Here is a 576,716-nt window from a genome sequence, read left to right as displayed (position 1 = left end):
TCCAGATCAAGGAAACACAAAGTTTCTGGCCAACTGCTGATCTTTTATGCTCTGTATATACCATTTATTTTCCCCATAGAGACATTGTCTGGATCTCTTTCCAACATAGGCAGAATACCTTCAGGCTTGCAGGGTTGCACACTAATTCCCCATTCACCGCTTACACCTTGCTTGGCATTGGATAGAATAATATAGACATTTATGTGGCTAACTCTAATATCTCCAAACTACAGCTACCTGAAACAGTCACATCAGCCCTCAGACACAAGTGCAGAGAGCACTTGGTCTAAATGCAGACCTCAGCCAAAGAGTAGAGATTGCTTCTGGGATTTGGGGGGAGAGGTGTGCAGCTGCACAACAGTGACATCAGCTTCCACTTTTTCACCAAAGCCTACTTTTTGCAGATTTTTGAAGCATGTGAAGGAGAAAATATGTAGAACATCCACTGATCACACTGTTTTGGTCAGCCATCATTTGCCCTTTTTAAAGGTGGGCTGGCCATTCCCAGTAACCTTCTTTTCCTTATGCGCCTGCAAATAAATTCCCAGAGAAAGGTCATTATGATCTTTCTAGGGACTAAGAGGAGGCTGACCAACTTACCATGTTCTCCTCCTTTTCTCTCTTAAAGATGAGTGAAAATTTAGCCTGTTTCCAGGCTGTCAGTGACCTTCCTCAGTCATCCTATAATTCTTCCATAGATGATAGTTGCGTTGCTATCACAGCAGCACTTAAAGCACCCACTGCTGACTCCTTTTGTCCCTATGGGTTTGATTATATCCAGAATCTCTAAATGTTCCCTAACCTGTTGCTTCCCAACTTCAGGTTGCCCTTCTTCCCACAGCATGCTGATGCCTGAGAGAATTGAGAGCAAGCTTTGTTTCTACAGATGGAGGCAAGAAAAATGTTGAGTGCTTCAACCTTTTCTGTATCATCCATCACCAGTTTGTCTATGAGAAAAAACTGTTAAAAAGAGTAATTTGTGGTTTAACCTCCATCATCTTTCTTTTCCCTCTATTCTATACCTCACTTCCTCCCAGTGACTTGATTCAGAGGCCAAAAATCCAAAAAACAAACAAAACAAAAAAACAAACAAACAAAAAAAAAAAAGAAGAGAAAATCTGGCAGTCATGAAGCTTGACTTGGAATGATGGGTTCTAGACTTCACACCCAGTGGGGAATATGTTTCATTTTTCTTGACAACCAAAGATCTCTTACGTACTGTTTTTTCTCTCATATAGCCATACTGTACGGAGGTGTTCAGTTCAAGGAGAATGCCTCTGGGGGTAGTCAAGTTGTCCTAACCCCTCCATCAGCATCTAAACTCTTTTTTTCACCTACATGTGGATCACCATTGATGTGATTAACTGAAATATCTGCAAACTGCAGCTGTCTGAAATATACTCCACTGAGGAGAATTTGGGGCACACACGGATAGAAATCTCAGCCAGAGCCAGTGAAGGCCTCCTAAGTCCTTAGGGGAAAAGGACACGCAGTTGTGAAATTATGAATCAGATTTTCCTAATTTTGGTCACTTTCATGTCCACTTTCTGGTCCTTTTGTCAATCTGGGGGACTTCCATAACATGTTTGACTGGGGGCTAAAACCATGTTTCTGAATCCATGTTGGTCAATCAGAGCCTAGCTGTCTTTCAGCATCTTCTCTATACGAGAGATTGCAGAGCTTCTGGAGAACAAAACTTGTCATCTACCTTCATTCTCTAACTAACTGTGACTCAGTAACAAGACTCTTCAAATTTAAAAAGGTGCTGAATAATGAGGAAATATTTGTCGTGCTGCTGCAGGAAGGATTAGTAGATTTCTATGAATTCATTGGAGGTTGTCATGTAGTGGCACATACACTTTGGGATTTAGGTGAAAACTATGAGGAAAACATTTTCCCAGGAGACCCATGCAGCTGGGCATTATGTGACTCTACCTCCCCTCTACCTTGCCCTTCCAAGGAGCAGAGTGAACCTGTTGCTCAATCTAAACAAGTCTCTTATGTCCTCACCCAATAACACTCAACAATAGGTGATATAAATACTTAGGAATCATTTTTATGGGTGATGTTTCATCAGAACTTAAAGTGAAAAAAATATCATCTGGCACTTGAGATCTCATTCAGCTTTTTCTGTTGTCTAAGCTACTTCAGAAATGACATAAGCTGTAAGAAAAAGTATATTCTTAACGCTGGTGATGTGAAATTAAATTTTCTGAATATTTAGATATTATTACTAACTGGCATTTGGTTGGATCATTGTCATGTTGAGCCAGAGATGTGCAGAAATGTGCCCACAATGCCTCTAATTGCAACAGCTGTTATTGCCCCATTCTGTTTAACATCTGCTTCAAAGCAATAATCCCATTGACGCCTCTGATGTATCTGCCAGCTGTTTCTAATAAACCAGGAAAGTTACAACCCTTTTAAGTGACAGTCATTCAAGATGCTCCATAATTGCATAACTGCATAGAAGAATGAGGTTCTTTCTGAACACGATCAACTGAATATTTTTATTTTTTCTGTAGAAGGCTTTTATTTCTGGATGACTGCTCAAGTGAGGGAAAAAACCAACCAAACAAAAAAACCTTTTGCACACCAAAGTTTATCATACTATCCGAAAGAAATCAAGAGGGAGACTTAAAGAAATCTCTCTACTATAAAACCAACTGGAAATTTCAAAGACTCATAAAGTTTGTAGCTCAACTGGGCATTCATCTGGCAGTTTATATTAAACTCCTGAAGGCATATTTTCTTTTCTTCAGCAGTAAAAGATGGGTTAAATATATTATAAAGGATAAAAACCCAGAGTAACAAAAGGGAGGCATTCTCACTGCTGGTTTTTAGAAAAAATTCTTCCTAGAAATTTTCACATTGAATAATATTCAGTGAAATATTCTCTCATAACCAATAATCTGAGCGTCAATCATCTATTATAGCCCATGTTTTGTTACAAAAATTGAACTACTCCAATTGCTATAGAGAAAAAGTGTTACATTATTTTTCAGGCAACGACCAACTCATGCTATTACATATGCTTTTTCTGGCTCCAGTGAAATATCTTCGGTTTTATTCCCTCATCAGTGCATTAGGGAAGAGTATAATTTCTGAATCTAATTTTGAAATGTTATTTTTTTGTTTGCTCTCATAGGTAAATGTGCTAGATGGCAGAGTGTAGCCCAATCAGCCCAAGTTTCAGGGTATTTGTCCTATAAGTTGGTCAGATTGTATCCCAAAACCTTAAGAAGGTATTTAAACTGCTCTGTGAGTGCCAGTTAATGGTAGACCTTGGGATCCTGGCTCCATAAAAGTCAAGGATATCTTAAAGAACACCACAAACTGGAGGTCATTTGCATGTCTTTTCTTCAGACAAGCCAAGGCTTAACAGAGGTAGGTTCATACATGTGCATGCCAAAAGGCAGTTGGGGCTGCACTTGGGAGTTTGAAAATACTTAATACTCCTTTGCCTTCAGTTTAGATGTAATCTAACCGCCCCGCCCATGGCAGCTATATTGTGACATAACTGCAGCTAGTTTGCCCTTCTCCACTATCAGATTATAAGAGTCATTCTGGGTACTTGGATATCTGTTCCGTTGAACTGGTAATGCAACATGTCTGGAGCACAGAGGGAAGACCCCTCTACCATATACTGTTTTGCTGCTTTGAGTAGTAGCATTTACAAAAATGTTGGAATTGTCTTCCTATGGGTCCAGAATATCTGGAAAATCAGTTTACAAGTGAAAAAAAGCTAGTCCCTTTGCAAATCAATCTGTGGTCTCTAGACTACAAGCAGTATGCTAAAGACAGTAAAGAAAAAGAAGACTATTGTCAGCAGGTACATATTTTTTAGACAAAAAAATCTGGATCTCACTTGATCTAAACATCTGCAAAGCAAAAATCTTTCAAAGTCATTACTGTGTCATTATCTTAAAATCAGTTATATGCAATCAAAGGAGAGCTGCTTTTTGGAAGAGGTCTCTAACTTGGCACAAATACTTGTTCAAAATGTGCTTGTAAAACTTTTGCATAAGAGCCTCCTTATCTTCTGTCTGATATTGAACTCTGTTTCAACCTTTTTATATTTGGTCTTATTCTTGTTTCCCAACAAACCAAAAGTACCACAATGCAGAAAACATAACATGATGTTGGCTGTATCCTTTGTCTATGTGAGGAAGGAATGGTTGTTTTGTCTTTGATATGAGTACATGAAGTACATGAAAATGAGGCCAATGTAAAGTATCCAGGCAAGAGAACATTTTTCTTACAAATGGAGGGCTGCAACCCAACCCCACTTTATCTTAGCAATACTGCTGAGAACTGAGAGTGGAAGCAACACTTCCACAGCTCTACAACAGTCTTTGGGGTGGATAAAAAATAAAGGACTCAAAAATAGCTATTTACACACTGTCGGAGAGGAGGCTCTGGAACATTTGTAATGTAGCCAACTGAAAATGGTTTAAGTCTTAACAATGCTTAGGACATAATGTAATGCTTAAAAAAAAAAAAAGTATCTGAATGCTATCCATTCAGCTGTCATTTATATCTAGACAGAAAATGAGCATTTTACAGATCTGAGGCAAAAAGCTATATCCAGTATTTCTGGAATACTGAGGAATATCCAATCAGAGGCAAATTATGCTTAATGTTGGTGATACAGAATTAAAAGAAAGACTGCTGAGGGATTTTGATTTAGGCTTGCAGGAAAGCAAGAGACATTTGTTTCCCAAGAAGAGATAATCTCCATGCCATAGACTACAAGTTTGTAGAAGATCTGAGCAAAAGAAGTGTGATGTCAACTTAGCCAGAAAGACTGTCTGTACCTGTTCTGTGACTGTACATCACCTCCTAAGGTCTGCCAGATCTGAGGGTAGTGCCAAAGATGCAGAACGTTAAAACATTGTTATTCCATGTGCAGGGTGACCAAGCCTATCCAACTGTCCTGGTTTCAGCTGAGAGGGTTAATTTTCTTCATAGTAGTTAGTATGGGGATATGTTCTGGATTTGTGCTGGAAACAGTGCTGATATAATATAGAGATGTTTTTATTCTATGGGCCTATTGTTGAGCAGCGCTTACACAGAGCCAAGGCCTTTTCTTCTTCTCACGCTGCCCTGCCAGCAGGATGGCTGGGGGGTGCACAAGGAGTTGGGGGGGGACACAGACAGGACAGGTGACCCAAACTGACCAAAGGGATATTCCATACTATACGACGTCATGCTCAGTTTATAAGGAGCTTGGAGGAAGAAGAAGGGGGGGGTAACAGTGTTTGGAGTGATGGCGTTTGTCTTCCCAAGTAACCGTTACACGTTACAGAGCCCTGCTTTCCTGGAGATGGCTGAACAGCTGCCTGCCCATGGGAAGTGCTGAATGAATTCCTTGCTTTGTTTTGCTTTTTCCTGCGGCTTTTGCTTTACCTATTAAACTGTCTTTATCTCAACCCACGGGTTTTCTCACTTTAACTTTTCCAATTCTCTCCCCCATCCCGATGCGGAGGAGTGAGCGAGCGGCTGCGTGGTGCTCAGCTGCCAGCTGGGGTAAAACCACGACACCAACAAAACTGAAAGTCACAAATTCCTTGTTGAACTATCACATGAGAGATTTGGGCAGTATTGAAGGATAATAAAAATTGTCTACCACAGTCCTCAGAGTCTTCACAGTCTGTATTCCATCAAAAAGTTCAAACTTTAAGCTGGCATTGAAGCAAATATTTTACCATACCAATTTTGAAACAAAGAAAAAAGAGGCACAGTACATGCTAAAGCACATCATTGTACTAAAAAAGCTTTAACAGCACAATACTTGGAAGCACCTATAGAGACATAAAAATCCCAACTAAAGCACTATACATCAGCTATCACACTTGGCTACTGCAACATAACTTCCGGAACTGGAGCTAACCTTGAACTTGCTTGAGGTTGTCTACTACTTAGGTGAATAGTCTGGTCAAATCTGAAGAGATAAGTGACAGACTTAGCCTCATCTGTATTTAGCAGATATATTTAGATGACTAAGAAATATTTAAAAGTGACTAGCTGATGAAAACATGTTGACTGTTTTAGATGAGAAGGAAATCCCAGCAAATCAGAGGAAGGGAGAACAGATTGGGAGTGTGTCTAATTCACTGTGGGAAACCCCCAAAATATCCCACTTTGGAATTATGCCAGCTAGTAAAATACTTCAACAAAAGAATACTACAAATTTGGAAAAGTTTGTTCAGATAGCAGCTTGTAATATGATGAAAACAGCCTCAACTTGGAAAGGGAAACTGATGACAAGAGCTCATGAAAATTGTCAGGTTCAAGCATAGTAAAATTCCATTTGTAGTTACAAGTAGTAAACCACATAGAATCCATATTCCTATCAAGAATCCAGCAAATCACAAAATGGAGCCAAGTGACAAAAGCTGAAGCCACAGCCAAGACCAAAAGACTCTTACCAGTCCATAAAAGGACTATAAGAGGATCCTGCGAGTGCGTGGTGTGGCAAAGGGGTGAGAGAAGTGTGCTATTGTCTGCTTCTGCAGGAAAATTACATACCTGACCAAATTCTGCCTAAGGAAAAGATATTTCTGCGTGGCCTGAAGGAACACAAGGGGCAATGTGAACATATAACTTGAAAGAGGGCAAGGGAACATGACTATGAACAGCAACAAATAAATACACTCCAGCACTGAGATCCCACTTGTTCATAGGTCAGTCATCTCTCAGCGGCAGTGCCAGACCCTCTAAGCGTTCATCTAACACAAGCCAGTGGCCGTATCTGATTAGTACTGTAAGATCTGAAAGAAGATGGCATCTGGGAGAGAGATCTGGTCCCAGCTTTCGCTACCAGGTCACGCTGCAAGCTTCTGATATACAGAAGCTGTAGAATGAGAAAAAAAATAAAATACTTTCTACCCATAAGATGAGACCTAATGGAAGAACTAGATATTTAAGTAAGTTAGAACTGTACATCTAGCTAGAATTTTCTTATTACATAATGATCTACTGCAGTAGATAAACATAATGCAATGACATGGGGCTCTTGCAGTTTCTGCAGTTCCAGGCAGGTATTCTACCTCATTCCAGAAGCTGACAACACCACACCTGCTTCTCAGCAGAAAACACCCCTACGTACTCATGACTCAAGTGGCAAGAGACACTTTCCTGATACTCTTTTAGTTTGTTAGAAGTTTCAAAGACACAATGTCAACGTGTTTTTGAGATATACTTACTGATGGATGATATTAGAACATAGAGTAGTGAGGAAGGAAGGAAGAAAAACATTGAATGGTGAACACCGTTTTGGTATTTTCCTCTAATGTAATGTTTTTTTTCTGTCTCAGCAAGCTGTTATTTTTGGTACTTCTTGAGTTTCTTATCCCAAAATAAAGAACCAATTTCCAAACAGTATATTTATCTAAGTTTAAATTCAGCTCATTGTGTACATATCCAACTTGACTACATAAAAAAAGAGAAAGCTGCACCAATTTCTTCAGCAAGCAGGCTTCCAGGATGAATTGCCCTGTCCATGTCTCTAGCACACTTTGTGCATTTCTTTTCTGTTACTTGGAGAACTCTGAGGTCCCCAGCTCATCCCTCTACCCGGTTTGTAGTTTGAAACCAAGTGAGGTACAAAGTAGCAGACTTTTCCCATGATTTAAAGACTTTTTTTTTTCTTGCCATGCCCACTATTAACATTATCCAATACGAATCTCCTTTTCAAGAGTAGTGTTACCATAGGTTGCCATTATGGGAAAATCAGCTATGGCATTGAACATTACAAGTATGAATATTATAAGTTTAAGGAGTTAGATGCTCTTTAAACAAAAATGTAATACCATTTCATAAGGATGAAAAACGATAAATACATTACATATGTATTGCATGTTTGTATCCAAAGCAATGTTCTTATCTGACAGCATCTCTAAGTCCTGAAATACACTTCCTCCCAGAGTCCCTAGCACTATATGGGTCTGACTATAAAATTAGTATGAGTGTATGCACTGTCATCAGCCTTTCCTTAACGAGAAACAGTAAGAGAAACCTTAAGGTTCAGAAGAGCGATGTCTGTTCATAGAATCATGGAATCATTGAATCTCTCAAGTTGGAAGGGACTCAGAATTTAAATGTGTTCTCTTGAACTATTTAGAAAGATGATGAAGAGGAAAGAATAATATTGATTTATTGGCTGTAAGTGATAGTCTAATTAACAAACCTGAAAGATATTAAGACTAGAAGCCTCTGTTGGGTGCAGATTCCAATTCCAAATCACCGTGTGCCTCATTCTCAGTGCAAGCAGGTTGAAAGCAAAATACAGATCACCTCTGTCAAATTTGCCTTAGCACCCACTTTATCATATTGGCAAACTTCTTCCTTACTATTGACTTTCCATTGTAACACATTACTAAAACAAAATGATGTTTTTGCTTGTGAAATAAAAAGTGAAATGATTGATATAAAGGAACTTTCATGTTATGGTAGTGAACACAGACAAAATAATAAGAATTTAGGAAATGGAAAAGTACCAGCGATGAGAGACTTTGTGTGTTTCTGCAAAGGCATAAAAAAAATCCTTCTTTTTTTTTTCCCACAAACCTAGTCAAATGTTCCCATCATAATACAAATAGACTAACATAGGACCTACAAGGCATTCAAGTTTTCATCAGTGTGCTTCTTGAACAATACAATTGAAATTCAGCATAGAATGGTTATTCCCGGTCCCTAAGCAAGGACAGGCACATTCACACTTAGGATTATGTTTTCATACAGGAGCTTGTCCATTGTGGGTTCAGTTTACACCCCCACTTGAGCTGCAAGTATGAATCCAGGCTAACAATTCTAAATACTTGATTGCAAGAAAGAAGCTGGTAGTTAGAGATTTGAATAATCAGCTGTTCACCTAAATCATACTTCAAATGCAGAAAGGATTATAAGACCCAGCCTCTTCAAACATTTTTCCTTGCATCTGTTTTTTCATAAAAGCATATGCCAACTAAGAGTCATTCTTCTTCATATGTCATGTTAAGTCTGAACTCCCACTAACATGAGATCACTTGATCTCCCAGGATTTGTATGCATGTACACCAGCTGAGAATTTTGCCCAGTCACTAGTTATGCAAATTTTCACATTATATGGTAAGGATAGAGCTCTTTGTTCATCATTGCATATCACCACTGTACCATTCCATATGTACATTAAAGTCTGTTTCATTACTGTAGAGTGCAGCTGATATGGCCAAAATACTGGCTAAAATAGAGAAAGAGTATAGGGTAACATTTTGGTGCAATCAGTGCTACAGCAAATCCTTGTTTGAACAGTTTTCAGTACAGAAAGAAGATGAATGGTGGATGCACCTGCAACAAATGCATTTTAAATGCTTTTACTCTACTTTTAAGATTTGCTCAGCCTGCAAATTTCCCGTAGAAGCACAGTCAGTGTTTGGTGCCCGAATGATTGCCTGGCTGGAGACAAGTCTTGCTCATCAGCATTCTGCACCATTGCCACAAACTGAAGGACTTGAAGGAGAAAAAGAGAGGGGGGGAGAGGGAACAAAAACCCTCAAAAAGTAGATACACAAATAGGAGAAGTGATTAAAGAAGATCACTGAGGTGGAAAATAAGGACACTGGCAAGTCGTTTAGAAACAAAATTTCACATACTCTAAAAGTGGTGAATTCTAGTAGAGCATTTGTCCTCCTCGTGCTTTGTATGTTTCCCTTAGAACTGATCTTCGCAGCAGTGAATAACTTGGTGGGGCAGAAAAAAGAGTGAAGGATGTGGCAGAATTTAATGGAGGGCGTATATATAAACTCGCTAGTGGTGCAAAAGAGGATAACAATGTGTCCACACAGCTGAGGGAAGGAACAGGATGAACCTGTATGCTGCAAAAAAAGAATCTGGCTTTATACCTCTTGTTCTATTTAAAATCATGAGGTCCCTAAAAATGTGTTGTTCCCATTTACTTTCTTCAAAATTTACTATTTCTCAATCACAGTTTTGAGGTTTGGCCTTTCACCTGTTGGCAGCATTGTTAGCAGACAGAAGCCTAAGTGTGGAAAAGAGAGTTAAAAATTCATTCTCTACATTTATGTCATTGTCATGACTTAGGGTTTATGTACTAACATTCATGAAAAAAAATACAAAGATTAATCATTAGGCATCCAACTCATTTGAGTTACTCTTGGACACTTCTACATGTTTACATTGACTAAATAGGGAACATTGACTAAAAGGGTCCTAAATTTTAGATATACTGACTTCCAGTCATCAAATACCGACAGCAGTTGAAAGTACTCATAATGGAGAGCTGAAAAACGAAAGTGTTTCATTTCTTTTCACATGGAAACTTTAAACCAGGCTAGTTGGTCAATTGTACTTGAACAGGGCATCAACAGAAATACTGGAAATAGGTCACAGCTGTTTTTCCTGTCCTCCAGATGCCTTGTCCAGTGTGACAGAGAAGTCAATAATATGATTTGGGGATGAGAAGAAAGTAGTTCTGGTTGCTGTAAAATATATTACCCCTCCGATACTGAATGCCAGTTCTGTGCTCTAAGTCTGAAGATGCATCTACATCAGCAGTGTAGATCAGATCAGGAATTAAATTTTGAAGCAGATCTCCCATGCGTCCTCACTTACCATATTTTGGTTTATATTGCAGAGCACAGAAATTGTATTCTTTTCAGACGAAAATAAGCCAAAGATACTCTCCAGGAGCCCACCTAATGTCACCCAGTGGGCACTCAATCCACATGGCCAGAATAATCAGGAGAACATTTCCTCCCACCCCATTTCACCCCAGTGTTGTGTAAGCAAGGGCATCCAGTCCAATTTTTTTCACTCTCTAGATCTGCTCCTACTGTACTGCTTTTCTCATAAATGTAGATACAGCCTGAAAATCCCCATTTCAAGCTAGGTTGAACAATTTCTTGCAAGGATGCTGGCTCCCTAATCCTGGAGCCTCATGTGTCCAGGGGAGACAGAACACATTACTGAGCTCAGCGTTGCCTGGAATCAGTCCCATGGACAGACAAAGTCACAAGCTAAAGCAAACGACTCAGTGCCTCCAAAATATGGACCAAAACCAGGCTGAAAACTTTATCAGAAAAAATTACAAAATGGAAAAACAAATCAACTTTTGTTTACACTGGTGGAAACTTTAGCTGTCTAAATTCCAGATTTTTCAAGAGCTTTTTCCAAAATCTCTCCAGAAAGCTGCACTGATTGTAGGTTCCAGAGGCGTCCCCAGTGTTCCAGAGATACCACATTTATGTTTTGCAGTAACGTAAGTTGCCACCCATGGCAATAGGCCAAATACCATATAATTCCATTCTCTTCAGCAGTTGTTTTCTCAGAACAGATGCTCTGAGCCCACATTAGATTCCCTTGAGTGAAACCATCTGCATACCCTTTTCTAGGGTTTCTTCTTTTTTCTTGAGCTTAAATATGTCTTCTTAAGAAAATGCTTTTCACATCAATACAAGGAGGTATCTCAATACAGCATGTGTCAGCAAAAATTATGATCCCTCCTCTAGCATGGAGGAAATGTGAGTAAGTTTTAATACCTCTTTGTTGTAATATGCCCATAACCAGCTTCATTGGAATAATCCTTTTTTTTTTTTTTTTTTTTTTTCCCCCCACTTTCTACTTTAAGCTTCTCAGACACATTTCATTTACTTTAATAGCATGAAAATGGAATGCTACCTACCTGGCCAAATGACCTTCCACTAGTTGCTTCATAGTCTACAATACACAAAATTCAAGCATAACAGAGCAACAAACAGCTTTACAGGTAGTCATTCAGGATCACATCTCGGTGCCAGATTCAGACACTATTAGCTTTGTCACAGCTTCATTTCAATCAGAGAGAATATGAGCAATTATTTATATGTCTTCTCATAAAGCTGAGGCGGAAAAAACAGATTAAAAACAGTTTGATTAGTTCTAGTAAGTTTTGTTGTTGCTTGTTTCAATATTTAATTCATTATAGAGAGGAGGATGTGTGTATCTGACCCCACATAACAACCCTGATGAATGTGAGCTTTGGAATTTGACACAACTTGATTTGGTGCCCTTCACTTGTATTACAATTCATTTCTATTTGTCTCTAAAATATAAATACACAGACAAAGTATTTCTAATTTCACTGGGGGGTTGGGGGGCATTACTTGTTTTTTTTTCCTTTTTTTCTCTTCTTTGGTATAAGCAAACTGATACAGCTAGTGGTATACACTAGTACAATATTTAGCTCTTTGATGTTTTATGTTTCTGGCTTTAATTTTCGCATCATCTACCATGGTGCTGGACAGATAATTCTGCTTTATTATTTCAGAAGATAGAAAGTACATTAGGATCAAACTAAGTCCCACACAGTGAAGTTTTAACTATTCTGTCAGCTTCAAGCATGAAAGCACAGTGAAACTGTTTATATGTTTAAAATTAAAAATATTTATGAGCATATGAAGGATCTAGATCCTGGCTGATATAACAGCTGTATGTGAAGATCCTTTGACCATCTATGGTAATCCTTTCCAAAGTGAAACATGGCTACAATTAGTATAGAAATGAAGTCCTTTCCAAGGAATAGTTTCAAAGGCATTTATCAACATAAAATAAGGATAGTTAAAAGATATTTATCTAACAAAGTACTCAGACATCTTCAATTTTCTCTGCAAAATATTTACTCAAAAAACATAGCAAAGCCTCAGTTTCATATATCATGGAAAAATGGAAAATATCATACTATCCTCAAAGTGCAACTTTCTGTTATGAGAGTGGTGCTTTCTAAATTATCTTCAGTGTCACTTCTTGCAGTACATACAAGATTTTGGGAAAAGACAACCCAGATTTTAAACTGACTCAATGTCTTGTAGCTCATGAGACGTGATTGGCACCCATCTAAAGACAGCTTGACTAGAGGTTGCACTTGAAAAATAACCATTAACTTCAAGAATAAAAATAATTTATTACATAAAGAAATATCTTTTCAAGTATCTTCCTATTTAAAAGGGCCTGTATAATGAATATAGATTTCCTAGATTAAAAAAATTACATTTGAAAAATTGCAATTTATTCAGCAAACACATCTCAAACTCTGCAATGGCCACCCAGTAATTTCTTAAGTCAGAGCCTTGTAAGTGACTACATTTCTAAGTATTTCCTTTTTAGTTCAGTCTCACATGGATGTAAATATATATATATATATATGTCACAGACATGAGAGTTGTTTAAAATTTTTTAATCTCATAAATGATAAGCCGCAATCTGGCAAGTGATTGATCGCTAGGCGAAGACGCTATGGTCTGAGCCCTCAAAATACTTTAAGTGCTTGAGCGCTTTGTTCCCTTGCCTTCTTTCTGGCTTCAGGTTAGTATAATTCCACTGACCTTGGGGAGGAGACTTTGACATTGGTCCAAGAAGTTTCATGTTTTAATGGGCTATGATGTCATGTGCAACAAAAAGCTTATGTTCAAAGAAAAGGCCATCAACAATAAAACACTGAAATCTTATGTAACTGAATATAGATTTCACTTGTACTCAGCAATGCATATTAATATGGCAGTGAATCACTGCAGCCTGCTACTGTAAGCAATACCATTTTAACGGGAGGCACTTAGAATAAATCTTGACTGTATATGAAAAATATTTCCATTTTGCTTTGCTTTAAATTGCTAATCAACTGCTTTCTCTTGATTGCTGTTTCCCAGTTATTTCAAGAAGTAACTACATGTTCAAATATACAAGCATCGTTCAAATAAAAATAAACAGAATCAATGTACTTTTAAAGCTGTTTATGATTGTATATGAATGACACATTAGCTACACTTCACAGTAGATGCATGGTAGGGGGCTTTCTTTATAACTGAAACGTACTTTTCACAGAATAGATTATCTGCTGGGAACTGAGCAGGCTGCATATATCCTAACCTATATGCAGGTTGCTTCCAATTGAAGGCATTTCATCTAATTAAAGGCAGAGTTGTGACCTGGCTGACATAACATTTTCTGGGTATTAAAAATGTAACTCTTCTTGTCCTTCACATGCTGTCAGTGCTCCTCTAGCTGAGGCTAGAGGAGGTAAAAACTTGCACAAGTGTATATCTCAGCAGAGATGCTTCCTCTACCCATTATCATTCTACTTGTTTTATCATTATGTCTATTGTTCATAGGCATAATGATATCCTGCCTTACAATAGGATTTTGACTGCCCAAAGAAAAGCATTTTTATACTTTGCCCCTAGCATTTCGATAGGTTGGAAAATGAGACATTACTCACAATGGTTGCTGAGATAACTCAATTCTCTGTTCTCCTGGTGACTCCCAAACAAAAGCCAATAATATCACGCTGAGAAGCAACAAGGCATGGTACTCTGAGGTGTTTCCAATGCATGCTAAAACATCTTATTAACCCTAAGCTTAAGAACTTCATGGCATATTTTTGAGTTTTGTCAGCTGGTAGGTTACTAAGTTATTGTATAAAAAGAGCTCCCTTTATATGGGTAAAGCACCTCTTTAACTTGTAGGTGGGGAAAATAGAGCAGAGGAAGATGTTTCAATAGACTGGCCAACAGGGGAAGGACATATATTTAGGCAGGACATCTGTGTGGTATCAGGGATAGCCCTGTTAAAAATTATTTTCTTTAAAAATGGTTGGGGTACACAGGGAAGAGATTTTGATTCAGACTCCCAGAAGCTCCCCCGAGGTAGTCTCGCAGCAGCACCAGAGTAAAAAATCCTTTACTCTGAGTGAACAAGCTCACAGCTAAGACCTTGAGGAGGTTGCACACGTAGAGCCCAGATCCTTCACTCCCAGAAACTCCCTGACAAAACTATTCAAGGAGCTTGGGTAGAAGAGTACCTGGACTGCATTATGTGGTGCCTGGTTTGCAAGTATTCCTTCCAAACAGCCACAGGAGGCCCTAATTGGGTCAATGATGTGCCCTTTTAAACAACTGTGCTGAATGCACTATGCGTGAAAACTACCCATCATTCTGCATTTCCACATAATGGAATAAACTATACTGCTCTGAGTTCTTAAAAAGTAGTAGAAAGCAAAGGACATTTTCCTTATTTGTAAGGAACTTCTCCTCAACTTGTTAGCATTTAAGTACTAAAGTACATAGGGAAGATAAAAACTTGCAGAAGCTGTGGAAAGTGTTGTTAAAGTTCTTAAGAACTTTAAACTTACATTTTCATCATGCAAATATATTTTGCAAATGAAGACTAAATTACTAGCAAGATGACCCTTCAATTCAAACCCTGAAGATGAGTGGACACAATTAGAGAAAATGCCATCTAATAATTTGGGATCATACAGCAGCTGCAATTTTATAATCTTTGCAGGAATTTTAGGTGAAGATGCTCACAAAAATGATATGAAGTTGAAATTGCTTCCTAATGTCTTTTTATCTAACCCATCTTAAAACTCAATAAAGATTCCATTCTCACATACTGAGTAGACATCTACAATAGAAAGCCTGTATCGTTTATTGTTTGTACACAGCAGTGGATGTTTTACACAGAGGCAGCTGTAGATTAACTAAGTTAATTCCCCCAATGGCATTTAGATGATTCAGTTGCTTATAAACCCACAATTTTTTATTCCTACGAAAATATCCAAAAATAGTGTATTTTAAAATTAATTAATACAATGAATTAATGTGTATTGAGGATCATAACTGAAGAATATACTACTTATAATGCTTAGCCTGCTTTCATTTCTTACTGTTTATCCCGGGCATGATTCAAAGTAACAGCGTTAATGAAAGTTATCTGGGAGAGGAGAGGAGAGGGAGAGGAACATCCAGAGATATTTCATGTTTTACTGTGGATTTTTAGGGAGCTGCTGCAGCTTTTAGAAGTCCTGAAACTTCTCTAAAGTCTGCTCAAGGCTAAACCATCTTCTGGCCTCTCCCTGGAACAGGAAAAAAAATACACATAATTTTGATGATGAGATGGGAGGGAAGGGGAGGACACACACATCAGCCACACAGGGGCAGCACCAAAGTTGTCCCGGATTCTTCCAGTTTTGAGGTCTTGGACTGCCAGTAAAATTGCTGAAAGGATTGATGCCCTTTGAACAGAAGAGCGAACTGAATAGCAGCTAGACTTCTCATTCATTGTTCTTCATATAAATAAAAAATCATGAAAGAAGCAAACATAGACAATGATGCAAATTCTTCAATGCTGTACTTGCAAACCAAAATATACTAACCTTTTCCATTTTCCATAAAGATATTAATCTGCTCATTTTAGGAAGCAATGTATACTGGATACATTGAAATAGGCATTCTCTTTCTTATCCAAATTACTCAGCCATCCAATAAATCAGCTAATTATGTGCCAAACTTTATCCCAGATACTGCTATTCCAAACTGACTTTACTTTTTGAGAAATGTACAGGGCTTGGCTGTGATGCCTTGACCTCTAATCTACAGAACAGTTCCTTGCCTAAGATATTTTACATAGATTTTAAACACTGATAACTATAGAGTTTAATTGTTCTTATAATTTCAGACATTTTCATTTTTCACAGATTTCTTTTAAAATTCACAAAGCAACTGCCATTATCCTATGCAAATGTCTGACTCGGTCAGCCCCATGGGAACCTTTTCAGCTGTGGAGTCAGAAAAGACCTGAAACCCAGGTGTGGTCTATCCTATTCCATTGGTGATGACCAGTTTTTCCTTCAAGGAAGGACTGTGATTAATTTAATTATTGTGCCTCTTTTTCAGTTTTACTTCCTACAGTAAGTTTGCAATTGTGCTTGAGCACTAGCTGTAGTATTCAACATACCGGAGGGAAGAAGAGTGTCATTCAGAAGAGAAGCATTATGCGTATGAACTTTCTACTACATTTTGCAAACATGTACTTAGAACTTTCATCTGGTAACTAATCGTGTTTTCACAGGTGAAAGAAACTGATATCACTCAAAAGTAAGGTGTTGGTTCAGAAGATTTAGCTCCTGGTTTCACTTTTTGCTTTTACAGTATGCACACCTAGGCATTTATTTGAAAAGCACAAAAACTTTCCACCTCAAAATGGCTCTTGAGCTATTAAACAGATCTGTATTTATCACAACGGTAATAGCCAGTGCTACTGACACCACTGAGAAAAAAAATCAACTTATTTGGAAAGGATCTGCTAGCAGAGTTGCCCACACTGTGGGGTCCCAATGTTCCTACCTAGTGGAGAAAACTCTTCTGTCAATTTTTTCTTTCCATCATGTTTATTTGGATCTTTTTCTTCTGATACAGCAGACGTCTGAAAACTGTGAGTATTTTTTATTCTCATTCATTTTTCATATTTTTTATGTAAACCTATACATATCTACTAAAAGTGTAAAAGATTTTATGTTGATATATTTATGTTTCTTTTAGTAGAGTATTCAAAACATGGTCGATAAAGTTAGGATACGATTTTCCGGTGCTTTAAAACAGCGCAATTCCACTATAATCATTGACTGTAGCTAAAAGATAATGACTGTATACAGATAGATAGATATTAAAGAAATTCTACAAACAGGATGCTGTGTTCATATAGAAGAATGATGAGTCCATCTTAGTCTGAAACTTCATTTTACACGTGGATCATTTTAAAGTAACAGGGAAGAGAGTAACAGAATAAAAATACCTAGCTATTATTAAGAAATAAGTAGAAAGAGGTCAAGAAAGAGATGTTATGCAGAACAATAGAAAAGGTTCTTGCAATAGTAAACTTGAAAAGAAATAGGAAATCTAATTTCATTTAAACTCAAATATAGATATCAAATCCTGTAGTAAGAGAAACCACATTGTTAGAGAATTGACTACAGGCTTCCCCTTCACCGCTGCAATGATTTGTATCCAACCTAGATTATCAGAAGGTATTGTTATCGGAAGGATTTTTGCAGATCTGAGAGAAATTCATGGACTTCTCAGGAGAATACATAGTCGTTTATGATTCTCAGAGATGCAAGGGGCTGAACTGGTGTTGAAAATGTACTATGTCCATTACCACAAATGTCACAAGGCACATTGGAAAAACAGACGATGAAAGCTTGTACTGCACAGTTTTCTTTTGCAGATATTGCTGAAATAAAGGCTCAATGTTTCAGTTCTTTTTAACAGTTTGTGAATGTCTGCAACATGGGAGGTTCCAGTGCACAGTCATGTTATGACATTTTAGCTGACCTGTAATCTTTTGTTCATTAATCCAGTGGCTTTGTATACACATACAGGTAATGCAGCTTAACTTTGTCACTGGACAGTAATTTAAGGCGCATCAGTTTTTAGGAATCCACATAGCCACATTGTCATTTAGGAATCTGGGAGCAGTTCATGCACAGTTACTGCGCCTCAGCATGGAGAGGTTATATTGTTAAATTATACTAATTGTGGTTATGTGTCTGAACTCCCAGCTTTGATTTTCAGTTGTCCCTTTTTTCATTTTCAAATGATGTAGATTTGCCAAATGCATGCCACTCTTGCACTCACAGCAGCAATCACAGAGATATCAAAGATAGTTTTCAATTAACTGGTCCAGGTACTGGTGAACACTTCACTGCAGGAGCTTGCAGCTTGGAACAGAGATGAGTTCCCCTTCTTTTGAAAGCAAAAATAGTACCTAATAATATTTTTCTTTGTATTTGTCTCCATTTTTCCTATTCTTACACCTTGTATAATAAAGGCTGATATTGAAGTCAGTAAAATATATCAAGTGCATGATAACAATTCTATCTAATGTGAAAATAAAATTAGTTAGTAGTTTTATTCTCATTTTAAGGACTTAAGTCTGGGGCCAAGAGATTAATGACACTTTCATCCACTACAGCATTTTGTTAAAATCTGGTAAGGTAGAGGGAAACAGAACCTCATGAGGCTTGTTGCATATAAACTTCATATTCCCCCTCACTCTCAACACAATCTCTGACAGTCAAATATACACTCCCATAGTAAGCCAGTTTGGTATTAAGAGCTCTCTTAGTTCTGATGCTTCAAGTAACATTTTCTTGATGATAGGAAGGGAAGCCATGAAGGAAATGCTTACATTCTTTTCCTTTCTGAAAAATTCTACCTCAAATTTGCTATGCTAAAATGTCATGCATCATGTCTGATTATATAAAACAACAACATTGACATGCACCTGAACTGAAAATGTGAAAAGATATTTTCTGGGAAATTTTTCTTTTTAAAAATTACACTGTATTTAAATTTATTGAGCTGGTAAAGCTGCGAAATTCCAGCTTACCCCTCAGGTCAGGAGCTATGTTCACACAGTGGCAAACAAATCTCTGTTGAATTGGCTCTCCTATTTTTCTGAGAAAAGCAATATAAGCAGAAGATCAAATGCTTGTTGCTTGCTTCTTTAATATGTCAGCACCTTCTGTCTAGAGGGAATGTTGTGCCAGACAGCATGCTGCATATGGTGTAGCAGACAAATTATATTACATCTTGTGGAGTATATACTGACATAGAAGTGTCTTGAAATAACTAAATTGTACCTTTTGTCTAAATCTCAGCCACCACATCAAAAATCAAGTGAAAGAGATGGCATTTGTGTGTTTGTTTTGCTCAAGTGTGACAAAAAAGCTCCTGTCTTATGTGTTATAAAGCAACTGCTTTCTATTAATTAACTTTACCTAGATATTTATGTCAATATATTCACAAGCTCAGAATGGCTATAAATAAGATGGTATGACTTCCAACGTGATTGGCTTTTTGCCATTGGCCATTGCATTTTTATGGGTTTTCTGAAAGGACTGATTATGTCAGAGCACAGATAACCAGAATACAATAACATAGTCTTTTTGGTATTTTCCAGATGAACACTAAAAATTTATTCTGAACAATATTATAATGCAAATTTGGGGAAAAAGCCATTAAGAAATTTCTTTCCAAGAATATGGACATTAATATCAAATCAAAGATTAAGGAAAATTCATTCAACATACAAAGGACTGTCAGCAGGAGATAACGGAAAAAGGGAATTTTGCATATTTGATTTTATACAGAAGCTGCTACAGCTTAAGCAGGTCAGTAAAAATCTGAGTTTCTTCCTACTGTAAGAGCTAAGTCCACTTTGCTTGCATAATTCCATATGATATTTGGTCCCCAGAGCTATGGAAAATCTTGATATTGAGTTTACCAGAGATATTGTCTTAGGCTGGAATTAACCTTTTTGTTTATATAATAAAAAGAAGCTCCTGGAATTCACAGTTTAGCCAGTAGAAGGTTCATATTCTTTTACCTCTATTCATATTTTCAGTGTCGGCGTGGAGCATTTGGGGAGGTGTTAAGGTGACTGGTTCTTCATCAAATTTTTCTTCTAGTTGTATTTTATGGTATCTTTATCTATTGATAAGAATATTATAGGGGAAAATTTGGTCAGCAAAACTTATTAATTTGGCAGTGTTTCTGATCATTACCACGTTTTAAACACAATGTACCAGAAAAAACCAAAGATTTATATAATACATTGGGAATAAAGGATTAAATTCATCATCTTAATTGCACAATTCTTAATCTTTCTGAATAGACAATGAAACTCACAGTTGCATGACTAAGTGCAAGATTTGACAACTTTTTCAATTTAGCACACTAAATTACAATTTCATTGAAGCACTCATTCTAGGTTAATTAAAATGCAAGTTGCCAGTAAATGAATTATGTAAATAAGATATTGTACAAGTCATGCAGTAATTACCAATTCTACATTTATAACCTTATTGATTTTCAATAACTTGCACTAAACCTTAAACGTGTAATGTGTAATTAAAGAAAAGATTAAGCATGAAGTGATATGTGAGAAGTTTTGAAGATAAACTGATATGAAATCATTACTTTTCATTTTTCCAATAAACCCTTTGGAAGATGCAAATTTTGATATAGTATATTTTGATCTTTGCTTGACCAATCCCAGCTTTCAGAATAGTTAAGCAGTTTGCTGTAGACAACATAGAATCCCTCATTTCTTACAGAGTTTTAGAAGATGTCATAATGTCAGTTCTCCTTATTAATCACATTATTTTTATAATTGCACAAGGAATAAGTCTTATTAAATTGGTGGGCTCTGGAAGGAATAAGAGATTAAATTCCTCTTATTTCCCTCTTGTTTTCCTCTTTCAAAGTTGTGTCCTAGGGACTTTCTTGTGAGACACTCCAGCCTAAATATAAAAAAGAATCTCTCACTCCCATCTGTTGCAAGTTCGAAAGATGCTTTCTCGTAAACTTCACCAGAGTTTCCCCTTGACGCAAATAATCAAGTCTAGAAAAGGAGCATCTCTACTTTAGCCCAAACTATACTCTGGAAGTCTCACTCCCAGTGCCAGGTGCAGGAACTCACACAGAACTGTCTTACCTTCTCACCAGCCAGAGACTTCGTTATATTCTAGTTGCAAAGTCTGAGCAAGATTTAATGGACAAATATTGATCTCGAATTAATGATTAGATTCTGAATGCTATTTAATGATAAAATTAGCTCTGTAGTATCAGCTTGCTTCTGAATGTTCAAGTGTCAATAACAGCGTCACGGAGACTAATTGCTGTTTTCCCCAAGAATTCCCCAAATTTTTGTCAATAATGTGATTTTCCAAAATGTAGAATGATGTGGAAGTGGCATTACTGAAACCCTTATAACTGAACTAGGTGCAACAGCACCAGCTATACATCTGCATACAAAAGTAGGAAAGAACCATCCCTTTGGTTAATTAGAATTTAATTACTGTATCACTCCATTAAAGACTTTTTAAATGGTTTAATTTTCTTTTTATTGTAACTTCAGGGCATCTGAAAGGTATTACCACTTAGTGGCTTGCATTCCTCAGCCCTCCGAAAGAAACTACTGCAGAACATACTTAGTGGTACAAAAGGCCAAAAGGCTGCTGGACTTCACGCACTTTACATTACACATGAAGAGGTAATTGCCAGCTAACAGCATGACTTCGGCTGCTGCAGGCTAATAGCTAAGGTTCAGCAAACTGGCTGTGCCTGGAAAGTACAACCTAGCCCCAGAAATATTTTGGATAGAAGCAGAGAACAGCATTGGATGCTCCTGTCCACCCAGTCAGGGGCCCTGGCGACAGCAGGAATTGGAGCTTGCCTCTGCTCTTGTTTTAGCATGGGCGAAGCTGCCAGAGGAGTCATTGTTTATACTCCCTGGAGAAATAAGACAGCACTACGCTTTGCTGCTATGTAGTGCTGTAATAAGCAAGACAGGAAGAGAATTACTCTACTTTGTCTTCATGTGTAGATATAGATATAAGATTCAAAGGTAATATACAGGTGGGATTCAAATATCGATTATTTCATTTCTTGTTGATAATAGCTTTTAGTCTGAAATGTGCATTTGTAGACCTGCTTTAAAATAAACATCTATTACATCCATTTTTAGAAGTCCTTTGATGCAAGTAGCACCAGCTACGTTCAGTCACATTTAATGTGTTCTTGGAGCATCCGCAGAGGACACCAAAATACTCCTAAATTCATGCCTAGTTTGCAACACAAAAACTGAACGATCTAGGTAGTTTGTCTGTGCCAGTAAACCCAAAAGGCAAGACCCTGGCTGAAGGCAATTGTCACTGCTTCTCCTCACAGTGATAAAGATCCCTTTGGCTAGAAAAGAACCCAACAAAACTTTGGTTGTCCAGATAATGTAAAATCTTGTCTCCCCACATCCAGGTGGCCAGGTTAAGAGAAAGGTCTGTAGCCTGTTAGAGAAAATCATCCTTCACTCACCTCTCTCCAGACCTTGGTGTTCTCTTTTAAAATGGTCTGTAGATGCGTCAGTCTCGTGTGATGTGATGTTCTTTACCGTGTTATGTCAGACAGCAAGCATCAAGGTCATGTGTAGGTTTCAGGCATACATGGACGGTCTTGTCAGGGCCAAGATATGAAAATTGTTCTGGTTTAGAATAAAACGAGTATAAACTGCTTAGAGGGAAGTAACAAAGAAATTGTGAGACAAAATGGAACAAGAAATTTGAATTGCAGCTCTAAAGGAACTAAGTCTGTGAAGACTCCTTACATTACTGTGTTAAGTGCAAGCTTGAGAAGATGCTGGGCATATGTACTGCTCTGGCAGAACTTGGTGGCAAAACTGTCTGATTTCAGTGCACAAAGTGAATATTTAGAACAACCTAAACAATAACTTTGATGAAGATTCAGACTTAATGAAAATATATAAGTGAGTAAGTGCTCCACATCCAGAAGATATGCAAACCTGGACTGCTTTTTTGCATTGAGTGAGAAATAGTAATTTCAGGCAAAATCTAGGGCCAGTGTTTCAGAAAAGAAAACATTTAAGCAACATTCTAGAAAGCAAAACTAAAGCCTGACTTTCTAACTAAAGCACTACCTAAAAGTAAAGCATTAACTAAAGATTGTAACATGCACTTCTTCCATAACTAGCTTTTTACCTATTAGTCAAGTGACTATTGCAAAACAATTTTAACGTGTAAGTTTAGAAATGAATGTAATTTTATTCTTTCTTTCCTTGTCTTAAAAAAATATACAGAACCCCCACAGAGTATTAAACGTCCCGTAAGGGAACCAGATTTCATTAACATTAAAAGGTACTCAGTGCAGCAAGTGATCTGGGATGATCTAGTATACGGACATTTAGACTGAACATCAGGAAAAGCTTTCTAACAATGAAATGTAATAGACTGTGGAATGGTCTCCCCAGGGAAATAGCAATGCCTGATGCCTAAAACTAGACTAGATAAAGCAGCAGAAAACATACTGTTGTGTATAACTGCAATATAGTGTAGCCAAGAAGTGACTCACTTGTTATTTCTTTTCTCTCCTAAAATCTATAAATCTGTGGTATTGTTGTGGTCACAGGTAGCTTTACAGCTCTGTTGATAATATCCATTAGGTAGTGGAACACCCATGTCTATGCAGAAAATGGATAGGGAAGTTTTGTCACATTTAAAATGAGAATGGAAGGCTTACAACAGAACGGAGTGCAGATTTTCATCCAAATACTTTTCAGGAGATAAAGAAGTTCTGAATAAACCACAGCCCATCATCATGTGCTAAAAGCCTCATTTGAAAAGGAAGAAGGTCTCCAATGCACTCCAAGGCTCAGAATAACACTAGGCAGAAATAAGAGCCATGTACAAATGTTAGAGGTATCAGAAGAGGTTATCATCACTGACTGTTTTGGTCTGAGTGTGGCAAAGTTCTCTACAGCTTCTCATGTATTTCTGTGCCTGGACATTCCTGCTAATCTTCTTCCACTGAGAATAGAATATTTCTATCTTCTTCTACTGTTCTATAGAACTGAAACAATAATATCAGCAAAACTATATATAATACAAAAGATGTAAAGAAATTCCTTGCTTTGAAAACTCAGTGAGAACAAAGTGGTAAAAGACCATGAAAAGAAATAAACTTACAGAATGGCTGGAAGTGTCAATTTGCTTTTAACTGAACATTAATAGGTGTTTCTTTGCAGGAACAAGAAAATTGCACTGGGACTAAAATAGTACCACTTGGCTTAAGCCTGTTGTTAGTGGTTAGAAGGGTAGCTACAAAGAAACACTGGTGACAAAGGCACATTTGTTCCATTGAGTGTTGTGGCTGTCTGTATGACAATGTGCTTTTCATATTAGTCCAAATAAACAGAAACCTATTTTCTAAGCAAATGGAAATTGGAAGTGAGAAAAAGAGAAACAGTATCTGATCCTGATGCCTATGAGCTCTAGGAAAAATTAATTTATCCTTTGTTGTAAATTCTTTTATCGTGAGAATCTTTATCAACTGCAACACTATGTTTGCAGCAATGTCCTGAGGCAATAGCAGAAGAAATTCACTCAGTGCCACAGCAAATGCTCAGCTTCAGGTTGTACAGGGGCGATCAATTCAAAGCACAAACAATAACATTTAAACAAATAATAAAAAATGAACCAAAACAAAGTAGCTATTTAATTAAAAGGCAGCCTTCTGAGAGAAGAAGGGCCTAGAGAGGGAGGGAGAGCCCCACAGCAAATCTTGAGCAGGAAGACTAGTGTGAGGGAAAACAGGAAAAATTGCTTTCAGAGGAAAAGGTTTGGGGTTTTTGTTGTTGTTGTTGTTTGTTTGGGGTTTACAGAATATGTTGAATCAGATTTGAAAAACTAAGGATCAAATAAAATTAAATTGACAGTAAAGACTGATTTGGTAGGTAGCTGCAAAGGATCATTCAACTCTGATTCCTTTTCTTGAAATAGTGATGCAGAACTGGTTACCGGTGCAATCAACTCTTCTTTCTCCCGAATGCAGATGTCCTTTTAAGAAAAGTATAATAATTTTTACAAATAGGGTTTGGGGTTTTTTTGCCATTGCCTTGAATGGACACAAAATAAAGCCCTAAATCTGCTTTCTCAGCAGGGAGACCAAGAGAAAGGCTACGTAATGAAGTGAATTCATATCTCTGGGGGTGATTCCAGCAGATCAGCTATGCTCTATGGAAAGATATGTACATGCTTCTGATCTTTACCATGCTCAGTCACGAGGACATTGTTGCAGCTTACTCAGTGCTTATACTGCTCATTGTTTGGGTAGCAATCTTTAGGCACCAAAGCTACTTGATCCAATGTTTTTCAGAAGCAGTAAATCCATTCCTACTATCTGCAAGCAAATAATGAAGGATTATAAGCTATGGACTACTCAGGAAAGGCCACTCAGTCAGTTTTTTAAAAAAAAAAAAACCAACAACAAAACCAAACCAAACAAACAAAAAACCCAACCCCATAAATAAACAGTAATAAGGAGATCCAAGAAATTGTCGTCTAGGAAAATAATCTGGAAGAATATTCTCTTTGAACACTCTTAAAATGTCTTTTGGAAAAAAAACCAAAAAACTTTAGTGCATCCTGTCTTTCTTCATCTTATGAGGGTCTTAAGAAGCAAACAGTTGTCCAGTTACTAAGCTATTTCATACTGTAAAGCTAAGTTCATTTTGACTTGATTAGCAAGTAATGGAGTATTCAAAAGACTGACACATGCTGGGGAAAACTCCAGTACTAATGATGGTTACTGGAGGTCATATACTCTGAAAAGTGCAAGAAAGAAGAAAAAGAATGCAAAGCTTATAGGGAAAGGTAAAAAGTTTTAAGAAAGCATATGATCTGTTGGGAAAAAAATAGAACAGAACCCCACAACCAGATTCTTGGGCACTTCTTTGAGTCTGAAGCAACAGGCATTGCACATGGTCACTCTTTATTGCCTTTGCCAAGAAAATGGAGTATGTTCCCATGGTTTAACTTTCCTGATATAACTGCACATCTGTGTTTCAGCAGGACTTTGCTGGCAAAAATGACATTGCTTGTTTTCCTCAAGAGGCCAAGTTCAGTGAAATACACATTAGCACTATTGATTCCTGTGCCTCTTTCCAGCCACTTTGCGGATAAAAATTGTGTCTCTTACCAAAACATAACAAACAAAAACTTTATTGAAATTGCAAGGTATACATTCTCAGGTTGAGAAATCCCATATAAAAGGCCACATACAAGTGACATCCTTGTGTTGCCTGCAAGCAGTGAGGGATAGAAACAGTAGTCTTCAGTCCATTATATCTCAGCCAAAAAGGGATGGAGTTTCAGAGGACGAAAAAATGGAACCTCCTTCAGTTTTTGCTTCTACTGAATTTCAAAGATTTCCTGTAAGTGACTGAGATGTTTGAATGTATTTCATTTTTGTCAGTTTCATGAATCTTTAATGATGGAACTATTAGACAACATAAACGTGACTTCACTACAGCTGTTCTGGCTCATCCCTCAAATACACGCTTCAAGTTCAAAGGGAACTCTTGGCTGCTTAGTCCTTTTGAAAATGACTGCATTTATTCAAAAGGCTCACTTCTGGCCTCTGTCTTTCTAAAGAAAGCACTCTTCCACATCCTCAAGGCCAATCCTGAAATCCTTTTCCATTTTCATCCTGGCAGGAAATTTTCTTCTCAAAGGAAATAAAGGTAGAGTAAGGATTTCAGGAATGGCCACCATTGTCTATATTTGTTTCACTGAATATCTTTAGTTTTAGGGGTATTATTTTTGTTCTTTCCCTGGCTCATCTCTCTTCAATTCAAACATACATTGCTCACTAGTTTAATGTTCCGGTCTTCTAAAGAACTCCATTTTTAGGACAGTTTAAGATACACATTATTACAGTGTTTGATAGCCTGGGGCATAGAGCATTTTACAGAAGAGAAAAAATTATGTGTTTTTTGCTGACAGAACAAAAGTAGAGGACTTGAATTTACAGCAGCTTGTGCCCACAAGCAAAGTGTATGGTTGCCTTCGGTCCATTCTTCGGAGCTACGAAGAATCAATTATTTTTTCCTGTGCTGCTACTCGGCTTATATCTCTCCACAGCACTCTTAACTAATTCTTGAGCTATACTTCAGCAGTTCTACTTCCTGTGAAATAGATGAAGAATAGCTGTAATTACGTGGTACTGAGTAATCTGAGACTAAGTTTCTTCCCTGGCCCACAGTATATGAATCTTAATTTGGATTGTAGATTTGTAATAGTTTCCTGGTTCATAAGCAAGTTATCTGATTTCAGGTTTTTGGAAGGTAATGATCTTGTTTAGAAGCACCAGTCTGAAGGGGTGAACTATCTTGTTTTTTAGCAACAAGAAGCCTTACCCATATTCATGGGCAATGGTCTTGCTACTACTTTTCATATTTATATCTAGTAGCAATAGAATAAAGCACTCCTTTTTTATTTGGTCTATGTTGTGTTTATCTGTATGCCTTTGGCAAAATATTATCAGTCCCATTTTCCTCACAGGGAAACAGGTATAGACAGTTAATGAGCTGCCAAGCACGATACACTGCGGTGGGGGAGGGAAATTCCTCTAGAAGATTTTTTTTTGTAGTGTTAATAAGATTTCTGGTAAATTCTAATTACAGACTAAGAGACTAAGTTTAAGCACTATTTATATTTTTTTTAAAAAGGCAGGAAGAAAAGACACATGAATCCCATTCTGTTGTCTCTTATGATATCTGAATTAGTACTGCAAATTTTCCTCACTGAGAAAAAGAAAAGAATCTTAGTGAAACATATCACTGTATTCAAACCACATTTTGGGAAAAAAAAATTAAAAATAAAAAAATTACTCAAATCTCACAAATCTAGTACAGTGACAATAACCAAAAGGTTTTAAAAACCAGACTTTATTGCACTAGCTATTTTTGTTCTTGCCTGAGAACACAGCACATCTGTCACTAGACAACAGGAAAAAAAAAAATACAGTGCTGAGATACAGTCCAACAAGTGAACACACCATTTTGTTACATTTCACTCTACTCTGACTGCTCTCCAGATTTATGTCCCAATTACCAAGGCTACAAATGAGAACATAGAAGCATTTTATGACCAATTCAGGGAGTGATTGACAAAAGCATAGGAATGGTACAGGCATAGTTACACGTGACCTCACTATAAACTTTAGTACTTGATGTATTATTAAAAGCTGTTCCACCAATATATCTTGATTTTATATAAGGTCAGGGACTTTTTGTGCTTTCTAATTACAATGGATTGAGCTTGATGAGTAATCCATTTAACTTTAAGACTTCTAATTCAAAACACAATCTGAACCTAATAACCTCCATTTAGTCCAGGAGTTCTGTCCTAACTTTCCTGTCCTTAGTATTTTCAGCTGTTTATATTCATCTTAGAGTCATTTGTATGCACTAAGGGACGCAGAATCAATTCATCGATCTAGCCCTCTGAATTTGGGACTTACATCATAGCTAAGCTCTTGTGGTGCACAATATCGAGCACAATTATGAGCTCAGGATGAAACGGAATATGAGTGATTTGAACACAGAGAAATGTGCTCCTACAGCAAATGTGTCCCTTCAGACTAGTACATGTGACATGTAATAACCTGTTCAGCTATCTCAGAATCTTCATCTTGCTGTACTTTTCTGTTTCATTTTGCATTGTGCTGATCTGGTGACACTGCCCAGCGGCGTATCTGAATAAGGACTGAATAGAACTTAAAGGGACATTTTTTGAATAACATATCAGAGAGCAAAAATGTTCATTGATGAGTAGAAGAGTCAGGCATGCACTGACATGTTGTCTGGCTGCTTTTTCAATGTCTCACCTTCTCCAGATCCTAATTACAAGAACCATTCACTTCTTTTATTCTAAGATTACCTTTATCTGAATTTAAGTGTGTGTGTGTGTGTGTATATGTATATACACACACACAAAAGATAAAAAGAGGAATAACTTAGTAATATTCATAAATGGATGACCCTGCAGCCAAGGTTTATCCATTTTTATTAAATGTATTCTGTCAACTAGCATGTCTGAAGACTTCTAATTATGATGCTGAATTAACAGTCAAGTGGCATTGTTTGTTCTTTGAAATTATGGGGTCCACTTTTATTTAAATGATTAATGATGCATATTAATCAAGAACTGAGTTTCTGTAGTGAACTACCAGCTTGGGAAATAAAACCAGAAATCAAATTAGCTCTTTTGAGATGTGACTGATTTTTTTTTTTTTTTTTTTTTCCCAAATCATGCACTTTACTGTTTCAGATAAATGAAAAACAACTTAATGTCTTTGGCTTTAGTTTGCAGTGTGAAAACCTAAGGCTTCAAAATAAATTCAGGCTCGAAATCTTATGGCAACTGGTTCCACAAGTTATATAAAAAAAAATATTCCAAATACATACATGAAGCAGATCAGAACATAACTAAATGCATACCTGTCTGTTTGCCTTTGCAGGAAAGGGTGAGGCAATGAGCTTGTGCCATCTGCAAGAACAGCAGCATGCCCCTCTGCTGGAAAGAAACCGTCCCCACCCAGGTGGGTGAAAGATTCACTTCCTTGAAAGGCAATGTGAATCCCAAGTTTTTGCCTTCTTCCTTGTGCAGTCCTTTGCTCAGTGTGATATTCCCCACTGCAGCAGAGGACAGGAGCATACTCAGGTTGTCTGTAGGTATCAGAAGACACTGATGATGTCCAAATTTCCAGTTTTTGCGTTAGCATTTAAATCCTCCCTGCACACACACTTGTTTTGTCTCCATAGTTAGTTGCCTTCTTCCTGTTTGTAGCTGGCATTGACTGTCTGTAAATTAGAGTTACCCAGAGCAGTAGACTGTCAGAAACAGCAAAATAACTTTCTTTGACTATGCCAAAACCTTGGGTAGTCTCACTGGCTACTGCTCCAATCCTAGCACTGATGGAGTAACCGAGTAGACTCATTACCAGAGGGGGCCAGGGACTTGCTACATCAAGGGTAGCTGCTGTGCAACCCTCCTGTTCCTCTCTGGTAGCAGCAGCCTGAGCAGTAAACTTGTTTTTCTGGTGTTTTCCATGAGTTCTCTTTTCACTTTTACTCTTTAACAGTCTATGTTCAAGACTGTGTTTGTATAACAAATTTCAATGTTGTCTGTACCTAGCTGGATCTGAAACCTGGATGATATTGATTTAGCTGATTTCATAAGGTCTCAGATCGTGGAATCAGTGGGCTGAACAAGGAAATTTGCTTTCGCGCACTCAGTGATGTGTTCAGGAAACCCAAAGTCCAGCTGGAGCTGAGTCTGGCGAGGGACATGAAGAACACCTAGAAGGGCTTCTACATCAACAACAGAAGGAAGACAAGGGAAAAAGTGGACCTGCTGCTGAATGGGGTAGGGGCCCTGGTCACAGAAGACATGGAAAAGGCTGAGGTACTGAGGTACTTACTGTCTTCTTGCCTCAATCTTTACCACTAAGACTGGCCTTCAGGAATCCCAGGCCCCTGCCACCAAGGGGAAAGTCTGGAGCAAGGAAGACTTATCCTTGGTGGAGGAGGCCTTGGAGTAGACAATCTCCTGAGGTCCCTGCCAACCTCAACTGTTCTGTGGTTCTCTGATTCTGTAAAAGGAGAGAAAATGTCAATCTTCAGTGTTTGGAGAAGAGCTTAAAAACATAAAATGATGAACCTAGAAATGTTTCATAGATCAAAGCTTGTCAGTACTGATTGCATTGTTTCACTAGATCTCATGCCCACCATTTCTCACACCATTCTAGCCTAGTTCTTTCAAATTTCCTGACAGTTATCACAAGATATGAAGACATTTGCCTTACTAGGTCTTGAAAGATTCTAGGGATAATACAGTCAGCCTTGACCTATATCAAGAATCAGTTGCTAGTAGTCTCTTCCTGCCCATGTAGGATAATAACTTAGAAAACACCACAACATAACCCTTTTCTAAAAAGGAGTATCACAGTAGAGATGAACAATTTCATATTCTCTATTTCACAATGTACTGAAGTTTTCAAAAGATTAAAAGGTCCATTCTCAAACATTGCAGCTATTTCCCTTCATAATTAAAGATTGCAGACTTCTGACCCATAGCTTCCTGGCTTACAGGAGGCACCTGAATGACCCCATATGCAGCCACAAATAAAGGATCCAGAAATGAAATTATAGGAATAAGTCCCCCTGTGAAATGAAACTTTTCCACTAGATTCAAAAGACAAGCTGCCTTGAGGCAGGTTCAGTCTGGTGACGGAGCTATCTTTCAGGATTTACCTGTGCTGATTCAGTATATGGCACTCGTCTCTCTTGTAGAATAAGAAATAAATTCTCTATCAAGATTTTGGGACCTTGACTCTTCCAGAAATGGAAGCCTTTCTTTAAATGAGAAGTACATTTTAGATGTTTAGTGTATTTAAAGAATTTATACCATTTACATCCTGATGTCCTAGTCAAATTCCAACTTAGCTAATTAATTTCTGCCTCTAACAATCTCCAGTCCTACTGGTAAATTTATTTTCCACTTTCCAATCTCGATTATGATGTAATAACATTACTATATAATCTTACCGCAGTTGTTTGGTTTTAACACAGGAGGATTCCACTTCAGAGATGGAAATTAAAAGCCATTCTGTGCAGTGATTGTATCAGCTTTGAATTGCTTTGGTGGCAAAATATATTCCAATTGGATTATAGTCTCAATTGGATTTCTACAAGGGATTACACAAGTCTCCATATGCAAATGGCAGATGTACCTTTTCAGACAGTTTGTCTATCCTTAAACATTTAAAGTTCCCCTTTTCCGTTTACATGAACATGCACAGACACACACACAAATGTTACTTCTGCCCTTTAAGGCTGCCTGAAACACCACATTCTATCTTCCCTGCTGGGTTTTTTTCAGTTTACATTTACAAAAAGTTGAGTATGTCTGATGACTCACCATGAAAAATACACACAGAAGTCTTTTTTCCCCTCCATAGTTTGTGAAGAGAAATAAAGATTTATTTTCTTAGGAATGGTCAAGATGTATGTTTATTTCTTATTCAGTGAAGATAGTTTTTCATGTTCATAAAGAAAACATGAAAATGCATAAGAGATGAAGGCAACAGCATTCTCTTCAACCTTTTTTTAAAAAAATAATTTCTTCATTTTTACTGCATTTTCTACTCAGAACCAATTTCCTTGGAGGAGGTTTTCTGTGTCATTTTTGTTAACCATTTTGATTTATTAAATAATTTCGCTAAAAACCTGTAAGTTTGATTATTATTTCACCTGCAATACTTAGTTTGTAAAATTGTCATTTAAAGCTTTATTTTTAGCTAGAAGTAGATGTAAATGTTGCCCAAAGAATGCCCACTCAAAACAGTGGCCTAGGTTACAGAGGGAGTGATGCTTTCCATATCACACGACAAATCGTTACAAATGAAGAATGTCAGCATGCCTCAGATTATCTTTGTATTAGTAAAATTCCTGGGTCAGCTTTACTTCCTGCGCTGAGCATCTGTCTGGGAATATAAACGTTGATATTGCCAAGCAGGTGACCACCTGGGGTGTAGCTGTGTTCTCAGATGGCATAGCAGGGCACTTTCCAGCTAAATCCAAGGAGATCCTTCAGTGGTGCATTTAGACAAATACAGGAGAAATTATCTTCACAATTCCCCTATAGCAACATGATTTGTTTGGCAAAAAGCATTTCCTCCTCCTCTCATTTTTAGCAAAGTGAATCTCCCCCAAAATATAATTCAATTCCTATGAAATTAAAATTTTCCACAGGGATATTGCTAATAAATTTATTTCTGGAATTTTTCTAAAGCAATTTAGACTTCAATTATATTTTAATATTTAAAATTTTTATTTGTCAAATTTCATTTTGAGTTAGTTTTAATTTGATGTTTATCTGCTTAAGCTGCTATGTTGCATCAAGCTCTCTTTCCCTTCAACAGCCAGCTTTTCTTGGACTACATCTTCCATGCCACAATGTGGTTTCCCCTCTGGTTTCGGAGTTTGTTTATGGTGGTTAGAGGATATGTCTGAATCTGTAGCACTAAATTCCATTTCCTAGGAAACACGATGACAGCTCAGGATGATCTTTAGCTATTTGAAATTAAACTTTCCAACACTTCCAAATATATCTTTTCCTGATTTTTTTTATCTGAGAAAACGTTCAATAATGTGGAAAATAAATGTTTTAGCAGTCATTATTTCTTTTGGCAAAAGTTGTAAATTGCAACTGATTTGACTTTTGGATGTGTCTACCCATAAACCACAGACACAATGGGGAATTCTCCTACGCTACACTATGGAATGTATATTCCCCCTTGTTCCCCAGGCTAATCATTGTTTCCTTGTTGTTTTAACATGCTTACTTAACATATCAGTCTCATTTTCTAATATATTTGACTAACAGAAATGCTGATTTTTTTTGACAACATAGGTTTAGTTTCATAATAAAATAGGGGAGTTAGGTTTACCATGTACATAAGTCTGAATTCTTCACTAACAGATATAGGTCAGTGATCTACCTTCTTGAATGTATTTGACCTGAAAATGAAATTCAGAGTATTTCAAGACATTGGAAAGTTGATATTGACAGACATGCATGTACTGATTACAAAGACACATGCACCAGTCTCCTGAAAAACAGATCAGTTCTGTGTATTGAACATGGAAAAAAAGAGGGGCTTTATACGTGCTATAATAATAGTTAATCTGCTAAAGTATGTGCTAAGTGATAAAAATAATTTTAATGGGAAAATAGTATTCCTTTTCTGAAGAAGCAAAAGAAGTCTTGTCCTTAGCAATTGTTCTGAGAGACTTTAGAGCCAGTTTGCCTTTGAATTTTCCTGTGATTAATTCACATGTGGCATAGGGACCTGTGATTCCCCATCAAATTTTCTTACTACAGAGGAAAGACCTACCGCATCTGAATGGTATGCATTAATGTGGACCTACCACACTGATGAATGCTGAATAGGATTATTCTACCTATTCTATCAAGTGAGATTTTGGATTAGAAACTTCATGACCTAATGTATGTTCATGTTTTCTCTTCTTGCAGATAATTTTAGTGCTAAATATTTGGGGTGCAGGGGATAGTTACACCACAAAATATAGTTGCCAAAGTTAAAAGCAATGCTTTTTTGTATACCCTTTATAATTACTGGAGAAAAAGACAATTTAAGTACTCTGTATTACATTTTGCACAATACTGACTGTATATATATATGTCTGCCTTAGTATATACACCGCATATATATATATGATATATATACACACACAAAGTGTATTATTGTACATACAGGCTGTGTATACATATATACATGTGTCTATCTATATGTATATACAGACACATTTGGACTTGGAAAATGCCTAGTGTATGTAGGGTGTAAGGACATTAAACTGTCACCTGATGTTAAAAGTCCTCAGTAGTTTCATTGTCTTCACTGAGACAACCTTTACTTAAGACGGACATTTTTAAGGGAACATCTAGGAACAAGTCTTTGGTTTATACCTAGCACTGCTTTGAGTCCAGACAGAAAGCTTTAGAAGCTCCAGTTTTCCTCATACCTTGTACCACAAGAGGTCAATGTGAAATACAGAATATTCTTAAACACTGGGCTATGGGCAAATCACAAAGTGAATCAAACTCAAGACACAAATCAGTCCATCTGCTGACAGGATAGCCAGTATCTGGGTCATTCCTTACTGGTATTTGTCTATCCAGTTCTCAAAGAACTTCAGCAATGAAACTCCTCCAGTCCATCAGCAATCTATTCCAGTCCCTCACTACCCTCATTGCAGCGATTTTTCCTACTGTCTGGCTTTGTCTTTTATGTTGCAGTTTAAATCTTGTTTTATTCACAAGGGTTGTTGAAAACAGATGTTACTTTCTCCTTTGTAGTAGCCCTTTATACACTTGAAAAAATATCATCATTTCTATTCTCCATTCTTAGCATCTTTCAAATAAATTACCCAATTACTTTCTCAAGGGATCATATTTTTTGATATCAGAACATTCTTATTCATCTCTGGTTGGCTTGTCCTAACTGGTGAACATTTTTTTGGAAATGTAATGCCCTAAATTGCATGCCCCTCTAGCTGAAGCCTTCCCAAAGCAAAATTAAAAGGTAAGATTTGTCCAGGATTCTTGTAGATAAATTTCTTTTTTATAAGAGCAATACCTTTTTGATTCAGCTTGTGCTCTCCTCTAAATCTAGATCATTTTCAGAAATGATCCCTACCTTCTTGTTCCCATGTCCTTTATTGTGCAATTGATTTTCATTGCACACTTCCTTATTGATTTTCAGCCTATATTTTCAGCCTATTTCTTGAATTTATCAAGAATTGTCCTTTTCCAGTCTAATCTTGTCCTCCAATACACTTATAGTCCTGGTCTGATGTTGTCTTGAAATTTAATAAGACTATTTTCTGTTACATCATGCACTTCATTAGTGAAAGTATTGGATAGAAGTGGATGCAGTTTGATTCTACAGAGCCCCATCTGATAACTTCCTTTTATTTTCATAGGGAATTGATAGATAACTACTCCTTGCATATGTTTGTCTAACTTGTGTTGCACAAATTTCAAAGGTTTTTTTAAAGTCATTTTCCTAGCTTGTTGAGATGATATCAAAGCCTTACCGATGGCAGCAAACCCCAAGAAATCTCCTGCTCTTTTCCCGTCACCAAGATCTATTAATCTGACAAATAATAAAATATACTTTTTGAGATTATTATTCATGACAAATCCATCCTGGTTGTTATTTATCTCTTTGTTATTTTCCAGGCTTGCAGATAGTTCAGTTATTTGCCTCAGAGTTTTGTTGGGAAATGAATTAAAATGTGACTAATCTGTAATTCCCATGCTCGTCTGTTTTCCTCTCTAAAGGAAAATGTTTCCTTTTTTTTAGTTGGAGGGGGTTTTGGTTGGTTGGTTGGGGTTTTTTTTAAGTTCTTCATTCTTCCTCCAGCAGTTCTCATACCCTAGAGGTTCTGCAATGGGGAGCAGGGCAGGCTGGGGGGCAGCCAGGGGCAGCCCCAAATCCTTTTCCCTGGGGGGAAGGAGTTGCACTCAGAGATCTGACAAACCCTAACTATCCTGATAATCTCTAACTTTTGTCTTTCTGTTCTTCTTGAAGACCTTGCTCATTTTCCTCTCCTATCAGCTTCACTAATCCTCAGTCATAAACTAACCTTTTTAGGGAAGATTGTCTAAAAAAAGACTGTGACATTTTGTTCTCCTCAGTATTACCTGCAATTAGCTTCCTTGTTTCACAGAGGGAGTAGGCCATTGCTTTCTTCAGACTTTGTAATTCTCACTATTAATACACTTCTAAATCAGTCCTTGTTATTCTTGATGTAGCTTGCTTAATGCATCTATTTTTTAATTTGGCCTTTCTGATTTTGTCTCTACCAGCTTGAAATATTCCTTTGCAATTCTCTCAACAATGTGACCTAATTTCTACTGTTTGCTCCCATTTTGTGGGGAGGTCAGTGAAGAATTTACAACTGAAACAAGCTGAACACCTATTATGTTTCTGTCTTCCCCTGCACTGTGATATGTTTTGCTTATGTGATTAGTATGCTTTTTTAGGTACCACCTTACCTTATTTTTTTTTCTTCATTTAGAATAAAGTCTCTTTTCAGATCAAGATCTCTGCATAGCAATTACTTAATAAATAATTATAAAGATGATTGCTTACCCAAAAGGACTGATACCTACGCATAGCTTTCATGGCATTTTTAACTCATTAATTTTGACAGTTATAATTGCTAAGGGTAGAAATTTTGAGAATGTGCAAGAATTAAAACTTGGAGATGAGTTCCAGAGAGACATGCAGGCTGTCTTACGGATTGTCACATACGCCATCATGCACCTAACTGTGAGCAGTTACTTTCACCATCAGCCTTAATGAAATTAAGTAGCCTTCTTGCACAAATGCTACCTATCAGCACAGGATAGATACTAGCTTAGACTGAAAATATATGTGAGCCCACAATATCTTTAAGGTGAAGTTTTTACCCCTTCACTCATACCAAATAGGATGTGTACTTCCTAAATGACCCTTAAGGAGGGCCACTTGTAAAGGATAACTTTCTTGAACAAGTGGAGGACTGTTTACTCCCTAATTAATAATTTACTTTCTCTTATTTTTAGGGTTATGTGGACCAGAGATAAGGGAAGCTTTTTTATTTTTCTTCTTTGACAAATTTCATTTTAAGAGTCCACTCCAAAAACAGCACACAGTTTGGATCAAAAGGGGAACATATGAAGGCTATTCACAAAGCAACTGCATTTTCCCTTCTTTAATCAGATGTGATTTTTATTGCTGGAGAGGCCACATATTTTTATTTTTATTTTCTTCCTTTCCCTTTTTAAAAATAATCCTGAAAATCTGTTTATCATAAATGTAAGCACTTGCTGCAGTCTGAAGTACGATGATCACATGATAATCTCCAGAAATTAATAAAATAAAAATGTCTATTTTAGTTTGTGGACTTAAAAAAAAGAAGAAACCAAAGAATGAAAAACATGACACGGCCCACAAGACCAACATGAAAGGGTGACTAAAGACAGATCTAAAAGTTAAATTTCATTTCACTTAAATGTTAGCTCCTCTTAACTATGGAACGGACAATGAAATGTGCTTTATATCACCACTGGAAAATTTATGCTCAAATAGGGTATAGTCACCAATTATTCTCTAGGATGTACATGTCCATAATGAGGGCCAAATTGCTTAGGCTTACCAAAGAAAAGCTAAACACATATTTAGAATTCTTTGATTAGAAACATATTTAGTTCTAAATAGGATCAGATACTAGCACATTTGAAAGATATCTTTACAGACTGTTTATGTTTAATGAAATCCTAGATCACTTTTGGACCTGAATCATATTTGTGCGTCTACAAAACTAATTTATTTAATTGTCATATCTTACAGGAGTTGCAATGAAACACAGAAATACAGCTGAGAGCATACATTAAGATTGTAACATGTTAATTGTGCTCACCTCCAGTACAAAGATAGACTTGCAACACATTGGTAAATGAAAGCCAGAGGACACTATATTTTGTTGATCTGAACAGAAATCTAAGCCACATTTTGGCTCATCAAGTACACAGGGTACCTCCCATATCCCAGCTTGATTCCCTACTACAGCATCCATATGTTCTGCCATACTTGGAGCCACCTCCACTCCATGCCTTCCTCTGCTTGATATGTGTAGCTCTCCCTTTTCAGATGCAAAACATATTGAAATACAGAAGTCTCTGTAAACACAGAGCTGATCATGTAAAATAAACTGCACTTTAGGGACTGAATTAAGATTGTCTTGGACTAAGATTTTTTATATTTTGGGCTGCCTCTAGCTCCACTTTTTATTTACCTGGTCATCTTCATTATGACGTTTATTTCCACTGTGGAGGGAAAATGTGGTTACTCATGCTGGTTGTGTATGACTCATGAGTGTGATCTCCTTTCTGGGGGATGTGTCCTTTCAGTTCCTCCGTTCTGAAATGCAGAATGAGAAATCCTTAGAGTTCACAGTCCTTATCTGTGTAGGAGAAAAGATCCATCTGTCTCTACCAAAATAATATCCCTAGGATCATCAATATGATCAGTATGTCACTACTGTATTGAATTGCCACACCATAGAGTCTGAATGATAGGGAGAATCCAGTCATCAATTACAGCTGTGTGTTGGGTTTGTGTGGCAAGGTTTTGGTAGCGGGTGGGGGCATGGGTTATAGGGGTGGCTCCTGTGAGGAGCTTCTAGAAGCTTCCACAGTGTCTGATAGAGCCAATGCCAGCCAGCCCCAAGATGGGCCCGCCCCTGGCCAAGGCCAAGCCAATCAGCGCCTCTGTGATAACATATTTAAGAAGGTGGGAAGTTTTTTTACATCCGGAGGGGGAAGTGCGGAGATGTAACATCAAGGTCAGTGCAGGGGGAGGGGGGAGGAGGAGGTGCTCCAGACACCGGAGCAGAGATCCCCCTGCAGCCCGTGGTGAAAACCATGGTGAAGCAGGCTGTTCCCCTGCAGCCCATGGAGGACCGATGAGGGGGTGTAGAGATTCCACCTGCAGCCCGTGGAGGACCCTACGCTGGAGCAGGTGGAGGTACCCGAGGGAGGCTGTGGCCTGTGGGAAGCCCGGGCTGAAGCAAGTCCCTGGCCGGACCGGTAGACCCGTGAAGAGGGGAGCCCACGCCAGGGCAGGTTTTGGTGGCAGGACTTGTGACCCCGTGGGAGACCCACGCTGGAACAGTTTTCTCCTAAAGGTCTGCACCCCATGGAAGAGACCACGCCGGAGCAGTTCGGGAAGGACTGTAGCCCGTGGGAGAGACTCCATTTTTGAGCAGGGGAAGGATGAGAGGAGTCCTCCCCCCGAGGACAACGAAGCGGCAGAAACAACGTGCGCTGCACTGACCGCAACCCCCATCCCCCTCCCCCCATTCCCTTCCCCCCCCCCGCCACTGAGGGGGGGGGGAGGAGGTTGAAGCCGGGAGTGAAGTTGAGCCCGGGAAGGGGGGAGGGGTGGGGGAGGTGTTTTAAGGCTTGATGTTACTTGGTTTTTTGTTTTTTTTTTTTTGCTCTATTCTGTTTAGTAATAAATTAGATGAATCCCTTTTTCTAAGTTCAGTTTGTTTTGCTCGTGATGATAATTAGCTCTCCCTGTCCTTATCTCGACCCGAGCCTTTTGTTAACTTCTCCTCCCCATCATGCTGGGGAAGGAGTGAGTGAGCGGCCGCGTGGCGCTCAGCTGCCGGCTGGGCCTAAACCACGACAAGCTGTCATACAGATCTTCATCTATGGCTTCTATTAAAATTTAGTTGCTTTAAGACTAAATGTCCTTTTCAAAAGGTCAAGCCTTTCCTCTACTGAAATTAGTACCCGTACTTCTACATAACACATGACTGGAAGCATAAATATTAACTGCAACACACTGCCATGTGACGTGTCTTCACAGAACTATGGCAATGACACAGTCAACCAGCACCCATTTCTTTCTGTATGGAAATCGATGCTACAGGGGAATTTAGGCAATGTGTCCCCATATTATCCCATAAATTTTTAGGCATCAGCCATTTCATTTTGCAGTATATCTTAATCAGGTTTTCCAGATAAACTGCACAAGAATTATGTATAGCAATTTTACTGTGCAGAAATATCTAAGATTTATAGTTCATGAGCTTACTTTTATCTTGTTCCTCACAACTCACAGTTACTTATATAAAAGCACACAATACTCCAATAATTTTCTGTGCACTTTAATTTTGCAAGTCCTTAAAGTAAAATTTGAGAATAATGTTATTCTTTATGTGTTTATGTTTTTTCTGTAAGATACAGAAATGCTTGGATTGATTCTGAAAACAGAAAATAACCATTATGAGGAATTTCAGAAAATATATCCTTTCTAATGGAAAATTAATTCAGCTTTAAATGATTATTTTTATTAAATAGTTACTTTGGGACCATTTAAATAATAATGTCCTTCATTAAACTAGAAAAAGCTTAACACAGTTTCTTACTGAATACCTAAAAGTAAGCAGGCAAAAAATAAATTTATGGAATAGTTTTCCTGTTCATTCGTTTATTTCTTGTTCACACACGTAGTCATAAGTTAACACTTGCTGAGGATACATTTGTGAGCATGTACTTGCACATGTAAAGTTTACAGGTGTGACTGAGGGCAAAATCATCATAGGAAATAGAGATCTGAAAAATTAGTTATGAATGATCCGTGATATAAATTGGCATAGCTGCACTGAAATCAAAGAAGTAAGTCAGAGGAGCAGGTTCACCTAATACAAAATAGTAGATGGTTATAGTACTCACTAAAAGGTCCTCTCATTTCTTGAGGAAAACTATTTATTACACAGCTTTATTAACACATAAAGATAAGTTCTTCTAGGTTTCTCTTCTTGTAGATCAAATACAGTTAATGACTATGGAATAAAAGTTCTGGATCATATTTTTATCTGTAGTAATGTTCAGGATGTTCCTGAAACAACTTATAATAAAAATGTAAGAAGTACCTCTACTGTGAGGTACCTCTCTCTAATGTGAGAATTCCTCTACTGATGAAATTCCAAGGAAAGGTAAAAATTTGATTTATGAGGTCTACCATTTCTAATCTTGGAGCTACATAAAACCTGTTAAGTTTCAGTGATACAGCAGAGTAGCCCCTGTAATCAGTCTCACAGGGGGAGGAAGAGGAGGTAACAATCACATTAGTACAATGCTTGCTCATTTCAGTCCTTTCAATTGATTATGAAGATCACACATATGATCCTTCACTATTTCAGAGTCACATATCTCTTATGAAGACCCTAAGTGTTCACATAAGAACATGTTTCATGTCTTAAAAAACACTTCAGCTACCTGGTAAGCACAGTACAACTATGCTCAGTGGTTCTAACAAAGTATATAGGAAAAGATTTCCAGGAACAAGAAACGCTATGATTGTTTGTACTTTACTGGAGTAAGAGATTAGTACTCCCAGCCTTTCCTTAATAATGACAGATTCACCCCACCTGTAGCTGCAGACCTGGTTGTTATAAAATGTGGAGCTAGAGCAGCAAATTTCTAAGTTTTCACTACGAGAAAGCTAACTACCACATGTCCTTTCTTCTTCAAGCAACTATTTGCCTCCTTCTTTAAAAACACCTACAAGGTATTTAAGAGTCTTTATACACTGTGACAGTAAAATATGAAACAAATGTTAAGTCTAAAAGTACTTAATAATGAATTTGGAATTAAATCAGTTTTTGTATGTCCGCAATCAAATGATTTGCTAAAGGACAGCTCGTTGAATTGATGTTTAATGCTCATCTAAGGACAAACTAAGTTTTGCAATATAATTAAATGAGCAGAAATGCATAATCACAATCTTATTAATATGTTAACCTTGTAAAAAATATATTAGTATTGCAGGCATCTAACAAGATAGCTAAGGGAAGTTAATTAGATTTCAAGTGAGTTGCTAACCATGCTAATTCATATTTTATAAGATTATTAATTAAAAGCCAACATGCTATAGCTTCACTGTGCTATCTTACTATATTTTATACCAGCTCTTACTTACAAGTAAATTAAACAAAGTAAGTATAAAGGATTAGAAAAGTGCAACTAACCATTTCTTGCTAATATAGTAAAAATTATGCTGCAAACGGTTTATCTTTTATATACTTATTACATCTCACAAAGGGGTCTTTTTAGCCATCACTTAGTGCAACATATGAATTTTCTATGCAAACTTAAATATAGAGTTGACAACACAAATATGTTTATTAAGGCACTTTTTATGTTCTCATTTCATTCAAAGGAGAAAATTAAATTATCAATGGCAACCAAATCAAATAAAAACATAACGCACTGACAGGTATTTTTCCATTAGGCCAACGACACAAGACATCACATGTTAAGCCCAGCAGCAGTAAATGTTGTGCAGGAATTTCTATTCATCATTATAGCACCAAAAAGCTGCATTTATACTAAATGCTATTATTTTACCACATTCTTGGGTGGTAAAGATGCAAGAAAGTGAGGAAGTCTTCAATGAAATAAAGAGCATCAATTCCTTTTAGAAAAACTACAGTAGTACAGCTGCATCCTTCAGAATGCCTAATTTGCTCCATGAAACTAAAAATCTTTGGATTTAGGTCAAGTAAGATCCTAATTCTGGAGAATAGCATGAACCTGCAGATAAGCATAGGGCTGAGTCTCTTCTTTATCAAACTGATCAATGACTCTGAGTATTTTCTCTATTACTCTGAACTGCAAACCAACTGGCCTACCCAGCTGCTCATTCATTTTCCAGCTCACCATCCAGAGTGTGTAAATCTGGAGGTCAGTGCCTCTCTGACTGCCCTGGCTTCTGGCAGGACCATCCTGCTTCCTTAGAAGATGCTATTGATTTCTTGATCTGAGACTTCCCTGACAGAGGTTTCTTCTTGACGAGACTTCATGGATGGCACTGCAAACTTACAAGGTGAGACAGTGCAGCCTGTTTTCCAAATGTTGACATAGTTTTGTCTTGTGTTGCAAACCGTAGCCCACACAGCTCCTTGCTGGTTTGTGGATTCTGATTTAACATGCCTTGCTATAGCAATCTTGATTTCTTGTAGCATTTTTGTTCCCTACTATGACCTCAATGTCAGGATGTTGTTTACCTTCTATAAACTTCAGACTGAAATAGTAAGTTATCAAACTGCTCCATTTTTCCCTTTAGGCTACTATTTCACTCCTATTCAGCAATCAGTCTGAGCCACAGAAGCTGATTTGCTTCATTTGCTGTTCGAGATCTGGTCCCACTTTTGCACATTTTAGCACTATAAGTAGTTTCTATCATGTCATACCTCTTCACAGTTTAGTTTCCTACAAGTAGGCAGAAGGACAGAAACAAAATGTACCACCTTCACCATGCCCAGCCCCTCTGAGGAGCTCAGAGCACTTTATGTACCTTGAAACATTCCCCTTCTAACTCTGCAAATCAATGGACTGGTCCCATCAAAATCAACCACAGCCATCAGTTCCTCTTCCTTTCTTTATTTCACTTTTTTTTTTTTTTTGAGCTTGCACAGTAGCTTTTTTTCGTTAAGACCCAAAGGCAGCTACTGACTTCCCTCCCTTTTCTGTTAAATTTCTAATACATTTCATTTTTTCACAGCTTCTGCTGTTGACAGCTGTAAAGCTTTGCAGCCCCTTGTTCCAGATGAAAAGCTGCCATTAAATGTAGCTTCTTACTTGGTGATGCTGTCCTTATCACTTGGTAAAGAGGTCAACATCAAGTTCAAGCCTCTCCTAAAGCTCATGAAGTATTCTAGATACCTGACAGCGTTACTGGTTGTCACACAGACAGCAATGCAGAGAACATCCAGCGCACAGGAAAGTGAGGGCTCCCCTTCGTTGATGCAGAAGAATCTTGTTTCTGTTTTCCCCACTGCTGCAGGATTGTATGTAAGGCTTTGACTCATTCAGCTAATTGTTTATCTTGCTCTATAAAAAATATCTATATTCAAAGGCTTAAACTTTTTTTTATATTTACTGATTATAAACTAATACAGTTATAATGTATTATAATCACAAAATAAAGCCCGAGTGTCTTGGAGTCCTTTTATCTAAGCTATATATTTTTATGTGCAGTACAGGCAACTGTGAGCACAACATGGGTAATTATGCATTCAGTTTGAAATGTCTTGGTATTTATTCTGTCACCCCTGTTTCAGTGGTAAATCCAAAATGAGGTTGCTAGTAGTATGTGCAATTATTTTATTTATTTGTATTTCTGTACACAGAAAAGCTGTCCCAAAAGTTTCTTCACAAATATGATAGTGAATTATGCCTTGGCAATTACATTTATTTCTTACAGACACACCATCCAGAAACATTAAAAGCTCAGCAAGCCACTACACAGAACAAAAAATTTCAAAAGAGGACATTTTACCAACAACTAGAAAAATATCTTCTGTTTTTCCCCTTAAAGACCCTCAGAAGATTTGTGGCTCTCAGAATGTCATCAGGTCTGTAGGCAGAGAAAATTGAAGAGTCCAGAAATTTCTACTGAGACTAACTTGCTCAAAGAACCTTGGTTTTATACATGACAGGAGTCCAGTTCAAACACTTCCATTAAACGCTGCAGTACCAGTAAGAAAAGCCACCTTTTATACAGGTTGCTGTTCAAGGGATTCTTGCCTTTCTTGGCAGGCAAAAACGAGCACTCTGATGCCACTCTGCATCAATACCTTCTCTGTTCTCCACAGTGCTCTGCTCAAGAGGCACAGGACAATAAACTGCTTCCTCCCGAACTCCTACACCTTCTTTGTGCCCCATATGGTTTTTGAAGTCTGCAGATAGAGTGTATCACGGTAAGTGGCAAAGTTCACAGCTGAAAGAAACAACTGCTACCTCTTGGGCATGCCTGGATGGGAAAAAATATTCTGCTTTTCTACTGTCATCTAATAGTAAGTGATTGTTTCTAGTCAAAGCAAGGTTGTGAGCTTTTGCTGTTAATCATATGGATTTTCTCAAGTAAAAACCTCTAAGAAATCAGTGATCTTCATCTCCCTTTGTTTCCTCCAGCCCAGTATCACTTTGCTGGGTGTGTGTCCACACTAAACTTCAGCCATCTCATTGCCACCCAGCTCCAACTATAGGCAGAAAACAGGATGAGTTACTTATTCGCTTGTTTTCTCACCTATGCAACCCTGAAAACACAGATGATATTTGCCCTTGTATAATGCTCCTGGGTTTAAAAATTACTTTTCCTCTTACAGTAATATATAGAAACACAACGTATCAAATAGATGTCCAGCAAGGACAAATAACTGTTGAGAAGACCAGTCAATATCACTCACCTTTGACCTATTTTTGCCAGCAGAAAATAACCATCCTGAGGTCACCAAGTTGTACTCATAAAATTTGAAGTTTCTTCTAAAATTGAAAGGTTTTGTTTATTCCTTTAGAACTTGCTTTCAAATCATGAAGATTGTTGGTTTCTGTTGAATGAATTACTGAACGCAAATATTTAACTTCATGCATCAGTGCAGTAATTTTCCTTCCAAGCCAAATAAGCAAGCACATAGAAGGATATTGGTGTAATATTGCTATGTGTGATAAAATACAGTGTTCTGAAAATCAAAGTGCAAGGGGGTTTATAAATATTAAATATTTCAAATTTAAAAGGTCTTGCCACTCTTGTAATACTGTAGTGTTCTAAATTTTATTTGAACAGTTCCAAATGCTGATGTCCCAATGTTCATGCATTCTGAGAGCTACATTTGGTTTTGCTTAGCCTGGAACTTGATATCAGATCATTGCTTTGGGCTCAAGGGTGGTGCCGTGATAGCTTACAGACAGCATTTCTGTAGATGAAATTGGGGAGAAATAGGAGTGAAAGGGGAATATTAGCATGGAGCCCAGCATAACCCTTTGGCATCTTGAACCATCAAACGAGTGTAGAAAAAGGCTGGCTTTCAGCAGTTCTTTCTCTCTCTCTTTCTCTCTTTTTTTTTTTTTTTTTTTTTTTTTTTTTTTTTAAAACTACCAGCTTGGGGAAAAATATCACCTGGAATTTTACATTTTATGCTTGAAACATTGAAAAAAAATAAACAGCAACAACAAAACTCAGAATAGTTTGACCTAATTTATTACTTCTAAATATTGGTTTCATTGAAATTTCTTTATTAGTATTCAAGCCAGGTTCTCTTATAATTTTTACCCTGATGCTTCTACTTTCATAAATCATATATCAAGTTGATAAAAAGAAAGTCAGCACAGCCCTAGGAAAATTCAACAGGTTGTCAGCAATTTCTTATTCAATAATTTATGAGAACAAGATGTCTCCATTACATAAATAATTCCTTTGCATTTCATTCAACTATGCTTTAATTTTGGATGTTTATTATTGAGAGAAAGCATGGCTTTTGAAGGGCAAAGTGGATGTTCAGGATTGAAATAATTGTTGAACTCCAGAGATTAGTGATCAGTTATTAATAACAATCCATAACACAGAATGTCCACATGCAGAAAAATGTCTTGCTTGAAGAATAAAAAATGTTCAGTGTGAACCTAAAAGTTTAGACCGAACAGAATAGGTCAGAAATTTTTCAAATACATACCCCCCTGCCTAGAAAAGTAGGATTCATTGAAACCAAAACTTGCTGTTTCCATTATTCGCTGCAATCATTGGCAGTGTGGCTACTGTGACTTTAACATATGACTAAAAATAGCCAATTAATAAAAAAAGTCTTTTCTTCATGAGTTACATATGCAATCAGAGGACACTTGAACCTCTGAAACTTTTGTCCCTTTTCAAAGCTCTCTTTATTTCAGTTTCTCTTGGAAGGGGCACTTCATACTTTGGCAATTGTGGGGTCCATCCCACTAAAACTTTGTAAACCTTGCTGAAATCTTTTTTTTTTTTTTTTTTTTTTTTTTTTTTTTGGTGATTCTGCGTTGATGACAACATGCAGGCATCTACAATTGTATGACATATCCAACTGCAAATCTCATATAAGCTTGTTACAACATGTAACAATTTGTTACAACATGTAACACATTTTATTAGATAATTTATTTTGACTAACAACTTAAATGCTGTTAAGAGTTCAGGTGGTCTTGTGCACCCTTCACAGCAGCCTGTGGTGGGAATGTCACTGGTCAGCCCAGAGCTTTCAGAGATGGGCATACAGTGATACAGGCTGAGGGATGGGTTGCGGAAAGTTAAAAAATCCGTTACAAGATAATGGCCACTTTGCCTCTAATCCAACATATAACCACTAAATTCCCTCATCTTCTATTGTCTTAATAATGATTAATCTGTAACATTCTTGTATCTACTATACCGAGCCTTTAACCTTCTGTTGAGTTAGCATGCAAACACAGGAAAAACACAAACAAACTGCAATTTTTTTCCCTTGAGATTCTTACCAGCTGAGAAACAAGTTTCATCACTCTTTCTTGATTTTGTTTTTCAATAGGAGCTCCTTCAAGTTTGATGACTTTGTGCTGGTGGGGTCTACCTGCTACCATTTCCCAGGTACTGACTCCCATTTTATATTACTTTTGTTTAGGCTTGTGTTTTAAAGCAGAAGGCTTCATATGTTCCCTTCAATTCTGTGTTCTGTTTCTCAGTTGATCCTGCAGCAACAGCTTTGACATTTTGGTGTCTTCCATTCTATGCATATGATTGTCCCACCATGGCTTTGCTACAGAGAGCATGGATTCGGTTTTCCAGAATATCTGTATTATCCAAGTTATCTTGCCATCTGATATTCAATAGGGAATACAAAAACTACAGGTGAAATTTGTCTAGAATCCCTATATATTTTTGATAGCAAGCCTATTGTATGCACCCTGACAGCAAGAGGTTTTTTAAAGTGTTTAACCTGGTCTTGCTCTTCTGATTTGCTTCTAAACTCTTACTGATGCATGACCAAAAGATGTGCAAGCTCTGCTAACACCATCTGTCAGCTACTTGATGAATAAGCATCTTTCAAAAGTTTACTGTCAAGACACAGAATGAGTAGATAGCTTGCAATAGTATACTGCCAATTTTACTTCTTGATTCTTCTTGCAGTTTCCTATATGGATCCTTTTTTGCTTTTTTGTCATCGTGGTTCTGTGGATATCTATTCCACAAGAGAACTGCCTTAGTCAATGACATGTTTCCCCCTACATGCTCTTTAAAATGTATTCCTCAGCACATAGCAGATCATACCTCATGGATGTCTGTTGCATCTGCTAAGTGTCCATCAGGTTACCAGACAGCTACAAATGTATCTACATGCCAGAAATGAGATCCTGTGTTAGGTTCCCATTAATAGGGCATAGCTGCCGAGCTGTCACACAATTCTGCTTCATATCACAGATGACAAAAATCTGTGTGTGATGATGAAAGACAGACATCGGAAAGGTACATTTTGTGTTCTTTTAACAGTAAAATTTTGTCTAGTAAATGTAGTCAATGAAGCTGAAAGATTATTCATCATATCTTTACATTGATGTCTATAGCAGGTTAGCTAGACATCATCCTACCCTCCAATGACTATATGCATAGAATCATAGAATCACAGAATGGTTTGGGTTGGAAGAGACCTCAAAGATTACCTAGTTCCAACTCTCCTGCTGAGGGCAGGGACACCCTCCACTAGACCACGTTGCCCAAAGCCTCATCCAACCTGGTCTTGAACACTTCCAGGGATGGGGCATCCACAACTTCTCTGGGCAACCTGTGCCAGTGCCTCACCACTCTCACAGTAAAGAATTTCTTTCTAATATCTAATCTAAATCGACCCTCCTTCAGCTTAAACCCATTACCCCTTGTCCTGCCACTACACTCCCTGATAAACAGTCCCTGAACATCTTTCCTGTAGACCCCTTTCAGATACTGGTAAGCCACAATTAGATCTCCCCGGAGCTGCCTTTTCTCCAGACTGAACAATCCCAACTCTCTCAGCCTGTCCTCATAGGAGAGGTGCTCCATCCTTCCAGTCAGCTTTGTGGCCCTCCTCTGGACTTGCTTCAACAGTTCCATGTCTCTCCTGTACTGGGGCCCCCAGAGCTGGATGCAGTACTCCAGGTGGGGTCTCACAAGAGCGGAGTAGAGGGGCAGGATCACCTCCCTCGACCTGCTGGTCACACCTCTTTTGATGCAGCCCAGGACACGGTTGGCTTTCTGGGCTGCAAGCGCACACTGCTGGCTCATCAATCAATACCCCCAAGTCCTTCTCCCTGGGGCTGCTTTCAATCCATTCCTTGCCTAGCCTATAGTCATGCTTGGGATTGCGCCGACCCACATGCAGGACCTTGCACTTGGCCTTGTTGAACTTCATGCGGTTTGCACGGGCCCACCTCTCCAGCCCGTCAAGGTCCCTCTGGATGGCATCCCTTCCCTCCAGCGAGTCAACCACACCACACAGCTTGGTGTCGTCGGCAAACTTGCTGATGGTGCACTCGATCCCACTGTCCATGTTGCTGACAAAGATATTGAACAGTGCCGGTCCCAGTACCGAACCCTGAGGAATGCCACTCGTCACTGGTCTCCACTTGGACATTGAGCCATTGACCACAACTCTTTGAGTGTGACCATCCAGCCAATTCCTTACCCACTGAGTGATCCATCCATCGAATCCATGTCTCTCCAATTTAGAGACAAGGATGTCATGTGGGACAGTGTCAAATGCCTTGCACAAGTCCAGCTAGATGACATCGGTTGCCCTTCCCTTATCCACAGACGCTGTAACCCCATCATAGAAGGCCACCAGATTTGTCAGGCATGATTTGCCCTTAGTGAAGCCATGTTGGCTGTCACTAATCACCTCCTTATTTTCCATGTGCCTAAGCATAGTTTCCAGGAGGGTCTGCTCCACGATCTTGCCAGGCACGGAGGTGAGACTGACTGGCCTGTAGTTCCCTGGGTCTTCCTTTTTACCCTTCTCAAAAATGGGGGTTATGTTCCCCCTCTTCCAGTCAACAGGAACTTCGCCGGACTGCCAGGACTTCTCAAACATGATGGAGAGTGGCCTGGCCACTTCATCTGCCAGTTCCCTCAAGACCCGTGGATGCATCTCATCAGGTCCCATGGACTTGTGCACCTTCAGGTTCCTTTTAGATATTCTCGAACCTGATCTTCTCCTACAGTGGGTGGTTCTGCTTTCTCCCAGTCCCTGCCTTTGCCTTCTGTGACCTGGGCAGTGTGGCTCAAGGATTTGCCAGTGAAGACTGAGGCAAAGAAGTCACCGAGCACCTCAGCCTTCTCCATATCTTGGGTAACCAGGTCACCCGTTTCATTCTGGAGGGGACCCACATTTTCCCTTGTCCTCCTTTTCTCACTGACATACCTATAGAAGCTTTTCTTCTTGTCCTTGACATCCCTGGCCAGAATAATTTCTATCAGGGCTTTGGCTTTCCTAACCTGATCCCTGGCTGCTCAGACTGATTATGCACCATAGAGATCTACGTTTGGTCACCTGAATGTCATTTATGATTGGATTAGATTAGGGAATGTCTTGGAATTGCAGATTAGAAGGTAGTAGCCAGACTCCAGTTCTACTGACAACATTCAATGGTTTCATCCGTGTACTGAGAACAATATTAGAAATCCAGTGCTGTTTACTCTGCAGCTGCTAACTACAAATAGTCCTTCAGCTCTACTTTATTTGTGCCTCAGATCACACAACTACTTAGATAGTTTACAGCTGATGGAGTTGTGCAGCCAGTGATGAAATCTTATGTTTGCTTAGCCTGCCAGATAGCATGCATGCTGATGTGAGAGGTAACTGCCAAATCTGAATTGTTGCCTTTACTGATGTAGATAGTAATGAACTATAATTACCATTCAGTTTTCCATATGTCGCTAAAGAATTTGTATAATTAACTCCGTATTTAAATATGATTCATGTCTCCAAATTTAAATGTCTCTGTTGGATCCAGGAGCTTTAGCATTCTTCATGATTTCAATTGCTTTGCTAATTTCTTCAAGGTAGGGGGCTATGTTAATTTTACAATACTTTGGATGATCTATTTCTTGGTAATTTATTTATTCATAGTTTTTTGTTTATCATCTGGGGGGTACTGACGAGATATCTAAAACCAAACTGAATTTGAAAAAAAGGTTAACGTTAAAAAAAAAACCAAAACATTAAATTGCCTCCAGTTTTCATATTTCTAGATTTTAAAATTCTTACATTTTGATACCAATGAATTTGTGTAGCTGTTCCAAAATACATATTCTTTTAAAATGTAAAAATGAAGATTTGCAACAAAATAATACAATTTATGATGTTTATTTGTAACAAAACCTTTAAATTGTCCTTGCTTGAGAATTCAGTTTTTGACTTTGTGAAAAATGTTTAAATCTCAGAAATTCTCACAGGATGGACAAACTGCTTCCCATAATTTGACTACCAACGTCTCCAGTCACCAGAGTAATTGTCTTTTCCAACCAAAATGAGGGTGCAGGGACTATGAGGTGTTCAGAAAGACAGAACAAACTCCCTAAAAACTGCTTAGCAAACCCCAATAAAACATAGTTCATGTTCTTTTAACCATGTGGTTACCACATGTGCTGATATTCCCACATCATAATATTTCCATTTTTTCCTGAGTCAGTTATTCTGAGTTGACAGAGGCACAGCTGTTGAGATTTGCCTTGATTTCTTTCCTCTCCCACTCATACACATATATCGTATCAACGATTCAAATATAAGATTAATGCAAGTCCTCCAAAAGTATACATACAACATGTGTTGCTTAACAGTGGCATTTTTTTCTTTCTCTCTGTGATCATGTGTCCCAGCAGGAAGCATAGTTTAACCATGTTTTCTATGTACATTTAATATATTGACAGAACAAAAAATTACCAAAAGAACATCATTGTCACAATTTAAAAGAACATATTTCTTTAGCAATACTAAAGCACTCTTTGGACTTCATAATTACATGCAAAATTGCAGAAAATAGATTGCATGAATGCAGAAAGCTGTATAAATATTACAACAGAGCACTTTGTGGGCTGGAAATATGCTTATAGGACCAATGAAGATGGCAAGACAGGTTGAAGCAAATCCACTTCCAAGATCCATGCATGATGCCTTAGTGACAAGCTGAGACACATTGAATCCTTGAAAACCAAGTGTAAATTTTAGATTAATGGTGTCACTGGGTCCTATTCTAATTTTTAAAAGAAATTATAAACAGTCCTATGACTTATGACTACTAATAAACAACTCAATATTTATCAATAGAGGTACAAATCAAAGATAAACACATGAACAATTCTAGTGGTTGCCTGAGTGATTCTTTACAGCTTTCATTAAATAAGAGTAACAACATTACCATAGCAAAGATAGGTGATCCTAAAACAAATCCTTGCATTCCAAATACCTTAGGAACTAAGATAAATAATCAAGGATGAACATTCTTCACAAATCCAGTCTGAATTAAACAGAAAAATGTGCAGAGTTTATAATTTTTTCAAGCATTCCCATAGGTACAGTGACTCAAGTCGTATTGAAAAGGCAGTTCTGACAAACATGGAAATACTGTCAATGGTACACTGACAAGCACTGTAACTGAATGGGGATCAGATCGAATTACTGTAGTGTGGAGTAAATTAAATTGTGGAGCTTGAAGGAGACCTACCCATGTGTATATAAAGTACATTTAACAGAAGGATCTCTTACTGAGCTGATATCTAGATACTGAGCAAGGTCTTGCTATAAACAAGATGGCAGCAGATGACTGGGTTTTATTTAAATTAAAAATCACAAAGAGTGAAATTCAAATGGCTGAAGTTAGGGCCAGCAATGTACCTCTGTGAAAGCAGAAGCTGCTGGTAGAAAGTGTTTACAGAGAATCCTTTTCCCTTTTGCATAGCATTCTGTAAACACCCGGTGCCACTTATAAGGCTTAATACTGTTAAGTCCCACACAGTATTCCAAATATTTATAACTAATGTGTTAATACTGCCTAAAGGTGTTCAGTTAGATTCTGAGGGAAGCATCGTTGTCAGGTATATCTGCCCTGAAATACAGGCACCTTTGCCTTCAAAAAACAGTGAAGGTGTTATCCTAGTTGTAATGGGTGACCATCTGTCTCTGCATGTTGAAGCTCTTGCCCATCTCAGTCCTTCCTTGGCAAACGACACACATAACATCTTTTATATTCCTGTCGTCTGAGACCTGAAAATGGCTCCGTAACTTGTGTCTGCCAGGAGAGTCAACCTAAAACGAGCAAGAGCCACATCTTGTAACATCCCTGCTGTGCTTGTAAACCATATTTGCTATCATAAATAGTCATCACATCATTTTCTGGAGGTGATAGTAGCACTTGAGACATCAAATCGCATTGATTTTTCTCTTATTTTGCTTTTTTTTTTTCTCTGTCAGAAATTCCTGATGATTCTGATATCAGTGTTCAGGAGTGTAGGAGTTCTTGTTTTCACTTTTAAGCTGAAACTAAATGTCAAGGGTACATGCCAGTACCAGTAGAGCCATTTTCTATTTTAACTGTGTAGCGTATTAGACCCTGATTCAAAAGCCTTTGAATGACCAGTAGTCATTTTATGACCTTTGAAATGACCAGTAGTCATTTTATGTCATTTTATGAAGTTGCAATATTTTAAATTTGTACTTCACTGCAAACTGCTTCAATCCAATGAATAATTTTCGATATTATGTAAAGTCTGTCACCTTAGGAAAAGTTAAGCACATAAGCATGCATTACGATATGTTATTTTTCAAATAAGGTCATATAATAAAAATAAGAATCATTGTCCATGACAATTTTTCACAGGCAAAATAAATTAATCTATTCCAAATTTATTACCAAAATGCGCTTTTTCTCTTGACTCGACCTGCAGTTTGGCATGTGAAATAAAAGTTTCCCTAATGTTCCTCTGAGGACACTCTAAAAATCTGTGGCCCTTCTCTTACATTCCTTTTACTTCCAGGTAAGTCTCATATGCTCTTTTCCACATATTTTTCCATTAAACCCTGAGGTGTTCCTACACAAAATCTCGCCTAGTTCTGAGAACAACCCCTTGGAGTGATAAAAAAGTTTCAGAATGCACTGTCCCTGACATCTCTGTCTACTCACTTTAGGTGTTCTCTATTGTGCCTGATATTCGACTTCATCTCTAGAAATCATTATCCAGATTTCATCTGAAATCAAATAATATTTTTACTGGGCTGATATTGATATTCTATCTTTCAACTTTGCTTCCCCGTCCAGGCACTGGCGTGCATATCTGAAGTCTCCATATCTCTTCCAAAACTCTATTTTCAAATGCTGCATTTTTATTTGGGGAGGAGGGGGAAGAAACAGGAAAAAAGTTAATATTCAAATACATTATATGTATGAACAATTTTTTTTTTTTTTAGGGTGAATTAGTTTCTTTTCCCCATTGTTTTCCTTACAATGTTAGGACCCCATTTTGGGAACTGTGCTAGCTTGTGTATGGTCTACAACTTAGAGACACATGAGTTGCTTCAGGTTCAGAGATCAGTCATCACTCACTGCAACACTGCCTGCTTTTTCTGTGGGTAATTCCTCTGAGGTAGCAATGCTGGTGCCAATGTCTTTGTCTTGACTCAGCTGCTCACTTGTTCTAGTGAAGTGATGTAATTTTGCATTGTTTCCTAAATGTCAGAAGTTGTCTTGGTTTGTGCATGCAGCTCTTTGGATAGGATTTTCTGGATTCCATCTTTGAACTTCTCAGTCCTATTGTGGTATTCTGAAGTTGTCACTATGTGCAGTTATCAGAGCACTATCCACCTTCTTTAAAGACAGTCTGTGCTGACACACATATTAACAAATGTTAATTACTTCATCAAAGTTGGGCTTTTACTCTTCTGAAAGTGTTTATCTAAGTTTTGTTTTCAGATCCTGCTTAGATCTCTTATCAGAGACTTGGTTCCTTAAACTAAAAAATGCTCTTTCTTTGTTCTAGTAACTCTTCCATATATTCACACCTTCCAGCAGTCTGTGTTTAAAACATACCACTCATCTTTCACTTTCATGTGGTCTTTGGTACTCTTCCAGGGTCTGCAATAGCTGCATTGTGCCTTTTGCCTGAGCTTAACTGAAAACAACAAAAACCCTCTATTACTTCAGAAACTGCTATTATGAGAAATACATTTCTTATTAATTTTCTTTTTGCTAGAAAATTTTCTTCATCATTACAACTAATCCTGTCTTTACTTCTGTTTGTGTTTTTGGAGAATTTAAGTCACAGTGAGGCTCTTAACTCTTAGAGTTGAACTAAAAATATTATTTACTTGATCTTTGTTTAACATAGCCATCACTCAGAGTCAAGCCATCTATTGCAATTCTACTTCACTCCAGCTTTGCATGGTGTGAGCTCTGTTTAAGGTGAACAATCTGGCTCACACTAGAGCCTCAAGGAAGTAGCAGCCCCCTCCTGCCTGGAAACTTCAGCTGCATTGCTTGAGATGAGAGAAGGCAGAGAAGGTATCACCTCTCTACTTGTCACCCATCTATTCTTCATCCATGTGCGTCTCTCTGTTCTCACCATTTCATGATTAAACTTCAGTCCTGGTAGCATCTTATTTCAGTCAAAGCCTGCTTTACCACTCCCATCAGCAGATGCTGAGTAGAGCCAAGGGTACCAACCTTGGAAGGCAATGGCTTGTGAGGATCGTACATGCACCCGATCTGCACTCAGGGCAGGTTACATTAACAGGCATGAGGGGAAGAGCGTAAGCAAGGGACAGCACTTGTTAGACTAGCATACACTTTGAAAAAACATGATTTAGCAATACTTTCCTTTACTTGATTATTTCTACTCAGACTTGGCTAAAGCGAAAGGAAAAACTAGATAGTTTCTCAGATACTGCATGTGGCAGCTTTTGGCAAATGCCAATTTTGCACAGCGCAACACTGTGTATATAGCTTGAAGACTGGTGGAGCAGAATGGACTGGTAAATCATTATTTACTGCTAAATAAGCCTTACTTCTGTGATGCTAATGAAAATTAAGTGACAAAATTCTGGAAATTACTAGATTCAGTCTTGTGGTGGGGATGCAGGAACACCACATGTCTAGATAAAATTCTTAGTATTCCTACTTTAGACTTCCCAGGTGACTTTTATAATTTTTCCATTAGTCTCATTTTTAGAAACATGTAACCCAATATAAGCTTCAGAGCAACTAAATGGCAAATAACTGGTCTGATTTTCATGACCACTGAGTACATCAGGGTCCTATTATTGAAAATCATCTCACTTATTTAGCAATAAAATAAAGATGTAAAGAACATCTATCTTTAGGTGCACAGCACTACATATCCAGGCTCCAGCTCATTACCTATACGTTACCTTATTACCCGTTTTTTTTTATGACATCAGTGTCATTTCTGTAAAAGACAATAGCTGTGAATTTCAGTACCTTAAAATCACCTAATCAGAATAGCTAAATGATATGTTTCTCTCTCCTTCTGAAATAAAACTAAAATTACAGAATGCCCAGTTAAAGAATCGTTTAAATGCCTGCATTCACTGCATTACATTCAAATTAAAGCCATATATATTTGACAAGGGATTGCAGGCAAGGCATTTCCTAGAAATGTCCTTAATAATTGCAAATTCTTAGCTATAAAACATATTGAATGCCAAGATACGCTGTGAGGGCTTGTTTGTTTCTATAGCCATGAGGTAGCAGTGGCATATTTTATGTATGTTTTTTCCTACTGGGTTTCTGCACCTTGTAGCATATGTGCTGATCAGTATCAAGTGAAAGAGGCAGCTTAGAAGCATTATCTGTCTTGTGGGTCTGTATTGTGAAGGAACACCAAGAAAGAGAGAGAGGAACTCCAATATAACAGATAAATCTGAACACATTTATTCCATGGCTTCCACTCTTTTGTCATAGAGCAAGACTGAAAATCTGGTTCTGCATATGTTTCCCATTGAATTCAAGACCTGGAAATGCATAAACCATGGAGTAATTTTTTTTAAGTCACTATTGCTTATCAAAAATTAATGCTAACAACTGTGTGTACTTTCCACATTTTACTTGATGTATAAACAGAGCAGTGGGGTTAATTGTGAAAACTGTTTACTTTTGAGGGGGGAATAAAACCCACTCAGATGCTGCCTTTTTTCAAGCTGTGAAGTTTTTCCTTCCATAGCACATATGCCTTGCTACAATCTGGCAAACATACCCACAAAAAAACCCCACAACAACAAACCAAGATAATAATATCTTCTTTCTTTTTTTTTTTACAGCTTGCGGTAGAAACTAAGAATTCATGTAAATTACATATAGTTTCCCCTCTCTATAAAAGTATCAAAATGACACATTAAATATTGGACTCCATGACTGTGCTGGCATATGAACTTAAAGCTAGTCACAAGCAAGGAAAGGAAGCATGCTCGGTTTGAACTGTATTCTGAACAAACTTTACAGTCCAATAAAACAGAAATTCAGTTTAATAGTGTATCACTTATGTTAGATGTAGTGTGCAGGGCCAATAGCCTAAAACATACATTTCTCAACTGAAAGTATTGTTATTAAATATAATACCTGCCAAGAACTGTCCCAGTTGCATGCACAGTGTTTCTCGCCACTGTTTTCTCTGCAATAATGGCCTCTCATTTTGATTTATGCACATTTACCTAGCTCCCCAAGGGTGTCCAGACTTTTGGACATGAAATAGGCTTGTATTTTGGCAAACTCTGAGTGTTTAAGTGAGCCAATTTTTTTTTTATATTTCTTGGCCAAGTGGTAAATAGACCAAATATTAAAATACATATTTTATAGTACATTTCTTACATAAATTTTGAGCCAATCTTGCAAATATTTCTCCAGCACTGTTTAGTTTCTGTCTATTCTGGACCTAAATGCCACTGCAGAGCATAAAGGAGACTTGGATCACCCTCATGAGAATGATATGGTTTGCTGGGACTTTTCTAGCTTACAGTGCTGAGTATAAGGAAAGGACAAAGCTCTTCTCAGAAGGCATCTGTGGAAAATACAAAGAAAAAGCAGCATTAGACCGAGGCAAAGCTCCATCCTGCCCTAGTGAGGTGTTTTGCCAGCATGACCAAGAGGCAGCCCAGCAACAATCTGACCAGCTGGTCTACCTCCAGCCTCCCACCACTCATTACAAATGAATCATTAATTTTCCTGGGATAGTAGAGGTGCATGATACTCCACACATCCATATGTGTGTGGAATCTTAATAAGTATGTTCCTAAATCCTTTGCAAAAGCAACTCTTACAACCACAGTTATTGGATTCAGTAGAAATGGTCATGTAAGGGTTTTTTATTTATCAAGTTTTTCCCAAAATACAGACAGAAATGAGCATACTTATTAGTAGGACTGATATAATAATGTTAAGGACAGAAAATTACAAATGCAGAAATGTTTGGAACAAAGTATTGGATATGATCCTAAGAGGTGCTCAGTAGTTGCTGTGATTGCAAAATGCTGCTTCTCCTCCTACTCTCCTTCTGCATCTAGGGGCTCCCTACCCAGGAGACAGAGGAATGACAATGATCTATGTGAGTGGTATTTCAACAATTCTTACTCCGTAATGTAATTTTGGGTCCCCAGGTCACTAGCTACATCAGCACATAGAGAAGTTCAGTCTGTCGTCTTGCTTTTCCTGCCTCCCACATCCTTTGCTGAAAGTTATGTCTTGCCCTATCTGACGTTCCTAGTAAAACCCTTCACCCCACACAGAGCTCAGCATCTGAGCCCCTCGAGCAGTTGCAGAATTTTCTGAGGACTCATAACTTCTTTTTGCAGTGGCCTCAAAATGTTTATGAGCTAACAGCTGCTTGCTCTTCTTGTCAGCCACATTTCTCAGTCAGTGGCTACGCATCTTCAGATTTAGATTCACCACGTTACCCAGCAGGGAGAAGTCACACGCCTGACTTCTTCAGCAATATTTAATGAAACTGAAACTGAAGCTTCTTCAATTGTTGCTTTTACAGCAGTTACATTTTCTGGCTTAGTGGTCCAGTGGATCAGGTAATGAATGGGGAGTCACAATGAAAACCTACATGTCTCAATCCTATTATTTTAAATTACCTTATATTTATTGTGGAGCGGTGGACACATGGTGTGGAATTCATCAGCTGTAATTAAGTCATCTAGAATTAGGTATCTAACTCTGAATAAGACTCCATAGGTTTCTTTTACAAGCAATGGAGACACATAAGCACCTATAGGGCAATTCATTTCATAGTAAAACGTATCCACAATAGGTCCTATAAACTGTTCTGTCCATTAGCCAAGGGAACTCACAGTGGTTAGGCCAGACTTAGATATCCGATTTTTAGAAATCTAAGTTTCCTCGTGATGACTCTGATATATGGTAATTCAGGGAATGATAGGAATCTGTAAAAATGTTGAGCTTTGTGATTCTAGTTCTTCGCTGTACTGCTTTGAAAAAAATTAACTAAAAATGTTATTAAGATTCCCCATTATCACTGTTACTATTTCCCTTGCTTTAACAAAAACAAACAAACAAAATTCCTCATGGTGTTGGTTGATATGAAATGATTTATATTTGCAAAACCCAGCATTTTTAATCTGCCAAATTACTCACATAGAGAAGTCAAAAGCTGGTGGCAGCATAAACAAAATGAAGGAAACTCAGGAAGAGCTGTTTCATTGAAAGGGCTCCGAACATATGGAATAAATATTCAAAGGGAAGGCTAGGTTGAGAAGTGTAAATGAGTTCAAGAGAGCCTCAGATTTCCTTCTTGAGTGCGAAAGGGGTCAAGTCATAGAGAGAAAAGACAGGAAAGTGGGATTAAGGTAAACCAAAAAACCAGGCATGCTGGGCCAGATAACTTTTTCCTGTTTGTAAATTTCATGTTTTCAACAGGAAAAAAAAAAAAGTGAGTACACAGATGGTCTGTGTTATTCCCACATCCTTTGAAATTCAGTTTCCAAAAATGTCACCTTGTTCCGTATCCTCTCATGTAGCATAAAGTGCATGCACTGTTTTCCAACATGTTCACATGCATTCTTGCTGTCAAGAATGGTCTACTTCATTAGCCATCACCATGGAAAAATGTGTGTAAGAAGGGGGATATAAACATCAATAGCATCAAATTCTGCTGCTGAGATCTGCATGAGAGAAGGCTGCTGGTGGCTTATTCACAGTACGTTCACATTAGCAAGTAATTTGGCCCAAAAAGAATGAATCGGTTGGTGCTGAGGACACTCAGAATTTTTGGTCAGTGCAGTTCTAGGGTTTTATTTTGGTCTAGAAAAAAAAATAATCCCTCCACCTGCTTCAAAGCTGTCTAAGTGTCTTTTAGTTTGGATGCTAAGTAACCTGTTACAGGCTGGAAAACATTTAGTACAGAGTGGAACATGCAGTTTGCAGTGACTTAGAAGGACTCTACCTAGTACATATCAAAACAGGTTTGCGAAGGGAATTAACATGGAGGATCTGTATGCTGCTTCTCCAGATCAAAAATTACATGGAGATGTCGTCTTCGTTACCCAAGTTCACGCTTGACTTGCCCTCTAATTTGCTCCATCTTATCAGATACCGCTTCACTATGCAAACTGCCTTTTGGATACCTTCTGATTTTCACATCATTAAACGAAAGGAACAGAAAACATTTCGAGAGCTTGAGTTATCCCACAGAACAGTCCCACTTCTGAGTTGGGCTGTGCTCCTGATCTTCTCAGATTGATTACTGGCAAGGGGACCAGTTTCAGAGCTCGGAGAAGGCTGTGTCAAATTCATCCAGAATTTCTTCTGTGGGATCCACCCCATCTCCCCTCCCCTGTCCATTCTCATGGGTTAGATGAGAAGGAAATATGTTCCTTTCTGACAGCACACACCAGAGGATGTATGCAGTGTTTGTGATGACTAGGAAAGGACCCAAAATAACTAGAGCTTAAATAAAAACTTACATAATAGGATTTTCCCTGTGATAAGATTGCTTGAAACTGCTTCTCTTTGTCACAGTCCCAACCTTTCCTTTAGCTTTTACTTCTAAATCATGGACCTTTGTTTTTGACCGCCCCACAAGACATACACAGACACACCACTATGCAGTTTGTAAAATGCCTTGTAGGATTCATGCACCTGGATAAACCTAGTCGTGTGCTCTGGCTCCATTTAGACCCATCGCCTCCCAGTAACAATGCAACATACCCTCTCTTGCAGCCTGCAGCAGTCCCTTTTCCAGTGGCACCTCCATTCCCTAAAAGGGGAAGGCTTGGCAACAGGAAAGAGATTTACTGCTGTGTTTACAGCGGCAAAGAATTTTAGTGAGGTGCAGATCCCAATTCCAGCCAGTTATGGGGCAAGGGATCAAAGCTACTGTAATGCCCTGTGGAGAAAGAGGACATGGCTCTACCTTCATTGCTCTCCGACCTAATGTGGGTGGCACATGGTCAGAGATAAAAGAGCCTGAAGAAGTCCATCACCCAATTTCCTCCATAACCTTCCTTCTCTGCCCTTTTGTGAATAGGGGACACCATAACATATGGTTGTTGTGTTGGAACATGTTCATGTTCAAAGGCAGCAAATGAGCTGAACACCAGGGAAGCTCAGAGGCTTTTGAAGAGTCTCATTTCCTTAACAGAGTGACTTTGGAGTCCAGGGGGTTGTTCCTTAGCAAAGCTTGTATAACATGAAAGGAGAGTAGGGCCCTGATCATATTACTCTTTTCCACAAAAAGTCCTAAAAAAATAAAGTAATCGAGAGTAAAGGCAGTTCCACCAGTCTATAAACACTACCCTAGTAAAGTTTATAAAAGGCCAAATATTGCTTTAAAAAAATAACACAAAAAAACACAACCTCCCCCAACCAATGAACTCCATAAAATAAGATTTCACCTATTTCACCAGCCTTACTTCATACAATCTCCAGACATTTATGAATATAATTTGTGGTTTTTAATGGTCCTGAGGTGCACATCAGAACTCATCTATGACTAAGCATGTGCACGTGTTTCTGGCAGCAATTCTTGAAGATTTTTAGATAGAACTTTTTAAAGTTCAGAGCAATTCATACACCTTATGTCGTTACTATACACATACTATGTTTGCACATTTCTTTTGGAAAGGAAAATTGCTAACAAAAGCTCTGTACAATAAAGAAAATCAAATGTAACTGATGAAAAAGTTGTCTAATTGAACATAAGGAGGTACTACATACTCTCCTCTTCCCTCACAAAATATAAAATGGATTTCATGAGAGGAACATTAGTTTGCTCTAAGGTTACTAAATAGTTAAATTTGTTCTTTCTTTTCTTAATACATTGTCTCTGCCAGAGTGACTGCTCGGTGTTTGCTGGTATACCACATGGTGCTCCACCAGATGCTGGTCTGTCAGACAGAGAGGCACACAGTGGCATCATGAATATTTTCATACACAAAGTTATATTTTTCTTGCACCCAGACACCAGTACTGCCAAGAAGCTGTTCTTGTAGCTGTTTCTGTGTCTGTCTTTTCCCTACATTTGAGTGCAGCTGGGAACGCAAGGGGTTAAGTGACACTGCTCATACCATGTCTGTCTCAGTGGCAGGGCAGGAGGTTATGCAGCAGGGATCTCGTAGGAAGGTGAATGCTTCTCCTAATGAGGTGAAGCCGATGGCTCTAATGCAGTGGAACAGCTGCAGCGGGCTCTTTCCCAGCTCAGAGTCACACTGAGATCAGATTCAGCGTATAGCAGCTCTGTTTTCTTCACACACTATAATTATGATTGATTTGCAAAAGATGTAAAACTCTTTACCTTTTTATAACAAGAGCTTTAAGTTTGTGAGGCATTGAGGAAGGGGATTTTGGTGCTGCTCCAGCGAGGACTAGCTCCCTTCCGCCCCCTCAATCTTCTCCTTGGCTGACAAGGTTAGTTTCCCCTTTTGCTGCAGTCTCCTTAAAGTGCAGGAGATCTGGGTGCCAGGAGGGACGAGGAATCCTAGCTTCAAGTTTTTACTCTAGTGCAAACACATCAGCCTGCCTTGTTCCAAATGCGGATGATATCTAAAACACAGACACGAGAGACTCGTGACTTTTGTGCCTCGTTATTAACAATTCCACCATTTCCATTAATGGCCCTATACCATAGATAGACTTCATGGCAGATATATCCATGTGATTTGCTGCCTATGAAATTCTCAAATTGCTTCCCTCAAAGCTAGAAATTCAACACAAAGCGCCTGATTCCCCAAATTCACCAGCTGCTCCTGTCCTGGTTGTGCACCCCACTGCCCAGACATGTCTATCGTCTCCCTCTCCTGGGTTGCCAGAGGTCAGGAGGCGTCCACGAGGCACGTATTGCACCAGCATGTGCTGGGCGCTTCTGAACTGGTCTAGATAGCCGAGCAAAAGAGAGTTTAGCAGTATTCCCACACAGATGTTGGGTTTCTGGAGGAAAGCGAGGTGGCTTTCAGTCAGCCTGCAGACTCAATGGAAGTACTCAGGATGCTGTACCTGTCCAGGGAGACCCGCTCATAGAAAATAGTTAATCCCTACTACTATTAAATAGTCTTTAGTTCAGGTGGTTACTACATCTGTTGTGGGTCTAAGAATTTTTAATATAGGAAGCTCTTTTTCCTAAAAAAAAAACAAAAAGAAAAAGAAAAAGAATCAGTCTTGGCAAGTAGCACACAGAAGTTTGGATGTCCTAAAGTAAAAACTTCTATTATGAACAAAATTCTTTCCCTGAATTTCAAATTACTATTCTGTCTTTAACTATGTGATCACAAAAAGTGTCCAGGGTACTGAGCAAGCAGAGCAGAAAGCTTCAAAAAAAGAAATGATCATTTTATTTCTGGGGTATAAGAATCAGATTAGACTAGGACACAGGAACCTTCCCTGCCAAAACATTGCTTTGTTTGGACAGCTTAACTCTGGCAGCCTCTAACGTTTGCCGGTTTGACACTGCAAATTGAACACTCTTTTAATATAATTTCTATATGTATTAGTGCATAAAACGTATTGTCTGCATAACTATATGTGCTTTGTGATTTAGCAAAGAGGCCAATTTTTCCCTTAAAGTTATAAAACAAAATAATGACATTGCTGCTACGTTAAAACCACAGGCAGCATACATCCGACTTATTATGACACAGTTTTGTCAATTGCTAGGCTCAGTAGTGTTTCTAAATGTAATGGCAGAGTTCAAAAAATATTGTTAGGAATTTTTGAGGGAGGTAATAAATAAATTATAACTAATAATAATATTTTCAGCAAATTGCTGACACTTAAAGGAATAAAAGCTGTAGAGCCAAATTGAACCATATGCTTTTTGAAAAAGCAATTTCACAAGTGGAAACTCTATTAGTATCTCTGTATGTTATTAGGACAGCAGGATTTCTTCTGCGACTAGACTTATTTGCTGTATTAGATTAGATTCAGTTGGACATTATGTATGGATGTATGCACAGCTGTCCAATACACACTGTCAAGTCCATAGAAGCAAGAACAGTAGTTTAATCTATTTTTATTTATATATAGTGTTTCTTAGTATATGTTTTTCTTCTACAGTATTTCTGTTGCTAAAAACTGATTCTAGAAGAGAGGCCAAAACTGCATTGGCATCATCTGCTTTGCAACTTCACAAAGAATCAGAAATGTGCACTAACAGCAGAGGGATTAAAACTCCATATGCAAACGGAGACCTAATTCTGTGAGATTGTCACCATCTTTTAACTTTCCTTACATCTTGGCAACTGAGGTGTAAATTGTCACATAGATAAAACTTTGTTCAATTTGAAATGACACGTAAAGGTGACGTTAGCTGTCAAGAGTTCTCCTGAGAGAAAAAAAGCAGCTGAAGCTATTGTACCCCAGCTGCCACAACGTGGGACTAGAGGAGGGCTGAGAAAATGTGTATGATATACTGCTGCTTAATGCATCTGAAGATTGTAATTGGGGATATCCCTGGCAACAAGATCTTCTGATATTTCCTCTATTGCTTTGTGCCAACTGACAAGGACAAAACAGACAAGATAGGAACCAGGACCGAGTCCTTCATCTGAAAATACCAATTTTGGTTTTTTCCTACCTTCTACTTTATCTCCCCCTTATATGAGTATGTTGATATCAAATGACAACAAAGCCATTTTATCAGCATTTTGCTAGTATTTTAGATTGGAAGCCAAAAGAGATGCATGCGTCTCATCAGTTGCACATGCACCTCTCAAAATTCTCATTGGAAGAACAGGCCAAGGCAGACTCCGAGTAAATGTGTTAAAACCTGAGCAATATATAGCTTCCTCTTGAGTATGTGCTTAAAACAAATCTTTCAATGATGCTTACTTTTCCATGTCTATTTAAAAAAAACACAAAAAACAACAACAAAAAAAACCAAACAAAAAAACCGCCCCACCACACCAAAAAACAAAACACAAAAAACAAAACAAAATGAAACAACTCCCCAAAAAACACATAGAAGGGGAAAAGTCAGCATTTTGTTGTATAGCTGAACAAAGCTACCTCATCCTTTCAAAAGAGCAAAAATAGTTCCTGTAGCTTCTGGGATGAATAGAAAGAACGTAAAGCTATTTATGATTGTTTTGCTGAAATCCTGCTCTCACAGAGCTCCTTAAGGACAGACACAGTGGTGCCAGTCTATGCTGTTTCACAAAGCTTTTGTAAGTTAGTTGGACGGAATTTATACTTTCAGAGGCTGACAGATGACTAACCAAGTCTAAACCTGGATTACCAGTAGCTAAGTAAACATGGCCATATTTTGCCTATATAACCCAGGTTTCATTGAGAATATCCTGGCTGCACACAGAAAGGTCTCTCCCCTTGGATGTTGCGTGATTCAGTCGAACGCGATGCCTCACTGATCGCGGGAAACTGTGAAGAAAACCTGCCAAGGGCCAAAGTACAGCCAGCCTCGAGCAGGGCAGGGTCAGCTCTGGGCAGCACTGAGGAACAGGATGGGGTCAGGACAACTCCCTGTTGCTCCGGTCACATCTGAAACACTAAACTCTACTGGTGAAGCTATTGCTACAGTGAGGCCAGCAGCCTTGGCGACTGTCAGATTTTCACTGTATTAAGATAATCATAGAATCATAGAATGGTTTGGGTTGGAAGGGACCTTAAAGATCATCTAGTTCTAACTCCCCTGCCATGGGCAGGGACACCCTCCACTAGACCACGTTGCCCAAAGCCTCATCCAACCTGGCCTTGAACACTTCCAGGGATGGGGCATCCACAACCTCTCTGGGCAACCTGTGCCAGTGCCTCACCACTCTCACAGTGAAGAATTTCTTTCTAACATCTAATCTAAATCGACCCTCCTTCAGCTTAAACCCATTACCCCTTGTCCTGTCACTACACTCCCTGATAAACAGTCCCTCACCACCTTTCCTGTAGGCCCCTTCAGGTGCTGGTAAGCCACAATTAAAGCTATACATTATACAGCTGTTCTCCAGAGTAGCCTTACATTAAAAGAAAAAACCCTCCAAGAAATCGCAAAAGAAACGTAAAATGCCTTGGAGTGGGGGAAGACAAGACTTCATTATTGTTAGGATTCTGGGTTGGTTTAATACATCATCATAGCTATCTTTACTCTTGTTCTTTTCCATGCTTAAATTTAGTAACATTGTAAGAGAACATCATAATTCTGCTGATGCAGAGGTCCTTGCTATCCCTTCCTTTTGTTCTGGCTAAGCTACTGCAGAGATTCGTTTCTCACTAATACCTCTGCATGCACAATTAACAGCTGATGCAGAATTCCCGTGCCTGATCTCTGCTGGCATTGAATAGCTACAGCTCATAACTCCAGACCTGGCTCCGTTACGCTGCTGGTTGTTAATCTGAGTTCATATTAGTTTCAAGGTGTTCTTGCTACATTAGGAAGACCTTTCATCTAATTCTGACAATTCTTGGACCCTCCTTTTCCATAAATCTCTCCTTTTCCCCAATTGCAGAGTCCTGGCTTCCACTTCCGAGATAAATGATAACTGACAACTGGTAACTTGCACTCTAGGCAAAATTTTCTGCAAATGCTAACACCTGGGTGTTCACAAATCCTTAGTCTCTTCGGTGAAGATCCCTGCAGGACATTTTACTATGAAAAGCAAATGCAGGACAGCTGCCTGTATCTTTGATACTGATTTGCTGTTGCTAATTTAACACACTGTCAAGAAAACATTGCCAAAAGAAGTCAAGGCTGCTTCAATTCTTCAAGTGAATGGTCTATTTTCTGTCTTTGTCATTGCAGATTACAGCCTTTGAGAGTACTTAGTGATGTGTGGGTGTAACAGATAGGACAGGCAATGTGATTTAGTTGCTGTTAAAAGGGCCTCATTTCTACTTCCTTTACAAACTACCTACTTCCACCTCCCATTGCAAACAGAGGTATGAATATTACCGGAAAGCACGAGTTAATGACATTTCATGAGAATTCATGATTTCTCATAGACTTCCTGCCAGTTTCCCAGATGAAATTGTACAGCTACAGATGCAAACATACTGGAGGAAAGAAAAAGGGAAAGTAGAGGGGAGCAGAGAGAGAGCAAACAGCTAATTTGAAACCTTTTGGACACTCTACCCATCGTTAACATTCCCACAGGGTACTTTTTCCCCAAGGGCAGGAAAAGGCCAACACATTAAAACTTTTTAGTCTTCTAATCTAATCTAAGGGACTCATACCAACAGACAAATCTCTCCTAATTGTCTCTAATAAGTAAAATAACATGAGAACCAAACTCCGTCGGAGACATTTAAGGAATTTTCATTTCTTCATTTCTGCCTGCTGCCTTATGATGGTAATTTCTTTTTATCTGCTCTTCTTTTGTACTGATTACTTCCTTTACAAATTAGAACTGTACTTTTGCTGGCTCCATGTCAGTTGCTTTATAGTTAGGACTCTGAAAAAGTTTCAAAAACAATTCCTCCTAGGCTTTGTTTGGGGTTTTTGTTTGTGGGTTTGCACAGTGGAGGCAGCAGAAAGAGGCTCTCAGAAGTGCAGGGGGTCCTACAAAGCCCTTCTGCTCTCCTTAGGAGGCCTGGTAACCACAGATCCTGGGCTTGGCACAGGCTGACAAGGAAAGCTCTGTCTTTGCAAAGCATTCAGAAATACTTAGGTAGTAAATGCTTTATGTGTATGTGTGTGTGTGTGCGCGCACATATGTAAAATGAACACATTATATGCTCCATGCCCATTGAACCCATATGTTTCAACTCCATGATCTCCTTCAGCTTCCTAGGCAAGCTGGTTGGCACCCACATTTCTGTCTGCATTATTGGCATTATTTTACTTTCCTCCCCACACAGTTATAACATTCTTGGATCTAATATGTACAGAATGGTGAACTCCGGGGCATATTTGCTACAACATCACTGTTGTTATTTTCAAACAGAAATTCAGATAGAAGTTAAATCCTTTAGGCATTTAATGAGTTTCCAGCATTATCTGGAGCTGCAGTAACTCTCTAGGGTTAAAGAATTGAAATAATTATTGACCTCAGTCCATTTCTTTTTTTTTTTTTTTTTTAAATTCAGATATAATTGTTTCTTCAGCTGTCTGCACACAGCTATTCCTGTGGAGATTTAGATTTCCTGACCTTGGTCCAGACATTATCTCTTACTATGAATAAATTTACTCAGAAAGCTGCTCACTAAGGGAGTACCATCACCCCAATTTGTCTTGACTGGCATATGCCTATTGAAAACTTCCAGAAATTTAGGCTGAAATTAATGTTAAGTTACAGATATTGAAGGAATTACATCAGAGCCAGTGGAACCCAAGCAATAGAGTACAAATGCAGTATATGTATTTTGAAGGAAGATACCCTTTTTATTTTTAGACATTTCAGTGGAGAATATGTCAGGGCAGTACATTAAAAACATGCAGAAATATCCAAACATGTATTGTTTGAACCAAGCCTCCTTTTGTAACATGTCAGTATACTGCTTTGGTGGGAAATGTGTCAAGAAGAGTATAGCAAATGCATTAAGTTTATGAGCTGGTAAGGACAAGCATTTCAGTTACATCTTGTGGCTTTGAGGGTCAGTTTAGACCACATTCAAAAATACCTATTTTTGTTTGTAAATATCTTGAGTTGATGATGTACAGGAAGTGAGAAGAGGAAAGAGTCTGGCACTTGAAAAATTTTACAAGTCATTACTGGAAGCAGCATGAAGGCCTCTCCCATTTAGTTATTGCTCAATTCTCTCTGACTTCAGAAAAAGGACTGAGAATAAGAACCTTTGCTTATATCTTCATCTATTTTAAACCAATCTATTTTAATCATACGGTCTGGGTTCAACCTTTTTATTGCTTAATCTACAATTCATGGTTTTCATAATAATTGTCATCCATATCAGTCTAGTTGCTTTTTGAATCATCTCCATTTTCTTATTATATTTGTTTCCACTAGATCAATACGACTCCAGCAAAAGTCATTGCAATATATAAATAAAGGAAAACAGCCTAGCTACTTTACTTGATCTCGATCGTATCTAAGTGATCTTAGATCCAAAATTTCTGTGGATTCACAGAAGAGTCTTTATGCTCCTTTTCTTCCTAGCCCAAACATATAATTTCCCTTTAAGCCTCTGCAGTGTATGATGGAGTTAAGTTAAATTGATTATTCACTATTATTTCAAACAATTTTCTGAGCTACTTACTGGTTTTTAAAATATAGTCCTTCATGTTTCAGATGTAACCAGCATTTTTTGCCCTACATATCGACCTTCCTTATTCTAGCTATACAACTTCATGCCCAGTTCTCCAACTCATTATGAGATTCTGAGGTTTTTGTCAGCTTCACATGACTCCATCTTTTAAAGTTCTACTATTTCTTAAATATGAAAAGAGTATATTCCAGTGTTTTGAAAAGTGTAGGAATGTAATAACCATGCTGTTACAAGGTTGTAGGCATGACATGGTACAACATCTTTGTACCAGATAATGAACAATTCTTATTTCTTAAACTATAGAATATGGGCAATAATATGCAAAACAGTAATTTCTGAAACAATAGAATAATACTCCACAACCATATATATGTACCTATACATATATCCATGCATATACACCCTCCAAAATAGAAACAATACCTAAACAGGATGCCATCACGCAAGAGGATTCACAAACTTTGTAGCTTTTAGTCATTAGCCTGTTCTTCATTCTTTAATACAAGCAATAGGGAAGATGCTTCAACCACCAAACTAACAGTGAATCACTAGGTCTAGTAGGAGATGTCGGTAGGCATGCCATGTCCTTATTTGAAAGTGAGATGGCATATCATCAAAAAAATAAAGATGTAGAATTAGGGTCCAAGTGCGAGGGATAGGCTTGTGACCTCTCTGAAGGAAATTTGGGTGCTTCTCTGGCCAAAACTAAGAACCATTCATTTATCCCCCCTCAGCCTTATGCTTTTAGGTGGTTTATTCTTCCTGTCACCAAATACAGTTCCTTGGTGGAACTACATTCTTACATGGAGATAATCATCACCTATTTGTCCCACTGGGTGGGACTATTTGCAAATCACGAAATACAGGGCACCTTCTGTTAACCACAGTGTGGATTTTCACAAGATATTAACAATAAAGTAATGGAAACAAAATATTTTGTTCATGTCTATGGCCAATCTTAAGCAATAACAAACAAATACTTTTACCTTCTTTATCAAAATGAAATACAGGAACAAATTCACTTAGGGTTGTGCAGAGTTTCTATGAACACGAAACATAAGGTTGTTTTATTTCTAGGTGTTTGAATCCCTTTTTTAAAAAGAGCCTTTCAAACCCTTTAAAATAAAAAGGTTTGTAGTCTGTCTACTTCATTTTAGAAATAAAGTTGTCTTTCAAGAAGAAAATGAAATGTTTCAAATGTTTCTATTTTTCCAACAGAAATTGTTTCCTAAAGTAAACATAGATTCACATATAGTTTTTGTTGGATCAGCGATAGTTTTCAGCAGCTGAAAACCAGCTACCAGCTAAGCTGGTCCCTTTATATAGGGCATTCATCAGAAAAGGAAAACAGGCTTTGTGAGAATTTTAAAAAATATTATTATTGTTACTTTTTTTTTTTTTTTTCTTAACCATTGGATGTGACCACTGCATGTATTGGCATATCTTTAAACTAATAATATCATTTCAGTCAGGGACCATCATCAATCACAGAGGGACTCTGAAGTCACCTGTACTCTTGGCAACAGAAAAGCAGAAATGGTAATTCAGGGATGTTTCTAGAAGTTGTTATGACTCTGATCTGGTGGTGGCTGAAAGAACTTTATGAATCAAGACTAATAAAACTGAAACACCACAAAGACATTGTAGCCAGCTCTTTACCTAATATGCTCAGATTGTTTCAAAAGAATTATTTGCTTTCTCTTTTTTTCTTTTCACCTTTGGTGATTTATAAACACTTTGCAAGGGAAACTTTTGTTAAGTGAATTAACATTTCTTTTACTTCTGAAAATTTATACAATAAATGGCCAAAATGGAGCATGGTGATCATCTAGTCTGACACCCCTGGGTAAAATAACACTTTCCTTACATTAATATCCTGACATGGCTTAAAATTTTAGTGATAGCAATTACATCCCAGTGTGCAGGTTTGAGGATTCATTATCTTTACTGCTAGAAATGTGCATTTTATTTTTGCTGCACCTCTCTGGTTTCAGCTACCAGCCATTAAATTTGTCACATCTTTGCCAGCCAGGTGGAAGAAATCTTTGTTATCGGATTCCCACTTCCTAGACTTCAAGGCACTTAAAGATTTGGAGGAAGTCACCCCTTAGTCTTTCCTTTGATATGTTAAGTCGATGAAGCACCTGAAGAGATTGTCTCTAAGATGTGTTTTTCCTCCTTCAGTTTTGTTTTTTTCTTTATCTTTCTCTAATTTGCCATCCCTTTTTTTTTCACTGTAGACATCAGATGGGGAGACTGTACACCATGGGATGGTGATATAATTTCCTCTTTATGCCATATTCCCTAGTGCATCAGCTCACTGATTACAATTCATCATTGGATTTTTCTGATTAGCTGGTGAATGGCTGTCACTCTCCCACCCCCCCGCCAATCTTTTGCATCATTTCTGCTTTGATGTGTATAATTGTCTCCTGTAGTTATAGCTTATGTTTCTCATTTCTATGTGTGACTTCGCGTTTCACTGTCATGTAACACTTGGGTTCAGATAACCAAACAGACCATTATTTATTATTATTTACCACTTCCACAATATCTGTGTAATTTATACATTCATACTTATGTTCCATTTTCTTCAAGACTGCTGATTTTTAAATTAAATCAACAAGACCCAGAACTGGCATCTAAGATGCCTCAAAAGAAACACACTCATTTCATTGGGATTCCTCACCTACAACTAATTATATTTTAAAAACTGACAAGCTGTCAGTCCATCTACTATGTTGATTATATGTCTTTCTACTTCTTAAATGAAAACGTTCTCTGGCATTATTCCCATGGGCTACTACATTGTATCAGTGCTATTACTTTTATCAGTCAAACCTATAACTTTAGTTAAGCTGTTCAAGGGTTTAGCAATTATTCCTCAAACCTTGCCAGCAAAACTGAGGAAAATCAGATTTATATTTATATTTCTTCAGATAAAAATTAAGATGAGTGGGAAAACGCCCAATAATGTACAATAAACTGTCCTTTCAGGCCAGAAAGTACATTAACTCTTGGTTTTTTTGAACATGGTTTTGGCAGATGATTATTTTTGTTCTTGCCATTGGTTAAAGACTACAAATCCTCTCCATCCTCTTTCATCTAATGGGCCCATTCATCTCTTGTTTAACTAATTGGAAGCGTTCTTTTTCAGACAGAAATAGTCCCTTTTCATATACCGTAAAACTTGTTTTATGATGAGCCCACTTTACGACCATTTTTTGTTATATACAGTGTAATCCACAGACATTAAAAATTTAAGATGAGGTTTAATTCTTCCTCTTAAAAAATATAATTGCATATCTATTCAACCTCATTACTATCAGACTCATGATTTGGTTTTAGATGTACCAGAAAATAACCACTTTATTCGTGTGTGGCAAAAATGATAAAAGATCTGTTGATAAAAGACTTTGAGTTTAACCTAACACTTGCAGCTGATATAAGAAGGTTTGCAGTCCAATGCAATACCTGCTAGACACAGGAGACCATGACATACAAATGCAAAGGCATTCTTTTTTCATTTCAATCTGAAAATATGTAACAAAACCAAATTTCTATAACACCTAATTTCTATAATTTTCTCCAACTGAAAATTCTGACTGGGTGAAAATCCTTGTGCTTTATTTACTATTTGCAGTTCACAGGCAACACGGAATATAAGCATGCTTCTTGACTTCATGTATTCCCTGCATTTGAGGTGCAAATGTATGTGGGTGTATTTATGTCTGAATATTTACGTATGTGTTTGAGTGTTGTAGCCTCACGATCCAAATAACACTATTACCATCGCTAGTGACAAGCCACAGGCTTTGTATTAATGTTGCAAAGCCTTAGAAGTAGGACTTGTCAGGCTTGATTTGTCTTGGCCTGCCCAGATCTTTGTTTTAGCTTGTTTAGCTAACAGCAATTTTCTAACCACTAGGCAACAACTACCTATTTTTTTAGCTTTAGTTTAGCTCTTTATGATTGTGTGCTGTGATGTCTGTTGCTATAATCATTCTGATATATTTTTGTAACTGTGGTGGGTTGACCCTGGCTGAGGGCCAGGTGCCCACCAGAGCCGCTCTATCACTCCCCTCTTTCATTAGACAGGGGAGAAAAGGTACAATGAAAAAAAACTTACGGGTCGAGATAAGGACAGGGAGAGATCATTCTCTAATTATCATCATGAGCAAAACAGACCGAACTTAGAGAGGGAATTCATCTTATTTATTACTAAGCAAAACAGAGTAAAGGAATGAGAAATAAAACCAAATCTTAAAACACCTCCCCCCACCCCTCCCATCTTCCCGGGCTCAACTTCACTCCCGGCTTCAACCTCCGCCCCCCCCCAGCGGCACAGGGGGACGGGGAGTGGGGGTTACGGTCAGTTCATCATGCGGTGTTTCTGCCGCTTCTTCATCCTCAGGGGGAGGACTCCTCTCATCATTCCCCTGCTCCAGCATGGAGTCCCTCTCACGGGAGACAGTCCTTCACGGCCTTCTCCAACGTGAGTCTCCTCCACGGGGTGCAGACCTTCAGGAGCAAACTGCTCCAGCGTGGGTCCCCCACGGGGTCACAAGTCCTGTCAGCAAACCTGCCCTGGCGTGGGCTCCTCTCTCCACGGATCCACAGGTCCTGCCAGGAGCTTGCTCCAGCGCGGGCTTCCCACGGGGTCACAGCCTCCTTCAGGTGTCTCCACCTGCTCCGGCGTGGGGTCCTCCACGGGCTGCAGGTGGAATCTCTACACCCCCTCATCCTCCCTCCATGGGCTGCAGGGGGACAGCCTGCTTCACCATGGTCTTCACCACGGGCTGCAGGGGGATCTTGCTCCGGCGCCTGGAGCACCTCCTCCCCCTCCTTCTTCACTGACCTTGGTGTCTGCAGATGTTCTTACATCTTCTCACTCCTCTCTCTGGCTGCAAAAGCTCTCTCTAACTGTTTTTGTCTTTCTTAAATATGTTATCACAGAGGCGCTGATTGGCTTGGCCTTGGCCAGCGGCGGGTCCGTCTAGGAGCCGGCTGGCATTGGCTCTGTCAGACACAGGGGTAGCTTCTAGCAGCTTCTCACAGAAGCCACCCCTGTAGCCCCCCCGCTACCAAAACCTTGCCACGCAAAACCAACACAGTAACTAATCGGTGGTAATAACCAGCAGTTATTCAGTGCACTAAGGAGTATCTGTGACCCTAGAATAATGATGCATTATAGAAGAGCATAGGCATAGGATGATAGCAGAGTCCTTGCAAGTGTAGGAACAGGACAAATCCAGAGACCTCAGCATTGTAAATAATTAATCAGTTCTCAATTATTAATTATCAAAAGACTGAAAGCTCGGAAAATGTGTTAAACTGGTTTTAAGCATAACAAAGAGAATAAAGAACAAGTGTCTAACTTGTATAAAACACACTACAGATAGTAAATTCACCTGTAACACCATTTGAGGACCAATGGCAAGAGCACAGTGTAGTATGTGTTAGTGTATAAAAAAATAGCAGACCTGAAGTGGGGAGGAAGCAATTCTCACTCTTTGTATCATACTCTTCCCAGAGAACTCAGCACATTGACAACTCCCCAGAAATCCTCCCCGCTTCCTCCTCCTTCTCAAGGAAGACCACACTGGCTCCATTACCCTTGGGGCCCAGGGGAACAGTGGTGGGGTCAATATGACACCAGAAAAAGGGATAGGGATTACGTGCTCACAGGTGGCATGCATGTGTGTACCTAACGATTTTAACTGTCTTATTAACAATTCCTATTTTATAAAAATTAGATAGTTTGGACTGTAAATGTTACTACTGTTGTGACTGGATTAAGTAGAATTTGCAATTAGTCAGAAATCAAGGACAAAATCAAGTGTGTTCTTAAGAGATTAACTTTTACCATTCACAGTATTCAAGATAAAGAAGTATGTTTTATTGGAAGATATTCAGTGAATTTTCAGCTTTAACCTTATTTGTAAATCATATTTAAGGGTTGAACTTTACACAGCAATGCCTTAAATGACTGATTTGTTGTCTATCCTTGAGAAAAACACAACTCATATTTTCTACGCATTTCCCTACTATCCCCACATCCCATTATTTTGGAATTTACAGCATGATATCTCCCAGTGCTCCTTCATGTAAACTCTGTGACCAACACTATGGCCTGTTTTGCTGCATCTCAGGGTTGTCACAGTCACTTCCATACCTAATGTTTTGAAAACCTTTATATCATGAACTGCTAACTCTGTTCCTCTCCAAGCACTAGGACTGTTTAAAGGAGAACAGTGCTGGAATTAGTTTAGCAGCCATACCCTTTACTGACAAACTAGATTGTTTAATCTGTGTGGTAGAGCCAAGGCCTCTGATGTTTCCAGTAATGTATTTGCTTGTGAGTCTTTGCATGACCTTGGGCCAATCATTTAATCAGGGGTACTCTAGTTCTGTCATTTCTACTCTTACTTACATTAGGAAGGCAAACTGAAACTAGCATGAGTGACAAGTAAGCCCAAAAGAATCACCTAAATAATTATTGACTTCGCTTCTTAGTACAGATCTCCATAAACATTGTCTTCCCCGTGATTAATTTCTCTGTTCGTCAGCGATCCTGTCACATTTGCAACACCAGAGAGGCCACTCACTTAGATCTGTAAGAATTATTGTGAGGACTCATTCATCACTTAGATTTGCAAGCTATGCAGCTAGCTTTTCTTCAACTCCTTTTCCCCCTCGTTCCACTTCTGACTTTACGGGGCTTGTGCTGAACCTGCAAATTCTCTCCAAGCTGAAGGAGTCCTAATGCAGGTGCTTCGCTGCTTGTGCATCCTGCTGTATCACCACGGCTGCCCTGGAGAGACAGTGATTGCGTGCTGCTCTTTCAGTCCTGATGGTAGGCTGGCCTAGGAGAGGCACAAAGAAGCAGTTTTTATAAGGCTGTCAGCTGAGGTTGTAGCTGACTTCAAAAGAAGAAAATCAGAGAAGCGCTCTAGTTGTGTCCGCAAAGTCATGTGGTTGGTATCTCAGACTGAACCAGGAAAAAAGAACATGAGGCTGGACACAGGGTCACCTGGGAGTCCAGGCAGCATGCCTACTGCCAAAACAGACAGTAAAGTAACGTTGCCACGCATTAATCTGGCACCATCTATTCAAAACTCCATCAAATACCTAAGTGTGAATTGACCACAAAAAACATACCTCCTAGAAGCCCACAAATCAGAATTAACAATTGTGAAAACTCATCATAAGAGAAAGAAGATGATTACATAAACCAGAAATAAAACCTTTTTGTAAAAAAAACAAAAAAAAACCCCAAAAAACCCGAGCCCTGTTTATTCGATATTTCTTCCTCATGCATTCAAAGCTGCAATGATTTCTTCAAAGAAGTCTGCCTGTGGCTGTTGGTTACAGAATAGAGGCACTACCCTATGATCAACACCACTGATTTCTGTTACAAAGTATTTGATATATACATATGTTTTAATACCATTGGTACAAAAATTATCACAAGAACATGAGCAATAAATGCATTAGGAGAATTATGGATTACGAAGTTGTGGATAGTCTAAGAGCAGAAAGAAAAGGCTGTACATGCTGAGGAAATAATTTCTTGGGAGTTACACACTGAACTCAATTCATTTTTAAGAGCTTTGAAGTGCTATACTAATGTTAAGCAGTATTAATTCAACTGCTACCCCTTGTTTGACTTGTTTAATTATTTCACAGCCATAAGCACAAACCATTTAATAATTAAAAATAATTTCTTAATCTGACTTTCCTGCTCTAAGAAGTATCCTGTAATCCCACCAACTCCTCATTGCATTCTCAAAAAAACCAACCAAACAAAAAACCAAACAAACTTTAAAATTTTATTATCCTACTCCTATTTTTTCGGTCTGGTGGCCAATACAATGCACAACAGTCTCAATGTTTAAAGTGTGAGAAATCTTTGTTGTAGCACTTAGATCAATGTGCAGCAAATGGAGGAGGGGCATTTTTGAGGGGAAAACTGTTCTTTAAATTGCCTAAAAAAATGAAGATGGCATGTGCTGGTTTAGGTACGAAGAAAAAGACTAATAATATCTAGACTAATAAAAACAAGTACATGATAAAAACCAAGAAAACAAACAAACAAACAAAACCCAACCAAAAACCAAAACCTTGAGCAAGTATGTTTCCTAATCCCCAGACTGTATAGGCATCATGGGACATAACTGACTGTCTGCACTATAAAGTATTCACAGCAGAAAAACAAACTGTATTAAAAGCTAATAATTAATTTGGATTTGGCCTTGAAAAATACAGAGAACCTTCCATAACCATAATTGTTTGCCTGGCCCCATAGCCCCTCTGCAGGGGACCTCTCTTAAGGTCCAAGCCACATGTTTTTAAGATATCCCACGCACAGTGTTAGAGGAAACAGAAGAAATTCAATCATCTGCCATATATTAATTAAATTTGTTAATTAGAGTTGGAACATCTTATGAGTCCTGAAATATCCAGAGAAAGATTCTGACAGTTGCTGCTCAGGCAATAAATGCTGCTAACAAGGTCATGCAACAGTGAAAGTTATTGCCTAATTCAATCTAAAATGTGTCTAAGGGTGGTCATCATGAAAGGCCTAATGGTCTCAGTGAGCTAGGAGGGCCATTGGGTAAGATATAGATGTATTGATTAACAATCATCTTATGCTGTTTTTCTTACTTAAAAATCAAATCTTCATTTTATGGTTGTAAGAGTAATGAAATATTATAATATTTTGATTCTTAGCTGCCACTATACGTAACTGAAATTTTCTCATAGGAAGAAAACTTGTTTTCCTTTAGAAGCACCAACATTGGCAAAGATTTTTTTTATTTTTAGAATTCTTACATAGTCCTATTTATTTATTTATTTGCATCTCAGAAATGAGACTGAGGAAAAATTAGGAAAAAAAAAAAAAAGAAAGGAGGGAAAAAGTTAACAGAAAAATATATTTCTAAATCACTGTCACAAGCTTCCAGCAGTTGCTGGGATATGACATCATGAGATAAAACTCTGCGTCTTACAGGGGGAAAACAATTGTAAATGTTCACCTTTATACACATTTAAACATTGTAAATGTTCAGCCTTTATACTTTTGGTTAAAAGCATAAATGAGTATCCTCCAAGGCTAGCCTAGGAAGCTGATATTCTTAGTCATCTCCAGACACTTAATACTACTTTAAAAATAGTCTTACAGACTGAGCCATACCAACCAAGTTTGCATGACTGAAAGGCTTCAAAAATCAAGCCTTCTGTGGTGGGTTGACCCTGGCTGAGGGCCAGGTGCCCACCAGAGCCACTCTATCACTCCCCTCTTTCATTAGACAGGGGAGAAAAGGTACAATGAAAAAAAAACTTACGGGTCGAGATAAGGACAGGGAGAGATCATTCTCTAATTATCATCACGAGCAAAACAGACAGAACTTAGAGAGGGAATTCATCTTATTTATTACTAAGCAAAACAGAGTACAGGAATGAGAAATAAAATCAAATCTTAAAAACACCTCCCCCCACCCCTCCCATCTTCCCGGGCTCAACTTCACTCCCGGCTTCAACCTCCGCCCCCCCCTCAGCGGCACAGGGGGACGGGGAATGGGGGTTACGGTCAGTTCATCACGCGGTGTTTGTGCCGCTTCTTCATCCTCAGGGGGAGGACTCCTTTCATGATTCCCCCGCTCCAGCGTGGGGTCCCTCTCACGGGAGACAGTCCTTCATGGCCTTCTCCAACGTGAGTCTCCTCCACGGGGTGCAGACCTTCAGGAGCAAACTGCTCCAGCGTGGGTCCCCCACGGGGTCACAAGTCCTGCCAGCAAACCTGCTCTGGCGTGGGCTCCTCTCTCCACGGATCCACAGGTCCTGCCAGGAGCTTGCTCCAGCGCGGGCTTCCCACGGGGTCACAGCCTCCTTCAGGTGTCTCCACCTGCTCCGGCGTGGGGTCCTCCACGGGCTGCAGGTGGAATCGCTACACTCCCTCATCCTCCCTCCATGGGCTGCAGGGGGACAGCCTGCTTCACCATGGTCTTCACCACGGGCTGCAGGGGAATCTTGCTCCGGCGCCTGGAGCACCTCCTCCCCCTCCTTCTGCACTGACCTTGGTGTCTGCAGATGTTCTTACATCTTCTCTTACATCTTACATCTACACCTCCTCTCTCTCTGGCTGCAAAAGCGCTCTCTAACTGTTTTTCTCTTTCTTAAATATGTTATCACAGAGGCGCTGATTGGCTTGGCCTTGGCCAGCGGCGGGTCCGTCTTGGAGCCGGCTGGCATTGGCTCTATCAGACACAGGGGAAGCTTCTAGCAGCTTCTCACAGAAGCCACCCCTGTAGCCCCCCCGCTACCAAAACCTTGCCACGCAAAACCAACACACCTTCCTATAATGGCATCATACTTTCCTTAATCAAAATAAAAGGAAAAATATCTTATTCAGACCACTGAACCAGAAATAAAACAAACAAAGCACAATGACTATTTAAAAAACAATTGTAGATTGGCGTACAGTGATGTAAGATGAAAGATGCTGTACTGAAAGCACACTCTTTTCCACACCAGTGATGTTATTCTTGTTAGATGTCGTGCATTAAAAAGTGCATTCAAATTCCAGATCTGTATTTGTTTTGGAGTACACACATTAAAAGGGTAGCAGTTCATTTAGTGGCCTACCTAGAGCAATGCTTGTGTCAGTGGGTAGCTAAAGGAACTCTTGGCCTGATTTATGTCTGTAACGACTCAAAATCAGTCCAGAAACCTAATTGTTATTGGTATATCTTCACTGAAAGTAAATAAGATACATGCAAGTATAATAGGTTAGTGAAAGGCATCCTGTGACTAAAATCTCTGCAGAAGATTAAAAGGTTTGGTTATGGAAACCTGAATGCACCTAAAGTTCCTTACAAGTGATATCTGACTATACTTGAGGAGAGAGGAAAAATCAGAACTCCAAAGGAGACATTTGACCCCTGATGAAAACGTGAAGAGCTGTCTTTGTATTCTAGTGTCCACTTTCTGCGACAGTGCTCCTTCAGAGATTAGTGGCATGTGAGAAACACTACTGAGCTATGAAATTAGGATAGAGGGAATCACGATGTTTGGAGGAGACTGTTCACATCAAGATCAAATTCAAAGACATGAACAGGGTTTCTGTACCAGGCAGTTGGCATTCAGCTCAGGGCTAGAGTTCAGCCAAGAATGCCAAAGTTTGGGCCCACACAAGCTATTTGTGTGAGATTTCTGATCCGGCTTAAAACTCATGTTCAGGAATTGATGTCCTCCCTTCCAGTTTTGAATCTGAATCAGAAAGCAAAGCAATTTCTAAATTAATCTTTTTTTAGAAATGAGTGACTCAACAGACTTATATCAGTGCACTTAGTCAGACTATTTTATATCCTCTGAGGATATGGCTCAGTGAGGAATCAGCTCTTTAACATGTAAAGATGAAGCCTGAAATCACAAACAGGATGTTCATGAAAAGCCACACATTATGAATTACTTCAGAGTATTTCATACGTTTATATACTTTTCCACTGGCCACAGTCCCAAATGGAAAACTGATGTAGAGATGATTCTTATGAAATAAAAAATATGAAGTCTTCATTGGCAGTAGACTAGTGAAAAGACAAGAATTCATACTTGGAGCAGCCTGGAAAAGTATGTCTCTATTCCACACACATTTTGTTTATGTTACAAGACAGTTACAGTTATGGGAACCTTTACTGATTTGTCTTGAAAGCAGATTTTTCTAAATTCCTGCAGGACACAGCTCAGTATGATAAATCTGGTTCAATGTTGTTGATCTCTACAGGTATTGCGGCTGCTATTTTCACACGAGATGTTTAAGAGGTGCTTTAGAAATGTGAAATTATCAAAATGCTCATTTCCTGGTTAGTTTTGCGCCACTGCACAGCTGTGCTCAATTAGGCCAACATTAATTTATACAAGCAAAAAGCCTAGAATAGGTCATATCAAAAACCAGACATCAACATATCCCCCCCTGCAATTAAGTGTATTTTCTTGGAGAAGTTTTGAAGAGGTTTTTTTTTATTTTCCATTACCTCTTATGTCATTATTTTCTAAACTCAAAGAACCATGAAGAAAGTGGACAGCAATATTTCTTGTCTTGTAGTAGCATCCAAATGACACAGTCAAAGTCCAGGTCTATTATGCTGGACAGGAAGTCTAAGCTGCATGATCCACACCGTAAGTTTTTCACAATCTGCACAGATTCATGATAGATGATAAGAGGGACAGAAACACTACCAGGTAATATTTCCACTAGTCAACGAATTCTGAAAGATTTTTGGAGATCAGCCTTAAGCTGTATTCACTCTGTTCTCAGCAATCAAATTTCGCTTCAACACCCATTCATTTCCTCTGACTTTCATGTATTAGATCTATCTATTCTGGAATAAAATAAAAGAGCAGGAAAAAAATATTGGACAAAATTAAAGAAGAAAAAACAGTTGGACAAAAAGTTCCTGGTTGGCACAGAAAAAAAAAAAAAAAATTCTCAAAACATTTTCAGAGTTTAGGACTGCTTAAACATTTTACTCAGATATTAACAGGCTAGACTGACAAGAGTTGGTCTGATTTTCCATGTGAGAGAGAAATATGAGTATATCATTCACTATTATCTCATTTATTTTGAGGGATTACAAGCAAACTTCTAGGAACAATCTTCCAGTTAAATATGATTCACTACTAAGCCATGTAATTTGGCTTGGGATTTTTATAAAAAGCATTAGCGATATATATGTCTATAAAGTGAGAAGACTTTTTTTTTTTTTTTTTTTTTTTAACAGCTTGTGAATTCTAACCAGGACTTGGTCATTGAGACTTTCTTTCCATTTGCAATTTTTCTTTCTTGCAGCATGTGTCCCAGTGACATGTTGATGTATCTGCCTCTCACTGCAAGACTCAGTACAGTTCTGATCTCTTCTGCCTCAGATACTGGGTATACTAGAATTTTTTAGGTAGTGGATTATAGCAGAGAAGGTCATTTAATTGCTTCTTCATCTTCATTTCTATGTATTTCCTGTATGGTGTGCTCACAGTTAGAATTACTTTGCAGCTGCTCAATGGCAGCAAAACAAAAAGATATTACCTCGCCTTGGAGTAAAAAGCAAAGCAGAGTGGGATTGGTCTACTTCTTCACATGGTAGTCCTTTCATTACTGGTCTGGTACTTTTGTCATGCTGTTTTTAAGAAGTGAACAGGAGAACAACTGTCTCATGAGATGTACATATACAAACCCTTGGTTGCCTGAAATCGTGTAGTAATCATCCAGTCTCTGTAATACCAAATATCTGTCAGACTTTATAAAACTTTGCAGTCATTCTGCCCAGATTCCAGTCCCAGTGTTTGCTGATGATTCATCCCCAAAGTCAGCAGAGAGAGGAGGAAGAGCAGTTCCTGTGGAGATGGCTTCCCTCCCTGTCTAATAGCTGGACATGAGCACATGTTTGGTAGAATGTTGTCTTCTCCCAAAAAACCTGTCACAGACACATATCAGTTTCAATGGAATGGATCCACACGTAGGAGGAGGGAGATCCAGGCACAGATCTCCCCATTTTGCCTAATTTGGTGATGACATTTAGTAGTTTTACATGATACAGAAGGAGCATCGAGCAGAATGAAAAGTAAATGTCATTCTGGTCAGCTATGGTCTAGACTGGAGGATAAAAATCTTTTCACAGAAGTAACCTTTATCACAAGATAGTTGGGCCCTTGACAAGACAGGGGGAAAGTTTATATGTTGATCTGTTTCCACATAACACTTATCCACAAAACACTGTAGGTCCTTGTAGTGATCTTATTTTGAGTCAGAAATAGACATACCAGACAGTTTTACAATCCCATTAGGTTTGAGGAAGAGATAGAGCAAAGCGAACCATTAAAAGTGGCAGAAGATGGAAAACAGAATATCACAGAGTGCATCTCTTCAAGTTCTCTGAGACCATTAAATCCCTGCACTAGCTGATCTATCTTAGGCAAACATCTCCTATAGTTTAAATAACTCAAAAAAAACCCCCCACACCTAATTCAGGAAAATAAGATCGTCATCTGTTAACAAATGTTCACCTATTCATAAATTTCACCTCATTGCTAGTCCTTCCCATCGCACATGAATTTTTTCACCTGTTACTTCAGAAAATCTAGTGTGGATCTTCATAATTTACATCTCTTTAACTAAAGTAAATCCAGCTGGAGAGAGAGAGAGAGGATCCAACTGACAAAGTGGTGAAAGAGCATCTCTACTAACAAGTTTGCTCACATAGAAACAAGGTACTCAAACAATGTTCAGTGTGGGATGGTAACCAAAGCCTGATGAGAAGTGATACATGAGTTGAAGAGAGGAAACGCCTGGAGGACAGCACAATGGTGGAGGCCCTCACACTTCTCCTGTGAAAGCAGCATCAATGGGGACTCCCTCCAGTACCTGTAGCCAAATGTATACAGCATGGGAAAAGAATAGAAGAATGAGAAGGCCACGCACAGCTGCAGATCTATGAGCTCATTTGGACTACACAGATGTGGTGGGGTAGCTTGTGCAGCAGAAGTGCTGTAATGAGTGAATAGGAGCTCTTCAGAAAGGACAGGCAAGGAGGAAAATATGCAATTTGGGCAAAGAAGTTGGTTGAAAATAGGGAGGTTTACCTGGAAACTCATGAGACGCCAGCCACGAGCTTAGCCTGAGCAAGGATCCAAGGACAGACCAACTCAGGTGGCATCTTAGTAAGCTCCTACTATGGATACCTTGATTTTAGTAAGTCTTTTAACATTGTCAAGCCAAACTGGAAAAATATGGTTTGGGTAAGTGGACTGTAAGTTAGCTGGAACTGTGGCTGGACTGCTAGGCTACAAGGGCTGTGATCAGCCATACAATTGCACAGCAGGTGGCTGATTACTCATGGCATCCCTCAAGGATCAATACTGGGGTCAATAGTATTCAATGGCTTTATTAGTGACCTGCACAACAGGACAGAGTGCACTCTCAGCAAGTTTGTAATCAATACCAAATGAGGCAGAGAGGTGGGTATCCTGGAGCATAGGGCCGTTGAGGGACTCAACATGCTGGAGATATGGGCTGACAGGAAGCTTATGAAGTTCAACAAACATTCAACAAAAACAAATGCCAAGTCTTGAACCTGGAGTGGAAAATCTTCCTGAAGCAATATGGGCTTGGGGCTGACTGGCTGGAAGGCAGCTATGCAGAAAAAGACCTTGGGGGTCCTGATGGACACCAAGTTGAACATGAGCCAGCAATGTCCCCTCACAGCAACAAAAGCCAATGATGTCCTGGGCTGAATTAGCAAATGTGTTACCAGGAGGACCTAGGAAGTGACTCTTCCCTTCTATATGTCACTTGTGAGATTACATCTGGGGTACTGTGTCTAGTTTTCAACTCTTCACAACAATAAAGACATTGACATACTGGAGCAAGGCCACTGCAGGCTACCAATATGGTTTGAGGACTGGAGTATATGTCATATAAGGAGAGGGTGACAGCACACAGTGTGTTCAGCCTCAAGATCAGAAGGTTAAGGAGGAATCTTCTAATGGAAGAATTAGAAAAAGCAATCAGACTACCTGTACCTTCACAGTGATGGGAGACAACACCACAGCTGCAAAAAGGAAAATTCTGATTAGATATAAGGAATTTCTTTTTCACCACGAGGATGATAAAATATTGCCACAGTTACCCAGACAGGATGTGAAATCTCCTTCTCTGGGAATACTCAGAACAAAACTGGACAAGGACCTGAATAACCTGGTCCAAGCTGCCACTTCTTTGAGTGGTGGCTGGACCAGATAATACCCAGCAGTCCCTTCCTACCAAAATTATTTTTTTATTCTATGGGCACTTGCAGGGCTCAGTGAGAAATGAAATAGTTAAGTACTTGTCATAGCTGAAGAGCAAGTTGTTGCTTTGGTGTCTGTCTTGTCTGTTCCTCTGGATCAGGATGTGTTACTGCTGATGTATTCATCTCACTCAGCAAGAAAGTTGCAATTTGCTTAATCTTATTCCAAGTGCCTGATTACAAGCCTTAATCACTCAGCAGGCCTGACCATAATTAGTATCTGAGGATCTTCCTTTTGGGAGTTGTGAGTAATGGTAGGTTCAGGGATCCAAAAAGCATCTTTGAAACAAAATATTGTTTAATTTTAACAGTAGGAAGAGAGTGGAAGAAAAGATAGTTTTACAAAACTATAACTGTGTATAGGTGAGATTCAGTTAATGAGATGTGAATGTCCACATTGTTTACATCTGAGATAATCTATTCAGGATCTTTTTTTAATTACAGGAAGTCTAAGAAACAGTTTCAAATCAAAGCAGAAGTCTAGAATTGGTCATATGTATTGTACTCCAATACTGCCTGTAACTCTCCATTATTACGGGCAGAAATGCAGCCAAGGGCGACTATCTTAGCTATAGATACTGACACTGTAAATGTCTACATCACATGAAATAAATCCCAAGTTACAGTTCAGGCTTATCTCTGGAGTCTGGATTCCAGTCTACATCCCCAAACTTGCCCTTTAGCCTTTTTCATTGAAGGCTTCTCCTTTTATTTTAATCCAAGTTTTCTGTGCTCTGCTCTGTTTCCTGATCCTGAACCAAGTGAGTCAGTCTGCTAGAATCATGAGTTCACTTATAGACTGATGGAGCTGCAATATTCTGAAATGTTTCTAAGAAATGGAGATCAGGACTATAATATACACTCTCTGCAGAGCCAATTTCCTGACAAACGTGGTCTGTAGATTCATGAAGTAAACACCACAACAATCCTGTTAAGCCACAGCATTCATAAAATATTTATACACAGTTTCAAATTTGTCGCAATAGTGTAAATATTTAAAACAGTATCACTAGTATCCTGGAACCATTGTGCTAGTTCACTTGCAGACTTATCATTTCAGACTCTGCAAACACTGCCAGACATTTTCAGCAGCTTTAGACAGGTTGCTGCACAACCATTATGCCTGGTAAGAGTGCATTTTCTTCTATTAAATAGAAGATAAAACCAAGACTTTGGAAAACAAGTGAGAGGTCTGCAAGAATCAGTCCTTGGCTAATTGGTGCAAAGGGTGCTGTTTATTCAGCTCATTTTCCACAAAACATGTTGCAATACAATTTGTAACAAATTTTATATATCCTCCCCACATAAAGTGAAGGAAGGGAGGATGCCAAAAAAAGTTTAGGTGTTCTTGAGAAGGAGCAAATGGAGATGTCTGTTTACAACTTTGAAACATGATCATTTCCTAGGACAGTGGACAATGTACAAACTAGAGATCATGTGGTGGAGGTGGGAAGAAACTCAGACCCGAATTGAGAAACACAGTTACATTCCAATCTTATTTCACTCTTAATTCTGATTTTATGAGACCTTGCTTTGATATTCTGTTCATTTCCAAAAGCTTTCCAACATGCATGCTTTTGGGGGGTTTCTTAAATACAAAGAACAAGATCTTAGATGCAGACGACTGCAATTCTGTTGTCTTTAATAAGTCTTCAGAGACACATATATCCAGAGGAAAAAGAAATTACATGGAAGTCCCTCAAAAATTACTAATTTCTGTCAGTGTATGCTGTAAACATCCTACCTAAAGTAAGCCCTGACCTTTTTGAGAACTTATTCCAGTTTTCTCTGCGTTTTTTTTTTTTCTCAGAGAATGTTCTATTTCTATGAGGAGGTCTGTATGACACAATGATACACACACATCCTTTGGGGGAAAGCCTTAAGTCACAACTGTAGAGAACAGCGGTGTTCTCTGTGATTTCTACTCAGAGATCTTTAGAAAAGCAAAACATGAAAACACACTAAGTCCTCTTCTCCGTGTGCTTCTACCATATCTCTGCAAACATATCAGTCGCTATCATGTTCTTGCCTCCTTTCCATTTTTCCCCCTTGGAAGATCTAATGAACGTTCATTTCCAGAAGTTTGGCAACCTACCAAGAAACCTGTTTATTAGCTTTGAAGCCTTTGATCAGACCCAGCACTTTATATCTCCTCTTTTTAACACACGTACTTGTACTGATGACAGCTCCAAGACAGAGCCAAGACCCATAAATTGCTGAAGGATTTTGTTTAAATACAACCATTTATTTTTCTTGGTCTGTTACTTGTCATTTATATTCAGCAAGGGTCAGAAAATAGAGGGTAAGACCCAGCAAAAAAAAAAATCCTCATGCATATAAGTCTATCAGTATAGAGCCTCTTCTTTTCCAGAAGACAAAGAATTTGTACAATGAAAAATTAATTTGGAAAGCTTTCACTCATGATACTAGCATTTTATATTGTGGGGGGAAAAAAAAAAAAAACAAAAACGTGTAACATGGCATAGCAATTTCAGTGGGGACCTTACAATAAATGGAGTCTGAAGAGAAATGTGTAACCTTTATTACTCTTGCTCTCTGGTCTTCATTTCCAAGTGATACCTCTGTTGTATAGTTGGAAAGTTGATTAATGCACTTACAAAAAGTGTCTTGTACACTTCAGAGAAATGGGGTTTCATTGGAAAAAAAAAACCTCTTTAAAGGCAAATCATGTAGTTCATGATAAAATTCTGAGAAAGGAAGAAAAAAAAAAAAAAAGCAGCTGATGGCTGAAGTCTGCTCTTCCACTGGGTATTATTAGTACTGTTCCAATGTCAAGTGCAGAACTGCACTCAACAACTCTCACTTCAAATGCAGAGAAATCTATAGAGGCTTGAGCTTTACACTAGCTTTTTAAACCAATGGAAATAAAGGAAGAAAGAAAACTTTGCTGTGCTATTGCAAGACTCCTTTATTTCACTCAGACTGCATTTTCAATGGAGTACACCAGCACTCAACTTACTTTTTGCACCAGTTAGAGAGAAGAAGGGCCCTTACAGGAAGAATAGAAACCTCTTGTTTGTGACACTTTTTAAGTCTTCCACTTACAACTAACAGCAAGCTCATGCAGTAAAAAAGGAGTCATAAATGGTATTTTAGTTGCTGTATTCTTTTTCTCATCAAATTCATTGCAATGACTTTGAGTAGTACAGTTAATGCAGCATTCAAGGACAAACATTCAGGGACAAACACAGAGCTCTTACAAATGTGTGGAAACATATATAGAAATTAGCCTAAAAGTATGACAGAGCCAAACTCCACCACAGTAAATTTGAGCCATTTTTTTTTCTCACTTCGATTGCTTTTGCATCAGACTCTTAAATCAGTTTTGAACTGCAATCTTTCTTCTCTTTGTCTCCCCTTCCCATAAAACAACATAACAAAGGTTAAAAAAACAGTTTTAAGCATGAAGTACCCATGCATTCCATATTTAATTTTCTTATAATTTAGATGAAGACAGAATAATTCAAAGCCTGCGTGATTACAAATCAGATGTCTGCACCTTTATGAGTCAAACCCCCCCACCAAACCCAAGTATTTCAACGTGCTAACAAATCTTCCTTCAGGAAAAAAAAAATAAAAAAAAAAAAAAGTGAAAATAACCCATAAAATAGGTTGGTTAGGTTCTCACAAGGATTTGCACAAGGAACTGGTAAAATGGAGCTCAGTGTTGATGAGGATCTCAAGCTGCAGTAGAGGAACAGCAGCAACCAGCAATAGTGCATCAGCTGGTTCTTGCAGGAAAAAATCCTTGTGGACTCGTGTAGCATGCTGCAGAATTGACAAGGTTGCTTGTTTATTTTTCCAGTCCAACACAGATCATTGCTGGAGGCATGGCATAATACCAGACCAGCGGGTTTATTGTAGTGATTTGGGATGACAAAATTTTTGCTCTTGCTAAAGAGGCAGATTTTTGAGCAGACAGTCTACCTTGTATAGCACCTCATAAAAAATCATGGGCCTTTTTTTCTGTCACGGCAAATGGCAGGTGAATCTTCTCCTTTGTATCTTTTCTCTTGCTCATATTCCCTGTAACTTTGATATAAGATTATTGTTTTGTTGTGGTACTACTTTTACAGAGGCTTTAGTTTACAATGCAGATGGCAATTGATTAAGAGTTAAGATTTTTTTATATATGTATCTCTGTATATGTATATATATACACACCATAAGTGACACCACAAATTAATTAAAAAAATTAGGGATATGTTATATATTTTAAAATGCAAAGCAGATTTTTGTACCTTGAAGTGAAAGGTGGGGAATCTAAATCATAAAATCATCCTGAAACAGAGATGAATTCTAATTAGACCTCAGAGTAGAGTGACAAAAGTACTGGTAAATGGCTCCCCTTCTTGTAGTGTCTTGCTCTTACTTGGAAAAAAAAAAAACAAAACAAACCTGCTTGGTTTGCACCAGAGCTTTATTATAGAATGTAAGAAAGGCACTATATAGTGTAAGAAAGGAAATAAAACAGCCATATGCAAAGCAACTAAATAATTCTCACCACTAACAGATGACTTAAAAATCTTGTCTTTTCAAGCAGGATGGTTTCAACTGAGACTCAGAATTTTTCTTCTTACAGATTGCCTGTGAATATGGCTGGCTGTGAAGCGTCTATTCACCTTCAAGAACTGAAGCAAGAATCCTTCTACGCAAACACCTCACTCTCTCATACTGTGGACAGCAAGCTAATCTGAATAACTGCTGTGTTATTTTTCAAAACTCCTCATTATACTTTTTAAGTAAAAAGTGATAGTGTGTTTGATACAGATAATTCTTCAATTGTGATGTTTCAGCTGCCCTTGAGCGGCATCCCAATATGAGTGCTATTGCTTAGCATACAGCCACAAGTTACCAGCCTGCAAGCAAAATGCACAGGATGATGACAGCAACAAGTGGTGGCTATGTGAAGCACTTGGCTACTTCTTTCAAAGGGCAGTTATTGCAGTCCTGGTAATTTTGGGAAGAAAAAAAAAAAAAATAGAAACACCTGCCATAGTATCCCATTCAATCCCCAGGTAAACTAATCAAGCACTTACACCTTCTGTATTTGCTCCTTCTAATGAACTCCCAGGCTTCTAAGCAAAATCTGAAATATTTTCAGCAGACAAATGTGCAATGCTGTCCTTGTTCTTACTACAAAATTAAAACGAAGATATTAAGTGACTCAGAACAATGTGTTCTACTGCTCATTTTAGTGATTTTTTTAATGTTACGTGGGATATAGGGTGATGACCACCTTGCCACAGTTTTGGCAAAACAGAAGATGCCTGTCTCATTACACTCCTGCTCTCTGAGTTGGGTCTGGAAACATGTTCAGCCTGAAGGCAAAGTTAATACTCCTGTCTTTAGGAATTCTTCCCTCTTATCTTGTTGACAACAAATAAAATGAGGACCAGCAAAAGACACAGTGGGTTCAGAGATTTCCCATGGGCCAAATCAGTCAGGCATTCAATAAATTTCCTGCAAAGTTTATGTCTGTGCAAGGAGATGCACAAGCCATCAATTCTACTTTGCCTGCATGTGGATCAAGGTTGCAGGACACATGATCTAAGAACACCAGCACCTCCTCTTGGACACAGAAATTTAAAAAAAAAAAAAAAAAAAAAAAAATTAAAAGCTGGGAGGACTGTAAATCCATGAGCCATTCACACACAAGTGTGTGTTTTTGAGCTCCTCTGTCAAAAAAACTTGCCAAGTTTCTCTTGTGGAGGATGTGTATGTAACACTTGCTGTTCTTTAGAAGGAGTGTTACTTAAAAAGACCTGTCTGAAAATAGAGTGAGACTGCAAAAGACTGCTAAGAAGAAAACAAGGAAAAGAAGGAAAGATTATTACTTTAGGGCAGCATCATATCAGTAGTGGGAGAAAAGTTTAGCCAGCACAAAAAGCTCACCACCTGCATCTCCTTCAATGTCTCTTCGTTCCACTGCTATGAGTGATTGGTAGTCTGGCAGAGAGGTTTTAGTTTAGCATTTCAACAAATTCTGAGTATTCGATGAATTTTCTTGCCAGAGAATGGAGCCGTGTCTAGTCCTTGAACAAGCAAGTCAATATTATGGTTATTATTTCCTCTGTTTTACTATCTGGGTGTATGTTTTCCTAGAAATCTCACATCAAATCAAATCTCTCTGATAACAAATCAGGGTTTTTGGCAAAAGAAGTGAGAAAGGCTTATTACATGCAGCTACGTTACACCTGTAATAAAGCAGAACCTCAGATTTTTGCAGCTTTTCTGCACAGTGGTCTGATTGCAACTTGCTAGGATCCATCCTCACTTGGGACCTGCATTTAAGCTCAGGCTTTCCCTCAGTTCTTGACCTGAGCTATATTGCTATATGCCAGGCCATGTACTCCACTGGCCATGGAAGAGGCTTCCTGGCTTGGCCTTGGACCCGCCTGTGACTGGCAAAGCCCCTGCCGTGCTAGGCCCAAAGTCTCCCATGGCTCCCGGCCCCCAGGGAGCTGCCCACCCCTGCTGCGTCCTGCGTCTCTGCTTAAGGGGCAATTCCAGTACTACCGTGCCCAGCAAGATTCAAAAAGCTAGGCAACTTCTCACTCCCCTGTTCCAGCACTCGAATACCTCTGCGCATCTGTACTGCCTCAGTTAGATCCAAAATGGCAGAAACATGCAACTGTGTTATGTTGTTTGCTGCTTCTCTGATTCCACTTGACAGGTCCATGAAAGGCTCTTCCTTGCCCTGTGCATAGTTTAGCTGTCAGTCTGAAATGGAAAGGGAATGCTTTCATCCAGAAAACATTTAACATTTTAGAAGTGGTGGCCGGGACAAAACAAAGTCCTGTCAAAGTAAAAAATCAAAAGAAAAGGCACCTTTCCCCAGCCCAGGAAAAACACCAGCAAAAGGTTAGGACACTCACCTGCAGTACAAGGTGCTGAAGTTCACATCCCAAATCATTCACAGCAAGGGCCTTCACCTCAGCTTAATGTTACCCGAGCAAATAATGCTATACCATTCACTTTTCAGGGCTGGGTGACATGTAGTTTCTCACTGAAGGTCTACCTCCTTTTCACAAATGTCCAAACTAGATATATTTTGGAAGAAAAGTTTTAAGTTTGAAGAATAAAAATTTCTCTTTGACAAAGAAAGACATTTAATCTGAACATTCCTGACAGTCTCTCATGCCAGGCAAAACATCAAAAGAATTTATTTTAAACAGCCTGTAATCAGTTCTTTTTATGAGGTAGCTTTATAAACAGCTTTTTAAGTTTTCAGTGGATTATTATTTTTGACGGTTGATTTTAGTACTAATCCATTTCAGAGAGTGTTTAGTTTAGAAAAGAGAAAACTCAGTGAACAGACTTCAAATGTTTTAAAAGCTTCTGCAAGGAGCTGGTAATAATCTGTTCTTCATGGATAAAAAAGAAGTAATGGACTTACTTAAATTGCAGCAAGGAAAGTCCAGGTTAGTCATTATCAAAGACTTTCTGAATGGTAAGGGATAGTGAAACCCTGAAACACACTGCCTGGGAGAAGTGTGATAACTCCATTATTGTAGGTCACTGGGAATGGGCTCGGTAAACACCTATCAAGAAAAGAGGAGGTATAGCTGATGCTGCTTTGGGGTAGCAGAATGAAATAGATGTTGCTGCTTCTTCTATGAAACTATTAACATCCAGCCAAAATCCAGAAAATATATGAAAAAGAAAAGGATATTTCTCAAAAGGTTTTTCTTAGATTACTGTTAGAATCACCTTCTACATGTAAAAGGTTTTGAATATTGAAATATTTGGTGCTGCACTCTGCCCTTTCTAGAAATAAAATAAGGCTTCCTAGGCAGCACTCTTCCACCCTGTTGCTACACAAAACATGATTAAATCACACATATGTACCTTGGCAACTCAATTCCACAATTATTCAATTATTTTCTTTAGTTTTATAGCGTCATTCTCTTTTTCACATATTCTTATTAAGTTTGGACTTCAGTGACACAGCTTGTCTCTACATTTGTGTTCCCTGTGTACCATGAACCTCCATTTCAGCTCTTGAGGTTAGTAAGGTTTAGGCATGTATTTAAAGTCAAACAAAAAATTTTCTTGAATTTGGGCCTTGCTTAACATAGTATCATAAAGGCTTTTAAACAAAAATTGAAATACAAAATCAGAATGCCTTGTAATGGATTGTAAGATGGCAGAAGCATGGAAAAAACAATGTCTGAATGAATCTTTATTGTAATTCAGTTAAGAAGAGCCAAGGTTTCAAGAATATAAAATAAAATTACCAACAAACATCAAGACCCCACAGATTTCAGGCCATGCAGTTAAAGACGGGGATCATCAGCCCTGTCTGAAGGTATCTGCAGTCTAAATATAATTTAGACTCTTTACATACCTTAACTGTAATACATAGCAGGTCACCATACAGTTCTGTGTCTTCCAGGAATTTTTTTACTGGGCAAAAAGGATAAATGGGAGCTCTTACTCAGCCCTGTTGGGCTTAGTATAGCACTGTATTTAGCAGGGTTAAAAATACTCAGCAAAGCGTTCAGCTAGGGTGGGTAGTAACTGCTGGAACCCTTGAAAATGTCAGCACCCAGACGGTCTCTATTCCTCTAGGTTTCATTTCGGTCTGAGCCCTTCACAGGGTAGCCTTCTATACCCTGAGATTATTTGGACATTGAGCATGCTGAAATAACCAGTGTGGAGTGGTCTGTCCACTCTCCTGTTTGTCCAGATATTTTTGGAATCATCATTTTGTGAATTCATTGTATGGACAGACTTAATTTGATTTCTCCTTGAGGAAATTACTGGAAGTTCTCACAATAAAATAGAAAAAAATGCCTTTATGTCCTTTTAAATTAGGTAGGGACCTACACACAGAAGCAACACTTCCCATCATCTCTTGTAATCAGAATACAATAAAATCAAATGAACAAAAGATGGCTAAAACATTAATCCTGTTGCTAATCCCACTTTTGTAGCTGCTCCTTGCCAGAGTTTGCATTTCAAAGGCTGAAGTCTTTCTAGCCTGAATGCCAGTTGTATCTTCCTTCTTGCCTTTAATGTTCCAACTATTAATTACAAAATTCATCTTCTTTTCAGTTTTATTTAATCACAGAATTGAAGCTAACTTTTGAATAGAACTAAGCCTGTCAAATTCAGCCATCACCACAGTACAAGCACACTCAAATTGTATGGAAACCTAGCAAAAAATACCTTTGGCCATCACACAAACAGGCTTGAAAAGTAGATGAATCAATTGTTTCATGTTCTGCTTTGTAAGTAAGGGGTAGAGCTGCAATTTTTTTATACCTGCTTTCATATTTGTGTGTATGACATTCCAGTCAATGGCAAAATAATCTCATCCCATTCAATTGCAGATAGTGATTTTATATGTTGATTCTCAACAGTTATTGTTGCTACAATAATGCATTTCAGTTTTTGTTACAAGACCCCTTTATATCATATGTTCATATTTTACCAAAACTCGGGATTTTAAACTGATTCTGTAAAGATGCTGTTCCTCTGTAGGATTACTATATATTTTTGCCCTTCAACATTTTTTAGTATGGAGGATTACCCCTAGCATAACACTTACAACACTTTCAAAGCTGTAAGGTAACTCCTCTTCCTCCCCTTGCACCTAAGAAATACTCTGTAGCCTGAATCAAGCCTTCCCCGGAAGGGGAAGGGTTCATGTTGTCTCATCCATCTGCAGCAACGTGAAAAGTTCTTTTCGCAATGCATGGGAATTAAAATGGATCGGCTCTCACTTTTCTTGATTGCATTGTCTCTGCAACAGTGACTGAAGTAAACAGCAGTTGACTTATTGCTGTCTCTTATCAATTGAAAGTACACAGGAAAAGACTTGTTCATTTGAAAGTGCCATTTAAACAGCCATTTCTCAAAGTAGACCCACATTTAAGGAGGCAGTGTTTTCAGCTGATGAAGTTCAACTTGTCCAAGACATTTTTGATTACCTTCTTAGGCATAAAGATATAGTTGGTGTTGAAGTGACACCATTATTGGTTTTTGCTAGCTTCAAAGAGACTAAATTAGAAAACTCGGCAAAGAGAACCATTTTGCTTTTTGAGGGTTTGCCCACACACGCTTTATTTCTTATGGCATAACCTTAGGCCTTAGTTCAGGAAACTAGTTGTGGACAAGTGGAGTGTCAGAACCATGCTTGATTATCATTGAAATAAACAGAACTCAAGGCACAGTTAAAATGAGACATTTAATAGCTGCTGCTTCATATAGGGCCAGTCGCATGGGCAAGCAGGGCTGTTTGGTAAGGAGTACAAAGCACAGTGATTCAGATGATCTGGCTAATTTGGAAGACTCTGAAACAGCGATCCCTATCTCCTCTTTCCCTTGCTCATCCAAGGACTCTATTCACACCTGATTAGAAAAGCTATAGTGTTTTTAAGCAAAGAAGTCAGTATTGCCTGATTTTATGTACTCATAGCAAATCTTCTCCCCCAGAATTTCCCTTTTATGCCAAAGAAACTTATAGAAACAATTGCATTTAGTAATGAAACAGTATTGGAAAACATTTTGCCAGTTTCCTTCAAGCCACCAAAGTAAAATAAAAGTAGTTGCTCATATTTTTGCTTTGTAACACACCCAGATTTACCATGTGTCTATTGCCCTTCAGGAGGAAGAAAACCATCTCTTTCAGAGTTCTTCACTTAAATCACAAAGAATAGTAAGCAGAATAGTGAAAGCCTGTCAGACACGGTGCTTAACTGAACATCTTGAACAAAGTAGCTTAATTCTGTCATGATTAATCTCAGGAACTTTAAGAATGTCTTCCACATCCAGGTTGGTGTCCTCTGTCTACTACAATAGGGAGAGTTTCTTTGTGTCTTCTCATTTTTGTAGAAACTGAGGGTTTCCTACGAAAAGTTATGGTTTTGAGACTTTTATACATCCTGAATAAAAGGGTTTTTCAGTGGAAAAATTTGCAACTTTACTCATGATAGCATTTCCTCCAATTAATCATAATTTCTTTTTTCTTAACTTCTGCAATACAATTTATGAAATAATATCTTTGCCAACAACAGCAGATAATCCCAGTCTATGAACCTATAAAGTGTAGGGAATAAAAATCAACAATATTTATTTACAGAAATAATAAGTCTTAACCCATATAGAATGAAATAATATTTTCCCATTTATTGGAATAAACTGGAGCTACATGCACAGCAGTGCCAATTATTCAGTTGTTACAGTTTTGAAATGGCATATGAAATCACTCCATTTTCATTTTTGTAAATGTCTCCTTAAAAGAGTTTCAGAATGTGGTATGACTGATTTATCTACTGAATAATGGGTGTAGCAAAGTTCTTTCCAGTTATAAGCAATATCTGATAGATTGGAAAATATTTAACCAGTGTACATACTGAAAAATGCATTTATGATTATGCAATCACGATCTTTTGATACAGTATAGGTGCTCTTGTATTCCTGCATAACAACCACAATTCTATTATGTTTATCTATCTGCTCAAAATCTGTAATGGCCAATTCTGTTAAGTAGGAGTTCACTGTGGAAACATAAGCTAGAAAAGCACTAGGTAAATCTTTCAAAAGAGAACTGAGTTAAAAATAACTCTGTCCATTAATATCTTGCATTCTTTTTCTGAAACTCCTCAGAAAAATTCTGGTGCTATATTAAAAAAAACCCAACATCAAAAATTTCAAATTAATCAACTTAGTTTTGTTGGAGATAAAGGGTGTAAAAGTAGTTACAGGTGAAATGGTTATTTCCAGTAATTGAATCTGAAGACTTAAGTGTATTCCTCCAAAAGCACACTGTAATATTTAGTTAGCAGTTCAAAATGGAGTGCCCCTGATTTGCATGAGAAACCTCTGGAAAAAATGCCATAGGGTTTTATATTACAAAACAAGGCTTTTAAAAAGGCAAAGTTTGGCTTGGGAATTTAAGTAGTCCATATTAAGGAAAGAGATGCAAAAGAGACATTTTCAGCATGGAAATTTATGTTGGATATATTCAGTGAGTGCAGACATTCTGTCTGTTCCTGCACATAGGACATAAATAATTATTTATCATTGCTTTAGGTATCAAAGAGAAACACTGAACACACAAACCAGTCCCTCAGGAGTTTTCAGCATTCACAAGCTTCTTATTTATATACAGATAAAAGGCACTTGTAGCTGTATTTCATTAGAATAAAAAATGACCTTCAGTGACCAATAAGGCTAATCAAAGAAAAGTTTTTTCCCAAAGGGTGTAGTACTACCCACATTTCCCTTCAGAGGCAGTCAGGATGGATTTAGGTAATAAGAACGTGTGCAGCCTTCCTCAGACTTTTCTCTGTTAATTACAGTGCATTGTGTACACTGCATCTGTGCTTGTATAGAATAGGATGCAAATGAAAAGAAATTACAAGACTATTTTTAAAAGGTAAACAAAACTGTTTGATAGTGCAGCACTCACTAAATTGAATATAGCATTAAACCCACCTGATAACACAAAGTCCCAGAAAATAATGATGATGGGAGCTAAATAGGCAACCTCCTAGATTAAAGTAAGACCGTGTTTTCTGAAAGCAGAATACATGTTTTGCTGACCTTTCTGCATTAAACATAGGAAGTTGTTCTCAAATCTGCCTTGCTTGGACCTAATCACGTAGACAGCTTTTGCCATGGACTGCATCCCACAATAAAGAAGGACAGTCAATGGTACCTTATGCCCATAGTAGTTCATGGAGCTCAATAATAAATTTTCTATCTATCTACCTGATTAGAACATAGGGCATTGTAATTTTCTCACATTTGGATCTGTGAGGTGTAGAATGCTAATATTTATTATTACATTTTATTATTACATTTATTATTATTACTACTACTACAAGACCTGTGCTTGGTCATCCAATTTGTGTGGACAATAAAATACTACATTTTTATTTACCCTAACTTGGATCATGGAACTTCTGTTTCTCAAAAATGTCTCAAAGAAAACATTTCTGTAGTGCTTGGGGTTTGTGTTTACTATGATGGATGTTAAAAGCTGCTTGATATCAGGGTAGTCCTGGTGAGATCATTGTTCAGAAGATGCAATCAGAGATACATGATTAGTACACCTATCCAAAGTATTTACACAACTCCTGTTCTCAAAGTACTGAACACCACATGGTCTTGTTTAGCTTCATAACGTCTCTGAAAAGTAGAAACATACTCTTCATCTCTATTTTCATAAAATTCAGATGGACGTAAGCTAAATGCAGGTGATCCATGAAGTCTCTATCAAAGCAGAGAACGGAACACAAGTCTCCATAAACTTACCTCTTTCCCGGACTCTTCTTTTTCTCACTTCTGTAACTGTGAAGTTTATCTAATTAATATCATTCTAGCCTACATATATCTCCATCTGCTGTAAGAGCTGGCAGAAAGAGAAGAAACCTAGGAGATTCTGGAAATCTGAAGATGAAGGGAAATAAGAAACTTAAGAAACAGAGCTGCGAGGAACAAGAGAGAAGGCAGAAGTAACTCAGTTCATAGAGTGCGGGTTTTTTTATATTTTTTTAACCCATTTCATACTATGCATCATCATCAAAAGGGGTAAACACAAGAGCATTCCAAACTGATGTCAAACAGCATAGGGATAGTTTATAAAACAGGAAAAATGGCAGCAAAGAGCCTCTTTTCCACTGAAACAAATAGAAAATGTGCATTGTGTCAGACTATTCACTTTCCTAGTTTAGATTGCTCAATATCTTTTTCTGTCTCTTTCTTTTGTCTCATTTCACAAAAGAAATCAAACAAAGAAGTTGGCTTAGCTTTTCTTATTGCTCCATTTTCTGTTCTTCTGTTAAGAATCACTGCTCTTCTACTCCCAAAGCCCCCCTGATGGAAAGTTCAAGAAAAGGTCCAGAAGCAGACTAAACAGTTTGAGTTGCTTTGATGATTGATGGCACAGGAGCCAGAAAGCTCCAAAACAACTTGCTGCTAACAAAAGTACAGAACAGCTTTACTGGCTTCATTAATAGAGATTGCCCTTGTTTTGAGCCCCCCCAAAGCCTGTGAACAGAAATCCAGCCTCTCAGGGCAGGATGATAGAAAGAAGACAGTCCTGGGAACTCTCTGAGACTGTTCCCTCCTATACACAGTTTTAAAGCACTGTGAGTCTTTATAAGTTTAGCTCTCACACAGCCAAGGCTATGGATCTTACAGGTATGATAACGGTACTAAAGACATCTGCCTCCAAGAATGATCCTCTGCCCCAGACCACAGGGGCAGCGACAGGACTTGAGGTCCCCTCCAGATGGAACTGTCCACAGTGACCTTCCAGACCATTACCCACATCTTTTCTGAGCTTTATGTAGCACTTAACAGCCCTTATACATAATTATTAGCATTTTATAGGGGTTTTAGTTCAAAGTGCCTGCAATAATCCTATTTATCATTATACCTATTTAGTTTTAAATTAGTTTGTCAGTTATTGCAGGGAATTTATATAAATTAATATAATTGAAAAACCTTGGCTATCTATTGTCAGACATCATGGCTTCAATGGTTTTATGGTAATTTCAATTTACTGTGCATTGTGCCTCTTTCAGCTGCTGCCACTGCATGCCTCCAGCCTGAACATGAGAAGAGAAATACTCTCCTGGGAGGTCCTATTAAAGGGGCCTCATCTGTCCAGCTCTTCCAAAAAATCTCTTCTGTGCTGCTGCTGCTGCATAAGAAGCTCAGGTGGACCATAACATTGCAGTCAGAACCCCATATCTCACCGATCCCAAATGTATGGCTCTAGTGGGTAAGAGCTGTCTTGCTGTGGTAAAAGAAGAGGAAGGCAAAATTCAGGTTGGGCAGCGCCTAACCTCCTTGGATGGAGCACGGAGAAGACTGGAACATTACACATTAGCATTTCCAGGACTATTACCCTCTTCATCCTCCCCCATGCAGTCAGCACAGATATAGAGTGTTCACCAGTGTGGCTTCTTGATGTCCTGTATGCAATAAATTCATCCCTCACCACTTCTTTTAACTAGAGAAGAACTGGTGAACTAGAAAGTCTGTCACTTCATTATTGCTTACCATAGAATGCCACTAACTGATGAGGGCAGACATAGTTTTCTAAAACAAAGTCCAATACAACTATTTATTTATTTTAGTTCAGTTTTGTTTGTTCTGTGAGGAGAACTGGGCACAATTCTGCACTGAGCTCTGGCAGCGCACTTTAATCTTTAGCTAAAGACCTTCCAGGTCTTTAACAGTGTCCTGCTATGCTTTTCCTGGGTGTTTTACTCCTGGCTTCATGGACTGCATCATTCACTTCGTGAGACAATAAAATAAAATAAAAAACCACATAGGGCCTATAACAGAGCTGTATATGCAAGCAGAGACTACTCTTCCTTTCTCACCAATCTGTAGTAATTATCAATTTCAAACACATAATCTGATATCCGCATACCACTGAAAGTAACAGAAACCAAAAGGGTATTTTGACTTTCTGCCCCTTTGGAATTTAATTTCTTCGGTAAAATGTATATTTTTACTTAAGTGATTATTTGAATTTAAAACAATTTCATTTCTTTATTTACATTATTAAAGGTTTCTGACAGTAAGAGTGCATTTTAAAGTTTTAGACCTGGTGACATCCTTATTGTGTTTCTAATTAAGCCTCAATTATAAGGCATGACCCCCTGGACATGTTTAAGTCCCTTTCCCAGATGCATAACTTTGGATTTACAGTCACCTTTAGTAATAGGTAATTAGTTTAAGATCAATATTTTAGTCAAAGGAAAAACACTGAAAATAATTGAATTCAATAATTCCCATGCAACCACTGTAGCTATTTTGGGCTGAATTGGCCACTTTGGAATGCCCACTCTGGCTGTATTGCACTAGTCAAGAGATGTCCTTTGACATTCATTTGTTCCAAATATTTCTTTGTGCCTGTTCTGGGCTTTTCTAATAGACACATTCTCCCTCCCTACTTACGATAAGGGACAAAAATTGGGCTGTAGTTCCCAAGGCATTTAACAGTACAAATATAGCCTACAATCAGACTATGGAATCAGGGTACAGGCACTGTTACAAAGCCTTTCCTGTACCATAACACTCATAACATTTGCCAGTGCAGCTGATACCTGGAAGAGTATCTCAGGGGAATGCATTGCAGCTTAAATAGGCCAATGTAAAGGTAGATGATGTGCTCTGGAGAGAGCCAGGTTACTGTATGTAGGTGCTCAACCGAACACCTAGAGGGAAGCTAGGCCTATAACTTAGTCATCTCTGACGCTATTCATTCCCTTCTCCTTCCCTTTTTGCCCCCTGCAGTCATTATACCTCAGACTGTCAGCAGTGGAAAACTGGATTTTTAATTTTTTTTTTCTAAAATCCATAGTTATTAGGCTGTTGCATCATGAGATGCAGGGTTTTGCCCATGCAGATGACATTAAGTCATCACTATAGCCACCTCCGACCTTAGGACTTCAAAGTACCAGCTGGACCGATGGCCTCTTTGCACTGTGCACACCATGCATTGCACAAACATTTAGTGCACAGGAGATTTAGATTCCAAGTAAACACAATGGCCAGAAGGTAGGAAAAGACAAAGAAGCATGATCAGAGCCTTACTAGAGCTAGAAACAGTTTGGAGTGTCCAGCCACTAAGCCATTAAACCCTACTGTTACTCTCATTTTAGCCCACTATTAAAAAAAAAATAATAATGCTTTAGATCTATTTTTTTTCTGAGCTGCTAATTTTCACTGGTACCCTCCAACTCCTTGAAAAGAATCTTCACAACAGCATGCCTGAAGGGAAGATGTATTTTTACAAGATAGTCTTTGCAAAGAAGTGACAGAAGGAATGAACCACCAAAATCAGATCCTGTCAGCAGTGGGAGGAGCGGGCAAAAGGAATGTCTGCAGAGTAATGATGTGGGCAGCCTCACTCCATTACTCTCAGTGCAATTGATTCTGATGTATCCATTATATCACCCTCAATAAAAAACATTGAGGTGGTTTCCTTTTCATCCTCTCCCATAATGACTAGGAATATAAACTTCATTTCAACATGGATGCACTTCCTGAACCAAATATGTGATGTTCAGCTTGTCAGCAACTGCGACGTGATCTTGCACACCAAATTATAGTAGCAATTCCAAAGGCTCTCTTTTCCATTCTTTCTTGTTGAACATGCAAAACCCAAGATAATTTGTAAGAAGCAGTATGTTAATTTGTGGGACTTAGCAGAAAAAGACAGAAAATTTTGTTAGTGATTATAAATTTATACCACTGTGGTTATCAGAAACCTTTGTATTCTACTAGAATTTTAAATGTGTTCTTTAGCTTTCACTAAGAATCAAACTGGCCTGGAGTGAAGTTTCATGTTGTCTTGGCCATTGGCTGAAAATTAGGATAGCTATTACAGTAGTTATGCAGCTGGAAGTATTTAAAGAAAACAGCAGGAAACACAAAAGATTATCCAGAAGAGGCAATTCCAGATTAACCCTTCTGATGCATTAAAACTCACTATGCTGCCCTTGTTCTGACTTGGAAGAAGGTCAGACTTAAAAAAAAAAAAAATATTATTTTTTTAAAACACATTTTTAGAATGTGTTTTGTGCCACTGCCATGTCACAGAGAACTAGATAGTGAAGGTGAACAGTAACAATAGCCACATGAAAATCTCTGTACCCTTTCTTTTACCCTCTATTTTGAAAAATTATATGCTGCCTTAAGCCATGTTCCTCACATGAATATTTGCTGAGAACATGGTACAACCTACTGCAGACATAAAGTATTGAAAAAGTAATAACACAGAAATTACTTCAACACAGGGTCTATGCACCATGGAAGTCCCACTTGAGCACTGAAAATAGGGTTTTAATTGTAACATTAGTGTTTCTGCTTTGCAGAGAGAGAAATTTCACCCAAAGAGAGCTGCAGGTCTGCACAATTAACATTAAAATGAGCCAAGCAAAAGGAAACATTTATACTGGGCTATGCTTCACTTGTTCTGTGTTTTGCAGTACACTTGTGACACACTGCTTGAGAAACACTGGTAACTGGCTCCTGGACCAACTCTCTGTTATGTTGAAACCACTCATTTTTGCAAGACCTGGCAAATATGTTTAATTTGAGTGAACTTGCCACCAGACTTTACATTGTCCTCTGCTTTATCACATATAACTCTTTTTTTTTTCCTAATATTTTTAGTTGTAATGTAGAATAATTACATAAGCCCCATTTAGCACTGAGTTCCTAAGTGGTGCCAGGTGTAAAACTTTCTTATGATCTCCCTTCTATATTACATTGTCTTTATATTTCTACTAAACCAAAAAGGGGGCTTCATGAGTGAGCTCTGTCCTGCTACACAGAGATTTATTCCAGTCATTTCAAGGTTAGTGAGACTGAATAGATGCCAAGCTTTCTGCCTCACCCTTGAGTGTATCACAAGAAAAACAGTTTAAATGACATTTTGCAATTTTTTTTTAACATCTGGACTACAAGGCCCAAGGTCTTTTTTTTTTTTTTCAAATTGTCTATTAACATTTCACAATGCAGCAATATATATATTTATTTTTATAGTCTCAAGTTCCCTGCTGGAACAATTTCCTCTGACACAATTTCAACACTTCCTCATTGAATTTTTACTGCTGTAGTGAACAGTGCCAAAGGCTTTACCCAATGTAACCTCATCTTTCCACTCATAGTTTCACAGCACTGAGATTAGGAGTAGGTTTTTCAAAGTATTTAAATGACTTAGAAGTTTACATACATTTTCCAAAAAAGAGGTGGGCATATCATAAATTCCATGAAAGCAAGCAGTATGTTTAACTTGCTCTCACAATTGTGAGGTTATTCCATCAGCCAGCTCAAACATTAATGTCTAGGTAGCTACAGCAACATGGAGTGCAGATTTTGCAAGGAAGCCTAGAAAAGTTTTGGGCCGGCATTAAATTGTTATTAGTACAAGAGACTAGGACTGTCCCTTAACTGCTGCTAAAAATTATAGGCAGTCTGCTACAGCATCACACCTCAGTACTGGGGTCCCTTCTTCCACTGATAATAACCTGCACTGTGCTTTTATTGGAAAACCAGTGTGACAATCAGTCTAAACCTTACCAGAGCACATGGATAATTTTGTTTTTCATTTTACAACATTGGTCTCCTTTCTCTACAAAGTTCTTCAGACTCTCTCAGCCTCTCTTCCTTGCAACTTCCTTTTTCTGAGATCTCTATCTCCTTGTCCTCTTTCCTAACACGGGTTTCTTTCAGATATTAGCAGTCTCACTTCTAACTCTGTCCCTCACAGCATACTCCCCTTATCTCCTCGGATTTGCCCTCTTTTTTCATCTTAATGATGATCCTTTTCTCATCTCTCCCTAATACACAGCTTGCCAACACAAAAATACTAACTATTTTTGTCAAGAGTAATTCCAGTAATGAACAGGGCAGTGGAAAGGGTGGTTCATTTGTAGAATATGCAGGCCAGCAGGAAACTCTGTGATATTTTATTTTGTTTTCTTCTAAAGGAGGAGAAAAAACGAAAGCTGTAATTGAAAAACAGCAAGTGTCTTAGACACACAACAGCATTACTAGGCTGGAAGAGGCTTGAGGCTAAAATGTTTTGCCTTGTTGTCTGTCCCTCGTAGGCAAGGACATGTATACAATCAGTCAACATGACACAACAGATCTGATGAAGTCACGGTAACTGAGATTGCCAGAGCCATACATCTCCAGGTCTCCTCTGCATCCTTCCTATCATCCCCTACATCTACTCTTACAGGGGTGTGCCCAACTGCTTCTTTCTATCCTTAGAGGAATGGGAATGACATGTCAAACATATGCCTTAATCCAAAATCCCATGACATCTCAACCAAAACCTGGCAAAAAATAATAAAGTAACATATGTTGATTATAGTAGAGCTTCAAAGCCCTAGCCAAGTTCATGCACATTGTGCCAGAGTCCCCAGAAACAGGAGAGGATCACCTGTGCCCTCTGGTATTTTCAGAAGAGACTGGGGAAGGGAGAAAGAAGTGCAGGCCAGTGAAGTGCCAAAAGCCAAGCTGTACGCTCGCAGCACAGTCAGAGGTACATCCCAGCTCTCCAGTACCCTGGCTCAGGACTTGGCACAGACCAAGCTCATATGAAGGAAACCCTGATAATTAATAGGTCTGTATCTCAGCACAGAGGCCAGCATCACTTCCTAGATAGGAAATAATGTCACAGAAAGAGAGGATCCATCCTCCTTCTCAAGCAGACACAGCCTAGCACCTGCTTTGGTAATACACTATAATATTCATGAACACTACGCTTATATACTTTGTCAGACAGGTAATTTGATATTCCTCGTACTCCTCGCATTACCTCACCTCTCTCCAGCAGGCTGATCTCCAGCATTATTACACCAATCAACTGAACACTGATATTTTGGAAGAGGCACTGATTATGCAGAGTACCTTCCATTTCACCAGCGGTTCACTTCATCACTCCAGACTGCCTTCTTCTTGTCACCAGCCTCTGTGCTTTAAAACTATTTTCTCTGCCTGAGGCAATCTAAACTATCAACGGGTTTTTTTTTTAACTGCCAAAAAAAAAAAAAAAAAAAATCACTTCTGTTCCTAACAGTCCTTAGTATCTGCCCTCTCTTCAGCTCAAATGCCTTCCTGCTTCAGGCACATTTCTCCTGTCACAGTCTCTCTCCAGCCTCCGGGATCTTTCATTTATTCGATTCCAACCACGTACAGCCAGGGACATTGTTCCTTGTAGGAACAGTCACCCTCTTTGAGATAGGCACACAAAGCCACAACAGCAGTCTGCTCTGAAGAAACTTGGAGTCAAATGAGGATGTGACAATAGAGATAAATGGAGACAGAGAATAAAATCCCCAGCCACAAGGTAGACTAATGCTGGGCAGGCAGTACCTCCAGCCAGAAGCAGAGTATCTGAGGATCTGCTATTTTTTTTTTTTTTTTTTTTTTTTACAGTTTGGCACTGCTTTACATTGCTCATCATGCCAACAAAGTATTTGATTTGAATTTTATCAGGCACTGCAGGCTGACACAATTAAATCTAATTAGCAAATCCCTCTGCTCCTGAGCATCCAATCCAGAAAGATTTTACCTTCTAGTCTTAAACTAACTACAGGAAATCAAGTTATGTCAGCCATTACAGCTTTGATAATACCCTAGAAATATTAAGAAAATTGGATTTTCACCATTTCAACCACACTTTCAAGAAGCACGTGCCCAGCACTTCATGCAGATTTTGTGAGACCCACATTAGCCATCACCCGCGATGTCAACCAAACGGCTATGTCAAAAACTTCCAGACCCAAATTCTGTCCAAAAAATGCAAATTCTCTTCTCCCTAGGCACTCTGTGCTTCCTAGACGACTGATTGCAAGTGCTAAGGACACGTAGGGCTTCACAGGGCAAATGTCAAACCTACGAGTTCCTTGGGAAGTAATACGGCCGCCAATGCACCCAGCAGAGGCGGGTCTCACTGTGAGGGGCCGGGAAATGGCTCTGCAGATCCTGGTGCTCATGTTTTGTTCCCCATGGTGAGCATAAATACTGCTGCCTGAAAATGACAAAAGCACAAGTCACAATGGTCGTGGAGTCAACAGCTGGAAGTAAAGGAAGTTACAAGAGAGAGATTTATATTAAATATTTATACAAATATCTTTGTGTGACATTATAAATGTTGGTATGTATTTAAAACCAACCAGTGATTCAAATCCATCTCTCTTTTGTAGACAACAGCAGCAAACACAAGGTAGCAAATCAGGTATCCACCATTTGTTCTTATTGTGTCTTCACAAAAATAATCTTGTTGTAGCTACGTAATTTTCATCAGCCACAGCCAGATTTGAGGTAAGTAACTCAACTTTGCTGCTTAGGTCTGGTAAAAGGAGAAGACATAATTATAGCAGATCAATGGCATAATATATTCAATACCGTTACTAGTACAAGCACATCTACTTAATAATTGGTTGACTTAGCAGTTTTTTTAATTAAATATTAAAATTAATTTTATGGCTCTGGAACATGAGAACAAAAAGCATCATACAAATCAGATCAAGACCACATCTTTTTCAGTGGTACTGGGCAAAGGAAACTGTTATGAATTCAATACAAATCAGAATTTAAAAAGTAGAAACACATTTCCCCTTAATCATCAAAGTGACTAAAGTCCTGACTTGGCTGCATTAAAGAACAGAATTAAAGATATTGAAAGTCACAAACAAAGTCTTTTAAAATTGTATTTATATAGCACTGACCATGAACTCAGGCCTATACAGAACACAAAAAAGTCAGTCCCTGCACTAAATATATTTTAGCAGATAAAGTCCATACCTCTGTAAACCAGTTGCACATGCCATGAGTTTATTTTCAGAACTGAATCCTAACTAGGATACCGAGTGTTAACACAAAACTTTAATTTGACCAGGAAAGTCATCGTAGTCTTTTATCAACATATGTGTTTGATGTGTAGAAAGGTCAAAATGATTTTCAAGAAAAGGTCAGAGGAAAAGTAAAAGAATATTTTATGAAAACTACACCCACAATAAACTCATACTTTTTCCTAATATTTTTACATAAATGAAAGATCAGCATAATCCTTTTTCTCACTTTTGTTATAGCTTTTGTCCTGTGACTGCAACACCAGGTTGTAATACCTGTAATAACATGCATATTATTGTTTTATATGCTGGAGTTTTAACCTTGAAATATTATGATACATCACTGTCTAGCAACAACTTATTGTTCTCTTCTTGTACGATGCTAAAGTTGTAAAGCAAGAAAAATTTAAAGCCAACAAACCTGAACTGACATTTACTCTTGCTTTTTTCCAGAGAAGCAAATTTCAACATATATTTTGTTAGTGGACACTTAAAAAAGATTCTAGGAGGGTGCAGAGTTTACACAGTGAATATAAAATTACAATTCCTAGAATTGTTTTGTTGTTGTTAATTTACCTTTCACAGCACACTCAGAACTAGCCAGTGGACACTCAAGGCTATGTGAGCTGCAGACTGAAAACCACTGTTGAATATAAAGCACTAGGAATTAAAGTAATTTCATGTCATCACTCTAGCCAGATTAAGAAGAAAAAAAGTTACGTATATACGTCTTCAAATCCACAAGTATCAAGGGAAATAAAGTCTTTTTTTTCAATTAATAAAATGTTCATTCCTACTCACAAATTACATTCCATCAAGTACAGCTGCCCCTTTGCCTCAGGAACTAAATCCAGTTCAGCAATACCTGTATCAGGAAAGACCTCCTAATTCCACGGTAACATTTCTGGTCAAAAAAAAAAAAAAGAGATACTGGGACTTCCCCCAACTTGTGTTATGTCAAGGGATTAAGCCTGACCTCTGCACTTGCCTTGAACCTATACCCCCATTATTCAAGGCCAGGACTGTGATATCCCTGAGGTTTTCCAACTGGAAGGACCTTTCCATGGGACAAAATTTCTCACATCTGGGTGCACATCTGTACCCTAAATATGCACTAGAATGGGATCTGGTCAGATGTGGACACTCACGTACCAGCTCTTTGGGAGACTAGTAAGAGGGGACATGTTGCAGGGAATTCCCACCTTGTCCAACTCTAACCTTGTCTTTTGGATTCTTTGAAGAGCCCTGGTTCCTCTAATAGGCATTGTTTGAAATGTTGCAAAGGCCTTAGGCATGGGGAAACCACTAACTCATCATGCATTTTACAATGCATTTTACCTGTGAAATTTTTTATTCCTTTTTTGTTGTTGTTGTTATTTCTACCTGGCACAGCAATTTTAGTAGATCTTTTCCCCTTCTCCATCACCTAGCAAAATAAGCCTTGCTACTATGACACAAGAAAAGAGAAAATGAGGCCAGGAACTGAAACTCATTACCATAAATTATTATATACTTCCTTCCCTTGAGGTCTCAATTAAAAGCAGTGAAAGGGAAAAATAAAAAGACTGAAAAAATATCAGAGGAAATATTCAAAGCTGAACTTTATCTTTGGTCTTGCTATCCTATTTCCAGGTTTGTCACAAATTTCAATAAAACCTGCCAGCTAATATTGCTGAAGAATGTTTATAAACATCTGTATTTATCTAATTCCCTCTCTATTCTTAGCTCCTCCAACACAGCTAGAACAGTACGTTCCTTTGTTCATAATTACTTTCTTCTTGTTTTACAAAATATACTTAAAACATATCTGGGGAAAAAAAGTACAATGGAGCAGATAAAATATTTACAAATCCAAATAATGCCCATTATACACAGTGGCTTCAACCTCACAGGGTTACTTTGTTCACTAGCCAACCACACTGAAATTAGGAGGGCAAATTGACAGAAATAATAAAGATTTCTTGCCTGGAGTTTACTGGGAAATAACGGAGTCCTGGCTGCACCCTAGAGCAAGTTCTACAAAGATGAGCTCTTCTCGTGAGACAATGAGTTGGCAAATTCTCATGAGATTTTCTTTACAATTTTTTTTTCCTCATCAACTTTACTCTTAATTTTTCTCTTGCTCTACTTTATTTTTTTTTATTTCTTTTTTTCTTCTGGTTGGTGTCAACAACTTCTCTTTCCTACTCAGTCCTTCAGACCTATATCATGGACATCACCTTCAAATCATATTTTTTCCTAGGTCCTCACATTCAGAAAGATATCTTTCTGCCAAACATCTCCAAAATACTGGGCCTTTTTGTCTCTCTTTCCATATTTCAGCTCTTGTCTCATAGCTGAAATATCTGCTTCTCTTCAACATTAGTCTGCCCATACTTGTTCAAAACGATACCTGAAACATCAGTTTCCTGCTCTTTTAGGCCTTGAAACTGGCCCTCTGCCATTCTGGTTGATTACTCTGAGCATAGGGGATATTTTTAATTGGAAGAATGTCGCTATCTATACCAATTCTGTAGGATCCACAAGATCATATGCATGTCCTGCATATGTTTTGACTGTTGGCAAGAGATAATTTTTGATGTACACAAACTGTGATTGGATTCTCCCTTTGCATTTCTCCACATGCCTCTCTTCCATTCCACCAAACCTTGTGCCTATCATATCCCACTCACCATGAAATATCAACCTCTCTTCCCACTCCTCCATAGACCCACCTTTTGCGCTTACCAAATTTCCACAGTAACAGCTTCGTGTTACTCCCTTAGCTGCAGGAGGAATTATCTGTACGTACTTCTGAAAACTTCTCCTTTCAGTGTTTAAAAACACCCCCCTCAAAACATTTAAACAAATACTGATGACTGTTAAATCTAGCAATTAGTAGCCTGAGCTACTGCCTATCATAACAAGCAAATACTGATTCTTTTGTTCCTTTTTCTATCTATATATTACAGTTATCTTTTGCTGATCTTTAGACTGTAAGTTCACTGTGAACAAAACAGTGACTTTGTTTTATTTGATGTTTATGAAGAATTTAGTACAGAAGATTTCTGTTTCTGTGGCTTGGGGACAAACTTGCCAAAATCTGTTAGCTTTTTAAAATCTCTGTTTATTTATACCAGGCTTTAAAGACGATCTCTGTAGGCAGAATTTCATCTAAAGAGAGGTATTTTGGGAATCATTGGTGACGATTAGAACTCAGGAACGACAGTAAAATCTATCTTTAAATGGTGTGAAACCTTTTCTACAATATCTGGTGTGGGAGAGAAGGCCACCATGAAGCATATGGCCAGTGGTCAGACAGAAGCCAGGTCCAAACCTAATCAGATTTGGGGTGGTAATGGCTTTTTTGGTCCTTGCAAATTCTGAGTTCTGATCCTGTGAACGATCTCTTTTCATGTCTAAAATTGTCTGAAAGTAAAAAAGAGGAGGTCATTTTAGACTCAAGCTTATGTTATTTCTCATCCATTCATGGGGAATTTTGCCTGTCTGACTTCTGTGGGAAAACAGGTTTGTTTACTTGTTTTTACTTTTAATTTAGATTTATCAAGGTCTCCTTCCCATCTGGAGAGGAATGAATTTTTTTTCACAGTACCTACTACTCACTGCTAATAGATATCTGTAACAATCATGGTTTGCTTTTAGTAACAAGTTGACCATTCACAACACAGAGTATTACAATATTTCCACGAAAATGCTAGAAATCCCATTATATGCCATATAATTCCTGATAGGTTAAGGTATACAAACACATAAATCACATATCTCTGCAATCTCTGTCCCTCAAATCTACTGTGAATAGATCTTAATCTGAAAGAAAGCCAGTGATCTCTGCAGATCACCATATCTTTTGTAGTTTACTATGTTAATTCTGCTCCAAAATAATCTATCTTATTGCTCAACAATACTGTTTTTAAAAGAACAATAACAGTAACAATAATATTTCCCAATTTTCAGGTTTCATGAATTCCTTGTCTTGCCCCACATTGCATAGCCTTTACTGAAACTATTGACAGGAACAAAGATCTTCAAAAGAAAGTACAAACTTGGCAAACTTTTATCAAAAAAGATTTTTCAAACTGTGTGAAAGAGCAGCTTTACAAGTAAGGAGAATTCATTTGTTGTGCCTCTAGTCAATCATCTAATTGAATACAAATATGATCAATCCACCTTATCAGCAAATTTGAAGTTGTTTTTTTTTTTTTTTTTTTTTTTACTATCCCTGTCTAATAACAACATCAGGGTGCATTGCAGATCTTTTCTCTGTGTTTCACTTTTCCAGACATCGAAAAAGTCTGCTGGTTTTACTTTTGAGAACATCTGTTTCATCATCCAGCCATTATGCTAACACTGCTTTTAATCTGGTGGGGTTTCTTTGGTTTATTTTTTGCTCTGTGGGTAGGTCTAAACATTTTCCGACATCACTGTTAGTGCTTCCCTCACTTCCATTTTCAACATCATCACTGAATGCAATTAACAAAACAGACCAACAGACAGTGTAATTTTTTCCAAACAATTATTTATGACTTTCAGGTTTATCTAAGTTTCCCTCCTAATTCACCTCCAGTTTCCAAGTTCCAGCGATCACTTACGGTTTGCTTTATCACGTGATTCCTTCTTGAGAAAACTTTTAAAGGCAGTTTGTACTGAAATAATCTACTGGCTTTTCCCATTCATCCAGCTTTGCTTTGCAATGATTTGTGAGATGAGACATTAACAAAGATTGCTTCAAGGATACTACCTCTTTCATCCTCCTGCTGGTGAGCATCTGTGAGAATAAAGCCCACATGACAATACCACAAGCTGTCACATGTCCCTTGTAACCTGTCTCTGCTGCAGAGTGCAGTGCAGCTTTCTCTGTCTCTTCCATAAACTGTGCCAGAGAATGTAAGGTTTTTGTCCATCCTTTTGTATATATACACAAGATAATTTCTCCTGCACTTTATCCTCAGCACATGCTCTCTTCAGCATCGCTGTTTTCTGCCTTTTCAGCACAGACCTAATTTGGGACAGTCAGCTGCTTGCTTGCTTTCTTTCCAGACTGCCACACCATATCTTTCCTTTCCTCCCACTCTTATAGCAACATGTAGAAAAAGGAAGCTCTTGATATCAAAAGCTTATTTGTGCTGCATTTAACTTAGCACTCTGCAGGCTGCTGAAACTCCTTCTTGCAACACTATTGCTCCAGTTAGCTACAGCTAGGGAGGAAGTAACTGATCCTTGCAGTGCCCCTGCTGAGACTTCTGAACTGAAGTTCCACATGAGATAGGTAAAAACTAACAGGTCTGTCTCCTAACAGAGTTTTCAGTGATACTTCTCTCATCAGCTCAGCTTAACATGCAAAGATAAGAGCAGAAATTCAGACTCATTTCCTATTATATAAATTCAAATATATAATTCAGATTCATTCCATGAACAAGACTCTTGCTATTCAGTGCATGTATACAATTCACACCTCAGAGTCAATATCCATTAAAAAAATAATTCCATAAGAATCCATTAGAAAATTCATGGATTAGACTATCAGTTATGTTTTGCTCTATAGCACTCCCAAGGTCGTTCCCATGACATGCTCAAATGGATGGATGATTTTCCATTATCCCTCATTCAGCTGATATGTTTCACTACAACTCTCCATTATTCAATCCTCAAGGATTCTCAAACATTTGATCAGATGCACAATTTTTCACTAGCTTTTCTTGAATTCTTCTCTTGAATGTAACCAATATGACAAGTGTTTGACATTTTTTACTAATGGCATTCAGTGAAATGCAAAAGAGCAGGATAACTTCCACCACATTATAAACTTAAGGAATCTATTTATCTGACAGGAGATACCAAATACCTTAAAAAATAAATAAAAAAAAGCTTTGAAAAAGAATTTTACAATGATTCAGGTACGTATCTGGAGATAGAAGTAAAACCAGGCAACGTATGACACAATATCATACAGTTTCGGGTTCTTAAAACCTTTCTTTTCCAGTAAAAGATGTTCGGAGCTGTAGGATGTAGTTAGAGAAGTTTTGTTTTCTTATTCAGGTTGCTGATTTGTAATTGCTGAAATTTCTTTTGCATAGGATTCCTCTAAATTCTACAAACTTCTTGTCTTTTTAATACAATCTTACAGTTTCAGAGAAAGGCACAGTTTGATTTCATTTGCAGTTTAGATGGAGGAGAAATGAGGAAAATAGGCACTATATTATTGTGGTGGGTTGACCCTGGCTGGGGGCCAGGTGCCCACCAGAGCCACTCTATCACTCCCCTTATTCACCAGACAGGGGAGAAAAAGTACAATGAAAAGCTTGTGGGTCGAGATAAGGACAGGGAGAGATCACTCACGATTTGTCGTCACGAGCAAAATAGACTGAACTGAGAGAGGAAATTCATCTAATTTATTACTAAGCAAAACAGAGTAGAGGAATGAGAAATAAAATCAACTCTCAAAACACCTCCCCCCACCCCTCCCATCTTCCCAGGCTGAAGTTCACTCCTGGCTTCAACCTCCGGCCCCCCTCAGCAGCACAGGGGGACAGGGAATGGGGGTTACGGTCAGTTCATCACACGTTGTTTCTGCCGCTTCTTCATCCTCAGGGGGAGCTCTCCTTTCATCATTCCCCTGCTCCAGCATGGAGTCCCTCTCACGGGAGACAGTCCTTCATGACCTTCTCCAACGTGAGTCTCTCCCACGGGGTGCAGACCTTCAGGAGCAAACTGCTCCAGCGTAGGTTCCCCACGGGGTCACAAGTCCTGTCAGCAAACCTGCTCTGGCGTGGGCTCCTCTCTCCATGGGTCCACAGGTCCTGCCAGGAGCTTGCTCCAGCATGGGCTTCCCATAGGGCCACAGCCTCCTTCAGGTGCCTCCACCTGCTCTGGTGTGGGGTCCTCCAGGGGCTGCAGGTGGAATCTCTACACCCCCTCATCCTTCCTCCATGGGCTGCAGGGGCACAGCCTGCTTCACCATGGTCTTCACCATGGGCTGCAGGGGGATCTCTGCTCCAGCACCTGGAGCACCTCCTCCCCCTCCTTCTGCACTGACCTTGGTGTCTGCAGAGTTTCTTACATCTTCTCACTACTCTCTCTGGCTGCAAAAGCTCTCTCTAACTGTTTTTTTTCCTTCTTAAATATGTTATCACAGAGGCGCTGATTGGCTTGGCCTTGGCCAGCGGCGGGTCCGTCTTGGAGCCGGCTGGCATTGGCTCTGTCAGACACAGGGGAAGCTTCTAGCAGCTTCTCACAGAAGCCACCCCTGTAGCCCCCTCCCCGCTACCACGACCTTGCCATGCAAACCTAACACAATCATTCATCATTATGCTTGCTCTAAAGAGCCAGAAAATTCCCACCTGGATGCCTGAGACTTGGGAAGTGCAGTTCTACCCAAGTGGGGAAGCAGGAAACTTGGCAAGTCCCTGCACTCAGTTCTCCTCAGCTTCTGAGTCTGGGCTGGGCTCAATGCTCAGCTCCCACCTCTTCTATAATTGCCCTAATAGAAAAAACCCATACCAAATGACTCAAAAAAGGGGGGGGGGGGAAGGCAAAAAAAAAAGGTTAACTTCAGAACATCTGGTATTATGCAATTAAAAAACCACTATGGAGGATTATTTTGAATATTTCTATGCTTAATTTCTCCTTATGAAACAGCAGGAAACATAAAAGCAACAAAACATTAAGGGAACATCTATAGGGTTAGGTCTGTTATATCTTGAGCCAAGCTTCTAATTTTTTTTTAATTTTTAAATGAACAAAAAGGTGCCTGATTTTTAGCTTCCCAAGTTAACCAGTAAGTAAATAAATAGATGACAATCTGTACTTCAGACTAGAAATATAGAAAGGCCAGCAGCTCCTACAGACATGCTAAAGAATGCTCAAAGAGCACAGTCTGCGGATATGCAGCCTTGTTAGGACTTTTTACACAGCTCTTGAAACCGTTTGCTTGTAGGCTAGGTGTATGAATACAGGAATTGATAGGTGAAGCCCAGAACAAAGCCAGTGGGCAGGGCTCAGCATAAGAAATTATTACAAACAAGTAGAGTGCATATCTAGAAACACGCCAAAGGCAAGTATTGTGATGTGACTAGTTTGGTTCCTGCGGTATGCTTACCGCTACTCCCTGTGCTCAGATTTTTTTTTTTTAATTAAGGCACCATGACATGCCCTGGATTAAAACACTAGTGTGTCTTTAATGAGTTTTAGCCATGCTAGGGACTTTAATGCATATATAATGTGTGAAATGCATTCCTGTTACACAAAACTTATTCAACCCACGCTAGGAACTACATAGATCATGTAAGATAAGTAAATCCCTTTCTCCTCCCATTGTTGTTTTATTTCCGTAACTTTCTCGGGTAGATTAGCTGTTAAGCTTTCTAGTTTTGGGGAGAATCCTGAGGAAAGGATTACTGTGATATATGCCTTATTGAAGAAGTAATTTGCAGAAAAGATAGGCATTTATACACTCCCTGGCCAGCTCGTGGGTTATTCAGAGTCAGTCAGAGCACCTGACAGAGGTCTGCTTCAGTCTCTGGGTTTTATCTGCCTTAAAGCACTGAATAAAACACAGGCTGGTCCCAACTGATGCAAACCAGAGCCTCTTAAACACACACTTCTGTAACACTCAGTCTAATTGCCCCAGTGTACAGCATAGCAACACTCAGACATGATAAGCAACAGTACTCAGGACCACATTTAGGCCCTCATAGCATCCCTCTCAAATAAGTGATTGTCACATTCTTTGTTCAGTAATCAGGATTCGTTTCAAACCCCATAAAAACAGTCTTTCTTGCTCTCACACTGAAGACTTTCAACCTAAGCCGTAGCTTAAAGAGTTTTTTTCCCTTTTTCAGCTGAGTACTTCCATGTGACTGATTTAAGCAGAATTCTCCTGTCCTCCCTCTTTAATGAAAGCACATAAGCTGTTATACCTCATCAGTCATACAGAATTCTCTTCTCTTTTATTCATTTTTATCCCTGCTGTGGGAATGACACCTGCTCTTCTTCCAACAGCTGTTTCTTTTTCCAAACCTGCTCACCAGGATACAACACACCAGGGTGCAGTATACATGCTGTAGGGATGGTTTGAATTACATGTCAAAAGTCTCACGAGAGAATCATTTGTAGAGGAAAACCCTTGTCAAGACAGCCTCAAAACTAAACCTGCACATTCACTTGCTGACTGTCAAGAGGACCACAAATCTCTACAACTCTAAGAAGTCTGTTAGTACAAAGATAGATCCAATTCTGTTGATCAATGGCAGTACCTCATTCATTTCTGGCTTTATACCACTTACCAAACTGAACAGGGAAAAAAAAGCAAAAGTTGCTCTATGTAATTATGGGAGAGACCAGCACATGTATCTAAATCTATCCCAGTCATGTCATGCCTGTCCCACTACAAGCTAGCCAAATCCTTGAATAAAAACCTTCATTTCAGATACCCTATCAGGTTTACTGACACTGAGTGACTTCATCTAATCGTATTGGATTTCATTGTTGACACTGCTTAAATTTATATGGTGCTTTCTCATGAAAAGTCCAAAAAACAGATTAATAATGTACAGAAGTGCCTCAACTTAATAGGAATCATTGGTGCTTCACACCTTACTGCACCGAGCCCAACAAGACCCGAAGGTGGCCCTGCAGGGCTGGACCACTGAGCCACCCTCCTTGTTTGTACCTGCCTTGAGCCCCCTGAGCCTGCAGCACCACAAAGGGGACCGGCAGAGCTCATCGTGTCCACATAGCAAATGGTGCTCATACGTAACTGGGTGGGTCTGGCCAGACACTTGGCAGGCCATTTAAGAGCTCTGAAGTCAGCTGTTCCTGTTCTAACCTATCCATTATCTGCTGTATAAGTGTCCAGCCATATAATCTGTCCTGCATGTGCAATCAGACCTGCTAAGACTGCATTTACTCCTTAAGCACCGATTGTGCTCAAGAGCAGCAGAGGAGGCATATTTTTCACTCTATCAAAAGAAAAAAAAAAACCCAACAAATTACACATCTCAAGTTTGCAAAGAGCTGTGGGGCAGACATCTTCTCTCATATGAGTAAAAATAGGGTGCGTGGGCAGGAACCTCCCATCTGCTTTTGCTGCAGTGGGGAGGTGAGCAGGACACCAGCCATCCCCCACACCCAGGGCTTCAGCTGCCTGGGCTTGGGGCCAGCATCCAAACAGCACAGCTGGAGGCCTTAAAGGAAGCTGTAATGAGGAAAGCTGCAGGCAATCCCAGCAAAGGATGCTCCCCTAAAACTTTCTTGGGGGCCACTTGTAAGTGAAGGCTCTCACCCTCAGTCCCTGCCTGAGCTATGGTGCAGCAGCATCTCAGCTGGGCTGCAACGCAGCAGTCTAGACATGGACCAGCTTCCCAGCCCAGCCTTAGCCTTGTCACTGCAATGTGGGCTCTCAGCTGAGGCTAGTGGCCACCCCCAGGCCTGCTGGATCTGGCCCCTGCCCTGCAGTCTGCATGATTGCACCTGGCTCCCCACTCCCCTCCCCTGGCAGGGCAGTCAGTCGTGCTGTTCCTGGACAGCTGTCCTCAGCAGAGAGATGCAAAAGAGTGCAGGAGAAAAGAGAAGGGAAAATGCAGGAGCTTTGTATATTGTAACATATTTAAAACAAAGTCATTAACAGCATCTAATATGCTGAATGCTTTGCTGCTAGCCAAAAATGAGACAACCTCTATTAGTCTGCTAATAAACGCTATGTACTGTTATTTATGGGGCCAGTGTGAACACATTTTATAGACATATATTTTTGGTGATAAAATCACCCATCAATATGCGTGCATAATTCTTGTGAACGTCATTGTAACCCCATATGTTCTTGGGTCTTAAAGGCGCCATGTGAATAAGCACTGGAAGCGCTCGGCTGGTCATAACCAATTACAACCGAGAAGGTCATAATTCAGCACACAGACTTAGGTCTATTAAAAAACTATTAGATCATCTACATCAGCTATTCAGCTGTGCTGAAACTGGATTTGGGCAAAATTAATACATGTGCAGTCCAACATGTGTGCTGTGATCCCTAAACAGTCAGCATTCAGCTGTCCTTTCCCTGCAGAGACATCTCGACCTGCTCTAGAGGCTCTGCAGAGCCAGAGGTCCGTTTCTGGCTGTGTGCAGCTTCTCCTCTCTCCAAGCAGCTTGCAGTTGCTCACCCTCACAAGCTTAATCAGGATCCAGAACCTGGTTGTTGTTCTGCTTAGTACCCCAGGGTCGTGGTCCAGGAAACGTTTTCAGATGACACTAATGCATGCTGTCATAATCAAACATAATTCCAGTAAAGATAGACATAGCAATCATCTGGTAAAACACACCTGGGTTGTGATTTCTTACCACTTAGCTCTTTTTGTAAGAGTTTACCTTTCCAGCACTAGATAGAAGAGGGAAGAATGATCTGCAAGCTAATAAGGTACAAACCTGTCACTTAAATAGTTAAGTCAACAGGCCAGAGGCCTTCATTCTTCCCTTGGCACAAGATTAAGCGGGACAGAAAAAGGCATCACCAGTATCATGGGCAGAGCAGCAAGCTTGGAGGGATGACCCGGGGTTTTACTCATGCTGCAAGCATTGTGTCGTGGTTTAGGCCCAGCCGGAAGCTGAGCGCCACGCGGCCGCTCACTCACTCCTTCCCCAGCGGGACGGGGAGGAGAACGGGAAAGAAACCAATGGCAAAAGCCTCGAGGATTGGGATAAGGGCAGTTTACTGGGACAGCAAGGGAGAGGGAAGAAACAATCAACAACAGTGCTGATAACAAATATTAACAATGAGTGATAACAGAGAACAATTTACCGAACCAACGACCGACCGACCAGACACTCAGCCTGTCCCGGAACCGCGCCGAAACCGCGCCGCCCCTCCCCTACCCGACTAGCCCCCTTTTATGGTGAGCATGATGTCACATGGTATGGAATAGCCCCCCCGGCCAGCTTGGGTCACCTGTCCTGGCTCCTTGGGAAATTAACTCTATCCTTGCCAGAACCAGGACACATTGCAATCACAAGTTGAAGTCCAAACACTGGACTTGTGCTATTCTGTATCGGAAGCACCTCATTAAACGCTGTTTTGAACTCTGCCATTTTTTCTGCTGCAGGTCCTTTTGGAAGGATTTTGTTCAGTTCTCAATCATATTGACAGGGTCAAAGTGCCTTCCATTCTCTATACATTTCAGTATGTACTGGGTGACTTCCTCTGCTTTTCATATTTTAATTGCTTTGTCAAAAGGAGTAATCCAAGGTCTTTTAGAAAACTCCCAGGGTGGCTTGACCGAAGTCCCAAACATGACCTCTTCTCCTCTCAGAGAATTGCAAGACTGACTTTTATCCGTACATCACTGAAACACTTGTATGCTTCACCTTTTTTTTGGTGTCTCTGAATGATTGCATGGACATTGCTTGTGTTCTATTTCACCTAAGGACAAAAAAGAAAGGTCAGTGTCTCAATCTGTATATCTCAACCTTTTACAAGCATTGAAATTCAAACCAATATACATTTTTAAAAGAATATATTTCTGCAAGGATGAATGAGAGCCAGCTAGTGCACTGATACATTTCCTTCATTTTCAGGGATTTTAATTCAAATTATTCATTCTGCCACTGCTATATCTACACCTTGTCTAGATTAATGAAGCTGAATGTAGAAAACTTTGAGAGAGGTTATTAACTTTGTACTGTGCATGGATCAAGTGCATGGTCCCACACTGGACCTTGCCTTCTGTGCTAATGATAGTGATTTATCTCTAGTCATTCATTGTTTAAAAATAGTTTGCCACCCAAATACATGTCAATGAATTTGACTGGGAGACTTGACTCTAAGACAGCATGGTCAACTAGCATTGCTTCAAGGAAATACAGGGTAACTTTATGACAGGATAATATTTCTTGAGAGATTAGTTCTAGTCATTTGTACTACAGAGCAGCAGTTGATGCTCTGTAGGATAGTTTCAATACATGACTTTAATTGTGCAAGTGTTTCTTGCTGGATATAGATAGCAGGTTATTAGGAAAGATTATTAAAAATTTGGTTGGATCTACCCTCCTAGAGCCTACCAAAGTGCTTTTCAAGTTTCAGTCTACACTTTTCTTCCAAGTCAGAGTAGCAGACTATAGCTATTGCCCAGCATTTCTTTAAAGTAGTTTGGCTTTATTCTTTGCTTCCTGTGCCATCCAACAAATTAATTTTTCTGCCTCCTTCTCATGTGCTTAAATGGGGGGGGGGGGGGGGGGGAGGGGCAGGGAGGAAATCCTGATGTCTATGTACAATATGATCCTCCCATTCCCAGACTAGACTGAAAAATTCTGCTTCACATACTTTTTCATTAACCAAGCTTGGACAGTCATTATATGCTCCTTACCTTGAAAGCAAATGCAAAATGGCAGATGAAGGTTCATTTGTGATACCTTTTTACATGTTCCGAAAGTAGAAGGTGCCCAGAAAGCTTTATTATTCAAAGGACTAAAGCTGCAGAGACAGTTCGCATGACTAGGCAGGTTAGTGACTACACAACAGCATGACAGGAAAGCGCTTCTGTCTCTAACAAACAAATACCCCACACATATAAAGATTTACAGTGTAGAAACTGCCTCAGTGCATTTGTCTAATGCAGAATCACAGAGCAGACCATTGTCCCTTATCCTACCTAAATAAATAACCTTAGCACTTGTGTTGTGGTTTAGCAAACATTTTCCCAGGTCTCTGTTCCTGCGTATTCAGAGAAATTATATCAGGTATATGCAATAACCCTGTGCCTAGCGCAGTGGGATGAGGACTTTACCTCCTTGGCTTTAAAGGGCCTTTGGTCTTGCTCTTCCACCTCCCAGACAGATGTGAAACCACATGCAGCATGGGTGGTGTTTCAGGAGCCTGGAGTACTTCATGTGAGACTGTTGACTCAAAGGTGGCTCTGCAAAGCTGTCAGGGAATTTTCCAGTTCAGTGTAACTGCACCTTTTAAAGTTTAGCCCTAAGTGTCTAAGGTAAATATTTATTTTCCCAAATGTTAATGTTTTCTACGACAAGAAGTTACCCATACACCATGAATGAGACACAGACTGCTTTTCTGCCATTTCTTCTTCTTCATCCTTAAGCATCTCTGATTGTGTCATCTCCCAGCACCACACCAGCAATTCAGGCCTTCCCCTATACTAGAAATTTTCAGATTTTAGAATCCCTTTTGATCCTATGCTCCAATTTGGGATGAGTAAGCATTCTTCCATGAGTAAACATGGTCTGCTGCTAGTAGCTAACCTGCTAGTCTTGCTGTTTCCCACAGGCTCCTGCCAGTCTCCGATACCACCTTATCATCACCATTGTGTTATTCCCTGTGGCTTTCCCACCTGTGATTTAATTTCACATAGACTGGACAGAATAATACCAAACAGAAAGCAGAGGGACCCTTGATGTTCATTAGGAAAACATGAATATTTAATTTATTCTCCTCAGCATGCCCTTATCACTTTTCTGAAAGTACAGTAGAAACTCATGTGAAAGCTCACACCAGTTCTGCTACAAGTACTGTCCAATCCAGCCACTTAATATAAGATCTTAATGATTATCATTCTCTTTCTCCTTGCATACTGAAGAGTTTCATGCCTCTGATCACAATTTCCATTTTCATTTAGTTGCCCCTGTATGTTTTGGTAAGTTTTTTTTCCCTTCTCTTTAATTGACTGGCTTGCAGTTTGGAGAGCTAGAGAACAGTTCATCTCCACAAAGGCAGACAACACCCCCCCCCAAACCCAACCCCCATGACCCCTTTAGGCATTCCTGTGAAAGCAGCTGCCATGAAAGCAATTTCTTGTTGATCTGAGTCCAAGTAACAAACACACTGTGTTCCATATATGCATATTCTGAGCTATACTTTAAATGTCACATAATTTTAAATTTGTATATAACTGGAATGTTTCTCCCTGCAGCTTATACTTTTGCATTATGCATTTATGTAAAATGCATTTAGCCAGGCAAAATCCTTTGAAATTCTCATCTTTATTCCACAGGGGAAAATTATGGACTGGCTTCTACTTATACAAATCCAGAAATAGTTGTCTGAGTTACTATATAATTTAATTCCTTAATTTGAATCTAAACTTAATGCTGCTTTCTTCCTTTGTCTGAAGTTTGATTGACTGGTATAAAATCATCCTGGTACTATTGTCTTTGATTAATACTTTTAGAGAATGTATTTCCATTTTGTCTTTTCATAATTGTTTTCTGAATATGCTATCTGTGATAATTTTAATCCCGGTTACTTTTTACAAGATGCTACAGAATGATTTTTTTTGTTCACAGTCTCATTCACTTTGACTTCCTTTCTAATTCCTAAAACACCCAACAGTTGTATTTGTTGCAACAATTTCTCATTTATGACGACGCATTTTCCTCTGCAGGAAATACTTTCCTGAATTTAACACTTATTCCATCTTTGTAAAATATGCAGTGTGTACTTTCACATTACTAGTCCATTTGCATACTTCATTAACTAGCACACCAAACTTAATAAGTGTGACTGTAATGTACCTTCCAGACTTCTAGAATACTTGAGAAGTAATCCCATCATATATTTAAATTTTCAGTCTTTGCAAACATGGTAAAACGAAGTACAGGTTTCATGGTTGTATACACCAGTAAACTATTTATTGTTCTATCTGATATTCACTTCATAAAGTGATTTTCTAATTTTTCTGTGCAGCCAATTTTCAACAGGTTTACACCTTTTGGTGGACGTATGTTAGAAAAAGTGCCCATGAAGTTTTTTCCCCACTGTTTCCCTTGAAGCTTTGAGGACTTTTGCAAAATCAGCCCAGGTATTCAAGTCAAGCCTGTAGGAAATAAGGACTATAGACAGGATCAATGAAAACCATACTTTCATCATATGGCTTGGAAAGGTAGAACTGGAGTTCAGAAAACCAAGAAAGAATTGGATTAGTCTGGTTTTGAACATACTATTCCTACCTTTTTCTTTCCACCTATCCATTCTTATCTACTTACTCCACTGCTTCTCCATGCATCCCCTGCTATCCACACACACTGTCTCACTTGTACCAGTACAAGAGATTTGCAATATTATAGCAAATTTTCCACAATCTTTTATACATATATATGAACTATTTATATATGCATTTACATATTTATATATAAAAGTAAATTTTGGAACTTGTCAAAGCATTTTTTCCTACATTCTTGTAACATTTCAATGTTACTCTGCCTTTCAGTTACTGGTTTGGCTTACAAAACTACATTTACAGTGGTTCCATGGCTCCCAACATTGATGTTCTGGCCCACGGTTTGGGTCCCTTGCCTGGACAGAGGGTCACAGGATGCACTTGCTTGTGCAATTTTTATTGTGCTGCTTGCAGTGTGATCACCAGGAGTTCATATCTGCATATTACCAGAAAGACAAGGGGAAAAAACCCCACATCATTAACTGATAGCAGCACTTTGAATTACCATGGTGTATTTCTATCAACAATTATTACACTGAAAATTCAATAGCTGCTGATAAGAGGTGGATAACTTATCATTTTCATCAACAGTTTATAACAGCTTGTTGATCTAATTTTGCCACAGGCAATTATTGGCTTTCGTTATAGACCTGGTCAATCACCCCCAACCCCACTGCCAAATACACTTTTGGAGAAATGCTATCCAAACAAAGAAGCTAAAAAGGCTTTCAGCAGGTGCACTCACATTTCCCATGGTTTCACAGATTTCAAAGCTGAAGGGACAGTCAGACCATCTCATCTGATCTTCCTATCACAGACATTAAGATACGCTATCCAGCTAATACGAAGTTTTGGAAGGTTATCAGTATCAAGTAACACTCATTTACTTTCATTTCAGCCTCTCATATCAACTGATATGAGAAGTTAATAGGCCTTTTATGGCATAAACAAAGAAAATGTGGGATGGTCTGGTCTGAGTTACAGTACACATGTATCTTGTTCTGCATAAGCAGTAATGAGCAAATGTTACAGTGAAGGCTGTATCACTACTATCACTGAGAGCAAACCCAACAAGTGAAAAAAAGAATTCCATCTAACAAATCATCATGGCAGCAATGCCCCACAATATTATCTCTTCAAATCCCTGGCCTTTTTTCCACCTTCCATTCCGTCAGCTGTAGGCATGTCCTGCTCAGCTCCCAGGCGTGCCCTCCCAGCCTGCCATGCCCACTGACAGTCAATTGAAGGGGCACGTAGGTGGCAGGAGCATTTGCTTTATTCTCCAGCTGCCTTGCAGATATTTTGGTGGACTTACGGAGAATAGAAACTCACAAACATGGGAAAGGTTGGGGGATGTGGTACAACTCAATAAAACAAACCATCCAGAATACATCCGGCTCGGAACAGGACAGAAAGAATAACAAAGAATATTCAACATTACTTTAAAAAATTAATGGGCCTTTGCCCAAAGGTCAGTCCCCTGAACAAACGCTCTCTAGGACTACAGAAGGTCCATAATTTTTCCTTCCATGGTAAGTACCCACAACAATTCCTAATGACAGCTATTATGGCTTCAAAAGGTACAGTCCCCTGAGGATCTCCTCTTGCTTTCAAAAAAATTAAACTATTTGATTTTCACTCACGGCATTGTGCAGCTCATCAGTGTAATTTACTCAGGAGGTGGGGTGGGTGACCTGTTTTATCAGAGTCTCCAGCCTAAATCAATTTCAACCCCACTGATCTGCTTTACCCCAAACTTCTCTTTCCATAGAACAGCACAACAAAACCAGCTCTGAATGAGTTTTTGTATCACACTGTGCAGGCAATTTGAAGTAAGAAACTACATTTAAATATCCCAGTTTTAAAAACTCCTTCAGATGCTAAGGTCTGTGGTTGTGTAGTCTTGTGGACTTAGTGGAACACAAGGTTTTTTACAAAGTCATAAAATACAGCACTTTTATATATAAAAGTACACAAAACCCTCAACAAATTACATCCCCCTATATCTTCCATCTGTATAAGCTACAAAACAATGCTCATTTCCATTTACTAAATGAATATAGCTATGCGAATTCTTTTTGAAATGGTACATGGTTTGTTTTTATGTTATCAACGTGAGAAGTAGGTGTAATTTAATTGAAATTAAAACAGCAGTGACTTGCTATCTAGCAAAACGAATTGTGCAGCCCATTCCTTACATGCTGCTTATTAGTTTCCTTGGTAACTTGTAATCATTTGCCTCCCCTAAAACAGATGACACGTCAACAAATATGTACTGTAGTAGTGGTTTGATACATCAAAAAGAAAAGTGCTGTAATGACAGCATAATAAATCTTAACATGAAAACTTAATGGCCACATTAGTGACATACTAACTATAGTCTCAGATTCATGCTGCTCACCATTGTGTACTTTTATTTCATAGCATGATTGTGACATGCAGTAGCATGTGAAGCACCTCCCAGCACCCACTCTGAAATTAATTCCAGACTAAACATTTAAAAGCAGTCATTTTATATACTAATAAAATCTCACAATTAAATGATGGCAGCTCTTCCTAGAGTGATGCTACTTATCTTATTATGATTCATTTTAGTTGTATATGTTATGTCAACAAAGACAAAATCTTTATATGCTGACACAGATGTATTCCCAAAGTCTGGCAGCAAGTTCATTAATGTCTCTATAAATTTCTGATACGGTTTATTTTCAAAGAAGTAATATTAAAAAAAACCCAAAAGAAACAAAAATCCACCCAGGTTTCTAAACCAGGAATAAAAAGGACAAAGGGAGTGTCATCTCAGTTTGGGAGGAGATCCTGGTCAGTGATTTCCAGAGTTTGAAAATGGATTTCCACCAGCTGTCTGCATGGTGTAAAGTATCTAATGTTTAGGGAGTGGGGGAAGGTAAAAAAAAAGTAAAATAAAAAAAGGTTAAAAAAAAAAAAGGAACTGGCAGTGAGGATGGACTGGTGACAAATTGCTAGAAAAGAGCTTTGTGGAAGAGCTTTGGGGTCCCAGTGGCCATCAAATCAAACATGAGTCAGCAGTGCACCATTGCAACAACAAGGGACAGCCATTGACAAGAGAATAGTCAGAAGATCAAGGCAATTAATTTTTCTCCTTTATTTGCACTTGTGTGACCATACCTAGAATACTACATCCAGTTTGGGTCCCCACTAAAGAGAAATATAGACATAGCACAAGGTTTTCAGTGTAGGGCCATCTGGTTAGGGGTATAGAGCACACACGACATATGAGGGAGTGGGTTAGTTTGGCCTGGAGAAAAGGCTAATGAGAGGAACTAAGTACTGTCTACTTAGAAGCAAGGTAGAGCAGGACTATTCCCAGAGGTGCATAGTAAAAGGTCAAGAGGCAATATACTCTGGCAGTAAGAAATTTTAAACAGACATAAGGAAAAAAAAAATAAAAAATTCTCAGAATGGTTAAGCTCTGAACCAGGCTGTCTAGAGATGCTGTGGACTTTCCAACTTTGGAAAATACCTTTAGCCACTAAACTCTAAACCCCTACACATGCTGCAGTTGCCAATATTCAATCATCAAATCATAGAATAATTTAAATTGGACTACTGGAGTTCATCAAGCCCAAACTCAAAGCAGGGCTACCTTCAAATTGAAATTAGGTTGTTCAGGGTTTTGTCCAGTTGAGTTTTAAAATTCTCCAAAGCCAGAACCAGGACAAGCATCTTTAGAGTTTAGTGGCTATTTAAGAGAATTTAAGATTGCAGTGGTTATGTTTATGGGCAAAAGGTATAATTGCGTTCTGCCTAAAGTCCCATTTTGGAGCTATGTTTCAGTTCCTGAATTCTTATGGGATAATAGCAGTTGTGTTGCCTTGTAAGTCTGCTGTGACAACCAACTGCAGTAGACTGAGGTACCTGTAACTATGATGATGAGGACCATAGCAGACTCTAATCTCTCTAAGTAGTTATCACATGTTTATCTCAAAAGTACAATTTACTAATCACACACCACCATTTGAGAGTGGAAGAAAAATAACTGGTCAAATACCTGATCAAATATCCAAATACCTTTCTCTTCCTCAGGATTTCAGTAAGGCAGCACTGATCTGTTTTTAGCAATGGAACAACTCTAATCTGTGGAAAGAAGTGGAACTAGGCAAGCTTCCTGCAACACAGCTAAGCCAGGGAACATGGAATGAACAGTGAAAAATAAATAATGAGGAAAGGAAACTAAGGAAATATATTAGTTCCAGGGAGACCACCACCACCATCTGATGTGGTTAGGACAGGTCAGTATTGGGCAGAAGCACATTCTTTTAAACAAACGGGGAAATAGCAAGGCGAACTTTCTCCAGCTACTAAACACGTACTTCCTTGAATTCTTTTCATCTGTATTAAATAATTTGCTGTCTTGTTTATCTTTGTTTTAAATCTGCATGTTGCTAGCACTTAAGTGATTTGTGAGCCAAGTGGGATAAAAGCAGCAGTTCTCTGATCTTTCTTCTGCCCCTGCGCACACGTGCAGTGACAGAGATGAATTACACATCCACGCATGCCAGCCCCTCTAGGCTCGTTTTTGAACACCCTTGGGAAGAAGATCTGTGATCTCTCACGCTGTGGTCACCCCCTCTGCTCTCTAATAATACACGAGGAGCACAATGTGTATCATTGTTGAGGCCTCTAGAGATTCTAGCAGCTAGGTCATAACAGCGGGATCCAAAAAAAAAAAAAAAAAAAAACAACAAACAAAAAACAGCTAAATATTTAAGATGAGATTTGAGCAGAATTTTGGCAACCCTTAATTGACTATTTTGATCCACAAAATTCTTTCTCTCTAGCTCAGGAAATTCTTGAATCATACAAGGGCCTGCATTTCCCTCCTGTAAGGCATCATGGCCCGTAACACAGGTATTGACAATGTTGATGCCTAATCCTAATGTTAATCTATGCCTAACACTTTTCCAGATTTCAGAATGGTAATTTAAAGGAATATAGGCTCAATGTGGTATAAAATACCTAATTCAAAGCAGGTAGAAACTGTATACATACGTTCTCCCACAGCACCTCCTAACACTTCACATACATGCTAGGGGCTCGGTCAGCTGCTGACCTGCCCGTCTAGCAGACAAGAAGGGTGTTTTGCACAGGGAATCGACCTCCACTCCAAACCACATATCTATAACACGAGTGTTGCAACTTCTAAATTTTAAAGCCTAGCGTCTATCTTAGGAATCAGCAAGTGTATCCCAAATGACATCATCTTGCTGGAGCAGAAATACTGCATTTTTAGCTACTTTTCTCTAGGTAGGCTCTTAATTAAACATTGTCTGTCCTACAAAGAAATTTTTCCCTCCTACTGGCTTGCATATTTTCCCAGACCAAGCACAATACCCGCAAAGAAATTTATTCTCAGCAGTGCTGTCAATAGCACAGATTCTTTAGATCTCTGATTTTGGGAGAGGGTAGAGGAAGCTAGGGACCCAAGACTAGGAAATCTGGCTTAGGAAGTTGGTGGGGAGTTGTAGAGGCTGTCAGAAGACTGGGATAAATTCTCCCATGGAAAGGAAGATATGCAATTATGAATGTAAACATTTTCTTTTCATGTAATTTCTATGGGAAATAGTATTTGGGCAATACTACCATTTATATTGGGCTGATCCTGCTAGTCAGTATTTATTTAAGCCCAGTAACTGGTGGTTACTCATCAGTTTTATGACAGTTCAGTCACTATATCAAGTCTTAGACCAGATCTTATTCTCCTTTAAACAAACACAGCACTTCTTCAAAATCCACATTTAGTAGCAGATGCCTCTTGAATAATTGCCCAACACCAGGAACGGTCAGCATATAAAGCAATCTCCCAGCTGCCTTCACTAAACTGAAAAAAAAACACCCAAAGACAAACAGAAAAACTCCCCAAAACACCAACAAACACAGAACTTTTTGCAAGAGGTCCATTTCTTTCATTTCTGCTCTCTCTCCACCACTGATTTCCCCACCAAACCCTATTGTCTGTGTTAACCCATAACATCCTCTGCCAGGGGAGGTTTAGACTGGGTATTAGGAAGAATTTCTTTACCCCAAGGGTGCTCAAACACTGGAACAGGCTTCCTAGAGAGGTGGTCGATGCCCCAAACCTGTCAGTGTTTAAGAGGCATTTGGACAATGCCCTTAACACGTTTTAACTTTTGGTCAGCCCTGAATTATCATTGTAGGTCCCTTCAAACTGAAGTATTCTATACCACAAAGTGTAACAGAGACTGGAACAACGTGAAGCTAAGAGCATACAGTTCTTTGACAGCTACAAGAGGATGTTTATGCTGCCAGAATAGTTTCTTGCTCAGCAGTCCTGGAACACACAAGTTTGTGTTTTGGCCATGTGCAAATATTTAGGCAGTTAGTGTTCAGGTGGATGTTGTGGTTTAACCCGGCGGGCAGCTAAAACAACCACAGAGCCCTTCACTCTCCCCCCCTCCCCGCACCCCTCCCTCCCCCCTGTGAGATCCACCTGCTGGTTGTTTTGATGTTCCTCAGTGGCCTGACTGTTGGGTACGTGGGCATCTATGTGATGTACTTTTACAACCAGCTTCTCTAGCCAGGCAGCAATATCTTGCCACAGAGGGGCAGCCTAGATGGGTTTGCCTCTGCACTGCCAGTTGCTCTGCTTCCATTGCTGTAACCACCCCACAGGGCATTTGCCACCATCCATGAGTCAGTATAGAGGTAAAGCATCAGCCACTTCTCTCTTTCAGCAATGCCTAAAGCCGGTTGGATGGCTTTCACTTCTGCAAACTGGCTCAATTCACCTTCTCCTTCAGCAGTTTCTATGACTCATCATGTAGGATTCCATACAGCAGCCTTCCACATCTGATGCATTCTTACAATGCAACAGGACCCATCAGTGAAGAGAGCATATGGCTTCTCATTTTCTGGCAGTTTGTTATATAGTGGGGTGTCTTCAGCATGCGTTACCTTCTCTGCTGGCAACATTCCAAAATCTTTGCCTTCTGGCCAGTCCATGATCACTTCTAAGATTCCTGGGTGATTGGGGTTTCCTATTCGAGCCCATTGTGGAAGATCCTTTGACCTTACTTTATTTTATGGCAAAACCATCTTTCAGAAGGATTTGGATTATTTTCTTTCCTTTCTCAATATCTTCTTCTGCTGTATTGCCCCCTACATCATGATGTCATCAGTGTATTGAAGGTGCTCCAGAGCTCTACCTTGTTCCAGTGCAGTCTGGATCAGCCCATAGCAACCCCTGGGGCAGTCTGTTAGTCTCCACTCTCCAGTGGATTTCCAAACTGGCCATATGGGACTGTTAAAGCATGAGCAGGTTCTGCTGATCACTCCTTAGCTCTCCAGTTGATGACTCAGCTCACGGGTGGAAATCAGGGAGTGGTTGGTGTGATATTGCCACTGGTGCACTGTTGTGGTAGTGATTGGCACATGTTCTTTGACCTTCAACAACCTCACAACAGAAGGGTCCTCTGAGAGACTGGGTAAAGTAGACAGCTGTTTATTTCCTCTGTCTCCAAGGCAGCTATTCCCAAAGCTCATCAGTACACTTTTGGGTCCTTGAAATACCTTCTTCGGAAGTAGCATATGCCCAGGATGCACAGAGCCTCTGGGCCAGTCACAATGGGGTGCTTTTCCCAGTCGTTCCCAGTTAGACTCGCTTCAGCCTCCAGTACAGTCAGCTGTTGGGATCCCCCTGTCACTCCAGAAATACAGGTGGGTTCTGTCCCTTCGTGGCTCAATGGCATCAGGGTACATTGTGCACCGGTGTCCACTACAGCCTTATACTCCTGGGAGTCTGACGTGCCAGGCAATCGGATCCACGCAGTCCAACATACCCGGCTGTCCCTTTCCTCCACCTGGCTGGAGTCAGGGCCCCTCTAGTCCTGGTTATAGTATTCATTACTCCCTCCTTGTAAAAATGGACAAGTGGCTCTGGATGGGGAAGCTTCCACTCACCACACTTCAACCAAGCAAAAACCTGAGACAATCTGTAGATTCTGATTCTACAAAATAGTAGTAAGCTATTTATAGTTTCCTGTCAGAATGACACACAACTGGCAACAGTTACATTGTTTAGGAAATAAGGATTTTTTTGCATGACTGAAGTATTTAATTTATTGTAGCTTGATGTTAAAGAAGACAACAAGTGGAAATAGCAGTTCTCATGGAAAATTTTCACAGCTGTGGTCTTTCTGGTAAGACAGCAGATATTTACTGTGCAATATAACCATTTTTAACAGGGGTCATCTCCCTGATTGTGGTTTGACAATAACACTTGTGTTCTGAATGACATGCCAGATCTCAGTCATCAAAAATTACTGTAGGCCTAGAAAACCAATGAAGCTGTGTTGATTTAGACCAGCTAAGAAGCTAGCTCTGAACTTTCAAATCAAACAGTCTCACCCTTTATAAAAGGAACCTCCCTTATATAAAATGAAAACTTCATATTTCCATCCAACAAACAGCCCTGTGCAGTGAAAGGAAACACCTGACTTCTGATAAAGTGCTAAACAATTGCAGTTTCTCAACTCAAGAATTTTTAAAGGGGCTAACAAATAGGGTGAACTCTGTTTCCTAGGGTGGATTGAGTGGTGTTGGAAATAAGCAAGGCATAACACTGTTCTCAGGAAACTTTTATATGCTCAATGTTATTTATACTTAAGATTTATTCCTGCTGTCCTCAATGAGCTTCTTCATTTGACGCAGAATTCAGCTTCTTTGATTTAGCATGATGATCCCATGCTGCAAATACTGATGTTTCACTGAAGTGCTGGTTAGGAGAAGGGCTCAACTGCCTTTTCTCTGTCCTTTGTGATTATATGTAAAGGTCTGTGCCTCCATTCCCCTTCCCACCCTTTGACTCTGCAGTTTCTAGAGTCAACAATTACCTCTTCTACTTTTTACAAAGTATGTGGTAATATTGCCAGGTCCCCATGTGCACCCATAGGCCCTGCAGCCTCCTCCTTCCCCTCCCAGTGCTACAGCTGCCTGGGCTGAAGGCCAACTCTGACACAGCATGGCCATATAACCTGGGATCAGATTGCTGGAGAACAGCTAAGGGGAGAGAAGGAGCTGAGAGACATCTTGTCTGAGGCCTCTGCCCCTTACCTTGGGAGCTGCATTTAAACTCAGGCTCGTTCCCATGGAGGATGCCTGAGCTAGGCTGTAGGTCTACCTGTGCCTGGCATTGCACCTTGCCTGTCCTGACTCTGCCTTGCTGACCCTGGCCTGGTACCTGCCTCATTGCTACAGACTGGCCTGGATAGTCCCGGACTCTCAGCTTGCCTGGTCATTGTCACCAGACCTGCTCTGGTCACCTTGCTGTGGGACCAGTCCCTTGTTGGTGGGGCCCCTGCTCAGCCACCTTGCTGCTGCCCTTGGCCCCTCAGAGCAGCCCACTCCTGCTGCTCTCTGAAAAGCATTCTGGTTCCCTGGAGAGCTTCCAACATGTTAATTTTTGGTTTAAAAAACCCACAGAACCAAAACCCACCAAAAAATCATAATTTAAAACAGTTACATTAAAGTGTTTAATGTAATAAAAACTTCACTGCAAAAAAAAATTCTTCACTTCTAAGATTGAAACTGAAATTACTAACAAGGATTTTTTTTTTTTTTTTTAAAACAGTCATCTTACATGTGGGAGACATGGTTTCATAAGTGTGCTCTGCCACATGCCGAACTTCACCTTGGCTGTCCCACATCTTGAACTAAAGAGACACTGGCTTAGATCAGATTAATTTTTGACATCTAATATTTGCTTAACTTTTCAATCAGTTTCAGACAATTTTCTACCTATCATTTATCATCCAAAACCTTTGCAGTCTGTGGAGAAAATAAGCACTTCCAGGGCACAAAGTCTTCTCATCCTACAGTGGACTTTTAATAGAGGGCAGCAGTATCAAGTCCCTAAATCTGCATTTAGTGAAGGGTAACTGTTGAGGTGTAGACATCTACACTACTGTGGACAGTAATGAAGGAATCAATCGACTGAAATGATAAGTGGGGGTTGGGGGAACTGTTTTAGTGCCTAAGAGCCTTACCTAGGTCCTAACACAAACTCAGGTCTTCAAACAGAATCAGAACAGATGAATTTGAATCTCATATCACAGACTGCCAGTCTCTTTCTTTTCTCATAAAAAAATTGCAAAAGCTTCTCAGTCTATGCTGGGTTGTAATGAAAACAACTTTTAAGACCTCTATTTTGTCATAAAATGAAATTCTTATTTTATGATCACAATCAGACTCTTTAGGCACCAATACAGCAAAAATAAATAAAAAAATGGCCAAGCTATACTAAAATGACAAAATTACCAACCACACTCTGCATAGCTCTGAAATACAGATTTCCATTAACAGATGGCATAATCTAGGAAGACTTTGAATTTAACTGCTCTCATACTCAGGATGCTCAAATTAAAGATAAAACAATGGACCAAACTGCAAATCTACAAATGTTGCAATATTTGTTTGATGAGAAACTCAGTCTAAACTGTATTTAACATTAATTAAGTAGCCAGAAATTAAAATTGGTTTGGCTTCAGTTGTAAGGAAAACAGAAGGCTTCCTTTTTTAGCCAAAACATTTTGTATTATGTTTTTGTGCTGTAGTCACACAGAGCTTTTAATTCTGTAAAATGTTTTGGAACACATTTCAAGTGGAAGACTATTCCAAATCAACTAATAACACTGAGCACATCACTGAGCTTTGACTCATAGGTTTTGGGTATTGGGGTTTTATTTTTATGGGGGAGGTTGGTTGGTTGGTATGCTGGGTTTGGGTTTTTTTTCCCCCTTTTGGTTGATAGCAAAATATGGCATTGAATGGAGAGTAGGACTGTAGCTACAGTATGCCAAAGCATGAAGTTTACATCCAGTCCCCCTTGAACAGGGTAAATCTGTGACTTCTGGAAGGAGAAAATTTTAAAAAGTAAAAAGGCAGGCAGATGTCAAGTAGCAATTTATTTATCTAATTATTACCTAAGACCTTGTCCTGGTTTCAGCTGGGATAGAGTTTCACTGGTATAATGCTGCATTTTGGATTTAGGATCAGCATAACGTTGATAACACACTAATATTTTAGTTGTTGCCAAGCAGTTGAGGGCATCTCAGCTTCTCATAACAGCCTGCCAACGAGAAGGCAGGGGGTGCCCAAGAAGCTGGGAGGGGACACAGCCAGGACAGCTGGCCCAAACTGGCCAACAGGATATTCCATACCCTATGACATCATGCTCAGTATATAACTGGGGGAGTTGGCCAGGAGGCAGTGTGGCTCAGGAGCTGACTGAACATTGGCTCTGGATGGTGAGCAATTGTGTTGCACTGCACTTGTTTTGTATATTCTTTTATCATTATTATTCTTCTCCCTTTTTTTGTCCTATTAAACTGCATTTATCTCAACTCACTAGTTTTACCTTTATCTTTTTGACTCTCTTCCTCCATCCCGCTGCAGGGGTGGAGTGAGCAAATGGCCATGTGGTTGTTTTAGCTGCTTGCAGGGTTAAACCACAACAGGCCTGAACTGAATGCTAAGTGCTAAGACTCAGATGTCACATAACCAGTTCAGTAACTCCAAAGAGGCTGACATTTTATTACTGAACTTTAAGAACTCCACAGTTTAACTGAATGGCTCCTTAACCAGCTGGCAGAGTTATGCAATGTATAGGCACTGATACGCTGAGAAACACAGTTCACAGGATTCAGCAACCTCAGTGAGAAGCCTGAAATGAGAGAGCTGCTAAGATGACTTGCACTTTGACTTCAGCCTCTTATTTTGTTGCAAGGACTCTGTCGCAGGTCTCCGTCTCCCTTTGGGACGCTCAGATGTAAAGTCGCAAGTCAGTCCTTGCCCGAGATAAGAGACAAGACATACTTCAGAGGCTTAGCTGTATTAAAGTGCGGTTGCTGAACTCTGCGTGTTTTCATTAGTTCAGTGAACTAAAGACATCTTTTTTGCTTTCAGTACTGTTAAATATTTTTGATCATCTGTCTGAATTTTTAAAGCATGAACTATGCTTAGCAACTGATTGTGATAGATATATTTTGACATGAGATTGTCTAGGAAAACTATACTGAATCCTATTTCGGCAAGAATGTGACAGACTGTTGCAGCTGACACACGGTGTCCAAAAAGCCACCACCAAACATCTCTACCTACACTCAGATTTGGAACACTTAGTTTTCTGACTATTGTTATGTGAATAGATAGGTGAAATAGACCCTGGGCAAGATTTATAAGTCCTTTTCCTAAGAAACACCAACCCCTGTATTCCTTATATTTCTCTCTCTGACTCATCAAATCATGAAGTAAAGTCGCTAACATGTTTTGGAGTGACACGTTAAGTATGGACATGGAGAGAAAACAGCAAAGACCTGCTGACGGGCTCGTTGTGTCCAGTCAGCTGCTGCCACAGCAAACCCAGCACAGAACCCCATTTGTAACCAGGACAGAGCCCACCTGAGCAGCACCTCAGTTTTTGCTTGCTTAGAACCCTTTAACACCTTTTCTGTGTTTTAACACTTACAAACATCTTCTAATTTCCAGCCAGTTTTCACAGGTGAGTTTATAGACTTCTATTCACGTGCTTATGCTTGAACACTTTCTCAGCTTGAATAGTTTTCTTCTCTTCCTGACTGCTACCGCTATTTCCATCGCAGGATGCATAGGGAGGGAGCAGTTCGATCCCTCTCTCCCTCAGCATTCCGCTCCTTATTCTAAGCATATAAATGTTGTTATATTATTTTCTCATCTACTAGGCTCTCTGCTTTCCCTCAATTGTTTTCTAGAAAGACTTAATTGTTGTTGATCATGACTCACTAAAGTTATCAAAATATAAAGTTTTTATTTTGTGGTGGAATAACATAGAATATACCTCAATGAACACTTTTACTTTTTTTCAAAATAAAACCAGCTGTATCAAACTTGTAACTCATTGTCACCAATGGTAATACCTGTGAGTTGTGCTCTTCTTCAGCTATTTCTAACTGCTGAGTTCTTAGAACTACTTGTTATTAGATTCTAAATACATGATTGTCCCTTTCTTTCCTATTGAGTTTCAGCTCCTTTCTATTATACCAGTTCTCAAGGTCATTTTATTCTTTCTGGAAAATATCATGTTCCTCTCTATATCAATGATGGCTCCTAATGTGCATTATCAAAGGATTTTAAGAGTGCATGCTTTTTTCTGTGTGCAAAATCACCAGTGAAACCAGTTACAACCTAAAATTGCTCACTCCTGAGGAACAGCCTTCTACCTTCTCTCCTCAATCTAATAATACTCCTTACGCTATAATCCATGCAGCCTTCAGTTAGTTTCTTTCAAAATTGTTCTCTGAATCCCCATAGTTTTAATTTAATAATTTTTATGGGTCACAATCTGAAATACTTAATGTAGTCTGGAGCAATTAATCTACCATTATCTAATAAAGAAATTGCCAAAATATTGAAAACTTTGTTTGACCTAACTTACCTTTGAGAAGACACAGTTGTCTTCTAGCCCATTGACTACTCCACATGGCTGATAACTCTGACCTTTAAAAAGCATTCAGGCAGGTATCAGGGTTTTTAAATAGCAAGGTATAACTGCCCCAGTCACCTCCCTCCACCCTTTTTTAATTAGAGACATTATATTGACTATTTATCAGTCAAAGCTACTATTATAAACTACTAGACCATGAAATTTTCCTCTTGGGCTTATAAAAATGTCATCTAAATTTACAGTGTTTCTGATATGTGAATGGATCTGGGCCAGTTTTTGTGAAGCCTTCGGTATTCCTAGTACCCACTAATTTACTAACATGCATTGTATCACTAAATAAAGGGCTTATGCTGGTTATCTACAAGATCTAGGAAGATTATTTTGTTATCCTGATGAATAACTTGGTCTCAGGTTTGAGGTCTTTTACTACAATGTTGGAGATTGTGCACAGCTGGAAATATCTTGTTCAACGATACCAACAAACTTCTCCAGCTCCCAGTTGTTGCAGTGCACTCATAGGGTGAAACTTGTTCTCACATTTGGGTTTAGAAGGAACTTCCCTACATTAAATTGCCTGAACCATTAACCTCTCTTGGTTTAATGTAATGCAGCTGCTGGACTCACCTGGATGTCCTCTTGGCAGTTCTTTGACACCACATATGTAACATGTGCTTTTCATCTCCATTGCTTTCAGTGGGCCCTGGTAGGTTTTGAGGCTTTTTTGCTGAAGTTTAAGGTTTTTAGTGAGTTGGTGGCATAGAGTAGATGATTTGCAAACTGCTCTGGATTAACCGTCTGTTGCATGGAATAGTGATCTATCACATCCTGTCTCATAGAGCAGAACTGAGGAGCTTCTAAAGTATTTACTGCAGCTGTGAAGTTCCTGACAGTTAGCTGGAATGTAGATATCAATAAAACATGAAAAGCCAGTTTCTTTTTTTGCCTCTGCTTTTCATAGCTTTGTAAAGGACACAAAAATAGCTCTAGCTTTTCTTCCAAGGATTCACTTGCCATACAAAATACCCCAGAGGAGAACAGAGAATCTTACACAGATAGGGAGAAGCCTTAACTGTAGCACAGCCAACAAGACTGGTTTCAGTGCTCACCATTTAAAGCAGCCAATAGTGTAATGAGAGGCTCAGTGCAAAACTGCAGCCACGTGCTTGGTTAGATTATATCACTAAAGGGAATAAAGGGGTACTGTATTACATACCCATATTACACACGCATATGCCCATATACCATATTATACACCCCATAAGTAGCTGTTGTGTTTTTTTTTCCTTTTTAATGTTCCTTGCAGTGTCTCATCCTGCTAGGAAGTCACCAAACGTGATTCAGGAGAGGGATGGGAGGGACATAAGACCTGCGTATATACAGAGAGGCAATACATGTGCAGACATTTGTCTGATCAACTACACGGAGGTTAGTGTGTGAATCATTGGATAAAGAGTTACAGCTGTTTCCATCTCCTTTCTAAAACTATAAAAACAGTAGAAGACAGAAATAGCCCTTTTTGATTGACACCTATGTTTCAGTAAGGTGGGAAGATTTAGGCAACTGCAGGAAGTAAAAAGAACGTGACCCAACTTGAGGCTAATTACTTTTTTTTTATGTTTTGTTCTCAGATGGTCCTTCTGGGTACCAAAACTTACCTTTGTGGTTTTATTCTGATGGACAAAACAAATTCAGGCAGCAGTTTGACAGGCAATAATATCATGGGCAAGACTACACTGAAACTATGTCTGAAAGAAAGATTACACTTTGTGGGGGGCATCACCCCCCAAACTGAAGCAACTGTAAAAAATCCTCAAACTAGGATTTTTTTCAAATTGACATCCTCTGTGTTATGAATATGACAGAATGACCACATTAGGAACCTGTGGGGGTGCTGCCTTTCCCCCGGCAGTTTTGAGGGACTTACAACAGGCTGTTATAAAGGCATGGCTTTGCCCATATGCTATCATATCCCACTCTGTTATGCCCCAAAAGAATGTCTGCACTTGGCAGACTGTGTTTTGAGCAGACAATTTTCACCTGATACATGTGTCAATGAGAACTGTTCCCATGGCAAATGCCAGCCATCAGCCGCAAGCAGAGAAAGGGCTGAAGTTGTTAACAAATGCTGCAGGCATTTGTAGTGAGAAAATGGTTTATGGTTTTTATCCTTTTTTCTATTGTCTTTGCACTCAGAAATACATAGCTATTGTTACTCAACATAAGAAATAACATTTACATTTAATTAAACCTTTGAAGAATCCCAGAAGATGAACATTTCAGGAAACTGTGAAAGACTAAAGGCTGTGTCATAAAACTCTGACTGGATTAGGTAAAGAGCACTCTAGTATACATGTTCTCTATTCATAATATATTACTATGGTAATGGCACTGCTGCTTTAAATTTTTTATTCAATTTATTGACTCTGATCAAATGATCCAACACGGGGCTTGATGAATACCAACTTCTTAAGTGCATATTTAAACTTATGGATTCTGTTCGTTCATACAAGAAAGGAAAGTATGAATAAAGAAATAGAAGAAAAATCAAATAGTAATGAAAACAAATAAAAAGTATGGACATCCTTTCTGGAGATCCACGTATTGACAAGATGCAGTGGTATCTTGGCTGGTACAAACAGACATGAATGCATGGATTTCCAAGGAAAATTCTTGTGTCCTGTAATTGAGTGTCCAATACCTATGCAATGAATATTATCAACTATACTTGTTTCTAATTACGCATGTCAAATATTCAATTTCTGTTGTGAACAACACAAATGCCACTGTGCTGACAGTGTGAATAGCGTGAAGACCATTGCTACAAAGTCACTGAAGTACCCAAGCCAAAGAAAGTCTCCTGGGGTCTTTCTCATCAAAATTATTTTTAAAGTGAAGATCTTATGACCTTCAGGGTCCCTATATTTTATCCAGGAACTCTTGAATGTCCCAGCTTGTTAATGGCTCACAAGTTCCATATAAGAACATTGCACAAGGAAAAGGGATCGGATTAGTTTATCAGTTTCGTTACATTGAATCTTTTGACTCTTCTTACTTCACCATCCAAGCATCCAGTGTGAAGCTGATCACTGGAACTAGGCAGCCACTAATCATGTTTCAGGCTCAGCCAAGTTTCTTTATCAATATATCAATACTGAATCAGAGCTGAACGATACCTAATTGCAGTACACAGCATGACTGCAAGAGGCCTCAGGCAGTCGGGGCAAAAAAATTGCCTGTACTGAACTCACAGACCTTTGCAACTGGTTTCAGGAGTCCCAAGGTTAAGAGCATTATGGTTTTCATAGTATTCTTTATTTCGGTCTGGAGCACAGACTCTTTCAGCCCCTGACATTTCAGATCAGGCTATGTAATAACCATCCTCCAGATAGTTACATTTACTCCTAAATGGTCCTGAATTTCAATAAACCCGTAGGTGTGAGAGCGCATAAAGCTCTTGTCCTTGGCGAAACCCTTAACTGTGTGTTTGAGATTTCAACTCGTTTAAGATAGGAGGCAGAAGCAGGGGCTCCTAAGCAGCACGATTTCAGCTTTCAGGGAATATTGGGCCAATACTCTATTGTATCTTTGGCGATTAGAATAGAAGTGACTAAGGGTAGGTCTATTCAGTTATGGTATTCCTGGTATAACTGGAAGATAATGAGTGTGAGACATTAAATTTACCCATTGCATCTTTGCATTGATTCAGCATCTAAAAAGTCTTTTCATCTTTTAAAATACGGAGCCAATTGTAATATTCCAGTACTAAAATGACAGATGTAATTCTTCTAGTTATATTAACTTTATTTAGCTATTCTTAATTTTATATAACTTTATCTTAAAATAAAAATGTATATTTTTCAAATACAATATTCCTTGACATGGCCAGTTCATTTTTTTTTCCATTTCAAATCATCATATTCATACCATTTGCTTACTGACCTCTCACATCAGCTTTTACACCAGCTTTCAAGAAGGTAACTGATTTCATGGTTCAGAGCAATGATGATCCTTCAGAACAAAGGTTTGAAGCCAGAGATAGTTGGAAAAATGCAGATAGCGTATAAATATAAATATATATCCCTCCCACAAAAATACCATCTCTTCGGGTCAGAACAGAATAGTCATTCTTTAACACTTTGTATAGAATTTAAGAAAACATCCCTGAACCTATTTGTTTTTTCGAGTTCATACCCAGCCATTTCCCTGCAGGCTGATTTCACACTGTTATTCCAGTGAGTGACAGTGTCTTCGATGAAATGATCTGTTTCCTTGTGCTTTAGGCTTCCTCTTGGCCCTGGAGTGTTACTGTAATATGAAATATAATGACACATTTTTCTTTTATAGTGCTCTCCATATTGGATGTATTGACAAGTAGGTGTAAAGCGTCTTCTGTTTGCTAGCTCCTTTGTCAGCTGCTGTGGACATACCCTTGACTGAAAGCTCCCCTTGCCCAATCAGATTGCTGTGCCAGTATTTTCCTTGACATATACATATATATATATATATAAAATAAAACTATTGTGCTGACATCCTGGGTACGTTGACTTGTTACTGGCCAAGAGAGGGGTGGAACAGCAAGGCACAGAAAATCCACTATACATTCTAACATTTAGGCTTTATCCTTTATTAGGTAGTGAGTAAGAGACATAAAAAGAATTGAGTTTGTTGTTTACAGCTGAAATTTAAAAGAGACTTGTGTGAACAAAAACTTGTTCCATAGAGCACTGTGACAAAAGAGGTCCAAGAAAACTGAAGGTGTCATCACAAATTAGCTGATGTAAGTAGTTGGAATGACACTCTTTTTACTTCTAGCAAAATTTGTATTAACTCTGCCCTTAGTACTGTGCCTCCATACATGCCACAGGCCACATTTTGGCAAGGATCAGCCTGTTGATTTCGATGGCATCACAACCACATGGCAGGATGTACAGCAGGTGTCCATGCACCAGAAGGCCGTGCATAAGAGCCTACAGAATATTTGTGGGTCTCCCCTTTTCCCATCTGCGTGTTTTCTCATGGGGAAAAGATCGCCTGCCCAGACCTTCTCCCTTCCCAAAACACTAGTCCTCCTCAGCTCGTTTAGCAAGCTCTTACTTACACAGGCTATTACAAAAGACTGTGGAGATAAGCGGTTGTTCATGGAGCACAGCTTGAAAACTGGTGTCCTATTCAAGGAGGAATCTGAACACAGCTGGCAATGGCACTACAACTTCTGCAAAGAGATGGAAGGTCGAAAGCAGGCTTAAAAGACCAAGGCCAAGGTTTTGCAAAGAGGAGTTGAACCTTACAACACTATATTTATGTACCCAAATAAAAGGAAACAATTTCTAAATTGAGTGCTAGGTGCAGGTTTTGAAGGCTGGCCTGTTTACTGCCTCTTTACTGGGAGCTGTGAAGTAGGGAGCCCTTTTAAATGTCAGCCCCTAGTTATTTAGGTGCCTAACCTTGGCTTCAGGAACTTACTCATACTCTTCTTGTTTTGGAGATTGGGCCAAAGCAATCCAGCTAGTAACCAGCCCTGAAATCGTCATTGCATCTTTTTCATGGCTACATAGGAGTGAATTAAATATAAACAAAAGCCCATTTCACTTCAAGGCACAAACGTTTGCAAATAAACTGGATGAAATACAAATACATAATATAGAACTTATTTTAATACTTCTAGATAAATAAATGCATCTCTTTGGAATTCTTTGGACACAGACATCCATGGAACCTCTTCTTTCTCTCTTTTTATATATTTTTTTTATAAAATCTAAATGCAGAGAGGTTTAAAAAATGGCAAATACCAATGTATATGGAAGGCTCACTGATGAACTGCAAGTCAAAAGTGCTGTATATTCCCATCCTCTATATCTCCCAACTGTCCATACTAACCACAGGCAGTATTATATAGCAACCTCATGGTCAATATTTTGCATTACTACCTTTTAATAAAATCTTTCAAATCATTTCCCCATCTAAACTTAAATTATGTTTTTAAATTTTATTCCTCCTAAATGTACGGTAGGCATTTCACTTAGCTACACATCAGAGTGGTCGCATGTGACTCAGCAGCGCACTCCATAATATTAATAGATACTTTTCAGCTCCCTATGGGAAAAAGCAGGCAGCAAGAATCAGATTCAAGAAGTCTATTTTTTTCTCTGCTGTTTGTTACTTACCACTTAATGACCCACATGTGAAACTCAATGGTTATATAATTATTTTATATAGTAGATTTTCTGTTTATAAGTTATTTTTCTTACTCTAACATATATACAATATATCTATATATACCCCTGATAAATCTTACTTTAAAGGGACACGGTCAACCCCTTTAAGCCTCACAGTAAATATATAAGGCTTTAAGCTGTCCATACATAAAGGTCAGCTACAGAATTCAAGGGTCCCTTCAGATCCTAAAGGTTGTATTTGTTCCAAACCCACAATGTGCAGTTATCTCGTAATATGTATCTCATGTGTTGCTGTTTACATTTTATAGGTATATCAAGGCATTTTATATCACATCAGGAGGAAGTAAAACAAGAGAATAAATCTGTTTCTAAGACTAAGCCTATTGCAAAAAATGTTACCTGTACCTACAGACTCTCCCACTGGTGTGATATAAAAAGAATATGTGCCATTCTTGGAATGAAATTCTGGCTACATTGCAGTCTGGAGGAACTTTATGCCGACTTAAATGAGGCCAGGATTTCTCTCCTGCTTTTCATTTGCTAGTCATGACTATGCATAACCCATTTGTGTCTTCTCTCTGCTCAACACTGAAGTGTCAGGCCTGTTTCATGACAAGAGCATATTTTTGGCTGTCCACTGGCATGCCTTAAACATTGATCTATCCTGTATGTGTTACACCTTTTGAATATACACAGACTGTACACATATGTTCTCAGTTAAATAAAAGTTTGACCTACTCTGTGTACAGCATCTGGATTTTTTTTTCCCCCCACTAAATCTTCTTTATCATTTACTCTGCCCTAACCATAGATTATCTTCACGCCCATTCCTCTGCGGGTGAGGAAAACAATTTTGCTCACCAGGAACAGCTCCACATTATTGTCATCATTTTTGACTACTTACCAAAGTGACATAATTTGTTCATTTTTATCTTTTGCAACTCAGTTAGAAACCTAGTGGCATAGATAGAGACACAATACTACTGTTTTACAAGACATCTATTGTATCTACTTTTGTTCAGATAAATACCCAGTAACTGCTGATTTGGCAGGAGGATTGGTAAGGGTACTACTATTCACAGTGTTTCTTTTTTTTTTTTTTCCTTCTTCTTTAATCTACAGAATAAAGTATTTTATGTACATTGGAACCAGTTAATGCCCTTTAGACAAATTTGTAAGTTGTTTCATAAAGCAGGAAAGACATTGCAGGGAAATATGTGCCAAAAAGCACAGTCAAAAGGCTTCATAAGTTTTATATGTCACTACAAGTCAATGCTGGAGATCAGTTCTAAAACGATCAATACTCAAGAGGAATGTTCTCATCTGGAGAAAATACTGCCCATTCCCCCTTTTAGAATTTGTTCAGTTCTCTATCAAAAGTCCTGGCTCTTCATATATACTTTAAACTATAAATAAACACTGCATAGTTCAATGTTCTTGATTTTCTTTTTTTTGTTTGTTTGTTTGTTTGTTTTGATTTGAAAAATTATTGCAGTACAATTAATTCCTGTTTGGAGTTCAGTAAGGAGCAAACAGCACGGGAGTATGGGTGGTCCGTATAGGCCCTGGAGCTGGTCGTAGGAGTGCTGGAGGAAGTGCTGAAGTCTGGAAAAGGGTGGCTGCCGGGGCTGTGCGAAGACTGAAGGGGGAATTCACAGCCACAGCAGCAGCAGCTGCTGCAGCTGCAAGCGGATTTGGTAGGATTCGTGGAGCCATCGGCTTTGAAGGTTCCTTTGAAAATACTAATTTTACCTGTGGGGAAGAGAGAAAACAAACAAACAGAGAGACATAATTTGTTCATATTAGCTACACGACAGGGAGCTTGACTTAAGATTATAAGTGCAAAATCAAGTAAGAGAGGCCTTGTAGTGGCTACTGACTCTGAGCCACAGGGTCATGACAGACGACACGATCCTGTGGGAAGTTGAGCAGGATTTGGTCAGGAACGCAGGGTATCAATGTCCTCTTGGTGTTGGGCTCACACTTAATCACTGAGATTTATAATTTAGTATGAGATTAGAAATCAAAGCAAACCTAAAAATGGGCTGAGCAATCTGCACTAAAGTAAAGATGCATGTACCCTGCAAGAATTAAATAAGGAAGAATTAACTATCAATTAAAAGACCTCTATCTGGATAGCTTTATGAAGCCTAAGGAAAACATATCCTACTCCCTGGTCTGACTAAGAAGGTACTTTTGTTTTTATCATTAGGAGGCAAGTTCTACTTAAAATTAAGATCTCTGGCTAGCTCCCCTTTATTAGCTCCTGCCTCTAATAACAAACAATTTGGAAAACTCCTCATTCAGAGTTTCCAAAAAGACAAAAAATAAGCTCAAGCTTTTCCCAGACTGATTGAAAATACACACAGAGGTCCATTATTATTTAAGAAAATTTACATTTGGTATGCATACAAATGAACATCATAGTTGTCTGTATAGATTTCTGCAGATTTCAGTGTGATTTCAAGTTTCTAAGGAGAAGCCAGGAGCCTGAATAAATTTGTTGTTCTGGTTTTATAACTCTAAGATAAAAATAGAAGCCTCATCCACTGACAAAGAAAGGTTCCCCTTGGCTCTGATGGACTTTCAGTGGGTCTGTGTTCTGGCATGCCCTGAGGCACTTTGGAAAGAACATAAACCTGAATATGTTGTATTGAATATACGGAATATGAATAATGTATCATGCTGTGGTGCATCTTGGTGTAAGCATGGACACTTCTCACTCACAGGGAAACACAATTTTTCATCCTTGACTTGAGAGGGGCTTTCAAATAATTAACTTGCACTATATCAGTTTGATACTTTCCACTCAACGGTACCTTGGTGAGTGAATAGTCAGAAAGTAAGGACAGGAGTAGCCTTGCATGAACCACCAGCGAGTTTCACAATATTCCAAAAAATCCTTGGTTCTTTACCAGCCAGATGGATACTGGATTTTGACATTTCCTAATACCCATTGGCAACTCTGCTGGCCTCAAGGTCCTTTAAAGCTCTGGCAGAGATACTCAGAGGGAACCAGATTCTGTAATTCTCTTAATGGAGGACATAATGGGTGCTAGATACAAAATTCCTCATGGTGCCTATGAAAAGCAATGATCTGATCTTTCCCTTGATCAGTGTTACACCCACTGATCCAAACTGTCTTCTTCCCTTGCTAAGCATGTGACTTTTTCCTCATTGCTTACATTTTTTAGTAAATACCTTTTTTCAGCCTTGTTTTGAACAGACAAGAAAAGAAAAAGTCTCAAAAAAAAAAAAAAAAGAATATCTGGGTGCAAAGTATAAAAAACCCACAGCCCAAAACAACAGGGCTCTGATTGTGATCTAGAATTCCCAGTGAAGGACGTTTTTATAAGAGCTATTTATTGCAGAAAGTTTGGACTATCAAACACCTGATAACCTCTTTCTGGTGTAGTATTTTATACATGCTGGACGTTTGTGGCTTGAAGAAATATCAAGTAAGTCCTAACATTACAAGTTTTCTTAAACTCTGAAATAGTACTGTGGGAATTCATAAAGCTTCTTTCTCTGAAGCATGCAAAACTAGACTAGACAAAGCAGTACAAATGATACTGAAAACATGGCATTGGAAACTGTTTGGTCTAGAAAAGATATGAAAATGTAGTATGTCCTTTTTCTAACTTCTGTAAAAAAAAAAAAAAAAAGGTAATGTTCATACATTTTTTTGTCATTAAGAACAAAGATCTTATGTGAGTTTATATTAACTGTGATTCTGTGATCTTGCTATTCGTGGAGGAATCAGGAAGTTCTAATGAAGTTAGACAGCTTTGCAGTTAATTTATCAACAGATTTCAAGATAGCTGCAAAACCAGTAATATTTAGCATATACAGTATGTTGCAGCTTCATTTCAAACCTTGTTGCTATGCCATTCTGTATTTCAAGTGACAGCAATTTTGGTATTTTTTTCTAATCAAAACCAAGATGACTAAATGGAGAACTACTCTTAACCTTTATCGTTGTAGACTCCATTCTACTCTTTCTTAAATCCCCTTTGCCTCTTTGTTCACCTCTGGCCTGACTTGTATATCATGAGCAATTGGGAGTGAGGGAGCAGGAAAAGGACACTTTGCCTTTATTTGTCTATGCAGCAACTAAATGGCCTTGATCCGTGGCTCGAGTTCTCAGAAATCACCATTAAATAAATTGGCAAATAGAGAACTGTGCCCAACAGCAACAGTAATGTATTTCCTAAATACAGTAATGAATTTCCTAAAGGAATAATAATCCTGTCAGAGAGGGTGTAGTCATTCCATATCCTACGTACGTAATTACATATTTTCTATTCCTTTCAGTATAGCTTATATGTATTGGAGACCTTGGTCTTCCTGGTGGATTACTGAAAAATCCTATGGGGCTATTTCCCCACGAGTGATATACCACAATGGTGCACTGCATTATGCTACAGTGTCTAGGAAAGCTCCTACCCAACTGAATCATGCATGAAAATACCACTCATGAGGGCTGCTCCAACAAGAACACATTTTCTGTTGTCAAGAAAAGAGCTTTAACTCAACTTAAAAAGAACTGGGTTTTCACAGAAAAAAAGCTCCATATTCTGCCTGCATTAGAGAAGATGGTCAAGGAATAAGGGGCTAACCTCTGTGAGGCCAGTGGATCAACGTCCTCTCCCTGCCAAAACTATATATAGACCCTTACAAAATGCCATGGCACATAAAACAATCGTGCAGTTTATCTGATGGAGATAAACGTCAGATGTTTCACTATCCCACCCACAATATAAGCTGTTTCTTAACTAATGGCAGGATCCTAGCAGGGTTTTTTATTAAAAAGTAAATCTTTTTCTCAGCTTTTGAAGATAGTAAGAACTGTGTTTCAGATAGTTTATCCTGGCAGTTGTAAATGCGACCAGAACCATCCTGAAACTGAGCTGAATGAAATGAGAGATGGATTTTTAAAATTGTTTCAATTGTTATCTGACTAATTTTCTAAATAAGGATAGAATAAAGGTTTTATGGTTTATAGAGTTTTATTTAGTCATTTCATCACTATTGTCCTTGGTGAAAACTGGAAAAATCCTGTCTGACATCTGGATGTTACTTTCGTCTGTTGCTCTCTAATGGCCTTGGAAACAAGCTGCTTTTCTGAGGTTATTCAGAGTAGCTACAAAAAACAAGGACCCACGGGTTGTAGTCCGCACCCACCCAAGTATATACAAAGTCAGTTGTGGGCTTCTATGGGCTTATTCAGACACTTGTATACTCTCATTGCTTACACTATTCCTCTCATTTTAAACATTTTTCCAGTTACATTTTCCAAAAACCCTACTCTGCAGGGTTGAAAGTAAAATTAAAAGGTGATTGGCTTACCCCTAGAGGATGTGTTCCCTTTTGGAGTTTGTTGTAAGGGCTGTATTTAGGTTTAGGTGGCTTCCCAGCAGCTCTGTCTTTGTGCCTTCTACTGCTTATGTGCTGTTAAAATACATTTGGGGAACAAAAGAAAAAAAAAAAGAAAAGAAAAGTGATATTTCTTTAACAGATCGTTTCAGGTTCTGCTTTACACAAAGGTGCTCCAATACTGAAGGCTACTGCTCTCCACAACAGCATTACTTTGACTAATTCAATACCGAATGGGAATAGGGTCTGTTCCAATTTGAACGATCCTTTGTGCATCACATATTGGGACTGTGATTTTCCACAGTGCTCAGTTCAGCTCTGCTTCCACTGTAGTCAATGGGTTTCTCACCTTTGTTAACTTCAACAGGACCTGAATCAGGTCAAAGATAGAAGCCTTTGAAAAATTCCTCCCTATCTCTATAAAGCATCCATCAAACTAAATCCACTGCTGATAGAAAGTTTTGGAAGAATATTAGATAGTAGAGCATCCCCTGTTCAGGGGGGAAAAAAAAAAAAAAAAAGGTCACAAAATTGTTTAAATCCCTAAGCCTAGACATCCTTTTAAGATTTCAGCTGAAAGATGGTTACATATCAAACTAAGTGACAGTGAAAAAAACCCCACAAAATCCATTATCTTCTTCATAAAATCTATGAGATTTTACAAGAATCCTTCTACAGAGACTTTATTGCAGTATTGGATGTAAGGGACCTTTTTCAGAACTATATTTTTACTTGATTTTCATTGTCAAGAGAGTTTTGCAAAACAAGACAAAAGAACTGGATTTTTTTTTTCCCTGAAAGCAGAAGACAAGTATTGCTATTGTCCATTACAGAATTTATCTTCATTCTTGTAAAGTTCCTTAACAAGTATTTAATTCCAAAAGGCACATGGAATTAAACTGTGTGGTTCAGAACAAAGGCTTTGTTCATCTGAAGAATGACTGAACATAACTTAGTGTAATTGCAATTTAGAGGTCATGCTTCTCAGTATAAAGTAACACTGATAAAAAAAAATTACAAATCCTCTCCATCCCGCACTTCTAAGCAGGTTATTCAGTGTTTTATGAAAATACTGGCTGCAAACACCTCCACATCCTTGTCAAGGCAAATACCATGCAGTACACTGAATGGCAATTTTATTAGCTCATGACAATTATAGTAGTCTAAAGACAGTTGTAACATGTTGCATCTTACAGTTTCTTTAAGTCTTTAAGACACATATATAATCGAGAGCTTTGGAGAAAATATATTCTGTGCAAGGGAAAATCATATCCAAAACAAAACACACGGTGTGAAAGACAAGTACAAAGGGCAAAATCTGTAAGCTCCATTGGATGTGAACTGTTAGACTGACACATGCCGATGGTGTTGGTACTTTATCACCATGAAAACAAAGAACAGCCAAGGATTCACACTCTGCAAGCTAGCTGAGTACCTGTTTCAGTTGTGTCTCAGAGTTTACGTGCACATCACATATTTCACAGTGAAATGTTTTGTTCTGAAGGCCTGTGTTTCCTTTATTCACAGGTCCTTTTCCTTTTACGCCTGCCCGGGGAAAGGCTTTTATGGTTCCACTTCCATTCCGAGCTTCCAGCATAGTTTTGTGCTTAGTCCCTGGAGACATTAGAAATGGGAAACAGAAACAACTTTGGCAATTTGGTTGCATTCATTGTTTTGTTTTCTTTTGAGAAGAAAATCATATGAACCTCAGCTTGGTGCCACGTGCTATCCTTGGAATATGCCTGTGTTTGTCTGTATCAGATTCATACCAACGTAACAGTATTTCACATCTGATATTTAATTATTAAATTGCATATCTGCAGGTAATGCACTAGAACAAAGCAGCCACACCAGTAAGTAGTGGCACAATCAGGTATCCTGATGTGAAGTTAAATGGGTGTGACTTTTCTCATTAACTCCTGCTGCTAATAAGACCGGAATTGTAGTTGCAAAGGAAGAGCAATTTAGCTATTAAAGATGTAGTTGGCTTTGATTTGTAGTCCTCCTGAATGGATTGATAAACAGTATGTATTAGGTAGCTTACACTTCAATCTGTAATTAACTAATTAGTCTCCCAATCAAAAAGGGGCAGAGGTTCCTGGCAGCAACCTATGGATCCTTAATGGCCTGGACAGAAACCAAAATGCGTCAGAAACATACATGTGAGAAAAATGCACTTGCATTTTTTATTGAAATAAAGATTGGATAGAAAACAATAGCGTCCTGTTTCTTTACCTTTATTCAGACCAAACAATTTCTTACACAGTTGACTTCCACACAGGTAGTCTGTGATGACAACGGACTACTACTGTGCACAGAACTGGTGTTCCACTGATAATCGTTTTATGCATCCACATATACGCTTTTACAAGTACGCATGTGTGTGAGGCACACACACCAGTTTATCAGCACGGACAGCAAAAACTTGGAGAGTTGTGCTTAAATATTCAGAATAATGTTTTGGCTCTCATCTTGATCAGAAAGTATTTAGGGTCTAACCCTCATATGAAGTTAGATAGGTTAAATGGGTACAGCTATATGAAGTAGAATTTTAACCAATTGAAGATCTGTCATACAGCAAACACAGTATTCACTGATTAGGCTTTGTTTCTCATGAATACCAACAAGTTATCATTTCCTTTTTAATTTAAGTGGATTTAAGACATGCCAAAGTTATTTCTTTTTTTATTACATCATAAAACCATTGATCATCTTAATACCATCACTGTCTCTATGTTTCAAACCTAAGGTTCTCTGCCTGTCTCCTAACTCTGTTTACCCTGCTGGCAGGTAACCTCTGACATCCAAAATTAGGAGGTTTTCTGTAGGACTGTTATGGGTGGTCATTGCCACCACATGAAATCCCAAGATCTTTTAACCCTGCTCACCACAAAGCCAATCAATAAGATGCTTAAAATAGTGACTGTGAATGATGGCACTCTACTACTGGAACTTATCGATGCTACTAGCTCTAATAACAAGAAAAGGCTTAAAAATTAAGAAAGATGGAGGTAAGCAACTACGCATTCAACTCACATGCAGCAGTTGCTATCAGTTGATGAAAACAAAGGAAAAATATACATAATTTTAACAAGTTATTAACGAACAATATGGAGCTAAGAATTCTAACTCTCATCATTGAACTTTGACTGACTGACGCTCCCTCTTTCAGCCTTAATTTGTTAGATTTCAAACAAAACTAATGGCATTCATACTCAGTTTGCTAGCTGGCACAAACAAAAGTATGCAAACTCTGAACACCAAAGGTAATGAAGCATGAGCTGTCATTTAGCTCTATAAGGTTTGGAAGCTGCAAAAGCTAAAATGTAAGAAAATGGGTAACTTGCACGCAATAAAATTCCTTTCCTCCCCCGTTTATGAAAGCCTCTTTGCTTGTCATTTTTATTCTTTAATAGTTAATGAATTCCATGTAATTGCCAGTTTTCTGCCACCTCTTTGTCCCCTGCTGCAAGAGATCTAATCTATTCAGGGGAAGATAATTGCAGAGCTCTTGAGACAGAAGGAAAAAAAAAGGAAGAAAGCAAGCACTGCTCCATCTCACCACTGTTGTGCGCCTCCAGCTGCGAGGCAGAGTTGACAGCGACTTTGCATAGTGAACAGTACAGCAGTCTTTTTGCTTTTTCTTCCTCAGTCTCAGCGGAAGGGCATGTGGTGCTGCTAGTGGCCGTCGTGGGGATTTTCTCCACTTTAGAGGTGATCTCAGTTGTCATAACACTGCTCTTCCGGATTTCCACGGTTGTCGTCGTTGATATTGCTGGTGTCCCTGCGGTAACGTCTGTGGGCAAAGAGAGGAGATGGAAAGAAACAAAAACAAAAAAAAAAAAGGTTGTGACCTTTGGCATTTGCTTCTTTGCATCCTAATGCTGTAACTGCACAGAGAGCCAGATCGTGCTGGTGATGGTTTGACTAATGGTAATGAACTAAATCTGACCTTATTCTTTGTATTTTGTGTGGTTACAAAACACAGTACTCCCATGTATCGAAATGCCACGCATTCTGTCTCCTGCATTCTGCTAACACCCAGTAAATACAGAATTCATAAACTGAAAAGACAGGTCATTAAAACTGTACTGTACAACAAGAGTTGTACAGTACAGTTTTACAGGACCACTAAAAGAGGTTCTGTAAATTACCAGTGCAATAGGCAGTTAAAATTTATACACAGCACTTCAGATGCATTAACTGCCATAGTACCGTATAGTATTTATGCTGATTGAGTACTCAAGCTAAAGTTTTAACATTTTGTACTAATACAATTAAAATTAAAATAATTGTCTGTTCTTGAGATCTGATTAAAAAAAACCCAACATTACATTGATTCTTCACTTGATATTAGCCAAAACTAATATTAAATGAATGAAGGTAATTATTAACACACAGTATACATTTATCCATAGATTATTATTATCAATTATTACATAATAACAATGCATACTAATAACAGTAATTAAATCTAGAGCATTCTATATCTGAGACCTACACAAACAATAATATTTCCTTTCAGCGTATCAGTGGTATGTTTGGAAGAATCATAAGCACGTTATATTCCTAAATCTATTCAGAAACCTAGTGCTTGCAGCTAAGAACTCGCGCTTTTTCTGTAGTTTTCAAATCCAAGAGAGAGAAAATACACAACGATATTGTGGTTTGAATAATATATACATGACATTTGGATACGGCAGTATCATTTGGTAGTTAAGTACTCAGCAGCGTAGTGGACAGTAAGATCCAGCACTGAGCCAGGGGAGAAGATGGCAAGTAAGGGAGAAGGGCAGAAGGGACAGGAGCTGTTCTGCCTTTGGAGTGTTCTATTTTCTCATATTAAGCTTCCCCCCTAAGAAATCTTAGTTACTTTACTGGAATTGGGTACTTTCCAACACAGACAGCTCTTTTTTGTTTCATAGATCCCTTGGTGTTAGTAGTGCTCTACCTGTACTTTATTCTTTGCCATCTATTAGAATAGGCAAAATAAAAATTCTTTTGCTTATAGATCTCAGTATGCGCTGTGATGCAGGAGGGACACGACGAACTGACGCCACAGAGGTGTGTTTCAGACTGATACCGTATTAATGAAGAACATGCCTAATGACTTAGCAGACAACAGCAAACTGGAGCAAGCGCAAACACACTGAGAACTATGATTCAAAACAGTTTTAACGCATTGGAGAAACAGTCTAGAAAACTAGATGCTTTTCAGTAAAGACAATTGCAGAATTCCACACTCAGTAGGATTAATATGATCTATTAAAAAACAGGATGAAGAACAGCCCCAGAACTGCTTTTTGGGGAGTGTCTTTGTTTGATTTTGGGTTGGTTGGTTTGTTTGTTTGCTTGTTTGTTTTCCAGAAAAAGCTTTCAGTAGCAGATAACAAGATGAACACGGATCTCTTGCATGATCATGTTATGAAACAGGTCCCCACCACATTGAAAGTGCAAAGTGAAAGATTTGTGAAGTGGTTTTTTTCTCCTCTAATCAGCACTGGAGGTCCTGTGTCCAGCACGGGGACTGCAACGTCAAAAATTAACAATTACTTGCTTTGTTGTTAATCCAGCAGCAATACAAATGCAAACCAACAAGAGAGGTTTTGTGAGGGAGCCAAAATAAATTAGAGGTTTAGAAAACATGGACTGTGAATACAGAAGATGAAGGGTAAACACTGACAACATTTTTCATCTCTGTAGAAGGTAGCTAAAAATAAGAGAATAAACTCTTCCCCCTGATCCCTCCTAATAGGACAAGGACTATTGGATTACATCAAGAGAGCCTTAGATTAGACATCAGGAAATTCTTTCTAATATTAAAGCTTGTAAAGCCTGAGAATAGCCTACCTACAGAGATACGGAAATATTGCCTACTGGAGGACTTGGAACTGGCTGAACAAATCTCTGCAGGAGCAACCCAGGTATGATCCCCTTTCAGTCAGTGGGAATAGGACCCTTCAAGCTCTGTCAATTTTTATACATTGTGTATTTTGTAATGTTTCTACATATTTCCCCAGAGGGTTTTTAAAAAATGTTATTCATAAAACCAAGAAAGCAGAGTTTGTCATGTGAATATTGTACATATTGCCAGGCATTAAATCATATAGAAAAAAATAAGGTGCCACTCCAGGTCTAATCAAAGTTGTTTTTCTTTCCTGAGAGTGAATCTGGGGGTGGTTATATCCTGAAGGTACTGGGGATGTGAAATACTGGTACAGAAGGAGTGGTGTTACCTTGCTTGAAATTCTGTTCTTATTTATTATTTTTTACAGACCAACAATACTGTTTCAAAAGAAAAATACTATTTTGAAATATTAAACCTTTTTTGGGGAAACTGATGAGTAAACGAAGCCTTTGTAGATCTGTCCACAAAATTATACATTTAACTAGTCACTCCTTTCCCATCCCAGAGAATCTGTGTCAATGTTGGCTTTCCTTCAGTTGAAAATTGCTGCAGTGAAATTATTTTCTTCAAAAGCCCACTCCCAGAAATACATAACACTGCTTTTAAAACTTCAGTTTCTCCATCCTGGGGCTACTGTACAGTAGTATGTCTAGCCAATGTACTTTTCTGGTGAAAAGGTAGGCAGAGGGCAGATGGCACCAGGGAGAGGGAAGGAGAAGAGAAAGAAAACGTTAACATTCTCTAAGGATTGATGGCAAGGGTGGTGCTCATTCTAATCTTGGAGGAAATTAGATATGTACATCAATCACCGTTACCAACTTTGCAGTGGAAGGGTCAGGATTTTGCCTTAAGCAAAATATAGATCATCATTTCTTTATTTTCCATAGGAAACACTGAGGCAATGAATAATAAAAAAAGCTTAAATAACTTCAGATTTTATCCTGCCTCAAATATCTGACCTCCTATACCTATGTTATTCTAATATTTCACTAAGTAATTATTTTAAAGTGAAAAGGAAATACAATCGATTATGCGATTATGCTAGTCCTTTTCAGGGTATTTTGATATGCATGTGTGAAAGCAGCATTGTATATAAAAATTAAACTAAAATTGGTAAATGTCATCAGCATATTCTTCAACTAACAAAAATACCAAAGTTCAGAGCATATATTCTGCTCACATACCCTTCAAAAGGTGCCCTATATTCGTACATTACATATTCCACTAATGCAAATTCATTCGTGACATCCAAACATATACAAGAAAACCATCCAAGTTCACCATCTAAAAGCCATAACACATTTAAAGATGCAAAGCTGCCCCTCTTCATATAACCTTTAGAATTATCTGCAGGAATTAAGGGGAAAACATTCTAAAAGCTGTCAAGTAAGCTTATAAAGAGGGAATTCAAATCCTCTTCTCACCAGAACTTCTAACCTAACCAGCATGTGCCTCTGCATATATTACAGTGTTGCTGTCTGTACACAGTTCAGTGCCCTAAATACAGCGTACAGCATTAAAGGTACAAGAGATTAAAAAAAACCACCAACCCTCCCCCAAAAAACCCCACCACCAGAAAGGAGTAGGAGGGCATTTGAATTGATGCCTTCAGGATTGAATCAGTGTTTCTTAACATTATATTATGACAGTGCTTTAAGAACTATTTCAATAATAAACGATCTAAAATCGAGCTGGAAATTCAGTCACAGTCAAATGGAAGATTTGTTTCTGGTGACGCAGGCTTGCAGCACTGTGCTATTTTCATACCAGTGGCCTGCAGCAAATATTCATTATTGCAACTGTCACTGGTTGGCTTTGGCATAGAAGCTGATTGCTAATATTGTGTGGAACTGGACTCCAGCAGCAAAAAAAGAGAACAGTTCAGGATTCACAATAATCCATTTGTGTTCCTGATCTTAATATAGCAACAGAATAAAACGTAAAAATACAAAAAAATTACATTAAAAACTAATCTTGCTCACTGGCAAAATCAAAGATTTATTCTAACAAGAAGATAAAGCCAGATGAAAAACATTCCATGGGAATGGACTCCTTCGGGTACTACAGATACCATAGTTCAAGTGGAAAACTGCAAGTGTGTGATTAAGGTCCTCCTACGTAAGCAGGATTAATTTTATATCCCAGCTACAAGACTCATGAATTTTCTTTAGACTGAAGAAACAGAAAATTACAACTCATGTTTTTCTTCTGAGTCTGTGAAAGTCTCACTCATCAGTTTCTGCTACTAAGCATACGAATTTCTTATCCTGAAACTATAAATAGAGCCACAGAGAGAAAAGTGCTCTGACTTCAAACAAATTCAACTATTTATGAGCATGTTTTTCCTTCCGCTATCTCAAGTGGCATGCATTTAAAAATATCTGATTTAGCACATACCCATGCATTCTGCTCTCATTTAAATCACACTTTGCCTTTGACATAAAAGGATTGAGCATTTGGCCCATAATGCTGTCCAGGAAAAACAAAAAAACCCAAACCAACCCCTTGCAGAAACTAGAAAGCACAGTTTTTCTTATGACAAACAGAACTGGATATGAAATATTTCACTATACTATAAGACTTCTTAGTAGTGCAAAAATGTTGTCAGCTGACTCGCTTATAGCAAACCTTCATCATGGCATGTGATTTTCCTGCCTACTAAGAACTCGGCCCTCGGTTTCCTTGGGCTGCTTTGAAAATCGCATGTTCTGCATCCTCTGTGGTAATTACATTCGAAGATAAGATGTAATTTCTTTTGAATCTATAAATATAACAGTGGAGTATATTAAAAACAAAGTACCAACTCAAAAATAACTGTACAGCTGACTTTTTTCATGCTTGGCTGACTTTCTGAACTCGTGTGCTAAAACATAAGCATGTGTGCTAACACATTGGCTGGCACCGGCACTTAAGCAAAACACTTTGAGGAACTCTGACTCAAATGTATCGCCTCCTCCTCCTCTACATGTGCAGAATACAAACTGGCATATTTTGTGGTTGGTTGATATTTGGCTCATTATAATAGACTATACAGAAAATTCTTTTGGTATCATATTATGAAAATTCCATTCACTAGACTTAGTTTTATATTCAAAACCTGGATTCAATCTATTTTTTATAGACATATCCTTCCCAGAATGGATATCTTTTACTTGGAGAGACAGAAGTATATTTTTAGAACTGAGAAGGACCCATGTCCTTTTTTTATAAGAAAAAACTAATTACAACCGCATGGTTTAGAGAGTTAAGTACTGTACATCATAGGTTTTTTTGGTATAAAAGATCAAAATATCTGAATGACAGTTGTATACTTCATTATTTTATGATAAGACCTCCTTCAGTGAAGCAACATGAAATATTGAAAATTATGATATTTACCTGATCTTTTACAGCATGGATACTAATTAATATATCATAATGGAAGAGTCAAGAGCACTGAAGTAATAAACAAAGCTGTGTACAACCAAACAGGAATAGAATTTGAATTTTTTTTTATGAGCTGCCTCTTCTGATCTTGTTTTTCAAACATGAGCTGTTCACCTGTTTTCTCTCCCTTCCCCTGTCACTGACCTGGTTTATCAGTCACTTTCTTGCTAAAGTTCCTCGTTACTTTGCTTTGTCTAGGTGTCCATCATGATTCCTTTTTTATATCCAGAAAGTGAAAGGCTAAGCGTTTCCAAGGTACTGCCCAAGCTTTTCCTCAAATGTACAGAACAAGCACTACTGAGAAACAGAAGGACCGAAAACTTTCCCAGGACCGGCATGAAAACCAAATACCAGGAATTTTCTGGATTTGTAACTGGAGAAGCAATGACCTCAGTATTTTGACCAGTCCCTGTTTTTTAACACTTAAATAAATCACATTACACACAGTGTTCATCACTCAGAAACAAAGGATGAAGAAACAAGTGGCTCTACAACAAGCGGCCTCATTTTACTGCTGCCTCTGCTCCGTGCTTCTCAGTGACATGCCTTGGTGGTGACCTGATGGGAGCGAGACAGAAAAAAGGACCTTTGGTGACAAAGTGTCCACAGAAAGAGCAAGAGTGAAGAAAAAGTAGCAAGCTGCCCGTATCTGCTCTGTGGATTTTTTTTCCTCCAGCTAAACTCAATTCTGCCAAGTCCTAAAAAGACCTTCTTCATTAATTAGTAGTACACAATTTTCTAACGAAATTATACCTCATTTTTACTAGCAGTTCTCTTGGTTTAAAGCACAGTTCATTAATCCTGAACAGGATTAACCGCAGAGGGATGACTACATTCCTGTTGAGGTTAATTGAACGGAGCTGGCAGCAACAGCAACAGCTGGGGGTAAAAGGCCTGTGGAAAGGGAAGGAGGAAGGTAGGGAAATGTCACGCTGTGTCTGAGTTTTGGGTTCTCGGGCAAATGTAGCTGACAAAAACGTGACGGGAAGGAAAGGAGACCATGAGGAGAAAGCATTTATTTTTCAATGTATTTTAAGCAACTCTTGGTGACGACTGAGTTTGGGTGCGGAGCTGTCCTTTCTATCGTATGGATTTCTCCTCAGCCAGGCAGAAGAAAAACTGCTACGAGCAAAAGGGTTCCCGCACAAGGAGCTGTAGAAGAACATGTCGCTGGCTGAAGCTACTCTTGCCATTTAATTATTGAGATTCATGTGGTGAAAAATTCAATTTGAAACCAGGACAAAGTGTTTGTTTAAAGGGTGGAGCTCACAGTCAAGTGCAAAGAGGATTTTTGCAGATTGTGGTCTCGGCAGCCCTGCTGAAATAACAGATTTGCTATTTTGACTCTAACTTGAAGGTTATGCATAAGGAAGGGTGTTAGATTTCATTTCAATAGTTACGTTTTTCTTTTGGAGGCTGCAATGTAAAACGTTGCTTTTAAGATAAGGAATAAAAGATGCATATGGTGGTTTGATCACATATATAGGACAGCTGTATTATCCTATACATAGGTCTCTCATGCTTAGCAACATCAAAGACTATGCTGGCAAACTGCCACCAGTTTTACATCTGCACATGCTTCGGTATGCATTTCCCAACTTTTAAGTAAAAGCAAACACAGTCCAAAATATATTTATAGTTAATCTTAATGCATGAGCAGAAATTGAGCATCAGTTGAGTTTACCACCAGTAAAAAAACAAGGAATCGAAAACAATTCCTTCAAAGGTAAAAGCCCAATAAAGAAAAAGGTTCTGTAAGATATACTACAGTAACATGAATTTGTTTTGAATGTACCTTTCTGCAGCATGGAGGCCAACATGTCCACAGCAGTCCCCATCCACATTATTAAGCTCCCTTATCCTCCAAAACAGGTCAGCTGCACATGAACTGCCTGTTGCTCCTTGGCTCGTGTTAAGTCCAGACTCTGCCCAGGGATACCTGGGAGATTTAGCTTCGGCCAGAAGTCACCCAGAGACAGCTATAGCACTGGAAATGAATGGATGGTTGCGTTCCTGTGTCCAGGAACATCTTTGGCACTGTGTGAATCACTAGTGTAGACAGTAGTCCAAAATACTATTTAAAAATAAGCCCTGCCTCACCACCACGGTCTAGGTGATATGAATTATACCTAGGCAGTACTGGAGGCAGTACTTCCCCACAGAGAATTCAGGGAGCAACTTTTGTCTGTGTCACTAACAGCAATGGCTTCAAGGTATTGCCTCCCCACCAAACACCCGTTAAGGCTTTAACTCAAGCCACGTACCTGGAAGAACCAGTATGTAATTATGATTGAGTCTCTGCGTGCCAATCCTGCTGCCCCAACGTGCCTACCCTGCGGACATGGGGAAGGAAGCAGCATCCATCTCTTTCACTTTGCACTCTCAGCTGTAGTAAGGGACGTGAGCTTTGAAAGGAGCTCTCCTGAACTCTCTTTAACAGACATAGAGCAGACACAGTCCAAGCTATACACTAGATAGCCTGAGAGATTGAGAAGTGTTTTTCACAAAACAAGCAGGCTGGCAAAGCCTAGTTAAAACTTGATATCAAAAACAATTTACTGTGGAATCTCTCCCCCAGTAATCTGCCACCAAAAACAAAGCATAGAGAAGTATTAATCACTGGCAGAAGGAGAGAAAATACATTGCTTTCATTAATCAAATGGAACAAGGAAAGAATGAGTGAACTGCACTGCAGATTGTATAGGATTGTGGTGCATTTTAAGCAGGGAGTTGTTTTTTGTTTTTTTTTCATTTTAAGCAAGTTGATTGTCTTCTTTAAAACCTCCATCTAAACTTTAAGTTTCAAAACAGACTTAGTCCTAGAACCTGGAAGTAAATTAAAATAACTGGAATCCAACTCAGAATTTCTGAGAACTCTGACTTCTGACTGCCCTCGTAAGTGTAATACCTCATGGCATTCTCCTGTCTTGAATCCAGGAATAATTAAAGCTATTCCCTTTACAGCAGCTTACTTCCTTTACTGGAGAGCATTGAGCTAGTAAATCTGGTTTTGGCAATAAACTAATGTTGTGTCTAATATAGGAATTGCCAGAAGCTGTACAAGCATCTGTTGTAACTGTATAACTTTTTTTCAGTGGAGTGAAGGCAGGGAGAGCAGTGAGAAGACGTACATTCTTTCAGACATCTGTCTTGGAGTGCACTGTAAGTAGAGCCTGTAGCAGATGTGTTCTGTGGACTGATCAGCAATGGCTTTCATACAACCACCTGCTCTTCCACAAGTAGTTGAGATACTAACCACCCGAATTTTGGAGGAACAAATTTCACAAGGAATTGATGGGAGAACACAACAGGAGATGGTAGTGTTACTATCCTTAGTCTTTAGAGTAAATAAGTGTTTTGACTTTTCTGCTATCTCATTTAGATTTTCTGTAGTCCTCTTCAGTCCAGTGCTTTTACAAGGTATTTTTCCTTTGGCTGATCACATACTGTTGGTAACATGCTTCATAAATTGACAGGCACATCCCAAGAGCAACATCTGAGTGAGTGCCAGGGACAGGAAATCTCTTGCAGTTTCCAGAGAGTCTGTGAAAAGATCGTTTAGTACTCACAGCTGCAGTTACTATGACCATCTATTTAACTTGCTGTTACATCTCCAGCAGGTTCCATCATCTAAAATAAATGTTCCTACTATTGCCTGCATCCCCTCTACTCCTTCCCCTCTCCAGCCCACCATAGGTAGCTTCTAGGCTAGGACTGAAACAAAGGGCTTATGAAACACCGTGTCATCACTATGGTTAAAGACCTTGAATGACGTTTTCAGAGAGCTGCACAGACAATCCAGACCAGCAATTTCTAAATAACTTGCTGTCATCAGAGTTCTTGGCATGATTTAGAGGTTTTGTTTTGCTTTTTTCTTACTTTTTTTTTTTCAAAATAAAACAGTTATTTTGTGCAACACTATCAGCCTCTGTTGGCTATCATGTGTCAGCCTTTCCTCTACCTTCAGGCAGCCTGCTACCAACTGAACTATTAGTTTAATTGCATTAGTTGGCAGAAGAAACATGTTAAGTAAAACAGAGTGAGGTTGGATGGATGGCTCTGGGATTAGGCAAAGAGCAAGAGAAACCTGTCTACTTCAGTAATTTAGTGAGTTCCCTCTCATCAAATTTCCTCTTTATCAGAAAAGTCTGAATCAACCCTTTTCCTCTCATCCTGCCCAATACCTGGCACCATCCACACATACCCAACAAAGACATTATCAGTGTTTTGCTGTTTGGGATATTTATCTAGTCAGTACCATAATTTTAGCAGGCAAGCTTTCCACAGAAGCAAAATAGTAGAAGAGATGCTTTCCTAGCCCAAAGGTGTTCTTCTGATGAATCACATAAAGACTTCTACACACAAGGGAAACAGTGAAAATCACAAATACATTTCATAATGGTACCAAACATAGATATCATTCCTAGTTTCAAAGCTTATAGAACCAAGCACATTATTTGATTTAACCAATTACACATAAACCAATGATGGGTTTGTATTTTAGGACCCCAAGCTAGCAGAATAGACCTTAATAAGGAAATTACTCCTCTTAGTTTGCAGTGACAGAAGAAGAGAGCAGCTCCATATTAATGAAAATTAGCATCAAAACGGCAGCGCAAGACTAGCTTTAGCAAACATTTGCAGGATGTCAGATGAGGTGTTTAATTCTTGCTATGCTTTGGCCTTCTCTTATACATTCTCTTGTAAGGCTGATATTAAAGGTCTGTGTTATTTGGAAGACTAAAAGTGGCATACATTAATACTTTCAGTGACATAGTTAATTTGTTGGACGGTTTTGTCCAATACTTGCAAAGACAAAAGTTCCTTCATGTTGAATGAAGGTAGCTACGTTGCAAGCAGTGTGATTCTTAGGCAATTAGTCATAGGTGAAGTGAGAGCTGCAATCTGTTCAGAAGAAATGTCATGGAGGGACATTTGAAGAAAACAGCTCTATGCAACAGGAGCAGGGCTGCTAATAATTGCAAACTGTTTGTGCTAGTTGTGTAATGGTCGGTCTTTTCACATTTTGTTTTCCAGTAGGGGGGAATATTAATGAACATAATTACTGTTTTTTATTAATTTCTTTGGTAGACCCAAATTGTCATTCTCTACATGTGCCACATTTTCCTTTGTATGTGGTTCTTTCCCTAACAACAAAACACAGTAGCAACAAAAGTGGTTTCAGCTTCCCTTCTAAATGTGGCCGCAAATACTACACCACTTACAAGATCATACCCTAGCTCCCTCTGTTAAATTTTTTTCCTTTCTTGTACATGACAGTTATTCAGACATCACTAGATCTGACATCATTCTGACCCAACATTAGCCCTTAGAAAAGAGAAAGAAAACAAAAGTTCTCTTTAGGAAGATAATATGTATACTGCCAGTTCCTTAGTTTTCATTCTGTCATATCTCTCTCCCATGTACACTATAACAGAGAAAAACATATGAATAAGAGTGCATGAAAGCACCAATACAAGCCCAGATATTTGAAGGTTGCCCTCATTTGCAGCTATTTTATGAATAACTGAATGTGGTTTTCATATTCACATTTACACAGTGTCTAGGTGAATAGGTGCAATTTGCCTGACTTTTAGCAGCCTTTCAGCCAAATAATTATTTGTTAATGAACATGCAAGTTTGAAGTATCACACATCTGCAACAGTCAGATCACCACTCCACAGCCACACTTTCACTCAGCTTAGTATCACTGATTTTTCTTTAAAATCCACTTTTCCTTCATAAAAAGTAACATTTTAGCACTTCTATAATGCCATCAGATCTTATTTCAACAATTCCAGTTCAAAGACCTACTGAGGAGCAGAATACACAGAGAATGGGGAACAATAGTAGCAACTGGAGCATACAATTAAAAACAATAATCCAGAATAATTCTGTGTAAAGTCTGGGGCATTGCTGGAGGCTGGTTTGTTTATGATGAAGAGTGTATTCTATCTCCTCTTGCTTACTCCTCCTTATTAGCTAGCAAATAACATTATGATTAAGTTTTTTGAATTTTTCAGGGGAAACCTGCTGCACTTGAAAAAAATAGTTATTTAGATGAAAAAGATGGAATTAAGAGCTTAATTCTTTGTATTAGCTTTCAAAAATCTTGGAAAGTGGTTGTAGTATGACTACATTAGTAGAATAACAGCAGCTGCAACAACATACTTCTGAACACCCTTCAGCTTCTGTATCATCCAGTACAAGAGCATTTATGCATCTCTTTAGCACTGATATACCACATTAGATGTGTTCTCAGGATCCTAAGGTTGCTACCATAGTATGCAAACAAAATTACAAATGGGTTTACTTAAGTTCACTTTGCATCACACAGCATTTTAGGAAACGCAGCAGAGATTGTAAAAGATGACAGCACTGCTCTTCTGAAACAAAACTTCAAATATGCCAGTCCCTGAAATGGCAATACACACTATCAAATGCAGGTTTCGGCCTTTTAGATAATTTCAGTGTTTTCCTTTATGAAAACGAGAAATTATTAATTCACTGTGTAAAGAATTTGGCCAACACCTATACAAATACAACGCTTACACAAATCCTAACATAACACTTACGCATTGTCCATTTGGCAGGCAGGTAGAGAGCTTGCTTAGCTCTCCTTCAGAAATCCTGCATCAGTTGTGACCTTGTAAGCCAACTGATTGTAGTGCTACTTTAGCTATAGTCTTAAGAGATATATCTATACATATTTTTTAAATTTTATTTTTTGAGTGAGAGCAAAAGACTGTAAATTGATCAAAAAAGAGAATACTGGTTCCTCTCTCTCAAAGCCTCCGAACTGTAGATCAAGTGAATATACAGATCATCAGATGTCTGGATCCATGACCGTGAGAAAAATTTATGTGCTTGTACAACTGTAAGATTTTTTGGTGAAAAGAAATTTTTTGGAAAACAACAAGGTGGGAAAAATGCCTGAAGCAACAAATCCAGGCTTCCACTTTCCAATGAAACCATTAGCAATAACCTTGCTGCCTCCCTCCTCTTCAAAGGGCTACACATTACCTCCCCTCCCTCACAAATTAAAAAAATGTGAAATTAGCATGAAAATAACTATACTAGTGCAACCAAAATATATCATATTTACAATACACAACATTAACACAAATGTTTTACTAGCAATTCGGGAAACTGAAAGGCTTTGAAGCATTTGGCTTCAAGATAAGCCTTCCACCAGTTTTCCCAGAAAGCTACTGTGCTGTGCTTCCCAAGTCTATTTACTATATAACACACAAATAGCTGATCTCTTGCATGTCCAGGTAATAGTGAAAGCAAGATTTGTAATGGCTGTGGATTGCTTACACATACACAGAACAGAAGATACTTCTATCTTTCATTTCCTTGGCAGAAAATCGCATTGGATAAACACTTGACTATCTACTTCTCCTAAAATGAATTGTTGTGACAAATAATAGCTGAAGATCGGGGTAGACATGACTGAACTTGTTCAATCTGGAAAGCGTGCTTTGTACCACCAGTAAAATTCTGCAGGAACAGAGAGTCCCTAAGTCAAGCATAAACATCAGAACTCAGACATGACAAGCGGTGCTCCAAAACTGTGTTTTTATAAGCTTGTTCTTAAAACTTTCAGATATTTTTTTATAAGAGATTAAGGTGAAGTTCCAGCAGTGTAATAATCTAAACACAATTCACATCAAAATCAAACCCTTCACTCCCTCTATCTTTAGTCTACACTTGTTAGTAAAGTACAGTAGAGATGATATTCCAACACTTTAAATGCTACAGCATGCAGCAGAAGATGCAGCTTTGACATGATAAAGAACTTTACAAAAACATATGAAGAAAAATAAACTCCCCAAATTTTACATAGTAAGGCTAAACATTCATTGAGGTAGAGTGAAACCACCATTAGCCATGAGAGCAAAGCATTGGGTGCTTTGTCAATATAAGCAGACCTCAAAGATATAACTGCTTCTTAAGCCCTTCACCTTTTAGGGCTATATTTTAAATAATGTTTTAGTTGCTAACCATCTATGGCACTTACAAAGGCAGCTTGAAACCTAGTAAAGGCAGAAAAGTCAAAATGGACCTCTTGAAAGCAAGCAACTAGCACAGTTTCCTATTTACTTTTCCTTCTTTCTAACTGGATTTTTTTTTTTTAAGGGAAATAAATACTAGTGGTTTTTTTTCCCGATAACATTTGTTATATATTTTTGTGTGCCCTTTTATGTCTTGTCTGTCTTCTTTTCTACTTATGGGAAAAGCCAATAAAAAGTCTCATAAAATAAGCAAACAAACAACCACTTAAAATCCACTTAGTGTCCATTTCAATACGTAATCATCATCATCATTGTCTTCATCAGGCTGTAACCTCTTATACTTCATTGACAACAGGACTTAACTATGCCATAAAAGATGATCTGGATTAAAATGCCTTCTAGTCTTTGCTCTTTTGGGATCTAAAGACATAGCCACAATAACTGACATTCCAGCCCCATATTAGGTAAGATTGTGACTGCACATGGAATTTCTTGTAACATCTTGTCTTGGGCAGAATCTCAGAGAACGTACCCAGCTTTGGACAAACTGTGTATACCGATTTCAATCTTCCACTTGCTTCTATTGCATAGTTTGCATCACAGTTTACATTTCTAGATTCACTGCAAGCACAGAAGCAAGACTTGCAAATGGATCTTTTCCCTCTGAAGAAACAGCCATAGCTTTAAATCATTCAGTGCATGAACTTGAGAGCTAGCAAGCAGGGTTTTCTAACGCGTTAATCACAACTTAGTCAACTGATCAATCTATCTCTCTGCAGACTTAAGTTTTTCGCTAATTCTATAAAAATAATTAAGATTGCACTGAAAAGCATCCATGCTTGGTAACATCTTTCTTTTTTGGGACTTCAGGCTGTAACAGCTGTTTCAAATGTCAGCAGATAGGGCAGAATTAAAAAGGATAGACAATGTGGACAGGGGAATTGCAGATCTAACCTATCTGTGCCTAATGCCAAGAAATCTGCAGATGGATAGCTGATTATCAATTCTTTTATCTAAATTTTTTAATACTTTTAATCAGTCCAAATGTGCAGCTGCCACAGTGCCAAATGAGATGAGTCCAATAAAGATCTCTTCTTTGCCCTACGGGGATACTGAAAAAATGCCACATAACAATTGACATCCCAGGAAAAGCAAGTTTTAGCAAAATATTACGATAATCATTGCTTTTAAAAAATATCTTTGAAATCAGTCCTGATAGGTTTTATAGACCACACCGATCTAGCATATTTCCCTAAAGATATAGTTTACAAATAAAAAAACAGGCTTCTCATTCCATTGCACATAGGTGAAAGTCTCTTGTGAGCTGATTACATCCTACCTCTGACTGCCAAGTTATCCTCCAAATGCATTTCATGACCTAAAACATTCCTTAATTCTTATCAACAGTAATCACTAAAACTAGAGAAGTACTTTGTATGATCTCACTTTTGCTGATTTAGTATGATAGGTTACTGTAGTAATTCTCCTAAGTTTGCCACTGGTAATACTGGTCTGAGACATGACATAATCAAGACCTTCCCAAAGCAATCACTAGGAGTGATTGCACTCCCCAATCACTATGGGCTGAATTTGCAGTATCAGAGTCCTGGTTACTCTGCTTGTTTGTTCAAATGCAGGTTGAGACCACAAATCAGATTTTTTCTATATGTAGGACCAAAAATGGAACAAGATAAACTGTTCTTGCAACAGCAAAGTCTATGAAAAAGTCTAAAAAATGGGATTTTGCAATAGATCCCTTCCATAAAAATAGGGTGTTTTTATCTTTCCACATATTCTTGTATGTCAGACTATAATTAGTGGAACTAACCAGTTGAATTTAAGGGAGGATGACAATACCTTTAGGCCTAAATTGTGACCTACCTTTGCTTAAATATAATTTCTCATACCTGTTAGCAAAGTCCATGTGGTTCTTTATATGTGTTTTTTCCAAAACAAATGCTTCAATGATGTTTTTTCTAAAAAAAGAAAATAAATAATGCCAGCATCCATACAATAACAAACCAATCTGCATGCACGATGGAGGGGAACAAATGGTAAATATTTTTTTGCTGTTTCAAGCTTCCAAGAGGTAATGTTTGCATCAGCAACAGTAAATCAAATGAGTTTGGAAATTATGAAAAATATCTCAGCAATGTTCTTATAAACTGGAAACATATATTTAGCTCAAAAGTTTATCTACTCAGCCTTTAAAAAATTTCCATTAATCTTGTCTATATATACTGCTTTTTTCCCTTTGAACTTTAAGGCCTTTAATACTTTTTCCTTTCAGATTCCCTTCTTTTCTCCCAGCCTAACAGTCCAGTAATTCACAGGCTGCTGCTTTATGACCAAAGTCTTGCACTGCACTGGCTTGTATCACCGGTATCAGCAGCTGCTGTTAAATCACCTGTCAAATTTGCAAAATTCTCACTCAATTTACCCTGAATGTCAGAATTCCACTTTTTTGTCCATGTTTCTGCTCATGTTGTTTTACACAAGGGTTCTGTGGGGAGGGACCAATGGATGACTAGCTTGAGCTTTGTGCACACATGATCCTTTAATACCAACTGCCTCTCCACTAGGAAATGGAGAACAGAGCAAAATTCAAATGAAGGTTGATATTTTATATACTGGGTTCCATGAACCATTGATTCATGTTTGAAGTAGACAGCTTTACATCTGGAATATCTAACTGGAAAGCCAACAGTCCAATCTATTGTGCAGATATCTTACAAATTCATTAATTACTGTGCAATATACTTATCCATTTTGGAAACAATTTTATCACTTTGCATACATGGAAGATAAATTGGCTTGCATGTGCAATATGCCAATTCCTGTGAAAACTCATTCATCGGCGTAGATCAGATGACGACAATAAAATCTTGCAAATTGTGCTTACAGAATTTCAGCCCAAAATGATGGTCTTTAATCCAACATTTTCTACTCCAGACCAAAATGTCTGGAGAGTCAAAGAGATCTTATGAAAACTATTCTCATCAGTTATGGTAGTTAAATGAGGTCTAACAATTTTGGAACAGACCTCTACAATAATAAATAGAGGTATAGGGATATAAGGGATGCTTTGGAACAGAGTTTTCTTCATCTAGATGATAAGGAGAATTGCATAATCACTCCTATATCACATAACCAAGAATGTTCCTCTTGGATACCATGGCACTAATGTGGGACTGAAAACCCTTCAGCATTTCCTCAGTTCTTTCTCCTCCTCCCTGCAAACATGACTGGATTGAAATCCAGATCTGCCAGACCAAATCAATTCAAAGAAATTCAAGGTGAAAAGCCCCAGGTTTGGTCTACAATTACTACTATGAGTTCCGAACACAAATCTTACAGAGAAGTTCACAGAAAAATTGATTACCTATGATTTCACTTTAGTAAATCCCTATCACCAAGAGCTATATAGGTCCTTAGCACTGAGTAATTTGTTTTAAGAATGCCCACTCCAGCTGCACAGTCTAGGATGCTGCATTATTTTATGCAGTTGAACACATACACACGCGCATGCACACCCCCCCCCCCCCCATGATGTTTTAATATTACAAAAGAATCTTTACTGCTTCCCCAGTGCAGTTTGTTGTGCAAGGAAGGCAGTTTTCAGCCACTGACAGTGATTTTCACCTTTTACACTTTTAGCATTTTGAACATGTACTATGTTGATGCTAAAACCTCTGTAATAAAACGTGATGGTAAGTAGTATACAGCAGCTCCATTTGTGAATCCGTCTGTCAAGGACACACTTCACTGCTTACTCTGTGAAATATTAAATTGTTTACCTACATGAAGAAAATACCATTTGTTGTTGTTTTAAATAACTACATTTTTGTCTGGTTTTATATTAATGGATCAGCTTGCCTGTTTTCCTCTTCAAATCACTGTTTTACTTTGAGCACTGCTATCCACATACATGACAGCAAGAGTTAACCCTCCTATATTTGAATACCTCTGACCTTATTAACCAAGTTTAGGACAAAGTTTCAAACTGCCATAATAGCAGTAGTAGTAATACCTACAATTTTATTTCCTGATTTTTTAGACTGAAGTCTTGACCATGATATTGTAAACCACTCTTTTGACAGAAATCGCGCACAGGTATGATGCAGTTTGAAACAGCCTCTTTCTGTACCAGGTGTTGAACAAAGTGGTTTGATTTTTTTTTTTCCCCAGTGCTCCAGAGGTGGTGAGCCACTTCAACAGAGGGATGACAAGGATGACAAGGACAGAGGGATGTCCTTGCTCATTTTAAGGGACATACGCACTAAACTCTGAGCTTCTTGACAGAAATGTGTCAAGCCTACTTTCTGTAGGGTTTCCTTTTTTTTGTTTTCGATGTTGAGAGTTGGTCGGCAATAGGAGGGTTTCTCACAGATCAAGAACAAAATCTGGGTTCTGCTGCTATACCTACACCGAAATAGTATGAAGTCTGCATAAACACTTCTAAGGCTCAGAAAAGACAGCTTTTTCACTCATAGACTTACCTAGCATGTATACATGATACAATCAGAATGATTAAAATACCAATACTTCACATACCTATATGTCTGCAGCATCATGGAAAAAGAAAATAAACCATTGTTCTAATGGGTTTAGACCTTAATTTGCACAACCTAGTTTATACTACCAAGCTTGTGCACAAGTCTTTGTAGGACTTATGCTGTCACCTGAGAATATTAAGAAAGTATGGAAGTAGGTGTGCTGTGGGAGTATAGAGGAAAGAATCTGGAAGGCTATTTAAGAGAAACAGGCTTTATGGAGAGATTTTAGGTAGCGAAGGATATGGGGGTTATCTAGCACATGTGAAGAGACAGCTGTTCCAAGAATAGAAGTTAAATAAAAAAGCAGACACCAAAAAGGCATGGAACGAGACAAAGGAATCTCCTAGAAAGCAGTCTGCACAGAAGCCCAGGGCTGCGAGTGTTCAACAGGCCAGGAAACAAAGACTAATTTTCTATTTTTGATGGAAAGCTTTTGATCACAGACTTTAAGAATACATACATTTGTATGACAGAAGATGTTTGCGTCACATGTTTATCTTCACTGTTCAGGGAAGGAATATCGCACAGTGGCAGAGCCAAAAACACCGCTCACTATTGTGTCCACTGACAAATGTAAAATACAAGAACTCCATTTTGAAAAAAACATTAATATTGACATTAACTTAAAAAATAAAAACTGTCCCCCAATCCTTTCTCTATGTTCTTGAGTTTCAAACACAGAAGGTATCATAAGTCACGTTTTCACTTCCTTTTTGAGCAATACTCAGACACGGTACTGACCATATTCTTGGACAATTCTATATCGATGTGTGTTTCATGTAGTGCCAGAATGATTTGTCTGACCAAGAAGATATCAATATCATTAACGATCTTCACCTATGAATATACAGACATCTTTCTATAAAAATTTTTCATGGATAATATACAGAAGTTGGTAAATATTTTATATTGAATATCAGGTATAGCATGATAATTTGCTTTCACAGTCTAAAGATCAGGCACATGTTTCTTTGCAAATTCACACAGAAATATGCCTACCATTTTGGAAGAGGTTTTTTTTTAAAAAAAAAAAAAATTATACTCTCAGATGATAATTTAAATGACTTATAAAAAAAAAAATAGGTGTTTCAAACAATAACTGAGCAAAACATTTTCTGTGAGATAACAAATGCTGTAAAGTGAATTTGGAATTAGTCTATCACAGTTTTAGAAACTTCGCTCCTGCATCCATACCAAAAAAAAGAAAAAAAAAAAAAAAGCCAGAAGTGGTTTAATGGTCTATAAATATATTTCTCAGGTGTCTGAAGGTAGAATAAAAAACAGTCATTAATGGATCATTAAAGAAACAGAAGTTCTTTGATGGTAGTAACCGCCTGAAACAATTTTCCTCGAGATTACACTTCCTTCTCACTGAGTACATCAATTATTCTATCTAGACAGCAAATTTGGCTTAATTACCGGTTCTCATCTCAAGCACTGATTTTCCTCTCTTTAGTATAGGGGAAAACTTACTCCTTTGTTATCCAAGAAGCAACCAGTGGACTTGTTGACACAGATTTAATGCACTGAAACAGAAAATTTTACTCCTTGATTAGCTAAAAAGAAAATTTAAAACATATTGGGATGGCATCCAAAATATTTAAATAGTATTTTAATTGCAGAAAACTGCAAAGATGAAATTATTCACATAATTACAATTCATAGATATTTTAAGAATTGAAAACTGCTGACTAATTTTGTTAATTTAATCACACAAATATAATTTAGCAATCCAGAGAAATGGGCTATCCTTTTATTTAAGATATTCAATTTTGAAATTAGGTGAAAATCAAATCTACTTAAGTACGAGGAGTACAGGGAATTTACCTAAGCAAGGATTGTCAAAATAAAGCAATAATATTGCAGTAAATGAAAAGGACATATGTTTAAGACTCAAAGTATCTTTCTGACAAGGCAATTCATCAGGTCTTTTAATTTAGCAAAGAAGCTATGTTTATCTTGAGAAAGGAAAGATTAAGAGTTATTCTAGGAAGATTACAAACCCTGAAAATAATATTCCAATCACAATTGACAAATATAGAACTGTATATTGCATATGATCTTTCATAACTTAAATTTTTTCTTGCCTCATAGGAGGATTTTTGTCACACTCATGGGGTAGATGTCACTAAACCTTTTAAGAGGAAATAGAAAGCAAGAAAAATGCACAAGAAGTTTTTAAACAAATCTCTAATAAAAATAATTTGGTTTTGGAGTTTGTTCTTTTTTTTTTTCCACCTGTTTTCTCTCCTTTAATCTGTCAAAAGATTACTGTCTCACATGATGAAAATGAATAACAGTTCCTTTTTTACCTGGATGGCTTAAAAATTTCATGGGGTTTTGTTTGTTTGTTTGTTTGTTTGTTTTGGGGGTGGGTGGGTGTTGTTTTTGGTCTTTTTTGGGGTTGTTTTTTTGTTTTGTTTTGTTTTTTTCCAGAAGGATGGCCAAAGAATACAGCACTAATTATATCCCAAAACTCCAGCCCCTTTGAGGCAGATATTCCAGTAACTTTTGGTAAGAGTGTTGTCCAACTGAAACACCTATCACCTCCTAGCATGCATGGAGCTCCATATGACCTCTCCACTTCCAGCTTAATGGATAACAGATGTCAAGCTCTTCTCCACAAGTGCAACTCTTACGATAGTGACTGTGCTTCTCCTCCAGATCCAGTGAAGGGATTTCATGGATCATTCGAGAACACTATAAATAAACAACTTGCACATGCTGACTCGCTTCTTACTGAATATATTCAAAAGCCCTATAAACAGTAGCCTTTTCGATCCAATACATTTACATAAATCATACTTTGAGGTTCATTATGGTCTTGCAAACATCTGGACTAGAAACATAAACTAATCAGCGTTCAAGGAGATTTAGAGCACGCTAATAATAAAGAACATGCCTAATACATGCTTGGAGCACATGTTTTTACTGAAGGCAATAGGAGTTGACAAGGATAGCATCTCTTCTTTGATACCAGAAGGATTTACCAGTTACTTTCATCTCCTGACACAATGATTTTAACTTCAGAAGCAACAACATTTCATCACAGTTTCAACCCATCTGCATTACTGATTGCCTGAAGTGACCAAGCTAACTCTAACATTAAAAACCCGCTCGCATCTAATCTCAACATTGCGTGTGATGTTACTTGGCCTACATTACCCACACATGGGTATTTCAATCACTCACAGAGAGGTAAAGACATTAATTAAGTCTGTGCATTTTTGAGAGAGAGTGATCGGATATTACACTGAACCACAAGAACTGCCAGTGGGTCTGAAATCATATTGGCTCAATTTAAAATAAAAAATGCATTTAACTCCTGCACGTGTGTTAAAATATGGCTCACTGGGCACAGGCTTTTGATGATGGATGTAGGCATTAAAATGTTAAACTGGCACACATAATGTGGCCATGTTCTTAGCCTGGAAGCGTTTGATTGAACATTGCACTTTCCAGAAATCATGAATTACTGACTGGGAGAGAACTGTCCAGAACTTGCTTTCCTTCATATGACTGCATTTTTTTTTTTCAGGGATTGCAATTGGACAATCGTAGCCAAGGAGGCTGAAACTCAGAAGCTAAGATAGTTTATATATACTTCTAATATGCTAATACAAGTGATGTAAACCAATATAAACTGATATAAAGATGTCCATGAATCAAGAGAATTTCTTTTTAAAAATACATTTCTGAAACATCTGGCAGTTTCCTACAGAGATCTGTGAACTATTTGTTTTTACCACCTGTCCATACTATACTTGTTCCTATAATAATACATAATAGTATTGCAGACCTCTTTCTGCTAATTTTAAAACAAAACATCACCTCTTCAGTGGAAAGAGACTGTAATATCTGTCCTGGACTAAAATAAGACTGTCTCAATCAGCATATCAAATCCAAACTATGTTTTAAACCTTCCGAGGTAACTTGTGTTGCCTGGAAGACTTACACAGTTCTGATATTGGTTATCTCATATTCCCAGTGGGATGCATATCACGGCTGAAGCTTCGGCCTGGAATTTAGGCTCCAAAGCTTTTTTTCATGAAGTCCTTAAATATTTTGGGTCTGAGGTGAGAAATAGGCCCTAAAATAAATAACTAAAAAGAAAGTTAAAGAGTGTATATTTTTAATGAAAATAAAATTATTTAAATATTTATTTTATTTTGCTGCAAAGTATTACACTGAGCATATTTGAAGTATATATTTAAATTAAAATTAAAGCAACTTTGAAATACAATAAAAATTATTCTCTGTATATGTGCATATAGATAATTAAATCCTATATCAGCAGTTTCAGAGTCTGAAATAATAAAAGGAGCACAATGAACAGAATGCTTTACTTAATTTTTGTAACTAGATGATTTTATGGAAGACTTAGCATTAATTCCCATGAACTTTTCACTGTGGAGTCAGCTATCATTTTGTCAAAATTACATATATTGTATTCTTTCTTTCCGACAATCAAAAAACCTGTTCTAAGTTCAGATAACCTTCAGACATCTCTGGGGGAGACATGTTTTTATTCATTCTAATTCACTGGTCGTACACTCCACATTTATGCTAGCAAACAGCCCTATTCCTACAATATTAAAACAACTGAGATATATGCTGTTCCTTCACTTTACACATTGCTGAAGATTTACTGAAGGCTGTATGTGAAATTTGCTCTCCACCCAAACTGTGCAAATGAAAGGTAATGTTAATATTGATAGAGAGCAAAGGGTCAAGGGGGCAAAGTGGTCAGCACATAAACCTTTTCTTGACAAACTCTTCCAAAATTCCCTTTTGTATGGTGCTTGACTGGCTGAACTGTTTGGCAGTCAGCTTGCTATGACAAATCAGTCCTTCGGCAGTTTAAACAATTTGGTAATGAAGGTAGATTCCTTTATTGAAGTGTTGTCCATAAGCAACATACAAATGCTTACAGCAGGTAGCAGGTCTCACGTGCAGCAATAATTTCACAGTGCCTTTTTGTTAAATGGCAGAAGAGCCCCCCTAACAATATTAAGGATTCAGACAGCAGAGCTCTCTGGAAGGAAGGGACCGCTGCATGGCAGAGCAGCCAACGCCGCCCAAAACCAGCCCTCTGCTAATGTCACCCAGTCAACCTTCGCTATTTCACTGAAGTGTACAAGCAAGAATTTCATCATAAATGTTTTCAGCCAAGAGACACAGCACTCCTCAACATGTCCATCTTGACAGGGCAGAGGCTTAATGAACATCTCTTAAATACTCATTAAATTTTCCTTTTCTTTTTGGTTTTGATGCCCACAGCTTCAGCCCTTCATAATTCTTCAAAGCTATCCCTTATTTTCTAAGCATGATGTTGGTACCGTAAGAATGGTGTTTTAAGTATTTTGGACTGCTAAATCATTGGATTTTTGGAGACACTAAAACAACTACTTCACCACTGTTAACTTCTTATTGATATGCTTATTGGTGCACTATGGTTAAAAATTACTGTATAGCTGAAACATATTTACCTACCCCCTGAATCTTAGTATAATTTAATTGCTTTTAAAGCATTGAACAACTATAGTCAGGTCACTTTTTGCTGGATAATTGTGTCTTCCCTTGTCTCTTCTTATTTCACAGATTTTTCATTTCTGATTAAAACTTGAATAAAATTATGTGCTTAGCAAAAGTGTACACAGAGCAATAACAGACGCATCACAGATAGGTAATGATTTTTTTAAATGTAGGCATTTATTTGTAATGTCCAGAAAACACTCAGAAAATGCCTGTATAAAATAAGAGGCAATGGCAAGTTACATTTGCCCAATAGATGTTAAAAGATGTAAATTCAAGTATGTATACGTGCAACAGCATGAAGTAGATTGGAAAAGTCAGACAATAGAGAAGAGAAATAAAAATAGACTTTTAAATATTTTTGAGTAGCAGTATATGACTGAGTTTCGAAATACTTTTCCTGGAATTCAGGAACTACGAACTGAGAACTGCTCTGCTCTACATGCTCTCAATTAGATCAATATTGAAATAAAAAATTCCCACAACTCATATGAATGTCATATTAAGAAATAAATATACTTACTCTGAAATAAACAGGACGTGGGTTATGAGAAAACTTTTAAGCTAATTGCAATAAAATTTGCAGAGGAAAGATAGTACTGTAATTTAAGCATTATACTAGTTTTCCAGACAAGATAAAGACCATTATATTACTGGGGCCCATGTAATAAGTTTCAAAACCAGGCATTTATCATGCACTTTTGATCATCTTTTCCCTTTCTCTGTCTGCTTATCTGTCTCACCCAGATCTGTGTATTCAAACCTCTACAGATCTTCAAAGAGCAACAGTTAGTCAAAAAAATCCCCAAAGAACCACAGCAAGAGATATCTACTTCCATTCTCTCAAATGTGGAATAATGAAATTTCTCCACAAAAATCCCCATGACAAAATGCAGGACAGTCAAGCAACAATTTAAAACAAGATTTAAGATCTTTGCATCACTGCTGTGGTATAAACAGGAATTTTATACTACTCAAAAGGAACCAGTGGTCCACCTAAGTCAATATTCTGTCTCCAACAGTAGTTGACACTATCAGCTTGAAAGGAAAACGAAGTAAAAAGTCCCAAATGAATCAAAATAAACAAACAAACCAAAAACCAACCCCCAAACCACCACCATTCAGTAGGGAGTATTGCTAGGGAAGATCATGACATTGTGCCTAGAAGCTGGCTTATGTCCAAAGCTGTAGAAAACGACACACAGCTTTTCCTTTGAAACTAACTAAATTCTTAGACAAATAGTTTTTAAAACATCAAACCTGTACGTTTTAAAGCTCTTTCAAACAAGTATTAAGTCTAGCTGCACCATTACTTTTTCCCCTCTGGTCCCCTGAAGTACAAAGACGACAAGAAAAAGATTTGTCTGCATAAATATTTTAAAATGTTGTTCAAATGAACAAAAAGAAAAAAAAAAAAAAAACCAACACAGACATGAAAAACTGAAACAAAACCAAACCAACAACCCAAACTCAAGACTGTAGCTTTAAACTAGTCAGAGCAGGACAAAAATTGTTTTACAGACTTTAACACAGGGTTTCCATTTAGGACCGCAGACAGAAAATAGAGCAAGTAATCCTATCTGACATCACTAGCAAGACAAGGAAAGGCCATTAAACAGGGCAGCCTCCAGAAGAAGTGTGGGTTTTAAACCTGTCCAATACCAATGAGAAATGAGGAGTTGGCAGAATACTATAATTTCAAGATGCAGAGGGAGGGATGGAGAACTTGCAAGGAGCAAGGAAGGATGAGTGTTGTAAATAAAGAGAAACGAGAATGACCCTGTCTGGAATGGGAAAATCTCTTTTTATGTCAAAAAACTAACCAAATACTAACTAATGATCAAAGAATTCTTCCCTACGTTTACTGCTTATTCCCTTACATCTTATTTCAGCTATTGCTGTTATGTTCCATTGCATCCTAATGTAAGGCTGTTTTCCATGAACTCAGTAAAAACTGTTGGATTGTAAAGCCTGAACAATAACAGAGTGTCACTGGATGTCCATCGCTTCTAATCCCAGAACGGATGAGCTCGCGGCTCTGTGTGTGTGCCCTCATTTTACACTGAGGATGGTTCTGGTGAAATGGTGAAAACATTGACTATAGAATTACACACCAATGGGGGCATGATCACTGAAATTACAATTCAGATGCAGTTTGGGCATCAAAGCAAGCAAGCAACAAAAATCATAACTTTTCATGACAGACTTAAATTTGATTGCTAAAACTGTTTAGGAGGAGGAAGTTCTGGTATTATGCATGCCAAGTGGGGTTGCCTGCTATTGTGGTGAATCCGTTCTGCTCTTACAGCTTTTTGGAATTCTTGAATTTGGCATTTCCATCTCAAAATACTCATTCTGAGAATCTGGTCTGTGACTAGCCAGTGTTTAACCCACTGAATAATGATGAACACCTCACCCAGTCTTCAGGTTTTTACAGAAAACATTAAAAAAAAGATATTTATATGCATACACACATATACAAAAATTTGCACAATTTCTGAGGTTTTTTTACATTTTCAGACCATTTTTCTCACCAAAACAAAAAGGAAAATAATTTATGCAGTTTTATATTTGAAATATTCTGCATGAAATAACTTGGAAACTAAGCCAAGCCATATTTACTACTATCTATAATATTCTGATGGTACAAGCTGACCAGGCATTACATTTTAACATTCATCATCTGGTCTTTAACCTTTTTACCACAACCTTATCAGAAGATTTAATGTCCATTAGTCCTCACTATCTACAGCATCTTGGAAACCTGAAAAATAACTTTGCCTAAGCAGCTTTCTTAGTTTTGTCTCAGTTTTGCCAGGCTTTCTGCATATGCAAACCCTCTGAACATGACTCATTCTAGTTTGGCTTTCTGTGAACCTTTTAAATCTCTCTGTCTTTTTAAGGTTTCAGATTATACATGTGCTCAAAATTGCATACAGCTGTCCAAACACAATCTTAAAAGCCCCTTGGAGCATTAAAATAATTTTCCCTGCAATGCACTCCATCCTCCTCTTTAACACTAACAGTGTTCTGTTTGCTTTTTTATCTTCACTTATGTGCAATTCTGAGTTTGATTCCTTGATTGTCTACTGACACATGTATATATTACTCCTCATCTGTGTTTGACAGGATGTGCCTGTTGGTGTATATCCTGGCTATTCTAAATCTACTGCTCCACTGTTTCACAAAGATCTGCTTGAAGGCACACGTTAAATTGGCCTACTAAAGTTTCATAATCCAATGAGTCTTCAAAATTAAATTTCATTCTTCTATATTAAAGGCCTGACATAAATTCTTTTTAAATAAAAGGAGGTCTTTCTTTAATGTTATATGGTTGTCCATAACTACCTGGTTTGTTTCATTTGCGCGTTCTGTGATGGCGCAAATCAAACAGTTATTATCACGGTGCACAACTAATCTAACAACTACTTTCCTAGAGCAGGTAACTGATTCATCCCCTCATGCTGCTACAAATTATTTTAGGCTATGTAAGTGACCTCAGATTTAAACAAGCATAGATGCAATGAACTCAATTGATCAATACAATGAAGGCACAAATAAAAAGTGGGGGGTGGGGGGGGTGTCCCCCCAAAGTATAACTAATTATGTAATTTTGCACTGAAAAAGGCAGAGCAGGGACATAGAAATGACTGGAGATTAATTTTGAAAGCTGCTATGGGGTTTACTTTTGGTGACAGTGATATTTGAAAATAAATAGGCCTATTTTGTTTGAGGAACGAAAATTCTGGTACTTGAAATGCTACTGTGCAAGACACTAGCAATGCTCATTAGAATAAATGCATTCTGTGATATAAAGCCTCATTTTAATTATCTATTTAGTTTAAACACAAGAGTTGAAAAAATTACGAATGACAAACATTGCCTCATGTCACGCCGAAAAACGTACGTAAATCACAGAACCATAGAACTTATTTATCAAAAATGAATAATCTATTAATTAAACCATTTCTCTTGCATGAATACAATTACTTCCTTCTACGTAACTATAAATGTGGATAATTTAATTCTTATTTTGATTTTCTCTGAAACATAAATATGAAACCAGAAGTCGTCAAAACCAGTATCGCATATAACATACATAGAATAATAGACAGTTTATGAATAGATATAAATGCAATTTTCTATCTGGATACAGGTTTCTAGAGGCTTATGGAAGACTGTAGTGGATTTTAATTTGTGTCTCAAAAATAATTTTTCATATTTTCTATACTTAGCTTTTTAAAATTTCATTTGTAATTATACAGAGTTAATATTGTGTTGCAGTCCAAAGAAATCTGTCTCTGACTGACAGATTGAGGACAAGAATAGGGCATGGCAGAAGTAAGAGCTGCAGCAGAGAATGCAAAAGGGGGATAGGATGTAACATAGATGCATGAGAGCACAGTGAACAAAAGCTCTGATAGAAATGTTTCCTGTAGCCTTTCTGACACCTCTGCCCAAAACCACCTTTAAAAGTAGCAGAGAGAAGCAGTGTTCATTGCCCTTTTTAAGTGTGGTAGCTGAAACCAGCTATCATCATTAATATGATGATCCTCCAGAAAGGATTTTCAATAGTCCAGTGACAGCTAATGAAGTTACCATGATGCATATGGGACCATAATCACATGCCAAGATAAAAGGGAGAAGAGAAAGTGGAAGAGCAGGAAGATCCAAGCACCTTCTGAGTTCTCTCTGTACCCCAGACCCACTGATGGTCAGACAAAGGATGGGAATATGGTCCTGAATGAACGTGTCTCTTTTGTTGCTAGATTACTTCCTTCAGCTGCTGATTAATCGTAGGAATCCACACTACCCCTTTTTAATCATTTGCTCTCTTTCAAAACTAATTACTAGGACCTGTTGACTTGCCCTTTGGGCTCTACACCATGTGTGGTATGTAGTCACATTAAGATGACTTAATTCCTTTTATTCAAATTACTTGATGAAGAATTGCAGACGACATCAGATTTTACTCTCTAGGACCTTCGGTCTCCAGTGCCTTGCCAGTTTAAGAGATGTCATGCTGTCAATGACTTCTAAATCTGCAGCTTTCGCTAAAAAACAAAAACAAACAAAAAAACCCCAACCCCCTAAAAACCCCCAAACAAACCAAAAAACAAAACCAAGGACTGGTGTCTCTGGTGTCCCAGTGAAATAAATATTCATTTTTAAACCAGCTACCTTCAGAGATAACAGTGAATACAGTATTGACAAATAGAGTAAAATATGGTCCAGAATTCTGATCTCTAGAGCCAAATGTTTACTTCAACAAAAGAGGCAAAGCCTAGAATGTAGTTTTACTAGGTGCACCTGTGTTGAACTCTTTCTTTTTTTGTGTGCAGATTCAGCTTCAGAATGCAGTGATTTATTTGTCTGTGGTTCTTAGGAGAAATGCAGAAGGTCCTCTTTATGAATATGTAATTAAAGAGAAAAATAACATGGAGGGTTGTTTTTTTTTAAAGGAATGTCATTCTCACCTTATGCAGACAGTATACAAGTGAGATGCTTAAAATATGTGAAACAGCAAACTGCAATTGGAAGGTAAATATATTTTATTATGCCCCAAATAATAAACTTTTGACAAAAGACTATGCTATATCTTATTCCTAGTACAGCTGCTTTGGGTTTGTTTGGTTTGTTTGTTGTTTTCTTTTCCTCTCCAGGTGGTGGGTCGTTAGAACTTCCCTGGATAACCTCTATACAAAAAAAAAGTATATTTTCATACTCTGCATTGATCTTTAATGCATAATCTTCTAAATGACTAGAGACCTCCCAAGAACTGCTGTTAGTTTTTGTTGGTGGTTTGTTTGTTTGTTTGTTTTTTGTTTTTTTTTTTACTATACAAGTTTAAACATCAAGAGTTTTAATTAACATTAGAAGAATTTTCCTCCTGTGGCCTAAAATCTACACGGCTAAATTTCCTCTCAGACTCCTTAGTCCTGGTAGAATTAGTGAAATAACTTATCCTTGGCAATATTTACATGGTCTGCCAGGAAACTTTCAGCATGAAAATCAGAGAGACAGAAGAATAATCAATTAGTACTTGCTAGGAATGCTCCTTCCCCCTTGGCTAGGAGATCAAAGCTGAATCGTTATTTGACCATATTCTAAATGCTATATTTATGAAATGCAAATGCACAGAGAGAATGCATTCAATTTGTCAAGTCATTTTTGTCCATTTTAGGAAAAAAATCATTATGAATGTCATAACTACCCATTACTGATGACATTTTGAATTGTACTGTTATTTCAATGAGCACTAATAGTTTAGAATGTTAAAGCCAATACACACAGTAATATAAAATAAATTCCAAATGGAATGGAAAAGATATCATGTTAATGCATCTGGAGGAGAAAAACAAACCAAAAAAAGCTACAGGTCAATGATAGATATTTTTCTTTCATTTAGAGGACTCTGGAACAAGTATATTGAAGTAAGAAGTGTATTTCTTCAAATGTCAACATTTCTATTTCTGTATGTCTTTAGACAGGTGAGATCTGAAATGGATAAATTCATATTTCTATCTTTGTTTCATTTTCTTCATTCCTTTACACTGACTGTGTATATAAATTATACATCTGAATGAATATTAATGGAAGTCTCCGTGGATTTGATCACACAAACACAGGACTATTTCTGAATTTAAGTGAAGAGAAGATATTCAGAAGGTGGGTTTTTTAGCTGAGGAAATCACAGCCAAAACTCTCCTCTGCAAAAGGAACAAAATAGACGTAAGTGTGCCAGAAAGCAGTGTTAATTCCACATATATGTTAACAAACAATAGTTTGTTGTTGTTCTTAGCCTGTACAACTTAAGCCTGTTGAATATCTTAAATAAAACTTTGATCATTTCTGGTAATGACCTATAGAAAACTCAATATTTGATGGGAGATGGCATGCAGGACTGTGTGAGATACTGCAGTCTCACTCTGTTCTTAGGCTAAAACGTAAATATGACATCTCAGTTACTACCCCTGGAAAACAGTTTTATGTCAATACAGTGAAAATTAAACACTGCATCAAAATTTTCATTTTCAAGGAACTTTCATAATTTTCAATTTATTCTTTGATTTCTCTTGATATTTTCTAAAATACTTTTACTTGCTGTATTGAATTACAGAATAATACTTAAACGGAGCACCCTGGTTTCTGGAATTTCTTTGGTGAAATGTGGAACAGTTTATGGTCTTGAAAACTTATACATGGGAAAATAAACGTGCTCATTAAGAATACACTGATAATACTCAGATAGAACAGTAAACTGATTTAGTCAATGAGATATCATTGTTACTACCCTGTAAGTAGCAATTAGGACAGTGCTGATGAATACATTTGTAACAGCAAAAGTCCCAAACCTTGGACCTGAGTGGACTAACTTATTTTACAAAGACAGGAAGACAGAAGCCAACACGTTTAGAGGTTTCTCATTTCATTGCAGTTTGTAAGGAAGCAACACACATCTGAATGAAATTCACTCCCATTCCCCTGAGAGTATTTTGTTAAGAATAGTTTCACTTTCACTGAAGTAAATTCATCATTTCCTGATGAAAAAAAAAAAAAAAGAAAAAAAAAAAGACTTCAACTCCCTTTGCAGATGGATCATTTTCATGTTTTTTTTTCTTGAAATATGCAATCAAAAGCAGTCAAGGAACATAAGAACATATAATTAATTGTTAAAATAAGTTAAAGATACTCATAACTAAGAAAATTAAAATCAGTATCAACAATAACCAGGAAATAAGTGTATATAAAAATGACCAACTGAGGGAATCTCTTTAATATAGAAGTGTTTAAACAATCATAGTTCCCATGGAACCACTCCAAGAGAAAAGAGGAAAAAAGCGGGGGGGGGGGGGGGGGGGGGGGAGAAAAGGAGGGGAGGTTCAGGAGTCATTTTTTTTATATATATCACAGTACAAAATTACTTTCTATTGTTGAACAACGTATTAAACTAACATTTTTTTTTTTACATTTTTCTGTAATCAACAAAATTGTGCAATGAAGAGTGACAGCAGCCATTATATTACCATAGCATATGAGTAAGTCCAAATAATAAGCAGATAACTTTTCATGAAGATAATTAAGTTTATATGAGTTCTCAAGAAACTGCCACCTCCACTTGCATATGTCCATACTCAAAGACATGCACAAGATACAGAGACTTAAAACAAAACTGTACATTCTGCCTACATGTTTCTCTCTCATTTTTTGTGACATTTTTTCCTATAAAAACATGTATAGTGAAAATCATAAACAACTTGTTGGCCCTGAGCACTTTCCTCAAAGTTCTTCTAAATGCGATAACAATTATGGCTTTCCACTTTTAACATTTTAAGCCACGAAATGGTAAACAGGAACAGTATGAATAAGATTAAAAGTCTAAAAGTTCCTGCAGCTATTCAAAGATTATTCTTCTACAGGGTCTGGAAGAAAAACTGTTGCTTTTGGCTTAGCTGAGAGCTCCCCATGCTTCTTATGTCAAACTAAAGATAATAGATGAAAATGTTGCCTATGTATACGAGTAGCTTGGGAGGGAAACAGATGCTTTAAATTGGCCTCTGTGAAGCACTGAGAGCGCAGATGGGGAATACACTGTTAAAACATGGCCATTATATTACTTTTACTATCTCTAGTCTGAAGGAAACAGAGGCCAGTTAAGGATTACCTGGTTTGGAGATTCCTTTAGGGCAAACATTAGCACACCCAGTGTTAATAAAAGATGTTCAGAAAGCATCTCACAGTAATGTGCAGTATGTAGCAAGCTGGATATAGCCTATAGCAGCTGTGAAGCGTGAGAGACATTGCAGAGCCAGAACCTGGTGTCTTGACTGGCACTTCTAAGCAGCATGTTCTCGCCACAAAAGCTAGTAACAGGTAGAGGGTGTAGACATCTGAAATGGATCATGTACTTCAGGAATAAAAGAGGTAGGAATCATAAAGACAGAAGCTCAAATTTGGTTCTCATTCATACCTCAGCCTAAAGTTACATGGTTTCTAAAGCCAGAGTAATAGTGGCTGATTTGAACTAACAGACAGAAGAGTGTTTCGATGTCATTAATTTTCCTTGAAGTTAAAACCAAACCAAACCCCCCAACTGGATATGTAGGGAAGATACACCTAGTTCACCTCCAGATATTTACACCTGAGCAATCCCCGGCAGGCTCTGGATAGAAGATTGATGTGTTCTCTTTTGGAGAACTGCATTGGAGTGAGATCAAATGCTCTCTAGAAGGGCTGATTGCATTCCATTGACTATAAAAAGGTATCTTTCAATAAAGGAAACTCAAATTCCCTAATGCTAGGTGAGAGGAATTCAAGCCCAAGTATGAGACTCACTTGATTTATTTGTACTTTTTTTTTTCCTCCTTCCTTTCTTTTGGAAAAGTAGATAATTGAATTGCTACATAGATTAAAGGGAGCATTAAACATTTAAGTTTCAAGTTCAATGGACCTTAGTTGACCATTGTTTGCCCTTCACTCGTCCTTCCACCTCTAGCCATAAAATCCAATTCATATAGTTACTGTTTAGGAAGTTTATAAATATAAGTACATCTCTCCAACTGTAAAATCTGTTCAGACACAAACAGCATTATCAACTTTTTTGATTTAAAGAACCGGTAAACTCACTTTCAGTGAAAATTCACAGAGTACTTGATGACATGCTGGGCAAAGAGCAGTTTAACAGAAATTGTTTGCTTCACAGAATACATATGGTCCATGCAATATACTGTAGTCCAAAATCATTGAAAAGATATGACAATGCTTTCCTACATTGCTAGTGAAACTCATGGATTTGCTGTTAATAACAGTCAGGTTTGCTCTTGATTGTTAAAATCCTGACATATCTATTCTCCCTCTTTTACGCTCTATTCTATATAAATCTTTGAAAATTATTCAAAAGCAGCATTTCCAACTACCATAACTACATACCTAGAAGGCTGAATTATCTATTCTCTTTCTACTAACTTCCCTTTAAAATTGAAAAAATCCAAAAGTCTGAGTAAAACAGAGCAAAAAACATCAAATCCTGACTTCATTGAAATCAGTAGGAATTTCCACAGGAATGAGGGTTTTTTTCTGAATGTTTTCAGCTTACTTAATACAGATATTATAAAATTAACATTGTTCAGAATTGTCTTCAGACATAGCTGTTTGCATACAGAGAATAACTTTCTGCATGTAAAATGTAAACCATGCTTACAGCTTCTTCACCTTGCTTATAGCTATTTCCTTTAAAAAAAAAAAATTAAAAAAAATGCTCTTTGTGTCCCTGATTATGTTGAAGATCTATCTGTTGATGAAGGACTAAAAGATGCAAACAGCTTGTTGTAAAAATATTCTATTTTTCAGCTTTGTTCAGCTTTCAAATACATATTTTACATTTGAAAGATAATGGTACCTGGACCAAGGCAATCTTCAAAAGTGACTGAACTAAAAATCTTTATTGAGATTATAATATGTAGATAAATTGAAACAGTTGAACAGTTGTAAGTGGTTATTAACTTATTTCCAAGCAGGCTATTTGACTGTTACACACTGATCATTATGTAAGCTAAATATCAGATGCAATATAAAAGCATATATCAATGTTAATTATAAGAGGTCTGATGAATCCTTAATTGCTTAATTCTGTGAAACAAGAGAAAGAGAAAGGGTGATTCTGGCTATGCCAACATGGGGAACTTAAATGCTAACAACTGAGATGTCTCTGAAATGTACCTAAAAGATGAGGAAAAGCTTTAAGAATGATTAAGTTCAGACATAGATGCTTAAATTCCACACTTCAAATGTCTAAGACCTGTCACTAGACAGAAATTCATTACCTTATCAAATTCCATGGTACCTTTGCTCCATACTTTCTCATTTGGAAAAAAGTTTAAAGATTTGTTTCTATTCAGTGCTCCTCAGACATAGCATTATACAGAATCAAAATAATGCTACCATTTCAAAATAATTAAGAGCATTTATGTTAAATGGAGATTTGCCATTTTTTCTTTTTATTACAGAAGATGAAGCCATCAAAGCACAATAATGATGATGACAACAAAAAAAACAACATGTAGCAATTGTTTTCAAAACTCCAAGAGTGTGAATGTGATCACCTATTAAAAATAAATAAGAAAAATACTTTTGTTTTTCAACTTAAGCCACTACAAATAACGAATGAGATTTTAGCTTCATTATACCTTACTTGAAACATGCAGTGATCATGTACTTATTAAGATTCTAAACCAGTTTTTTGGCATTAGGGAAATAAATTCCAAATAATAACCACACATAAAAATCACAATTTCCCTGAAAAAAAAAAATAAATCCTGTAAGTGTATGGCTTGGATGTTAGTAGCTAATTAATGCTAACAATAACAAAACAAAAAAAACCCCACCCCAAACAACCAAAATCAATATATTGGTAAAACTACAAAGCCTAACTTCATGAATATAATCCTTAATGTGCAAAACTCCTACTTGCACTTCATAATCCAAAACAGCATACATCAAAATTGAGATCAAGCAAAAATCCTAACACAAATCCAGATGCGTATTTTTACAATGAAAGGCAAAAGCAAAGAACCTTGAATTAAAAAAGAAAAGAAAAAAAAAAAAACCACAAACACCCCCCCCCCCCCCCCCAAACAAACCAAACAACAAACAAAAAAGCCCCACTAGCATTTTCAAAAACTGAATCAAAATGGACAGCCAAAATTTAAATTCGGGCATCTTACTTCTGATGCAGAGGGATAATTCTTGTACTTATTCCTTAACTTGCTCAAATCATCATAGATGGCTGAACAGAAGCTAGGTGTTCTGATGTGTGAACAAGAATTTGAGAACTGTGCAGAAACTATAGCACAGTCGATAAGTTGAGTGCACAGACTGTAAACTCATTTTCATGAATATGACTTTTAATTTAGAGCTAGACACATGAGCAAAGTACTTGAAAACTCGTATCAATGCTCGGCAGCTTGCAGATGACTACCAAGTGGCCTAATTTTTTATTAACATTATAGGAAGAAATTGATTTACAGTGGAAGACTACTTTGCTGTAGCAGTTAATACTACATTTACATGCCTCTATAATTTACTTCACTTACAGCTGTCTCTTATATTAATATTCATTATAAAAGTCCTCTTCTAATATTGCTTGATTTGACAGGAATGCATTAGCTATGACAAATGCTTTATAATGTGCTCAGACAATATTAATACAAGCAGAACCTCTGATAATTGCTGTTACTTAAATACAAAGATTTTCTTTTTTATTTGAATTTACCCTTTCCTCTCTTCTTCCAACCCTTCAATTATATAAGTTTTGATAACTAGACATCAGTCAGAATCATTCCTAAGCTCAGCATGGCTTGCTTAGACCACATGAAAAACTGAGCCAATTCAGTCCTTTCAGAAATTTTAAGATTCAAAAGTTGTTATGATGTTTTGTTTTGGGGAGGGATGTTTTAAGTAGTAGTAAATCACTTTCCTTAGCTATGATCTCTATTTTACATTATAGTATACAAATTCTTCCTCCTTAGGAGATGACTTGTTCATGAAAGTTCCTTATCCATATGTAATTTGAGATCACAGTCAGAATTTTTACAAGCATGAAGTAGAATAAACCTGGTTGCAAGTTTTAGTACAGCTCTACACAGTCATAACAAGACTCGCCTGGAGAAATAGGGTCTGAAGTTTCAAAAGATACATAAGTAAGCTACTACCACAAATTATGTTCAAATTTTGCAACATAAATAGAAAATAAAATTAGTCTGTATGGTCATAATGCAAAGAGACCTATGCGCAAGGAACCATTATAAAAAAATATTTACAGAACCCTGATGTACACAGCGTAGAATCAACAACTTGGCATTTATAAGCAATTATATCACCATTGTAGCTCATAACTATGTTAATTAATTCACTAGAAACAAAACACTGAAAAACAAGTTGCTGTAAAATAGGTACTACCAGTGTTTTTCCTATAATACCTATGAGTCTATCTTGTCCTCAAGAGATGCCAAAAATTTAACGCCAAGCACACTATAATCAACTGTCTCAATTTCTTGTGTTTTCTAAGAAATTAATATGATACATTTTAATAGTCTGAGATGTCAAAGTTCTCCAGGTAAACGTTTTTCATGCTCCTGCTTAAAAAACAGGCTTAGTCTAGACTGTACTTTCTAGAAAGTGAGGCCCCAAGTCATCTTGGCAACAAATATTAGGGAAAGCATTGCTCATTCCTGATATTAATGGCAAACAGGTAGTTAATTCAATCAATAAATCTATTTAACTACCTATAGTCCAATGGTTGAAATGCAGAAGCTATAACTATTGTAGGAGTAATATATTCGCAGTGCACAGCAAAGCATGTTCATAGCCTCATGCAAACTTACGCGTATAGACCAAAGAGAGGGAAACGAGTATGGTTTCTTAGCACCAAAGGCTGAGGTACTCCACAACATTTTTGCCTCAGACTTGACCAGCAAGTGCTCTAGCCACGCCGCCCAAATCGCAGAAGGCAAAGGCAGGGATTGGGAGGGCCCATGCAAACCTCATGAAGTGCAACAAGGCCAAGTACACGGTCCCGCACGTGGGTTGGGGCAATCCCAAGCACAAATACAGGCTGGGTGGAGAATGGATTGAGAGCAGCCCTGAGGAGAAGGACTTGGTGGTGTTGGTGGATGAAAAGCTGGATGTGGCCCAGCAATGTGCCCTTGCAGCCCAGAAAGCCAACCACATCCTGGGCTGCATCAAAAGAAGTGTGACCAGCAGGTCGAGGGAGGTGATTCTACCCCACTACTACACTCTTGTGAGACCCCACCTGGAGTACTGCGTCCAGCTCTGGGGTCCTCAGTACAAGAAAGACACGGAGCTGTTGGAGCGAGTCCAGAGGAGGACCATGAATATGATCAGAGGGCTTGAGCACCTCTCCTGTGAAGACAGGCTGAGAGAGTTGGGGTTGTTCAGCCTGAAGACGAGAAGGCTGTGGGAGGACCTTACTGCAGCCTTCCAGTACATAAAGGGGCCTACAAGAAATCTGGAGAGGGACTGTTTACAAGGGCATGGAGTCACAGGATGAGAGGTAATGGCTTTAAGCTAAAAGAGGGTAGATTTAGATTAGATATTAGGAAGAAATTCTTCACTGTGAGGCTGGTGAGGCACTGGAACAGGTTGCCCAGAGAAGTTGTGGATGTCCCCTCCCTGGAAGTGTTCAAGGCCAGGTTGGATGGGGCTTTGGGCAACCTGGTCTAGTGGAGGGTGTCCCTGCCCATGGCAGGGGGGTTGGAACTAGATGATCTTTAAGGTCCAACCCAAACCATTTCATGATTCTGTGATCATTTTAAAGTACATAATTTACTTTGCTGCAATGTGCTACATCAGTTATCTTTTCCTTGTATCGAAGTTGCTACAGTTGGGATCTGTGAGGGCTGGAAAGCTCTACTCCCCAAGGAGGCAACAGTCCCTTCTTCTATGGAGACAGAAACACCCATGGCTTGGCAGAGGGTATGGCACAAAACAAGTGCCTCAGATGCATTTTGGACTAGAATTTGTTGAGGAATATGCAAAACAGAGAACTATAAATACCAGACACAGAAGCAGTTACAGTACTTTAGGCTAAACCCTGAAGTTCTTTGTATTTTTTGTTTGGTGACTGCTGAAGCTTTGGGCAACATAGCCACCAAATAGGTAATGCTGCATGGACCTTTAACACATAGCTGGACCTTCAGGAATTCCTCCCTCAATTCAACTGGGTTTTATTCCCATTTTTCTATATGTAAAACTGTCCCAGCTTTCTGGGATTTTTTCTTCCTTTGATAATCCCAGTGTCAATCAATATAATAGTAACATGATTCATTTGCATTGAAATTGGATAACCCTTTCTTTGAGCCTGGAACTTCTCTATTTATTCAACTCATAACCCTGTATCAACCAGTGATATATGGTAAATACACATTTATAAAATGGGCACTGGGGAAAATCTCTTTAAATGTCTCCCTGGTTCTTTGCAAAATTCTACCAATGATAATCCAAACCTTTAGATGCACTTAAACACATATTAACCATTCAGAAGCTCTAGATGAAATACATTTCAGTAGTAAGTCTTCAAGGATTCTTCTTCAGGGTACACACTCTGTACCTTTACAAAACTTCACAAATAGTCTATAAATAATGCTACTATGATGAGTTTCAGCACTTCTTTTGAAGCTGTAAACTATGTGTTTCACATCCATAAGTATGTCTGATCTGGAAAACAGGCAAGTTTTTGCCATAATTAAAGTGGGAACACAATAAAAGAAGCTGTACACGACTGTACTGCTAATAAAGTCCTGTGCATCTCCATCTGAATAGTTCATTTCCTTAGAGATCCAAAAGAGGAATCTTGTATAGATTACACTGTTGCTTCACTAGCCTGTAGCCAAAGTAGGTTAAAAGAAATATTCCAAATAATAAATGTTATTTAAATATTTCTTATGTGAAAATTTCCTTCTGAGTAAAAAAGACAATAGGTTGCCAAAGCACAGCTCTTTTACAAAAGCACATTCACTCATATATGAAAGAACAGTTTGGGGTATGAGTTTCATTATTCTGACATCTGTCAACCATTCAGTTCCAGAGAGATGCATCTTCTTTCCACATCTACTCTGTACACCTTCAAACCAAACTCAATTTCTGGAAGCATGGCCTCTTGGGTGATGATCACACTTGAAGTTAAATTAAATTAAGAAATGTCTTAAATTGACTATGAAATGATCAAATATTTATGTCTCCTAAGGCTTCTTCTAGTCAATTCATGAACTTTATTGCCAATACTTCAGATATTATACTTCGGTACTTCAGATATTCAGGTCAGATGGCCAAAAAAGTCCATTAAAATAAAATAAATAATAATGAATTATTTAAACCAGGACTTGAAGCAATTAGCAATATATTAGATTAACTACGAATATTGAAAATAAATATATATCAGTTCACATAATCAGAGATGTATTTTAAAAAAGAAAACTAAAGAAAAACCAATAAAAAGCCACATCAAAGGTACCACAGAACCTCCTTACTTTGGTAAAATGTCAAATCTTGCATCTCGATTCAGAGACAGCTCAAGTATGTAGTAATGACCTTGAAAAAGATAAGTGTGTTCTTCAAACTGGTACTAAAAGACTCGGTAGGTAGAAGGGTGGGCTCAGCCACTGGAAAGCACTGCCTGCCAACCGTAAAGCAAGCGTGCACACAATAGCTGTTGCTCAGAGCATGATGACACACTACCAAAGGAAGATAAATGCACTCCCAAATATGTAAGGCTGGAAATGTCAGCAATATATCTCATGACTTCCATAATGACAGCCATCTTGATTAGATACAGTGTCCACAGTATCTGAGGAAGAGAAAAACACTAAGTTTAAAGTACCACAGCTCTGTGCGAGAGCAGAACAGAGAGAAACTGTTTTTTCCAACATTCTGGTTTGGGTTTTTTGTTAATTTGAGTTTGGTTTTTTTAGGGGTTTGTTTGTTTGTGGGTTGTTGTGGGGTTTGTTTTTTTTTTCCATAAACAGCAGCTAGTAACATAATGAATAAAAATAATATAGGCAGAGGTCCAAGATAATACAAAATATAATGGCCTGTTCTCGATGAGCCAGCCACAACACTTGGATTAATTTTTTTTCCACTGCATTATTCTTTTTCCCCCCCTGTATTCTCATTTCAAGGGATTACTTTGAAGTGTCCTGGAATGTGAAGTTCTGCATTTTGTAAAATCTCTTTAAAGTACTAGAAAGATATTACCTGAAGGAAACAATGACATAGATTTCCAGTCACAGACAGTTCTTCTAGACTATTATTGATTAATAAAAATGTGGCACAAAGTGCTACAGTGTTGACAACCACACTGTTAATGCTAATTAGTAGCAGTGGGCTAATTCAAAATTCCATTCGTTTTCTTCTTTTGTTTAAAGTTAGCTAGGAATTATTAAAAGTTTAAAACAAAATGACAGTAGGAGATAGTCATGAAGCAGGCTTCACAGTTGTTACAGACGATCACCAGAGACCTTGACTTGGAGCTAGACAAACCATTCAACAATTAAAAGGCAGATCAGTAACCATTCAGCATTTGTGGACAGCTTCAAGAATCCCCTGGCATAGGAAAAACAGAACTATAAATGAGAATCTCAAATTTTTGTGCAGTGAAACACATGTGAAAAATTCTCAACGTCAACAAAGTGGCAACTAAAAGTTTAAGTTTGCAGTAGCAGGCTGGATAATTTTTCTTTAAATTTACCCAAACACACTAGTTAAGTACCATTATGTAGTGCTAATATTCAGACAGACTATTATTTGACTTTTAAACAATTCAGTGAGCCTTAAATGGGTGCCCTGACTTTGACTCAAGAAAGCATTCAGGTATCTGCTAAAAACGTGAAAAGGAGATGCAGCCCCTGTGCAAGTGGAGATTGGTCCCCCAAATCTGGCAGGGCACTGATTTTGTCAGTATGAACTTTACATCTACTCCATTGGTTTCCACGTTGTTGTTCCATTCATCATGGGCATAATTCACCTTGTCTGCTTAGTAGCATGGTTACCACGCCCATTGTTGATACCTGGAGCAGGAGCTGCAGGATCCATGACACAACATGTACCTCAGGCTGGCAAACTACAGTGAGAAAACAGCAGGTGAAATGAAAGCCCTTTTAGTTCTCTTCTTCATCTTGGTAAATCAGTATCTGATCATCCAAGTATCCAGGTAACGTGAATGAATCTACATTTAAACAAAACCTGACTTGTGTTACCTGAAAAAATATTCTTGTACATGGATTAGCGCATGTGGATTTTCATGAGGGAAGTGTCAGTCATAAGCTTATTGCCACAAAGGCAATTGTTATTGGGTTAAAAGTTCCCAAATCTTAGCAGTTTGAAATAAAAGAGCTGATTCACATTATGAGATATTGCCATCCATGCTACTGATTTTGCAGAGAAGCCTTCCCCAAGTCGCATGCTCCTAGGGATTGTGAGCATTGTCACTCCTGTGCACACACACACTAGATCCTCACTAATGATCTATTAAATTGTGCTGCTGAAGCTCACTTACGCTAGTCATACTCTGTGAGGGAGATAACACACTAACCCTTCTCCAAACCATTGCCCTTGCCCTGTGTCTGGTGGTCTAACAAGGAACCGGCAACTAGGAAGCACATGCAGGAAAAGCGTGACAAGGTTGTTTGGCAAGATCTGATGCGTATTTCAAGCTCCCTATATATTGCCATCAAGGCTGCTGGTATTTCCTTATACTTGAAAGCAGGAAAAAAAATAGGCATCTTTCCCTACTAGGAAATGTTGGTTTATTAAGGGCAACTATTGCAAGCAAATTTGACTAGATGGCTGAAGTGGGTAATCTGTTAATGCAACTTTCAGATGGATCTGCCAAGACAGTGCTAGAAACTTGCAGCTATTAAACCAGCAGAGCAGAAAATGAACCAGAAATAGTAAAAAGCAAAATGTAGCAAAGGAAGGGATTAAAATTGCATGGCAGCTGTCTCAGGACTCCTCTGATAAGGTGAACGAACTAAAGAGTTCATTCGAGTACTCTAATGTAAGAAAACAGCTATTTGCAAGCAGAAGCGAGATAATCTGCAAAATGTGATAAAAAAGTCTGATTTTTTAAAATTTGCATTCTCTGTAATACTTAGCTGGAAACATGGGTCACTAAAAGTAATGCTACCATCTATGTTTTGATCAGTGCAGATCTACTGGATTAAATAAGTAGATTCTTCTGAATCTCCTAAAATGCTTATTATAGGGCCTCAAACTAATCAGAGGTGGAACAAGGAAGTGGAAACAGTACTAAATTCTCATTGAAAGACATAGGAAGAATGCTTGAAAGTATACAACTTGGGAATTAAAGCATGAATTTTAATTCTCATTTAATTCAAACTCTAGTAATGACAGAAAAAGAAAATACTAAAGCATGTACAATAATAGAAAGAAATTAGTCTTCCAGAAAAATAAAGCATCTTTAATTATCTGGAGTCAATTTTGTGACCTAATTAAGGACACTGAGACAGGGTACAGGTAGGTTTGCACCATAAAGCTTTTGTCTATCCAGACAAATCTATACCAGCAATTATAATTTTCTAGGGTTTTATTTAATCAAGCACTATTCACTTGTCTAGTCCTGTACAAAACACAGAAAGATAAAATATTATGAACTAGGTAGGACATAATTCAAGAATCAGTTCTTGAGCTTTGAAAATGCATGTTGTTTGACTGAAGTCAAATGAATTGGTCTCATGTTTAAATTTAAGTACTATTAAATTTGCACATAAAGGACTTCATTACAGAACACCTGTAGATCTGCAGTCTCCAGGCAAAAAAGACTTTTTCTCGGAGGAGTAAGGAAGACAAATTATATATTTGAGGCCAGAAAAATTACGTATGTCCACAGTTTTCTCTGACATACAACAGAACATTGCTCAGGGGACTTCCATTATTAATTCCTGAGTCAAACCTAAAAGCTTTGGTCAAATGATTATGAGAATCCCACATGAGATTTTGTATATGTTATAATCCTTCTCAGTGTTAAAAAGGTTTTGTCTTGATTGTGGAATGACGCTAACTATTTTCCACTTGCAGACTTTGGATACTGCCGCACGTCCCAGCTACTAGGAGTTGTGTTATTATTAGATTTTTTCATGCGAATTTTTATAGACTGTAATCAAAATACCGCTTACATTCTCTTTCATAAGTAAATACTGAAGTTGAATGCATCTATCTCATTAGGTCTTTCACTATTAAAATATTCTGAAATAATTGTATTAGATCTTCCCAAAGTTTCCGCTCATTCCACAAATTTGATCATCTTATTTGGAAAAAATAGAAAATACAGTTCATTTACAGCAATAAAAGAAACAAAAATCTTTACATTCTTCTATTATCCTCAAAAAAAGGCTTTTTTATAAGGCTTTCTGGAAACATCACTACACCAGTGGTTCATGTGTGCTGATATTTAACCATGCACTCCCAAGTTGTCTTCATCTTTACATGAAGTCCTCCAACTTTTCAATAAATTCTTTATTGTTTTTTTTTCCTGACAACCATACATTTTTTGGTATTAAAAGCATTTGATTCACAAAATCTCCAGCTTGTCTTTATTACTTGCACAGAACTCCAGTTTTTGTGCCATTTTCAATTTGTAAAGACTTAATAATTCCGTGCAGATAACTGATGATGTAAGACTAGACTGGAGTTAAGACTCTATTCCAAAAGGATTTCACTGGAATGTTTCTATACCAGCTTATATCTCCTGATTGCATTCCAAGGCCTATAATTAGCAGGCTTAAATCCACTTAATATGTTCCATATTCATTCTGTATCATTCCAGTATCTTAGATAATTTTAACCTCTGCACATTCTAGAGCCATGCAAATACAAAGCATCACTATCCTTATCCTCAAATATATAATCCCATAAAACCAATTTTAGGTAGGAAAGTCTAACTTTCTACCAATTCATATTCATTGTCTTTATATAATTGATCTCATTTACTTCAGTACTCAAGTCTCCTATCAGCTGTTACTTTATTTTTCCCAAGATTGGTGTCAGGCTGATAGACCTATAAATACTTGATTCATCCTGTTTACCTTTTGTGAATACTGACACAATATTAACTTTCTTCTAGTCCTCTGGATTTTCTACGGTGTCTACAATGTACAGAAAAACATAACAGCTTATCCAGAAAGCTCTTTATCTGCTTCTTTTAAAATTTTCATATGCAACTTTTCCTGATCTGTTGTCTAATTTAGTACTTGTGGTTAAATATACTTTATGTTACCTTTAGCATGGAAAACATTTAAACATCAACATTATCATCAAGTTTACATAAGTAAGCTGCTTTTTTCCCTTCTCAAATCAAATCTATCAGACACAGTTCCCTAGTTCCTGTTACTCTTAAAAGTACCTTTTCATTTCCCTCAATGAGTTTATACATATTCTTGTATCTATTTGTTTCCTATAATAATATTCTGTAGTTCTTAATTCCTGATTTACATAAATTGTTCTAGCTCCTTTGATGCTAATTCCACTATGGACATGCCATAAACCAAGAGTTTTTATACTGGGAGACTATTTGATGTATCATTGTGTAGTACAGAATGCACAAAGGTGAAATGAGAAATACACAGTAATTCTTCAAGATGTTTGAAACACTATATGGATTTTGAGAATAAGAGACTCTTAACATACCTGTTCTGAAGTTTTAGGTGTGGTCTGCCTGAATTACCTACAAGCAAGCCATTTACTACATGGAAAACTACATTAGTCTAAGAAGCTCAGAGTTCAGGTGCCTGAAGACCAACTGCATGTTTACTTTCCTCCTCAAAGAGATATTGCAGTCACAGCTATGCTTTGTCTCAAGATAACTTGATGTTTGCTGGTGCTGAAGATACCTTACTAAGCTTAAGCTTAGCTTAGCTTAAGCTTAATTATATGATTTACAATTGCAGTGCCAGCAAACCTTAAAACAATTAGATGTCAGATTATTTTTTTTTTTTATTTTGCCATATATTCAATAATTCAAAACACAATAAATTTCTTATATATTTTGTTCATTTTTAGGGGTTAGGAAGGGGGACAAGGGCAGGAACTGAGAAAGTCCTGTCTGATATTTTAGTATGTTTTATCTTTGTTTGACTGAGACCAAATATAAAATGAATATTTGCAAAATCTAACTCCATTAATACAGTAAGTGGAAGGTATATTTTAGCAAAGCAATGACATAGTACAGAAGAATTTCACCTATGAGACTTCTGCAGCTAAGGAAAGAAATCACTGATCTGCTAATACTTTAAATACATTATTGAAAGATGTGGAATACCAAATGGAAGACAGAATAAGTATAATTGTTGCAAAATAAAATTATTCTTAACATTCTTACAGTAGTTTTGAATAGTACTCAGTTTTGGCCTATTTCTGCCTACTATATGTACATAGGATAGTCTGTCTCTAGAAATAATGATTTATGCTGTGCTGAGTTCTAGTAACATGAATGGCCAATGAGATGGACTGGGTAAAGCAGACTGCCTTGTTTATTAATACAACTGTTCCAGCTCCGGTTGTCTTTAGATCTCTTAGATCTCACTCTGGTGCTATAAGGGCATCATACAGCAATGGCTCCAAACATCTAGCACAGTACATTTACTCATATTCTTAATTGCATTCTCCTCCTTTCTTGGTTTAGGTGTGGCAAGAATGTGATACAAACAACAAAAGAAAATAACCTAAGCAAGCTCTAAAGCCTGTTTGAAAATGATGTTGCCTTTGCCTTAGAAATGTTGCACACAAAACCAAACCAGTTCTCAAACAGATAACAAACAGCAACTTCCTGTTTCTACATTGTATGGCCAATACGATGTCAGTTTGAAAAAACATGGATCACTTAAATGAAGACCTGTCTACTCTTCTGTTGCCCAAAAAACAGACCCTTCTCATTTGAAAAATTCCAGACTCACAAAAACTGACCACCTATCTCAGAGCATTGGATGAATGAGTTTCTGCTCCATTCCAAATTAGTCCAGAAACTGACAAAATGAATAATTATGCAACAGTAACAGGCTTCTGAATCTGATGTTTTACAGTAAAAACTTGAAAGAGGATCTAGGACTGCAAAACCATAATTGTTTTGAAATCCCAATGGCTAGAACTGCGGAGCCTTCAGACCCATCCTACTAGCTAGTGTCAATGCCGTTCCCAACATAACAACAAAACACACCATGAAGAATGAGTCATTAAGCAGATACATGCTATGGTGCTTGATCCAGTTTTTAAAGCAATACTGATGAATAACTGATAAACAGGTATCTGATAAACAGAAGATTACTCGCAAGATTTCTAGTAGTTACAACTATGAGCATGCAGCAACCAAGCTGACATTTCCCTGAGATACTATGAAAGACTCTAATATTTCACTAGAAAATGCTTTTCAGACCTACGAACTATACCATTGTTAGTCCTGGGCTTTCATACTGATTCAATAGGCTGATACAGATGTTGTGACTGACAGCAGTTTCTATCTGCAGGATTATTCAAGCAGAAAATTGTTGTCAAGGCAATCCCAATCAAAAGCAGCTGGGTCCACAGAAAACACATGGTGTTCATATGACGAAGCTCTCAGCGTACGTAGAGGCAAGCAAAGAAGGATTTTATTGCACATTCATGATCAATTGAGGCACACATAAATTACTGTAATTTTTATATTGCCATTTAGCTACACTGAAGGGAAGAAAAAGCCCTAGTTCTACATAGAGATCAAAAGAGAAGCTATTGTCTTCCAAATTACCATCAAGCTCTAATGCAAAATTGGTACAACAGTCTGTGGAACGCTGATAACATTTTGTGCTGCAGTTAGCTACAGATTGTCTGAAGTACGGCAAAGTCAAAGCATAGGTGATTTAAAGCGAAAGATGTTGTAGCACAGTTAAATTTTACTGGTTCAGGCTGAATTTTCCAAGCATGTGATAAAGACAACTGATAGCTGTGAATCAGTAATCTCTAATTTCCAAACAAATGACAACAGAATCAGAAAACAAGAATATCTCTTTCAGACTATAGTTTCTTTTAAAAAAGTTTTCATTCCAATAAAATTAAAAAAGTTGAACTTTCAGAACTGGGTGATTGGGAAGTGAGCCACAAAGTCCTATACCTGGCTCTGAAATCCATCTGTGTTGTCGTAATCACCAAGCAATTACTCTTCATCTATTATTTCACACTTGCAACCTTGGAATGCTTCACCCAAAATATCTCAGACAAGTTAATATGAAGTAAAAATCCTTAGAAATTCAAGCTTCAAGGTCATTGTTCTGTTCTGATGTGTACTAAAACATTGACTTGCAAAGGAAATCAATTTCCATCCAGGATCTCACAAGCCTAAACCCAGAATTAGTCTGTTAATTCTGCTGTGCCCTAAGCAATGCTGAAATGATCTGAAGAAATCACTTGCCAAAATAAAAGCACACTTTATGATATAATAAAGCATAAAGAAACAAAACAACAGCTAAGTTATACAAACAGACTGCACTGAATTGTCCTTTTAGATTAAACATCCTTAATATAATAATTACATATACAAGGGTATCCACAGCCTAAGCTGTACCAGCAAATTGCACATTGGGATCATACAGTAAATTGTTTCTGTATCCATCAGCAAATTTTGAATAGTATTAAATACTATTTTGAATTTTAAATACAGATGACATTTGAATCATTATTAGAAATAGAATTTATTTTATTTACAAAAGATTACAAGAAAATCTGCTGTCTATAAAAATGCTAATACATGGCACTTTTAATTAAATATGTGTTAACGTCATAAATACAGCAGTATGTCTTCCTTATCTTTCCTTAAGAAAGGAAAAGTTAGGGTAGTTTGTCATTAAGAACAAAGGATTAAAAAAATAACTGGAAGTATAAATAGTAAAATAGGGTAGCTACACCAAACAACATTAGAAATAATCCACTATGGAAGACTTCATAAACCTTAAAGCCTAGCTGTTACCAAAATGGATTTTTAGAATAAAAAAAGAAACTAAGCTCAAAAGCTGAATGTAAGGGAGATAAAATGACAGTGAAAATAAAAGGAAAGCAGAGATAAGAGGAAACTGATTTTCATTTTCAAATGAGAGTTCCTTTCCATCACAGGTGATGAACCAGGAACTGCACAAATATATCTATGTATAGCGATAACATACACATGGATAGATTCGCTATCTACGTGACAAAACAAAGAAATTAAGGTGTGCTAATCCAACATATCATAGGAAACAACAGTCAATTACCTTTCTTGAACAGAGAAGGGCAAATATCGCAAACAAACATGCACAGACGTATTCAGAAGCTTTGAATCTTAAGTAAAGCAGCACACACTGACTAATGGCGGAGTCCCTTGACTCCTTATTAGACACCTGAAAGAGACGCAATGTTCTAACAGGACATGTTCACTAGGACACCTATGGTTGAATGTAATGAGAGAAAGATGTTAATATTTTAATAGTAAATCATACATACTCCAGCAGTCTACCTTTATTAGGTGATAGTTTTCTTCCAATGCCTAAAAAATTACATGAGAAAAAGGTTCATGTTTTTTAAAAAAAACAAACAAACAAAAAAATCAAGAAACTTTCTTCTCGTCAGTGGGACACCTAAAAGCTGTTCAAAAGCTTATTAAAATTTCCACTTGACAGACAGAAATAGTGGAATCTCTTATGTGACCATTCAGAATTAACTAACACAACTCAGATGTTGAACACTGAGCAACAAATTCCTACAAAGCAATTAATGATTCATTTAAAAAGAATCAAAACTTGTGAAAAAAATGGGACACATTGAAGGAAAGGGCAATTTGGTCACTGAGGTTCAAATTTGCCTCAGCTAACTTCAGGTATCAGCATAGCAGTTTATATTCAACGTCATCACGACAGGTGTTTTTTATACTCTTTCACAGGTCTTCACCATTCATCTGATTTATTACAGATGTTTACTTTAGACTGAGATGAATTGTGCCCTAGACTTCATTGACATGATTTCCTCTCACACTAAGGAGAAGACAGTGCAATTAGAGTCAATATGCATGTCTATAGTTGGTCAAAGAAATTCCACCTAGGCTCTCAATGAATATTATGTTTTATAACTTCTGCCCTTCTCTCTCTCATATATTAAATAAAAACAAAAGTACAGATGTACAGTGTAATCAGTTCAGTAGATTTCATTCTGTTAAAACACACCTTGCATTTGAAACTGAATTCTCCATCTCAGTAATGGCATAAGACATCCTGCATACTGTGCCACACGTTATCGCCACTCCCCACATGTCTACAGACCAACTTCAGCTCCAGTGTAAGCTGATGTTAAGGCAACAGATCTGCATTAGCTTTTGCTCCCACTATCTGTAGACTGTTCAGTCATCTCACAGAAGCACAGTTAAAGGTTGCAAGGGTGACAAAATGCACTATGGAATTATTACAAAAGGCACAATACATGAAGACAACACAGTATATATCAGGGCATGAAGTACACTTAGAATAAAAAAGCTCTGAAAATAAAAACTCTGAATATGTCACTTATTTCAACAGAAAGACATAAAGAAACAATTTAAAATGCAAGAGAAAGAGCTTTGCGCTTCAATTGGGTCCCATCAATGATCTTTTTTTTTAATTTTAATTGCATTTAAAAATACATTTTATAACAGTAATGCTAATTACATAAATTCAATGTGATTTGCCTGATGGGAAACTAGTGCAAACCTATTAAAACCATGCATTAGTAGAATTTAGAGATTTGGATATGTCTTACTCATTTCCATTTCAGTTCTTTTCTTTGAGCTTACTCTTATTTTTTCCTTACAGTTTCTTAGTTCTCATTTTTACAAAAAGACACAAAAGATAATAGAAAAATTGCCGGATGAACTGTCAGGCTCAAAAGGTTGTGGTTAGCAGCACAAAGTTGAAGGTCAGTCAGTAGTGGAGTCTTCCAGAAATTGATATTGGTGTCAATATTGTTTAAAGTTCTCATTAAGGACCCAGGCAATGGGACAGAGTGCACCTCAGCAAGTTTGCTGATGATAAAAACCTGGGAGGAGTGCCTGGTACACCAGATGGGTGTGTTGCCTTTCAGAGGGACCTGGACAAGCTGGAGAAATGGGACAACAGGAGTCCCTTGAAGCTCAACAAAGAGAAACGCAAAGTCCCACAAATGGGCAGCAAATAACCCCATGCACCAGTCTGGGCTGGGGGTTGACCGTCTGGAAGCGGCTTTGTGGAGAAGGACCTGGGGTCCTGGTAGATACCACTTTAAATATAAGCCAGCAGTGTGCCCCTGGCAGGAAAGAAGGCAAATGGTATCCTGGGCTGCATTGGCAAAAGGGAGGTGGATCCTTCCCATCTACTCAGCACTGGTGAGACAACTGCAGTGCTGGGTCCAGTTCTGGGTCCAGTTCTGGGCTCCCAAGTACATGAGAGACACAGACATATTGGAGTGCACCAAAGGCCCACAAAGGTGATTAAGGTGCTGGAGGATCTGTTGTTCGAGTTGAGGCTGAGAGAGCTGGAACGGTCCAGACTGGAGCAGAGAAGGCTCAACGGGATCCTATAAATGTGTCTAAATACCTGACAGGGCAGGGAAGAAAAAGGACAGGGCCAGAACCTCTTTTCAGTGGTGCCCAGCAACAGGATACAGCACAACAGGCACACACTGAAGTACAGGAGATTGGACTTAAATACAAGAAAAAGAAGAATTACAATACAAGAAGAATTTTCATATGTGACAGTGAAAGAAAAATAAAAGAATTTATGCTTTCTCACATGCGGTTACCCACACGTACCTTCAGCATCTGGAAAAAAACCCTCTTCTTCCTTCTAATCCATCCTTCAGTGTTCTTATTTCTTGTGTTACCTTTATCACTTGAACATGTTTGTGCTACTGCTCTTTTAAAACACCTGCCAATTACATTAACAGGGTCTATCTCCCTAAGTCATCTCTCATCTTATGTGTAGACTGGAAGCTCTTTAGGACAGGCGCCAGTATTTAGTTTTCTGACAGCACGGGGGTCTCTTAGCTGTTAAGACTGTACTAATGATAGATGATCTTGTCTGTGCCTTGGCCCAGATACACACTTTTTCTGTTCATCACATTTTTCTCTGGTTTTAAGAGCTGTTCATTGCATTTGAGTACATAAGATTTAAGACACAGTGCATAAAATTCAAAAGCAACATTAAAGACTTTGCCATAGTGATGGCTCCCGGTGACATGTTTTCCCCCCCTGGAAAGGACTATTCGTTCTTCTCAGCTGATAACAAATGTTCTAACTCATGCTGAATTCTCTGCGGAGTAAATAAACAAAAATAGCCCAAATCTTCAAGACCTAATTCACAGAATCATAGAACGGTTTGGGTTGGAAGGGACCTCAAAGATCACGTAGTTCCAACGCCCCTGCCATGGGCAGGGACACCCTCCACTAGACCAGGCTGCCCAAAGCCCCATCCAACCTGGTCTTGAACACCTCCAGGGATGGGGCATCCACAACCTCTTTGGGCAACCTGTTCCAGTGCCTCACCATCCTCACAGTAAAGAATTTCTCTCTAACATCTAATCTAAATTGACCCTCCTTCAGCTTAAACCCATTACCCCTTGTCCTGTTACTACGCTCCCTGATAAACAGTCCCTCACCATCTTTCCTGTAGGCCCCTTTTAGGTAGTGGAAGGCCACAATTAAGTCATGTGATTGATCATGTGATTGATCAAATTTGTGATAATGTGGTCACGGAGGGTCCTTTTTTAACTTCAAATACCTTTGGAAAATATTTAAACATGCAACAACTATAGGTATATCATTTTACATGGATATAATCTTGGACACTCACACTAGATTCAAAAAATCCAAGTGTGGGATAATGACTTTACTGGACAGGACATATAGTTAAGATGACAGAACACAGTCTCTCTAAATATATTCTGAAACATCTTCCTGTAATATCTGTCCTTACAGCCAAAGTGAAGGTGTGAAGCATCTTTATGAAGATGCTCCTTGGGAAAGGAGGGTGAAGTTGTAAAGCTATCAAGGACATTTAACAACTTTATGTCAGGGAATATATATGCATGTATGTTAATATATGGTGAAAATACAAATTTTTTTTGTCACTCCTTGAATTGGAGGATCGAGAAATACTGAAATCTAGCTTATATAATACCATAAAGTGGACTGGTCTTTGGAATGGTCACACTTTCTGTTTTTCTGTCCTGAGTGACTACAAGTATCACATAACAAATGGTAAATAGAGATGAAAGATGTTAAATTATAGAACTAGTAACAATGTTCCCACATGTTCAGAATGGCATTGTCCATTATAAGACTGTCAACATAACTCTTCATATTTCATTTCCCCAAAAGAGATTTCTCAAGTTCAAGCCTTCTCATAATTCTAAAAGTTTGTTTAAAGGGATGAAAAAACCAAAGCGACTTTCACAGAATGACCAAAATGACCCCATATTTTATGTTTTCTCCTTAACACCTATTTTAACCACCAGGAATCATTTATGAAAGGTTTTAAGGAGTTTGCTTACATTGTGTGTTGCACAGTCTCCATTATGTATTGCAATAACACATGCTGGCACCACGTCTAACAAAATAGTTCCGGAATAAGCAACATAACAAATTGCTGCTTTAGCTCTTGAATCAGTTTGTATACTGTGTGGTCTTTTTCATAATCGTCATTGCATAGCACTGCAGATTTCCTGGTGACATTTTGTTTGCTGGGGCTGCTAAGGGTACGCAGAACCAGTGAACTGAGGTTCTGACCAATGTGCTGTGACTGACATGTAATTCACCATTTAACCACTGCTGTACATGATATATTGGAGGTGATACGAACATGACCCTATCCTCAGTGTATTTGGGATCAAGTATTAATCTTCAGCAGAGAGCTTTAAAATACTGTAGAAAAAGCTTTTTTTCCTAATGATCACAAGTGCAAGGACTTAGTAACAGAACTTACTTCTAATTACAAAAGATTAATTAATAAATTATATTCATTAGTACAACTATTCTCTCAGAACTGCATACTATTATCAGAATATTTTACAGCAATCATTTACGAATGTGCAAACTCACACAGTGCAGTATATTCCGATGTTATTCTGGCTTTCAGAAATCATTTTGCCCTTAAAAGTTATACCAAGAAAATATAACACACAGAAAAACTGGAAAGGAAAGAAAATCCAATTTATGACATTTTTAATTTGTCATGTTTAACAGAAAATTTTATCCTTTTGGCTAGCCAAAATTTTATTATTTTTTTTTTTTTTTTTTTTTTTTTTCTCCCACTACGCATACATGCTTGATTCTACAAAGGATAATTTACACCAAGGATGCTATTCTACACATCAATGCTGACCTGTAATGACTGTATTTGCATTCGGATAGAACTGGTCGCCTTTCTTTTCTGAATGCCACCGGTTGAATAGGGCTTTTGCAGCAGTTGAATATGGCTCTCAGTATTTTGTGACATTGTCAGATTTTGGGCTGCTTGTCAATTAACATCAATACGTGTCTTTAGAATGCCATTAAGGTCATTACTTCTAACATAGAATATATATATGTATACAGGTACATACATATATGTATACACACATTCTATGAAATCAATCCAGGAAGTCACAAACAGTGTGTAAAGCTGAGGAAACTCCTGCATAGTTTTTGTGTGCAACTGGATTTCTGATGTTTTCTTATGCTGATATAAAAACTGATTTGTACTACCGACCTTGGATACAAGGCAGTTCATATATCTTGTCAGGGATCTAATTCAAAGCCTGATGGAAAGACTCAGACTGGTTTTAGGGCACCTTGGAAAATCCTTCAAACTTACATAGCATAAGATAAAAGCTTTTGCCTAATACATTTTAAAGCTTAAAAGATCTCCTTTTTTTTTCAGTTATTTTCTCCAATCACTAGATCATATTTTGTAAACAATAAACCACTCTTTCCATATAACATCTCCCTTTCAGTTCTGAACATGGCACTAGATAACAGCAGGAGAAACTTTTAAAGGTATCAGTAGGTTCAGAAACACATATTTTTTTTTGTAAATAATTTTTGACATTGTTCCTATTCTCCCATGCTTCATTTCTTTCATCACAGAAACAAAAGTACTTGGAATATTTTCTTTCTGTCTTTTTTTCTTTTGGTAACAAACATGGAAACAATGTAATGTTTTTTAAAGCAATCCCATTATAATTAGGATATAAATACCCATAAAAACATATGCTGTCTACAATAAAGGGCTATAACAAAGATATATGTATATATATATAAAGATAGACATAGAGGTATCTGTCTACAACAAATATAGCAAAGATGTATCTTAAGGAAAGTACTACACATGCCTGCAAGGTACTTTGTTTTGTTATACTATAATTGGTTAGTGCACATCCATTTACAATGCTAAACTTACTGCTTCAGAAGTGGTTCCAAATGTGCAGTTTTCGGCATCAGTAGAAAGGTCTCTGTTGTTTCACAGCTTTGGCTTTTTTGCCATGGCTGGTTTTGGCTTGTTTGTGGAAGGGGGGTTGATTATGATTAAATATGCAAACTGTATCCCTTCATAGACAAGAGCAGTCTTACTTTGTGAGGTACTAGACTACCCTTCAGTGAACTTACAACCTTCCTTCAAAATTTCCGGTACAACAGCCACATATTTAAAATACGAGCTTAATCAAACCCTGTTGACTTTACCAAATACATAGACTTTATTTGCAAAGGTGTACCTTTTACCCATACAATAATTTAAAGGATATTATTTCAGTCCGAAGACTCATTTAAGCAGAATAATTGGCATCAATAGCACTTACCTGATTGTGTGGAATAGAGGTTATACAGCTATTTTCCAGCTCAAAATCATGCAATAGCCATTTTAAAAAATTAATGCAATGTTTGAAATTTATGAAAATTAGGTTTTTACTAACAATGCTTTTGTAAGAGGCTTCTAGACACAAGTAGTGCAATTTGCTACATTGTTTGTGGTTAAAAGAAATGTGCCATATGTAATTATTTTTAGAGAGATACTGCATACATACTAGAAGGTTTAGATCAGTTGATATGTAATAGTTAAGCCACTATAAAAATTAATCAAGTCATGAGTATTGCATTCTGTCCTAAAAGAATGGCAAGCCTCTTTTCACTAAATCGGTTACATGACTATCATACTCTCACCAGCCTACTGAAAGGACTAAAAGAAATCAATATCACACAGAAAGATGGATCGAGCATGAATCAATGTGGCAAGCACATAACCAAACAGACATGGAATTAAACAAGAAAAAAAACAAAACGAACAAAACCAACAAAGATTGTTGCTTAACCTGTTTTGTCAGAGCTGGTATTGATGGTATTGGTAGTGATGGAAGTGAAGGTAGTCTTTGCGCTGTCCTTGGTAGTAACAGATTTCTGCTTATTTTTCATGGCTTCCAGTGCTTTGAGCTTCTTGGCATGTTTAGTGCCTTTGTAGTGGGCCGCAGCCTGGCTCTACAAAGGAGAACAAAATGAACCATGCAATCAGGCTCATTTCTAAACTGGCATTCTCTGTATTAGTACAAATACAGACTACCTTTCAATAATGGGTACCATTCACATTATCCAAGTAGTGACCAAACAGAAAATTATATTTAGAATGATGCTTGGAAAACAATGGAAAAAATACTCAAGCAACCCCAATTCAATAAATACAGTGTATTACTGTATAACAGTATATTACTTTCAGACGAAAATAAGGTTGTTTTAGTCTACCGTGCTACCATTAGAGACTTTGTTTGCTTTTGCATTAAAAATAATAATAATTCTTAGGCCACAGGAAGGAAGGTACTCTCCTCCCAGTAGCTTTGCATTTTTCCAGTTTCTACTTCAAACTATAGATTTTGTCAAAGCTTCCTGCAAAGAACAGTTTACTTTTAATAGTGGTATCTGGAACCTCTCAGCAAAGACTGTCAGTAAAAAACAAACCAAAAAACCCCCAAACCAAAACCAATGCCCAAACAAAAGAAAGCAAAACATAAAACACTCTCTTCAAAGCCCATCACCAAAGATTTAACTGAATGTGAGGCAGACGTGCAATTAGCTGGCTTTCTTAAAAAAAAAAAAAAAAAAAAAAAAAAAAAAGGATTACTTTTGTCCACTTGCTACAAAAGGTAGTGTTTGAAATTCAAAGCCAGGAGCATCCTTCCAAAGAAGAAAGCTCACACAAGTCCTGTCACAGTCCCAAATATATATATATATATGTGTGTGTGTATATATATATATATTTTGGCTACTTGACATCGTTAAGCTAAAATAGATTTGTATGTGCATTGCTATTAAGATTTATGTATTACACTGAAAGTATCTTTATTATTCTAAGAATTAATACCAACTTTTCTTCATTTATTTTATGTTGCAAATATATTTTTAAAATAGTATTTGAAGTATAAGATTAAAACTTATACAAAAAAACCACTGGAATTATTATGAATATTCAGAGTGTATTTCTTATCTAATTATTTAAACTCTTATAAGAAAGATAGTCTTCCTGTTAAGCTAACAACCTGGAAGATTCCTTATATTTTTATTGCTGAACTTCAAACTTTATTGGAAGCAACTCCTTTTTTACTTGAAAGAGAAATTATTAAGACTCTAGAAAAACAGCCAAAATTTAGCTACTACAGAATTGAACAAATGAAAAGCAACTATATTGGGTCAGCCCATGGACCCACAAAGGTCAGTGTTTTGTTTCAGGCATGAAACAATAGCAGATACTTAGAACATTAAAGAAAGGTAAACGTTTTCTATTGTGGAATCAGAAGAAGAAAAAAACCACGTATGTAATTTAGTGGCTACAAACTCAAAGGATCAAAGGGATAATATGACACAGTCACTTGACTCACTAAGCCACTCATGCAGGTAGAAGAACCCTGCATTATCTGTCATATTCATCTGACCTTTATTCAATGTTATTTAATATGCTGAATTTTGGGGACAGACGAAGTTGTAGTGAATATCACAATAAGATTGTATATTAATTTATCTCGAGATTTACGACTTTCAGCTTTCATGAAAAGCCATGATTCCTTCCAGATGCCTGAGATTTGAGAAGCTCAAGATGAGTAGGAAAGAAGTGTCTAAACCAATAAACACATATATGTGTATGTGTATACATACATAGATATACACACACATGCATACACTCTTGTTATATATTGAGATGCATCATTCAGTTTGGTTGAAAAGCCAGTTTCTCTACACCTAAAATAATGTAAATATTGTATTAGGTACCCTTATTGAAAGAACACTGGACAGTGAAGTTATTAATTAGAAACATCTTGAACAGAAACAGCACAATCATGCACCTTTTACAATTCCCAACACATAACATTGAGACATACCATAAGCCAAATACAAACAGTCAAGAGATGTTAATTATTGTTAAATTGAAAAACCAGTGTCAAGTTACGATGATGCATTAAAAATGACATTATACAGCAAATCCTCATGTCACTATCATGTCAACTATTTTTACAGTTTCTAGTCAAATTTAATTATCAGTCAGCTCCAGATTCTGGCTGCACTTGTTTTCCCTAACTAATACTGTCATTCTTCAAATATCAGAAAGGTAGTCAGAACATGGTCCTTAATACTGAATTATGAATGTCAATATTAGTTTCATACACAGCTCAACTTTCTTCACAGAACTGTTGGCGGAGCACCCCAGGTTTACATCTCCTGTATGCATAGTTTTCTTCCCTCTGAATTCTCACAGCTACAGCTCCACAAGCCTCTAAAGCAGAGTGTTGGATGCATATGAAATTTACAATGAGGCCCTAAGTAGCACTTGGTGACCTTTTCAGTGTTGTGAAATATATGAATGAAATTGCTCCAAAGTAGAAACACATTGCTCAAATTTACAAGTACAATGGCTGTTACGCAGAGTTGTCCATTACTCACTTCCCACAAAGTGCTGCTAGTTTACCCAGCCTCTACTTAAAGAAGATCTTTATGCCTTTTTTATTTCAAAGTTTAAATCTCCATCCTCTGTGGGGACATGAAGCCATCTGAGCTTATTTCAATATAACTGTAGCTGGCACGTTAATGGTACTTCTATGTGAGAGCAGACAGATTGCTCCTAAGCATTTAACCAGCTCCAAATTAGCTTATACTGAACTTTTACAACTGAATGGAACCCTAAAAAAAAAAAAGTCTGTCATTATCTTTCCTTGCAAGAGTAAGATGATGGAGGGAATGGAAAAATATCCACAAATATCTTTTTCAGCACAGCAACATAAAATATGGTACCTCGCTGAATCATTTCTTGCAGCCATAAGAGAACTAAAATAATCCTCACTGCTTAAATGGCATTTACTTGTAGCTTATAAAACTCTTTACTTAAATGGTATTTACTTGTAGGTTAGATACGAAAATAAGACAGATCATAAAATGCAATTATTCCCAAATTTCATGCAGAATTAAGAAATATTGAAAGAGAACAGAAGAGTGAAAGACAAATTAGTCCTACTTTTTGGTGCCAGCCATGATGTTTGACTGAGTGAAGAGACTGTACCCCTTCAGAAACGTGAGAAGAGGTCTACTTCTGGAATACTTCAGAGTTCAACAGTTGCAAAAACCAAGAAGATAATATACATGTCTATATATTACCTTACCAATTTGTGCTAGAAGTTGTGCTAGACAAATTATGAACAGAGGTTACAGGTGAAACCCTACATCTACAGAAGCCAAAGGGAATCAAGAGAGGATTTCCCTTTCCATGTTTTGTAAAGGGGTACTGACTTTTATAATTGCTCATCTTGATGGAAGCCAGTCCCCTTTGAGAAACAACTGTTTGATCTAAAATCAGATGTTCTCTCAAATGAAAGCGATTCAGGACCATCCTAAAGGAAAAATTCCCTATTACTAGAGAACACTTTGTAACCAGTCAGTCAGCTATCTGAAGAGCCCTCTAATATTAAATTCTGTTTCTTTTTATGATTACAAAAGAACAGATTAGAAGAATACCTTAAGAAAGGGCTTACTTTCTTCTTTCATCATAGTTTCCAAGTTTGCTTCTCACATAAGAGTTTCCATGTTTGATACACAGAACTAACCCTAGCACTGTGAAGATAAATCACTGTCAGCTAACATGTTACCCAGTCAGTGATGAAGCATGAGAAATACGTCAAATATTGCTCATGAAACATCACAGTGAACTTTAAGAAACTATATCCATTCTTGAAAAAGATGTCTAACAAGACAGTAAAAAGTAGATTATTACTTCATATCTGAAGCTAAAAAATCAAGGATCCTTAAATTACATGTAGACAAACTTTGGTCTATGAGAATTACTTCAAGGAAACAGCAACATGTTTAAATAGGAAATCACTTTTCAAGGTTACTTGTAATTAAGTCCTGCCTATTTGAGCAGTACAAGTCAGAACATAAAAATGTGTTTGTCAATATAAACATTTATTGTGTGTATATGTATGTGATAAACACACATATACATACCATAAAAGAATAAAAAAATTCTACATGCAGGTGTGAGCACTTAGAAATAACAGCCATAGTGTCAAAACTCAGCTGTATTTTCTCTGCTTAAGTGCAATATTGTACCACAGTTACCATAAGGACATCATATTACCAAGTAAATTGCAATGTGTAAAATGAGAAAGATGAAATATCTTAAACAATCCAGACAGTATTCTCTTACAATTACAGTCATCATATCTACATGGAAGTCTTCAAAATAAGTTTGCCTGACTAATGTACTTCAGTGAATCATATGTCTTCTCACATTCTTTAGGCATTGGTCCAACAAAAACATTGTGCTTAATTTTGTGCATTGAGACAAAAAAGGGTGTCCTCCTATTCTCAGAGAGTTTTCAACTTAGCAGCACTGCATCTTCTATCCTTTTCATATCCTTCCTGGTCCATCTCATATTACTAATCTTGTTTTCCTGCCTCAGTCATTCTTTCTAGGCAATACCTTCATATAAAAGCAAGCTCAAAGAAAAAAAACCTTTTTAAAAAAGTGTAGTGTATCTGTTTCACTAATTCTTCCTCATAAAAATTAAATCCAACTATCCTGCATTATGTCTTTCTCATTTGACAATACATTTTGAAAAATGTCCATTGTGGAGAGTGCTCTGCTCCATGCTGTCATCTGGCCAATTAGTAGCAAGGCTGCAGTCTGTCTACACCCTTAGAAAGACCCAAACAAGGGCTGGGAGTGCTAAAAAGTCCTTTTTGTCTATCAGCTTTCAGTAGATCATGTCATGTCTTTGTGTTTACCAGCTACTGGACGCAACCATCACCTCTGCTGTTATTCCCAGTACAATAGTAGCAATTTTGGTTAATACATCAGCAACCGATGTCAGGATCCTCCAGAGTAAAAAGCTCTGAAAACAAAAAATGATTTTCCCCATTCAAACTAATATTGCCAGTGAGCTGGGCACACACAGAAAGCAACAACAAACAACTGTATAAGCCAAGAGGGCTTCTGTCCTTTGGTGAAGTGAGGAAATTGTTTATGAGATGCCTATGCTACACATTGTCTTAATCTCTGAGTACAGAATATTTTCCTAAAGTTGGGCCATTAATAAGTACTTCAAATATAATTTTACAGATGTTCTAAGCACACAAGAAAGTGATAAAAATCAAAAGACTTTTTTATTTTTGGAACAAACATCCTATTTTTCCTAATGACTCCATAGTTGCCAGTCCAGGGTGACTGACCACCCTGGCCAGTCAGTGATGACAGCACTGAGCTCCAGGAAGGTTGCAGTATGCAGCCGAAACATCTGTATATTACCAGGTATGTGCTATTTACATAACCCGAAGTGATCTCCGTGGAACTTCTCCAGTAAGTAAAGTGGAGAAATTTACAGAATGTTTAACAAGTCTTGAGATGCCCAACAGCTGGTTCTGCCTAGGACATTGGGCACCAACAAGGATTGTGGTGGTTTAGCCCCAGCCAGCAGCTGAGCACCACGCAGCCGCTCACTGACCCCTCCCCCCAGCACGATGGGGAGGAGAATGGGAAGGCAAAGGCAAAACTCGTGATTTCGGATAAGGACAATTTAATGGGACAGCAAAGGGAGAGGGAAACAACAACAGCAGTACTTAGAATAAACACAATGGGTGATGACACAATTTAATTTACTGACCCGATGATTGGATCGACTGGATTCCCAGCCCACACTCAGTCCGTCACATGCCGCCCCTCCGAGACTAGCCCCCTTTTATGGTGAGCATGACGTCATATGGTATGGAATATCCCTTTGGCTAGTTTGGGTCACCTGTCCTGGCTGTGTCCCATCCCAGCTCCTTGTGAAAATTAACTCTATCCTAGCCAAAACCAGGACATGAGGCTATTTTAAAATTTCAAAAATAATTTCTTACAAGGCCTACTGATTTGTTTGCCCAGTGAGTACACACTGGAAATTCAGGACTACTCACAAGTCCTATGTTTACTTTCTAGAAAACAGAGTAACTCCATGGACTTCAGCAGAGCTTCACAGACTCACAGTACAAGAGACAAACAAGCTAAGTACCTGTGCAAGCCTTTGCAGAATAGGAGATTAAGTGAAGACATATAATGTAATTTTTAAAGGTGATGTCAACACAATGACATGTTTCATATTGAACAAGAAGAGTATCCTGATTTCTGCCTGATACATATAAACTCAATCTGCAGTCAATTATAGTGCAGATAAATGCTGCCTGTCGTCATTTTTTCCTTCTGCTAAGCTTACCTTTATCTTCTGAATTGTGTCATTTCAATTTTTTGTGCACTCTATCACCAACACCACTCTGTAATACAGGGTCAGAGATCTAATGACATTATGGGCTGAGATGGTACAAAGCACCAAGGACGTGTGTAATATGACTTTTTTCAGATATGATCTGAAAGAAGGTTTTTTGCCCCCTAGACTATGACTGGTCAATTTGCCCCTTACTGCCAAATATACAAGTACCAAAAAGGACCTTTCCGTAGAAAAGAAAACATTTCTCCATTATTATGGCAGAATAAAATAAATGTCCCAGCATGTTAATTCCCAGGTATTTATTTTTTTCTTTCCATGGAAAGAAAAACTTTCTATTCCCTCTTCTCCTTCATAAAGCATTTATTCAATACACTCATGAACGTACCCTGAGACTCAAGGATCAGAACGAATGGGTGCTTTCTGAGCTCTCTAGCTCTTCTGCATTAACAAAGCTGCTCCATCCCACTCCCTGCACTTGGGCTCCTTCCAGAGCCATTTATATAATGGTGAGAGACTGCGCCTGGCAACAGTCTGCCTCACATTGTGAGCGATTGGCATCAACCCCATTCTTATGGTAAAATCATCCATCCTGTAGTAAAATCAAATATTTTCATTACGGAAAGGAAAAGCTATTTTATCTTGGTCAGATGCAGAAGGTCAAAATTTCCTACTTAATATCACTTGTCCCGTAACACAGTATCTTTAAGACCATGCATCTGCTTTTACTGCAGGCTGCCACTGAGTGCAGCTTTACCTGAAACTATTGAAGCAAGATACAAAAAACTTCCTAGATATAACACACTTCTCACTGCATTCCAAGTGGACATACACAGCATCAAAATAGACATACTGAAGAGAAGGTAGCTCAAGTAATCAATCTCTTGCCATACCTGGCATTTTTCTTTTAAGGACACCAGTACTTCGTGCGTTGAAATTCAATAAAGAGATTATTTGGTTTGCTATCTATTTTATCCTTTTTATTATTAAGGTAGGTCAGTTTTAAACTCATTTTGACAATGTTATCAAATTCAGGTCTCTGGAAGTTTTTACATACTGACTTCTGTAGTAATAATAGTTGCATTTTGGGGAGGTCTTTTGATGGGGAGATGAAACATGCTCTTTTGAAAACTGGTATAATCAATCAAATTGACATTTAATCTCATATTTACTGTATTAATTGGCAGCATCATTTATTTTCCCCATGGTAAATCTTATTGTAGTCAGAGTTTCAAGAGAATGTTAAACCCATTTGATTTTTTTCATTCAGATTAACCAAGTGATTCATCTCAAATTAATTTTAGAATGAGATATAAGTTTAATCTGTACACACTGCTAATGTGCTACTCATATGATAAAATAAACCATGTATTCATTCAGCTTAGTAAATATAACATATGCTTCCAGTTTTGAATTTGGAACTGACATACTTGGAACCGAGAACTTGACATGTGATTATAACTTTATAGAAATGTACCCCAGCTTCCCTCCACTAGCAGTAGACACACCCACACATCTTTTATTCATTGTGTTAATTAACACCTTTTGAATAACACATCAATAATGGTAATCCTAAAAGTGGAAGCTGACATAAAGTCTATCTATGAAATGACAAAGAAAACAAGCTCACCATGATACAATATGGTTGTGATTTACTTAATAATGAGTTTAATAATGTAAATGTAATTCAATGTTCAGGTTATACACATAAAATGTTTACTTAAAAACAACAGATGCTGTTGAATTTAAAATAACTGCTTTAGAGACAGTAATTTGCTGAGTAGTAGTGAAAAATTCAGAGTCTTTTCTGATGTAATCTGAAAAATAACAGTGGGGGATATGTAGTCAACACCTTTTTGAATCTCAGTTTGTCACAGTTCACAACAGCTAATGGGAGTCAAGAGTCTACATGTACACTTACCTGCCCAGAGCCTCCGTTCATTTAGAAACCTTACACTGACTGAGCATAAAACACTTGATTCCCTCTGCATCCAGCTTGCAAACTGATAACTAAAGAAAGTTGAGTGGGTGTGTTTAGCGTAGCTGGTCTGTCTTCACCTGGTTTCTGTTGCCAAGGAAACCATTTTTTTTCTGTTTACATTCATGATAGCAATCTCATTGAATACAAGTTTCAGATTTTTTTGACTGAATCAAAGCACCAGGGAAGAATAGTGGAAGGCAAGACACAAAGATACTACAAGTAATTTTACAGAAAACAGGAAAAGCTTAAGAAGTGCATATTTATATTGCTATTAATTCAGTACCATTTGAACTTTATATTTGGAATTACAAACAAGTTAATACAACTTATATGTACAAAACCACAAAAGAGAGTACATGGAGATATTTTCACTGTGTTCTTAAGCACAGTCTTAATATTTTTATTGGAATTACTGATTTTAATTCTATAGTTATAAGCAGTTTTCCAAATTTCAGGTTTGTCCTCAGAAAAATGTCAATTCAACTTTCTGATTCTTATACTCAAATATACAGTTGTATAAATTTTTCATTTTGGATTTTCAATTTATATTTTAATAGTTATTTCAACATTAATCTTTCCTGCGTCCTTTAGATCAGCTCCTACTCATTAGAAGAAATTCAGAACCCACAAATAAGACACGTAAATGCTCAAATTTTCTGATTCCAGCTCTGTTTTGTGTGGACTTGGCAGTAGTTAGGTGCTTCATAGGTTAAATCTCCAGCTTTCGTGTACAAGGCTGTAAGTATATGTAAAATATTATGGGAAGGTTTCCACTGTGAAAAGTTTTCACAGCTGCACAAAGATTGAAAATTTAAGGCTGAGACTAAGACAGAAGAGATTACAGACTCTTTGATTCTCCTTATATTCCAAGAGGAATCCAAGCCTTCTAGGTGCAGAAACATCCATGGAGAGGCAATGTGTTTCCTCAGAACAGAACAACCCTACCAGCCCACTAGTTCCTGGCTCATTTACTCAAATTTTGTATCTCTAAGAGAGTCCTATGCCAGTAGTTTGCTTAAAAAGTCCTACTGTACATTTATCCACAGGACTTCTCTCTTCGGGAGAACATATACGTTACATGAAAAAGAGAGAGCAAGAAACAAAGTAAAATGAATAAATGCTATTTCCTACTTTAAAAAAAAAATTAATGTTTTATATAAGGACATCACATTTATAGAAAATAAATCGCCTAGGTGGTGATAAAAACTAGTGGCATATCATGGAAGCACATTTGCATTAAAAACTAGTTTTATCTAAATGATTTGCCAGGAAGAAAGAGAAAAGCAATCAATATATCCAGAAAGAACAAAGATTTGTGAGGCATAGGAAAACTTGACGATCAGTCAGTATACATACAGTTATATTTACTCCTTTACATAATTTTGTTCTTTTTGCCTTGCTTTCAATCATTCTTGGGTGACTCTGTGAATATGTTCACAGCCTCAGTGAGGTCCATGAGGTGCTGTGTATACCTACAAGGTTTGCCAGCACACAAGTTCTACCAACTGTTGCAGGGTCAGAGCTTTAGCACTTGGAATAACCTCCTTTAGATATACATAGTGCACACAGACCTACTTGCTATGCAAGTTAGTTATAAAAGCAATCGTGTGTTCTTAAAGTAATACATATATGTGGAGAGATTAAGTTGTTCCAAAATTTGTGCAGACTGAAAAATGAGGTTTATTTACTAACACAACTAGGTTGTTGTACTATCATCAATACAGAATAGTCAAAAATATCTTCTAGTACAAAGCCAACAGGTCAGCATCTTTCATTCCTTTAACCTATCTGTTAGGTTCTATGTAAGAAGTTACATGGTTACACGGTTACATGGTTAGGGATGCAAAGCAGTACATAAAACTTAATGAGAATTTTCTGACATTACTCACTGTTTACATTGCAGTTATATTTTGTCTCCTTCCTACAAATCTTCAATCCCTCAACCTCACATTACACTGAAATCTGAATTATTTTTTTTCCATTGACCAAAACCAAATACTTACTGAAGCTACAAGAAACCGGTTGCAATTCTACAAATCATACTGGATAAGAGTAGCCCCTCTGAAATCAACAGGACAATTTATATGCTGAGGTGCTATAGGATCAGTGCCTAAGTGATGCTCTATATTTCAGGTTCAGTCACATTTGCTTTCATGTTTCTCATCTCCTTTAGTCAAGCACAGATTATCAGGTTCAAAACTGGAACAGCTATATGAAATTGTATGATGTGTAATATAAAAAAGGTCAAACTAGACAGGTATAAGAGCCCTTTCTGATTTTAAAACCTAAGCCATTATTTCATGTTTTAGATTTGTTTGGGCAGAGATTATTAAAAGAGTGAAATTTCCAAATGGTACTGAAATTTAATGCTGAGACTCCAAACTCTTTGGAGCAAGCAAATCCCTTCACACCTATTCACAATATTTATTAACATATTTATACTTATTTATTGTTCTTTATTGGTTTTATGCTCTTCCTTTTTTTATTGCTCAGTGCTCATTCTTACCAATCTATGGTAACTGTAACTCAAATGAAAGGAAAAAAAACCCCAAACTTTTCACATCTCAGAATTAAGAATTACAGAGATCTCATACATGTAAATTAGTATGATTAACATATAACAGTTATCCATCCATGTCCACCAAATGTTGGAATGCTCCTGAAGTGATTAACTAACACTGTAGTTTACTAAGAGAAGGTTAAATTAACCTTGCAGGCATGACCTTAATACCTGAAGAAATGCTGACTTAATTCACAGAACACTTGTGTGAAATGAAAGACTTTTTCTTTTTGTTTACTTTTTATAAAATTTTAGCCCTGGACACTTACTTGATGACATCACTAACCAAGAAGAGATTATACTATCAGAACTAATGAGTTATTAAAATACCTCAATGAATAATGAAGAATATTCAAGATTCCTATTCATTCTATCCTTTAAAAATATTTCATTTAACAGTTGCCATTTCCACAAGCAGATGTATAAAAAGTATACTTTTCTTAAACAACAGACTGAAGCCCCTTCAAGGTTTTGTATTGAGATGCGAGTTCAGAACAAAGTATTGCTCTCCAGGCTTCTGAAGAAAAAGAAAATGTCAGGGGAGAAACATGGCAAGTTTGCACATAGCATTCATGGTAAAAAGGATCCCCTGAAAAGGTCTGCATATGGGACATGCAAATACAGCACAATGAGTCCAAGCAGGGCTAAGGAAAAGCTAACACATCTACTCTGGTTGCCACGAAATTCTTTTGGAAATGTGGTTTCTGAATCCTCTTTGAATAAAATAAGAATCTTTAACTTCACCTCCAACGATGAACTGAAATTGTGAAATGCTCTTAGTTCACACCCATGGCATCTCACTGCTGTGATAATTCCCAGTATGCCGCAGTATGCTTTGCAGCACCCCAGACTTACAGGATGGAGGACATGCTACTGAACGCTTCTACCCAAACGAAGACAGAACTCTCACTAAGGAAATCTCCTAGTAGGTTTCTAAGCTAGTGGTGTACATTTGGGGTGTATGGACAGTTTGACACTGATTTGGGCTTCAGGATGCTTTCTGGAGTTCAACCATCACTAAGTACAGGTGAAGCAGCAATATGGGATAGATATGCTTTTTATGTTCATATCCTTACGACTTTTAAAACTGAATCCTAAAAAAATTTATTTAATATATTATGCTTAACGCTACTATTAAATTGCATAAACCAGTAAGTGTTTTTTTCCTTAGGTATGTATTAACAATTTACTTTTTGCAGACAAGTGCACAAATATGATTAGCTTTTGCAAATTGCTCCTTATTCTGTTACTGGTAAGTAATTTTTATATTATTGCAGTGTAAACAGATGCTATTTTCCACTACATATTCAGCAGTAATGAGCTAATTCAATGTGTTAAAAACAACAAAAGATCTTCAAGAATGAGCTATTTGCTTCAATAGTCCAAGCTCCATTGAAATCTATGTTGAAATCACCCATGATAGAAGTTAGAAAATTACTCTAGAAGCCCTGTTGCAAAAGAAGTTTCTTTAGTTCATTTATTCTAATCCTGAATGTGTTCTGCTACCTTCATAACATGCATATTATTGATCAACTTCTTGCATATTGATTTAGAAGTTATTTTTTGAACACAGCTATTATACTTCATTACTTTTCTCATAAAGAAATGGCATTTTGGCAAGAGCTTTACAACTGTTTCAGTGTTCATTCCTATGAATTCATTATACACCAAAATCTAGAAACAATGAACCATGCTGCTTTCATTGCCCTTTCAAAATTGCAAGGACCTCCTTGCTTAGAGAGAAAAAAAAAAGAGATAGCAATCATGCTTGGGTTAGATTGTGTGGGTGCAATCCTGGCGCCACTTAAGTCAACAGAAATGTTGACATTTATTTCACCCTGGACTGGCGATTGAAAGTAAGTGTGATGCTCCACCTGGACCCAGTGGAAAGAATTTAAAGATGAATGGACAGCCTTTGACTGAGCCAATGAATCAAAATGTACAGCATCACAGGAACACATCAGTTGGGATAAAAAAGCCATGCTTTCACCACAAAAATATGTTATATGCAACTTGGAATATGCTACTTGTCTACCCTCACTTATAGCATTTGTTTGGGTAACTCTACATCATCTTGGTTAGTGCTACATACTCACACTCAGCTGCTACTGGTATGTCATACATACATACACTCTGTAAAATACTGACAAAATGAAAATTGAGAACACCCAGAACAATTTCACTCAAATGGAAATGATTTGGTTTGTTTCTCTGCTCTTTCTTTACTAGTTTCTATGTAACACTGCTGGAGACAATCACACTATTTGAGTGATCTGCACAGAAATATTTTCCTATTTCTTTTATATTACAGCAAACCTATTTGTGAAAGGAGTATATGTGTGTGTGTGTGTGTGTGTGTGTGTGTGTGTATATACACACACACTTATATATATGGCTACACACACACCACAGGCAACCTGCCATCTCACCAGAAATACTATATTAGATAAAAAGGTTTCCAGTGTTGAGTACACTTGAGAGATATATATCCAGCAGACATCCAGCTATAAAGCTAACAAAGACTCTCACATTTTTGTCAGAGAGATATAATCCGTTGTCCTGCTTTTTTCACTGGCTTGCAAATAATCTGTGCGGCAGTTTATGGACAGATATAAAGCCACAGACTATACCAGAAACACTACATAATGATATCTAAGGAATAAAACATCAGAAGAAGGTAGACAACCCTTAGAACTCTCAGTCTCAACTGAATCTGTGTGACTATCTTTCCATTTTAGAGTAATTTCCTATTTTTGATCCTGGAGCCAAATTACATCCGAGTCCATCTCATAATAAAAATATAACCAAAATGTAACAAAAATAAATAGAATAACTCAATTTATCTCCCAAATACAGTGCTTTACACTATAAACCATTTCAATAATGACAGTTCTTCCAACATGAATGAACCTTAGACAGACCAAAAAAGCAAGGATGCTAACTTAAAAGAACATTAAGGGTACAAGTTAAAACAATGGATAAGGAAGGGTAATACAGACAGCAAACATTGTGATTGTAAAAGCAAGTACTTGCAGGTGTAGGTTGCTATGATCTACCAAGATTATGATAAATATTGCCAGTGAGTCATGTAAGTCTCCTGAGAAGAACCGTTAAGTCTCCCAGGGCATTTTCCTGGCTTTCAGAGTTCATGGTGGCCCTAATGGCTGGAACCATGACGCTTCTGTGCCCGTACGTGCCATTGTCCTCAGAGCCTCGTGAGACCCCCATTCCCAGCTCTGGCCGAAGTGCCCCTGTGTGCCACCTACTCTGCCAGCCAACTCGTAAACCGGATAAATGACCATGACTTAATGATGCACACATATACCAAGTAATTATAATTTTGAATTGTACAGCACTGAGACTGTACCTCAAAGAAGGGGTGAGAGTAGGATCTCAGGTACTATCCAGAGCCCTAGTGATGACTGTGAACTTCGAGAAGTCACACTCTCCAAATGAGATCCCAAAGGCCATCAGGTTGATGCATCAGGTGTGGTATGTGACATCTGACAGTTTGCAGGACTGCTGCAAAGCCATTTACAGAGGAACAGGACAACTAGGCCAAGCCCAGGACAACTGGCTTTAGCACCCAGAGTCCTACCAAGTCAGGACATCATTTAACTTCTAATACTTTCTCTTTATAGAGGGTTGAAGATTTAATTTTTAATTTAGTGCTTCTTCAGTTTCACCTTACAGATACAGTTTCAGCCTCATCGTTTTTGCCCTTCAGTCTCCTAAAAAATACATTTTATTGCATTCCAAATACAAACCAGATATTTACTTCCAGCTGAGAGTTTTAAGATGTATTAGCACCTTCAGGCTTACACACGGTAAAACTTACAGGTTTCTTCAGGCAGACAACTGACCAGAATATAATTGGGACCTCTCAGGCTGAGCCAAAGGGTTTACTAGTCCTAATATGGTAGGAGGACAAGCAGTTGTCTGATAACGATGGGTTAAATCTATAGCCAAACCGTCTCTTGAGTCGAGTGCTAACATGCCTTTCAGTCAGTCAGATATAAGCCTATGACTTCTGCAGGTTCTTCTTTACCTGATCAGACAGATGACATCGTAGGCCCTGGTGTTCTTCTGACTGCACAGCTTATTACCACTGGAGCCAGCAACAGAATTTATTGTCTACGTGACGCTTTGCTCCACATGGCTGTACAGTCCCCTCCTTCTCCCCATTTAAATCAGTCACATCTCTAAAAATGGGAGGACTCCACTACTGTTCATTAAACAAACAGAAATTAAGGATGACCTTGTCACACAAAATTGGCAGCTTTATAAAGTAGTCCTGAATATGTGATTATTTACAGTGCAAGAGTTTCAGAAAATGACTCAAGAGTTGATGTCAATGATAAGATTGTCATCCTGTTGATTTATCTTTTGTGGTACTGATAAAAGAGAATTATGAGAATTATGCTTCTCCCCAGTCAAAGGGCCTCAAGGGCCAACCCATCACTTATCAGTTTGAAAATGCAGCTTTGCACACACCAGAACAGCTTGCAGTGAAATACTAAAGGCCCCCACCTCATCCTAAACGAAATTCATGTTTCTATAAACAGCATACTGAAATATGATGAGCCTTAGTTAGCCCCCCCAACCAAGCAAAACCCTGGCTTCTGAGCTACAGTTCAAGCCCATCATATTGTTATGAATATAAGTAAGTGCTCAATTAAAAATGCATAGTTAATATCGGTGGGACCTCTTTATAGAAAAAAAAGTCATGCCTGCAAAACACACATATTCTTATGACTGCAACAAAAAACAATTTCAAGACTTGAATTAAAATTCATAGTCCAATTACTGTAAGTGGCTACACCTCCTCACTGTGAATCGATCTTTTACTACTCTGATACCTATTCCATGTCAGGAGGAGCCATAATAAATCACCAAGCTGATTTCATGAGGACATTAGTGGGGGTGGAGGGCAGCACATTGAGGGGAAAAGTAGACAAAATATTTTGGGCCTTCATCTTCCCATTCAGGGAATACGGAAATCTGCATCTTTTGGAGATAAGAAGATTTTCTGAGGGAGATAACATGTAATCTCTGTTAATTTTAAAAATCCAGATTTAGAGCAGCTACCCATTTATTCTAGAAGTGCTTCTGTCATTATTCCTTACCCCAAATATCAGAAAAGAACTAATTTATAGACTTCAGGCATCTTAACTTTTATAGAGGCTTAAGTAGTGTGGGGGGGGAAATCATTAAGGCTGACTTCAGACAGGATCTGAATCCTAAGTAACCCCAGCTGGAGAATGTCTGGATGACAAACCTCCTCCCTGTTGAAAAACAAGACTTGCACTGGCCAGACTAATGTATTTCAGGATTCTGTCTTCAAGATTTTCTACTCTCTGGACTTGGACGCCCTCTCTTTGGGATGACTTCTCCTTTGCTTTCTACCAATATCTTTATGATCATTCAGCATGAATAGTGCCTGGATCGCTCTAATTTTTCTCCTACTGTTTACACTGCCACCTGAAATTTTCCATTTCTCAAATCACCTCTTTTCTTTCACTATATCCCAAATGTTAATAATGAACTATGACAGACTCAGAGTCTCCTTTCTTTCCATATATTGTTTATTTGTCTCTTCTCTTACATAGCTCCTTCTCCCTCTCACACCTTAGAACAACACACTTACTCCAACCATATATTCCATAAACTACAAATTCTGAAAATTATTCTTATTTACCCTCAGACATTTTTTACAGGCTTGATTTCAACTGTTCTAACATGTTATCTAATAAGTTGGATCATATTCCTACTGGTTGTCAAACCCTCTCTCTTTCAAGAAAACTTAAAAATGGGTTTCAGAAAGTATTTTTCCAGTAATTCATTTGCCGATCCCCTGCTGCTCTCCCTATCTTATATTCTTGTTTCATTTCTGATTTATGAGAAAATAAGCTCTCTAGAGAAAAGATCTCATCTTACACATCTGTAAAGCACTGCATACTGCACAGATATTTAGCTGTAGGCTCCTTGTATGAATGAGCCATAGTATTCTCAAGGTTCTAAGTAAACTACTGATTAAACAGTACTTCTACTATTTTTAAGATCATTATTGCAGAATAATTCAGACCATACCAATAACATTCCTGAGAAATGATTTCCAGTGTGATCTTGTGACTAATGGTTGTTTACTTATATCAATGGACACTCAGCAAGAAACATGACAAAAATGCTGAGCCCATTTTCTCTTAGGACCTTGCCTTTGGTTCTGGCTGAAGTAGTGTGGATTGATGTCTGCAACTAAGCAGTCATCGCAGCCACAACTGAATATTCATGCTCAAAATGGTTACCAGTGATAGAAAAATCAGTTAATAAGAGTCATCAGACCAAACTCCTACTGTTTCTTAGTGCTAACTTTTTGAAAAGATCCATTTACCCTTGATTAATTTTACTCATTTCCTATGAGATTTGGAGAGAAAATAAACCAATTCAGAATTTGCTTTCATAGTTTAGACAAGATCCTTTTCAACAAGGAATTTTGCTTTTGATCATTAGGCTGCCAGTGCCGGCAATTCAAAGGCCATGCAGCACCTGTAAAATTCACACAAAATTCAGCTTCCCACCACCAGAAACTATACTTCTTTTCACCTCTAAACAGCAGACATGGTCACACGCACCAGCTTGCAGGCTTTTCTCTGCACCTCATGCCCTGTTGGCTTGCCTTGCAAGTAAGGCCTGTCTGACCAATTGAGAGACATGGGGCTCTGACTCTAGAAGAATAGCCAAAACGGTGCTGCACCATTTTAGTGCATTTTATTAAAATTCTTCCATCCTGTAACTACATTATGTACATTGTCTTAGCTCTTCTATGAGGGAAATTTCATTCTTACAGCCTTTTCAAGCACTAAAGAGATACATATTAGTCATGTAAAATAATTTTATAAAAAAATTTCTTGTCACTGGGAATTACATAGAATAAAATACTGTTAAATGCAGTAAAAATCTTCATTCCTCCAGTGTCCAAGGTGTTAATTATTTCCACATACTCCATGTTTTCTGACATCTTCAGATATTGTTCCTCACTTATTGCTGCTTCTCAGAATGTGTTTACCATAGAAATTGACTTTATCGTAACTGTTTATCACCACATAAGATTCTGGTAAGAAAATCATGTTAGAGAATAAATTGACAAACAATGACAGGTACCTTGTGGTAGGCTATTTGACTAGAATCATATTAGTGAAGAGCCATCAAATGTCTCTATTCAATAACAAAAGAAAAGTTTCTATTATGCCATAATAAATGGTGAGAGTCTTTGGAAAGGTAATGCAGGTTGACATAACCTGTAAAATAAAAATCATGCAGTATACTCACATTAATTACTAAACCATAAAAATAAACAGGTTGTCACTTTGGAAGAACAACTTCTATACAAGTGATGAAATTCAGTATTTGGCAAACAAGGTATTCAAGCAGACAAAACATAAGGAGTGAGCCTGTTTGAGTGATTATTTGATTTGCAATTTAGTGCTTTTATCATCAATTTAAGAAGAAACAAAACAAAGCATGTGAGCAAATATCCCATAGTTTTTAAATTACTGTATATATCATTGGCCTATTAAATTATGGCATTTGGACATGTTTTGTATTGCTGTGTAGACTGAGGTGAGAGATAATAATGCTGAAGTGTCTGCATCTAATGAAAACATAACACCTTCTATTTGGTGGCATGGCTCACTGCAAAAAAGCAATATATCACTGTCCTGAAAATGGCCAGCAGGAATAGGAAAATGAGCTACTGCTAATTAAACCTTTTATGTAAAAACATGATTGCCAATCAAATCTTTATTACCCCATACTCTCACATTCAACTTTCTTCTCCATTTACACTTCATCTTGCAGCCCTTGAAGTATCAGGTTTTCAGTCGTCTTATATGTTGCAGCTTTTAGATACTGTGAAAGGATAAACTTGTGAAAATGATAACTTAAAAAGATACTCAAAATAAAAAAGTGACTGAGAGGAAAAAGAACAGTACAATTAAACTGCATATGGTCATTCTGATAGCTAAGTAAAAGTAATATTTAAGTTATGAACAAAAAATGAAGTATTTGCTCAAGCTGAAGTTTCAGCATTCTTGTGACAACTAAAACACATCTTTCTTACAAGGAAGGAAAAATGCTGGGCTTTAGATACATAGAATGGCCCTCTTTTCAGAAATGTGTTATTCAGTAATGATCACAATAGAAGCCATATTTCCTTTAAAGAAAGAAAAGATGCCTTCATATTTTAATGATTTCATTGATATGAAGTTTGCTACACAGCCACTTCATATAAATGGAATGCTAAAGATAAATATTACCCTAGTCAAGTATCTGATTAAAAGCCAACAAAATCACATTTGCAAAAATTCTGGTCTAGCATATACTAGGTTCCTCCTAGTGAAGTACCACATAACCACTTAATTTTTTAATTTATATAGTGATAATTATCGCAATATTTGTACAATGAAGTGAAAAAGATACAAAATAAGATGTTTGAAATAGAAAAACATTCTTCTTCTAATCATGTAGGGAAAGATCAACTAAACTTATTATTTTTGTCGAAGAAATAATAAAATCAAAGCAAGCACTTACAATTGCAACAAAACTCCAAATGTAAATTAAAATACTTCAGACAAAAGGATTGAAGGCAAGTGATTCTCCCATCGAGGGATGATTTTCACTTGTCTCCAGGTGTAACATTATGTGCACTGATGGGCTGATCAACAGAACAGAACTTCTCCCCAGCTGTAATCAGGAGTGATTGATGGTTGGGACAAAAAAGTTGATTATCATGACAAGTCCACTGATGCAGAGAAAATAGGCTACGCTGGGGAAAGGATAAAACCTGTTCAGAGACTACCTTCTAAAATCTCCTTTATAAAGAATAAAAAGAAACATTTATGCCTATCCAAAAAGAGCTAACATAAATGAATTCAGTACATTTACTATGCATCTGTATCTACAGCTATTCCACTACGATACAAAGAGACCTATATAAACTCCAAACAGAATAAACCCTTGTATTTTTAAAAATCACAGTTTGAGATCAACCCTTCAAACAATTATATGTATGAACGTACCTGTATGGTCTACCAGTAGAGCATTGCCTCAGTTTGAATACATGTTTTGAATTCATAATCAAGTTTTAAAGGCCATGGAGGAGTTAGGTTAAAGTGCCATATTGGATTCTTTCCTGAAGTCAGTCTCCTTTGGCCATTTTAAAGCTTTAAAGACTTCATTTTCAATTGAGATTAAAAAAAATGTACGAGTGGGGGCAATACACCCTCAAAGGTATAGTTCAAATACGTGCTTTTTTATTCCAACATAAAGCTTTTAAAAGCAGATATTGGGTTGCACTTCCACTCCTTCAGATGATCAGACTCCCAGCTGTTAGCTGTGATGTGAGTAAGTACATGGAATAGCAATATCTCCAGAGACTGTAAAAGACATGTAAAGAGTGATAAAAGAACCAAGGAGCTGAAAAAGTCAGGCCTGGAGGTTCTGAAGTGGAATTTCTTTACATCGGAGGCAGTTATGTTTAACAGTAATTCTCACAAAAGGAAATATTATATTTTCTACAAGAGGTGGCTGCACAGATACAGTGAAGAAGAATATATCACCCCAGGAAGTGCAATTTTACTGACCATAAAGAGAAAAAGAGGAAAAAAAAAAAACACCAGTGTCCAGAGTTAGTGTAAGATTATTTGAAAAGATTTTATGGCTGTTGGAATAGAGTATAATCAACCAAAGTGAAGCAAAAGAGCAACTTGACTTTTAATGTATTCTTAGAAGAAATTAAGATTACTTTTTCTGAGAAAAAAAAAACAATTTACATCATTTAACTCATTTTAGTGGAGATCTTTCTACACCACACAAAACTGCACATTTTCTTCACTACATCCTCTTTCTATGGTCCAGAGTTTGACATAAAGCCCTGCCTGTTTGTCTTCTCCCAGTTGTTCTTTATGTCCTCACCAGTGCCTAAGAAAGTGAGCCAGAAGGAGTCTGTAAGCTTAGGAAGTGTGGGTTGGATGAGTGGACAGCGAGGTGGATTGAGAACTGGCTGAATGGCAGAGCTCAGAGGGTTGTGATAACCGGTGCAGAGTCTAGTTGGAGGCCTGTAGCTAGTGGTGTGCCCCAGGGGTCAGTACTGGGTCCGGTCTTATTCAATATATTCACCAATGACCTGGATGAGGGGACAGGGTGTACCCTCAGCAAGTTTGCTGATGATACAAAAGTATGAGGAGCGGCCGATACACGAGAAGGCTGCGCTGCCATTCAGCGAGGCCTGGACAGGCTGGAGAGTGGGGCAGAGAGGAACCTAATGAAATTCGACAAGGGCAAGTGTAGGGTCCTGCACCTGGGGAGGAATAACCCCAAGCACCAGTACAGGCTAGGGGCTGACCTGCTGGGAAGCAGCTCTGCGGAGAAGGACCTGGGAGTCCTGGTTGACAAGTTATCCATGAGCCAGCAGTGTGCCCTCGTGGCCAAGAAGGCCAATGGTGTCCTGGGGTGCATTAAGAAGAGTGTGCCCAGCAGGTCGAAGGAGGTTATCCTCCCCCTCTACTCTGCTGAGGTTCTACTTTCTGTTCAAGACAGGCAAGGAACTACTAGAGACAATCCAGCGGAGTGCTACAAAGATGACTAGGGGACTGGAGCATCTCTCGTATGAGGAAAGGCTGAGAGGGCTGCGTCTGTTTAGCCTGAAGAAGAGAAGACTGAGAGGAGATCTCACCAATACTTATAAATATCTAAAGGATGGGGCCAGACTCTTCTCAGTGGCGCCCAGGGACAGGACAAGGGGTAACAAGCACAAACTGGAACACAGGAAGTTCCATCTCAATGTGAAGAAAAACTTCACTGTGAGGGTGACAGAGCACTGGAACAGGCTGCCCAGAGAGGTTGTGGAGTCTCTTTCTCTGGAGATACTCAAAACCCGCTTGGACGCAATCCTGTGCAACCTGCTCTAGGTGAATCTGCTTTAGCATGGCGGTTGGACTAGATGATCTCCAAAGGTTCCTTCCAAACCCTACCATTCTGTGATTCTGTGAGTCACTGACTGGAGGCTGAAAGCAGGCAATATTTTGCCATTTTTATAGTGAAATTTATCTGCACATATTATTAATAATCCAGAATCTCAGATCCTCTTACTGTATAAATTCTTATTTTTTTAAATAAATCTATAAGGAAGAGGTTACAACAGGCCAAACAAAGCTAGATGAAGACTGCACAGTAAAGACTTTACAATTCATCTGTCCTTTTAGGTGATGACTCGCTTACAGAAAGTGGTTTCTGTAAAGAGTCCCCATCACAGTTTTTCATAAATTTCTGTTGCTTATTAACGTTGACTGATTTACTTCCCACGTTGACTGAGGAAGCTGACAGAAAAAAATGCCTCAAATACAAATAAGTGTATGGCAAGAAGTGGTAAAGCAGAGGTTTCTCTCCTTGCAGTTGAAATGGGTAGTCTTTTCCATGAATGGAACATGAGAGAATTGGAAGAGAGACTTCTTCCCCCCCCCCCCCCCCCCCCCCCTTTTTTTTACTGTCTATGCCTTTTATACTGTCTATAACAATTCCTTCATGTGTAAAATAGTATTTTTCAATATACAGTTCAAAAACACTAAGTGTTGCCTTCATTCCCACAATTCCAGCCAAAAACTTCAAAGAAACTCCAGTTAGCCACTACCTGCCCAACTTTAGCATTTGAATTTCATTCTCATGTTCCCCCACTCTCCATCAGGTACAAAATCTTTCTGACACTATTGTAACCCAAATAATGTAGCTACAGGACCCAATTCATTAAAACCACCGGAAATACATATGTAATTTGCCTGGAAGTCGTCTTAGTGAGTGACAGATAATCCACATTAAGCACTCTCCTGACACTGAAAGCAGATATTGGAAAATCTAGGGCCCATCAGACCATTTAGGTCTACTTCCCACCCCCCAATATAATGTTTTCTTATATTCTAATTTAACAATTTCTGAAAAAAAGGAAAATTTCTGACAGTAACAAGCATGGATATCTTCAAACACAGGAGGGAGGTTGCTTTTATTTCAGACTTTCTCTCTTAGTAACTTCTTTCACCTCTGCCTTTCTCTCCTCCTTCTGCTCTTTACAGTTTTGAGATCATCTACAACCAAGCAGAAATTAAAAGTTGGCCCCAAAGGGCAAATACTGCAACCACTCACTCTGTTGCCAGAAGCAGAAAGTTCTTAAACCAATTCCACAGTCAAAATACTGGTCATTAATCTTGTGCAAATTGTTAACAGGACTATCAGTGAGAGCCATTGCCTATTCACAGATCATTTCTAGCAAACTCAAGTCATTTTCAAGAGATGTCAAACCTACTGCACAATTGACTTGTTTTATCAAAAAAAGTGAGTGCTTTGAAAATGAAATACACTGGTAGGATGAGCAGAGGTAGGAAGCAAGAGTTGACAAAGGTAAGAAAAGTCTAAGTTTTACATAAACTTTAAGTCCTAACACAGCAATAGTTGCTGCTAAGCTGAATGTTTTAATCTCTCCAGGATCACGTTCCTATACTGACTTTAAGAAACTACAAGTTATGTGAAAATTCTTGACTATTGTTCCACAGACTATTCTGGATTTCATAATTTATAAATTAAGTTACTTATTTCCTACATGAAAAAAGGTTACTCAAAACCACCTCAGAATGAAACAACATCTAACATAAGATAGAATTTAAATGAAACATTAAAATTATTTTCTTTCATAATACAACATACAGTCCAGAAAAAAAAAGTTTGAATACTGTAGTATGGGAAAGACTGGACCTGCACAGGACCTGACTACAATTCATACTGCAGCCTTTAAAACTGTGGGCTAGGAAAGAGGAGGTAATGTTTCTGAAAGATGCAGACTAGACCTATAAAAACAGATTCTACTGAATATCCAACTGGGGGAAAAAAAAAAACAAAACAAAACAAAAAAACCCCACCAGGTTGTTTTCAAATTTGTCATGTATGCAATGTAAGTGAAAAGTATTCTGTGCTATTTGATTAGAGTTTTGGAATGCCAAAAAATCACATATCTTGCATTATTTTTTTAGCAATTCTTTGTTTCCATAATGTGTTGATACAAATGCCAGATACCCCATGGAAATCTCTGCACTAATCACTTTCTGTGATTACTTGCTATTTTTTCCAGTGAATACTATAAACCAGTATCTCTGGAAAAGTATTGACCTATGAGTGTATTTCCATTCTGACTCATATTCTGATCTCAAGTGAATGGCATGAAATGCTGAAATCAGCATTTTTTTCTCCTTACACTGAATTCCACAATACAGGAAAGATGGTGCACTATTAGAAAGAACTAGTGCATATATATATACACACACACACATATATATATGGAGTTATATACCTATATACAATTATATATTAAAAATATTTTTATATATAAAAATAAGTTAATTGTGGATTTTTATTCTTGGTGAGATAAAAAGGGCTGCAATTAACACTATACCCTCATAGAGTAACACTGACTTTAAGGAGATGCTGAGCGTCTGCAAATGTTTGCATAAGAGAATCTCCGTAAAGAAACAGGCTGATGACTTCACAGAACGCAGATGCATTGGTTTGGAAAGACCAGAAGTAAAATTGCCCTGAGATAATAGATAAATGTGCTTGATGGCTGGCAATACCTGCAACAAGTGACTTTGATTAAGAAAGCAGTGCATTACAATTCAAGCAGAAATTGTTGGGTTTATACCAAAGCAGGGTTCTAAATCTAAAGGTTAATTGGAAATCTAAATCTAACTTGTAATCGGAGGCACACATGCAAAGAATAAGAACGTGTGTTTATAGTCACACATAGAACAATGACTGAGGTTCTTAATGGACCAACTTTTCAAAGTTCCTCTCTGCAAACAGAGGACGCAGGCCAGGTGTGACCATCACTTGGCATGGACCTCTTCCAAATCACAGAAACAGGTTTGTAAAGTATTCAAGCAGGAGGACATATAATCTCTCTAAGCTCTGAGACTGCAGGCAGCGTTTCTTGTCCAACCTCAGAAACAGGTGTCTAATTTGTTAAGATCTTCTGCTGACAGGGAGCCCACAACTCTCCCTATGTGTTTCCTTCCAGAACTTCACTACCATTATAGCTGGAATTGTCTCACCAAATATTCCAACACCACCAAACAAACAAACAAACAAACAAAGATCTTGAATCAACTTAAGCTGAAGAATTAATCAAATTTATTCTTCTATCAAAAACAAGGAATACAAAGATCAGTTAGTCACTGTTCTCTTATTAACCCCCTTTCATATACTGAAAACCTACTATATTTTCCTTGTCTTTTCTCCTGTACATCTATCCAGTTCTTTCTGTTTTCCCTAGCTTAGTGAATTTTTTTCAGATCTTGTCATACTAGTGGATGTCTTCTAAATTCTGCACCTAATTATGCTTTTGTTAAAGTGTGATGACCACTGCTGTAAATAATTCTTCACCTGAGGCATTGTCAGTTTCAAATACTGTTGAATATTTACCTGTCTATTGATAAATGTAACTCTTGGCGGAAAAAAAAAAGTCATAGAATTAGTTGGGTGTTTTTCTTTTTGTTTTTTTTTTTTTTTTTTCCCATTAGCAATCATTACTGTATATTTGGCTTTGGATTCACTATAATTCCATTTTGCCCATTAAGCCAGACATTTCTCATGTTACTACTTGTGCATGTATTTTTTCCAGTCTAAGCACAATAGTTTCTGCTTTTATTTACTGCACTTGTCAGAATTCCAGACTATTTTCTCCAATTGGTGAAGATAATTTTGGACTGCAATCCTGAACTTGCCAAATTCCGTCAAGTGCCTGCCATCCTCCATCTAGGTGTCATCCACAAACCTAGTATATGTACTCTCTATTCTTTCAGGCACATTGCTAGCGAAAATCTAGAGTAGCGGCAGGCATGGAACAAACTCCTGCAGATCCTGACTTGCAGTGATCTTTTGTTTTGACAGGAAACTATCAGCAACTACTCTCAGTACAGTTTTTCAATCTGTTGTGCAATCAACTTTTAACAATTTCACCTGAACCATATTCCCCTACTTATTTCACAAGGCTGTCACATGGGACTGTATCAACCCTTATTAAAGCCAAAATATATTACATCTATTTATTCCCTATTATCCATTAAACCAATTACACTGTCAAAGGAGAAAATTAGATTGGTTTGACATATTTGTTCTTGACAAATTCATGTTGGCTGTTTCTTATCACCTTATTATCCCCTAGGTGCTTACAAATTGATACTTTAATCATTTGTTCTAGATATCAAGCATAACCTAAATAGGATGTAGGTCCTCAGGTCCTGCTTCTTTCCACATGAAAGTCAGAACCATAGTAAAATCCTGTGAAGCTATATTGTATCCTTATCCTCCAAAAAATCCTTCAGTATTCTTTCATCAGAACAGCACTTTTTGAATCCTGACAATTTCATACAGTTGAACTATGTATTGATGCAGTGGTACCTTTGCTTCATAAAGATGGAGAAAAACAAGGTAAAACCCCAACAAATAAGGACTCTACAATGAGCATTCAGCTCATGATTTTCAGGACAATATTACTACTGTTGCTATTTAAGTCAAACAATAATTTCTGGCTAACATATTTGGAAATATTTTTATAATGCATCATAATGGAATTCAAGTCCTGCGAGTACATAAAAATACTGCCCAACCTTTCTCTAAAGGAGAGCTGGATTATCACTCAGCCATCTGCATTAAATGAGAGGGAAGAGAAAGAGAATCACCCTGCAAGTATTGACCTTGTTAACAGACACTGTCACTACCTTGATCAAATGATGAAATTAGAAATGTGGGTAAAGGCAGATCAAATAGTCATGACAGGTGATCAAAATACAAGGAAAATTTAGTAAGCTGTTTTTTCCATGCCATAGGGTGGTTTGGGTGAGGATTTTTGGTGTTTTTTTCTTTTTTTTTTTTTCTTTTCAGTGATTGCTCATGTTAGCAGAGAATTTACTCCAGTAACTACCTGTAGGCACATGAGTTGTCCTACTGAAGTCAGCTGGACTTCATTTTATAGGGTGCTTTTAGCAGATGTTTAATGTTTACTACAAAGCATGCATTTAACAGTTCTTCTGAACTGGTGCAATAGCTCTCGGCAGTTGCCAAAATCTAAATGGCAACTCGCACACTTGCAGCTAAGCACATACTTAAATGCTTTGCCCTGTATTGGATACACAATGTGAATGTAAATGTTATATATAGACCTCTCTCAATGCAAAAAACAAACAAACAAAAAAAAATTGACTGCTTGAAATGGACTCTACAGAACCTACCTCTGCTGTTCTAATGTTTTTTCTCAGCATGGAGAGGCTTTGGTTACGTGTTCATTCCTCCCTTCCCTTGTATGAGAAGATTTATTTTAAAAAGAAATACTGAACACACAGCTGTCATGAAGATTTATGGATAACTCCTTTAGAAAGAAGCTAAATGATTTTAGACTATTGTACTGCCTTTTCTCATTTTTCTTTGAAATGTAATTTTGATACCATGTAACCAGAAAAAACCCCTCTTCTGCTCTGAAAGAAATCTGTATCAAAGGGGAGAAAATTCTGTATTCTTTGCAAAAATGAAAAATCTTGCAGACCAGTTTTATTGTAAACATTTTCATAATACTGTCGTGCAGTAGGTAAATGGAATTTCTATTCATTACTCTCTGATAAATCCTATCTCCAGCATCTAAAAATAAAGACATATTTGTAGAACAGCCACAAAGCCCTAGGTTTCTGAACAGAAAAGCTATTTATTGTTGTTATGGCTTTAAATCACATTCAACAAAATATGATGAAAATGAAAGGTAGGAATATTCAGTAAATGAAAACTTTTTCACAATAATAAGAGAAAAAATACGTGTGCGCTTGCTATTCATATAGTAGAGTTATCAAAAAATGATAGCTAATAGTTCTTTTTCTTCAAAGCACTCTTTCCTTCAAGTCTCCACATTAAATCTTTCGTTTGGCCCATTTTTGCTTCAAAAACTGGTGGACATTCAGAATTACCCAAGCAACCGAGGAACTGAGCTCTTGCCTATTCCCTTCACATTTCAGAGAAGCATTTCTAAACTGCAGTGGAACTCTGACTACTTATTATTTCTTGAAAAGCCTCAGCAGAGTACTTTGTGATTTTCAGCAGTAATAGCTATATGCACTGGAATGAGAAGAGACCATCATAAAGACATCCACAAATCTCTTCTGTGTGGTAGGGAAAAGGGAGAGAGATATTGTCCCAGGTTCATCAGTGGGAAGCATTTGGATCATAATCTTTCCATCAATCAGCAACACTGGGGTTTCTTTAAAAATTAGGTGAATATTAAAAGTGGAAAGTGAAAGATACACAGCAAGAAGGTCTCCCCATTCCATAAAGTCAATGATATTGATCGATTTTGAGAGAGGGGAGAATTAGAACAAACTTCTACTGGACAGTGTTGGCAAATTGGAGTTGAAGCCTCTCGAAGCACACTTGAAGGTGTAAAGAGACAACTAAATATTTGCTTAACAGCTTTTCTTCCAAGAGTTTTCTGTGAACAGTCTAAAAGAATAGATTTCTACTGAAACCAGTTTTTTGGATGCTGCAAATGACTCTGAAAATGGCCACTGCTTCTTCCCCCTCTCTTCCTTGGAATCCTTTCTAAGAGCAGCAGAACAGGAACAGTATGGGAGCATAGTAGTCCTCTGAGTAAGAAGTATCAGTGTCCACTGCTATCTTGTTTGGCTCTGTGTAGAAGAATTTTTATTTCAAACATTTTATTCTAGAAAATGCCTAGCTCCTGCCAGCTGGAAAATTTTCCACTCCATGTATCAGAGTTGTGTATCCACTAATCACTAAGTCATTTTAATGATGTGGTCATCCTTTCTTTTGTCTGGATTTTTTTTTGCGGACTAATAAATGGTACGCCATCTTTGAAAGGAGGCGTTTCACTTTGGTATGTAATACCGAGGTGTTTGATGTCTCCTGCAGCTATGCACTGTATATGATTCAGCAGGACATGCTTTTTCCTACGACAAAGCTGAAAATTATGAGTGATGACCTGGGCTGCTCAGTAAGTGGGATCCACTGTGGCTCAGGAGTCTCCATCTTCCCCTCCTCATGAATGGCTGAGTATCCACAGTCCTAATTCTAGCATCTGCCTTCTAAATGGAAGAGCCTAATTTGACTCTTCTATTATTATCTGTGAAGAACATGGCAGCTCCAGAGAATGTATTACCCTTCCTTGCACCACTGTTTGAGAATGATGTCAATGTTGTAAGAGGAAGGTGTCCATTCAGTCCATGAACTAGAAAACCTGGAGTCATCAGTGAAAGTAAGTACATGATGCTGATCCATCTGGAAATTGTGACCGAGATCTTGTTAAAATTATTTCTAAGGAATAAAAAGCTGAGGGTAATGAAGAGAGTTGCATTATTTTCATCCCTAGGTGGCCAATCCTTAAAAGAAGGCTTCAAGGTTCAATTTAAGTTTCTGACAAGTTCATGGCTTGGATAAATAATTGATAGGTACAAACTGTATGTAAATAGCTGCCTACAAAGAAGCAGCAGTACACAAGAATTATTCTCTTTATATGACTAGCATACGGTAGGAACCTCACGGGCTCTAAATTCAAACATTTTTATTCTGAGAGAAGTAACTTCTATTTTTAAATTAGTAAAAGAGGTAGTAACTGAAAGACATTTGGTAGGGGAAGATAAGTTTTCCCCAAAGATGCCCATGTCAACAAACTTCCTGGAGAGACTGGAATAGCAGAAGACAATATATTGTATAATGCCAGGTTTTGCCTGCACACACGATCCTGGAGAAGGAAATAAAGGAGTTAAATTCTAAGAGGCTTTTCTGTGACAGAGCAGGTACTCCTTGGCAAGGAGCATCACAGCACAGCTTCCTCGGGTAATTATGGGGGGATGGGTTTCCTCTGTCTATTAGAGGCCATCTCCAGTTCAGCTTGTTCTACTTCATCACTGGAGGAGTGAGAGGATGTAAGGTAGGAACCAACTGACAAAAAAAAATCAGGCAGGACAGGAACATTAAAATACAATTCTGGCTAGACAGAGATAGGGTTGTAAGGGTAGAAGAAGGGAGGTAGATCCCCAAGAACTGTAAGTATAACTGAATAACTTCTAACATGCACTGGCTGAAAAGGCAGGCAAACATAACCAGGACTGGTAGAAGAATTAGGACCCAACAAATATTTCAGCTTTATTAGCAGTAATGGATCAATCCATTTTCCTATTTACACTGTGCAGCACAACTGAAGTTGATGAGCTTGCAGGGATATATCCTCAGGGAAAATCTGGCTGGGTGTATGAACACTGCCAAATAATTGTATTTATTTGAAGCATCCTACAGCCTTTTCATCTGCTGAGACACAAACTGAAATCACGATGTTTCATTTAGGTTGAATTTATGCAAATTATGGCACATCCTAGAAGTTAAGTACATATTTCTAATCTGATACAAAATGATCGACTTACATCAGAATTAAATCTCAGCTGGCAAATGTTGCATGATATGATTTGCTTTCTTCGATGAGGAAGAGGAACCCCAAATGTATGATTTATTACAGCTTTTTGAATTGGGTCCATCTGTAAAGAGAGAAGAAAAAGAAGAATAAAAGCTTTTGCTGTTTCACTGTATGCTATGTTATCTATAGTCTCAAAAGAGATTCTGCATCATGCCGTACCATACCCCACACTACAGAAAACTGTTATTTTTCTTTAAAAATAAATATTTCTTCTTCATGCAGTTTTACAAAGAGGTTATACAGAAAGGAACAAAATGTCATTAGCTATCTTGAAATACATATCTTTAGTTCAATTCTATATGCACCAATCTCACTTTGCTGAAGAAAGCTAAAAATTGTAGATCCTTATCAAAACACCAATTTATGTTTTTTATATCATAGAAAACCTAGCTCACTAAATGAAACAATAATATTTTAAATAAAATTACTAAGAAAAGGATCAATGTAAATGTGAAGCTTTTCTCTTTAAATTATATTGTTAAAAATTCACAGATTTTGATTATGCAAATACAATTAATTCTCTCAATCTGATGATAACCAGTATTCACACAGCATAATTTTTATGTGTCTTGAAAAAAACCCAAAACTTTTTTCTATGCCCATGTCCCCATGATTCACTTTTTTCTAGTCTGCTAGCAAAGGGTTATTTGATAAATAAAGAATCAGAGCTTTTCCTTAGAGTAATCAATTATTCATGGAAGCTATAATGGTAGACAGTCATGGCCTCTATTGCAGTGAATCCAGAACAACTCATTACAGAAATTTTGCATCACCTGACAGCTGTTTAGTGTCAGATATGAAATAGGTCATTAAATTAATTCCTGTTGAAAAGAAATTCAGATTGGTAAAAAAAAGGAACAAGGAAAATGGCAGAGCTTTATAGAAAGGTTTGGAAGAAATGCTCATTTGAACATTCTCTTCATTTGATGTGAAAGTGAAATCCCTCATACATTTGTGCAACCACCAGCATAAAAGAACACCAATCCACCTAGAAGCTAGGGATGCCACTGTAACATAACCCCAAAATAAGACTGATGGCTAAGGTCAGAGTATTTCGAGCTCTGACAGCATGCTGTGTAAAAGTTTCTGCAGTGACAAAACCTTGTGGTAGGGGAACCCATTTTACTCAGTAACGTGATCTTGAAAGAGCCCACGGTCCAAAAATACTATTGTATAGACCAGAAAGAACATCACCACATAGGAAAATAGACAGTAACAGCTCTTCTTTTTTTTCAACTGCTCCACTACCCAAGAGGTGACTTCTTATGCCAGCAGAACCAGCAGACCTGTATTCTGTGATTTTCAACACTAAAGCATAACCTGGTCTTAACTGATGCTATTTCCTTGCTGCTGAAGTTTGGAGAACTTTTCTTTAGAAATTTAGGCACTGTTCCTTTTGCCACTGCAGGTCTGAAATATATAGGGAAACCTCAAGCTCAGGTATATGAGTAAGTTGGCACATAGAGAAAATTGGGCGTTCTTTGATCTGGTGTAACTGCCTTCACATTAACCAGAGTTGTGAGATGCTATTAGTTTAGCTTTCAGTGTTAACATGTTAAACTCTTTCATATTATCTCACAAGTGCCATAAGTTAAGAAAGCCAACAAAGAAGCTCTTTAAGGGTTATATGAAAGGTACCACCATGATTCGTAAAATGGAACAACTCATTTTTTTGAGTTGGATTTACCCATCTTCACGATAAGAATTCTAGCTCCAAATGGGGTTGGATTTCTGGGGGAACTGATTCTCACATATTGAGAATGAGACCAATAATTTTTCAGAATTGAGAAGAATCATGAATGTGTGGAATAGTTGATCTATTTTGTATTTGATTTTATTTTGGTCTCATGGAAAAATGTGGAGTTTCTTTCCTAATCACTCCACAGATTTTCTCTTGTTTATCTGCTGATACAGAAATCCATCTGCACACTTCCCTTTCTCTTTCTAAAGATGCAGACTTCTAGATATACAGCTACATGGCCTTATTGTGAACTGGATGATTTCTGTTTGTGGCTCTAAATGAAGAAGTGTTCTGGATAGCCTCCAAGCTGATTAAGAAAGGCTGCTTCAAAGTAAAAATCCCTTCACTGCCAATTGCTCTTTGATACTGCAAAGCAGAATTAAACTTCAAAACTTAGTCCCAGATTCTAATAAAGTTGGGGCAGAATGCTGGAGTGGTATTTGACATTATTATTTTTTCCTGGAGATTTCATTTGGGAAATACCACCAATCCATAAATTTCAAATAAACATCCAAAAGCACCAGATAAGCCTCCACAAGTTTTATGCAGGAAATTTGAGAGAGGTAACAGGATACCTAGGTGCAGCATGATAAGCACTCAGATCTCACAGACACTGGAAGAGAGAGAGGAGCCCTGCTGAGAGTCAGAGGAACAAAGAGAGGCAGCTGATTGCTAGAAAATAGAAAGCAAGGATTGCAGGGAAGTATAAAGAGGGAAATAATATCACGTAGCTGAGGTAATCAGCAAGTGGTGAGATACTTAACAGAATCTCCAAGCACTTCCAGGCTCACTGAATTTTACTAATTACACATATAAATTGTATTTCAACTTATGTAAATGGTATTTGCTTTCAAAATAAAAGTTATCATGATAAACTTTGATCAAATCTGCTTTTTACTCGTTATTAGTGCTATATTACAATCACTTGGGGTTTATTTTATTTCTTAGATGAAAGGGACTTAATTTACTGCCATTTACAGTGAAGGACAGAGAGGTTTGCAATTGACATCAAAGATTATGATTCAGCTGTCAAAGCTGTGCAGCAGAGCAAGGTTTGCAAGTGGTTTACTTCCTCTTGCCAACTTATTTGCACTGCAAGTTACAACACAAAAAGGGCAAGCTGCTCTGTGTTTGACTTAGTTAACTACTTTTTGCTTTTCTACTATCCAGCACTAGGTATCTCTTACTACATAGCACAGGCTGTGCCACGCTTTTCCTTGTGGTCAGTCCAGGGATAGCACATTGCTCAAGGTTTACTGCAAACAACAAGGTAACTGTTAGTTTGGGCTATGAAGATAAATATGACAAGTTTCATAATTCATTTGGTTAATTTTTATTTTCAATACGCAAAATGCACAGCAATAATATAATCTATTTTTTAATTATTCGAGCTGAAATTTGTGGTGACATGATATTATTTACTTTCTTTGATCAAATACTGTACTCTCTTCCAAAGATCTTCTGGGGCTTACCATACTTCACCAAAATCCAGGCTTAAAGCAAGGACATGACAGAAGCTGGCCCCTCAATCCATTTTCTTAGCTTTGACCTTAACATTCTCAGTTGTTTTTACTTTCTTGTTTCAAATTCAACATTGTCAGACCAATGACCTGAGCCACATTCTTCTTTGTTCCTGTGCTTATGGTAGACCATGGAAGAGCTCTTTATTTTGTGGACTGCAGATGAAAGGAGTGGCTGTTGCATGAACTTTTCTGGATGTAACATCTACCCCCAAATCAACAAGAACTTGACCCAGGACATCCCATGTTATCCAACCTGCCTGGGCAACTTTCCCAGAATCACAATAGCTGCTATGCTTGAAGGCCTTCTGTAGCCAAATCTCCATCTGATTAAATTACATTAAATACCTGCAGAAAGCAGAACTCAGGCTGGTAAATTTCAGGGAAATTTCATCCTTTGGAAATGTAAATGTTACATAATTTCCACAAATAACTACTAAGCGTTCTTCTTTTTTTTTTTTTTTTGGTGAAGAATTTTTTTTTATGCTGAAACTGAAATTCAAACACATAGCTCTTCCTGAATGTCAACACTTTTTTAATATATATAATTTTATTAGTCCTTTTTATGTGACTTCTTATGCCAGAGGCATAAGAGTACGCCTAAGTTAAAAACAACAAACTCATACTAAAGGAAAGCATGCAAGTTTGATCCATAAAGGCTCAAATCACAAAAGGATATAAACAAAAGGGAGTTATTTTTTATTTATTCATTTATTTATTGCGTATTAAAGCCAAGGGGCATGACATGAGCATTTCAAATGCTTGAGGTTGGCAGTAAACCAACAGAATTGCACTACTGTCTATAAACAAAAGCATCCAGGTCAAAGGATGAAGATAATGTGAATGCTCAGAGCCTGTTCAGAACATATCGTAGGTCTAAAACAATCAAATAAGAAAGTATTTTTACCTCAAAGCCAAAGAAATTAGCTGCAAAAGATTGACTGAAATCACTAGGGTCCTAGATTAAGTGAGCAGAAAAACACGTCCGATCATGGAAGCTCTCAGGAAAAAATTGCTGTAGATCATTTTAGTGGTAATTTACAAAATAATTACCCACCAAAAGACTGACCTCCATTACTCAAATACGTAAGTGAATTCAATGACACAGCTATCAACATCTCTCAGAACTTCTTAAAATCCAGATGCTAACACAATGCAATATTACACTGAAAATAACATTAAAGGACTGATATTCTGAGTATGGTTTCTTACCGTAGGTCTGCATTTCTACAAACATAATTTTTGTACTTACGATTAAATAAGTCAAACAAGCACACTGTAATATTATTATAGTTGCAGGCAAGGTATTAATATTTCCATATGTGAGTTGAGACTCATATGTGTAAAATTGATAAGAAATAAAGATAACTCAGTGAGGGCTCCTTTCATTCATTCTCTTACATGCTAACAAATAGTGAAACTATAAAAGCATTGGAAACAGGGTAAATTCTGTACCAACCACATATACAATGTCTTACCAAGCCAAAAAAGAACAAAATATTATCATAGCCTCCACGGTTTATACTTACTGGTGAACTTCATCCATTTTTAAAACTGCATGATGAATGCAGTTTTAACACCAAACAATTCAAACATAAAACTGCCTACTGCGTTGTAATTGTGACATACTAGTAGACACACACAAGAGCAGTTACTAAAGCTATAGGAAAGCTCCTCAATCAGGTAAAGCCACTGTCATTTATAGCTGGGGGATGTTCTGAACCAGAAATTTTCTTGGGGCATAATTTGACTATTTCCAATTGAGAATTGAGCAGTTCCTCTTTTATCTCAGTAGCATCAAGAATCCACAGTAATTCCCCCTGCAATCATGCTGGTCAATTGTACAGATGCAGCAGTATGATATGATATGATATGATATGATATGATATGATATTATTACTTATGCAGAAACTCATGTTTTGGAGAACTGCTGGACATTCAATCTTGTATTGCCCGTATAGAGTGCCCATATTATGGGCACTGTTCAGCTGAGTGGTAGCTCCTTCTTCTCCAGGAGACACTTGGCATCTACTGCAGCTGCACATTCAAGCTAGACAAAGCACGTGCAACAGGTCTAAAACTTCCAGGAAGGACCTACTAGGTGTCACACATTGCAGTTCATTTCTGTGTGTGCACACTCATCTCAAACCTCTTGAAAGTATTTATCCACTGTGCATGTTAAAAAAAAATAAATCTGTGCAGCACGTGTAGTAGGTCTGATGCTTTCCAGAAGTGTCAGACCTATAACTTACAATCTACCTGATGCATTCATAATATACTGGTGTCTAGGTCAGAAACAGAACACTTCAACAACAGCTCAGTGATTTGATCCTAAGTATATTTAACATTCTGTATTTCCATAAGAAATACGTCCCATTGTTAGGGCTAGCAGTGCAGGTATTTTTTTCCAATATCACATTAATCTGTGAATAAGAATCTTATAAACTAACAAAAGAACACAATTCAAAAGGAATGACCAGAAGAGCTTAGTAAGCATAATTAAACCCTAAAAAAATGAATGTTCAACAATATTTTCGTTTCATGTGCAAGTAGAACAATATGATGTCAAATGTCTAAAATACATGTTCTAGATGTGCTACCATGCATGCTCTATGCTTTTACAGCTAATTTATTCAGTATTGCCCTAGTAATTATGGTGAATAATTATGCAGTGAATTGAACTCAGCATTACATATCTTTTCTAAGTGTCTACCATTTCTGCTGTTATCAATGAAACAGGGTAGAAGTAACCTGATGTTTTTCATGTACATAAACCAGAAATATTACTCAACCTTTTAAATATAAAATAATTCACATAAAATGCCTGCAACGACTACAGTAATGTGCAATATTTACAGAAGAATTACTTTTCTTTTAAAAAAGTGGTATCTATCAAACAGAAAACTGTAGTGACTTCCCAAACAATGTAATTGGTTTATGTAACTTGAATAGTACTTCAGAATGAATTCCCAAAGTACACTTTCTATTCTCTTGTTGAAGTCTTACAGGAGTGTAAGGATTTATCTTTATTTCTTATTTTCTTTATGGAGCTATTTAGTTGTAGCCGTTGTCTAGTCACCTTTCAGATGTGACTTTAGGATTTCTCTCTTGCCTTTTTTTTTATTATACTTTTCCACTTGGCAATGAGATGCTGAGGCAGCAGCAGTATTTCTGGTGAACTGCTTCAATATACAGAAACCAGTCTGAGCAAAAGGATTTGCATTCACAGTGGTATTGCACAGAAATACTGTAACCACACAGAGATTATGTAAATCCTTATACTCTGATTGTCTAATAATGCTTGTCAGTCAAAAGACAAGAATTTGCATATGCTAAGGCTAGTGAGAAATAATCACACACTGATTATGCTAATCAAACACACTAAACAACATGTGAAGGACTGTCAAACTGGAACAAATCTGTGTATGTATCTGTACGTATGCTAAATACAGAAACACACAATGCTAAAAGAACATTAAGGTTCCAGATCAAGCCCTTAAAAACATGAAATGCCTATAAACTTTAATTTAATACCTTTATGAATTTACATTTTTGAAATATGTTCACGTATTTTTCCTGAAAGATTCTGGCTTTGTTCTGGTCAGATGGACAATGTTAACTTAATGAGCAACTGTTCAATGTTGTGTTTTGTCCAATGAATAGCCCTAGACCTCATTTACTGTATAAAGCTGAAACCTCGCTCTCAATGGGAATTATCAGCCTATTCACTGGCTCTCCTACAGTCTTCATTGACACAGGATGTGAGTGCTTCATAAGTATAATTAACTTATTTTCAAAACTTGTTACATAAAAGATGGTATTTTCTCAGAAATGAAGAATAAAAGTGTACACTAGTTCCAGTTACCCAATTTAATATACCTAATAGTACTTACTATTATATTGCCTTTCATATGTTCACCACACAGTTCCTGACTTCCGATTCATCTGTGAAGGTGCTCCACAGACTAAATACACAGCCTTACAACTGCAAGTTGGACTCACAATCCACAAAGTTGTCTGAGAAAAGTTTGGGTTAAGTGACTTGCCTTGCGTCTCTCAAACAACTCTCCAGGGTGGTATTCAACTGGTTTTCTGGAATGGGATGTCCCTTTCTTTTTATTCAGTCCCATCTCATTCAAAACATGATTTCCAGTTTCTTCAACAAACAGAGCAAGAATACCATGGATAATAATCTTCCAAATTACAAAATCATGATTGTTCCCCAGTACTGATCCAAAAGACACGCAAAATTATACCACATCTAAAAGATTCTCCCAAAGGAGAGAAGATGAAAGGCAACCAAATGTGGCATGTTTGTCATATTGCTAAATTATCCAGTGGACAATGCTCAATACAACAATCGCAGTGTAAGAAGAGACTAACATGAAACAGACCACCTTGAAAGTGGGAGAATTACTCACTCCACTTCTCGTAGGCATTACCAAAGTGGTGTGGAAAGAAGGAGTGTATTGTTTCTTTTCAGCTGCTCACCTCAATGAGCAGTGGCAGATGGTAAAAATATGATTAAACCCAAAACAATTGCTTAAAATAAAAAGAGATAAATGTTCTACTTTCTCTAAAGATATCTCTAAAGATACCAATAAAGATAAAAAACTTAGGTTCACAAATGCCATTTGTTTTCTCAGCTTCAACGAAAAACAAAGCAAAAAAAAAAAAAAAAAGCCCATGAGAAAAAGAACACATTAAAAAAAGCTAAGGGCATTTTCATGTTTTGTGCTTAAGAAAAGAGCTTGGAACAAAAGGTTGGCAGGCATAATGAGAGTTACACAACAAATTCCCAACAGCATCATTCATATGTGAATGAATTTCAGAAAACTGGATCAAATGTTATAATTGGTATTTAATAATGGTGGGTCTTTCTAATCACAACAATAAAAGCAGGATGTGTGCCAGACAGAGAACTGGCAGAGAGGCACTTGATTCACTCTTACAAGTGAATTGCTCACAAGTACAAGAGTCCAAAGTGGTCTCTACAAACTACTACGTGGTTTTTAGAGAAGTAACTGTATATATGTATTTAAGGAGTGGGAAAATATTTCTGCAATGCAACCTTCCTGATCATGCTGCTATGCTTTTTTAGCCTATTTAAAAAAATCTTCTTTTTTACCCTGTTTATTCTGGTGACTCCAAAGAGACCATTAAGAACTAAGGTGTAGAGAACAATTAGCATGTTTAAAAATATACATTCTTACCTGAATAAGTCCAAGGGATGCTTCAGACATTATTAGAATACTCTATCAAATCCATCCTTTTATGGCATTTGAACACATTTCAAAATCTGTCTTAGTGAGTTAAGATTTAACTGGGAGAAGTTACAATTCCTAAGCCATACTTGTAGAACCAGAGAGAACCAGAGACTAAAAGGGACCCCAAGACATCATTTAATCCATACTTTCCACCATCAAAGGAAAAAAAGTGTTATGGGGACAGAACTTTTTTATCCTGGGTTTTGGTGGGGAGTGTATGAGTGAGCAAAGATTTTCATGAAGCAAAGGCTAAAATACAGCAGTTGAATCTTGGAGAGATAGAAATTTTTCAGATTCTCATTTTATAACTGCTTCAGAGTAAAATACTTCAACATTTCAGCTGAAAGATTTACCAAAGCTGCTCTGCTTCTTTAGCCATTAGGTCCCTGACAACCCTTTACAACAGAGTAATTAGAAAATTATTGAATTTCTCTCCTAGTTCTTAAATGAATGTTTGTCTCCAAAATCTGGTAGAGGCATTTCACTTCAGGTGCAAGTGTACACATTTGCTGGTATAATTATTTGACCGCAGGCACTTTTTTTTTGTTTGTTTGTTTGTTTTTCTTTAGGTCAGCACAGGAAAAAAAAGCACATAAAACATCTCCATTCCTTTCTCTCAGAAGAAATGTTCTGCTGTCCTTCTTAAGAAAATTCAATGATACAAGACTATGTGACTAACTGTCATCATATTACCTCACATCTTGAGATCAAAGACAATTTTATTTAAATTAATTTCATCACCAGCAGTCAACACAGAAAAATAATGTTCCCTAGACTCTTCACATATGGGAACTGAAGTGCTATAGTTTGCAGCTGAATATATCCTTACAAAAGGTAATGGTCAAGTATGAGGGTAAATAATGTGCACAGCTATATTCATAGCCCTCATACAGATCGCTAAAGAGCATTATAACTCCTTGCATGAGAAAAATATTTTAACTTTGCTCAGCACTTAGATTATGGTCCATAGGAGAAGTCATTAACCTGCTTACTTCCTCCGTAACATTATTAGCTCTAAAACCTGCCTGAATTTTTGAATCAGGATGAGACTGTGTGTTCAGGAAACTCACTTCCATTAAGAGAGAGAGAAATATGAACTTGGAATATGGAAAATAAAAATGTAGTAAATTCTCTTGACATAGTTTGAGAGCTTACATAATAATGAAAATAAAGCTTGCTGTGCTTAGTAACTACGTATGCATAACAACATTAGAATTTGGTAGTAAGCTGAGCAACATCCCAGGAAGATGAGAGAAACAGGTGGTCAGAAGGTGGCTTGCATTTTAGTAAGGTATTTGTAACTGCAAAATTAAGATCAGCTTGATTTCTGCTTACACTTGTTAGGATGCAGAAAGTAGGAAAAGACAGAAAAGAAATAATTTAGAACAAATGGAGATTATTACATTACTAACCCAACCCCCCCCCAGCTGAAACTTCTCACATTTTCTTCATGCTACAAAACCAAAATTGTATTACCTTTTGATGAAAAGAACACACTTATACCTGCACTGGGTACCTACATTGTGACTGTACTTTTTGAGTAATTCTCTACAGATTGCCACTGAGGTTCATTCCAAGTCTCCTGTCAGTCTTAGTGACTGGATCATTAGTGCGTTCCTGAGTGCACTGAACAGCTGTGGAGAATATAGTTATGGCTCATTCACCACTTGAAGTGCTTTAATCCCTTCCCACCCATCTCTGAAATGTGATGCATTAAATAATTCTCAGCATGTTTTTATATCATTTGGAAAAAGATGAAAAGTTAACAGCGTACGTTTCCGTACAATTTCATCTTTGAAGTTTTATCTGAACGATATGTCAAAATTAAAATTTAGAAAAAAGTATTGCCAGGGAAGTACCATTCTGATCCTGACTTCTGAGCTTTTTATAGATCAAACCAGAAGTAAATGAAACAAAGGAAGGAAAGAAAACCTGTTGCTACTTGTGTGCATGCAGAAATACTAGCCCAAAAGTTGAAGATATTTCAAAACAGGCTTAAAAAAAGCAATCTCCACTCCTTCCAGGAGTCCACTACCATAAATAAATATCTACAAAGTAAAAAATGTGGAGGTAGCAGGGGCCGTCAGTTTCTGGGACTACTTCAGTTACTTTTCTTTTTTCTATTGTGAAACAACATTGTGAGAAGGGGGATTTCATTCACTTCACTGTCACGGCATATTGTGACATGGTTTCTTTATATACTAGTGATTTGGCTTGGACCTAGTTCACTTCTGTTCTTGAATTCTCTGATTGTTTAAAGTTACTTCATGTTTATTTTGGTCTCTCCATGATTTTAGGTCAAGCAAACTCAAACTGGCTACCCTTATCCCAAATCAGCTCCGACTATCTTGGTGATGTATAGATATTGACACACACAAGGTAGTCAGAGGTTCGTTGACCAGGTGAGGACTGCGGTGCAGGCTATCGTCCAGTGTGTAAGAAGGGATGCTCTGTGTCCCTCCAGGGTGGAACCCCAAATGAACTAATACATGTAGATGGGAACCAGAATTTGGGCAAAAAAGAAGGGATGAAGCAGCTAGACACTTAGCTACTGCAGGCAAGTGAGAACTTGAGAGTTCTTCCATCTCCTCCGCCGACCCCCAGCCAGAAGGACAGTATTGCTTAACATTCAGTGAAGCTAGAGTGCCATTGAGTATTTTGAATTAATCAGGTTGAAAAGGATTTCATGTATATTATGAACTTAAACACAATAGGAAGTCTCATCCGAGTATTTCACAGTGCTTTACAAAGACCGCTTACAGACAGGTAATTAACATATGAAAACTGAGCTGTACTAGAACTTTTGGCAAATCCACTTGTTCTCATTCACAGTCTTATGCCTTAACACTAGACAGAACAGGTGTAATTGATTCAAAATCATCTATGTCTGGAGTACCTCACACAAGTACCTATGGATGTGAAGACAGGCAATTTTATTGCCTGTGAACTGTTTAGTTGTTGCCTGCAAGTCAAGTACTTAAAGATATCTGCACTGCTAGCATATCTTTTCAAAAAGGAAACTCCACAATGCACAATAGCTCAGCTCTGGTTATTTTGAAGCATTCGGGTTTTTATGTATAATTTGATGCCTATGGATATCATATGGGTGCACTGTCTCTACTTTTATAGTAAAAGCTCTGCCCTGGATTGATCCGCAACACAGAATGGTTAAAAGGGACCAGATAAGATGGCAGCAACTAAAGAAAGAATTCTGAAAAAACGAAGAGGACACCAAAAGTACAGTGCAAACCTCAGAGGGTTTGCTTCTATCTTCTTAGATGCCTGCAGGGCTCTCAGCTGTAAGTCCAGTTTTATTTTCTACCCATTTCATTATCTGTGATTATAAAAATAATATCAGCAATGAAAACATTATTGCTCGTGCTACTATAAAGCTCCTTTAGCTTTGTACTGAAGTTATATTAGAGATGAACCCTATCCACCAGGACTTACTCCTGCTTATGTTGACACTCTGATGGAACAAGTTCAAATCAAGACTTGACCTTGAATCTCAGCTTTGACAATTATGTCCAGATCTTAATACTTATGTAACTGCACACATTCATGTGCCAGGATTAATCATTAATGACCAGGATCTTTGTGACACACTTAAAAGGCCAGGAAATATTATCCTCATTTTACAGATAGGAACTGAGAGTAAAAATGGTTCAAGGGCGCCATGGAGGTCTGTGCCTGAATGGGGAGCTGAACCCACCGCTTCCTCCACCAAGCCCTTCTTCCTAGCTCAGAGCAGTGCCCTTGGCCAACCCCTCACCACACTTCATGTGGCTCGTGGTTCTTGTTTCAAAAGACAGTCTGACCTGGGAGTGGGAGAGAAGCTTTTACCCTGGCAGCTCTTGGGAGCAGCTGCAGGCACAAACAGTTCTACTATGGGATAGGATAACTAAAAAAAAAAAACAACAAAACAAACCCACAACAAACCTACTTTTCCTTCAGGAGCAGCTGCAAACTTCATTGCTCCAAACCTCTATCCTTCTTCTTTTCCTGTGTCTTCTTAAAAGTACTGCTGCCTTTTCAGGCACTGCTGAGAAAACTGTACTTACTATAATCTCCTTGTAATTTGTGTAGCAGATTGCAGTAGTTGTGCCTACAGCTTGTAAGAAGAGGAAGCCAGGAGACTCAAATACAAAATTAAAAACAAGTCTAGTTTATTACATTGAAATGGACTTGTATCTGCTCAGATCCTTCCACACATGAGAAATGTGTGTTATTACAAAAGGCATTTGTGCAATCACCAATTTGAATTAATCACTGGGAAGTTTTTCTTCTTCCTTCCCCCTTCAACAAACCTTCAGTTCACACTCTACGTGAGGCGCCACACAGCACATTCGCAGCATGCGGCTGTGTCAACTGATCCTGAAAAATCCAGTATGTTCTTGAGAACTATCCATTAACTGTTTACAAATGGCATTTCTGAAAGATCGTCATTTAACTGCTTTTAGTTTTCCTTACAGATTTATGATTATTGAAATGGCATTATCGGTGCAAATTCTCTATTTCTTTCTGTCACTTCTTGTCTTTCTCATTATTACTGCAAGTGGAAGTTTAACGCTTTAGTAGCATTATGCACTTATCAGGGTGGGGATTTGTCACATCAGTTTTATATTGATAAGACAATACTAGACCAAAGGCATATGATCAATGTAGGGTTACATTGCCTTATTTTGATCAGAACCAAAGAAAAACAAGCCAAAAAATCCCATGTGGCAACAGCTTTTATGATACCAGGCAGGTCATATTTCCCACCTTTTAACATTAAACATGAACTCAGGCAGAACATGCTATTTCCTGGCTGCTCTCTGGAAGACCAGCATCTCATCAAATTTGCTCCTGTCTGTGCCAGGTATCTGAATTTGTACTCGTTTGGCCCAACACAGTGTTTGTCAGGTTTCTAACCAGGACATTCATGATGACTGTAATGTGAAAATGACGACGACATCTTCTGGCAGTAGGTTTCTCTTCCGTGTAGCCTCCACAGAAATCAGATACAGACTACATGTGCTTTCCTTAATACTCTGAGCAGAATGAACACTTTGCTAATGGTGGTCAATTAGTATGCAAATATCCAGTAATTGCACCAGTCAAAAGCAAACCATGTTACAAAAGGCACTTAAAAAACTTCAACAACCGACAAATAAAATAAAACCTCAAAAAACCCAAGTAAAAGCAGAAATGAGAAATGACTAGTACAAGGCACAAGTTAATTATTAAGAAAGGGAGAAAAACTGTTTCCTAGTCTGAATTTTCAAAACCTATGTTGTTTACAATGATGTAAATACAAAAGAGCAAAGCTACAACTTTAAACTGGCACACTGCAAGTTCTGTGTTTCTATAATTATGCTTTTGCTGTCTAAGATTAATCAGGGTAGTTAATGATGCAAAAAATTACATTTATAATCCAGTCTGAATACAGCTGTACTGCAAGCTAAGATCTAAGTGCCATTAAGGTAAATGGAATTAATGGGCTGTCCCTGGCAATCTTTATATCTATCAGTTACTAATTAACATTCTTCTGCAAAGAATAATTTATGGGGGAAAAATACATACAGAAGCAATAACGTTAAAACTTCCAACACACTGCGGTCACAGGGTAGTCGTGCAGCTGTAATAGACAATGTGTTGTGCTCATTTCAACAGAGAAGAAGAAAGTGCCAACTGGCACTGCAATCAGTGGAATCTTTTATGTTAAGTCATTTATTTTATATGGCAGCAAATTATTACTACCAAGGATGAACTTTTGTGGGAAATGTCGACTTCAGCTAATAATGGAAGGACTGAGCAGAAGCAGCAATAAAAACCTGGTAGTTAAATTAGCTACTAAGAAAAATGAACACTGTGTGTTATCTTTGTAGATAATGTAGCACATTTGCTGCTTCCAACATATGACTCCCAACTTGATTACTGATTTTATGCCTTCACTACTCGCATTAGTTTTAAAAGTGTTCCTGCCAAACCTTTACCACAATCTTAATTTGGCTCTCTCTTGTTTTTGACTTTATGACACAAAAAGCACTGCATAACTCTTTAGGGTTCTTTTTAAAATCCTCCTTATCTTCTTGCCTGTGAACCTATCCACCATCACTTCACATACGAGGAACTAGTAGTAGAGAATAAATCTTACAATGAATGCCAGAGCTTCCCTTTTCTGGACATATTATATGCCTCGTTTCTTTTTGGAAAACAAAGTAAAACAAAAAAACCCCCAACAAACCAAGAAAAAAACACCCCAGCTCCCTCAAAATACTTGCCCCTGCCCACAGAAGAATCCCTAGGAACAGACACACAAATGAGCGAGTTGTGGTATGAATCAAAATCAAATGGTGACTGTTGCATCTGAAAAATATTCCCCTCATTAAAGGCAATAGTAGTTAGTTGTTTTAAACCAATATAAAGATATTTAGGTTTACTTATAGCATGAGAACAAAAATGTTCATCATTCTGAACTTCTGCATACAAAAATCCATCTTACAGTTAATCAAATCACTGATACCAGTATTATTCCAAGTAAACACCATAGAATTAGGATGATTTTAATCTTCTCAGACTCTGACCAAAAATGGTATATAACTACGACATGGTATATCACTACCAAAAATGGTAGTAATAATAATATTACTGGTATTTATATAAGTGAGATTCATTAAATAATAATAGCATTCCCTATGTTCCATAGTTATTCCCTATGTCAGTCAGAATGAATTTTATGTTTATAATATAGACATGATGACTGATGCTAATCACAATTTCATGCCTTCCAAAGAAAACTGTAAAGCAACATTTAGGATATTTGCACGTTTTTCTAACTTAGCCAGTAAGATGGCAGTGATTAAAAAAAAATTCCTAACTTTAGAACTTATACGAACAGCTATTTTGTACACACTGTAGATAATTAACAGATAAGATTTTTAATTAACTCACAAAGACTTAGCATAATTTACCACATAGGGAAAAAAGCCCCTGACCCTTGAGAAAATTAATTATACTGCTATAAAAATATGTTGTACATTGGTAAGAATTCCATTCTGATGCTACAGGAATAAGCACTAAGTATTCTACCATGCTATACTGTGAATATCATCCCCTCCCTTTGTCATTCCATCATGACCTCCCAAAAGAAAATACAGTCAACTTCAGAATTACCTGTCTGGACTGTAGAATTTTGGGCAGTAGGGCAGGAGAAATTTGTTAGAAATAAATACTGATTTACAAATGTTGATAAGCTTGCAGAGAAAAGAAGGAAAAGTATATAAACCCAGTATCAAAAAAACCCAACAGACCTAGTGAATTTGCTGCTTTGAGAACACAAAGAGAAATACATAATTTCATTTTTCTGAGGGAATTGAATGAGATAACAGATAAACCCTGTCAGGACGGATCTGACTGCAATGCAGTAAATGCTAAAGTAGGTGTCCAATATTTCTATTATACAGTATGACACATTTGCAATATAACTAAAAATACCACATATAATTTCTATTCAAATAAATGCTTTTTAATATAATTTTTAATACTTTTGATTATTAGGCATATTCAGTTAAAAAAAAAAACAACAACCCAAAACACGACACATTTTACAGCTTTTCTCTGGTGCTCTCTATGCTAGTGCATCAGACATGTTATTGCAGGGCCTAGTACAGAAGGTTTTGGCAGGCTTCCCCACTGTAACCTCTCCACTGAGGAATTTATAAGCATCTTGAATGATATGCTTTTGCACTGAACTTTATAGAAAGGAAAATAACTTATTTTCTAGGGAGGGCATTTATTGACCTAAAATCAAAAGCAAATGGAAACACCATAGAAAGGTATCTTCAAACACCATGTTAAAGACAAATATTTTTGTAATGCAAAAGAAAGAGAAGAGAGACAATTACATGATAATATGGTTCAATCTCTTTGGTTATTTGCTTTTAATAATGAACCTTATGTTAGCAAGGGAGCTGGACTGACCACTCTGCACAGTGGAGTTCTGCCTTTTAGTGGTCTCTAATGAAATGTGCTAATCCACCAGAAGCTGCCGGGTAGCAGGTCATTGCACATACCTTTGATGTGCAAATTCATGCTTAACTGCTTTGAAGAATTAGGGCCTACAGTCCATACTGGATTCACAGCAACATAACATCCTATCCTTTGGTGCTTTATTGCAGAGCTGGACAAGGCGGTGTTGACTCTGCAATACGTTCAGTGTGAAAAGCAAGTTTTTAGGTAGGTGATATGCTAAAAGCAGTCTTCATCATTCTTACTTATATTATCTGTTGCCACATCGTTCTAATTGAAAATACCCACTATTCCTTTTATCTAGTTTGTAAGCCAGTTTTCAATCAACGTGAAACAGAGTACAGCACTTTCACAAGTTTCATGGTCCTACAAATGTTGACATAAACATCTAATTTTTAAACTTATTAATCTTAAGTAAGGCATTACCAATTTGCATAATATACTGCAATTGACTGCCATTTTACAGCTAATTTACAGCTAATAACTTCATTATGTTAGGCTGGTAACTCAAGGTTGTGGATGCTAAGCACTGGAACGGATGGGTGAAAGGACTCCCTGTGGCCAACAAGACCAAAGTTGTGTAAAGGATACAATTCCTCAGGTGATAGAAACGGGGTTTAATCTCAAACATACTACTTATCCACTTTTCCCTCTTTGCTTCAGTTGTTCCTCTTAGAGAAGCAGGGAAGCAGTTTATGTTATGAAGCTTCTCTTACAAGTTTGCCTCTCTGTAAAGCAGTCTAAAAAAGTATTTCCATGATATATGTGTTAACAGCCAATGCAGTGGCACAAGGGTATTCCTGTGACCTGGGCCCCCAGACTCTTAGTAAGCAATTTTCACAGGAGACAAGACTCCCCCTGTTTCCTGCAGTTTGCTCCACTTCAGACCCACTTTGCTCCACAACACCCACCTTTCTCACTCACTGCCTGGGGACAGTTACAATTACCCCTCTACAAAAATGCACCTCTGAGGTGACGAGCACCTCATTTTGCACTTTTCTCTGGGTGGATGCTAATGGCCCAACTGAACAAACTAAATCTCATTGCTGCCATTGCTGTCACAATACACCTATAGGAGTTGACCATCTCTAGAAAGTGCTTTCAGGTGCCCATGGCAGAAGCCGATGAGGGGCCTCAAACAGCAGAGGGGAACATTGTGAAAAGGTGCAAACAAGTAAAGAGAAAAATTAAGCCTACCCAAGGTCTCCAGATTTGGCTTTTAGATTTATCACGGTGCTTCTTGGAGAACTCAGTTACCTGTTTGGAGGCAACATCTGAACCCGAGCCAGGAGAGAAGAGCCTTCCTCTTACACTTTTCCTCCTACACTTTCCCAGTCAATGTGTCTAAGTATTTGCTCTCTGTTCACTCAGTTTTTCTCTCTAGGCAGGAATTGTTAAATATTTTGCTCTTAGACTCTGGCCTGCAAAACATAAGCTTGTTAACTGAGATGGCAAGAGGAGCATCAATATTTTCTGGTGACAAGCTAATCATTTTTTCTGTAAGGAGCCCCAATATTCTTTCTAGAGATAATGTGTATACCCTTCATTGTTTTCTTCAATGCCTACTCCTCCCTTGAAGTCTCATTTGATTTAATTATTGAGCCAGAATAATACCAAACAGGTAATCTGTATATGCAAATATACTATTCATACAAAGTAACACCACCTCTCCACAGCCGTATGTAAAAATATTTGTTCCAAAGCGTTTGTGATTGATTTCTGGTGGTGCCTTTTTCTTTTTTTTCTTTTAAGCATTTTTTCATAAACAGGGAATAGTTCATAAGCATGCTTAAGTGTCAACAGATAAAACTTAATTTACCAATTCTACTATATCAGTGAAGGGTTTCAGAAGTGGCAACAACATACTGTCTACTATGTTTAAAATCTGGTTTAAACAGTCAAATTTCCTGCTGACGGTTGCTCTTTTTTGCCATCCAGTGTTTACACTGCTGAATGACAGAAGCCCAGTTTTGCTACCATGGGAGACCAATCATTGCTACAAGAAATGAAGCAACAGCTTCTATTCTTCAGCAGCAGGTAGAACTTTAGGCCATAGATTTACAGGGAAAATATGACTGGAGAGGTCCAGGGTATGTCAGGACAAACACACAAAACAATTTTGAAGAGATGTGGAGTTCTCCCTATCCCTTCTGACTCCCCACCTGTAATAACTTGAACTTCATTCTTAGGATTCATCTCTCTTCCTCCTGTTTGTCAACTAGGATACCAAAATCAGTCAGAATTCAGGGGGCTTTACACATCCTGAACTTGTTCCTACTAGTTACAGAGTTTTAATTACATAGAGAGTGGGACAGTGGCACTGTCACATCATTGGCACTGGTGAAGAAGAATCTTGAAGACCTTGAAGATGAGTAACTCATCCTGAAGATGAGGAACTGAATGATGGCATATGATGACATACTCATAAAGTTAGTAAGAAGGAAAATGGGCATTCTGCTGTGAGGTTCATAACCAGGAAGGCATAATACTATAGCTTATGAACTACTATGTGAAAATATGGGAAAAGAGTAGTTCAGAGGTACAGTACCTTATGTGTACAGTAACAAATGCATAGGTTGATAGAAGACACTTAAGGTTTTATTTTTAACATTCTTGGAGGAAGTGGAACACTTGCCTTAGGGTCAGAACTACCCCTTCCTTCATTCTTCTGGCTGCTGTTCTCTGTACAGTTCCTTGCAATGCACTCCTTTTCCAAAGAGGCTTTCATCACAATCACCTTGTCTAGTTTACTCCTGATGAAAAATTTAAGACATACACATCACTCCAGCCTTTCTTGCTTAGGTGACCTGGTTAGGAAGGGGAAATCTCAGTGATAATGTAATTCACATGTTTTTGTGTTATCCAGCAATGCCTGCATTTATTTCTATTGAGAGGAAGTTGAGGGAAATTTTTAAAAGAAAAGGAAAATAGATACAAAATAAATCAAGCTATGTAAATCTTAGATCAGAATTCATTCTGTATGAGCTGCTAGACAATATGTCTGAGTTAGCAACAGGAAGCCATCAAACTTTTTGGGTCTGATAGGTTTATGTTCCAACTCATGTTCTCTAAGAACGTAGATGTATTCAGCCATTTCATATTACAAAGAAGATGATGTGATACTTGCCTCAAGGACTAGCATGCTACATCAGATGCATAATGATAGTTCAAATGCAAAATACAGTCTGCTGAAGGGTCCACTTCAGAACAATACAAAGTTAAAATACCTATTTTATTACTTTTTTATACTAGTAATGAAAGAATTTTCTCATAATGAGTGTGTTTTATCCAAAGAATTTTGTTTGAGACTAAGCTAAGTGGCGATACCCTAAGCTTAAACTCCAGTAATTTTCTGGAGGGGGAAAAGTGAACCAGTTCTTACAGAATTTATTCTCTATCTCTGAAAGGAAAATGGATTGATAAGCAATTTGTTTTCATTTAAATCTATCCTCACTTGACATAACCATTAACAGCATTTAACAAAGCCTTGTTTTAGAAAGGACGTATGACTTCTATTTGAGGCTGCAGCAGTACTAAGAAGCTATAATGGACACATACGTAAAATTCTATAATGTTATAACCAATACAGATTAAAGTAAATATGTGCAGTGAAATATGATATCATACCCTCCCTCCTTTAGACCCCTCCCCACAAGAGTACTCACAAATACACTCATTGTTAAAGGATTCTACTAATCTTTTAAAACTAAAAATACATCAAGCAGAATCTAATTAGATACAGCCAACATTACTATTTGGAAATGACTCGGAAAGACATAGTTCATGTATCTAAACCATTAAGCCATTTCCAAACTAAGCAAGGAAATTTGGTATCTCTGAGCAATGGAGATAACCAGCTTAAATCAGTTTAACATAATGGGTGCTACATTTGAAGACCTGACAATGGCCCGTTTTCAGTTCTCCACATCACAGTCTTGTGTGTGAAAAGAAATGGTAGCTACGTCATCCTGCCGCAGATATGAGTCTGCAGTAAGCAGATACTACACAGTTTAGAAGTATGCAGGTCAATCTCTGGCTCATCTGCTTATCTCCTTTAGGACCTCAAGTAAATACCAATGTCTTTGCACCTCAATTAACCCACCAAAAAGAAAATGAGTTACAAAGGATGCTGAAAGATAAAGTCATTGAAGACTGAGATGTTCAGAAACTAGGATCTACTCTTGCTTGCTACAAGTTGGTTTTGCAGACCAGCATGGAGAAGTTTATCCCCATCTCTTTGCAGAACATAATATTACAGAATGTGATTGTCCTGGAGTCCTTGGCTATTTCTTGAATTTATATGGCCACACCAAACTCGCACCATGATAAACTTAAATTTTCTGTGTGTATTGATATCTGAAAAAGGAGGGTCTACGCAGTGGCCACTGCAGTGGCTTCTACTCCCTACCCTTGTGCATTACTCTTTAAGCAACCCAGTGCTGAATACTAAGAGGACTTATAGTGTTAGCACATTACAAACACAGCAGCCCTTTACAATGAGTAGGTACCGTTGTCAGAGTGGAGTAGTCTATCAGTGGTCAGAATGCCACCATCCTGATTTTACTGCTGAAGGAAAATAACAAGAATGCATGCCCATACACATACATACAAGCTAAACCTCCTGAATTTCAATAGTAATGTTATTAAATTGCAGGAAAAAATTAATCAAAGGAATTGAATTTCACGCAATGTCAAAAGAAGACATTGTTTTGCAGCAGATGTTTTGGCAAGCAGAATGCAGACCAAACTCTCAGCTGTAATTGTGAGCTTCTCCCTCACAGTATGAATTTTCCAAACCAAACATCTCACTGTCTAATTGAAGCACTCAACCAGCACATGTTCTGCTCAAGCAACTGTGTGAAGTTTGAAATACTGTATATAAGCAGTATTAAATGCTTTTGCTTTCAAGGCACTGAACACTTGGAAATTACTATTCCTTAATTTAATGCTGAAATGTAATTTCAATTACTAAGAAGTGGTCTCCTCTTGATGAAAAGACAATTTGTAAATATCCAGTATGGAATGATGTCACTTTTTAATAAAAAAATACCAATTTGCATCCATACTTCATTGCCTCTCTTGTTCTATCACCATACAGAAACACAAACAGGTCTTGAATCGTCTCAGTCACTAAGCCACACATACACCCAAGTCTGGACAGAATCTAATCAGTGTTTCTAGATCTCAGTCCCAAGATTCATAACTTTATTTGAGAGTCATCCTTTGGACAGGAGACAGTATAGTCTGTCACAGTTCAACCCTTATGTTTGACGTCTTTCTTCACTCTTACTCCCTATCCTCCCACTTTATTCATAAACAGCCAGAGATGAACTAAGACTATGAGCACTGAAAATCTTATTTGTAGGTCTCTGGAGTAAAATAGCAAGGGTGCAATGATCAACTAGCGATCTATCTTATAACATCACATGATATCTTTCATATACCTTCTCTACTTCGAATCTCATCCTTTATTCTTTCTGTTTGATTCTTGTATTTCACCAAGAGCTGAAGGGAAAAAAAAAAAAAAAAAGATGCTGTGCACTTAAAGCTAGCTTGTTGATATAACACAATATATTACTTCTCCCCATCACACTTGCATTGCTTGAGCTGCAATATCCAGCAGTATTTCAGACTGGACAGAATCCTTCCTGCTTTGTTTCTTTTCCACCTCCCTTTCAAGATTTTTTATCTCTAAACACAACAGTCTCTCTGCTTTGCTGTAGGACTTTAGAATTCACAGAATGATTTAGTTTGAGAAAACACTCCTGCATGACATCTGGTCTAGCTCCCTAGTTCTCAGTGCAGCACCAACTGACAGTCTTGTCCAGGCCCTCACACTCAGGGTTTTGTCCAGTGCAGTTTAGAGAATCTCCTGGAATGGAGAGTCCACAGCTTCCCTGGGAAAACCAGTATGGTACTTGATCGTACTCACTGTGAAAAAAATTGTTTCTACGATATAACTGTATTTTCCTGTGTCAGCTGGATACTTCAGGTGTAGCATTTTAAGACAGCACAGTTGCTATAGGATTTATCAGGGATAAGTACCTCCTGCAGATGATTAATGCTATCCCAAGTAAGCATCTGAGATAGCGTAAGTTGCTTTCTGTGGCTACCCATTATTCTGCATTGGCTCTGGAACAAGCTGAATAGTTGGTTCAGATTGGACACTTTGTTTTTAGACATAAATTTAGGTCAGATACATCTCATCCACTTTAACTTAAATTTCTGCAAGAAAGGTCATAGTATGATTTGGTTATATCCTCCCACACTAGGGGTTTAGGGGCATACTTTGACAGATGCTTGAATTGTCAAGCATGTAGAGGTGAGAGAACCAAAAGCCAGACTTTTTTCCTTTATATTTATATACATTTCAGATCTTAGTGAGATATTTAAATAAACTAATTTTCAGCACTGATCTTTTAACTGGCATTCTCATTATAGCAAATAAGTTTATTTAGTGACTGTAAACTTCTAACTTAAAGAAAATATTGGTAATTTGTTTTAACATTTATCTTCCTCACTGCACCAAAACTCTACCTCTATTTTTTCCAAGTAAAAGCCAAAAAAATCTATGGCAGTCCAATTGCTTGTTCTTTCTACCATTAAGTTTATGAAGGTCTACTACCTTCCCTTTTAAATCATTACATGAATATGAATTTGAGGTCTAATACACTTTTAGATGAAACCATTTGTCTTCATAGATCAAATATACTCATTTGCATTCTTTGTTTAAATCAGTTCCTTAAGATTGATTAGAAGGCCAAATCTGAATATATTCAAAATATTTCCTTTAATTAACCATTTACCTAAGGAAGAGCCAGCAGACAGTGATGGTAATAAAAATCAGATATGAATACTAAGTTAGGAAAAGCTCGGTAGTTAGAGACATATGTTTCTGAGAAATACACTGTAATAGAGGTGAAAGATATAGGAAAGAGAGAGAACTATTCAACGTCACTAGAAAGACCTGTAAATTTCTGCAGTAAATAATTTCATATATGCTTTTCAACAACCTAAAATCTTTACTTTTATGCAATATCTTCATGTGTTTATCTAGAGATGAACCAAGGAGGTAGTCCCAGTACAGATTGAACAATAACAAAACATTGACTCTAATCATTTTTGGGGGTTTTTTTTATCAGGAAGGAGCAATGAAAAAAAAATGCCTTTAGGCATTAAGATATAATTTTGCCTTAAGCATAGCCCTGATAGATATTCACATGAAAACAGAAATTAGGTGATGGTATCAAGCAGTCATCACTGACTAACCCTGATAAAAGTCTACACTGATAAATATTCTGTAGAGTTTGGAGGGGGAAGGGATCAGTGTGTTGTAACTCAAAAGCATATATGATAGAAGCATAAAAACTTTCTACAGGGTAGATATCTGTAAACCTTTATGATTTGTAGGACTCTTCAGGCACATTACATTTTCCAAGCCTTCTGTGAATATTAGTCTTGTTTTCAAAACACCAACCAGAGCATGAAAACAGAGCCTTGAGGGCATGAATGCACTGACACTCCCTGTTACAGAAATGGGAAGCAAATCAGAGCACTAAAAGGGAAAAATTACTTTGCCAAAGTCACAAGAAGCTTGACTAGGCCCTGAGAATTTTCATTAGCTAATGGGGATGAGCAGTCTGCAAAACTAGTCACAACCCATTTTGCTGAAGTTACAGATCTCTGCTTAGGCTGTCCACGCCAAAGGGTGCAGAGACATGCTAGACTTGCTCCAAATGAAGAACTCAACTGACAATTAAAGAAATGACCAATAGCCACAGACCTGGTCAGTAATCTGTTTGGAATTACAATTTAAGAGGTTACTGGATCACAACTAAGTACAGTATCATGTTGCCATTTAAACATTTGAATGGAAGGTAACCTATTGATATTTTAGCAGTATTTATTTTATAAAAGTCCTCATGGAGATTTAAAAGGATGCTCAAGCTAGCAACCATTTAAATGAGCAGAAGTAAAAGAGAGGCTGGTAGTGATTACATTGTAACAAAACAGATGGATGGTAAAGCCAAATTAAAGTTACTCAGAATTGACATCTTTTGTGTAAAATTAACGACGGATAAATGAGATGAAATAAAATACAGCCTAAGGATGTGTTTTAAAAGACTATAATTTCAACTTGAACCTTTGAGGTTCAAAGTCATTAGACTAACTTGAACAGATTGTCTGTTGTTCTATGTGCTTCAGTATTACTGGCTTGAGGAAGAAATACATCAAAGAGGCTACTTCAGGCTCAGACAACATGAGGAGAAAAAAAACAAAAAAACCCAATGCATAGCTATCTTATCATCTAGAGTTTTGGGCTGGCTACAATCAGCATCCAAATTAATTCCCAAGCTTGCAATGAGTCCCCCCAAGCTCATGTTGCCATACAGAACTTCTTTAAGTTCAAAACCAACCTGAATGGTGGTATCTGTAAGACTGGTAACTTTTATCCAATAAGATTGTCAATCCCTTTAAGAATCATCTCTGTCAGCAAGAATGTGCTTCCTCGACAAAATTTTGTTTAAGACTTGGGGTTTCTCTCTCATTCCGTACTATGAACAGCCAGGAACAACTAACTGAAATCAATTATTATTTTTTTTTTATACTCTTATGTGACAAAAGCCTAGCAAGACAATAATTTCTTAGCATAGGTTGGATGCTTGGAATAATGCATGCTTATCATCAGCTGCAGCCATCTAAAAAAATCTGCTGATTATATAATCATCTTAAATCCCTGCATAGGTTGACGACTTAAACATTGTTAATGATAGCTAAAGACCAAAGTAGATGATTGCTAATCCTCCACTTATTTAAGAGAAGTTATACACTAAATAATATATTATTGCAGTATTAAGTGGCTTTTTTCTTTACTGATTAATCTTGTGTCTTACTGAAAAGCTTAACAAACGTTTAAGATGTTTAATTACTGAACTTGAAGTTGTTCTCCATAACCTTTCTCCTGGTGTGCTCTGGTCCACAGAAATGCTGTTTTAGGAAACATAGATAAAATATTACAGTGTTTACTGTGAGTCCAACTGGTATGAAGCAGAGATATTAATCAAATCACAGAACTGTGTAAGTAAGGATGAGAATCCTAACACATTTTATATGTTGTGTGGTCTGTATTTTTGAGTTTTGAGTTGGTTAGGTTCTGCCTTCTCATTAAACTAGAGGACAAGAAAGTTTTAATTTCACTAAAATTATCATTGCCTTCTCTTACTTGTTTATATTTAAAGTTAATACTTTCCTTGTTTTAGTACAAATGCCACTAACCACGGAATTGTGCTTTTTTGTACTTTCACCTGAGCTGCTTAAGGGACACTAAATTTAGCATCTCACAGAGAGAACTATTTACCCTCAGGGTCAGCATCAATTTATGTGCCAAATCTCTTGCCATATCACAGCAGCTTCTAAAAAAGAAATCAAAGGACTTCTGAAAAAGTTGCAGTGGTTTGCGAAGAAACAGCTAAAGGAAATAATTCCAAATGAAATACAACTTTTCCCAATCAACTGAATAATGGGGTCCAAGTAAATAAATGAAAATACAAACTAATCTTCAGATCCATAGGTTTTGTGCAATTCGGTGTCATCTGAAACAGATATTTCTTCACATTCTATAAACTCAGCCTGTTTGAAGAGACAGGAGAGATTTTTTTATACTACAGCAGAGACATGCATACACAATATTTGCTGAAGTAGACTTTACCTTTATTTATTGCTTTGCTTAATGGAAAAGAAAGACACTTAAGACAAAAAAATACATGCTATCATCTTTGTGCACAGAAATTTAAGAACAATTCCCCTCCATCAGGGAATCCTTACTGAGGAACAGAGAGTGAACAGCTGTGGAGCTATGACATTTTACAGTATCTGAGGGTTTGTTCTTAAAGAAAGACTTTCTCTGATTTCAGAAACACAGATTCTTTTTTAATTTCGTGCTTGTTTTAGTTCAGTTTGAGACATATTTTCAGTAAGTACCAAGGTAATTTCTCTTTTTTTCTTTCAAATTTACAATGAAAAACATAATTAGGTTTCAAGCAAATATAGCTCCTGTAAAATGAAAGTAAATAAGATAGATTTAGAGAGAACAAACTTGCTTCAAAACGTTTCAGAAGATATTAATTTCCTGGGAAAAGCATGTAACTAAAAAGGAAAGGAACTGTTCCTGCCAGGAACAAAGACGTAAGGACTTTTTAAGTGTTTGTGTGTGTGTGTTGTGTGTGAAGCAAACGCATCTTTCAAATACCTGTTCTGAGATATTTCTAAGTCTCTCTTCTTGAAAACCTTCTGCTCTTCTTCCCACCTCTCTTCCAAGCCCAGCGCCATATATCCAGTATTTTCCAATCCTTTCACTGGCAGTCTCCGCACTGCCGCTCCTAGCCCAGACACCACTCTCTCATGTTACTTCCTAATGCCAACAATTGCTTTTGCTGCTTCCCAGAGCTGATAGTGCTGTTTGGGAGGGCACTGCTATAATTAACTCTGGCATCACCCCTGTGATTTATCTCTGTCATCTGAGTCCTAGCAACACCAATAATGTAATGGGTTGGATCCATTAGCAAATCAGTACATTTCAAACACAAAGTATGAGTAAGGTGATAGACATTTCTTCATCCACTTCCAGCTCCCACAAGCACAGCACCTTAAAAATAGTCCTTAGACTTCTACTGTTTATAGCAAGTCATAGTTCATACACTCCCATCTCTTCCTAGTACATAGGTTGCCCAAGGAAATTTTCCTATGTATCTCCCCGCCCGGATATATTAGGCACCGTCTGGAGAAGGGAATAAGGAAACTCAAATTACCTCATCAGTAGTTAAAACAAACAAACTCTCCTGCTGATTCCATCCAGTTCAGCATGTTACCTCATGGAGGGCTATCACATACCAAGATAACACATTTAGCTCAAGAACTTCCTAAAATATACCTCACTGGAGGCATTGTTTGGCAAGTGTTACGTGTTTTCTACTCTTCTGCTCTTCCTTAAGTTGTCAGAGAAAGGCTATAGGAACAGATAATGCTTTGGCCTGGTCCTGGCTTTTGTTACCCTGTTATAATCTCATCACACCACCCTCAGGTACCATAGCTGCCCTACCTGTTGAAACTAAAGATGCATAGGTACACCAGATCAGCTACTTGACTTTTTTGACAGTGGACGGTTGATTAGCTCAAGAACAAAAACACTCTGATAATCAGCCTATACTATTTTCAGGATCCCAAACTGGTATCTTTGTAAATTCCTTGGATTTTTAACAAAGCATGGATGTGATGGACTACAGATAAGCCTAGCAAAAACTGCACAGGAAAAAAAGGAAGTAAAGGCTTTACACCTTTTCTGGCTTCTTGACAAATGTTCCAGGAATAACTTAAATACCAGTCCCCTAAAATTTTCTTCAAATATTCCCTTCACAGGGTTATTTTGTTCAATTTTAGGAACTCTTGCCATGCCCTCGATTTGTTAGGATCACGCTCTGCCATTCAAACATCCTAGCAGTTTCACTGTACCAAACTACTGAAAGAAACTTTTGCTGGTCAACTTTCCAGAATGCTTTACACCACCTCTAATTGCAATTATGAATGTCTCTTTCCTATCTATCTTTTTATATTTTATCTGCAATTTTCATTCAGCAATAGATTATTTAGCCTTCTGGTTTGAGTCATTAAGACAGCTTTTACTTTTTATTCTAAACATGATTGCTTTTGTTGTGTAAGGAAACTACACAATTTATTTAATATTTTTTATTCTTTCTGATAAAAACATAATATGTAAGTAATATGTAATCTAAAACTCTTTACTCATGACATCACAAAGCAAAATATATTCTGGGCAAAATATAATGTCTGACAGAAAACCATTGACTTGTATTCTTTTAAATAGTAAGAATTTGATACTCATCTATATTATATAAACCAATGTATTTAAAAGAGAAACAATTATTTCCTGAGAGATACAAGTGTTTGTACTATTTTTTATGAATTATTTTGATCAATAATTTAATCTGTATGGATATTTACACAGTATTACTTTAAGCATTCAGTAGAGCCAAAGGAAAGATGCCAGGAAAAACAGTAGTTGCATGAGAATCTGGAGTTCTATAACCCATTCTACAAGTCCAACATATAACCTTTGGGGATATTCTTCCCTTATGAAAAAAAAAAGTTAGGATAAAATAAATTAGACAGGACATGGACATTACAGAAATATTCCATCAGAGAGTCCTTCATACAATGACTCCAGATAAATGAGTTCTTCAGCACATGCTATTTACCAGCCCAAACTACTGTGACTAAAAAGAGTGGGAAAGAGCGAGCCCCAAATCTTCTCATGGGGATAAAAGTGAGTGTGTTTTAGGACAAGTTCTTGAATAACAGCAGCACTGTCACTGCATGCTATGAATAAGCAATTAACGAGGTAATTGTGCTTAGGAATGTATTTACTGTGTGTAAAATTACCTGTCATGCAAACTCATGCTTTTTTCAACAGATATCTTTGAAATTCCCAAGAACAAACTGCAGGTTGTACAAAAATGTTTCAGTAAATAGTTATTCAGCTGGGTTAGGAACACAAACATGCCTAAGGCTAGGAAAGATGCATGCTTTATTTTAATCTTTCCAAATGTCTGTCTTATCAACAGAAATAATACTGATTTTAGAATTTTATCACTCTTTTTCCTCCTCAGACTACAGTAATGAAATCATTGCTTTAAGTAATTTCTTTTCACTTTAATTGCAGCTTTTTAAAAACAGGTTAATAACCATCCATATTTAAACTGTAGATTTTATGAGTTATACTTATTATGCAACCCATTAAAGTTTTATAGTCTTTGCAGAATAAAATAATCATTGATCTTTTTCATCCGAGTGCTATTAAGACAAAGGGTGTAAACATCAACTGATTAAAACATTATTTAAAATGCTTTATAAAATGCTTTATAAAATTTAGTTTTAAGTAATTCCACTCATCAAGACTTGACAAATCTGAAGAGCACTTCATTTCATTTCCTTTACGAGAATGTCTTGCATGCCAAGCAAAAGCCTGAGGGGCCCTCAATCCCCAATAAGGCTGTGCTATTGCCTTTGCCTTGGGTACTATGACTTTCCAACAGCAAGTTATCTGTCAGCCCACTGTGTAGTGCCCTCTAGCAAATGTGTAAGGCAGGATGAGGTAACTCAGAAAGTCTATTCTTTCGCTATTACTAATCATCAGTTAAACAAACAAGCATGTGAGATATTTAGATCCTATTGATTAACAATAAAAAGAAACCACTTGGGTAAATAAAAAAAAATACACAGCAAACAAAGCTTGCTGTGTGTCATTTTTAGGTATGTCCAGCCCTTTGTTCCAGAGATCATTTCCAACCAACAGCAGTATTCATGAAAACACCTTCAGGTTTATACTCCATAACCTACTGTATGGACATTTAGCTAATAGTGCAGTCATGAGCTTATACAAACTTCTGCCTCAGACCTTCTCAGTCAATTACGGACATGATAATTGCTGGAGACTAGCTAGAAGTCCGCTCATACTGGAAATAAGTCTTTCGGATAAATCAAAACAGATTTATCAAAGGCACACTCCAAAAACTGGACAAGAGCCAGGAAACAGGTATGGTTGGATAATTTACATCCACATTACAGTTACAGAGATGAATTCAAGGATAGGCATTATAATGTTCAGCAAAGTGAAATGACACAAATTTAAGCTATTTTAAGATAATCTTAACATTACCTTCCCCAGGAGAACGTGCATCCTAGAAACCTGAATTTCTGCTGAAATCAATCACAGAAGGTTGGAGCACCCTTGATACAAATTTAATTTAAATAAAAATAAAACTTGTTAATGGCTTTTTTTTTTTTTTATGGTATCTACCCATTTGTACCCATGAGCAAACTCTTCTAAGCTCTCAAGATTGCTGTATTCAATGTGGCAAGGGGTGACAGCTGCTCATCATAATCATAGGAGACTGCCCATTCCCTAATTGGAACATAATCCTAAAACTGTTCAAATAAGTTGTAAGGAATCAGAGAATGGGTTGGGTTGGAAGTGATCTTTAAATATCATCAAGTCAAAACCCCTTGTTGTGGGCAGGGCCATCTTTCACCAGATCAGGTTCAAAGCCCCATCCAACCTGACCTTGAACACTTTCAATGATGGGGCATCCACAACTTCTCTGGACAATCTATTCCAGTGTCGCACGAACCCCCTAATAAAAAAATTTATTTCTTCCAATCTAAACCTACCCTCTTTCAGCTTAAAAACATTGCCCTGTCACTACAGGCCCTGGTAAAAAAAAGGCCTAATTTTTCTTATAAGCCCCCTTTAAGTATTGAATGGCCACAATAAGGTCCTCCCACAGCCTTCTCTTCTCCAGGCTGAACAACCCCAACTCTCTCAGCCTGTCTTCACAGGAGAGGTGCTCCAGCCCCCTGATTCAGTCTCCTCTGGACTCACTCCAACAGGTCCACGTCTTTCTTTTATTTGGGGTCTCAGAACTGGATGCAGTACTCCAGGTGGTGTCTCATGAGAAGGGAGTAGAGGAGCAGAATCACCTCCCTCAATCTGCAAGCCACGCTGCTTTTGATGCAGCTCAGGACGTGATTGGCTGCAAGCGTGCATTGCTGGCTCATGTCCAATTTTGCATCCACCAATATCCCCAAGTCCTTCTCCACAGGGCTGCTCTCAATCCATTCATCACCCAGTCTGTACTGATATTGGGGATTTCCCTGACCCAGGTGCAAGACCTTGCACTTGGCCTTGTTGAACTTCATGAGGTTCACATGGGACCAATGAAAGCAATTCCAAAAATTGCAATTAGCAATTTCACATTTCAATTTCACAATTTCAATTCACATGGGCCCAATGGAAGTGATTCCAAAAACAGGGCCAGAAGTGCTGCTAAAATGTAAGGTAACAAGAAAACTTTTGTTGATGCCTGGGTTGAAACTTGAAGGAGTCTCAGCTATCAGGTGCAAGCAGAGGCCAAAAATTTTTAGAGGAAGTTGCAAAGGGAGTAAGGCTAGGTTTAGTAGGATGCTCCTTAACAATGCATCAATTCCAAAGAAAATAATAGCAATCATTCTGGAGACAACTGTTAGGGAGCTGAGACACTACTACCCAGCCGCTCCACAGTGCAAAGGAAAATAACAGCCATGCAATCACAGGCAACCCTGGGGACGTTACCTGAAGGTTGCAGGAACACTCATTTATACAAAGTCAGCTCTGTTCCCTGCCTGTGACATAGAGCATAGACCATACATAAGAATGGGGAAACAGAATGTTCCTGGAGATCTGGATCTACCCTAAGCTGACTCAAAACTGGAAAAGACAAAGAGCTTAATTTCACCATGTCTTCCGAGCTGTGAACATTTCCTCTGCATCAGAGAGTCAGAGCTTTACTGCTACTTCAAACAAAGCCCATGGTATAGATTAAGGATTTAAATGTACAGCAAATAAATCTGGCCAATTCAAATAATTGAATATTTCATACCGATGTTGATTCATTCCTGTTTTGCAAGCACCAAATAAAAACATCTGAATTGCCAGGATTTTCTTGTGTTTGCTCATTCCCTAATCCCTCTTCTTCCCCTGCAGACTACTTAATTAAATGTCCTGACCAGTGATGAAAATGTTATTATAACAAAGAATTCCTGAGCCAAAACATTATTTTTGCATTCTTCCCTATTTTGAAAAATATTCAGCTAAACAGCAATAGAGATATAGACCATAAAGAAAAGTATAGCTGTCTCACAGCAAAATTGCAGTGCTATGGAAAGGAAAAGAGCAAGCCAAACCCCGCTGTTTCTAGACACCTGTAAATGAGCAGCCACGCAAGGAATATCCCCAGAAGCAATAATCCCCTCTGTTTGTCTGACAAATTAACAATTTGGTGCAGTACAGTTCTCCACCTGACAAAGGTCCTTTTCATGGAAATAACATTAAAAATCAGCACAGACTATATTTTTACTGCCAAGTTCTTCTATATAGGCAGTATTCCATTTTGATTCACATGATACTGAGGCCACTGTGTTGTCCCTCGACTATCCTCTTCTGGAAACAAAGCGTTTGACAGCACGTCATCCTTTAAAGGATTTTATATGATGAGGAAAAATAGTCTTATTATGCTCCTCTGCTCAATTAAGTCAGAAAACATAAACCAAAACCATTATGTAGACTCTACAGACGTAGAGTTTATTTTGTAAATTTCAGGCTGCTAATGTTTAGAAAAACTAACATGCATTTGAGATTCCTCCTCCACTCTTCACTATCAAAAGGTACGTCTTATTCATAACATCCAGAAAATTGGCACATCATTTCTGCAGCACATATCTCTCTTCTAGATAAAAAGCTACCCCGGACAAGAGCCTAAGGAAAAGATTTTTTTAAATGTCTTCTGGCAGCTTTTTGACAAGTTTTCTCCACATTTCCTGGCATAACACTTCCCAGAAATACTTGTCAGTGAGCAGGTTTTCTACATTGTCCATTTCTATCGGTTGTCTGGCCACAACAGGACAAGACTGCATTTCCCAAACAACCACGAAGCTACGCTCGGTAGGAGCTAACTCAGTGGGTTATCGGCGGGCCAGGCAGAGCCCCGCAGCAAGACAAGAGTGGGGAGTAAAGCAGCTCCCAGTGCAACAAGCCAGCCATAACTGCCCACTACTGATGCCTACAAACACAAGCTTCACCTCTATAAATAGAGAGTGCAGCCTTTGTGCTGCCCCGGAAGCTGCCAGGATGTTGCACAGGCTGGTTTTCAGGAAGCAAGGAGCATACCATTGGCACCCTAACCCAAGCTGCTGCTGGAGTCCTAATCTACGGGCAACGGCCGCTGTTACCTCCTCCTCCTTTCCCATATGGCAAATCTCTACCAGAGGAAGGTGAAACATGAAGCCCTAAATATTGCACCTGGGGCTATTGGCATAGAACAAGCAAACAGGAAAAATCAGGGGACTGAACAAGGATTACTACAGATGGATCATGAGAAAGATATGTCTGTAGAGTAATAGTTCATTTTCCATCTAGGTTTTAATACAGTTCTGACATTGCTGCTGCTCTTCCAAGTCACAACGTTCTAGTCAAAACTGCAATCATGTTTCCTTCCAAAGGATGCTTCTTTGGGAAACTTTCCACTGGCAACAAGGGGAGATCAGGCTTTAGTTTGGAGTTAGGATGGAGCTTTTCCAGCAACATCCCTATTTCTGCTTACAAGCATTTGCTTAGATCTTCCACATTGTGGAACTTTTGCACTACAGATTATGCTCATACTACAGTCTACAAAGTGTGATATAGTATTTTTTAGATTTTTTTCAGGAAAATGGTTAGCATATCCATCAAAGAATAAACAAAAAAGGAGTGCAATGCATTGTCTGATTTTTTCACCTAATAAGAGCAAATATCCTGCATTTGTAAACTTTAAAATCTGTCTCTCAAGAGGCTGAAATATGTAATTCTGAGAGCTTCAGAAATAACCAAAACCTGGTTTCTGATGCATCTGTGCTTTGAGGATGATGGACTTTGGAGACTATGAGGCATAAAAAAAGATCTGAGGGGTTTTTTCTGTGGGAGGGTCACTTAGGGCTGACACTAATGTCAAAAATGAAGCATTTTGTCTTAGTCCAGGGACTCATATCAACATTTTCCTACAAGTTAATTAACTTCTAGACTTTGATTCTGTATGAAATGTCTTTGCAACCAACCACTGGCTCATGAACAGAAGCACAACATATGCACTTTCACGTGCACTCGTGGACCAGCACGTATTCAATACAACTGCTAAAGCTCTGTGTCTCTAAGAAGCAGTTCTTAGAAGCACAGTCTTAAAGCTTGTCACTCTGCAGATGATAAAGCAGAAGTATACTAAATGTTTGCTAAATGATCTCAAACATTTTTCAGAATAGACAATTATTTTTCTATTTCTCTGACAATCTTCAAAACATATTTTAAAAAGCCATATAAACACTGTTTATGGTCACAGTTTCTTTCATTCATAAAATGTAGCCATTTAAATCCTATTCACTTGATTGATCTTTTTATATCAGATAAACTTGCAATGAACTTGTGATTCTTCAGGGTCTGCACCATTGGGCTGTTTTCAGTTTAAACAGCTGTGTTGTTAAAATTTCTTTTTACATACGACTTGAGGGTACCCATTTGCCTCACAATTAAGAGCATAGCACCTACAAATGTTCAGCTAACCAGATTGTTAATTGGTATGTTTGCTTTATGCTTTCTTGTATAAATAGAAAATGCTCCTCGAGAAACTGAATGGTTCAAAGGTTCACATGTTATCTCCTTCCATTTCTCAGGTTACTAACTTTTTACTTTTTCCTCTCCTCAGTGTCCAGAGTTATTACTGATAAAGGTTTGCACCTCCCCACCCCCCACCCCCATGTTATCTCTTCTAGTCTCTGCTCCAATAAAGCTTTTGCCTTTGTAGAAATCAGAGCTGAATGTTTTCCTCAGAGGTGGCCAGCAAAAACTGAACTAGCTTAAGACCAAAATCATCAGTAACAAAGAAAGTAATCTTATGTTTGCAATAAACTGAGAGTGAAAAAATGGTATAAAATACAAGACCTTACTATTATTATTTGTGGTACTTAAGATCAGTGTTTGGGTTTGTTAGTTCTTGTATATGCGCCTGAGATTCTCCATTGGTAAATTACTTTTGCTTTAAACTCTCCTAATATTTCTATCCAGTTCATCTGGATCCTCAAATTCCCTTAAGGCTGTCTTTAGATAAAATTAGAAGCATAATTGCTTGATAAATGGGAGCATTCCTCTGTAAACATACAATACAATGTCAGCACTTCTGTCATCTGATTTTTGAGTGGAATTTAATATATCAGCTGTGAACAGCTTATGACCTGTCCCATAATGTGGGATTCATCTAACCAAACTTATATGCAGCTGAGCCGGTCCATCATTACAGTCAGCAAGATGAACGGGAACTTTCAGGGTTCACTTCACCTCATGCCAAAGTAGACATAAAGTGCTTGCATTGCAACCTACTTTTGTGTATTTTTCTCATTTAAAACAACGGAATAAATTGCTCATTTTTCTCCACTATCTTTTGCAAATAAATTTAGGCTGATGAGCTCAGATGCCTATGCCTATCACAAGCAAAATCTCGAGTTAGGATTGCCGTAACCAGACATCACTTCTTTTCTCTGAAACATGACAATTTTTACTCAAGTTTCTCCTTGATCATGCTCTTCTCAAGTGAAGGCTGTTGAAAAGTGGCCAGTAAATAAATAAATGGCCAAAACTCTGGACTTCCTTCTAGTATCTTGGGAAGTAGCTCAGACATGCTGCCAAACTCAATAGTTTCTGAAGTATTGTGCAAGGGTCAAGAGGTCTTTAGAAATCCATTTCCTAAGACACAAATCTATGACCTTGATGTCTCAATCAAGGGTAAAGCTAATTTATTGACAACACAAGAGAGAACGTCAAGTTCAGATGTTCAGAGTTCTGGGTCTTTCACTGACCACCTGCTTGACATTGGTTTAGCCACAGAATGTAAATGTTTCTCCACTGACACTGCATAGGATTGCCACTGAAGTCAATTAATATAAAGCATTATCAACAGCTACAATCGTTCATGAGCATGCATATTTAGGAAGATAAATTTTTGTTAAACATTTGGTTTTTGTCTAACATTCACATACTTAAAGGTCTTGTCAGACATCCTGTTTAAAGTCTAATATGACTTGTGGGTTACCTTCTCCTTAGGCTGATAATGCTCAGCAGCAGCTGATGCGTCCCCAAAAGATTCATCAGCTTTGAAAGAATTTCTGGAAATATGCAGAACTTCTCAGCTAGCCTACATGTTTGGAGGACCCCATTAACCAGCTCTGGCATATGAGCTAAACATAGCAGCATTCAATAATGTACTGTTCAGAATGAAAATGGGAACACTGATGATGCTGCTGCATGCCAGCACACATGATGAAAAGGCAAAGGTCATGTTGCAAGGCAAGGATGATGAGCAGCAAGTCAGGTGACAGCAGCTCAGATGACAGCATCCTCACAGTCAGGACGGGCATATTCAGCAAAGGTGGACTCGGCAGACAGCCACCCATCGCAGGAAGCAGTACTCTGCACGGGAATGAACTTCAGAGTCCTGTTAAAAAGGGCTGCTAGTCTCACTCTTGAAACCTAGGCTCAGTTTACTGAAAAATTGAAGAGATGAGGAGTTTGTGAAGTCCAGCTACAGTGCTTAGACCAAACGATACACAACTAAGATGATGTTCAGGAATAGCAGGGTTTTGATAGGAGTCTGTTTTTACTTTCTTACTTTCAAATTAATACAAGTACATCCTCCCCCACCTCTCCCTCAATATAATTATAGTATGAAATCAGTCTTTGAGACTTTTTCTTTAAGAAAAAAGAAAGTGCAAATTTAGGGAACAACACAAGGTTACCAATTATTTATTAAAATTCATCATTAAAATTGCATTTGAATTATCCAGAGTTAAACAATTAGTAAAACAACATGAAGACTCTGAACTATGGAAAATCCTGAAAAAAGAGAAATTCTAACAGACAACTTATAAAAATTCAGCTGGCCTATTGCATTAAATACAAACAATGATCACAAAGCAAAACTGGTAAGAAAAAAACCTAAAGCATATTAAACAAGTTTACTGGTTTATCCATTTCATTACAAGTTATCAGTAACTTGGTTAAAACCAGCGCTTTTAAAAACTTTACTGCATATGTATATACATTTTAAAATTTGGAAAAGTTTCTTTGTCATAAAAAGTTTCTTTGTAATAATTCGTTGACATGTTGTTTCTGAGCATTTTAAGACTTGCAGCTTATAGCTTTTGTGATCTCTATTGATGCTGTGAATTGCCTCAATTTAAGACTGCATAAATAAATATTTTGACAGTTAATTTTAATTATTTTAAAGCAAAATGAACATCCATAAAAGGTAAATAAATGAACATTTAATTATGGAAATTTGCTATTGATTACTACAGATTGCTTCTAGAATGGGCATGTTCTTTTACTACTCTTAATTATTGCAATTAAGATTTTTGCATGTTAATTAGAATTGTTTTGGCATGGCAATTTCCACCCCTCCCTCTGTCTCTCAAAGTAGGTAAGCACACATGTACTTAATTTTTTTTCTCTGTCTAGTATATGTAAATAAGGAAAAGAACTTCATAGAGTACCTTCAAATTAAAAAGGGACATAATTCTATAAAGTCAAAATTAACATAAAACCAATTTAGGCTTTTTTTTTTTTTTTTTAAGAGCATTAAATATCTCAGCCAGAAACAGGAAAATTTAAACATTTGTGACATATGTCAGTAATATAATGAAAATATCACAGAAGGAATAAGATTTCTGCAGTCATAGATACTATGACTAAGTAAAAAATTATTAAAGAGAAATCTAACCTTGTTTTAACCTAAGGCATGAGAAATAAAATACCCTAACCTGAAAAAAATACACTGCATTGTTTGCCAATGAATAGCTTATATATCAGCTATGCTGTTCTCATTCTTATTTTAATTGCTCTGACAGTTTTATCTTTTGTAGCCACTCCAATTTGTAAACTTTAAGTATTTCTCAGGAAGCCTATTGGAGACGGAATGTAGAATGCAATCACTCTGAGAGTTTCACTCTCTGAGAGTTGCAGCAAACTGTAGGCTAGTGAAACTCCACACATCTTAAATTAGAGTGGAAAACTCACAAGCCCTGGGACCGAATATGGCCTGCAACTTTATTGCGCGTCAGTTGGGATCATATCATTTTTTCCTTCTACATTATTTCCGGCTAACACTCAGCTAAGGTTTAATTTATGGCCTACCAGTGTGTCTGAAAGAGCTATTCGGCCCTCAGTAAGGGAGAGGATATTCCAGGTTTAATTGAGTAAATAAAATTCTACTTTGTGCCCTCTTGAGCCTTCCATGGAAACCGTGGCTCAGTGAAGTGGACAGTAACTGTTAGGAGCGCACTTACTGCATTGAAGTTGGGGAAGAGATTGACTGCTGCGGCAGTGTCCAGAGGAAATGGAAGAAATGGTTTAATATCCAGCGACGGCTGCAAAGGTGGAGCAGGAGGACGCACTAGGGCTGGAAGGGCAGGGCTCTGGCATGTACCACCTGGGTGCAGAAAGAGAGAGAAGGCGTTCAGCAAGTACTGTGATTAGAGGAAAAGGAAGGTGGGAGGGGGAGAAGCCAGCACAAAAAAGCAAGAATAAAAAGGCAATATTGGATTAAACAAATACATTTTTATTTCTCAACAAATTACTGCATTACCGAAAAAGAGCACAGCTGACTCAGTGACTGTTGGTTATAATTCTTTGCCAGTAATTGCTTCAGGTATCAATCTATCATTATTTAAAATTAGCTAATAAACCATTTCTCTCCCTGGATTATCTGGAGCAATAGTTCAGCATATGCCTGACTTCCCTTTAGAACTTCAGCTAGTCTCATTCTGCTATAATTTCAGTGTTTCATGCCAGCCCTATTGCTCAACCCTCCTAATGCAAACTGCTCCAGAGAAAATGAACAACAGCTAGCTCTTCGGCTCAGCAAAAGTCATGTCATTTGTAGACTTTTGATTTTTTTAATTAAATGCTCACTCATGGAGCTTACAGCTTCAGAGTCAACCTAAGCCTAGCAAACACAACATACCTTGCTGCCTCAAACAGTTGGTCAATACGAATTTAAATTAAGAACCATTTCAGCAGCCACCAAAATTCAGTTTATGGAAAGGTACCGACAAGCACTTTCAGCTCTTGCAAGGGGTGGAGCTGATTCAGACTTTGTACAGCAGAAAGCTCCTCCCGGCTAACACTACCAGCCACCAGTTCTGTGGGAACATAATGCAAATGAAGAAATCCCCTTGCATACCAATAAGTCGCTACCTGTTTGCAGCAGACCCTATTTTACTTCTTTGTTTGCCGCTTGCCACAGCCAGCTAAAAGCTGGAAGGATCCAAGCCCATTCTCTGCTTCCAATGTCTCCCATGTTTTGGTTGCACTCCAAAACATCAATTCCCTGTTAATTAAAGACTATTTGGATCCTAGGAAACTGTTAAAATATGCCAGTGTTCTTCTAATCTGAGAGGCAGGCAACAGACTGTAAAAACCTGCTGGTAAGAGTCCAAGAAACATTAAAAAAAAGAAAAAAGTAAGGGGAGTTTTGCCCCACTCATTGAACAGACACACAGGCAGACAGACCAACGGAGAGATCCGAAATCTGTTTCTTTTCTTCCTCTCGTACATACAGACACTTCATTAGACAAGCTGCATACATTCTTTAAGAGCCCAAATATAAAGTAGTCAGAATGATATATGGAATGTCTCCATATTTGGCCAGCAACTCTGCTAGCAAGGTTTGCAATTTAATGCAAACCTAATTGAGGGCTAACAGCACACGATTTAATTAACCAGTTGTAGCAGATCATCCACAGTTCTGCTTCTAGGTATAAAATCAGCTGGAGCCAAATTTTCAAAGACAATATTTTTTGCCAGCTTTCAGCTCCTCCGTGAAGCATTTCACTAAGAATCACTAAAAGGAAAACATTACCCACTAGTAAACCAAAGGTATTGGATTAGGTTTCACTACAATCTCACACTAGTTTTTCCCCCAGAGTAACTGCCATTTTGGGAGTAATTTCTACATTTACCTCAATGTCAGAGTGTACCAAATGACTCTTTGAATGCAGTAGCTAAAGATGTGGGTAACAGAAAAGCAGGGGGCATGCAGCTCTGCTTTCCAGAGCTCACCAGCATAGAATCATCAAATATTTAATGATTGCCATTGATTTAGCAATTGCTACATTCCCATGGAATTATTACAAAAAACAGTGTAAAAATAAATTTAACAGATCAAAATGATGATAAGGTAGTGCTGAACAGGCAAATCTTACCCTGTCTGAATAGGAAAGGCCTATAAAGACATTTTATTAGATGCAGGAAATACTTTCTTTTTCTCACGTAAAGCTTTTATGGATCACGAAGAGAAGTCACTCCTACAAATAAAAGCCTTACTAAGAAGTCTCCAGGTTGCACCTGAGATTGTACGGAATCACATAGAAATGCCAAGGTGAGCGTTTGCCTGACGATAGCAAAGAAACTGAGGCTGATTAAACATCCTCCAACTCGCAGATGCAAATGCAAACTGGATTGACAAATATCGCCTATGCTGGGGACCCAGCTCTTCGAGCGTATTATCTCAGTGCTATGGAGGAAAGCCTTGCAGGTTCAGATTACCTAGAGCAACAGCATTGCTATCCCATGCCACGAAGGATGAAACAGTTCTTTCGGTGATCCTTCCCTGTGGCACGACTAGGCACTTGCCCACCTGCCGCTGCCAGCCAGTGCTGCACAAAGTCATCTGGGGATGAGAACAAGCTTTAAAAGGAAAAATTCAGCCAGCTCTGCAGGACCTTGGCTGGGACTCAGAGCCTCTGGAACAGAGTTTAAAATCTACCACAGTCCTGCCTACAGTGGCACAGAAAATGAGTATGTTCAGGAGGACAGCTGATCGGTTTTTGCAACAGCGTCGGACGTGTGCCTTAATGATGGAGCATGTGATAGGTATCATGAAATTTGAGCTTTTGCTTGAAAGAAATTCTCTAATGTTTATGGCTGCAAAAAATAGCTTCACTTTCCATTTAACATACACAGAGTTGTACTCTAGAATCAGCAACAGAAAACCTGAAGTAATGGCAACCATTTTTGTGACTCAGCTTAACTGAAAAACCTTTGGACAACATTTGGGAATGTCAACGTTAACTATTTCCCATGTAATTCATTAGCAGATGGATGTAGAGGGGTAGAAGCCCACTGGGAAGAGTTCTTGAAGAGCACATGCAGAGAAATTCTTATTGTAAAGAGGGCAACGTCAAGGGCAGAAATGATGACAGAAGGAAAACATAGGAACTAAGAAAGCCAAACTGAAGGGAAAGAAAGAGAAGTGCACTAAAAGTCAGAAAGCTTTGTAAATCAGTGGTGCTATGTGTGACAACAGCACACTTAGAAAATTACCATAGCAAGACATGGGTACTTTTTAGTTATCCAGTATTACTGAACACTGGATCAAGGCGAGGAACAAGAAAGATTGCTTATGACTGTTTTGGCGTTCTGTATGATAAGCTTGTCCAGAAAGATCTCCATAGTTTTCCCTGTGCAGATGCAACGTTGCTGATCAACACAGAACGAAGGCTCAATTTCAGCCTTTTTACAGACCTCCTGCCAGCAAGGTTTGGAGTTCCACTTTGACCAATAAAGCTAGGATAACATCCCACACCACTGACCGGCTTTGTCCACAGCCTGTGCTTAATGCTCTGTATTATTACCTGAAGTTCACATAGACATCCTGGCCAAAAACTAGGTGCGTGCACAGCCTGATTTAAGAGACATAACAGTCCCTCCAAAATGTAGGGCAGTACAGGTCTAAAGTTACATTTTATGAGCAGCATGCTACAATTTCTTAAGATAGGAGGACACTAGCTTATTTACTAACTCCAGTGTTACAAGCTAGTGATGTTGTAGTCTAATGTCTTTCTAAAGAGGAAGAGTCCTTCCACCCCATTCAGATCCTAAATGGGAGATGAATGTTGCAGATATTTGGGAAATTCATGCCAATGTTTTTACCTTCATTTCCTTTGTAGAAAGCACTGGAATAATACAACTTAGAAGGTTAATTAGCTCAGCATTTTAACCAAGACTAAAGTAATCATTTGCTTCTTCAATTTTGAGGCAATTTCAAACACAGGCAAGATAATCTCTTGGCCAGAGGCACTGGCAATGCATCCAAGGTAAGCATGAGCAAACAAGTTTGAAGAAAAGCTTGCCACAAACCTTTTCCCCTTCCTTTGCCCCTTCCCACAGTTTTTAAGAACTCCCCTGGTCTCTATCAAACTGTGCATTTTTACACATGGATGCACTTTTGTGTCACGAGTTGGGACTAGATATTTTGCCCTAACACTAGGTGATCTGCTTTGCAATACTTTTAAAGCACAGTTTAGCAGCCAATACAGCATTATGCTCTAAGCCCAAACCACCTAGCGATGCAGAGCCGCGTGCGCAACATGAGGTTCGTGCTCTTTGTGGCATAGCCTGCACAAGCGGTTCTCCTTCAGAACCCACTGGTGATGTGAACTTCACCGCTGCAACATCTTCATTGCCTCTACTTGGAACCAAGGGAAGACAGCAGAAACATTCAGATGAAGAGATAATTCCTGCAAGTTCAGCCTCAAACTGTCCATTCCATAAGGAACTGTCACATTTTATTTGTTTTGAGTTGGAATGTGAATAAATACTGGTTTTTTTTCTACTGATTTTGACTTTGGAGACCATGTTTCACTATGGAAGTGAAAATTGATTTTAAAATGAGGAGTCATTCCAAAAAGAAGAAACCAGATTGCTTTAGAAATGTTAAAGTTTTGATCTTATCTTAAAGACATTTTTGTCATAATTCTTCACAAAAAATTAACACCTTCTGGGGAGAAATTTTTGCTTTCAGTGAAACAGCATTTGCTGATAAGAAAATCTCCCATGCAAAGTTTTGTGTCCTGCTCACCTGAAATACCCCTCAGATCAGTGCTAGGTAAAGAGTATAAACATCTCTAAGTAGTGCCCCTAAAATCTGGATTAAGAGAAGCACAAACACTGACTCTTCATGAAGGAAACAAAGAAAATTATCTTAGAGTAAACAGACTTGATAGAGCAGGGGTTTTTTTTTATATATACAGAATAATAAATAACAAGTTTTCTTAAAGTTTCTTGAGGACGTCAAGATCCCTGTCTCTCAGGTCCCCTAACATAAAGCTCAAAAATTTGGCAACTGCATATTGCTATATTTTGTGACTTGGCTATACAGAAAGATATGCTACATCTTTCCTTGCGTAGCCTTTCCTCACGCACACTCTCATTCCCAATCCTTTAAACTCAACTGCAAGTTTAGTTCCAGAAAAAGAATCACCAGACCTACTATCAAATAGCATTCTCCTAAGGAAATATCCAGCCCAAATTTTGCACACACAAATGATGTAGATAATTTTTTGCAATGCATTTGGAACTTGGAGGTATGTAAACTGGGCAGGAACTCTAAACTAATACCCCATTAATCTAAATCTCTTGCAGTTCTTCCATCACTGACTATTACCACCATAAACACGGGGTGAAAAAGCAAATCTCTGCAGAATTCTATTTTCATTCCTTCGTTATTTTGCAATTGTTTCCTTCTGGCCATGCATACAGCCATTTTCAATACATCAGAGACACCCTAAACTTATGTTCAATTTCCCTTCCATCCTGGAGTTTAATTTTTTTTTTCAGTATCATAACTTGGTTTCTCCAAGATATGGATATTCCCAAATTTTCCAGCCCATCGCATGTCTCTCCCAAAATTTCCATTATAGCTTATTTGAGGTCAAAACAACACACACATCCTGCCTTGGCAGAAACTCAAAGAACCTTTCAGCTGGTAACTTCAAAAAGTATAGTTAATATTTTTTATATACGATTCTAATATCTGACAGTTCACACCCAGTAAGCATTAGAATATATCCTAGAGAGCCTGAGCCAAAAGAAGATTTTTTTTCCTAGAAAATTTTCAAGAAAACTAGTTCAGGCTATTTTAGAGTATAAAAGTGAAGGTACATGTTCTATCTTACAAATGCTAAGAAACTTACATTTAGAAAACTCAATATCAGCTAGAACTTTTAATACATTATAAATTTAGTTTGCCAGTGAGCCAAAGAAAAGGTATATTTGAAAGGATTTTCTTCAAGAAGACAATAAAGACATAAGCAATTAAGAATAGTAGACTAGCCATGATGAATAATGAACATTCTTTATCTAAAATACTAGACATGACATTTAGGTCTTCAGGAAATCTGATAAAATGGGAAATTTAAAGACATTCAAAGACAAAAAAATAATCTTCTCTGGGATATAACACAGACAATGCAACATGAATTGTAGATCTGGCTTTTAGGAATTAACTTAATGTAATTTGTCATGACCTATAGTCACTAGGGTACTCCCTTTTATCACTGTATGACAGTCTTCATTTTTGCAACAGATACTTTTCTTAAAAACTATTGGATTGTTGCTTTAACGGTAGGTTCACTTCCACAACAAGTAGTACCAGTGATCTAACCTGACATGGCAAAATAGGCTTCACCTAATCACCAAACAACTTACTGTAGCTATTGTACTACTCAAGTGACTAAAATATGAGCTCAGCATACAGCCAGTTCACTGACATGCAACCTATACCTTTTATGTGCATAAAGAGATACATTTTTTAATTTTAAATATTTGATATTAATAAGCTACATTTATCCCCATATTAGTCAGTATGGACTGAAAGGAGATTATGTGTGAGCAAATAATGTGACGCCTGTTGAGAATTTATTGCTCAGAAAAATCTATTTTCTGACCATTTATACTGCTAGAAATCATTTCCTTGTAGGGATTTTGTTGTTGTTGTTATTTGTGTGTGTGCGCATGTGGTTTGTTTCTTTTTCTTTTTCTTTCTTTTCTTTTTTTTTTTTTTTTTTTTTTTTGAAGGGAAAATGAGGATCTTAAAACAAAGTGCTTTTGACTCCTGCATTGTTCACAGACATTTTGGGAGAGTGTTTTTATTATATAATAATGTCAAAAATATTTTTAAAATTAGGATATCCACATTTAAACACAATATTGTTTCATATAATCCCTCTTAGTTTCAGAAAAGAAAGAAAAAAACCCACCAAGTGTATTAAATATTTGACACACACTAGAAAAGAAGAACCCTCAAAATGGGGCTCCAACCACACCAGCCTCCATCCCACTGACTCTCCTGAGACAACTTGAGGATCAAGTACACTGTGTGGCAATACAAGCTTTCCTTTCATAGGTTTTGCTGTTAGTAATGTTAACAGTGGCTAGTCACTTTGAAGAGGATGAATGAAACACTGTCTCAGCTGTGGAGATCTGCGAGTAATTGATTTTTCAGTTCACTGGCCAAACCAAAAAATAAAGACAATTAAAGGGAGGGGGAAAAAAAAAAATCATTGTGTCAGCTGAAACATTTCTTTCACCCCAAATGAAACTCTATAGTTCTTACTTGGATACTTAAACATTTTTGTTGTTTAAATATTGGCAAATTTCAAACATCCAAACCCAAACAATTCAAAACCACTCATTACAAATTTTTTTCAAATATTTTCTAACCTCTTTCCCTCTTTTCCCCCATTAAAAAAAAAAAAATCTTTTTGTTTGGCACAAATCAGTACCCACTACTTATTTATAGACTGCATTTTTCAGCACATACACTATTCACCTGGAAAGTTTGAATCAGCTGTGGTCACTTGCTGCTATTCAAAGTATTATTTTGTCTAGAGACAATATTTATTCTGTGATTCCTGCAAAGTGAGCTAGTTTAGAAACAGAACTCTTTTTATTATTATTATTAGTTTTAGAAGCCTGCAGCTATGCATCACACTGGTTTTTAAGTCTTTTCTTTCACACTTACTGGCATTTGGAAAAACACAAAATCATATATCCTTGTAGAAGAATTTTGACTGAAAAATATACCCCTCTGTACACCTAAAGTAGATTTCTCTTTTTATTGTGTTGAATCCAGTGAAACTACTATTATGATGCTGGACTAGGAAAATGCAGAGACAAATTTGCACTAATACTGTGACATCCATTATCACTTTTCATTATTACCCTTACTTTTGGTAAAAAAGCTCAGGTTCCTGCTCCCTTTTCACTACCTTCTTCCCTCCTGTTCCTCTGCCATGATCCATCTGCACTAACAGACAGGTGAGCCCAGTTTACAGACAATAAAGTCCAGTCTATTTGAACAGGATTAAAGTGCACAATGTTGTGCAGACATTGCCCAATTCAGGCCACAAGGACACTCATGTCAGAGCCTCCACAAACCCCACAAAGTATCAGCCCTTCCCCCCCATATCTAGAATATGCTATGGTGCACAGGAAACACTTTACTAATTAAAATATTTTTTTCATTAAATTAAATAAAATCCTGAAAAAACACAATCTGAACTTCAGTACTTAACACTGTCTGGCAATGAATTCCATTAACTCACTACAGGCAACATCTTCTATGGATTATAAATTGCACAAGGGCAACTACTAAGCTTTTTATTTTAGCAACATGACCTACCTAATTGAGCTCTTTGGAATCCTTTGAGGTTTTATTCCAGTTGGTCAGACAAATTTGGATGATTTTCTTTCCCTATTGGAAGCTGTTGGATCACTGAAAATTAAATGATCCAAAATGAATGTTCCACTTTCTGTGAAGTTCTGGCCGTTTCAAGTAGAAGGAAACAATAAGAAATTGTCCAGCTTGGCCACTTTGCTTATTACCAGCTGCCCATACCAAGTACCAGCCACGTCAGCTACCAGAGAATCAGAAAGCCCAAGACTGCCAGCATCATGGCTTTGGAGAAGACAAACAAGCAAAATGCACATGACCCACAGCTTTCCTCCCTCTTGAGGATGGAGGAGCTTTGAATTTCCACTTGCCTTACAAAACAAAATCAAATGTTAAATAACCAGCAGCTTTATTTTTTTCCTCTGGTATTAATTCTCAGGACATTTCTACATGGCAAGAGATTACCCCTGTTTTTCAGCTGGGAACCTAAGACAGATGGCATAACTCACCTGCTCACAGCTCACACAGGAATCTCTGGCAGGTCAAGGAATTGAGCCCTAGGTCCCTAAAGTTAGTGCTCTGACCACTGCAACATCCTTCCCTGGCTTTAGTCTGGTAGTGAACTGAACACACTTTCCCTCAGACGTGAGTGATCTCATGATAGCAAAGGCAATGTCAAAACCAGTTCTTCCTTCTGAGCCATAAATGCTAGAGGGAAGATGAGTGGACCAATGAGTCCACATCTGCACTAATAATTCTCTTTACTTTTGGCAGACTGTATTCCCAGCTCTATTCTGCAGTTCCTTCCCCTGCTGCTCATGTTTTAACTTTCTACTTTCTTTAGTAAGAAAGTGAATCCAAGGAAGTGAAAACTCTGGCCTTGCCTCAAGTGAGATAGAAATATATATAGACATTCCTACACCAAGCAGTAATGCCAGGCCAGAAAAGTTTGTCCGGATATCAAAGGAAAAACAGCTTTTCCTTTTCTTCTCATGACCATAAGGTCTTCATCTTGGCTAGCTATTCCCACAAAAAACAGCTACTCACAGTATTATTTCCAGCCTGCAGCAGAAAGATTTACATTCAGACTCAAGCTAAGGTGCATCTTGAGGTGTGTGGGAAGCATGGGTGTTTTCAGAGGAGCACTGCAATCTGAGGAACCTGGAGAAAGGGCACAGTCTTACAAACGTGCATTTCCCCAAAATGGCATGTATAGTGTTTCTCTACAGCTTTCAGCAAATAAAGAAATTTTCTGACAGTGCTAGACTGACTGCACCGTTATTGACTAGCGCATCATGGATGTCTCCTAACCAGTGGATCAGAGTATGAGGTTAGTAACCAGACTGGAAAGCTACTGGACCTTACCAGATATAACCAGCTACAGGCCCAGCAAAAACGTTGTTACAAACTAAATGGATCTAAGTATTGAACAAGAGGGAGGGCTGCTGAAGGGCATTAAGTTATCCCAAAGTGTGCTCCCCTGGGGTCACAGTCTCCTAAAAGATCCTAACCACAAAGACTCAAAAACCCCTCCATCATAAATAAAAAAATAAAATAAAGCAAAAATGCAAGCATCAGCCAAGTATTATAAAAATCACATTACTTTTAAAGCTTTACACTTTTTTGACATTTAAGAAAGTCTTTGACCTGGCATATTCTACAGTTAGACTTTTCTGATGTTGTTATAAAGGTCATGTTTATGGTATAATGAGCACAGATTTCCAAGGGTTATTAATCAGAAGAACACTGTATTGCAAACAGATTTTCAAAGAATTTTTCATTTTTATGATGAATATATTAGCAATTTTAAAAGTGCCATTTTTCAAAAGCATGCTTGGGAAAGAAATAACGATTAACTTCTGATGTCTTTAAATGAAACAAGCATACAATTGAGACAAATATATAACTAATATCATGAAATGGACACACTCCACTACCAAACTCTATGAGGATAGTGCTGTGCAGCAATACCTCTTCCATTTAGCAGTGGGAAAGCTCAACTTCACCAGGTTTTACGTATAATTCACTGAAATGGTTTTTACACATTTTTAACTGCATAGTAAAAGAGTAAGTGGAACTTAATACCAACAGTTATTTAATGTTTCCAGAGCACCACTTCGCTCTTCTGCTAGCTGTCAAACCTCTGCTGTTTTACTGAATAAGAGGTAAACTGACTTGGGAAGTGACCGAGTTAGGAGAAGGATGGATGAATTCAAGTCAAAAGAGCAGCATCTGCCCAGGTCAAAGCTAGCTCCACAGAGAGAGAGGAAGGGAAAGATGGAGAGAGGTGCACAGAGAAAAGACTTATGGAAAGTCTATGGTTATGTAGATCCACTTGGCTGTTGGCTTTACAGGTAGCACACAAAAATGGACATGAAAATACCTCTGTGAATCTATGTCAGTGTTGCACAGACTGGGGCAAGATTCCCCCCTGAACGAACCTCACAGTTTTTGCATACACAGGACTGCCTACGTATATCTGCATAACAAAAACGCATACTTATTGAAATAAACCAGTATTTTCATTTTTCTTTCCCATGCATAAAGACATAAATGCTTACACAATACATAGACAAAAGAGCAAATGGTATCATTTCTTAGTGAACATTAACAGGGAGAAAAAGTAGAGTGGAGCCAAAAGCACAAGATTTACAAATGGAACCTGCTCTTGGTGAACCTGCTCTAGCAGAGGGGTTGGACTACATGATCTCCAGAGGTCCTTCCAACCCCTACCATTCTGTGATACTATGATAACGAGAGCAGCCACAGACACAACAGACAGAAGAGAGTTTTAAAGGACAGGCTCCTGGATGTAAAACACTATTCAGTTCATGGTGGCTTGAAAGGTACTTGTTAAGATAAATCATACATCATATCATCGTTTTTCCTATATGGATTCCTAAACCAAAAAGTTATTTGACTCAGGAACTTTTCCCACCAATGAAATACCTGATTTCTCACTCTGAATGAAATATCTGAAGTTCTTAAAGTAAATTGAACCAGCAAACATGAATATCTTGCATACTATTCTTTCTCAGGATGTAAAACCAGCAAAAAACCATTAGATCACGTGGCCTGATTGTCTCTAAACCCCAACCCATTACTTTTCATAAAACTTCTACTACACTTTAATGAAACTAAACCAGTTCAGCCCTCAGGAGACAGAGCTGTCTGTGCAAAAAAAACCAAGATCCTGATGCTCTATCTGTGACTAAGACTTTCTGGAAAAAGAAGCTAATGAAAAATTGAAGTTACCCTAAGAGGCAACTCATGCTTTGTATTGAGAAGCAAAATAAAAACAGACAGTTCTTGGCAGTCTGCTGTCCCCACAGAGACAGGGGAAGAGGGGGATAAAATGTTTAGTTAACTCTTAAGTTTGAGCATTACTATAACAGAATGCCACCTCAGAGCACACATGCACTGTGTCCAGCAATGACTAATCTCTGGATTTTCAACAGCTGGCAATTAAAAAAGAAGAAAAAAAAAAAGCCAATTGCACTCTGGGGAGAGAAAAATCTTCCTATCTCCTGTTAAGTACCACCTGAATACTTGAAGATTAGATTAGAGTCATGCCCTTCATCATTAAGCAGCTGGGGTCAGCTTACATCACACTGTCTTATGGAGATGTGAAATCAGATGTTGCTTTGTTGCCCCATTGCCCAAAATTGAAGGTTAACTACAGCAACTGCAATATAGCAAGTTGGGCATGCAGAAAAGAAAAAAGCATGCATGCTAACAAGGTAGCAGCCTTCCAGCATGAAGAGATGAGCCATTTAATTCACCAGAAGTTGCAGATTGCCACCAACTTTCTTAGAACCTTTGCTTTGCTGTGATCAACACATCAGCTTTCTTCATTTGTCTGACAAAGACTGGGGATGCAAATGATTAGCAGGCTCTGGTCTGCAGTAGAGAGGTTTAAGTTCAGAAAGATCAACCATGAAAGGAGAGCAGGTGCTGATAAAGCATAAAACTCTCAAGATGATGATGTTAACGGCAAGGAGTTTGCATCAAATTTGGGAGGGGGAAAAGTGGAGAGGAAAGAAAGGGAAGCTAAGGGGAAGTAAGAAGGCAGCAGGCAGAACAAGAATGGAAATAAAAGAATGGGATGTTGGAAATCAATGGCAGAAATTTGAACCTTGGCCAGAATCAATTAAACAGATGTTTTATAGAAATTCTATATCCAGACACAGATTTAGTTTTAATAAAGTTTAAATAGGACATGCCATAACATACTTAAAAAGTAATGGTTGCATAACTGTATTGTATCTAGAAAATACTAACATCATTGCCAAAAACTATTTATTGCAATCACACACTGCAATTCAATTTTTTTTTTTTTAAACAGAGATAAATATGTGCCATATAATAACATGTTGGAAAACAGTTTCTAGGTTTTAATTCACAGTATATCCTGATGAATAAATGTTTTTATTTCCCTCCAAAAACTGTGGAATTGTGCTTCCATAGACACAATCAAGAAAACAGCTACTCCATAAACCAATAAGTCTCTATATTCAAAAAGTGTAAGCAAAAAGCCACACTATGATGCAATACAGCAGATAAAGATATCTAAGAAAACTTTATTAGAACTAGTGAAGAAAACATTGGTTTTCCTATCTATGACAAAGATCACATGAACATATTTTATATAGTATTCCTTAAGAGCGTTGGCCCATATATACTAGTGCTGTGGAGTCAGAGGTGAATCCAACTCCCTACAAATCACAGCAGGGAAGACTGTTAAAGATGCTAATGAAAGGTGGTCCTGCAAATGTTTTATGGCACAATGAGCTTCTCCCAGTGTCTATGGTGGCAGACTGAAGCATCAGAGCTCAGAGCCATCAAAATCTGGTTCTTGGTGAGACTCCATGAAAATTCACATTTGAGTAACACTTTGAGCTGCCAAAAAAAAAAAGAAAAGAAAAGAAAGTACAAATTCCAAAGGCATGAGGGCTTGAAATAACAGAGTTTGACTAACTCTCTGAGCATGTAAATGCTCCACTGAACAAGCAGGCCATCTTCATTCTCACTAACAGATCCCAGCCGTGGCCCTTCTGCAGCAAAGAAAAATAGAAAAAATCAGACTATCCTGAATTCACTTTTACAAAGCTGTCTCTTTGTTCTATCATAGAGGACCAATCTGAAACTATGTTTTATGACAGTAAGAAATAAGAATCCCATCTTCCTTGAATCAGGCTTTGGTGTTGCACATGCCTCTGCAATCAAGGTTACAGATGACTAATCATAACTATTCTATAGCATTTGGGCTGATGATTTGCTTCAAGATGCCATTGCTTGTGAATAGGAGAGGGAGAGAAAACACTGTCAAATTTAACTTTTTCTGTGTTGCAAAGTTCCATCAGAATTTGTCTTGTCTGCAGATCTACACATAAGCTACACTCTCACACCTACTTCTTATGGAAGCAAATCCTTGTAAAAGTTTTTAAAATTGAAAGAAATTAAGGTCTGTATTTTAATCAAAGGCCCATATTGAAGCCTGCTCTGTAAGTCCCCAGTGCCTCAGGGAAAAGTCCCAATAGTTGGGCTGTTGACTAACTGGGGATACTTGCACAATAATCTCTTTTTGGAGTGGTTTAGATTTGTGTAAATGTATTCACTTCACAAAGGAATTTAGCTTGGGTTTCTAGCAGCCCACAAAAATCCCTTGACCACAAGGCTAGTGTCTTTCTGGGAAAGTGAACACATTCTTTTTCAGTGGAGAAGTTCTAACAAAATGGCTATTTATAAAGAACGGCTTCAATTTTGGCAAGCTTACACCTGATGGAGCTGGTTTAGTCAAATGTTTTGAGAGCTGGAATACGTGGCCGTTTGTAGGTTGACTGTCCTTTTCTTGATATTTGTGAATCACTGGCAGGTCCATTTTTTATATCTCTCTTTAAAACATGCCTATAATTTTAAAATTTTTTCAAGTAAGGAAAAATATCTCCTGTCATTCTCTATAGGTGGGAGAAAGCACCACTGTTTTTGCAGACAAGACACAAAGGACAAAAGAAATTTTTGTCCTATTTTCCAGAAATGCAGGCATGTCAGGCCCAATTTATCTAATCCATGACATGTTGGATGCTCTAGGCTGCATCCACGGAAATAGATAAAGGCATGTCCTCCACAGATTTAATGAATGGGAATCCCTGCCCCTGGCTAATATAAGTTGTGCTTGTTGGTGAGTAATTCTATTGATTACAATCCAGTTACATTTACACATGTACACATAAGAGTTTTCAGTAACTGGCCAAAAACCACAACCCTAACCCAACAATATGTCCGTATTTCTTTAAGCTCTATGAAATTAGTTACGATTTTTTAGCTTTTCTGTATCCTATCTAGACATTCCTTAAGAGTGTTTTACTATCGTGTGACATAAAATTTTTCCATGATAGATCCACGTGTTATTATTCACTCTATTCAGAACTTTCTCCCCTCAAAAAAGCAAAGAAATTTTTATAGGTTCTACCACAGGCTTTTTTATAACATTTCCCGAGGTGACCAAAGCTTGTAGCTATAAACAAAAGGCTGCAAGGCCAGTATTTTGTGTATCTTTGGTAACCATTTTATACGAGATAATTTAGAAAAGAAAAAAAACAAAAGAGAAAGAAAAAAGAAAAGAGACGGTGGTGCTATAAAAGGTGGCAAGGAATGGTCTGCATACCGATGTGGAGATTTCACTGCTGGCTAGGGATGGCAAGGCATGGTGGAAGGGACAAATACTATTTATCTGCATTTTTACATAGGTCAGGAACAGACTGAAACCTTGTCTAAAGAAAAAGGAATATGATAAGAGCTCAAGTAATATCTTTCCTGGGGTGCTCTTCAGTCAGCCTATGTTCTGGTCCTCTATTAAGGCATCTTAAAATATAATCCCTGTCCCAGGAACTAAACATAGGAGAGATATAAAACACTTAAATAAGTTTTTAAGGAACTCCCTTCTTGCTCATGCAATCACCCTGCTCAGAATATTTACTTATAGCCCTACAGAGCTATTAAAATTCAGGTTAGACATTCACCAATTTTGCCTTTGCAGTTATTCATGGTCTAGAATACAGCATTTCTTGAACTAACTCTAAATATATGCAGAAACAGGTCTAGTATAAAAACAACCCACCTCAAACATTTCAGTTCATTCTAATCAGACTATCTTTCATCTACTCGTCACTAAGGTGCTCAAAAAAACCCCAAAATCAAACCTTGGGCATAACACACTAAAACTGTCACTCCACAGCAAAAAAAGATAAAGTCTCAGCTGACATGTTTTATTTTATTTTTAAGCCTCTCTCTGCTAGAAAAAGAAAACATAGCAGAACTAACTTTGGTTCTGCTATGTAAAACACTTACTTGAGAGATACTAAAAGCCAATGTGGTTTTTTGAAGGCATTGCTACCAGGTCTTGTAACCATGATACAACAGAATACAGTTACAAGAGGAGAAAAATGCCTTTGCAGACTTTTTTGATAATCCATGTAGATCAGAAGGATCAGAATCATGCAGCTTCATAATGTTAAGTCTAGCTAGTATAATTCCAGATGTTATTGAGTATGTTATATAAGGAAGTATTTGCTCTGATCCTTCTAAGTCGTTTCAGTGCTTTGCTTTGACTATTTGGACTGAAGTTATAATCATCATTTGACTCCTTTGCATCACATTGTTTTACATGTTTCTAATATTTTTATTACTTTCTTCACATTAAAATAGAAAAGTAATCCACTCAATTTAGGCAACAGACATTTATTTTAATTGAATTGTATACCGAATACTTCAAGTGATTTCTCAATATGTTTTTATTACCGGAGATGAGCACGTCACCCCCCTCCAAACCCTACCACCTTTGAATTTCAATAAATCTGGTACATTAATCTGATCAAAAGAACCTTACAATATCTGGGAAGCTAAGAGGGCAGGTCAAGTGCAAAGAGCCTTCAATGGAACTGTGTGTTGACAAGTTGGATCCCTCTCCCTGTCGTCCCGCTGTACCGCTACGGAGTGGTGGGAACATGACATACTCTAATCATCTTTGCTTTCCATAAGAGGTAATCTTACAATACATTTCCAAGAAAATGAAATTATATTAAACCAGTGAAGTGAGCCAACCAATTGTCAGATTGCTATAGAAATGCACGGATTTGCTAAGCCACAGACAAACCTCAGTCCTGCAAATACTTCTGCATATATTTAACTATTCCAATCCCACTCATCAGTGGAATGACATCAGAAAAATTAATTCTTTTTTAATTCATGCATGCAAAAATAGGTTCTATCTCTTATTTGCATGACTTCATCTGACTAAACATTCAAAATGTTCTATAACAATGAATTTTAAACAAAGAGAACTGCTATTCTACTAAAAAATAATTAAAATTTTACTAAAGGTTCTCAATTTGAAGGATGAATCAAAATCCCCAATACTTGACCCACATCACCATATACAGGAGGGAATTTGTTTGCATAATCCAGAATTTGGCACTACTTTCTTTAAAAACAAAACAAACCCACAAAATACCAAGATACACCACATAAGAAGAGAAATGCATCATTAAACTGTAAACATAACAGGAAAATTAAGATACTCTAAGCATACTGCCAAAGACTCACTAAGACTTCCATCTTTTCTTTCTGACATCACATCTTTAAAAAAAGAACAGGATTATCCCAGAGACAAGAACATACTTCTTGGATCTAGAAATGGCATTAAAAAAATAGCCATAAAGTTACTATAAAAGAGAGTATGTTGAGAAAAAGACGCCTATGTCTTACTTAGTATAATTCCAGTGGCTTAAGAAGAGTTACATTTGGTATTAGTTTGAGCTGTAATACTAAAGGACAACTATTGCAGTGCATTGTATCTGTTTAATTAGAGGTATCAATTCAAGCAATGAGGCAATTTTGCATGCAAGCCTCTAAGAAACCTAAAACCAAACACAGCTTGCCTGTGTAAGTGTTGCATTCCAAAGTCTACGCTCAAGCCAATTTTACAGATCTAGAGTTGCAACTAAACATAAATCACCTGATTCACAACAGAGTATTTTGGGTGTGTTAACCTGAAACGCTGAGAAAATTTCAGCAGATGTGCGCCAAGCTATGACAAAATTTAAGTTAAGATTTGCACTCCCTTCTTCAGTCCCAAACCACCAATGCTGACACAGATCTTGTGTCTAAATATCTGCATTAGGCTGGGACTTGACGCTTTCTGCTGTCCTAAACTCAGACACATCGTATCTGCAGGTTCACAGATCTTAATTTACGCATTACAGAAAGGTTTGATTTAGCATCTAAAAAAAGACTCTACAAACCTGTATTTCTGGCTATTCTGTTTCACTTGGGGAGAATATGTAGTAATCTTGTCCAGATAAAGATAGAATTTAAATGGGGAGTGCCAGGATTTCTTTATTACATTCTTCAGACAGCTAAATTATACTTAAAATGGGTTAAGACGACCAAGAGCACACACAGCTGTTTGGTGTTGCCATGTAGATTCTGTTGCTACCACATATGAAAAAAATCCACATTTTATTTCTCACTAAACCTACCATTTAAGCTCACAGAAAGCATCAAATGACTCAGGTGTTCAGCTACATGAGTATTTGGAGTTCCAAAAGTGGTAAAAGGAAAATGGATCTCTGTATCTAAGGTCAAGCGTCAACCATATTAACAGAACTGTTAGGAAGTGCCTGAAGTTACATGTAGAATAACATTGCAGCAGGGACACAAAAGGAGCAATGCAGAGTTCATGTTTAGGTTGCCCCACTGTGCACTGTTTAACACTGATTTTTGTAGAGCATTACCAAGGCCCAGTCTGGTCATGCTACTAAATTGGTAGACTCAAACTATCAAGACTGGGGGAGACCCAAGAACAACAAAAAGAGACTGACAAAGTCAGTATAATTCAATGTAAGAATAGGCCACTTGCTCATGCAAGTATAAGCTGAGAACTTAGTTTCCACCAGAACAACTCTTTCTTGTATCAGTAAGACCTCTCAGTGTTTCCCCACAACTTCCTCTGCAGATATAAGCAAGTTGGTTTTAGTCGTCTTTTTTTCCCCAAAAAACCCCAAAGACTACTACTAGAAAGCCCCTTGCTGTTAACTTTGCCAACTCACATGATTTCAAGATTCTTTCTCCTCATTGGAAGCTAGGAAAAGGTGGCATGAGCTATTTCTCAGAGGGCAACCACACACTGAAAAAACATGTAAGGCAGTGGATGGACATATACCCCTGAGGGGACTAGAAGCCTTTTCAATTTTTTCCATGGAAATCTGTTTTTGAGAATATTTTCTTAAGTTATTGCTCTTACTTTAACTGCATGGGAATGACCTCTTATTAGACATGATTTAGTACAAGATTTTATCTCTTTCCCCCTAAAATTCACTATAAATTTGAAATTCGCTATTTATTATAATGGTATAATGTTATTTGGCCTTTCCAAAATGACACATTCAAAAGTCAAACTGACATTCTAATTACAAATTAAAGTTTCCTTGTCAGTAGAAATTCTTACCCATATACAATTTTAATACATGACCGTTCAGCAGCTCCAGGCACACAATTGGAAATGTTAAAATCTTGGAGACTAGAAATGAGCTTCTCCCACACGCAGCTTTTTCTGGCTGAGCTACAAACCCACAGAAATGATAGCTTGGTATGATTTGTGGTCATAAACTTCAACAGAGCTGTATGAGATGATGGTCTAAGAAAAATGTTAAGCCTCCTCTGCTTGTGGGGGGGTGAAGAACAAACCTCAGCTTTTCCCAACTGCTGCTCTTCTGCTTAACTAGTGTAAACTCTGTTAACTGCAGAAGAATCACCATAAACGACTAAACTATTCATTGAATTGTCCAGATCTCTTTAATGATATTGCCAATAACGCGCCTTAATGAGACAAAAAAGCATCCCAGTTCAACAAATCACTTGAGAGGTTCCCCCCTTGAAACTGAATAGAATTTACATAGGACTACTGTGAATTAGGAGATACTCTACATAACCTGCACATAATCAGGAAAGCTTGCAAGGCCCCGTCCTATCCACGTAGACGAACTCCTTGGAAATGTAAACCTAAAAAGGAGAGTCATGGTAGCTTTGGTGGGGTTTGTTTGTTTGTTCTTAAAAAAAAAGAATGGGAATTGAAATGGACCTAGGGATGTATAGAACTAAACAGTTAGTTGACATAAGAATTTCATATTATCATTATTGGCATTGATGACTTGGTAACGGAAATTAATAAAGGCAATAATGACTATATTTCGTTTGCAGCTGAGAGCTGCTTGCCAGCTTCTGGAAAAGAGGTTGGTGGTTTAAAACCACTTCCTGAAAAACAGAAAAATCAGAATAACTTTCATCTCCTGTCAATTCCTGAGCCTTCCTATGGAAACCATCAAAGCTCAGGTGGAGAAGGGAACTGACGGAGTCTTCCCTCACAGGTGTGCAGAGCTCCTCTAGCATGGGGAGACCTGCAGCAGCACATTCCCTGCTGCAGGTGCATCTTCCTGTAAGTGGGGCTCCCCATGCAAGGCCAATGCAATTCAAATTATCCAACTGCCCAAGCTCATGTTTCCATCACATTCAGTGCCTCTTCTGGCAAAGGGACAGGGAACAACTCTCTGAGCAGGAACTGCAACCCAAATGGATAAATCCTCCCTCCTGTAATTCCAGGCTGGTAGCAGGTGAGGAAGAAACATGGTGACCATGCTGCTGGGCTTGCCAGCATCCTCCACCCCCAGATTGGCTCTAAAAGTTTGACTACACTGCTGATGATCAATTTAAGATTTTAAAGAACATTTAATTCACATTTGAAATTATTGGAGATATCAAACACAACTGTTAGAAATTATTTGACAGTTACTCTAATTAGAATAGGTCTGATTCAATATTTCCAGCACAGCTGAAACTCTTACTTTACGGGAGGCCGTGGAAGTTTCTAAGCGTGTTAGGTCCAGTAAATGAAATTGAGTTCAAGCGAATCTATTAAACAGTCCAACACTTTCCACAGTTCATTACAAATAATAATTACTTTCTGCAAACTTCCTCCTTTGCTATGAAGAACAGATCTAACTTAGTAAAAACAATATCAGTGAGGAAAGCTCAATTTTTGCTGAAAGATTCTTGAACTTGCAAGAGCTTTTTTTTTTGTACCTGCTAGCAGTTGCCATACATACTTTATATCAACAGATTTCAAAAACTGCCCAACTTCTTTCGGACAAACTGTCAATATAACCTCAACCAATATACTATCAGAATCAGCTTCCTACGTTATTTACTAGAACTGAAGTTGGCTAGATAGAAGAACCTGCAAAACTGGACATCTGGCTATCACAGGCACCTTGGAAAGTTTTCTTAGAAGATTAACTTATCTATTATTTTAAACATTCTCTTACAACTTTAGCCATCTATTACTGTGAGCTTCCTAGAAAGGGCTAATTTATCTTTGTGATTTGGAAGATATTAGCTCAGCTGGGGTCTCTCAAATAGATATTTGATATAAAACATTCATAATTCATTTGACTATATACCAAGGTCAGGCACTATTTCTGTTTCCAGATGAATCTAAAGTGAGCTTTGTGTTGCTGAAAATGTACTGGCACAGCTTTTAACATAACTCCTTTAATAAATTACAATAAAGTATCATGCAATTGTTATTTTTGTGAACATTCCTGTGAAGAAATCTTCCTACTAGAAATGCACAAGAAGCTTTTACAAATCACATGAGCACTGTTGGAATAAACTGAGGAATATTTTAGGAGTATTAATTGTTAGTGTTATTTCAATGCTAAATATCAAAGACTGCCTACTTGAGATAGTTCTGTGCTGCTTTTCCTCACTACATTGATTCTTTTGGATATATTTAACTTAGAAAAAAAAATCAGGGAATAGGAGAATAAGCAACAAAAATAATGTTCTATGCATCTGTATTATCTTCCTAAAATCTGTAGGCTTGTCTGGGTGTCCACAGTGAGGCATAGCATCATTGTTCGCTGCCTTTGCAAGGTTAATTTCAGGCTAGTTAAATAAATTTTCTTCCCTGTGTGCTGATGATAGCACGTGATGACAATTTTGCTTCAAGTTAGTCACTAAGGGCAAAACAGAGCAGTTTTGTTTGGTCATCTTAGAGTGCTTGTGCAAGGTGGTCCTGCCGGTACCATTTTGCTGCAGCACCAGCACTTTACCTGCTGCCTGCCTGCCTTTGTCGCCAGCATTTATATACATTTCACACTCTCCAAGGCTTTCCACAATCACATTTTGATTGTGTCTATATTCTTAGAGAGATTTCAGTTGTTGCTCTGATTTTTTTTAAATGTGTTTCCAGCCTTTCAGTGTTCATTACATTCAGTAAGTTCATTCACGCAAAGGAGCGTATCTGTGTGGGCTATTTATGTGCAGTAATGTCCCTCTTTAAGGCTGCTGATTCTTTTTACCTTGAAAACCTGTGTGTATTGGGAAGGTAATCTATTGCATGCACTGTTAGAGTGTGTAAAGCTAAATGCTATTATGAAGGATACTTGCCTCATATACATGGATCTGACCATAGATAGGCATTTCTGCAAGAAACTGTACTCTCTATACGGCATATCCAAACAGATGTCAGATGTCCAGCTGCTACTGAACCCATAGGAACCCAAATGGTGGGATGCTAATCAGCATTGAGTAGATTTGTCAGCTGTACCTATGTAAAAAGATATCTTTTATGTTCTATAAAAATACTACAAAGGATTAAAAAAAAAAAAAAAGAAAAAAGGGAAAACCACTGGGAATCTATAAATGTATTGAAAATTTTTACTTTGACCCAATTGAAAGAAAAAGAATTAATTCAGAACCTTTCTTAGCAAAGAATGAAAGAGCAGAGAAAAATCATACTGTGTGGACCAATGCAATTTCCACATACCCAGTGCTACTAAGATCTGACCAGCAGAAACTAAATGTGTTATTAGGAGGTTAGTGCAACTGCCCTCACACTGCATGTGGAGAGGATGGCTAAATAACCAGTCTTACAAGGTAGACAGACTGTGGTCAGGATTGGCGAGACAAATGTTTGTAAATGATTACATCATGTCTTGAGCGCTAAAAGCACGTAAGGATGCTAGAAATAATGCACTACAATGGCTTTATAGCACCCACATTCATGTGGCTGCCATGCCTTCAGTCAGAGAGGGAGACAAAGAGGGAAAGGATTTAAATATACGTTCACATACGCATACACACCATTTTATAGCCAGTTTGACATGTTAGAATTTATCCTTTCCAAACACAGGAATTGCAAAGTCAAATAGGAGGTTAGGTAAACTTTAATGTATGCCTGTTTGTTTCTCCTTCTTAAAGAAAGAAAAAAGGCTACAGAAAATAACAGATGCTGCATGAAGGGTTCAAGCAAAGATTTTTATTTTTTTTTTGCTACCTAGAAGCAGGCAAGCTCAACAACTTCCACTGCTGAAAAATTTGCTGCTTACAGCAACACAACTCACCAGTAATAACAGAAAAACAAAGGAGCGGCTTGCTTGCTACATAACAGTGGTATATCTGGCAAACTAAGTGCTCCTGATACGTGGTGGGTTTTGACAGGAGGTGACTGGATTGGCTTTCACAGGTAAATATCAGCAAACAAAACCTAATTTGCTAAACATTACACTATAGAGACAGTAGACCCTCAGGTCACTACTGAAAAATGACTTGGCTTAGCAAGAGGAGCACTGATACTGCTTGCAGTACCAAGACTGGCTTCCTCCCCACCTCCTTCTGCCTTGTGCATTCACAATTGCAGTTCTTGCCAAGGTTCTGTGTTTTCTGACTTTTTTTTTTTTTTTGCATTCAATATTGATCCCTAGTGCAACAATGAGTAACAGTATTGGGAAACACAGCCATTATCTCCCTTTGTCTTCCTAACTTCCTATACTCCATAGTAAACAAACTGAGTAAACAAGGTCAACAAGAACAAAAGAAGCTGAGAAAATTTTCATGGCTTTCATTTGAATGAACTATACTGTCCATCTCCTTTTTCAATTACAGCATAAAAGTAAATAAATAGGAGAACCACTGTGAAGTAATAATCAAAGAGTAAATTAAGCCTAGCTTTTTTCCTTTATTCTTAAGAAAGCAGTTTCAATATTCAGAGATGGTTTTCTAACGTACACACACTTTTTACATTCTATCTTGTTTTCTGAAGAGGAGAACTAAGGAAGAGATTGCCGGTTTGCATTGTAATAAACAGAATGTATAAACAATACACAGTATAAAAATTACCAATATGAGCCAAAGCCCTTTGAGATCCTAAGTATACGTTAAAATTTCAAACGGCCATACCCAGAGTAAGCAGCCACTCCCAGCCAATCTCATTTTTGTATCTCCTGTAACTGCTTCAGAGATGAAGATACTATACATTACCAAACCCCAGGAGCTTTTCAAGCTTTACTTGAAAACCAAGTGGTACGTTATGGTTTCAAATTCTGAAATCTGGAGGGACTATAAACCAGAGTAAATTAGTTGGCTGGGTAATAGAGCCAGGACCTGATCTCATAGTGATGAAAGAATTTCCCATGATTTCCAAACAACTCGTTCAGCCAGCTAGCTGAGGTATTAAAAAAAGAAACAGATTGATCTAACACCAACTTTTTAAAACAGTTGTGACCTTTGCCAAAGCAGAAATAGGGAAAAAATAAAAAAGAAAAAAAAAAAAAAGTAGAGAACAAGTGCTGTTGTTTAAATGCTCTAGGATAAGGACCCAAGATGTCTTACCTGTTTTTCAAACCTGAAAAAGTTTTAAATAGATATAATTTTAAGCATCAAAAGAGACAGAATCATATTATCATAGATGTTAACAAGCGGCAAGGATACCTAGTAATTGAACTTTCATAAAAGCCTCCCTTGAAATTCCAATTTCAAATTACAGTTGCATTTTCCAGTTTCACATTTGATCCCAACCCTTGTCAACTTCTTTAAGCTGTCATACCATGCTTATGATTGGAGTAACTCTTCATGGTGCATATGTACAAAGAAAAGAAAATCAAAAGTTGTTTGAGGGGAACATGTTCATGAGCATCAGACTGATGAGACACTCATGAAAGAAGTGGTCAACAAAATGGGCAAAGAGTTCTAAATATATAAGCATACCAATAATGCAGCTTCATGTATTAGATTTTTCACCCCTAAGTAGACTTTGCAGCAATATGTTGCTAAAATCACTGAGAATACAGGCTGGTGTACAGAACATGGTTTTGCAATGTAATGACTTAGCCCTGCAACAGAGCAAAGCTTCTTCCCACTTTCAACCCCAGCAATTTGATTCAAGTACAATCTCAGACACTTCAGGCTTTGGTATTTCTAGCCAACCTCTTTTGCTGCATTTTCTCTGAATGTTACCAATCATCTATGCAATTTCAACTGCAAAACTAATCTTTGCAGTATATTACATGTAATAACCCCTTTTTAAAACTGAAGCCCTTATGACCTCTACTGTATTTCAAGAACTTTTCATGATCTAATACCAAATTGAAATATTTCCTTTATCAAGTCCAAATATATTTCTTCTTTTTCAAGTAACACCATCTTCTTCAGTGCAATGAGAAGCAAAAGCTCTGAAAGGATTCCTATAACCCAATTAACATTTTTGTAATTGCAAGAATTTCTAGAACTGCCACCAGTTTATAAAATAAAATCAAAACAATATGGAAGGATATTTGCACACAGGCACAGAGAGGTAGAAGCCATATGACTCTGAGATAATACTGCACTCAAAGGCTCCCATTATTTCAAAATATTTTATAAAAATAATTTATATGAATTGTCTTTCAAAAAAACAATGAAAAAGGACAGAGGCAGAGCACGACATCATAATGAAAATTTTTAAAATCCAGTTTCTACTTAACATTTAATTTCTTAACAGAAGCAAGACGTTTGTTAAGAAGGGATGCAGGATTAGATTCCACAGGCATCCCAGCTAAGACATGTACAGACACACATTCAGGTGTGCACTCACACACACACTTTCTGTTAAAAGACCTTCAACTGAAGCAACTGTGATCTAATCTTCTCTAATGAAGGAAGAAACCATTAATTATGATTTTGGTTTTGGAGCAATTCTGCCAACCATAAGAAGGGTAACACTGGGAATGACTTGTGTGTCTGTGTGTGTGTGTGTGAAATGGTGAAATCACCCTTTATTTATGGCAACATACTGGATATATTTAGAGGTATTTTAAATGAACAGTTTCTGTAACAGAATCTAAAAGGGTACAATCTAGCACAGAGCAGTTTCTGTAAGTTCAAACAGGTTTTTTTGTATTATTATGTATACATGCATTAACGATTATTCAGTGCTTCATGATATGAACTGCACTGCCCAGGAGGCTGTAATGCTCCAAGTATAAACATCAGGCTCCCGCAGATTTCAAGATCCTACACATTGGCTTGCTCAGCTGAATTCTTCTGTCACATACAGCATCCATTATATATTAACTACACTTTCTTATTGCAGATGGCCGATGATAAAACACAGTTAATAATCCAGTGTCTGTGTTTCTCAAAACATTTTAAAAGCATAGCCTTATCATCACTGATTCATCCTGCCTTTAATGAAGACAAACAGAAATGCTATGAAAGGCCTCTGCAGCGTGTTACCTAGAAGGAAATATAACCTCCTAAAAACAAACCAGTGACAAATAAATATTTTCAGTGAAACTGCTGAAACAGGGTTTTTTTGGTTGGTTGATTTGTTCGATGTGTGTTTTCTTTAAAGAGGTGGTGAGATTTGGGGTGTGTGGGGGGGTATTTTTTCTTCCATGACTCATTCAGCATGAATCTCTTCTACAAGAAAGTGTTCCAGAAATAAAAAGTGATACTCAGAATAGTAGTATGTATGCAGATGAATTACTACACTCTACAACATTGACTGAAAAAGCCCCATGGAAAACAAAACCAGCCAACATCCAAACAGAAATGCAATGGCATTTTCAGGCAAAAATTGTTTGTTTTTTCCTCTTAATAGTTCTAATACTTCTATTATTTTATCCCATAGGATATTCCTTTCCACCCCAATATATTAGGTATCCTGTATAATGTGAACATAAACGTTGAGAACAGAAGTTATTTAAAACAGAAAAAGTCCACAGGGGGGTGGGGGGGGTGGGGGGAAGGGAGGGAAGGAAAACAAAAAGGAAAGGTACAAGGTTCTCTCTTCCCCCCCCCCCCCTTTTCCTTTTCTTTGTAAATTTTAATTGTAGTTATTTTTTCAGTTGTGCTTCTTCAGTAAGGGCAAGGTATGGAGGCACGCGGGGGAGTAATTTTTTTTTGGCAGTGGGGGTGAAGGATTGGCTCCCCTCTCGATTCCAGTTGGGGTTAACCAAGCCCTCAGGACCAGCGCTCACCGCCCCATAACTGCGATATCACCACAGCGTTCCCACCGGTTCAACGACCGTCGCGTACAGTGCCCGTTCACGGCACACACCAAAAGCTCTCCCCCTTCACCTCCCAAACAGCGAAGAGTGCTTTTCCACTCTTCAGACTGGCCACCCGGCCCGAGGGGCGGCCATGGGGGCCATCGCACCCGTAGGACAAGCCAGCTCCCACGAGCTGCCCGCGCTGCCGCGCCGAGGAAGGAGCAATGCCGGCCAGGTGGTCGAGCCAAGGCAGCAGCAGCCAGTGGGACCTTTAAAGGTAGAGGTGGCAGCGTCCAGCTATGACCATCGGCCATAGCAGAGCCCTCGCGTTGAGCAGGACTGGAGGAGGTCCCCTGTTATCAGTGCACATCGGCGCTGTGGCACTGATGGCCACCCACCGCTTCTCCTCTCGGAGCTGCTGAGAAGGGTCGCAACTGACTTTTATCTTACGCTAAATTATTAACTGGACGATAAATGCAAGCAAAACGTGCTTTGGGGTAGTTATGTATGCTTCTAAGTACAAAACACCTATCTATTAAAACACTTAGCAGAAATTTATTATTTTCATTGGCTTTTGGCTTACTCTATAAACACACAACATCATTTTGTAGGATTTTTATTATTATTACAATTCCACACTTCTGTTCAACTTGAAACGATGAATGCAAAACCAATACAATAAGTAACAAATGTATCCACGGTGACCAAACAACAAACTCTAAAGCACAGCACGGTGAGGGAAAATTAGCAGTTATTGAAACCACTCCATCAAAATTCCGGTGCAATGTAAAAGAAAGGCTTATGCAATTAGAAGGGTCACGATAAGTTTAATTATTTGGAGGCTCGGCTCAAATAGTAGAATATACATAGTACAAAGTAGTAAAATATCTCAGCCCAAAATCTTCTTGGAGGCTACAGCTTTAAAGAAAACAAGAAACACTGTGACCGATTCTTGAATTTAGCAACTTTTGTCTCTGATGGTTAAGAAACTCACTTCACCCATTAACACTTGCTATTGAAGAACAGTATTTTCAGAGGTTTAAATATTACTTTTCACGGTAATTATTTCAGTATTTATTTCAACCTTAACACTGTACACGTGTCTTACCACTATGCCACCTTACATCAGCAGCAATTAGACAAGAAGGCCCAGAAAAAACAAGCAAGATGCACGTAAACATACAGAAATGCCTTCTTTTTCTTCCCTTCCTATTCTTTAGGTGGTCAAATAGTAGCACGCACAGAGAATGAAATACCGCAGAATTCTTTACTGACATTGAAAGGAAGTGGGTTTTTCTCCTCAGAAAATATAAAATTCTGATATCGTCTACGTGATGGTTACAGTAATTTTAAGTCAAAGTAGGTGCGCGATGTACACGGTCGAGCTTTCATCCAGCTCTGTGCAATACTGCTTTGTGCAGTAAGCGTTACAGCAGGGACAGGTGAGATTACAGATGCTCTGGCTTCTCACAGACAGAGCAGGAGAACACCCGGAACAACCACAGGTAAACATTATCCCCATTAGCTCATGCTTTATTACGCAAAAGACAGAAACGAGAGTATTAATTTAAAATTCAATATCAAAGCAAGTTCCGGACTGAACAAAGCAGACTGAGAACCTGCCTAACAGAAACTTTCAGCTCTGCTCTCAGAAGTGAAATTTCCTACAAAGCAGAGAGAAAGCACAATCCACTTTGTTCCAATTAAAAACTCACGTTGCACCAGAAAACAAATAAGCGTGGGAAACAGCGGTTTGTATTTTTTCAGAGAAGTAACACCAAAATAAGTTTGATCACCATTAAATGTTTCTGAAAATTATTAACAAACAGAAAAAATAATAAATACAACACAGCTAACATATACCCAATACTCGAACCCGTATAACTTTAGGAAACCATAACTTGTAATCCTAGTCACACAGGCAATTGTTGCAAAACTAACTGTAAAAATGAAAACCCATCTTGCGCTTGCAATGATATTAAAGGTAGAAAAATAACCCCAAAAGAAACGAGTAAAAAATTAACCTAATGCAACATTTTTAATGGTGAAGAGACTTAATCTAAATTACTCAAATCTAAAACCATAATGCTTGTCTATTCTTCTTCAGTCTTTAGAAAATGTAGTAAAGCTAAAACATCACAAATTTATCTTTGAAAGGGACTCTGAACAGTCATGACAACTCAGCCAACTTATATTTTTTCTGTTAAGACAGTTTACATCAAAATCAATCTGCTTTCATAACTGATGGGTTTCACTGTTAAAGACAACTTCCCCCCCCCATTTTTAATTTTATGAAAATTAAGCGTATCATAAACCATAGTACTTTTGTGACAGGGCTCAGAATATTACAAAAGTTCATCTCTTAAAGCTGGAAGTGAACTCCTGATTCAATATTTAATGAAACTGAGAAAGCTGCTGAATGTCCCAGAAAAGCCCAACTCTCTGCTCTGTGTTCATTCTAAGTATTATGCAGCTATAAATTAACAGTGAGGCTAGATGAGATTTCAAGTAGCCAAGAATAGTATTTTTCCATCACACCACCAAATTTTTTTTTTCTTTTTTTCTTTTTTTCTTTTTCTATTTAGCAGCACTAACGTGCAGCATTCTATTGCAATTGTACATCCCAGTACTGCAGCACTACATTGCTTAGACATAGCTCTAAGCTCCAACATGTTTTTAGGGTATGCAGCCAGCTCAGCTGCAAGCCTAAGGAAGATTTCCATCAAGCAACAAAACTAAACTCTGCACAAATATTTAACAGCTCTGAGACCTCTAAAGGCTTAAAATAATATGCATTTCGTGGTATGCCAGGAGCCAACCCTACACTGGTGATCTGCATAATGCAGAGTACTCGGCAAACACATCACTGCAAATAAAGCATTGTTTCGCCTTTGTACCTTTGAATTCTTCACACTAAAAGCTGAATGAAATACTAGGGCTTACTGTGCCTCCCCACCACAGACAGTGCTGTAGCAGTTCGTCCATTACATTAAGTTTGTCTAAAACTTCCCATGCCTCACAACCATTTCTCATCCCCTCTCGGCAGATGAAACACGAGTTCATCTAAAACAAACCTAGGATGAGTTCATCCAATCTAGCTTATTTTTCAAGCCTCTAAAACTACGCAGTAGCCCACTCAAACAGAAGATTTCCCAGACAATGGAATCCTTTCAAACTGCACAGCCGACAGGATTCCCCAGTTGTCAGTTTTAGGTGCGCGCCAGCACGAAACGTTCCTGAATCCAAAATTTATAATAATCACTCCTATTGATAATGTGAGCAGAAGCAGAATTACATCACAGTTAACACTTACCAAAATACATTATGTTTCTCATTAATCATGCAGTCAGGATCCCACCGCTGTGTATTCAGCATTAGCTCCCGCACAGGGCTGACATGTAAAACAGAGCTCTTTCATTCTACATTATGTGGAAATTTCCCAGCACAAGAAGCGTGAGTGAGCAGTGTGCCTCCTCAGGATGAGCGCTTTGCAGGCAGTCTTATCCCTGATACAATCCCTGTCTGATTTAGCGTTTACTCCGGCTGCATGCTGCACTGCCCATTCTTACTGTAATCTGACTCCTCCTTCTGATGTCCTTGCTGTGCCTGTGACATCAGGACTAAGAGTACTACAAACAGATCTTTTCTTTAACGGGCTTGCAACGACGTGCTCTAATATCCTGGGTAACCTAACTACGGCTTGAAAAAAAGAAAAAAGCCCTCCTAAAATAATACACGGGTTTTTTCTTTTTTTTTTTTTTTTTTGGCAGCAAACGCGTTCAGTGACATAACGTGCTCAATTACATAATAGATGGGAAAGACAAAGCGTATATTGTTAGCGTATTTTTCTTTGAAGGGCAGGCTCCAGGAGAAGCACTGAGTGCCCTGATTCCCCAACTTCAGTAGAAGATAAAGATGCTTGGCACTTTGCAAGACCATGTCCCCCTAGGACGTTCCCCCCCCCCCCCCGCCCCCCCAAAATCAATAGTTCCATTTCAATAAATGATTTTAATCCGAATGTTGGATAAAGCTCAGTCTGTTTCTATTTTTAAAAAGCAACTGACAAATAGGTAGTTCAATTTCAATAGAGCTGAACTGATTTTTTTTTTTTAAAACTACGATTTCTTCGCATGAATAACAAAGCGTGAGGACGGGAGATATATGACAGAGAGGATTTGTAATGGAGTTTACAACCTTTCACCCTCCAGGTCTCCGGTTCCTTTCCGGACCAGGTTGATAAGTCATTAGCAGCTGGTAGCTATTTTATTGTTCTGTGACAAATGGAGCGGCCCTAAGTTTGTTGTAAATAGGTCCCCACACAGTCCCTGCTGCTATACGAACTAGCAGCAGCTTCAGGGGAAGACAGACCAAAGAAATACCGAAATACTCTCCACCATCTACACATAGTGCCTCGGAATGGATCTGACACACGCTGGTGTGGCAGCGTGGTAAAGACTATGCGGTCTGTATTTATGCACATATTATGTCTCTTCTGCGAATCAATAGAGGACATCAGTTTCCTGCTGTCAGTCTGGCATGTATCACTGATAATACACTTAAACTAAATAAAGGTAAAAAATAATGGGCAGTATGCTGAAGTGTTTATTTCATTACAATAGGATCTAATGGCATGAATGCTTTCATTCTACAGGAAAGAGGATGACAGGTATAATTCATTTAAAGCTCCACTTCTTATTTGTAAAAGCTCCACACAGTAACTACTATTTCATGAGGTCCAATCACTTAGGGCAAAATTATCCCACCAGCACAGCAGCCAATGAACGCTCCAATTGCGGCAGAAGAGTTAAGAGCCCTGGCGTACATCGCCGCTACGCATCTCTCAGCAAGAGTCCTCTGCAGCATTGCTCTCACGAGCTTTCATGCTACCTGCATGAAAGTCACCGAGATAAAACACTGCCGGGGGGAACTGGGGCATGAATTTAAGTCCTGTCCCTCACTGGGAGTCCCCCAGGTCTCTGTTTCTGATGCCTAGCCTTTCTCATTGCCCTTGCTTATTCCAACTGCCCCTAGGAAGAGGCACGCCTGAAGTGAGAAATACATGGTACACAGATAAACTCCAAAATAAACTTTGCTTCACAACTAAAAAGCACACAGTGCAGGAGCGTGCTTAGAGGCCATAGTGTGTGAGGGAGGAAGATCAAGACTTCTTGTGTGGTTCAGACTGACCAATGGCAACTTAAGTTGAGCAAATCCTAAATCACAGTGAAGAAATACTATCTAGACAACCCTGAAGGAAAAAAAAAAAAAAGGCAAAAACCCCCCAACCTGTCTACAAACCATGGCCTGTGTTTTAACTAGAGGATTTGGACAGCAAGTAACTCATGGTACTTTCCTCTATTTCATCATTACAACACTCATTCACTTCTACTGTACAAGGAAGGACACCTCACGACAGGAGAAAATACAGCCCTCAAAGGCTGGTTTAAAATACCTCAGCTGAGCCACTCTAATGTCCTCTGAGCAGCAGGTTTAAGCTACTATTAGGAGCTTTCTGCAGCACAAGCATCCCCTCCCCTCCCTTCACCGAGGGTAAAAGCTCAGAGAATCAATTCACTGTGAAATCCTTCAGCTCCTGTGCTAGCTCCGAAGCGCTTTTGCAGAGGCGCTGAGTGATGCCCTTTAGGACAGTCTGCACCCAGGCAAAGCATTTGCCTGTTAGGCTGCGTTTACCTTATACAGAAAAGCTCGGGCTCATTCTGCCAGAAGTCTGACCCTGCGAGGTGCAGGCTACCTCCGGTCTCGACGTTCCTCCAAGCTGATACGCCTTGCTGATTTGTGCCGTCAGCTGGCCAGCCGAGAGCCCGGGTACAGACTACTCGTGTCTGTGTAGATGAGCCATTAGCGGTCAGGCAGGAACCACACTGCCTTTAAACATCCCTCCTTGAGCTGGCTGCTCTGTTACAATACCTGTACCGATTCAGTGGAACCTGATAGCAGATCAGCACCTCAGGAAGCATAAACAGCAAAGCACGACATTGACATAGTCTTCACTACTTCGTTCTGAATGTTACCTCCACTTTTGTTTTGCACTTTAGGATGGAAAACAATCAGGACCGTCTCTCCCCATACTGCATCTTATTTGTGTTCTTACAATAAGCATAGTCAATGTAGCCAAAGAGAAACTAAACTGAGAAGTTTTCTTTAATATCTTTGCATTTCAACTATGGAACAAATGCAAGGGAGGAGGGAAAGTCACTGGTGGTCTCTCCTAGAAAGCTTTCACAGCACAAATTCACACACTCCATGCCAAACTCTGCTTTCATTTATACACATACAACATTAATAAACTGCAAAAAGAAGTAGAGTTCCAAGCAAGGGACAAAGAATAAATTTTATTCTCAAAGTGGAATACTGTCACTGTCAGTGAAAGCAAGGATTAGTTCAGTAATTGCAATCCCGAATGGCTGGTGTTTTAACTCAAGCACGGAGCACTCTGCCGAACACAACTGTGAGGAAGCACAGTACGGAGCAGCAAACACGTGTGTGCATCTGAAGATTTGAGTAGACCCAGTCCGGGCATGCAGGATCATGCAGAATGAATGAGCAAATTAGGCCATGATGTCACCCCACAGTGCAAACTCCCAATCATCAACAAGCCAGCACACGCTAACCAGCATTTAGCTTTGCTACAGACGCAGGTCAACTGCAAAATTGTCATATTTTCATCCAAAACCCTCGTGATTCAGCAATAGCATAAACATAACATGAAAAAAAGTACCTTCTGCTAAAACAGCTACCCTCAAACTATTATTTCTAACAATAGAAGTAGCTTCTACTCCCTGAAGCCCTCTTTCCCAACAGCCTGCTTCTTTTTATCCTAATAACATCTCCACTTTGATTTTTTTCTGCCTTTCCTCACCTTGACACTCCCACTTTGGTAAAGGGTTTGCCACAAAGGACAGATTTTCAAAATGCAGACTACCCCACATGACATTACCTCCTCGGAATAAACACAAAGCGAGCTGAGAGTACATGTCCCAGACGTACAGCACGTACCCTACGTTTCTCCAGAGCTGGGAAAGCTACAGATTATCCCCTACACCTGACTTGGTCTAGAGCCAGAAGGCCACTTTGTGAGCTAGCTGCGCTATCTATGCTTTCTACCGATTTGTATCTATCCACCAATTTACACAATTCCTCCATAGTAAGTATTAAAACCACTCGCAGGCACATCTGTTGCCGAGACCAATTAATATTTAATATTAATGCACCCAGTTAATTCCCTAGGATTCCTGGAAAACTCTCTTCCAGTCTTGAACTCTCCCAGGAGGCAACTAATATTAGATTTATACCCAGACTCTTACCAGTTGGCTTTGATGAATTTCAATTAGTGAGGCTGACCACAAACCTTTTCTTGCAAATGCAGAGGCATATCGAGGGACTCTTTGCTGGCAGAAATGTAATAGTAGGCAACAAAATACACTAGTGACACAAGGTTTTAAGTTTATGCATCATGTGTAGTAGGTTAAAAGATCTCATACGCTTGAAAGGTTTCCAGATTTTCCTAAAATAAATTTTATCTACTGTACAGAGACAGCTATTAAGAATAAAATTATATTGTGCAAACACTTGTTTCTGAAAATAGTGGGAGAAGCAATCCAAATCACACTTGACCTACTAATTCACTAAAAGCACCCCAAAACTAAAAGATTCTTGAAGGTAAAGTAGGGCTAGAACTTGTACATAATTTGGAAATTTGTGTATTGCAGATATTTAATTCCTATTAGTACTACAGTAACCACAGTGCAGAAATAAAAAACAGCAAACAAGCCACAGTTTTGTAAGGGTCCAAAAGTAATTGAAAGTGTTTCCAAGTGCACATATTTTTGTGCCTCAAATCAAATATACTAAGTACATCGGCTAGAAATTTGGTTTGTTTTTATTTTGAAGCCATCTGGAGTAGTTTAAGACATACTGCACAATAATGCAGATTTTGTGATTCATTACTGATCTCCTGAGGTTACGCTAAAGGATAAGAAGGGAAGGCGCAAGTTATGTTTGTATATTTTAACTAGCAATAGAGGCTCATCTTTGGTTTTGCACGTTCTCCGCTGGCTAAAACTACCAATTTATTTTATTTTTTTAAAAAACAAGGTATTTTACCCTTGACTCAGGAGTGTCACTTCTGGAAATCTGCAATATTTGTCACCATGAATACCATTTAACTGCAGCAGTACCCAAAGGAACTCTGTACCGCCACACGTGAATACAACTGGAGGAACTTAATTAATCTTCCTGTCACTTCCATGATGCTTTTCATTAGTTTAGCTGCTATCTGATCAACTGCTCCATTCTCTATTGGAAATGGCTAACCAGAACCTCCTATAAGAGCGTTTTCAAGAGGTAAACAAAGACTCACCTTTGATTCTGAGAGCCTTTACAAATCTTTGCCATGCAGACTTTATCAGTTCAATAACAGTACTTGCAGCACTGTTCTTTTTAAGCAACTGGGACTTTCTGCATACCATGCTTAAGAAATATAAATAGCAGCAATATGCATTTTTGTAAGCTTAAAGCTAGTACTTCTAGTATTTTACAGTTTGAACACAGATGACGTGGCCATTGGAAGGTCATATTTTTCTGAATTTCATTCCCATGGATATGCATAGCTGTTACACAAAAACAATGCTGGTAACGTAAAACCAAACCGACATTTTAGGCACTACTGCTGCTTATTGTTTTACTAAATGCCCACTCCTGTCATCTTTTCCTCCTAAGCATGTGACAAGATTTAAGATAACGAATGTGAATGAATATATGGCTGGTGCAGAAGCTTCTTTGACTATGCATATTGATAATAATGTTAAAGAGAAAGATGGTCTTAAAAGCAAACGACAAGACCAAGAAGCTTGTCTGAGTCCATGTCAAAGATATTTTCACACACATACACGCACGCTATTATTTTTTCGGTCAAAGAATGAAAACTGGAACTGGTGGTAACATCAACTCCAACATACATAGTCCTTCCTTTCTCCCTCTTTCCCTTGTAATTTTATTTCTGTACTGCATTCAGTAAAATTTGTCAAACATGTGGCTTTTGAGTATATCACATGTAGACAATCCATCACCACCCTTCGTGAGATGAACAAATTAGGAAGCGTTTCACTTTTTTTGTACATCTTTATAACACTCTACAATTTTGCGACACATCTTTTAAGATTCATCACCAAATACAGGCATTGTATTCTCACAGTTTATAAATTTATAATATTTAAATTTAAATTTATAAATCCACAGGTTGCACTGAGAAATTCCATACAGCTTTAGCACTCTAGTCTTTTTTTTTTTTAACAATCTGATTTTACATGATGCAATTTGTTTATAAGTCCAACCTGCATTTTGCATTTCTGATTGTATCATCATGAATTAGCCAAATTTGGTATGTAGAGGATCTGTCAACTAACCCCTTATTAATAAGATGTGTACACGCCTTATACATGCTGTATAGTGTATTTGTTTAAAATGAAAAAGTGACCAAAACTATGCACATCTTTATTTCTAAAATCTTCTTTATCAATCAAATGACAAGTCACAAGCAACAAAGCCAGATATTACATAGTGAAGTGGTCCATTTGTACTGCCTGTTTTAACTGTCTGTTAATGGTTGATTAAACTAACATAACTAAAACTTATTGCATTATTCATTACAGACCTTTTCATTTTGCTGAGGTATGACAGTAATGCGATTATTGCATAGGTATCAGTTACATTCCAACACCCACAAATCATCAGCACTCCCGTAGTCCCCTACGGTTTCACATGGGTGGTTTGTGGGGCTTTTTTGGGGTGTGTTTGTTTGGGTTTTGCTTGTTTGTTTTTGTGGGGTTTTTTCCTTCAGGAAGCTGCATCAATGAAATGGGGATCTCCTCAACAAATCTTTTAGGACTCTTGTGCAAAAGTTATCCAGGCCTATTGATTTTAAATAGTCTTTAGTCCAAGTAGCTGCTGCTTGACATCTTCCTTTCTTTCTGTCAAGCGTTTTGGAAAGTCCCACAGCACACTCACAACATGAGGACAGTATCAAGCATTTTTCAAAACACAGAATAAAAATATTTATTTAACACTTATGGCTCTTTGGAATCACTGGTAACAATCTTACTATCTCCATCTAGTGGCTTATACTATTAGGATTTTTGTTCTTAATACACTAAAAACTTTCTAATGTCCTTTGCCTTGCCAACCACAGATTTTTCATTTCCTGGTTTTGGCTTTCCCTATAAATTTTCCATACTTCTTAGTTCTAATTTATATTGATTAGAATCCACTTCCTCTTTTATCATTTTGTTCCAAATTGCTTTTTAATTTCAAGTTGCTGTCCTTATTTTGTGGCTGAACCTGAACAGACTTTTAGCCAAAGTTTTCCATTCTCTGAACATAAAATTAATTCTTTTTAGTCATGTGGTGAACTTTAGGTATTTAAGGAAGCGTCAGTTTTCTTCCCAAGCCTTTCTATCTTTCTTCCCAAGCCTTTCTATCTTTTTCTTCCCAAACAGTTCCGCTCCTGAATTTCCTTTAAGAAATAAAACATCTAGAAGAACAAAACATATAAAAGATTTTATCTGTATTCTGTTTGCTCCTATAGAATATAATCAAATTCCACACCCTTAAGTCCCTAAATGGAAAAATTTCAAGATACGGGCATGAAACAATACTCCTTCATTTTCTTGATGCTGTATAGAGCTGTTCAAAAATGAAAAGAAAAAAAAAAGCAACAATGCACTATGATTTTACTTTTCCCAGTGATTATGAAGGCACTGAGCTGTGATTTCAATATATAACTGCAAGAGGAAAATGCCGGCAGATGCAGTCCCAACGTGAGTGGGTGCAAAGAAACTTAGTTTTTATACTGGGACGATCGATGGGAGCAAGGCTGCGGCCTCGACCTACAGCCAGGAAGGGACACAAACCCTGCCAGCTGCACAGCACTACAACTTCTCTCCTGCTTTGGAGAGCTGAGACACTTTGCAGCAGCACCTGAAGCGTCTGCAAGGTGCCAGCACCGCGTTTAGAATGAAGAACAGGCAGGAGCTTAAGGCACGTCCAACTTTAACTACCTGAAAAGGGGGTATCTCAACAAAACTAGCCAGTGCTACAGGTGCCTCCTGGGGCAACTCATCCCATGGTAAATTGTTATCTGAGAGGAAGAAGACCGGTCCCTTTCTGCAGGTACTTGTTTCATTCCACTGACTCGCAGAGGTGTATCAACATTTCACTTAAGTTAGACGATAAACTTTTAGTCAGTTACAATTAGGCAGGAGAAATTTCAGCTCTAATGACAGTTTAACTAATCTCATAGAAAACACACATGATGTCTTTGAGTTCGTCTTTAATATCCAAGGAAAAATTTTTTTGGCCAACACGTTGCTAGTCAAAGGTAAGCTGCAATCTGTCAAAAACTACTATGCAGAAAGAGGAAGAGGACAAAATGGCAGCAGACAAGGCACTAATTTGAGGGTATAAAAAGATGCAAATTACGGCATAGTGTTCAACTTTTTATGAGATAGTTTTGAAAAATTTGTACTGTTTTTATTCACACCAGCACTGAATTTGATTCACATGTCCATGTGTAAGCATTTTGCAGTTCCACACAGGCAAGCTTCACAAGACAGTGTTAGAAACAAATTGCCACAAAGTGAAAATATCGGTAGATCTCACCGTAGGTGGGATTTGACTCAGAGACTGACACCTAAGTTTTTACATGTATATGTGGGTGCCTACCTGTGAGCTGGATGTCTAATTTCCCATCACAGTCAACAGAGATCAAATTGATGCCGTTAACAAAATCACAAGAGTTATTGATCACATCTGGAAGTACACACCAACTTTGGTTGGCCAAGTAGCTCTCCAAGCTCCATTAACTATATCGACTAGAATTTCACTAAACAAAAGGGGAGCTTAGACATCTAAGTCACTCATAGATACCTACACATACACACACCCCTAACGATACATAATAAGAAAAATGTGAGCTGAATCCCAGCCAAGGCTTCCAAACCTCTTGAAAGATCTGGGACTCCTGCAGTTCACTCATACCCATTGAAATTCAGCTCCATCTGGGATCATCACAGCAACTACCAACTGTGCTCAGCAACACTAAACAGCAATTTAGAACAGAACGTGAAGAATACCTGCAAGTGAAACCAGCTCAAAGTTTATACAAGAAGAATTGAATTATCTCGCAAGGAATTAACTATAACATTAGCTTCCCCAGTGTCTGAGAAAATTTCCTGGGCTCTTAAATGCCCACACAGTGCCTCAATATCTCATCCTATGCAAAAAAGACAAAGATCAAAGATGTCTGTCTCAAAAATGTCTGGCACAGAGGAAAGTATCACTCTTGAATGACCAAGCTGGCATCCTACAATAACCATGTTCCACTAAAATCCCTGTCGATTATGCTATTCATGCTTACCTTTAAGAAAAAAATGGGAGCATGTCACAAAGTGGCTGTTAGATGATACGGCTAATTAGTGTAAATAGCGAAAAAAAAAATAATATTAAAATCACCCAGAGACAATTGATTTCTTTTAAACTTCAAATGCTCCAATACTCTTCTCCCAGAAAAAGGGAGAAGTTACTGGTTTTTAGCACTCTGCCAATAGGGTTCAAATACATTCCTACCTGGTTTCTAATAATTAACAGCAAAAGGAGAGTTTTCATCTCTGTTCCCACCTTTTGATCTTATTGACAGAGCCTCCTGCCATTCTAATTCAGAACAACATGTACAGCAAAAAACTCCTGTCTGTAGCTGTTCCTGACTTTCTTGTTACATCTTTTTCCTGTACAGTTTCCTTTTGATCTGCCGTACCTCTGAATTTAATTATCAGGTTTGAAAACACCCTGCTATAATAGCAGCCGATAAGTAATTCTGTCTGTTTCCCACAGCTGAACGAAAAGACTGTATCCCAAAGCCAAGCTCTCTCTTCAATATGCACTTTTCAGAGTCAATCTCAATACAAATACTTTGCAATTGTATTTATGTCAAAATAATTAGGAAGTTAATAATTTTGAAACTTCATAGCCTAAATAGAGTACTGGTGCTATTTTTTGATAATGCAGTGACTTGACTTTTAGTCAGTTTGCCACTCAGTACCTCTAAAAATAAGCCTAGTTACATTAGGTGCCTAAATATGGATGTAAAGACAGAAAATACTGGGCTAAGTCCTTACCTCACAGAATTATTTTTTCTCTGCACTATATAGATGGATGGTATACCACAGATGAAGGTGTACATTATAGCTTAACTTCATATTTCTACAGAGCATTAACAACTGAAAGAATATCAGCTAGGTTTGCAAGCCCCAGCCATATATCTCTCCAGAGTCTAGATATGAGACAACTATTCCAAGCATGCTGACTATCTGTGAATTCACCTTGGACAGAAGGACCGTGTTACGCCAACACCATCTCAGTTTGGGTGTGTCAGAGTAGGAAAAGTTGGCTGTAGAGTTGTCAGGGTCTGTATCTCTGCCCAGCACTGAGGAATGGTCTGCAGACAGCAGAACAGAAGATGAGTTTTTCATGAAGATGCATGATGGCGTACTTGACTGCTACGCACACTTCATCTGCAGATCCTCTGCTTTCTGTGTGTAAAAACAGTGATTGTCATTTCATGGTAATTTATGTTCTGACCACTCAGAGTTGGCTGCAATGTAAAATTGACTTCTACCTCATCTGTGGGCTGCAGTGATTTCATAGTTTAGTTTTGTGCAGCAGCAAACTGCATCACTGACAGAAGAGCTTTCACGGAAAAATAGTGTAAGAGACAGAAGGCCTCAATAAAACCATGTCATGCAAAAGTCTGCAGTGCCTGTTTTATCGCGCTAAAGATAATTTATCATGTTCTATAAGCTGTTGATACTTTTTGTACCGATACACTTTTCATTACTTATCTACCACTTCCTTCCTTGATCACTGTCCACCAGAGCATTTAATCAAGTAATTATTTTTACCAAGAGGAACTGTCTATACATTTAAATCCACTGGGCTACACTTCATCTTCATTTATGCCCCTTAAAACCAATGACTTTAAGAACAAATTCAGGAAGTACCATGCGTAAGTAGTGCAATGTTGCATAAAGCATGTACACACACTCATATACACACATATTTATATTCAGCTGTGTGCACACACATATGCATACAGTGAAACATAACAATGCTAGATACTTTCTCAGATGTATAATTAACTTGCTGCACAGGTAAATAGCATTTAAATTAGATTCCTGTTTCCTTCTCTGCCCAACAAGTTAATCTTTTTTTCATCATTGGATATGAGGCCAATCAAATTTTAAAATTAGGAGGGATAAAATTTGCACTCTATTATTTTTTACTTTCTATTCAGTACCCCAGAGACATTTGATTAGAAGCAGGAAGAAGGTAAATTATAATGATCAAAATTTTAGCAGGTTACAGTATGATTTCTGTTAGGAATTGTCCTTAGTAAAGTCCTAGTGGGTTCCTGCTCATTGCTGCTGGGCATAAAAATTTGTCATGATTGGTTATACCTCTGTCTTCTGGGCCTCATAACCATTCTAGTCAGGTTAGAAACCTCTTTTTTCCCCATCTTTATTGAATATCCCAACCAATACATGGGGGAAGAATAAGAATGAACCATGGTTTTAGTCAAGGGCCTTGGAGAGGGTCTTCCCTTCTACTGGGGAGAAGTCCATTGGAGACACCTGAAAGACGAGCAGATTAGTCCCAGCTGGAGGTTAACCAGCAGTCCTACAGGCTACCCAAGGCTCATCCCCCTTATGCAAGGATTAATATCCATGGTTGCATAATACATGCTTTACCTCCCATCACCTCTTCTCATCCATTCATTACAGGAATTTGGACTACTGTCTCCTAGACACCTGGTGAGTGCTTTAATAAGCTTGTGATACTATCAACTTATGTTTGATGCTATGGATATTTAGATCTACAAATAAAGACTCCACTAGGACAAACTATTAAAAAAACATGTTCAGGATAGCTATCTCGTGTCAACGGGTCACGAAGGATAGGGAAGACTGAAGGGAAATGCCTTGGTCTGAATCAAGACAAGCATGTAACTAAAACGGTAAACTACTTATTAGGCTACTGTGGTTTTTCCTGGGATTAAAAAGCAAGAATACTGTTAAAATAAAATTCCTGACTGAGAAACTTTACCATAAAATTGGTGGATAGGTTCCAGCTAATAGCCATTTCTTGGATAAATAATAAAATGGGGGGTGTCAGTTATTCTTAGGTGTTAGGCTGGACACAGTAGAGGGAGACAAAATATACTGTTACTTTTTTTTTTTTTTAAAAATTATTTATTTATTGACTTTTCATTGGAATTAGATATTTTTTAATTTAAAAACCCAGAAAATTAAAGAGGTTCAGATAAATTTAAAGCAACAATCACAGAAGAGCACAGCTTAGAGGCTTTCAGGTAGTATTTTCTGATGAGGACTTTTAGGGTTTCTTTAGAAGAAATTTACATAAAGTACTACCTGGCAATATACAAATAACAAACAAGGAAACAGATTGTTCTTTATATATTATGTGACTATTAATCTGATTTTTCCAGTTGAGAAGCAGATGAACCAGTGGTTTGGTCCTGCTGTTGCACATACTATGTATTTCATAACTTCTCTGCCACAGTCTTTTGCCCTTTTGTAAAGAGTCATTTTAAACTTTTCATAGAATATTTTCTAAGGGAAGGTCAGATCTGAGAGGCTACTAATGGATTAGCCTTTGATCTTTTTTTCCTTGACTTATGTGCATTCAAGCCTGCAGGAAGATTTTGTAAAATGACAAATACAAGAGTGACTGACTGAACAAGAAACACCTATTACTTTGAAAGGGGACACCACAGGAGGTGCAGCAGTTTTTACCTAAAAATTACAAAATTTTTAATTTATGGAACTTTAAGAAAGGCAGATGTTAAATACCACTAACATACATATGTACATATTTTTAAACATATCAGATACCAAATTGTGAGATAATGAGAGCATATTACATGAGTCATCAAAGCATGTAGATTCTAAGGGAGGCATAATTAGTCATTTCTGATGACTGGCTGAATACTATAAATACCACTTCACTGTCAATCAGGGGTCATGCCATGAAGTTGTTAAGGAACAAATAAATCTTTTCAAGAGGGGCAGCTTGACTATAAAGCTTCTCCAGAAGGAAGCATTGCTATCCAAATAGTTCTCTCCCTTTTTAATCCTAGTTAAAGACCCTTTCAGCTCAGCAAGTTAAATGACCCTCGCTCATCAACAGCAAAACATTGGCACCTTTTGAGATGTTCCCCCACCAGTGCCAAGATATGCTTCACAGAATTAATCTCTCTGTGCCCTGACTGATGAAGTAATTTACCAGACTTGAGGCACTCATAATACAAAAGGATCAAAGGACATTAACATTTATGACATAATATTAATATTTTTGCAAAAGCTGTTGCATGTTCAACTAGTTGAACTTAAAAGATGGGAAATAGTATATCCCTTTTTTGAAGATGAAACGTGGGTTTAAAATACAATTAAAGAGATTAGTTAGAGACAGGAAAAAGGCTGAACCTCCGGAGCTCTTGACTCCAGGGCAGCATTCAGCTCACACTGTCCCCTGTCATATAAACAATAAAACCAACTGTGAGAAAGCAGCGTACATAAAACCTGTACTCATCTCTCATATTGCTGAAAGAATATAAACAAAATGGTTTACTATGTCATAAGAAAGCACTGACTCACATTTTCCTTACACTGTGTTCACGTTACATGTTTGGGGTTTTGGTGGTTTGCTTTTTTTCCCACAAGACAAAAAAGGGTCATTTTCTCCTGGTATAGCTTCAGTGAGACTACAGAAGTTACAATGGGGTGAACTTGACCCAAATTATGTCAGAAGGAGGTTGTGCTGCTAATAATAGAAAAGGTCTTCTCTTCATTATGTCACTATTGAGTAGTTTGCAAAAAAAATGCTTGCAAACAATTGTTGTCAGCTTTCAGACGTAATTTTATAATACTCTTGTGGCCTTCAAACATGCTACATTTTCATCCTTATCACCACGTTAAATCACATTGCCAATAATGTCTTTGGGATGAATTTGAATTCTTCAGGCTTTAATTTAATTACATTATGTAAACTACAAAATGTCTTCAGTGTGCTTTGAGGGAATAGCTTATCTTGGTAATTGTTAAATTCTGTTTTGTTTAAAATATTTGCATTTTGATAACTTCATTCTGCAGCGTACAGCATTTATTGATCTTCCTCAGGAATCCATTTTCAAAATAGTGCCTTGTATTTATTTTCTGTAAACCCTCGACTGGAGCATATTCTTACACAGCGTGTAAAGAAAAAATAAATTAACAGGGTTTTGAGAGCATCAATATTTTGTTTTATAGCAACTATAAGATAGGAAAATAGATCCCTATGCATTTTTTTCTCTGGAAACTGTACTTTAGCATACATCCCAGATTACAGCAATATTACCTTAGTTAAAATTTTTCACAGCAGAAATACAGTTATGTGGCATGCTATCTGTGCATGGAAGCTTTTTTCTTTCTATATTACAACTCAATTTGACTAATTCACTATGTGTTTTGTTCTCGTGGGGTTCTTTTGTTTTGTTTGTTTTGTAGGGGTTTTTAAAGTATTTTCTGGAACTCTCTTTGTCCCTCATCTCATCACTTCTCTTTCTTCTTTTGAGTCTTCCCCCCTCACGTCATTCTCCCTTCTCGCTCACACTCACACTTATGGCAATGATAACTGCATTTTCAGACACAGTCAAAGGATATTTTTTTCTTTCATATTTATTTCACAGAACACATCTAAATGTGGAAGCATTTTACAGTCAATCAAGCTAAGTCTGCCTTCCACCTGCACTTGAATGAAGCTCTTGAAATGCATGAACGACCAATTCTAATTAGGAGGATCATAAGCAAATGTTAAATAGATTTTCATCATCTATCTAATGAAAAAATATATACATCTAACAAAGGCATGCAGATTTTCACATCCTTTCTAATTCTTAAACTTTAGGAAACCAGATCAGTATGTGAAAAATCTCACTTCACAGCTTGATGTTAGCAAATGAGTAAGACAGTGTTTCCAGCACGCAGTATCCACGGACAACCGTTCTGTAAACATCCAGTGAGTCCAAGCGAAAACATTGCCATGAAAAGTCTTCCTTAATAACACCACCACTTATCAAGGTTTGGCTCAAAAGTGTATTATTGCAAGTAATAGCATCCTGCTAATATCTTAGCTATTTTTCTAAAGATAATAAATCTCCCCTTCAATAGTCACGCTAAAACCCCCTATCGGATTCACTGGAAGGGTGGATCTCAGATAAACAACAGAAATGAAGGATTACTGCAGTCACAATGTGGAAATTTTGATCAGCTGGATGTTCCCATGCAGTAAATAGTGTTCAGCTGCACACCACATCTGCTCTGGCACAAACATGTCCAAAAAGGGATATGGGTTTGGCCAAAAAGGGCACTTTTTACACAATTTTGGATTCTACTACATTTTCAACAGTTAAAGTATAGGCCAGACAGTTTTGGAAGCTTCCTCAGATGTAGAATATACAGATGAGCAAACATACCAGTATGTTTATAAACAGATCTCACTGCAAATATTGACATTCAAGTATTCTATACACTTTTGGGATTTCAGTTCTTTCATGAAGTGTTTGATAATTTAAAAGACAATCCCCGCTTCCACAGGTTTCAGCCAATTTAAAGGAAAACTGGATCTCTTACAACTGTCTTCAGTTTCCACAGCATTGGAAAAAAAAAAGTCTTGCAAAATAGTTTCAAAAATGAAGATAAACTTGGCATTGGTTTTGGCTTTTTTCTTCTTCTTCTTCTAAGTTTTGTATTTAAGTTATATTAAAACCTGGATTATGTTACATTTTTTTGCTGTATTAGGTCATTTTACAGAAGATGTACAATGGAGTAAGCAACTGGAATAACTATTATGTGAAAAAATAATTTTACTGTTTGCTGTCAGAATATGCTGTAAAGAAATATGCCATGGGCTTGCTTTTGGGCAACTGTCTGTCTAAAAGTGCTCCCAACAATAAGCAGGGGTATATAATTTTCAGACTACATAACATGCACATGAAGGCATGAAAGACTCTAGCTCCCACTTTCTTCAGGAACTCGACCATTTAATTTTTGTTAACAGCCACAAAAAAATGCCCAGTTGGCCTATATCAGCTGAGCAATTCTCTCTTTGTACCTAGATAGTTGCCATCTAAATAACCACAAAATTCTTTGGCTGTGTGATACTTGTAATCTGTACAGAGAGGGAGCTGAGGGCAAACATAAAATGACATGTAACATGTAAGTTATGTGTTTCTGTTGAATAGCTCACATATTTGGAAACTAGTAATGGTACTGAGTTACAGATTTTACACATACAGATTACTGTATGTAAGTGTGGTTCATATCACTTCAGCAAAATATTCTTTATAAATCTGGATCAGAAACAAAACCCTGTGAAGAACATCTGCTGCCTCTGTTGAATCATCTCATGACAGGTACAATAATTCACCATCACAGTGATGACTCAGGCTGACACGTGGACTGCATTAGCTCCAATGAGGATATGAAAAAATAAACTTCTGACGACCTACTTTGAACAAAAAGGAAATCCTACATTTAAAAAAAAAAAAAAAAAAAAGGTTGCCAGACTTGGAACAAACACCTCATATAGTAATACCTATTTTGTTATTCAATGTTCCCTATAAAACAATAGTTCACAAAACAGATAGACACAGTCGTTGAGAGTGCACGTAGCTTTCTTTCAAAGCAATGTAACAATTTCATTTGCCTGAAGCACACCTTGCACGTGAACATAGGACAGGCTACATCTGCAGGTGCACGAACTCCTGAGAGTACATTAGAATACCAATGGCCAGCCGTAGGTGTTCACACTGTCTGCACCTGAGCCAGCCCTCTAGACTTCCCTTCTTACCAACAGAGACTATAGGCGCTCTTACAACTCCATCAGCTCAGCCTACAGTAGGCTTTAAAACAGGTACGATGAATCATTCCTTAGAGGTGTCTAGTTTGATTTTGATTCCCCTCCTATGTTAAAGAAAGAATAAACAGTTAGGTTGGGTGTGCTTCTGAAACATAGAAGCCTAAATTTCCTTACAAATCATCTCGCTCCTCCTATGAATATTGGACCATTGCGTGAGAATCAGCCTTCAGGCCAAACTTACACAAACAAGCCTTTCACTTAAGCTTGCTCAAATGCACAGATTAACCCAACTGCTAGTGGATTTTATTTTTTTTTTATCTACCCCTTCTAGCTATCTCTATGGTCAAACATTTTTGCCATCCTCTATCAAACGGGGAACCAAAAATGCAAAGATTATTCATCTTCTCGGACATTGGATCTATAAATTAAATTCTCTAAAAACCAGCAGTTTTTATTGTTCTCCCAACAGTGAAAAGAGAAACGGCAGGCCTGCTGCCCTTTTAAATTTCCAGAAGAAAAGCTGAAGCCATGCCATTGCGTGATCTCTGCCTCTACTTCACAAGCACTCTCCGAGAGCATGGTATTAAAAAAATAATTTAAGGTATGTAACAACAGAGTGGAGCATAACCTAGCGTCAAAAAGTTCTCAGAAGTAATTGCTCAAAGAAGTCAGGGAGGCTCACATAGATGGCTTTTATCCTGATTCTCTACAAACACAAAGTTGATTAACTTCAGCTTAATATAGTAGTATGCATATCAAGTAGCTACAAAATTGCTGTTAGCACCAACAAGTCACTTATGCAAGAGATATGGAAAAGTTTACAGCAATAAGCTGTGCAATATGGATCAAAACGTAGTGTACTTGAAAGCAAACAGTGAAATCAACAATTACAAGGCATGTCTGCTTAGAGATGGCCACAGAGTGGGAATAACATCCATCACAGTCTTCTGCTCTTGAGAGAAGGGGAGAAAAAAAGAAAAAGAAAAAAAACTACAAAACATTTTTAATATTGTTTGGAAGAGGCAGAGAAGACAACAATTTATTAAATACAAGCACATATGACAGAGCCTCCAGAGACCAGATTTATAATAATTACTATGTCTACTGGCACCTTCTTGCTTTTTAAACTTTGAGGAAAAGGATGTGGGTGAAGGTCACGCACGAGAAAACATTTGTCATCCTAAAGGCTCTCCTCCATTTCTATGATAAAATAACTTCTCTTATAATACATTGCAAAGCAATGGACTTCAGTTCTCAAATTATGCTCTGTTAACGTGAATCGTACTGAAAAAGTGCACTCTCATTTCCCCCCCTTTCAAGACAGTAACCATTGTACCTTCAACTATGAGAATTTTTGGTTTGTGCTCATGTGAAAAAAAAAAAACAACCAAAAACCCACAAACCAAATGCCTGGGGACAAGCAAGTGAAATACCATACGGGAAAATTGAACAGCCTCTTTCTGTTCTACTTGCTTCCTATCGGAAGCTATTTGGTAGGATCCAGTCAGGACTGCACTGGCCTTTTGCTATTAGTATGATTTTTCTGGCCTTTAGCCTTCTGCCTGATGGAAGGTGTCTCCCACAGAAAATGTCTCACAAAATATTCCTATATGTTCAGTTTGCCGTGCATAAATTACACTCAGGTAGACAAATGCCACACTTACTCTAGGAGGCCAATTTAAAATTTTCTGGGTTTAGTTCCTATTCCCAATGCAACAGTAGTGCTGATGCTACATCACGTTTCACTGTGCTGGATGCAGTCCCTGAAAGAATATCCATTTTAAATTGGCAGAAACTAAATGATTAATACAGTATTGATTCCAAAGAAGTTTGCACGTAGAGAGTTGCCAAGCCATTGGTTGCCATACCTTATCAACAGTCAGCTCTGACAGATTCATTTGATGCCTCATACACATAAACCACCTCATACATTGTTAAACAAGATTTAATGTATATTCTTCAGACAGAACAAGTTACTGAGGAGAAGATACGTGGCTATCAAAGGAAATATTTTTTCTCTACGCTGGAATTTCTCATGTAAGTATATAACACTTGTATTCTGCCTACATGACTGCACATTGAGAGTTCATTAGCTTTATAGGTAACGCTCTTACTTCTGTTCATAAAACCATGCAAGAATTCAATACAAATACAGTTTGTGCGTAAGTCTAAGCCATCTGTAACCCATCTTGAATTTAAAAATCACCTTTGTATTCCCATGTGATGTTGCTGAGCCAGACTATGCAAACCATTTTGGAGCAGCCTTAGGAATGTGTCTTAACCATGTGATAACGATTAAAGAATATAATCCAAAGTAGCTGCTGCATTATGAGCCACAGTACTTTCTGGCAACTCCTCTGTTGCTGCTTATATACAACCATCATTAGTTTTAAACATGCTCTTTCTTTAGAAGGAAACAGTAAAAATAAAAAATAAGAAAAGGATTAGATTAAATATTTTTTTCTAATTTTACTTCCAACCTAGGGCCACTGTGAAAGCCCCAGTCACCTTTAAAGCCTTAACCTAAGCAGGCAGCATCTTTTACCCTGCTGAAACTTAGATTTGGGGACATGGATTTGAAGGAAATTTTCAAGGCCATTTTCTCTGAGAAGCTAAAGCCCTTCCTGAAATAATTTGATTGACATGCATAGACTGAAAATATAGATTGTAGGCAAGTCTTACAGAATACATTTTTGCCCCTAGCAGACATTATAGACCTTCACTATGGACTTATCAGGATTACCAGACTAACTTAGCTGGCAATCTATACTTTTTTGTACAGGTGCTTATCAGTCTGACATAAGAATATTATCACTTAGTACAGTTCGGGTATTAACAGCTAGCAGCTCTTTACATTTTTTTAGTACCACTTTATTATTATTATTATGAACTAAAGACAAAAAGTAGCACTTGTAGTGGAAATTTCTCAACTAAGTTCCTATTTTCAGGGAATGGCAATTATTTTCAACATTGTTTCTCCAGTTTCTGCTTTTTGTCTGATACACTCAGTGATTAATATAGTTTCAAGCAGCAGAGCTAAAACAAAGTTAATAGCAGATTTCTTAGTGCATAGTTCAGCCAAGTTTAAGCATTTCCTTGTGGAGTCATTAATAATCAATGCTGCTGCTGATGTATAGATATTTATCTCTGCTGTCTGATACTAATTTCTATATAGCATGTCATGAGTTTCTTTGGAGAACAGGAAGAGATTAATTTCAATTTATGAGAAATTCTCAAAGTGCAACGCCTCTTGGAGCCATATGACTCCTACTATTGATACCTGTTGGTGACACCCAGCTGAGTTCTTACAAATTAAGGTAAAAACCCGAGTGTCTGCTTCTTTATTCCAGTTTTTCGTAACTGCAACTCCATTGTTTTCCATCATTAATGACATTACGCTTTTATATATGTATACACACACATCTATTCATAGATGTGAGAAAATTAAAATTGTCTCCAGCATGAAGGTAACACATTTTGGTCTGACCACTTTTTTTATTCATAAAATTACTTGACTAATCTTCTATTGGTGCTGCATTAGATCATGAATTGAGTCTCACTTCACAAAACATAGTGTCTGCCCATTAGACACATTTTAATGCTTTAATGTGAAAGTCTGCACTTCACCAGATGTCTTAAAATCATACGTCCACTTTCAGTCAGTAAATTATCTCAGACTTTAGCTAATCTGGTACACTGGTGGTGTACCCCCTTAAAATGTCTCCTATTGTGTAATAGTGGTATTCTGGAACAGCGCTGCACTAGCTGCGACAGAATAATAAGGCTGTTTATATCTTTAGTGCTTGATAACTCATAAAACTAAGTTACATCTAAGTAATTTTGGGGGCATTAAAGCTTTTCAGTGTCTGCAGAATAAAGGTATGCTAATGAACTAAACAATTTTTTGTATATATAAATGAACGTTATCTTTCAAACCAGAACCAAATTCCCTAGCTAAATCTCTGAATATAATTTCCTGGGCTTGTGTGAAGTACTTCTTTATGTATGATTATTATTTTAGTAGCTCTGCTAAAAAAGTAAATCTCTTACATTCATTAAAAACTAATAGCTGCCTTTTAAGCACATTAGTGCAAATATATTTATCCCTATCACAAGGAATCAGGCTATGCTTTGCTGACTTTCATTATCAGAAAATAGTCACATTTGTCTTTTTTTCCAGATGAAATTTTGTTTACTTAGTTATATTTAAAAACTTAAAGCCAAGAGCACCTGTAAAATGTAAATTAAACTCCACGTACTACTACCCATGAATCTAAAACAAGCAAAGCTTTTAAATACAAGCTGAGTTATTACTTTTTTTTTTTTGGGGGGGGGGGGGGGGCCGGGGCGAGTGGTTATTCTCAGCACTCACAGGTTATGACCCAAACATTCGTAAGATTCAACTAACAAATATTATGATTTCCAGCATTTGGACAAATTTCTTTCTTGATTAGCTACCAGGTAGCTTTCTTGCCAAGCTACCTGGCATTTAGCAACAGGCCCCAAACAGGAAAATACCTCAATGCTTCAACAACATCAGAAATGGGTTTAATACACCCCTATGAAAGAGAAGAATAAAGCACACACAGATCCCAGTCTATCCTCCACTACAGCAGATATTTCACATATGAACAGAGAGAAAATACATAACATAACATTAATTGCTAAAGGATTCTACCTATATGAGAAAGTCAGCTTGAAGAAAAATGTTAATTTGGATATTTTGATCCTCAGAGATCAGGTAAGTCATTGCTGTGACTGCCTGAGCTGCACTTGAAACTGCTGCATTCCAGACATTCAGGAGGAGTTTTCTTTAGCTGCTATTACTTGTGAAAACTGAAAGCTGACAATTTTCTCACATCCATATAGACTTTGGATTTATTTTTTTTTAAACTAAATTCTGCCATGTTAGTTAGATTTGAACTATGTGAACACACCTACTGTGTGTTAGCCCTCACGATTAAAAGACACAAGGTAAGGTGAGTGATGGCATCAGAAACTGGCCCCTTAGGTTGGAAACATCAGCGTTTCATATGGATAGGTATGCAACTAACAAAACTTAGGGAGTTAAAACATATTTAATGCCAAATTTGATGCCTGGATTATTCATATCCTGCATGATTTCTACAAAAAGCTAAGGACACGGTAGAGACTATAAAATTAAGAGAATGGTTGTACAATCAATACTTTTATTGATTTTAGAAGACCGATAGGAGTCTTGGAAATCTGGCAAGGGGGATGCCACTGAAGCCAGAGAAATGGGCTAATGAGTCACAGTAATAATCTGAGAGAAGCCAGAAAAAGGGAAGAGCAATGCATCCTCCATTCAGCAGCACGAGACAGATTACAAGTGTCAAAAGGGCAGGGGGACTCCCATCCCTGTTAAATTGATAGAAAATTCTCACTATGACTGCTGCTCGGAGCAGCCTGGGAGAGGGCAAGTACCCTCCTTACACAACTGGCTTCAGGCTCTCACTGCGAGGTTTAGCATCCTGCAACGTGGTGTCTACTAGCTGAATTGCCCCCCTTGGCCTAAAGACAAGACTGACCTCGACAGCCCTAAGCAACACAAAGGAAACTATTTCACCTCGGATAAACCCTAAGGCTGCACTGATGATTTTACGTCCTAATGTTACAGCTTTTTTTCAAATTTGGCAATCAAGCCTGTAAACTTCTGCTTTACCTGAATTCACAGTATATGTTTGGGGTTTTTTTTAACCTATAAAACTTGATTAGTGTGAAAAATGAATACTGCTCAGCTGACAAATACAAGACAAATTAACTGGGTCCACAGTTTCCTGAGAAACAGAGTGCTGCATACAGACAAACCACAAAAGCCTGCAAACAAGTCTGAAATTCTCAGGAACCATAATATGCTTCCCATCAAGCTGCAAGAATTAGTTTGAGGGTGGATTCATCAAGCCCTGAGGAAAGTCTCCCCTACCAGGTATAGCTCTGTCCCTTTGATAACCTGAAAATGAGATGAACCAGACATACCACATAAAAAACTTCCAATGAGAGGACCTGTAACACAGCTACTTTCCTTTCTTTGCTCAGGAGGGAAGAGATACAGGATTTGCTACAGTTCCTTCCCAAATATAAACATATTGTATTTCTTGTCCCAGCTAACCTCTCCTTACATCCCCTGTTGCTCTTCCCTAAACTGTACGTTAGAGATAACACACTGGACATGCTGTGCTTTGACTTTACCTCTAGCTTTGATGAGTGCAGGAAAAAACCTACAGTGATTCAAGGCATGATGAAAGGGACTTGACTTACCCTCTCATTTTCAGGTTTGCTGCTAGCCACTTCGTAGAGGAGAAATTGCTACTTCCAGGCAGCAGCATGGAGAACCTCAGGTGCAAGCTGACTTTCAATAGGTCAAATGAATTTTTTAATTTTTTTTTTTTTTTTTTAAATTCACATCTTTACAAAAGGCCAAAGGACATTTAAATCTTGCTGCTACTTATTATTTTCAGGTCTGATCTTTAGGTTTGTATGAGGTCATTTTTGTGGTTTACGCATTGAATTGACTAATGTGACAGCCACCTGGTCTGAGCTTCATTTTGGTTAATCTTAGGAATGCAGAGTTTTAAATGTGCATGTCTCTAGTGTTAGCCGGAGACAGTATTTCCACAGAATACTGAAGCGTCCCTAAGGCTTTAACTATCTTTACGTAAAAGAAAAGAAAGCAAGCAAAAGAGAAGTTTGCTAGAAGTTTGGGTTTACTATATATTTTTTTTAAAAAAGCAATTCAATTCAGTGATAAAGAAATACTCTGAAATTTCTTTATCTTGTACATGTGTTAATTTTTAACAAGTACTATCAATAAAGAAGTATTCTGTTACATTTTATGAAGAACCATATTCTCATAAATATAGAAAGCTAAAGACTTTGTACAATTTGAAAGGCTTCTCCCTTTCTAATATTCTGCTTTGGAAGAAGTCACCTTATTTCTAGAATAAAATGCTTGATTTCTTTTGCTAGGATTAAGAGTTTATTTTCCTGACAGCATAACTTCTGAATGACAGAAACCATTTCAAAATGACAAAAAAAAAAAAAAAAAAACCACATTTTTTTATGAGGACTGTAAATAGCTTTAAAAACATCAAAATAAATTACTACTTTTGAGTTAAAAAAACCATTCTGATGCTTTCAAAACAAAATATTTAGCCTTTCCATAATGAAACAAGTAGAAAGGCTTTCCAAGCAGTTTTGAAGACAATTCTTCTGAATTAACTTTCTCACCCTATCATTATTTTCTGTTCTACTGATTCAAACTGATGTTAAGACATTCCTTAGAGGAAACGATGTGCTTCAGTTTTCTTGTAGGTTCTCAGGTCCTTATCTTGCATGACTAAGGATGGTGACTTTTCTTCTGAAACAACCTCACCGAAATATTGAGGCCATTGTAAAAAAATGTACTCATGGTGAGGAAAAGTAAGCTTACACTCTATGTTTGTAAAAGTATCGACCATCATGAAATCTCAGTAAAACCCAGCCTGTAGGAATTTTAGTGAAATACTTCCAACGGAGATTCCCTTTTCCTGCTCTAGGGTGGTGGCTTTGTCAACTATTGTCCGACTAACGCAGAGCATGAACGGCGATCCATATGCGGGATTTGCAGAATCAGGAACCATCAGGAGACATTCCCCTTGCTATCAGGAGAACTCAGAGAAGGAGCCAGAGAGGAACAGGCTGAAGCCTTCTCATGTCTCTGCAGTTCTCAGCATTCTGGGAGAGCTCCTTAGGAAATTTAAAGCTAAGTATAAATCCCACTAAAATAACCTTGTAGGATCTTCAAGGTATTTGAAATCTGGATCTCAGTCGGTCTGCTGGAGCCTCTCATTAAATAGCACAAGGAATAATCTATACTAGATGTTCAAGACTATCTTATCCAGAATAGAGAATCATGTGTTTTCAATTACTAATATTAGCTGTCAATCCTTTTCTTACAAGTCTTTTAGATTGCCTACACAACTGAGGATGGCATAATTATGTTACATGCTTACTGTATAAATGGCAGTGGTGAGAAATGAAAGTCGAAGCACAGAGAGCGATGCAAACATTTGTTTAGAAGATGCAATTACCACTTCCATACAGAACTTGATTCACTACTATTTCTGACACTGTTTCCTATTGTTGCAGCTCAAAATTTATGGGAAGGAGCTTTCGCTTTTCACTAAATGGATCCAAACCGGTAGACTTCCTGTCACTTAAAAAGCTTGCAGTCAAAGGCAATGTTTAAGCAACAGACACTTTCAAATAAATAATGCAAAGCCCTCGAAGCTACCAGTGTACTTGGCAGAGACAACGTACTGTTTATATATCCTGACTTGACTCAGCGAACATATTAGACTTCATATGCAGTACAGGCAAATAAAGCAAACAAGGAATTACAGTCATACCTCATGGAAGTTATTCTTATGAAAACAAACATAATATTTTGCAATATTTATTGCTTTGGTAGTTACATCCTATACCTCATTAAACAATGAAGGCAAAATAGAGCTAACATTGAATTAGTTAAGCTTATGATGATGATTGGTTAAGCTGATATCACAGCCTCTCTCAAGACCGCTCTTAGCCAAATCACAAGATCTCTCTAAAGTGAACCAAAACATAGTATAAACATCACTGTTGTTGTAAGAACTCTAGTTGTAATTTTCAGGTATTGCAATGATTACCAATAGAAGCTTAGTCGCTTTTGAGAAAATACAGCAGACCCTGTTTGATTAGTACTTCACATGCTATCCTGACAGAGAGGCACGTTATACAATCAATGTGGAAACCTCACGCTTATCATCATCTTGCCTGCATATACTATAGCTAAGCTCTTTTTAAAACTTACTTGTGCCTTCAATCTTATATGCTTTTGTTCATAACACTAAGAGAAATGCATCTTCAAATACAGAAGGATAAAATAACACAAACAATGTCATACAGGCTGGAGATTCATGCCATTGTATTTAGTACTACTCACATTTTAAACCGATGAGTAAAAAAGTAGTATCTAACCACAAAGGTTTTTTTGCCTGTGGGCAACTCAAGTTCATGTCACATTAATGTGTATCCTGTTAGATCCAATACAGTTTGTTCTTTTTTAATCTATGTGACTGAGATGTCGAAGGAAAAATAAAACCAGAAGTAAGCATTGACTAGTAACCAGTGAGCAACAATGGTGTGACAGTCCAGAACTGTAAGTAGCATGTGAATGATTCGAGATTAAAAAAATGTATGTGCAGTAAAAGGTGAGATAACATCTTGCTAATTGCCCAGGAGGCGTAAGTTCCAGTTTTGTCTAGATAATACATAAATTTGGTTGAGTCAACAAAAGTTATGCATTCAGGATAACACATTTAAATTTAGGTTTCTTGCTTCATAATTCAAAAGTGAAAAGGAATAACAATTCTTTTGCCTATAGCCAAGTTTTCTTCCTACATTTCTAACCCTCGTGAGGCTCAAAACTGTCCCACTAGATGTCACAGATCAGAGTTTCCTTTGACATTTAATTAAATTAGGGAAGAATATGCCTGTGTAGGAATGGAAGCAGAGGGAGAATAAGTGCATTTCCCACAATTGTATCTTTTCCAGTGTTTAACTGTGACTATGGTGTGGATGTAACACCAGATGATCAGAACAGCCACTTTGTAGGACTGGAATCACACCACAGGGCATGACTTTGAGGAAGGTGATTATAGTTCTGTTAATATTAAGGGAGGAAAGTGAGAGTTAACGCAAACTTTACACCACAGTTTTCCTAAAGGCAGAAAAAACTGCCTCTTCACTTTGCCAACTTCATGTCATAGCTGAACAGGGTCATCACTTCTCTTGAAGCAGAACTGGGATGGAAAAAGAACATGAAGTCTAATCTAATCAAATCTATTTCTTGTGAAGCTTTGGCACGATTCTGGCCTAAGTAGCTGTCTATCCTCAGTAACCTTTTATCGCCACAATGGTGAGACAGGTCAGGTCAAAGGCATGTTGCCCTAAAGGGAAGCCTCAACAGAAACTACCACAATTCTGCATAAAAATTCTTTATCTTCACTAGCTCACTTAGTGGAAGTACCACAAAGATTCACTTTGATTTGAATTGAGAAGAACACTTGGAGTATGTTTCAACTGCTTAATTCCTAAGAGGAGTGGACAGATTCCAGTGAGAAATGGTACAAACCCACAACCAAATCATAATAAAGTAGACTACAGTCAACATGAGTTACTTTTTGATAGCCCACAATTCACACTTTTGCCTGCATTAGCAGCAAGGGAGCACTCCCCTTTCTATTGGGACTTAAGCTGCCTCCCACTTACACCAGGGTGAAACCACATGCTGGAAGTTACTACCCTGCTCCTGAAAACTCATGCAGATTTATCCTACAATAACTTCAACGTCTCATTCAGCTTCAGCACAAGATTGAATGTTTTCCTTAGTTTAGCAAAACAAATACACGTAATAAATATGTGCGGTATCCATCCTTGGAGGTTCTCAAGGACTGAATAAAGCTCTGAGCAACCCTGTTAGATCTCACGCTGACCCTACTTTCGGCCAGAGGTTAGACTACAGACTTCCTGAGGTCCCTTCCAACCTGAATTATCCTTAAAAAATAATAGATATAATGGATTTTTTTAAATCAAATATCATCACCTTCTATATTATTTATCTTGAAATCAGAAAATAATTAAAAATTAATATGGCAGGTGATCTTGGAAATGAAATGAACCATTTTTTAGATGAAACAGAATCATTAGGGCAAGTGCAACTGCTCTTTCTATTCTTTATTCTCATCATGTCTTGCTTTAAATTATTGTAATTGTCTGTGGTAGAAAATTTGTCCTAGTACGCGCATGCAAGTCACATCCCAGTCAGAAACTCCTCTGTAGAGCAGATGAATATTCATCAGGAATGTATTTTTGAAGCAACTATTCACAAATATTTGTTTCTCAAGGTGAGTTTCCAAACCCCCCTGCCTACTAAAGTTGTGAAATATCTCTGATTCAAGACTTGTTTGTACTGCACTGCTCGTTATGGCAGGGGCAGGACCTGCCTCCATAGAGAAGCTATTGCAAAATACTGTTATTCCTTTCAGCACACAGTAACTCTTTTTGTGCCAACGCCGTCCCACGTGCAGGACGCCTGTCTGCAGCTTAATCTTTGCCCACTTTAAAGCAGCAGCACTGGACAGGCATCCTCAGAGTGTATGCCTGAATTTTCACAAGGTCCTTACTCCTGTCAAAGCATCAGTGCTAACTCATGTGCTTCCCAGGCACTCCTTTCTCCCACTGTTCTCGACTCCTCCGGTGAACCCCGAGAGCCAAATGCCATGGGAGGTGCAGCCCCCCGAGCGAGACCCAGTGCCCTTCTGCACCCAAGATAAGAAGACTTCTCAGCGTACCTGAGCATGCACACTTGTGCATATGTTTGCACTGCAGAGTCAAACAGGTAAAAGACTAGATGCTTAAGCAATCAGAGTTGAGATGCAGCTCCTTCCAGCTCAGGCAGACGGATGTTGATTTACTAATTCAGACTTGAAAATAACAAGTTAGGAAGCTCAACAAAGCGAGACTTTGGTCCACGTCCTCACATAGGAGTGCATTAACCAAAAGTTTTCTCCATAAAAAGTAGTGATATTCTACTCAGAATAATAACCGTGAATAGCAGAAGTCTTGGGATAGGTTCAATGGATAAATGATCAAGCATCCTCCTTTCAGGAGCCACCAACCACAGAGCATTTTGGATGTGTTCGTAGAAATACTCTTCAGTCTTTCATCCTTCCTTGTTAGCACTGATCACTTTGCATTCCTTGACACCCGTTAAATCTATTCTGATTCTTCATGGGGTTTGGTTTAATAGTTAGATAATTATATGGCAGCTGAAACGCTAAGGGGATCATCTCACCCAAGAGCAAAAATTCAAGCTTTTATGAAGAAAGGGGAGCTATTGCACAGTGAAATGTTAGCCCGGCAACACAGAAAAATAAATAATTAATGTCACATTATACATTTAATCTACAATGAAGTAATACAATAGCAGCAAGATGGGAGACAACACATTTGTGCCATAAGCATACATCATTCTGTCTTATGTAAGCCATTTATACACGTACATTATTCACAGCTATTCCTCTCCATGCATTTTTAATTGTTTTGTTTACATGATAAAATGTGACTTTCAGCTTGAACTAAGACACAAAAGTAAATCTTGATATAAGCCATAATTAAAATGAGCAAAATTTGTGGCAATGACAGCTATCAGTGAAGGATAATGGTTCAGGGGAAAACAAACAAACAAACAAACAAACAAAACCAAAAAAAAAACCCACAGGTGAAAAATTAACTAGCTATTAAGAAGAAATAACTTCACACTATTGGGAAATTCAAAGCTGCAGGTGAAGTTTTCTTTACAACCAAAGGAAGAATAAGTAGGATGTTTTCCTATACCATTTCTCAAAGATACTTTATGTTGTTTTGAGACCTGCTCCCTGACTACCATGCCCAATGCAAGTCCTTCAATTTTTACTTGGCACAGTTTGACAAACTGACAGAGCCTTATGATACCAACTATACATATTAGTAAAAGTAAAAGTAAAATAAAAAGGACAACTTTAGACTTAATCCACAATTTTGTATTCACCCTAAAACTTACAATAGTCTGACCTGTATGAAGAAAAATGATTACTGGATATTAAAGACCTCAAAAATTACCATTATATTGCTTATCAAAGCACAGAGCAAAGCATGGTTTCCATACTAAGAATCCTTAATCTTTCAAGGCAAGCCGCCAGCCCCACTACTGAATTATAGCTTGAATTCTGATCTTTTAATATTATCCATAGGAAAAGAACACATTCACAAAATCTATCTGGAAATTTTCATGGAAAGTTATTTTCCAGTGGGGAAAAAAAAGCCATTTCTGCAAAGCCACCGTTTTCAGAAGGACAAGTCTCATTTCACGATGGGAGAAACTTAAATTACAGCTACTTCCTAACCAGACAGGAGGCTCATGTCAACGTGGGGGGGGATAAAAAAATTATATCAATACATCTTCTCTTGTAGGGAAGTTCACATGGAGCTCTAACTTAGATAGGAGCCAATAAGGAGACAGGTTGTCTCACCTCTTTTTTCAATTGGTCTTCTACTGCACATGAAACAAGCTTATATGCGGGTCAGAAGATCAGAGGAGTTATACAGAAACTGTCAATTGTCGAAAACTTAAAAGTACATAAATAAAAATTCTAGTACCTACCTGGTAAGGCAAAAAAAGTCCATTTTAATTCTTAGGGTATGTTTGGGGGTTTTTTTATAATCTTTTTATGTTGGAGAAACATGGTTGTAATTTTTTTGTCATAAGTTTGCTAAAGGAAAAACAAACAAACAACAAACTCTCCACATTTTAACACAGTTTTATTCTCTGGGTGGTACCAATACTCATTGTATCAGACCTTTCTACAGCATTTAGCAACAAGAATCACCAATAGCCCTGTGTTGCTTCCACAGAGCCATGCAACTGGATAGAAAATGACTGTATAGGCCTTTTCACTCACATGAAACCAAGAAGTTTATTATTGCCACTTCTCCACCCCTGCAACTGTCAACTGAGAAGCAGCAAAAAAGTTCAGTTCTCTCTCCCCCTTGTTATTCAGTCCTTAGCAAAGGTGGCTGAAAAAGCTGATGAGACAACACGAACTGGAAAACCAGCAGATTATAGATAATACCTAGCCTTATCCATTACAGAAAAAGAATTTACTCAGTGCCTAGCAAAATCAGAAGTTCAAGGAGCCTTGAAATAGGTTAAAGAAACAAAAAATAGCTGTTACCAATAGAAAGAGAGTCACTTAAATGGAATTTCCTCCTCCAGGGCATTCCCTACCAACAAGGAATATCTCCTCTCAGAATAGTAAGTCAATCCATAGCTTAGGAGGATTCTTATGTTTTTGTTTCTTTAAACTCACACTGCCATTAGTTTGGCACATAATTATAGGTCAAACAAATTTCTGTTTCTGTCTAGGGCTGATCAGATGGTTTTGCCCCTTTTTATAAAACTGGAATTGGCAAACGATGCTGACAATCACTACTTTCACATTTAATTATTGCAACTCATCTAGGAATGCAGCCACAGAGCCTGAAAACGTTCCAACTGGTGCAAAAGCCTGTCTGCTTAGCAACAGGGATACAATGAACTGGATCATCCGAGTGCTTCTCTTGCTGTGCTTGTTCTCTACTGAATTAAGAAACCAGTCTGCTTATTTCTGCAAAGACTCCCTGGAGATTGTAATTGCTACAAGAGCTGGACCCATGCAATTCTTTTTCACAAGACATAAAAGCTACTTCAGAATTCACTACCACCTAAACTCAGAGTTATTTGGATTAACCTTCATTACGTACTTTATTTTTACACAAAAGATACCCATATATTAATGTCTATTCATCAGCAGATACAAACAAAAATCTCCAAAGCATAGCTATGAACTACTTCTACTACAGAAAGAAAATACATTATTATGAAGTATTTGCCACTATGTAGGCACTGACACACACCTATATGTTGATGAGGTCATATTATCAATTGCATACCAAAAAAAATATATCCGAGTCAAATAAAAAAAACTTATTGCTTTTATTTTGTATCCCCTGATGTATCATGCTGTTTTCCATAGACAATAAATTGTTTGCATTTATTTCATGTGATACATTCACTTAATTTGCACACAGCTATCTAATAGACTTTCTTGTAAGTTGTGCAATACTGTAACAGGGCATGAGACTTCTTAGTATCAGTTACAGCAAGATACGAAATTGCTGTAATCAGCTATGAAATCCTTACATCACTTTTATCCACACCTTTCTCCCTCCCTCCAAAAGCTCTCTGCAAGTCAATTAAGAGTAATTATTAAGAGTAATTATCAAAGCAAGGTTAGTTGTTTTTTTCCCAGATTCTCCATGTATTTAATTCAGGTGTGTAATTCCTGTCTCTTTGCATGTCCTGGCAATCTACTTTTCAATTTCAAGGGAAATAGTGGGGAAAAAAATAAAATATTGTTCATCACCATTAAGGTCAGAAGAGCTTTTTGTCTTTGTATGTACATAAAGCACTGTGTACAATCCATGCAACTTAATATACATCTTCATCTGATTTGACACCTTCCAACCATGAATATGAAAGTCTTCCATCCTATTCAGTAGGAAATATGATCACGCAAGGCAATAATTTACAAGACTTGAAAGTCAATCAATGAATGCTTTTTATATTGTCCTAACAGTAAAGTCCTAACTAGCAAAGTTACTGTGAAGCAAAGGACCAGAAAGGATTCTATGGGGGTTCAAATACCACCTCAAAACAGTGGTTACAGAGAAAGGAGACATTACCACACAAGCTAGTTCTTTCCAATTTGCAGTCATTTCCTCAGCCCATTCCTCAGAAAACTCCCCTACATTGCCATTTCAAAGGTCTTAAAAGCTTATGCATTCTTTTTCTTGATATATTTTCCTATTTTTAATTTTCAGTTCCTGGCCAATTTTAGCTATCAGTTAGACAACAAGCAATAACCCTTTACAAAAAAGGGATACAAACTCATAATAGTGACTGCAGCCCTCGGACGGTGACTTCTTGGAGCAAAGCGCTTCAATTATGACTAAAAAGAATAGGTTAATCATTCATTCTCTGTTCTCTGTAACATCCCCAACCATTGCCAGTTCCCATGTAAACCTCTGCCCAGAAATTTTGGGGCTATAATCTTGCCTTAACATACCTTTTTCTTTAACAGGACCACACCATACTTTCACCATCCAGTATCTCTTCTAACCCCATGATCACTGTTTCTTTTGACAACTGCAAAAACACACAGGTGATGCCAATACAGACACAACGACTGTGAAACCTACAGGTTTATTCGTTCCATCATAGGCACCCACATGAACTCATGTAATTCTGTGAAACAAAAAAAAACCTTCTGGGGTGGGGGGCAGGGAAAGAAAAGCTTCCCATGGACTTCAGATTAGCACCAGAATCTCCTTCCTAAATAATTTTTGTCCTCTAGTTGAACAGTGTCTATCAAAAGATAGACTAGAGCAGTTAATATTTGGTCCCAAATTATTAAATAATTACTGCTAGCAGTGGGCTTGTCTGAAATGCTTCTTAAAAGGCAGTTTCCAGGTACTTTTGAAGATGTGTTTCAGAGTCTTAAGTAAAATTCCAGGACTGTCACATTCCTGTTTAAATTTCAGGTCAAGGAAGCTGTTCAGCTTTAACTCAACATCTCTCTGAACAATGTCAAGAACATCACAAAGTGCCAAACCAACCAGAGCTGCATGAAGCTGATAAGAGAGAGATATGACATTCATATAAAAATCAAGCTGGAAATCAATAGGGGAGCCTGGATTTAAACTGAAAGTAATTTTTATAGCTCAGCTGTTAATATCAGTGGGAGCCTGGAAGCTTACTGCCATGTGCTTATTCGGGATAAGCTCTAAGACTCGTTTCTTGCATGCCTTCACCACCACCTCCTGGCTTGCACTCAAGAGTGGAGATTATAACTAATTGTTTGCTTGGACACCGGACCAAGTTTCACCCAACGCCTAGACTTACTTTGTGCTAGCTGAAGGCACCAACCATAATATCAATAGCTTTGGCAGCAGCAAAGTGGAAATTCCTCAGGCATGAAAGACTGACAGAACTTCTTCTCCCACCACCATCCCACAATGGCACCCAGCAGATGATACTCGCTCACATACTTCTGCACAGCAGGTGCCAAGCAACAAGGACCCACAACCAATGCAGTTTAAGGCACTCCTGAGTATGCTCTGAACTATATGAGGGATCAAGGTAGAAGAAATAAGCACCTTTAACCTGTTCCTCCCCTGCATCCTTGCCAGGTGTTCCTAGTAGATATAGGGCACAAGTAAGAATAAGATTCATTACATATTCTGATTTCCATTATAATATTCAATAATTAATTCTATTATTTCACCAGCTCTTCACAAGATATCACCTTGAAATTAGCTGCAGATTGCAAATAATTTTAAATTCTTGCCTCAGGGTTCTAATGAAATAGGTGAGTACTTACACAAGTGTGTCTGATTCTTTGGGCGGTTTAAACATTTGGCTCAAGGACACTCACATCTCCAAAGAGCTTCATATCATCACTGTGTTTGCCGTTTCTAACAAACTAGCAAAGGTTATCTCACAATGTAAAATAAGTAGTATCTCTCTTTTTGCATCAACGTAGGTGACTAGCAAATTCTTCTACAGCACTAAAGTTAAAATGATTATACAGGTTCAAAGCAATTATTAATACAATTATAGTTTCCAACAGAGTGGCAATGATTTGGGGTTTCTGTGCAGACCTTTAGTGTATTCATGTATAAGTTTTCTTCAAAAGAAATTAATGGACTCAGGAATTCAAGATAAGTGCTGAATCAAATTTATTCAAGTCAGTTTGAGGTACTTACTATATGCTCTCTTTTAATTTATTACTTTTCATGGAGTTGAAACTTACTTGGGCACTCATTAATAAACTTTTTTTTTTTTAATAGAATGTCCATTTAATTTATATGTTTTTCAGGTAAACAAGATACAAGAACATACATATCCTACATGTTAGATGGGTATTGTAGAAGACAATCTCTTCATCGGAATCAATTACAATGGCCTCACACAGTCCATGGAATCTACAAGTCTGTTCTAGAACCATCTCCATGTAAAGATGATCAAAACTAACATAACAGGAACCATAAATACAATTTTTAATAATTTATAAAATATAAATAAAATAGAGAAAGAGATACATTATAATAAATTCTCTGGCTCCATTCCTGTATTTTTTATGTTGAGTTTGTCAGTTTTAATTCACTTGCTTTTGCAACAGGCCTTCTCTAGAGATCAGCTCAAGTGTTGCTGTATAAAGATTAATCTTCTGGCCCAAGGAGATCAGTTTGCACAGTCAGTAACAATATCCTAGAGGTGAACCAGAAGACTACATCTGAAACCAAATTCAGTAACAGTATCACAACAGAAAGCTCCCAGGTCCACAGATGACTTCCTTCCAAAGAGTATGCTGCAAAATGCAGATGAAGCAAATAATGCCTACATATGATCTAAAGCAGATTATCTATGTGGCCCAAAGTTGCAACAGAAATCATAGAGGATTCATCAGTCCCCTATGGGACACTGTTGCTTTCATTTAGTGAAAGTCAACTTATGCAAATAGACTGAAGACAGCTGTACATCAAACCTGGAATGAACTTGTCATTCTATTGTGCAATCATTAATTACTTAAATACCTAATGGCACACACACAAAAAAGCAATTTTAGCTGAGCATTCACTGTATGTATTGCATCTCAGTCATCATCAAACAGCATCTTTTCTAGTCTCACAGTACATCTGTGCAAATCATAAAGTGGAAAGTCAATGATAAAAGGTGACTAGTTAAATCACAGCTATGTTGTTACATTAGGGCTGAATCCTCTTCTGGCACTTAAGATTTATCTGCACTCCAAATTAAGGCTTAAGATGACTAGATGCAAAATCATTTCCCAAAACTACACAACTATCAAAGTAAAGTAGCTGTTAACATTAAATTGACCTGAAGAACAGTCACGGTAGGCATTACAATAAAAAGGTCAAGTTTACCAATATGATTATTGATATTTCTGTTACAGCAGTGTTTAAAGACACCACACAAGATTAGGCAGTGGGTAAAACACAGAGAGAACGTGTTCCTCATACTAGACCCCACAGTGCTAAGGTTCAGGATTGCTTTTAAAATTGCCTGGATGCTTACAGTGAGCAGCTGCAATTGTTTGGAGGCAGATGACATGGCATATCAAAGAAGGATGAAATATGGTATTTTTTATATTGGTAATGAACTGGCTGAGAAGGGAACAGATTATAGGTTACTGCAGAGGTATACACATACTGATGATACAGGAGATTTTAATTACTTGCCTAATGTCTCCTGGGAAACATGTATTAGATTCAGAAACGTATACCAGGTCATTATACACACAAGAGTATTTTCCTATCATGTTATTTATAGAATTGGGAATGTTATATTAAGGGAAAAGTTAAATCTCTCCTACTGCACAGATTTACCTCACAAAGCCGTATCTGACACTTCATCTCTTTTTCATAATGTATGCTACCTGCTTGTTCTTAGCACTTTCAGCCTGATAAGAAAAACACATTAGCAAGCTGATTAATGGCTTTGCTCCCTGTCATTTTCCAGTTCCCATGTATTCACACAATATATAAATGGTTGAATTACAAAACACTATAGAAATGCATACAAATCGAAGTAATCCCTCTATCTTATTTCTGTAAGCTTTTAGGATTTTTTTAAAAAAATAAATTCAGTCTAAAACTTTATTCTGCTTAAAATTGTAATTACTTACTTCTTTGTCAATAATAATATTACAGCATTACACTGTTTCTGTTAGCTGTTATACTCATGGCTACGATAACCATGGGAAATTACTGTAATCTAAGCAGTACTTTTCTGGGCTGTCTCTTAACTGCTGCCAAATGTAAACGCTCATGCTCATGGACCCTGGACCATTGATGCTTGAGCATCTCTCTGGGTAAGGTACTTGGATTTCCTTCTCATAGGAACCACAGCACATAGAGGGGACACCAATGTGTGTCCGTGTTACAGTAAACAAGGAGTTGGAAGACATCCGCTGCCCATAGCGGGACCCCAGAGCTGGAAGCATCTCTAGGTCTTCCCAACTGGACTCATCCTGTAACATGGCTGCTGAAAACAGCAGCTTTCCCAAGTTAGGGTTTCCGTGACCATGCTACTATCCTCTTTGTGTTGTCTTTCCTCAGCGTGTCAGAAGAACACTGCCTTGAAATAAATTAATTTCTCTCTCTGAGATACATTGCAAATATGTGCAAATCTATGCTTTTTTAAGTTTTCTCCACAAAGATTAAGATTTTAGTTCCGTGACACTTGGCCAGTTTCCTACTTTAGGTTCATCGGCAGAATGGGATCTCCTTTGCTTATGTGTGCATATGCATGTGTTAATCAGAATTAATAATTTGGAGCTTTATACTGTCTTTAATGTAGTGCCAAGGCAGATAAGTCTTATTATCCCTATTTAGAAATGTGGAAAATGAGACAAGGGAATAAAATGATTCATTTAAAGTATGATTGCAGACCCAAAAAGAGAACCCATGTCCTTTTACCATATTATGTACAAACTGGCCTAGCAGGGGATTAGAAAACTGGTTTAAATAAAACTAGGAATTCTTTAGGTACTCTGCCCTAAATATGATCTTCACAGTACTTGAGTGTTCTTCTAGATTTTATCTTTTAAAGTACTATTTTTTCCCTAATTACTTTCTCCTATATACTGACTTGTTAATGGCAGATACAGATATACAATATCTAAATTAAGAAGTGCTGGAAATTTCATGAAAAAAAGTCATCCTTTTTTTTCCTTGGATTTAAAACTAAATTGTTCAAAGCAAGAAAAGAATAAATGGTAATTATCATCCAGGTAAACTTTACTCAACTGGAAACTTAGAAATCTCTTTGATTAGCCAATTACTAGTTATGCACCAGGCATGGGCAATCACATCTAATTCTGTGTATGTATGTACTGATGTTATATTTATATACATATATGCATATGCCCATTTTTTTTGTTTCTCTAGAAGCCTGTGATATCTATCTAGAGAATTCTTTCCCTGTCTCTGATAATATAGCTTTCAACTGTTAATCTGTACAATTTACCAAGTAAAAAAGCCAAATTTATTTTCAATGAATTTTGTTGGAAAAATGCTGGAAAAATCAGTGCTGCGATCACCTTCTCACACAAAATCTGCATTGTTCTTGTCATGCCCTCCTGAGTAGAAAATATTAGCTATTCAAATGTTAAAATGACCTTCCAGTCAGCTATGTTGATCTGCCATTACACCACTTAGACAAAATTCTCTGGTTTGTCTTGTTTGAATTTCACTCACACCTGTAAAATTCCTTATTTATAAATGTGCTAGTCAAATCATTAATAGTCAGTATTTGCTTGAGTTCCTAACTTTTTTCCCCCCACTTCACTATTCTTATCAGCTTGGCTAAAACCTGGCAAACACTGTGCTATGGCATCTATTATCGGAGAACAGGAATGTGCTTTTCAGATTTTATGGAGGTATTTCCTCTCCTCCCCTACCTTCCTCCCCCCCTCTAAAGACATTTCTGTTATTCCGGTATTTCTGCTTTCAGGCTTCAAAGAAAACTCTGTGTTCCTTCTAAGCTAGTTATAAAAATATCCACATTTACTTTTGGAGGATCTGCACCAAATATATCTTTAATATAAAACCTCCTCAATAACTTATAAATTTCATTTAACTGACCGTAGATTAGTATTACAGATTAATAAAATAAAAACTAAGCAAAGTTAAGTCCCCTTAGTCTAACTCTGATGATACAAGCAAGTCTGTATAGTTAAAAAACAAAATCAAGTGGGCATGAAATATTGAGAGGGTTTTCTGGGTTTTTTTAAAGCTGTATTAAAAAAATACAGTAATGAACAGCAGAAATATCATTCTTCATCAACTGATGAATATATAAATATTTATTATTTGTGAAATTAATGCCAGGGTTTGGGGCTTTTTTCCTGTATTGTGCAGAAAACTGGTCCAGATCAGCCATTACGTTAATGCATAAAAATATTCAAAGCAAAGTCTTTGTGTCTTTCTGACAGAACATATTCAGGGGAAAAAAGAAAGAAAAAGAAGCAGAGAATGCAGAAAATTGAATCTTTTAAACAATTCCATTTTGACTGAATTTCAGCATGCAATATCGAACACAGGGAAAGCACTTTCCAAAAATATAAGCCCATTCACTATTTTTCAAATAAAAACATTTTAAGGAAATTTTTCCTTCCTGAATTTTTGTTTGTTTTCTTTCTTTATTATGAAATAAATACAATATGTGTGGGGGGAAAAAACATAATTGGAACTTTAAGGACAGTAAAGGAAATTGAACAGCTAAGAAATTAATTTTAGGCTGCGGTCTCTCCTTTGAACAGTGATCTGGAAAACAGCAAGATATAATTTCTCCAGCTCCTTTCCAGCTTCATTAGGAAATCTTTTATGGACACTATAGTAAAGCTGGGTTTTCTTCACAGCTTTGGGAGTTTTTTCTGCTGGCCTGCTATCAAGATTTCCCAGCAAAATGCATGGATTAGGAAGGACTCGGTGTGTGTTGCTCTGGATATTACTACTGGTGAGGTTAGTACTGGGATTTCTTTTCCTCTTTTTCCTCATATACACTCTCTCTAGATAGAGAAGCAGAGGCTCCTAGTCCTCTTCCCACTGCAACAAAAGCCAGCTTACTGCTAAGGAAATTTCAGATCTTCAAAACATGCCACTTTCCAAATGCAGACTTGTTTACTACAACCAGGAGAGTTCTATCAGGCAGGACATGGAGTAAGGACTTAAGAGTAAAATGGACTAAAATATCAAACATACACAAATAAGCTTAATGACTCAGGTAAACAGGAACATTAAATCACGTTTCCACTTTTCGGCACAGCATATTCTTATCTCTTTCTAAAAGAAACTTCAAAAAGTGCAAATATTCCTACATTATTTATCATACTGCAGCATATCATATGTTGTGGCCCATAATTTTTTATAAATATATGTCTCTACACACATATATATATAAAATGCACATATAAAATCAATAGAAAAGAAACCCTATCTGAAATTTAATATTCAAAGAGTAAACAAAACCTGACTGATTAAATTAGCTAACAAGAGTGAGAAATAGCTGGCTTGAAAAGGACTGTGGATATGTTTAAGGGAAAAGCTTTCCAGTTGCTTGTAATTCCCATGGAGACTTTCACATAATTACTATTTTAAGTAGCTAGGATATAAAAACATAGACCTTGCCAAGCCCAGCATGAATTCTTTCCCTTCACCTTTGGGTAAAGGTGGAATAGAGTCCTTCTCCAATGTAAATCTGAGAGTAATATGATTACTTTTCCAGCTAAATAGTAACTGATTATCACTCACACATTTTTCTTAACATCACTATGATCCCTATCTAAAATTAAGTATCACTTGCAAGCTTAACTGAAGGATATGACTAACTGTTCACGTGGCTGTGGAATCAGTTGACAGTACACCCATGTTTAAGTGATTTATGTGTTAGAGCATTTCATACTAGAACACCCGTAGGCTTTTTTAGATACCAATACATTTCCCTGTGATATCCTGACCACTGTTCAGAATTATCTATATATAGGTATCTATGGATGTGCATGTATGCATTTTTGCATGCACACGCAAAAAAAAGATTCTTCCTGTACCACCAAGCAGCTGATAACCACTCATATCAGTCACAAAGACTTATATTAGTTTTTTCACATTATTGTCATAGAAAATGGTAAGGATTTGTTCATAAGCTGAAGGAAAAAAAAAATCCTTAGTAAAAATTCCAGGTTATTGCAGTTAAACAAGTCCAAGCTGACTATTTTTAAAAAAATAGAAGTACAACTATAGATTGGTACTGAAGTACAAATCTCACAATATTTTCAAAATACTTCAAGGAGATGTAAGAAAAACAGCAACTGCTACTATTTTTATTACACTTAAAATGCTGTAGGTAGGAACACTGTATATTGATTAAAATATTGACTCTAATCTATATACCAAAAGTAATGAGCAGAAGAGCAAGTAACAAAACTTTATGTTTTAGTTGCACAATCTGAGGCATTGTGCCGTACAAATTCCATAACTGTAAAGTATGATTTAATTTGAGGTCTTACAGGTAAGAAGTATGTTTTTGTTTTCTCCAAGATACGGATTCCTTAAAATTTTTCACAATGAAAAGAGAGATCATGTGAAACCAGTCATATACTCAGGTCCATTCATCCTTGGAGATATATTGTATTACTGGCCACATGACTCCTCAAAAATTTATCATTAAAATTACCAGCCCAGTTTGTTATTTCAGAGGAAAATAAAGTAGTATATCGTTATGAAAGCAAAACTCTTTTCCTCGACTATGAAGATCAAACTCCTAGTCAGGACTAAGGTTCACTACCTGCTCAGCATATTGATCGCTAGTACATTTTGCCAATATTAAGTATACAGAAAAGAATAATATTGTGAAGTCTTCTATTTCAAGTTCTAATAGATTACTTAATTCAGTGTCATTTTCCCTGGTGGAAAGAAGATTTCTATTTTCTAAAGCCATGGCAGAACTCTGTGGTGACTTCTATAACTTAATACAATTTGTATGAGGATATTGAGGCAGAAATGCCAAACCTTCCATTTAGACATTCACTTTCTGCAATGAAAATTGCATTCCTTTTTGTACTTTAAAGGATTACATAATTATCCTGAAATAACCATGGAGCTGACTGTTTAAAGTCTGAAAAGTTTTAAATAATACCTTCCTAAAGTCCTTAATTGTTAAATGAGATATGATCCTTTAATAAAATTTATCTTAAAGTGTATCAAATATCTTCTGACCTTGCTTTATACTTGTTAATATTTTCCCATAGCATATAAACACCTCTAATCCAGTAAGGTTACTCACACGCAACCTATACGCTGATCTGAACAATAAAACACAGCTACACACTTACGGTTTGGTTAACTTTGGGGAATTTCTAGGTGTTGGCTTTCCTTGACTGGAAAAGTTTGTAGCTGAAATAGAGTTTAGCTGTCTGTGATGAAAAATAAGTGTGCAGAGATTTAAGCTGTGACTGACAGATACACTCTTTACACAAAGATACTACTACTGGTGTAATGGACGATAATAAGCATAATTGTTCTGATGTGTTGTGAACTGAGACATAAAAGCCCCAAATACAGTGTATCTATCTAGGCTATTATTTTATTCTTTTTATTTTATTTTTAAAATGGCTCTTTCAGCTAAACCCCCACTGCCTAATGGACAGAGTCCTTACTAGGCAAATGTAAGTTGTATGGTATTGGGATCATATTGTAATAAAATGAAATGAACAAAGCTACATGTGCTACATCAGAGTTTTATGTCTATCCCTAACTGCCTTTTAATGCACATATACGCATTAAAAAGATAGATGGATGACCCAAGTGGCAGAACATCATGCTCATATCAACTTACTGAACAGGAAAAATGTGAAAACCTCTAGTAAAAAGGAGAGTTTTTCTTCTTTTCTGAGATGTGAAGTCTTTGCTAATTCTAGTTTAGATGACCGTTAGTGGTTAAAGCACACAACTGACTAAGATTCAGGTCTACTGGGTGATAATTTAACTACAAATTCAGCAGATTTGTGCCTCAGTTTATCATCTCTACCATGGTTGTACAGTATGGCATTTGTTATCTGCCTCACTGCAGTGTGGCAGGGATTAATTAGTCAGTGTTTTAAATTATTCTAATGCATAAAATCTCTACTGAGTGCAAATGGCAACTGCAACTAATAATTATCCCTGCAAACATGCACTGATTTAACTGTTCACCTGAAAATTGCTCAGCTTCAGTAGGCTGACAGTTTTTTTCTTGTCAAGAAAGTATATTTCAATAAATCTGTAGAAGTCTGTAAATATAATGTATTATAACTGTGATGAAAGAAAGGAAAAAAGCAATCCTCTAACATTACTGTACACTGTAGCTAAGGACAATGATGATAAAACTCCCCAAAATAACAATAACCACACCCACCTTAAACACTCGAGCAAACAAAGAAAACCCATGCCTTATTTTAGACATCAAAACTGAAACCAGAAAATTAGCATATTTGACTGATGGCAGGTCTAATGTGCGCAGATGTTTTTTCACTCAGCCACATTTCAATATGGTTTAGTATGGTCTAAATATAAAAGTGGTCAAATAATTCTCTTTCTGGGTATACCCAAACATCTGTCTGCCCCAAGACACTAAGAATCTCAAAAATTCTGTTGATTTCACAATCTTGTCATGAATTCATGAAATGATGGCACGAGTAAAAGCCATGTTAGATCCTGACAGCAAACGGTTTCCTAAATTAAACATGAGCATTATCATTTCAGTTTACGTCTGCTTGAAAGACATAAAAGCATTCCTCAAGAAAAAACCAAGCCAGTTGACTAGCATATTTTGTGCATAAATTACCAGAATCTATACTGACTGTACACACCAAAGTTTTCTTAAGGTGTGGTGTGTGTGTATTGTGTTAGTGGTTACACTTGCACAGGCATGCATTTAAGCAATGAGATGCAAGACTTGGTCTGTCATGCAAGAAATAAACATCTTTTGATCTGTTATGCCTCTTTGGGTAAAGGTGATATTCTATCGTTAGCACTGCAAAACCCTTCCCTTTCCTGTCTCTTAAAAACTACAAATACATAAAAATATTCATTCATACTAAAGAGATACTGAAATATAAGCCTCCAGAAAAAGCACAAACCTACAGGATAGAATACAAATTCAGCAGACATTAAATTGCGCTTCTTGCAAGCACAGTTTCCTCATTCCTTGTGCTATTTGGGGGCTTCTGTAGTGCAGGTGAAAAAGGGGTAACAGTGCAAATCTTATTAGGAAATACTTTTACTGACTGTGACATATAGAACATCAGAGGCCATATCTAGACTACAAGTGTGCTTACCTGTATGTTTGATGAGTCTTTATCTAATTAGCACAGCAATGCTAACAGCTCGATCTTACAAGCCTACACATAAACCAGTAGTCCACACAAATAATGACATAAGATATTCACTCAAATGTAGTTTTTCAAAAACATGCTTGCTGTTCACAAACATAAATAATTTCCTTTGACCTGAGATAGCATAAATAGATTGGGTCTCAATTATTTATATGCTTTTAGATTTATCATATTTTCATCTTAATAATTCATCAGATCTCGACCAAATCTATATTTATCTGTTTTAACTATACTTTATAATGAATGAGTCCCTCATCTATTTCTGAATCTCTCATTTCTCTCTTATTTATGAATCCCTTTTACTAATGAAAATTGAGATGCTCAAAGTGAAATTGAGTAATTCCAGGTATAAATCCAATACCATGGTTCAGTTACAACACAGCAAGCAAAGTGTGCAATTTCTTTGCTTTACTATGTGGATATTACATGTTCTTTTTTATCCAAACATTTATGGAAACAGGGGTTTGGCGGTCATGCTTTTTGTGCCTTAAAAAATTTTAAATGTATTTGTAGTTCTCAACCAACTTTCTCTTAGGAGTAGGTACCTTCGAGATAATCACATTCCTCCCCATCTCCACAATTACCTTTAGACCTTTCTCTTTTAGCACAAATATTTTTCATGTTTTCCTCCTGGAGAATAAATTATTCTAAACATCTTCCTCTTGAGTTTCTCCAAGTAGTTTTCATGCCACTTCAGTGGTTAGTCATACAAATAAAATTGATGTAGTCTACTTATGGCAAATCCACCATGATCTTATGTTTAAATCAATGTAAATAATGCAGGACAAAGTAATATAAATTTAAAACTTCCATACTTTCAAACCATTTGCTTGCTTCTTTGTATGTACTCAAAATTTTAGGAGATTCATCCATAAGAGAGCTTTTCCATTGCTTTAACAGGCACTGGATTTTATTCTTCCTGTTAATAACCTATAAAAGAGGTTAATCTAAGAATCTTATCCTATTTTACTGCTGTAGAAGAAGAAAACAATGTCATGCATTTCAAAGTTTTCAAAATCTAGGGCTTAAGAAAAACATTTTTAAGAGAAAATAGTACCTACCTGCAAGTTCTACTTATATTTGTGTAAACAATAAAAATAGCCCAACAGCACTATCAAGTCTCTACACTTGAAAGCTCACAGTTTTAGAGTAAATATACTGCAACACCAAGATATACAACAGAGTTACTAAGGAATTTGCTGCAGAGAGACAAGGAGATTTTAGTTCACAAATGGCTCTGCTGACTCCTGAAGGTAAACAGGCTTTATAACAGAAAAGGAAACAGGAACAATTCCTATTACATTAAAAGCTACATAAAGGCTTTGGCACACACATTCTACAATACCAAAAAAGAAAAAAAAAAAAAATTACATTCTGGAGAAAAAACATAGCCTAAACAGCACACCAGTGATCTGGCCAGAAAAAAACAAACATGTTCCCATTAGTGCAGTAACGTATGGAGTTTTGCAGCATGTGCTGAGGCTGCAGCTGGAGCACTGTAGTTGTCAGCTTTGCGTCTGGAAGCTTTTCTGCCTGCCTTCTGTGTAGCTATAGGTGATGACCCTACTGCTGGAAGAAGAAGATAAGCGAAATGTTTTAATCCACACATTAATTATTGAAATTCGTACTGTAAACAAATATTTTAGGAAACTAAGTTATTCCAAATAGATTCTTTTCTTTGCCCTCATTCCCCCGTTACAACATTTGAAGCAGTATGTAATTGTGTATTGTTTCTAACGCAAGGGAACTTTTTAAGGCGAAACTCATGCATTATGCATGGCTGCTACAGTGGGACATTGAACAGTCACACTTCATGTGCTAGCGAGATGGGAGAATAATTCCATGTAGAGTGGCAAAGCAGAAAAGCAAACACACTTTTTCTAGAAAGACGTTTGTAAATGACAGTTAATCCATCTGTACCTTCAATTTATCTGTATCTTATTTTTCCTTTACCCAAGGGAAAATTAGGAGCTAATAATAAAAGAAAATGAGATGGTGGTAGTGAGAAATATGTTAAATGCGCTTTATAAACATCAGCGGTGGCCAGCCAACATCACAACAGCAGATCTAGACCCCAAGCAGCTTTTCAAGGAGCAAAGAAAAAACATGACTATGTTTTGTCACTAAGAAAAGACCTCTAGGATGTGACAATGATAGGAAGATGTTTACAAACCAAAGAGATTTTTCAATCTAGTTCTCTAATCTTCAGAGAATATTGAGTGAGGATATTATATTCCCAAAGATGAATTTGCCATATCCTGAAGTAGTTCCTCTTTACATTTGGTCCTTCCACAAACCTATTTCCAGGTAAAATGTATTAAAAAGAGATTCCAAAAAAACCTCATGTAGTGGAACTACTGCCCCAGGCATTACTGAAAATGAAAAGAGTGTGGCAACAGAATCATTAGGGCCACTCCTACATTTCTACAGGATACTGCTCACTTTAGCCATGCAAGGTGCAATGGCACTGAAGTTAGGATGTTTTCACTGATTTAAAAGCTTTGGAGAAAACAACAACAACAACAAAAAACCCACCCTAAAAACAGATCCAGTCTTAAATGAAATACTAAGATCATAGAAATACGACCTCTCATTAGTGATGTGTCCCCTCCTCTCAGATGACTGTGGAGCGGTATTTAATCCCTCATTAGTGTGCAGTGATTCCACACCCCTGGTGTGTCACAGGTACTCATACTCCAGATCTTCATTTCTTTTGATTAATACATAGTTACATGGGGTAATATTTAACCCACCATTTGACTGTTCTCCATTGAAGTCTTTCCCTGCCTCCTTATGGCTGTGTGGCTGCATTCCAGAGCTTTCTCACTTTCTTCCCTGCTCCCCTTTCTTTCTCTTCTCTAGCTGGCCATGCCGCAGCTCTGATCCCATGCAACTCATCATGAAGGACTTAATTCCTGCCCTTTGCATCTTCCCCACAAGGTGAGTATGCTCCTTTACTTCACCTGCCCTCCTTTACACACCAAGGATCAAGAGTTTGGATCCCCTCTCATTACTAACAACACCGCTGGATCTCACTGGAATGAGATCTGAAGCTGGGCCTATCTCTCAAGAAGCTACAGTATGACATAAGTATCAGGCCCTGGCAATTATTTAGCCATAAAGAGTCTTTCTGTCTTGGGAAAACTCCTGTCTATTTAACTAGCGTGTGTATTAAATGTTAGCTTACAAGACCCACAGTGGCAGGCTGTAGACTGATTTATATTTAACTAATATCAGTTTCAACAGTACAGAGTTAATACATGGTGGAGGACTAGAAACTAAAATGTACTGCCTCCATGCTGCTAATCTTGAAATGTATTAAAAATACCCAAAGCAGCTGCAGGAATGTGCACTGTCAATCCATCAACGGCAGTGATCGTGATCAAAAAGTTGGGGCAGATTTGTTTGTCAAAAAGAAAAAGAAATGAAAATCAAAAGCTTGCCAAGATCTTTGGAGTTAAATTAGTAGAAAATTAATTTTGGCAAGAAAATAGAGGAATTACAGAGACAGGTTTAAAAGCAAGACTTCATTTACATTTACTATGCAATGCTTGTCAACTCAACTTTGTTCCATTCCCCCATGAAAGACCTATTTCATAATCTAGTCTTTAAAACCGTACTAGCCATTCTCAACATCAAGCCTTTGCAGTTCTAGTGGCTAAAAAGAGAAGTGATGGCAGCTAGTCCAGGCAGCCTGCATATAAGGTATCCTGGCAGGGGAAAACCCAGCACAATTTTACTCAACGAAGTTCCATACAAATGCCATAATACCTATTCAGGCATGTACCTAGCAGAGTTAGAGAGCAGCAACTCTCTTCTCCTTTTCCCATGCACTATTATCACAGCATCTTGCATGTATTTAGAAGCCGAAGCTTGTATGACTGTTTTTCCATGAACTCTTTGCCAAAAGAATGATTCAGCCCAGCAACAGAACCCTTTCCCATTCTTATCTGAACTTAAGAATGACTGGTCAGATCAAAATCCTTTGTATTAAATTTCCAAGTCAGGCAAGAGTTTTAAACCAAAGGAAAACACAACACAGTATGAAATTTTTTATGGCTACTAAAAAGGGAAGATCATTAATGTCTCAAGATGCTATGCAAGTTACATGAAGATAGCAAGTAAAATGAATTGAATCTACATTGTAATATGATGTTCCTGTGGCTCCATCCTACTTTAACTGTTTCTGCCGTACAAGGAAAATGTGTTCCATCTGTTGGATAGATACTCAAGGAAAATGACTCCTTGCAGGAATTAAAGACTATTTGTGTGGGTGGTATTTAAGGTCCTACAGCTTTCGCTGGGTATGTTGACACAAAATTACATTAAAAAGGAGTAATATCAGCCCAGCAGGAGTTACATAAAAACAAAATATACTTTATCTTTTTACCTCTGTTTCAGTATGCACTAAAAAAAATGTAAACAGTTATTTTTAGTATCTTTTGTGTGATGCATAACAATGAAGGGAGCAGATTTATACAAACTCATAAGGACAAGATTAAGGCAACAGAAAGAGATTATCCCATTCAATTTAAAGACTTACTACTGTTTGTGGGTAAGTTCATTTCTACAAGGACTAGGGCCAGTGCAAAAAGTAACGCACACAGATAGCTTTGGGTAGCTTCATCAGCCCTCTTCTAAAATAAATTCCAACTATTTAAAACATATCAACCACAAAATAGCTTTTGAATATCATGGTTTCTTATCTGCAAGGTCCTCCTACAAATGCTTTCACACACCATGAAATCCTAAATTGCTTTAACACATACAAAATAGGTAGGCATACTTTCTCAAGAAGCAGATCATTTACAGTTCATGATAGCCAATTCAGACAGTTTGCCAAATTTATTTAGAAAATGTGAAGTAATTTATTCTTTAATTAGAATTAGCTACAAGAAGCTCAAAGCAACACTAACTCATTTCTGTTGGTTTTGGTGGTGTCGGGTTTTTAAATAATCACTCCTACCTTGGAAAAAAGCCATCTCTCTCTCTCATTTCCCCCCATACAAAACATCAACATTTTCCCATCTCCCACCTGTGTTTTGTCCAAGAGGCTGTGAACTTGCAGGGATTTACGTACATGTTCAAGCTGTATAGGCAGGGACCTGCTGCACTCAAGTCTCACTTTGATGAGCGCTTTGTACTGTACACAGCTGGATATCTTCCACCTTGCATATGCAGCATTAAACAGAAACCTAATTAATCGATATTGTTAAAACAAACATGGTGCCATTTCAAAACAGGAAGACAACTACTTTTTAAATGAAGCATTTGAAATTCTCAACAGCCATACAGGTTTGTTTATTTTATTATCCTTCACAAGTAGTCTTAAAACTAAAGGAAAACAAGGGTTTGTGCCAGTCTTTACTTCATAAATTAACTAATAATATTAAGTACTAGGCTGAACACAAAAGAGGACTCCTTTTTTGAAAAGATTTCAAAAGATATTTTTTCTTTACAACACGCAATTTAGAAAAACCGAATCCAAATTCTGAACTGTTGTGTGATGAGACAAACGTTCAAAACCTTCCAAAATCAAATTGTTATTAGGTTCTTGTTAAAAATCAAAGCAACAATAAAAGTTTTACTTTTTCTTAAAAAGTAATTAAAAGAAAAGCAAATCGGAGATCTGGCGTAGCAGAGACCTAATGCATTTTAAGGGACCTGATCCAAAGTTCTTGTCTCAGTCAAGAACATCAGGAGAAAATTAGTCTCTTTACCAACCAACAGAAATTGAAACATGATTAAAAACATGTATATTTTGGGGTTTTGAACTGACCCTTCTTATTATTTTCTGTTCCCACATAGCAGATCAGCCAGGGTGACCCCCTGAAATCTCCCCAGTCCCGCCTGACTCACCTTTACAACCATCCCACTCTTTATCAGATTTATTTAATAAATCTGCTCTCCTTACCATCCCAGTGACTACGTATTTATTTATTTAGCAGGCTACTTGTCTTGGCTTCTTCCTTAGACAAACAAAAACATTCTTGGGTGCAATCATGTCTCCCAGGTTTCTCTCCAGACTGAGGCAGAGAGACAGGTCTGAAGTTTCCTCTGCAGATACCAAATCTCCCCTTCCATAACTAACTCATAAGCTTAAAAACCTGGTTAAAAACATGAAATGCACAGAGATGAGTGCTTGCCAATTCCAGTAGCTAGCAACACGTAGGCATCCATTTAACACACATACACCTTTGTACTTTAAAGCACAATATTTAAAAACATTTTCCTCTTTTATCCACTTGCCAGCTTTTGGTGCCTCTTGAAAAAGTCAGTAACATCATAGACATCTAGGGAAAAGTTTAATTCCATAAACAGCTAAAGCAGTTCAGATTTTATACTATTGAAGAAACACAAAACTTGCCAGGTCTTGCATCTTAATAGATTGCGTTCTGCTTTTAAATCCACGTTTTGGATGAATTGAACGGAGCCAGAAATCTAACTCCACAGATACTGTGGCCATATCTGATTACAGATACAGATTATTGCTTTTGGCAAGTTATCATAAAGGCACTGATGGCAGTGTCATATTTAAGGTCATGTTGAGGCTTACATATTTCTTTTTCAAACTTTGAAGACCGAATTTTGTTTTAATATTTAACACGATACATTCAGAACACAGATTGATCTTCTATAATACTTACTTATTACGGTGTTTCTTTTCATGCTTAGGAAATGCATTAAAATCAAATATACCTTTTAAAACATTTTCATTAAAATGTCAGTGTTTATCTCAGTCTCAATAGCTAATGAACCACAGTCTACAAATTCCAGACAGGCAGACAAATATTTTTAGGCAGAAGGCTCTTACAAATTTTAAACACAGAAGGGCTTCATTTTCTGAAGAGAAGCTGAAGAAACTACCCAATTATTTCCATCATTTGATGCTGCGTTCTTAGCTTCAAACCTCTTATGGCAGTGGTTTCTGACCTTAGATGCTTTTTTGTCCTCTGCTTACCCAGATGTCAGCAGTGTTTCTCCAGATGAACCAGCAAAGGAATATTAAGAAAATGCTGGGGTGAAAACTGCTAAGGAGCAGAGCTGTGAGAGAACATTCCCTGCAATCACTGCTTCCTCTACTCACCCATCTCCTGCTGCCATTTTTTTCTTCCTAATTAGAGTTTTTCTATCCATTACAGACTTTACTTATTTCCACATTTAATGTTTGCATCAGGAGATGTTGGAAAGATGAGGTGAATGAGGGACTGTCAATGGCAGATGGTGATGAGGAGGCATGTGGGGGAAGCACAAGTAGCTACAGCAGACTGGATTTTTCTAGACAATGAGCTTTCCAGTGGTAAAGGGAGATTTGGAAAAATCACAGAATAGATCTATTCAATAGCCGTATGTAATCTACACAACACAGGAAGACAGTGCAGCTGATGTATCACCACCAGGACGGCAGGGGAAGGAAGAAAGATATATCTGAGGGATAGTGATATTATAACAATAATAAAAACAGAAAGAACATCCTACAGAGAAAAATGGCGTTACCCAAACTTAAACAGCAAAGTCCATGCCAGCCTTGATATCCCTTAGTCTCCTTCACCTAGCACTTCCACTTAGCAAACTCCTTGGCTCCTCAGCTATCCCTCAGTTTAAAAGGCAGAGCCAGCTCCCCCAAAATCACACCCAAATGACTACCCTTAGTTACCAACTTCCCATTTTCTGAACCACTTTTACACAAGTGCCTTTCCTCATTTCTAGTCCCAATCGAGGTACAAGCTTGTCATTACCTCCATTGAATAGAAAAATGCTCAAGAATCAAGTATGTGTTCATTGCTAAAGAACACATCATCACTTAAGGCTAATAATCTTTCCAACTGCAGATCTGATTGTCTTTTATGGTGGTTCATGTACAGAAAATGCTCATTTAGAAAGCTCCAAGTTTGTTTGCTGCAGAGCCATCTCTACTGTTGATTAATATTACACTCCCTCCCGCACCCAAATATTGCATGCAGCTTTGTAATTAGACTCATAAGAATAAATATAACATAGAACATATAATTGCTGAACATTCTCTTTTGGCCAGAACATTTCCAGGTGTAAAAGCTAGTCTTGGAAAGGACTGTTCTTGTGCAGCTTTCCAAAACCACAGAAGGTATTTGCAAAGCCATCCTCATCGGTTGCCTCTCTCACCCACGGTACCACACCTCTGCTAAATCCAGCACAGCTCCAGAGGCAGCTGGAGGGGTGGGGAACTGGCAGCTTCCTGCCTCCAGCTGGCAGGGAATCAGGGAGAGAACTGCTGAAACCATTTTCCCGCAATTTCAATGAAAAAGTACTGCAGTGTAGCTTTTCTCTCAACCGGTAAATATTGGGAAAAAAAATATTTACAGGCCAAAAGGAGAAGCAAAGCAAAGGCAAAACAAACAAAAAAAATCCACATCCAGGGTTTTCCCTCTATATGTTGTGGATACCTCAGTATTGTAAAAATTGTAGAACTTGATATGCAATACCTGAGCAAAACCAGTAAATATCTTTCTTTCAGTATTGAGCGAACACATCTTTTATTGGACCTCCTTCATCAAAGAAACCTACAGAGAATAAAGTAAATCCTAATCTCATTCATCTGTGATTACCAACAGCCTTCTGACATGTCTTCCAAGATGGTGTTCCAACTTTTTGTCTTTCTACCACTTTAATTAAAAAAACTTTTCAATGAATGCAATTTGGCAAATGTCAGCATTATTTTTTTCTGCCCTTTGACTCTTTTGAGCTTCAATATATGCAACTATGTATATTATAAGTCTAGTCATCAAAAGGAACATTAGTTCCACTTCAACAATTTAGTATATGTTTTTGGGGTGCGAACATGATGAAACTACGTCAATGGTTCAAGTCAACAGCTTTCCCTAATGTGTTAATTAAATGCCATTACTCCTTCCTCAGATAACAAAAATAATGAAAGCTTCATGTAGATCTCTATGAAAATTAGTTCTCCAGGCTTATAATGATTCTTTAAAATAGTTCTTATGCAATAAATTATCATACCAATGATAAAAGCAAATTGCAGGACATGAGTGTGCTAGCCATCACTCTGACCACCAAAGGAAAAACTCCATCTGAAAGTGACATGTGATTCATAACCCAAAGCTGCAAGGTAAATCCTGAGAGAGCTCAAGATGTCCTACTAATGGTATAAAATGATTGCAACCCATTATGGAGAACCTCTGCTAACATTAAAGCTTTGATCTGCGAGATGTTAATTCAGCGAAAATACCTTTTAGCACTACCATGACAGCAGAATGCCTGACAACTGTATCAGCAACATGTGCTAAAGATTACATACGATATGTATATGGGAGGCAGAGACAGAGGTACTAAATGGCTTCTATCAGCATTAGTTTGGGATAACAACCACCTCTGCCTCTAATAGCTAACAGCTGAATGTATACTGTGGCATTTGATCACAAACTTCAGGGAGGCTTCAGTATCCTCCACCATAAACATACTCAAGCTAAGGAAATTAAGTTTACAGGCCACTTACATGAGTTAAGGGCAAAAGCTGAAAAATGCAATTGCACCAAAAGGCTAATTACCAGTGTTGGACAGTCATATACAAAAGGTGTCTCGAAACAGCTCCCACTGGGAAACTTGACCGAGGGAATAAGGAAATAGACACATTCGCAATGTTGACAGCTTCAAATCAGGAGAAACTGCAACCTCTCCAGATACCTATCCTACAGGAGAATAGGGACAAAATTCCAAATGATTTTGGCAAGTTGAAGACATGTCCTGAAATCAACAAAGCATTCAGCAAGAACAGTGCAGCGAGCTTCTTAGACAGACGGTCTCGTTATACTTCCTTCAGCCTGAGCACAAGGGGTTAAGCTAGATGATCCCCGTGTCCATTCCAAATCCGGCCTCTGAGTCCTGCAGGTCAGCCTGGAAACAGACTTCTGATGCGTGCTTGAGGCTAGCTAAATTCCTGAGGTTCTTTTATGGCATCAGACACATGTATGCTAGAGAGTAGTTTCTACTTAGACCATACAGGTTTTATAGCTGGCTAACACTATGCGTAAATGTGCTCATTATGAATAATGAAACTAACTCTTAGCAAACTTTTTATATTTTGCCAACACTTATTTATTTTTACAAATGTAAACACACATAGATGAAAAGACACAAATGAGAGAAGTTAAAGTCATATGCCTAGGATGCAGATTTTATTGATGTAAGTATGCATGAGGCACTTTCTTTCAAAGCAACACAAAAAATAACAGAAAAATCCTCAATGATGTATAGATGTGGATATTTCCAATCAGCTACTATATTTTTATATTTAAATTTTTTTTTAGGAAAAAAAGGAAATATAATATTACTTAGTAAATTACATTATATTGTATACAATAATGTAACTATCATAGTCTTCAAAACACAGTATAAAACCCAGTCTCACAATGCCAAAAAACCCCTAGCTTTGTCTGCCTCCCTATAAATAAAAAAGTGAAGAAACTAGTTAGCCGCAGTTGTTTCTACTATCATTCCCAATTGCATTTAGATATGCCATCAATATACTCCGAAAATTGGGGTGCTGGGTTTTCATTCTGTCTGGAAAATACTTTCCTTTTTTTTCCTCTCTCTCTTTCTTTCCTTCTACATACAATACATGAGAGTTTTAAAACATGTCAAAACCTTCACATTTGGCTCATCAAAAGTGACACTAACAAGACAGTCATCTGACGAGATAATTTGCTCCTTACCAGATTAAAAATATAGCATCACAGATATATTAAAAAAAAACATTTTTGCTGTCTTGCCAAGCCCTATCACTTCAATGAATACAGTCCTCTTGACACTGAATAGTTTATTTTCATAAATTATTCCTGACAATGTAGAGTTATCTAAGCAACAGAATGTATACTTATGAGAAAACACAAGGGATCAATTTATTGCGCTCTTTGTGATTATATTGCTAGATCTCTGCTACCTTTGCAGCTGCTGTTGTCTTCACAGTTGATATAGCTGTTTTGCATTGAAAACCGTGTATTAACATAGTACAAAGTTGAAAGGGAGGGGGCTCCTTTTTATTCTTATTGAATACTCAAGGATCTTGACTTGTTAGTCACAACACCATTACATAAATGAGTTAACGTTATATAGCCATTATATAGGATTCATTGGTTATATAAAAAGCTCCCAAATTTTGCCTTCTAAGTTGAAAAATATTTCAATAGCCATTACTGTCATGCAGCACTGCTTTAGTTTTAAAAAGGCCATCTTATAAGAAAACTTTATCTATTTTTTTATGGTTTTGTTTATATAACTAACTTTGTAAAAATCACACCAAGTGCTAAAAAGTACCATACCTAATAAGTAATTTCTTGACACAATCAGTCTTTAATCCTGGTAAGATACTGTTACTTCATGCAACTCATCAGGCAAAACAGGACTTCACAATCTCAACATTACCTACAAAGGAGATGAATGAGAAAAACACAGCCTCTTCCTCCTCAGGTCTTCTCTCCAGCCTGTCTTCCTAATATTCAGAGCTGTAATAAAGGACTGAATCCCCAAATATATTGTACTATTGACTCTATTAAAAAACCACTGTATCGCAGCGATGCAATGAAAAGTTTAAGGTGTACAAACCAGTGTAAAACCAATCACAGCAGGAACAACAAGGGACATCACATCATGTGATGCATTAACCACTTTAAAATATAAAAAAGGAAATTGTACGAGACCAAAAGTTATGCACAAACTATCAGCTTTTATTATCAAGAAGTCACATTTAAGCAGTCATAATTTTCAAACACGTTAATATGAACATTTGGCTATAATTCTCATATAATTCATTTGGCTATATAACTCTTTAACTCTTTAATATTTGGCTGGGCGTGCTTCCATTGATCTGCAGAAATTCTGGACATGCATTTTTCTGATATGTGAAGTAAGATTATGGACTAGACATGAGGAGTAAGACTAGAGTAACAGATAGCACGCAGGCTCTTGTCAAGTCACCTTTGATTTTTTTCTTCAGTGGACTTTCATCACTCATGTCAGGCAGTTGTACACAATTTTCTGTTAAAAATTACCCTCATTAAAAGAGCATTCTGAAAACCTTATTGAAGGTAATCTGGAAATGACTGATAGGTTCCTCATCTCCTACCATATTAAAGAAATGACAACAGAAAACACTATGTATCATCAGCAGATTAGACTGTAAGTAGATAAGGATGACTTCCTAATCCATACGGTTAGATTTATGTCACTGATTTGAAAGTATAAGATGTCTTTCCTGCAAAAATTCCATTATTTATTGCTTAACAACATGACACTGCAAAGACTGGGCTATGGAAAAAGATATTAAATTACTTTTAAATTCTCTGATGCTTCTTAATGCAGACACTTTATTTTTTTTGCATGTTTAAAAATGAAATATTTTGTGGTTTTATTCTTCCTTCTCACATTTGTAATATTTCTTCATTGTGTTGCTACTTATGTAGACGGAATTCATCAGCAAACGCATTTTTCTGATGTTTCAAGAGTCACTGGCTGTGGCAGGGCTTTTCTCAAAGATTTCTTATGGTTGCTGCTGTTGCTGCACACAGGAGCACAGGAATGTGAACTCCTGCCTATAGCGGGTGCTAAAGGACCTCATAGTTACTTGCTATTTTTAATAGCAAAGGTTTGAAGGAGTAATGGGAAATTTCAAGAAAGAACCCTTACTCTGAGGAAAGCCATTTAACTGTGTGGACACTCCAAAAATACAGAGAAACTACAGAAAATGATGTTGCTCCTTCCAGCAGAATAAATCACATGATTCTTAAAAGCAGGGCAGATTGTTCCCAGTGAAAAAAGCTCAAATGTATGTGTTTTAATGTTTCAGTTTTGGTGAAACTTTTTTCAATTTTGCTACAAATGGACCATTATTACAGTGAAAGTAAACCCACTTTACCATCAATTGCTTTAGTTCTTCTAAATAAATGCTAGGGGAAAAAAACCTCACCAGTTTTTTCACATAGAAACTCTGTATTCTTTCTTTAACTTTATGTACTTAGCCTCTTTGCTCTGGTTGTAGGCAAAGCAGTGACTTCAATCCAACAAAAGACTACATTTCTGTAAAAAGAGGCAATCTCACCTCCCCATTTCCTAACCTCCCCACTCAGGACTAACCCCTACTACCTCCTTTGCTTGCATTCATCACATCTTTTGCCAAGATGGATTAGTGAATTTATAAAACTGGAAACTTTAAAGTACGGTCATTTTCTACCACATCAGTTCCCTGATCCAGCTCACCACAGGACTACACAAAACCTGATGTTAGTATACAATAGCTAGTGAGAACAAATAAGCGAAAGGAAGGTAGGACCATTTCTGTCCATAGCAGAATTATTTCTTATGTTATTTGCTACACTCTGTGTAATGGCCTCAGTCTAGTGGGACCCAGATAAGCAAGGGCTGTGATATAAATGAAGTTTCCAAATGGAGTAGACATTCTAAAAATGTAATAAACCCAAATCCTTAGTATCCTTATATGATAAATCCTTCATAGTAGTAGCCACATAATTAAATCATGCACTCCAAATTAGAAATAATTACAAATTTCGTGCCTACTATGAAGGAAAATACTGATTCAGGTATCAGCATTCCAGATAAAAAGATCTGAAATTATTAGAAACAATTGTGGCTTTCTAGCCACAAAACATATTTCTACTCTCTAATGAAATATTCCTGTAACCATCTAAGCACTGTTAAGATGAAAATTATATTCTGAGTGAGTCTGTGGACAAAAGGCTGGGATTGCCTTCTGCCCATATCCTGCTGTATCACTTCTGTAGTGCACCAACAGCAAACTGCAGAACTCCCCTGTGTGGACGAAAGGATGAGATGATGCCCCCAGCCACAAAGAGACAAGGCTATTCAGTGATAACTAAAAATCCCTTTGCTTCGGTATTCCTTTAGTGGTCTTTGGTGCTTTTTATGAAGACCTCAGGAAACGGGGGGGGGGGGGGGGGGGGGAGTGTATTTTTTTTATATATTAAAAAGAATATGTGTTACAATGTCAAAGAAATGAATAAATAGATAACTTGTGAAGGAAGGGAAAGGCTCTATTAGTCTGCTAACAAGCAAGCCTTACAGCTGTCATTTCAACCACAGTCCTTTTAAAGAACCATGTTCTTAAGTTTCTATTATCTTACTGCTATTTTGAAATAGGATATTTCCATGAAGTCAAATATCTTACACCTTAATTTCACTCTTCAATTTGCTGCCTTTCTTTAAAATGCAAAGCTGTATTCATTTCCATTATACAATACTTACTTCACTGTCACAAAGAACAGCTCATATAACTTCCTAAATCTCTAATCAACATCGACTTTGTTTTGTTTAATCATCTAGAAACCAAAGCCACAGCTATTCCTTGCCACTTAATACGGCCAGCTTGTAAATAACAGTTGGCTTTCTAAAGGATTCAAAAATCTATAAAAATAGTGCAGTGATAGTCATTAAAATATGTCCTGCAGATGGCTGCATAATTTGGGTTTCCATTTTGTTCTTTTGTTACATAACCTTTAATTTGTTTTTTTCCCCCCCCTCTTGCAATTTAAAAAACAAATCAATACATTCTCAATACTATTTTAAACAGCTACATTTTCACATAATTTATTTTAATGTTTTATATTTTTAGAAACAGTTTGGTTAAAAGACTTCAATACATTCCAAATACTAATTTAGCTCAATCTCTGAATTAGATAGATACTTATAATAATTTTACAAAACTCAGATACAAAGAGGTTATGACTGGCCTGTCTATGACTCACTGATACAGTCAGCAACAAAACCAAAGAATCTTTTCATCATCATTTCAAGAAAATTTCCTGTCACTTACATAGTCTACTCAATAATCTCAGGTCATTTAGATGTCCTCCCAAACAAACAACTGCATTGGCCTCTTTTTCAAATTTCCTTTTGAGATCTGCTTGCCACAGCACATCAATTAGTACAGGGCCTAAGCAAACTTAAAAATACACATTACATTCAAATCAGGACAATTAATTTATACTTTTTCTGTAACTAGCCCTTCTAAGTTTTTTAAAGTCTCAAAAACATACTGGGCTCCAGACTGCATTTTATGTCACATGCAAAGTGTTGCAATTCACAATGAACCAAAAGCTTTCATGTGCACTGTTAATATTGTGTCAGGCACAACATCTTACGAGGAAAAAAAAGAAGCACCTTACAGCTCAGCAATGGAGACAATTAGACCTTGCAGATGACTGGGGTTCATTTGTAAAGTCACTGCAACACAAATAGTGGATGAATTTCGAAAAACACATTGTTCCCTCTTCCTTTGTGCAGGCAAACTCAACCTTGCTTAATCTGTGCCCAAATGCAAAAGAATGGATTGTAATGATATATGCATAAATTCTTAGTTTTAATATTAAAATCGGGGTAGCTTTATAATATATATTTTTTTAATCTTATCTATTTAAAAATGTTTGGGACTACAAATAAGTTTCCCATGTTTCGAATTATAAGTGTCCAGCACTTAGGTGGTTTTGAATGCTGTAAGTATACTTGCAAACTAGAGATGACAGGAGCAAAAATGAAATACAGAACTATCTTGAGCACACAAGAAGGATATCTTTCTGGTTTAGACCTTTATCTTCAAAGAATTTCTGGGATCAGCAAAAAAATGCCTAGGCCTAAAACAAAGCACTAATAGTTGGTAGATAAAAAGCTGTTAAAGAAAACTCTTTGGTCTTTTGCAGTATGTAAGAGAGAACAATTTCTCAAGGAGGTATCTATTGTAAAGACAAATATAGAAATGAATTTGTTCTTCTGGGATAGGACAGAAATTTGAGTAGTCTTTCTGTTCAAGACACTTAATTAGCAGGTTTCTACTCTGATTTCATGGTATTTGGGATATACAGTCTCCCCCATATATCTTTCCTGTTCCCCTGCAAGGGAAAGTTTCTTCAATCTGATTTTCTTTCTTTTTGTTTTTTCAGCTTTTCTCTTCCCTCTGCTCAGACAATGAAAACTCAGTTTCGCACCACATGAAGAGTTAATCAAGGATTTTTATTTTTTTTTTTTTTAATATCCCATGCATTAAAAACAGACTTTTGGTATGAGCTTTCTTTCAAAATTTCATGACCAATTCCTATCTTTGCTGTACCCCAAAAGTTATTCCAGAAAACAGAGAAAGATTTTTATATCAAATTTCTGGAGAGAGAGAAGGTCATTCAGGAAAACCCCTGGAACATCTAATTTGGGGTCAAGGTCACAAAGGCCTCTCCTGTACCTCCTGCCTGAAAAATGACAGTACACCATCTGCTTTTTCAGATCTTTTTGATTTGGAACTGATCTTTTGATAAAATACTTGTGAAGCAAGGATATAAACAATATTGAAAACATTGCCAATACTGATTTTCTATAGATCCACTAAGGAAGGAAGACCAAGAGCACGACTGAGGAGTAACACAGATTTGCTTTAATAAAATAAATGAGGTTTTAGAGGTATAAAGTGCAAGCAGCGTTAGGCACGTTTAACCTGTGATTTTCCACAGTATGTGAGGATGGTGACCAAGGTATGCTAATGCTAAGGAGGCTAATGAATTAAGCTGGACCTGGATTCTGGAAATACTACTTTTGATTTGGGCTTTTGTCAGGTTTACACCTCAGTTTCTCTACCTGGTCCTAATGAAAATAAACTCTTTGGCTGAACTGTTTGAAAGGTCTACATCAAAAGAACTCTACATAAGCCAGATACTCTATTTATTTCACTTTAAATTTCATTGAAGAGCTGTTATGAGGATAAATGTACCTGATAGTAAGGAGACATCAGAAAGCTGCTTGAAAGTGGAATTCCTTCATGTTTAATAGCACATTCTAGGTAGCAAAGGTTCTAACTGTGCAAATAAAAAAGAACCACTCTGCAACCATTGTTTACCTCAAAACCAAGGAAACAATCTGAAACTCTCAATGTCAATATTTATACTAACTTCATTTCTACTTAATTAAGGTGCAGTTTATTTTTCTTTATCTGCTATTTTGCCAATTTACTTCATTAAAATTTGCAGGTATTCATCTCAGTACACGTTTTCCAGAACAAACTAGCAAGAATGAATGAAACAATTTGCCCATGACTTACCAGAATAAACTTTTCAAGAAAAAAATCCTCAGATTTGACAGTACAGAATGATAGTTTCTAAAACACATATCTCTCTGACCTCCATTCAATATGGCTTTACAAGATAATAATTCCTCTTTAATTTCTTCAATACACTAAATTCTACCTTCATTTTCATTGAATTTGACTTGGTACATTATTTTTCATATAAATACAAGTTTCCTTGAAGCACATTCAGAAAAATACAACACGCAAGCTAAATTCAGTTACCAGTGTGCAATACGCATGTAAAAACACAAACTTTAATTCTAGCAAGGCTATGATACATTTACGTAAAAATAAGAACAAACAGAATAGGAATATTCCATTTCAAATATCAAGATAAGAAATGGCACACAATTAATTGAAAATGCAGAATATTTGAAATAAAATAGGTAGGAAATGAGCTTATCCACTATAAACTACTGTTAGTGTCTATGGTCTCACTGCTAAAAGCAAGGCTATTCTGGGCTGTCCCATGTTCTCAAAAAGTGATTCTTTGAAATATTCAGCAAATCAATGTCAATTTAATTATAGAAACTTAAAACTCTTTCAGACTTATGCAATTTACTTTTAAAGTATCTGCTGTGATAAATATAGCTCATTGCATGTTTTTCTTCTGACCTACTTCGAATATTTGAAATAAAAACTACCTGCCAAAATAAATCTAAATTCTTAAAATACGTGTTGAGTGGATGCCTTGTAATTCAACCATCTCCCTAAGCCTCAGTTCAGCTGAATTGTCTGCAAAACCAGTTAAATAAAAGTAGCAGATGCAACTTCAGCATGACCCCACATCTTCTAATTTATATAAAAAGAGGAGATGCTTATGTTTCTTCATCCACCAAAGTCTTTGTGATACAAGATCTCATTTCATCATGTTATCTGAATTATAGCATTATCTCTCCCTCCTAGGCCTCTTGTGTGGAATAACAATGTCAGCATGAACTCTTTACTGAATTTAGCTTTCTGGTCGTGTTATCACAAATTGGTTTGAGTACACAGGCTGCAAAAATGGAGAATGACAAATCAAATAACCCACAAGGGAGAAGAAAGCTTTAATAGCTTCTTGCCTGTCGACTGGTTATTATAAGATGATGACAAACAACATTACACTGGTAACTTTTCTAGACATTTGAACTGTGCTTTAGAACAGATTAACTCAAGATCATATTCAAAAAGTCAGAGGTCTCAAAAGATGAAAAATCATACTAGCAAGTCCAACTAGATTAGAAGATTATTATTATTATGAAAAATGAAACTTAATGATAGTCGACTTGAAAAATAAGTCAAAGACTCTGCAAACTCTGGAACTACACTCATCTAGAAGTCTACTGGTGGACCTATTTACTCCAGTGTTAAAACTAAGGTAATTATTTTTTTTACAAAGTATTTCATTTTGGAAAAGAGAGAGGCAACTCTGGTTTTCTGACTTCCGACCTTTAACTTCCACATTATGTGGAAGGAATAAAAATTAACAGTATAGTAAGTATATCAGAAATTCTGCATATATGCAAATTCAGCACCAGGGAAAAAAGTATAATATCATAAAAGTGCACTTTTTTTTTCCTTTTAAAATTATAAATTTTTTTTTTCCCTACAGCATTTCTGGAATATGGGCTCCCTCCAGTGGTAAAATTAACATTCAAAAATCTTCACACTTAAGCTTATGTGCTTAATTGTATAGCCTAATAAACAAAAAACCAGCCACACACATTGAAGACTGGGAGTTAAAATCCCTTTGGGATGGTATTTTTATTTATACTTTTTTCTTTTCTTATGAATTATATCAGATATAGACAACATCTTTTATCACTTTATTAAACGCCACACAAAATCTATAGGTCCCAAATGAAACAATTCAACATTTTAAGTTTCAGAACAAACTATTCCCTCCAAAGACCTTAGTTTTTTAAGTCAAGCTAGACCTTTGTAAGAAGAAAATACACAATTTGGGAAGTTTATACACCCTATATTTCACTAGTTACTTTTTTTTTTTTTTTTAAATTCTAGATAGTGTCAAAGCCTACAGAGTATGATTGGCACCTCAGAAGGGTGCATTACAGACCGATAAAATTAATTATTTAGGGAAGAGGAAGACATATCTTCCAATTTTGGCCCAGATTTGCTCTGTTTCTGCCCATCCCAGAATGCAAGATATGCTTTCATTCTTAAAGCCATATCAATTCAAGATACTGTGATTAATTTATGTGAGTGTTCTTGGCTTTGACTAATTCCAGAGACAATGCAGCTTACAAGAAAGCTGCTAACTTTGTTATGGCTGCTTTTACTTCCTGATTTACTCACTATGAAATACTTCTATTTTCAAGCTTCACTGCAGCATGGCTACATTTTGCTTTCCATTTTATTCTGCACTGCTTACTGTTCTCTGTATACTACACAATGTTGCATACCTAGCAAACGGTGAACATCTGACTGCTTGGAACCACAAAGTAGTTAAGCCACAAACTAGCAAATCGTATATATGTGTATATATATATACACACACACACTTAATTTTAAACACATTGTTTAGTTTGCTTTCGTGGAACTACTTTTTGCTGGAAGATAACCTCTTGTGGTGGGTTGACCCTGGCTGAGGGTCAGGTGCCCACCAGAGCCGCTCTATCACTCACCTCCTTCATTAGACAGGGGAGAAAAGGTACAATGAAAAAAAAAAAAGCTTATGGATCGAGATAAGGACAGGGAGAGATCACTCACTAATTATCGTCACGAGCAAAACAGACTGAACTTAGAGAGAAAATTCATCTCATTTATTACTAGGCAAAACAGAGTAGAGGAATGAGAAATAAAATCAACTCTTAAAACACCTCCCCCCACCCCTCCCATCTTCCTGGGCTCAACTTCACTCCCAGCTTAAACCTCCGCCCCCCTCAGCAGCACAGGGGGACGGGGAGTAGGGGTTACGGTCAGTTCCTCACACGGTGTTTCTGCCGCTTCTTCATCCTCAGGGGGAGGACTCATTGTTCCCCCGCTCCAGCGTGGGGTTCCTCTCACGGGAGACAGTCCTTCACGAAGTGCTCCAACGTGAGTCTCTCCCACAGGGTGCAGACCTTCAGGAGCAGACTGCTCCAGTGTGGGTCCCCCATGGGGTCACAAGTCCTGCCAGCAAACCTGCTCCGTCGTGGGCTCCTCTCTCCATGGGTCCACAGGTCCTGCCAGGAGCTTGCTCCAGCATGGGCTTCCCATAGGGCCACAGCCTCCTTCGGGTGCCTCCACCTGCTCTGGTGTGGGGTCCTCCAGGGGCTGCAGGTGGAATCTCTACACCCCCTCATCCTCCCTCCGTGGGCTGCAGGGGCACAGCCTGCTTCACCATGGTCTTCACCATGGGCTGCAGGGGGATCTCTGCTCCAGCGCCTGGAGCACCTCCTCCCCCTCCCTTCTGCACTGACCTTGGTGTCTGCAGAGTTTCTTACATCTTCTCATTCCTCTCTCTGGCTGCAAAAGCGCTCTCTAACTGTCTTTTTCATTTCTTAAATATGTTATCACAGAGGCGCTGATTGGCTTGGCCTTGGCCAGCGGCGGGTCCGTCTTGGAGCCGGCTGGCATTGGCTCTGTCAGACACAGGGGAAGCTTCTAGCAGCTTCTCACAGAAGCCACCCCTGTAGCCCCCCCGCTACCAAAACCTTGCCACGCAAAACCAACACACCTCTACTCAGAAGAACTATGAGATTTTGAGCCTTATTATTGGGAGTTGGACTAGATGACCCTTGAATGTCCCTTCCAATCCAAATTATTCTATGATTCTAAAAATAAAGGACTGGTACAGATAGTCATTAAAACTCATGGTAAGAGTCCAATATAAGTAAAAACATTAAGTCATAAAAAGTAATGCTAGCCTATCACAATTATGTTGGCTCTCCAGGGAGTTCTCTCCTTCGAGAGGACCTCATGTGGAGGTTTTACTTTTTACACAAGGAAATGGGAAGCTTGAACACACAACTTTAATTTTATAGGCTATACTATGCCTACTATGAAGGAAAATACTGATTCAGGTATCAGCATTCCAGACAAAAAGATATGAAATGACCCAATGGAAAAAGCAATTAACACTTAATCACAGTTTTGTTTTGTTTTCCCCTCTAAAACCAATGAGTAACATATTTTTAATTTCTGTTCTGCAAAAAATAAATAAAACAATAAATAAAAAGCAATTTCTCCTCTCCCCATCAAACCACCAGCTTGAAAATAAAAATAAAAAATAAAAAATAAAAATAAAAATTAAAAATAAAAATAAAGGGTTGGATGGGGCTTTGAGCAACCTGGTCTAGTGTCCCTGCCCATGGCAGGGGGATTGGAACTAGATGATCTTTAAGGTCCCTTCCAAACCAAGACATTCTATGATATATGATATGATATGGGCATGGTGCAATTATCTGTAGAAGAGATTAGTGAGACAAGAATAAACTAAATATAGGCAATAAAGCAAGACAGAAGTAGAGCTCATCTAGTCAAAATATCAGGAATCATAAATTCAAGCATTCCAGCATTCCTTGGGGAATAATGTCACCCCAATTGTGACTTGTTTTATTGGATTGTTTGAAACAAGCTATTTTCAAAGGGGGAAGATGACATAAATAGGTATTTGCATCTCTTAAAAAAAAGTACATGCGTTTTTACCTGTGCAGTTGTACCAATTTTATAAATAGATATGCACAAGGAAACAATGTAAATGCTATCATATTTCAATATGACCTAGTACAATAATTTCTCTGATCTATCAGCATATAATGCATGTTGTGATGTAAAACAGAACTTTTCATTTATTCACAACCCCCATTTCCTATCAGTTACTTTCAGAAGATCATACTTTCATACCTTCATCATCATTCTCAAAAAGTTTTCCTATTTTAATACTTGGATATAGAAGATGGCTCACAGAGATGAATTCATGGTCTTCCTGACAGAGAACACAAAACCACGCATGGATGGGAGGGATCTCAGAGGCCCTGTAACCACTGTTTCATTGACCTTAAATTGGTATGTGTGACATGGGAGTGTTAGCAGTTTGCTAAGAGGCATCCAAGGCACAGAAACAGCTGTTTTAAGCTATCCACATGTTTTGAATGAATGTATCAAGCAACCAGCAGGAACCCCTTTTATAGCCCCCTCTTTCACTAGGGTTTCTTCTTGGCCTTTGCCCAGCAGGGTATGTCCAAGTAACCAACTTGTCCCCCTTTGAAGTCAATGCTAGAATATCACTGACACTAACAAGAATCAGACTGAGAAAGGAGACAGATACGAGAGCTGGCATTTATTGGACCATCCTCTCAAACTTTGTCACAAAGGCAGAGCTGACCGCAAACACCAACAGCGGCAAAAATAATGGCTGAAAGAGAACAAAGAATTTGTATAGGACATATGTAAAATATCCCACATGCTATGCAAATAACAAGGAGGTATAAGACAGTCACAGACTGTACAAGAATAAGAACAAAGAAAGAACACATAGGGAGGAATGGCTCCAACCTTATCTCCTCCTGTAAAAATACCATGCTTGATTTATCTGTGCATGTCTTCTCTCACCTTCAGCAGAGGACATACTCTACTTTTTCATTTGCCATGCACCACACTTTGCCACTGCAGCCCTGTGGTCATCATTAAAGTACTCCTTTTGCTATAGCATTGCGTTAAGTAAATAAAAACTTTAAAAGGCAGTGCATACGCATGTGTGTATTTAGCTCCAGCCTTCCCACATGATAAATTGATTGATATCCCAATACCAAGTCACACTAAACTTCAGCACAAGAAAAGATTTAATATGAGCATAAACACATTAATTCACTTGAGAAATATTTGATGATAACATTAGACTTTTCCTTGTTTCCGTCACTTCCTTTGCTAGCAGTGAAACACTACTCATCACTTCAAATCTCAGTCTTCTGCTGGGACTCCATTAACATGCCCTTGAAAGAAGGACTGGTGTAAAGGGGACTTGTATTTAGGAAATAACTTCATGTAAGTCTACTTCCAATTTCTTTGAAACATGGCCTGAATACTTAGTGCTTTATGGGCTCAGGACATGGAGTGTTGCAATGGGATTATGTTTCCAGTAATTTTCTCTTCCTTTCCTGTAGCTTGATCAGAAAGCTTAACCAGGAAGAAAGCAGTGATGATATACAGCTGTAGCAGACAGTGAATTCCTGTGACCAGATGAAAAATCACTCATTGTAAGGGAAAGATGGGGAAGAAAGTCTATGAGATATTTCTACTTGTGATATTCCCTGTTACAGAAAATCAGTGAGTCGAGTAATGTAAAATTTTAAAAGGGTATAGCACTTTATGGCCTCTAATATTATTTGCTGCATATGCTGAAGTAACATAATAAATGTACAATCTATGATTCATGCATGCATGAAGCTATGCTTCAAAATACATTATTTCAGTTGCACAAATCCCTTATTATTTTGATTTTTTTTCTTCTTTGGTGTTGTTTGGGGGTTTTGTGCAATGAATGTCAAACTGAGTGAACTCTGTGACAAAATTCAGTTTTACCTGTATGAAGTATCTTCATGAACTTGTTTTTAGTTCTTGAATTTCTTCAACTACCCCCCAAATCACAGCAAACAAGATCTGAGATACCCAGCCATCACCTAGCATGCTGATGGCTCAAGCACTCCTCTAAGAAACAGAAGACTACATTTTCTCCTCAACAGGAGTACAGTATACAAATACTTAAACCAATAGGTTAGAATAGGGTTTGGTGTAATGTTAACTGTCACCTCGATAAGGATTACTGAGATTGTAACTTTTTTTCGTTCATGAGTTACAATCCAAAATTAACAACTTCTTATGTCACAGAAGCACTGACAGAAATCCAAAGTATTTGAAACTGTGTGGCTTTTTTGTTGTGTGAGTAAAATTTTCAAAGTTGAAATACAATTTTATACATCTTTCTTCACATTCAAATAGCTGAAATATTGTATTAATTCAGTGCCCATTAGAGCAGAGAGACCATGACTCTCTATAGACCAGTGATTACTGTTATCACTGAGGGAAATCTGATTCAAGTTAAATGAGCATTTAAGTATCATATACATAGTGGATTGGCTTTAGAACTGGGATTACTGGTGCTCTATTACAATAGTGGCCTGTACTTAAGGATTATGATACCCTTCTAGGTTCAAGTTCCTATGAACATAATAAGAATTTCAAGATAATATTTCTTAACTTGGCTGAATGATCCAACTTCAGGGTTAACAAGTGATTTAAAGAACCGTGTTTTTCAGCAGCCCAGTCAGAACACGCATTTCTAAAAACACATCAAACACTATATCAGGCCTCACAGAGGTAATAGCAGAGAAACTCTTAGATGGTGAATTCTCAGTGCACGTAGGTGAAGTAGGTATCTACGTACTCTGTGGCTGTGGGCCCTTAGGGAACATGAATTTATTCTGCTCTACCTAGCCAGAAGCTACATGGCCACATTAGCACCTGATTCAGTACATCCTGCCTATTACCTTGGGCTTTACTTTTATGCAGACTATAGTTATGTGACTTCTGGCTGACTCTAAAAATAGGTAGAACAATTTTCTATCTATCTGCATTCAAAAACATCTCAGAGGCATACTACTCAGCACCCAAAGGTTTGAGAACTGAGCGCTTCATACAAGGAGGTTGCTTTTAGTCTCACTGCAGCCAAAAGCCTGACAATCTGATGAAACTTCACTTTCTTTCAGTTTGTGGCACAGAACAAATCCTCATTAATATTAATGTAGCAGTCCACACATAGAGAATAATATGATACGAAGGGATAGTATTTAAAGAAAGAATATAGGTCACTGATCTTACTGTGTTTTTATCATCTCAGAGTTATTATCTCTTGACTAGTTATGACATAAAATTTTACTGCTTACAAATGTCTTACAAATTAAGTGCTCATTAAGTGAATTTATTTTTCTGTGATAAAACTCAACTGAATAAAAGACTTACAATTTTAAGTAGACAAGAAATATTATGAAATAGATTTAATATTAGGTTCTGTAGGTTTAAGAAATTAAAATAATTATGTCAATGCCCCTGTCATTCTTACTTTCAAATGTTATAATCTTGAAACTGCAGAAAACTAATCAGTCCTAACAGTTACCATAGGTTACATTTCAATAGTTTATGATCTATCTGCTGAGATGCGTACTACATCACATATTCCATCTTTGAATGTAAGTCAATAGGTGTTCATATTTTTCATTTAAAAAAAAAAAAATGCAAAGGGCATTGGTATTCCATGAAAGCCACCTATCAATCCAAGTTAAAACCTCAAATATTTGCCTTTCTGCACAGAGATTAGAACTCTTACTTCATGGGGATTAGTAATTCAGTTTTTTTTCTTTGATCACAATGTAAATTCATTGTAGACTCATACCTCATAATGATCCATCTGTTAAGTTTTTCTCTTCAGTAGCTGTTCAAATTAGGAGAGGATTTGTTGGTGGGTTATTTTTATTCACAACCACATTAATGCAAGTCCTAAACTAATCAATTTGCATTATGTAGCCTTTCATGCAGTTTGCACAGATTTACAGTTTGGTTGCTTTATCTAGTCTCATGCCTGTGAGACAGCTGTTAGGCATTTAGCTAATCTAATTCCAATCCCCAGGGGGGTTCTGGTTTGTCCATCGAAAGGTAGATGCATGGATCACAGTTTACCATCTGAAGTATCTTATGTCACTCCTGTTTATTTTTTCTTTATGATTCTGCATCCAAAATTTTTGGGAAAATGTTCATTAGAACTGTCTGAATTGTCAGAGTGTAACAGCTATTGGCTACAGTTTGCTTCTAATTTTAATTTTCTCATGGGTATGTTTAACATCTCTTGTATCTTTTAAGCCTATCACACTGATTTCAAGGGCTAGTAAGCATGGATTTTTAAAATATATTCAATCTACATAAAGCTGTAAAGCATTTTCTGTACAGTGGTTTTGTTTCTTCTGCCACTTAAATTTTTCTCTTATCTTTTTAAAGATACTTAAAGAAATAAGGGGAAAAGAAGAGATTAAACCTTTCCTTGTTTGATTGTGTCCCTGCCAACAGATCATATCTGCAAAAGACCATTCAGCTTTCTCATTAAAATTCATAGTCCCTAGATGACTAAACTTAATTGGCAAGAAGTCAAGGAACATAATTGTTTAAATTATGAACATTTCTAAAAACAGTGCATTATGATGAAAGTCATCTATTTATATTGTGCCATTTCATTATGATTGTACTTTCAATGGATATTTTATCTTGCTGTTAAAAAGGTAGTAAAGTGAAAGCCTGACAAAAATGAAACAGCTTAATCTGCTGAATACTAACAATCTTCACAGCAAATTTATTTTCACATAGGAAGTGAAATTAGATTTTTAAAAGTTAAATGCATTTTTTTCCTAATGCTATTTATATACTTGAGTGCATGGCTGCTTGACAGCTAATAAACAAGCTTATATTTAAACAAGAAGCCAAGATAAAGTACTGGCTATATAATAATCGATAGAAATTCTGCCTCTGAGCTTCAGCAAGCAGCTCGCTTTAATAATGAAATCACAAACTATACATGCTAAGGATTACAGGCCAGCAGAAGATTGTGCTCCCACTTAAATTAATGGTAAAACTGACCAGACCATCTCTTGCCCCGTCTAGCTAGGCCATAGCCCAGTCTTAATCAAATCACACTCTTATGAAATAGCTGGCTTGGGCTGACCTCACACATCTTTCTGTTGTAATCTAATGTGCCTAGTGAAGGCTGATATTAGTCTCTCGCTAATCCGCTCTATACGTCCTTGCTAAGACTTGTTCACCTTTGGGCATGAATCTACTGTTGAGTGGGTAGAGAAAGGGCAATTTCCCCCCTCTGTGCCGTCAGAGTAGGTCAGTGAGCCATGTCTGTGTTGTGGCATGAGCCTGGGCATCCACTGGCACCCAGCTGCACGGGGACTGCAACGCGTCTGCACTGATCTGATCCTTGGAAAAAGATTGAAGAGGATGGGGAAAAAGCAGGGAATGAACCAGGCAGTAGGAGCACCAGCTTCATCCCTCACCTCCCTGCAGAGACACATTTTTCTGTTTGTTTTAAATTCCAGTTTGTCAGGGAATCAAGCTCCCTAATGCGGAGGGCAGCAGTAGCCTAGAACAAAGTTTGCCTTGTAGCCTAACCCACGTCTTTTCTTCTACCAATCCAGACAAAGCCTTCTTCCTACTTCAAATCCAGGCAATAATTGACCTTAAGCTAGTTTAAAAAGAGTCTGGCTGCACTCGGTGTTGACAAGATGAATTCAGAAGTCATATTCTGTATGTCCCACCAATATCAGCTTCAGAGAGCAACAGCTGCCTGGGATTTCTGCAGTTAAATCTTCCTATAGCTGCCTTCACTTTCAGTGAGAATTTCTCACACCTATAGAGATCTTCACTGTTCCTGCAACGCTGGATGTATGGGTCCCTGGATCACGCCAGTCTAGTGTGTTTCCTGGCAAGACACAGAGCCAGCTAAGCAACATATGTTCCTTCTGTCCTGCTAGTATTTGCTAACCAGATGGTATTCAAAGAATGCAAGTCAGTGATGTTCTCTGTTCATCCATCTGTCCTGAAATTCTCACAGCTTCAAACCAGTACACTTTCCCTCTATAAACATTAGGATTCAGTGAAATACAACGTGGCTGTGGCAAAATAACAGTAAGGTCAGGTATACACCCCATAAGTCAGAACTCACACAGAAAACTAAATAAAACTTCCCATCCTATTCTTGATTCGATTCCTTGCATTTTGCAGTATAGCTGCTTTGCAGCATTACTTAGCATTCTGACATGAGCTGGATATTGTTTGTACTAGATTGTTATTCACTAGTTTATTTCGCTGCATTTATTCAGGCAAAGACCAAATGAAGTAACGCCAACAAAATTACTTTCAAAGTAGGCCACCCTGAGTATTATTTTAACCACTTAAAACGTTTCATCTCAGTTTTAGTCCCATCTTTTATACTGCTTAAAATATTAAATGAGGAGAGCGCCACGGATATCAATGGAAAAAGCTGAATTGTGTTTTCAAAAATGGACACATGGATGTCACTCAGCTGAGCTTTACTCGCTGACCTTTAAATCTGTTAAATAGTATGGAAATCATACCCTTCTCCCAAGGACAGTATCTTCCCTGAAAAAGTTAGCTGATTCAGATTTATAATTAAAACTAGGTTTTTATAATAAAATTATTTCAATCAATCAAATTTGTAACTCAATAGCTAACTAAGGGCAGAGATCTCCACATAACAGCTGATTAACTGCTTTCGCTTTGCAAGAGCAACAGTTCCTGATGCCTGCTTGAGCTGATACCTGGTCAACGGTCCTACTGTATCATTAGCTTTGCAGAGCTTGGATTTAAATTATTTCAACGAAAAGCCAGAGTTGTTCAGCTTTCCTTTTCCAAAACTTATATTTATTTTCCTTTTCCATCTTCATTGGATCTGAAATAGATCTATGGGAAAAGAACCTAACAAGTAAACGTTATTGTTAAAACCTTGCCTCAACATTTTCTTTGATCTTCATTTTTACTGATTCTGTTTCAAGACTCCATCAAATAAACTGGTTTTCCCTAAATTTTCAAGCTTTATTCATTCTTTAAGGCAACTTGATGAATTTTCAATGGTCAAAACAAGAAAAATATCTAAAACTTTAGTTTATTATGCATACAATGTGTTCTAGTGCTTTTCACTTCATTTAGTTCTATAAAGGGGGTTTTCCCCCCCCTTTTGTTTGGAAAGACGTGGCATACTGTCCCCCAGGAACATTAACAGATGAAGAACAGGATTTATATCTGTTTGTCGGTCCGAGCACTACAACATCAGAAAAATAATTTTAGGAAGAAAAATTGAAAGAATTGACTTTTTTTTTTTTTACTGTGTCTGCACAATTACTTTATATTATTTAATGCCGGCATGAAAATTCAACCTTACTTTGCTCATAGCAGGGAAAAGATTTCATCTTTCTGAGTTTTCAGAGGGTCAATGAAAAGTTTTACAAAATCCCTGAGAAATTAGACTTTTAGTAAATTATATTTTAAGATTTATTATACTTATATATAACCATGTAAAATATATCTAATTTCTATGCTATCTTAAAAGTCAAATATTTCTTCTTTACCTTCTTCTTTTATTTCCAACAAAGCTAATTTACTGGTTCTAATCTTTATTCTTTGACTGAACAAACACACAGAAAAAGAAAAGACCACCAATAAGGTACACTTCTCTCTTCATTCTCTCCTGTTCAGCGGATCCTTTAGTCCTTATGAACTTTTATATGGATAATAAAGGATAACATTTTACAAGAAATTATAAAATTTCTGGTTTCTAAAATGTTTACAGATTGTCAACTTATGTTTTATTCAGTCATGGAAAAAGCTGGGACTTAAGATTACAGCTGTTTATCAATATTTGAATAGCTACAATTAACATACATGCATTTTGTATGATTAAATTTTTACATGTAATTTTGTAACCAATGACAATTACTATTACAGTAGTCTGTTGGACAGACTATTACCATTGCCAAGTCTTTGCTATTTAACTACTGTTCAATATTTTATAGGAAATTAATTTGATGGTTTAAATTTTGGTATCCATTGGCCAAGCATCCATATTATCTCTAAACCAAATCGAACAACCCACTGTATCTGCAGTAACTGGAAACTATTAAGAGATGAATACTGAACAGTTCACTCCTCTAGTGACAGCTTTACACGCTCTACAAAAATCTTTCTCCTGCAGTACCAACAATTAACACTGATCATTTCAAAATCATACCATTCATTCAAACCCCCATATGCACAAAGACAGTTCAAGTGCAGAGAACATTACACTTGGAGTACACTGGAGTACACTTAGAGTCTGCAGCAAATGGAATACAATTTTCCTGACAGTTCGATGACTGTAATGGGGACCAGATTTTCAGACACATTAGCAGGTCAGACAGGGGTCTCATATTGGGAGACTGAAAGCAAAATTCTTAAAATGCATTTTAATAGGTGCTCTAAAATGCAGATAAACATTTTGCATAATTAACAAAAGGAGTTAAGTTAGATGCCTAATACAAACTGAAACGCAGCTCCTTCTTCTGTACCTGTCAAAGCAGCTAGGTCTCCTTCCTAACCCAAAGGCAGCTATTTGGGTATCAGAATAATTTCCAAAACCTGTCTTTTGGTGCCTGGTACTCTTTTAGAAAATGAAGAAGCGTGCAATTTAGAAATTTTTTTCTCTTTTCCTCAGCTTGTGAGATATGAAATTGATCTGAGAACTTAAATTCTTTGCGTATATGTTTCCCCCATTGCTAATTTAGCATAACCTTTTCTAAAGGATATTTATGTGCATATGATACCTTTAGCTGTCAGTGCACTATGAGGACACCTTTCTACTCTCACAACAAGGAGAGTACATGAGTTGAACAAATTTGGTTTATTTATAAGTAGTAAGCTGTTTTAATCCTTAAATGAGGTGTCTATGCCTTTGGAACACTCCATAGGGAAGTAACTACCATATATTATATTTCTATGTGCACAGTAAGTATACTACCGCTCAAGACATTCTAGTGTCATTGCTAGAAGTGATAATGATATATGATGATGTATCTGGGCTGACAGCTGAAGGAGAGAGACAAATACTAGTCTATAAAATGTTCTGTGCATGCACAACCTATGGCACTACATTATACGTCAAATGCTTTGGCCTGAGCTGAATAAAGTATGATCTACAGCTGGCATTTATTGCACTTGACAGTTTAGTAAATCTGTATTTTGGTCCTATAAGAAAATCGAAAGCAGTTTTACTATTCACGAGGCTCTTAAGAAAAAGGATTATTCACTAATGGTTAACATTAACCCTTAGGAAGGACTGTAAGTCATTCTAGAGTGCACTTGGCATTTTCAGAGAAAATCGTACCAGAAACTCTAACCACCAAAGACACCAACCTTCCAACACTTGTACAAATAATTAACTGTTGGAAGAGTCCCATTCCTTTGCCCTAGCAGAACTCTTCAGAATATTTCCACCTAACGCTGAACGTAACATGGGAGTGAGGATGCAGTACATGTGGTAAAGGAAAGAAAAGAAAGTAGGGATTAAATAGCGTACACTATGTCAATATTTAAATTTCTGCAGATATATTCTAAGTGGCTCACATATTTTTGTATATTTAAATATAAATCGATTTTACCTTGATAGGGAAGGTGAGGGAGATTCAAGAACAATTTAAATCAGATGAAGATAGACATTAGATGAGAAGATTTGCAAAAACTATTTTAAGCTCATGTATGCAACTCTCAATGTATTTGAATTTGAAATAAAAATACTTCAGTGATGCAACTAGTTTACATGATTATCTAAAGCTCATGCAAAATATGCAGCTCTACTTGAGGATAAAAAATAAGCTGGAAAATGTCAAGAAGGCAGCCTCTGTCAGATAATTGTACATCTGTTGCTTAACCAGCAGAATACAAAATCCAGGGCACCAAATTAAATCAAATCATATGCTTTCCAATTTGAAAAGCTATTTAAGTTTTTTTATATTGTCACATGAATAAAAGGAATACTTTTATTTCATTGGCAAAGTATGTACCCACCATTAATAACAATAGAAATATTAACCACATATTTCAAATATGAAATAAAAATATGGAAGCACAAGGCATTTTTTTCCATGAGAAGACATGCAGACTATTTTCTAGTACATAAACTGGCCTTTTTTGGTGATACTCTCATAAAGAATGTTTCTACAGATATAAGTACTAGGAGTGCTAAGACACCAATAAAATCCTGTTTTACAAAACACAGTGAAGAAGGTTGATTTTTTTTTCGTTCCGCAAATGCTGATCAGTTTCATAAAGTTGACGTGAAGTTTTATGTGTATTATTTTTTTAAAAAGATATGAAATTCAGAGGTACAAGAACTGTACAAACACAGTAATATCACAGTTCTACCAATATGAACTTCATTATGAACTACTATGATACTTTTATAGTAGAGGAAATGACAAAGTGATTGACTCAACATGCATTCATAAAAAGATACAAGGAAATGTCCACATGTGGTGTCATGTCCCAGAGAAACTGAAGATTTGACGGCATGGCATTCTTCATACTAAGTTTGAACAGAGCTTTCGTAGTCAAGACAAGAAACTACAGATTTGAAAGGAAAAAAAATACTACCCCCCCCACTCACGCACGTTCCTGGGTTTTGGGAGGATTTTCCTAAGCTTCCGTAACTTTAATTATGGCTGCTCCTTGGTATTTTTAAGCTTTACAGTTTATTACCTTTTTTCTTGAATATAGTAATAGGATAATCTCTACAAGCTGAAAAGCATGATCTTAATACAAAGGGGCACATAAGCAGATCAACTCAAAAAATGACACAAGAATCAGTGATCCACATTCAAAGGAAAAAAAAAAAAAATCACAGTGGTTCCAAGTCTGGGTGTCCTTACTGCAGCTACAAAAAGGGGATTTCAATTTTTAAATATTTTATTCAGAAGAAAGTGATATTTTATTTATTCAGAGCACCCTTACCCACATTTTGACAAGTTGATAATCAATTACAGTATTGTGAAAAGAAGGCTATCAGGGCTGCTACTTTTCATCAACAGCATCCGATAATGTCATGTCCTCAATGAATAAAGTATGTCACTGCTTTCCACAGTTTTATAGTTTGCACCACAGAATGCAGTCAACAACTCTGTGATGAAGAAAGTATATTTCATAAGACATTTTACCACTGCCCTGACTGTGCCAAGCCTGGATCAATCAAAACCAGTCACACTCTCTGGTGTTTGGGTGAGAATTTACTTCTTCAGGAATAAAAATATTCCTTTCAAGCACACTACGAAGAGTATAAACCAATACCACATTCTGCCTTACTGAACTGATTAACTACTCCCTCATCCAAAGTGAAAAAATCTAACAGTCTAAGTAAAACAATTTATCAAAATTAAGGTTTATGGCATGTGAGCTCCTACATAACTCAGAAACCAGTGATACTAATTTTTTTTTAATGCTTTATGTACAGACTGTTGATGCTTTAAAAAATTCCAAATACTGTCTTATGATTAACGTTAGGAGAGTTATCATTGAGAGTGATTCAAGTATTAGTTTATCCCATATGCCATATAGGTATACATGCCTATATATGGGCTTATTATAAATGCATATGCTTATTTATAAGAAATAGCCTGTTGAAATGAGTGGGATTACTCACAAAAGTAATAGTTACTGCTCAGTTTATGGCTCTGCTGGATTAGAAACTTAATTTTTAAATATTGGAAGAGCGGGAGTTCTGATTTTTATAGTATTTAGAGCAGTGCTTCTAAATACATCATGCAAAATTAATTATAATCAATTTTAATATAAAAAGCAACATCACAAATACTATTTGCAATTGTCAAGCCTATTTTAAATTACCTGAAATGATGATTCTAGTTATTATCAGTAATATTAAACTGCCCTGACTTAAATCACTTTGTTGTATGGTCCATCATCATTACAAAGATCAACAACAATTAATGATCTAAGAGTTCATTGTTATCTGCAATCTGTATTAACTGTAAATAATAATTAGGGTGAGTACTTAAAAAGAAAGTCAGCTGCTTCTAAAGGCAGGTTCAGATTGACAGCACCTTTTCACAACTAGTTTCTGATGTAAATAACATATTGAGTATATAAAGAAAAGTGTTCTGTTTTGAACTGAACAACAGGAAGATACTTCTGGCCAAAACAACACCAAAACTGCTAAGAAGTATTATCGCTATGCATGGGGGGGAAAAAAAAATACAGAAAAATTGTTTTAAAGCTGTATTAATAATAAAAAAACATTAGGCTTCTCAAAAAAATGTCAAACAATTTTGGGGTTTTTTTCTTTCTGTCTTCCAAAGGAAATAAGGTATCATAACAGAAACAGCAGTCAGGCACAAAGAGATAGCGATATATTTCAGGAACTGATGGGTGATTTCATCAGATAAGTTTGTCAGGGGTTCATTTCCAAGAGAAAGATTATCTTTCAATAAATTAATTTTTAATTTTAATGAATTTATTTTAAAATCTTTGCAAGGGCATAAAAAGAGTTCTCCTCAGACTACATTATTATTCCTCACATAGATGATAATATGCGAGCCCTTTGTGAATTCCTAGTCTTAGGATAACTCAAGATATACAGTGTACCTTTAAAAAGAAAGACAGAAAGAAAACACAGATCTGGATCAGAAACCGATATCTATTTTCTATAGCAAAATGGAACAATAAGTATTTAAATACATATCTTAATACTTTGGTAACAATTTTTTCCTGAATATATATAAGCACCATTTGTATTTTTTTCTCCTACTTTTATAGGTACAGACTTTAAATCTTTATAAAGGTAATTTTTTCATGTGAAAATGGTCAAATTAGTAATTGCTGGATTCTCTGTAATTAATGCAAAAAAACCCAAACCTATCAACCCCAGAGATGAAGATTTAATAAATTCTAAACATTAGGAGCATCTGGAGAATTACTGAAGGAAGCCATATGTTGACCCCTGTGCACAGCAGAAGCCAAGGAGATTCATGTATCTCGCAAGTCACGTAAATAAAAATGTTTTGTGGGAGCTCAAAATTTTTTCACCTGCCCTGACACACTTGTCTAATGGTATTGGTATGTTTCATATGACTTTACATTGAAGAACTAGTCCTCAAAATACATTATAATATGTATATTAATGATGACACAGATTGGAGTTGAAGACTTCAGGAAAATCAAGATCTGCATCTATGATGCAGAACATCTTCAATCACAGTCTCCTGTTCTGTCATCTAATAACCTCCATTTTGGTGCTGATTGATATTCGAAAGATATTACAGATATTTACTTGTTCCGTGATTCCACTGCAATTCAGTTCACCTATGGATCTATCTGACACAATACTAAAGACTTGTTTGTGTTACAAGCTTGATTCCACCCCCCCCCCACCCCACCCCCAATTTTTTAAAATTCAGTAGACACTGTCGTTCCTAGATCTAATCTATTAGGTGAAAGATCACTGAAGTCATTGACAGCATAAAGCACCATAAATGATAGCAGATCTGTCAGTATAAAGTGATGTTGGTGGTATTTTTCATCAAGACTTATGCTAGCACAAAATAGTCACACAAATGGTTTCTGAGGGTTTTGAAAAACCATCAATTTTGAAAATGAATGGAAATCTATTTTACTTGAAAGCAGAATAAGACAAAAGCTACCTAAACTGTTTACACTAAAGATGTGTTTTCTTGTTTGTTCCTCCTTAAACAGAGATTTAAATATGTTTTCACACTGTTGGAGAGCATACATAGCATTAAGTATCTTCAGAATAAAACACCAGGACATTCAGGGTAAAAAAAAAAATAATAATAATAATAAAATCTTCTCCTAACCTGAACAGCTCTGTCCCTGAGGTAGAAAGGATCAGGTCTGAAGAGATTCTCCATGCATACAGATCCCACCAGTCTGTCGGATCACTCCTGAGACCTGACCCAATGAGCTTTAACAGCAGTGTCTGTATCCACAAAACCAGGAAGGTTTCAAGCCATCATAAGAACGCTTTGGCTTTCTTCTCCCAAGGAGCTAGTATATTCATGACAACTGGCTTTCGGCTAAACTCAAGCCTTAATTTGAACACAGAACTCTTGAGACTGCAAATGTCAGCTTAAGAAAAATTTCTGTTGCCTGGAGACCATAACAACAAGATGTCTATGTAGTAAAAGTACTTCTGATATATCAAAAAGAAAATGGCTTGATTAAAGAATAAATGAATACTAATTAATATACCTAACAGCTAATAAAAACAGATTCAAGAGTGGTAACAGTGCCAGAAACCTGTCCTGATGGCAAGCTAGCTGCTCTCTCAGTTTTCTTTGGAGCATATTCTCCAGCAGCTGTTCCCACCCCCCAGTGATCTACTACTTGCTCGTATAAAAAGGTCACCCTCCTCTTCTCCCAGCCAAGAAAGTTCTCATATTATTTTTACAGGGTTTTATTATTCAGAGTAAAACTTAGAAGAAATATGAGAACACGCAAAGAAATTCTTCTGTTCTCCTTTGTTACAGCTGCAAGATATTTTTGAGCTTTATCGATCTCAGAACTGTGAGAAGGTAACAGCATTCCCTTCAACATATCAGCCCTCTCCTCTGTAGCCCCAAGGGTCTTGGGCAGTAAAATACTTTGACAGAAACCAAGTGATTCTCTCCCAGCACAGGTCACTCTCTAAAGCCAAGAAGTAAATTGTAAGAGGATTTAATTCTTTGGCCTTTAATTTAGATCCAACTATTACGTACCTATTTTGCTGTATGGGAACATAGGTGCTTAAGATGGCAGATACAAAAAAATCCCCTTTCGCCCTTGTCCAAATTTATGAATGTTATTTAAGATGCTAAATTTTAGTGTACAGTTTGGGTAAGAACAGGCACATCACCATTTACTAAAGCTCAGCAGCAACCAAGTAAGCCATAGGAATGCTAGTAATTTTGATCATCTGCCCCATTATATACCTTATATATTTTTTCAGATCAGGTATAGCTACATGGCTTTAAAAGGCCAACCCACCATAATACAACAAATTTGTGTGACCTCATGGAGCAGGTGAAACACTTTTTTCTTTTTTTTTTGTGTTGAAAATTCAATGAAGAGAGACTAGTTAAAACCAAGTAAATGTATATTAAAGACACGAATTGCTACAGATGTTTGTTAACTGCTTGACTGGTCATAGACACTTGCCAACCTCATGAACAGAGGCATCCTCAAGTGATTCCAGCACATTAATCCTCTTTCATTTATTCTTATTGACTTAAAAGGTACTTCTACAGAGGTTAAAGATTTATACAGCTGTTTCATCCAAGAGGTGCTGAACCAAGTCAGTCTAATGGCAGGCAGACTGAAGTGACTTTTGTGTTAACGGATATCATTCCAGTTCTCCACTTTATAAAAATCATAAAATAAAACTCCACGTAACATGAAAGATGGATTTTGATAAAAAGTATATCAATTCCAATATGAACAGATATACAGAGCATGCCAAATGGACCATAAAATGTACCCCTTCTGGGAGCTAGCCCCTGGAAACTTCAGAAAAATAGGTGCATTACGTTGCATTACTCTCAGTCAGCATAAGCAAAAGTAGCATAGATTATACTATTCTACTGTGTTCTCTCTTCATAGAAGGAAAACTGATCAATGAACCACTTATCAAGCCTGAACAATAAAAATCTGCTGAGTTCAACAGAGCAGTTGTAAAAGATGCCTGAATAGGACAAATGACTTAGATTCAGATTCTCTGGCTGGTCACCAAGGACCTCCCATATCAGGAGCAATAAAGACTTATCACAGATAAACACCTTGCTAAAATCTTTCAAGTAAGCCTGTGAGAGAAGTGTCTGTTGATCTGGGAGTGCAGCTAGAGCTGTAATGCAACTCGACATAATACTGCTTTGAATTAAAGTTCTCAAGTGTTCCCATGAAACCAACTATCAAGACCTGTCAGAACTAACTATTGGTTTTCTAGAAAAAAACCCAAAAGTTCTCTATGGAACTTTCTCCATGTGAGAACAGTTACTCCTGGCCAACAATTGTTCTTGTTTAGTATGTATCTAAAATATATGAGCTAGATATATTCTTTACATGATATATATATATATACACACATGATATATAGCATCTTTTCATCTCATGTGAAGGAGATGATTTTGGTGCTGGTTAGCATTTCCTTTTTTTGAACCACGTACTAATCCATTTCATTCCCATTTTTATTTGCACTGTTTCTGTCACGTGGTAAAGCAAATATGAGTAGAGTCTGATCTCAAATGTTAAGTCTATAAACTATGTCTGTAAGTTATGCTATCCACAGTAGTACAAGAGGAGAATGTGCAACAGCAGCTGCTCATATATGCAGCTCTAGAGGAAGGAAAAGACGACAGGAGCAACTGGCTGGAGAATAAATGTTTGAGGAATCATCAAGAAAGAAGGATAGAGAAACAGAAAGAGACAAGCAGTATATAGGTAGAGTCGTATCCAGCTGGACTCCAAAATAAATCCTGGAAAGCATAGGCCTGTTCATAAAAGCAATAAACATTCTTTGTCTTAAACTACTGCTAGGAGTAGGCCAGGAGAAGCTCTGAAACAGAAGCCTCAGCACAGATCAAGAGCTGATTATGTCATTATTGGGAAGAGCTGAAGTTACATAAAAAGGAGTTTTACAAAGAACTTGCTTATTCTCAAAGGTGAAGTTAGCATCCCAATGCTGGAGTTCACTTTTTGCAGCATTCTCTTCTCTTCACAACAGGGCAAAATGCCCCAAAGTAAATTAATACATCTGAAAGAACACTTCTCTCTCCAATACAACACAGATGTAATGCCTTTAATTACAGAGGTTTCCACTACATCTCTCTCATATGGTATGGAAAATTTATTCATAGATGAAGCTTCTCTTTATGAAGCAAATTCATTTCATATATTTGACACCTCCAAAGGCAATGAAAACCAAATCCTATCACATTCATTAAAAACTCTGTTCTTCATGTTTTCTTAACCTATTTCAACAATGCAAATGTATTGTACCCTTAACTAGCATTCCACCTTAGCATCCTATCTACCTACCTTTCAGACACCCGCATTGTTTCCTTATTAACAGAGTAATCATCTGATCACCATTTATCATCTTCTCTTCCTTACAAGACAATTCCCTAATTGATTTATGCAAGTCAAGAAAGGAAGCTCTTATCCAATAGATGGGTAGACAGTTCTTGACAGAAGTTTGAAATCTGAGTGTGCTTATGTGGCAGTTGAAAATGTAAAGCCCTTTCTTTAATTGTAAGCCACTTTAACTGAAGACAAATAAAATTTCATCCTACCATAGATGAGTGTTGTTATGAAACTGAAAAATCCCACTTTTATCTCATAATATCTTCTCTACGTATACAGAATTTATCTAAACACTTATATAAAAAAGATTATCCAACTTCCTTTGAAAGCACTAATAGACTATGCTTCTCTTGCATACTTCAGCAATCTAGGCAGTTTTGTCTGCAGTTGTTTCAAAGAAACATCATGCTGCACAAGGGTGTGCTCTGGGGATGTCCTGGATAACATAGGGAAATTCTACCCCACTGCTTTTTCTCCAATCTGGCTGGCATCCAAAGAGCTCCAGTCCAGAATCTGTGTAGCCAATTTGTCATGGCATGACACAGAAAAGTTAGTTGGTGACAGCACACACTAACATAAGCACATCACTTTCAGACTAAAGATGGCTCACTTCTGGTTAGCCTGCAGAGCAGAAAGAACTGGAATCCATCTGCATCCTTCTACCCTGTAGTATTCCCTAATGGCATAGATGGTCCTGCAGATGCATTCTGTGCCTCCAGCTGATGCTATGGCTTACCAAGGAATTTTCAAATCACAGTACAAAACATCTTCTTGGGGATTTTATAAAATGGGCCTAAACTCTTTCTTCTCCAATGTATTCGGATTCCTAGCTCCACTCCAGCTCCTTTTGAGCCAGCTCATACCTCTGGGAGACCCATTTCATATCTCTGGAAAGCCGCTCATACGTCATCTGGTCCTTTCGGCTATAATCTTACATGCTTTTTCTTTTTATTAATGGACTCCACAACCCATCTTCAATGATTGCCAGGATTCAGGCAAGCTTCCCAACTCACAAAGTCTCCTTCAGTCTCCCACACTTCTCTGTCCTTGTTCAAAACTCTTCAGCTTTCTCTCTTGAGACATACTGTGGTACATGCTGGTTTCCTCATTTCCTTTCTGGGAATTTCTGTGGCCCTCTTAACTGTCCTTTCCAGACCCCATGTCCCCTTGGAAGACACCTGATTAACACAAGGAACATTAGAAACCCTTTCCCAAGTTACTTGCCAATTTCTTGATCATTTTTTCCCTTAAAAGGTGTCATATCATAGGACGAGATGACCAGCTCTTAGTTTGTTGTGCTATAACGAGGACCATGTTATAGGGAGTAGAAAAATCCCATGCATATATTTCAAAAATCGACAGTAGGATTCAATAGCAGGTATAGCACCAGGAATTAATTCAGAATGATGTTAAGCAAAGTTAATCTCTTTTAATCATTTGAAGAGAGGCAGTGAAGCAGCAATATTTCATTATTTGTTATGTAAAATTAAGGGTTTATCCAGTGCAATGTAGCCTGGAGCCACACTGTCAAAATAACAAATAGCTCTAAAATAGTAGATGCCATCTTTTTGGCACCCAGATACCGCATGAGAGCTTAGGCTACTTCTGTGTGTAATAACTAGATTGTTAATTCCCTATGAAAATATAGCCTAAAAGATTTGCTTGCATTTGAATAAGCTAACTCTGTTCAACATTCCTTACTGGTTCTTTTAATCATGAAAATGCCTATTGAACTCAATGGGAGTTTCCGTGAATAAAGAACGCTGATCAGAGTCCTTGGAGACAGTTAAAAATAGGCTCTACAAAAAATTATTACAGGTTATATTTTGCTGAAAGGCTATGTAAAAGATTTTTTTTTACACAATTATAAAATGTCTTATAAAAAACTGTATGCAACAAGGACCTTTAAAAGGGAAAAAGAATAACCCACATAATTGCTTGCAGCAGCAGAAATACACCTATGATATTTATTAGTTTACAAATGGCATTCTCAAGTTACTACATTGCAATTTTTAAGTTAAATGCTGTCCAAAATACTTGAAAGGTAGAGGAAGGTAGAGTGAATCAGAATTATGCTGAATTCTTTTCAAGTATAAGCATTTCTATGTCACTACCCACTTCTACAGAGGATGGGTCCAAAATTTCAAGCTTGGATCACTGTAGCAATTCTCCCTTCTTCCTCTGCCTTCCACACTGTAGCTGCAGTATTGCATAAAGATAATACAGTGGTAAATTGACCTCTGTTCAGGTGCTAAAAGATGATGCTGACTGCAGCGATGCAAGAACTTTATCCCATGCTTACCATAGGATAAAACTTTTAATGAAGATAGATCACTGCACACAATACAAGGAAGTGGAAAAAGAAAGTTAATAGCTGTGACAACCCTAATGCACATTTCATAAGGAGGGCAACGGATTAATCACATTAAATATCTAAAAATGTGTTCATGTACCGCTTGTATGTATGTATGTTTGCTCACACATAGTATCCAGAGATGTTCTGATTATTGTGCCAGGGAACAAGATCTTGGCGTTATCTGATAGAATTTGGTCAGCAAAATGTAACTGCCCCTGCATCATGACAGAGCAGACTCCTGGATTTGGTAAGCAGCTCTCTTTTCCAAATCATCATTGAGCTACTGTAGCTAACAAAAATAAAACATCAGTAAGGTCATCTATGGGAAAAGACATACCTCCTAGATAAAAACATAAAGAACTGCATCTTACAAAATTATAATAAATTCCATCTGAGAGCCAAATGCTTTTCTAAGAAATGAGCTTTACTTCCCTATACAACTTCTTATGAGTAAGGGCCATTTTTAGGCTATGATCTATGCAAGCTTCCAGTGAATCGTGTCTCTGTCTTATTAAAACGACACAAATAGAATTCAAGCAAACCATCGAGCAGTGACTATAGTTTTCTGAGGGCTAAATAACTGCAACTGGTAATTTGTAGTCATGTGCATACAAATAAAAATAAAACAGAGTATAATTGGTTTCTTGATTAATGATATCGCATACTGACAATGCTTCAAGCTACAGTTCTTGGGCAACTGGGAATCAAAAGAGCAGTGTTGCTGACAAGTGTGGCTGGAGGTAATATGATTTCTATAAATATGAAATAGTGCTGAGTTACATCTATCAACAGTTACCTCTGCTTGAATATTTCAAAATGTCAAATAGTATACTAGTAACTGTCTGGAAAAAAACCCAATAAAACTTGCCATTTTAAAAAACCCCACACTATCTATATATATTTCACTAAGAATTGCTTTATAAACTACTGCTGTACCAGGCAGAGAACAGTTGTTGTGTTCTCTTTAAAGAAAAAAAAAAAAAAAAATCCTACATAATTGTTTCAGCTGAGTTAGCAGCATTTTTTCCAAAGTCATTACTGCATTCCTTCTATACCAGAAGAGAAGTTTAAGTGTGTGTTGGGAGACAAAGGAAAAGACAACAAACATGCATAATCCACCAGACAACAAGAATATTGAAGATTACATTTGCTGCTGATGAGCAGCATCATTAAAAAGTTCAGAGATGTAGCATCTAGTGATCCTTTAATAACTATTAACATTTATCATCAGGTTCATTCTTCTTAACATATGTATGTCCTGCATAAGTTCTCATCCTTCAGATACAAATTTTAAAGCGTATTACTTGCCCTCTTAAAAGGGCTCTCTAAGGCTAAATTATATTTATTACCTATTCTGCATTTTTCATAGCAAATTTTATGAGACCAGAGATTTTGGGAAAATTATAATAATAATAATGATGGTATGGTATTAATTTTTTTTAAAGGCTATCCTGTGTATACATAGCATAGATTTACACAGTAACTGTCACAACACACAACACTGAATGTTGAAGTGCTTCTATACAGAGTCAAATTTAAATCTGATGCAAATAAGCTATTGCACTAAGGAAACTAACCCAAACTTTGGGGTTTTCTCAACAAACATGCTCAGTTTTCATTAAAGTAAACATTCAGAATGAAATACAAAGTAAATCACTTACTGGTAATTTAAGTATAGAAGGTTAGTGCAATATAGTGGTCAAAGTAAGTCTCAAAGATCGATGCATTTTGTTGCATACAAAAATACAAAGAAATTATTTAATAAATTTCATGACAGGAAGTATGATTGTGTTGAAAATTCAATCAGGTTTCTTTGTCGGTCTAATAAAAAGAATTTTAACACACTGCTGCCAAAAACCAGTGAAGCATAGTATTGCATTCAAGAAACAAGACTACAGCTAGATTCTAATTCTCTGTCTGGCTGAGAGCAACTGAAAATATCTCAACTGTTACACGTTACTTTATTTTTCTCTGCACCCCATACAGAATAAATCAAGAAAAATAACATTAAAAATGGATTAATGAGAAACTACAGGTTTTTTTTTTTTTCTTTTTCAAATTCTTGTGCTTTCCCTTTTATAGTCTCACACATTAACTTACCCAACAGCATTGCACTCACTGCTAATGAAAAGAAAGCAGGCAGTACAAATCTTCTTAAGCCTCCCGTGGCAAGAAAACTATTACAGAAATGAATAGAAGAAAGTCTCTGGAGCCTTTCCCTTGCCTGCTTGTTTTACAAAAGGCAGTAAGGATCACACTGAGAAGTGTCAAAGCTGAATAAACCACTATCAATTGGGTTTATACCCTTTGGGTAGTTAGTCCTTCACAGATGATGATTCGACTTTGTCCAAAAACCAGTATGTGAGAAACAATGCAGAATCTATCAGAGGCTGTAGTCAAGCTTAAAACTGTAGACAAAGAAACAGTTTGCTTCTAAAGGTTTGCAAGGGAGGGCTTGTCACAGAACATTAATTCAGGCAAGCTGATGTTACATCAAACCAGTGCATCTAAATACAGTTAATCTGCAGCTCTTCACGTTGCATTCTACGAGGCGTTCAGCTGCGGCGTACTGGAGCCCCTGGGTTTAGCGTCGCTTAAGAACAGGAGAGCTCTCTGCTCTTCCCTTTCACATTAAAATGCACGTTTAGCATCTAGAAGACCAGGTGGTAAACTGTAGGGTTTTTCCTTAAGCTTTATTATGATCTGCAATTCGCATCTAATCTGGTACATTTGATTATAATTACTCTCCTGCCTTTGTTGTAGGCAAACTTACATATAAAGTAGCTTTAAATGGTAAAATATAAAGGATTTTCTTCTAAAGCTATTGCAAACAGTAGGGGGAGAACCTGACAATAACTAGTTGTAATGGCTACTTTATGAGATAAGCAAGAGGAATGGTGGTAAATCTGTATTTCTTTTATTATTTTTTTTCCATAACCTTGCATTCACTGTAGACAGCTGATTTAAAAAAAAAAAAAAAAAAAGTGGAATTGGTATTTTTCTTTGGCATTTCACTGCTTAGAAATATTGAGCATTTTGTGTTCTCTTAAACCACACAATGACAACTTTTTTGAAAAACTTAAACACTGGCTGCAATGCATGAGGACATTCTTTGTGAATAACAGGACTCTACTTACTACTCATTGAAATAAAGGCTCTATGTACTCAAAAAAACAAAGTAAGCATGAATAACTATAAAAATGAATGAATGTATAACCTATGTACTATTAACAAGTCTCAACTTGTTAATAATTAATCCTATTCTACACACTAACTTTCATTTTTTCTTTTCAAAGGTACTTATACCTTGATTGTATTCCAACTTCTTAACCCATCCATTACCAATGAAGATTTGTACTCTTTCTAGTCCAAACAATTTTGCACTGGGCAGGATAAGCAAAGGATACAGAAATTTGACTAACATGATGTGATCTGAACCAAAGATGATATTCACAAGGATAGACCATTTTTATCCTCCCTAACTTACCTTAATATACACCAAAAAAATCTCCTAGTGTTACTCTAGAAAGTCACCCTTCTCCTGCTGTGCATGACACTCAGCTATTCCTGTAACAATGACATTCATTTCTGTTGATACTAACTGAATTTTCCTGTGCAAATATTCATGGCACTATTCACAATTTCCATTTCTGTTCGTTCTTTACCATTTCTATAGAACAGACCTGTGCCTTTACCCGCCACACTGTCTTACCATGGTTTTATGAATATTTAGGGAAGGAGCAGTTGCAGAAATTGGGTCATGCAAGGATATTTTTCAAATTTAGCACTGATTTGTCTGTAGAGTTCTTTACAATAGGTATTGTCTCGCAAAATTTTGATGTGCTGAGATAGAGTTAATTCTCTTCATAGTAGCTAGTACGGGGCTGTGTTTTGGATTTGTGCTGAAAACAGCGTTGATAATACAGGGACATTTTAGTCACTGCTGAGCAGTGCTTATGCACGGTCAAGACCTTTTCTGCTTCTCACACCACCCCACCAGCAAGTAGGCTGGGGGTGCACAAGGAGTTGGGAGGGGGACACAGCCAGGACAGCTGACCCCAACTGACCAAAGGGATATTCCATACCATATGGCATCATGCTCAACATATAAAGCTGGGGGATGGAGGAGGAAGGGGGGACCTTGGGAGTGATGGCATTTGTCTTCCCAAGTCACCGTTATGCGTGACAGAGCCCTGCTTTCCTGGGGATGGCTGAACACCTGCCTGCCCATGGAAGTGGTAAATGAATTCCTTGTCTTGCTTTGCTTGCGCACGCGGCTTTTGCTTTACCTAATAAACTGTCTTTATCTCAACCCACGGGTTTTCTCACTTTCACTCTTCTGATTCTCTCCCCCATCCCACCAGGAGGGAGTGAGCGAGCGGCTGTGTGGTGCTTAGTTGCCAGCTGGGGTTAAACCACAATAGATGTCATTCCTGAATTTCTGATTTTTAATCAATTATGTTACATATGACAATGCTCAGAAATAGAGAGGAATGACAATATGCAAGGACAACAGCGTTACCTAGTTGCTAGCCAAGGTGAAAGAGGCAACTACCAGTCCAGCCCACCGGAATTCTGTGGCAAGTAATAGCAGTACTACTCTACCCAAATATCAGTCAAAATACCAATTAACGCAAGAATATTTTATGATGACAGCTGATGGGCTACAAATAAGAAAACCTTCCATCATAAATCACAGCCATTTGAGTGCCAGTCAAATAGTAATTAAGCTTTAGTCATTGTTTAATGTCTTCATAGCAGAGCACGACTGGCAGAGCTCATTGCAAAAGAAGTTGAACTATGCTGTACTACAGCATAACGTGCTAGGGAGCAGATTACAGCACCTTTGCACTGTTAAAATAGCAATTTACTCTAAGCTAGCCCAGTCACTTAAGCCCTTCAAAGTAAGTTATTTGCAACTGTATTTCTGTGGTGCTACAATAACACAATTTGCCCTTTGTGCTACTTTCTACATTTCTCCTCATGGTGAACAATCTATTGAACATGTATTCACTGGAGACATCTGCTAATAAAAACGTTGAAAGGAATATAGAAACGAAGTCAATCAAGCTAGCTTGATATGCTAAATGCAATTAAATCTAAAACATATTGTACTCCAAATGGTTTTGAGTGAATAAAACATCAAAGACACAGAGAAAGAATATTTAAAAATACTGTCACCAATTTATGCCACTGAACTGGACTTAATCTGGATGAAGTTTGGGTTTGGAAATGAAGATAGTTTAGACCTTACTCTTCCCAACAACAGCATGGGGCATACCTCTAGGAGTTGTGGAGTCCTCCTGGGAATATTCTTCTTGATGGAACAGGGCTTGAGAGAAAAAAGCTGCAAAAATCTTTTGGGTTCTCTCCTCTGGATCTTTCCCAGAAACAAGAGTATGCTTTTACAAGGACTACCAAAAAACCACCAAAAAACCTCAATGCAATCCTAAAGACAGCTTGTCTAATTGAACTAATTCATACAGCTTTTCTGTGCAGTCTCCCTGCAGCTAACTCATTCTGGCTGCTAGCTTCCCAAAAGTAGCATGGTGACACTCCAGTAAAACTTGTTCTTCCAGACCCAGAGCTCTGCATGCCTAGCGCTCATGCTGCTTCCACCAACTCTTTGCAATAGGAAGATTTAGAACCTCCTGTGAACATTAGCACTAAATTCAAACTATTCTGCTGTTCGGGAAAAGGACCCATAATGACCCAGGGTGGAGGGGAAGGGGAGCGGGAGAAGAAAAGACAACAAGAAATAGTAGAAAACAGTTATGAAAATTCACTTTTTTAGTACTATTTTAACTGTCATTCAAAGGTTACATTCCCAGAGTTCAGCACCTGGAGCTTAGAAAAGATAGTACACTTTGTAAGACTCACAGCAAAATGATGAGATAGTGAAAAGCAGTACTGGAAGGAGTCTTTGGTCTTCTGTACTTGGCATGTTGATTCTGTTGAAGTGCCAAATACTGTGCCAACAAACTCAGTGCTGAATTCTCAATGTATCTAGAATCCTTATTTTGCAAGATGTCTGTAGTATGGTGAAGGTAATAAGCCATTACCTGTAATTTTTATTTGCACACTTATGAATGTTACTCCAGTATAAATATGCAGAATTTATTTCACTTAAATCCATATACGAGAAATTAATGATTCTAGTCAAAGGATGATAACACATGCACAGATGTACTTTTCAGATCTATGTACTTTCAAACTAGTTATATAATTAGTGCATAGACTATCTGTTACACTAAGCAGGAGCACAAGTTACTTTAGCATTATACTTGAAATTGGAATCAGATTTCTGGAATCTAAACATCCCACTCAAGACTCTAGAAGGATATTAGGTCCAAATAATTTATGAGCACTTACAGCTGGAAGACTGTTTTCCAAGATGAAACTTACAGGGGATGAACTAAATAAATGCTTTTGTATGCATAAAATAGTCAGCATTTTCATTTTCAGTATTTATTTAATGAAATTAAGGAAGAATCTGAACAAGAAAATGAGAGAGAAAGGTTTGGGGATAAACCAACTTTGGTTCTCCAGTAAAGATTTCAAGGAAATAACAAATGATATCCTTTTTGCCATCTTAAATCACCTTCCATGTGACAAACACAGTATGAATCAAAACAGTTTCTACTCGATTCCTGTGTGGGTATTAAGCTTTAAATTACATAAGTTTGCCATACATTTCTCGGAAGCCACTTACTATTCAAACTTTTTTCATCTATAAGATTCTTGAGAAAAACAGCCTGCCTTCTAGCAACAGACTATACAATGAAGTCCCCACAGTTTTTAGCAACCTGGAACTGTTCTAGAGCAGCTTAGGCACAAAATTTCCTTAATCTTATCCACACAAGGCCAATGAAGGAAAGTAGTAATATCAAATTAATCTTTAAAATAATTGTATATTACTTAGCTGCTCAAGTTGCTATTTGGACTTTTTGTCCAAGTTACAATTTCAGGAAAAATAGATTCAAAAGGCATCCAAGGGAAAGAAATAGAGAGACAAAGGGAAATGGTTTCTTCACTGTGAGAACATCCCACCACAAAATGTAATCCCAAAGCCTTTGAGAGTATGTCTTATACTCTGAATTAACAACAAAACTAAAACCTATTCTTTTCTTAACGTAGCCATGCAGGTGGAGCTGGCAAAGACAGCATATCTTTTTCCAAATCCCCCAAACTCTTATGTATAGCTTGGCCTAACATTTACACTGATACTCTCCATACCTTCTCATTCTTGGAAGATGATTTTTTTTTTTTTTTTTAAAGTTTCAGAAAAGACACATCAATCACTTCTGATCACAAAGGTTGTTACTTTACTGAAATAATTCTACTATTTCTTTCCTCAAAATTTATCTACTTTCTTGCATTCTGATTGACTATAGATGTCTGATTTGCACAGGTTAATTTTGAAATAACCGCATAATGTGCCATTCCCTTTACTGTGATTGCCTGCAACCTATCATTAGCCAATCAAAGAGCAAGGATCTGCATAATCACTCTGGGGTATTTTTCAGTAACTGCTCTGTGAATATGTAATTTTCCTCCACTATGCAAATTTCACAAATATATTCCTAAGGCTCTGATTGGACCTGTTGCTCAGAATTTTAAACTTGTTATCCATGGTGTCATCCAAACTTTCTTATTCCTCAAAAATGTAAAAGTTCTAGAACAAGAAAAAAATGGGAAAATAAAGAGGCAAAAAATGATAGAAAGAGGTCTTCCATGCTAAAATATTAGAAGAATATATGGACAAGATCCGGCTCTGTTACAAAGGATAACAACCATGATACCCGCACAATAGCCACTACTGCACATGAAAGAACAGAACATACCTTACACCCTCCTGATGTTGACTCTCTTAACAGCAACAACAACAAAATCAATTAAACCACTTTGTTACCAAAAGAAAGTAGAGTCCTTAACATTCAAATAGAGCATGTCTAATGAATAATAAAATGCTATTCTAAAATCTCTGTTCATAGTGAAACATACTTTTAAAACATCTGAGATATCCCTTCAAATCCAAAAATGTATGGAGGCTTTGCCAATGACATTAGCAGAAAGAGGATTATATCTCTTCTTTTATTTCCTTTACTCTCTGCAAATCAGCTACCTAACTGGTCCAAAGCAACTGCAAAATTACGTTGACTGGCTATATTTGTTTAGTACAATATATAAGACTGTGAGGTACCAATTTACTTGTTATTTCTATCTGATAGACATAATATCTCTAATGCTGCTCAGTCACTCGCTGCCTGTTATTGTCATGAACATGAATATCCACTGGAAGTTAAAAGCAATGTTATTTTGGTATTGGGTAGCTATGTGTATTTGACAAAAATCTCGAATTATCTTGAGTGCAAATAATTCATTGAAGCATAAATAACATCACATATTTATACAGCGTGTTTAGTTTGACATTATCCTAAACATATATTTGAACTATTAGACAGGTTGATTGAGATAATGATGGAAGAGAGAGATGGGAAACCCTGAATATTAATACCAGTGCTGAAGTCCACAGAGAACAAGCTAATAAGATATCTGGATTAACAACTCCAGATCTCCTGGGAGTTTTACAACTAGTTCCTAGTGTATACAGGAATAAACACAACATTAACAGTTGAAAATATGTGAAAGCGAGCATTTTCATATGAAGCCATAAGCATTTGGAGCACTGTACATAGGGAAACACCATGGCAACCTAGAGCACTGCAGTAACTGTTTCCAAACACATGGTAACCATGTTATCTCACAGGGAAAACTTCCAAACTGGAAGAGTGATATAAAAAAAGATAGAATTTTTAAGATTAAACTAATGAAAAGAATATTCCTGTGTTTATGAGATACTCTGCTTTCAGAACCAAGAACAAGCATAATCTGTTATTCCCCAGAGCCATGAACACTGACAAGTGTGCAAGAGCTTTTGAGCTTAATGTCACAACAGATACTTCTATCCTAGCAGCAAAAAATATGTCTGCTTACACTCATGGTGAGCACTAAGTTCAGGTGAAATACCAACATGAGCCCTCATCCTTGTCTAAGTGGAGGAGAAAAGTGCTGAGCTTAAATTCAAAGTTTTCTGGTTATGAATGTAGAGCTAGAAAATTACAGCTCAGCCTAAATTCTCTTGGGAGAAGAGAGAGATGGGCCCAGGAGGATATTATGATAGATCAGTATGTAGGTAGGTTGTTTATTCCAAAACAACACTTCGCAGATGTCTTCATTTGAAAGAAGCTGCCAGCTGCAGGTTTCAAAGGAGGTCATTAACAGTATTTAATAACCATGCCATACCCTACCATCCATTGAAACTGAAGGCAGAAGCTTCTGACCTATGCACAGACTAGAAACATTAAAGGAATTCTAGAACATTCAGAAGCTATTTGTGTGGATTGCACACGTAGTATCTCTTCTCCACCTGAAGAATTATTAAAGGTCAGGACTACAGGGGAATCTGAATGCTCATTTATTTTCTATAGAACTTATTTTGGACTCAAATTTCATTCTAATTTGGAGCAAAAACTTTACATTCTGATTTTTTCTATGAAACAGAATGTGTGTTCTTCATCCAGCTCTCACATGGCTCTGCTTGTCTTGGGCATTGTCCAGAATAACACTGTTCATTATGGAAGAGTAATGAGTATGAAAGTCAAGTTAAACTGGCAGTCATGTCATTTAAGTATTTACATTTTTAACTTGCTGAAATAATGAAGTATTTATTTAGGTTAAAAAGGCAAAAAAAGTTGTTGGTTTTGGGGTTTTGTTTTTGGTGGGTTTTTTTACAGGAAATCTATTTAGCAGCTTCATTATACACCAGCCGCAGTTATAATTGGTCACGTCTTAAGTTTCCCTAAAAAATTGGTTCCAGAAAAGGAATTATTTACCATGCTGGTTATTTATGCTCAAACCATCATGTTTGCAGAGCTTCTGCAACACACAACACAGCCTTACTTTGGCAAAAGTGTTATTTTGCTTGTACCACCAATGTCCTGGTATAAACATCATCTACCTGAAAATGAAATACTTTCAGACAAAAAGATCTTCTTGTGCTTATGCAGATAGAAGCTACATAGACTACAAACGGGAAAAAAAAAAACAAACCCGCAAAAACAAACAAACAAAAAAAAAAAAAACCCAACCAACCAAAAAGTGAGATAAACCTTTTTTACAAATATATGAAGAAAAAATGTAAGGTGGGACTCAAATCAAAAAATGTTGTCCAAGCCTTAATTATCTACTACATTTAACCATAACATTCTGCTCAAATACTTCTATTACAAACTTTCTGAGAAAGTTTCCAAATCGAAAATATGACCTGTCAACTCTTTTGGAATAACCTTCATGACTCTTTATTTTAAGGGTTGTGGAATGCAGGCATGCCACACTTTCAAGTTTCTCCCTGCAATCGCGAGGAATGATTTTAAATGAACACATAGGCTTCTAGAATAATTATTTTGCCCCAAGGTACCACCTAGTTGCTGCATCACAGGGACATGGGTTTTCTGTAGGTCCTGTGCCATATTTGGTAGCTCTATGACCGTATCTCAGCTAACCAAGGGTACCTCTGAAATGGCAGAACATACCTAGGTTAGTAGTGTGATTGCTCCAGGGTTGTAAGCGTAGCAAATTTCAGCAATGCAACAACCCACACTAACTTCCAAGTATAAAGAAACACGCTGTTGGTGACTTCATGTCTTAAGCTTCATCTAGTTTTCTAGTGAAAATACAATTTAGCAAAGGCTGTCTGACATTCAGCAGAAACAGAAGAAAATTTGTTTCCAATGTCTCAAACCAGCTTTCACTAGATATCCTACACATGTGATATTACATCAGGAATAATGTCTCAGAAATAATTTTGAGCTTTACTACTTAGCAAAAGAAGGATTTGTATGTATGCCAAATGGAGTCTAACCAAACAGGGTCACAGGCTGAGTAATATCACAGTTAAAATAGTGTCAGATATTAAAAAGATATTAAAGAGCCATGCTGATACAGTTAAAAACCCTTAGACAAAACAAAATCTGTTTGGAAAGATGATACTTATTAATACTTTCAGGGAGGAAGAAGTGAGAAAATTTCACAATGCCAGAAATCTTTCTGGGCAAAATCTTACTACTTGATGTCGTAACTGCACAAAAGGAGAGAAAATAAGAAAGTACCAGCATATGAATCATACTGCAGTGCATACACTGCACATATAGCAACAAAAAATTTAGACTGGTCAGCTACTTTAACGTGGCCTTTTCTGATACTCATGAAAAATTACGTTCTGTGGCGCTTACAAACAAAAGTAAATGCATGCTGTAGCCACATGGTATGTGACAACGTAGCCAGCAGATCTTTCTGTATCTAAATGCATGAAAAAATTTTCTTTCCAATCACTGCAGGTGGGCAACCTTCCGATTTACAAGACAGAATATATGATAGGACATAATACAAGAACACAAATAACATTTAGGTCAAATGCAAATAAAACTAAATAGAATATGGATTTTTTTTCTCTCCCCTAGTAAATGGCTGAAGTCAATTTCCTTCCTTTTAAAGCAGGAGGAATACGGCAGAGGAGGTGTTATAAGATGCCCTCCTCTTCTGGCAATGACAATACATAGAATTGTATCAGAGGTTCTTCCCTTTATATCATCTGTGGTCATCTGCACTGTTTCATAACCTCATCTGGTCCACGAGGTTAACAGCAGTCTATCTAACTCATCTCATTGTATCCTCCAGTTGGAGTCAATCTGAACTTGAGTTCACAGTATGTAAAATTACTTTTATGTTTTTAACGTAAATGGAAAAGTGTATGGATTCTGAAGAACAGGTACTCTCTAGGACTTGAACATTAAACATAAACTATGAATTTTGTCAGTAACACTATCGCAGCATTCCAACACTTGATAAGCTAATGGAAACATTAAGCCATCTTGTATTTTTATCTCCTCCACCAGATGTGCTTATTTGTAAAAGGTGTGATTTCATATTTTCTATGTTTTTATGTTGCTATGATTATGCAAATCCTATTTAGACAAAACAAAAATCCTGCAACTTAGTGTCAAAACAGCCTTACTAGATTTAAAACTATTCTATCCTGCAGAACATTTAAGTAACAACAGTATTGAGGATTTTTTTCCATCAAAAAAGAGTCTAAATATTCTCTGCCAAGATGGAAAAAACATGACATGAAGTTAGTGTTGTAAATTTATTGTAAATTAAAGTGCTTTCCTTCTTTTAGTTATGCTACATTGCCTTCACTGCTATTGCTTAAATAACAATGAGTGCCTCTCCCTTTTCTGGTTCGGCTCTTGTCACTTCTTGTGATGAAATCTGTCAAACTATTAAGCAGGAACGTGTTTTTCCTTTTGCTGCCACTAAGGAAAAGCATTTGGTGGTTTAGTTAGAACATCACAAGTGACCTTTCCGGTATCTGATGAAAATATCTTCAGATTTTTGTCTTTTCATTTTCAGTTCTAATTCAAAATGATTCCTAGAGGTTAAGTACTGAAGCATTAACAAGATGCACTGTAATCTACCACTCTGCACTATGCTGTAATTCTCTCTGCACATATGCCATCTAAAAATTATTCTCTTGGAGTATTTTTTTTTTTTAAAGATAAGCATTATTCCCACCCCACTCCCATCAGTGCTACAAAGATTCTAACATCTCTCATGCACAAATCACTCCTATTTCAACATGGCAAGTCTATTAGAATATGATTTTCAGACCTTGCAAGTTTATCTGAAAAGCAAAGTAAAACCAAGACTCCTCTTTCCTCTGTTGCGGTGAAGAGTTCTGCAAAGGTGCAATCAGGAGTCCAACAGGCTGCAGAAAGCTCATACCCCTGCAGGATTGACTCGGTAATGAGGAAGAAAGGAAAAGTACAAAAGACTTGGCTGTGCAGTAGATCCTTCCCTCTAAGAAGCTTTTTTAGGACCTTCACTTTAACTGCAATTATTATCTGTATTGCTGTATCATGTAACGTCTTTAATCAAGGCTGTGGGTCTCTTGGGAGTGAGTCTGTAAATAAACACAGTCTCTGTCCTGAATAACATTTGCTATAATTTGAGATACAGCATCAACAAGACAGGGAGGGAACCACTATGATAGCATGGGAGTGGGAAGAACTAAACTGTGATCAGATAGCATAGTAACAGATACATGCTAATTTTGATGGCTTACAACTCTTTGCATGTTCAATTGCTCTTTTTTGAAAAACTTCTTATAACCAAGCCTGCCTATCTCCAATATGCTGTTCAATTTAGCCACCCTGTTGGTAGTCAACTTCTTTCAGAACTCCAGAAGGTGCTGAGGAGAGAGATGGGGGAGGACAGAGTTAATGTCGTAACTCTGAGATGACGCTTCGAGCTGAAGCACTTCATGTAATAACATGCAGATATAAGTCTAAGAGGGACAGAGGCATCCAAGGTGAGTAGAACCTATGCAGATGAATAGGCAAATAATAGACAAGAGCAGATGAAGAATAAGCATATCTGATTAGGAAAAAACTCCATAATGAAGATTACAAGCTTGAACAGGAATGAGATTAGGAAAGCAGTTTCATGATTAAAATAGAGGAAGATATGTATCAGTTGAAGGAAGGAGCATTAATATTTGTAACTGGAGATGAAAGAGTTCCAATGCTAAATCAGAAGACAATGAGGAACACATATAGGGACAGAAATAAAGGGCAGGAGTTAGAATCTTTACAGTCAGATATCATGTAGATGAGTAGTCTCAAAGAACAGATAGTAAACAGGCAAATAGGTAAAGTGAATGTTTGGGGGGAAAAAAAAGGTTTCCAAGCAGCATGTAGGTTCTCATTGTGCAGTTCTACTGGAGAGATCATTTAGGCTCAAGTTAGTGTAAAGGAGCATAAAAGGACAAAGTTCAATGTATCTTTAATGAATTTATGAACAATGTCATAATTTCATATTTAACTTGTGCCTGAAACGCACCAGTGTCATCTTTACTGAAATGACCCCTAGGGTGCAGCACGTTTGGCGCTCGACTCTAATTTCTCCCAGGAAACATATTACAAAGGAGCTCGTCTCTGTGCTCTTTCCAAACTTCCTTTCTCCTGATCCCACTTGATGGATCGTTACTGCAGTGTCTCAGAAGACAATAAAAGCCTTGGACCAGAGGGTCTATAGGGAACCAGGTTTAGAGTCTTTATCTTCTGTACTCCCTTTTTGATGTGCAATGTCTTTGTAATAAGGTGAATACTTTTTCACACCATACAGTGCTAGACCACTGTGGACACGATCATATGCAAATACTAAAATTCCAAGCATCTGCTGATTATTGTAAGTTTTGTTTTCACAGCAGGAACTTTGTAACTTTTAGGCCAATTAATATCTCTATCTCACTGCAACACTGTTTGGTTTTAACATTAATTTAGCTCTGTCTATCTGTGTGTGGTACATGTTTATATTTAATAACTATTTGTGACCAAAGCTTAGGAAGGAAGCTGAGATTTATCAGCTTTCACAATGGAAAAATAATCCACTTAAAGAAATACAAGATAAGCCCCTGAGCCTCCCTTTCAAAGCAGCATGTCACACCCAATAACATAAAACCATCTAACAAATAGCTTCATTTGGTGGACTAAATTTAGTATATTAATCACTCAACTGAGGCCAGCAGGTAGACTGTGAAAGAACTGATGGTCAAGAATTATGTTATGGACAAAAATTATTAAAACACCAATAGTACTATTTTATTACAATTTTCAATTGAAAATGTAAAATTTTCACAGTAAAACAAGCCTGAGTAATTATGAAAAGGTAAGTACATCCTGTGTTATAAGTTATTATACTAAGATTCACTTTCTTCTCCTTTGGTACTTTATGCGCATGTAGCCAGGGTAGATATGGACTTGTTCATATAAGCTTATTAAGCAAAGCAAAGTTTATAGAGAGCATGCACTGTTTATTAAAGCTCATACAGTTGTAAAAAAAAAATAAAAATCATTAAACATTGTAGGATGTAGGATTCCAGCTTTCTGTAAGTGACAGCACTGAGTTTTGGCAAAGACTATGGCAATAAATCTAATTATATCAAAAGCACAGTAAATACAACTATTAATTGCTCCATGGTGGTTTATTGAAGAAGTCAGACTTACCCATCCCAAACTTTTACCATTGTGGTTACAATTAAATCCTCAAGTGTCATTTATGTTGGATGAAAATATTGATGTCTCTAACCTATGACTATTTTAAGAACATATTAGTATATAAATGTCAGCAGCCTTCTTTACAGTTTGAATTATAAGCCTTTGCACAAACTATTTAAGAGGAGGCTAATTTTTCAAAAAGCTATTCTTGAATTTGAATGGGTTTGGTTTTTTTTTTTTTTTGCAAACTTGTACTTACTTGCAGCTGTAAGGACGACAATTATTTGTGAAAGAGTGTTTATACATAGATTCCAAATTACCATGCTATAAATAGTTTCATACTAATGGGCTATTTTGCAGTGCCTCCTCATTCATTCAAGGTAGTTGGTGGACAGCAGAATAAATAGAGAAGTTCATGGAATATTTAGATCTGCTGCTGAAATATTTTGGTTCAGGTAATACTTAAATTATAATAAATTGTCATTGGAAGAAAAATTTTAAAAAAACTATTTAGATCCACTTATATGGCACATTTGATAAGACTGATTCATTTCTTTACAATAACAAAACAAAGCATCTTCCACTTTTGATAGTGCCAAAATTTTTTTGTTTCTCTGCACAAAGTATAACAATAAAAGACATCAGGAAGTATGTCTAGCATAATACAAAACAGAAAGAGGAAAATTCAAGTAAATTACACCAGAAGCACTAAAGAAGGCAGGCAGTTTAAACAGGAAAAAATAGTGAAGTTCTTCTAAGAAAATATGGCATCGTATAATTTTACTTTCTTTTTGCATTAACATGCAGTTCATCTGACAAAAAAAAAATCCCTCTTTTTTTTCTCAAGTGACAGATACTCTATTTCTTTTCTGAGTATGGGCTTCTTAAGGTTTTAAATTATCAGCTGCTTTGTACCTAACTTTTTTTTTTTTGAAGGAACAACACCATGCATTTCTTTTTATGACCTCATAAGGGGACCTCCTTTGCCTTCCATTACTCAAATGGACTGTATGATTTGAGGTTGTACAGGGCTTCAACATTAATATAATTTTTTAAAATATTTCAAAGAACATTATATATCAACCCTATTTTTGTAAGAAATTATTTCCCACCCTTTGAAAGACGTAAACTGCTGCATATATTAACTATTGATTTTTGTAGATGATTAAATCTGTCATTCCAGTTACAATAAATATTATTTTTCACCCACCACAAAATGACAATAAAAATGACTGTAATAATTTCGGTGGAAATACTTAGGTTTGCCTTTACAATGTAATTGTCAACACAACCATTGTAATACTATACTGCCATAAGTTCTGAAGCTGTCAGCATTCATGAGTGAAACAACATTAGCCCATGTCACTAAGTGGTTTTAAACATCTTTCATTTGACACGGACAAATCCATAGATTTCCCATATCTCTGTGAGGCTATTTTCTCTCGGAATATTCTCCTAACTGTGCTGATTGTGACTCGTGATCTGTCTTGTTTACTAAAAATGTATTTGTATTACTTATTTTCCTCTCAAAAGAATTACATGCAAAATAATTTGCAATTCTGAGTATATTAAAGCTGAAATGATTACAAGAAAGCCTTACTTTAACTTTTTTATATTAGGTGGGCTGTAACTTTTGAGAGCTAAACAGAAGTATTTCAGCCTTGCCAGATAATCATTCTCTCATGTCTAAAGACCTCTCTGAACAAGAAATTGCCAAGGATTTTTCATCTCTAGTTTTCTTCCTGTTCTATTTTCCTTCTATATTTTCCCCTTATTTTCTAATCCTGGGTCTAATTTTAGTAAGATTAGACCACACACTCTTAAATGAAGAGGCAGAGCAAAAAAATAGCGAGTGATATTCTCCCTAAAGCAGATGAAAAACACACCAGCTTAAAGAAACATTAGACATTTTTCAGCCTTCTGTCACCCCACGATGACAAATCAGGATCTCTTTCAGACTGCTTCTAAAAATAAATAATACATTTACTTCACACTCTCAACTCATTTCTCCCCTTCCATCATATAGCTGAGGGTTTGGGGTTTTAAGTTATACACCTTAAAAAGCAAACGGCATGTATTCCACTTCCTAATCAGTACAGAGTTACAGTAATTGTGTGGTAATTTCATGATAAGAAAAGATCCTTCAGTTGATGTGAATTATAATGATAGTAATCTTATTTTATGTATTTTAAATTGTAAAAGGAAGAAAATAAATGATCTCTAAATTACGGTGAAAATGTATTACTCCTGAATGTCAGCCAGTTTAGAAAATAATTTTGACAAACAAAGCACCCAAGTTGTTCCTTACAAAATCATTTCATCTTAAAAGTCATTCACTAGCCATAAGCAGAACTCCGGCTCCTCGGTACAGCTTTTATGGCTCACCCAGCTCAGCTATCAGCAAGTATGCTATTGCACACACCTGAACAAACGAGGTAAAGCTACGGCCAAAACTTCTGCAATGTGATAACATGGTTGCTCGGATCTTTTCGCATCATGAATAAAACTATAATCTTTACCTTCTGTGAGAACTTCTTTTTTATTACTTCCTAATGTGCTCCAATGGGTGCACCTTCAAACGCCAATTTATTGATTTCTCCTGAAAATGTCTTCCTAGCGTCTTTTAAATCATGTTTATAGGTGGAACATGACTTATTAAAAACCCTAACATTGACCTCAGCAGCCACAGAGCAAATTATTTTCCCAAGATTTGTGATCATATTATTATGCAACATCAATTTTGACAAACAGCGAAGCAGGTTTTGATTAATTTGAGTTATCCTGAATCTTGGAGTCATTCTTTCAACTCTACCCACTGCTCCATGTCTTTGGAAACATCCCTAGTGCTTCACATCTCTGAGAAGTTATGAAAAATCTTCCAAAAGTGTCCGACTGTCAACTCTGTGCAAAAATACACTGACTTCCAGAGTAGGGCTCAGGCTTTGCCTAAACATGGACCAGTCACGGCGTTGAGACCACATCCCCTTGCTACCTTTCATGGCTTGTTGGTAGCCATCATCTTTCATCTTTATTTACTGACAATCTTCTATTCTTTCCAAGATCTGGACAGAAAACTAAGCTTGATTAAAGAGTAGGAAGACATTTGGCACAGGACTAGTTGTAACTTTTGCCTCCCTTCTCCCACACTGTAACCCACAACACCGGGCCGCTGCGATGCGCATTCAGCTTCACCAAATACCTCACTGAGCTTTTTCTCATGAGCCTGCCTGACTCCTGCAAGTAAAACTCCGTATTATGCCCATCAAGGACTCTCATGCTTCCTGCATGTCAAATACATATAATTTTGGCATGTCATTATAATTCAAACAATTTCTTATTTAAAACAGTACATTTTTACTAAAAATTCAATCGTATACTACAATTTCATTTTCTGGAGACTGCTTTGTCCTTTTTTAAAACAGTATAGGTATTTTTAAGAGGTTGTCATAGTAACCTCTGCAAATAGGTGGGTTTGGTTTTTTAACTTGGAAATACAATCACAATAGTCCTTATTACATGTTATAGGAACCAAGTTTCAAGTTTTTCATTACAAAATATGTACCTAAAACATGGGATATGTACATGCATGTAAACATAAAGAGAAAGACACATACATATGCCAGAATATGTGATATGTTACATACATCATATTATATAGATTTTAAACAACGTACTGACATCCACATTTACACCACACATTATGGGCCACCAGTACATTAAAAGATTATAGCAAATATATGCATTTACATATGGTAGTTACTATGACAACACCTAAAATGTATGTAACAACATGATCCTGAGAAAGACAGTGTGCCCTATAGAATGAGCTACTCTTTCAACATTTTGTGTATCTAAATTGGGCATCTACAATTATTTCTGCACCCCTAACTGTGACAGCCTCTCTGAGGCAGTATCAGCAAAACAGGAAAATAGACTTCTAGAATATAGTAATTGCTCTAAAGTATTAATATTTTTAACCCAGGAATATTTATTTAGTTTGTGCTTTAGACTTTTATAGAAAGAAAAAAAAAAGACAACAGGAATTTCATTAAAAACAAAGCTGAAATAAATTAATATCTATGGATAATTCAGTACAAGCCCTAATGGAGACAGACATAATGGTGAAAATATGAATCCCAAAGTACCAGTATGAATGTTAATTAATAGTGTGGAGGAAAAATATTATGTCTCTTTCCTATCCTGGTTTTTTACTCATGAGAAGTACCCTCAGTGGCATAGCACTATAATCTAGCTGGTTTCCTTTCTTTCCTGAGTACACCTGCTCCTGTAGTACTGCCTGCTTAGAACTAAGAACATGCATACACACCGTTCTGAACTGCAGCTAACAATATTTGCCTTATGTCTAGCTCAAAAAGAGGAATACAAAGCTCACAATTCGATAAAAGGTTTCCTCTTCAGGATAATACCTAAGCACATCCTTTAACTTAAAGCAAGAATTCAAACATCATTCCAGTAGTGTCAAAGCCATTTAATTCCGTCATTTCCTAACCTTTCGAGTGCTTCATTTCACAACCTCGGTACTGCTCTTCCATTATAGATACCTGCGTGTCATATCCTTTACACCAAATCCTGCATAGTTGCAAATTGTCTTAATTCCACTGATTCCAAGAGAGGTAGATTGATATGTACCAGCCCAGATCTGACCTTTTGTCTTTGGGTGTTAGAAACTGTCTTAAGACTTGAAGACTATAAGACTTTATAGTTCCAGTAGGAGTAAAAGCCAAGCACAGGAGAGGACACAGCAAGTTAAAAACATGTTCCCTGGACACAATACAAATAAGTTAGAAATCAACAGATTAATAACTTTGTGTTTAACATATGGCATCTACTTCCAATGAATCAGACTTTTTTTTTTTTTAAAGGAAAATATTTGTCGGGGGGGAGGGGGGCGACAGCGACACGGGGATGACACCCCCCATAAAAGGTAAAAAGTTACAGAAATACGTTAAATAGAATATTTCTGTTCCCGACTCATACAAAGAAAGATTTAATCACCAGTGCAGTCATGATACTTTGTTTTCCACAGGTTTCAGCAGTGAATCACATCCAAATTGTTCCCAGGAGCACACTGAATTATTTTTCAAGATTTGATTTATTCCTACTGGTAACTGCTATAATTTATGATAGATTCCATTTTGTCTATCCATGCTTATAAAACAAGCACATGTAAGCAGAAAACATTTAACAAGACAGAGCATTGCACTAGGAAAACAATTTGGAAAAGGCAGTTATTTTATAACAGCTAAACTTTGTGAAGGAAAGGATGAAACAATATTACAAGAAGAGAGAGAGATATGCAAGTATTACAGTTACTATTCAACTCATCGTTTTTTGTCTTACTGTCACTTACACTAGTAACACCAGCTAGTGGAAATGTTCTTCAACTCAAAAGCCCAAATTGCTTCAAAGAAGACATCAGTAAAAAGAGCTGTGGCCTGTTCTAGCCATCCTCTGAGAGCTTGCAGACCCCAAATATCTCACACTCTTGAACCAATTACCAAAGCACGCTGCTATACACTGTGAATGAGAGAGATGGTTCGTATCACGACAAGGCGCTCCCTACTTGAATCCCACTGTGCTGCAATGAATGACATTAATAAGTGGCATAAAAAATGTTATTATGATAACACCAATACAGCTGGATAATTGCTACAACTGAAAAATTCTATTGGTGAGAAAGGTTTGTGATTAGTTTTTCTAATGTACCTACAACTATTGTGACTGGCATTTATGGTAGCGGAAATCTCCAAAAGCAGTAGACGTGGCAACACTGAAATTCTGACTATTGGTTTACAATGGTAAAATATAAGTGAGAAAACAGCAACGGCAGTGCAAGAAAGACTACAGTAGAATAATCGTCCTTTTAAGATCCATCACTTTTAAGATTTGCCTGCTTTCACGTAGATGAGACACTGGATCTTTTAAAACAAACATGAAGCCTGAAGTGACCATCACAGAGGAAATGCAAGTTACAGGGATGAGGTTCTCTCCAGCTTTAAAAGAGGAGGTTCCTCATTGAGCTATCGTAGTTCTGCACTACTCAGATTATTCAATTTTTCATTTCTGACACAACTCAAATGAGAAAAGCCAGGGTTTGTTACAGCTTTGATCCTTCAGTTCTAAAAGACGACTCTTGCTCATCTTTGTCTAGGCTCCTATAGCTCTGTTCCTCCAGCTGACCTAAGTAAAACTTTTTTGCGCAGATTTTAATTTGGCTGTTAATGAGACTGCATTGATGCTGAATGTTTGCAATAATGAGAAAGCTCAGAGAAAAAGTACTTGACAGTAGTGATGCTCAGCTTTGACACAGAGTGGTCTAGTGAGGAAACAATTTCAGCCACTGCCCCTCAACAAAAGAATTTCACACACATTTTATTTTCTAAAATAACAGAAAACACAATCTGTTTCTTCTTAAAGCTGCATTTTATTAGTTTAATCCCCTGAATTACTACAAAAATACTGTAACTATCCAAATGGATGGCAAACTTATACACTATACTTCACAGCGACATTCCTGAATGATATCTATTAAAATTTCATATATTCATCACAGTTTGTCAGGTCTTCTACAGGTCGGTAGCCTATAGAGTCTCAATATCACTGTGTAATAGTCTGAATTAAAAATTTCATTATGATCCATTCAATAAATTACATGTAATTTTATATCCCTAACATTATTTTCCTAAATATTATAATATATGTATGTATAAAAAAAACTTAAGGAAGAGTTACAAAAGAGGAATTTCATGGTCTGGTTTAGAAATGATCTTGAAATACATCACAATTTATTGTGAAACGTTCAAACCACCAGCTGCAAATAAGGGAGGAAACATCAATTCACAGCAGAAGGCATATACACACTGAGTTTGTAAATCAACATGGGGTGGAACAAGAGGTCCTTAATGCAGTAGTTATCAAAGGAAAACTAGAATAATCTTAAATAATACTCCAGTGAAAGTATATTATTTAGATCAGGAAGATGGATAGGGAAATAGGAAATATGGAAAGCAAAACAAAAGCATTACCATGCTCCATATGGATTAATTGACTTCATTCTGCCAATGCATGAATGCATTAAGTCTCTACTTCAACATCATGTGTCATATCTTCATGTGACTTGCTCATGTGAAAGCATGCCTTCATATGTGACTGAAATAGAAGCTGTCTGACAGCAACTCATCCCATGCAACTCACTCTTCTTTTGTTATCCATACAACTTGACAGTGCCATGAACACTATGGCACAGGTTGCCATCAACATCTGTCTGTCTCTAGTCCACCTGCTAACACTACGCTAATAATCAATACAGGGTTCAGGCAAATGCCTGTTCCACACCTGTGAGCACAGTGCTTTCCCTGGCTAATGGCCCAAGGATAGGAGAGTTATCTACTTAGCATACAAGACTCTTTCTGATACCCTTCAGGAAATGCTGTCTGCCAGTTCACTTGCAGTTCTGGCTTACTAGGGTATTGAACAACCAACTGAACGAGGCCTTGGAAGGAGCACCAAAAGATGGAAGAAAATTGGCAGGGGAATGTAATCTTTCCGCTAGGTCCCTGGGCTGCAGAGAAAAGGGGAGGAACAAATCCAAGTGCACTAACTGATCTGTCAATGAAGGAAAAACTGCAGTTAGCACAATGTCCAACACTAAGCTGCTCAAAGCAGCTGGCTACTTCTCCAGTGCCAAAGGGGCAGGAGGAGAAGGGGACAGTCACTTGCATAGAAACTTTCCCCCAGTGCAGGGATAAGAATTTTAATGGATTAAAGACATTTTTCCACACTTTCTTTCCTGAGTATCAGTTACACTTCTCAGCCAATCAGAAAGCAAGAATTCAAAAAGTTATGTTCGAGCTTTGGCATATCTTTGTGTCCTGCATCATTATGGAACAATGGTCTCAGAAGACAGATAAGAAAGAAAAAGAACAGTCAGAAAAGGGAAATCATCTGAGATACAAGTCCATGATTTAAAGTTTGAAACATTTTGGAATTGATTTAGCCTCTTTCTGCCCTCATTTCTCTTGTAAAATTATTCATATTTCACCTGGCCAGGGGGATATGACCTACTCTGTCTTCAGTGATCTGAGTACTGTTTTTTCATTGTATCCTATGGATCAGTGATGGTCCACAGATGAAGTCCCACAAGGAAAGCAGTTAGTCCTACAAGTTCACCTTTTTTTAACCTTAAAGCAAAGAAGTGGTCTGTGATTTTCAAGAGGATAAAGGCTAGATCAGAACCTCCACCTGGTATGCAGGTATAGATGCCAGCTCCAATTCAGATAAGGAGATAGCAATGCTTTTGCCTCTTTCCTCAACTTCACTAGAAGAAATTAAAAAAGTTTTCTGACAGTAACATTCACTTAGCTAACTGGTGGGGAAAACCACACCATTTAGGAAAGAGACACGGGTTTTTTTAAACCAGGTTTTCTGAAAGTCTGCTGAAAAGAGTGTGGTGGTTTAGCCGCTGAAACCAGGGCAAAGAGTCATATAAACTATCTCCGTAAGAGAAAAACATTACGGGAACAGCAAAATATGGGTAACATTTTTCTAGCTCCTGTAAAAAAGGGATGGCTCTCATTTGTATATAAATATATAAGTACGTATCTACACACACATTAAATATAGATATGCACTTTGTATACGCACAGAGTATGTCTCTTACTGAAAAAAGAAATAATAGTTTAAAATGTTTTGTATCTAAAAGAGAGAGGAAAAGGTTTTTATACTCAACCTTTCATCTTGACACATACGTTGCCAGAGCACCTGACAAACTACAACAAGCACTGAAGGATCAGTTAGTGATGTTGAAGTCTGGTATTAGAGACCCCACCGCAAGAAAGCGGTTAAGCTGTATGGAATATGTCATTCTTTCCCAAGGCCTTTTTTTTTTTTTTTTTTTTTTTTTTTGTCATTAGATAGTACCTTGTCAACAAAGACATTCATTCTGATTATAAATAAAACATTAAAATATAAAGAAGCATTTTTCAAAAGTGCATTTAGATGACAAGTTGCACTTTATATTTCCACCTGTTTGATTGTACTTGTTAGAATTTATTTTCTTTTGGTACCGTAGCAGTTGATCATTGACAGTGTTGTCAGGGGAAAGACAGACTCACACACCTACTTGTGTCTTTCAAATTCATTGACATGCATTTAAATTATCATAATCTGATTTATTAGAAGCAAGAATTTTTCCTTGGTGATTTTTTTAAATTAACACAATTTCAGTTCACCTATACTTTAATACACTGAAAATAAAACAGTACCTCTGAAGCACTATCATACAGCACCTTTTCAACAAGAAATGATGCAAATGGACCCACAAAATTTCCAGCAGTGTCAGCTTTTGCCTGTCCTTTCCCAAGAACTTGGAGTGACTTACTAGTAGGTATTTTACAAGGAGTATCTTCAAAAGTCCTACACAGAAAAGTTATCTAGAATACAATAGTATTTCTACTTTAGAAACAAATAAGTCTTTGTTTTGGAGGGGAAAAAAAAAGAAAACCAAAAGAGTGAGATTCATTGTATTCCTTTTATTTGGAAGAAATGATTTGAGTAAACATTTCAGAAACATTATAATCTTACGACAATAAATCTGAACTCAGACTGAGGAATAGACTTGGGGGCCTACAGGAAAGCTGGTGAGGGCCTGTTTATCAGGGAGTGCAGTGACAGGACAAGGGGTAATGGGTTTAAGCTAAAGGAAGGTCGATTTAGATTAGATGTTAGAAAGAAATTCTTTACTGTTAGAGTGGTGAGGCACTGGCACAGGTTGCCCAGAGAGGTTGTGGATGCCTCACCCCTGGAGGTGTTCAAGGCCAGGTTGGATGGGGCTTTGGGCAACCTGGTCTAGTGGAGGGTGTCCCTGCCCATGGCAGGGGGGTTGGAACTAGATGATCTTTGAGGTCCCTTCCAACCCAAACCATTCTATGATCTTATGAATATCATGGCTGGACAGCCTAGAGTGATTTCTCTTATCAAAGCCTTTTTGCTTTTCTTCCTATCTTATGGCAGAAACTTGTGGCATAACAAAAGGAATAAATAAAGCACAACACTAATGACAAGATTAAAAAAAAAAAAAATAATCAAAAATTGAAGTAGAGAGAAGACTCATTCCTTAACCCTGCAAATGGATATGGTGAGCTAGGAAGGAGAACATACCAGAACAGAGGAAACAATAGCCAGCTAGAATCAAGTGCACTGTTATACATTTACTCAGCAACATGATAACGCTATGCTATTACAGTCCAATAATTAACCTAAATGAGGAAAAAAATCCACCCTTAATTGTGTGTGTTGGTGTATAAAGAGTTGACCAGAATACATAGGGGTTTTTAAGGTATCTGGCAAAAATAAGAAAGCTTCAGTTCATGTCAACCTAAAACACAAGTCCTTCCTACTTTCATTTTGGTAAGAAAAAATTATTTCAGATCAGATTACTTATTTGACCTGGAATGTAACATTTCATTCTAAACACTTGTATTAAGAACAAAGGAAATAGAGGAATAAATTCACATTACTGCTAGAAGACAGACAGACCATCGCCTCTCCCTCTATGAAAAGATATAAGGCAAGTTGCTCTCAATTTCTCCACTTAAGGCTGTTCTGCCTTGATTGGAAGTGTGGTCTCTGCAGCAACAGAAGAAAAACAGAACACCATTGTATATCACATTTTACCATTCCTCAACACGGAGCTACGAGAGGATCACCGACTTTTATTTTAGGTAGCTTTTTCTCATACCACAACAAAAACCTACTTATTTTTGAGTGGGTCAGAAGATTTGTGTCAGATACTTTGAAAAGTGCTTTGCACAGCCTTTTGCCAGAATTTTTCATTGGCTGCTAACTTGGAAGAGAATGACAACAGGCAACTTTTGTCCCTTTTTAAGTAAGAAGATTAACGAAAACTTGTTAAAAAACAGAATTGCAAATAATTACATACGTGCATGTCTATGACTCAGCTTTCAATCATTTTTCTATCAAGTCACTGATAAATTGCATGCCAAAGATAGCACAAGCCGTAATGCAAAAGCAATACATAGATTACACTTCCAAAGACGTTACATTCAGTACTCAAAGAGGACTGAAATAAAATCAATGCACTATAGCAACCATATTTCCAAAGAGCTGACAAAATGAAAATTTACTTATTCACACTGCTGGCATGATTCATCGTTTCAAATATATAAAGCTTCAAGTGTTTTATAAAATAAACCAATGCGTCGTGATAATCACATAAAGCTTTAAATACTGCCATGAAGCAGAGTACTTCAGAGCAGCTTCCTCAGGGCTCTAGACTTGGATAAGCACGTTCTCATTGTGTTATATGTATCTTTTATATAGTCTTATATAAAATCCACAGTGAAACAAATGTTTTTGTGTGTGTAATTACACAATATACGTAGTACAGTTACAAGTCATTTGTGTACTGAGAAAACATTTACTTAGTTGCTTGTCTCCGATCCAACTATGTCCAAAGTAAATCCAACATGTTTTCTGCATTGTAAAGTAGATTGTTGAGATCTCAATGGTACCGTATTACAAACGGTCCAATCAAAGCATTTCAGGTTATCTTAATCCTTGTACAATCTGCTTGCTATTTTCTTCTGCTGAAAGCCACTCAAGTTCAATCATTGCAAATGCTATAAAAAGCTTGCTGATTTATTTCCCTGCTGGGAAAGTCAATAAAACAACTTATGACTTGACATCTAGCACATCATTCAGCCAAGAAACCAAAATCCTGACAACTGCTCATTTCAATCCTGAACATTTTACTTCTAGAGATACCTGCTATATAACACTGTGCTTCTGGACTTATTATTGCATTTAAAAAGTAAATACAAAGGCATGAAACCCAGCATATATCTATATGCATTCATACATGCATATGGCTATAAATTCATATATTAAATATGTGAAAATGAATTAATATATTTATTTTTTAATATATGAAAATAGTGCAGATATCAACTAAATTTAGATTCTAATACTTACATCCTGGCCTGTCATTTTCACATATAAAGACCCTTCTACCCCTATACAGAAGTTAAGAGCATTTGTTTTCGTTCTTTGTACCGTCCATCAAGTTCAACCTGAAGTCTGAGTAAAATAAGCACAATCCTGGTTAGAACTCAATTAAAAACTGCTCAGGCCACACATAATCTGGCTTTTCTGCCCACACCCAGTGCACAAGAACTCAGCACTTCATGCCATAAAACTACTCCTTAACTCCTGAAAAGATAGAGATCTGTGCAGAATGAGGTTGTGCAGCATCTAGAGTTAGGTGGAGATAGCGAATTTATGATTTTGTGTACTTTAACTGGCTGATATCCAATAACTCATTTTTGTACTGTTGGATCTTAATTTTTAATAAACACCTCTGAAGTTTATGCTTGACACCTCAAACAGAAGTTAAATAGTATTAGTAGTTTTAATTTACCATGGATCCCGTTTCAATTTAGCAGCAATCTGTTAGCAATAAAAATAGTATTTGATAACTCATTATAAAAGACTTACAAAGTAACATGCTCATTATGTAGTAGACAGAAGAAAAAGCATATGTATGCATTTATGCAAAAAACAAACACAGGTCTAGCACTGCCATTGGGACATGGGATAGATCAAACTCAAATGCACTGTAGCATTGTTGCAGGAAAAGAGTAAGAATTTAAGGTCCAAAACTGGGAAGGTAACAAACATATTTTCAGAGTGACTGGAATAATTTATTTTTTTTCTCTCGTGAGTTCCTGGCCAATGTTGGGATTACTTATAACCCAGGTAATCAATCTATCCATTGTAATATACTTCATACAGTCTATAGCCTAGTTTAATCTTCTTCAGCCAGCCTGTTGCATTTAACGTATTCAAACATAATGGTCTTCCTAAAATTGTATTGATCTTTATTTCTGTGATACCTGGTCTTTCTTCTGCTTCTACAAATCCCTCACTTCAGTGTCTTTTAAGGGATTGTCGTCAGTCTTTCCCATGATTTCCTAAATATGGATCTCGGTCACCAGTCCTACCGAACCTTATCTCTAAGTAATTTCACAATCACAAGTCACTTGACAAGCCCTGCACGGATAAAGCATAGATCTAGATCTGCATTCCCCGGCTGCTCAAAAGTAAAGACTGACCCCTTCTCCAGATGGACCCATCAACTCAAGATGAGCTTTGCAAAACAGTAAGTTTCAGTTTTGATTCCTTAAGATGTTTCCTGCTTGGTCTTTTGCTTTGGTCATATAATTTAGTGCTTAAAATTAGCCACCAGCTTGAAAATTAAGTTCCATTACACCCCTCCCAAACAAACAATGTCTAAATAACGAAGATTTTCTCTGTAAGAAATCCTTTCCAGTCTTACAGGAAAATCTGCTCTTCGAAGTCACCTATCTATCACTGTTAAGTCAGTGAAAGGCTGAACTGAAAAATCAGGAGAAAGTGAGCAGCAAGTAGCTGAATGATGCTTACCTGCTGGCTGGGCTTAAACCACAACAGGTATCTAAATTTAAGAGGTGGAAAGAACCTTTCTTTTCCTGATAAAATATCCCCCCCCTTCCAGCTTCACAATAACACTATTTAAAAATCACAACTGTTCACTCTTCTTCAGCCAGAAGTATATGCCAAATTCCATAGAAATTCATAAACGCACTTAGTCAACCTGAAATAGAATCTTTGGGCAACTAAACTATTTGTTTAAAAAATTAAGCAGTCAGCCCTAGTCTTGATTAGTGCAGCAATGTTTCCTCCAGTAGTCTTGTTGTTACCTCTTATGATCATAAACATCAGTTCTTAGTCTGGTTTTTGATCATCAGAGACCCACTTTCCACCTTTCTTTTTTCCCTTTCTTCTACCACATTAAATGCTAACTTCTTTTTCTTTTTTTACTTTTATGGCTCTTCATGTGTTATCATTTTCCATTTAATGGTGGAGGACAAATACCTGTTCCTGATCACTAAGTGATGCCTTTTTCCTTCATCTACTGCTTTAAACTAGAAACACGCACCTTTGTCAGTCCTAATACGCTTGCCTTTCCAATTCCTACTTGAACTCTCCTTCAATACCTAAAATAGGACATGACTTGATCATAGGCAGGATGCTTGTCTGCTGAGCCACAAACTGATCCTTAAATTTGTCTTAAGAGGAGGATTCTGCATTGTTTTCCTCAGCCTGTAGAGTAGCATGCTGTTAAGAGGGTTCTGGAGGAGTTACCTGGGCCCAGCTGCATTGCACTGAGACTCCTTCTTACTCTGGCTGTGGAGGTAGTCCAAACTTGAAGGCCAAAACCAGCTGATTTTTGTCAAATGGTTTTGATCAGAATGCTCTAATGTACTATACAAGATATAAAATGAATTTTGTATATTTTCTTCATTAAATATATATATACATACACACAATTCAGAGCATATACATATATGTATCTGTTATAATTTCCATCATTGCCTAAGGACCAAAAAAGTGAAGGACAAGTAAATAAACTTGAAACAAAATTTACTCTACATTGGCAAACAGTGGGAACCAGCCAGAGGTAGCCTTGTTTTCAAACAGCTAGTTTTGAAACTATGTTTTTGTTTTTCATTAACTCAGACGTAGGAACCTAACTGTGAACTAAAATATAAGAATGTACTTTGAATACAGAAGGACTAAAATCACATAAAACTGAAAAAAACCTATAAAACTATATGTTTTGAAGTGGAAATCAAAAAAAAGGTGAAACAGAATAGTCTTTGCCTGACCTATGATGGAAAATGCAATTTTGCAATTTTTCATACCTGAGTTCCTAATTATAGACTAAATAGTGACTGATACTAGCAATAGCACATCAGAAAAAACATCACTGAAAGACCCGGAATTAGTCATTAGTCATCAAACAAAGAAAGTCAAATAGCCCACACTAAACATCTGGTACCAGAAAGTAGACAGTGCTGTGATATGGAAGTGAGAAGGATATAAAGGCCAAAGTACTTCTAGAAATGGAAGCTGGACAAAAAGGTCACTTCAAACTTCAAGTTGTGATCCACAGGACAGGTATTCAGCTAAGTTGCTCATGCTGTGGAAAATTACATCAGCCAAACAATTCCTAGCATTTTGAAAAACAGGTAAAAACTAAAATGAATTATATCTACTGCTGAGAAACTATGGACAAAAGACACCACCACCACCATATGCTCAAAGAAATTCCTCATAGGAACAACAAAAAATACTGTGATGAGGGATGTATCAACCTACAAGCAAATGAACATTCATTTTTATTTTGGTCATTGATATACAAAACAATGTAATGCTGTAAACAGTAATATTAAAAAAAGGAAACATATAGGCAGTAGAGGAGAAATTGAAATTTTTCCCCAACAAAGGCATAGGTGAACCAAGTATATGGATAAATAACCAAATGTAAAGACATAACTTGCCGGAGAGAACAAATCTCCACTTTTTAGGCAAAAGCATATTAAATCACCAGTTCCACATATCAGAGAGAAGGAGAAAAACCTCTGAGGAAGAATCCAGAGATAATCTCATAACACCTGGGATTTCTGTCTTAAAGTATCAGAGTCTTCTTCCCTTCTACAGTTTTCAACCTGCAACAAGTGCTGCCTCAACTGCCCAAAATTAAGCCCCTGATTCAGAACAAAGCTTACAGCCTCAAGTCCTACCATTTATGAACCTAGAGAAGAAGAATAGTAGATTATGTTCATTTGTCTAGATTTCATAAAATAACAGCAACATATGTGAGGTCTAGTGACAGTGGGAAAACATAGAACCTTTCACTTCTGTAGAGATATAGAAAGACTGACCAAATTATAGAAGTGGAACGTTTTTCACCACCTGCCAAGAGACACACCTTTGGGGAGAAGGCTAACGCATCGTTTTTAAAAAAAAAAATTGCAACCCATGGTTTCTAGCTTGCACTGCTGGAAAAATAAACCATGCACTATTATATATTCCACTCTAACAGGAAGAAAATATTTTTTTCATGGTCACTGGGTCAAAAATAACCCAAGAGACTTTTCTGAGGTTTAAGACCTAAAAAAATTCAAGATCTAAAGATATTTTGTCTGGGAAAAGACATTAGAACAGCGCAGCCATACATTTAGGGACCTCTGAAAAGGATCAGAGATGCTGATAAAGCTACACATAAAAAGGTAAATTCTATGTGAGAGAACTCAACGTGAGAGAAACATTATAACAATAGGGTAGAGGTAGATTACAGCAAAACTGAGAACAGCAGCAAAAGAAAATCAGGAATATGAAGGTTCTCTGGCATGACAAAAGCATACAGACACAAGCTTAATTTTGCTTACAAAGAAAGTATTTTCAATACAATATTATGAAGAGATAACCAAGCAACCTCAAGTTCATGATCTTCAGTACTATAACAATAAGCACACACATGCAAAATTTAGGGAAACTTTCGGCACTTCTTACAAAATCTTTGCCAAACTGCATTTCATACAGAACAGGCACCCCCAAAAACTTCATGTCAATATGCTTACATAAAGGAAGCAGTTTAGTTCTTTTCAAACCCATTAAAGGAAGTTTCATATCTTTATTTATAGGAAGCCCAGTCAGCTAAAACCAAGTATGACTCAACTGCCATAGCCAACTGGGGTCTGACAAGCAATATTGCTGCCACGTTTTCTCTGACAACAGAAACGTGGAGGGTTCTTTCCCAAATGCTAAGTCAAGTAAAAGAGTTTATGCTGATGATACAAACAAACAACAAAAAAAAGGATGTCTGAGGCAACACAGACAAGTTTGATCTCTGTAGCTTCCTACTTCCTCCCTGATTTAAGGTTGTCTTACTAAATGGCAATATAGAGCACAATTTTGTTTCGCTATTAGTTTTGCACAGGTTTCACTAGCTTTAGACATCTAAATATATATATATAGAACTGTTACCATGGGCCCCTTCCACAGCCAATGGATAATCTACATAGCTTATTAATCTGATTTATTTTAGACATTAACTTTTGAAAGAGGTGAATTATACCTTTGACTCTGCTGACTGTACTGATCAGGGCTCCACCTTCAAAAGGAGAATGGAGCTCAAGGACAGATTTCTTCACTGTATACCTCGCCAGGAGAATCTCATCATATGTACCTGAAAAAACAGCTTCCAGCAGTGAGCCGCTCCTTAGTAGGCATAGGTTTAGGTGGTTTGCACTGAAGTACATTTTTAGATATTTTTTCACAAGCACCAATTTTTCTCACTCTAAGGGTTAGGAAATGCTATCAAAATATTAAAATGACTATAGAAAAAATAGGCAGTCTTAGACCTGCATACTTTGTTAAACTACAGATTGACACCGATAGCACTCCCATTCATCTTCTGACACTTCTTAGAATCACAGAATAGTTTGGATTGGAAGGGGCATTTTAAAGGTCATCTAGTCCAACTCCCCTGCAATGAGCTAGTACTACCAAACTGTCCCTGGGGATTTGTCGTTTCACAGACAGACAGAACAGCTTCTTCTCTCCTGCCCAATGCATTATTTGCAGGATCTACTACACTTCATTACAACAGTTATCTAAACCCAGTATCAATACTGCTGCTGCTGCTGACGCTAATAATTCAGGAGACATCTGCTACGTGCCAGAGAATGGGAGGTTGAAGTGCTGCATTTTCAAACTCTGTGTTTCCATTAAAACATAGCAATACTAATGAATAAAATTATATTGGAAAATGTGCCTCTCTCAGGCCACTGAAACCAGCTATGTTATGTACCATGGGTCTCTGAAATGTTTAACTGATCAGACTGCTTGACCCCAAATGATTGTCGAACAACAGTCCATTTAGTTTATCCAAGGAGTGACAGTGCAGATCTTGAGAAGTCTGGTCTCTTCCTTATCTTTTGAGCTTTTAGTTAATTATGAGCTTCTCTAAGGTAACTTCACCACTTCTCTGTAAGTTTCTTGGGGCAAAGACTAACATAGTTCATAGATACGGTCCCCAGTGGCTACGACAGTAATAATCACCAACTGGGAATATCCTCTATGCGCCAGGGCTCCTGGGCACAGCTTGAAAGTCTCCTGCTGAGAGCTGAGGAAAGACAGAAGTGAGCAGTTCTGGCAGCATGTTCCTTAGAATACGGTAAGTGATGAAGCTATTAACAATATTTAGAACATGATATTGACCTGTATATGTAATTAAAACTCAATTTTGGTCAATTTTTCTGTTTGTCTCATACAACCAAGGTAATAAGCTGTATTCAAAGCAGACTGTGAGTGGGCAAGCCATTTATACCAACTGCTTTTGCAAACTTCAGTTCAGCTCACCATACAGTTAATCAGGGAAGATAGTAGGAAAGACAACTGTGATCTGAATGAATTTTCATATCTTTAAACCCTAGGTGAGAACAGAGATACTTTCCAGATCAGTTGCCCCCAGGGAAGAAAAATAATGAGGGAGGAGGCCTGAGTGACTAAACATTGAGCTAGCGCTTGTTACTAAAATAATTATCAGCCTCGGCACATAATGCAGGGAATCTGTGGCAGGGTCAGTGAGTCACCATCAATGAAAGAAAGTATAGCAGCATATAGGGATGGACAATTCTGATGAAAGCAAGAGAAGTCAGTTAGATACCCCAGGGAAGAAACAGAAATGAAAATACTTATATAACAATTCAATATTCCAGTGAACGAAATCATGAGTAATATTGCTGTGGGTTACAAGGAGTCCTTTTCTAACAGAGCTTACTTTTTTCTAATGAACATTTATTCTTCCCCACAGGATTGCTCTGCTCTTTTCTCAGAAGCCCTGCAGGAATCAACACTGAGGTTTATTTAAAACAAAATCTCATATTGCAAACTTTTTATTACTACAATATTCATTGTCAGCTCAGACCATTTAGTGAAAAACTAACAAACCATCCTCCAAAATCAATCATTGAACTGAATTTGCTCTACAGAGGTTTATGATATTCTCCAGTCACAATCAGTCATAATGTTGCTTGGTATTCCTGAAAATACCTAGGAAGTCCAAAGCATTAATGACTGCAACTTTTATCACTGATTCTAAATCATTTCATTTGTTATTCCAAAAGTATTTCAGTTGCCATAAGACCAATAAAATAAATAAAATACAATAAATAAAATGCAAGTATAGTTTGATTTACATTTTAGTAGCAAACTATAACAACAAATAAGGCCAACATAAACCATGAGCTATCAGCAAATTATCAGCAAAGAGCAACAGTTGCTAACATTCAATATAGTACTGAAAATCAAAATTTATTTAATTCATCAGAAAGATGGGTCAAGGATCTGAATGAGGATTTGGCCTGCAGCGAAAGAAATTTAGAGTTTAGCACAAGCAATTATATCCAGCTCAATAGCTTTATTATCCAATTACTGTATCGTGAATTTTTCTACACCTTTCCAAATAAGCAGCAGATGTTCAGGCAGCAGAAACTGCGTACATTAGTAATGAAACACAATTCATGACATATTGTACCCAAGGGCACAGAAATCTTTTGATTAAGCAAGTATTTTCATAGCAGCTATACAACAGGTAGACTAACAGAGTCTTCACCAAGTCAGACAAAAATATCCCAATTTGTCCCGGATTGGAGGAAATCAATGACCTAGTAGTAAACTAAATTTCAAGGAAGCACATTATCAGAGGCTGTTCTGAAACACACACACATATTAGTTTAGCAATAGATTAAAATCTGTTGATAATGATAAACTTGGGAAAATTTGTATTTAAAAAACTATTCTTATATCACTCCAGTTAAGTCAACAATCTATTTGAGGTGAGACAGAGTATGGAGCAATTGTTAATCCCACATAATTTTTAGCTGGACCATTTTGAAATAGGTAAGAACAACTTTCAAATCCAGCTCCAACATACCAAAATCAGTATTTACTATTGTTCACCAATGAAGAATGGTGTTACAAAATGACCAGTCTAATGCTAGATATTGTCAAATGAGTAATCTCAAATTCATTCAGGCCACAAATAGCCAGTAGCCAGGATATACACCTTCATCTCAATTTGTCTGATCAAAATAGAGATTGTTGGTTCCAAAATTACACACAGGCCATGGATGCAAGTATTTCTTTCAAGCTGCATGAATTCTCAATGACAATTAAAAAAATTAAACACATTTCTATGCTTCTAACCTTTTCTGCTTACTAAGGTTGTTTCTCATTTACAGATACCTATATAGACCTATACATTACCTTTCAATATCTATAATTAAAAGGTTTCAGGGGAGTGAAGTAGCTCATGGGAATTCACCACATTCATATTAACAGCAGAGTGGGGGACAAAGCAGAAGCCTTGAAGACAAAGGAGCTGTCAATACAAGGAAATCAAAAATATGGGCTGCATCACAAAACCCAAGTCATACATACAGTGTTTCATCAAGACCTATGATGCTCATAATCAAAAAAGTTCCACCCCCATTTAGCAACCTTATAACCTTAACATCCATCAAAGCAGTAAATACATTACAAAAGCAAAGATGGTATTGAGGCTGTGCCTAATGTGACTCTAAAAAAGTATTTTTGTGCAGTGAATTACTCTTTTAATGGTTTTCCTTTCCAATTTACTCTGAAAGAAGCTGTTAAAGTAATGGCAGACACATTGGCATATAAAGAGACTCTTAGCAAGGAAGAATGTACAAGTTTGTTTTATATTCCTTCCTCTTTGCACTTAGATCATGATTTTATAGTTTATCTCATTCCTTCCTTTTATGTTTAGGGACATTAATGCCATCTTGTCAGTGCTTTAAAAATAAAACCAGTGGCATTCAATAACTTCTGTAAACAATTTTTAATAAAAGTCTAGAGCTCAAGGGGATATCAAAAAGGTAATAAAACACCTAATACCACTTATAGGTCACGTAATACAACAGTTTATTTTAGCTCATCTGAGCAATGGTATGGAACAACTAATATCATATGTCCTTAGTCATAGTTTTAGAATTTGTAACACTATCAAACTATGGTTTTCATATCTTCTTCTAAGACTTTACAGGACCAAATGGTCTTTTCCTTCCCCTTATATTCACATATGAAGCTCAAACAAGCTCATTGGTTTATTAAATTGGTTTTAAATTAAAAATCAGGCTTCACTATAAATATATATTTCAGCTTTTCAAAGGACTTTAAAGGCTGCCAGTACAACATTGCATGCTACTGCTATGCATAGGAAAATGAAAAAAGGCACAGGGCTCAAGTATCTCCAATTAACCTTGTCTGAATTGCATATATTCCACACCCAGCAGGCACACTAGCACAGACAGTGAAATAATGGGTACTTAACATGCTTGTCAGCAAAAGCATCTCTGTACAACCAAGAAACACACTGATTCGTAGTGGGATGTATTACATCAGCAAGGTAAGATATCCTTCAAAACTAGTTTTGATTGGCTGAAGAGCTGCTCCATGGATGTCACAAGTTGCCTGAACCTTTCTGGTGCCTTCCATAGAGAAGGATAATCATGATTTAGATCCAATCAGGTGTTTACTAGAGACTTTGAAAGTGGAAACACTGTGTTACAGGCTTCAGTTGAAAGATTTGCCCTGAAGAGCCAACATTGTGTTATGTTTCATAATCCTGTCTGGAAACCTGCTGAATCTTAAAAAAGAAAAATCTTCAAATGAACAGAACTTTAGCAAACCTGCTGAAAGCTCTCATTCATGTTTTGTTCAAGGAATGAACAAAGGTTTGGGCTGAACCATCTAACCTCAAAGTAATGTGTCACATATTTCCGCACAGTTGCAGACTGTTACTACATACTTTCAACACTGTGAAGAATTCCAAGATATATCAAGCATGAGAGAAACAATTTTCAAGAACTAGTAGTGATTTGGGGTACTTCAGTTTCTAGGTGCCCAGCATATGTCAGCTAGAAAAAAACCTGGTTTTGTTTTAGAAAAGTTGTGGCACATACCTTCACAGCTGGACAATTTTCCTGTAATGAACAATTTAATCAGAATAACATTTATTAAATAGTTCAGATGGATACAAAAGTAAAAATTCATATCTGAATTGTAAAGGATTCATTTCACTTCATCCAAACCACGACATTCCAATGTTCTGGCATTGGCTTCATATACTTAGCTGCCAATCATCATAAAATAGGGAAAGAGAAATAATGCCCATACCTGATATCTGGATACTGAAAATGTCTGGGCATGTCAGAAACATTAGTTGAAAGAAATCATGATGTTGGGTTCTCAATCAAGACTGCCAGAAGAGTTCCATAACCAGTGAACTACAGTCTGTTGTGATAGAGGCACTCCTCTCAGCCCAGACCATTAAAGCTACCTTGTTAAAATTATGTAAACATGTAGTGACTGGAATACAAGAATGAGTGACCTCACTGCTAGACTACAGAATCATTCTCAGAATTGTTCTCTGAACAAGTAAAATATTAAAGTGAGATTAAAAAACCCACAAAGTTTCAAAAGACTTTTAAGATGCTGTTTTGAACAAAAGACAAGTTCACAGATAATCTTTGACATAAATAAATTGAAATTAGATCAAATGTTACAAAATATGGATTGATGATTATTCTTGTTGGGAAACTTTTTACATAGCTGAGCGAAGTTTGAAGCTTGACTTTACGAATCTGATTTAAAAACTAGTGTGGAATGGACTGTAAATATGAATTTTGAAATAATGTAGATGCATGTGGTGGGTTGACGACGTCTGGCTGCTCTATCACTCCCCCCTCTTCAGCTGAACAGGGGAGACAAAATATACCGAAAGGCTCATGGGTTGGGATAAAGGCAGGGAGAGATCACTCACCAAGTACTGTCACGGACAAAACAGAGTCAACTCACAGAAATTAATTTATTGCCAAGCAAATCAGAGTAGGGTAATGACAAATAAACCCAAGATCTTAAAACCTCTTCTGCCCACCCCTCCCTTCACCCTGGCTCAGCTTCACACTCAATTTCCTCCAACTCCTCCACCCAAGCAGTGCAGGGGGATGGGGAATGAGGGTGACGGTCAGTTCATCACACATTGCGTCTGCTGCTCCTTCCTCCTCACACTTTTCCCCTGCTCTGGCATGGGGTCCCTTCCCATGGAAGACAGTCCTCCACAAACTTCTCCAATGTAAGTCCTTTCCACAGGATGCAGTCCTTCACAAACTGCTCCAGTGTGAGTCCCCCACAGGGTCACAAGTCCTGCCAGCAAACCTGCTTCAGTGTGGGCTCCTCTCTCCATGGGGCCACAGGTCCTGCCAGGAGCCTGCTCCAGCCTGGGCTCTCAATGGGATCATAGCCTCCTTCAGGCACATTCACCTGTTCTGGCATGGAGTCCTCCACGGGCTGCAGGTAGATATCTGCTCCACTGTTAACTTCCAGGGGCTGCAGGAGGACAGCCTGCCTCACCATGGTCTTCTCCATGGACTGCAGGGGAACCTCTGCTCCAGTGCCTGGAGCACCTCCTGCCCTTCCTTCTTCACTGACCTGGGTGTCTGCAGAGTTGTTCCTCTCACATCTTCTCACTCCTCTCTCTGGCTGCTGTTGCACATCAGTTTTTTTCCCCTTCTTAACTATGTTATCTCAGAGGTACTACCACTGTCACTGATGGGCTTGGCCTTGGCCTGTGGTGGGTCCATCTTGGAGCTGGCTGGCATTGGCTTTATCAGACATGGGGGAAGCTTCTGGAAGCTTTTTACAGATGCCACCCCTGTAGCTCACCCACTACCAAAACCTTGCCACGCAAATCCAACACAATGTGGCACTTAGGGATGTGGTTTAGTGGTAGACTTGGCAGTCAGGTTTATGGTTGGACTCGATGATCCTAAAGGTCTTTTCCAACCTAAACGATTCTATGATTCTAGGAAAAGTAGAAATTGCTTTTAGAACACAATATACTGCCCTGCACCTCTATTGCATTTAATGTGGTGCTTCACCAGAGAAAGCACTAGTCATTTTGTATTCCCATGATAGAAAAAAACACTTTCCACATGTTAAGGTTTGTTTGCCATAGCATAAGGATGTTATATCAAAATTATCATCCCTAAAATTCAACTGTAGTGTCCTTATATACTGTTGAAAAATTAATATTATATGACAATCATGAACCTCAACAGAAAATGTGGTTGACATTTTCTTTCAGCAGCACACTCTGACAAATTACAGAAATAGAGTTTGAAAGACCAGTCACCGAGGCTGAAATGCCTCAGAGGGAGAGAAGAAAAGTGTTCACAGTATAGCTGTCGGAGAAAAATATCTCCTGATTTTTATGGTTTTAGACTGCCCAAGACCAAGGACATGATGAAATATCTAATGCTACCCCCACACACAGAGAATTAAAACAGTTCAAATCCAGTTAGATAGTGTCTCTCTCAATGGTTTAGCATTTATCAGAAACTGTGCCTGTTCTCTTCACAAAAAATATATATAATATTAAAAAGAATTAACTCAGACTATTTCCTAATTATTCCCCTCTCTGGAATTCTTCGTGAACCTTTTCATTTCTATGTCAAGAGTATCGTTGCGTGCATGAGGAAGTGCTTGTTCTACAAATTTAAATTGCTGTGGATTGTAGCTGCAGGGCTGGTTACTATATTCTTCCTCTAATCTCTCAGTTAGAGATGTCTTTTCTAATCTTAGAAAATTCGTACTCTTCACCAATCCTCAAAACTGTAGTGTCAGCTTTTGGGAGATAAATACTGTAATTCCTTTACTTTCAGATCTCTGTTTCCAGTACAATGCACTGTGTACTATACTGCCTGTCCTGTCACAACAGACTGAAATGGAAATGTATTTGCAGTTTTTCTCTTAAGGAGTCGCTGACCAGCAGTAACACAGTAATGTAGAACAGACTTCTGAAAATTTAGTACCATTTTAAAGTGATATTGATAAAATAGTAGACAGTTTTAAAAAGAAAATGTTATTTTCATCCTACTGGAACTTCTAGATGAACCTACGCTATCTAACAATTTTAACAGCCCCAAATACTATTCCTTAAGTCCCTCATTGCACTGTCTTCCAGCCTTCCCTTCTGGAACCGCTCTTTTAACCCAGCATAACCCTCATTTTTCCATTTGACAGCTTCTGCAGAAGGAAGAATAGAGCAGCAGAAGAAAGTTTCTTTCTGCATATTTGCTACAATTTTAGTGTCCTTCCCCAGCCTGTAATAGCTAGGAACTCTGTGTGCTTTGTAAGCACTTCTCTCCATCCTAGCCCATGAAATCTTTCTCTTAGTTTCTGCTCTATTGGATAGGATAGTCTGAATCAATTCATAGGTAGCTAGCACCTAGCCAAAATGCCCAAGTTGAAGACATCATTTAGCATTTTATTAAGGTACCAAAATTAAGAATCTAGGAAATTTATGCTCCATATATGACCTGCTACCACCAGTAGATCATCTCTTAATTACTCCTACCTTGTGAATTCTTAGTGCACCTCCTCTTTTCTATGTAAAGAGTGTCTTTGCATGCATGAGCAGGTTAAGCCTAGATTCATTCAACCTCGAGTAGCCATTTACCTATGCAATTGCAAACAAGTTTTTTGTGCCTCTTACACATGAAACTTTTTTAGTATAACATGACTTTCAAAACATTTATACAACTAGCAATATTCAGGCAAGACCACTCAAAGACAATGTCTTTGATAAGTGCTATTTTGACCTCATAACAACTTTATATGTCAAAAATATAATGGCTTCTGCTAGGACTTGTATAAAAGTGTGAGATTTTTTTCTAAAACAGCCTATTTAATTGCTTTTCTGCTCAAAATAGAAAGCAGATGAGCCACTTACATTTTAAATACTTTCTCCAGAAACAAAACTCCAAACTATTCAGGCTGGAAGGCGAATAGACAGCTACAAGCAGCTGTAAAACAACTAAAACTATCACACAATTTTAACTACATCAGTTACTGTTGCTTCTACTTCAACGTGATTTTGAATAGAGAGATCTGAATGTATAATTATTCTATCTTCTATGCCTAAATAAGTAATTTAGGAGTCTAAGTCCTTGTGAACTTAGGAAAAATGTCTACAAGCATATAATTATGTTTAACAATCAGATTACCTAAGAAATAGGACAGATACTTGGACATTTTAAAAGTCTTTTTAAAAATGAGACGTCCCTACAGAACTAGTGGTGGAGATGAGCTATACATAGAATATGGATTGGAGTAAAAGAATATCAATTTCAATTAGCATTTTATCTATAAGAAAGAGCGTATCTTTAGCCTCACTGTAATATGCAGAGTTAGATTTTTCTGGTTTTCATTTAAATCAATAAAATTTTACCACCATTATAAGAACTGGACAGATTTTTAAGGAAACTCTTCAGAGGAATGACAGAATTTTCATTAAAAAACAAGCTCACAGGGACTTCAAAATATATACCAGATTGAATCTTATTTAAACTTAAGTACTGAAGTTTTTTGTTTGATTACAGCTGCTTAGAACTGACTCACCCAGTGTTATTTTATTTGATGCCATAGACTTTATACCAGGAAAATAGCCTTTTTATTGCAAGATCTTACAATAATCAGATGCATAAAATTATAGCAACATCAGCCTCCTCACCTATCAGGGACAGGAAAAAAATGGCATATGCACAGCCACTCTCTACTGTGCATTTGCAGGGATTTGAAGCTTGAAAAGGATAACTATCAAGAGCACTGTGGCCCAATTGCTGTTCTCCAACAGAATACCTGTCCAACTTTCAGCAAGATACTTTATGGCCAATTAAGACAGACAGTATTTAGAAAAGTGAAATGAGAAGATGATAGAATTAGACAACTGGGTGCTTTTGAAAATCCTATTGCATGATTATCTGTATCTCTAGGCATCTTAAAATCTGAGAGACAACCTCTCTGTGCTTCTGCTTAATAGCAACCTGATTCATAGAGATATTGTGAGGACATCTATAATCATGAAGGGTTAGGACATTTGGCTCTCTTGCCACCCCAACTATCCTAGGTACAATTTCTGATACGAGAAAAGCTTTTTCTTCCTTAAAGGGTATGCTAGAAGTCTGACTGTCCATTGTTTTTTGCAACAGAAATATTAGGTGTTTTCAAAAGAAGCAAGCAGCAAGATTGAATGAACGAAAACAGTTCCTCATACAATGTGCTGTTCAGCTGTTGAAATTCCTGGTCAAGAAATGTTGTGGATGCTTAAGTTTTACAGGGCTTCAAAGAGAGACTGAAGAGACCAACAGGAAAAAATAATCCTCTGAAAGGTGCAAAACACACAGAAATCCCCTCTAGTTCCAGTAGTACCCAAGCTATGAAATGTTAGAAGATGGAAGAGTATATACACTTGCTGTATGTTCCTACGCATTTGTTTTCACTCAGACAACACTTCAGTCCCACGTACCAAAGCATTCCTGTATTCCTGTACAAAGTCATTAACAAAATAACTAACATATATTAAGAATCGTTTTCTCTCAGCACAATTTGTCTTCTCTTTCCATATGCCAAATAAAAATGTTTATGGACTCTTTTTATTATTTGGACAAATCCAAGCGCTGTCACATCTATTTCTTGGCACAGCTGTGATAAACACACTAAAAATTAGGATACCAGAGAAAATTAAGCAGTTTGGCAATTGAAGTTGGATTATCTCAGCACTGAATTCATTGCCAGCAACGGACACAGCAGGAAAAAACAGTGTGAAATGCTTGCAATCGAGTTTACAAAAGTACAAGCAGCTGTCTGCACACAAGGCATCTTTTGTTGTGTCTCAAAATACAAGGAGTAGCGTACCTGTACTGTGACAGCACACAAATAAGCAAAGTAACTGACAAAAAGAGTATTAGGAAAAAAAGAGGAACATTGGGAAAATGCTGCAGAATCCTATCAACTGATACCAACACAAACCCCTTTGTACAACCATTTTTCAAAACCATGAAAACATCACTTAAAAAAACCCCACTGAAATCAAGGAAAGGATACTAAAACATCATTTGAACAATTCGTTTTGACAGCTTTAGTTTGATTTTAATGATGATTCAGATACTCATACATTAACATAAAAGTAATAGATTGTCAGGTTGCAAAGGTCAGATGGCATTATTTTAGTCTTTTTGTGGGGCTTCCCATGAAACTGCTACTTGTGTTTTGCTAGTTCCCCAAGAACGGTACTTGTATTTTAAAACTCAAGGGACTTTAACCAAAACTGTTGCATGAGTGTCATGACTAGTTGAAATTATCACATTTGTAAAATAACAAAACAAAAGTCAGAAAGATTTTACTTTACTGAAAAATGTGTATATCTAATAGAGCAACACAATGGGAGGCTGAACAGATAAGCGTGTAGCTCTGTAATTCTGAATAAGACATTGGTAAGTATCCAAAAAGTGCAAAAATAATACAGAAGTGACAAGAATAATACACAATGACCACATATAAATATATTTCATATCTGTTTTAGCAGGAGTATTCTTAAGAGCTAAGATTTATATGTACGAGGAACAAATGTGCAGGAGAACCCAGAATTTCTGAAGTCCTAATTTGTACAGGTGCTTTTCCAAAGCCCATGAGAACAAATGGGAAAAAAATTGTTTCAGAAATATTCTTTTTAATCACTCTTAAGTCACCTTTGTTTCTAAGTTATTTAAACCAATTTTCTTATATTTAATCTTTCAGACAAATTTTCTTTTCAAAGAACACTGTCTCAAGCAAGTTTAATCTATCTCCAGTGGGTAGTGATTCCTCTTCCAACACTTTGACTGCAAAACCCTCTTAGAAGAAGGAAGTTCCTCATTTCAGCTCTCAGTGCCAGATTACCCTTGTCACGCATCTGAAGTGCAGCTGAGACCAATCCTCAACCTGTTTCCTATGGGAAGACCAGAACAGCCAAGAGAACTGGGAAATTAGACCCTGTGGGTGAAATGGAGGTAAACTGAGGTTAAACCAAAATAAAGTATCACATCCTAATCTGAACTGAACTACTGAACACTTCTTTTAAAAAAAAAAAAAAAAAAAAGGTCCCTGGGTCTGGACCAGGACAGTCTCTGCGTGTAACAATTCTGAAAGAATTGAAAATCTTGTGTCCACCCTCTGCTGCTGGATTAAGGTCTCTGTGAGAAACTACAGCCATGAGAGAGACTGAAACTGAGTGTCATGGCACTGTTCAGGAGTTCTGCATTAAAGGGCTTTCAACTGGACCATTTCTATCCTTTTTCTTCCACAAAATATAAGCAATTTCTCAAAAAGCTGCAAGCTCTAACTGCTTCCAAAGAAGTGTGGTAGTTGAAAGCAAGCCAAAGCTGATAACAATTGTACAAGCAGTTATTTCCACACCTCTCCTCTGTGGGCTCCATTAACATCAGAAAACTTTTGTATTTTTGTCTGGTTCCTTTTTATTTTGTATTTCTTTTAAGAGAAATCAGCAATTTAAAGTTATTAGTGATGTACCCTCCTAAGCATGTCACCTAGTGTGATGCCAATTTAGAGCCTCAATTGCTTGGAGGATAAGTTGAAAAGAAAACAAGTGTTCTGAAGCTGTGGGAAACGTAGTGTGCTATCCTGACCATGCTGCTTTTCAGTTTGATGCTGATTTGAGGCTCAGGGGAACCCTTGGAAGCTAAGTTAAACACTGTGCTGAACTAAGCAGTCACTGGAAAGTGGCACAGTCTGGATTCACCTCCTGAACGGTTTCAGAATGCTTTTGTTCTTTTCAACAGCTCAGTCATACAGCATGTAAGCTTGGGGAAAAAAAAAAAAAAAAAAAAAAAAAAAAAACCAACCTATAAAGCTGCGCAGTGGTATAACAGAGCTCAGCACAGGCCAGGGCAAGATGACCCTAGTAAGTACAAGGGGAAAACATACTTCTATAGGATTTGAAGTGCACTGAGCAAATAAAGAGTTATTTAGGCTCCAGTTAAACTTAGATCCTTCCCTCTAGACTTTGAGATCTCTTTGCCAAAACTTTAATACATATATATAAAAAAACATTTAAAGCTACTAAATACACTACAGTCTGAAATACTGAAATACCCTGAAATAACCCCTATATAACAATAACTACACCAATTTCAGAGCACTTCAGAACTCCACCCCTGGCCAAGCAAACAGCAGGGCAGGGATGGCAAGTTACCCAAAGCAGTTGCATACATTTATATTGCTGCATTTCAGTAATATGCTGGATTTGCTGTTTGCATCTATTCCACAAATCCAAAGGTTGCTTTCAAGGATTTGTCTCAAGTGTTCCTCTCCTCGTGTTCTCCAGGACACGAACCTACTATAACACAGATAACTGCTGTCAATCAATACAACTGAAAAGGAATTCTTCAAGGATATTAAATACTAAAATTTGCATAATAGCCACCTAGACTACAGATCACAGCTGGGTCAAGGTGCCTTTGCACTAAAAATACATACACACACAACAATAGTGGTGCATGCTTCAAGGAACTGACAGTCTAAATGACCGACCTAACAGGTAAAGATGTGACAGCATGAAAAAAATACAAGATAGGTAGCAGACTCAGGACAATGTAAGGACCCCCATAATCCTACAAGGGTACATGGATGCAAGAAATGCAAGATTTGCTTATGATGTCAGGAAGGGATGTCACACCTTGTTTAGCACTTGCTCACCAATCAAGTGTTGGATGCAATCTCAATGAGACAAAGGCAAAACACTTGCAAATGGACTTTGACAGCATATTCTAAAGTTAATGCACAGAATAAACCAGGCGCATATGTGCTTGGGGGATAAAACTAAATGTCAGCCTGACTGATTTGTTCTAAACCTGTACTTGCAGGTATCTATTACTAACTCTCTAATCTGCTCACGTGAAAACAAAGTTCTCAACAGAATTTGGCAATACCTGGATTCGTCTACCAGCACTGGGATTTATCTATTAACCAGTTTGATGCATGCATTTATTTATTTATTGTGAGCACCCTGTGCCCAGACATATTTGAAAATTACTTTTTCCATCACTGTGGTTTACCTTTTCAGGCCATGCACTATTTGCACAATTTTAAAAAACAAAGCTTATTCATGCTTCTCTGTATAAAGTCCTTGAGAAGTATTCCTTTCTACCATATGCATTTATGTGCTATTGAGAAATGTAATTACAAAATGCCCAAACCATTATGATGTACATTGTCAGTAGAGAGTTAGGGACTCTATGTATTATTAACACATTCATCAATATGTTTGTGACACATAGGCTAAACTTGAATATTGAAAATGCTGATGCTATTTTGGGTATTTTGATAGTCTACAAATGAAAAACTTTCTCAATAGAAAGAATTCTGGTTTTTCCCTACCAAGTTTCTGAAGGCATTAATAACTTCCATTACAGTCATCTTAACATCTAGTGCTGCCAGCATGCCAACTGTTTTCCTGTAGGCATTGGTATCTCAGCTGTGGTACAAATAGCAGGAAAACAACTATTATCTTCATTGTATAAGGCAGTCTAGCTCTGAACAGGAAACAAAAGCAATTCTGAACAAACTGAGAGCCCATGGATTTCTGCGATACTGATTTCTCAAGACCGTACCACAGCTAATATTAGCGTACACAGAACCAATGTGCATTTCTGCTTGAAGATTATATTCCTGAATGCTGCCACGTAGCCTGAACACCCTATGCCCTTGTGACACTCTCAGACACAGTTTGTGTTCTCACTGCCTCTCATCCTCTGAAACCGTAGAAAGGTAGAAGAGCTATAAAACAGGCTTGAGAGTTGACTGAAACCTCTCGGGCAGAGGCATCTGCCAAGAAGGATCACTGCCATCCAGAGGAGAAACTGCCAGGGCTACTGGGCTTCTCCTGCCTATTTTGGCTACTGTTGCTATCATCACAAAAAGGGTAAGGGAGATGAGGAATCCCACCATGCCAGGCCTGTGGTTCCCAATAACTGGAAAGAGGAAGGGACCGCAGAGGGATTTCTCCTGGACACCCACATCATGGACAGAGATGGTATTTTGCCCACAGACCTTGCCACATTTCTTGGGTAGAACGTGACTTGTGTGTAATCAGATCAAAAGCGGTGCAGTTAATCACAGTATGGAAAGGAGCCAATGCCATGTGAGAGAGGTCAGTGGCTGAGCAAGGCAGAAAACCAACGTACGGCTGGACAACAAAAGGGGAAAGTAACAGTTCTGGAGCTGGAGGAGCCTGCAGCAAGCATCTGAATTCTCAGGTGACTATATGAAATGCCATTTTTTGAGTTTGCTCTAGTGTTAGCATCTTCTCTTTTATTTCTATTTAATTGTATTTTTCAGCTTTCTGATTTCTAATACTTACTGTTATAGAAATTACACAGTGCTCAAATAACCTTAGCTCTTTTATGAAATACGTTTTGACTTGTACACGAATATAAAAAGACACAGTTTGCCTGACCTTGGAGCTAGACACATCACTCCTTAAAAAAAAAGTTATTGTCCCCCACCCCCATAGTAAGGGATATTTGGTTACCGTCCAGTGATATTAGCAGTTATCAGCATCCATTTTTCTGTTTCCTGGAATACCAGGGGCCAAATTATCCACTGGTATATTTTCAACAAAGTCAAGCAAATGATTCCAACAGGGAATTAAGCCATGGACACCACAAGGCAAGTTCTTTCTGTCACTGAGCCACAAAACAGTGCAGATTGTTATGCTACTTCCCAAAAGTTTCTATCCAACTAATTTAGAATTTAAAACAAACAAAAAGCAATCCTAAAACAATCAGTTCTGCAGTGTTCAATCATGAGGAGTTCATTTTCTTGGACTCATAAGACACTTTGTGATTTTCTGCATGTTCCTACATGTATCATGTTAGCAATCTTTGAGTGCTCGCCTTTACTAACAGGGAATAATCAGCAATCATTCTTTTAAGCAAATATAGGAGAATTATCCCCTTCAGAGAATATATATGAAATACAACAACAGAGTGCAAAGAGAGAAGCTTTGTTTGAAAACAACATTTTAAACACACAGAGATTACTCTCCAAGAAGAAAAAAACAAAACCAAAACAACAACAACAAAAAAAACACAAAAGAAACAAAAAACCCACAAACACCAACCAGAAATTCAAGGCATGCTAAAAGGAATTGGAAATTGTTTGCAATATAGGCAACTATGATTGCTCTAAATATATGTTGGACTGACAATGTAGTTTACTTGTAATTTATAAACAAAAAGTATGCAAGTCACCTGTTCTCTGAAAGGTGAGTAGCCCCGAGAGAAAGCTCACAGCTCTGCCAAAAATATAAACAGCCTTTGAAAGCTGCTTGTTAAAAAAAAAAAAAAAAGGGTAAAAGGACATTTGCAAATAAATCTTTATAGACAGACTTCTTCAGACAGCCATGTACAACTGCTGTAACATATTTATAGAAGATTGCTTCACGGTCACAGAAATACTAAGTATATTAACCACTGGCAAAGCATTGCCCTGATGCTTCAGTCAAATGAACTCTGTCAAAGATGTGTCTGCAGTATTCAGGCATGAACTTTAGCAGAAAACTACCAGTTTGATTGATTACTGTGTCAGAATTAAAATAAACTTAAAAGGGGAATACGAAAGAGCTTCTTTCCCCGTGCTCTCCCATATATCCCACCCCTCAAAACTTCCTTTTGTCTTTGTCTCTGAGAAAGATGAGACAAAAAAAACCCCAAAACAAAAACCAAAAAAACCCCAACACCCCCCCCCCCCCCCCCCCCCCCAAAACCTCCAAAAAACCAAACCATTAAAACTTCCCTAGAAGGAAGGCAAAGCAGCAGTCAGGAAAATATGTCAAGATTTAGAAGACTGAGGTTTGTAACAGTAGTCTGCCATGGACCTCTTGTGAGTTCCTCAATATGCCAGACAGCCAGTTTGAGAAAGATATTTAAGTGCCTACCTCCCTGTGAAATCAGTGGAATCTAGGTAGCGGGGTCCCTTTAATGAGCTAGTTCTCAATTTCTTTGTGCCTCATTTTCCTACCTGTAAAAAGGAGGAAATACCACTTTCCTACCTTGCTCGCATGCTGCAAGTTTGAATATTTATGGACTGCAAAGAGCTTAGATGCACTACATCAGATAATCCCAACAAAGTCGTTAATGTGCTGAACCAGATCTCTCTCCTTTCATGCAGAAAATAAAAACATACGCAACACATAGAGAAATCATTATTTAGGGATCACATAAAACACTCCTAAGTATAACTGAACGATATTTAACAACACTGGCCAGAAACAGAACGACTTAGCAGTCAAATGTTTACTTGGTACGAATGACAGATTTTTGTACAGTCAAGGCATCCCCTTGAAAATGGACGGGGAAACAAGGCAATCCTTTTCCCCTTTTTGCTTTGGAAAAGTGATTAATTTTTTCCCCCATTCGCAAATTTGAGAAGGGTGCCAGTTATTAATGAGCTTTAGCAGGATTTGGTAAAAAAAAATATATATATACAGACTTTTTCTATGGTATTCTCTCTTGCAAAGCCACATTTAAATAACTGTTAAGACTACATTGCTTTTTTTTTTTTTGTTCAGACACTGAATGATCTTACTCTTGACCTCATGCTATCCAAACTAAATTTTTCTCCACTATTTCTGAAAGAGAGAAAAATTACAGTGTTCTGAACTCCATTTTGCTTATTACTGTTCCAATTTCATGTGGATTTCAGATTTCCTTCTTTAAGTAAAATGGTAATGTTCAGTCTTCTCCAGTGCAATAGCCCTCTCCAATGTAAACAGCCTGAGTATCTAGAGATGCTCATGGGTTAGATTCCCTTTACTTGGAGCAGTGGGTTCCTCTTCAAATACGTTGAAACTAGCAAGTAAACCCTTGGCATAAAGGTAGAAAAGCGAGCAGGCAAACCAGTATCACCCCAAAGTGACTGCCATCGCTTTGCTTTCTAAAGATTATGTCAGTAGTTTGAGGCACTCTCCAATGCCATTATGTTTGCACTGTTATTTTTCCTCGTATTTGCAGAATTCACCAAAAAGTGAAGTTGCGTATAGCAAGTAAAACTACAAGAGCTAGTGCTGCCCTGAGAGTTGTACCATTTTAACAGTGAGGGACAATTGTTCCAATTTAACACTGGAATATGATGAAAAAACTATTCATTGAACCAGTTCAGATTGCTTCTCCTCAGCAAGGACACTTTCTCTGAAAAATTTACTTTTCTACTCCCATATGCTCCTACCACGGAGCCATTAAAGTCTCCACAGTTACTTTTCTTTACTGGTTTGTTCCCAGAAATGCTCACAAATTCTTCCTCAGGAAGACAGTTGAACAAGACAAATTTCAACCTGAAATTTATATATATAGAGTTCAATATGCATCTTTAACAATTTCTGTATTACATTATGACAATACAGCATGTTGCGTTATAATGCAAAACTAAAAACAACAAAAAGAAACAGCTGAAAAAATCAGATAGTCTGATTGGCTTCCATTCAACTTTGAATTTAACTAATAATCCTGTATTCAGTCTTGCACTTACATTCAATTATGACTAGCAATGCTTTGACATATTCAGAGCAGAACACATGAAGGATACATTTTGTGTTATTCTTTCTTTTCATTTATATCATCATCTCTTTTATTTGCATATAAAACAGCAAATGTGTTTGGTCCCTTGTGGGATTAGAAATGCTGTACAAATATTCCACATCCTGTTGGCTGTTTCAACCCAAGCTGTGCTAATGCTGACAGACCCTTTGAAGCTGCTATAGCTCTGGGAGAAACAGACGGTCTTTATAGAAAAGCCAGCATTTCAGGGGGAAAAAAAAAAAAAAAAAAGGATTATTTTTTCCTGATTGGAGCCAAATTACAAAACTAATTTCTGATTTAAATTTGCTGGTTCTTCTCCATTCCCCCAAACACCAAGTTTTTAATACAGACAACCTTGGGCACCACTGCAGTGATAGTAAAGCTCAGGTTGAAATCCCATAGATGCTGGGATGTGCTCAATGAGACCCTATTCCAGTAGAAACTAGCATTCATTTAAAATCCAACTGAGAAAACACAAAATTAAATTTTATAAAACTTTTTTCATGTATTAGACATTAGATCCAATAAATAATAACTTATCTGCAGTAGTCATCTATTCCATTCTACCAATTTAAGATTAGTACTCTAATATATTTTCCAGAGTTTTATCTAATCCTGTTCTAAACAGTATTTTCCACAAATTTCCTCTAGTACTGTCACAGAACTAAATACATTTCAGTCCATCTGAGCTTTATCTGCAGTCCACATTATCTGCACATCTCAGTCATTCACAGTTAAAAGCTCTTCTGAACTTCTTTCAGACTTTAGCTGCTCAGATAAAATCACCGATGGAAACATTATTTCCTTCCTTCACTTTTCTGCGTTATCCTGCTTGGATAGGATTGAAAACTCAAAGCTTGACTCCCAAAGTATAGCAGCAGGCTACGCAGAGGCACAGGCTGCTCAAAGCACAACTCCCAGGTGTTCCACGGACACCCATCAAGTCCAGACAATCTCTCAGCTCTCTTTGAAAACAATCTTCATCTACAATAACGCTGATGGATCAGGAGCCACCTATATCAAAGCCTGCACTGCTGCAATTCCTATTTACAGCATATCACACTCAGAGGCTGTCGTGCTATTCAGGATGAAAGTACAGCGAACAAGGCGTACACAAAACTCAAGTTGAGGAGTCTGAATAAAAACCATAATCCTGAAGTAAACCACTAGAAGATGTAAAAACAAGCCAAAGATTCTAGGCCAAAATTGCTAATGTTTTTCCATCATTAAAGAAACTATGATGTTAAAAATACCCTAGCTTAAGAAATAGGATATACACACTCTCTCACACCTACACTTAAGAATATAAATGCTTATTCTTAAAACCAAGGCAAGTCCAGCAAAGGCTGCAGTGAGCTGTCTACAGGAGGATCTTGCCCTCCTCTCAACACTGCTAAAAGCACAAGAGTGTCAGTGTGCGCAGGAAAACTATAGGCAACTCCTCTCCTTTATTCTGCTCCCCATCCATTCTCCCCAGCCCTCCCCAAAGCCTGCTGGCACTGCACAGGTAACCCCTCTGCAAACGAGAAGCCGAATAGTTCATTTCTGCCTGGATTAGGGAAGGCAGCCTGGGTCGGGACGTGGGCGCAGCTCCTGGTCAGTCTCTTACTCTGCTCCACAGTGGGCACCCATTTCCACAATAACTATCTGGGACTCTTCTGTCACACCACTTTCATGGTGCTGTGCCTTCCCTATGCAGTGCAAGAGCCTGCTAAGCTCTGCAGAGAAACTAGGTCTTAAATGGTTTGAGGACAAAATTGCATCCTCATATTCTGCACTGAATCCAACCAGGCTGAGTTTTGGGGCAGTAAGAGAGATTTCAAACTCTTGCTGTCAGAAACATTCTCTTTTGGTAGATAAATAAGATTCCAGAGCTGTCGATGTGGCACCTCTCGCCAGCATCAAATTTATTTTTTGGGAGACTTGTAACAAACGTAATGTGATCAGGTACTAAATCAATCATCCAGATTTTTGGCTCCTGTTGTTCACATGCTAAGCTGTTATCAGATAGCTGGTTATGAAACCACAGTTTTAACCCTTAAGCTCCAAATGAGAACAACCTTACAGACACATGAATAATCAGGCCTGAAGTGTGGTCTATTATACTGTACTACTGCCACTCTAATTCTACAAATTGCATTTATTTTTCATGTTCCTTACCAAGTGGAAAATATAACCCTTGGGAAATAACATAAACATTAATCTCCTTGCAGAATTCTTCAGATTTATTTTTGAAAAGCCCTCCACTATTTTGCATTGCATCTTAACATTTTTGAGCCCCTTTGTGCCTGTTTCTTTTTATCCTGTATCAACAAGCAGAAGCGTCATGCTTTAAAGAAAATGCAGGGATATACGACAGATAAGGATGGCAGGGAACAGGAATGGAGGAGAGGTTAGTAACTCTAAAACATGGTGTACTTTTGCCCCCCTACATGTCACCTCTTCTTTAAGATTATCGCAGTTTACTCATAGAGAACTGTGTCCTATTAAGAGCATGAGAGACAGAAGCCAGACGATGCAGGAGGGTAGACCAAAAGTAGCATCCAAACCGGGATGTCAGCAGAGACCAGTCACGAACACAAATGTGCCTGGGGCTGCCTCAGCTCTCCATGGCAGAGAAGCAGTTCTCAGCAGTTTCTTCACTGTAAACGATTGGGAAAGAAGCAGCAGTTGAAGCCTTCAGGTCTTGTGACCACCTATACAGCCACAGAGAAATGCAGTACGAGGTGCTATAAGCATGTAAATATTTTCTGTTCAACTTGTTCTAATTACTGCCAGTGTCTTCCATCTGCTCCTCAAAAAAAAATCAGCCATAAATCACCTATTGCCTTATCAACTGCAAGCACAAATTGCACCAAAGCTTACAGAAATCAAGAGAAGGGTATCTGGTGCCCAGGCAAGCCCATTACAGCTTCCTTGTGAGATGTTTAATTTCTAAGCTGGATCTGGGTCTGAGTTAACACTAAAATAGTTTTGTTGTCATAATAGCTGAAAAATCACTTCATCAAAGATCTGCTTAATATTTTTACACTGCAAACTGAACAAAGTGAAATGCAATTTGTCTTCCAGAAATGAATGCCATGAACTGAGGCCATAATTCATAATTTCTTCATTTCTACTGTAAGCTCTCAGATACAACAAAATATATCATGATACGTGTTAAAAACAGTTAAAGGTAAAAACTAGACATGTTTTGATCTTTCTATTGTCATTAGATTTGGAATTGGAAAATGTTTGATCTATATTGGTAAGCATGTTAATTTTAAAATACTGTCATGTAAAAGGCCAAAAAATAGTAAGAGGTTTTAGTTCCTTTTTAAATCTGAGCAGTGTTTATCCTAATGCACTGAATGAGGCAAAAGCCCTGTGGAAAAACAAACAAAACAAAACACGGGCTCATGAAATTAGGAGGTAGTATCATACAATGCATGCCAATGAGGCACAAGCAGAAGGTGCAAGTTGTCAGCAGCTGGCTTTTATGAATTTCTAAGGCTGACCTAGGAGCTCGTACATGTTAAAAAACCTTTTATTTTACAGTACGTCAAAGCCCCAGAAGCAGTCAGAGCTTTAAACAGTGCCAACTACATCCTGGTGCAACAGCATGAGCCACTCTGGAGGATGCCTATATTAGCATCCTTCCTACCCATCCTGCATACGCTCACATTTGGTTCTTTTGACCAAATCTATGTACCCTTTTTACATTGAGTCTCCTTGTAAAAGTGAGCTATTACTATTTTTGCAGCACTGGTTGTAAGTAACTCTTTTCTCTGCTTTACTGCTAGCCCAGGGGGAAAAAAAAATCACGTAAATTCAGGTATAAATAAGAGATAACTTTGGAGATATTTTTAGAACAGATCAACTGCCATGGTTGTATATTAACTCCTGTGCTTAATGATTGATTCCATAGGGTTTTACATCATCAGTAAGCTGAAATTAGTGTTTATGGACAGGCATACATTGCGTTAAAAAGAAACACTAAAACCAAATGTAAAATTAGACTTAGCAGAATTTATGTCTGACTTAAGATGATCATTGTTTCTGGTATTACAGTTAAGTGGAGAGCTTAGTTACACTGACATGTCATTATAAGCAACAAAAGCAGGCGTTTATATATAGCAATCAAATTGGAAAAAAAATACAGATAATTCTTAATCATCCATTCAAGCTAATAAGAGAAGCAAACGCCAAAATACTCTCTTTCAGGGTATTAGCCTTCTTGTTCAAGAGTAGATTCCCTTATCATAAGATCAAAGGGGATGAATATTTTCTGCCTATAGATAAGAATTTAAGGTTTTGTTGCGCTCTAAATGATTCTTATTTATCAGATACTTGGTTACAACAGTCCTTCCTTGCTGCATTCTCATTAGCAAATGTTAATGCAAAAAAACATGAAACAGATTCAAATAAATAAGAAAGAATCAAGGATTTAAAAAAAAAAAAAAAAAAACCACACAACCAAACACACCAGGAAACATATCCTTGAAAATCAGTTAAGGAATATTTTGGTTTTATTGTCTCTCAAAAAAAAAAAAAAAAAAAAAGGGGTAAACAAGGAAGTTTCCTGTATCCAGGTTTGCTTGAGGTTTTGGGGTTGTTATGTTCACTCTCTGGAGTATAAAGAGTGAACTGCTGGGAACATTCAGCTACCCTCTCACGGCAAGGAGATGTAATGCTTTTGTCCTCTGTATCACTTCAGCTGTTGGACTCACCACTGCATGATGGCAGGACCTCCAAACTCAACACATCACACTTCACTGGCAGTCTCATGGCTTCACTTCTGTCGACCCATACCAGCAGTTTCAACTTGCTGTTGCCACTAAATCCCAGGGCTCTGCAAGACCCTCTGTACTAATGCAGAGACTAGGAACACCTAGGAAAAACATCCTCAAGTACGTTCATAGAGGTAGAATATTTCTGTTGAAAATTCATTTCACCTCATTTTCAGTTGTTGAGATTGTTTTCTTTTCTTATTTCTCTTTTCTTAAAAAAAAAAAAAAATCTTGTTGTGCTAAAGCTAATGGATAACAGTGATCTCAATAAGCATCCCAGCACATCACATATCACAAAAGAACAGGAGCACAATTGCAGAATAAAATTAGGTGGCAGAGCAAAAAGCAGACCATAGTTACAATTAACAAAATACTGAACTAGAGATCTTACGATACCCAATAGCCTATAACTGGATCAAACAAAAAAATGAAACTGTCTTGGCATATAGAGGAATAGCCAAATTCAAGACGTACAGCACACTATAATCATGCTGAATCAACATGTTAATCTCACAAATCATGATAGAGAACTACAGGTAAAGTCAGAGTGCGCGGTGACCACTGTCAACTTCCTTCCACTTTGTAGCAGAAGTGAAAAGGAAATTTATTTCACTTGAATAAAAAAGACTTGACACTTAGCATAAGTATGTAATTATTCCTCAAATTTAAGAAATCAAGCAATTTGACAAGGGAAAGAGGGGAAAACCCATACCAAATTATTCTATAGCATTTTTGTGGGAAAATATTTTCTCAATCATTTTGCTAGAATACAAAGGAAGGGAAAGGTGCATATATTTATCAGCTGTTCTAAGAAATTCCTAAACTTCATGAAATAGTTATCTCAGAAAATAAGATGTGGCGCAGGCACCCTGAAGGACTTCTCTAAATATAGCATCTACATATCTACCATAGAAATAGAACTGTTACCACACTTAAATATATTGCAGTACATTAAAGTGGAAATTATGAGGATTACAGAGGACAGAAAAGGGTGAATAAAAGGTGCATAGAAGAACTATCCCATGCTACATTTAATTTTCCAGTAATATAAAGTCAATTATATTCCCAATATCAGTGGTGTAAGTGAGTAGGTCTAAATTATGTTATAGTTGGAAAGTATCTCCTGAATTCGGACTTCAGAACTGAAAGCTCTCCACAGCCTTCTGACAGCAAGAAACTTACCCACCGAATCCAAGCCTCTCTGCCAGACACTCTAAATTCGTCAGAATTTGGTTTTAACATTCAAGGTCAAGAAATCAAACTGGACTATTTTTTCAAAGATGCAAAGAAACTATTTATCTCCCCCCAAAACCAATGAGAACAAAGGGGTTTAGCTGGCATCTGTAAAAATAACATACTTATCCAGTCTATACATGGGTGTAGGAACTCAAACAACTAAAGTGAAATGTTGGTTAATGGAGGCGTGATTTAATCCTTAGGGGTTTTTTTTGTTTTCACATTCATCAAAATTTTTAGGAAGCCATTTAACTAGGGGAAATCAGTGATTTCATATGGATATGATACTGAATCCAAGAAATTATTTTACCAGTATTTCCTAACTGTCAGCTGTAACGAGGACATACACAGCAGACCGCAACAGGTAAACAAAATTTTTTGTGTGAAATAAACCTGTTGTATGGTATTATGGAATTTTTCCAGCTCAACCAGCTGGAAGTATACACATAAACTATTTGGTATCTGAGTAGTATGATTCAGGGAGTCTGCAACTATGGACAAAATTGTTTCTAAAATAGGAACTGAAGTAATAATTTTTAAAGCAGGGATCACACTCAAAGGATGGTCAACAGTTTATACTCATTTTAAAAATACAAATGACATTCTGCATTGTACAAGAATCTTGATGGGAGGCAAAGATGTGACCTTCCGCATAACATCCTTTTTGAAAACATAACTGCTTCCACAGACATGGTGTGAAGTGCTGCTTGTCACGATCTTGGTTTCAACACCATACCATAAATTCCCAGTGTCCCATTAGGGGCACTCACTCCATTTTCTTTTAACCAGAATAAAGCAGTTATGACATTAAATCCCTTCACGCTTAAAATGAAAATAAACAAACATAGAATATCCTTCACCTTTTTTTTCCCTCTCTGGCAAGTACCGCTAAGCCACACGGCTCTACACATGAACTGTTGTCAACAGGCTGCTGTGAAACCGAAGTTCTGGGTGACACGCTAGACAAAGTGATCCACGATGAGTAGTAGAGATATTGAAGAATTCATCCTACTTCCCTTAATTACTGACATGCGGGAATTGATAGCTTTGTAAACCATTCTAACCTACTTTCTGAAAATGTATTAAGCAGAGATACAAAGCCTTTTTTTTTTTTTTTTTAAATGTTGTGAATTGTGGAACTGCAGTCATATTTTTCCCTTTTAAAGAGTCCCTTGTATCCCCAAACCCCACAAAGAATAAGGCATCAAATTTAAAAGAACAGCTGAAAATGTCTTGTCTGATTTACTGAAGTTGTCACTGAAATTCATCAGCATTCCTGAGAATGCTGTCTTAGAATTTAAAAAGCCCTGCAGCAGCACTAACAAAACACCTCTTGGGTATCCCTCCTCAACAGAGCTATATGGCAGGTTACACAGAAAGCCAGCTCTTACAACAAGCCAGTCACGGTCAGCTGTTCCTCTGTATTCCCAATGTAATAACAGTCCAGAGAAATCAAAAGGAAAACCGATATGGGGACTCTATTTGGAGGAAACAAGAACAAAACACACAAAAAAAACCCCAACCACAAAATAAATGAAACCCCATATCTCCAACCTTCACTAAACTATACCTAGATTTAAGAAATAAAAATAAAAATAAAAAAATTCAAACATACAAGAAGGTGACTGAGCAAACCCCTGAGCATGCCTACACTGGAAGGTAGGCGTTACTTACCCTGGCCTCCTCCAACAGCTCCATACCCTTCGGGGCACCCCCCAAGCCTGCAGGATCGGGGAGGGGGAAGTCCCAGCTGTGAGATGCACATTGTGCCGGGTGCAAGCACAAATATCCTGCCCTTATCACTCCGTACGGGATCATAAAATTCTAGTTTCAAAACAATGCCTGAAAGTCCTCTGACTGGTGTATTTTAGATACCTTCGAAAGTGGCTGTGAATTTGTAGTACTAGAGGGTCAGGAAAACAGTTCTAGAAGAATACGTTTCCTAATTGCAGTTAATACGAATTAACTATTTTACAAAAAGAAATACCAACATAATATCCCATTACACTGATATGCAGTAACATAATATTTCAGATTTTTCAGATAATTACCTTAAATACTTCCTGCTCTGCCCAAATTAATATAAGCACATGCAGAAAATTAACTGGCTGTTTAGGTGCACTGTGGAACAGAGTGAGAGTGGCACTTCGCACGACAAATGCAGATATTGTGTTTCACCTCTCAAGAGACAATTATGTGATTCCTGGGCTTTCATGATAGTTTACCAAGTCTGGCAAAGGACTGTGAGTCTGAGGGTAGGGATAAGGTAATTTTGTTACGTTAAACTAATAGGAGCGATAACACAGTGTCCAGTATTTTTACACAGATTTCAGTTTCATAACACAGTTCAGAGCAGAATGGGTAATATTGCTGCTCTAATAGGATTTATAACAGCATACTAATAAATGCTACCCAAAACAGAAGGGTTAAATCCTGTACCCATTCAGCATCTACACTATCTTCCTAATGGAATCGTGAATTTTGTTTTAGACAGTAAGAGCTCAGATCTATCTTCAAACTTTAAAAATCCATTACTGCTCCCCAGCGTTAAATTGGTAATTGAAACAGTTGGGTTGGTGCACAAATAACACTCTGATGCTAGATAGCCTCCCAGCTCTTGACAACATGGAAGCCCTTAAGCTTCAGCACTTTAACATACACTCTGGAGAGCTGATATAGGAAATCACCAGGAAAAAAAACCCCACCTGGTACTGCCTTCAATTGCACCTCAGCAGAATTCTTTCGAGCTCCACGGTATGGAAATTGCTTGTGCCTGGTGCTGCTATGGCAGCCCCTCGGGGCTTTGGGGGCATGTTAATTTGCCAGTGTAGAAAAAAAACAGTTCTGCAGCTGCTACTATAATTTAAACTTACAATGCCAGATTTTTAGCCTTTGCATTTTAATGCTGTTTGCCTGGATTCAGAAAGAACAAGGAAAAGGGAAGATCACTATTTTATTCTGCCTGTCAGTGAGCTAAGGAAAAAAGGCAAGGGGGAGCATTTAATGCATTCGTTTCACTCTCATTCCAATAAATGTAAACCACTCCAAATCTCAACATGTTAAGATAAAATAGTTAAATATATGTGCCTAAATAATTTCAGTGTCCAGCAATACAAAACTGGCAATATTTCAAACCTGTATTACCTTCTTTTATTAATTCTTGTATCGTCTGCATTAGTATTAAATTACTGTGAAGTCTCTGCAGTACTTATGCCTGTTCATATTTCTAAAGAAATAAAAGTAGCTTGCCTTGGGTTTGGAATTTAATAGCATAAGATACTTGGCAGATTTATCTTCAGCTATGTCTTTAAAGACATGCTGCCTCTCTTAGCCTCTCCATGCATCTCTTCTCCCCATCTGTAATACATGCTACAGTGCCCTCTCATGGATACCAAACACCTAACGCGAGAGAGACAGACACTACTAAACCTGTGAGATCACATCATTTCACCCAAGACCTAACAGGTTTAGTAAAAAAAAAAAAAAAAAAAGGCACGACAAGGGAAGATTTCATAAAAGCAGCTGACTACTAACTGACATCATTCATTACCGGAAGTGTGCAGCTTTGCATCCGCAGCCATTACTGAACCCACAGAATTTTGGAGAAAGTCAGTGTTTGAAAACTGTTCCGGAGTAGCGACCCATGGCCAAATATTCCCCTCAGATACATCAGTATCAAATCCATCACCATAACTTTCTCAAGCTATTCTACCCTCTTCAGGAGTGTCTTCAAACCAAGTCCCAGCTATTCCACAGTCTCTTTCATTCCTTACTCACGGGCAGTGTAATACAACATAGGATATCCAGGCTGTGTTCTTTGCTGGGAGACACTTCAGTAACTCTTCCAGCGACAAGTAATATAGCTACAATTACTTTGGAGAAATAAAAAAACCCCTCAGCTTCTCAAAGTATTAAAAGGACTAACAAACCCAATAGTAAAATCAAAACTGTGCAAACAGTTATGATGGACAGCAACATACCCAGGTGCATAAATACTATTTTAATCCAGAGAAGAAAATCTATTAACTAGAATTTTTTAGATCTGTGTATGAGAAAAATAAGCAATAATCTACAAATGACCAAACACAGCCAAAACATTCATGTAAAGGGCTAATGCCTTTAAATGGAATTTAAGATTTAATAAGTCTGGAACACAACAAAGTTACCCTTGTGTAAAAGCTTCTAAATTTGAAGTGGAAGATAAACACTAGTTTGGCCCCTTCCCTAGACTGCATACATCGTACCTGTCACAACCAACCAGGATATTGACATAAACATTAAAGTGTTTAACTGCACTTTTGTCTATAATGCAATAGCAGTTTTGTTAAGAGTTTGGAATAGGAGCATAGGAGTCCAGAAGTACTCAGTTTCTACCAAAAAAAAAACCCCAAAAAACCCTTTTTGTAAGTACTGAAGCATTTCACAAAGCAAAGGGAAAGCACTAACATAATTATACACTGAAAAACAAACAAAATGTTTTATATACCAACTATTACAGATCTTGAGCAAAGTAATAAACCTTCAATAGAAGTACAAACAATAAAGCACTTTTCTGTAATTCATAATTATTCCTGTAATCTGTATTATTATAAAAACAGGAACAATTGGGTGGCACTGCAGGTAGAAAAAAGTGATCTGCTGTTCAGCTACAAGTCAATTATTTGGATGATATTTTCAATGCAGAATACTTAAAGCATCTCTCATTATATGCAGAATTGGAAATATTTTTAAAATTCTGTTTTGTTGGCTTTTTAAATTAAAAGTTTCTGATATGATAACAGAAATAGATTTAATTACTCCACTGGTTAAACAGAGAATATCTGGGATCGGACTGACTAAATTTAAGCCATTTGAGTAGGCTGCAAAATGACAAACAGCTGCAAAGGTATAAGATATTTTGATCACAATTTAGACTACTGTTGGCATGCAACAGATGCAAATTCGGGTACGGTTATTCAATATGCTAATTTCCATGTTCTGATTTAGTATATTATACAGTTATATACACATATATACAGATGTGTTCCGTTTATACATATATATGTAAATATATAGGTGTATGTACACACATAGAAAATGTGAAATATTGCAACATTTAGCAAAATTTCTCAAAACCAGGAATACAACATTCATAGTTTTGACCAAAAGGTCAATTGTCTTCATTTCTACAATCAGTTAAAAACGTAAGGAGGAGCGTAAATGTCACCTCTAACCCTGTTTATTCAGACAGGAAGCTCTTGATGTTATGTTTGCTTTCAAGATATATTCTGCAAGTTCATCAGAGATAGGGAAACTGAACTATGACTTTCTGGTAAAGAGTTCACATTAAAAAGTATGCTGTGTAACAATCTGCAGTATTACTATACTAAGGAAAAGAATTTTAATGCTAGTGAAGAATTTCTTGTCTAAAACTCAAGGTGGGGAGAAATACAACTAATGCTCAAGCATGACTTTTTTAAATATTTGTGCGTACTGGTTCTGTTTTCTAAATTCAAATGCAAAAAGCCTACAGCAGGCAGTTAAATATAAAATAAATAAAAGGTAGTGAAGAAGTCAAAGTGAAGACTTTAATTTAATTCTATATTCAGGTGTCAAAACCAGGCTCATTAACTGCAATTACAAGCTCTCTTTCTTCCTTGCATTAAAATGAACCTTTCTTGGCAACAGGCTCAGAAAACGTGGCAAAAATTCACATAGGACAAATAAACCTTTTTAGTCTAGTGAAAAGTATACTAAGGGTAGGCAGGTTTAGTAGAAATATTTCTAATTCATTGAAAAAATATTAAGTTGGTTCTCTGCCATACACACACTTCCAAGACAAAACACACTAGGCAAAGATTTCCCATTCATATAAGAAAAAAATCAAATCTTTGTATGAAATTACATAAAGCACTGTAGGGTAAATTAATTTGCACATACATAAAAACTCAGTACCTATCTTAGTTTTCATTCATTTGATCTGAGGATCTTTAATTTGCCCTTCAAAAATAATTCAAGGAAGTCCCAATAAATTGCAAGAGAAATCCTATCCGATTTGAAAAAAATTGCAGATTATAGGGGAACAGCTAGCTAATTATGAAAGGAAAAGAGTAAGGGACATATTAGCCCAAGTAGGCATGAATTCTTCTCTTTAAGAATCTGCTGCTTAAAGTACTTACTCAGAAGCGGCACTTAAAAGAGAGATCAGATTTCTAGCGCTGCAACCTGCAGCAGAGGTTGGAGCTCAGCTGGTTCTCCATGAGACACTAATTCCTAAGGAAAACATTTCCCACAAACGCACAGGAAACTGCATCAGACATCAAACGTCTTATAAGTGACATGCGGGTTCTTTGTGTGGGAACAGAGCGCTAACATTATTACTCGGTCTTGCACCTGTATTTAATTAAATTTGGAGACGAACCTAAAGAGAATGGTAACATTTATATCAAACACAGGTCAATCTGCACTTGGAAGAGTTGACCTTAGCTGAGAAACAGAAATGGACTTTGATTCTAGGTCACAAAAAATTACACCCAGTAGATTCATCAGGAGACAGCAAACAATTTGTACAGCTCTCCAGATTTAATACCGCTGCCCTTATTGTCCCCTTGATGTCACTTTAAAACTGAATTTCACAGAAAAACATATTCCCCCCCAAATTAACATCTTCATCACCTACTGGAAGCACTCAAGGTAAACGTTATGCTGTTGCATAAAGAATAACTTTGAAAACACTTTCAAGTGCACAGAGCAAGTGATACTCCGGCAAAACCTTTCAAGTGTTCCGTGGAAAGAAAGTATCAAGTAACTTCCCATAAACTATGACCTAGCCTTCACATGTTCTTCATATTGAAAAGGTTCTGAAAAACAAACCAGGCAAGCCAGTTCAGCAGGGAGTTCCTCTTACCTTTCAAAATCACATTCTGAGTTCAATTCTTTAGCCTGCTCCCTTTTCTGTAATGTATCTTATATGGATTTCTGTGGTAGATGAATAATATTCCAAAAAATGTCTGCACATAACTAGTTTAAATTCCCAAAATAAGGAGGCTTTTGATGGTTTGGAGGGCAACCGTTTTTCTTTTTTAAACTAACTGCTGCCTCTCGGAATTTTGACATTCACAGTTCCATTAGCTATACACAAAACAGTAGTTCTTAAACGCATACTTTTGAGAACGTAGATTCCAAATGTATTGATGGGAATATCACAGCATAGCAAAAACATAAATGTAGCCTACATTTCAGAAAAGCCTTTTCTTAAAGCAACAATACACGAATATTAACAAGAAGTTATAGGCATACAGCGGGAACAGCAAACTAAAAACCGTGAACGAATCCCACCAGAAGGTTAAAGTATGACTACAGAGAAAGAAATTCTCATGTGTGTCTATGCATCCGTTTCCACAACACTTAGAGCAGCTGTCACGCAAAAGTCACTGCAGTGAACGAAATAAAACACTTCACCAACTGCGATGTTTACTCTTACGTCATCCTTGAAATTTGGTGAGGCGAGTAATGGCGTCATATTCACAAAACTGCACTCCAAATGGAACCATGCAGGGCAGATCTTTGTGGAACAGTATACAAATGTGTGAGACTCCCCTGAACTCACCCACTCAGAACTGCTGCTAGAGATCACTGGTGACATGAGAAGACAGCAATCTCTGCCAGGGAAGGTTATTAGATTCCTTTGTAATCAGGAGTAATGCTGGCCAGAAAGTATTAGCATATGGGTCATCAAAGGTTGTCTTTGGAGGAGTTTAGCATTTAGCTACATAAAGCTAAAGCTAGCCAAGACAGCATTTTCAAGCTGTTATCTTTCACTCTAAAAATGCATCACCTCTTCTACAATTAGACTGCTTGCTGCAAGTTTTGCAGTAAATAAACTCTTTTTTTTTGTTTTATTTATATTGATAAACAGCTATTGATTAATTGAGCACATTTAAATTTAAATAACACTTCAACAATCCTTCTTCCCTTCTGTATGTTCTGCACAAACAAAAAAACCAATACCCCCCCCCCAAAAAAAACCAAACCTCTGAAATTATTCTCTCTTGTTTTGTCATAGATTACTTGGTTTTAGGTGACATGAAAACAGATGGCTTAATCCTCAAAGCAACATAGTGCTAAATTTCAGACTATCAAGCTTCTTTTGAGCCTTTCAAATTATAAGACTAGAAAATAGAACTGTTAAGCACTTCACCTGTCAAAAAAAGCTAGACTTGTATTTCATTTTAATGTAGTCTGATTGGTACCTTAATATAATACATCTGTAAATCCCCAAGAAATTCAGGTCAGGCTAGAAGCAGCGCTACAATTTAGCATCTAATACAAGCAATGCCGTAAAGTCACATTTAGAAAAACAATCAACACTTGCTTCAGTGGTGATGTTCACTAGCTGTAGCTATGGTTGTTATGGTGAGAGAAGCGGCAACATCTGATAGTAGATTCAAGAAGGTACCCTGCCACAATAGCTGTTTGGTTTTCTGAGAGATACAAGCACTTTTATGGTGAAAATAGACAATACAGCTTCAGATAAAGGACTTGCATTCTTTTATCTTTTGATTAGTATTAAAAAAAAAAAAAAAAAAAAAGTACTAAATCCAGAAACTTTATTACCAATGGCAATGGAAAAGCAGCAGGGGCAGTTTCCTCAGCTGAAGCAGTACCACAATGCCTATCAGAGTCACAGTTGTGTCCTACAAAAATTGAGTGTAAAACACAGTGTTCTCTTCCTCCCCAAACTCCTCGTAGTGTTGACATTTAAACCAGTTAGTTACCAGAATGTACAGCCCAGAATATTAATTTTGGAAATCACTGACCTATCACAGAAATGTCCTATTTGGGTTTGGGGTTTTTTTTATTTTTACACCCACAACATTAAGATTGACTTAGAATTAATCTTACCCAGTGAGTGCACTGAAAGCAGCGGAATAAAAAACCAGCTGTCACGATAATATAGAAGCCTTATAATGGGAAATGATCCCAGCAATGCCATCACCACATACATTTTCAAAGAACACACAGTGGTATATTCTGCTCTCAAAACAGAATCTCCATTAAAGGTATCGTATACTAAAAAGAGAGTTTATCTCCAAATACATGGTTTACCTTAGACACACAGTCGTCGTCATCCTACCTAGAAGATGCACAGTCCTGCAATAAAGACATACTTGTAAAGCCTATTCAGAAAGTGATCTTGCCACATTTCTTGCCTTTGCAGAGCAAGATTTTTCAAAGCAGTGAACTATTTATAAAATCTTGAATGCCAAAAGAAAAACACTATGAACATCAGATAATCTGCAAATAATAGTCCGGCCAAGTGGCGAGACACAAAGGAAGAAGGATCAATAACCCTATTGGCAGACCTGCCAAACGTCCTGACAGAGCCAAGAAAAGATGTGAGTCATTTTATTTCCTACTACTAAATGCTTCACTCATCATCAGATTGGTTTGGAACTCCAAGAACTAATTTAGCTTGCATAATCATCAGCAAACGATGAAGGTTTTTAAATTGAAACCTTTGTATTATTTTTTACTACAGTCTAAATAGAAAATATATTGATTAAACTTGTCACTCGCTTGTAATGGTAACCAAGCATTTTACATCTACTGGAGCATGAGAATCCTGTTTCAGTCAAACAACAGGAACAATATTTGTGGAACCAATGTAGCTGCTGAAAAGATTTTAGCTTCCAGAGTCTTTCCCTTTCCTTGTGTCCTGCATTCTGAAGACTACAGTGAAACCTATTTCTTCTCTTGTGGACTCCTACCTCAGGTTAAAAGCTCACTGACACCACTCTACCACAAATGTCCAGAAAATCAGTAATTTGAAAGAAAATTACCAAAAGCCATTCTAGAACATAAAAAGGGCAAACATATTATATTGCTTCAAACATAACAGCATCAAACATCATCATTATTTTCAGTTGACTGTTTTTAAAGAGGTCACTGATTTTTCCTGCATAACCCAAGCTTTAACAATATTAACCAAAGATATTTCCTGCAGAACACAAGAGAAATTAATATCAGGCAAAATATTTCCTTTTCTTCTCTATGGATAAATAATCTGCAGTAATAATCTCTAATCATTAAAAATTACATATGTTTTAAGTTTGTATAATATTTTCTTTAATTAGAAAGTTTTTCTAAAGGCTAGATATAAATATCACACATCAAGCAGTAATCAAGGAGTAAGCACACTATATGACCATTGAAGGAAGTCATTGAAATAAAACAGTATTTTTAAATCATTCAATAGAGGCTGAGTACAACTTTTAGAGAAAATAATTTCTCTGCTTTGCCAGAAGAACACACATATAATTATAAGTAAAACAAGGGAGCTTTATAGTAACACTCAAATTTCTGATAAGCTATTGCCAGAAAGACCACTAAAACCAACTGTGCTGATTTTAAATTACTGTCACGGAATGCATACTAAGTACTCTCTTTTGAAGTTCAAATACCTCACTGGACATTTGGAAAGGACTTTCTTAAAATTTTATGGTTGACATGTTCTGATGGACAAATGTTACCTAAAACAAACAAAAAAGGAAATGGTACTGTAAAATTAGATACAATGGAAGTAAATCAAAAAGTGTTTTGCTCAACCAGCTGTTACCAAATGCTTGTGGAAATACACACACTGAGGAATGATATTAATAGTAGCTGCAGATGGTTTTTAAATCCATCCATCCATTACAGTTAAATGGGCTATGCAAAAGTGACGATGTGAACAAACAACAAAAAGACACTGATAGTCACAGAAGCCCACGTGCAACATCAGAAGATCTTCAGAAAGCAAAGCTCCATGTGGCTGATGGAAGCGAATGGAACCGCAGCTCGCTGGCGTGACCCTGAGTATTTGACCATAATTACTTGGCACGTACACTTCGGTGTCTGATGAGTTCAACTATATTTCAGAGGAGCAAAATAATTTATGAATTTGGCTGGTACTGAAAACTTGTGTAACTTCCAGTTCATAACCCTATCTTTATATCTTATAAATTAAGCATTATGAGAAATGATGTAGCTGCAAATTTCCATCCTTATTCTCTGTGGAGCTACTTGTTATTTTCTTTTATTATGCTTAACACAATGTACATAGCATAACATAACATTTATGCAGTGAGTTATTCTGATGTCTTAAGAAGATTAAAATGATTCATTTTTCCCAGCTAAAAAATGTCCTGAAGTTTAGTTTGAGGGTTGTTTGTATGGGTTTTTTTTTTGTTGGAGTTTTTTGGGATTTTTTTTGGTGGGGGTTTTTGGGTTGGTTTTTTTTGTTTGGTTGGTTGGGGTTTTGGGGGTTTTTTGTTTGTTTGTTTGTTTTTTGGTTTTGCTTTTTTTTTAACAAACGGATAAGAAATTCCTCAAACTAAAATTTATAGAAAAATAAGCTTCAATGGACATGCAAGTATTCTCGCAAACCATTCCTGTGTCAAGGTTTGAGGAAAGAAACAGAGCTGAATATTCCATTTGCAATCCTAGAAATATAGCAATATAAGCTTAGTTCTCTTCAGAACTTGATGACAACAGGTCTGCTAAGAAGACAAAGTTTACAATATATTACAAGCCAAAGAATCAGAAACAGTTATCAGAGGGAACATATTAAAGTTAAAATTTCTTGAACCAAAATAAGTTTTGCAATATTGCTTTTAAAAAGATGAAATTAAATATATGTTTGATTCTAGTCAGGGAGCCGTGGATAAAGAAATAGATGTATCACAGGTTTTGATGGAGATATGAAGACTGGTAAGCAAATTACCTGTCAGATTTGGACTGTAAATGTCAGAAGAAAGGCAATCCATGAAAACTGAAACACAACTCAAATATCCTTCATTCTAGTTCTGATTGCCAGAAACTCATTGCAAGATTTTGGGCAAGTCAGGAAACATCCATGTCTCATATTCCACACATGCATTTGGTCTGGTTGAGAACCGTTATTTAGCTACTGAATTTCCCCATCGTTATTAGAAGTAGGTGAAAATGCCTGCTGGACTATCATATAATTTGCCAGATGAGAAGCTGATGTCAATGAATTCATACAGCAGCATAGCGAGTACCTGCAGTTCCTACTGCTACAGTGCTGTCCCATGAAAGGGAATAAATCAACAGTTCATAAGCAAACAACTTAAAACATACAAAAGTTTGTAAGTGATTTCACTGTAATCATCGGTGTATTAGAAATGTCAAGACAGCCATAAATTCCCAGTAATTAACCATCAAGACAGGCCTCATTTAAATGCAGTTATTAAATGTTGGGAAAATTAATTAAGCTCAAACACCAAATATTAAAACGTGAATCTCTAAGTGACAAACAGAAACTTGTGTTTCAATCTATAAGCTTTTCAATAAGAGAGTTTTTGAGGTGGTTTCAAATTCTTAAGAGCATGGCTATATCTCATTTACCTAAATTTACATTGCAAAAATAAAAAATAAAGGAAAGGCTGCAACACCCAGGGTCCTAAGAAATTAAGAACAAATTCAGTAAGTTGCGGAGAATCCTCTGGGCTCCATGATCATCATCATTAAATGTGCCACAGTCAGCATAAACCTCTATGACTTCCCAGTTAAATGCTATTTCAAACAAGTTTCTTTCACAGGCAATTTCTTGTTATGGTCAACTCTGCTAAGAAATGTTACTGCTAAGAAGCACACATATTCAACGTGGCAATGTGCAGCAATCTACAGCAAACAAGAACTTGGTATGACCAAATAACTCATTGTTTTTGAAAAGAAGTCATTGAACATTAATTTATTAAAGAACAGATTTCCAGATTTAGAAAACTCCCACTTCAAACTTCGTACAGTTTTGAATTATTTTTGCAGGTTTCCTCTTTATTTCACCTCCACACATTTAACTTTGGGGTTTTTTGTTGGTTTTGTTTTTTTTTTTTTTTTTTGTTAAACTTTAGACAAGCAACTGTAGTACAAGGACAGGTTGTTGCAGACAAGCCAATATAATGGCTTCTTGTTTAAATAATCTAGTAAGCATAGTGATCTTAAATAATACTTTCCTGGTTACAGAAACATTGTACTCTTATAAGTGTTTGCTTAACTTGGTAAGAAAGCAGAGTTGGTCAACTCATGATGTATAAATTTCCTGAGTCAGAGACCCATTTAGAACTGTTAACCAGAGCTTTGGTCCCTTAAGGAGGAAAAATAAATACATAAATAAGAAGCAAGTTTCAGTCTCATCACTATTCTCTTCCTAGCACCAGAGGGTTTTAAGTAAATTTGCTCAGGCAATCACTTACTAAGTGGCTGGATAACACTTGATTAGATCATATTATGATCTTTTCTTTAGGTTATGCATATCAGTAAATTAAGAAGTTAAACCTCAAACTGGTAAAACTCAGATGACTCCATTTCCCTTTTTGTGCTACCACGAGAGGCCAAGATACTGGTCTGAGTCCATTGCTGCTCCGCAAGGTACTCCTTGGCACGAGCTCTTTCGTCTAAACTGAAAGAGGTAAGCAGCATCTCACAAGATTTTACCTGAATTTTCTTCCTAACCTCCATCTATCCAGACATTTACTCATGCAATGAATGATGATCCGAGTTAGACTTTTCCAGCACCAGGAAAAAGGGTCTAACCGAATTAGCCAAGTATTTAGTAAGCATCGGTTTAATTAGCCCATTTATTGTTACTTATAGCTCCACATGAGACCAAGACATGCAATTTAGAAGGAAATATAAAAATCTATCTTCCACTGACAATTCCTCATCATTCTGTGCGCTACCTAGTAAGAGTATTTTCCAAGCTAAAATCTCAAGTTAAGCACATTTACCAGAAAATAATGAACATTGTTCCAAATCTTTATACTACTAATATTTAAAATATATCCAATACTATAAGCATGAAAGAAGCAGCGCATCTTAGTATTACAGACAGAAGGCTATTTGATTGTCTTTGGTAAAGTAGTATGTTTATAAGACCGAAACAGCAAAGCTGCATTAGCAAAGAACAGTCAGAAAATACAGTGCTCAGAAAGTGGAAGGATGTGTACTGTGGGGAAAGGCTCACAGAATGGACACAGAGAAGAGGAATAATGAAGAGAGAAATGCCAGAGAGAATAATAGGATGGGAAGAAAACAACAATAGTAGATGGGGGAAAAAATATATTGTTTAAAGGATTTGAGTTCATTGGAAATACCACATATTTTTCTGGATACAATTTAAGATTGTTTTCAAGTTGAGTTTATTTTACATAGGCCGGAAATACAAAACTAAAAGTCTCCTCATCACAGTTTCTTTCAATCTCCTTCACTTATCTCCCCTAAGTACACTCTTAACAAAACTGAAACAAATTCTTTGATGCACAGGAGAGAAAGTTCCAAAGGTCAAGATGCACCTTCATTGTAACTACTTAAAAGAACACTGTTTCTGTGTTTTCTTTCATGTTATAATATTAACTTAATACTAAGTTTCTCTTACAAAAATGGACCATTTACAGGACAAAGCAAAGTTGTGACCATTTACATCTAAGAATCTGGTCTACAGTTTTTGTAAGGAATAAAAAAAAAAAAAAGAACAACTGAGGGCATTTGACAAAAATCCAGGATATGTTTCAAATCCTCACACCCCGTTCTGCAGATACGTTCAACTACGTCCCATTATAAGCCTGAAAATCTGATACGCTGGTATTCTCTATAAAGCCAGAATAAATCCTTTATTGTGGATCCTTCCTGCCTTTCCCTCGCCCCCAAATAATTGCTTTCTTTAATGCTCTCTTCACCAAGAATAAATAGAAACTCAGCTCAAGCTGAAATGGAAGCCAAATATGACTGGGCTTGAATCTATTTTTTTTCCAGCTCATCCAGAGTTTCTGTGGTAGAGCCCATTAGGAGTGCATGAAAGCAGATAGCTCAAAGCCCACATAGTTATTCCTGGATTTAAATACAGATTGGAAATGAATGTCCTGTGGATAAATGCCTGTGAAAAACCCAGAGGAGAATAAATGCTTGGGAGATTAAGAGATTTACTGTAACCTCTGTGAAAGCTGAACATTTAAAGGGCAGGAATTCTTCATTTTTCAATCAGCAAATTTAAAGGGGCAGCAACTTATACATTATCTCAGCAGCTAAATAAAAGCCTTCTGTATGTGTGTGCCTATGTGCATACATATTCTTATAAATCAGCAGATGTATATCACTAATAGATTATGCAACTATTCTGGTCAGCAAAATTAATACTTTTTTTTTTTTTTTTTTTAAATGGCTAGTTCATAAAATCATAGAACCATTTAGGTTGGAAAAAAACTTGAAGATCATTGCGTTCAACCATCCTCTGTATTGCTCAAGATCTCTTATTGAACTGAAAGCAAATAGCTCCTACTTACTAGAACAACACATCCCTAGTGAAAGAAATTTCATATGCAATTTGATTTTGTAACTCTCCTCTTTTTCTGCTTGCTCCATCGTTTTTACTACCCATTACTCATCGGAAATGTCAACCTAGACATGCTGAGGAACTGCTATGAGAAACCTTCCAGATTGTACCTACCATTGTCTTGCCCAATTCTTCCCTTTAAAGCAGGAAGAAGGCAAGAACACAGAAGAATTCATGTGTACCAACAGCAAACATCTGTTTCACACCAAGGGCCAAATACAATAGTCACATGCCTGAAGATCTTGCTCTCCAAATAAGCCCACGCCACATAAAGAAAACAGCATATACCGAGTCCACCCGTTGCGTAACTAATCCTGTTCACGCTTTGCTGTTTTCAAAATTATGAGCATTCAGCAACTGTAATACACAAATAAACCTTTGCAGCGGAAACATGACTGCAGATTTTTGCACATTCACTTACTGTGCTTGAGTGCTATGTATCAGAAAGGGTATCCAGATCTAGGAGCCTCTCACCATTCTCTATGGCCAGAGTCAGCAGTTTGCCTACCCTTCATCTGCACCTGTCCTACTCTGCTGGCTTTCAAATTATAGCTGAGGGCAATATTCTCATAAATATCTTTGGTACAGCAAATGCCTCAGGATTCTACCAGCAGGATTCATGTGAAAAGATAAACACAATCACATTCTTACACATCTGATCTCACCTCCCAAAGGCATTTAAAAAATCATGGATCAAGCCCCTGAGCAAACCCTTCCTGAGTTTGGCAGTAGCAACATCAGAAACCAATGAATTGCCAGATAAATGAAATATCCACCAGGGTTGTTTTGTGGTTTTTTTTTTTCTATTCTTAAAAAGCAAAGGGTGTCAGGATCTAATAGACCTGTGGAAATATTAGCTCCTATAACATTAACAACTGTTGAATAATAAAAACTTGTTATTTTGATCTTCACAAAGAAAAAAAAAAAGAAGCTGCTTACAGAATTGCTCAGAAGTTTACATCATGAAAATGTGGCTGCCAACATTTTCAGTATTAATAGAGGGTGTTAGGAATGAAGCTGAAAGGGATCTTCTGAGGGAATTATTTCTTTGCAATTTAATTTGTTTGAAAATAATGTCTGCATAGAAAGTATCACCAATAAAGAAAAACAAAGAGGAAAATGGCTGCATAATATGAGTAATAAGTATTTTTTATTCCTTCGTAATATTGTTTTTGTACACACTGAAGTTTACAATACTGCTGTTGGTTTATGGAAGAGCAGAGTCAGAATATAAGGAGGTTATGTACTTTCACTTGCAGCAGGTGCTGTGTACAGGCAAAAAGGGAAGTTTGATACACTTCTTCATTCCAGGGCAACTATTTAATATTTGGGTTTAAAACAGTAAGATGCTTTAGAGACGTGAGTTAACATCCTCAAAAGATGTAATAGCACTCAACAGTTCAATTAGTGCTTTTGGAAGATTAAAAAAAAAAAAAAAAAAAAAAAAAAATTACCAAGAACCTGCCTGTTTTTCACTAATGCCACAGAAAGACTCTCCTAAATGAAGCCTTAATATTACCATACTATGTACTCAGCACAATTGCTAAGATACAGACACTTCTGTGGTAAAGACAGCAAAAGCATAATGGACTCCACATAACAGTGTTCAGAAAAGGAGGGAGAGAAAGCTAAGACCATTTCCATGAAGCATTAAATTAACTTCCATAAAATTAAATTAATAATTCTTTTCCTCAGTCCTTTCCCTCCTATCCCTTTTCTCAGGATAACATCTTCCACGCTCTCTAAGTGAATTTAGACCAGAAAAGCCTTAACAAATCTTCATTTTAATTTTTTATTTTACCAATATTTTGTGCTATTTACAGGATTACTGTAGAGTTTTCACATTCTTTCTGCCTTACATAGTGATAAGGGTAACAGAATCCCCATCCTAAAGACTGTTAACATAGGAGATATAATAATTACCATATAGTATTAAATAATTCCACAGATATCATGATCTCATTAAACTAGGGATGGAAGAACAACTGATGAAACTGCATCATCACAAATATGCTATGGGTCTTTTTATACTCCGAGAGAGTTTTCTTCTAGAAGAGTACAAAGAGTTAGGTATGTTTTATATTTTTATGAGAAAAGTTCCAAGGCTCACCCACACTGTATATGCAAGAAAACCTAGATTCCTCAGAGGAAATGTGTGATTTGTTGCCCAGTACTTTAGCGTTCAAATAATATGTTGTCTAAATGGGGATAAATCCTTCTTGCACTGAGCCAAGCAGAAAGGAGGGGATTTTGCATTGTATCTTCTTGCTAGTATTTATATAGGTTTAAAAATAGAATGCAGAAATGAATTTTCTTGCATAGTTCCAATTATTAAGAACTTTATTTTTCTTATTAAGTTGCGTAGCATGGAAACATTATTTTTAAACTCAGGATTAAAAACAAAGCAGAAAATCAAAATATCATGTAGATGGAAAAAAGTTGACAAATGCCACGATTTAACTTTGAACTCTTTTCCCGGCTCAAAATCAAACAGTTCTCAGACAAGCATTTGACTCAAGTTTTCCTCAGACAAGGACTATGAATTCTTTTCCTATGGTTTCTTGAAGAAGAAGAAGAAGAAATAAGAAATAAGAGGGTGGTAGGGCTGGGGAGAGTATTGGGTTTTTGCATATGTCTTTCACTTTGTCAGTTTGCAGTGAAAGAACATTCTAAATTCTGCTGGGTAATTTACACCAACCTGCCGGCGCTTGGCAGAGGGAGCCCACCATCTGAGTGGGAAATATATGTACTAGGCATTCCAGTGAATGCAAAATACAAATTCTATGAAAATTTATGGTAATTTCCTTAATGACTTCAAGATGGTCAGGAAGCAAGAACTATTTTATGTTCTGTCAGGTTTTCAATTACTTTGACATAAAAGACAAACAGTTCCCTCCCCTATCCTGCAGTTTTCTTCACAGTTGTTCATTTACTCGTTCGAATAATTTCCTACATTTGTATCTACCTCTGCAAGTTAATCCCATCTTATAAAAATGAATTTTCATGCCTGATTTTCCCACCAAATCATGAAAAAGCCCCATCTGAATTGTACTATTCCTTCACTAGTCAGTCTCCTCATGCCACATCACTGATTCCCTTTTATCCCGTATAAACGTAAGTTTGTTCAGGGGTTCATGCCTCTGTTCACAGGGGATTGTGAAGGGCATTTTACTACCAACGATCAAGCTTCTCTAGGGGAACCAAGGCCTTCTAAAGTTTTCCATGAGATTAAACAGTATGAGTCTAACCTCACATGTTGTTACACTAAAATGGTCTAGTAGGAAGCTGCTGTTGGCCTGATGACTGCCCTCAGTACGGGTAATATCCTGCCTTTCCCGTAGGGCTTCTTTGGGTCACAGTGGGTGGGTTTTGACCTTATGCAACGTCAAGAGAAAAGGAGCCTTAGGCACCTCACTTGGCATGCTAAATAAACAAATGGAGCACATTTCAAAATCCATGCTGTGCTTTGTGTACATATTCCTGTCTGCTTTGGTCTCAAGAATGGTGTGAAATGCTTTATTATCAAAGGAATATAAAGGATGAAGCAGATACCATTTGATTTTTTCCCCTCATCTTTGGAAACTGCACTATCAACTCACTGCTCTTGCCATTTCGTGTTAGCACATGCTGCCTCAGCCACCACATTTTAATGGCATCTCATCTATAGCAGGTGAACCGCAGAGCATGGAAAGCTCTGTCAGAACAGGTTAACCAGAAATCCTTTGGGGATCCACAAACAGTAAGTCATGGTGACAACTCTCTTTCTGGGTAACTTTGGGGATCAGCTAAGCTTGATTACATAAACTTTCTACGATGACCCTTAATAAAATATCTGCAGTTAGTTGGTGAAAGTAGAAAGTAATATTATGAAGATCATTCTCTAAAGAAATTAAAAAAGAGTGGCTATAGGAAGGAATATATGCTTTTACCAAAATATACCAGGGATATCTTAATAGCACTGAACAGTAACTATACCACTTCATACTCCCAGTGAACAAAAAACATTCTTGCATGATGTTTTAGTAATCCTATCAACAACTAACATACTCCTAGAGATCTGTCAAAAGTAATAATGCCTATTAAGTATTGGTTTACATCAGTCATAATGTAATACGAATACTAAAGTGCAAGAGGTTTTCTTGAGTGTATTGAATACAAAAATATAAAGATTTAAGAAAAGAAAAAAAAGGTACCTTATAGTGTGTAATGCAGGTTCTCTGGACTATTTTTTATTTTTAATTATCACAATTTACAGGATCAGTGAATAATACTGAATCGGAAGAAGTGCACCTCAACTTTCCAGAGCCATTAAGGATTGGGAAAGCTTTATTCCTACTGATGTTCACTTAGAAACATCATCAATATGACTTCTGATTTGACAGAATAAACACATGCTGTTTGGAAAATCCTTTCAAAAATAAATTATTGCAGTTCTTCAGCAAAAACACATCCACTACAATTTTCAAAGATTAAAAAGTAGCTAGCCGCTGACTACTGTATAGGATTGACTCTGAGCAAATCAGGAGATGTGCACAAGTGTGCTCCCTATAAAGCACGGTATTGGAATTATCTTCCAAACTAACCAAGAGCTAACATATTTCTATGCAGACTAAGAATAAACTGTGCCATGTTTTTTGCATGTATGCATATATATATGTGTATGAATATATAATCTCTGGACTCAGAAGCACACGTAATTCAAATTTAACGTGACCCTCTAGTACTCTATTAATGCGGTCAACGGATTTTGTAGAATGAGCTGTGTGCGATATCAAAGGAATTGCAAAAGCGGCAACTTATTTAAACCCCTCCCCCCAAAAAAAACATTTTACAGGTATATAACATATTAAACAAACTACAGTCCAAACTTTCAGCCTGTACCAAAAGACATGATGTAATTCATAACTATTCAAAAACGATTTTATCTCTGTGAGATTGGATGTAAGATAGTCAATCTGTGGAAATAAACTGTTCTGGCTTTTAAAAAATAAAGTGTTGATAAAATTAAAATGTTTCCTTGTTGAATAGTACTGAGACTTCTATGTCAGCTACAAACTTATTTAATTGTTCTTTCTTTAGCTATAGCATTTTTTGTTTCCACAATCTTTTAATTTAGAGCGCTCATAAGACGAGAGAGGCTTGCCACTGTTCTTGAAACAATTTATTTCACAGCAGTAAGTCTTTAAATGCGAACGCTGCAATTCTGAATAATATATATTTTTCAAAGCTTGGCAGTTTCAGGATCTTTTCCTTGGCTTTCTCAAGCCTATCTCATCTGTTTGTGATAGGGGTCACTAACATCAAAAGTCAGTGATAAAATCAAATAAAATACAGTGAATTATTATGGCAATGTTTTTTTCTTAAACATTTCAGGATTCTAAAACATTGGGAATACTTTGATACTGATGTGTGGTACTTTGATACTAGATTACAATGACAATTCTAAATAGAGATCTATATCTTCTCCTGAACATACAAAGATTACTTTATAATTAATCATAATTTAATTTCATGATGAGATGTGATCTGTGAGAAAAAAACCACCACACACACAAACCAAAATATCACAAAGAAATTCAATACCAATTATTGGATCATTTTTAAATGAGCTGTTTGATCACTCCAGTGTTCACAAGGCAGGGTCTACTGTTGACATCTTCAATGGTTTATATTAAAAGTTAATCTATTTTAAGAAAAAATAAGTTTGAATAGCTATTAATATTGGCCTGCCATGAAGACGAAGTCTGTCTTAATACTGAACAACATGGTATCTGTCGGTACTCACTGCATCCCATAGCACCTGTTCTTCCCTCTGTCACCACCAATAATGGAAGAAAGGTCTAAAAACAAGATCCATGCATATTAGTAGCTTTGTTCCTATATTTGCTCTTTTAGAGGACAACAATTTTATTTTGATAATCTTTAACTAGATAGTCTGTAACACGCATCAACAGTATGTCTGACTATGCTACAGACAATTTGATGAAAAAATAAAAATACCAAAAAAAGCTTCAATTCTTTCTTTTACATCTCAAAGCCTTTTTAAGAATACAGATTTTACTGTATTTGTTTTGCTTCTGTCAAATAACACCAGCAACCTGACATTCAGAGTGGAGTTTTCTTGACATTTTTCTTTTTAAACACACAGCTATGAAGAAAACTGCAAGCCTTTGGCTGTACATATCTTACTTCTGATGTAAATTAAGCAAGTAGTCCCCTGAATCTTTAAAAACTGAAGTTTTCCCAGTGTGTTTTCTACAGAACCTTAGAATAATTCACGTGGAAAGGGATCTCTGGGATTCACTTTGCCCAGCCTCCTACTCAAAACAACTAAATTCAAGGTTAGATCAGGTTGAGTTCTTAAAATCTCTATAGAATAATTTCCACAGTTTCTCTCGACAATTTATTCCTGTGCTTACCCTTTTTTATAGTGAAGTTCTGAATGCTTTTTTCCCTATATCTAATCTGAAATTCACTTGCTGCAACTTGTGACTATTCCCTCTTGCCCTTTCACTGTACACATCCATCTTCTCTCCAAAATCCCCCTAGGAAGTTGAAAACTACAACAGGATCCCCCATACGCCCTTCTCTTCACAGTAAACAAAACCAGCTTTGTCAGCGTCTCATCATGAGTCACGTGCTCCAGCAATCTGATCATCTTAGCGATGCTCCTCCAGGTTCACTCTCTGCTGTTGATGTCTCCCTTGTACTGGGGGCCCAGAAATAGACACGGTACTCCACATATGATCTCAAAAGCACAGAGTGGATAATAATCACTTCCCTCGAACTACCACTTATCCTTTTACAAATGCAGCCCCAGTGTGCAGTTAAACCTTTATCTCTATGAAAGCTCATGAATCACGTTCAACTTGTTGCCCACAAGGATACCCAAGTCCTTCTTCACAAAGCTGCTCTCCAGCCAGTCAGTCCCCAGCCTGTACTTGTCTATGTTCCAGGTGCAGGACTTCACCTTTTTGCATCTGTTGAGCTTCATGAGGTTACCGCTGGGGCACTCCTGCAGCTTGTTGAGGTTCCTGTGAATGGCAGCATTTACTCCATCATACTCATGATTTCATCACATTTAGTGTCATCTGCAGATTTGGTAAGTCTGCATTCCATCCTATCACCAGGGTCATTAATGAAGATGTTAGACAGCATTGGCCTCGCTATCAATCCTTGGAGAATGCCATAACCAATCATCTGCCTGTTAGACTGTGGAACATTGATCACACTTTGAACCTGATAGTTTGGCCAGCTTCTAATCTACTTTGTACTCCGCTCATCCAGGCCCTAGGTCACCAATTTGGCTACTATGATCCAATGGGAGACCACAATGAAAGCCTTTCTTACGTCAGAAAAATTGTATCCCCATGTTCACAGAGCCAGTTATTTCACCATAGAATGTAATCAAGCTGGTCTTACAAAGTCTGAACGTAAATCTGGGTTGGCTGTTCCCAATGACCTTCATGTGCCTGCAAATAGCTTTCATAAAGACATGCACCATAACCTTCCTGGCCACTGATAATTGACTGGACTTCTAGTTCTTCCCTTTTCTGAAGATGGGAGTAATATTTACCTCTTTCCAGACATCACTATTTTATATTCCTCCCATATAGATCCCTTTAAAATGTACTATCCACCTTGCCACTGAAAACTTTCCCAGTATACAACTCCACAAAAAACACTCCTACAAGCTTAACCCTAATGCCCTATGGGTGTGAGGTCAGACACTACTTCAAAAAAGTTAAGTGCTTCTTTTAAAGACTTCTAATTTTTAATACATCACACAGCAAAGTCATTTTAGAGTATCAGATATCACTACTGAGCTGAGGGACATCCCTGGTAGTATTTCAACTTGATCTTGACTACTTTTATCTAGAGTCCTTGTTTCAACTACCTTTGGTAAGAAGAATGCTGTCATTTTAACAGTAGAGTTTTGCTACCTCTTCTAGGAAAAAAGAAACATTAAAGATACTATTTTTCAACAGCAAAAGGAGAGAAAGGCAGCATTGAAATTGGAAGTTTACTGAGAATGACCAGCTATGCATAAGCATCCATCTGTGTTTTACTATAAAAAAGTTTTATGACTAGTAACATGACTCTGAATCAAAAGCGAGGAAAATGGCGCTAAGTGCAGTCAGAATTATGGCCATGTAATCATTGGTTTTCTTCAGTTTAATGATCAAAAATAAGGAAACACAAGAAAAAAAAAAAAAAGAAAAGAAAAAAAACCCCAGAAAAACAACACTGTAGGAAAAACTAGGACATATTATCAGAATAGTTAAAGCTGAGAACCAAGAAAAAGACATAATTCTACTGTCTTTCCCCAGTGGAAAAAAAATTTATTCACAAAGAAAGCTGACAAGGTTCAAACCTCTATTGAATTTGAGAACAGAAATGGAAGTAGAAGGAGGAATTTTTTTATCCATTTTTTAACAATACTGCTATTTCTATTGAGTTGGAATAAGAATTACTCAGAGGTAGGGATGGAGTTCTCCTGGCAAAAAAGGGACAGATGAGTTGTTAAGTGTTCCCAAGAATAATTACAAATGGAACAGGTTCAGCAGAAGAAAATTAATAATACTCCATTTCTGAATAATCTTTGACATTATATTCCATATAATAAATTATATACCATCCCCACTAGGGGGGGTTTAATTTAAAGACATATTACCCTGGTATAAAGTGTCTAGAAAAGAATGTTAAGAATTTTAATTTTGATTACAGAACAAATAATTAGTTTAGTAAGTGAGCTGCTTTGCTTACAATTAGTGTATCTTTCCAGCTCCTTAATTTCATATATCTGAAAAAACTAGGGGGGAAATCTATATGATTATAGATTATAGATCTATGATTATATCTATATATCTACAATCCTGTCTGCATGGGGACTTCAGCCAGGCTAACGTATAAGCATTAATGTGAGAAACAAAGGAAAGACATCTGTATTGGATCTGGCTGAGTAGCAGCGCTCAGTGCTGTGAATCGCTAGCCAGCAAGGTGTTGGTAACGCCCCATGATTTTGGCTACTGCTGAGCAACGCTAGCACAGCACCGAGGTTGTCTCTTGCCAACATTCCCTCCTCACCAGTGGGCTGGGGGTGGGCAAGATCTTGGGAGGGGACACAGCCAGGGCAGCTGACCCAAACTGACCAAAGGGATATTCCATACCATATGATGTCTGTTCAGCAATAAAAGCTAAGAGAAAGGAAGAAGGGGGGTCATCTATTATTTACATTTGTCTTCCAGAGCAACCACTATGTGTACCGAAGCCCTGCTTCCTGGGAAGTGGCCAGACATTGCCAGCTGATGGGAAGTAAAGAATAAATCTTTTGTTTTCCGTTGCCTCCACATGCAGCCTTTTGCTTTATTAAACTGCCTTTTTCTTGACCCATGAAGGTTGATTTGGGGTTTTTTTCCCATCTTATTTTCTCCCCCTCTGTCCTCTTGAGGAGGGAAGTGATAGAGCGGCTTTGGTGGGCACCTGACATCCAGTCATCATACAGATTAACTCATTCCCACAGTAGCAGTGTAAACTGTAGACTAGAATTGGTGCTTTCTCAATGATGTAAACTGAACTGGCATAAATGTGTGCTAACATTAAGTTCCCCAATAGAATAAGGAACTTGCCTCTTTCTCTTGAAATCAACAGGAGGTTGTAATTAATTTCATTGGAGCTGGTCTTAAAATTGACCTTGAGATATATTTCTCCCTACTGTGAAACCTATCAGAGGATAAAAAAAATTAACTAAAGAGTTCAGTGATGTGACTATCAGGAAGAAAGTATATTTTGAATTAGAGGAATAAAAGGCCATAAATAAGAAAAAGTCAGCATTACTGAAATGTGGGTCACATTTGATGACATCTGCTTTGTTTTTCTACTCAGATATAGCTCAAAATTTGTTTAAATTCTGTGATATCCTAACAATTAAAAATTAATACCACAAGAGGTACAAAACTATCCTTTTACAGCCTCATTGAGGAATATAGACCTATATTTGAAGTAAGAAAAATAACTGAATATGGGAAAAGCTAGCTCTAGGGAAATTAATACTGGGAAATGTTGATAAACTTAGTGTGTTGTCATGACTCATAGAAGATTTGTTGCCTACCAGATGCCAGTACAGAAAAAAAAAAACCCATCATATTAAAAGACGGCAAGTTACTGAGAAGGTCTGGAAGGAAGCCATGGTCATCATAATCTATATTGGACCTAGTGATATAAGCAGAACTAAATGGAGATCCTGCAAAACAGGTTTCAACAGTTTGTTCACTGTACATGCAAGCAGAGATCAAATGCCAGCGTTCTCAGAAATGAAACTGGTGCCACACTCAGGGAGAAGCAAGGAATGGCAGACCAACATCTTGGCACGGTTCAGAAACACAGATGGACACGGATTGCTCCCAAAGTAACTGAACCTTATACAACTAATTTAGTATTGATTATCAGTATTCCTGCTACAGCATAAAACATTAAGACAACACTTACCTAAAATAGTGTTAACTTTAAAATAGAGAAGCAAACAAGTTCAGATAGATAGGGTGTATGGCAGGTTCAAGCCTGAAGCCATACAGGAAGAAAAAAAAAGAAAAAAAATAAGAAAAGAGAAAGAAAAAAATAGAAATAAAGTTATTAAAAAGAGGCTATGTTGATGTTAAGCAGAGATGCAATGAGAATAAGATATCAGTCAGCTTTCCCATTTTTTGCAAGCATATTCTAAGCACAGATTTGAGGACTAAAAAGGCAGTTATTTTTCAACATAGAAGAAAAACTGTTGTACATCTAGCAGTAACATAAAGTCCTGAAGACATGAGGCCATGAGTGTCTAAAAAGAAAAAGGGAACTGTGAGAGAACGATGTTTGGAACGTACAGAGTCAGAATTGTGAGCATGGAAGAGGATTAAACGTAGCAAGTGGGCAGACAAGGGGTGAAGATTTTCACCCTAACACGCATATAACAGCAGCTTTTGTGTGCTCTTGAAGACACATTTAAGTACCTCAGCCCCCACTGCCATAGCATAGCAATCAGAAACCCTGTCCAGGTTTGCTAGAAGGCAGGAAAGTAAGGACCAACTTCTGAACTTGTTTCAGCTGTCCAACACTGTTGTAGAATTTCTCATGGACAAACATCCATGTCCTATGGATGGAGACAACTTGCTAAGCATCTTGCTTTGGAGATGGTACCCAAAAGGAGGGCACTCTATGCAGCTGGGGATATTAACACCTGTGCAGTCTCATATTCAGGCAGAAAACTAGAACAAACCCAGTTCTTTATAACTTTTCCAACCTGCAGTTAGAGGCTTGTTTAGACCCTGTGCAGATGCTCTTGATGGTTGAGACTCTTCATATACATTAAACAGTTTGATTCATAATAAACTGCCACAGTAGGTTTTATTCTGTTGTCACCTAAGATTGTAGAAAAGAAAGGAATTTGCCAGTTGAGATGGAAACCATATTTCAACAAAAGACATAAGCACATTCTTAAGTGCACTTGGTGAACAATAAGGAACTTCAAAAATACTTTAAGCATATTTAGCCATAAATTTCTATTTATTCCCCAGCTTCTGAAGAATTAATCATATTAACACATACAGTTTTCCAGGCTATAATTTTTTTTTTTTTTTCATTCTATCATGCTATTCAGTGGATCAATTACCCGATATACTACAGGAAAAATTGTTTAACTACTATGAATTTCTCCTCCCCAAATCCAAAAGAATGTTTTGGGGATTATTAAAATATGTTACCTTTGTGACTTCACAGCATTATTGAAGCTAATCCAGGTGCAGTCATTAAACTTTCTCCCCTGCCTCCCTATAACTTGTTACAATGCTAGGGTTTACCTATGATTGGTCTGTATTAAAATTTAGTGATGCTCCTTTGTATTTATTTGTAATAGGTAGCAGTCAGCTAACTATATCAAATATACAATAGATATTTGCACACATCTAAGGAGTTTGCCCACAGTTACCATCCATGCATCATTTTTTGTATACTCAAAGCCAAGTGGATCTTACTGCATTTATTAGGGGAAACATGAACATCATGCATGTGGCTGGTGTGAGCTGGTTCTTTCTTAACGTCCTGGTTTCCGCAGGAATAGAGTTAACTTTCTTCTTAGTGTAGTGCTGTGTTCTGGATTTAGGATGAGAATAATGTTGATAACACACTGATGTTTTCAGTTGTTGCCAAGCAGTCAAGGGCTTTTCAGCTTCTCATACTGCCCTGTGAAGGCTGGGGGCACCCAAGAAGCTGCAAGGGGATGCAGCCAGGACAGCTGACCAAAGAGATATTCCATACTGTACGATGTCACACTCCATAAATAATTGGGGGTGGGCTGCGAGGCTGGTTAGCTCGGGGTCTTGTGAAGCATGCATTTAGGGTGGTGAGAAATTGTGCTGTTCATCATTTGTTTTGTATATTTTATTATTATTTTCTTGTTTTGTTTTGTCCTATTAAATTGTCTTTATCTCAACCCACAAGTTTGGAGGTTTTTCCCTTTTCAATTTTCAACTCTCTCCCCCATCCCTTTGGGAGGAGGGAGTGAGCGAACAGCTGCGTGGTTGTTTTAGCTGCTGGTGGGGTTAAACCACAACACTTAAGCTTAATACATTCAATGATACACAAGTTACCTTGTGATAAGACTTTGTGCTGAACTATGATGTCATATACGGTGGGTACTGCAAACTCAAATAGTGATTTAAAAGCATATCTTGCTTGCAGAAGTGCTCTTAAAAGCAGAAACTATGTTAATAGTTCACTAACTGGAATAAGAACATGACAAAAACAGACAAGAGCTTTGGAATAAGAAGAATGATTTACATCTTGGAGCAGTGGAAGTGACAACACACTGCCCTCAGCCAGTCCTACTTGTCCAGCTTTAACATTTGGAAGGTATCACAAAGTACTCAGAAGGAACCTGCTATGCTTCTTTACAAAACACTGACATCTATGACCCACAAACTAGAGGCTTAAAACCAGAGAATAACTCATATTGGATTTACTGTTAAATGGCCATGAAACTCTGTATCAGAACATGACATTAAAAAAATCCAAACAAAAAAACTGCAACCACAAAACAGTAAAATAGTTATGGTACAACTTCTTGCTTTATCTTAAGAACATGACATGACTTCCAGAGACACCTCAAGCTGATCTGACAATACTTGTTTCCCAGGGAACTAACAGAAAATCCTCTCCTCTGAAGGAGAATATACTTTGTCTGAAGATTTCCTCTATTCCTCAATACCCTACCCAATCGTCTTTCTCTGAAAGGAGGACTAATGCAATGAAAAGAGCAGGTGACACCACTTCTCTGAAAGCTGTACCCTGGTAATTTACCACCTTAAAGTAAGATTGTCTGCCCCAAAGCTGCAAGTTTTCATGATCAAAAAACATGACGGCAGAGGTGTAAAGCGTAACAGCAGCACAGAACTAGAAAAGAACCGGCAACAGAACAAAGGAGATTCTGCAAGTGGTTTAGGTGAATCTTCTGGATTTCCTACCTGCAGGACTGTAAAAAGTCAGGATTTAGATGGGGGGTGGGGGGAAGAAGTTGTAAAAGATTAAATATTTTCTCTGACCAATGTGCAAAAATTTACAGTGTGGATATTATGGAATTGTCATCTCAAGAGTTGTTGTGGGAAACTACATTCAACCACCAAATGCAGTTAAAAAATAAAATCTGTGAAACAAATTTTGCTCCTATTTTAGTGTATAATTCAGTATAATCATAACAACTAAATTGTTATTCATTCTTAAGTAATTATCTAGTGCTGAATTAAGAGATTTGATTTTTACAATTAGCAAGGGTTTAGAAAAAATGGATATTTAATTCTGATCTTTTCCCCTTCTTTCTTCCATGTACTCACTGTCCTTGTTCACAGTACAATAAAATTTTACTAAGATGAAATTTCACTGAAAAAAAAAAGTCGTAGGCAGGTTTAGTTTAAAAGAAAGTAAATGAAGCTTGCTAAACTGGATAGTCTTTTGTCTGGGACATGAATTCAGAAAGCTACATAAACTACTGCCAAATGCCTTGCTGACTGCTCTGTTTCAAAAGAATAATGTTTCAGAAATCAATTTTTAACTTTAAAAGAGTTCTATGAATTTCGTGGCATCTCTCATATCCGCCATTATTTTTCCACTTGTTATCATCTAGTGTATTATAGAAAGTATTGCAGAGGAAAGCAGTTTTAGTTTTTGTCCTAACCATGGCTCATTCACTCATGATGATTCAGCAATTTACACAAAAGGAAGCCCAGGGGAAATTCTGGTTTACATAAAATCTTAGTAATATCAGCTCTCTCACTGGTACTGCTATACATTTGCATTCACAGTTATTTTTCCATTCTGCAAGTAGAAACATGAACCTTACTCCTGCTGGTCAGAATAAATGATTTCCCAACGAGAGGTCACCTCTTCCCACAGCATCCAGGCTAGTTTTGTGAGAAGAGGTGCAATGTTGGCAGACCAGACAAGAAATGCATTTTGCCCTCTTTTAATCCCAAAATTTACTCAAAATCTCCACTGACTTTGTCACCTTGCTGCTGCATGTACGAGAGCAGAAAGGCAAAAAAGTCACCAGCAAGAATATATTATAGAGTGTAACAAGGAAAGTGTGACAAGTCTTAAGTGACAAAGGCGGCAATTATTACAAGGAAGAAACACAGAAAATTGTGTTACTCCCAAGTACCTACAGTTCAGTAACAGAAGCGCTGATGTCTCCATGTCCTGTTAAGTCATCACAAAGCACTGTACCAAGTGATGACACCATAAACAGTGGGTTCACATCATTTTTATGACTCTGCACAGCATGCTGTTCTGAGGCTGCTCTGCCCCAGGAGGGAACTACGCGGGTACCACAGAGGAAAGCTGCCGAGCTGACAGATAAGCAACTAGCAAAACTTTTTAAAGTAAATCTGGTGAGTTGCTCAAATTCAGTACAGATACCAATACAGCAGCAAATAAATGCTGCTTTTAACTCCACAATAGACGTTATTTATTAATTGTATATTTGAAGAGGCTTAAACACTTTGTGCTTAAGCAACTCACCTTATAAAATTACAGAGACGTTCATGTATAGTAACATGCTGTTATTTATGTCCAGCACATAAAAACTACTTTGCACAGTTTGAAGATGATGACTATAGCATGACAGCTTTAATTACACAGTCAAATGCTAATACAGCTGAACCCTACTTCTGTTCAGCAGTCCATTGCAAATTATTTGGGAACAAGACATGGGCTGCTGCTTCACATAAATCATTTCTATTACCCCTCACAATATAAAACACACCAACCCATCCTGCTTTGTGGGAATGATTCAGAAATGAAACAAAACAAGAAGTCACAATTCCAATCTTTTTCCCAACCTTTCCACATACCTTAGTTCCAAGTGAGCACACAAGTTTGCAAAGGTATATACAACCCACAGTACAATCCATGAATTGCTGTATTTGGAAATGGGGTTTTCTTGTGTGTAGTGCAAGCACTTCACTCATTCAACTTGAGATATAATGAATAACTACTGATGACGAAGCCTTAGAAGACAATCTCATAAAGCAGAGCCTTTACTTTTAATTTAGAGCAGAATTTAATCTCAAGAATGATTAGACCATTAACCCAGACATTGAGCAGAACAGCTGTCTTCTGTGATAATCAGACTTCTACACAAGAAATACCTTTCTCATAAATAAAGCCACCTACTGCCATACATTGAATAAACAGTACTGTGCATATTTAACAGTTACTTCAGTTACATCACTGACCAAACTAGTATCATTTGTGTGCACGTGATAAACTGAAAGGGTCAACTCATTTTTTTTTTTCAGTCATGGTCATACATCACTTGAGCTTGCTGGGGTCTCATCAACAAAAACATCATTCGCCCAAAAAACATTGCCCGTATTCCAGATATACCCGTTTTGACAAAACCTCTTATTGAGGAAGGTCTGTCAGGTTCCCATTTCTGCTTGACTTCAAAAAGGGATCTCAAACAGGGTTTCTGTTCAGAGTGTGGGGAAGGTGATTACTCAAACATTCAGTTCAAATTCATTTCTAACTTTTAGCGAGAAATATTTAATATTGGTCTCTACTTCTTTCATAATGTTTAGTTTAAAAAAACCTGAAATCTCAAAGTTTGGTGACATGGGAAAATCACTTCCTTATGTTATTCCCTACGTCATTCTCTCAGTGGAGCACTACTTTTGATGCTACTCAAAGATCTGCCAGATTTGAAAAGCCTCAAGTTTCAGGCAACCCCCCAAAATAACTGCACTTTGAAACAAAGAGCTAGATAGTCAATAAGCTATTTTCTGACTTTTAATGGATGCAGCTACACACCACATAGGGATACTTTTAAGGAGGAAATAAGAAACATGCCGCTATACTACTTTGATCATCTCTAGAATATAAACGTTGAAGCATGATTGAAGCCCTTTGACACTAATTTTAGCATTGCTTAATTACTAATTCTTTCATTACCATAGATTAAAGCAGAAAAATTAACTATAGAAGAACACTTTCTATCGTTCGCAAAATTGTTTTGCTAATAACAACGATCACAGTTTTACCTTAACTGTGGACAGCGAGAACATTAGACTGTGATTATTTCATTATAGAAAGAATGCATTTGTGGGTAACCATATTGCACCTTTAATCAATTAGGAAATCAATCTTTCTTTACACATTTTCACAGCTCCTACTAACAGTAGTGGTATTCTTCCTAAGCCTGAACTATGAACAGTGCCAAACATTATAGTCCTGCCACATAAAGACAAAATGATCTGTGTTGTTCAGTGTTATGGGGTTTTTTTGTTTGCTTTATTGTTTTGTTTTAAGGAAACAAGCAACACCTCATGCATAGCAAAGCACTCACATCCAATACACTTCAGCAACACACCCGTTATTCCCAACTCTTCAAACCAGGACAAAGCACAGATTATTAAAATACCTCTTAAGTCCTGTCTAAGGATTAGAGTTTTGCATATCCTTCTGCAGATGGGGCAAGAAGAAACTCACGGCACACAATATTAAGCAATGTGTGTGGTCTGAAGAAAAAAAGTCTGAAAGTCTCAAGTACCTCATATTAACACCATCGTTTCTGTGACATGGTGTACAGAGGCAGGTAGAACAATACAGTAGAACTCTACCCATAGTACAAAGTTGAGTACTACCTGTTATGAAATAGATAAAATTATAACTTAGTAATCTGGTTTTTCTTGTCAGGGACCATCATTTGCCTCTATTATCTGATCTACTTTTGTACATAAAGCCACAAGCATGTTTTTGAGGCATACAGTTCACTAGGATAGGAAAACGTGCCACCTACTACAAAATGCTTTTCCCAAAGCTGTCAGTGAAATAAATTAAAATCAAAATAACCTTTGTTCTATCTCTGTTTGAGACTTCAGTCACGATCTTTAAACAGACTTGCGCTAGCTATGGGTTGAACCCTGAATAAGCAAACCAAACTGAAATGAGTTTGGGAATGTATTTGTTCTGTGTAATGTATTTGTTTCAATTTATTTTGCAACCGCCTTACATTCATTTCAAGCAGACAGACCCCTAACAAGTATAACCTTTCTAGTAGACTGTGAAATTCAGAATATCAATGACTACACTGAAAAGCACCAAAATGCAAATGGAATGAGAAAGAATCTGAATCAACATCATCACATAAACAAAATATAAAATGAAAACACTTGTAACAACACAGCATACTTTTAGCTATTTGCCAGATGCTCATGCTAGGGATGACCCCAAGCACTCTGAAATCACCGAGAGCCTTTGCCTTAACTTCAAAGGATTTGTTGGCTGAATTAAAAAAAAAAAAAAAAAATTGCTTAGATCCATATATATTGACATTACTGCACATTGCTGCAATTCTCAGATCAAACGTTGCAAAAGGTATATATATATATATTTTAATGCTTACCATTATCACTTTTGAGATTTCCATTGCTGAGCTGTTTTAACCTCTTCTGATGGGATTTGCCATTGTAGTGGATTTGTGCCTGAGCAGCAGAGTTCAGCTGAATGTTACAAACATTACACAAAGTGAAATTGGTGTGTTTCTTTTCTCTTTCTTTCTTTTCTTCAGTGCCATCGGGTGTTAGTTCTTTCTCACCTTCCCTGTCTGGGATGGATGTGAAATCTGAATTGTATGAGTGGTTATCAACTGGTAAATCAGGGCTCCAGGGCTTCTTCATATTTTCTGGGGAGGAAAAAAAAAAACAACAAACCCATAAGAGGGAAAATTGATGAGTAATACAAAATAATACACACAGGATTTCTACATCTGCAAACCAGCAAAAGGCAAGTTATCAGCATTTTCATATTTTCAGACTGCATTTCCACTCATATGTTTTGCTTTCTGTTCATGTTTTTTAGTTCTGCTGTGTAATTTGAGTAATTTCACAGTCACTCAGGTTAATGTCTTTAAATGTTCAAGGGTACTATTAAATCTATCACTAGAATCAGCCTGTCACAGGATTTTTTTGTTTGTTTGTATTTTAATGATTTCTATCTTATCCCTTGGTTAGTTTATTTAAGAATTATCTTATGAAAAGCAACTTTACAAATCCTAAGTTAGAAACCTCAGCAAAGTCTAGATGAAGCTCGTGACATCTTAACTGTCACCTTCAGTGGGAAACTCTACTGGATGCAGGTGCCCAGGTGCTGGCAGTGGGGGCTGCATGGCGGCCTCTCTAAAACGAAAAACGAAGCCAAGGGCTGTCCCATGCTGGGGACAGCCACTTCCAGGCAGCTCCAAAACTGACCCACTAGTTCCCAAAGCAGCACCTCTGTGATAACATCTTTAGGAACGGGTAAAAACACTGTGCAGCAGCTGAAAAAATGTGAGGGAAACAGCCCAGTAGACAGTGGAAAAGAAGGGGGAGGAGGTGCCCCAGACGCCTGAGCAGAGATCCCCCTGCAGCCCCTGGAGAAGACTATGGCAAGGCAGGCTGTCCCCCTGCAGCCCATGGAGGTTAATGGTGGACCAGATATCCACCTGCAGCCCGTGAAGGACCCCACGCCAGAGCAGGTGCCTTGAAGGAAGCTGCAGCCCATGGAGAGCAAGCTCCCACAGAGGCTGCAGTCTGTCAAGAGAAGCCCAGACAGGAGGAGGTCTTCTAGCAAAACCTGTGACACCGTGGGGTATGCACACTGGAGCAGTCCTTTCCTGAAGGACTGCACTCCATGGAAAGGACCCGTTCAAGAATTGCACCTCATGGGAATGACCCAGTAGAGCAGTTCGTGTATTGCGTGGGAGGGATGGCACTCTGGAGCTGGGGAATAGCGTGAGGAGGAAGGTGCAGCAGAGATGAAGTGATATAGACTGACAGAACTCTCCATCCCCATCCCCCTGCACCACTTGGGGATAGGAGGGTAGTGTAGAAGTGTCAGGAGTGAAGTTAAGCTCAGGAAAAAGGGGAAGGGTGGGGCAGAGGGGCAAAGTGTTTTACTGTTTTGTCTTTGTTTCTCACCATCCTACTCTATTTTAATTGGTAATAACTTAAATTAATTTTCTTCAAGTTGAATCTGTTTTGTCCATGACAGTAACCAGTAAGTGCTCTCGCTGTCTCCATCTCAACCCACAAGCTTTTCCATCTTATTTCTCTCTCCCTGTCCTGGTGTGGAAAGGGAGTGACAGTGTGGCTGGGTGGGGGTCTGGCAGCCACCCAAGGCCAATACAAGTAGTTATTACAGCAAAAATACTTTATAATCTTCTCTAGGATTAAATACATAATTATCACATTTTGATTTTTTTATATAAAATATACAATAAGGCAGTTCAACACTATGCGAATGACAACCTATTGTTACGTTCCATTACAAACACTCCTACATTCAAATACTACATTTGACTAATGACTACGAATTCTTAGCTATTTTAGCACTAAGCAATGCAAGGTGCATTTTTCAAGTTGGAAAAAAAAAAAAAGGAGAGGAAAGGAGAATTAGTATCCGTTTTCCATATTTATACATTTTGGTGTGCTGCAATTAACAGCAGAAAGTATAACCCCCCTATATTTTAGTCATCTAAACTTAAATGCTTATACCTCACTCTTGAGTTTACTAACTAGGTATTTAGCAATCCCTAGCCATCCTCTCTCCACTTCCTGTGAATGATTTCAAGCCCAAGTCTAATCATTTCATAGCTTGTCTAGTTCAAAATAATTCAAAGACAAGTAATAAACACGTTTCATTAGCCTCTTATTTTAACCTCCCAGGATTATAATTCAAGGGCAGTTAACTTAGATGCAGCTAATACCAAACTACAGAAGACAATCCCGTCTGCAGAACTTCAAGTAAAACCAATGTAAATGTGAGTTTCTGTGGTGAAAATGAGCAGAAATGGCACAGGTGAAGAAGTGCTCTGTGACCTAATTTACCATTCAAGGAGTGCAAAATGTTACACCAACTTAGCATCTTGATGAGACCGTATATAGCACATAAATCTTGAAACTGCTTGTTCTCTCAGACTTAGTGAATAAATGAAGGTCTAGCCAAAGAATCTAATCTGTAATTTGAGCAACAAAATTACTGCAGCCTTAAATACGATGATAGTATTTGGTCTCTAACTAACAAATCAGACAACCTGGGGGGGTGGGGGGGAAAGATGATTTCAGCAACACCAGAAAATGGGCTACAGATGCCTTTAATAGCAGATCCAAAGTTCAGCATCTAAAAATAAGTCTAAACAAGCCTTCAAATTTGGGTCTGATTACACCAAAATACTGCAAATCATTCTTGAGAGAGCTTCAAACATTGTAAATTTCATCAGCTAAACGTTTTGCCGACCCTCCAGAGGCTTTAAACACATTTACTGCTTTCCAGTCAAATCATAAAGACAAATTTATCTAAAGATGCCAACCTAAAACCTATCAATATTCAAAACAGTTTCAATTTCAGTTTTCAGATTTGCTTGCTATCTAATTAGCATTGTGTTCTTTTATGCTAACTAAACCCTATTTCATTTAAGAAAGTACAGCCCCCTTTTCGAGAGGAGCTCTGCACTTGCTGTAGATTAAAACCTCACTCCATCAATTCAATCAGTATCATTATTTCAGCTTTTGTATATAGTCAACTCTTCTCTAGGATTTTAGCTAAAGCAAGACAGGAGAAAGGCTAAACAATTCACTCCAGAGCAAAATTAAAGAGAAAAAGAAGCAGCATAAAAGTAGTTATTTATTAAAATCAAATCTATTATACTAACAATGATGATAGGAACTTTTATAGACAAATCACAACTGTCCCATAAGAAGTTATGGGACTGTGGAAGCTTAGGAGAAAACCTGAGGTATTTCTACAGCAGATCTATAGCATATTTCTCCTAATGGAAGGAGGAGGTTTTTCCTGAGGAAGCAGCAGCAATCCATCAACCTCTCAAGCCTTCTGGAGTTTGCTGAAGATATTGTTCACTCCAAAGAGATCTATATTCATCTATCCAAAACATTTTTAAATTAAGAAATTCAGTCTTTAATCAAAGCATTACAAGGATTAAAATGCTAACATGATAGCACTAGTTTTACTGAATTGCTCTAGATAACTTTTAAGAAATTCCAGTTTATATACATGCTGTACATTAATATATATAATCTTTTGCATTGAAAGCATTCCCCACTAGAGAGCAGTATGAATTTAAAATTACAAGTAAAATATATCTCTAGACCTATAGTGCTAGTCATATGGGCATGACAGATCTTCTAACCAGGATGCAAAACTTTGTAAGCAAACATAATCTAGTAAATTAAACAAACATTGTACACTACGTGTACACATGTCTAATTCCTTTAGAAACATTTACACAGATAAGCTGGCAGCCTAATAAACTGTATCAGCATGCTATAACATCCCTCTAATATTCCTATCAACAGAGCCTCATCCACAAGAGTCTTATTTTTGGCATATAGGATACTTCTGTCTTGCATTCTAATCTCATTCCAAAAAAAGAAATTATAAAATGCACACTAGATCAAGGCACAGTAAAATAATAATGGAAATTACACCTTGGAATGAAATTATTCAAAAATCTACTATTTGATTTGTGCTTTCATTAGAAAGCTGCGATGGCATTAGAGCTGCAATACATTTTTGCCTACTGTTATATCTTTCTCAAATCTGGAGGAAGAAGGGGATAATTTATAACTGCAGACTATGTAACAATTAGGAAAACAGAAATTTCAGGAATACATATTACACTACAATCTGCCACCATTTCCTTTACAGATACACAGTGATTTCTGAATCTGTAATGGCGCCACTAAAGACTAAGATGAAGTATTACACACCTGTCAGCCAGCACTACATAGCAGTACTCTCTTGCTGAGATACTTTTAAAACAGAATCTACCCCTCAAACTAGTATTTTAAAAGAAAAGACAAAAAAAAAAAAATTCAAGTTTGTGAAATCTTGTAAAAGATCCACCCATGTTTCAATTAATGCAGATGCAAGACTAATTCTTTCAAAGCAGCACACAGACTTTCAGTTCATGCCTGCATCATTGCATACTTCTGTTTTCTGGAATGAAATGTTTAGGCAGCAATTTTGATTGGTGGAGGTGAGGGAAAGAATGCTTAGTTTATTCTATTGGGAAGTTACATGGAATATGGTTAGAAAAAACCACCATAATCTTTATTTTAAAAGTAATTTTTAATTGCTATCAACATCTTATCGGTTTGAACTGCTGATCCTATGTGGAAATGGATAGGCATTAAATGAAAACCCTCTTTCCCTGATGTTGTATTATAGAGTTCATCTTGACTGCACTGGTTGCATATCATATAAACAGTCATCAGTTTTGCAGATAACCCCCCCCACCCCCCCCCTAAAAAAAAAGCTAACTTTTCAACCTTTAAGAACCTTAAGGAAGGCTGCAGAAATGAATGCGCAAGGTAACCAAGAACTCAAAATTTCAAGCCAATTTAAATAGCACTGTGGATAAATGCTTACATTTATTTTCCCTGGAGCTCTGAACTCAATTTTGGCTCAATGATGCTTACCAGTAAAATGAACTTTGCATGACATTATAGCTTTGTGAAGTAGAAAACTGTCCCATGTGGAAAACCAGCATAACTACAATTTGTGGTGTTTGCTGGCTTAGCTAAACATAGCTACTACCTGGGGATTTCTATTCTGAAATGTGCTTGAATGTAAGGGATTAGAAATTATATCCTTCCCGTGAAACAATCCTTACCTTCTTAAAAACACAAGACAAAAGCACGCTTTCTATTCAAGGACATGGAAAGGAAACTATGCTCATTTGCATTACAACTAATTGTTTTCTTTCCAGACCGTCTTGTCAGTGTGGAACTATCCCAGTCACTGGGTCTTAGTCCCTGTATACCTAACAGTCAAATACGTTGGGTTCATTTAAGAGGCCAATGGAGTACAGCAATGCCAGAGTAAGAGACTGCTGTGCAGGTAAGTCAGTTGTACTCAACACAGGCCATTTGTCATTGATGAATGGCACTGCATATGCTAAAGTGTACCTCTCTAGAAGCAGCCACTTCCCAACAGGTCGTAACAAATACATTGCCTGGAATAGCTGAAGGCAGGGCATTAAAGACAAATATCCACTAATTACAATATTCAGGGATTTCTAATATTTCATTCCAAAACTGTGAAAACAGCAAACACACTTAGGTGGAGATCATCAAAGATTGTGAAGGTTTGTGTCTCAATTAGTCAGACCTAGGCTCTGCAATCACTGTAAATCTCACCAACAGGGCTTATGGAAAGAGTAATCTCACTATGAAGTACACTAAAATTATAAATTCAGGTGTTTTGTTCTTGGAAACATGCATTCCCCTTCCTTTGCAGATGTCTACTCTCTAGATCTCAAGTTAGGTAGGATGAATCTTGCTCTGCCTGCCACAATAGCATCTTCAGACATTAAAAAGATTGAACTTTGGCATGTAAAAAGAAAATCTGGTTTTCAGATATCAACAGATAAAAACATATATCAACAGGTATCACCTGCTTCCAAAGAAACTGTTGCTAGAAAAATGTTTAAAAAAAAAAAAAGAGTAGATCATTTGTCAAGATCCTCTCTCTAATTATCACCTTGTCAGTTTTCACATCTTGGGAGAATGTTACCAGCACAGTACACAAAAACCCCTCTGGTAATAACTGGAATCTTCTGATCTTTATGAACATCATAATTTGATGCTATATCTTTCAGGTGCTAGGATATTACTGTTTGATGACAGTCATGGTGACAGAGTGACCTTTGTGTCAGCCTTTTAAGAAACTCTTAGAATAGTATCATAGAATGGTTTGAGTTGGACAGGACCTTAAAGATCATCTAGTTCCATGGGCTGGGACACCCTCCACTAAACCAGGTTGTCCTTCCACACTGCAAGCCAATATATGCGACAGACCCCTCACCAAAACTGGATATCTTTAGGCTACAGTTTTCCTATTTAACTGTTATTTTACTCACAAATCCCTGCTGTATTGGTTACCTGTGACGCCTTTACCAAGAAGCCAGTGATCGCTAACTTGCCTTTGCAACCTCTAGATTGACCTCACTGAATGAAGCGTTGGCTCTAGAAATGTGTTCCTGGGAGACGCTTAAAATGAACATATTGCCTTCTATTTTACACATGGATGGAAGGGGAAGGACAGCCTGGAGGAAGGATCAGGAATACAAAAATAAAATAGCTTTTGCCTCTTCCACCTCCATTATCACTGGATGATGTGGTCCTGACACTGTAGCCTTCTGGTTTTGATCAGGGTTGCACCTGCTCTTGGTTTTGAGCCGAGAGCGATTTAGGTCATGAATGGCCTATTTTATACATTGCTGCTGTGGCGGTTACAAACATAAAATGAGATGGACGAACAATGGGAAAATGGTGAAAGGGCACACACAGTGAAAGCACTGCATCTCGGAAACACAGCTTCCTCCCAAATGACCGAGTAACCTTCAGGATATGCTGTGGGACTCGTCTGTTTTCTCTAGATGGATGAACGAATGCCATTTCAGTGGAAGAGCTACTGAGAAATGGGAATGTACGGGGATTCGAAAGGCTGTTTTATAAAAGAATTGATTTTTCAGGACCTTCTTTGTTCTGAATCTTTCTGATTTTTCTGTCTTTCAGATGAAAATTAAAAACAAAATAGTATATAATACAATAAAAGCTAATGTGATAATCTGGAAAATACACACATTATGTAATTTTACACTCTTGGTAGGCTTTTCTACTAAGAGTTTTAGGGCTGTAAGAATAACCATCACTTGCTTCTAAAAAGCAAGGAAGAGTTTGTCAGGTCATATACCCAAAAACTAAATGACTGGTCAGTAATAAAATTGCAGACAGAAGTCAGTATTTCTTGTTGCTCTCTGTCTCATACAGTGCACATCACATTTAAAGCCACTATTTGCCAAATTTTCACTTCAAAAAATCCACACAAAATACAGTAGAAGTAGCAGCTTAGGAGGAAAAAAAAAGTCAGGGGAAAAACACCTTATTTTCCTTTTTAGTGTTTCTCCATATCCTTCCAACTCCTCCCAATCACTGCTGCTGGCTGTTATACCACTTCAATCATCCATGTGAATAATAGGAAAATTATAATCATCATCATCTCAGGTGATTTTTGCAAAGTTTAAGAGGAAAATAACCTCTTGAGCAAAAACTGCATCAAGTGAAGGAAACAAAGGCAAGTTCTCCCCACATGTTTATTGCCTGGGGGAGAGGGGAGGGATGAGATGAAAGGAGACTGAGGTTATTTGGCTTTATAACTTAATGTCTATGTCCTGGGACTCGTCCCATGAAATGCATCTCTGCAAACTGAACCCTGTAAGAGTGGATTTTTGTCCATCTGAAATAGGCTTATTGTATATTCGTATACCTTGAGCAACAGTGCAGAAAATAAAAGCCTGGGCTTTTGTTTTGCTTTGCTGGGAGGGCACTTAAATCTTTCAGGAAAGGCCGCATTTCAATCCTGCAGCAAATGAACAGACTCCAGCCTATCTCCCGCCACAGCCACGTGCACCACGAGTTCCTAAAGGAACTTATAGATGAACTAAACAGAAAAACTTCATCATTTCTTGGTTCAGCAGTTCCCTCGTGCCAGAAGCAACCAACAGACATCTCATAGTCTCAAAATATACTACAGTCATTTTTTTAATTGAGTTCTATAAAAAGAGCTAAGCACTAATCAACACCATATGTTATTCAATTAGCTAGTAATACATATCTATTTCTCAAGCCTGTGCTAACATAATGGAGCACTTTGGGTGGTTTGGAACTATTTAAAGGCTAAGTAATTAATTTGCAAACATCAGCTTCTAAAATCTGAGAAGCACTACTGTGGTGACTTACAGCCAGAGCCACGCCATGAAAACTCCCTCATTTACTTTTTATTCAAATCCATTTCCAGAGATGGTCCTTGTGAAGACAAAGATTTCTGCCTAAATTAGGGCCAGATAAAGACATGGATTCAGCTATGTGTCTGGTACCCAGTCCCTGAGGGATGCTCTTCCCATGCAGGTAAAGCGACCTGTTTACGTTGCCTTGCCTCCTGCTCCGTCAGCGGTACCTTGTGTACAGACTTTGTACAGAGGGCAGTAGTTAAAATGGCAACAGGCATAGCTAGCACAGCTATGAAGGCTCTGCCTACCAAGAAAATTCGTTCTTGTCATCGCCCTGATGTGTATTATTTTTTCCATATTCTTGATTTCCACATATGGGAATTCCACTCACAACCTCGAAACTCCTGTCAACAGCACTCTGAGTTGGCTGGGCTCAAAAAGAAGGGACAAAAGTTTCCAATTGCAATTGGGACTGCCTTTACTAGACAACACTTTGGATTTAGCATTATTTCTGAGAAGGTGGGCAGTCAGTACAGGTTTTAAAGGTCAGGAAAAAACCTGCAGTTTTCTCAAGTTATTAACTTGCGCAACGTATAAATTAGACCATTTAGAAGGGTCCAGAGACAGGTGTAAAGAAAAAAAAAAGGATGTGCGAAGGGAAAAGATGACAACCAATCTTTTTCTACAGAACTACTGAAATTTTGTAGATATTGGAATTACTTTTTATTTCATAAATAAAAATCACCTCTTCCAGCCTCTCTTGATCAACTCCCCAATGTGCCTACAACCTGTCATCCAGATATCCTATAAGTGCCATATCCCACCTTAAAGATCTTTAGTTTTCCTAGTACCTAACTATCCAGTCAAATCTTTCTATCTCAGCAGAAAGCAAGAGCATAAACAATTGTTTGGGCATAATGCACAACTCATTTTTGCAGACAAGTAAACTCTGTTCTTAACACACTAATACAATCACTAGCTACTACTGTATCTAAGTAGGTAATTTTTAAAACGTCCCTAAGTTTCAGTTAGTGTTTGTTTCTATTTTGTTGACAGATTATCTCTTAGAAACACAAGTCACCTTTCCCCCCTCCTTTGTGATTAAGTGTTTCGGCAATATATCGATGAAAATACATCTACAAAATGACACAGAAAATAATTAAAAGGCAAGTCACGTGAATGAGCTCTGTGAGAATTCTGCTTAAAAAACCCCTACCACCTCCCAAAAAAACATGGCAGAATAAAGAATGATAATTTTGAGACAGATAGTTCACCCCCTACGATCTTTCTTATGCATACAAAATGCAGTCATTAGACATTGAATAAAATAAAATAAACTGGCAATAAATGTAGTTATCATGGGGAAGAGGAAATTAAAGGTCACAAGCAAGAGATTACTAAAATTCAGAATTATTTTTTTTTCTTTTCAATTCAGGAGGAATGTCAGAAGTTTGTGTATTTATTTTTTCATATAAGCAATTCAGAAATTATTAATTTTTTTTGTAGCTTGCAGGATAATTTCTTAAGATTGCCAGATTTCTGTAATTTGAATTCTCAAACCCTCTCTGCCCTAGGAAATTGTAATGTTTACCACATATAAAAACAGCCAAAAGTTAGAAGTCAATCTCCCCTCTCTTTTTGTTAGACTTTTGTCTTAAGGAGTTGCTATGTGAATATTTTTTAAACAAAAGAACCATAGAAGAGCAAAAGGGCAATTTTATTGCTTCAACCAGTTAGCCTTTAGAAGAGATTTCCAGATCAAATGAAATATTGTACATTATAAAATATTCAGGTAGCTCTGGCAGCATTCACAAGTGTAGGGATTTTTTTATTATTATTTTATTGCTTCATTACACCCACTGGGCCATTTAACATTGAATTTAATGGAGAGCAGATAATTTTCCAAGCAATGCAAACACATCAAGGTGAAGTCTGTTGTGTTTGGAAAGGTTAGCAGATGCTTTTGCAAGTGCACGTGAAAGTTATTTTATTTATCTTATTCTGCCACCTTTGGATTGCATTCTTTTTAACAAAGAGCATGTATTTAGTACAGCATTCATGGCAACAGGAACATAAATTCTGCTAGTTTGCAGCATGTGTTTATTTGGGATAGACTGTGCGGTTTTAGTTGAGAAGTGTGAATCTATTGTATATAACTTAAAAAAGCGTATTCTCTGTCACATCTGGACAGCCAATGTCTTTGCTATTGTATCAGAGGCTGATACAATGTTCTTTCATGTCAACCACACATTTACCTCAATCTCTTCATCAATATCAGGGATAGAGAGATAAAGGTCTAGCAAAGCAGACTATCCTTGACATGTATCGGTAAAAAAATCTGAAAGACAAATTGGGAGATCTGGACCTTTTCATGTTTCCCCAGGATAACAGAGTGTCCTACAGCAGCACCTAAAGTCTTTTGTTACAGTCACTCAAGGTCAACACAGGGCTTCACTTATGCAACTGGGGAATTATTTTAACATAAACCCTATCTGTCTGTGTCACATTTCTCATAACCTTTTCATCACAGTACCCAGATATAATGCATTTATAGAAATGCTTATGCATCAAAAATAAAAATGTGCAAAAGAAATCTAATTATTGAAAAGAGAAACTGGGATGATTTATTTTTTTTAGTTGGGATAAATTCAGGTGATTCAGTGAATGCAAACATATTTTTAAGGTATGATTGCTATAATCCCATTGAGTGGGTGTACATCCTAGTGTACATCCCAGAAAATGTATCAGGACCTAAGAGGACTTACCAAGCAAAGAGATATTGCAGTAACTTCTTCCTTGCATTACTTTCCCATGATTGTAATCAACTCTTCTGTTGAATTGTGTGGAAAATGAGAGTAGGGGACATTGGGGAGAATTTGTTTATATTTTTTTTTTACGAGTTACACACATGAAAATAGCTTTTAGGGTAAGTATAAGAGGAGGGTTTAAAATTATTTCTGTAAGTTTTTATAGATCCAAGATCTCTGAAATATGTTAACTATTTACAATTTGGACATATACAGCTCAATAATAAAAATACGGAAATACAGGAAAACATGGACAAACTAGAGACTTCAAGCCAACACCTCCCCTCCAGCACAGGAACTGCTGCTTCACTTTGCTTGTAAAAAAAAAAAAAAAAAAAATCAGTCCCTGTTTGAAATTACTGATTTTACAAGACATTGCAGCAATATCTTCCAAAATCTAAAAAAAATTACCAGAGAGGCCCAGGAGCTTACTGGAAACATTAATCAATGACAGTGCCTTACTACTACTAAAATACAAAATAAGTTTCTAAAACAGGAAAGGTTGTTCACCTTTGCAGAAATACATATATATATATTCTGTGCAAAGTTGTCTTGGACCACTGCCTTCAGAATTCCACCACCATATTATTTGTTTTGTTAGGCCTTACACTGCTTAAGAGATAATCTGTCAACCCAGTAACACTGGGTTACTAATAATTAAAAGACATCAGTGCTTAATTCTGAAACACCTTCACGTGATTAGAAGTAATTTTTTGTCCTAAAAAAACATATTTCTGAAAAAGAATCATGGAAAGTATGGAAGTAACACAACACACACACAGAGAAAGTAGGATAGCTGATGCTTTCCAGCCTTTTCTGGGAGACCTTCACAGCAGTGCTTCTCCTATTGCGCTTTGTGGCACATGCTCATAGAGCAGTTCAAGGCAGAACTGCTGCTCTTGGGAAGCCTGAGCACTTTGCTCAGCCACTGTGATCTGCAAAAACTACTGCTGCTGAGTCTGTAAAATATTTCCAGCTCCGCCGGCCGTCTGCAATCTCTCTTGACCTGTCAGGGTAGGCTGAAGCTCTTGAAAACCTCTGAGAAGTCACACATGGTAGAATTCAAAGCTCGAAGACCCATGAAGTTTCTTCCTTCAGCCATGCTGATTCACATGAAGCAGCTTATAAAATCTATTAAACATAGGACAAGTTTACAAAGTCCCTGGGACTTGCGCAACTACTTAATTTTTCAGAATAAAAGCTCAACTTTACATTAAAATATTCGTTAGCACTGAAGGTCATTTAAGATTACCAAATAAAATATATATGAAGTTTTCAGAAGTAATTAATTTTCACACGTGATTTTATGACAAAAGGTTAGAAGGTTTCACAAAACATTAAATGGCCCAATATTTCAAGGCTTTTTTATCTCAGAATTACCTTCCCTGATTAACCTTAATCTAAAACATTGCACCTCAGCAGACACGTACAAGACTTCAATCTAAGTTAACTTTTCTGGAGAAGTTAGAGAAGCGTTGTGTACAAGGGTAGTATTGACCCTTAGCTGCTGACAGAGCTTTACAATATGGTGCTCCTTCCACTAAAAACTGGACATCTAACTGAATCCATTTCCCTAAAACAGAAAGATAAACATACTCCTATACAGGCACAAGTCAGGATGACAGCCACTGAAGTCAGTGGCATTGCGCTGGCATTAAAACGGTGCAAGAAAAGCAGAAACAGATTTCCATTTTCCTTCTATCTAGAAATTCATACAGTGATTTCAGCATCTCGCCAGTCACTGGTGATTTCAGCATCTCAGCATACACCATAATTTCTGCTGTTCTTGCTATGCATTATAGAAACTGTCAGTGTTTAAATTTATGGTATCTTTTACAGCTTGGGTTAAAGAACACTTAAAGCACTTTCAGTGTTTGATATACCTCTACTCTAGAAGAATAGAAATGAGACTCCTTTTTTAATTTAGACCCAGACTATTCACACCAGCAGTCTCAGGGAATTTTAATGGGATTACCTGCATGAGTGAGAAGTTCTTAGATGACAAAAGCTTGCAAAGCTTTTCTAATCAAAAAAGGGAAACATTTAATGATGGAAAAGTACAAAGATTACAATAGCTAAGACTTCATTGTTGACTGTATGACTCACAAGACTGCAATACAGTCACTATTAATTTAATGAATATCTGACCAATCAGCTGGTTTTAGTTTCCTGAGAAGATCTATAAGATAATAGAAATCCAAACAAAGTCAAATTACTACTTCTATTGTAAAAACCTTGATATTGTAAGGTTTGTTTCTTCCCTCAAGAATTTCTTCTTTAATAGAAAAAAAAAAAGTGTTGAACTACAAGTAGAGATTAAAAAAAAAATACACCTCTTAATACACATTCATTTACTTCTGTTCTGTTTTGACAGCAATCCATTTGAAATCTTTGTCACATTTTCATTTTGTTTGTCACAGAGGCATATGAAGAGTAAACACCGCGCATAAGCAAAGCCATCAGAAACACAGCCTAAAACCAAACAACTGAACAAGTGACCTTCCCCTAAGCCACTGCACACAAGAGACTACTCCATCCTACCTCTCATTTCCCTAGTTTAGATAAAAATCATCATTCTTTTAGCTAGCATTATTTAAATCCGGCCCAATAATGTCATTTGCAATCAACACGCGCTGTCAGGAAGCAAATGGGAATGGCTTACCTTGCAGTATAGCAGTGTTATCCACTTCAGCATGCCTTGCTCCTACAGTACAGACACATCTGGGACCAACGCACACTCACTGCCATCAACTGCTTTTCACAAATCGCTTGATTATTGATCACTACACTTATCGCTCTTCATTGACTGAACTTCATGCCACATTGCTGCTCTCCTGCTGCTTCAAGCAAATTCTGAAACTTCTATTGCAAGGAGAATTCACACACACAAACCGAGGCAGTAATCCTTTACACTGGATACTTCTTACTATATCAAGACTTTTTACAAAGATCTGCATTTATTTAAAAAAAATAAAAATAATAAATAATTTGTCCCTTACAGTTGCAAGCTCTTTACCCAGAAGTAAGCAGCAAGAAGGGTTGTTTCTCCCCTTGTAGCACACTATGATTTATATCTTTACTATAACACTTTTTTTTCAGTATTGAAGAATTCAAAGATCTATAACACACAAATAACTAACCACATGGCTTTAGGAAGGTAATTGTTCTGAATGGCCACCAACCACTTGGGAGATTACAAGGATTTTTTTTGAAACATCATCTGCCACAAAGCACACTTCTTTCTGTCCTGCCAACTAACTTCAACCCTTGTGTGAGATAAATAACTTCAAGAAGGACAGGAAAGTTTAATTTATTGCATCTACTTAGGTATACCTAAATAACATATATGTAATATAGAGAGATATTCATATCCGAGGACCTTGAAAGAGGTATCAATATGGTCATTTGATCAAATCATTTAGGGTCAAAAACCACTGGAAATTTTCTCTCAAAGAACTTGGCCAAAATAAACATTTTCACACAAATAAGGTGACGATGTTTTTTCAACTTCCCTTGCACAAACTTAAATTTTAATGAGAAACAAGAGCAAAAGCCTCTGGGTCCTCTGGCCCAAGCAACACCAAGTCACTGTTTCAAATTTTGCTCTGTACAAGAATGTGCTCATATTACAGCTAATTATTACAGTCGGTATCACAATCACCTACTAACAGGTGTTCAACACTGTTACAGGTTTAAGGCAGGAGATAAAACAACTACCACTGTTCCTGCTGTCAATATTTCAACCGTCAAGAGATACCAGAAGGTGGGTGCATTTTCTCTGAGACCAAGCCTATCAGAACCACAAGTGCCCCAGTGGCAAAGTACAAAATGAAAGAAAGCAGCCAACAGCCTAGATAGGAGTGAGTTTCACAGTGGCACAATATTTTGTCACACCTATGAACACAGCACAGGATTTTTCTTCTCCTGAGAGAGCATTTTGTCAACAAAGGGATTAGCACTGACAAATGATGACCCAAGAGTCTTTTATTTCTGCCTGCAGGAGTCTTTCACTCACCATAGAGATAAAAAACAGCAACCGTGACAAAATGTACGATCAAACATGGCAAATTTTGGCATAAAGCAATATAATGAAATTAAGCTATTCCATCCCTGAGCTTTCCCATCACACCAACTTTGCAGAGTTCATCCTTCAGATCTGAACTTTTGGGCTCCACTGATTTGCAGGACTAAGGAAAGAAGCAGAGGACCCTGGAGACAGCCACTTCATAACGTTACCTACCTCCATAACCAGTCACATTTCTGAGCATGCATGCAATGACTTTCTGTTTTCATGATATGGAATAAGAACCCACTCTATTAACAGTTCACCAGTGAAGGCAAAGAAAAAAAAAAACAAAACCACAACAACAAAAGGTGGGGGTTGTATACATATAAAAATATATATAAATGAGGAAATCCACTTTGCTACTGTGGATGTGAGCTTGGTAAGATTTGGTGTCCATTTTAATTACAGTAACTCTGTAAACTGTGGGGCAATCAGATCATAGAACCGCACTTCACCATTATGCCATGGAACAAATAGAAAGGAGAACACCATGAGGCTGACCTTTAGCAACTCGTTAAGTCAAAACTCGTATTTTCTTGACATTGCCCTGCAGGCTGTCTCTCTGCAGATACTCAATTTGATTCTGATTTCTTCTTTATGAGCAACTCTGCATTAAACTTGGCCAAAACATGCAGTTCACATCCTTAGGTACGTGACACACCAAAGCTCATTAGTTTCTCACGTTTGTTTCCACACTCACTTTCACATTTGTTCCTCACTCTACTTTTACATCATTTCCACTAAGCCAATTTGTTTGTCCCAACTCGATGTTGCTAATAACTCACATAAGCTTCCCCAAAAAATACTGCAAAGATTTTGTTATTCCTGGAGCACTTATTTCATCCTTCCTCACATCAAATGGCTGCATCTGGAGCTGACCATTTATATTAGGCTGCACAACAGTCCTGTCCCACTTCCATACTGTGAGATACAATCCCTTCTCCGTGTGGACTCATTAAACAGAACTCTTCATCACACAGAACAAGTTCTTCCTTTAAAGAGGAACAGTTTTATTAAGACATATTCCTAACTTTTTAAATTTTATATCAGCATTAAAGGCACAGTTTAGAAGCATTAAAAAAGAACACTCAGTCTAGAATTACATTATTGTGAAGTCCGAAGATCTGTCATTGCCATTGCAAAAGGTATTATTTTCTCAAAGTATACTGAAGGAAATATGCACCATCTAAAAAATGAAAATGGGTTGGAGAGAGTGTCTACAGAGACACAACAGTGACAAAACCTTTCTGAACTCACAAATATAGCAGAAGTGTCTTTAAATTAAATGCATTATTAGAATATAAGACCAAGATGCAGATAACATGATGAAGTATTATAATATTTTAGCACTGGAAATAGCAGTGAAGTTGGGACAATTAGATACATGCACTATTGTATTTTCTTCATTACCTGTAGAAGCTTGAGTAAAATATCTTATAGAATACCACTCAGTGCTGCCAGCAATGACCTTGTTCAAAGTCTTTTACCAAATCTGTAAATCTTGTACAATTCCTGTCTGCACCTGGACGAAAACACTTCAGTCAATCATGTAATTGCCAAGTGCAGTAGGAGGTGAAACTTGAATTCATGCTTTCTAGGCTCCTAACTTCGCACAGTGTGTTGGTTTTGTGTGGCAAGGTTTTGGTAGCGGGGGGGCTACAGGGGTGGCTTCTGTGAGAAGCTGCTAGAAGCTTCCCCTGTGTCTGATAGAGCCAATGCCAGCCGGCTCCAAGACGGACCCGCCGCTGGCCAAGGCCAAGCCAATCAGCGCCTCTGTGATAACATATTTAAGAAAGAGAAAAACAGTCAAAGGGAGCTTTTGCAGCCAGAGAGAGGAGTGAGAAGATGTAAGAACATCTGCAGACACCAAGGTCAGTGCAGAAGGAGGGGGAGGAGGTGCTCCAGGCGCCGGAGCAAGATTCCCCTGCAGCCCGTGGTGAAGACCATGGTGAAGCAGGCTGTTCCCCTGCAGCCCATGGAGGGAGGATGAGGGGGTGTAGAGATTCCACCTGCAGCCCGTGGAGGACCCCACGCCGGAGCAGGTGGAGACACCTGAAGGAGGCTGTGACCCCGTGGGAAGCCCGCGCTGGAGCAAGCTCCTGGCAGGACCTGTGGATCCGTGGAGAGAGGAGCCCACGCCAGAGCAGGTTTGCTGACAGGACTTGTGACCCCGTGGGGGACCCACGCTGGAGCAGTTTGCTCCTGAAGGTCTGCACCCCGTGGAGGAGACTCACGTTGGAGAAGGCCGTGAAGGACTGTCTCCCGTGAGAGGGACTCCATGCTGGAGCAGGGGAATGATGAGAGGAGTCCTCCCCCTGAGGATGAAGAAGTGGCAGAAACACCGCGTGATGAACTGACCGTAACCCCCACTCCCCGTCCCCCTGTGCCGCTGGAGGGGGGCGGAGGTTGAAGCCGGGAGTGAAGTTGAGCCCGGGAAGATGGGAGGGGTGGGGGGAGGTGTTTTTAAGGTTTAGTTTTATTTCTCATTCCTCTACTCTGTTTTGCTTAGTAATAAATAAGATGAATTCCCTCTCTAAGTTCAGTCTGTTTTGCTCGTGATGATAATTAGAGAATGATCTCTCCCTGTCCTTATCTCGACCCGTACGTATTTTTTCATTGTACCTTTTCTCCCCTGTCTAATGAAAGAGGGGAGTGATAGAGCGGCTCTGGTGGGCACCTGGCCCTCAGCCAGGGTCAACCCACCACACACAGTTTCTAATGCTAATGGACAAATTTCTCTCCTTTCCTTCTAACCCCCCTCTGCTCTACTGCTCTTCCTTTTCTACCCAACTTTATTTTTCAGGGACTACTGTGCTTTTAAGGAAAACTGACAAATAACTTTCCTTTTTTCAATGTCAGAGCATTTTTTGTTAGCACAATACTATGCCTAGCATGAATTTCAGCAGCATATTTCATAGCCTCCTGTTCCTTTTTGCTTGCTATTTAGAGGTAAGACACATTACAAGACTATTCAATTTTCTGCCACTTAGGAAGAAAGTGGGAAAAAAATACCACAAATATCCCAGACAAATAGCAGGTAAGTTAATGATCACTGTATTCTAGTGCTTTCTATCTAGGAAGAAGAACAAATCCTAGGAACGCCCCTAACACAAGAGGCATATGTTTAGATAAAAGTGTTCAGATTTTGGATATTGTATTTTAGAAACTGAATGTACGCAACAGGAGGAAACTTCTGTCTGAAAAGATGATTTACTTCTCAATTTCAGTGGTCTTCCCCAAGAAACTGCTGAATATTTGCTATGACTAGCATTATTCAGTACACTGTCTATATCTGCTGAAGTGAAATTTTTTAGGCCATTAATAAAGCTTTAACAGCACAGTTGTGCTTTTTGTACCATCTCTTCTTAAGGGGTAAGATTTTCAAAATGATGCCCAAACTGAGCCTAAAAACAAAACAAACCAAAAAACTTGCAATAAGTATGCTCTGTTGATTAATTTAGTCTAACTTATATGGGTATTTCTCCAATTTCTTAAGAAGAAATCACTACATAATAATAAAAGACTAATTATAAAAAAATTCATTACATAAGGGAAACATGCAAATACTTCTCAGCAGTCACATGGACTTTTAAAAAAAATTACATTGTATTTGGCCATTTTGTGGCATAAAACTTTGAGTCATTATAGATGTGAAATTATAGGATTAAGACACGTACTCAAACGTATTCACCAGACAACAGTACAGTGTGTCTCCTAAATCTGCTAAAGAGATTTGGAATCCATTTATTGGTACTGTAATGTGTGCTAATCACATTCTTCTGCATTGCTGGAAGAATACTTTGTCCTTTAATTTAATCAAATAATTAGCTAGTATTTGTTGAGTGCCTTGAACACGTAACATTCTCCAGAACACTTGAGTGCTGTTACCAAAACAGCATGGGACAGACTTTTGTAGACTGCAGGTAGATGTATCTTTTTTTGAGACATTTAAGGATTATCCAACAACTGAGAAGTTAGTGGTAGATGAGTAATAGAGAGACTATGTGTACTCGACAGGAAATATTTTTCCATGAGAATTACGTACCAAAATTAGAAAACTCATCTATTTGTTTCTTCTACACTGTTTCCCTGGATTTTGTTTCACTGGTTAAATTCAGGAAAATATCATATCATCTGTTTTGAATGGACTTGACCCTATTCTGAATTCTTACAACACGCCTCAACCCAGCTGAGGGACAACTGTACCTCTTGTGCAAGAGCAGAAAATGTAGAAAACCCGAGTGGCCTTTACAGGGACTGGGGTTAAGACCAGGATTTTGTAGGCTCAGGTAGGTCTACAAAGAGGAAAGCATTCCTAACATTTGAAAACTAAAATCAGTGCACACAAGGACTAACCAAAACTGCTGCTGGAACAGAGAGGTGACAAGCCACACGAAAGGAAACAGGACTCGGCCTACAGCGCCCATGCATTTCACTCCTTACCCACCATGCACCCTGCCGCCTCAGGGCAGGCAGCTAAGAGCAGACGGGTTGGCAGATGAATCATTCCCTGACCTCCTCTCAGTCATTTCCATAGTACACTCAACTCCGCTTGCAACGTTGTCAATATCATCTACCAAAGACGAACACACCCCCACACACATACACAGAGCAAACAACCCTCCTAGTAATAACACGACAATCAGGAGCTCCCCCAAGATTAATTACTTTAGGCCTTCAATAGAAATAAAGTTACTTTTATAAATGGTTGTTTATTGTTTCTACTCTAACGAAGAATTTGAATTAGGCTCATCTTAACTGTATTTGCATGCAGTACGTCCAGTGTGCATTGTCTGAACTCAGCATAAATCAATACCACCATTGCGCTTAGCGTCACCTTCTACAAAAATAGCAACTCTGCTTGCTTCTGAGACTGTTTCAAATACGGAAACATGCAAGTTTCCCAACACAGGCATAAAGTCCAAATCTCCTGGGGAAGGGTGAGAAGAGACATGGATTTACATCAGCAGTAAATAATCTGACACAGCAGCTTCCTAACTCCTGCTTTTTTATAACAGAAATACAGGTCAGAGACAAGGACTGAGTGCAAGGGCACTTTTCTAATGGCTCACTCTCTCCAAATGTTTATTTGGTTCTTCACCTAGAATTCAGTAATCAGATTTCACTAGATACGTGAAAGCCTCCAAAATCACTGGGGAAAAGCCCAGAACTGGTCAACATCAACCCTCTTCACAAATTGAAACTCAAGAGTTTGGGGTCCAGCATACATTTAGCTTTAAATTCTATGGGTTCACATCTTCAGAGTTTTTATTTAATTTGCAAATTATTTCCAAATCAAAAACATAAAAAAAAGATAGGGAGAATATATTAAATTCAGTTCAGGTTCACAAATCTAGGTTAACTCAGGCTTGCCTTGTTTCATGTTGAAACGCAACTCACTTGCTCTAACATTTCATTATAAAAGTCTTTAATGAGCTTGCTCTGAATCCAGCAATTTGATTTAAAACACATTAAATCCACACTAGAGGCTGACAAAAAGGATCAAAAGAAATTTAAGTCATATTGTTCAAATTTTAGAGACATCCAATATATCCCAATAAACAACAGTTCCTCAATGTCAGCACTTAACAGCAATCGTAACATTTGTTTTATGCATCTTACTAAACACAAAGAGTATTCTAGCAGGAAGTTTCAAGGACAGGCATTTCATCCTCTGCCTTGGCATTATTTATTTAAAGATCCCAAAGAGCAAGGGGCCCCTTTCTGCCTTTTTAGAAGATGTTTCCACTAAATATGTACCAACCAACCAAAAAACCAAAAAGGGTTCTTCCTCCAAATCATAAATTCATATTAAATCTATGACAAAAGCAAGCTATAAAAAACAAGAAAAAAAATACTAAACTCTGGGAATATCTAACTGTACATTACAGTATAATCCTGCAGCTACAGATATGATATGAGTTCTCCTTCAATCAAGAGTTCAATTTGGTGGTTTCATTGGCCAAGTTCTCTATTATTCTACTGAAAATAATACAATCACTTAAGACATAGACATGTGTTGCATTGTTCTTCCTTCTGGCAATTATTTACTACTCTTCCTCTTTTTGAGAGGATCTGAAGTGATATTAAAGTGGGAATAGTGACCCAGAGAGTACAATATTAGCCATGTTCCCATAAAACACATTCACATAAGGAACATAATGTTTGTACTAGCACAATATCTTCTGAAGTGTGTTACACTCCATACCTTTTTGGGAAAACCAGTCTTTAATCAAAGACCCACTCTACTGTAAAACAGCAATTTCTCTTCAATTTTCCACTTAGTAACTCAAAAACTCTTTTGAATGTCAATGGCTGGCAAATTTTGTGCTGGCTACAACTTGGTCAGAATGAAAAAAGAAAATCATTAGCATGTTAATAACTTAGTGTCCCTAAGGGGTAGTTAGTTGGTCCTACATCAGAAAAAGAAGCTTCTTTTTTCAGTCCTATTCTTAATTGCAAAGTGATTATAATTTACCACAATTTCCTAGTTTCCTTCATTTCAATTTGTGGAGAAGGATTTCTCAGCAGGCAGCGGGCAGTCCTGTCACAGTTCTAATGAGAGCAGGTCACTGAGAAACTTTCATATCCATTAAGATGTAGAAAGGAGAGCCAAGAACTTACATATGCAAATAAGAAAGGGGACAGTCTCTAAACAAAACTGCAAGAGGAAGTTACATAGGCAAGATGTGGTTGCCTGTATTAAAATACAAGGAGGTGTCTGGGAGTAGCTTTCCACACTTTATGTTATAATCAAAGCAGTTTATACATCAGATTTCATGCAGTATCTTGTCCCTTTGTAATCTTTGCAAAGGAAATAGTTTAAGACAAGAAAAGAAAGAAGATCTTTACACAAAACAGTTATTTGTCATACACACAATCTCATGCACACCACTTGTTGACAAGGCAATAAAGGCACATTCATAATAAAGGTTTTATTACTGGGTTTTGTTATTTTGCACTATTAAGAAATGGATCACAAAGATAGATATAATAAAAGCGGATATCTAGGATACATAATGGTGATTTCAATGTCTATTATTTTATTTATAGGAACTACATATCAAGGCATAATTTTGCACAAAACTAACAAGGCGAATTTTAATGTATTCTGTTTCTTTTTTTCTTTTTGATCATTAAAAAGGAGTTTTCAGGAATCTACAGGTCTACTGCATTCATATGTGTATTTTTTGGACAGAAGCAAGGTATTCAAAGGAGACTTTAAACAGCATAAACATTCAACCTGTCACTATGTAGAGAAAGCAGTATAACACATCTTTTTACAGTAGAGAACACTCAGATGCTTGCTGCTGCGGCCCACACTTCCCCATAGCACATTCCTCTATCCACGTAATTTGTGCAGTTTACCTAACAAATCGCACAAATCGCAGAGCTTTTACTCACCTTAGTATCTCACCTTTATCTTACAAGAAACTGAACTGCTTCTTGTGAACTTGCTTGGCAAGGAAAAAATTAATTACTAAGCATTAATGTACTGTCTTTTGCAGAAAATAATAAAAACAGTATTGAAAAAGAGAAACAGTCAGAAAGAAAGAGAAGAATTATGGTACCAGCCAGTGAATATATCTCTCCAGTTAAACAAACACTCTGCTCGTTTGGTTTAATACTTGACCTAATTTGTATGGAAAAATTAACTGGAAAAAAAATTAGCTGGAAAAAAAAAGGAATAAGCTAACACACTTTGCAACCTGAATTTCACATGTCCTTTCTACTGTGGGACATTCTAACAAGGTCTTTGGAAACAGCAGAGCTTGTCTCCAGATTATGGAGACAGACTATGAAGCCTATGATGGGACAGGGCTTTGTGAAACAGGTTCTAGTCTGAAGCAAGGAATCATTTCCAGCTAAGAAAGCCAGTCCAGGCACCGCAAAAATATTACAGGGATGCAGTGCAGATGTACTCAGATCAGCTTATATACTGATACTAAGTCTGTTTATAACACCTGTATCACTTGCTCTGAGCCCTCAATGCTCAGAAAGGACTGCAGAGCTGAGCCAAGCCACCACTTGGCCCTGGAGGATCTTCAGCACATCTCTGCACCAACAACTGAGGCAGGCTTGAAAGGAAATAAATAGACATGTGGGGTGGTGATTTGTATTGCCATCACCTAGGAGGCACAAATAAGCTTTAATCAGCTTCAGTCTGTATGGAGAGAATATTTATACAGTGAAAATATAATTAGTAATGTTCATAACACTACAACAATCCAATGTCTGTGCCTTGATTTGAGAACTCCTTTTTAGCAAGAGCACAACAAAATGCTCCTTCACTCGCTGAATGGCTATGAAAGAATTGTCAGAGACCGAGCACTTCCAATAAACAAAGGTGCCTATATTCAATTAACTCTATCACCGCTGTTAGTTCCTTTAACAACTACAAGGAAATAAATGGCCGGAGTTCAATTCTTGACTACTATATCCATTAATAACAGTGGGGAAAAAATATTGGGAGTCATGATAAATTCAACTGATATACAACAGTATTAGGGTAGAGACACCATGAGACTCTTGTCTGCTGACAAGGAAGCTGTGGAACAGTTGAAAAACAAAACCAACAAGCCAGTCAGAGTTGTTAGTTTTCTTTGAGAATTCAAATAGGACAGCTAAAGTGTCAGAAACCCAGAAAGGCAAATACTGAATCTTCCTATAAAGGCTAGGAGGGAGGAAAAGATGAAAAACTAAGGAGTCACAGACAATCTAGTTTAATTTCAATTTGCAGAAAAAAACTAAATAATCAAACTTTGTACCTAAAAAGTGTCAGGAGTAATAGCCAATGTGAAAGTGCCAAAATCAATCACATAAAAACAACCTCAACTCTTCTGGCAATGTAAAGGGCCTCACAGAGAGAGGAAAAGCAGATATTAACTTTTGACTTAAAGTCATTTGACACCATTTTCCATTATTTTTCCCAGGTAAACGTTGAAAAAAAAATTTCTTTAAATGAAACATGTATGAGATGAATACTAAAGTTATGAGAAAACAGTGACCAAGTCATAACTTTCAATAATTTCTGCAAATGAGAAAGATGTATTAGCAGGCTCTGGTGGGATGTGTTCTCTGTCCAATATTATTCATTAGTTCCATTAACAACTGGATGATAGAATGCAGTATATACTTATTAAACTGGCAAATTACATCAAGCATGAAGAGATGGAAAGCACATCAGAGGCGAAGATTAAATTCAAAATTAAATTGACAAGGTGGAGAAAAGCCCTGTTAAGAAGATGATCCTGTACAACAGGAATGGAAATCATCACCCACACAAATACAAGATGGGGAAAAACTGGTTAGGCTGAAGTTTTAGAGTAAAGAATATGAACATTAGAATAGATCATAAGCTGAATGTGTAATTAGCACGCTAAATGAATGGTACTGTCTGAAAGACTATCATTCTAAGATGAAAGGCTAAACCATAGTCAAGTAAGAAACTTTTTTTTTGGCATCTGCTAAGAAAGAATATATTGATTATATTTTTAGGAATTCCTCACATCTCAATGTAAGAACTTTTTCTTCTATTTCTGTTCCAGCTCAAGGTCACTTCAGTCTCCTTTCTTCATACTTCTGTCAGAAATCACTAGCACTAGGCTGTATCATAGACTGTATCTTGAATACATACGGGTTTATAAACGCTTCCTGCCATACTATTAGACCAGTGCATTTATTCTCGAGATTTGCATAATAGATTTACCTCCCTTTTATCTTGGTGTTCAGTCACTCAACAGACATACATCACCTATCAAAAAATCCTTCATATATCCATGTTACATTTTTGTGAAAAATGAGCTTAGCATTGCACTGAAAAGAGACAGAATTTGGAAAACAAGTACTCATTCATGGAGTGCATGGAAGTAAAATCTCACCCAAGACTTATATTCAACTAAGGACTATGACACTGAGACAGATTCCTGAAGGAAGATAAATTTGACAGTGAAGGTCAAACAAAACAAAAACAAAACAAAACCCGCCCACCTAAAATGTTGTTAACAACTGCAAAATTCTATTTCTTTTTTTTTTTTATAATGTTTTTGGTTTTTTCAAGGCTTTACCCCAGCAAGGAATCTTCACCTTTCTTCTGTGTCTTGAGTGAGAGGTACTGTGGCCTGCTGCACATCAGCCATGGAAAATTCCCTTTTCTCCACTGTGCGTTACAGTAGTGAGAAGCACCACGTCTGAACCATATAAAAGGACATCAAAGGGTGAACCAGGGATTATGGTTAAATTTAAATTGATAGCTTAGCTACTGGTTTATTGTTTTAAAATGTAACACTTTTTTTTTTTCTCTCTCTCTACACATACTTGTAGATTTTCTAGGCCGTATCCATGTTTCCGTGTTTGGTGACTATCTGTGTACTTCCCTAGAAGTTTTAATGCTGTCAATATAGTTAACATGAAAGATAAAAAAAAATTGGAAACTAAAGGTGGTTTGGGTTTTGCTTTATCTGAGACCAGACTCCCAATGGAATTTCCAACCCAAGAAAAAACTTGAGATTTCAAGATATTATTTCACATTCTAGATCTGAGGTGGAAAGCTATGCAAAAATAAATGAAGCACATTTTCACAGGAATTTCTGCCATACAATACACATACATGCAGGATTATATAGATGCTTTAGCACATCAGCCATGCAGCACCTATGTTGTAAATTCTATGAACTGAAGTTGCATTGGACTTAACTTGCACATGTTGCACAGCCGAACTGTGAGTGCAGAGTAAATCTGACAGAGGAACACATTGCAGCACATGAATAAATCAGCTACTCCTCATCAGGATAGTGAATCCAGTATCACGGGGACTCGGATAACATGTAAAGCCAGTTCTTACGACTATTCAATCTTGAGTTTCTCTGGACAGCAACAACTCTGACCAGCTGTGTGATATACAAGAATCCCTGGACAAATGGTCAACTGATGGAGTGAAAATTTGCAAAAAAACCCAACTACACACTATTAAAAATTATTATAGTTGGCAGATATGTGTATCAACTTATGTAAGGAAGCAGTACTACAGCAGTGTATGAAATTAAAATAAGAGCTATCATGTATTTTGTATTATCTAGAGATTCATAACGTACTTGCTGTAGTATGCAGTTATAATTATAATTTTGGTTGCTGACAGATTCTCTAAGGCAAGAACTATACTCATATGTTTCTGCAGGACTAATTACAATGCCTGCAAAAAGGCTGAGGAGTCATCATGCTTGAGTGCACTGGTTGAAGGTTAAAGCCTCTTCCAATGAAACTCCAATGAATCCAAAGCAGAAGCAAGAATAACGACTCTAGGGCACTACAGAGTTCATACTCATTAGCTTTTGCTATTCTTTTTTTAACAACATTATGTATCATGCCCTTTCTTTCTCCCCTCTCACTCTCCAACATTTGCCAATATTTTTAAAGATGGGACCTTGAAACCACCCACGGTACTTTTGCTAATGGAGGCAGATATGTATCCATTGCATGCAAGAAATAAACGCCCATTTTATTATCGCTTTTGGTTTCTGTACGGATGAGGTCTAAGTTTGGTAGAATGAGCCTCTGATGAAGAAGTAGTACAAACCTGAACTGCATTTGATCATCTCAAAAGTAACTGGGAAGAAATATTTCTCTTCCATATTGACCATATTTTTTTTTCCACTTCAACTTTTTTTTAAACTCACTGAGAGAGTGACCTACTGGACCTCAATGGGAAATGGACAGGGCTACCATTGATCTAGTAATTTAAAGGGAGCCCATCAGATGGCTCACTCAGCACCACTCATATAAATACAACAGAAACACAATTAGTGTTCTTGAAGTGATATACAGGGTTGAAGCTCAACCTCCGACAGCTAGACAGCTCCTTCGAAATTGTTTTTCGGGTAGAACAATTTCAGCATTTTTACCCATGTTGTCACTATTCATTGCTCAGGGAGCCTGAATGTGTTGTTAACTGCCAATTCAGGATTTAGATTTACATTATATATTCCATAAGAAAGCTTCTGAAAACATCCCTTGAGATCTCCACATAGCATTATAAGGTATCAAAATGTAATTGTAAGAGAAGTGGCCACAGATTAACAAATAGGGGAACCCAAAGTAGCCTTAGAAGAGAAGGCTCAGGGAGGATCTCATCAATTTGTATAAATACCCAACGGGGGTAGGGTTGGGGGAGCCTTATGACCTCAGGCATCCTGTGATTCTGTGAACTGCAGACCATTTTGCAGGTCTATAGTACTATGTTTATTAGGATTTAAATCAATATAACCAAAACCCATACAGTGCTTGAAAAGACTTTGATTCTTCTTACACTGTGTTCTGATGAAGGACTTAGCACAGAGAAATTACTCTAAAGACAACTAGGAAATAAGTTATTTTGGAAATGAAGTAAAACAGACTTTTAAATCTGCTTTTAGACACTGGTACATTTTAATAAACCACACTACTTTGCAGAAGACACATGGAATACATAAAGCATTTATATTAAAGCTAGTACAGTAATTACAGGTATCCTGGCCATTACAAGAATCCATTTGCAATGACATTTTCACAGGCAAATTCAGTAGATTTAAGGCAGACAGATGTTCTGCAATCAGAACGATAAACAATCATGGAGTAGAATTCCTGTCAAAATGTCTCTCTAAGCAACTAGATCAGTTTAAATTAAAATGCCTAAAATATTCATTCTCTTCACGTTAAATGAAAAAAGTAAAAAGCATTAATTGAAAATACTTAATTTAGCTTATTTTACATTTGCACTTTATACTTGTTTTTTTAAAGAAAAGCTAATAGTGATAAGTTTGTATTGACTAAAACATTGGTTTGCAGCTAAATAAAACAATTAAATTAAATGTATAATTTCTTTTGTAAGAACCTGCAATATATCTGTCCTTTTTCCTCAAAAGGATGTAATGTTTTACATATATTTAGATTCTCAGCTTGCAAATGTTATATTAGAATATACTGAGTATTGCCATTTTCTCATTAGAAGAATATTAATGACTGCTGTCACCCTCCATTTCTATGCAAACTAGAATCATAGAATATCCCAAGTTGGAAGGGAGCCATAAGGATCATTGAGTCCAAGTCCCTACTCCTCGCAGGACTACCTAAAACTAAGTCATATGACTAAAGGGCATTGTCCAGATGCCTCTTGAACTCTGACAGGCTTAATGCTGTGACCACTTCCCTGGGGACCCTGTTCCAGTGACCAACCACCCTTCTCAGTGAAAGAGCCTTTTCTCAATGTTCAATCTGAACTTGCCCCAGCACAGCTTCATTCCGTTTCCCTGTGTCCTATGGCTGGTCACCAGAGGGCAGATCAGCACCTCCCCCTTCACTGCCCCCCCCCGTGAGGAAGTTGTAGACTGCTATGAGGTCACCTTCTCTTCTCCAAACTAAACAAACCAAGTGACCTCAGTCTGAACAGTTGACTTACGGGGAGTCTGTTACAGGAGATAAGCCTCAAAATCTGTTCCAAGTATCTTCACTTTATATAAAACACTGAATCCAGCATTAAAAGAGCCAACTTGGGTAACAACACACTCTACAATGAGCAAAAGCCAACTTTCGGGTTTGGAAAACCATAATAGCAGAAGAGCTGCAAAGAAACAGTTACTCTGTCTTCACAGATTTATGATAAAAAACAAACTAGCATCCATGGTATCATCCTGTTTTACACATATTCAGTTGAAACAATGAATAAAGAAAAAAAAGCCAAATTATTTATGAACTCCCTGACATCTACAAGCGTAAGTAGTATACATAAAGAAATAAGGAAAAACAATGTATTTGGAGTTTGGTTAGGGGTTTCTGGTTGGTTTGGTTTTTTTTGTTTTGTTTCCTTTAAAAAAAAAAAATGAATAATCAAATCCCATCACTTTGTGACATGTGTCTACCAATCTCTCTGCAAGAGATTTGTCCAATACCATGTTCATGGTACACTGCTCTAATATGATGTTCACACAAAAATAAACCAATTTAATTCTAACAAGGTGCAAATAAAATATCCAAGAATTGGGTCCAGTCTCAAAGGATTAGTCTTTGTAATTATATCTGCACATTTCTTCAGGGGGTGGGGAAGCACAACAAGGTGATCACAACAACTTGGAAGAATAGCACGTGTTGGGCATTTACTCTTTCTCTGGCCAAGCGACTCAAACTTTCTGTCTTACAAAATATCAATAGCAGCAGATATTCTAAATGGAAACTTTTTTAAACTGCTTACATATTGGCAAGTCAATAGAGCAACTGGGAACATTATCTTGTTTTGAGAACACCAAGACAGATTTTTGTGATAAACTACTATAGTTTCAGAATGCAAACAATGGAACATCTAAATATAAGCTTAGTAAATAAAAGTGAATCACATCAAATCTTTTAACATCTTGGTTAAAAATCATTCAAATTTTATTTTTAAAAAGTCTCAAACACCTGTGTTTCCTAGAGGTACATCTGAATTAAGTAACTTCCCAATAGATTGTTTTGCTGCAAAAATCTGCACACTCAGAAGAATACCTGAAAATAAGCTTATAACGCTAAAGAAAATGATACAATACAAAATAAAAGTAATTTCCATTTATTTATTGTTAGTGAAAAATATATAGCTGTTATTTGAAAGTGCATCCTTGCTAAATCAATTACATCCCTCCTCAGTCACACACCACTTGAGCAATACAGGTAGGTAAAGCACAGCTCCAAGCACAATACAGCCTTAGCAAACAAACTGAAGAGCCAACTGTTATCTCACAACTGTTAACAGTTCCATACCAACTAAACAGCACTTACTCCTTTTATCCTAAAAGATATCAGGGAGCAGGTGGGAGGAGATAAAACAGAGCCAGTTTATTAAAGCAGCTTCACTATTCTCTAACCAATACAATCACTTATTCAAGTTGGTTGAATTTTCAAGGCAATTTTGAAATCCCCTTTATGCCTGAGCAGAAGGCTGCATCCAGCTCTCTTCTCCGCATGAAACTGCCAAGTGTGGTCATGCAACAGCCGCAAATTACTGCTCTGAGGGGAAAGCAACACCGCCAGAACAGAGGAGCAGAAAGAGATAAATATTACTCCTGCACACAACATGATCTCATGCTTAATTTACCTTATTTTAAGAACTGAGCTACAGAAATTGATGCAGTTTTCAATTTGACCCTTCTCTTCCTCTTCCTAATCCTATTTCAAATAATCATGACTTCAAAGATTCAGAATGACTATGGCATCCTTCATTGGTCAGCAACCCCAAAGCTGGCACGAAGCGGAACCAGCAGGGTTGTAAAATACAGCTGCTTCAAAAGGCACTTCCTTGGATCAGTCTCCCCTAAAATATGTCTATACATATGACTCCATCACCATTTTTCAATAAAGGCAGCCAATACTTGCAAAGGAATACTTGCTGTCTTCATATATAACACCATTGATTTAAAGTAAAAAAAAAAAAAAAAACAAAAAAACAAAACAAACCCCCACACAACAGTATTGCTCCATAGCACCGTATTCAAACTCAGTGCAGGGATTGTGCAGGGGAGAGGAGGGAAAGGAGAGGAAAATAAGAGTGTGCGTGTATATACATGAAAATTTAATTTTTAACCACTATGCATTCTAACCAGTAAATGCATCTCTGTGCCCCACATTTCATCCCTTTGTCTAAACCATGTATTGTTCATTATATACAAAAGAAGAAGATTTTCTAAGGTAGCTAGTATTGCAATACCTTAATTTCAGAAAGGATGGAATATTTAATGCTCCTTTAAAGGAAATTAATTTTTGGAAATTCACTGTGAGGATATCTATAAATCAATGCGTTCAGAAAATCAATTTTCCCCAATAATCACTGAACAAGATACAGCTATTAAAAGTTTTAGTCCAGAGAAGATTCAGGTCTACAATATGAGCTGGAGGACAATTCAGCACAGAAATATAGAGAACCTTCATGAACACTGTGAATCTAGTTTGTCAGTTTTTACTAAGCAATGTACCGAAATCTATCAAAAGTTATAAATGCCTGATAAAAGGCTTTATACCCTCTTAAGACTCTCCCTCCCCCCATCAACCTCCTATCTACTGCTTCTCGATAATAGCTCAGAAACACAAAGAGCTTCAAATCTAAGAACAGGAGTGTTACTTCTGAAACTTTCAGCAGAGACGTTTCACGCTTCCCTTTCCCTCTATCAAAATTGGCAAAGATCATTCATGTGTAAACATATAAAATGGAAAATATGAAAATGGAAGTGCAAAATTTCCTGAACATCCAATACTCAGCTGACACTAGTATAAAAACCTGAATCACCTTCCTGCTACTCACTCTCACAGAAACTTCAGGGAAAACCAACAAAACAAAAAAATCTTAAGAGCTACAGACAGTACAAATGACAAAACATCCTGAGAAGAGAGACAGAAAAAAAAAAAGTAGAGGACAGAATTAATGCAACCTTTAAAATTATGTAAAATTAAAGAATTCTGCATTACTCAACAAGAATGACAGAAGAACTAAATAGTTTTATTTTACATCCTTATACGACAAGCAGAATCTTAATCATGTATCTCTGGAGTTATTAATGCAATTGCCAGGAATTTACAGAGACCCGGAGAAACAATGCCAAACGAGAATTTGAGGAAAGTTAAAACCAAGAAACTGGAAAAATGGGGGCATAGAAAAGCTGTGTTAATGTTGATCTATTAAAAAAAAAAATTAAATAATCATGGTTTCCCTGAAGAAGGTCAGTATGCACAGGATGTATGGCTACCTTTCCTGATTCTATACACTATACATCAGAACTTGCACACAACTGAAAACACAAAACATACACTGCAACCCCGAAAGAGCCAGAAAATGGGAAATTCTAAGAGGCGACAGTAGCCAACAATGGTTTTCCAGAGATGATCCTCTCTACACCACGGGATGGGATATGCACGCGAGCCCAAGTCAATGTGCCAGACTGTCGGCCTCAGGAAGCCCTGCTGGCTCTCCTCCCTCACGCAGGGATTCACGGACAAGCCCCCCCTCCTATGCCAGATCTCCTCCTAGTGACGCAACACGGCCCCAGAAGCCTCCTCGCTTCAGGTTTTTGCAGTTGTAGATCCAGTTACATACTAAAGAAATCTTTTCAGACATGCCCTTCCAATTACCAGCTTTCCAAGATTAAAAAGGAGGCAAACTCATGAATTATCCAAATTATGTGTTGGCTAAACCTCACCAAACTATGTAAAACTCTTGATAAATCTAACTGCTAGTTCCTGTTTAGTTAAGTGTGTTGATAAAGTTAATGCAGATGTAAACGTGTTTACTACACGGTCACTTTTCCAGATTCTAAATTAACGGCAACTGCTCACAAAAGAAACCTGAAGAGAAACACCTGGAATTTAGAATTCCTACTCTATGTTAAGTCCTGAAATTTAAAAGCAATTTTCATACATGATTTGCAAATGAGATTCTTCTTTTAATGACTTTATCATTAACGTTACTAATTTTACAAAAGTACAGTGAGGACAAAAAGTTAATTTTTATTTACTTCCAAATTGAATGCACCTTCTTGCACTCATATCAAACTAGAAAACTTTCTTTCTAGTTTTATATTAAAATAGTAAAATATTTATTTTGATCCCACTGAAATAGATTACCTTTTCAGAAAGGACACTCAAATGTGGTGAAGGGTTGAAGCCTGACCTTCCAGGGCAAACCATACAAATGATCTAGTGAAAGAGCTTACAGCAAGAAGAGGCAAAGCTGGCAGAAAGCAATAGTCAACTTTCTTTTGCTACAAATCCAAGCACACCACAGGCCCTCATTGTTGCTGTGATTATAGGTTTACAAGTGAAACATACTTCTGATTTCAGTACAGCAAATTCAGAATAACTTAGCATTTGCTACAATAAGCTTTTCTCTTTATAGTCAATAGGATGAATATCCAACTCAGTCATATTACATTTCTGACACATTTAAAATTTCATTATCGGAGAACGCCTATTTACATATAATATATATTTATATTTAAAGGCGCTTACATCACACACAACAGATTTGACACACACAAGTCTACCTTATAAAATCAGAAGGTGAAAAGGGTATTTAACTTTTAGCTGCTTAGTACTACTCCATCAGACAGACATGTTTGCAGAGCTAGTCTGAGGGATTTCGTTAGAGCTTGTAAAAGGGGATTACCAAACTGTTCTTTCCAATTTGTATGAAAAACACTCACTTGCACACCAATATCCATCAGCATGATAAACTCTGACTCCGACACATATAAGGCCGATTCATGATTGAAACTGACACAGAGAACTACTTTAATCAACTAATAATCACTCAAAATTACCTCCAGGAAAATCCCTGTAGCTTCAGTATTTAGATTAAGTGTCAAGGCTCACTCTGAACCTTCTTACAAAGAAGGCAGCTTCTCTTACGACAAATCTCTGTTAAGTTGACAAGAGTTAATGTACCTGGCAGCTCCTCAGCAGACAGCAGGTTTGGGCACAGAATGCTGATGACACTGGAGCTTTGTGGTGCCAACAGAAGTCGTTAAGGTGAAAGAACTTTCAAATTAATCACTTCTGTAGATTATTAAAAGAAAATCACTCTTAGGATAAAATGTCTTAGCTCAAGAATGAATTCACTTCTAGGATGCTTGATAACGCTCCTTTTGTTTGTTTTTGACATAAGTGAAATATATTATAGAGCGTTATTCACCATGCACTGGATTATTTTTTACAAATCTATGTACCCAGATAACTTTTATTACACACTATGAAACAAGAAGCTTTATATCTGTTTTTGTTAGCTCTCAGCCAGGCTGAATACCAGGCTGATTAGTAAAACATTTCATTAATTGAGCAAACTTTGACATGAGGTGCATACACATAAGCCTACAATATCTATAGATATCAAACAAAAGAAAAAAGGCGGGGGGGGGTGGGGTGTGTGTGTGTGTGTGTGTGTGTGTGTGTGTGTGTGTGTGTAACCAGGACAATGAAGAATGCCTAGTTTCAAACAGGAAACCAAAACATTTCTTTGCCAGCTAGCCTGCAGAGAAGCCACCTTGAAGGGGAAGACCAGCCTGAATACTGCAGGTTGTAGGGCTCAACTAACGAGTTGATGCCAGGTTTGTGGGTATCCACTGTAACAATTCACCTGCGGACACTTGCTGACTGCCTGACAATCCTGCCCTCTGCTACTACCTAAAAGACTTGCTAATAACAGCACTAAAGGATTTTTTTTCTTCTTGTAGGGTCTGCCCTTAAAACAACATTCTCAGAACGCCACATTGTGTTCTTTGCCAATTAGGAGGACATTTATTTATTAAAACAAACAAAGCCTCCAAGAGTGCAAATACACCATGTTTCTTGCATTTAATGCATTTTTAGTTTTACTTTAGCTGATTAAGTAAAAACACATATTACACAAACATAAACAAAAGAAGCTTCTGTTTCCTGCAGTCATTCACTTTGTGCTGATTATATCCTATTTCCAAAGAGTTCACACTGTTCTGAGAAAAAGGTTTGGATATGCCAATACCCATCTTCCCAAACATGTAGTTCTCTCTCAAGCAAGCGAAGTATAGACTTAAAATTTTATTTCCAAGATTTTGTAGTAACACTGGCTGAAAATATTTCTGATACAGATTTTATCTGGAAAAGACTCATACCCTCCTGCCAACATAGATAATCTGACATAACTGTTCATTTAGATTCAACTAAATTAACTCTAGAGCATTTGCGTATTCTGTTAATTGATCTCACCTAAGAAAATAATGTCACTGTGCCAAGTGAAAACTCGTTACTGGAATATGCTGCAACAGCCTAACACTGTGGAGCTGCAGAATAATTATAGCAGACATATTTTATAATTATACAAAGGTAAACTGTGTCACATCAAAACATGCCCTGGGGGTAAAAAGGAAAAAAAAAATTGCTTTATTCTGCTTGGTTTGCACTGAAGGTCTGATGATTGGCCCTCCCTTAGCCAGGACTCCTGCACAATTTCAGTCCCCGACACTTACTTTATTCAAGTTAAAATAATCTTTGAGGAAAGAGAGAGCTTCAGATTGAAGGGTATTGGTTTCTCATCATATTTATTTCACTGACATTAAACTACTGCTGAGGAAACTATAATACAATTATCAACCTTAGCAAAGTCCAAAGTTGTATATGAGAAAGGCAGTGGTTCTACCAGAGAAACAAAATTCGGTGTTTAACAAGACACAAGTGCTTACAGAGGGTAACAGAAAACAGTATGCCTCACATAAGAAAGGGGACAAGTTATGATAGTTGCGGGAATCATTATTCTGAATTTCCTGACTTTACATGTGTAAATTTCAGCAATAATGTCACATTAATGTAGTTATTTGCATTTAACACACTCATGTTTATTAAAAAAAGTCACCACAATGACAAACCGTTCTCTGATACACTCTGGGTAAGTAAATGTCAAGCAGCCGGAGAAATCTAAGTTACACAATAACACAGATGTGCAATATAAGCAAAAACTTTTTTTTTTTTTTTGCTTTGTACCATGCAAAAGCCTCTTGGGAAGGAATTGGTTGGTCCTTTTTATAGCAAGGATGATTTCCATGTGCATAGCTCAAGACACTGTTGGAATCTATAAATAACTAAAATGCAAAAGCGGGACCCAACGACACATTTCATTTTTAAATATAATGAAATACTGTTCGTTCTTTAAAATTTGCAATGATGCTTTAGATAAACTGTTTCAATAAATCATGCAGGATACTGATGCTTTTCACAGGCAAAGTACAGAATGCCTTCATGTCCTTTTCTTATCACCAGAAGGTGACCGGGAGATTGTCTTTTGCATAATCTGCTGGGCTGCCTACCTGATAAATAGTCCTTGCACTGGAGCTCTGCAAAGAGGCCAGTTTCAACAGTGCCATGAATTGTGTTGCTTGTACCTGCACGTTTGCAGCACTGTCAAAATGGTTTTCTAAACATCTCCCTCAAGAAAACATTCATGAGCTTTTCCTGCATGCCTGCATGACTTTGCTGGGGGAAACAAAGACAGGGCTTTTTTTTTGTTTTCTTCTTTTCCCCCCCCGTAACAATGTAGGTGCACGGGCAGAGCATGTCAGAAAAAGTAAAAGAAAAAAGTGACACACTACTAAACTCTTCCACTGAATGTTACTTAAAAGCAGGGGTTATACAAATGGAATAGATGAAACCACTCATGTTCTCAAAAAACATGTATTCTTTGAAAGGTATTTGCTATGCACCAAATTTAGTTTTTACTCCAAAATATATATACACAAAATTAAAACATAAAGCCTTAAAGCAAATGTCATAAAGCCTAAAATAGATTTCTACATATTTTCATATGAGTAGCAAGAATTTTATCACTGCTACAAGTGCAGAATTTGGGAAACTGAAATACACTGAATAACACTTGGTTGTGATGGACACGTTTTTAAGGTAACTTTAGATATGTATATACACAAACACTTCACACAGTATTATTTTAAAATAAAATATATGGAAAAACAACTTTCTTCATCTGTTTATCTGCTGGTAGACCACAAGAGTATAACAGATAGCACAGGTCCATCTAGTATGTCTACAGCAACAAAAGTTCATTGGAGGTATAGAAGAGTTTCAAAACAGAGCAAGTATTTAGCACGTACACCTAGAATATCTTCTGTTTCCTACAGTTTCTGGATTTCCAAGACCAAAATGCTAGGGGGTTCTTTGGAACGTTTTGTTTGCTTCATTGTTTGGGGGGGCTTTGTTTTAAGAGTGTGCTTCATGGATTTCTTTCCTTTGAAAATCTCCAGTCATACCTTAAGCCCATGTTAACTTTTATTATCTACAGCTTCCTGCAGCAAAGAGTTTATACACTGTAGTTCTTTTTGTTTGCTTTAAGTCAGCTCTTGCTAGTTTCATTTATTTCCTCTTGTCCTTTTCTTAGATGAGACAGCGAATGTTTCTTCCCTATTCATTTTCTTCATGCCACTTACAATTTTATAGAGTTCTAAAATAAGCTCCCTTTTTTCAGAATAAAGAGTCCTAGCCAATTTAGTCCCTCCTTGCACAGGACTCATTGCATAGCCTTGATCATACTTGCTGCCCTTTTTAGAATCTACCCCATTTCTACTACATGGTTTTTGAGATATGGGAGAGCAGAATTGGCCCAAATACTGAACATGCAGGCACACCGTGGTTCAGTGCCGCATTCTCTTTTGTTTTCCACTCTGTTCTGTTTTCTACTTCTTTCCTAATAATTCCCAACATTGCATTGGCCTTTTAAAATAAAACAAAAAAAACCCAACAAAACACACCAAACAAAATTCCAGCAAACAAACAATACTGGGCATTCAGCTCCAAAAGGATGAAATACTTTGCAGCTCCAGAGAACACCACAAGAATGTACCTGTATGGGTCTGGAGGAAGATACTAAAATCGGACAGCTGATTGATTTTACCTTTCTTATGGAGTAACACAGGTCAAATACTCCTTTTTCTTATTTATATGAATAATCTTGATTAATTTTATGATGATTTTTGCAACAACAACGTGCAGAATTTCTTTTCATTGGCAGAATTCCACAGAATAATGCAGTAAATACCACTAATGAATGGTTATAAGAGATGTTTTGTACAAAAATAAGATGCTTTCTTGAAATGTATAATGGTTAATGATTTGATAGATACTTAAGAAGTTTTTCTGTAAGATTTAAGGGTAGGGCAGGGGCACATGCAGGCAGAGACTCAAAAAACGCATGCAGATTAAATACATAGGGACAATGCATTGCAACATAAAATCTCTCTGATTCACATCCCAATAAAACTACCTAAACACGTAATATCCCGGCAGCATGAATGTAAAAAGACTGAAGGGATGCTGCTGCATAGCTGTCAATAAGGAAGTTTCATGCACTACTTGTGTCAGAGATATATAAATAATATATTACTGAAATACTAAAAATACCGCACTGTAGCTTACTGTGTATTCTCAACAGTTAAATTAGTACTATACAGAGGCATGTTTTCAGCAGAAGAGTGAAGAACAGAAAAATGGGGTAAGGATGACAGCAGACCAAGGTTTGAACACAATCACAGCACTTCAAAACAATGAGTGGACAACCAAGGGACTCCAAGATGGTATTGGGCCACATAGGAACCCAGAAGCACCAAGTTCCTATTGTCAATATAGGCTCAGGTCTACGTTCTGGACAGTCAAACCTACTTCCTAAAACAAATTTTATTTCTAGTCCATAGACTGCTGTTCTTATCATTGCTACCCTTCTCCAAATTTCCTGCATCATTCTAAATTCTGGCTTTTATTCATGGAAATTAAATATTTATATTTAACAAATACACAGACAAAAATACTGTCTCACTTTTTATCTGATTTAATATCTAGCATTTTTCCTGAATATAGCATTGAAAAATATAACAAAAAATGTATTGAATAGGGGAAGCTGTGGGGAAAGCAGGTCATATTGTAATACCTAAGAGGGGAAAAACATAAATATATATATATCATTTTACTTGCTGCTCAAACAAAATGCATGTCTCAAGATGAAAAGGCCTGAATAGTAGCCATCTGATTCATTTCAAAACCATTCCTCTGCTATTTGATATGCTGTCAAAAGTAATTAGAAGTCTACCTTGTTGTCTAGGTATAGATTACTTAAATTTTTATATATAATAAATATTTTTAGAAGCACATATAATTTCAGAAGTTATTAGGATACATATTTATATACATATTTTACATGTAAGATATATGTATAGAAAGACAAGAAAATTCTAGAATTGTTTGCAGAAGGTACTAATGCTTATGTACATGGGCCAAGGCTTTGAAGAGGATCTGTCCTTCAGAACTGCTGTTCTAAAGAAATATGGATCAGAACAGCTGACAAACAAAGTGTAAAGCCACAAGTAAATAAAAGCTATTTCCCCTTTGGAAAACCTAAAAAGTCCTGTATGGACAGTCACAAGACTTTGGTTTTACAAAACACAGAAAGGCTTGGAATTTTCCAATAAGATAATAACAATAATAGGCAGACAACTTTTAAGACAAGCAATTACAAGAGTATCTATATGATTAAGCACATTTTGCTGGGATGTAAACTTAAATCTTAGTCTCCTGTAAAATCGTGTGAGCTCCACACGATATTCTCCAGAATGAGCCAAGAGTCAGAAAGCAGTTGAAAATCAGAATTACTTTTTTCCCCCTATTTATCCTCAAAGATTAGCTATTTAAAAAAGAAACACCTATTGCTTCACATAAATGTCTATTAGCTGTATTTCTCACTACAAACTGAAGTTTCAGCAGACTTGCAACTGTTACCCTTCCAATTCTGTTATTTAACATTCATCACTAATTAATGGATATTTCCATGATTACAAAAGGAACCAAAACAATTATTTGTTTTCTCTCATTTTAGTAAAATAGATGTAGCCTACAATTCTTTTCTTCATACTAACTCCAACTACTATGTGGTCCCTAGTTTCTATTAATTTTCCCAGAATCAGATCTTACTGTAGTCAGATGCTTCCCCCCCCCCCATATCATTTCCCATACCATATATTCCATCTAGCACTGGGGAAAAGAAGTCACTATTTTTCCTCTAACACTCTTATCTACTCTTCCTCAGTTTTCTTCTACAATATACTCTGCCACTATTTACAATACTTTAATCATTATCTCATCTTTTTTGTCTTTTTTCCTTTGTAGATTTTTTTAATTATTATTAATTTCTATTTACCTACCTTCATTTCAGTTTTTCTATGTAAGTTAATTTTTGTGGGGTAAAACTCAAAGTCATTTCAAGCTCCATTACTACATGCAACATTTTGCCAGGGGAAATGAAATAGCCATTAAAATAGCCCACATAATCAGCTTACCTGAAGCATGCTAACTTTTTCTTAATTTAATTAGTAATGGTTTGTCACTTTCACCATGCCTGCTCACTAAATTTGAGATTTACAGAGAACACGGAGTTCAAAAATTTCACGTTTGTTTTCAGGCCCATAAAAGTTACATTTTCTTAAGTTTTACAAATAATAATTGTAAATAGAGCATTTAAATTTTTTGTCTAAAAGCCCCAAATCAGAACTTAAGGCAAAATTTTATGTGGTGCTGTTCATGAATAACACTAAAGATCAGACATTTTCCAGAGAGCTGATTACACAAATCCATACACACACTTTAAAGATAATTTAGTTTTACCAAATGAACCAAAGAATGTCTTAAAACAGCTACATTCAAGATGTCTGAGAAAACTTTCTCAGAGAATTTTAAGGACAGAAATGAACATAATAGAGCTGAAAAGGAAAACAGTGATAGCAGTCCTAGGCATACATACTCACATAGCAGAGAAACAACTGCAAATCTTGACATAAAATATAATTACAAACTTAAAAAATCTGAACATTTACAAATGCCAGAAGATGCTTTTTTTTTTTTTTTTAACTCAAATATCAAGAAAGTCAAAGTCCATTTAATAAAGTCTATCAAAATGAAATTTGGGGATAACTAACAGTAGAGTTACTTAATGAAATTACCAGGAAATCTCAGGAAGCATCCCAAAGGCATCTTGATGAAATGTATTTAAAAATGACTGAAATCTCAGCTGCCCAGAGATGGTGTTGGAGCAGAAAACAGCTGAAATATTGTGAGAGAGTAAATCTTTACCACTACAATCCTGCTTCAAGTCATAGTTCAAGAACATTCACAACCTTCCCTTTTTAGGGTGCCCTTGAATAGACAAGGGGAAACATATTATTTGAGCAGCACCCTCCCATTCCCAAGCAACAACTAGAGAGTGTACTTTGGAAGATGTTATCTGTCACTTCTCATCTTCAGTCTCCAGTTTTCATCAGACCTCTTAAATTTAGCTCCTGCAACAGCATACTGCAGTGGAGCACAGTAGGCAATACGCTGAGGGCAGATACAAGAGGGTACACGCCAGCTGAATGGCCATGAAAGCGGGCAGCAGCTCGAAGCAAACCTCCAGCTCCCTCGGCCTCTCCCCAGGTTGATATGGGTCTCCAGCGGGGACACTGCAGTGCCCAACAAGAGAGAAGAGCCATTCAGTCCCCCGACATGGACATAACTGCACAGGTCTGTCTCTGTATTTCTTACCTCAATCGGAAGAGGGAGCCACCCAGTCTGACACAGGCTGAAGGAGCCCAGCTGAGGCAGAAGTTACACGGCATTGGCAAGATCATCTTGCGGGCTGCCACAGACACCTCTGAATCCCCTGGCACAAGCAAGCTGCATGGCCAGAAAACACTATCCACAGGGACAAAGCCCTGTACAGGCATACGCATTTGTTTTTCCCACTTAGAACTAAACAACAGTAAATCTGAGAGATACGTCATGCACATTAAGAATGCTGTCTTGACCTGGTTCCAGTTGCACTAATCTTAAAACACCAATAGCTAAAACTTTATGTAGATTGGGGGGGGGGGGGGAAGGGAAGTTCAAGAAGAAATTAGCCTAAGACATAAAATTATTCCCCCCATCTTTTATCACCAGCCTTCAAATGACAACAGCACAGAAATGCAGAATAGCAGAGGCTTACAGGAGGCATTAAACACTCACATTTCTATTTCAACATGCTTCTACTATTTGGCAGTATCTATAAAAAAGCAAGGTTATTTATAATATTTGTAATAACATCATCTTTTTGCCATTTATCTCAATCCCAGTGCTTCAATATTTTCCTAGTAGTAAAGCAACTGAAAAATCAATCCACCTGCATACAGTTTGATGATCCTAGCTCCACGCGGTATGCCATGCAGAGACATTTACCAGATGATACTCTCCAGCCAGAGAAGGCAACTGGTCACCACTTTGTACAACATAGCCATTACCCATGGTACAGCCTGTGATAAATGATGCCATCTTTCTGTACCTCTAGAGGCAAGAGTTTGTTGCTGAGGGCTTCCATACTTCAGCCTAAGCGCAGAAAGCCCACCAAAGCTATGCAAGCTTGAAAAAAGGTTGCTATACAGCTCATTTTTTTTTGATGGCTCCTTGGCTTTTAGCAGAGTATCACTGATACAATTCATAATTATATTTGTCACTCAGGTCCATTTTCAGAATTAGGTTTCTCAGGTCACTCAAAATCTCAGTAACTTAAGCTCCTTGTTCCACTTCCTTAGAGGGATTTAACACCTTTGGTGTAAGTCAACATTAATGCTATAGCACTATTTACTACATGTTGAAACCTAGTACATTTTTTTTGCTCTAATTATGAAGTTATTACTAGCATGCCAAAAGGCATGTAATTGATTAGAAACAACATGCTTCTCCCTAAATAATGTATTTGAGAAGCATGCCGTAGATCGTAATCCAGTAACATCCCATTTAAAAAAAAAGTTTTAGTCCATGAATTAAAGCCTATCTCAGAAAAAAACCCCACAGATTCAGGGTGTTAAATGCTTACAACTCAAGAAGTCAAAATATCTAAAGCAATAAATTCCAGGTATTCTGTGCAAAGAAGCCTTTACCAATCTATAATCTAGCCATGACAAAGAACAACCATTTTCAGATCTTCCTGGGTTTTGCTAAAGATCACTCTGACAAGGCCAAAGTTTTTCAATCTTGTGACTGCACACCATCAGCAAGTCCACACTTCCAAGTCAGTGATAACATGTAGCCTCACTGCAGAGGACCAAACCAAAGTGAATTGTTTCTCATCTTTATTCTGTGGGAATATTAGGTTGTCTAGGGTTCCTAATGGAAAAAAATTTCCTTGCCCCACACTGAGCAAGTACCATGGCCAACTGGTAAAGCAATTGTGAGACAGACCTCAGGCTCTCCTGGTTTTTCCCTACATGGCTGCCTTGTCCCCGTGAAGTGGGGAACAGCTCCAGGTCTTTGCTCTATGCTAAGGGTCACAATCTGAGGACGATCTAGCTCCCTTATTCCCCACATGCGACTCTCTTGAAAAGCAAGTTAATCGCAGGCTAGCCAATTAAAAGAAAGCTTCAATGGCCACGATGACACAGGTGCCTGAATCATGCTGTGCTTCCTCCTTCCTCTGCATTACAATACAACACCATCCCTTTTCAGAAACCCTCAGGACCTTTCTGGGCTCCACCTGCTTGCTAATGGGCCATCTTAAGGACGAATGTAGTTGAAGACAATTGTACATATTTTAATAGCAAATGTTAATAATCTAATTACTGTGAATCACTGTCCTGGTTTCAGCAGGGATAGAGTTAATTTTCTTTCTGACAACAGCTGGTGTAGTGCTGTGTTCTGGATTTAGGATGAGAATAATGTTGATAACACACTGATGTTTTCAGTTGTTGCCAAGCAGTCAAGGACTTTTCAGCTTCTCATACTGCCCTGCTAACGAGAAGGTGGGAAGCACCCAAGAAGCTGGGAGGGGATACAGCCAGGACAGCTGACCCAAACTGACCAAAGAGATATTCCATACCACATGACATCATGTTCCATTTATAGCTGGAGGGTAGGCTGAAAGGCATTGAAACTGGGGGCCTGCCATGGCAGCTGGGGGTCTTGCACAGCAATGTTTGGAGTGATGGCGTTTGTCTTCCCAAGTAACTGTTACATGTGATGGAGCCCTGCTTTCCTGGAGATAGCTGAATACCTGCCTGCCCATGGGAAGTGGTGAACGAATTCCTTGTCTTGTTTTGCTTGCGTGTGTGGGCTGGGAGGCTAGGCAGCTGGAGGTCGTGTGTAGCATTGATAAGAAATTGTACTGTTCATCACTTGTTTTATAAATTATTATTATTTTCCTTTATGTGATTGTCCTATTAAACTGTTTTTATCTCAACCCAAGAGTTTTCTCACTTTTACTCTTCCAGTTCTCTCCCCCGTTCCAATGCGGGGAGGAAGTGAGCGAGTGGCTGCGTGGTGCTCAGCTGCCAGCCAGGGCCAAACCATGACAATCACAGTTCAGGGCTAGTTTCAAATTGTGGTTGAATCTACCATGTCACTCATATGCACTTGTCTCAGAATGAGCCACTCCAAATTAATATTTAAAAACAAAACATTCAGCTTGGCCATCTTTACAACTTGATTTGCACTCACTTGTCACTGCAAACAGAATATTTTAATGCTGTGGTTCAGTTTGTTAAAAATTAGCAAATGTACATTAAAAGCTCTTCTCCCTAATATAAAATTTCTTATGAAGAAACTCAACTTTAAAAGTCTTAACACAAAATCACAGAAACATTATTCCATGTGTAAATTTCAAGCATCACCAATAAAAATAATGGTTATCAAAGGAAGCATTTATAATTGCTGTCATTCTTCTCCTCATCTGTTTTACATTAGATTGCCTCAGAAAGATAAAAGTATCCACATCACCCCTCCCAAAGGAAAATGGAGCAGCCAATGCTGCATATTGAAGCACCCAAGAACAAAAAAATTCTCTTAAAATAAATCTCATTTACACTAGAACTAAGCAGCATACAAAACATTCATGTAGGCCTTGCTTCAAATTAAAGAGCTATCCACTCGGCCACAACAGACACCCAGTATGCAGGTGAGGAAGGGAATGGTGACACCTATAGACTACACCCCGAGTGGTAGCCTACATAACGCTACCATAAATATCTTGTTAATTTATCTCAGAAAAGCCACTATCAGTCTGATTCCTGTTTAAATAGAAGGGACTTGATTTAGAGAAAAATTATCGCTGGCAGCTGCTTCAGGCACAAACTCCTGCAGCTCTAGACGGGGCTGGGTAATAAACTCCCAGACTTTCAAGCAGCTCTGTCAAGATGCACTTTACAAATCAGTAAGAGCTCCCACTACCTATCTATTAGTCTGAGAGGACCTATCTGAGCACTCAGCATCCTGCCTCTTCTATCCCAGCCTGTGAACACCAATAATCACTGAAACCTGAAGTATCAGAAAGAGAGGGGCATTTTCAGCAGATTTTTCCACATATACCTTTCATCGCTGATGAACCATCTCAGCATTTTTTTTTGTTCTGTTCTTTCTCTCTACAAAAACATAGTTAGTTCCCCCATTTATCTACGGCCAGTGTACGTGCCGAGGAAGTGCTGCAGGTGACCGCAGCAGCAGTTCTCGGCCCTGACCTGGCAGCGCACATCCCTGCTCCAGCACTGCCCAGCGGCTGCTGGGGATGCCTAAGTCAGACAAACTAGGCCATGAGCTGATTTGGGAGCCTCGGATTTAACTTCCTCCCCACCCTCAGAGGACTAAAGTTTACAGCTCCAGCTCACCCAAAGAACTGTTTTCCCTTCTTTTTCAATCCATCTGTTTAAAAAAGGCCTGCTAGGTTTGTTTCAATGCTGCTTCCCCCCCCGGTTTGTTTGGGTTTTTTGGCCTGAAATTCAAACACAAATGAAAAATTGCTATACAGTAAAAGCTGTAACACACCAGATCAAGGATTTCACAGAATGGTTGAGATTACAAGGTACCTTTGGAAATTATCTGGTGCAACCTCCCTGCTCAAGCAGGGCCACCTCCAGCCAGTTACCCAGGACCACATCCAGATGGCTTCTGAATACCTCCAAGGATGAAGACTCCACAACCTGTCTGGGCAACTTGTGCCCATGCTCAGTCACCCTCATGCTGTAAAAGTGTTTCCTGACGTTCAAAGGGAACCTCCTGTGTTTCAGTTTGTACCCATTGCCTCTGGACCTGTCACTGGGCACCACTGAAGAGTCCGTCTCCATCTTCTTTATGCCCTGTAGGTATTTATACACATTGATAAAATCTCCCTGAGCCTTCTCTTCTCCAGGCCAAACAGTCCCAGCTCTCCCAGCCTTCCCTCGTAACAGAGATGCCAGTCAGCCAGTAAAACATCCCACGTTCAAGAAGAACACCCAAAAGAAGTGACCTTGTGCTATCCTGTTTAACACATACTGTGGCATCAATGTTTGACAATGCAGGACTGTGATACTGGGACAACAGAAGTGCTGCAATTCTGGTGCGACCAGTGCAGGCTTGGAGGAACCAGACCATAGAGATGTAAAAATAAAATAACTCCTCTCCACTGAGGGAGCTTGTTAAAGATAAACATTATTCTTTACTCATCAGTACAGACATTTTCAGGATTTACTGGCTCTCCAGCATGTTTCCATTGGACAATATGGTGGCTGAAGTGCTCTCAATAGCAAGGGCACAGGTGAGGAGGGAGGGTGTCCCAATAGGGACAGATTTCTCACAGCCCCTCAGAACCTCCCGGTCACGTCCAACTCATTCAGAAGCACACAGGTCCAAAGATCACAGCTAAGGACAAACAGCAGGGCTCACATCACCGCCTACGAACAAATCTCCGTCACATTTTACCTTCAGTTCAACACTAGTACTGCATTTTAAAGCTATGTAAAAATCGATCCACAAAGATTTATAAGTAATTAATTTTTTCAATTTACTGAATAAGAAGAGGAGCAATTTCACACAGTCTTCACTGTATACATTCACTTATTTGAATATTAATAAAACCAACCACAAACAGGAGTTCCATACCTAAGGATGGGGGGAAGTGTTTTGTTATTCATACATTCCTTTTCACATAAAAGGGTAATATCTTTGATGGAATATCGTTAAATATTGCATGCAGGAGTCCTTAATGTTTAAAACCAGTAACTTATTTATATTTCATTTTTATTTAAAGGCTTCTGATAATGTTAACAGTTGAAATATAATGCAAACAGACCATCTTCTTGAAGTCATTTTCCTTCCTGTGTTCCCATATACCCTCTAAGTAAGACAACAAAGGACAAGTCATATGTAAATTTATTTTGCAGTTTGGGATTGTGCTAAATAATTACTAACAAAAATGTATTATTTAGCTCCAGGCTATCTCGCTGCATTAGAATTAAATGGCAACTATTTGCTCTTTCAGTGGTGGCAAGAACCACTGGGCTGATGTCAGCATCATTTTGAATGCCATTATCGCAGTCTCTGGTTCTTTAGAAGGAGCAGGCAGCTTTATTTACAACCTAGTGAAAGCCTCACATTTCTTTGAGCGTGACACCATAGGAAATATCTTTCTTATTCCAGATAACCAGGAGCATATTAGTATTATTAATAAGGGGAGAGCTTTTAAGAAGGCTGCTATGACATTCCCATTTCTATGGGAAAATTCATTATCACATACCATTTGAGCACCAGTAGTCAACTGTGCATATTTACTGTGAGGGAAATGCCAGAAAGCAGAATACTCTTTTGAGTCCTTGCCAAAGAGACATGTGACACATGCCCAGATCTAGTGTTAAGGGTTGTGGGGTTTTTTTAATTCTTTTTTTTTTTTTTTTTTCCTCCAGAAATACCAATGAAAGAGTAACAAGAGACCACACAAGCCTGAGTCCCAGCTGTTATGCTCTTTGGAAAGATACCAGCAGTGTCAGCACCCTACACTCCTACTGACAGGCAGAACAGGGTGAAGAAATATGAGGACTGAACCACGGGATTGTTTGTTTTTCATGGTTAGTGACACTGCAGTTAAAAGGTACGTGACTTGCCACACTGCAGGCACTACCGAATCACACTGGGAATAAGCTCTCCGCATCTTTCCTTCCAAGGAGAAAGTGCCTGCAGCCTCGGCCGTTTGGGCAGAACCTTTCCACAACATCCTACTCCATCTGTGAGTACTAGTACCATAATCTGGCTCTAAATTAATAGTTTCTAAGGCTAATTGAGCCTATATAAAGACACACACCCCCCATCTCAACTGATGCCATCCACTTTTTTCTGTCTTTGTTAATGGTAGTATTCAAGATGGAAATATTGTAACAATGCATTCAAAACACACTGCATACTAAATATTCATGAAGTCAAAACAAATACTCCCAGAGGAATACCCTCTTATGGATTCACAGCAAAGGGGGAGGTTGCTTTCAGTGCTTGGCAATATACTTTTTCTGCAAGGAAAACACCGCTCAGCCAGTCCTTGATGCAACCTTGGCTTAACCACAGCCTCTCTCCCCAGGTTTGTCTTGACAGACTGACCCCAAAAGCCCTTTGGCCTAACTCTGTCACAAAACCAAAGCCGCAAAACTTTGCTGTAACGCAAGAATATAATCCTTTATGGACATTGAGGCAAAAAATAAACAAAGTTCATGAATCTGAACACCATCTTAGTAAAGTCTTCCTCAGTTACTGAACAGAACAAGATCAGGTTCCTTCAGGAAATTTCACTAATAGTTTTGTCACGACTTTCTACCTCTGCCCTATTCAACTTTGGAAGGTCATTCAACTCTAAAATAGACAATACAAATACTCCCAGACTTCTTGAATCTCAGTTCAAGGTAAAATTTAGATGCATCCTTCTATATAGACACATAATATCAAAAGGTGGGGAAAAATTGAGGGCCATTCAATGATCAAATATTAAAATGGATCATTGAATTCTGCATGCCCATTCCCTAGAGAAGACCTGCAAATAGTGTATTTAACTTGAAATACTTCAGGCAGCGGCAGCTGAAGACTAACGCTACTTCAGAGTCAATGTTCCTACATTTTAAAATGACGTTTTTCCATCATCCACAGGCCAAACTCATAGTGGCTTTTAGAAGGTGGCATACAAAAACCCCAATAATCACAATATGTATCATTCAGTTCCCAGGCTTTTACTATTTTCATAAATACATGGTCAGCATGTGTTGAGTTTTAGTCAAATACAGACTAAAAGCACATTTTTTGCTACTGCTGATATTAAATCTACTGGAAGCAGATGGGGATACATCCATTCCTCTACTACGAAGGGAACACACTCACAGGGCTCGATATCGTTGCCACCCCAATTATGTCTTCAGTCTCCAACTACAAATGCCCCATTCTTATTCAGACCAATATTCAGCCAGTTACCACTGTGAATATTGCCAGGCAATGGACAAGTGAAGAGATGTAGAAGAGCCATCTAAGAGCCGAAGACTAAGAGCCAAAAGTACAAAATTGTTTAAGTGCAAATTAAATATTGATTAAATAATAATCAAAATGCTATGTTTTTAAAGTTGAAGCAAAAAAGCAATTAATGCAACAAAGTCCATTAAATTCTCTATTTTAACAACTTCTCTAACAATGCCATGCACTCTGGTCTCTTATGTTCTCAGTAGATGGCTCTTCTGACTTGGGTTTCATTAACATATAAATGGGAAGCATATAAACAGCATAGCTCACACTCTAGTTTATTTCCCTATCTGGAGTTAAACACAGCCATCACAGCCTAGCAGAGATATCCCTACAGGTTTGTAACACAGAGAAAGCATTACTAATGAATAAAACTTCATATAAGCAGCTAACTCTAACTTTCAATATGTTTACAAGGGCTCAAGTACATCTCCTCTTGCCATCCATTTTCATAGAGTCCAGGCTTAGTAACGCACCTTGAGCATCAGCAAATGGACAAACATAAGCAAAGCAACTTACGTACAATGAAAGCAGTGGCAAAGCACTGTCCACTTCTCATCAGGAAAAAGACAAACATGAAGAAAAAAAACAAAGGAAGCAAGTTTTGACAAACTCATTAGGAGAGAGCATTGTACAATCAACAGAAAAAGGAAATACAAGATGGCCAGCAAAGGCTTCTTCTGTGAAGACAAGAGAAACAGTCCCATTGCTCCAAGTAGCAGTGCCTGTCAACAGTGCAAAAAAAGAGAGCCCTACACCACTGGTGACTATTTCACATATTGCCATCTTCTCAGTGACACCTGTCATGAAGCAAAACTAAATAATAAAACTAAGATTTTTCCAGAGTTAAAAGTTTATAAGTTAAAAGAAAAAAAAAAACCACACCACACACCTACAGAAAGGAAATCCCACTGAAATCCCAAGAGTGAGAACCTAAATAATCAGCTGAGCAGTGGGGACATTGCTTTCTCACTTTCACTCTTGACTAGGTCAAGCAGCAGGTACCAGGGACACAAGTTCAAGTGCAGCCTGTAACAGCAAGTCCTGCAGCATCTGCCTCTCAGCTCTCTCTCCTCTCTGGTACTCTTGGAGAGGTTGCAGCTGCCTCAGACTTAATACTGCATCAAACTGGTAGTAGTAAGCAGATCCTCCTCCTACCTTCCCACCCTCAGAGATGGTTGTAACTTTAAGTCAAAAACCTTAAACATATGTCACATTTGATTTTCTCAAGTGATTAGTGTATTACTAATCAAATTGAGAAGCTGATTAGCAAATTGAATATCTGATTAGCTCCTTCCATGATGCAAAGAATTAGGTATTAATCAAAGCTCGTAGAAGATAAGCACCACCATCCTCACATTCAAACCAAGCACCTGCATTTCACAAGGGGAAAAATAATGATTATTAAAACCAATGAATTGTAGCTCTTTGATTAGTTCCAGGCACTTTTTTCTCATCTAATCAAGGTAATTATACAATAAATCTTTGAAAATATATGCTGTATTTAACAAAGCAAGCCTGATACATTTGTGCTCAATAAAGACTGCTCACTGCCTGCTCCTCCAGCTAGCTAATACCCTCTTCTGTAAGGTGACCTACTACTACACAAAATTCCATTCCAATAGCTGACAGCTGCTTTACTGGTATTGGCGTAAACAAGTCATTCACACCATCATACCAACACCGAGTTTGTTCCACAGATGACAGAAGATGGTTCATAAGGTTTTCTGTGGCTTAAAATATACATTTAAAAAAAAAATAAAAAGGAAAGGGGGGAAAAAAAAGCATCTGTTGGTGTCAAGACAATTTCTTGGCAGAACTCAGCAAGAGGACAGCTTTCAGCTGATTAGGTGTGCCCTCATAATTAAAGAGTCATCACAGTCACTGGGAATTACTTCAAGCTGGTATACAAGTTAGATTCATCAACGACAAACTTATACATTCTACCCAGAGTGATCCCGATGCAGGGCTAGATTGTGTATGCCTAATTGTTTTTGGGTTGGGTTGTTGTTGGGTTTTTGTTTGCCTTTTTTTTTTTTTAATTTAAACTTCAGCAGTCAGTATCTGTCTACCTTAAACATTTGTATTTCTGCAGTAATTTTATTCTACCACTGTTCTGAAAGCTATAAACAAAGAATTTCTTAAAGGCTTCCAAGTAAGCATACTCCAATGGTTTCCTGCATGACATATGATTTTTCAAAGAAAATTATAGTTAACTTTAACCATGCTATAAATTCCAAAGTATAAATTCTCACTCAGATGAGAATTAAAATTCTTAATTAATTCTTCTCTGCCTAAAGCCAGCAAATATATTTCAACCAGCTTTATCATCCCCTTCATCAGCTATTGGAGAAAATACATTAGCCACTGCCCAACTGCTGTATCGCTCTGGCCAGAGAAATCCAAAGGAATCCATTTAGGTCCCACTTAATGAGCTGAGCTATCCAAGAAAACAAATGTCAGTCCTCAAACTTGTCCTTCAGTTACCATCAATATTAAAAAACCTGTGCCATTACACCATTCTCTTTTCCAGTTTCTCTCTATTCTTTCATTCCTACTTATGCTAGGAAAACCCACACCCATTAAAATGTAATCAATCATCAGTTTTCCTATACTGTCATAAGTGCACTTGTTTCCGAATAGCTCAAAGCATTACCGTGGGAATCTTTACAAAATATATCTTGACTAGACTCTATTAGATTGGCTGGTACAATCCTTTCTACCTTGAATAAAAAGGAAGATTCACTCAGAAGTGTTCACCTAATATCATAACAAAAAATACTGTATTTGTATTCAACTGTGACAAGAACATCAATAATTGAACACAAAACTGTTGACTTGCAAATGATATAATATACAGGGTCAGGAATTATGTTTCATACACAATTTTATACATGAGGAAGATGAAAAATTTCAGTCAAGATCACTGTCAAATTATCAAAACAGCAAATTTCTACATAGTCTTTGGGTGTTTCTCTAGGCACCGAATTATTATATTTTGCTTTTGAAAGAGAAGCAGAAGTTTGGACGCCTGCTGAAAAAAAAATTAAATAGAGAGAGAAAAAGTATACAGCGCCATCCAAATGGCGTCTAACGGTTTTTAAACATGTTACATGTGGTATCAAAATCTATAGCTAGCTATACACAGCCTCAGCTGTGACTCAAGGAAAAGTATCCACAGTTTTCAGTACCAAAATACAAAAGTCTTTACTACTAGGACAGAATAAAGAGCTCAACATCTACTAGTGAAGAACAAGAATGCATACGTGTAATTAATGTATTTTTCATAGAAAATTCACTGTTACATAGGGATACAAATCTGAAACTCTTCAAATAGTTATTTTCACATCTGTATCAGAAATATTGCTATGGTACATAACCAGGCTGTAGCAGCTTCTGCATTTTGTCCTCCAAAATGTGACTCAATTAGTTTCACTCCTAAAGCAAAATGCCGTGGGCATGCTGCATGTAACAATTCTGAAGCAAACTGGAACAGTTGGTGAGATATTGCAACTCAAATTGGAGGCATTAAAAAAGTTCACGGGAAGCACTAAATGCAAGATTTCTCCACTATCTTGTTCTATTACACAACAGTCAAATAGGATTTCAGTGTCTGCACTCATAAAGCACAAGGACATCTCCACTTAGTGCTGCAGAGCAGAGAACATGTTGCACTCCCAAAGAGGGTCACAGCAGGTTACACACTTAGTGATACTTCCCAAAACACTTAATGTACTTGGCCTGGCTTTAATGCAGTGCCTCCCAGATGTCCTGTTAAAAACTGTGAACTTCAGCATCCTTAAACCAGCTGCCCCTGCTGCGTAAAGTAGCCCAAATGCGGTTCCCATTCAAAACTGTGTCTTTTTTTGCTGTGGAACAGACTTCCCTGTATTGAATAGCCTGCACCGTGTTGAGGGGAAGGATGCTCAAGGAACACTGGATGACTAGTATCCTCTCAAGAAAACAAGTTTCCCACCTCAGGAGGCTACTTCTTAGAGAAGATTTTAAATAAATACACCTCAAAATTATTTCACAGCTGTGCAAGTACCTTAACTCTATGAACAAATTGGAAGACCAGAGCAGGCTTATAAGAGTAAAGCCTCGGTATCCAACTGTGCTATACAAAGCAGGCTTTTTCTGTACTCTTCTCCTGTTTTTTTGGAATTCAAACAATTACTACTACACATTTAAAAGTCTTTCAAGGAGCCTTAGTTTATCTTATTTTAAGCTACTGCAAGAACACTTCAATAGGCTAATAGAAGACATTTAAGCATGCCTCCTGATAGGAAACTGAACTTTGTAGAGCTTCTGCCTGGTAATCTTGAACACCATGTTTTTTTAAGTAAGGTACAATTTTTTCCCCCACTCCCTCCTCACCAGTGGAAAGAGAAACACACCTGGGGAGAGGAGATGTGGCCTCCTACTGCCTCAGTTTTCTCCTGTAATAAACAAAAGTTGTTAAACTTAGAGCAGTTCAAACAGCCAGTCCAGATGCCCACTGGAGCTTACAGGGTACATCCCTACAAGCCCCAGGGTACATTTCTGATGGGCCACACAACCTCAAATCACCTTCCTGATTATTTAATGAAGAGGTGCAGGTGACATGGGGGGGAGAAATACTAAAGTTGATTAAAACATCATTAAGTCTTTGCACAACCCACTCTCTGAAATTCACTTAATTCAGGGAAACACAAGCAGGTGTCCTTCCCATAAGCATTCTCTTGTGGCTCCTTAAGATGTGGATTTTCCTTTGCTACCCAGTCCTCACTGCTCTGCTGCCTTTTTATTCATGTCTTTATCTACCTCCTAGAAAAAGAGATAAGTTTCTAACCCCGTGCTTGGAAGTAAAACCAGTGCAACACAGGGCAATGCAGTCCTCAAAGCATCGAGGCAGCCTGCAATACAGTATAAATTGCTTCAGTCTTTTCAGTATCTTACAAAGTCCAACACCTAAACATAACAATGTAAACGTCAGCACTGTAAGCTTTAACTGCCGATCATTTCTGCAGAAACATCCAGCTAACAGGCTTATTCTAACACTCCCAAACTATTTCCAGAACTTTGTAGGTGCCCGAAACCCCAACTGTTTTCTGCCAAGAGCTCCAAGTTTATTTTTGTCAGTATCTGGGATGCACTTCGGTATTATCAACAAAAAAATCTTCAACTCAAAAGCCTGAAAATTAACAGGGAACATGAAATAGGATTCAATATCAAAATACAAAACAACATTAATGCCTGGTTTTATTCTCATTTCATTTATTTAATTAAAAGTCTACAACTTGGAAACAAACAATCAAATAAAGCTGCTGCAACAGAATTTCCACTCTGCCAAACAATACACCGCACGACCAAATTTTGCCACATACCTTAGATCCAGATTGCTCATCTTCATAAAATTTCAGCTACATCAAGAGAACTAAAGTACCATATTATCAAAGCAAATGTTTGGTTTATATTTAATATAATTTAACAAGAAAATTTAATAGCTGGATACAAGAGAAAAACCTAATTGGAGTCTCCCCTGAGTGAAAAGCTGTAGGCTGATTCAACTCTTGTTTATTGGCATGAGGGCCACAGCCTCAAGTGCACCTGCACAGGCAGTAATTGCTCTGAACAGCCTCACCTGGGATCCCCACCTACCCACACACACTCTCCTGCCCCAGGAGGAAGGCGAGCCTAGCAAACAAAGCTCTCAAATACAAAAGAATGTCTGAGAATAAATGTGTAATTCTTCCACAGTTTCTGCAGCCATGAAATCAAAGATTAAAGAAGTCCTTGTTTAGACAAAAAAAATACGATATAGAAAATAGTAATGCTTTTTTTCCCCTTAATTACCTGTGCAAGCAAAGAGTTTCCAAGGAAAAATATTTCTTCTAAAGCATACTACTTCAAGTGCAAGATAGAAAATCACATACGTTCAAATATTAGTACTTTGCTTACGTGCACCTACAATGTATCTTTCCTGTAGGTACAGATACCATGTGTTTAGATGCATCGGGATTCCAAGATGATGACCCTATTCAGTACTAAATAATCAGTGATACATCAAGATCACTGCACTGGAAAAAGTGTAGGTAATTTGCAAACTTATACATTTACTGTGTATCAGAATATCATAAAACCCTCTGACTGCAAGTGACATTTTATATTAGGAAAAATGCATAATAGGGTGGATGCCCAGTATTTGAAACGGGTGTTCTAAATAGTTATGGCTTGCTTTTCATCTCACCTCAACCAAAAACATGCCTGCATGCTGAGAAAGGGAGAAAAGGCAATGGGTAAGGGAGTGCTGCTAAATGCTGTTTTATTCCCTACCAGAAGGGCTAAGTATTAATGATGCATAAATGTTTCCAGAAAAAAAGTCTTAAAAGCTTGGAGGCCATATGTTATCATCACAGCTATATGGCTTTATTTATGTGTTTACAGGAGTGACAGAAGACTCCACACCTAGTTGAGGTTTTATTATTCATATTTTCTCATACTACAAAATCTGTCTAAGGATGTATCGCCTAAGCCTCCCAACAGAAGTTATAGTAGTACTTCTCTCATCCATATATCCTTGTTTATCACCAGCATAATTATAAATATATGTACCTACCATTTTCTGGCACTGAAAAAAACTTCAAATTGTGTCTTAAGGGTCACTCAGCTTGAAACTGCAATGTTCATGACAGCGACAGCTCAAGTAGTCTCTTCAAGTGATTAGCCCCCAACTGTCACCCAGTGAAGTAATAATTCATCCCAGCGCTCAGTGGGCTGAGAGAAAGGACAGTAGAGGAAAGGCTCAAGTGACTTCAGTGGGAGAATAAATTCTGGCTACCCCTTGTTCAACTACCAGCTTTATTTCAGATTTGAATCTGACTGTTTATCAATGAGCTTCAACAATGCTCATTGTTCTCTTGTTCAACAAGAGAAAAGGAAAACAGCAAATTGGGCACAAAATAACTGTATCTGCATAAAAATAATAAGTCATAAAGAATCCCCAGTCCTTTTTATTGTATTCAATAACTCAAGGAAAAAACAAGCAAACAAACAAAACCCCCAACAAATGACAACCCACACTCTAAAATAAAGATAAGGTAGCTATCTGTCTGTCTATTCAGGGCAAACGGAAGTGCTATGAATTATAAAAATTCTGACTACATCACAAGTTCTGCAATATTTAATATTTACTTAAAATCTATTTTTCATCATGTTTTCTGAAGGTCACTGAAATCTGCAGCTCTTGGTTAAATCAAAGATTTCCAGGCGACCTGGGCATGATTGCAAGTGTAGCCTTGTTCACAGAGCTTGAAGTTTGAATGGAAGACTGAAGGTCTCACCTTGTATTACCCAAGAAAATAGTTACTTTTCATTGTTTATCTGCTTCACTACATGTTACTGAATTTTGTTTGGTGGTTTTCAAGTTAAGATGTTTATTAAGATGTTATTAATTTAAAGAAGCATTTGAGAAGGAAAGATATTATTTTATTCTTCCCCAACTAACTGTCACACCCACACGGCATCAATACGTTCGTGCAATCTGACAAGCGACAGCACCATCACAACCTGCTGGTAGACTAAGCTCTCACACACTAAGAGACACTGAGTAGCAGAGGATGTCCACATGCCCATTGGCAGCAATGCACACAGGGAGCTAATCCAGAAGCAAAAGCCCACAGGTCAAAGCAACACAAATAGCTAAGTGACAGCCTCGGAGAGCTGCAACTTTCCAATGATTTCAGCTAGCATCAGCTGGAAACCCACAGTGCAGCCTCGCTATAATGCAGCAGGCTGCCAGTAAGACCAGTCTGAGATGAGAGAGACAGCATGAGAACAAAATGCAGAACATAAAGGAGAACGTGCGCTGAACTCCTCTTTGGAAAGGATACTTATAAAGATAAAATTTGGAAAAATGCTCACTGTTCCAAGAGAAAATGAAGAGACAAAATTATCAGTTATGATAAATGAAACAGCACCAGGCAAACCTCTTTATCCCTTTGAAATATCATGGGACGTGGTGAGATCAGAGCGGTGCTATGCCAAGAGAAAATAAGCAGCGTGAGATGTTCACGTCACATACCTCCGGCAGGCCACATGCCCCAGAGAGGCAACACTGAGCGTGTCTGTATGGGTGTGCATAAACACTTGGTACACAATTACCTATAACAGAAAGTTGGTGGACATGAAAGGAGAAATCTCTGTCCTCTTCTCTGGTCTATAGTACTGCCACAGGGACATCAGCAACCTTAATTAGTCACACAGCTTGCACGTCATTTAAAAATACTTTTAAAACTTGCAAGTGTTTCACAGAAAGCCTCTGATTTAATAACCCTAATAAAGCCTGGCTATTAATTCAAGGCCACATTATATAAGTGAGTGTCATTAATCTAAACTGTGACAATAGATTTGAGTGCTTATCTAAATGTTTCCAATTTTGTACTTTCCACAAACACTAACAGAATGCAAACAGAAAATAGAGTACAACAGATCATTACACAGTACTGGAATTGGGGGTAGCACAAGTTGCCCAGCTAATTGACTTGAAAAACATTTCAAGAGAGGTGAGCAAGTACTGTGTTATTTCCAGGGTTCCCTCTCTCACACTCATCCAAAGCCCATTATACCAAGGGAATTTTTCTTTTGACTTCAGTGGTCTTTAGATCTGGGTACTTTTCACTGCTCATTCACACGCAGTCAAAAGACTGCTGAGATCATTTGACTTGAGTGCCAACGAGTCATCTTTGATTAATTTTCTGCAATCAATAAATCAGAAAATAATTTCACTAATCATTTATTAATAACCTATCATTATACAGCTATTTGCAATTTAAATTTTTTTTACAGGATGGAGGGAAACAATACTAATTTACAAATGCAATGACCAAACCCCTTGCTCACTAAGAGATAATGAAAGCAACAACTTGTGCAGCCCCAAAAAAATGCCTTTGGCTTTAAACATAACTTTCATGGGCCTTGAAGTTGTCTTAATGGACTAGGTTATCTTCACTTTGCTAACAAACTGCCGAGGAATACACACGCAAAATCTTAGCTGTGGATCTTTAAGTGCATCTTTAGTCACCGCAGAACTAACTGAATTTCAAAACAAATCCATGGCCAACTGCCCAGTTACCATGAAAGGCTTTAATAACCGGGTGTGGAATTTTCATAAATTTAAAGCCAGCTATGCTGAACAGAGAGGCACTGCCACTGAACTAACCCCTTTCCAGTACATTTACTGACTCAAAGATAGTTCATCTTGCTTGACCTTCCTGGGAGAGGTGAATAAATAACAAACATAAATGGAAGGACAGTTTTAAAGAATCACATGCTATTATGCCTATGGACACTGTCTCTCAAGCATGATTATTTTATAGTTCATTTAATCTAAATGTTATGACTAGTAATAGACTGTCTAAACCATTTACTTTTTATTTCAATGAAAGAGTGAGTATGAGATCATAAGATTTAAATCCCCCTCTGCAAGCATTTCTACAAAATTACAGTAATTCCAACTGTTACACCGTTACATTGGCATATAAGTGGATAAACAAGCATTTTTGTGACAAGATTTTCCTATCTCCCAAATCAGATACAAACCAAAAAACAACAGTTTTCCAAGACAAATATGCAAGTACAAAATAATACATCACTGTAAATCAGAGAAAGAAATAGGCTAAACACAGACAGCGCTAATAACCCTATACTAAATTGTAGAGTCACAGGAAAAAGAATTTTTGATCTTGCATTCCATCAACTTCCAAATATGATAGCTCTGGTAGATTAAAATCTCAGAAGTTTCAAAAACGTTATCAGCTAAAAGCATATACACAAATTTATCAGTTAAATCTTTTCTACCTCTTACCAAGGATACAAGAAAATGTGCAACTTTCTCTCTAAATTACACAATTTCTGTTTGGGACTAAATTTGCAGATCAAGTCATACCATTAATCAGGTTCATACTACGTACAAACTGCACAGTGCATACACAGATGGGATGTGTCTTTGGAGGCCAAAACATTCAATTACTATACTTGAAAAGTGTATGAACTTACAGGTATTCAAAAAAATTTCATAATTATATGTAGCTCAGATATGATGTTTAGAAAAGGTATAATAGTTTTATGGCAATCAGAACTTCTAATACTTATTCGCTAAAAATACTTATAATTGCTACTGCCTCTTACTACTACTCTATGGATGAACTTGCATTACTAGGAAAGCAAGCCTGGAAATTGAATAATTTATAACTAAAATATCTCCAATCTCTGCAGCATTTCTCAAAGTACATCTTATTTAGTTTGATTTAGTGCTTGCCTGTCTTCCTCTCCTTCTGTGATGGTACTTATCTACCATATCTTTAGTTTTTGCTTTGTTATTACAAGAAAGTACATTCCAACCATAACCAGGAATACAGGCACATTTTTTTTCCAAAACAACGCACAGCTTAAATGCACAGCATTTGCAAACAGGTGTTAATACACAGTACAGAAAGTTCAGCAACCATTAGTAAATCTTAACACATATTTTAGTGTATTCTCTTTTTCCCTTTGAAAATTAATTTATCCAAATTTTAATCTCCACAAATGTCTTTTGAGGTTCCAGGTAAAACCAGCACATGCAGGGAGGACTGAACAGGTCTCTCTTTGAAACCTATTAAAACAGAGCTCTAGTTCATTTAACCAAGTTTAGAAACTAGAGATGCCTTGGAGTATTCCATTTGAAAACAATCTGTCTACCACAATAATTACAAAATATATTCCAAGTTGTGTAAAAGTTCTTTGAACTTCATTTTAATGTTACTATTGAAAGTTGTTTGTTTTGTTTTTTAAAGAGAGAGAGAAAAAGAGAATTGCCACATTTAAATGTCAGCCAAGAAGAGGTTAGTTAAAACATTCCACTACAGAAATTCAAATGCAATTCAGTTCTGGAAAGCAGACAAAAGTCTCAAAAGTTTAATAATGGGAGGTTAAGTGCACCATTTTTCACTCAAAATTATATGTCAGCCACATAAAGCAAACAATATTGGTATATGAAGTCCACTGTAACAGAGTATTAAAGAGTCTAATACAAAGTGCAACTAATTCAGACAGTAAAATGGCATTTTGTTCTGCATACAGCTTGTCAAGTATCAGCATCCTAATCCTAAATTCCTGAGAGTAATTAGTTCTCTAGTCATCTCTTTCCTATACTTAAATTTACTCATCTGAACAGTATCATGGAAACCAGTGGGCCTTCCCTCCATTTAGTTTTTGGTAAGCCATCAGGTCCTGACTGTATCCTAGAGATCTATCTGGGCAAAAACACTGCTCCAGAATCAGTCATTTTTGAAGGGAAAATTGAGGAAGGGAACTCGATGGATTTTGACAGGGTTAAAGTTTTATTTTTCTTCCCCCATTTTGTTCCTGTTTTCCTACAATAGGATAAGCAATAAAATAACATCATTATCTTTTGCTCATGCGTATCTCCCTCTACTGCAGAGTAGGCCTAGTTGGCTAGTTTGACCCACATGCTAAAGTTTTAAACTGTGTCAAGGGTGGATGAAATTCATCTCTCCATAACTCATCTGTCTTTACAACCTTCAGAAACCTTTACAACCTCCAACTACTGACCAGGTGAAACAAGGACAAGCAATAACAGTGTGTTAGGAACAGCTGAAGTAGCATTTGCAGAGATAGTATCTTCTTCTTAGATCAGCAGATAGAGATATTGAAGGAAACAAAAGCTTTTTGACACTCAAAGCCTTTATCAGACTTGAAAAAAAAAGAGCAAACATCAAGCTAAGTAAAAATTTGAAAACACTGGTTTATATAATTAGCTTTGTTCCAGAACAATTAGACAATCTTTAGAAAAGAGGAGTCAGACATCTATAGAGCAGAAAAAGCTTTTGGCAGGGCAAGAAGCAATAACTCATAATATATTTCCCAAGAATGAGGAATAAATACTTAGCACCCAGGGAATAGCTGGGAGTTAGGAGGTGTTACTCAGGAAAAACAATAACCTGCCGTAACATCGATGTCTCCATTGCACTTAGTATCTAATGAGTTTTACTTTTAGCACTGACGTTCATTTTTAAAGGTTTTTTTGCAGTTTCTCTTCAAGATCAAGACTATGAAATCTGGAAGGCTTGTTTGTTTTGTTTGGTTGGTTTTTTGGTTGGGGTTTTTTTTTTTAAGAAAATGTTCTTTTTCTCAGTTATTTTGTCCATTACTCATTGCCTGTTTAAGTTTATTCTGGTATATATAGTACTATATTTGATTTTGCCCACTCCAATAGCTTAATACGCTGGATAAAGCATACCATATGCTGAAATTTGCACATATATAATTGTCAAAAACCAAGGAGTCCATGCAAGACTGAAGATGCAGAGATGTCTTATGGCTGTTAGTCCAAAGAAAGTTTTCATCTTAGCATGAGTTTGCAGATGTTAGGAAACAGGAGGCTGACTGAAGATTGATGGAAATAAAAGTGAGGGAAAGTGAGGAAAGGAAGTTGGAAAACTTCTTTGAAGAAACAATCTGTCTTAGTACAAGACCAAGTAGCCTATGATATATTGTATGTGCAATACAGCATATAACAATATGTGGGGAAAAACAAAAAACCAAACACACACACACACACAACTACTCATACTAGTTTGCTTGTTTCTTGTAACCAGAGCACATATACTGGTTACATCATTATTTTTTTGAAGAAAGAGCTTTTGCTTACTGAGGGCCATTCTTAGACTGGTGAGGTAAGTGTTATGTCTCCTCAGATCACATACAGATACATTTGAGAGCCTTAGTTTTCTAATGGCTTGAATATGTGTACTAAAATAAATCAGAAAATGTAACCGATACAAAAGCCCTGAAAGCTAAATCCAAAAGGTATCACCACATTCTGTGAAAATTATGCTACATGCAGCCAGAACAAGTTTGATAGCATGTCACATAAAATTGGATGGGTAAGTGGCAATTGCCATCTATTCATATATATCAAAAAACGTTGGATGTCAAGCATTCATCACAGACAACAAAAATATTCTGAGTTTGTATTTTTTTCTCTCTATACAGGAATTGCAATTTTAGTAACATGTCATTCAGAAAGATACAATTACAATAGCCAGCAATTCAGAAATAGTAATAAAACAGCAAAAAGAATTACTGTACATTACTTTTATACTATCAATTCTGTCATTTTAATTAGCAGTATAAAGTCCTTTGATTTAATTAATGTAGAAAATACTACAAATATGAAATATGTTTCTCTTTTTAAACTTGGGATATATACTACTACAATAATAGATGAAAGCGTTTTGGCAGTTATTTATAATTATTTTCATGACAATGACCTTACTGTTTCACTGCTAAGAAACACTTCGGGTAAAACATACAGCTAACCTCGTTAGAGCAAATCTTTTGCCAAGTCACAGATTCTCCAAAACATATATATATTATGCAATGTCCAACATCACACCAGAAACCAAACTCAACAACACTACAGATGAGTTACAAGGTAGAAAAAACATAATATCTAAGCTCTTCGCAGAATTCAGAAAAAAGTAGCACACTCCCCCCTGCAAGAATCTTAATTCTGAAATTCAGTGCTTCAGCATTTCTAACTAAATAAAATATTCTCATATTTCTCACATCAAAAAAAGTGTGGTGGTACTTATTGCATGGAAGATACAAACACAAAGGCTGTGCACCTACAATCTTTCCATAGAGTTTCATGCCTTAATGGCCTCTTCTTGTGACTGACAGCTCTGGTAGACCCAGCTGAAGGCTGATTTTAATGAAACCCCATTTTCCAAAGGGAGACCATTGTGCTAGAATTATTTTTGTCCTAATCATAACTTTCAGCACAAAAAGATCTCTCCTTTTCTCCTCCATCCTCAATATAATTTTAAATTGAAATACCAAACTCTTTTTTACACAATTCAGTCAACTGACTTTCAGTCAGCTTTGCAAAAAGGTATTTTCTTCAGCTTATGCAAAGCTAGAATGATAGCTCATTTTGAATAAAATAGACCTTGGACAATTGATACAATAGACTGCTCTGTTCAGATGACTAGGGTATGTCGGTCACAAGACCTGCAGTCTAGAAGCATTTGACTCAGAATGTGGGATCCAGACAGACATTCAAATCCCAGCAAATCCCAGTCTTCCTCTTTAAAGTGAAGGTAAGTTTTAGAATATGACCACTTAGAAAACAAACTCGAAAAGCTTTTTAAATCCACATGAAGTGTTAACCAAGAGGGCATTCCACTTCTGAGCCTTCAGACAGCAACTTGAACCAACACTACTGAGCTCACACAGATATACTAAATTCTCAGCATCAGCTAGTTCAGTCCTCGGCTCTTTAGGAGATGACACAGCTGTGATACAATGTCTGTCAAGATTTAGGTGGGAAACAAAGGAAGAGCTGTACATCCAGAGTCAGCAAACTGGGGATGTACGTCTGAAATCCCAGATTATGGACCAGGAGGTGACCGTCACCCACCAGCAATGTGAGCATACAGGCAAGAGAGTACCCGCTCCCAGGCGCTTCGGCCTTCTGCTGCCTCTGCGCACTGAAGAATGATTTTGTCCCAGTGAGCGCAACGACTGTTTCAGCAATATAGCAAACAATATATTAAAATGCAGCAAAGGAAGAATAAGAGTATGAAGTGTGTTGTATCTTAAGGTAAATGAGCATGCTGCTTACCTCTCAGAAGTAATCCTGAAGGAGTCCATGAGGAAATACAGCTGTCTCTTGTTAAGGTGAAAGACGACTCCAATGTCAATGAAACACAAGGACTAAGACACACAACTAAGACTTAAGAAATGATTCTTTACACTCTTTTTTCTTTATCTGCTATTCATCAAACAGCACTTCCTTGAAGTTAACCTTTTCCTCTAAAACCTCCTTACAAAACTCAGTACTACAGATTCAAGTCTGTCTGTCCACTGTTTTTGCAGAGTAAAACTTTAAAATGAGATTGGAAAAATCTGTGCTACAGCTGCGTCTTGGGCAGCAACAGCAGGGTTTTGGTAGCAGGGGGCTGCAGTGGTGCCCTGTATGGCAGACAGTCCTGAGCCGGTAACAGACGGTTCCATCCAGCTCTGAAACCAGCATAAAACAGCTCTTCACCCCCAAAAAAACCTCAGGCAGGTTTAAGAGACACAGTGGCAGGCACGAGGGATGGGAGACACGGTGCTGGGCAGGAGGTTCTCCATGCCAAACAGAGGCACCCTGAGGGACTGCGGCCACGGGTGATCCCAGAGGACCAGGGTCACCCCTGAGAGACAGCAGCTGTGGGTGACCCACGCTGGGGCAGCAACAGCCCCAAGGGACCACAGCTGTGGGGAACCCATGCCAGGGCAGCAACACCCCCAAGGGGACTTTGGACTGTGGATGCCACTCTAGAGCAGAGACATTAAGAGAAGAATGGCAGGAAAAACAGTAAAACAAAAGAAGAGCAGAAATATACCATTATAGCACATAAGGCCACCTCCCGCAGTTGTCTTCACCTCACCAAAGGAGCTGGGGCACACTAAACTTAACCTGCAGCGAAAATAAGGGAAGCCGAGACTAGGAAGGGGTTAGGATAGGTGTTTAGGTTAAGCTGAGACTGGGGAAGGGGAAGGAAAGGAGTTGACTTGTTTAATTGTTTATGTTCTTTTTTCTCCCCCCTCAATACCCAAATCCATGATCTGTTAATTGATAAAAAATTAAATTCAACAAAGTTTCCCACGTCAAGACTGTTTTGCTCATAATGAACCGCAACACCAAGGTGACAGAGATTATTTCTTTAGGCTTCATACTTAGTAGAAAAATAATAGGCTTTAGCCTTTTTGTCTCAGTACTTGTACAGACCATCATTGGTATAATTATGGCAGTAGTGTATTCAATAGCTTGGGGAAATACAAACAGATTGCAGTAACATCTCGTTAGGTTATCTTTCAACATATGTCTGAGCTAAATAGAGTTGAAAGTAAGTTCATCAAAATAGATTTCTCCAGACTGACCAGAATTAGGTCTGTATCGTTACCCTACTTAGGAAGCACTGACATTGTAATTACTTCAGGCACCCATCTGGCACAAATCACAACATTATTTCATTTCAGATGGTCTCAGATATTAACTTTGTTTTCCTCTCAGTTAGACTGTGTCATGAACATGTGAATCATGTCATTTACAACAGGAAAGCAAACAACAGTGATTTCTACCTTATGATCCTGAAAAGCCCTGGCAATTGCTAATGCTGGGAGATTTACTGTAAGGTTCAAATCACATTTTAATTGACAGCAAACTGAATCTGTAATTCTTTGGTTTCTCTTCAATGACCTCATTCTAGCTCATAAGTGTTTCATATTTATAGGTAACAATTGGCACACTCCTTGGTGGATGCCAAATATCGATAGAATTAAGTCCAAAATGTTGAAGTTCTTAGTTTCCTAAATAGGTCAAAACAATCTAAAATAGTGTAGTGCATTTAGCTTTCTTATTTTTTCACATTTTCCCACAAGGAGATTATTATATTTTTTAATTTATCATTTTGAAGGATTGGGAATAAAAGAAAAAAAAAAGCAAACAAGTCTTGCATTATGGACTCTGTAAGGAAAACATTTGTTCTTGATTTCAAAATTCCAGCCACGCTGGTCTTAACCAGACACATAGATCACCTTTGTTCATTAACGGAAAGATTATAACCAACGAAGTCAGCTGTAATGCACAAATATGCAAGGTTACAATTTTAAATTATTTTTCTCTGAATTTTATCTAATTTTGACTCAAAGGTGCTAATTCTGACAAATTGTGACAGTAAACCTATAAACTATTTTTTTCTAAAAAGCAGTTACCACATGTTCATTTAAAATTTAGAAGGATGATTTTACTTTAAAAGTTACATACATACATATGTATCTCAGATGCATTGCAAAAAAATACAAAAGGAGTAAAAGAAGTAATTTATGTTAAAACATTCAGTGACACAAGTTATATATCAGATATCTGTAAGAGAATGCTTTTTCTTACAACATAGATTCCTTCAAAATCAGCAGACTACTATACACCAACTTTCCAATGTACATCCCGATGTTTACCATCATTAAGGCAGCCAATTAGTTTCTCTTCTTCACTGTTATGCAGTTGTATCGTGTTTCATGAGCTAGGAAATGGTTATGAGAACAACAAGGAACTCTACAGGAGGTAAGAATCAAAAATTGTATTTTCCAAAAGTTTTCCTAGACCAACTTCATCGGTCATCAATACTTAGAGGCTTGATTAGCTAGAAAGGGTTCGTTGGTCAAATTAACATTCTGAATCTTTCCGTGGTAACACAACTTAAAACAAAACCTCCTGGAGAAAATGCCTTAATTTGAAATTATTTTCAGTGCTACTCCATTAACATAAGAGCTGTTTCTTAACTTTGTGCCAAGTGCGGTCATTGCCATCTGGAAATTCACTACTTCAATTCCTATTGATATGCAGCTAACTAGTTTTGTTGTGATACATCAATTCACATAGCCGATCTCACAGAGGCAACAGCCACCTGCTTGAGATTTCCAGCTTTGTTTGAACACTAGCAGCATTCATTAGCCTGCCCCATAAACTTCTGAAGCCAACAAGAGAAATGAGGTCTTGGTCTTCCCCAGGGCACTTCACAGACCAGCTAAATACCATATATTAACATGGAGGAAGAGAGCAGTGAGGTCATTTAGGCCAGACTCTTTTGGAAACTCAGTTCTGCTTACTCCAATGAAAGAACTAGTTACCTGTAAGACTGAAAGTAAACCGGAGGTGACAAGGCCGGATGCTTGTAAGCAACAGCTGTTTGTGTCATACGTGTCTGCTGTGCTTTGCTGTACTCTGTGCAGTTATATCTGAGATCCTCTTTAATGGATTGGGGGGCAAAGCTAAAGAGCTTTTATGGATTCTACAAACAATGAAAAAGGGTATTTCTAAAAGGTAGTCCAGATGGTAGGTGAATCTGGGTCAGAGCTGCATCATATGCTCCCAGTTGGAATCTAGATGGTAGAAGGCAGGAAAAATTATTCCTTACTGTAAGTAAGAAAATGAATGCTCTGTCTTTACATAAAGAAGTTTTTAGGAATTGGTGTTATTAGGAGGAAGTTGCATTTCAGAGAGATAGTTTTACTATGTTTTCCACAATAAGAATTGTTTATTAATTGAATATAAACAACAAAACATAAAACCACAATAAAGCTGTAGCAGAACACGCCTGAAGTTCTGACTGCTCATATGTTAGTGTCAACAGGTTGTAAATCATGAAGGCAGTCTCCCTTTCCTCGGTGCTAAAATGCTGCAGGACAGATGTGATAGTTCAGTGGTATCTACTTGGCCTCCTGTCCTCATCACAGCACACAGTGCTTTGTTTTCTAGGGAGTTCTTTATCAACAGCACAGTCTCCTGAAGAGTTGTTTATTGCTGTGTTTGCCCAGATGCCCTTCCTGTACAACCTTGGTTTTCCCAGGTACTTCCCTCAGCTAATCTGCTTTCTTGGCCTTCTGCTGGCATTTACTCTAGAGATCAAAACCACATCTTCTCTGCCCTCTTTTGCTCCTTACAGAGATGTATTCTTCCTCCCTTTTGGTACCAGAATGACATTCCTATCTTATCTTACTAGCACTAGGGTGATCACAAAGCCTTTTTGCGCAGAGCCCTTGTACAATAACTGACACATTCTGGGTTGGAAGAGCAGGTAATAGAGGCAGTAATACAACATACAGCTCCACAATCAGCACATTGCCCTGAGGCAGGCCTTCAAGAGGCCTAAATGCAAAGGAGTAAAAAAAAAGGTAACATGGTAGCACAGGAAGGAAAACATGGTATAAAAACTGCCTGTTGCCCGGTTGGCAGCTACAGGAAAGTGATTTGTCGCCTAGTGTCGTACACCTGAAGCAGCCCAAGTGAGTCGAACTGCTGGATGCCAGTCCTGCATTTTCTTCCCAACCATGCACTGCCATTCCCTTGGTGGCACACATCTGACCATGGCATGCACTATTTCATCTTGCCAGACCAGCAGAAAACCAGGACATCTTACTTCCTAAGAGAGCTGCTTCATCTGCAATTTCAACTATTCTCCACTCAGTCTTTGTGAAAGATCTCCACTGCCAGGGTGGTCACAGTGCTGGCCAAGCTCACCCTGGTGCCCGTTTTCAGTTTTGTTCCCATCTGCTCCAAACTTGGTAAACTTTCCCAGACCAGGCTATTGTTTCAGTCATCCCTGGAAAATTTCACTCTACTTTTTAATGCAAGTGCAGGGAAAAAAACAACAGGGAACAAATTCTCAATTTGCTCTCCTCTGTGCCTGGGGACTAGGGACCCCGCCATCTTTATGGGAATGCCTTATAAGAGTGCCAGAGACTATGCATAACTGACACATTTGAGCTCCTTCCAGTGGCACATCTTGCACCAGGCAATGGGAAGTAAAGACGCTTGACCTAAATCTGCCTTTAGAACACAATGGACTCACTGCATCCAAGACACAGATGTTTCAGGGCAATGTGGGAGCATGGCACATTCATCACGTCAGTCTGCTTTCAGCCCTGCACTTCATCAAGCAGCACAGGCACTGAGGCAGCACAGGCACTGAGGCACTACAGCCCTCCCAAGACACTTTCTTTGCTTGCTCTCTTGCTTGTTTGTTTTGAAGCAGCCCTGGTCCTCTTCTGCGTTTCTCTATTCATGCTTCCAGATATGCCAGGAATTTTGCATTTCAGCGTTCACATTGCTGGGATACATTTCCTCACTCTGAAGAGAGACTCGAACCCTGGACTACTGTAGATGTAAACCTGGGTAAGACAGAACAAAGCATGGCAATTTAAAAATTGCATGATTCCAGCTGCATTAACTTCACATGAATTATAATAGCAAGAGGGCAAAACTGGCTGTGTACCGGCATTGAAACGGTGAATGACATCAGGAGAAATAAAGTGCATGCACACAAACTAATTCAGGCGTAAAGCTATCTCAGTCTGGGAAAAGAGCAAGACTGCCTGAAGTGGAAGAGTTGTTCTGGATATAAACTTTTCACTGAAAATAGGAACTATTTCTAGAAGACAGTTATTCTACTACCAGGCTGTATTAGTTTGAATTTAAAAGGCAAATGTAATAAATATACATATATTTCAAGTCCAATTGTGTATGGAATTGAAATACCTTACCCACTAAAATAAAACTTTATTCAGAGAAAACCCTGTTTTTTAAAGAAGGTCTTAAGAAAATTTATTTCATTCAGTTAACAACAGAGATCCAAATAAGACCACAAAATATGGCTTCAATGCACTGCTGAATTTCTCTGCAATTAAATTTACTTAGGGTCAAAAAGGAAATTCAATGCATGTTCGTGTCTTGTATCTGCATTTTTTTTTTCAAATTATACAATGTGGTAATTTAATTTTTAAAATTAGTAATGCACAAGATCTACACAAATCCCACAAAGCACCATCAAACACACAATACATTAAAGACCAAAAATAATGCATTTGTTCCTTTATCCTTGTCATATCCTTGACTGCTACATCTAAGAAGACTAAGCAACAGTGTCAGACAGAAGTGTATTTTTAATTTCCATCTTCATAAGTCACTTCCTTTCAAATGCCTCCTATTAGTCTGAGGTGTGAGTGCTAGGCATAATTCGATTCTTCAGACTTTTGACTTTTTCTTTTTTTTTTTTTTTTCCAGGCAATATATATGTGAAAAGTTGTAATTACAGGGAGAACTGATAGCACTGCACATTAACACTGCCATCATTTGCTATCAGGAAGACCTAATTTTCAGTTGCTTAGAGCTTTGCCAAACCTTAATTGCAATGACATTTTTTATTGTTCAATGTCTGTCCCCGATGGCATATTTGGGGGAACGTGGCTTAAGACTTTTGGGGAAAATTAGGCTAGGGAAACATATTGTTTGCTCTTAAATCCAGAACAGATTACTGCATGTGAATGGCTTAGAAGACAGAGAGAGGGCAGCTGAGAGCGTTAAGGAGCCTGAGATTGCCTGGAGAAGGAAGTTTGGACTGGGAACCAGGAAAAGCAGAACCAAGAGGCTGAGACGTAAGCATAAAAGATTGGAATTAATTACTTCCATGTGTTGCCAGTTGTATGGTAGTGGCGTGGACTGCAAAAGGCTACTGCAGGCAATAAAGGATCCAGTTCCTCTAACCCATTGTCAGTCCCTGTACTGTACAACTATCTAGCTTTCAGGTAACGTGAGTAGTCCCACACTGTCAGTTAGGGATCTGCCATTTTAACCTTGACCATCAGTCTCTGAGGTAATTCTGCTACCATTTTTACTGTGCTGTAGCTTCCTATGTCTCTAAAGACTCTGCTAGCAAACACCATGGTGTGCCATCTTTACACCAGCGCCTGTTTTGGGGAATTTCCGAAAGTATCACAGGGTAGCTAACATTGCTCTATTTCCACAAAGTTTTAGAACCACTGACACCCTTACAATTTCCTTTGATCTTCCTGTGGTTTCCCACAAATACTACCTTCCCTTTCAACCTTTGATTTAGACACAAGCACTGCCTGGCATGCTCCAAAGAGTTGCTACAATCCAACATCACAGTCTACTGCCTCTTCCCTGACTTTTCTTCTCCTTGCAACAAGAACATCACCAGCAACAATTTCAACATCAAAGACTTCCCCTAGCGCATGGTTCGATTTCATCTGAAACATCCCAAATGCCAGGCTAACTCCAAAGACATTCTTATTTAGTGATATCCTCTGAGAGATAACAAAAATTTCTAGGTGCAGCCAAACTATCTGTGCACTGGAATCACATTTCTGAACTCACAGGGGAAAAAGAAAAGAAAAAGACAAAAAAAAAAAGCAAAACTAAAAAACCCCCACCACACACCCCTTTCAGCCTGGACTGATCAGTTGCTGTATCTTTGATTTTTTATAAGAACTGGGAGTCACTATTCATTCACTACTCACTCTGTGTTAACTGATTTATTGAAAGATGCAGGTCTTCTAAGATTTTCTGTCCCCTTATAGACATTACTAAAACAAATAACTCATTTATTCTAATAGCTTATCTAGTGATTTGATCTTTATGTGGGAAAGCTGCCCTCACTGTTTTTTTCCAGGTAATACAAGTCAGATAAATTCCACAGACATACAAACCTGCAACAGTTTCACTGTATGAATTATGTATCTCACAAATCATCGTATTTCTACTTGGAGAACTGTAAGTTTCTGTAGGCAGAGCATAGATACCAGAAGACTTTCAGTTCAGGATTCCCATTTGCTTCCTGGCTTCAATTAAGAGAAAATTAAAACAGCCTCTTTATGCTGTTTTATTCTGTCTGTGATTAGGACATTTGTCAAATACCTTTTCAGCTGTTGAACTAGAATGATCATTATTGCTGACCACCACATATTACACTCCTCTTTGCTTTCTTTAACCAGCTAAAAATGTCATCTTTTCCACATCTCTTTTTAAATCTACTATACTCACATTTGTGCAAACTTGGTTGTAAAATGCCCTTTATCTGGAAATAAAACCTTCTGTGTGAGGCTTTGCTATCCTGTTTTGTCTCCTTCTTAATCATTCTCTTTGCTATTTCCCTCCTTATCACTGCTATGATATTTCATATTTCATCATTCAAAAATATTACACACTTGTAAAATTAAATTATTTACTCAAGAAGCTATTGATGAGCAATTTTGCAAAGTGCCAACAACACTCAAGCTCTATGCATGCAGATTTGGCCAGATGCTCTCTTTCTCCAATATATGTATCTTTCTCCAAACTCAGAAACCTACTAACTTCCCTTAGTAAATTCCATGGATACACGTACCCATTTCTCAAATGCAAATAGCCACTGTGCAGACATTGCCTATACATCTCTATATGTTTAAGTCATTAAATCCAGCTCCTCACCCACTGCCAGAAAACCACCTATAACTGGTTGAAAGAGTCAAGCAGTACCGTGTCCCCTCTCTTATGCAGTTTTGCATATTCTTTTCCACAACACGCACCCTATTCTTACACGTTAATATATATATCAATGTATAAATTATATAATATAAATAAATTATATATTATATACAATTCATGTTTTGATAGGAATTGTATTGTTTTCAATAATAATCCCTCCACAAATCGCAGGCAATTCACTCTCAGTTGACACAATCTTTACCACCTTTCACCTGAAGTTGCAAAATTTATAATTCTAAACTAATTAAAGGTCAAGTCCCATGCTGGCACAAACAACAATGGTTAGCACTCTTGCCTGAATGTTGAATTACAACTCGTTCCCATTTGTTGAATTCCACGTCAGCTTTGTCTTTGGCCATACACATTGCAATTCCCTCCTACCAGAAGATTCTCTTCTGGATCACGGTCAGTTGGACACTATCGTATGCTGGTAGGACCAGCTCAGTCCAAGTATTCACCTTCAGTGAGTGCCATATGTGGTATTTTGCTCCTACTTCAAATAACTTGGATGTCAAGGCTTATAAATTAATTCTAAGTACAAGAGAAGAAATATACTCTGAAGTCGAAAAGCTTGCCAAAGGGAAAAGTAGCATTAATAAGGAAATTGTAATGATCATTTACTGCACGTAACTTTTCAATATCTTCCTCAAAGTTCTGTAATAGTATATCCAGTGAGAACCCAAAAACCAGGTGGATGAAACCACCCACAAAAAAGGTTTTTTTACCATTTGCCAATAACAAGCACTTTTCTTTCACTACCCCCGCGCAGTCTGCAGGCACCTCCCAAATCACATTTTCCCTTTCTATCAGCAATTTCCACAGAGTTCTGGAAGTCACATGTACTCAAAACAACAAAAAGACATTTTCTCACAGCTACATCAGTGAAAACAGCAGCTTCCAAAGAGGACAATCATCACTAGTCTGTACATCTTGTGATTTGAGTTTGGTTTTGATGTGCATAGCTAGAAGCACGGTTTACTCAGAAGAATCCTTCTGTTCTATCTGTAAAATTATATCTAGAAAGTTTACTATGTTTGATCTTCCTGGAGTTATTGGCATAAAACCAGCAGATATAGGGAAGTGTGTGGAGCTATGGAATTTGGGACTCGTCGGGCTAACAATTTGGACTCTCATTGTGAAGAAAAAAATTGAAGAATTTCACACACATGAAAAAACCCAAAAATTTCATCAATAAAATAAAATTAAGGGCTATGTCTTAGCAGTAGATAATTTAAATTTCTCTAACAGAAGAGCCTGTAATGCACAACATGGAAATTTGAATAGGAAGGTGGCAAGAACACCAAATCCTAAAAAAAGGAAAGACAAGAGGTTAAGCAGGAGGGGAAACCACATTTAAATTCTTGCCCCTGACAGTGAAGCTTGGATTTAACAGAGGTTATAGGGACTAAATAAAGGGGGATGAAGTTTTGGAACAGCAAAGACATGGAAACTAGCGTATCATGAAAAGAAGAGTGAGCGAACGAGAGAAAACATGGCTTCAAAAGAAGCGTGACCAGCAGGTCAAGGGAGGTGATTCTGCCACTCTGCTCTCATGAGACCCCACCTGGAGTACTGCATCCAGCGCTGGGGTCCCCAACATAAGAAGGACATGGAGCTGTTGGAGCGAGTCTAGAGGAGGGCCATGAAGCTGACTGGAGGGCTGGAGCACCTCTCCTGTGAAGACAGGCTGAGAGAGTTGGGGTTGTTCAGCCTGAAGACGAGAAGGCTGTGGGAGGACCTTACTGCAGCCTTCCAATACCTGAAGGGGGCCTACAGGAAAGCTGGAGAGGGACTGTTTATCAGGGAGTGTAGTGACAGGAAAGGGGGAATGGCCTTAAGCGGAAGGAGAGTAGATTTAGATTAGATATTAGGAAGAAATTCTTCGCTGTGAGGGTGGTGAGGCACTGGAACAGGTTGCCCAGAGAAGCTGTGGATACGCCCTCCCTGGGAAGTGTTCAAGGCCAGGCTGGATGGGGCTTTGGGCAACCTGGTCTAGTGGAGGGTGTCCCTGCCCATGACAGGGGGGTTGGAACTAGATGGTCTTTGAGGTCTCTTCCAACCCAAACCATTCTGTGATTCTAGAAGTTAGGCAGCTAACACATGTATACAAAACAGTGGGGGAAAAAAAATCAAGTGTGAACAGAGTTTTGCTAAATACAGCTATTGAATGTATTTTCATTCACTTAACTGTAAGGTTTTTATTGACAGCATTAAAGCCATTAAAGGAATGGTTTTATTCAGGAATCAAAATGATTATGCACACGTCAAATATCTATTATTTCAGGTCTTACTTGAAATCAGCATGTTATCAACCTCTGGGAAAACAGAATAATTAATCAAGTTGACATAAAATTGCTTTCTAAAATATTCAGAAGCAAGTCAACAAATAAAACTTTTTCTTGCCTTTTCCAGAGGAGGAGGGGAAAAAAAGAGCTTACTTGTAAACAGATGCACCTGAAAATGGCCTGAAACTAGGCAGCTTTAAGCTTTATTCACACTTTGCAAATAAAATTTTACCTCACCAGAGGAGTGAGGAGAGAAGTGACAGTTCTATCTTGTTACAGACTTTCACATCAAGATATTTACCACCTTCCTATCTCTGTCAAATCTGATTATAACCCAGGGATCAGCAAGCAGGAGATTAAAGGCTCATCTGAGAAGATGCAACAAATGAAATAGATTAAAACTGCCCATACTGTGTCAGTTTTACAGGAACAGTCATCCAGATGGAGGGACTATTGGAATTACAGATACGAGTGCTCTGTCTCTCTTTGTCTTTGAAATGTAAATGAAAACTACTGGAATTGTCAAACAGAAAGTGCTAACTTTTTATATATATATTGTGGGAGTCTCCTCACGTTAACAAGCTTTGTGCAGCATAGGATCAGCATTATATTAAATGGAGATCCTTGCTGATCCTTGGGCTTTCTCTGTTCCTAGTGGAGAATTTTTTGTCCATAGGCATTATATGCATTCAATTTCTATTGTGTAAGAAAAGGAAGTACTTATTGCTGTGCGGTCTGTTAGGCATGTACTTAAGGTTCTACATGAGCACTAAGGTCATCTGAGCATTTATCTACCTGAAGTTGCTTTAGAGAAGCCACAGCCCAAATGGAAGAATTGGACAGCTGTAAAAGCAGTAAAAAGCCTAGAAATAGAGGGTTATGTACATAACCCTCTATCAGATGGATGGTTGAAGAGTTAAAGAGCGAGATTTTATTGTTCAAGAAGAAAAAGGAGTGTGGGGTTTTTTTAAGTTGCCTTTCCCACTGCCACCCAACTAAACAAATAAATGACAGTCCACTATTTCAGTTTCCACAATGTGATTTGCATTTCCCAATTACTTTGTACTGATTTTACAGTTTAGCACCCAACTAAGTTTTGAACATGAGACGATGCAAGTCAAAAATGGGTATCCTTCAGTTGCCTGATGCCCTCTAAAACCATGATCTTTCTGAGCACGTATAAATATATTACACAACAGCAAGTAGTCTCAACCTCTGTAAGCAAAGTGACACGTTCCAAGTCTCCCCTTCCAAAAGCGACAGCTCAGAGAGGAGGCAGACACACACACACCAGCACTCCACACACTACCTAATTCTAATTTGAGAGCTACGTGGGCCCAAATCCATGCCTGTTCCTTCATGCACAAGAGCAGGTGCAAGCACATTCAGGGCACTGTCTCCTACAGCACGTAACAATGAGTGTCTCCCAGAAATGTGCTGGGTGTAGGAGTAGTGGGTCATCAGGACAGAGCAAGTTTAATTTCATTCTCTGTGAACTGCAAATGCAATTTCTCTTGCTGCATCCTGGGAAAAGTACAGTAGCAAAACTATCCTCCCACGGTGGATTTACTAAAGTGATTTTTTAAAAATGAATGGAAAGAGAGGAAAAAAAGAGAGAGAAATCCTAAGCAGAATAAGACTCTGCTGCTTATACATTTTTTCAATCATAGCATCTAAAATGGAAATTCCACTCTGACATTTTAAAAGAATTTATTTTCTTTCAGCTATCAGTAAAGATTAAAAAAAAATGTTTTTTTGGGAAAAAAAAAAATCTCTACATAGAAAGCCAGAATAATCACTTTCTCTGTTCGCCCCATCCTCCCACATTTTCCTTTAAGGTTTTTTTGTTGTTGTTGTTTTTACTGCCTACATTCTTCACCTGAAGTCAAACCCTCTGTTTATGGCATCACAGTGGTTGCTGTGGAGGTGATTACGATGTACAAAGCCAAAAGTGATGAGTTCAAATTTGGAATGAGCAGCATTATCTCATGAAATGTCTAAAGTAGCAGTAGAATTTTTTTTTTTTTAAAAAGGAGGAAAAAAAAGAATTAAAAAAACAGAGCACATACATTGAAAACAAGTAAATTAACTTCTTAAATGCCTGTTTCTTATCAACTTTCATTATTACAACTGTTTTCAGATATGTTACTCCAATCGTAGAGACTAAGTGCTAAACTATACATATGAAAACAAGCATACAACATGAACAGACCATGCTCACACAGATGGCAGCCACGTTCCTAGCCACGCTCCTCAGTAGTGCCTGCTGTGATTGCTTTCTTCTTCTGTAGCAAAAACATACAAACAACAAAACGTGGTAATACAGACATGCACTATGCGGTGCTGCTCCGACAATGAAAGTACTTCAAGTCACCCTTCATACAGCACGTTGATCTACACCAGATTCAAGACTCAGGATAACTTATGACCAGGGAAGACACATGCCTGAAAAAAAAGCTATAAGTTCATTATCATTCCTTCTGCTACAAGGACTGGTTTCATACACACCTTCTCACACAGACACATTTAAAAATACAACCATTCAAGCGTGGGTGCTAATTCTCAAGAAACATGTTAAAGATTACGAACAGGAGAAATCTGTCTTGACATTTGCATCACAAAGTCAGCAACTGCCAAGTTTTCAGGACTTTGGTAGCAGATACAGTCCTTAAATTTTCCCTACATTAGGAAAATCATTAATGATTTAAATTAAATGAACTAGTTTCTAAACCATGTGTTGCCCCTAACCTTAACGCCTGAAGTATTACTAAGAGTACATAGTTTGTAACTCTTTGTACTCTCAAGATCCATTTGTGAAGAACATGTCAGTGTAAATGACAAACTAAGAGAAACCAGAAAGCCACATATACCCTTTACGTTTATGGGGGTTTTTTATCCTGAAATACATTTTAGCAGGACAAGAAGTGCTTCCAAGTTTATTGAACGTCAAGGTCCAGGGGAAAACATGAACAAAGATTTCCGATTCAGATCTGTATGGACAGAAATGCTTACCCCTCTACTTGTTAAAAGCAAAACCTGCAAAGAGCAGTGGGACAAACGTAAAATCAGATATCAGAATTAAAAAAAAAAAAAAAACCCAAACAAATGGGGACAATGCAAGCAAGAGAAAAATTCAAACCTGAGACTTTAAAGGCCACAGAACTCAATGAGAGATTGTATTAAAATATTATGAAGCACAAAGTGATTCTCTAAAGAATCTTTTAACATGAGTGCCTTGAGAGTGGCATGGCCCAATGTATCCTATTACATGATTGCAGAAGCGTTAACAAATTAATTATACCAAATAGCTGAATTTATTAGGATATGCAAGATAATGGCTGTTAACACCAAAAATTATAAAGTGCTTCCTTGGAAAGTAAAACAATGCTCTTCTATACCAGGAAAATATACTACCAGCAAGGTTGTACTACTGCATGCAGGCTGTGTTGCACGAGAATTTCTTACACAGGAATATTGTTGGAAAACAGTGCAATTCACTAGTAGCTTTCTACACAAGAAGATACTAGGACATAAAGATGAAATGGAGCTGCAGGCAGCTTCTTCAGTAGATTCCTCAAGCCAGACAGAGGGGACAGCCAGAGAAACCCAACCACCCACCCTGTGGGCAGGGTAGCACATGGAGCCTCAGAGCAGGCAGCTGTGCTACTACCCCTAAGCTGGGACCCAGAAAGCGCTGGGAGCCCAGATCCAACAGGCCGTTACCAAAGAAACTCCAAACTCCTTACCAGAAAAGCCAGAGACAAACCTCAGAAAGTTTGTGAAAGGCTCCTGATGTTCACAGATGTGTTCAATGAACATCAGGCCTGTAGGTACAGGATTGCAATTTGGTCACGGCATCCTTGCTCTTGGCTGCAGAGTTCAGGAAGGGCAGTTAGAGTTCACTGAAATACAGAATGTTTGCTTCATCGACAATTTTAATCTCTTTTTTTTAAAATGTTATTTGGACTAGAGGAGTGAATGATTCATAGGAACACACTGAACTTGGTATTTACTTCTACAGATATGCAGGCCACTGCCCAGCAAGTCCAGGGTCAAGAGGCACACAAATTTTCTACCAACTGAACCTAGTGAACTGGCCTCTTCTACAGAGCATGGTGTAGGAATCCAGGTAGGCAACACTTAAATAGATCGAACACTAGTCCTCTTCCTTCAGTGCTGTCGAAGAAAGGTACACTGACGATTGGTAGTCTTACTCTAGAAGAGAGTAAAAGATAGAAATGCGTATTGAGTCTGGACCTCTAAGTCAAGTCCAATGCATAGCAGATAGAAGCTCAGCATATTTAAGGAAGAGACAAAGCAAAATAGAGTGGTCTGGAGACAGAAGCCCTCAGTCCTGTTAAAAAACAAACAAACAAAAACCAAAAAAAACAAACAAACAAAAACCCAAACCAGCAAAACATTATCTTTCACACTCTCCATAATGACCAGAGACCTCTGTGCTACAACTACACTGGGACATGCCAATTACTCAAGTTACCAAGACCGTTCTTGTCACAAAATCTTACCTGTACTTCTGATTTATGCAATGGATAGTAGCAGGGACAGATACTGGGCACAGTCTTTTGTATTTCTCAAAAACTTACTATGTTTCTAGGCGCACTCTGATAAGGGATTGCAAGCCTAGGAATAGTTACCGCTCTTTTTATTCAGAGTGCCCTGCATATAAGCAAGTGATTAGCTTTCCATGGTATCTTTTCTGGAACATCCTAGAATGAAACAGTTTGCATTATGTTTTGCAAGTGATACTTCAGATCATCAGTGGAATCATTTTAGCACCACTTACTCTTGGTCTGATTTCTAGGAAGATGTGGACATTATCTAAAACTCTCACTTTTCCAAAGTTTTCAGGCTTGATTTTGAATTTAAACTTGTAAAAAAGCAACCAGTTGCCAGATTTTGTGCATTATCCTTCCTTGGATGTCCCTTGGATGGGACTGAAGAAATCCCTGAGCAACCTGATCCAACCTCAAAGCTGACACAGAGTAGAAGACTGGACTAGAGACCTTCCTTAGGACCCTCCCAACCTGAATGATCCTATGCATTCCTCAGGTTTCCACTACATATGCTGGATATAATCAGAACATAATGGGTCTAAATATTTTAACTTGTTAAAAAAAAAAAGTCCTATACTATTGTCATACTATACCAATAGAGAATTTTGCATCTTTCCTCTTTTTAACTGAGAAAGTAGTAGGATAGATTTTCAGTTTGCAGAATACAAAAGCCATTGGCTAAAAATGTCCATCTACCATTAAACTGGCATCATGGTGCTACAGGAATATGATAGGGGAAAAAAAACTATCCTTGATCCAGGATATATCTTCAGATTTACTTTCTCTGCAATGGAACAATAGCTCAAAGCTATTAAGAACTCTGAAAAACTCTCAGGTGTCACCTAAACATCACTTTTGGAGATCATTTGTCTGCTTCAGTTACTGGAACAAATGTCAAAACAGAAGAATTCAAAAAGCTTAGAAGCTCACCGACTGAGATGGAGCGTACAGCAAGTGGCTATGTACCACAAGCTAAAGTCATTCAAAGATCAGAATCTCGCTGCAGTCACTACAGTTTCTGCAAGGTGATCCTTTTGCCACCTTTACATTTCTAACATAGCCCTCTCCCAAAAAGTAAAGTAATTGAGCTGGGACTAGCTTCTCAGCCTGGACATTACAAAAAGAAAGACTACACTCACAAACAAAACCAAAATATGTTCATGGTCTTATCAGATCATTACCACTTCTCAGTGAAAAATAGCAAGATGCCCTCCTGTTGCACAATGAATAAAACCAGTGATAAACTTGCCTTGGTAGGCCAAAGGCTTGAAGCAATTTAGGCTGCACACAGCTGTACCATTAACACAAACAACTGACCAGCCCTCAGGCTACTTCAGTGTTAACTGAAATCAATACCTGGACTGGGAACAGCCTGCCACAGAGAACCTACAGAACGTCATCCCAACTTGAAAAGGAAAAGATGGTGTTTCCCTAAAGCATTTCTTGTGTTCCAAAGACCACTTTACTCCAGTTTTTAAAAGGATTTGCAGATCTGAATATCTCTTGGAATTCCAAATAGCTAGACAGGCAAAAATTCACACCTCTAGCTCAAATAAAAATTGAAGATTGCGCTCCCATTCCATCTAACTCTGGCTTGAACTTTATAAGCCATATATTAATGATATTGAGATACCATTATCAGGATGCCTTATATTTAAAAATTATGCAGAAGCCTGGAGACATTCTGCCCAGCACAGAACACAGCATCTCATTTGTTTTGTGATCCTGGCTGATGTGAATGCATCGCAAGGGTCCCTTGATCTTTCTGCATACAGCTTCTCATTACAGAACCTCCTCTCACTTACCTCCTAAAAAATTTTACTCACACCCACTTCTTGTCTAGCAGCAACCATGACCTCCCACATGAAACCACTGTGACTATCAGCCAAAAAGAAGAAACTGTTGAGGGCACCTGGTTATACTACGCAAATTTACTCAATCCGACTTCTGGAGAAAGAATATCTCTTCTCAATTTCCCATTCCTCCCCCTTACTATAAATGCCAGCAGTTTAGACAGCTCTGTGGTTTCAGAGCTTCAGAGTGCTAAGTATTGAACAAAATACTGCAATAGTTTGTGCAGCAAAGCTCAGTGCAGTCATTGACAATAACAAGTCTTTTTTCTCACTTCTTTCCACAGGCTCTTGGGTTCGTTATCACAAACTAACAGTTCCACTTTCATCTGCCTTCAGGGGAAGATTCTACCCACTAATTCCTACTCCTTCTTTCTACTTTTCGATACTTTCCACAGAAATGTGGCATCAACAACTCTTAATGAAAATTGGTCATAGAGAGCACACAAAAATATTCTTAGACATCACAGTACACAAGACAAGATCACAAAGCCATCTTAAAAAGAAAACATATGTTTTACGCAACATTTTAGTTTTATTTATTAAGCTGATCCTTCAGAATTTACCTTCCAAATGCAAGAAGGTTGTTTTTTTCATGGAAATAAAAATAATTTCAGTGACACTACCACAAAGTAAGTTAATGCTATTAAATAAGTCAAGGTACAGCCAGTGTAATACCTTTTTAACAAAAGGACATTTATTTGCAAAACACTCTGCTTAAATAACAACCAGAGTGTTATCTGCAAGCCCACTCAGATGGCAGGAGGTATGAATTTGCATTTGCTGGCACAGCCTCCCTGCCACGAGGCCCCTTCATTTGCACCGTGTCACTTGTCTGCTCTATTAACATTATTAATTTAATGAAAGAATGCCACTATAGTTTTGTTTCACTTTTTATTTAATGCTTCACTATTTTAATCAGCACTAATTTAAAATCCATCAACAAAACAGAACATATCAAAGCAAACCGACAATAACAACGTTCCTGGTTTAACTGTTTTACATATATGCGTATTGCAGGTCTGCTATGATTTTGTATGACTGGAAATACTACAGCCTCTACCCGATTTCATATACACGGAGACAAAACATGAAAATGCTACCCTACAGTTTCATGAGAAAGAGAAGTTGAATCTTAAGAGGATAAAGATATTCCAGGTTTTGTGATGGCTTATCCTTCTGCTGCTCAGAACAGCACTGGGTAAAGTCCAGCCCAAATACATATGGGAAAGCAGTCAGAGTTGCCACAGTTCCAATCAATTATTATGGCGACGTGATGAAACAAATTCAGTGCATAAACAGACATTCCAACTTTAGTTAACGGACAAGATGATTCATTGTTATAACATGGCAAGGCTAAATGGAAAGACAAAGGCAGAGACACTAAACTGAATACTAAGACTGGAAACTTCCAGATGTGAGTATAAAATGCCCCTGAGCCAGGGTTACTCAAAATATAAAATACTTCGGAATGTACTAAAATGAGATAGTTTCTATAGTTCTGTCAGAGTAATCATTTCACCTAGCTTCGCAATTTAAAAAAAAAAAAAAAAAAAGAAGAGTCAAATTATATCAGGAAAATTATTTTCTTCCCCCTTTTAAAGCATACCTTGCATTTCCCAGCAAAGTGATTTGTGATCTCTGTCTGATTAAAACTCTCCAAATCTTCTTTTAAAAAAAGGTCAGAAAAATAAATCTGGTTATGGAATAGAGGGGAAGTCTTTGGTTTCTTAACTGCATTTCTGTGCCAAAATTAGATTTAAATGAATATCATAAAACTGTATTTGCAGTCTGCTTCTAAGATCTAGATGGTGGGTTTGTCATTCTATTGTAAATTCAAATTTAGAATAATTGATACATTTGTAGCTCTGATTACTTAATTCTAATTGTCCAAGTTGTAATGCTAGGTTTTATCAGTATCATAAATAACCTCTTCTGTGAACTAGGGGGAAAAAGGCACATACAACCAGGTAACAGGTCTCTACTGGTTTTATTGTGCACGTTTCTGGCCAGACTATTACCTTTTTTACAGTAACGCTATTATGAACAAATTTGAAAAACAACAACAAACAAAAAACCCCACCCAATCAAAAAAAATACGCACAATTGAACTTAAGTCCTAAATCAGACAAGTTCTTTAAGAAGTTGTACCTATTATGTACGTAGTCTGATTAAGTTAAGCAAAGAGGTATCAGCTGGCGCTTACATCAAGGAAAAGGCTGAGCAAGTTAAAAAGTTTGGTAAACCAACACTTCTTGCTTTCCAGGTCAAACTCTTTACCCATCTCTTAGTTTTGAAAGCCATGCCTTCACAGCAAGGTCTGCAAACACACACTCACTGACTGGTGAGGCCCCAAAAGCAGCTGAGGCATCAAAGTGCTAGTAGACCTAAGTGGAAATAATATCAACGTTCACACTTTCTGGACCTGTAGGCTAGAAAAATGTTTTAAGATTTAAAGTCTACCTGCAAATTATTCCAGCTGATCACAGAAAAGAGGTTTACTTGCTTCAAGAAAAGAACTTCTATTCTTTTATATTAAGCAGATTTTGTATATATATATATATATATATATATATAAACGCCTACATCAGTTTCAGACATTTACTTTTACAAATACTACAATAAGCCACACGTAAAAAGTGAGGTCTAGAGAACTACGCCTCCAGCAAAACAGAAGATTTGGTTATGACTGCCTCAATATGACCAAGAACATTATTTCCCAGGAGACAGAGAAGGAAAAAAGGAACAAGCTGACAAGAAAATACTGAAGCACTTTCTTGAATATTTCAAGAAGAAATGTGTGAAGATGAAAACATCTGACACCGGAAAGCTCAAGCACAACTTCATTTCCCTATTATAAACTGTAGAATTAGACCAGTCCAGTCGCAACCAGAAGTCATTAGCTTACATGCATACATCTAAGCTTATACAACAGGAAAACAATGGACAGGTTTGTAGGTTTTTTCCCTCCCTCTCCATTCTTCCACCAGTTCAACACAGTTAGAGGAGTTACCTTCCCTGGAGCAATAATATGCTGACTTCTACCCTTTCCGCACTACAACCTCTCCATTACTCTCAGAAGGAATAAAAACTAAACAAAAATGGAGACAAGTTTTGAGCTGTTCTGTGACAGCTCTAGACAGGTGAAGACTAAAATTAGTCAGCTGGTCCAGGTGAGAAAACGTCTGTGTTGCTACAGCTCATATTAATTTATCCAGCCTACCCGGGCATCATCCAACATATTGGCACAATACCAATTGATTTCATCGTGCTAGCTGAAGCACAGAGGACTTCCACTCCCCAGCCTAAATTTGGCATATTTTGTGAACAGTTTAAAAAAAAATTAAAAAATCAAATTTACTTCTGCTGTTTTCCCCTGGTCATTGTTTTAATACTAAGGATGCAAAACTACTTTGTCACTAGGAAACTTTCACATAGCTTTAAAAAGGGATGTAAAATATTGCTTTCTCTCCAGAATTTATTTTTGGTGGTGTCAAGTAACTTAAAACATCTTTCTGTTTTACAACTTCTAGTCACAAACTTTCCATATCTACTCCTCAAGGGAGGAGGTGTTTTCATACAAGTATTTCGAAATTTTCTTAAGCAGTACAGTAAAATACTACTTGATTGACACTGTGGTTTCCATTATGTTATTCCTTAACATCTTCTACTTGGAGAGTATCTGTAATAGAACACTGGCTTTAGCCATCCATCTAGGTTTTCAAGCTCTTGAGACATTTTACAGGTAGGGTGCCAATGCTAACATCATGCCAACATCAAATGATTTAAAGACAGGCTTTTTACAAGACCATTAATATTCATCAACTTAACAGGATCTTGAACTTTTTGCTGGAGTCTTGACAAAGACTTTGTTTACTTTATGGACTGCAATGGTTGGAAATGCTAGTCCTACTTTACATTGCTTTACATGGTATGAAACTACAAAAAGTGTAAAACAAGAACTTCTGCACATGAGATCATAGGGAAAATTTCATATTTGTGTTTTAAAATATTTGAAAAGTAAAGTCTCTATAATTACTTACATAAAAGGTGAGAAGAATGTCTCAAGGGGTAACAGAGGGCAACAAAGATGGTGAAGGGTCTAGAGGGGAAGACGTATGAGGGGAGGCTGAAGTCCCTTGGTTTGTTCAGCCTAGAGAAGAGGAGACTGAGGGGAGACCTCATCGCAGCCTACAGCTTCCTCACAAGGGGGAGCGAAGGGGCAGGCACTGATCTCCTCCCTCTGGTGACCAGTGATAGAACCCAAGGGAACGGAATGAAGCTGCGATGGGGGAGGTTTAGGTTGGATATCAGGAAAAGGTTCTTCGCTGAGAGGGTGGTCGGGCACTGGAACAGGCTCCCCAGGGAAGTGGACACAGCACCGAGCTTGACTGAGTTCAAGAAGCGTCTGGATAACGCTCTCAGTCATATGCTCTGATTCGGCTGGTCCTGTGTGGAGCCAGGAGTTGGACTTGATGATCCTTATAGGTCCCTTCCAATTCAGGATATCCTATGATCCTATGATCAAAGCTAGCAAATACTTTTAATTTGATTCAATTAAACAGCAGGTTTGCTCAGGTGTTCACAAGTCAGTATGCACCCAGTCAGTTTACATCCTCAAGTGATGATTAAATAAATGTATCTTAATCTAAATATACACAGAAATATTGTGCTTGCTCTTCAGCTGGTGTCAATCACAGCAGTGCCATTGAAATCTATAGAGCTATGGCCATTTTTTACCAAAACAGGCTGGTGGCCAACTGAAAGGGTTTTGCAGCAAAACAAGAATAGGAAAGAACAGCATTACTCCTCAAAATTTAAAGTATTTCATATTTCTGATACATCCCAGTTCTCTTGTGAATGGTTCTCGCTTCATTTTGATAGTTGCATGCATGCATGTATGAACGAGTCAAACCCATTAATCTGTTTGCCAGTTAAAATTTGCTGATAGCTCATATACCGCAATTTTACATTTAGGTATATCTTACTTATAACCCCTCTGATGCTTTAGCTTGAACATTTTAAGTAATTTTTCCATTCCTGCATGAAGTGGTCAATACTGTCTACAAAAGCCAAAATTTACTTATGAGTAAATTTTACACAGGCTTGGAATATAGGGTGTTTCTATAACTGAAAATTTAAGAAGCATACTAAAGAAATGCTACACCTTTTTTTCTTGCCAAAAATCTCCCTGCAGCACACAATCAGTCTTAGAGACATACACATTAGGTCTAATTTTGGTTTTACCTTACATTTGGAGCTGTTAACAGATAGTAAATGACCTGGTAAATAAGTCCAGTGCATGTTGAAAAAAAGACAGTACAGCAGAAAGAGTGATTATTATTAAAGTACAGTTAAAAATTAATTGGGATGCAAACTATATGTCCTGCAGTGTAATTTAGTGTTCCAGGTTGTTACAGCAATTACTTAAATGAGAATTTAGAATCATATGATACTTTACAAAACATTTATAAGAAGCAACTCTGATAGACTGAAGCACGCCACCCCTTTTTGTTAAGCCAAATTAGAACCAAGTTGTAAAATACCTCCTGAGATTAACTAATTTATGGTAGAGCTACTTTGATAACATTTTAATCACAGCAGCACGCTGCAGTATTATAAACTTTGCCATAATTGCATAGCTATATCAGTCAAAGGTTTTCAGTTCAGTTTGGCCCTACACCTTACAGCATGCAGCCTGTGGGTTCAACCCTGTCTCTTCTCAGGTCAGTGGTAAAATTCCCACCAACTTCACTGCATCCAGCATTTTAGTCTATGTGCCTAGCTGCTGTGTAACACCAACACAGAACAAGGATATAACTTAAAGGGATCCCATCAACTCTCCTTCTCACGCAAGTTATTCCCTACTATCAGCATTGCATTCAGAATTAACAAGATAAATATTTACATCTGTTTTTAAACAGAGACTTTTATTCTCTAACTGGATAACACTTCCTTTCCCGAACAGTCATTTATTTGATTTTTTTTTTATAAAAGCCCTGACAAAACCTTCGCTCAGACTCTTTTAATCTGTTTCCTCTTTGCTTTACGAAAGAGGCACAAACAAGCAAAAGAGAAAGGGAGGTGTGGCTGCAAAAGCACTCTAGCTCAGAAACATCCAGGTGACAGTAAGTGGAAGAAGCAACTTCTGGTTTTCCTTGGTTTCAGACCTGCTCTCGGGGTATTACTTTCATCGCAAGCATCTTCTTCAGAATACCAGGCTCCCCGTCATCCCAACACCTTTGTCGTCAAGATTACTGTGCACGTTACAGTACTCTGTATACTTGTGAAGAGTACAAATCAGTCCCTCACACAAATTATTTTCTTGGGAAAAGGCATAAAGTTACTTTTTGGACGAACGTATTCAACAACAAACAAGCACAAGTTAACGCTGAACTCAAACACAACTTAAACAGTTACTTTATCCTTGAGGGTTCAGTCAGAGATTTCTGCAAACACACTTACCCAAATAGCGGGTTTAAAACCCACTGGGAATGCACAGCTAAAACAAATTCTAGTGAGATTTCCAGACACTGTGACCGTACCTCCACAAGCAGTTGGGATGGTTCATCAAAGCAGACAACGGTGACAGCCAAGTGGTACAGTAAGGAAACTGTACGTGACAGATTTGGCTCTGGGAAACCGCATTCACCGTTCAGCACTCAACGGGTTGCGAACCTGAACGCTTGTTTTCAATAGTTCGTGTGACACCATTCCCTTCTGTTTTCAAAGTCAGGATCTGCTTTTGGAAGAACCGTTTGCCTGCTGCCGAGCCTTGGAAGAGAGCATCGATCTCCCCGAATAAAAAAAGGGGGGACGAGAGCACACAGGGCAACTATTTTTAACAGTGCTTCCCGGGCACTAAGACCAAATGCAAGCCAAAAATGATTTCGAGGACTCTTCCCAGCTTCACTGGTGTGTGCCAGGCTGCAAATGCTTTCTGCAACAACCAAAGAAGCCGCTGTCAAAGCAAGATGCCAAAATGCACGCGAACGCTATTCCTCTCCCCTAGCCGCGGTACGCGGTAAATAAAAGGCAGGAGGCAGAGCTCAGCGGAGTTCGGGCGCAGGGAGCTCGCCTCTCATCGCACCCGCTGAGGGGGAAAGGAAAAGAGGATCCCTCTGCCCCAAAGGAGCCGAGCGGGCAGAACAAGTCACAGACAAGTTGGCCTCGGGGATGCCCGCACGGACCTCGGGGCTCCCCGTCCCACCTCGGTGCGCGCCCCGCCGAGCCCCGCCGCCCCCTTACCGTGCCGCGGCTGGGGCTTGCCCCCCGGCTTCTCCTTCCTGCCGCCCGCCGCGCTCCGCATCCGCCAACACGCCGCCCCCCTGCCCAGCGAACCGGCCATGCCGCGGGCGGGGGCGGCCCCGCGCAGCGCCGCGCCGAGCCTGGCGGGGAGAGCGCGGGGGCGGCGATGGAGCGCGGGACCCGCTGCCCGGCGGCGGCGGGTGGGAGCGGCGCGGTCCCGGCGGGCCCGCCTCCGCCCGGCCCGGTGTCAATCAGCGCGGGCGGGCGGGCAGCGCGGAGCCCCGGGCAGCGCCGCCCCGCGCCCCCCGCCTGGCTCACCCGGGGCGGTGTCCGGAGCGCCCGGGGACGGCGCTTGGCCCCCTGCCCGGCAGCGTCCGTGCGCCGCCGCGGTCTGCGGCTTGGGGAGGGGGGGGCAGAGCGGCGACAGCCCCCTGTTGGTACCGTGGGGAGGGAGAACATCGGAGGAGGCGGTGATGGGCTCCCGGGACCAGGCGGCTTCCACACTTGGGGAATGACAGTCCTCAGCATAAACCTCCTCCTGCCCGCCGGCAAGTCCTCCTACAGCACCTTCACTGAAAACATGTGTACGTTACCTCCTGCCATCAAAATCATCGGTTCTGCACACTCCTGACTCCATAACGATGAGTAACTCAACCTGAGATTCCCACTTCCCACAAGCCCATGTGTGGTGAGAGAGCAGCCTCCCTCCTTCCCTCCCTCACCTCCGCGGAGCCCCCTCTTCCTCGCTAGAGCCCCGGGGACTCCCCCGACGACCGCGTTCCTCCCCTTGCTTTGGCCTCCAAAATTTCTGTGAAAGGACCATTGCAATGTAAGAAACAGAATGTTTTCTCGAAATTGTTGTCTTCTTAAAATCCGATTTAGTGATTAAAAAGTTACAGGCACGGAGAGATGGAATATTAGCAATTTTCAGGCAAGGAAAAATAGTTTGTCCTGAGGCTTTGGCAGAGCAGTGCGTTTTCTAAGTACAAATAAGGTGCATAACTTTTGTTTGTAATCTTGATCATAAATCCACATGTATGTCAAATTATAGCAATCAGCCCTGAAAAGGTATTCCACAGTTGATTTTTAATTTTTCATACACATATATATTTATATGTCATCAGCACCTCCACCGGGTGCATCATTCTTTCTGTCTGGACACTTAAAGTCAGAGAAAATGTATGCAGAATTTGCACTGATCCTTCCTTCGAGGGGGGGGGGGGGGGGGGAAGGAAAATAAAACCTCCTTTGTGCCACTGTATTCCCATCTTGGTTTCCTTGACTTCAAGAAGCTTGTAGAGAAAGATAATTAGGATTCATTGTTATCATAACTTTAAAACTTGAGCTTTGGAAACTGACTCAGAACCAAGTTGTCTGTTTTTGAGGGAGTCTCTTTGGCTTAGAAACTCAAACAGCCAAGGTGAAAAGGAGCCATAGTGTGTGATGCAACAGCACTATTTTGTCCTCCAGTTAAACATTATTCACCTTTTTTCCAACGCTGATCTCCTCCAGTGGCCTCTGCTAATCCGTCATCCATCCTAAGCCCTGAATTGCCCCCAGCTGTGCTGCCTCACCTGTGAATTCTGGCTCGCAGAGTGAGTCAGTCCGATGTTGTCGTCTGCTGAAGCTGTTGGTGTTTGAACACGCTGCATCAGGGGTGGTTTTCATTAGCACTGAGGATGATTCATGTGAACAAGGATCACTGACCTTGACCTGACGTGTACAGATACACCCCGTGGTGATGAATGTAATAGAATAAACAGTTAGATATGACTGCTTATTCCCTCTTGTAATGTTGTTCTTGCTCAACTCTATTGCACTATAATACAAATAATGACTCATTTGCTTACCCTCATAATATCACATTTAGAAACCTGCTATTCATCTCCGCTTGAAGGATCGTGAATAAATACCCTCCCAAAATGACTGATTTAAATCACGTATATTTCTATCACTTGATCCTGTTTCTGTTGTTATTGATAAGGACTACACAAGTGGGTGTGTGGTGTATCATGTCACTGCTGTTCTACAGGAGGATGTTTTTTATAGTGAATAGTCTTTTGTTAAATGTACTTTCATAATATTATTTACACAGGGGAGGAGGAAGAAAGAAAAACAAAAGCAAATACATCTGGAGATATATCTCCTTTTGCAAAGGATATGAAATTCCTATGGCAATTAGCTGGAATGCAAATTAAGAACAGGGTATAAAAAGTTTTGTAGAGAGCAATATTTTTAAATGATATAAAAACAGATAGCATATAAAACAAGGCATTAGTGAGGAGAAGAAAAAGTCTGCAATAGTTGTATGTGGAATTAGTATTCCAGAACAGGTTTAATAAATAGGAAAAAAAGCAAAAATTACTTATACCAACCTTACATGCTTAAATTTGGCTTTGTGCAAAGAGGTATTTTTTCAGAAACTTCCACAGCTGAAAAAATATATTCACAACCCCTTCTTGAAAGATTGATTTTTCCATGATCAACATTTAATAACTTTTTTTTTTTTAAGGAGGGAAAGACACAAGAGTCTTCTTAAATATTATTGTACAGTGTAATACCTGTGATTTAAAGGACCATCATACTTATTTATCATATGCTGACAAAAGGTGTAACGGAGAATATGAGCAGCCTCCGCTGAAAAGAAAAACTACAGATATCATAAAATGATAATACTGAAATGTTATATGATACCTCTATGTATTATACTGTCATTTCTTTAGTGTAGCATCGTAAGTTGCAGGCTAATTTTTGTTTATTCTTGTTTATGTTTCCTGCTCATTTAATGTTGAAGATGTACAACTGTTTTCATGTATTAACTTGGGGCTGTTTTATCACTGGTGAAGGAGTATTTGGATGTCACATCTCTCTGTTTAACGTGTTCTTTGCATAGATGTATTAAACAGACTGGTGATTTGAATACGTGTTCTAAATTTTGCTTATACTGAACTGACTTATTCAGACCTTCACAAGTAGAAGCGTTGCCATACTTGCTTTTTTGCTTAGGCATCTGTTGTTTTACCTAAGAATAATATGGAATAATTTCCAATAGCACCATATCTCAGTGCTGAAATTATTATACTTGCTTCCTTTGGAAAGGGGAATATGTAGTACCTTCTGCCTTGTCAGTTCATCTGAGAACATGACCTCAAATTTGTAAGACTTCAGCTCAGTCCACGGTAGCAATCCAGCTCTAATCTAGAAGCCCCAAGGCAGTTCTGCCCATGCTCACCTTCCAATCCAAAACTTGCTGGCAACATGATTGTAATTTACCATTAATAAGAATTTCCTCTTCGTGTCTTTTGGTACCGAAGATATCTACGTTCTCCTGACCTGGCCAAGCAGAGGAAAGCTAGATGGAGTAGAAAAGCACTTCACAAAATGACACCAATTCCTTGCAGAACACTACTTTGCGTTCCACATGGGAATTCGTGCCCTTCCAGAAGATGCCTCCGGGTTATAATGCATTATGTAAATACACTTGTGATTTTGTACAAAAGCAGAATAACCATAAGCATCCTTTTTTTTTATTATTTTTCTGGGCTAACTTACCTGGCTGCAGCTGCTCTCCTCTGCTTTGTGCAGGTGCAAAGCTGTGATAAAGCAGATAAACTGGCATCTGTACCCCAGCTTACTCTTTCACATCAACCCCAGCTATATTGATACATGGCTTTGGGTCAGCCTGTGTACTCTTTTCTCACGCTTCCTGGTGCTAGAGGAATCGGAAAAACAGTGGGGTGGCTTCGGTACCAGCTACAAGGCAGGGCACAGAGCAGGAGTTAGGCTGCGGCGGCTCTTGCCTTGGGGAAAGCAGCGTCCGCCCCCACGACAACTCTATAATCCTCGCTACAGTCTTTCTGAGTCTTCTTTCTTTTCTGCGCTAAGAGCAGCTGCGCGCACGCTGGCACGGAGTCCAGCAAAGACAGAGCACCTGCACAGTGGGCAGCGGGGATCCCCACCAGCTCAAAACCATGAGAGCACTGCTGGCTGAGGCTGTTGGAGGAAAACTTCAAGGCCAGCCTTAAACAAGTCATATTCTCTGCTTCCTCTGCTCATAACTGTTTCACAGAGCTGGGGGTAGCTTTAGAGGACTAGATATTAATCATAAAAGGGAATGTGCAATGAAGTCAGATCTTAGTACTGAAAGTCTGACTAAAAAGACAGCTGCTATGATTTTATTTTGAATAAAGCAGAAATAGTGACTTATCTATGTATCTACAAAGTTTAATATTCAGGTTACATATTCTCAAAATTCAGTATCTACCTGACTTCCCAGAATCAAGTGTAATGTTTCTCCTACTCCTAGAAACTAGGGAAAAGAGACAGTAACTGTGAAACAATGTCATGCTGGAAAGCAACATTTCTGTTCTCTATGCCATTGCCTATAGTTCTTTCCATGCACCTCTGCTCCTTCAGTTAATATGCCCAACAGCAGAAAACTTGTTTTCCAGCAAATGGAAGCGAAGGGATGCATTTCCAATGGGTAGGACAGAAGATACATTTCATAAACTGTGCCCACCCTTTTCCTGCCACACAGAGTTTGATCCAGTTGTCCGTAAAAAGCAATTGGGGGCCCAAGAGTCAGGGGTGCTGGGTGGATGCACGGTTAGGCAGAATTCCCATTTCATGCAAACGGGATAAGTATGGAGATGCAGAAAGCCCACAGGGTATGGCTTTGACCAGTTATTATTCTGGAAGTTCAAATTTTAAATGAACCTATTACATGTTGAATGACTCGCCAAAAGTCCATTTTACTCAAACTTTTACTCAAATCTGATTAGAGGGAGCTACTTGAATCACGATCCTGTCTCTCAGTTATTGTTGCAGTACATAGCTGTCTGCACATTTTTGTCTTTTCATCCAATATACTGAACAACTACAAGATTTGTAACCTTAGGTTCCTTTATCCTAGTCTTGATGTTTAAGATATTGAAATATTCCACTGTTACTTAGAGCAGGCTGAGGAAAGTGCATGTGCAAGTACATCACTAACCCAGTGACCAAATATTTTGAGAGATATGAACATGTATTTCCAGGCACCACCATTTGGCAGCTCACAAATAAACTGGGAGGTTTCTGAATGAAATAATAGATGTAAAAACAGGTATAAAAAAAATCCCTGAGTATTTACTGTTCTTTCAGGTCAGGCAAGTTTTGGTGATTGAAATACAAAACTAACCTAAAAGAAATTTCTGTTTCCAAGGCTAAGGAGTTATTGCAGGGGCGCCTTTTGGTCCCTCTTGTTAGCTAATGAAGTGGAAACGCTGCTCAAGAGCTGGATCAGAAGACAGATAATCTTTAGGATGTGCAAGAGACAGGATCCCAAGGGGGCACACTGCTCTTCGGTATTTACTAGCGCTTCTGCTCTGGATACCCTGAGGAATAGGATTTTAGATGAATATAGAGCAAAAGTATGTACAGGGATCTTTGAGAAAAGAATTAGAAGGTCAGTCATAAAAGGCTAAATTCAGCTAAATTCAACCCCAGTCACAGAATTTAAGAAAGAAATGCTATGGTAAGAAAGTGTAAAGAGATCTTCCCTTCTGCTTCTTTCCAACATAAAATAGGTTTTCCCTGAATTTTTTTAATTACTTAGCAAACAAATGTAGCAGTTTGAGAGAAATTTCCCATTTCTTCCTTTTTGACACACATTTTGTGTGATCTACAACTCCTACATTGTTTGCTATGTCAGTTATCAGTCTTTCTCAGTGTTCAGCTTGGTCCTTGTTATAAATATGTTTCCCTGTCACTGTGTCAGAAACATTTTTGCTGTGCTTTATTTTTAAAAAAAAAAAGTAGTAGTAGTATAAATTTAAGTCAGTTTAACATAATATAACTGATGATAGAATCTGGACTAAGAATTTAGTCCTTCAAAGATGTTAGCAGAAATATACATTTCATAGCCTAACTAGAATAAAGCCATTGCCCTGCAGTGGGAACTTACCTTGAAAAAAATAAAAAAAAAAAGGCCAGCTCTTTTTCACCTGTCATCTTCTTAAAGGTTCGGTGAGTCAGCCCCAGCCTTAGCTTCTATTTGCAGCTCTGTAAGAAACTGCAGAAAACCTATCGTCAGGGGCTGCAAAAGAAACGTACTGTATGAAACACTACCTCTCCTGGCAGTGCATCTCCCTGCCAACAGCCACAACATCTGCAGCGTCCCTCCCGCATACGGTAGGTTGCAGGAGCTTGCAGAAAACCGCACGCAGGTTTTATGGTACTAGCAACTGCGAACGGTTTGTTCGTCCTTTGTTTCTGTGACCCTAATTCAGGATTTTGCCATCTATTCCACTGGAGTTATGCTTGAATACGGCGTCTGAGGTTGGGCGCTAACTAGAGCAGCTAAAAGCGCGTCGAACCCGGGCTATGCAACATCCTTACTGAGCAGCGTGTTAACGTAACTGAACTCATGCAGTGACGGAGGTCTAATCACCCATTGAATTCACTACACCTACATTATATGGCTCTTCCTTGGCTTGTAGTCAGAAACTGTTGCTTTAGGTGGTCTTGGTAAAGAGAACACACTAGTGTGAAGCCACATGGAGTAAGAGAGATTTGCAATTTTTAAACGTGTCTCAAAATTACGTATTTTGGTCTGTTTTCCCCCCTACTTCAATAACGACCTAATTATTGAAATAACTGCTGCATTAATATTTAAAGTAAGTACAAACAGGTTTCTAACAACCACTCCAATATAATTTTAAGAAAACATTGTGTGCTTCTATGTAACAACAACGGTGAATATGTAACCAAAATAAGGAAATTCCTTTGGAATTAAGTGTAGAGGAAATCCCTGATCACTACCGTTAGTTCTTTTTCCTTTGGCCGGTTCCCCACCACTCAGTGTATAACGACATTTCTTTAAATTTCCAGTTGCCTTCATCCTTCCTCAAGTGTTTTTGGTGCTTTCACTGGCCCCTAATGGAACCATTTCTGTTCAGGGTTTATTCTCTATTCCTTTTAATTGTGGACCCATGCAGTGTTCAGGGATCATTCAGAGTCGAGGGGATGGCCAGAGCTGTGTCACATTCAGCAGCTGAATTCCAGGACATTGACTCCAATGACCTGCCCATCCAGCAGAGCATACTGATGGGTTCCTAGGTTATTCCAGTATTACTGCATGACATCTCTGTCTCACTGCCTCCTCTTCCTTTGATGTGCTATGAAGAGAACTATCACAATACAATGACACACACTACTTAACCTCTTTGAAACCTATTCACCCTGAATAACAGAATTTTTGCAATTTTACTCTTTTGGCCTG

The 576,716-nt window shown here is 37.7% G+C and overlaps 1 protein-coding gene across 2 annotated transcripts; it reads right to left on the bottom strand.

Moving 5' to 3' along the window:
• Window positions 1-139,818: 139,818 nt before the first annotated feature.
• ZNF385D (zinc finger protein 385D) lies at window positions 139,819-569,677 on the bottom strand. Of its 2 annotated transcripts, XM_075745842.1 has the most exons (9): window positions 569,456-569,677; window positions 481,513-481,791; window positions 277,347-277,489; window positions 238,784-238,894; window positions 208,309-208,471; window positions 152,550-152,783; window positions 150,423-150,601; window positions 148,961-149,062; window positions 139,819-145,363 (listed from the first exon to the last, which is right to left on the bottom strand). In XM_075745842.1, exons 1-9 carry the CDS (start codon window positions 569,553-569,555, stop codon window positions 145,130-145,132), a joined length of 1,545 nt encoding a protein of 514 aa, XP_075601957.1. In that variant the 5' UTR covers window positions 569,556-569,677; the 3' UTR covers window positions 139,819-145,129. The 2 variants fall into 2 exon arrangements, with proteins under 2 accessions (XP_075601957.1, XP_075601958.1); XM_075745843.1 differs by lacking the exons at window positions 481,513-481,791; window positions 569,456-569,677 and adding an exon at window positions 307,196-307,444.
• Window positions 569,678-576,716: the final 7,039 nt, after the last annotated feature.

The sequence above is a fragment of the Balearica regulorum genome, chromosome 2 (assembly GCF_011004875.1).
Source record: "Balearica regulorum gibbericeps isolate bBalReg1 chromosome 2, bBalReg1.pri, whole genome shotgun sequence".
Taxonomy (NCBI): Eukaryota; Metazoa; Chordata; class Aves; order Gruiformes; family Gruidae; genus Balearica; species Balearica regulorum.
The sequence above is the reverse complement of the archived record's forward strand: the minus strand, read 5'-3'. Positions and strand labels throughout refer to the sequence as shown.

Coding starts and splice junctions, on each gene's coding strand:
- ZNF385D (XM_075745842.1), bottom strand. CDS start 569,555: ATGGCCGGTTCGCTGGGCAGGGGGGCGGCGTGTTGGCGGATGCGGAGC. Junction 481,792..569,455: donor CAAGCCCCAGCCGCGGCACG/GTAAGGGGGCGG, acceptor TTTCCTCCCCAG/AAAATATGAAGAAGCCCTGG. Junction 208,472..238,783: donor AGCTGAGATTTAATTCTGAT/GTAAGTCGATCA, acceptor TCTCCTTTGTAG/AGCCAGGCTGCGGCCCACTA.